General features: G+C 34.7%; 1 protein-coding gene and 1 long non-coding RNA gene across 4 annotated transcripts; one reads left to right on the top strand and one right to left on the bottom strand.

Annotated features, from left to right (window-relative positions):
• Window positions 1–94,799: 94,799 nt before the first annotated feature.
• On the bottom strand, window positions 94,800–296,443 carry nej (CREB binding protein nejire). Of its 3 annotated transcripts, none has more exons than XM_085807012.1 (28): window positions 295,861–296,443; window positions 237,075–237,925; window positions 236,676–236,870; window positions 222,450–222,867; window positions 222,093–222,248; window positions 213,917–214,235; window positions 206,733–206,850; window positions 200,806–200,965; window positions 200,232–200,638; window positions 196,926–197,006; window positions 196,002–196,848; window positions 195,356–195,474; window positions 193,910–193,960; window positions 187,393–187,563; window positions 187,116–187,273; window positions 186,953–187,033; window positions 186,539–186,595; window positions 181,717–181,794; window positions 181,427–181,494; window positions 179,863–180,010; window positions 177,343–177,489; window positions 177,100–177,213; window positions 158,307–158,472; window positions 135,317–135,544; window positions 126,220–126,369; window positions 115,023–115,304; window positions 114,558–114,884; window positions 94,800–99,690 (listed from the first exon to the last, which is right to left on the bottom strand). In XM_085807012.1, the coding sequence occupies exons 1-28, from the start codon at window positions 295,934–295,936 to the stop codon at window positions 98,050–98,052; spliced, it is 7,614 nt and encodes a 2,537-aa protein (XP_085663138.1). In that variant the 5' UTR covers window positions 295,937–296,443; the 3' UTR covers window positions 94,800–98,049. The 3 variants fall into 3 exon arrangements, with proteins under 3 accessions (XP_085663138.1, XP_085663139.1, XP_085663140.1); XM_085807013.1 differs by having other exon boundaries at window positions 126,220–126,360; XM_085807014.1 differs by lacking the exon at window positions 193,910–193,960.
• Window positions 296,444–296,504: 61 nt separating this feature from the next.
• On the top strand, window positions 296,505–334,911 carry LOC118184447 (uncharacterized). Its single transcript, XR_004757428.2, has 2 exons — window positions 296,505–296,659; window positions 329,174–334,911. It is a non-coding gene; the product is annotated as an uncharacterized LOC118184447 (long non-coding RNA).
• Window positions 334,912–576,716: the final 241,805 nt, after the last annotated feature.

The following is a 576,716-nucleotide window of genomic DNA, read 5'->3' as shown; positions in this document are numbered from 1 at the left end:
AGCTTATGATAATACGTTCTCTCTAAATGACAATCACTGAAAATGAAGATTTAAATAAATAAATTTAAAAAATAATAAACTTTTTAAAGGTAAAATACTTTTCATATGAAGAACTTCGTAGATCTTTCACTGCTTTAAGTTAACCGAAGAAGTGAATTTCACAAGTCACGCGTATCTTCAGTAATCTAGCGGAAAGAAAGAAAAGCGAAGAGTAAAAGTTCTCTTCTCATGCTATTACATGGAAACTGCGTTTAGAAAGAGAGAGTACCGAAAGATCTTATTGATTGCCTCAGTGCCGGATATGAGTGTCTTAATGTCTGTATGTTTCTTTTTAAACTGACTTATTCATCTGTGCGACTCCGGACAAGGCATGACTACTGCTTATCTGAATGAGTATTCTGCACAGTGGCGTAAATAAGGGTATGCAAGGAATGCCGTTGCATAGGGGCCCGAAGGTTTAGGGGGCCCTTAAATGTCCTGCTGAACTACATTTACATGTTTAAAGTTAAAAGTATCTTTTTCCCTTTCGCTTTTCATTTTTATTTTTAGAGTTTGTACTACTATGAATTCTTATTTTAATATAATAGAATTAGTCTTCTTTTATGTTTTTGAGGGCCCTCTTCCTATATGGTGCAGTGACGCAGTTCCGTATAAGACGCAGAAAAGGGGCCCTTGGAAGCACATGAAACAGTTAAATTCAGTGTTTGCAAAAGTTAATATTCCATCATTCGACTATCAAATAGTAACTTCATGACCTACCTCAGTTCAGGCATAGGAGTCAGCAGAAAATAGGAAAAGTTCCTTTGTATTTCTTAGTTTCTTACCGGAAAATTTTTAAAGGCGACCCCCTGAAGGAAAGGTTTCTCCCTTTGCAATCCCAATTCAACAGGGGATGGAAGTGAAAATTAATTGTAACTATTTATTATAATGTAATTATTTTGTATATTAATTTATTTCTATATACTTTGTTATTATGATCGAGTAATTAATAGACACATTTTCTAAGTATAAATAAAGAAGTAACTAAACAGGATTCTGGTACTTAATTTCGAATGACCTTTGCAAATTAAGAGGAAACGTGGTATATTATTTGCAGTTCGAAATTTTCATAATATGTCATTCTGAAGGGTTTAATTTTGTTCATATATTGAATCTGTTATTAGCACTTCCATTAAACATAACAGGACTAATACTAAGCTTGAAATTGAATTTATTAATGTGAATGATTTTTACAATTTAATATAACATGTATTGCGTTGGTTCACTATAAACGGCGTATCACTTTTCAAATTGTTGCCACCAAATAATTTCACCCTGTACTATTTTTTAAAAAATTAAATAAGGAATAATCTGCATAACTTGTATGTATGTTTCTCGCACTATGACGAAACAACGTTACCTAGAATGTTTGAATATATGGTTCTCACAATGTAAAAAACGACGGTGCAGTTGCACCAGAAAGCAGGGTATAGGGACGGGAAAATTTTGGTTTTAGAAGTATGAAACATTCCAAAATGGTAAAGTTAAAGGCGGATTGATTTTTTTCTCTTTTTTAGACTAATAATCTGGAGGGGGAAATCATTCGTAAGTATCAATTGCTAACTCCAGGATGTATGCTTTCCTTTCTTAAGGACATAAAATCATTGACGTAATTTGAGCAGTCGTGGCATGAAAGGACTTTGCCCCACCCACATGTCGAAATGGTGTCCTCGTCCAGGAAATGCAAAGAATTTATGACACCACATTTCATGGAGGTAGGAAAGGGAGGAGGGGCCATTCCGCGCTAGAAGTGAAGCACTGCTTTGAAGCTTGGGTCACCAGACGGGGTGTTCTTTGTTTACATTCAGAAGCTCGCTTGACAAGATTCTGATAGTATTTCGACACACGACAGTTCCATAGAAATCGAAAAAGGGACACTCTCGCATGAAAGAAACATTCATAGTGTAATGGATAATAGCAATTTGTATAGTTTACTGACATTTACGCAAAAATCACATCTTGGTTATTTTTCGATAACTAACAACAGCGATTTTGATTATAAATTTGTTTTATAAAATTCTAAGCTGTTGCACTACAAAAATATAGATTTTTAGAAAATTGCTAAAAGAGATCTGCCAAAATTTATTTTCTAGAAGATTTGAAAAGTTTGAAACTTGATGGCTAAATGTAAATATAAAATTATGTATGTTAAAATATTTGTAATTAGGCACATAGGTCAGATTAAGTTTTTATTAAATAGAGTAACTCATGCAAGGGCTATCTGCCTAAAGAGAGAGATGCCATCGTGGAGGAATTTTGAAGAAAAACTGACCTTTGAGTGGGTATTAAAAATAATACTTATAATTTTCATTCAAATTATATTCATATATATTTTTTATGTAAAACTTTCGGGTGTATGCTAAATTAGTGTAAATTACTTTACACGAAAAATATAGTGAATGCACAGAAATTAAAGATTTGCACTTGCCGGAAATGATAAATAGGAAATATGTATGGGTATTTATGCATGTGCTTGCAAAAAGCATGTATCTGCCTTTGACAAAATACTTAAATATTCATTAAATTATTTATAAATGTATTTGAAATGAAGAATTTATTCACTTATAAACAACTGTGAAAGTACTGTGAAGAAATCTAATGATTAAATGTATCTAATTTATAATGACTATAAATGTTATCTAAATATATAATAACCTTAATATTGAATTGTAAACATAAATTGAAATCCTGTTGACAAATACGTTATAAAACTATTTAAGCAAGAATTGTTCGTATTGGAAAGCAATCTGTTAAAAGGTATTGTAAAGCAAATGCTATGAGATGCGCACTTAAGAACGTAATAAAGAGTTTTGGAATATGTATTGTTAAAATGAAGGGTAAAAAAAAATCTGATAAGTATAATTAAAGAATTATTCCCTTTACATTTTATAATAACTCAGTTACAAGTTTTAAATAATACTTAAAAAGAAAAAACTTATTTTATTCCCTTTCAGAAATGTTCAGAGAAAGTCAAATACTATTTAATACATATTTAATTATTAGGAATTAGCGAAATACTTATTTAAAGTATTTCGCTAATTCCTAATAATTCTCTAATTTAAAATGAACCGAATAGAGCATTAATTATGAATTGACTTACATTTTTCGATTTAAAAGAAGCAAAAAAATCATGTCATATTTAAGAAAGTATTTTAGGAAGAAGCTCTATAAATAGAAAAGAAATAATGCATAATTTTAATATTAATAATACAATAAACTTTGATCTTAATTTTTGTACCTTAACCGAATAAAATCGAATTACCTTAATTTTTTTTCTAATGTAATTAACGAAAACTTGTGAAAATATTTCATTCAAATTAAATCATTCTGAGAAAACTGTCCTGTGAAAAGTATAGCATTTAATTCCGTTTAGAATGAAATGTTGTTTAAAAATATGTTGTTTTCACATTCTTAGGACTCTGAAGTGTTGTAGAAAAAGAAAATATATACATTTATATGTATATTTGCGACGTAATTACAAAATATTTACACCCGAACGCGTCAAATCCCATAGAACTCAATGGTAAATGACCCAATGTTTTGGTCACCACGTAGGGATCGCCGGTGCTTCAGAGCAGGGTACGGAGAAACTTGTTTAGGGCGACTCCATCTTACTTCCTACCTCCATGCCACATTTAGAAAAGAGAGATTTCCCGTTTCTTAGGGATCTTTGAAGGAATTCAAGGTCAAAGAAAAAAGGGGCATGTTTTATGCGACAAAGCTAAACTCCCTTTGCAATCCCATTTCAACGGGTTTTGTTGTGTTTCAACAAAGAACACAAAGTTTCATTCTGGTTTCTTATACATTAAGCGGCAAATATTCCAGTTAATTTTTTTTTCCTTAAATTTATCGAAATTCATGACTTCTTCTTCACTTATGGGGAGAGGAAATGGAATGGATGAATATTTTTACTTGAAATATTGAGTAAATCAATATTTATCGTATTTTTCATATCAAAATTTACAAAATATTCTCACATTGCAGATAAAGTGCAGGTTAAGAATTCTTTAAAATTCCTAAACGAGAATTAAATCTGAACGCATAGAACTCGTAAATTGATTTGCTTTAGGAAAGAGAATAGCTATGGTGTTTCTTAGTCTGTAAATTACTCATCTAATAAAAATCACACTAATCTGTAAAAGATAATTCTGAAGATATTAAATTTGTTTTGAAAGAAATATTTTAATTTCCCTTAGTTTGAAAAAATATAATAAATTACAATTTATTTTAACAACGTGAAACATTTAAGCTTAGAATTCAGTAATGCGCAGTAATTTGTATGTTATTTAAACGGAACTGAATTGAATTATTATATAATAATAAAGCACTCGAGGAATATTTGCCCAAGGGCAAGAACGCCTTCGTGGAGTACTTTCTAATTGTTATTTGAAATGAAAAAGTGTGTGTGTGTCTGATTGTAGCAAAGTCTCGAGGGCTATCTGCCTAAGGGAAGGAATGCCTTCGTGGAGTCTTTCTAAGGTAAACTGGCTCGTACACACATTGCACATGAGGAAAACCACATAAACGCCCATGCAGCCAGTTCGTTCGCGGGATTCGAACCTCGGACCGAACTACCAGTGTTCAGCGACTTTACAGCTCGGTCGCTAGTGGGCCGTTATTTGAAATGAAACTTTAAAATTTACACTTTTGCTTTTAATTTATTTTAATTTTTATTCTACTTTTACTTTGCACAGAGCATTCAGTACGTGAAATCATCAATAATAATATAATAATGATAATAAAATGACATCATACAACTAAAAGTATATACTACTTCGAAAATTTCGATAAATTAATTTGTAGGGTTTATATTTATTTTAACTAACATTTATTTTAAGTTTAAACTATCTTTCCTGTCAAGCCTTACTTTCCCCTGGAACTGCCAATGCCAGAATATGTAAATTTTAGTAGAACGCGCAAGGATTCAAATTATCAGCGGAAGTATTCTGATTTAAATAGAGAGGAAACAAGTTCGGTGTGTGATATTCTTACTTAGCGAGCGCGGAGGTAGTTAGCGAGAATTGAAGAACCCCGCGTTGCGGCCTATGTGCTTGGCGGGAAGTAGTGGTAATCGTTCCAGTGAGCTTCAAGTCTGCTGAATTAGCAGCGGGTTTGTAAAACGCGGTGAGTTAGTTATTTTAGAGAGCCTCGTAGTTAGAATCTTGTCTTTAGTTTCTTTTCAGGTTATTATTTTTATTTGACTGCCGAGTTGGCACCGTCTGTAAGCGTCAAGAGGACGCAATTGTAATTTATTACGTTGAATAAAAAGGGACTTAAACCCTTCACAAGGCTCTATCTTTTATACAAGTTTTCACAGTCACCTCTTGGTTGCGTGCAAGTTGGAGGCGCGCAACGTTATATTGGCGCCCGAACAATTATCGAACTGAAATGGCCGAAAATTGGATGGAAGCCGCTGGACAACACCAAGAAATGACAACTCAGTTAGAAGGATTTGGATACCTGGTCCAGACTTTGAGAGCATCAATCAAGCCAAACGTCCATTTCGACGGAAAACATTCGGTGGCGGTATTTTTAGAAGGTCTAGAAAACCACTTTCAGCTCTACCCTGTGCCTGAAAGACAAAAAGTTGCCATCGCCACATCAGCACTAAGAGGACAGGCCGCGCTATGGTGGAAAATATAGGCAAATTTCTTCTAGGTGAATTTGGAAGCCCGACGTATACTTTTGAAAATTTCAAAAAATCGTTAGTAAAGGCCTTCCCCATAGTGAAAGATCGCGCACGGCTGGAAGCCGAGCTATATAGTTTCTATCAACGGGATACAGCACAATTGACGGACTTTATTTTACGAAAAATCAAGCTAACGGATATGCTTTATAAAAAGAAACCCGATGCGGAGATTATTGAAATAATATTACCAAGATTGTTACCCGCTGTTCAAGACTACTTTGAAATTAAAAACCCAAGCACATTGCAGGAACTTTTCGAATTGGCGGTGAAGTTTCAAAATCGCAGAATAGCGGAAAAAGCGAGAGGGGAAACATATTCTCAAAGTACCCGAAGGAAGGAGGAAACCAGAAATGGAAATCGCTCTTATGGGGGAAAGAACTATCAAGCTAACGCATCGAAACTCGAAGGTCAAGGCCCAAAAAGAAAATTTGAAAATAAACATCCGCGTACCCAGAAGACACAGATTGAAAGGAAAGCTTTAAATGAGTAGAGGGGCCTGTGAAAGGGAGGGTCCAGACCCCGGAAGTTTTAAAAAAAACCCTCAAATAGACATTTAAACACGGTCATCGTAAAAAAACTCACAGCTACCAATTATACAAGTCCTGGTTGGCGATGTACCAGTAGAAGCCCTCATCGATACAGGAGCAGAAGGAAATTTTATGAGTGAAAATTTCTTCAAAAAGAATTTTTATAGGATACGACTATTTAAAACCAGAAATACGGAAATTATAGCGGCGCAAGGAAAAACATGTCACTGCATCGGGAAATTATCATTAAACTTACAGGTAAAAGAGGAAAATCTCAAAGTATTAATTTTTGTGGTGAAAGACCTGCAACACTCTCTTATTTTAGGTATGGACTTTTTAAGGGCCGCGATGGCCAAATTAAATTTTCAAGATAGTTCCGTGGTGTTGGAGATGGACCAGAGGGTGGTGGAACCTGTGGAGACACCTGAAGTGGACCTTAGCCATCTGAATGACCATGAAAGTAAAGCAATACAGCAAGTGGTGAGTAATTTTTCTCATTTGTTTTCAGAAAAACCAGGAAACTGCCCAATCGTGACTCACAAGATTCAATTAAATGCCGAAAAACCTTGTAGGACTAAACCGTATCGTTATGATAAACAAAAAGACCTAATCATCGAAGAACATATTCAGGAGATGTTAAAGAATAAAATAATAACGCCCATAAATAGTGAGTACGCGAGTCCAGTCGTACTATGTAGGAAAAAGAACGAGTTTCCTCCTTCGGATAAAAGGGCTTGGAGGTTTGCTATTGATTACAGAAAACTAAATAGTATTACCAAATTTCCAGTTTACCCTTTGCCGGTTATAGACGAGATCATTAGACAGATCAAATCGACAAGATATATATCTACTTTGGACTTAACGTCTGGCTACTATCAAATAGCTATGAGACCCGAAGACATACATAAAACCGCGTTTATAACAAAATCGGGCACTTATGCATTTTTACGCATGCCTTTTGGGTTGTGTGGGGCCCCATCAACATTCCAGAGAGCTATGGACATTGTTCTAAAGCCTGTCCTAGGAAAATAAACTTTAATTTATCTAGATGATATAATTATAACGAGTAGTACGTTGGAACAACACATTAATGACCTCGAACAAGTTTTTAAATTATTAAAAGAGGCCGGTCTTACAATTAACGCCTCAAAATGCAAGTTCGCAACTAAAGAACTTAAATATCTCGGTTATAAAATTTCGCAAAAGGGTATAGAAACGCAAGATTCAAAAACAAAAGCTATTAAGAATTTCCCACCGCCCAACACCGCCAAGAAACTTTCATCTTTCCTTGGATTATGTTCTTACTATCAATCTTTCATAAAAGATTTCGCTAATATTGTTGAACCACTCTTAGTAATCAAAAGAAAAAGGGCTAAGTTTACGTGGACAGCGGAAGCTAACACAGCTTTTGAAAGATTAAAAGAAGCGCTTATTAATGGTCCTGTTTTAAAATTCCCTGAGGGGGACGAAAACCTGGAAATTGCAGCAGATGCGTCAGACTATGCGGTTGGCGCGGTTCTTATGCAAAATAACCATCCGCTGGCATTTTTTAGTAAAACATTGAATCAGACACAAAGGAATTATACAGCTACAGAAAGAGAAACATAGCCGTATTAATGGCTGTACACAAATTTCGAGTTTATTTCGGCAAATCGCCAGTAACAGTCTTTTCGGATCATGCGGCTGTTGGTAGACTTTACTCGGGAAAAAACCTAACGCCCAGGTTAATAAGATGGACTTTAAAACTCCAAGAATATAATATCACAATAAAATATAAACCGGGTAAGGAAAACAATGTAGCTGACGCACTTTCTCGTATAAAACTGGACGAGGAAGGTAATGAACTTAAATGCGCTGTGTTGACTTCAAAAATTTTAGATTCTAGAGATACGGTTATTACTGAACTGAAAGCTGATCCTGAATTTGGAAATATCTATGCTTATTTGAAAGACCCCGAAAGCTTTGAGCACACAGATATCGATGCGATAAGAAATAGAGCAAAAAACTATGAAATAATAGATAATTTATTATTCTATACGAAAACAACAAACGAAAATCTTGAGTATAAGCCAGTCATCCCAGCCTCGCTTCGATTAAGCATTTTGAAGGAGTTGCACGAAGAAAAAACAGCGGGCCACCTCGGGGTCAGAAAGACTATAAAAAGGGTACGCGAGGCGGTATATTTCCCGCAATTATACAAAATAGTAACGGCGTATGTCAGGTCCTGCAATCAATGTCAGTTAATAAATGATATTAATTACAGCCCGGCCGGGTACTTAAATAGCATTCGCGCTACATTTCCGAATGAAATTTTAGGCATAGATCTTCTTGGTCCCTTCCCCCAGAGCGAGTTAAATAAAAATCGTTTTCTTTTAGTAATAGTAGATCCTTTTTCAAAATGGATAGAAATTGTTCCTCTTAAACGCGCGTCAGCCAAAACAGTCGCAGATGCATTCTTACACAGATACATTTTAAAATACGGTGCACCGATAAAAGTCATTAGCGATAACGGAAAACAATTCATTAGTCAAATATTTGAAAACATATGCAATGGACTTGGCATACGCCATATCAAAATGGTTCCGTATAGACCACAGGCTAACATAGCAGAAAGAGTTAATAAAAACATAGTAAAAATAATTCGCAGTTACGTGAGCACACATCACAAGCGCTGGGATGGCTACATAAATGAATTAGCTTATGCTTTAAGAACGGCACATCATGATACTACGGGAAAAACTCCAGCAGAATTATTTTTAGGCAGAAAGTTAATTACGCCTTTAGATAAATTATTCTTTGTGCAACAAAGAGAGCAGGAGTTTAAACAAAAAGATGTGCAAAAGCTCATTGATCAGGCGCTTAAAAGCTCGGATACGGCAAGAAATAGGCAGAAACTATATTACGATAGAAAACGCTGTGAAGCAGATTTTAAAGTTGGGGATAAAGTATTGAAGCGGAAATTTTCTTTATCAAGTGCCCCAGACAATTTTATGGCAAAGCTAGCTCCAAAGTTTGAAGGCCCCTATGTAATTCAGGAAATCAAAGGAGTAGTCTTATATCTTAAGAACGAGAGAGGGGAAATCTGTAAAGCAAGTCCCGACCAGGTGAAAAAATACTATAATCCAAATGATTTTGAAATCCTTAAAAGTTTCTTGCAGGACTCAAGTCTAAACGAAGGTTCAGAGACTACAACAACTATTCCACCACCCAAGAAACAGAGAACTGAAGAGAGACCTAGCACTTCTACAACCCGGACGTCGGTATCAAAAAGAAAAAATAATTTTCAAACTCCAGCGTTTAAGAAAAACAAAAATACAGATGCACCGGGTAAAGAAACCGTGGCAAAAGAGAAAAACACCACCTACAAAGGATAGCAGGAGAAATTACACATCAAGAAGAACGCGCACACGGCCACAGAGTCAGGTGCCAGCAAGGCCGCCGTTCCGGAAACTGAAACGACAACAGGAGGCACAAAAATACGAGGAACAGAAGAAATTCAAGAAGGACTCCAGACCGGAGGACGTCAAGACCAGCCGTCCCAGGGAGAAACGGAAAGGCCAACAACCAGACGATTACTCCGCCTAGAGGCCAGCATGTAGAGGACGCAAAAGGAAAAGTCAGGTGGACGACACTCAGAGGGCAGTAAGGAGAAGATTAACATCCATGAAACCTCTAACTTGGGACCAATTCTGCCAAAAACGAATGACGGAGTTTCAAGCATCGAAAACTCAAAGATAAGTTAAAACCTTCTATATTTTTTTTTCTGTTTTGTTCCGAAATGTTATGCATAAGTACGAAGTTCTATGTTTTGACGAAAGTCAATATGTCTCGGTTGAGACTTAGTTTTGTTTTACTTTATTTAGCTAAGGCAAAAGTATTATTTTCTTTAAGTGTAAAAGCTAAAAACAAGCATTTTCTGTTGGTCGAAAGACTAATTCTGTTATGTTAAAGCCAAAATTTGGCCGAAGATAAAAATAACTTCGTATTCTTGTATTAATAAGAATTTTAGTTTCAGTGCCGCCAGCTTGGCGAAGAATGAGTAAAGTAAAAATTTATTTTCTCTTATTCATTTTATGGTAAATTGAAAAAATCATATGTATTAAAATTTTGGAAATGTACGTAAATACTTGAATGTTATATAAAAGTAGAATTTAGTCTAGAAGCATAAATTTGTAGATTCTAAAAGTGAATGCTTAAAAGCAATGAAGTCAAAATTTAAGTAGTAAATTGTACGAGGGCTATCCAGAAAGTAGATTACGTTTTGGAATAAAAAAATAAACAAAGTATAGGAAACAAATTTTATTATATACAGATGAAAGCCACACTCAAATACTACTTTTCTACATAGTCACCATACAAATTAAGGCATTTATCGTAGCGATGTACGAGCTTGGAAATTCCTTCGTCGAAAAATTCGGCCGCCTGCGCCTTCAACCACTTCGTTACCTCTTCTTGCAGCTGTGCGTCGTCATCAAAACGCTGCATAGCCAGCCACTTCTTCATTGCTGGGAATAGGTGGAAGTCGCTCGGTGCCAGGTCGGGACTGTACGGCGGATGAGGAAACAACTCCCACTTAAAAGATTCAAGAACTTTACGAGTGACATTTGCCGTGTGGGGCCGGGCGTTGTCGTGAATCAACAAGATCTTAGAGCTCAACATTCCTCTGCGCTTGTTTTGAATTGCTCTTCTGAGTTTTTGGAGAGTTTGGCAATACCTTTGAGAGTTTATTGTAGTGCCTCTTTCCAGGAAGTCCACCAAAATTACACCTTTTCTGTCCCAAAAAACAGTCGCCATCATCTTCCTTGCCGACATTGTTTGCATGCATTTCTTGGGTTTTTGGGGAGAACTTGTGTGCCCCCACTGCATTGATTGCAATTTCGTTTCACAGTTCACATGTTTCACCCATGTTTCGTCACCAGTAACGATGCGATCGAGTAAAGAGTCACCATCCTTATGGTAAGCGTCCAAAAAGTTCAACGCTGCAGCCATTCGCTGATTTTTGTGGTCCTCTGTCAAGATTTTTGGAATCCATCTTGCACAAAACTTGTGGTAACCAAGCTTTTCGCTGATGATTTCGTGCAACAAACTTCGCGAAATTTGTGGAAAACTCAAAGAAAGTTCCGTTATTGTGAAATTTCGATTTTCACGGACTTTAGCATCGACTTTTTCGAGAAGTTCGGCGGTCACTATGCTGGGTCTCCCACTTCGATCTTCGTCGTGAACATTGGTTCGGCCATTTTGAAATCTTATGACCCACTGACGCACTCCACCTTCAGTGATAATGTTGTCCCCATACACTTCACGAAGCTGCCGATAGATTTCTATCGGTTTACAGTTTTTTGCAGTCAGAAACCTTATTACTGAGCGCACCTCGCAGCTCGCGGGATTTTCAATTAACGCAGACATTTCAAACCGTCACAGTATCTGAACGGAGCACAGCACGAACCTCTCACTAGCACGGCTAGATGCAGACTGAGCTGCGCAACGCTCTGACCCCAAGATGGCCGCGCTAGCCCCGCCCCTAGCGGACACAGACGGAAACGTAATCTACTTCCTGGATGGCCCTCGTAGATAAAGTCATGCTTTAGAGCGAAAGCCTGCATGTTTAAAGATGAATGAAGGGGAAGTTAGAATGAATGTGTTTTGTAGGGTTCTCCACCTACATTTGAATTTTTAAGAATATTAAAGTAGCTCATTGAGTTGTAGAATGTCGAGTAAGGTATGTCTATTTGGTTGTTGAATTCTAACAAATCATGGTGGTTAGGGGAAGTGTTGTAAGACTGAAACACGAATATTCCCGTTTGACACCACACACGGTGGAGAGCCAGGGTAAAGTTAAATTAATGCTTGAAAAATTGAATGAATGTGAAGTAAGCAATAACTAAGAAAAACGAATCGTTTAAAAACAAAAATTTATTGTGTCAAGAAAGTGTAAATTATAATGTATGTAGAAAGATACTGATACTTATTCCTTCCAGATGCTGGAAGGAAAGACCAAGATTGATTGATGAAGTCCAGGAAAAGTTGCTGTAAGAAGAAAGTTATAACGAGCAACAGAATTTTAGTATCTAATTGTTACATAAGATTTTTTTGTGTAAACGAGGTTCTCGCCAGTTAGTTCAGAATTAGATAAACTTACAACAGGTCGTTTGTAGGACCTGCTTCCAAGTTTTCCAAATTCTGGCAGCGGCAAATGTAGGGTTTATATTTATTTTAACTAACATTTATTTGTTTTAAACTATCTTTCCTGTCAAGCCTTACTTTCCCCTGGAATTGCCAATGCCAGAATATGTAAATTTTAGTAGAACGCGCAAGGATTCAAATTATCAGCGGAAGTATTCTGATTTAAATAGAGAGGAAACAAGTTCGGTGTGTGATATTCTTACTTAGCGAGCGCGGAGGTAGTTAGCGAGAATTGAAGAACCCCGCGTTGCGGCCTATGTGCTTGGCGGGAAGTAGTGGTAATCGTTCCAGTGAGCTTCAAGTCTGCTGAATTAGCAGCGGGTTTGTAAAACGCGGTGAGTTAGTTATTTTAGAGAGCCTCGTAGTTAGAATCTTGTCTTTAGTTTCTTTTCAGGTTATTATTTTTATTTGACTGCCGAGTTGGCACCGTCTGTAAGCGTCAAGAGGACGCAATTGTAATTTATTACGTTGAATAAAAAGGGACTTAAACCCTTCACAAGGCTCTATCTTTTATACAAGTTTTCACAGTCACCTCTTGGTTGCGTGCAAGTTGGAGGCGCGCAACGTTATAAATTATTGAAAATATTAAGCATATCAATGGCAGCGTTGGACCTAATAGTTTTAAGTTGCATTTCAACATCTGAAAGAACACGAATTACAATACAATGTTCACTACACAGACGAATGGAAAAGAATTCTCCCACTTTTATTGCAATATTTCAATAATTTTCGCAATTAAAAAAAAATTAGTTAAAACGTTTTAGTGGAAAATGATGCGATTTTCACTCATAAAATACCTTTTCGCATTAGTCTTTCATTTTGGCACCACTGCGTAGCTTTTCTAAGACATAAATAGGTTCCGTTAATATACTCGTATGTTCCCATACATTATATGTATTTTTCATATTTTTGTCATTAATAAATTAATGTTTAAGATAAAAATGATACGGCTTAATTTATAAGCAATGTAAAAACTGGAAATCTGACGTAATTAATTTCTGAGCCAGAAATAGTTGTTTTAAGACGCAAATAAAAAATATAACAATAATCAAAAATATTAATGCTCTTAAAATATATCGTGATTTTTGTTTTCCTAAATAATTTTTGCTTTTTGATCCACCTGGGGTAAAAAAAAATCCATTTTCATTAAATGATGTTTTTCGCATTTCTCTAAGAAGTGCGCAAAACTTGTTTCATACAACTTTATTTTTAGTAATTATGAAGAAACTTTATACTTGTTTCCTAAACAAGTATTTATTTATGCTAATTTTAGAATCTATACGACAGAGTACTCATCTTCAAATACGTTAGTGTCAATAAGTTTAACTACAAATTATTAAACATTTCTGGAAACTTGAAACTTGGAAGGTTTAATTTTAAAATGCGACAGAGTACTCATCTTCAAATACGTTAGTGTCAATAAGTTTAACTACAAACTATTAAACATTTCTGGAAACTTGAAACTTGGAAAGTTTAATTTTAAAATTTCCATTTCACATATTACACAATCACCTTCAAAGCTCTTTGGATACAGGTCAATAAAATTTGTTTATTATTTCATCCTAACTTGTGGAAGAATTTCCTAAAATTATTCGAATATCCATAATTTTTACTGTTAAATATTTAATAATTATAAATTAACTGAAATACATTTATAGTACAGAGGAAATGCTAAAAGATATTGCAGGCCATGTATTATGTGTCATTGGAATATGACAATAATAATAGTAGAATTTGACTGAAACAAAAAAAAAAAAAAAAAAAAAAAAAAGATGTTTCAGCTTTTTTAGAAAGGAAAGTGGACATCTTTACAGTAAAATCTTAGATGAAAGTTTTACTGTGACTCAACTTGGGAAGACACTGGAAATTTATGGTGGAGGCGGGGTCCCTTTCTTTGCTAAACAGCTGCGTTGAAGTGTGAAATGCTATCTTCAGTATACTTGTAATTGGCTGATGACTCAGAACAGTAAACTGAACTTGCTCGTATTCTAATGGCATTTCTCTAGTCTACATCACTAGAGCATAAAGAAGTTTTTCTTTAAAATTAAATTTGAAAGGGATCTCAAATATAATTCTTCATTATAAAGGTAAGTTATTGATTTGTAATATTACATAAACTAAATTCTTATAATTTCAAACTTACTAAAAACTCAATTTAGCTAAACTTTTAACCCATTTATCTAAAAATCCAAACTTATCATCATTAACAATGCAAATGTCTTCTAATATTAATAACGTATTGTTATATTAACATGAAATATTTTATGATAAATATGAAATATAAATATATGTTTTCATACATTAAGAAACATAATGACAGGCTAAAAATAAAAAACAAATTTTTTTCAACTTGTCCTGCGCTATAGCTGCAGGATTGAAGTAAAATAAACTTAAAGCATCTAAAGTTAAAATTAAATTGGAATCAAAGGAAGGCAATTCCTTGACGCTATAAATAACTGCAACCGTGTATAAGAGGTTTAACACACCTGTTTTTTTCCCTCCCTGTACCTGTAAATTGCGTAAATTTTAAATATGTTAAATATTTAATGCCTCTTTTGATATTAATATTCATTGACTGTGAACACAAGAATCTTAAAATCATATTATTTACCAAAATTTTTTACCTCCACTCATCACATAGTTCCACCTTCATCATTCTCATGTATGCATTAGCAAATTAGGTTTTTCTTCTCTTCCTTTTCCTCTATTGGCCCTTTATATATATATATATATATTTATTTATATATATATAAATTTCTTTCTTCTCGATATCGCTATGGGCCATTTATTTTTTAATTTATTTTGTCCCACCTTTTCTTTCGGGCCTTTTGAACTCGTATAAAACAATACGAAGTTCCTTTTTACTATCCTCTAAATCTCGAAATTGCCCCCTTTCTATATCCTTTTCTTCGCACCTATGCTTGATTTTTCGCCTATCGGTGCAGAAAGACTTAGCGGGTGCAAAACAAGACATCTGTTTACTTTGTCTGTCTGTCTGTCTGACAAATTGAAAATAAGAATTCGTAGTAGCACAAACTCGAAAAATAAAAATGCAGAAGGGAAAACATACAAAATTATAAAAATTATTCTCCTTTTACTGAAACTCCAATTCAGAACACATCAGGAGAAAATGAATTAAAGCTTCATAATAGTCGATTAATACGTTTTGAAAACATATTTCGTTGTCCTGGTTCATTTGAGATCTAAAACCGTAAAAAAAATCAATTAAATTTTCATTTAAGACATTAAAATTGATATAAAACCGAAAAATCGAATCTGAAATGTACGAGAATTTTCTCTACACGCTTTCGAAACACTTGGAAAAAAGAATAAAACATAACATTGTGCCAAATTGACTACTCAAAAAAATCATAAAACTTTTCATTATGCAAATTGACCTTTCAAAAAAAAAAAAATTGGTTTAAAGCCATCATATGCAAATCCGAAATTCAAAAGCAATTACAAATAAAGAGCAAAGCAAACGTACTTTAAACCAAATTGTCATTTAACCAACACTCAAAAATTGGGTGATCCCCGAAATAGTTCACATATTCTGAGCGTTTTGTCTAAGAGATCATGCAAACATGATTTTTTTTTATAAGTTCTTGATATGTAATTCTAATGTGTAATGTCTTCGAACTGCAAATTCATAATTCTGATAATTGAAAATCTGAACTCTCCTAACAAATCTGAACTTCAATAATTCAAAACATAAACAATTCGTTTTACAAACGAAATAAGTGTCGGAAATTATTGAAAACTCTTTTTATATTAATGCTTTTCGTGTTTTACTGCCTACATTTAAAATATTTATGAAACATTCTTATTTGAGAATTTCATTATACGGCTTAGAAACAATGAAAACTATACTGCAGCTTAAATTGTAATTGACAGGAAACTAATGCAATACATTAAATTTAAGATTATTACCCTACTAAAAATGCCCCATAGAAACCAGTAAAACTTTTTATGGGTACCCATAAGATTTTATGGGTTTTTATTGACTTTTACTGGTTTCTGTTGGTCTCTGTGGGTTTTTTTTACTGGTTTCAAAATGACCCATAGAAACCAGTAAAACTTTCTACTGGTACCTATAGAATTTTTGATGGTCTCTATTGACTTTTACTGGTTTCTATTGATCTCTGTGGGTTTTTCTTACTGGTATCAATTGACACCCATACAACCAACATTCAATGGCAGAATTTTGTACTTGTTTGTATAGGTTTATATTGACTTTTGCTGGTTTTCTTACTGGTATCAATATAAGAATAAATCTTCTGTTGGTTTATATGGGTTTGTGCTATTTTTTTATCTGACGTTAATATACTTCTTGTAAACAATAAAATTAACATAATGAAAATATGATCTCTTTAAGACCACCAGAGTAACCTGTAAACGCAGGTGGTCGATTTAGAGAGGGTTTTTACTAAATATGCTATTTTTTTTATTTAAATTTTTTTTTTCGGAAACAATAACAGTAATCATATACACCACACACAACGTGGTCTCTCCAAGGCGACCAGCCGCAAATAAAAATTCATCTTTGCAAATGGTCGCCTTAGAGAGGTGATGCTCAATACCAATAGATACTCACGTTCTCAGAGATACGTTTATCTTTTAGAGGTGGTCGTCTTAAGGAGATTGCATCTACGGAATGAATCTCTCTAAGGCGACCAGACACACTTGCAGAATTTTCTTTGTGAATGGTCGCCTTACAGAGGGAATATTCAATACCAAAGTATACTTATGTTTTCAGAAATACTGGTTTCTTTCAGAGGCGGTCGTCTTAGGGAGGTGGTTTTTGCTACGAGTTGGTTCTCTGAATACACACACATAAGCACTTACATTTCTGATATTACAAATAAACACCGGTATCAACCAACATCTCTTTAACGCGAACAAGTTCATTCACAATCGTAAAACTTTTCTCCCTGTTAACGCCAACGAGATAGTATTCCCCCTCCCTCTCCCACTCTCAGAAGTTTCCCAAACAAGCAATATGGCGCCGCTGTAGTTACTGTTGTGTGATGGTGGTGTTATTTTCTTCGTGGTTGTAGTAATGCAATATATTATTTACTAGGATTTACTGTATTACAAATTTTACTATGTTTTACTGTTTAGAAATTAGTAATAAATAATAAAATACCAGCACTGACCATGAATATACCACTAAAGCCATGCACGTGTAATCGTGTCTAATGTTTGAGAGAACGTTGCTGATAACTGACTAGTTGTGAAATGGAGTTTCTGAGCGTGAAATTGATTTTCCATCTTTACTTTTATTCTGAAAAACAATGTGCTTAAAGACTGAAAAGTGATAATTTCAGGCTTGATAATTTGTTTCAGTGTGCAGATGCAGCAATGTAGTTTTTGCATTCTACTGAAACTGTATTTTGGAAAATTTATGTTTTTGATTACAGTTTAGAAATACTTTTTTAAAGCTTGTTCATGTAGATACTTTATCATTTGAATATTATGTACTAATAAATTTGAGCCTACCTTACTTAAAAATGATCTTGCATGATTCAATTTTGAATTTTTCGACTAATGTGATGTGGCCGAGCAAAAAGAATGTTTTTTTATGTTTTAAAAAATGTACTAATTATATTTCGCGAGCAAAAAAGGTAAGTTTTATTAATGAAATGAACATTGAAGTATTTAATGTGTTTATTACTTATTGAATGGAGTAGACAAGACATACAAGCTTAAGGAATCTTTTTTCCACTACTAAAATTATGTGAAAATTTAGATGATCATAGTAGCTTAGATTGTTTTTTCTTTTTGGTCTATTTTTCTTTACAAGTATGAGACTAGAACCACATTTTTACATTAAATATTTTGTGCTATTTTGTTAAAACACATATAATCATTTTTATGCATACTTTAATTTTCATTATTATTAGTTTGATGAAGAAAATTTCAAATGTGTTTTTCATAAATTGCTTTTGAAATAGAAATAGATTTGTGAATAAGATTTATGTAATATTAAATGTACTAGTCTTGGGAGTATAAAACGTGAATTATTTATTTGAAAAAAATTACATTTAGTTGAAACCTGATATAGTGGTTATTTTCTTAAATGACCAGCTCTGATAATGGCACATTTGTCAGGACAATAATTAAATAACAGGACATTCATAGTTTTGTCAGGCTACAGAAAACTGGCATTATCTCGAATTGTGGAGTTGATTGTTTTAGGAACGTTTTGCTGTATAATCAAATGACTTCGGTGTAGTAATTTTTACATGGGTATGAATTTTGCAGAAGTAATTGAAAGTTTTTACGAGACATTTAAAACTAAAGCTTTTCGGATCATGAGTCTTATAAGGGCACTGTTATAGCATTGCTTTCAAATCTAGTTAGAGTAATATTTAAACATTATTTTCGGAATCACTTCCACGGGGAATCCGGTTGTAATCTGCGGATGAAAACCCATATAAATAAATCTTCTGTACAGCCTTATACAAATGCAGTTAAAATTACTGTCATTACAATTAAGCAAATATAGCCACATTTGTTTACAAAAAGCTATTAATGCTAAATACTGCACTATATCAATTTCATTTAGCATTGTAATTTCAGAAAATGCTCAGCATGAGGTATTTTTATATTATATAATCTACTGTCAAAAACAATAGCTACCTTTTCAGTACTTTAAATTTTACTATTGAAAATTTTTATGGTTCAAAATAATATTTCTATACATTATTTCAAGTATTCATTCTACAATAGAAATCTAAATAACTTGCACCTAAAACACTGACTCAAATTTATTCCAATAATGCATCGCTTTAATTAAATTTATGTTCCCTTGAGATGATATGTGAAAAACCTTGTGTAATAATAAATTATTAATATATATAGGTAAATAATATTTTTATATATTTTTTCAGGTAAAGTGCAGAATCGCCCATTTATTTATTTGGCACTTTGTACAAAAGTAATTTTCTTTTGACTTTTAAAGTGAAAATAGGTTGATGTGTACGTGGATACCGAGTATGTGCAATTCTTAAAAACACGCCAAGCAGTGGGCGATTCTACTATTTCCCCATTTTTGTATAGGAATTTAGTTTCATTGAATTAGTTATTTAGTATAATTATGTGTATATGAGTATATTCATACTTATTCACATAGATGGAATTTTTACAGTACGAAAGTTTATCTTTTTTACATCAAGAACTACATATACTATAAATACCCATTATGTTATAGATTTTATTTACATAAAATAGATTTTATTTATATAAAATCTGTGGAAGATTATATAGCACTAAAAGTGAGATACGGAATAAAACATTATACGCTATGAGATATTTTCTTAATTCCCGAACTGTGCGTTGAGAATTGGTATTTGTTGAAACTTGTAAATTTTTTAAAATTCATTTTGTTACAATATAATTTATTGTATTTTGGGTACTATTAAGTTTATTATATGTTATCTTCATGTTTCATTTATCTTTTGAAAGATACAGGTAACATTCAAAGTATTGTAATAAGGGGTCGGCACAGTGTTTGTATATTTTTATTTCTTCACTACATTATATTCTTGGATTCATCCTTTCTTCCACGCAAAACATCTATGTGTATGCATGTCATAATAAGCTGCAGGGTGTTACTATCATTGGTAAGTGAGCTTTAAGGGGATAGCAAGTATGCTAAATTTGAACTCTACGTTAAGTTTCTAATTTGCAAGTCCCGTATCCTTTTTGCTTGCTTGTTAATAATGTTTCTCTTCCTGAAAATTTGGGTTTCTTCTAGTTTTGTTTTTTAATTTGGTTTAGTGCATTGTAGGTAACTTAAAATTTAAGCAGATGCTAGAAAGTACCATCCTTTGGCAATACATTTCTCATTAGGTATCAAATTGTTGAACAAGCTGATGTGATTAAATACAGTTGTTTAATTTCCCAATTAAAGAACTGAAATACAAATATATGCAGTGAGGTACAGTACGATATGTATATATTTATAATGAAATCAATAATATATATACAGTCAAAGTAATGATTCACAACCATCAAATGAAATATTATATATATATGTAACAGATTCTGTAGTCGAATACAAACAGCTGAATCCGTAATGAACAGCAAGAATTTTGATGGCTTAGAGATGTTGAAACTCCAATCCACAATGAATAAGAAATTTGGCAGTCGAGGTAGATTTAATTCAACTTTTCTTTCAGCAAATATGTTGCAGCCACAAACAACTTGGCACATTATTTATGCCTATTCCAAAAATTAACATTTTTGATAAATGTGTAGTAAGAAACAAGGAGCAGACAGACTGCAATCCAGCTAATACAAAGCGTAAAAAGCAAATGCGTTACGTTAAGAGTGAAATCTTAATTCAGACCGAGTTAATTTTGGTTCTCGATGCATTTTTACTCGTCTTTGATAGTTAATACTGTAAAATTACTATTGGCTGTTTGAGTTTTAGTTTCTTTTACAACATCAAATTATGTAAGAGTCATATGACATGAATTAATCTCCAAATGATGCAGTGCAGAAAGATTACTGTTTTTAGAATAGAGAAGGAAAATTAATTTTACTCTGCTAATTTAATCTTTTGCATATTCCTTATTTTTCTTACATATATATATGTACATATAACATTCGATGGTTGTGAATCATGACTTTGGTTATTATCTTTATATTCATTTTATTTTCAGAATTATATAAAGGTAGTTTAAAATTTTGTAAAGAGAATTTATACAAATATTTTGTAATATGTTTATAGATATTGACGTGCATTAAGAAGGACGGGCTAGTAGGCTTCTAGATATTTTAAAATTTTTATTTATTCGCATTGAGTTTTATTTAAAATTACTTTACATGCTTTCTCCGCAATTTAGTTCTGTACATTTCATCAGTGCTAATTATGTACTTCTGCTGGTTTATGTTTTTATGGAAATTTGATTTACAGTTCTATTTTTGTGTATTGTTTTTATAGGGATTCTGTATATGGATACCCGTTCTATGTACGATTCTATGTATGGATACTGCACTATGGTATAATGCTATTGGTTCTGTTTATGTGTTTTGTGCAGCGATTTTTCCAAGAGGTACCTTTATTGGTCTGTGGATTTTTGTGTAGTGGTTTTTACAGGATTTGGCGTATGGGTGCCTGTATAGGTGTACATGCTTTTGTTTACTGGTTTTTACAAGGAGTAGACCTACGGAATATCCATTTTTTTAATGGAAATTTGGCCAATGGATATGCATATAAAGTTTTGATTTTTTGCTATGGGTTTTTACTGGGATTTTGTTTATAGTGCCTACAGTTCTACAGAGATTTGGCCTACTCGTAACCATACAGTCGTACGGGTTTCCGTTTACAGGTTTTTTATGGGTATTTCGCCTACGGGTACCTATACGGCCGTGCAGGTTTCTTTCTATTGGTTTTTACGGGTATTCGGCCTATGGGTACCCGTACAAACGTACAGGTTTCTTTTTATGGGTTTTTACGGGTATTTGGCCTACGGGTACCCGTACAACCGTACGGGTTTCTTTCTATGGGTTTTTACGGGGATTTGGCCTACAGTTGCCCGTAGAACCGTACCGGTTTCTTTCTATGGGTTTTTACGGGGATTTGGCCTACGGGTACCCGTACAACCGTACGGGTTTCTTTCTATGGTTTTTTACGGGGATTTGGCCTACGGGTACCCGTACAACCGTACGGGTTTCTTTCTATAGGTTTTTACGGGGATTTGGCGTACGGGTACCCGTACAGTTGTACGGGTTTCTGTCTTTGGGCCCGTAGGCCAATTCCCCGTAAAAAAATTTTATGGGTTTCTACGGGGCATTTTTAGCAGGGTATATAAAAGTTTTAATTGTCGATTTTTGTGCTTATGTATGTTTAAATATCTGTAATTCCTTTATCTTCGGTTTTGTATAGCTGTAATTCTGCCTAAAATACAAATTTTGTAATGATCTTTCATTCTTTTACTGCCCACCAACGGCCGAGCTGTAAAGACGCTGAACACTGGTAGTTTGGTCCGAGGTTCTAATCTTTGGACAAACGGGCTGGCTGCATGGGCGTTTTCGTGGTTTTCCCCATGTGTAACGTGTATATGAGCCAGTTTCCCTTAAAAAGTTCTCCACGAAGGTATCCCTCCCTTTAGGCAGATAGCCCCCGTGTGTGCTTTGCCATAATTAAATAATCCAATCCAATACATTCTTTTATCCTTAAATTAAAGTGTTTATTTCTGTATACTCTTTGCATTATCCTTGATTTTTAAAATGATTTCGAAAAACTAAACTAAAGTAATATTAAATTCGATAACAGGCGTAAAAGTCAACAAAATATAAATTCCAAATTGCCCGAGATATGTTTTTGCTTGTATATGTGTGTATATTATGTAAATGTGTATTTGCATGTATATGTGTGTATTCAATATCTTCCTTTCTTTTGTCTTTCGTATCCTATCTTACTAATTTTCTTACTTTTCATTTGTTTCAATATTCATATAAGTTTTACGATTTGCTTATTATTTCTTTATATACCATTAGTTTTAAAATTAAAACATACCTTTTAACTTTACATTTTATTTGATTTTGATTATTCCTTGTTTTATTTGTTTAATTTATAATCATTTTTCATTCACTGTTCTTGATGGCTTACAGTAGGACCTTTAGTTCCAAAACTAAGCACAGGTTTAATAAATATCAATGTGCATAATTTTAACCTCTAAGGACTTGTATGCTTTTTCGGATTATCCCGTCAAAGGTTAATCACACAGAAACTACATACATTACAGAAGCTAGTTAATCAGAAACGTATTGTAATGAATTTTTACATTAATCCTTCTCGATTTTAGTTCAGGAAATTAATATAATAAAAACATTTAAAAAATAAAATGAGTTAAAAATTTAATATAGCATTAATTCAGAAAAAAAGCTGAAAGATTTCAGATTTTGAATTATGTTTAAAGGGGCGTTTTTTTAATGTTTTGTGTGTTACCTTTATTTATTAAATATCATGTTTTTTACAATTCAACCATAAAATTCAGTTTAACAGCAATGTCGCAAAATAATTTTAAAATCAGCATATCTTTAGAATTTCCGATACACAGTTCCGTGCGTATTTTTTTCGTCGTAGAGTGTTGTCACTGCTCACTTTTAAATCGGTGAGTTTGTTAATCAAAAATTCGTTAAAGTTTTACTCAATATGAAATTGATAATAAAGCAAATTCCAAATTTGGGCTTCCAGATGCCCATATTCGGGTGGAAACGTACCTTTTTTCAAAATTGGATGGCTCTAGGTACCGTTGTTTTATCCCAATGCAAGAAATATAAATACGTTGTAAGGATCCTAAGTTTTACTAACGTTTATTTTATTTTAAATCTTTACTATCACTTCTTATTTTCTACTTCCGGCCAGAATTAAAAGCTTTAACTTATTTATGCAAATTTGTCTTGCTAACGCCAAGTACTTAAGTTGTGGCTTTTTGTCAAGCAAGAGAGAGGAAGGAGTTCTTAGAAGCAGGCCGCTTGCCATAGTAGTTTCACTCGGATGCTGGTTGCCTTCAAAGCCAGAGGTTTAGTCCTCTTGATAATTTTAAACGTATCGTAGTGTTAGCGCAGCTCTCTGTACTACATACGGATTATGTTAAATAACGGCCAATCTTAAAGTTAGGCACTTGTATATTAATCCAAAGTTAGTTTAGTTAGAGTTTTAGTTAATATTTTTATATTCTTACGTTCAGACCACAAGTGGTTGGTCTCTGTATTCGGAAGTCCGGAAATCTCTGTAAAGATAGAAAAATAAAGGGTTTCGTATACCCTTCCTGTGTGTATTGTCTACTTCACAATTTTTTGAACATAGCTTGAGTAAGCTCCCTGTTTCCAAAGCAAGTAAATGTCCACCAGCGGCCGAGCCCGCGAACGAGCTGGCTGCATGGGTGTTTTCGTGGTTTTCCCCATGTGTAACGTGCATACGAGCCAGTTTCCCTTAGAAAGTCCTCTACTAAGGCACCCCTCCCCTTAGGCAAATAGCCCTAGTGTGCTTTGCCATAATTAAATACACACACCCAAAGCAAGTAAAGAGGAACACAAGTCCTGATAGTGGCGCCCGATGAAGAAGAATAACCATGGCCGAGTTTCAAGAACCTGTGGTGCCTGCAGAAGCGGCTCAGAATCCAGAAATGCCAGCTGCCGCCCTGGAAGGATTTGGTTACATCGTCCAGACCATGCGTGCATCGATGAAACCAGAAGCAACATTCAATGGAAACTCACCGGTAACCAGTTTTTTGGAAAAATTGGATGACCACTTCATGCTGTACCCAGTCCATGAATTCCAGAAAGTCACCTTAGCTACCAGCGCTTTGAGGGGCTAAGCGCTTAATTGGTTCAAATGTATAGGCAGAAGCCTCTTGGGTCAAGCGGGAAGCCCCACCTATACTTACGAAAATTTAAAGACTGCCTTAGTAAAAGCCTTCCCTGTCATAAGAAATCGTTCAAAGTTAGAAGCGGAACTCTTCAGCATATACCAGCAGCGAATCAAAAATCTTTCCACCTTTATTTTAAGAAAATTTCACGTCATTAAACTCTTGGATGGAAGCCGTCCGGATCCTGAGATAATCCAAGTGATTTTGCCGAGGTTACTTCCCCAAGTACAAGACTTTATTGAATTAAGGAATCTGGCTACACTGGAAAAGTTATTTGAACTAGCAATCCAGTTTGAAAGTAGAAGAACTGCGGACATTGAAAGAAGACGCCAGTATGAGCAACGAAGCCAATTTGGTGCGCCAAGACCACAGCAAAGGCAAGAACACGGCTACGGAAGCAAATCGAATCAGTGGGCAAAGAAACCTGAGTATCCAAAAACAACCGGCGAACGTCGACAGTTCAATAGTAAGCCAGAAAAAAAGTCTGAAGGCCAGCGGGAAAAGAAGGAAGGCATGGAAAGGAAGAAAGAAAATTTAAACTAAAACGGATTTCTGCTGACGGGAGGGTGCAGAAATCCGAAGGCCAAGAAAACCCCTCTTCCATCAAGTTAAATACAGTTATTGTGAAAAATTTGACTCTTCCAAAGATTGAAGTTTTGGTGAATAACATCCCAGCCACCGCACTCCTGGATACAGGCGCGCAGTGTTCCTGTGTGGCAGAAGATTTTTTAGGAAGTATTTCCGTAGATACCACATATATAATTCGGATAATACGACAATGTTAGCTGCGCAGGGAGAAAGATGCAAATGCATAGGTAAATTACCATTATATATTCGTATCAAGGACGAGCAAGTAAAGATCATGTTTTTTATCGTAAAAAATTTACAAGCACATGTCATTTTAGGGATAGATTTTCTTTCAGAGGCAGAAGCAACGCTGGATTTTAACGAAGCGCCCCTTAAGCTGACGATGAAACCAGTTTGAGAAGAAAAAAGAGAACCACCGACTTTTAAATCTCGACCACCTGCCTAAGGGAGAGCAACAAAAAATTCGACAAGTGGTAAGTGAATTTGCTTCGTTATTTAGTGATATTCCCGGATTTACTCAAGTTACTAACCATAGTATCGACATCGGAGATTCACTGCCAGTTCGCCACAAACCATATCGGTATGATAAGAATAAAGAAAAAATTATAGAGTGGCACATTCGAGATATGTTACGTAAAAAGATCATAACGCCCATCTCAAGTAGTTATGCTAGCCCGGTTGTGTTATATAAGAAAAATAATGACTATCCGGTAACACATCCGAAAAGGTGGCGTTTTGCAATTGACTATCGTAAATTAAACTCCATGACTAAATATCCGGTATATCCGTTACCTATCATTGAAGAAATTCTAAGGAACATAACTTCTACCAAATATATGACTACGTTAGACTTAACGACTGGTTATTTTCAAATAGGGGTTAAACCGGAAGATGTGTCTAAGACTGCTTTTATAACCAAGTCTGGCACTTATGCATTCTTGCGTATGCCGTTTGGCCTTTCAGGGGCACCGGCAACATTTCAGCGATGTGTGGACATTGTGCTAACGCCTGTTCTAGGAAAGACCACATTTATCTATTTAGACGATATCATTATTACTAGTGATAATCTGGACCAACATGTACAGGATTTAAGACAGGTGTTTTCATTATTAAATGAGGCCGGTCTAAAAGTTAATGTCGAAAAGTGCAAATTTGCAGCCCCTGAATTAAAATACTTAGGTTACAAAATATCTCAGAAAGGAATCGAGACAGACGAATCAAAAATAATCGCTGTACAAAAGTATCCGCCGCCAAATACAGCGAAGAAGCTCTCTTCTTTTCTAGGACTTTGTTCATATTATAGGTCCTTTATAAAAGATTTTGCAGCTATCGCTGAGCCATTGTTAAAATTAAAAAGGAAAAAGGCAAGATTCTCGTGGACGGCCGAAGCCAATAGTGCTTTCGAAAAATTAAAACAAGCATTAACGCAAGCCCCTGTGTTGAAATTTCCTGAAAAGGATGAGAATTTAGAAATTTCAGCGGATGCTTCGGGTTATGCGGTAGGAGCGGTACTTTCGCAAAATCAGCAGCCCGTGGCATTTTTTAGTAGAACTTTAAATCAAACGCAAAGAAATTATTCCGCGACTGAGAGAGAGGCACTTGCAGTTCTGTTAGCAGTGCAAAAGTTCCGAGTCTATTTTGGAAGGGCGCCAATAACAGTGTATTCTGATCATGCGGCAGTAACTAGATTGTACTCAGGGAAATACTTATCCCCAAGGTTAATAAGATGGACACTCAAGTTACAAGAATATAATCTGGGAATTAAGCACACCCCCGGAAAGGAAAATATCGTAGCAGATGCCCTATCCAGAATAAAAATAGATGAAGAAGGTAATACTGTAAAGGTGGCAATGCTCACAGCATGGACAATAAATTCCCGAGAAACTGTAATAACCGAACTGAGTAAGGATCCTGAGTTTGGAAGCATTTATGAGTATTTAAAGGATCCTGAAAATTTTAGCCACCAAGATATTGTGGCGATAAGAAATAGGGCGGCCCATTACGAACTAATAGATGGTCTATTATTCTATACAAAAACTATGAATTCCAATAACGAATTTCGACCTGTTATCCCAGCTAGTCTTAGATTAAATATCCTGCAGGAGCTCCATGACAGCCCTTTAGCTTCTCATGCTGGTATTCGAAAAACTATCCAACGCGTACGCGAGGCAGTCTACTTTCCTGAACTGCAAAAGTTAACAAGGGCGTATGTCCAGTCCTGCCCAACATGTCAAGCAGTTAATTATATTAATTTCCGCCCGGCCGGGTTTCTAAATAGTATTAAATCGGAATTTCCAAATGAAATAATTGGCATCGAATTATTGGCCCCTTTCACAAAAAGTCGGTTAAATAAAAGTCGCTATCTCCTTGTTATGGTTGATCATTTTAGTAAGTGGACCGAAATTGTTTCCTTAAAACGAGCCTCCACGAAATTAGTTACTGATTCTATTTTAAATAAATATATTTTAAAATACTGGGCGCCCCTAAAAGTTATATCGGATAATGGTCCTCAATTTGTAAGTAATATATTTGAAGACATGTGCCAAAAACTGGGCATACGTCATTTAAAAATGGTCCCGTATAGGCCGCAATCAAATATAGCGGAACGGGTCAATAGAAATATAGTGAAAATTATCCGTAGTTATGTTAAAAATTTTCATAAAAGCTGGGATAACTATGTCAATGAATTAGCTTTCGCCCTTAGAACCGCAAAACATGATACGACGGGCAAAACTCCTGCTGAGTTATTTTTAGGCAGAAAGATTATAACGCCGTTAGATAAATTATTTTATGTTCAACAAAGAGCCCCAGAATTTAAAATGGGTGATATAGAAAAATTAATTAAAGAAGCAAAAAAGAACACTGAAGTAGCACAGAGAAAACAGAAGCTTTATTATGATATGAAACGACGGGGAGTAACTTATAAAGTAGGGAATGAAGTGTTAAAAATTAAGCATTCACTTTCTTCAGCACCAGAAGATAAAACTGCCAAATCTTATCCACGATTTGAAAGACCATATGTCATAGAAAAAAATAACTCAGGCTGTAGTGGTGTTAAAAGCCAGGAATGGTGAAACATGCACCGCAAACGTTGACCAGATAAAACCATTTTATAATCGTAATAAAATGCCAATATTTCAAGATCTTTTGCAGGATCCGGCACGGCACCCTACTAAAAATGCCCCATAGAAACCAGTAAAACTTTTTATGGGTACCCATAAGATTTTATGGGTTTTTATTGACTTTTACTGGTTTCTGTTGGTCTCTGTGGGTTTTTTTTTACTGGTTTCAAACAACGACTTCTTATAACAGGTAGACGGCTCACCCACAGAGAATTCATCTGCTAGGATGTCTCCAACATATACCACGTGACTAATGCTCTTGGGGATTGATAGCTTAGACTGTTCATCGCCAGTTTGGCCCGCTTTTGATATGGCAAGTAGTGCTTTTTATTTCCGCCTCCTAGCAGTCAGCAGACAACGACCTTGAATTAGGTTGTTCGATTTTTACAATTATATTTAGATATAACTTAACCCCTTTTTTCCTGAATATTTTATCTATATTTTTAATAATCGCTTTAAATTATTTGCACCATTGTTTAAGATGTTTAGGTTAAATAATTTTAGGAAGAAAATCTAAAATAAATAATAAAAAATGAGATGGAAACTTTAATTTGAATAACGTTAAAAAATTAATTGCACTACTGTTATAATATTTGAGCAGGTAAAAAAATCTCGTTTAATTTTAATGCATTGCATCCTAAAGAGACAAAGAAAATCACATTGTATTACATGTATATACTTACAGACTGTTGACTTTCAGCTGGAACTATAAACTATTACTGTCCAAACTTAATATAGTTTATGATACAAAAGATAAATTATACTGAATTAATTAATTAAAATTATGTTTACTTAAATATATGAAAGTAAAATATTAAAGAAAAATATTTTACTTTCATATATTTAAGTAAACATAATTTTAATTTAAAGTCAGAAATAGTTTTTGGAAGAATTTCATTTACTTTTGACCTCTCAGTGTTAGCAATAGTACTTGCATTATGGAAATGTAGGATAGTAAAGAATTTTTTATTTTTAAAAAGATCTTTATTAAGTAATTGATTATGCCCATTTTATTCAGTTACTTGCATATTAAAGTGCTTATAAATTCAGCAATGTCCAGAAAATAATTTCATGCAAACTTGGAAGCTACTGCCTTAACTGTACATTAAATTTAGTAAGATTTCATATTTTGCAGATCAGCTGTAAAATGTACATTTTCAAAATAAAATTTTCTTTCTGAATTATAAATTCAAACATGACAATACATATTCTATTTTATTCCTGTATCCCAATTAAATAAACACATTATGAAAATGTGCATTTAAATATAGTATTTACTATAAAGTAAGTGGCTTAATTACAAATAAACACTCAAAAATTAAGTAAAACAAAAATATACTACTTATCATGAACACTAATCTTTTAAACGTGAGCAGAACGCACGTTTTGAATAAAAAGTTTTCGCTCTTCACCAGCTGCAAAGGATCCAACTTGCATCTGATGAAGAAATAAAGCTTTTCGATTGAAAAGCATGTCCTGCTCATATTTTAAAAGTTTGGTGTTCATACAAAGTAGTATATTTTTATTTTAAGTGGATTAATGCTTTATTTTATTTATTAAAATTATTTATTCTAAAGTATATCAAGAACAAGTACTAAAAATCACCTACTCAAAATGGTAGTCAAGTATATTCCAAATTTCTTATTTTTGATATGTGAATAAGTAATGAGCTTTTTAAAACAAAAACACACAATTTGGCCAAAATATAGAAACTAGTTATTGTTATATACTACATGAATAACTTTATGAAATACAATAATAATAACCTCTTTTTTCTTGAATATTTTATCTATATTTTTAATAATCGCTTTAAATTATTTGCACCGTTGTTTGTTGCACCCTATATATGGCTCCGATATGAAAAATTTGACTTATCAAACTTTTTTTATTTATTATTATTATTTTTGGAAATGGTATGTATTTTTAAAAAATTAGCTTGTCGAACCATTGAAATCTTTATAGATATATAAAGAATGTGATATTTACTTTTAAAAAATGAATACATAAAACAATGTAAATAAAATACAAACTACAAATTAAAAATACATGCTTTTATTTTTAAAAATACAGGATTTGAATAAAACTTAAAATATTATTGTCCCTTAAAAAGTGTAATTTTTGTGTTAACACTACGTACGTTTTTGTTCTGAAGTTTTTCTGTTTCAACTTGACCTGCATAGTACAGTCGGTATTTTAAGGTATTCAAACAGAATGGCTTTTATCAAAGAACTTCTATGGTTATCTAAAGGCTCATGATTTAAAATATGTTCATGCATGCCTAAAAATATATTTGGAGAGTTTTCTATTATACATTTAACACTATCTGAAATTAATGAAGCCATAATATTTTTTTTGTCTAAGTTTTCCAGAAGCTTGGGTGGTTCGAAAAGATTTCTCAGCTGCTCTACGTATCTTCACAACACTACCAGATGGAATTATTAATCCTCCCCTATTTTTTCTACCTAATAATTTACTTTGTGTATAATCAACTGTTAAACCAACATCAGACAGAGAATATATACAAGTATCACATTTTAATGCATTTTTCAATTTTTTAACAACACTACCAGCAATGTATGCAACAACATCACTAACAAAGTCTGAGAATTGTTTACAGCTTGTTAATGCAAAAGAATGATCTTCAGTAACACAATTCTCAGAAAAATTAAAATCACCTTTAAAGGTATCTGTGGAGTTGAAATTGATTGACTTCAAGTACATATTAGTGGAACTGCTCACATTTAAAATATTTGTATCGTCTAAAACGATGCAATTTGCACTACCTGATGTCATTATGTGATGGTGCATCAGTAAGCGAACATATGCTGCTTTAAATTGTTTTGCAGTAGGGTTGTTGTTGTGACCACCTTTTGTTGCGTATGGCACTGAAAAATAACTCAAGGTGGTCCTGTGATAATTTGTATGTCAGGAAAAAAGTTTAATGGGTGAGGTGAAATTTCACACAGCTCAATATATAACGATTTAATACTATTGATGCAAACAAAAAATCCTGTTTTCCTGTTGCTATGCAATATGTATTCTCCAATTTTACTTGTTCTTAAGTTTTTTATGTATTCTTGTGCTGTATTTAAGAAATTTAATATAGTATCTTTATTTTGGGGCTTAATTGGAGATTTAAAATCTTTACTTAATAGGTTTTTGCTGTTTAAGATGTCAAAAAGGCTATTGAATATTTTTAAAAATTTTATGGTTGGAGCACAGCCAATGAATGTGGGGTGTTTTAAATCGTTTTCTAAATATAAAAGAGCATCAGCAACACTATTACTGAGAACCTGGGCTGCAAGTTTAACCTTCATTTTTTCACGATACCATTCTATGTGCCGTGCCCGTAACTTTGTTGCAGCATGAAGGCCTTGCTCCTTTTGAAATTTTTCTAAATTGATTATATGCTCCCACAAAATGAAGCCACTGTCACCATCAACAATGGATCCTTTTGATGCCAAGCAATTTCTAACAAGCTTCAACATATGGCAAGGATCCATTATGACATACACATTGTCTCCGGTGGCAGGGTGTGGAAAATAATTGATTAAATTATTGCTTTGTAAATTTGCACCTAATGCATTTGCAGTTGCAATATTGCTACTGCAACCATCAAATGTCAAACTTATAATTCTAATGCCAGTCTCTTGAAGATAATGAAGGGCCTCATTAATAAGATTGGCTCTTTCTAGAGCATTTAACCCATTTATCAAAAAATACGAAACTGGAACCTTCCAGCTTCCATTAATGGCATTCACCATGAAAACTAAAGCCTCTTTTGCATGAGGCAGCTCATCATCATCTATGTCAGTACCTAAATCAACATATCCAGTAAAACGAGTTCTATCCCATTCAATATGTTGTCGTATTGCCATTTCATCGACAATAAGAGCTCCATAAATGGTTTTGTTTATCTTTAAAGCTTCTTCTGCTTTAAGTTTCAATGATTGTAGGGCTTCCTTCGTAAATCCAGGAGAACCACTAACTTTACCATACCACCTTCTTAAAGTAGAAGGATGGGGAAGACTGCCGTTGAACATTTGTCTGACATAATTATATGCTTTTGCCGAATAAAAATTTAAAGTCATGGCAAATGTTCGGAGGTCTTCTGAATATTCAGCTCTTGAATTACTACATTCAAGTCTTTCTATGAAGTCCCCTGCAGCTCCAGACAACTAGAGGAAGGAAGCAAAAAAATTAAGATTTTAATATAATATTAAACATAAAAATTTTAAATATAATATAATAAAACATAGATGAGTTTTAGCAATAACTTATAACATTTTTATGTAATGGTCACCTCAAAAATAATTAAAAAAACCTACAGATGCAATATTTTCATGACACTAATGGAAATACAACCTGTGACATTGCATCCTGCATGTCATTTCCTTAATCAAAGAATTACTTGATTAGACATATATTTCTGATTATTACATTTTGAAAATTCTCAGCAAGTATTCATTATATCTTAGGGTGCATGATAAGGGGCCATCCAAAAATGATGTCACGCTCTGATGGAGGAGGGGGTTTGTGCAATTGTCACAAGGGAGAAGAAGAGTAATAAAAAGTGTGACATCACACACATTTTGGTTAAAAAACAGCATTTAAAATCAGCTGATTAAATTTTGAAATTACAAAAATTGAGGGTATTTCTTTCTATTGGGGCTAAAACAACTTTCCTGGGATTAATAAAAATTCTACTGATTCTTACTAAATGATTTAGATCAGCATTTCCCAGCTTTAAATCAGAAGTGAAAGTATATGTTTATGTAATAGCCTGACATTTGGCAAGGGAAGGAGGATAAAAAATTTTATGAAAATGTGCAACATCATTTATGAATTACTCCTAAATTAAGTTATAGTTAAAAACCAAAACTATAGTTAAAAGCACAATTTCTCTGGGAAATGATGGATAAAATAATTGTAAGAGAGATACAAGACTGGATATTGTAAAAATTTGTTAAGCTTACCCCTAAAATTGTTGACGCTGAATCAGATATTAAATTCTGAGTTTTTAACTCAGTCAGCAGCTCGTCTAAAGAGGCCACACGCTTCTTCAGTCTTTTGTTCTGTTTATCTAACAATTTAATTTTTCTTTTCATGCTGATATTTTGCTGCTGAGCTATTTCAAGAACTTTTTTTGCTTTACTTGGAGATGTAACATCCTCATCATTAAAATCTCCCAAGTAATGCAGCCGTTTCCTTCTTTCAGGAGTTACAGATGTACTTGCTGAACCTACAACAGATTTCAAGACGAAATATTAAATATAAGTGTTATATTAATAATAATTATTATTATTTATAAATCATACTCATATGGAGCTTAATAACGCATTTCAGTAATTTTATGGCTAATAATTTGATTTGGTGTGGAGGAAAAGGATTATTTTATTTGTGTAATGTCTTTTTGAGAGGAAACAGAATTAAAAGTTATGAAACATGAATATTTATAGCAAGCAAGGAGATTTTGAGGGTAATTTGCCATCTTAAATTAGTAAAAAATAATGGGTTTTTCTTCACAAGCTTTCAATACCTTGCAAAATATTAGAGTTCAGGCAAGATGTTGTAGATATAAACTAAATTAGTTTTAAAAGTTCCCATAATCTCAGATTACTTTATCGTGTAATAGTTCAAGTGTTTTAGTTGCTTTAATTAGCAATTGCATAAAATTTTCAAGCTAAGTTCATTAAATTTAATTTACAAATGAAACTGAAACATAAACATAAATAAAAAAAGTAGGCTAAAAGTAAATTACAAGCATTCTGGAAATTCTAAACTGAATATAAGTCTAGAATGCAACAAAATTCACCTACTTACAAAACTATTTTTCTCTCTAAAAATGCTATTTAACATATTGAAACCAATACAATTAATAGAATTCAAAGAAAAAAATTACTACATCACAGCATGTTATGTTAGACTTAATCAAAGTACAATTTCTTCCTCGACTCTCTCTCACATACATAAATAAGTATGTTAAGTACATGATACTGAAATTGAAAATAGAGCATCACTTACTTTCTGAATAGTGCATAGACTCTTCTGGATTGGGCTGAAGTGGCTTTTTTGACGACTTTTTTGACGCTTGTAAACATTTTTTTGTAAGTGAGAAGGGAAATTAAATAACGTTGGAATTGCTGTGGCCTTTAACCAGGTGCCTCCAAACTTTGTTCTATCGAAGCAGTCTGATGTAAAATGTTTCGAACATAACTTTGAATACTTGGTTACTCTAAAGTTTTCCCGCCGCAGTTGTACTTCCCATTGTTTTTGCCTTTCTGGATCTTTAGGGAAACTATAAATGAAAAAAAAAAAAAAAAAAAAAACTTAATTGTACTAACGTAGCAAATGAAGTATTAAATTACACACATATATGTATTCCAGGTCATACAGGTATACTGCAGAAGAAGGGTAATTTTTCAGAATCATTTAAGAATTCTTTAAGTACATGCTGAAAAATATCATGAAATTTTAAAAGTGTAGTAATTTTTCATTGGAAAGAAATGTAAATATACCTACAATTAGAGTGAAAACAATAATATAATTGTCTGTATATGGGGATGGCATTTTTCCCTTTAGCCTTTTATTACATGAGAATTCTTATTTCGTGATTCTGTATTGGAATGGAAATCAAAGGGTCCTTTTGGACCACCTTAAAGTTCCCTTAAAATTATTTTACAATAGTACGTACATTCAAAAACACAATTTGTAATACATCAAATTACAGGTCAAAAGGTGCCTTCTAGAGAAAAGAGGGTCAAGTGAAATTTAAAAGAAAAGGAGTCACTTTCAAATTAGATTGTTAATGATGGGAAAAATTTGTGCTCAAGGCAATGTTGAAAAAAGTTGGTTTGATTTTGTCATCAACAATTCTTTCTTAATAAAAATCTATTAACAAAATTATATTTCACTGCATGCAGGTTCAACTTCTAAAATGAGCACCACCTCTCTTTTCTTGAGATTATATTACTGAAACATAATAATGCACTCTCTTTTCTTGAGATTATATTACTGGAACAAAATAATGCAATCTTAATTACTGATTTCCACACTCATGTGTATGTCATGGGGGGATGAATACATCTTATTAACTATAACAAATATTTTATATTGAATATGTATCAAACGGTAACAAACTTCAACTCAGTATTTATTATTAGGATCAAAACGATATTACAGTTAAAAATTCTCTCACTCTCCTTTTTTTTTTAAATACTATTTAAAATATGGTTAAGTTTTTTACATCACATTTTTTCAATTACATTAAATTTCTAACAGCATCGTAGATGAGACAGAATTATAATCCAGATTATTTTTATTTTAATTGATTTTATAGAAAATAATGATACAGCATTGAGCTCTATAAAAGTAATCTGATTTTTAAAATAATGCTGTTTAACTGTTTATGTTCAATGTTGCATGAATCAAGATCTTCAGCTTTTTTTTTTTAACAAAGTAAACATATCGCACAATCTTTTCTCAATAATTTAATGCTGACAGCATTTTTCTTTTTTTATCGCAAGCAGTAATTGTTTATGAAATCAAAACGCGTACGACTTGGCGAAAAAAAGTTAACGCCAATTGGCGCAGCTTTCTATTTCAACGGAATACACGGAAAAAACATATAAAATTCAATTATTTGTAAAGGATGAATCCAGTAAATAGTGTCACAGTATTTAATACATTTTGATGCTAATAATACGTGCTGAAAATGTCATATACAGCGGCAATTTTCTTGTACAATATGGCTGAAAATTTCCAACCAATTCAACAGAGATAGTAAAACGACAGAAATACTGAAAATAAAATAATAAATCATGCAGTTTTAACTTACCTATGAAAGGTTACAGGTCCTCCTTTCACGAAACTTTCTTTACATCCATAGGCACTGCAGCGAATAACCATTTTTACTTAAATTTTATGTGACCAAGCAGAGCAGCAGTCTTTCGTCCCATAGAAAGCAATGTAAAGTATTTCCGGACTTTCGGAATTCGCGCAGCAGTCACGTGACACTAATGTTGGAACCGGTTGAAGGTTGCAATAAGCTCTCTACCAGTATATTATCTCGTTGGTTTCAAAATGACCCATAGAAACCAGTAAAACTTTCTACTGGTACCTATAGAATTTTTGATGGTCTCTATTGACTTTTACTGGTTTCTATTGATCTCTGTGGGTTTTTCTTACTGTTATCAATTGACACCCATACAACCAACATTCAATGGCAGAACTTTGTACTGGTTTGTATATGTTTATATTGACTTTTGCTGGTTTTCTTACTGGTATCAATATAATAATAAATCTTCTGTTGGTTTATATGGGTTTGTGCTATTTTTTTATCTGACGTTAATATACTTCTTGTAAACAATAAAATTAACATAATGAAAATATGATCTCTTTAAGACCACCAGAGTAACCTGTAAACGCAGGTGGTCGTTTTAGAGAGGGTTTTTACTAAATATGCTATTTTTTTTATTTAAATATTTTTTTTCGGAAACAATAACAGTAATCATATACACCACACACAACGAGGTCTCTCCAAGGCGACCAGCCGCAAATAAAAATGCATCTTTGCAAGTGGTCGCCTTAGAGAGGTGATGCTCAATACCAATAGATACGTTCTCAGAGATATGTTTATCTTTTAGAGGTGGTCGTCTTAGGGAGATTGCATCTACGGAATGAATCTCTCTAAGGCGACCAGACACACTTGCAGAATTTTCTTTGTGAATGGTCGCCTTACAGAGGGAATATTCAATACCAAAGTATACTTATGTTTTCAGAAATACTGGTCTCTTTCAGAGGTGGTTTTTGCTACGAGTTGGTTCTCTGAATACACACACATAAGCACTTACATTTCTGATATTACAAATAAACACCGGTATCAACCAACATCTCTTTAACGCGAACAAGTTCATTCACAATCGTAAAACTTTTCTCCCTGTTAACGCCAACGAGATAGTATTCCCCCTCCCTCTCCCACTCTCAGAAGTTTCCCAAACAAGCAATATGGCGCCGCTCTAGTTATTGTTGTGTGATGGTGGTGTTATTTTCTTCGTGGTTGTAGTAATGCAATATATTATTTACTAGGATTTCCTGTATTACAAATTTTACTATGTTTTACTGTTTAGAAATTAGTAATAAATAATAAAATACCAGCACTGACCATGAATATACCACTAAAGCCATGCACGTGTAATCGTGTCTAATGTTTGAGAGAACGTTGCTGATAACTGACTAGTGAAATGGAGTATCTGAGCGTGAAATTGATTTTCCATCTTTACTTTTATTCTGAAAAACAATGTGCTTAAAGACTGAAAAGTGATAATTTCAGGCTTGATAATTTGTTTCAGTGTGCAGATGCAGCAATGTAGTTTTTGCATTCTACTGAAACTGTATTTTGGAAAATTTATGTTTTTGATTACAGTTTAGAAATACTTTTTTAAAGCTTGTTCATGTAGATACTTTATCATTTGATATTATGTACTAATAAATTTGAGCATACCTTACTTAAAAATGATCTTGCATGATTCAATTTTGAATTTTTCGACTAATATGATGTGGCCGAGCAAAAAGAATGTTTTTTTATGTTTTAAAAAATGTACTAATTATATTTCGCGAGCAAAAAAGGTAAGTTTTATTAATGAAATGAACATTGAAGTATTTAATGTGTTTATTACTTATTGAATGGGGTAGACAAGACATACAAGCTTAAGGAATCTTTTTTCCACTACTAAAATTATGTGAAAATTTAGATGATCATAGTAGCTTAGATTGTTTTTTCTTTTTGGTCTATTTTTCTTTACAAGTAAGAGACTAGGACCACATTTTTACATTAAATATTTTGTGCTATTTTGTTAAAACACATATAATCATTTTTATGCATACTTTAATTTTCATTATTATTAGTTTGATGAAGAAAATTTCAAATGTGTTTTTCATAAATTGCTTTTGAAATAGAAATACATTTGTGAATAAGATTTATGTAATATTAAATGTACTAGTCTTGGGAGTATAAAACGTGAATTATTTATTTGAAAAAAATTACATTTAGTTGAAACCTGATATAGTGGTTATTTTCTTAAATGACCACCTCTGATAATGGCACATTTGTCAGGACATTCATAGTTTTGTCAGGCTACAGAAAACTGGCATTATCTTGAATTGTGGAGTTGATTGTTTTTGGAACGTTTTGCTGTATAATCAATTGACTTCGGTGTAGTAATTTTTACGTGGGTATGAATTTTGCAGAAGTAATTGAAAGTTTTTACGAGACATTTAAAACCAAAGCTTTTCGGATCATGAGTCTTATAAGGGCACTGTTATAGCATTGCTTTCAAATATAGTTAGAGTAATATTTAAACATTATTTTCGGAATCACTTCCACAGGGAATCCGGTTGTTCTCTGCGGATGAAAACTCATATAAATAAATCTTCTGTACAGCCTTATACAAATGCAATTAAAATTAGTGTTATTACAACTAAGCGAATATAGCCACATTTGTTTACAAAAAGTTATTATTGCTAAATACTGCACTATATCAATTTCATTTAGCATTGTAATTTCAGAAAATGCTCAGCATGAGGTATTTTTATATTATATAATCTACTGTCAAAAACAATAGCTACCTTTTCAGTACTTTAAATTTTACTATTGAGAATTTTCATGGTTCAAAATAATATTTCTATACATTATTTCAAGTATTCTTTCTACAATAGAAATCTAAATAACTTGCACCTAAAACACTGACTCAAATTTATTCCAATAATGCATCGCTTTAATTAAATTTATGTTCCCTTGAGATGATATATGAAAAACCTTGTGTAATAATAAATTATTAATATATATAGGTAAATAGTATTTTTATATATTTTTTCGGGTAAAGTGCAGAATCGCCCACTTATTTATTTGGCACTTTGTACAAAAGTAAAAGGAATTGGATTTTTGTCAATTTTCTTTTGACTTTTAAAGTGAAAATAGGTTGATGTGTACATGAATAAAGTCAAAGGAGTGCACAATGGCATTTTTGTGCAATTCTGAGATGTTTTTTTAAGTGAAAATAGGTCGATGTGTACGTGGATACCGAGTATGTGCAATTCTTAAAAACACGCCAAGCAGTGGGCGATTCTACTATGTCCCCATTTTTCTATAGGAATTTAGTTTCATTGAATTAGTTATTTAGTATAATTATGTGTATATGAGTATATTCATACTTATTCACATAGATGGAATTTTTACAGTACGAAAGTTTATCTTTTTTACATCAAGTTACACTACATATACTATAAATACCCATTATGTTATAGATTTTATTTACATAAAATAGATTTTATTTATATAAAATCTGTGGAAGATTATATAGCACTAAAAGTGAGATACGGAATAAAACATTATACGCTATGAGATATTTTCTTAATTCCCGAACTGTGCGTTGAGAATTGGTATTTGTTGAAACTTGTAAATTTTTTAAAATTCATTTTGTTACAATATAATTTATTGTATTTTGGGTACTATTAAGTTTATTATATGTTATCTTCATGTTTCATTTATCTTTTGAAAGATACAGGTAACATTCAAAGTATTGTAATAAGGGGTCGACACAGAGTTTGTATATTATTATTTCTTCACTACATTATATTCTTGGATTCATCCTTTCTTCCACGCAAAACATCTATGTGTATGCATGTCATAATAAACTGTAGGGTGTTACTATCACTGGTAAGCGAGCTTTAAGGGGATAGCAAGTATGCTAAATTTGAACTCTATGTTAAGTTTCTAATTTGCAAGTCCCGTATTCTTTTTGCTTGCTTGTTAATAATGTTTCTCTTCCTGAAAATTTGGGTTTCTTCTAATTTTGTTTTTCAATTTGGTTTAGTGCATTGTAGGTAACTTAAAATTTAAGCAGATGCTAGAAAGTACCATCCTTTGGCAATACATTTCTCATTAGGTATCAAATTGTTAAACAAGCTGATGTGATTAAATACAATTGTTTAATTTCCCAATTAAAGAACTGAAATACAAATATATGCAGTGAGGTACAGTACTATATGTATATATTTATAATGAAATCAATAATATATATACAGTCAAAGTAATGATTCGCAACCATCAAATGAAATGATATTATATACATATGTAACAGATTCTGTAGTCGAATACAAGCAGCTGAATCCGTAATGAAGAGCAAGAATTTTGATGGCTTAGAGATGTTGAAACTCCAATCCACAATGAATAAGAAATTTGGCAGTCGAGGTAGATTTAATTCAACTTTTCTTTCAGCAAATATGTTGCAGCCACAAACAACTTGGCACATTATTTATGCCTATTCCAAAAATTAACATTTTTGATAAATGTGTAGTAAGAAACAAGGAGCAGACAGACTGCAATCCAGCTAATACAAAGCGTAAAAAGCAAATGCGTTACGTTAAGAGTGAAATCTTAATTCAGACCGAGTTAATTTTGGTTCTCGATGCATTTTTACTCGTCTTTGATAGTTAATACTGTAAAATTACTATTGGCTGTTTGAGTTTTAGTTTCTTTTACAACATCAAATTATGTAAGAGTCATATGACATGAATTAATCTCCAAATGATGCAGTGCAGAAAGATTACTGTTTTTAGAATAGAGAAGGAAAATTAATTTTACTCTGCTAATTTAATCTTTTGCATATTCCTTATTTTTCTTACATATATATATGTACATATATCATTCGATGGTTGTGAATCATGACTTTGGTTATTATCTTTATATTCATTTTATTTTCAGAATTATATAAAGGTAGTTTAAAATTTTGTAAAGAGAATTTATACAAATATTTTGTAATATGTTTATAGATATTGACGTGCATTAAGAAGGACGGGCTAGTAGGCTTCTAGATATTTTAAAATTTTTATTTATTCGCATTGAGTTTTATTTAAAATTACTTTACATGCTTTCTCCGCAATTTAGTTCTGTACATTTCATCAGTGCTAATTAGGTACTCCTGCTGGTTTATGTTTTTATGGAAATTTGATTTACAGTTCTATTTTTGTGTATTGTTTTTTATAGGGATTCTGTATATGGATACCCGTTCTATGTACGATTCTATGTATGGATACTGCACTATGGTATAATGCTATTGGTTCTGTTTATGGGTTTTGTGCAGCGATTTTTCCAAGAGGTACCTTTATTGGTCTGTGGATTTTTGTGTAGTGATTTTTACAGGATTTGGCGTATGGTTGCCTGTATAGGTGTACATGCTTTTGTTTACTGGTTTTTACAAGGCATAGACCTACGGAATATCCATTTTTTTAATGGAAATTTGGCCAATGGATATGCATATAAAGTTTTGATTTTTGGCTATGGGTTTTTACTGGGATTTTGTTTATAGTGCCTACAGTTCTACAGAGATTTGGCCTACTCGTAACCATACAGTCGTACGGGTTTCCGTTTACATTTTTTTATGGGTATTTCGCCTACAGGTACCTATACGGCCGTGCAGGTTTCTTTCTATGGGTTTACGGGTATTCGGCCTATGGTTACCCGTACAAACGTACAGGTTTCTTTTTATGGGTTTTTACGGGTATTTGGCCTACCTTGTACGGGTTTCTTTCTATGGGTTTTTACGGGGATTTGGCCTACGGGTACCCATACAACCGTACGGGTTTCTTTCTATGGGTTTTTACGGGGATTTGGCCTACGGGTACCCGTACAGTTGTACGGGTTTCTGTCTGTGGGTTTTTACGGGGATTTGGCCTACGGGTACCCGTAGGCCAATTCCCCGTAAAAAAATTTTATGGGTTTCTACGGGGCATTTTTAGCAGGGCAGGCACAAGCTCCAGATGTGGAACAAAAACAATCACAAGGGCAAGCCATGAGTAGACAGGAGCAATTGAAAAGAACGTTCCCCCATTGGAAAACTGAAGGTAACAAGAAAAAGAAGCCGTTCCACCGACCAGAAAAGAGAGGGCACGACCACCCCCAGAATGAAGGAGGGAGAAGTACGACTAATGCAAAGAGAGCCAGGAGAAATGACAGCAACTATAACACGGCTCCAAAACGGAAGATCTACCCATCGGATAGGAGTCTACGCAGCAAATGTCGACGAATTGATGAAGGAAGACCAGCTGCAGAGGCAAAGAAGCAAGAAAAATTTGAACAGCCAGCAACGAGATCCAGGCAACAACAAGAGAGAAGTGTCCCGGTTCCGCCAAAACCAGCTGCCATCAAACGGCCGAGACCACAAGCTGATGCTAAAAAGAAGGTCTTCAAGGATGACCGAACTGGAAGGAAAAGAAAGCTCATGGAGGAAGGAACCGAAAGGCGAACCCGCACAAGACGGAAGATCAACCAGACTGTAGTCTTCGCTACTTTTCAGGACTGGGCAGAAAAAAAGGTGTCTGAATATCACAAAGATAAGTAAAACTTTATGTTACCTTGAAACCTTAAGTTAATTTTTCATTCTTACTGCAAGTGGCAGATTTCAAGAAGTTTTACCTTATGTGAGGCTTACCTTTATCGCCAAAAAGGCGAGAAACGAGCTGTTACCTATTTTGGTATTATGTTTTTCAATTACTCGCGAGTAAAACTAAAATTAATGTATAATAGGAATGTGTAAATACTTGAATATTGTAAAAGCATTGATAATCTTTGAGAAAGGTACCTTAAGAAAATTGTAAAAATTATTGTATAAAATTTTATTTAAAAGATTCTGGCAAGAAAGAAGTTTTAATCTGAAAGACTTTTAAAATGTAGTATTTCAATGTAGAAGAATTGGCACTTGCTTGGAAAAGAATAGAAGTTAACGATACTAATGTATGTTTTAAAATGCGTAAAATTAACGGAATGTTAATATGTCCTTATATACAATGTGAACTGTCATCTTAAAAGTAAGAAATACTATGATATGTTAAAAGTGAAAGTAATGCAAAAAATTTTAACTTATTGGTGTGACTATAAAAAGAGCAAATTATTGTGAATATGTGTTAAAGGTTGAATGAATGTAGTTAGGCTCTCTGACGCTACACTTCAGAGTTAGCCACTTTTCAGAATAGTACCTCAGGGTTTAGAGATGAATATAAGGTGTGTTCTGAGGTCTTGTTATGTTGAATTTTAACACGTTAGTGTTTTGATTGCAGGCGGTAGTGTTGAACACTTGTACACAGACACGCTCGTGTTTGGTGTTTTCCTTTACAACACATGTCAGAGAGCACGGGGAGATAATTAAATAACGTAATGAATGAAATAAGAATGTTAAAAGAGAAATATAAGTACTCATGTTACTTGCCATTTGATTGTGTAACATTTCATTAAACTAGTTTTCCTTCCAGATCTCTGGAAGGAACCAGATTTCAACTAAGAAACTCCTGTTTATAGATGCAGTACAGATGAAAAATCTTGTCCATGGAGTTGATAATGTAAAAACGACTTTTTTAATTTCTAGTTTCTAGTGAGAAATGTTTGTAAAAGATTGGCCTCGCGTTAGATTCTAGAGCTAAAAGTTTTCAACAAGGTCAGTATCAGTATCAGTATCAATCTTGCCTTTTAGACAAGAAGAAAGATGATTAAGACTTTGGCGAACGCCGTTTCCTCCCATTCGTGAGGGTTAATATTGAAATGAACAACAAACGTTTTTACAAATTTTTATTAAACATATACAAACATCCATGCCTTCTCCGGGATTCGAACCCGGACCCTTCGGCACGGTAGTCAGCAACGCTAACCACTATACCAGTTGGGCGGCTCAACAAGGTCGTTTTAGACCTCAGTTTCAAACTAATTAACTCTGGCGAGAAGTATGTAAGGATCCTAAGTTTTACTAACGTTTATTTTATTTTAAATCTTTACTATCACTTCTTATTTTCTACTTCCGACCAGAATTAAAAGCTTTAACTTATTTATGCAAATTTTTCTTGCTAACGCCAAGTACTTAAGTTGTGGCTTTTTGCCAAGCAAGAGAGAGGAAGGAGTTATTAGAAGCAGGCCGCTTGCCATAGTAGTTTTACTCGGTTGCTGGTTGCCTTCAAGGCCAGAGGTTTAGTCCTCTTGATAATTTTAAACGTATCGTAGTGTTAGCAGCTCTCTGTACTACATACGGATTATGTTAAATAACGGCCAATCTTAAAGTTAGGCACTTGTATATTAATCCAAAGTTAGTTTAGTTAGAGTTTTAGTTAATATATTTATATTCTTATGTTCAGACCACAAGTGGTTGGTCTCTGTATTCCGAAGTCTGGGAATCTCTGTAAAGATAGAAAAATAAAGGGTTTCGTATACCCTTCCTGTGTGTATTGTCTACTTCACAATTTTTTGAACATAGCTTGAGTAAGCTCCCTGTTCTGAGTCAGGACAGTTCATGTTTCTAAAGCAAGTAAAGAGGAACACAAGTCCTGATAACGTTTATGCAGATTCTTGCTTATTTAATTTCATTAAATGTAACACAGGGCAATAATATTGGGGGGCAACAATTTGAATAGTGAATCGGACATTTATAGTGAACCAACGCAAAATGCCAAAACGAAAATAATAGTCCAACAGAGCAAATTGCACCTTTTTTGGACTAAAAAATTAATTTATTTTGCTTAATTTTTATTCGTTAAATATTTATACTGGTTGCAATAATCTTTTTCACAAGCATATGACTCTCTCCTGATAGTATAAACAATAAATTTGAAATTTGATCAATCTTAGCTACATTTGCGCTAGATTTTTCACACTAAAAGTTCTAAATTTTTAGCCCCAAAAGGCTATTGATTTCGTTTTGGCATTTTGCGTTGGTTCACTATAAATATCGCTTCACTTTTCAAATTGTTGCCACTAAATATTACAGCCCTGTGTTATATTTAAAGAAATTAAATAATGAAAAATCTGCATAAACATATCTATATTTCTCGCATTGGGGTAAAACAACGGTACCTAGAGCCATCCAATTTTGAATCATGTAATCTTGCACCGAATATGGGCATCTGGAAGCCCGAATTTGAAATTTGTTTTATTATCGATTTCATATTTTATAACTCTTTAACGTGTTTCTGATTAAGAAACTCAATGATTTCAAGCGCGCAATGGAAATTTTTTACGAAAAAAAAAAAAAAAGAAAATATCGCTCGTGCGCGAGACTGTGTATCGGAAATTCTAAAGATATGCTCATGCGATATTGCTGTTGAATTTAATTTAATGGTTTAAGTGGGAAGAACATGATATCTAATAAATAAAAATAGCACACGAAACTTTAAAAAAATGCCTCTTTGGGCGTAACGTAAAAGCTGAAAGCCTTCAGATTTTTTTGTAAATTTCGTATGAACTAATTTTGCCCCTCTAGCCGTTTACTTGCAGTAAGTTTCTCACTAGCTTTACCCTTGTCTCGTTTCTGGCTTGATTATTCATTTCCTTTTCATTATATATTTATTTCATGGATAACTTATATGGCGCTCCCTCCCCCGAATCATAGCACAGAAGCAGAATATTTTGTCTGTTGGGTTAATTAAGTGGAAATTTTTAAAGTTAATTGCTCTTATTCTTTTATTTTCATCTTATTCAGTGTTTTATTGCCAATCAAATAACGTTACAGAAAGAGCTATTTTTTTACAAATTTTGCAAAATTTTTTAAAGGTTTAAACAAAAAGTAAATAAAAATTAACACAAATCATTGTTTACATTTTCATTTTTTTTTTTATTTGTGGAGGAAATTTATTCTGTACTATTATAGCTTGCTAAAAATATTTATTCTAGTTTCTTATGGCATTCGGCGTCTTCCTTGGCAGACAAAATTTAAAAGTTCTCGTCTCAGTTGCTATTTGGAATGATATGCTCATTCATGTAAACCACGCGAGTAAATTCTGCAAAGTATAAAGACGAATCTGCAGTCAGCTGTCGGAGCTCTGCAGAATGAGAAAACATTTTTAGAAAGTTGTAGAAGTGATAATAATAATTTAATAGATTTCATCTCCGAAGAAAAGTAAATGACAGAAATGTTAGAAAGCTACCCTTCCTTTAGCCAGTCCATCATACCCTAAGGTGACGTAGATTGTTTGGGTACGAGGTTTCATATGAAAACATACAAAGTGTTGGAAGAGTAATTTAAAGTAAAACTGTATTTCTACACGTTAGACATTGCTATTCGTTCTGTAGAAGAAAGATTTGAACTTACTCGGGAATACGGAGCATACTACGGTACAGTTTCCTGTACGACGTAGGAACCCTCAAACTTTTGAATAGATGCAAAGACTAGAAATTGAAACTCACAAATAAACATTCGAGTAATCTGAACGCTTCGGAACTTTGTGATGAACTGGAAGATCTGTCAAAATACATCGTTCCTGGAGCGGAGCCCCTTGTCATTTTAGAATATGTATAAAATTTGAATGTTTTGCAAATATACTGGAGTGGAACTTCGAATTTTGCTGTCCTTTCCTATAACAGTTGCAAATGGAGAGAGATATTTTTCAAAATTAAAATACATACAAACTTGTTTAAGATCTTCTATGACGGAGCCATAGCAAGATACACCTAAAGAAATTGATCTTTCTGACTATGTTCGAGAGTTTTTGGAAATGAAGGCAAGGAGCTTTTATAAAATTATAGCTAATATTATAAAATAAAAGTTGTTACCCTGGTAAAAAAAAATCATTCAAAAATAAATATTTACACATATTTTGGCGCAATTGAAAAATATGACTATTCTTCAGTCTTGTAGATTTCTTTACTTCTGACGAAGAGGGACCTTGCCTAGAAATTGTTTGAGATCTTAACATAAATCTACACCAAACTTAAGGTTATTGTGTTACTAATTTTGTTTCTCTCGGAATGTTTCTCTTCTATTTTCACAGAATATATTGTTTTCAATGTTTTATAATATAACCAGTTATTTAAGTTTGCTAAATTATGCGAAAAAACTTAGACTGGTGCAGATTTTATATAAAAATTCAAAAAATATTTGTATGTAAAACCTCTTGGATTTTATATAAAAATCTCCGTAAAACTAAGCTTACTTACTTTTCTTACTTAAGCTATACTTTACGTGACATGTTCCTTTAATTATATAGACTTATTCATTTATTATCAGTATGTATCTCAGTGAAAGGAGAGAAAAGTCTGTCTCTCGCACGCACACAAAAAGTCTTAAATAACTGATTAAAATCATCTGATATCAAATATCCAGACTAAAGCAAATTTCACAGTTGATCAAGGGAAAATATTTTCCTTTTTATTCTTTCTTCATGTTACGTACCTTTCAACTGGTTCCCTAAGGATGTGCTTTTATTTTTTAACAAATAATCCAGATGTAATAAAATTCATCATAAAAACGCTGGCTCGTGAAATCCTTGATTTTTTTAAACTTTTTATTAAAAATTTTAATTTTTATTTTTATTTTTAAGCACATTAAATTTATTGAGGGGGGCCCAGGAAAAATTTTTGCATAGGGGTCCAAGAGTTCTTATTACGTCACTGATTCTGCACTAAATTGTATTGTTAAAAAGTATTGAAGAGCTCGTCGCCTAATGACCTGATGGTCAATGGCCTGGCATTTGTTTAGTAATTAAAACAATTCTCAAGGTCCATTAGCGGCCAAACAGTAAAATAGCTGAAAATTGCTAGGTCGACCTGTGTTCAAATTCTCAGGAGAATTCCTGCAAGGGAGTTTTCGTGATTTTCCCCATGGTAACTTGGATACGAGACAGTATCCTTTAGAAAGTATCTCAGGAAGGAAAAAGCCTTCGTACGCTTTGCCGTAACCAAAATAATGAAGTCCAAAGCAATGTTCAAAAGCTATAGAAAAAACCAATTTCAATTAAAAATACTAAGGGTTTATTTGGAATAACATTACTTAAGTCTAAAAAAGTATTCTGAAACTGTTACAAAGTTCCTTCTGTTAGATTTTTGTTGTTATGTTACTATATATGCTTTGCATACTTAGAAAATCACATCCGACTTGGACTGAAATGAATAATGAAAGTAATCTGATGTGGACACCACATGGAAACTATACATTTCTTCTACGTAAATTATACATATTTTTACTGCACTTCATTTAAAGTTATTTGTAGGAATTATTCTAGCTCAATTAACCGATCGGTCAAGGCAAGTTGAAAATGAAACCGCGAATTGAAAATTTTGAAATTAAATATCCCGGTCAATTTTTGTCGCACCGGAGTCAAACTTCTTATAATTTTATTTTTAAGAAGTTAAATTACATACTTTATTTCTTATAACGAGTATAAAACTTTCCCAAATAGTATAAGTATCGGAGGAGATCTCATTTAAAAGTATCGTGGGCGAACAGCACTTACTATTGCATGGGAGAGAGACAAGGATTTTCTCTTTGTTCCGGGTGCTTGACCTACAAAGAGTTCAAAGTGCTTCAAAGAAAGTATAGAGAGTTGGAGGGATCACTTCCTCAACCTCAGCAAGAAATCATTACTTGGAGGTATTAACTCATCATAGTTTCAGAAATAAAGAATGTTTAGCTACTTTGCATGTCAAATTAAAAAAAATAATAAGTATACAAGATGTCGTGATGAGTATGTAAAAAAGAATATGTGCACTTTGATTAAAGTTTCATTTCGGCATACACATCGATGTGATGTTGCTGAAACGTGGAATTGCTTACGCCCAACTGATTCGGTAAAAGAAGTGTTCATCAACTACTTTCGTGCCTGTAAAATAACAATTAATAATATCATACTTTTATTTTGCTATACATCTACAGAGTTCACTGTTAGTAAATACCGTCAAAATGGTGACGATAAAGGCAGTCTCATAAACATGTATCTGAACATAGAATTATTCTATCTAATGGGCAATATGTTTTATTACCTTTCGTGATATTTCGGTACCTCATACTTCGTACAATGAATTTTACTTAAGATATCGGCATTATTTTAACTGACCTAGTTAAGAAGCTTTGAAGGCATTTTTGCAACAGCTTAAAGCAAATTAGATTGCAATTGTTAAGCATATTAATTCATCCATTACATTATGGAATAATGAATAAATTTATAGTTTCTATATGTATATTGAAATGACAGCTTCAGAATATAAAATTATTCAGACACGATCGAAGGAAAAAATCACTTAACTAATTGATTATTTAATAATAAATTAATTGAATGTTGAAGCAATTAATAACACATAGTGACTTTTGATTTAGTTAAATTCTAAGTATAGTCACAGACTCCTCTGATAGTAACATCGAAAATCGTCTACGAAATCACTGATCAAGAGTGCACTTGGTTATGTCTGTCATTAGACACATTATAGGTGACCTTGAACACATTATAGGTGACGATATGATTTTTCCCAGCTCTATCTCATTTTGAAACAATGACCAGGAGATAGATCCAAAGATCATCTAACCCTCTTCCGTTCTCATTAAATCTTGAGGACTTATTGCATGCTAGATACCAGGGCTTAATTTCTAAAATTAGAAGTGCCGGAGCCCTATGGAAGATTGTGAGAAAGGAAAGAAAAAATAAACAAATAATTAAAATAGCTAATAATTAAATAATAAATTTGAATTAATATTAATTAATTTGATTAAATTAACTAATTTAATTAATTAAGAAAAATGTAAAGAAAAATTTAATAAATTATTAAATTAATTTTGAATAGTTAAATAGAAAAAAAAAGTATCGGACCTCATTTTATTTGAGGCATCGTCCGGAATTACAATGCCACTTAGATGCTAAGAAGCAGCTCAGCCCATCTGCATCTGAGTTTAAGCCCTGATTATACATAAAATGTACTATTCCAAGGGATGACAAGTATCAGTCTTTTTTTGCAGCACACCAAGGAATAAATATAAAACGATTAAAGCTCCACTAAGGAGAATAGTGAGAATTCTAGAAACAGTAGGAGGTTATAGAAAGAAATTTAACTGAAAAGTGTAGCTTTGAAGATAAAGAAGGAAGAGTTCAAGACTACCTGATCGCGATGCCCTGTCGATATAATTCTAGCCGTCAAGCAGAAATTTTCCCTGATTACTTTTCCTGAATACAACGTGAGAATAAATATAAGACTTCTCGGTACAAGTGACAGCAGTGTCCCCCCCGTTTGACTACATCATTCAGAAAGCCTACAGCTCTGCAGAAGGAAGTCACTAGCATGGAACGTGCACGACCATGGTGTCACTTTTAATTCTTTGAGGAATACAAAATTTACCCGCTTTCATAAATTCATTGCATATCCTGGAGAATAAGCCTTTGACATATAATTGGGAGCTTTTCTTTCCTCAAAAGTCTCAACCTCTGTGCAAGGCTGTGCGATGGAAAAACAGACTTGCATTCAGAAGTTAGAATCGGATTTTTAAGACATGTGTTGAAATTATTTCTTTTTCCCTCCGATGGATTCAGTTTTTCTTTTATTTTTTATCGTCTGTCGCCGACTAGGTCACGTGACTGGCGGCAGAGAAGGAATGTAATACACTTCTCTTTTAGTTAGCTTGAGGGCGACGCCTTGAAATGATCTGATCTTGGCCGCATAGCGGTAATTGTTCTTGATAAACGAATATTGGCCCTATGATGGGAAAATTTATAATATATGTATGATTGTGCTTTCAATAATGTAAATAATGTACATAAGCTCTTCATTAAATGTTTTGTTTTTATATAAAAAATAAATAGAATCGTGAATTCGTGAGCGTAAACGTGACAATTTTTATACACATGTATTTTGGTGCCGAAACCCGGGACCTTTAGATACTTTAAAATCGAAACTGAATATAGTTGAATATAGTTCTATGCTGGAATAATGGAAGGATACCTGAAAATATCAGGTAAGCCATTTTCTTTCATTCTTGAAGTATTCAACCTTGAAAAATAATGATTGAGTTGAATAAAAGTATTGAATATTTATGTTGTTTTATTGAAATATTACTTGAAAGAATAATACTTCATTGATGCTTGAAAAAATTAATTGGTCTTAATCGAAGGAAATTTGTGGACTATAAGTATATTGTTTTTAAAGGAAGTGCTTAAAATATTGAAATACTGTACTTTAATTTTGTTACAATTATTTGTTGAATTTTATAAGGTTATATTCCATTACTTGAAATATGGAAAATATAGACAAATTAAAGTCGAAAAGAGCTGCTATCAGATCTGCAATCACTAAACAAATAAATAAAGCAGAAGATTTGCTGGTAGCAGCGATTGAAAGAACTGACACAGATTCCTTGTTAGAGTGTCAGGATATTTTGTCAGAAAAAGAAAATTCTTTAAATGAAATTGATAAAGAGATAGATAAATTGATTGAAGATAAAGCTGAATATGAAAAAGAATTAAAATTGGTTGAAGAATACTCTCATAAAATTTTGAGTATGAAATCCAAAATTAAGAATAGGTTAAGAAAATGTAAAGCAGATACCGAAGTTAACGTAGTTCAAAATGTACCTGTAACTCCTGTAATCGAAAGTAAATTTGTTGCGGCAGTTAAGTTGCCGAAATTAAATATTGAAAAATTCTCTGGTGATCCCAGCACTTATTTAGAATTTATTAACTGTTTCAAGAATGCTGTGGATAACAATGACTCTTTGTCAAAAATAAGTAAATTTCAATACCTGAAATCTCTTTTGACAGGTACTGCATATAATGTTGTATCAGGGTTTGATCTCACTGATGAAAATTATGATGAATGCCTAAAATTGTTAAACGAAAGATATGGTAGGCGTGATACAATCATAAACTGTCATATAAATAAAATTTTGAAATTAGAGCCAGTAAAATCATCAAATAATATAAGGGGACTTAGAAATCTGTATGATAAATGTGAAATACATATCAGAAATCTCAAGTCAATGGGGGTAACAACAGGTTCATACGGGCATCTACTTTTGCCTATACTGTTAAAATTGTTACCAGAAAACATGGTTCTAGAATTTCATAAGAAAAATAATACAGAAAATGAGTATAAGGTCAATGACCTATTGGAATTTATAAGAGAAGATTTACGTGCCCGTGAGGCCACAATATTAGTAAATAATTCTTCTAGTAATAAAATACATGACACTTACACTAATTTTAATTCCAAACAAAAATATAATCAGAACTTTTCTTCTAAGAAAAGTGTTCCTTCGGCTGCTGCCTTGAACACTTCTATAAAAATATTTTGTGTATTTTGTGACTCTTCGGATCATACAAGCTTGGGTTGTAAAAGGTATACAGACCAAGAGAAACGTTTTAAATTGAAGAAGGGAGGACGCTGTTACAAGTGTTTTTTAAAATCACACCTGTCTTCTAACTGTAAAAGTAAATTAACCCCATGTTCGAAATGTGGTAATAAATTTCACAATGAGCTGTTCTGTAATAAATCAGAAAAACATGAAAGTCCTGAAAATATTAACGCAGATAAATCCACAACCTTAGTATCTTGCGTTTCTGAACAGAAAAATAAAACTATTTCTACATTACTCCAAACTTGTATTGTATGTGTCTCTGGTGGTGAAAACAGAATCCATGCAAGGGTTTTGTGTGATAGTGGTTCAGAAAAATGCTTTATAAAAGAAAAACTGAATCCATCGGAGGGAAAAAGAAATAATTTCAACAAACTCCCCCCCCCCCGATGAACAATAGGTTCATCATAAATTTAACTATTACAATATTACTATAACAATAAGAAACAAATAAAAATTACTTACATATACAGGTCACATTATATCAATAATTTCTTAACATCAAGAAAATTTTTTCTGAAACTATAGAAAAAACAAAACATTTAAATTAACATTTCTCAAGATCACCACAAATCATTAAACCAAGGAAAATAATAATGAATAAATGAAAACATTATGAAAAAGAACATTTTTTTTATCATCAGTTTATCAGTCATTCAGTCCAAATTTTTTTTTAACAGTCACTGATTATCGCAATTACTGATATCATCAATTTCTAAATTGTACAATAGCTGCACTGGACGTTTGATTACCGAATTACCAGTTTTCACTTCACACGATCTGATCATTCCATCTCTACCAATAAAGGTTTTGGTTATTCTTCCTAATTTCCACCAACTTCTAGGTAAATTTTCATCATGAACAAGTACTATATCATTTACGTTGAATGTAGATGGTTTCTTCTGACCGGTATAATGAGCAGATCTCAAGCACAGGAGATATTCTTTTTTCCATCTGTTCCAAAAGTGATTTATTAGATTTTCTCTTGTACGGAAACGTTTTAACATAAATTCTCTGGAACCTGGTAAATTCAAGTCATTCCTCCTTACAGCTGGCAAACTCAAGAGTCGTTTACCAATCAACAGGGGGGCTGGAGTAAGTGCGGAGGGCTCTTCAAGATCAGAAAAGACGTATGTTAATGGACGCGAGTTTATCATCGCTTCTATTTCAAGCAAAAGCGTTTCTAATTCACTTTGAGTCAAAGATGATTTCCCAATGTTCTTTCTTAAACTAGTTTTTACACTGCGAACTAAACGTTCATAAAAACCGCCCCACCAGGCAGCACGTTCCACAATGTATTTCCATGTGATTCCATGCGAAGCATAAAATTTTTTAACTTCAGGGTGGTTAATCACTTTCCACATTTGCTTTAATTCAAGTTCGGCTCTTTTAAATGTTCTAGCATTGTCCGAGTACACAGTGGAACACAAACCTCTTCGGGATACGAACCTGCGGAACGCAAGTAAAAATTCTTCAGTGCTCATGCCTTTTACGAGCTCAAGGTGAATAGCTCTTGTAGTAGCGCAAGTAAACAATAAAATGTAGTATTTGTTGATATTTTCTTTTACATACAAAGGACCTGCAAAATCGAGTCCACAAATTGCGAAAGGCGGAGATTCATTAACTCTATCCGCTGGAAGAGGTGCAGTGATTTGTTGTCCAGGACGTACATTATATTTTTTGCATATTAAGCATTTACTCAGGATTGATTTGACGTATTGTTTTCCTCTTAAGAGCCAGAATTTTTCACGTATGTGCACTAGAGTATCCGATACACCCGCATGATAAACCTTTTCATGAGCGTCTCGTACTACTAATTCACTTAATTTATGTTTTGAAGGGATTACTATTGGATGTTTGTTGTTAAATAGTAGGTTTGACTTTTGTAACCGACCTCGTACCAAAAATAGACCTTCATCTCATAATATGGGATTTAATTCGAACAATTTTGAATCTTTTGGAATATGCTTGTTTTCTCTTAGAGACTCTATAACTTCAGGAAAACTATCTTCTTGAGCTTGTTTTAACCAAAAGGTTTCAGATTTACTGATTTCTTCTGCTGAAATTTCCGCAAAATTTCTATTTTCCCGTTTTACTTTTAAATTTGATATAAATCTGAAAATCCAAGCAGTCACACGATAAAGTTTTTTCAAGGAACTAAATTTTGTCAAATTCATGAGTGGAACATTTTCAGTTTTGTCTGTTTTGATCAAACACGCTAGGATAGCTTCCGATTTTCGAGATTCTTCTGATACATCATGTAATTTTGACGTCGATAGTTTGGGTTTTGGCCATTGACTTTCAGGTAACGAAAGAAATGCAGGACCATGCCACCATTTCGAAGAATTTATCAGTTCTTTTTCAGAACAACCCTTTGTTATTAGATCTGCAGGGTTGAGTTTTCCTTCGCAATGTCTCCATGAACAAGGATCTGAAATTTCATGTATTTCTGAAATTCTATTAGCAATGAAAGGTTTCCATCTTTTAGCTGTACCTTTAATCCAATGTAGAACTATTTCCGAATCTGACCATAAAATGACATTTGAAATATGTAGAATATTTTTCAGGTAGTTGGCAACCCTAGCACCCACCAGTGCTCCCATCAATTCAAGGCGGGGAAGCGTTAATTTCTTTAATGGTGCAACACGTGATTTTGCCAAAACAAATGTAGTTTCAAATTTATCTTCATCAGTTCTATATCTCAAGTATGCGACTGAGCCATACGCATTCGGATTAACGTCACTAAAAATGTGTAACTGAACAGTGTCCCTGTCTAAATTTGGTACATGAAAATAATATCTGGGAATTTTCAACATTTTAAGTTCTTTTATTTCAGAGAGCCATATTTTCCAGTCATTTTCGAGTTCTCCAGAAAAGATCTCATCCCAAGGTACCCCTTGAAGCCATAGCTGTTGCAATAAACATTTAATTCGAATTACAAAGGGTGCGATAAATCCAGATGGGTCAAAAATTTTGGCTGCTATTTTTAATACATTACGTTTGGTACATTCAGTGTTTATAGAGGACAGTAAGGGTGTTAATTCTAGTCCTAAGACATCTTTATCATTGTTCCATATTAAACCTAGTACTTTTAAGGATGTACATGGAGTGTCACTATTGAGAAAGATACTATTGAGAAAGATTAACTTTTCCTCAAGCCATTTCTGCTTAAGCTCTAGGGAATTGCTTTCGAATTTTCTTAGATTTAGACCTCCTTCAGCAAGAATTTTAACAGATTCATTTGATAGATTAAGCGCTTCTTCAACAGTTGTCGCTCCAGAAAATAGGTCATCCACGTAAAGATTTGAGTTAAGCATTTCAAAAGTCTTAAAGTTAGAATTATTGTACTTATCAATGTGATGTTTTATTGTGCAGGCAAGGATGAAAGGACTACAAGTTACACCAATGTTGCTCTTGTCATTTTGTAAGAAATTACACTCTTTTTTCTATCAAAGTTTTTAAAATAAAGAAATCTCAGATAATCTCTGTCTTCTTCTGCGATTGATATTTGAAGGAATGCCTTTTCGATATCTGCCGAAAAGGCGATCCTATTTTCTCGGAATTTCAAAATAACGTCCAAAACATTTGGATTTAGATTTGGCCCTGGGTGAAGACAATCATTGAGAGAAAGAGCATCATTTGATTTTGAAGAAGCATCGTAAACGATGCGTACCTTTGTTGTTGTTTTGTCGTCTCTAATTACAGGATGGTGAGGCATATAATAAGAATTAAGTGTCGAGCTGTTTTCAGGGCATACTTCTACAATTCCTAAATGTTCTTGTTCCCTGAGAATATTGTTGTAGTCTAGAATGTTTACTATTAAAACAAAATTTCTGTGTTAAAATTGTGGTTCACTTGCATAGAAAGAGTGCCTGAGCCCCTTTATTTAGGGCTCTGGCTGAAATTATAATTTATCGCGAAAACTGAGAAGTACCAGAGCAATTTAAGCTCTGCTTTATACACAAATGCCACAAAGTGAAGAGAAATTTAAATGCCACCAACCTGTACCAATTTTATTCTCATTCTAAACTTTTCAAAATAAATACAGATTTATCATATGAATACAGTGCTTCAAAACAAAAATATATGTGGTACTCAATTTTTTTTCATTCTTCAAAAATCTCTTATATGACCTCAATAATTTGGAAAAAAAAAATGAAATTATATCTGAACAATGGCAAGTTCTGTATTTTTAGTAGAAAGCCCACTCAATCCCTAAATATTAAAAATAAATATTTAGGATTAATAAATATTTCTAATATTTTGAAATTCATTATTCCCGAATTATATGATTATAATAACTAAATCCTTTATGCCACTTCTCTTATACAAAGGTCTTAAATTTACTCTCAGAAAGAAATAAGAGTTATAAAAGTGTAGGGTTTATATTTATTTTAACTAACATTTATTTTAAGTTTAAACTATCTTTCCTGTCAATCCTTACTTTCCGCTGGAACTGCCAATGCCAGAATATGTAAATTTGAGTAGAACGCGCAAGCATTCAAATTATCAGCGGAAGTAGTATGATTTAAATAGAAGGAAACAAGTTCGGTGAGAGAGAGTTATTCTTACTTAGCGAGCGCGAAGGTAGTTATAGAGATTTGAAAAACCCCGCGTTGCGGCCTATGTGCTTGGCGGGAAGTAGTTGCAATTGTTCCAGTGAGCTTCAAGTCTGCTGAATTAGCAGCCGTATTGTAAAACGCGGTGAGTTAGTTATTTGAGAGAGCCTCGTAGTTAGAATATTGTCTTTAATTTCTTTTCAGGTTTTTATTTTTATTTTGACTGCCGAGTTGGCACCGTTTGTAAGCGTCAAGAGAACGCAATTGTAAATTAGTACGTTGAATAAAAAGGGACTTAAACCCTTTATAAGACTCTGTGGTTTATACAAGCTTTCACAGTCACCTCTTGGTTGCGTGCTAGTTAGAGGCGCGCAACGTTATATTGGCGCCCGAACACTTATCGAACTGAAATGGCCGAAAACTGGATGGAAGCCGCTGGACAACACCAAGAAATGACAACGCAGTTAGAAGGATTTGGATACCTGGTCCAGACTTTGAGAGCATCAATCAAGCCAAACGTCTATTTCGACGGAAAAAATTCGGTGTCCGTATTTTTAGAAGGTATAGAAAACCACTTTCAGCTCTATCCTGTGCCCGAAAGACAAAAAGTTGCTATCGCCACATCAGCACTAAGAGGACAGGCCGCGCTATGGTGGAAAAATATAGGCAAATTTCTTCTAGGTAATTTGGAAGCCCGACGTATACTTTTGAAAATTTCAAAAAATCGTTAGTAAAGGCCTTCCCCATAGTGAAAGATCGCGCACGGCTGGAAGCCGAGCTATATAGTTTCTATCAACGGGATACAGCACAATTGACGGACTTTATTTTACGAAAAATCAAGCTAACGGATATGTTGTATGGGAAAAAACCCGATGCGGAGATTATTGAAATAATATTACCAAGATTGTTACCCGCTGTCCAAGACTACTTTGAAATTAGAAACCCAACCACATTGCAGGAACTTTTCGAATTGGCGGTGAAGTTTCAAAATCGCAGAATCGCGGAAAGAGCGAGAGGGGAAACATATTCTCAAAGTACCAGAAGGAAGGAGGAAACAAGAAATGGAAATCGCTCATATGGGGGAAAGAACTATCAAGCTAACGCATCGAAACTTGAAGGGCAAGGCCCAAAAAGAAAATTTGAAAATAAGCATCCGCGTACCCAGAAGACACAGATTGAAAGGAAAGCTTTAAACGACTAGAGGGGCCTGTGAAAGGGAGGGTCCAGACCCCGGAAGTTTTAGAAAAACCCTCAAATAGACACCTAAATACAGTCATCGTAAAAAACTCACAGCTACCAATTATACAAGTCCTGGTTGGCGATGTACCAGTAGAAGCCCTCATCGATACAGGGGCAGAAGGCAATTTCATGAGTGAAAAGTTCTTCAAAAAGAATTTTTATAGGATACGACTCTTTAAAACCAGAAATACGGAAATTATAGCGGCGCAAGGAAAAACATGTCACTGCATCGGGAAAGTAGCATTAAACGTACAGGTAAAAGAGGAAAATCTCAAAGTATTAATTTTTGTGGTGAAACACCTCCAACACTCTCTTATTTTAGGTATGGACTTTTTAAGGGCCGCGAGGGCCAAATTAAATTTTCAAGATAGTTCCGTGGTGCTGGAGATGGACCAGAGGGTGGTGGAACCGGTGGAGACACCTGAATTGGACCTTAGCCATTTGAATGACCAGGAAAGTAAAGCAATACAGCAAGTGGTGAGTAATTTTTCTCATTTGTTTTCAGAAAAGCCGGGAAACTGTCAGATTGTAACTCACAAGATTCAATTAAATGCCGAAAAACCTTGTAGGACTAAACCTTACCGCTATGACAAACAAAAAGACGTAATCATCGAAGAACATATTCAGGAGATGTTAAAGAATAAAATAATAACGCCCATAAATAGTGAATACGCGAGTCCAGTCGTACTATGTAGGAAAAAGAACGAGTTTCCTCCTTCGGATAAAAGGGCTTGGAGGTTTGCTATTGATTATAGAAAACTAAATAGCATAACTAAATTCCCAGTTTACCCTTTGCCGGTTATAGACGAGATCATTAGACAGATCAAATCGACGAGACATATGTCTACTTTGGACTTAACGTCTGGCTACTATCAAATAGCTATGAGACCCGAAGATATACATAAAACCGCGTTTATAACAAAATCGGGCACTTATGCATTTTTACGCATGCCTTTTGGGTTGTGTGGGGCCCCGTCAACATTCCAGAGAGCTATGGACATTGTTCTAAAGCCTGTCCTAGGAAAATCAACTTTAATTTATCTAGATGATATAATTATAACGAGTAGTACGTTGGAACAACACATTAGTGATCTCGAACAAGTTTTTAAATTATTAAAAGAGGCCGGTCTTACAATTAACGCCTCAAAATGCAAGTTCGCAACTGAAGAACTTAAATATCTCGGTTATAAAATTTCGCAAAAGGGTATAGAAACGCAAGATTCAAAAATAAAAGCTATTAAGAATTTCCCACCGCCCAACACCGCCAAGAAACTTTCGTCTTTCCTTGGACTATGTTCTTACTATCGATCTTTCATAAAAGATTTCGCTAATATTGTTGAACCACTCTTAGTAATCAAAAGAAAAAAGAGTAAATTTACGTGGACTGCGGAAGCTAACACGGCTTTTGAAAGATTAAAAGAAGAGCTTATTAATGCCCCTGTTTTAAAATTCCCCGAGGAGGACGAAAACCTGGAAATTGCGGCAGATGCATCAGACTATGCGGTGGGTGCTGTTCTTATGCAAAATAACCATCCGCTGGCATTTTTTAGTAAAACATTGAATCAGACACAAAGGAATTATACAGCTACAGAAAGAGAAACATTAGCCGTATTAATGGCTGTACACAAATTTCGAGTTTATTTCGGCAAATCGCCAGTAACAGTCTTTTCGGATCATGCGGCTGTTGGTAGACTTTACTCGGGAAAAAACCTAACGCCCAGGTTAATAAGATGGGCTTTAAAACTCCAAGAATATAATATCACAATAAAATATAAACCGGGTAAGGAAAACAATGTAGCTGACGCACTTTCTCGTATAAAACTGGACGAGGAAGGTAATGAACTTAAATGCGCTGTGTTGACTTCAAAAATTTTAGATTCTAGAGATACGGTTATTACTGAACTGAAAGCTGATCCTGAATTTGGAAATATCTATGCTTATTTGAAAGACCCCGAAGGCTTTGAGCATACAGATATCGATGCGATAAGAAATAGAGCAAAAAACTATGAAATAATAGATAATTTATTACTCTATACGAAAACAACGAACGAAAATCTTGAGTATAAGCCAGTCATCCCAGCCTCGCTTCGATTAAGCATTTTGAGGGAGTTGCACGAAAAAAAAAAACAGCGGGCCACCTCGGGGTCAGAAAGACTTTAAAAAGGGTACGCGAGGCGGTATATTTCCCGCAATTATACAAAATAGTAACGGCGTATGTCAGGTCCTGCAATCAATGTCAGTTAATAAATGATATTAATTACAGCCCGGCCGGGTACTTAAATAGCATTCGCGCTACATTTCCGAATGAAATTTTAGGCATAGATCTCCTTGGTCCCTTCCCCCAGAGCGAGTTAAATAAAAATCGTTTTCTTTTAGTAATAGTAGATCATTTTTCAAAATGGATAGAAATTGTTCCACTTAAACGCGCGTCAGCCAAAACAGTCGCAGATGCATTCTTACACAGATACATTTTAAAATACGGTGCACCGATAAAAGTCATTAGCGATAACGGAAAACAATTCATTAGTCAAATATTTGAAAACATATGCAATGGACTTGATATACGCCATATCAAAATGGTTCCGTATAGACCACAGGCTAACATAGCAGAAAGAGTTAATAAAAACATAGTAAAAATAATTCGCAGTTACGTGAGCACACATCACAAGCGCTGGGATGGCTACATAAATGAATTAGCTTATGCTTTAAGAACGGCACATCATGATACTACGGGAAAAACTCCAGCAGAATTATTTTTAGGCAGAAAGTTAATTACGCCTTTAGATAAATTATTCTTTGTGCAACAAAGAGAGCAGGAGTTTAAACAAAAAGATGTGCAAAAGCTCATTGATCAGGCGCTTAAAAGCTCGGATACGGCAAGAAATAGGCAGAAACTATATTACGATAGAAAACGCTGTGAAGCAGATTTTAAAGTTGGGGATAAAGTATTGAAGCGGAAATTTTCTTTATCAAGTGCCCCAGACAATTTTATGGCAAAGCTAGCTCCAAAGTTTGAAGGCCCCTATGTAATTCAGGAAATCAAAGGAGTAGTTTTATATCTTAAAAACGAGAGAGGGGAAATCTGTAAAGCAAGTCCCGACCAGGTGAAAAAATACTATAATCCCAATGATTTTGAAATCCTTAAAAGTTTCTTGCAGGACTCAAGTCTAAACGAAATAGAAGGGCCAGAGACTGCAACAACTATTCCACCACCCAAGAAACGGAGAACTGAAGAGAGACCTAGCACTTCTACAACCCGGATGTCGGTATCAAAAAGAAAAAATGATTATCAAACTCCGGCGTTTAAGAAAAACAAAAGTACAGATGAACCGGGTAAAGAAACCGTGGTAAAAAGAAAAACACCACCTACAAAGGATGGCAGGAGGAATTACACATCAAGAAGAACGCGCACACGGCCACAGAGTCAGGTGCCAGCAAGGCCGCCGTTCCGGAAACTGAAACGCCAACAGGAAGCACAGAAGTACGAGGAACAGAGGAAATTCAAGGACTCCAGACCGGAGGACGTCAAGACCAGCCGTCCCAGGCAGAAACGCAAAAGCCAACAACCAGACGATTACTCCGTCAAGAGGCCAGCATGTAGAGGACGCAAAAGAAAGAACAACGGGGACGACAATTGGAGATCAACAAGGAGAAGATTGACATCCATGACACCTCTAACTTGGGATCAATTTTGTCAAAAACGGATGACGGAGTTTCAAGCATCGAAAACTCAAAGATAAGTTAAAACCTTCTATAAATATTTTTCTCTTTTGTTCCGAAATGTTATGCATAAGTACGAAGTTCTATGTTTTGACGAAAGTCAATATGTCTCGGTTGAGACTTAGTTTTGTTTTACTTTATTTAGCTAAGGCAAAAGTATTATTTTCTTTAAGTGTAAAAGCTAAAAACAAGCATTTTCTGTTGGTCGAAAGACTAATTCTGTTATGTTAAAGCCAAAATTTGGCCGGAGATAAAAATAACTTCGTATTCTTGTATGTACTAATAAGAATTTTAGTTTCAGTGCCGCCAGCTTGGCGAAGATTGAGTAAAGTAAAAATTTATTTCTCTTATTCATTTTATGGTAAATTGTAAAAAGCATATGTATTAAACTTTTGTAAATGTATGTAAATACTTGCATGTTATGTAAAAGTAGAATTTAGTCTAGAAGCATAAAATTGTAGATGCTAAAAGTGAATGCTTAAAAGCAATGAAGTCAAAATTTAAGTATTAAACTGTAAAGTCATGCTTTAGAGCGAAAGCCTGCATGTTTAAAGATGAATGAGGGGGAAGCTAGAATGAATGTGTTTTGTAGGGTTCTCCACCTACATTTGAATTTTTAAGAATATTAAAGTAGCTCATCGAGTTGTAGAATGTCGAGTAAGGTGTGTCTATTTGGTTGTTGAATTCTAACAAATCATGGTGGTTAGGGGAAGTGTTGTAAGACTAAAACACGAATATTCCCGTTTGACACCACACACGGTGGAGAGCCAGGGTAAAGTTAAATTAGTGCTTGAAAAATTGAATGAATGTGAAGTAAGCAATAACTAAGAAAAACGAAACGTTAAAAACAAAAATTTATTGTGTCAAGAAAGTGTAAATTATAATGTATGTAGAAAGATACTGATACTTATTCCTTCCAGATGCTGGAAGGAAAGACCAAGATTGATTGATGAAGTCCAGGAAAAGTTGCTGTAAGAAGAAACCTTTGTAAAGAGTAACAGAATTTTAATTGTTACATAAGATTATTTTTGTGTAAACGAGGCTTTCGCCAGTTAGTTCAGAATTAGATAAACTTACAACAGGTCGTTTGTAGGACCTGCTTCCAAGTTTTCCAAATTCTGGCAGCGGCAAATGTAGGGTTTATATTTATTTTAACTAACATTTATTTTAAGTTTAAACTATCTTTCCTGTCAATCCTTACTTTCCCCTGGAACTGCCAATGCCAGAATATGTAAATTTGAGTAGAACGCGCAAGCATTCAAATTATCAGCGGAAGTAGTATGATTTAAATAGAAAGAAACAAGTTCGGTGAGAGAGAGTTATTCTTACTTAGCGAGCGCGGAGGTAGTTATAGAGATTTGAAAAACCCCGCGTTGCGGCCTATGTGCTTGGCGGGAAGTAGTTGCAATTGTTCCAGTGAGCTTCAAGTCTGCTGAATTAGCAGCCGTATTGTAAAACGCGGTGAGTTAGTTATTTGAGAGAGCCTCGTAGTTAGAATATTGTCTTTAATTTCTTTTCAGGTTTTTATTTTTATTTTGACTGCCGAGTTGGCACCGTTTGTAAGCGTCAAGAGAACGCAATTGTAAATTAGTACGTTGAATAAAAAGGGACTTAAACCCTTTATAAGACTCTGTGGTTTATACAAGCTTTCACAGTCACCTCTTGGTTGCGTGCTAGTTAGAGGCGCGCAACGTTATAAAAGAAAGCATGTATTTTCATTTTTCTAGAATGAAAAAGTGAAATTATTATTTAATATTTTTATTTAATGTAATGACTGCAAAAATATACGCCTTAATTTTAAGAAAGTATACTGATCTAACACAGTTTTTTCAAAATGCTTTGATCATGTATGAAAATTAGGCAGATAGCCCTCGTGTGCTTTGCCATAATTGAATAATCACAATCACATCCTCCTTTGCTTCCGTTGTCTAGTTTGTAACATATACAAAAACTTACCAAGTGTGATATATTTTCCTTTATATATATATATATATATATATATATATGGGGACAAATCATGAGTGGCATTATATTCAAAATATGATTATTAAGGGATAGTAATTGATTATTTCTATCCCTTTAATAACAGATTTAAATAAATTATAAATATATCTTTTCTTACTTTGACATAAGTAATTATCATTTCTGTAACTTTTTCTTCATTAAGAGATTGTTAGTTTTCAAACTTTAAAGAATTCTATAATTTAATAACTTGCCCTAATAAGACATAAAAAGTATATTTTATAACTCATAATGATAGTGTTCCATTTAAAAACTGTTATTAGAAATGTAGGTACTTTTTCTATTATATGGGCACTGCAAAAAAGTGTTAAAATATGTGATAACTTGAAGATGGCAACAATGTCATCAGCTAAGTCATCTTGGTTTTATGAGTGAACTGAGCCAAATATTCATGTGTTATTATTTGTTTATTACACTTTCTTATTCTCATTAAATAAATATAATTTACATGTCGTACAGCTTGGATTGTGCATTTTCCCAATACTAACCGTAGTCTTTGTGCATTGGACTGCAATATATAAAGCATTTGTAATGAAATCTAGAAATTGTTCCTTTTGATGTCATTTCAAAATAGAAGATGTGTTTTATTTCCTAGTCCTCTATGAAAGCATGCAGAACCTATTTATCGGGCCCTGTTTGACATTCTCATTCTGAGCATATGCCACAGAAATTTAAAAAATTATGCACGATGTTCCATCGATTTTATTTAATGCCTGCTGGACTTGTTTTTGGCTGTACTAAGCAGCATTTCCCAAACAACAAAATGTTGTTCAGACCATGAACATCCTTGAAAAAGAAACTGTCACTGCAATTTTTTATATCCTGTATAGCATGGCCTTATACTGACTTCTGTTAGAGATATCGTACAAAGTCAAAGATCTAGAATATTCGCGACATTGGCAATTTCAGATTTGGGATTTTGCTGCATATTAGATCTGAAGTTTAAATCCAGTAAGATGTTAAATATAAAATTAAAAATATGAAATAACAAAGTATGCATGACCTAAAGGGAATCAAAATGTACAAAAAGAAAAGCTCAATATTTATTTGTTTGCTTTATTAAAGCATTTATTTCAGTGTAACTTGTTTAGTGGTGAATCTTCGGATTATGGTAACTTGGCGATTTTTTGGCGAAAATTTGGTGACCAACCCTGCTACAGCAACCTGCTAGAGTTTTTTTTTTTTTTTATGTCATTTTGTTTTCAAGAAGTAAAGGCATGTTTTTTTTAACTCAACATTTTTTCTAACAATCTGCTAGCCGAATTACGCTTATGTTAGAACTTTTATGGAACAAAAGTACTTGATCATGACGAAGATTAGGTGCGAAATTGTTTCTAAGTGCTTATTAGCTAAAATCACGATCGGAATTTTCCGGAAAGTAGTGGAACAAAACAAACGTGCACAGAAATTTGCTTTTACAGGGCAAATTTATATATGAAACATTTAAATAATATTTCTTATAAATTAGAAAAATTTGCACGAAAATGCAGGAGAATTTTGTGAATCTTTGAAGTCGGTAAAAAGGACTGGAACTGTGTACTTCTCAGATTGTAAAAATAATCTTGAAATGATGTGTTTTACCAATTACGATACACCAAAATAACGTTTCAATTTTAGATCTTGCCCAGAAAAAAAGTCTCAGATTTCGCACTTGGTTTGAAGAATCGCCTCTAAATTTCCTTAGAGCTGTAAAAACTATTGGTACCATGGACTGACCTCAGTTGAGTTTTGTAACATGCAATATAGTTGTTGATTGGAACAATTATATGCGAAAATTTTTTTAACAATTTTATATTCAAGTATATCTCATGCTTGTTTCTGAAGTCTGTTAATAAATGTCATTTTATCAAATCCTAGTTAATTTCGCATTTAAACTACAACAGTGCACAATCCTAAATATTGGAAATTATTTCTTACAAATTTTAATTTTTATGAAAATTGTTCAAAAATATATAGAAGCATTTATCATGCCAGCAAATTGGAGTTAATGACAATCGTATGGACATTGAACAAGTTAAGAGAATTCTTAATCGACATAAGATTTACAATATAGAAGCATTTACTACAAGAGAAAAATTATTTCTAATGTGTCAGTTAAGTAATTTGACAATTGTAGCGTTTAAATATTAATTACATTGGAAAAATGACAATTTTACAATTTGACAATTTAAATTACTAAAATACAAAATGACAATTTTATGTGCTACCTCTCTTGCAAGAAATATATCTCATTTTAAAAGCATGAAAATATTTTAAGACTTGTTTTTAATATTTTTTCCCTCTTATTATACAGCAAGGATTATATACACTATAAGTTTGGCATACTGTTGCTATTAATAGCACATTAGCACATATTATGTGCTATTAATATGCACTACGCACTTACAAGAAATAACTATCTTGAAATTTAAAGTTTGAAAATTATGGCAATTATTTTAATTAATAGTGTCAAGCTGATATAATTACAGAACAATTTTCAAATTTTAATTAAAATCAGATCTTTTAATACATAATGAAAGCAATCTTCCATTGAACATTTTTATAAACAAAATGGTATATATAAAAGAACTATTTACCATTAATTTAAATGGAAAAAGGTTCTCGGATTAGGAAAAAAAAACCTTTCAAATGACATTTAAACAAATTAAAATTACTAAAATATAAAATGATGTAATAAATATATAGTCTAATTAAAAGTATATATATATGTTATTAATTATCATTTAAAAGTCCAGCAAATGCATTATAATTACAGGTGGTTGAGTAATGATTATGTTTGGTATCCTGAGTTGTCAAAGATCTGATACAAAGAGATGCAATTTTTTTATGCAGAAAGAAGAACGAGGATCATTTAGTATTATCTTAACCATTGCTTGAGTGTGTACTGTTCCTATGATTTCTACGTCTGTTTGCTCACAGCACTGGCAATTCAGGTTTATATTGTGTTATGGTTAGCATAAAATATTAAAATTAATATATTAAATAAAGAAAAATTTATTTTCATACATGATCAAAGCATTTTGAAAACACTGTGTTAGATCAGTATACTTTCTTAAAATTAAGGCGTATATTTTTGCAGTCATTACATTAAATAAAAATATTAAATAATAATGAGGGGTGCCTTCGTGGAGGACTTTCTAAGGAAAACTGGCTCGTATACAGGTTACACATGGGGAAAACCACGAAAACGCCTATGCAGCCAGCCCGTTCGCGGGATTCAAACCTCGGACCGAACTACCAGTGTTCAGCGTCTTTACCGCTCGGCCGCTGGTGTGCCTCAAAGGAAGATGAAATGAGTTAAATAAAAACTGTTAAAATGAATAAGTTATTAACTTTTATACATTTACTTGATATTTTATAAGAAACAATACATATCTTAACACAATTATTTAATAGGTAAATATATACATGTTATAGTTACAGAGTTATTAATACTGAACTATATAGGCTAAACTAAGAATAGTCATTATTAAATTAGAAAGAATTATTAATATTTTATTATTCACTTTCAACCAAATATAATCATAATTAAATATCATGGTTTACTAAATCCCAAAAATTTACAGGAAAGATGTAATAACACTGGTGCTGAGACATGGTACGTACAACTCCAGCATTCCATAAGCCGAAAAAAAAAAAAAGCATTTCTACCTACATTGCTATCATATCATATGAGCTGATGCTCAGCTGGAGGAGGTTTTTTTTTTTTTTTTTTTTTTTTTTTCCCTTCCTCCGTGTATACCTAATATTTATCTTTACTGTAATGCGACCACGCTAAGCATATGGAGTGCTAGTAACTGCCAATAGCTCGACACGTAGTCAAGGCAAAAAAAGCACCATAAGTACACTCTGTTGAAAAATGAACCACCATTTTTCTGTATTTAATACCCCCCCCCCACACACATACACTAATCACATATGAAGTTTGCTGCTTCAGTAATTATATATGACACATGCGCAATTACATATAACCTGCCTTCACGAAATATCGGCGATCAAGTATCACGCTTCAAAATACGGCATATCATCATGATAGTTCGTCCATCTCTGCGCGCTAACCACACAATTTCGCCAAGACCTAGTAAATAGCCAAATTTAGTCGCGGGTTACATTTCCTAGGGAGGAAGTAAAAATAGGCATTCGGGCCCACTTTCCCTCTAGCTATCAAGCCTAATGTAACTAAAGAAGAAAAAGGCCTTTTCGTTTCGGACCAAGCATCTAAAAGCATAATATTTAAAAGAAAATAAGTATTTAAAAAAAATAAGTTAGGGTATTTCATTTTGAGATTTGCTACTTAATATCTAAATATTCCACAAAAGAGGGAAGGAAACACAGTAAAATAATTTTGAGTGATTGTTTTTTACATTAATTTCGGATTTCAGTTAAGTCAATAAATATAGCAAACATATTACGCTTTTTTTTTTTTTTTTGAGGGAGGGGGGAGAATAATGTAAAGAGTGTGCCAACATCAATGCAATGAATTTTTTCTTAGTCATCTAGCGATTTTATTTAAAATGATCTAATAGGGTTAGTAATCTAGCAATTTAATTTTTGTTATTTAAAATGATCTAATGGGATAGTTGTAAAATACGCACATAAAAAATTCATTCACTGCCAAGTAATTTATTTTATTTTATTATTAGCCCAAAGGGGCAAATTGCACAGAAGGGCTATTAATTTCGTTTTGGCATTTTGCTTCGGCTCACTATAAACGGCGTTTCACTTTTCGAATTGTTGCCACCAAATATTAGAACCCTGCATTATATTTAAAGAAATTAAATAATGAAGAATCTGCATGAATGCATGTATGTTTCTAGCATTGTGATAAAACAACGGTAACTAGAGACATCAAACTTTGAATAACGCAGTCCTTCACTCGAATATAGGCATCTGGAAGCCCAAATTTGGAGTTAAGAATTTGTTTTATTATTTATTTTATATTTTGCAAAACTTTAACGAATTTTTGATTAACAAACTCATCAATTTCAAAGCAAGCAATGGTAACACTGTACGAAAAAAACAACATTTTTATTTCCATCGCGTAAGACTATCGGAAATTCTAAATATATCTCTTTTTAGTTTATTTTGTGGTATTGCTGTTGAATTGAATTTTATGGTTTAAGTGCGGAGAACATGAAATTTAATAAATAAAAGTAACACTCAAAACGTTAAAAAATGTCCCTTTGGCCGTAATATAAAATTATTTATTTTGAGTGCATCTGTATTTGGAACAAATAATCGGATAATTACCGATTAAAAGGAAGTATAAATTAACAGAATTTAAATGGAATGAAAAGAGCATATAGCCCATTAGTAGGCAGAATGTATAAGATTGATGTACGGTGCTAGTTAGACATAGGTTAGAATATCAGGGAACTAGCTGAACGAGTGCTTATGGTTTTCCTTGTGTGTAAGGTAAACAAACAAGTCTCCCTTTGAAAGTCCTCCACGAATGTAATAGCATCCCTTCCCATAGACAGATAACCTTCGTATGCTTTTTCCGTACTGATTTAAACAAGCAGTAGCAAGCATATATGAAATACTAATTATAATGATAAAAATTTGATGTAATTGTAAGATCATATATCATGTAAGATGCCGAAACCACGAATCGACAACATCCCTTTCCGAGGGAAATAACTTTATTGAATTGGGCTTTCTTTTGCAAAAATTGATGTTCTACACTATAGTTTTAACATGTTTATAAAAAAGATGTATCTTACTTTTTGATCATAATGCAAAACAAAGAAAAAAAATCAATATTAAAGGGTATCACCGTTATCTTCGGCAGGGAATGCGAAAATATTGTTCCGTTTTTCCTGGTTCATTTACATTAGCGTTTCTTAAACTGCGTGTCGCTACCCCCATGGGGTTCGAGGGACCTGCAGCAGGGGGTGGCTAAACAATTTAGCAGTTTTGATATTTCTTTAACTTATATTAATAATTTTAGAATTACCAAATTCTTTTACACAATGTATCTGAAAATAAATAAAGCTAAGGAAAACGTTTCGACTCATTCTTTTTATAACAGAAACGTTCATTTTGCTTGCTTTGCACGTGACGCTGTCATTTCGTCTGTTACTTATTTAAAACTTTCACATTGTTCTATGTCTTAAAATTAGAAATTAAAGTTAATGACCTGAAACTGCATTCGTATATTACAATACAAGTGAAAAAAATTGACACTTTCACACACGCGTGTGTCGGATTTGCGGATAAGTGGATTTGCTTATGGTGTCGCACAAAATTTTCGTAAATATTATGGGGTCCTGGAGATCGCGAAAAAATCTCAGTGATAAAAAGGGGTCACGACTGAAAAAAGTTTAAGAGACACTGAATTACATCATATAATAATTTAGATTCATGGCCTAAAATTTTAAAATGATATTTATTCATTTTTTAATTCTATAGTGTAGAACATCGATTTTTGCAAAATTCTTAAAGCTGCTTTTTTTCAGTTTTAAAGCTTCTGTTCTTTTGTAAGGAAAAAGTAAACATCTAAAAATAACACAAAATGTGGGCACATACTCTTTGCTCTCATCTTCTGTTTAAGAATAAAGGTGTATCGACGAATAAAACCGAGGCTTTTTACTTAATTGCGGGAAACACTATAGAAGGTTTAATTAGCCTTTTGGGATAAACTATGAAGGATCCGGCCAATTTTATCATGATAAAGTGAAAAGTAACGGATCCGATCTAAATTCTTCGAAAGTTACTGTTTGTTTTTCTTACAAACTTTGCTATGTGTTGTGTTACTAGAAATAATCCTTTAACTTGTATTGGGTTAATATAAATCACTTAGAGAAAAGTGTAAAAAAAATCGAGGTTCTTTTCTCCAAAACCATGTACATTTTCTAACGAAGTGGACTCTACCGGAAGCATTTCTTTTGTAAAAAAAGGCAACCAATCTTTCTCTCTCATTTGAAAATTCTGACTATTACATAATTATAGCCATTATAATAATAGATATAATTATAATAAATAAAATAATTTTTAATGCATTCAAAATTCATGCGGTATGTGCTATTGTGCACTTAAATGTATTTATGTAAACTGAAAATTTCGATAAGTGGTAAAATTTTTCAATTTTTAAATACCTGCGTTTATGAACTGTACCCGAAACATTAGTTTCATTTGGAATGATCTTAATTTTATTTAACTATACTATTCAGAGATATCATACAGATAGTTAATGCTTCCAAGCTGCGCAGTTAGAAAAAATAATTTTCACAACAAAATTATCTCTTTAATGTATGATATTAATGAGGGTACAGTTATTTTAATTCTTATTTGAAGTTTTTCTTCGAAGAGAAACACTAATCACAAAGGAATGACTAGATTAAAATTCGCTAATAATGTCTCAATTTAACCGATTTTATAGAGTTGTAAAAGGAAAACGTCCTTTTTTTTATCCTAAATGTACTTATACATATGCTATGACATATTCCTTGCTCCTATATCCAAGAAATTAATTGTTTAATCTCTTATGTTCTATTAAAAATTCTAAGAAATGTGAGAATCATTGAATTAGTGACGGGAGAAAAAGTACAAATGCCTCTTTCTAACTCTTTTTTTACATTGAAGAATCAGCTGTAAATAAGTTAACCTGTACTGCTTCTGTTAATTAAAAAGACCGAATCGATATGCAATTTGACTTATTGCTTATGAAATTATAAAAAAGTTTAAATGTGCTCGATCATATCTAAAGTGCTACCTAAAATGTTAGTGAAGCTTTCATAAAATTCTAATCCTTAAAATAAAAGTTTAAAAGTAATTTTATACTTAAATGATAATCCCAATGACATAAAAGTAAATTAATAAAAAACAGCTAAAGGCAATCATTTTTTGTGAGATATCATTTGCATAGGTGTATAGGAGATATCATTTGCATAGGTCATATATATCCACATACTCGAATATTATTTATCAAGGGGAAAATATATGTTCCTTTTTCTCTTTCAGAAACAAATTAAATACAAGGAAACCTCTTATGGTGACCATCTTCCTTAGAAGACCATCTATAAAAGTGATCAGTATTTCTGAGAACGGCGACTATTTACTTAGTAGTTCAAAATTGTCTGCAATAAAAGATTGTCGTTTTAAAAAAAAGACTCATGGTATTTAACGCGTTCAAATTTCACACAGATAAAATAGTTCAATAATACAGATAAAACAATTAAATTTTATATAATGAAGAGTGCTAACAGAAAAACTGTAAATCCCTCAGTAATATAAAAAGGCTCGCAATCGCTTTCTGTAGCTTATAAAATTATGAGGGTACACTTTTAGCTTTTAGAAACTATTTATTTACAATCTTAGAATGTATAATCACAGAGAACTGCAATACCAGCATAGTTCTATTTTTCAAATCTGTATCCAAAATGTTGCCAATTACAAGTTACTAAATATTAAATGTTACCATTTACAAATTATTAAATATTACATCTTCCGTTTTTTTAAAGAGTTCAAAAGTTTTAACAGTCTAAAATCAGTCCAAATACCTGGCCGGCTTTCTAATCAGTCTCCCACTTCTAGTTCTTAACTCACCGTTCCTTGTTTCTGAGTTAGCAGAGTTTGGTAGTTGATCTTCTAAACTTTGCCCTTGATACATCTGTTTTCTGTGTATTAACTCCTTGTTCTGTTCCTCTGATATTCTCTTCAACAGCTGAACTGTTTTCTCTAATATATTTTCTATTTCTTCTCAATACTGATCCACCTAATCTGAGTATATATGATCTTATGCACTTCTTCTACAACTGCTGGTTTCCAGCGATTATCTTGATATACCCGAACACAATCTCCTTTATTTAGCGATGGTAATGTTTTTGCATGACGATCATAATATGACTTCTGTTTAGTTCTTTCTTGGTTCATTTTTTCTTTTACATTTCTCACAACTTGAGGTTTAAGTAATTCTTCAGATGTAGGAAGAATCGTTCTTGTTCTTCTACTCATAAGTCGTTGAGCTGGTGATCCTAGCATCTCATTAGTTGGAGTGTTCCTATGAGCTAACAATGCTAAATAAGGATCAGCATGATCTGCTTGAGCTTTTTTAACAATTTCTTCGCCGTTTGTACTGAACGCTCTGCTAATCCGTTCGACTGTGGATGGTATGAACTGCTTGTTATATGTTTAAATTGGTATTTCTTTGCAAATTCTGCAAATTGTTTACTTGCAAACTGAGGTCCATTATCAGATATCACTATCAATGGTATACCGTATCTTGCAAAATGAGATTTCATGTAACTGATCACTGTCTGATTTCGAGTATCCGGTAGTTTGGAGATTTCAAAAAAGTTGGAATAGTAATCTACAATTAATAAATATACTTCTTTGTTAATCTCAAATAAATCTGCCGCAACTTTATACCAAGGTAAATTGGGAATTTCATGTGGTATCATAGGCTCTCTTATGTTTTTGTTCTGGTATTCATTACATATAGAACATTTTGAAATTTTATCTTCTATCTGCTTGTTCATAAGTGGCCAAAAGAAAACATCTCTAGCTCTTTTCTTACATTTTTCTAAACCAAAATGACCCTCATGAATTAAATTTAACATTTCCTTTTGCATAGATAAAGGAATAATTACCCTTCCTCCTTTGAAAAATAAGTCATTTTCCATTGTCATCTCATCTCTGTAGTCCCAAAATACTTTGACTTGAGGTTCTACCTGATGTTTCCTTTCTGGCCAGCCTCTCAGAATATATTTCTTTAAGCACTGTAGTGTAGCATCACATTCACTTTCTTTCTTCAATGTATAAATTTTGTCATCAGATGCTGGAATCGGTGTACAAATTTCTGTATCTTCATCATTATCTTCTTCTGTTGTATTCAAATATGCTCTACTCAAAGTGTCTGCTATTAATAAGTCTTTCCCCTTTTTGTATCGTGCATCTAGATCATATTTTTGTAAATTTAACAGCATTCTTTGCAATCGCTGTGATGCTTTAAAAAGAGGTTTCTTAGTTATGCTTTCTAATGGTCGATGATCAGTTTCAATTGTAATACGTTTGCCATATATATATTGATGAAATTTAGAACATCCAAAAGTAATAGCTAAAAGCTCTTTTTCTATCTGAGCATAATTTTTCTGACTTTTTGTTATAGCTCTGGAAGCATAAGCAATTGGTTGGTTTTCTTGTAGTAAAACAGCACCTAATCCTTCAGAACTTGCATATACTGAAAGAGTTACATCCTTATTAACATCATAGAATTTTAATACGGGTGCTTTTGCAATCAATTCTTTAAGTGTTTCCAAAGCTTTTTGATGCTTTTCAGTCAGGTGCCAGAGAACATTTTTCTCAAGTAACTGTCTTAATGGTGCAGTAATAGTAGTTAAGTTAGGAATAAATTTGGCTAAATAATTAATCATTCTCAAAAATTTTTGTAGCGAAGGCACATCTGTAGGTTCTGGCATTTTAACAATTGCTTCCACTTTAGAAAAATCAGGTTTTAGTCCATTTTCACTTTATTCGTGCCCTATATAATTCACACGATTAACTTTTATTTTACATTTAGCCTTATTGAACTTCAAATTATTTTCTCGTGCTCTCGAGTACTTTTTTAAGTCGTAGCTCATGTTCCTTTTCATTAGATCCCCATATTAAGATATCATCTATAATACATTCAACGCCTTCTAGACCTTCTATTATTTGGCTTAATTTTCTTTGGCAAATTTATGGAGCTGAACATATGCCAACAGGTAATCTTTTAAATTTGTATCTGCCAAAAGGTGTATTGAATGTACACAAATTACTACTTTCTTCGTCAAGCTGGATTTGCCAAAAATCACTATTAGCATCTAAAACAGAAAATATTTTTGCGTTAGGCATTCTAGTGACAACTTCGTCAATGGTTAACATCGGATAATGTTCTCGTTTTATAGCTTTATTTAAATCTCTAGGATCTAAACATATTCTTATTTTGTTCGGTTTGACAACTGTGACCATTGAATTTACCCATTCAGTTGGGTTCTCTTACTTTTCAATAACATTTAAATTTTCCATTCTTTGTAATTCTTTCTTAACTTTATCACGTATAGCTATGGGTATTTTTCTTGGAGGATGAATGACTGGTGTTACATCTTGTTTTAACTGGATTTTATATTCTCCATTCAAACAACCTAAGCCTTCAAATACATCTTTGTATTCCTCCAGTAAGTCTTCAGTGTAAACAGACATTACTTTCTGAATCAAACCTAGTTGCAAACATGATTTTAATCCTAATATAGAAGGTACTTCTTTGTCAATAACTTGGAATTCCACAACATAATTATTTTTTTCATATTGGCAGTTAAGTACTACTTTTCCTAAAGTATCCATTTTATTCCCAGAGAATGTAACTAATCTTTTAATTTCAGACTTCTGTATCGGAACATTTAGCAATTTCACTTTGGTTTTAGAAATAACATTGCACATTGCTCCAGTATCTAACTGCAAATTTAGTTTACTTTTATTTACATTAACGTCAACAGTCCATTTCTCTTCCTTGTTATCCGAATTAAAGTTTAATGTGCCAACATAAAATTCTAACTCTTCCTCAGAGTCATGATTTATTAATTTAACTTGTCTATCTTTTTTGTTTACCTAACTGCTTCTTTTTTTATTATATAGCTTTTACACTGATTCGCGAAATGATTTGCCTTTTTACATTTATGACAGATTTTCCCATATGCTGGACACATTCTATACTCATGAGATGTTCCACATTTAGAACAAACTTTTGTCTTTTGTTTATCGGAATTTACCTCTTTGTAGGTATTCTTATTATGTTTACTTAGTTTCTTTTTCACTAAGTTTACAGCAGTTTCCTCATCCTTTATGATTTTCATTTGATGTGCACTTATTTCAGCAGATCTGCATATATCAGGAGCTTTTTCTAATGTTAATTCTGTTTCATGTAACAATCTTGCTCTCACTATATCATCTTTAATACCACAAACAATTTTATCCTTTATTAAACTATCCGTTAATTGTACATACTCGCATGTTCTAGCTTTATTTCGAAGGTCAGTTACGTATTCATCTATGGTTTCTGACGCAGTTTGATTTCTAGCAAAGAATAAATGTCTTTTATATGTAATATTTTTCTTAGGAATACAATATTCCGTAAATTTTGTTTTAATTTCACTTAATTTAATTTCTTTACCCTCTTCTATAGGAATTTTATTATATATTTCAAGACCCCGAATTCCTATTACATGAAGAAAAGTATTAACTCTTACCTTCTTTTCTTTATTATGTAATCCACTAGCTACTTCATGTATTTCAAATGATTGCAGCCATCTCTGCCAATTCGAAGCCAGATTTCCATCATCGGCTCTGGTGGTTTTAAACTTTCCATTTTGAAAGCAAAACACTCCTTACACCATATAAAAATATGAGGGTACACTTTTAGCTTTTAGAAACTATTTATTTACAATCTTAGAATGTATAATTACAGAGAACTGCAATACCAGCATAGTTCTATTTTTCAAATCTGTATCCAAAATGTTGCCAATTACAAGTTACTAAATATTAAATGTTACCATTTACAAATTATTAAATATTACATACCTTAGCAGTCAACTCTTATCTCGCAGATAAAGCACTGCCTGAAATCCATCTTTATTTAAATTAAAATTATTGTTTTAAATTAAAAATATTATTAGTTATATTGAGAAAAAATTGGGAATTCAATCTATCATACGCTAAGTTTTAAACAGTGGTTTCAGTATTATTCTTAGTCTGTTATGAATATATTTGTTCTTCTGTGTAATATTATTAAATGGCTAAGTTATAATATAAGTCTGTTTGTACCGCATAGTGTCTTACGTTTTTGTGGCTAATAAATTTGCATTTTTGGTTGCATTAAACGCATATGATTTAGGTCGGCGAAAATAATATTAGACCTTTGCCGGACAAGATCGATCATGCAGTATAAAGGCGTACCAGCATTTTTATTAAAGTTTTTTCGATGTAACTGAAGCCCTAGAGCACACTGTGTGCTCAACAAAACTAGATGCTTATGTGCATAATCAATGGAGTGCGCAATGTAAGCCAGACGCTATGGTTCTGCTGAATTCAATCATTTCATTTACTTTCATTGTAATATTCATAACAGAATATCATTATCTATCTCATTTAGAAGGAATTACAGTTAAACTTCAGAGATGACCTGGAGTTTTGAGAGTATATTTGATAATGATGGGCAAATATGTCAAAAATTAGATGTAGAGTTTAAACTGCTACGCATCATTCGAAAGCATGCCTATCGACATAATGCTCATTGTGATTCTGTGTTTCATTAATTTAAAACTATTTTAGCAATTCCTTTACTTGACCGTCTCATTTTCCATTTAAAATCTCAATTTTCAAATTTAGAAAAGACTGCATCAGCCCTGTTTTGCATAGAGCCATCAGTTTGTGCTGATCGTGTACATGAATTTGTGGTAAATAAGTTGAAGGTGATATATAAAGATGATTTACCCTCTCCGGAATTTCTAATCGAAGAAACGAAACGTTGGTGACGGCATTTCATGTCTAGTTTCAAAGCAAAGCTCCCAGACACGCCAGTTTTGGCTTTAAAAGCTTCAAATCAAATCTTTTTACCAAATATTGATGTGATTTTTCACATAGAAGCTACACTGCCGATAACATCTTGCGAATGTGAACGTTCTGCAAGTGCTTTGAAAAGGTTAGAAAATTATAACAGAACTACTATAACGGAAGAGCACAGAAATTTTTGGCATTAAGTAATTAATGCACATTCATTATACCAAAGAAATAGAAATTGACAAAGTTATTGATATATTTGCCAGTTTACAGCCACGGAAAATAGAATTCGGGAATATTTTACTTGCCGAACAAAAATGAAAGGCCAGAAAAATGTTTGCCTTAAAAAAAAAAAAAAAAAAAAAAAAAATTATTTGAAGTTAAATTTCATGCCCAAAATAAATGATGTATTTACATCTTTCATGCAATTAATTCAATATATTTATTATACAGTCAAAAGTCGTTAATTCGGACACCCATAATCCGGAATGATCTATAATCCGGACCTCAAAGCTAAAAACTTTCTGCGCATGCGCCGCATTGGCACATGCGCACAGGCGTTTTATGCGTGCGCGTAAGACCTTGACTACTGCGCATATACGTGTGCGCAAATGCAGAATACGTTTTCGCCTGAGCGTTTAATGTATAAGGGACGGTGTAAACTAAAATTATCTAATTATATATTTCAGTTAATGTTAATGATTGCGTTGTTCCTTAATCTTCGAATTGGATCCCGCTTATTATTTTTTGCAGACTGCAAGAGCAATTTTATAAAAGTAAACTTGAACTTTCGATTATGTCAAATAGAATTTCCGATGCTGGAACTTCCAAAGGATCTACAAAACGAAAGTATGTTTCGATGTCCAACAAACAAAAAGTGGAATTGCTGCAAAAAATGGATAAAGACACGAAGAATGTGACAGAGAGGTTAGTGAAAACAAAAAAATTTCGATTGACAAGTTAGTCGGTATTCTCGGCACAGGAATTGACGGGACTTGAACAGCGGAACTTTGTAACTGAACAAGAAATTATGTCTGTTTATAGAATTAAAGAGAAAGTATTATCACATAAAACGAAGCAACTTAAACAACTTACATTGAAAGAAATGTTTAATAAAGTAAACAAATAAATATTAAGCTTTTTTTTTTTTTTTTTTTTTTTTTTTTTTGTAAATTTTGATACCCTTTAGATCATAATTGTTCTTTATTTCAGAAATTACGGTTTCATATTTTTAATTTTATAATTTCTGCATGCCATCCTACGAGATTTAAACTGATGATCTATAATCCGGAATCGCCGAAGTCCCGACGAGTCCGGATTAACGACTTTTGACTGTATAATTATATACAATAGAAATATGGATTTTATGTATTTATTTATCTTTATAGTTGTATTATGAAACAAAGAAAGATGAATTTCAAAATTATGTTAATATTTTAATAATTTTAAAATAATTTTAAAGCAAAAATATTGAATTACCCATTTAGTATGTTTGTAAGGTAATAATTATAAATACGATAATGAAATGCAATATATCCTTAATTATGTTACATAATTTTATTATTAATAAAATTCATAATATAATTATTATTTATATTAAGATAACTGCCATTAACATAACATATTTGTCATGAAATAATCACCTATATACTTGAAGATGTTATAATAGGTAGAAAAGTATAGCCATAGAAGTCGTAACGGGCACCTCCCCGTAATTTGAGCTGGCTACGCCCATGGCGACGGTTTGACGAGGCCCTAGACGTTTGTCTATGCCATGGTCCGGCCCTGCATGCAGCATTCCGACAGTATGCAATGAGATTTATCACAGTCTGCTGCATGTAGCCTCATTGTTGCGTGCCTTTAAGAAATTCATGGTGTATGTGTTCTGTTGACGCTTACTCATCAAATCTTCTTGTTCAGTAAAACTTTTTCCACGAGTAACTAAAGCTCTAAAAACGTAATTCACTGGCTGTCCGAGTGATGTGGATGAGGTATAAAGAAAATTCGTTGCTTGATTTGGATAATATTCCGTATCAAGTGTTCCACAGCTGTTCCCATGTTTCCAGGAATGGCCTAAAAGTTAAGAAACATTAATACATGCTACTAAGGCATACTTTGAAGGGGAATAAAATGTTAATTGTAAAGTATAGTATAATTGTTAAAAAATAATTCCGGTTATTTTGGGTATACACACTAATATATTTAGATTGTGAAACAAAACGTAGTTGCATTATAACGGATATTTTGTTTCTTTGTAACAATGAATTAACAGAATAAATATTTCGCGAATATGTTAATTAATATAAACATTCAAAAATGTTTGCCAGACAGTAGTTTTTCAGACGATTGATGAGAGTACAATGGTAATACCCTAATTTAGTACGAAAGGGGTCATGTGTATGGAAGCTGACTCTGAGTGACAGTTTTTATTGCGCAGTGCTTCTGTATACGCATGGATTACATTAATAATTCATGGTTCAATTGTTTTTATGCATCTCAGAAGTAAATTCCGAGGGTACGTGGCAATGAAATATTTCTGAAATGGTACGTCAACTTTAAAAATTAAAATTTTGTTCTGTATTGCAATGTCTTCGGCGGTAATGTATAAAATAAGGCTGCAAGTTTATTAAAAAATTTCAGAATGCATCAAATGTGTTAAGAGTAAATGAACTAATTTTTACTAAGCAAACTTTAAGTGGAAAAGGCTTAAGCTATAAAAAAATAAAAAAAATGAATAAATGTAGCTGTACATCCGTTAAGCCTAATTCTACTATGGCTGAAGGAGATAAAAGTTAACAAACCGAAACTAATACAACAACTGCAACTGTTGCCTGAATCAAAGTCATAAATCCTCCTTTTCGGAAACCCAATCCCAAAATACGATTTCGTCAGATCGAAGCCCAATTCCGCAATGTTAAAATTACGGCTAATCAAACAAAATACGATTATGTAGTCAGTTCTATTGAAGCAGAGACATTGTCAAAAATCTAATATTCTTCTTATAAACCACCAGACAACGGCAAATATCCGGCCATTAAAAAAAGGCTTATTGAAATTTTTGCTGATTCTGAAACGCAGAACACTAAGACACTTCTGACCGAATTAGAGCTGGGTGACAGGAAACCACCCCAAATTCTCTGCGAAATGCGGCTGAGCAAGTGTTGGATGAATTTTTGAAAACATTGTTGATGCAACAACTAACCACTTAATATGCGGAGCATTTTATCTGCAAGCAGCGATGATTTGCCCAAATTATTTACAACGGCTAACAAAAAATGGTAATTAAATCCCAATCGATCCCAGGTAACTCTCATTGTTTCCCCACCATCTGTAAACATTATAGCCGAAGATCTACAGAAACAGATATCAAACTTGATACTGCAGATAGCAGAAATGCGTAGGCATACTTGCCAACCTATGACACTCAAAAATCAGGAGATTTTTTTAAGAAATCAGGAGATTTTTCACAATGTTAAAAAGACTTTTTAAATGATAAAAATATAGTTTTTAATAATGAATTAACTTTAAATAGTTACCAAGTCTTAAATGCAAGCAAAACAAAAATACCTTAGACGTAAAAAACATTTTTATTACTTTCATCGTTTAAAAAAAAAAAAAAAAAAAAAAGGCACTTTAATCAGTTTTCATACAAATGTTATGGACAGTGGCAGATTTTGCTCTCGTTAAGAAAGAAACTTCATAATTTTGTTTATAGCAATTGCCACGTAGGCCTGCTTTCGCTAATAAAAGTTTTTCTAATGTGTCATCACTAATATTAGATCTAAATTTAGTCCTCGTTTTCGAAACAACACTGAAAATCCTCTCACGCTCTGCATTACTATGGGGAACTGTCAAGATGGCCAACATAATTCTAGAGAGTTCACTATATTTTAAAATTCCATCAGCACCTTTCAATTTTCCAATTAACCTCCACTGGGTGTCAATCCTAGCTGATTTTATAGCTTCATCCAAGTTCTCTAATTGTAAACTGCAAAATTGCGATTGCAGTATATCAGTAGCAACATCAATATCATCATCTTTCATGACTAAACGAAGTAACACAGGAAATCTGTTCAAAAAGTACCTTATATCAAAAAAAGATGCATTTGCTAGAGCAGAAACATCAGCAACTTTAGCATGCAAAATCACTTCATCGTTGACTGGAAATTTATGTAGTGTTTAATCACATACTCGACAGAAGTAACTTCTAACATGAAGATAAAAGTTATTTTTGTCTTCTTCTGAAAGTTCTTCCACTGCTTTTGTAGTTGCAGCTCCTATTACCAATTCTTAATCTTCCTTCTGATTTTCTGTTTCACCATAAATCACATCATATATAGAATTACAAGACAAAACACGGACTGGTTTTACAAACTTTGATAAAATGTCTTTAAACAGATCATAAATCATTGATTGCAAAACATGAATTAATGGAATTCTGCTTTGTAGAATTGTGTTCAGAACATCGAATGATGGCAAAATGAATTGTAAAAAAAAAAAGCAAAAAGCTTTGTTAAGGTCCGAAGAAAAAAACATAAATATTCGTTCTTCACAAGATAAACTTACAGTAATCGGAAAATGTTTCGTGTGTTAAGCCTACACCTACGGTAGGTGTAGAAATTCGAGTCTAAAAAGACGAAGATACAGGTCGAATTGAAGAAATCGTTCCAAAAATAATAGTGACCCAATAACCGCTATTTTCATTAACGCTTTGGGCCCACCAGCGGCCGAGCGGTAAAGTCGCTGAACACTGGTAGTTCGGTCCGAGGTTCGAATCTCGCGAATGCGTTGGCTGCATATGTGTTTTCGTGGGTTTCCCCATGTGTGACGTGTATACGAGCCAGTTTCCCTTAGAAAGTCCTCAACGAAGGCATCACTCCACTTAGGCAGATATCCCTCGAGGCTTTGCCATGATCACACACACACATTAACGCTTTGGCAAGAGAGCGTACAAGTGCACCCCGCCATGCAAATACCACGCCCCGAAACCGGAAAACTGAATTCCCGGCCTCGATGACTATCGAAAGTCAAAGAGTCCAACTGAGTCGTCTATATATATTCGTGACAACGCATCAGCAACCCATTTTTTAATTGACACTGGAGCATTCCACCATCACCCAGCGGAAAAAATAACTGTGATTAAGCTTAAGCTATCTGCAGCTATCAGTATAACAATCAAAACGTATAGTAAAATGCTATTAGAACTGCATTTACGGCTACGCAAATCTTTCAACTGGATTTTATCATTGCGGATGTTAATAAAGCTATCGTGGGTACAGACTTTCTTTCACATTTTAATTTGGAACTACTCTGATATGCGCCCTCAAGTCGCCAAATATTTTTGGCGAGAAACTTCACGCTGCCATATTACTATCTAAATTTTTTCTCTACATTTTGAACTTTTAGCATAAAATGTCTCCAAAAACGCGGTTTTCGCACATGCAAAAACTACGTTTTGAACACACAATTTAGCTAAAAATCCGAAACAAAAACAAAAGATTTAGATAGCAAAAACGTAAAGTTTCTAACCAAAAATATTTGACAAGAATCCATGTAGACAGCGACATGTTTCAACTTAAAAAAACATCTACGAATTGCACAATGTAGGCAACGAACGAATCTACAAACTACGCACACCTCGCTTTAATAAATTAACATAACAACAACAAATTTCAAAGAATACCATGTACACAGCATCCTGTTTAAACTTTAAAAAAATTCTACGAATTGCACAATTTAGGCAAGGAAGGAATCTACGATCTACGCACTCCTCGCTTTAATAAAATAACATAACAACAATAAATTTCAAATAATACCATGTACACAGCGTTCTGTTTCAACTTTAAAAAACATCTACGAATTGTACAGTCTAGACACTAAACAACAAAATAAACTAAAATAAATTTCAAACAATTTGAAAAAACAACAATAACGACAGAAATTCATAGTAAAGAACCAATGAACATAGCATTCTACAAAATAAGAACAAGTATAAAATAAAATGCACTTACCATGGATTAATGCGTTTTCGAATAGCAGAAATATAAATTTCATACCGCCTTTAACATGCCGCCACGTAATCACTATCGTATTTACATGACAGCCAGACACACTATCCAGAAAATTTATACTATGGTTCATAAATAAATAAAATCACAAAACCCTACTTCTATCGTGCACTGCCATTAAAAATAATCTCCCAGACCCTCTTTCCACACTTCCAAATACCCACTACCCCTCAACAGGATAGCCACAATCATATTTCCTTTTGCCGAACTTCAATTCAACAACTACCATTTTATCTTTCCCTCCCATCTTCTCAGACACAGAGGCGAACCCAAGGAGCTCCAGCGAAAGATTTTTCAACGTCAACAGGGTTGCCATAGAACACGCAATCGCGCCAAAAACCAGCGCAGAACACATATCGCCACATTTGGTGAAATTAGGGCGTATATTAGAGTTGTACCTTTAATTTGTTAATCGATAGTAAAAATAGAAAATTAATCGACGGCACCACGTCATTAACGACTAAAGGTACTTTGTATAACAATAGCGTCACTTCTAAATTCAGTGCTAATTCTTTTCAAAACCAATATAAAGCGATTCTAAATAAATTTCCTAACTTACTTAAACCCAACATAAACAAATGATAAAATTAAAGAATATGATGCGCAACATTACATCGAAACCAAAGGTAACCCCGTATCCTTTTAATTCCTGCGAAAAAGGAATTCGATTACATGCTGCAAGAAAGCCTCTGCAGACCATTCAAAAGCAGCTGGTCAAGTCTATTACACCTCACTTGAGAAAAATCCGATGACTGGAGACCATGTGGTGATTACCGTGGCCTTAATGCAAATACTGTACCAGACCGTTACCCACTACCATTTCTAACGGACTGTACACATATTCCGCATGGAAAAACGATTTTTTTTTTCAACCATAGATTCGATAAGAGTCTGCCAGCAGATTCCTGGTCAGGAAGCTAAGCTGATATTCTGAAAACTGCCATCATAACACCTTTCGGACTTTTTGATTTTCCCTATATGACATCTGGCCTACGCAACGCCGCACAAACCTTTCAAATGTTTCTGAAGACAGTGCTTAGCCACCTATATTTTGTATTTTGCTATCTCGATGACATTCTCATTGCATTTCCAGACACTGAAACACGCAAAAAACACCTTGAATTAATTTTCCAAAGATTTAATAACTATGAACATTACAAAATGCAAAATTGATCTAAGCAAAGAGGAGTTTTTAGGTTATGAAATATCAACGGAAAGAATCAAACCTCTTCCATCGAAAGTAGATATACTTAAACAATATCCTAAACCGGAATCCTTCACAAGCTTGCGCTGATTTTTGGGAATGGTGAAATTTTACCATCGCTTCATGCCAAACTACAACAACCGCCAACAATCTTGCTTGAACGAGTAAAGAAAAAAACAGCAAAAAAACCTTAAATTTGGACCGAAGATGCACAGAAGCTAATATCAAAAGCGCACTGCGCATCTCTGTAATGTTAGTTCACCTCAACCAGACGGCGCAAATCACCCTAACTACACACGCATCTTATTCTGCCGTGATCCATTAACTATACAATACTGTAAAACAACCACTAAGATTTTTCTCCCGATCCCTATCATCAACACAGAGAAATTACAGTGCGTAGGATCGAGAACTACTTGCAATCTACCTAGCTGTAAAGTATTTTAAGCACATTATGGAAAGACGATCATTTAGTATCCTCACTGATCATAGACCTATCACATTGGTTTTCATAAAGCCTCTCCACGACAAGTCCGGCAATTGAACTACATTGACGAATTCAGTACAGACATACGCTACATTTCTAGAGAAGAAAACATCGTAGCTGACATGCTGTCGAGAATCGACACCATCGCTACCCCAGCTCCAATTCATTATACAGTAATTGCAGATTGCCAGAAGGATCCAGATTCTTAAATCAAATTCCAGTTTTAAAATAGCACAAATTCCTATCCCGGACAGCAATAAGAAAATTTACTGTGATACCTCCACTAATTTTAACTAGCCATACATTCCCAAAGAATTTCGCGAAAAAATATTTTTTTTCTATACATAAGTTATCTCATCTTGGAATTCGTGCAACCACGAAGCTAGTGAGAAATGGATTCATTTGGCATGGTGTAAACAAAGACTGTCAGCTGTGGTCTAGAGCAGCGATTCTCAACCAGTGGTACGCAACAGAAAAATAGATGGTGCACAATAAAATACTGCACACAATCAACTAATTCGCACACTAAGTTTTAGTATAACTTTAATTTTGATAATTAAATGGTAACCGATTTTCAATCTAATATTTTATACGCATGTTTAATACAAATAGTCAATAGGTTGTGCAAATGGAAAAATACAATTTCTTTTTTCTATTTCTATTGAGAAGTTGAAAGACAGTCATTGTAAAATGTAGTGGTGGTATTAAAGGTTTTCAGTTTCTGTTTAGATGGTACGCTTTAATCAAAAGGTTGAGAACCGCTGGTCTAAAGCATGCTTGCAGTGCCAACGAGACAGAGTTTACAAACATACCCATGCTCCAGCTGCTGAATTCCCAATCAACGTTTCAAGCACTTTAACATCGATATTGTTGGCTCTTTACCATCTTGCAAAGGTTTTAGCTATCTGCTTACCATCATCGATAGATCGATGCTATACCTATGGAAGACCCAACTGCAGATTCAATCGCAAATACCCTCGTCGAGACTTGGATTTAGAGATTTTGAATCCTAGAGAAGATAATATCTGACCGAGGTCGAAATTTGACAGTCAACTCTTCCGATCCTTGAGCAAATACCTAGGTTTCAAAGGTAACAGCACCACGGCTTATCATCCACAATCTAATGGTTTAATCGAACTACAACATCGAACTTTAGAAAACAACCTGAAATCCCACCTGCAAACGTTAAATTCTTAGACTAATGACCTGCCTTTAATTCTTGGCATTCGATCCCCCATTAAAGATTTGCATTGTTCTTCTGCTGAATTTGTGTACGGCACACTAATCAAAAATTTTTTTCGTGCAGGACTTACTAAATTATTCACACATATTCATATAGAACATCATAATTTCATCTCTTCAATCACCCTATCTTGGGCCATATTTAGTTAAACAACGGTTTGAGAAATTTTTGGATAAGGAAGTTTCAGGTAAAATTAAAAGAATATCGATAGATTGAAACCATGTTTTATTCTCAAAGATGAAATAACAAATCTTCAGACACATCAAGCTGATAACTCCAAAATCTCACTCCCCAGTTCCTAGCAATAATGATCCTTACAAAAACACAAAAGCTGGACGAAAAGTCAGATTTCCTGCATACCTTGAAAGATTACAAGGTATAACGCTATCACTGGGAAGGGTGTGTGTGTGGCGCCATTATTTGCGTTACTGAAGCGCCATCTGTGAAACTCTTCACGTGCGATTTTTTTTTTTCGCGACAGTGGCAACATTAAGCCACCGAAAATCGAAAGAATCGACCGATTTTCTGTTGGTGCGATTCGATATGCGAGAAATATAAATAAATGTTAATCTTATCGGAATCAGAACAGGGTTTAACATTTTCCTCCATTCCAGACCCCACACTTTATTTACCTTAAGGCAAAGTTCGCGAGGATTCTCTCTTAATATACTGTAGTTCGACTCGGATTCATATCCCAGTAACGGGCTGACTGGTGGGCATTTTTGTGGTTTTAATGATATGTACCATGGATACCAGACAGTTTCACTCAGAAAATCTTCCACAAACTCATATCTACCCTTAGGCAGATCGCCTTCACGTGCTTTGCCATAATCAAACAAACTAAGCCAAGCATAATACCAAGCGAGGACTCGTAGTCAAAGCAAATCTTTGTGAAGGAATTTTTAAATGAAATTGAATTATACTCACGTTAAGTATTTTTGCTGCCTAGGGAAACTGCCATGCAGCCACCTCATTCACCAGGATTTAAAACCGCTTCAAACAATCAGTATTCAGCAATTTTACAACTAGATTCCATGGTGGCCTTTTGTAGCATCTATATAAAAAATCTGCAAAGTAATTGCGAAGGCACACTTATTATGTACAAACGGATTAAGTACAAAACTTAAAGAATAATTTCCATTCATGTTACTTGCATTGACATTCGGAGGGATATTATTTTCTAACGGCAAAATATAATTTTGGCTGCAATATCTAACCCCTCCATTACACTATATATTCTTAAGGAAGATAATACGTCAGTATATAGTCATTTAATGGGAAGAGCGGTAGCTGTTTCTCCACAAGGTGACAACAAAATACGAATAATAACGGTGAAGTTAAAACATTGCATATGAAAGAGGACTTTCAAAGATTTCCATTTTGCCATTTGAGGATAAGGAAAAATCTTAGCTATAAGAGCTAAACTTTTATGTTTACATGTTGTTCTAAATTGTCCTGTGTTTACGATAACCAATTTATTTCTTTTCATTGAACGTAGTAGGTTCAAGGGGGTATGTTACATCACAAGCAATGGCAATGAGACTTAGTATATATGTCAGCAAAGGAGCTGACAGTGAGAGAGAGATCGTCAAGGATGAGGCCAGGTTGAAGTAAAGTCTGAATTCCTTGCTGTGGTTAGTTGCAGTTAAAGAAGTGTAAAGCCTAAGTAATCTGATGAATACTAGTAACAATAAAGGGATTATAGTTCACCTCCATTCTGGTGTCTAAACTCATTTTCGAACCGTCACACATACAATGAAATAACAATAATATACGAAATTATCAGACACAATTTAATGCCTCGCTGATTTGAAAAAATCCTTACGAATGTCACTGCATCGGTGCTACTGTTAGTCTTCTCAGGAAATTTTCCATTTTAAGCAGTCTCCCTTCCACAATCAACAGCAACAATAACGCCTTAAAAAAATCACACTTCATGACCTTTCTAATATACTATCTCCCACGACAAAACTGTATGTTGAGTGCCACTTTGGTTAATTACGTTAAGTTTTGTTTTATTAACACATTCTGCTTATGCCAGAATCTCTCACACGTCTACTGTTTCGTGTGCTTTTACCAGAAGTATGTAAAAGGTGATTTAAAGAGAGCAAGTTAAGAAAATAAGAACTGGTATCACAAGTTTACTTAAAACCAAATTTTGTTTATACCATGGACGAAGGAAGAACAGGATGAGCTCTAATTGCTTTTTCAGTGCCCGAGGAAATGAGACCCCCATTGATATTCGAAGCATTCAGAAAAAAGTAATTATGCCCTAAATGCAAGGATAAAAGTATGAGTTTTCTTTTTATACAACATTTCAGATTATGAACAGTGGCAGGTCCTAAATCTCATTTCAAATGGAATACAATGCTAATAATTTTCCAGATGCTGCAAACTGATGGAGGTTTTAGTTAATTACACTAGAAACAGATTTTAAAGTAATCCGGCTTTATTTAGTTAAACATTAAAATCTCGGTGCTTTTGAAATAAATTAATATTATGTATTATTTCTCGTTTGTTAACAGAAAATTGTTTTGAAACATGAAAAAATGTAAGAAGCTTTTCTAACATAACTTTCAATTCAAAAATTACATTCACACTATAATCAATGTTTTTTTTAAATTGATTTCCCAACAAAGTAGCTTTCATTTTAAAGATTTACTACTACTGTTTAACAGTTCTAATTTCCACACAGTTTCCATTTTATACAAATAAAGAGGAGGGATACCTTTAAAGACTAGCAATTCAATTACTATGAAATAATTTTAATCATGTTTATAATTAAGTTGTTATTAATTTATTTGACTGAACATCACGAAGCACAGTAAGGTAATCTAAGCAAGAAGATGCCTTTGCAAAGGTCATTCTAAGGGAATAACGGAAGATAGATATTATTTAAGCTATGCATTAGAAAACTGCAAAAATACCCACACAGGACAGACAGCTTGTTTGCTGGGATCCGACACCGAGTCAAACCATCTCTGCTAATGGTCTTAAATCATCGATTCTGGTGGCTTTAAAGCATTAACTATCATATAAATTTAACTGACTGAATATTATTACAAAAAATATAGTGCAAAACATTTTAAAAGGCTGTCAACGTAATGCAGTATGAAAGTAATCACACAGTGCAAAACATTTTAAAAGGCTGTCAATGTAATGCAGTATGAAAGCAATCACAAGTTTCATACCTCCTTAAAATTCAAGGTGTGCTTCTATTTCTACCTCTGTGGTTTGCATTTGAATGAAGCACCGTAATTTTCCGAGTGGTGAGCCATCCTTTTTTAGTTGTTAGATTAGTTTGTGAATTTCACTGAGCTATTATGAATCCTATTCTGAGAATTCCTGACTGATCTAGGTACTAGAATAGAATTCAGCATGCCAATTGGACATAATCTGAAAACATTTCTCTTTTAACCCTGCAAGATGCAGAATATATTATTTAAATATGGCATAACACAAAAGGCCTAAACAGAGGATATTCTAAGGGAAACTGCTTCATATTCACGTTACAAACGAGGGAAAACTAGGAGATCCTTAAGGAATTTTGTACTTCAAGTTGAAGTTTACAATGAATTTCAGCTGTTTTTTTTTTTTTTTTTGTTGTGCTCATTCAACATTCTCAGTTGGTAGTAGAAACTGGCATGAATTCACATGGCAGGCTTGAAGGTTACACTGTTTTATAACGCGTGTTTTTGAAATAGGAAGTAAAAAAAAATATGCCTGATATTTAACATATCACTTCTCTCTATAGCATACAGTTAAATTTCTATACATTTTACAATCTCATACAATTATTTCAAATGTGAAGCATTATTTCTCACTGTCCCTGAAAAGATTTCCAGAGATTATTTAGCGCAGACTAGTTTTCAATATCGAAACTCAAATATCCGATTGCTTTTAACAATATAAAGCATGCACATGAATGTAACTTTAGAAGCTGGAAAAATGTTAGGTACTATATGCAACTGACAGAGAGATGATGATTTTAGCTTTAATGCAACATACTATGAAAATAAAAACTAATGGAAGCTAACTTCATTTCTGATATTCATATGCAGACAAGAATAAAATTATAAAGGAAGAATTGCAGAGAATGAATTATTACAGAAATTAAAAGTTTATTCAGAGATTTGCTTTACGCTTCTTTGTATTTCTCGGGGGTTGACACAGAGAACTCTGTGAAATACTGGCTAGGATCTGTACCAAGGCAGTCTTGGCGGTTCCCCCATGATCTGTGGGAGCAGCAGGAAACAGCCCCTGGATTTGTCTGGGTGCCCCACAGGGTGAGGAGGGATAAGTCCCAATAACATCGGGCAATCGGCACCCCGTGTGGTACTGGAAGTTTGCATTTCTGACGACCAGTCAAATCTCTAAGAGTGCATGTCCCACCAACTGTGAAACTCGGAAACCAGCAGTGGTGACCCTGCATGCCTGGGAGGTAGCAATTGGCTTCAGTGAATTTTTTTTAAAGTCTGCTGTCTCATGTTGACAGTGGACAGACCCGGAGCAGTAGCAAGTGATTGTGTTTAACCTTTCACCAGGGGAATACTCAACTGGGTGTCTCACCTCCTGCCTAATACGGAGGTCTTTAAGCTGGGGTTCAGTCAGTGTCATGCCATAACAAGTAGTTGGCGGCACACATATCAGACAACCACTTACCCTTCTTTGGGTTGCAAGCATTAGAGTAATTGTTCATGACACAACTACAAACAGATTTGTTTAATACACAGTTAGTTCTGTTTGGATTTGAAATCAAATATTTTATCTACTCACAGCACATGCTTTAGTTTCATTTTCCAAACTAATTAACATTCAGCAATCCATTTACACCACTATAATAACATCAGTATTATATACAACTCTAGTGGTACTGTTACTGCATCATGAGAAACCAACTCCATCTGATACTGATATCCAGCTGGAAAAGAAAATACTCTACAATGGTGCAAAGTACTGTTAAATAAATGAAGATACTTTAAAAGGAAACCACTTTACTTTAGCCTTAAAAATAAAGGAACCGTAATATTTTAAAGCCAATAATAATCTGACAACTTAAAAAAAAAAAAAAAAAAAATTCAAAGTGAAGGTTTAAATGTATTTTAACAGTAAACGAATTAGCATACTTTGACACCCAATGATGTAACAATACATATAGAAAGAAGAATAAATAATTTATAGTTCATCTCCTAAAACATATATTTGAACAGAATGATTTTACATGTACTGTGCTCAAAGCAACTGTCAAAACAAGAATAACAAAGCTGCAATAATGAAGTAAAACTGATCAGCCAGAAAAAGGTATACATTGAAAATATATAATACCTAATGATTACATGCACTGTAAGTGTATTGTAGCACAGGACCTGAAAAACAAAAACAGTATATATGTTACCGGCAGAGTATGACGGTTTTAGGCAAACTCTGAAATATGAAAGTTATTACATACTTTCTCTATGCATTCTATAGAATGGCAAATGTGCTTTAGGCAAGGTATGAAAAAAGGCTATGATAAAATTTATTATTTATAAGACACATTCATCAGAAATACAAATGTTATTTTGAAAAATTTATGAGAGTGCCATTAAAAAACTTATTTGAATTATGTAAAAAATACTGATATGATCTTGATACAACATAAGTTTGCTAGCTGGCCGAGACTCGGAATTGGCAAGATCTACTTGACAACAGAAATTATATTCAGAAACAATGGCCTTTTTGTTTTTCTGGCAGGGCTCATAAAGGCGGTTATACACTCCAATATCATTATGTGTAACGTTTTTGTAATTTGTTGAACATGCTTTCAACATTTTGTCAAGTTCGTGTCCAGTACTCAAATGAATTTTCATGAAATACGGAAAATAACTCAGCGTCCCTGACACGATATTGTATAGTACCAATGCTTTCATTAACAGGGTAAATAAATGTACTTTTGTTTTCCACAAACATCACATCCTAGCGATTAAGCAACCAGTAGTCCCGTGGTGGTTCCTTCATGGTAGTCAATGTGGTCTTTTTACATCATTTACGAACTTCTGGTAAGTAGTTTCAGTTCTTTGAAATGAGTCGGAAATGTATTTTATACTTTGCCGGTTTGTCATTCTATAGAATGCCTAGGAAATGTGTGAAATATCAATCGTTTCATACATTGCCTGCTAGTTTCAGGCATTATGTACAATGTCAGATCTCAAAAACTTGGCCAGTAACATATATATACTGACTGATATTAAGGAGGAAAAAAAAAAAAAAAAAAAAAAAACTAACAGGACGTATATACTGGCACTTCTAGAATAATTAAAACATGTTATATTTATTCCAAAATAAGGCAAGTCTTATGGTTTAGAATAAATGTTAAGAAATAAAAATGCAAGTTAAATATTGACAGCATGATTCTGTTTAGAAGTCATTTTATTCTGATTAGAATGAAAATAAATGCCCTAATTAATAAGCTATGGAAAGAAAGATTAAGAAGTGCTACTGATATATTTTCAGGCATATCAGTGACCAGTAAAGTAAAACAAGCCTGAACTTAAATTGTTCAGCTATTACAATGTGATAATTATGTAGTTTTTATAAATGGTAATTACCTGTGCACTTTACCATGTAAATAATGAAATTATTCTATATAGTATAACTAAACTACTTTCTTTCTGAAATTTTGTTTATCAAAATAGCCATCAAGACCATATGAAAATTTAGAATAGCCAAAGGGAGTCAAATTATTGGAAAAATGGCAAGCTAACTTAAAAATTTCTGAAAAATTTACATTTCCCCAAAATACAATTCAGAGGATAAAACTGTATAAAAGTGACGATTTAGCAATCTTAATTATGGATGCACAAGTAGATGAAAATAATTTAGGCATTCTAACTCTAATGCAAGTTAAATATTTATCTCTAATGACAGCAAAAACTTCAGGCTTTAAAAGGAAAAGATATTAACCACATCATCGTTTTCCCCGACACGTAATACTGAAAATTCACACACAGACATTTCTCAGGCAGTCTGGATCATAACCTTCCCAAGAAACACTCATACCTTCAAATTCCCCCCCCCAGAATGCAGCAAAAATTAAGAGAAATGATTGATGGTCAAGCTCTCTCCAGAGCGGGGTTGTATCAGAAATCACACAAAGGGAAGTTCACAAACAAAGGAGAAAAGGAAATGCATTTCTAGTGCTATTACAATGAAACTACTGCTCATTAGAAAGTGCACCTTTTAGAAATTCTTTGTTAACTTTTCGATAAGAGACCAGGGAACACAAATTTTACTCCCGGGTATAGGCGAGGAGGCACTTTCCTAAACAGGTTTTTATAGCTGGCAAGAAACATTTCTAAGGCAAGTTTCAGATGCAAAGTTTAACTTGGGAGGGGGAAAAAAAAAGAGAAGCAAATACTTCAGCTTTATAGTAGGGTGAGGTGATTCAAAGTTTGCTATAGGTTATACAACTGAGAGTTATGTTTAGCAGCAATTATCTAGAATGGCATACGTCATTAGTTGCAGAGATATCCAAGAAGTTATAAGAGACTAAGCAAACAGAATGTAAGCTACAGAAAATAATATTTCACCAACAAGCAGCTGACTTGGCATTACTGAACATTTTCAAGAACACCAAAATATTTCTGCACAGATATATGTTGCTTCGATTCTTAAATCCGGTTAACCTAATGAAAGGATAGCTCTATGAAGCAAACAGCCATGGATCCACCCTGTCAAACTAATTCCATCATGATGTGTTCTTAGTATAGTTTGGCAAGTTTATAAATGCTTATAATTATAAAATATGGCCTGCATATTTTCTATAACCTTTAAGGGAGTGTCTCAAAATTGAGAAGCTCATGCGACCTGCGAATACATTTCCTAAAAATGAGCATTATTTATTCTGGCAAGAACTTTTAAGATCTTAATGGTTTTCAGTACAGTTCATTCATGACAGACAGTTTCCAGTAATTTTTCCTCTAAGGATATTTACTTAAAGCAAAAAGTGGATTAAGCAAAAATTTTTACAAATAAACTTATAATCTTTATAAACAACATTAAAGACAGCTTTCTAAGAGCATAATATAGTTTATTACATTTCATTAAATTTATCAATAGCTCAAATATCACTGGCAACAGGATATATGATGGAGAATTAGTAAGCATTGCCATATTAACATTTTTTCCATCCTGGCAGTGATTTTCAAATGGGGAAGGGATTATGCAGAGCTAATTACAGCTCAATTTTAAATATGATAATAATCTGTTCCCTAATATATATATATATATATATATATATATATATATATATATATACACACACACACACACACACACACACACACATATATATATATACACATATATATTATTATTATTTTATATATATATATATATATATACAAGAATTTCTTTGAAAAACTGAACATGCTTTATTTTTACAATGTTTGCGCAAAATTGTCTTTTATTAGACAAACAAAATACAATTTAGTAGTAAAAAGATCTTAACATTCCTAAATTCATTCAAAATGTGACACAAAATGTTTACACTATATACAGAACAATTTTGCATCGGGGACATAACAAGTAGCAATGTACAGATACGATGCAAATGATACAATAAAACAGATGGCAACATTCATCCCAACCCAGTACAAACCAACCATCAGTATAATGTCTGATCAATACTATCTTGTTTTTAAATAAAACTAAATCAGTGCAAGCTAAAAAGTACTTCATGGAGGAAACATAGGTGGGTTTAGTAAAAATTTGTACATATCATTGAGTTTTACTTGGAAACAACATTTTTAATGCACGTATTCTAATTTTGTACATTATTAGTTTGGGATTGCATAGCTGAATATCTTTTTAAAATAATATGCAACAACCAAACAAAGAATACAGTTGTCTGAAGGAGACGGTTTTATAATCACAGATACTGCTTTAATTTTAAACTAGATTTATCGCATATGAATTTTATATGCATTTTAAATGAAGTGATAAAAGTTTAAGAATTATAAAGTAAATGCAAAAAAAATTACTCAGTCAATAATTTATAGATGAGAACAAGATAAACAAAGGAAACACCATTTCGAAGAAAATGCAGAGTATTTCACAAATTATGTAGTTTTCAGGATAGAAAATAAATACAGTAAATTTATTTTTTCACTTATAAATACATACTTGTCATGGAACATTCAAAACATGCTCTCAATATACACATTAGTGTACTCTAACAAATTCTAGTTCTAATTATTGTACTTTAAACAAAGAAATATAGTTTCAAATAACATATGGTGGGAGGATGAGATTAACCTAATAAGGTACAAGTTTCAAAATGCACAGTTATGCAATTTAAAATTTTTAGATGTATTTTCTTTAATGCATCATTTCAACACAGAGTATTAAGAACACAAAGACATTAAAAAGTGATGGTTGGAAACTTAGGCAGAAGAATAAATAATCTGAAATTTAGCTCCATAAAACATAAAAATCTATCCCAATAGAGTGACTTCAAATGTAGATAAATGTAATATCTCTAGGGTAAAAAAATAAATAAAATAAATAGTCTTTTTTATTTTCTTTTATAAATACAACTTTGTTACACAATATTCAAAAATCATACTTTTAACATATACATTCCAGTTCTAATCTTTGCAGAATGAATCCCAATGTTTTCTTAACTTAATAAGAGATGCATATAAAATTCAAGCTTTGAAAATGTCATTTAGATAACCAGTTGATTATGAGTATAATTGCAATCACTATTTACTTTCTCAAATTCAAACAAGTTACACCTATTTACTTCCTGAAATTCAAACAAGTTGCACAGCTACATGCCATTATTACAAAAAAAAAAAAAAAAAAAAAAAAAAAAAAAAAAAATCATCATTCAATGATTGGAACAGATTTGTACACACAGTTAAACCACAACATTCATTTCTCTTCTTAAGAAGGCGAGAGGATCTTTGAGCAACTGGTTATCATTAGGAGCATGATTTTATTAACATTATTTATATTTGATTTTTCGACCATTAGGTCTAAAAGGATGATTGTAGATTAAAGAGAAATTAAATCAAAATACCTTCGTATTTGCTTTGACCTAAGGGAAAGGGAATGCTTATTTTTAATCCTGAAGGTCAAATTATATAGAGCATTGCTAGTAATTGAGTTGCAAAGATGAAGAATAAGATATTAAAAGCAAACTTACAGCAGTAATGATGGAACACAAGTGATAGATTTACCTTCAAACTCACAACACAACTAAAGAGTTTTCAAACAGAATAGGAACTTGTACAATAACACGTATGAACAATGCACTCAAAATTTTTTAAAAGGCAAGAACTTTTTTAAAAAAAAAGTCTGATCTTATTGCTTTCAGGCTGAATGGATGTCTTAGAGCAAAGTTTGGCTGTAAATAAATAGTAGCACGTTTATTTAGTTTTCAAATACATCTTCAAGATAACAGCATTTAATTTTTTTTCTATGGCTTTTAACAGTATTATCATAACTATAATGTCTTAATAACGCAACTTAATAAACAGAGAAATATTTCTAAGGTACTTTTAAAGTAATAACAAGTGATCCCTTTTTTCTATTTGTAACAGTTAATAATTTATAAAGCTTATTCATACATCTCTCCCATAGTATTTGTCAAAACTGATTCCCTGGAATGTCACACAAAAAGATCAGATATAATGTATACAACACATCTTAGAGGAAGATATTAAGCTACAGATGTAGCTTTAGTCCCAATTGTCTTCTCTATATATCACAAAAGTAAAGTATTCATCTTCCATTCACTAATGAAACATGATCTCAAGGTATTACTTTATGAATGTAGGAGGTATGTTTTCAATAATAAATGATATGATGTGCGTGTTATATAACTTACTTTCGGCACAAATGACTGTACAAAACAAACATAATAAAGATTATTTCAATACTTTAAATTGAACACCTTACGAGATCATGGCAAACAATCATTCAAAAAAAAAAAAAAAAAAGTCGGTAGAAAGGATCCAGCTACCGAATGATTCCCATATTTATATAACAGAGGTACAGTTGATCTCACATCTATGCAAAGCAAAAGATATTTCAACTGTACAAAATTTCATGACAAATTATTATACAAGTTCTTTAGTAAAAAAAACTATATCTGCTTTGCAAACAGTTATTCTGTAGTCCACTAATAATACCCTTAGGAGATGGATATAAAAGCACTGGTAATAAAAGATTTGACGGCAAAAGTTGTCTTTTGTTCTGTAGAAGAAACAGGGAAGGAAGAGAAAAAAACAGAAAACAAGGACATAAATTGGTTATAAATTTTCAACATATTTATCAAGCTGCTCTTCTCGTGTTAGATGAGCCAGGTCCATGTTGTCCCTAGATGAGAGTCCCAATTCTTGATTAACTGGGCTCTGCAACTGACTGGCTATGCTAGGATGAGAAGACACTGGATTTGAAAGATGTGTAAGCATCATATCATTATTGGTAGTCATTTGATCTGGACCTGTTAGCCCAGAAGTTCCCACAGAAAGACTTGGATGTGGCGATTGAGTCTGTGCAGGATAATGTGGTGAAGGTGCTGGTTGCTGTCTTGGTGATGGAATTGGTTGATTTTGAGGTGTGTTGGCCTGAGTCCTAGGGGAAGCAATAGGCTGAGGAGAACGAACGGTCTGTGCCAGTTGAGCAGCAGTTGGTGGTGGGGATCTCACTTGTTGCATTAACTGCTGCTGGGAAGGAGATGGTACTGGTCCCTGAGGGTGCCCAAGAATACCCTGCTGAGGACTGACAGGTGGATGTGTTGGTGAAGCCATTTGTTTTATTTGAGGCTGCATAAGAATTTGCTGTGGTTGTTGCTGAAATTGGAATTGAGTATTGTCACCCTGAAATCCTTGCTGGTGACCAAAACTCATAGGAATTGGAATTCGTGGACGTTGAGCATACATAGGAGGTTGAGGATGAGGAAACTGATTTGGTTGCTGCTGTTGCCTTTGCATGGCTAATAACTGTGGTTGGTGTTTATACCAAACACCAGGCTGAGGAGGAGGTCCGATCATATTACTTTCATTCAACAACATATGTTGTTGTTGTTGTTGCTGCTGCTGCTGCTGGGCTTGCTGTTGTTGTTGTGTCCTTTGTTTGATAAATGCAGCCATTAGCTGTGGATTTTGTTTCAAAATAGTTAGTACCTGCTGTTGTTGCTGCGGTGAAGCAGGTGACTTAAGTGTATGAAGCAACTGCTGCAAAGCTTGCGTTGGTCTTGGTATGTGCATTGACGGCCCTGGATTAGGCAGTACTTGAGGTGGTCCCATAGCAGCAACAGAGTTCCCCATGGAATTGCCCATGTTACCTGGTCCCATGATCTGTGATGGCTGTCTTAATGCCACTGGTTGAGAAGCTTGAGGTTGTGGACTTTGGTGAGGTGGTGGATTCTGACTATAATTTGAGCCATCCCAACAAGCAACATTACTCATACTTAACATACGATTAGGTACTCCAGGCATCATTTGAGACATGGGCTTTTGCATCTGAGTTTGAATTTGCTGCTGCGTGGCCATCAAAGCTGGGTTTGCAGTTGGAGGACTGACAACAGGATTTCCTTTACCGTAATTCACAGAGGCAGCAACCATATGTGGTGCTGTTTGCCTTGCAGCAGCTGCTTGTACCTGCTGAACTGCCTGTAGAGCACCAACTGGGGGTCCAGTTGAAGGTTTCATGCCAATGCCAGGTTGAGGTGGGTGCGGTGAAGTGTGAGGTTGAGCACCAGGAGATGGCTGACTGGAAGAATTGGAATTTCCAGGGCTTGTCTGAGGCACTGCTGCTGACATTCCTCTATTCTGCATAGTAGCAATACGTCTCTTTAAAATCTGAGCTTGCTGTAATCTCTGTTGAAGTTGTTGTTGCCGTAATTTATGCTTGATATTCAAACAGTATGGCACTGGACATTTAGCTTCCTATTGGGGAGGAAAAAAGCATAAGAATGTACATCAAAACTCAATAATATTTCCATTGAGAAGGCTTTTGTGTGTACATATACCAATGTCAACATGAGCATATATTCCTTAAGAAAAAAAAAAGGGACAAAACAAATGTTACTACCTGAATTATAACTGTACGGACAATTATTTGCAGGACATATGTATGCATGCATTTTACACAGAACCATTTTCTATAGACCAATAGCTTGCATCCTGTGTCCATTACTTTTGAACTGAACATAGTTTTAAGATAGTGACCATCAGCTGAAAGACATTTTGCCTAACATTGGTGTCAGCTGTTATGCATAAGGAAGGAAAGCGTAATGAAAAGAAACAGAGCTTGGCTCAAACTTGCCATGTGATTTAAACATTCGTATTTCTGATATCCATTCGAATCCTTTTTTCACCACAATGTAGGTCTTTTAGGGTTACTATGCAGGTTTCTGTTACACTTTTATTACTTGCACTTCATGTACTATTTTTTTTTGTTTTTATTTTGGAAAGCCATGACTTCAGTTTATGAGAGAGACCTAGTGCTACTTATCTGAGGAAAAACATATTAGTATGGTAATGGAGCCTATTAGTGCCATGGAGGAGAGTGATAAACCATTTTTTAAAGAGCTGGAAAGCGATATTTCAAGTGATTTCTTTATCAGAGACTGAGCTCACTGAGTGCTTGCTATCCACTTCTCGTGAAAGATTTTACTATTCTTGTAAATAGTTTTTCTTGTATTCTTTATTATTTTGGAAGTTTATTACTGTATTTTGTCAATTAAAACTTAGGAATAATTCAAATAGTGCTTCCCCAAAATTATTTTTCAAAGTAATCAATTTTTTAAAAATATTTTCATGTAAATGTTATTAAACTCCATTTTTTAACATATGTGACAGCTTAAGTATTTATCTAAAATGATACCAAAAATTGCGTTAGGACAATCTCCCCCCCCTAAAATTAGGCTTCGTGATTTCTTTCAAGTCCCACCTGTTCCAAGGGAACATCTTAACCCCTTGGGCCTACACAATATCTGCCAATTGCACCAGCTATAGTAAACAAGTCGGTCGCGTGCCGGTGCACCCAAACTGGCACAAAATGTATACTTTTCATGACGTATATATATTTCAGTGTAACGAAAGGAATTGTGAAATAATAAGCAATGTTTAGATACAAATAGTAATTTTAAGACATGATTCGTTGTAAAAGGCCAAATGGTTAAACAAAGGCATGCTGTCTTGAAAGGGTTAACAATTTTCCTTTCTAGCATATTTGCAAGTAACGCATTTTTAGCCTTTCAATTAATTTTAACTTCTGACACGCTCTTCAAGAAAGTGGGTAGCTCAACGGAAGATCAAACTATGATTTACAATAAACTTCACTGAATGCACTGTAAAATTCATACAGTTATGGCACATTAATTTTAAATTCATTAATACGTCTGGTTTCTTACAGCAGTAGCACACCAGACACCTGCTAACTATACTTCCAATACTTAACCCTTCAAAATAGGGTACTGGACAGTTGTCTATCAAACTTTCAGCTGCAGTTTAAAAATATATGCAACTTGCCCCACCATCAAGAGTTACCAGAAATTATTTAAAGATTTCTAAATAGGATACGTTGAAATGCAGGATGGTAATAAAAAGATTTCACACGATGTATGAATCCCTAGCAGCCTATCTGCTCAATTAATCGAAATGATATGTACTTAAGACTAATGATATAATGCAATAACAGAGTTCTCAGGTTTATGGCTACACTGAAAAAATTTCAAAATTTTTGAATAGCCACACCCAACCTTTTTTTTTCTTGCACACAAGAGAGAAGAAAGAAAATACTTTTATTGCAATTACAAGTTTCCAATGTTCTCACCTTTGTAGAGGATAATGCATTCCATGAAAGAGACCTTTGAAAACAACAATGAATGCAACATCACAGAAGGAATCTCGGTAATTTCACATTTTATGGTGCTTCTAACACACCAGGACCAGCTTCGCGTATACGCGGCACAACAATTCCACCCCTACCAGCTCAGCGCCCCGTATACGTGACGTAACGATTCTGCTCCTACAGCCCAACGTCTTGGATACGTGCCATTAAAACAGAACAATTTATTTGAATTTTTAAAAGCCAGCAAATGGAGCTAAGTGGTAATTGTTTTCACATGGATTGATTCATACGGCATTTGACCTTCATCTACTGGCATTAGTTTCTGTTTTGTGCTTCTAGTTTTGAGATTTATTGAAATAAACTGGAAATCACGGCTCTTTATAAGTGTACCTGTGAATTAAAGGGGCAGAGGAGTTTTTGTTTATTTCGTTAGGATTATTATTATTATTTTTTCCTATTTATTTTGAAACTTAACATAAGCTTTCTTGGTTAAATAAAAAGTAACATTACAACATTATTACAGAAGGGGAAAGACTATCAGCTTTCTCGACACGTAATGAGTCTTGCTCACATTTTCTCAGGAAAGAGGTCATCATATATAATGCCTTGAATGAAAGATACAAGCATTATATTTTGGTATATAATGTATTTACTTTACAAATAATGTAATCATATACAATGTATATAATGACGTGATCAGTAATGGATATTCTGCCAGTGTGGGTCTTTCCTTGATAACTTTCCGGCCATTGTGGATGCTGTTTTCGATTTACAAAAACAGGAAGTTATCTAATATAAACCTGATGTCACACAGGGTTTGAGGATGAGATATTTCTGAGTGTCTTTTGAAGAAGTTTTGGGACATGTGTCGGGTTATATTCAGTTTCATTCCGTTAGCCATGGCTAAGAGACCTTACATAAAAACTTAAAAATTTGTCTAAAATGACCAGACACTATAAATTTCTGTCTAAGTGGAAGACAGTTTCTAAAAATCTACGTTGACGGAAAAGATGCGTTGTGTGCACTAAAACCAAGGAAAAGCGAAAGCAAACAACGTATTTCGAGTGCGAAATATGCAACGTAGGATTGTGTGTCGATCCTTGTTTTGAGCTATTTCACATACAGCAGAATTTTTAAATTGGAATTTAATTACATACAGGAAATTCTTTAGTTTTTTAAAATTTTATATTTGTACTTTTTTTCATGTTTACAGTATTTATTTCTGTGTGTATAGTTATGATTTTAGTGTTTTACCTGTTTAATTTATTTCTATTAATGTGATATTCTTTATATTAACACACGTTAAAACTAAGTACATTAAATACGCAACTGCAACAATTGAAGTCATAATATCAAAATGCTGATTTTATATGATATTTTTTTTGTAAAATTAGGCTTAACCACTGAAAATATGCGGCCCTGTGGTGACAATCCATTTCAGCTTAAATGGTCCTGTGATTGCGCTTCTTTCTCCTGACGCTGGTCCTTAAGGGGTTAACGTTCTCACCAATCTTGTGGATTTAATTTGTACACCTTAGATTTTAGATAAACTCATGGCTGTGGCCATGAAACTGCAAAGTTACGGAAAATGAATGCTGAAGCACTTGACAAACACATGGGCAACAGAAGTTTGTGGAAGAGCATTACTTGCATCAATGAAGAGTTATCAATGACATTTTGTTGTTGCTGTGGAAACGATCTCTTCAAACAAGTATGGACCGAGGACAAATGTGCTTGCGATTCCACAACACACGGTCGCTTTGTACAAAGACAATGGTGCACATCGAGAAGTTTTCATAAGCCCAGTGAACATTTCAATTCGCAGGTAAGGAGAGCTGCACCACATCTGTCCCTAATGCCTGCAGCAGCTACTTGCTGTGAAAAATAAATAATATTTGCAAAATCAACATGCTGTTTCTCTTCTCTAGGTTGCAATGTCTGGACATACTGAAAGCAGTTGCAACACCTGGACACAATGAAATCAAGAAGAAAACATATGCAGAACAGAAAGCTTAAGTCTGAGGACTGTGGTTTTGGATGCATCTAACTGCAGCAACACTTTTCCCCTGTATGCAGTGGATCTGTAGTAATCGTATTAAAAACTTCCACAACTTCTGCAAGAAGACATAATCCAGATCGCAGTCAATCACGTTCGCATCAAAGTTCTTCAAAATTTTCACCCACATCATGTACATACAGTTTTTATGGAACACGGGCCTAGTCTTAGTTTATAATTTCGCCAACACACTTATGTTGCTTTGGCAGCATTTTGCCTGGTCAGATAAAACATCAATTCACGTTGTTAGCACATTTTGAACACCTGACTGAAGAAACATTTCCCCCATACTGCTCATTAACCCATTCAGTACGGGCATGTTATATGTGGCATCAGCAACAAACATTACCTCACAGCCGGGTGTGTCATATTTGAATCGCCATTTAATTCACTCTATGGCCGGGCATACCACATTTGACTTTTCAGATAGAACATTTAATTAACATTTTTTGTTGCCACTAAATATAGCTGTATGTCTGTTATGGGGAAATATATCGAAAGAATAAATGTGTACCTTCATCCCTATTTTTTTATTTTTGGTATTTTGTTTCGGAATGAGAGAAAATTCAAGGGTGGGTGTTGAGCAATGCAATGTCTCTTTAACTGCGTCAGTTGATAAACAAATGCACATGTTCTTGATGCTTTGAGGTACTTTTTAATTTTGTGGTATAGGTATTTGAACGTAGCAGAATATACACAAATGCTAATTTGTTAGTGTTGAGTAACGTTTTGGCTCTTACTGCATCATTTCATATAAACAAGTGAACATGTTCTCGATGCTCTGGAATACATTTTAATTTAATTATTTAATTCTTTTATCACAATGTAGTGGAGTAGATGCTCTATCATTAGATACTTTTTTAAAATTACTCTTAGATTTTTCCGGCATTGAAACGAATATTTTGTATGGCTTAACCCACCGGGCGGCTCGCATTCAAATCTATTTACGTCTCGAAAACTGCAGTAAAAATTAACCATGTTTACAATTTTTTTTTCATTTAGTGTGAACCAAAATTGTCCTGAAAACGGCCTTTGTTAGATTTTCTTCCCCCCTTCTTGTAGGGCGATCAACAAGTCGTTTCACTTAAGTGATGGTTTCCTACTGTCCTTTGATTACCGCCTAGAGGCGAGCAAGCAGATGGGCTGCTTTTGCCCTTACGGAGGAAGGAACACGTTTTGTGTCCATGCTTTGGTTAGACGAAAAAAGATATTTTTTTCTCGAAATCCAAAACAGAAAAGGAAGTTTTGTATTGCCTTGTTACTAATTTTGTGCATATTTCTAATCTTAATTGCTTATCAGAGCCGTGCCAAGATAATTTTTCACCTGAGGCAGAAAGGTCAATGCGCGTCCATATAAATATAAAAATAGCTACACTTGTATTAAATCAAAATGTCATAACTCTTATAGCATAATTATACCATAATTCTTAAAGTATTTTTTAATCGTAGTTTTATAAATTCAGAGAAATAATGTAGCCAATTATTTATAATTTTCAAATGAAAACGTTAAAAAATTCGTTTTTGATAAATAAGAAATAACACTGAAATGCATATTGCATTAATTTCCAGGTTTTCTTGCAATTTTTTTGGTTTGTTTTATTAATTTAAATTTGACGAAGCCTATTTCCTCTAATAATTAAAGTAATTTTCGAATTCGTATAGCCAATTTGGCGCCTCTTCTAGTGATTCACATGAGCCCGGCTTTGTTGCTTTTAAAGTATAAATGTTATTGATTTTTATTGCGTTTCGGTATTTTAATGTACGTTTATAGAATGTTAATTTGTTTTTATATGCATATTTCAGTAATATAATCTTACGACTAGTGAGACAGTGTAGTTTAACTAATTTTCTGCTTTTAATTCATGTTATCGAGCTTTAACGCTAAGAAAAAATTTATAAGAGGCTTAAAATACCTAATTCCTATTGAAAGCTACATCTAATTGATAATTAAATTACTATTAAAATAACAAACACATGCTCAGTGTCAGTCATATCGACATAATGTTTGTAATTCATTTTACCACAAATTTTTCGTTTATCTTGTTTCATATTTATAAAAGGGGAGTTTACCTTTATCGCATTTATTGGTTGATAGAAGTTATGAAATATTGAATATTTTGAAACAAATTTCAGTTATAATAACCTTATTAAAAATTTTCTACATATAGACAAGAAGTCACAGATACCTCTCAGTTTCCGAACTAAATTACATGGTACTGAAATTCGGTGCATTTTCATATGATTATTTTTGACAGAAAGAGTTACCTTACGTAAATCACAAAAGAACATTGTTTTAATTCTTAATTAAATATAGCACTTGTATTAAATTGCTAAAATTCATTGTTAGGAAAATCTCGCTCTAAAAAATTAGACACTTTTACCTTTCAAAGTGGAATTTTTGTGGTTTTCTCTGTGCATAATGCGGGCGCGAGTAAGTTTTTCTTAGAATGTCCTCCACAGAGGCATTCCTCCCTTTAGGCAGATAGCTCTCGCATGCTTTGAAGGAAAAATAAAGCAAACCAAAACAAAAGCTTCAAAATTGGTGTTTAACATTTTTTTGGGTTCAAATACGCAAATTACTTCTTGATCTCAATTCACATTATCAAATGTTAGTATTTAAATAAATAAAAGCAAGCTGAGGATTTCCATTTAAACTGTTTGTTTTAAAATAAGAAATAAGAACAGTAAGTTTTGAATAAATCTTAACAACATCAAGCAGGGACAGGAACATGCCAATGTAAAATTTAATATTAGGCCAAAAAGAAACGCATTGACGTAGATTTTGGATAAAACTTAATCAAATTCGCAGGTAGTCAGAGACAGGCCTTTCTTCAGTAGAGAGAAAAAAATGTTTCTGAAGTATTTGTGTATTTATTACATAAATGTTTTAATGCTTCCATAGCACTGCTAATCAATAAAATTTATTTGATGAAAAGTACGAAGTTTGCTTTTAAAATTCCGATTTTTCAACTTTTTCAGTGACATATGTGGCATCGAAAAACACGTCTGGCCAGGAGGCAGATTAATGGCTGAAAAATTCTTAGAATTTAAAGAGGCATCGAACAAGAAAATTTAGGGATGGCGAAATTCTAAGAATTTGGCACTTGACAACGGCAAAAGTTTTAGAATGTAGAGAGCTACAGAATTTAGGCAGCGTAAAATATTTTAAATTTATAGAACATCGGTCAGTAGAATTAAGATCCCACAGCGATTGTACTGAGAAACAAATCGACCTGCTCCTCGATTATGCGGATGGACGCAGATTAACTTCTGAAAGCTCAGGGAAGCAAGAGCTATACATAATGTAGCTATTTACGATTTCTGCTATAATAAACTGAAATTTAATATAATAATTTAACACTATATATCAGTTTATGAAAATATGATGATACTTTTGAGAAATTTTCTTTAATTCCCCAGTACACTTAAAAAAAAAAAAAAAAAAAGTACAATAGATTATATAATGATATTACTAACAAAATGATGCCGATGACGCATTTAATTTTTATCTTTTTATTTATCTAAATAAATACGTCATTGAGTTTTCCATAACTTATAGTTTTGCAAATTAAAAATGTTCAATAATATAATATATGATTATGGTATTATTGTTATGGTGCTATTCAAGGCAAAGCACATGAGGGTTATCTGCCTAAATGGAGAGATGCTTTCGTGGAGGACTTTCTAAGGAAAACTGGCTCGTATACACGTTACACATGGGGAAAACCACGAAAACGACCATGCAGTCAGCCCGTTCGCGGGATTCGAACCTCGGACCGAACTACCAGTGTTCAGCGTCTTTACCGCTCGGTCGCTGGTGGGTAATATATGATTATGAAAGCTGTGTAAAAGAAGAAAAATTCTTGCACATTCGTCAGGCAGCATACGATGGGCACCTGCTTGAGGAAAAGGATGCGTTTGTAGATGACTTTTTCAGGGAAACTGGTTTGATATATTCAACCTAAAATTCACCAAAATACCAAGCAACGAACGCATTCGCCGGAATTCAAACTTAGGCAAAACTACCAGTGTTCAGTTGCAAAAGAGAGTTAACAACATAAACAGGCAACATGTCTGAAATTAATATTTATTGCATCCATCAGTGATATGATTTTCTGATATAATTTAATGGAATATCACTGTAAAAAAAATGGGAATCTTTTTTTTTTTTTTTCCCCTTTTGTAAGGAGATTTTTTCCGCTTTGTTTTCAACATTTGGTTGAAATGCAAATTAAATAAATATTTACAAATGCAGAATATTGGATTGTTATTGATGATTTCGAGATTCAGTTTCTGAAATCCATTTCATGTGTCATTTTCTTAAAAAGGTGATACTGAAACCAACTTTCGAGGAGTAAAATGATTACTAGAAAAGAGTTTCCGATTTCTTTCATTCTTTTATTCCCATTATAAATTTGTCCCGTAGTTCTCAGAACATTCTTCTATCCGTAAGTGATGATTTGCTTTCCGAGAAAATTTTCTGAAAGGAATAAATTACTTAGTCTTCAAACCATGGGAAAATCTTGCCATCGCCGGTACTTAATTCCCTTCATTTACTGACATAACCTGCTTTGTTATAAGTATGGTACTAGTTTTCTGATTTTTACTGAATTTGCATGCTCAAAGCTATCTAAATAAAGAAACGCTATTGTGAATATCAGGGTTTGAGTACATATATGAAAGTGTTATATATTTTTCAGAATTTCCCTATGAGCTGTTTATTCTTAGGGCAGAAAGAGGAAAAAGCTTGCATACATCGCTATTCCTGGAAACTAGAATGTACCGAAAACATTACTAGACAGTCCGGTTTACCAGACAATAGAGTTTATCTGATTCCTAGTTGTAAAAGCTGACAGTTATAAATTGTTATGTTCATGGCGACCTTCAGAAGGCATGAAATTACTTCAAAAGTTCCGCTGCTATAAATTTTCAGACTGCAATTTTGTTCCTTTAAAGTTTCGAAAATACCTATTTTTTAAGTATTTTTCGGTACTTATATTAATATTGCTACAAATAATATAGAAAGCACCAAACGTAGCTATGATGTTTTTCAATTTGTCCTTAGTATTTTCTCACATATAGTATTAACACTTTGCCTACACGTTTCTAATGTTTCACCATAGTAAGCCTTCTCTTTCCGAATGTATTCAGTTCCTTTTCGCTCTCGTTTTCTGCTTCTTCTTCTTTTTTTTTTAAATTTAATTAATTTATTTATTTAATGTTACCATATCCTGAGTTTTACTCTAGCTATTAACTAGAGTAGCTACTAGGTAGCATTCATTATAGTACATTCATTATATTCATATAGCTACTAGCTAGCATTCATTATAGTACAAAAACTAATATAGCTTGTCAATATCAACACATTTTTATCTTCAATAAAATCCACTAATTCGATTGATGCTGTAAAAATTACAATTTAATACTTTAGCCAATTATTCTGATTATAGTGATTTAAATTCGATTTTAGGCAACATATGCATTCTTTCAGAAAACGCGATATATTGAGCACCGCTGTTACAAGCAAATACTGTACATTCAACCGTTTCATAATATGTAAATGTAGCATAACTTCTTTTCGAGTGCTTGCACTGAGAGTCTCCTTCAAGTAAACTTTAATGGAACTTTATTTTATGAAAATTTAGAAGTATTATAAAAGCCTCAGAATTATTTCCATTGCAAACATTTATGAATTATGCAGAAAAATATATAAGAAAAACATCAATGAGAAACTATTATCGAATATACATTTCATGACAGTAGTGAAACATTTTTTTAGTACCGACGGTATTAAAAAGCTCAATATTGTGATAAGCTAAATAAAATAAAACGGCATTAAAAGTTTAATATTGTGATAAGTAAAAGTATACTAATCTATAACACTCATTTGATATTTTTGCCATTAGAACTACTATAATGTAATTCTAACCATTAAAGTAACATTGTATTTGTATTAACTAAAATTATAATTGTAATTTCAATTAAATTTATCAGTACTTATTGTTTCCTGCACCTTGAGGGAGACGCATTATTATTATTTTTTTTTCTATTATATAAAATATTGTCCTCAGAAAAAAATGTCTCTAGACATGATTCTGCTCCAAAATTAATGGATGAGGTGAACAGAAATAATCTTGGAACAGCCTTTGGGCAAGTGCTGCGAGTATGCGAAATGTAAGACTGTAATTAAACTTCGACCATCCTGGAGACTACACTTTCTTAGAATATTGCCATTCGACAAATTATAAGACCTTCCATTTATCTTTAAAGTTTAAGCTATCTGTTATTGACTGAGAAAAGCTGGTAATTCATTGTAGTTAAAACTAAAACTAATGCAGTTATAATTGTAATTGTGCCGCCCAGATGGTATAGTGGTTAGGGAAGCCTGACTGCGATACCGAAGGGCCTGGGTTCGAATCCCGGAGAAGGCATGGCTTTAACTATTCGTCCTTTCATAGGAGGCGATGGTGGCCCACATATTAGATGCCTCCATAATAAAGTGACTGCAACTTCTGGCCTTGTATAGATTAATGGACTGTGTTGCACTGTAACTGTTCACAATCTGCCATTGGGGGAAAAAAATAATAATTGTAATACAATGATTGTTCGAATTACAATATAACTTCAAAAGCAATTAGATTTTTCGCTCAGCAGAGTAATAAGTCGTCTTTTGAATACTACTAGTTCAAATCGGATGCCCATTTTGGCAAACAATCTAAATGTTTAGATAGCTCCGTGGATTTCCTTATGTGTAACATGAATACAAATAATTTTATTTTAGAATGTTCTCTATGAGTACATCATTCTTCTTAAACGTTACGTTGCATTCAATTAAGTAAAGAACTTTTTCTGCTTTTATTAACGGGTGATGTGAACATGAGCCGGTTTCCCTTAGAAAGTCTTCCACAGAAGCATCTTTGCAGTCTTTACCGTAAGCCAAATAATATGACAATCACAGGTGCATAAGAAAATTGTACTTTTATTTGTTCTTACGTGAAACAATAATGGAAAATAGTTCATGCAAATACTTTCACTTGTAACTGAATAATGCATTTTAACTATTTATGGAAAATGTGTGTTTTGTTGAATAAAAGACCAATTCGTAAATTTTTTTTCCAATGGCAGGTAGTAGCCGTTTATAGACATTGATCACTACTAAAGCCGGTCATGTTATTAAGGAGGGAACTAATACGTGGACCACCGTTGCCACCTATGAAGAGGACGAAGAAATTACATTCATGCCCTATCCGGGATTCGAACCCAGGCTCTTCGGTACGGCAACCAGAGTCACGAACCGCTTTACTGTCTGGGTGGTAATTCATAATAAATGGATTTAGTAAAATGTCTAATACACACAGCAATTAAGCATACTGATTGCTAATCAGAATCCTTTTTTACCAGCTAAAGCAATAGGTTGGATAAAATTATGAGGCTTAGTTTAGTCCTTGATGATCTCCTTTCTGAAAAGAGGCCCATCAGCGGCCGAGCGGTAAAGTCGCTGAACACTGGTAGTTCAGTCCGAGGTTCGAATCTCGCGAACGGGCTGGCTGCATGGGTGTTTTCGTGGTTTCGTGGTGTAACGTGTATACGAGACAGTTTCCCTTAGAAAGTCCTCCACGAAGGCATCCCTCCTCATAGGCAGATAGCCCTAGAGTGCTTTGCCATAATTAAATAAACCAAACCAAACCTTTCTGAAAAGAAAAGGATAAATGTAATTTTTATGATTTATTTCTTGTGTAATGCAAACAAGACAAGCGTCCCTTAACAAATCCTTTGCGAAAACATCCCTTTGCACTGGCATAAACTCTTTGCTTGCTTTCCCTTAATATTGTAATTTAAGTTCACATGTAAATCGAAGATCATAAATATACATATTTGCTTACTAACGTTATGTGCATTTCGGTCTATATAAAATATTTCCTTTAAATAAACTCCTATTTATGCTGGTACCACAAACTACAATATATGTTAGATGATTCAGAAGACATGACAGAAAATATTAATATTTTTCTTATAGGTGATTATCCCGTTATATTATTTAAAAACTCATTATCCAAAATGCAGAAACATTTCGAATATATTATTATTGACTGTAATTTTCAAATATTATCACGATTTCCTTAGCCTATGTCACTGAAATTATAAGGGGCAGTTGTTTTTCTGATTAAATAGTTACAATCATCTGCTGCGCAATTTTAATTAAGAGGTCATTACAATTGCATTGTAATTTTTATTAGATTATATAATTACAGTTATACTGTTTATTCAATTAGATTTCACAATTAAAATGCATATGAGTAAATTGTATATGTAATTAAAAATTGTTACATTGTAATTACAAGATAATTGCATATTATTATTCCAATTACTATGTGTTTTCAATTGCATTCTGCAATTACATTTGCAATTAAGATCATGATTTTCCTGGGCTACGTAACTGCTTTTATCAGAAACAATTGGTATCCTAATTACATTATTATAATTACTTACTAATTACTTACTGGAGTTACAATGACAGTCTAATTGTAATTAGATTATATGATTGCAGTTGTATTGAATATGAAATTGGATTTCACAAATATAGAGTAATTGTAATTTAAATGAAATTACGTAAATTGTAATTGTAATTAAAAAAACAGCTACTTTTTAACTATAATTACTTAGTAATTGACTAATTTTATTACAATTGCATACTACACTTAGAATTACAATTATGATCATAATTTCACTATGTTAAGTAATTCTAATTATCAGAGACAATTACTTTCCTAATTACGTAGTTATAATTACCAACTGCAATTGCAATTAAAATTACGTTGTAATTAGCTAATATTACCGTAGTTGTGATTAGATGCAATAAAATTTTTAATTGTAATTAGATTATATAATTATAATGTTTGTGATTATCATTGCATTGTAATTGTAAGACTTAAGAATTAAAATGCAATTGCATACATTATTGTTGCATTTAAAAAGTACTTACTTTCTAATTGTAATTGCGAAGCTAATTACAACTGCAATATAATTGAAATCACATATTTCAAAATATTGTTGCAGTTTCTTGCAATTTTAATTTTAATTCCAATTACATTTTGCCAAACTACATCTAAAATTTGGAGAATAATTAGGCTGGAAAATGAAAATTCTCTTTACATTTACATATAAACATTTAAGTTTACTATAGCTGGTATAAGCACAGAACAGCTGGAACAGCTGGAAGTTTTGAACGAGATTTTATTTCGAACTGTTATTCAAAACCTAACGATAAAACCCATTTGCCCCTAGCGAATAGTTTCCTCTTCTCAATTACCCCCCGCAGAGAAAAATTATCACCTGTCAGTTTACATTAAGAGCACTGAGGGGAGGGCATTCTGAGACAGGCCGTATATATGCTGCTTTGCCGTTTCGTGCCAAAATTTAGGTTTACGTATATATGCTGCCTTGCCGCTATGAGAGCCATTATTTTCAAACGCATATATACGGCCTTGCCGCCTGGAGGGTTAAAACATGTACGAGATGACTCGTAAATTTCTGTTTGTATTTGAATTTAAACACTCGCAAGCGGTGAGGTGGGTTAAACTTAATGTGTTTTAAATCTGTGTTTGTCTGTATGATGATTAAATATTCTGGTGGTGATAATTCATTTTCCAGAATAGGTGTATTTAATTATGGCAAAGCACATAATTAAATACACCTATTCTGTTTTTAATGTTCTATTGCTGGTGTTCTATTTTTTTTAATGGCAAAACGAAAGCGCTATTTGACCGTAGAAGATACACAAATGCTAAATGAGTCAAATTTGCTGATATTCTATTCCTATGACATTTGCAACATTGGATTTTGCGTACACCCATGTTTCAAAGAAAATCATAGTCTCTTTTTTGAAATATTGCTTCCTTTTCATTGTTTGCACATTGAATTTTTATGAAAGACAATTTTAATAGTTTTTAATTTTAATTATGTGTCGTGTTAAATAAAATCTGCGATTGTTTGGATATTTTCCCATATATATTTAATTGTGAGATAAAGGAAAAATTATATTATTCTAGAATGAGTATTTTATAAAATTTTTAAGGAAAATATAACAATAAAGCAATAAAGGTTAAAAATTATTTCTGACAACTACCTGAATGTTCTCATAATGTACCAAGAATTATAACAATTGGATGACAAATTTAATTTATACGAATTTTCTTCCAAACAATAGAGGTTTAAAATTAATTCTGACAACTACCTGAATGTTCTTCTCAGAAGAAAATGCTGGGCTTTCTGTCAGAAAAAGGAAATCTATTTGCACTGCACAACAGTTTCAGAATTGTAAATCAAAGAAATTAATTTTCCTGACTACATAACAGGAGAAATATTATTCCTTATTTATATTTACTTGCAACCATATTAGTTACATAGTTAGAAACATTTGAAGTACTTTACTTCAAATGTTTCTTTTCACAATAAGTAAGAAATTTTGGCTATTAAAAATATAGTTGTGACCCTCGAAATTTTCTGAATCCTGGCCCTGGTTATACACAGCATTTTCAACTGCATAAATATGAATTCTTTTAACATATAAAAATTCAGGTAATATAAAATTTTTTTAATGGATTAGCTTGAATAACCTGTTTTACATTCATAACTAAAGCCCAATAAAACTGACTTACCAACTGTAACGGACCAATAGCAATTTGAGTTTATTTAACACTTTTATAATAGCACTCGACTCACTCATCAATAAAAAAAATCATCTGTATTGTAGTGAGTAAAATTCATTTCTGGTTATTAATTCTTGGTAGCGCTGTGATTATCTGAATTAATAGCTACATATAAAATTTTCGATTTCTTTTAGAAGTTACTGAATACAAACAGGACAAGAAATATCAATGAATGAAAAATGAATTATTTTACCTGGCAATGCTTAGCATGATAACAGCATAACGCAATAAGCTGTTTACAGATTGGACAGCCACCATTTGTTTTCCTTTTGCAACTCTTTGCATGCTGAACAACTCTTTTCATCTTCTGACAGCTAGGCAAACGACAGTTTGCATCTCGACACTGGCATGCATGTACCAAGGATTGTATACATCGTTGAATAGACAACCTTCTAGATTCTTGGGGATTAGTCTGCTTTTGATCACAAGTTGCAGAATCATCATCTAAGCCAAAGCCCAATTTTTCCATTTTGTGATTATGGCCCTCTTTGTCAAAACAATTCACACACAAATCAAAATCCTAAAATGAAAAAATCAGTATAAACACGCAAGTTACACATATACAGCACATTTTCACATACACTACTTCTGGTAATTAAAATTCAAGCTCAGCCAGTTATTATACAAATGTATTCCTTAAACTAAGGAGAATACTTACATCACAAACAGTGCAATGATATCTTGTTTCGACATGTTTCTTGCAGTTATTACAAGTATAAACAAAACGATCTTGACCTTGATTATGCAATTCATACAACATAGCCATAGTTGAAAATTTTGTTCTACGCAATGAAGAAAATTCATAATGTTTTTCTCTAGCCAGTGTTAAAAATGCATCTCTACCATCCATCATATCACATGTAATAAAAGGATCAGGATCCACAATAGGAGGTAAACTAGCAGCAGCTTGAACAGAATGCAGACGAATCACAAAGAAAACCTAATTGAAATAAAATTTGTTAAATAACAAGGAAGTAAAAAAGAATATTAATTCTACTATTAAACTCTGGACTGAAAATGAACCGATAAAATGCAAACATCACTTTTTTAACTTTTATTATGTACCTGTAACACAAAATTATTTTTGTAAATGATAAAATTACCCAAATATTTTTCTGCTGTCAATACATAACCATTGAAGTCATTTTATTGAAAATACAAACTGGAACAGCTATATATATTTACTAAATTAGATACATCCAAAATTCTTATATATGTATACAGTCAAAAGTCGTTAATTCGGACACACATAATTCGGAATGATCTATAACCCGGACCTCAAAACTAAAAACTTTCTGTGCATGCGCAGCGTTGACACATGCACATAGGTGCTTCCGCGTGCGCGTAAGAACTTTTACGACTTCGCATATGAGTGTGCGCAAGTTCAGAATACGTTTTCGCGTGCACGTTTTATGTATAATGGACGTATAAGCTAAAATTATCTAATTATCTATTTCAGTTAATGTTGATGATTGCGTTGTTCCTTAATTTTCGAATTGGATCCGGCTTATTATTTTTTGCAGACTGTAAGAGCAATTTTATAAAAGTAAGCTTAAACTTTCGATTATATCAAATAGAATTTCCGATATATATTTGTTAATATGTAAATAAATATTAAGCTTTTTCTTTTTGCAAATTTTGAGACCCTTTAGATCATAATTGTTCTTTATTTCATAAATTACGGTTTCATATTTTTAATTTTAGAATTTCTGCATGCCATCTTAGATTTAAACTGATGATCTATAATCCGGAATCGACGAAGTCCCGACGAGTCCGGATTAACGACTTTTGAGTGTATATATCATATAAATAATTACACTGAAGAGCCATTACATTATGATCACCCTCCCTCCATAAACAAAACCACTCTGCATGCACAGCTGATGTTAAGAATGTTAAGAGTATATAAAGAGGCTATTCACTGCCTTCCAAAACAGTGCAATTAGTGACATAATGGGAAAAGCAGCTGATTTATCAGACTTCGATAAAGGTTAAATGGTTATGGCTCGGGGACTGGGAATATCAATATCAGAAACGACGCATTCAGTGGGCTATTCATGGACACATGTTGCAAAACACATATTGAAAGTGGTGTATGATGGTGAAATGATAAGTCGCAGGCCAATGTCAGATGCTAACTCTTTTATTTTAAATTATTTTTGGTTAGAAAACATTCTAAAAGTGGTATAAAGCTTAAAACATTATTGAATTCTTTGATTATTAGTTCTAGCTTCTTTTATACGTTGTTGATGGCATATTGATTCCAGAGGACAGCGAAGATAACTTTGCATTGTTTGCCATGACCGAAAAGCTACAACAATGGTGTCCCAGACAGTGTTTCTCAACGCTGTGCAGCATTCATTGCTGCGTATTGGCCTATGCAGATGGAGGCTGAAGCATGTCCCTGCACTGATGGATATCATTGCCGGCTGCGTCTGCTATGGCCCACGAAACATTGGAATTGGGCATCAGAAGAATAGAAGAAAGCTGCATGGTCCGACGAATTACATTTTCTCGTCCATGACATTTAATAATAATAATAATAATAATAAAAAAAAGGCTCCCAGATGCACAGTTTGACGGAGACAAGCCAGTGGCAAAGGTTATCTGGTGTAGGTAATGTTTCCATGGAGCACATTAGGACCCACAGTTCCCATAGTACAATGCCCGACATTGTGCAGACCAGGTTCACCATGCATGACAACAGTATTTCAGGCAGGGGTGGAGTTTAGAAACAGGATAACGCCACTCCCGACTTTCAAGTCATATCTTGGCCTACAAATTCACCTCTCATTAATCCAATAGAGCAGTGGCTTTCAACCTTTTGACTAACACATACCATCTAAACAAAAATTGAAAAACATTAGTACCACCACAATTTATAATGACTATTTTTCAATTTATCAATAAAGATATTTAAAAAATATATTTTTTGCCATCTGCACAGCCTATTGGCTATTTGTATTAAATATGCACATATTAAAAAATTGGTTACCATTTTAATTTAAATTATAATACCTTAATTTTAAAATTTAGTGCGAAATTTGGGCCTGTTTAAGAGAAACATATTTTTTTATCTCTGGTTTTTTTTTCACTTAGTTTTAACTGTAAATTAAGATCCATTTTTAACTTTGCTCTGTATTTATTTTTTTAATATGACACTGAAGAAAATCCTTGTTCACACAAATAGGTTGCACAAAAAGGCAATAAAAATTTAATAACTTTATTTGAAATGCCTTTAATTTTTTTTTTTTTTTTTTTTTTTGGGCTCAGCTGCAACTGTGTTATTTTTGAAAGCTTCAGTTAGAGCTCAATCAAAGGAAATTTTCTATCAACTGTTCTGTTTCTTCACAAGATAAAATTTCAGATACATTTGAACAAAATGGATTTCTAATCCTAACAAAATGGATTTCTTTTTCATAATCCTCGAGAAAATAAATGTTGAAATTATTTATCAATGAAAACAAATATTTTTAATGTTGGATGCTATTTCTTATATTTTCAAATTATTTTTGGTTAGAAAGCTTTCTTAAAGTGGTAAAGAGCTTTAAATATGACAAAATTCTTTTATTACTAGATCTAATTTTTTTTTTATCTCTAATGATAAACAATTTAACACTTTGTCTGCGTAATCCTAAATTTAATTCATTTAACTTTCCAAAAGTGTCAATATGCTATACGTTCTCTAAAAAATCATTTTTGCTATTCCAAATATTTAATCACAGAGAAAAATTTGAATTTCTGATTGAAGTTCAAAAAGACAATTTAAAACTTTGCCTCTGGATAACCACCTCTCTTCGAAATGTAACAAAAGCGATTCATAATCACTGCCCATCTCTTTACATAAAACTGTAAATAATCTTGAAGCTCAGCTTTTAATAAAATTAACAATTTTCACAGTTTGATTCAAAACAATTTTCAGGTTTCAGGGATTATTTTGGCTACTAAAGCTTTCATGATGAATGGAGCAGCGAGGAAATTTAGATTCAGATTTTAGTTCTTTATTTCAGAAATAACACCAGAATGTTTTCCTGTTAAAGCTTAAGCTCTGTCACTGCATAAAACAATGCACTTATTCCAAGGACCATCATTCTCAGACATGAATTTGTCAATTTAATTTGAATTGAAAATTTAATCTGCCTTTGCTCTAGCATGAAGAAATTCAGTCTTCGGCAATTCATTCACATTCTTTGAAAGGTATGTAAACTAATAACTGAATAAGTGTGTCTGAATATGCCATTTCATGAATTCGTCAACTTACTATATCATTTCATAACAGAATATATTAAGTTCATTAGCCGCATTTTCATTGACTAATGTTAAAATGATAGCTTTAGCTGCTGGAAATGTAAGGTTTTCTTCCATAGTGTAAGCCTGCAGTCTTGGCAATTCTTAGGCTTGCTAGGTGACTAGATTCCAAAGCTTTTTCACTTGGAGTAACAAAACCTTTCATTACTTGTTTAGTGTTTTTGAACTGTGCTGATTTCCTCTTAAAATGTACTACTTCAGACCTTTAATCCTCTGAGCAGCAAAGGATTTTAGATCCGTCATGAAAACCGGTATTTAAACAGCATTTACTAATTAAGTTTTTATAATTACTTATTTTAGTCTTTATTTCCATGAACTTACAATCATTGAGATGATATTTACATTATTAAAGAAAGCAAAATTTCTGATGACCAGATAAATCTGGTATTAACGCTCAGAGGGTTAAGAAACAATGGTTTCATATTTTGATTGGATAGTTGTTAACCGCAAACAACACACTAAGGTTGAGGGTCCATTTCATATCCATTCCAAGAAAACCCAAATGATAAAAAGATAAAATAATTTTCATTATATTTCCTATAAACAATTTTTCTTTCCTTTTCAACATCCTTAGTGTTAGTAAATTTTCCTGGATCCATCACCAATGAATCATCACTTTTCTGCTCAGTCAGTCCTAGCCATTTTCCCATTTTGAAAAATCTAGTTTGTTTTATTATTTTTTCACAAATATTTAAATGCACAATATACTACAAGTTCTTCAAAAACAAACGCCAATATTCTTAAATCGCACAGAAAAGTAAGAAATACAAAGCAACAAGACAAAATAAATATATATATATATATATATATATATATATATATATAAAAGTAAGAAAAGTAAGAAATACAAAGCAACAAGACAAAATATATATATATATATATATATATATAAACAAACCACTTCTAATTAAAAACAGAGCTTATCGCTCTGTTTTCGATTAGAAGCGCCCCGGAAATGGTGGTGACTTAAAGTTGACATTCTAATAAATCAATCAACTCTAAAAGATCTAATGAGGTACTATTATCTTATTACAGAAACTTAAATTTCTTATTAAATACAACATCCATTTCTATTACTCCTTTTAAGAACATCATTTATGACAAATTTTGTTTCTTGAATAAAGCTCAGGTCAGAGAAAGAAGTTTAACAGGATGATGGAGTATTTAATTTTTTTATTTAATAATTAAAACACTTTTCTCCTTTACATACCACCTATTTTCCTCTTCTGCACCACCAGTTGAGAACAGCAGTGAAAATATTTTGCTGAAGTTCTTGAACAAAGCTCAAGTTGCATAAATTTACAAGTGTTAGAGAAAAACGTTTATCAGGATGTTGGAGTATTTAATTTTTGAATGTAATAGTTAAAAATACTTTTCTCCTTTGAGTACTACCTATTTTTCTTGTGTACCACCGGTTGAGAACCGCTGCAATACAGCATTTGTGGTCCCACCTGGAAAACCCAAAGTTGTGTTGACACACAACCCCCTCACAATGTGCGGGAATTGCAGGGTCAATTTGTGAGCGCTTGGTACCAGATACCTCATATGACCAATCAGCACCTTGTGGAGTCAATGCCATGCTGGGTGCTGACAGTTTAGAGGGCTAAAGGTGGTCCTCCTACATGTCATAGGTGGTCCTAATGTAATGACCCTTCAATGTGTGTATATATAGATTTAGCTGTAGATAACTTGAAACTGTTGCGTAGATGGAATAATGGACTTGCTGAGCTCGACAGATAATTTATTCCCAGACATTCTTGATTAATATCTTTAATCGCACATTAAAAATTACTTACAACATATATTTTTGGTTAACACAACATTATGGGTGCTGTAAGTGCCTCACAACTTTGTATATATGTAACACATCTGTTAACACCAAATGAAAGGAGTAAATGCTGAAACCAGAACTAGGTAAAGAAGAGAAGGAAGAAAAAGTAACTGCTTAATTCAGCAGTTGGCGTATTTAAGCTTGGCTCCTTTGTTTCACCTTTGAATGGTAATTGGACAAGAACTATACAGAATTGTGAATGACTGTAGATGGAATAATGATGTAAGTGATGCAACACAGATTCTTAAAAAGTTCTTAAAAAGAGTTACGACAAAAATAAGTAATTTTCTTTCATATTGCTTAATCTAACACAATTTCGAGCTTCATATTATTTTTTAAGATAAAACAGCTGCTACATAAAAATATTTATAAAAGCAGACTTTAAAAGAAGACTATTTTCATGAGAAAATGTATAATATGGTCCAATTAAAGCGATATATTTCTAAATACTTCTGTGCAAAGAAATAGGCATACAAAACAATAAACATCATTTGTATCTTGAATGTAGCCAGCCCTGAAGTATTTTGCAGCTTGGTTGGGGGTGGGAACCCTATGACAAACAAATTTTCATTTAAGAAGATCACAGAAATGTTCTTACTAGGCTGATTATGTTTCATTAGAAAAAAGGAAATGGATGGAGGGGAGGATTTTATACATAATGCAATAAGAAAATTTTATATTTTACCTCACAGAGACTTCAATGTTAACGAAAAGGACTTTTAGATGAGTATATCTTAGATTTATGCATGAATTTAAAACTTTTGAGTATCCATGACTAATGGAAAACCTATCTGAATACATAATGGATGTCATACTCAATCAGTAATAGAATACTGGACAATATAAAACAGAACAAACACCATTCATTTTTGCAGTTTAATGTGAATTTAAGTTTATTCTGAAGACCTACGAATGTGTACATTCATTAACATTGGACACAAAATTCAAAAGGAAAAGAAAAGTGGATATGCTAACACATGTAATTTCTTTCCTTGTTAATTTCATTATGCGTATTTCTATAACAACGGATTACAACCATGACAAACTTGTTTACAAGTTACATACCTGCCAACCTCTAAAGATAAAAATTCAGAAGATTTCTCCAAAATCCAGAAGAACACGAAGAATTAATATCATGCTTTGATATTAAAAAAATAACAATTTATACAAATAGAAACAAGAAAATTGTACTTGCATTAGTAAATCTCAATTAAGTAGTAACTAAAAAATTTATTAGGAAACATAAAACAAGAACTTAATGTTACACAAAAAAAAATTAAATTCTTTGGAAAATTTCCAGTCATAACAATTCGTTTCCTCATAACATTTAGCAATTAAAATGTTTTCTAGAGTTTTTGGTGAAACTGAAGAACGAAACATAGTTTTGTTTTTCTTAACTCTGAAGACTCTCTCGCACTCAGCATTACTGTGTGATATTACAGCTGCAGCTTTTTCTGCTGCCAAATTAATTAAGTGGCATGGGCATCCAATAACAATTCATTTTGTTCTTTTTTGAGGAAAGAGGCTACACCCTTTTTGTCACCCACCATGACATGAGCATTATCTGCACCAAATGAAATGCAGTTTGATATTGGGATGTTAAGTTGTTTCAACTCATTAATTACTAAGGAGGCAATATTTTCCCCCGTAACGTCTCCATTTAACAATGGAAGACGCAAAAGATGAGTTTTCATTTCATTAAAAACATCACAGAAATATGTGACAACGATGGGGTAAAGCTTCCAAGCGCAGTCGTTGCTGCCATCGATTGACAATGAAAATGCTGAATTCTGGAGTGCAGCTATCGTTTTACTTTGTGCATCGCAAGCAGTTTCGTTCACAATAGAAGATGTTTTCGTGTGAGCACAAGCATATTTCTGAGCAATCTTGGAGTCGGGAAGCATCCATCTGGAAAATTGACCGGCGTGATCGGCAGCGCTTAGCGGCACGTTATGTTCGATGAGGAATGCAATAAACAAACACTGCCAAAATGACATCGGCATTCGAATTCGTAGCCGAATTTGAAAAAAAAAAAAAATCATCCATTTTCTTTGACGTTGTCGAGTTGAACTGCGGTGCTTAACCACCAGGGTGCCTGGGCGCCATAGCCCTACCCCTCATCGAATAACATGATAAAAGTTTCAAATTCTGAGAAATATAACTGAATGTGCTAAATAATTAAATGAGCAAGAGTTTAAATTCATAATTGCCAATAGCTAAATACATATTTTTTCCCTTAAGCACCTAATTACTAATCGATACACAATTAACTATTTTTTTAACAACTATTTCACAGAAGAATACATGTACACACAAGAGAAAGAAAATACGAAGTGCGACGCCTTAGTGCCACTAGCAAAAACAAAAAGCAGTCAGAAGGAAAAAAGAACAATATCTGAGCAACAATTTGCATAACACAGATACAAAATTACACATTACTAACATTTAGGATCGCCCTTGGGCATTTACTGAAATTGGGGTCCCTAGTATCATAACAATAGTTAACAACCACAGGATTGTCCAGAAGTTCCTGTTTATCATAAAATGCCCTAGATAGGCGGCAATAAAAATCACAAAGATCCTCTATTCTTAACTCTTTACGAATTTGGCTATTCCGAATGTACAAGGGGGCATTACATATCATACGCAATACCCCGTTTTGGGCAGCTTGTAACTGCCTTCTCAAACTTTTGCACGAGTATGCCCAGATGGGGCATGCATAACTAAGAATTAGACGCAACATGGTTTTGTAAATGAGCAACTTATTATCAATAGATAGAACACTGTTTCGAGCAATTAAGGGGAAGAGTGAAGCTTTACTAGCTCGAAACTTCCTGAGAATATGTGTAATGTGTGGGTTCCATGTAAGATTTACTGAGGATCACCCCAAGATAAGGGACCTGCTTGACCTGCAAATGTATGTCCACACCATACATTTGCAGGTGAGTCGGGAAATTCTTCTTAGTAGTAAACAGTATGGCATGTGTCTTGTCGACATTCACTTTGACTTTCCATTTGGTCAGCCAAGTCTCTAGCGAGTGGATGTGGTGTTGTAGCTGTTGTATTGCTGAACTAACAAATGCACTTTGCGTAAGTATCGCTGTGTCGTCTGCATACATGGCTAGTGTTGTGTTGTGTGTAGTGGGGATGTCGTTCACGTAAATATTGAATAGGGTAGGGCCCAGAAGGGATCCCTGTGGAACACCAGCCCGTATAGGCCGGTTTGTGGATAATGAACCAGAAACATGAACGACAAAGTGTCTACCGGTTAGGTAGGATTTAATTATGTTTGTGATGTAGCCTGTGAGTCCCAGGTTGTGTAATTTGTCGAAGCCGAAGCATTAACTTCATGCTTTTTAAGACTTAACATGCTTCACAATGTCGCTTCTTCCACCGTGACTTATTATGAAGTCACACACGCACACGTTGCAAAATGCATAGTTAATTCCTTTGAAGGATTCTTTAATTGTTGGAAATTCGGCTTTCTAGGCAGGCCGAAAATATTGAGAATACGGTTTTTTTGAACTCATTTCGTAACAACGACGTATTAAAAAAATTCGTAGCATGTGCAAACAAAAAAAAAAAAAAAAAAAAAAAAAAAAAAGAGAATGCGACAATCCACACTCGCTGAGTAATTTCCCTTGCTGCTGAAGCAAACGCGAAAAAAATAATCTGGCGCCCACAAAGAAAAGAGTCAGAGAAACAAGTTCAGCACATTGGATTGGCTGGTTAAGCGACGAGTTGGGAGAAACCGCAGGTTACTGGATTCGAAGTAGTCGGTAGTTGGCGGTAAAACACGATGCTATTGGCGAAAAATTCTAAAATTTCGACAAAAATCACTAAAAACACTTGAAAAAGGAAAAAAATTGTAAAAAATGGATTACGATCGTAAAATCGTAAAGACAAACGCATTTTCGTAAAAATTACGAAAAATTCGTAAAAGTTGGCAGGTATGAAGTTATACATATTAAACACTTTTATTTTTTAAAAAAATTTACATAAAAGGACTAGGATTTTTATTAAAATGATGGTATGATGATTAAAAATATATAATACACTATAATTAATCATACAGCTTCTTCACCATAACTTCTACCGAGCTCTAATTCATTATTCGAGCAAAATGCTCAAAAGTGAAATCTAGCCAAACTAATTATGACTCAATAGCAAATATTACAATAGACATACCAACTTTGTAAGAATAAAAAGAAAAAAAAAAAAATTCTGGAAGGGAGAGAAGCTAATTCAGGTAGAAAATTTACTTAATCCGACTACAGGTAATGCCAGACTATCATCCTCATCATCATTTCATGCACATTATTTTAGTTCTAGATAAGCTGGCTTAGTTTTTATAAAGCATATATTAATTACTGGCAATTTATGTTTTCCTATCATATTAACTTAGTAGTGACCTCACTAGGAAACTATAAATAATAGACAAGTCAAACTACGCGACAATAGACTGGAACTACATTCAAGAAGCGGGTATGGTATCACTACAAAGGTGTCATAAATTAGAAAAGGTACAAAATCTATCCAACAAAACACATGAAAGCTTATTCACTGATTGATACTTAGTTGACCACTCCTCCCTCAAAAACAGATATACAGTATTTGCTTAACAACTAATCTTACACCTAATCATTAACATGAAGGGCTTCTCTGCATGCAGACATTTTTAAAAGCTGCAAAACAGGACCAGAAACACACAGATCTGAGAATCAGGTCAATCAAAATGCAATTCCATAAATCCGGAAAATACTGCTAAAATTTCATATTTGACATTAAAAAGGCACCAGTTTACCCTATTTCTTGGACCTAAGCATCAAGAAAATAGATAAATCCACTTAACTTCTCAACTGCAGAGAGTTGGCAAAATAAAGACTATTTAGTAAAAGAAAGTAAAAAGAATGATTTTTGTTGTTATAAAATATAAATGAGCATAAAAAGGCGAACTTTAGTGTAATTTCATCCCAGCTTTTCACAAGTTTTCAAACTCGATGGGTTAAAAAACAATAAGAAACTCAAAAATTCTCAATCATATTAACTTCTACCTAACACAGGCAACTCCTACTTCAGCAAGAAATAGGATTTCTGCTTCATATACCTATGAAGTTTTACTAATAATGGGAGATGGATTTAAGAGATTCAGATTAACTTTTTTTTGGAGGGGTGTTGAGAATATACTTTTACATAATATTTGGTAAACTAAGCCAAATGCTCTTAGATGGCCCATAGGAAAATATTCAAAGAAAACTGACTCAAAGGCACTAATTCCTGAATGAAAATGCTAAAAGCTGCAACAAGTAAAATGCTTCAAGTTAAAACTAGGTTTAGGTTTATGTGATTACGGCAAAGGACACAAGGGCCACCTGCCTAACGGGAGGAATGCCTTCGCGAAGGACTACTTTCTGCAGGAAACTGGCTTGCATCTACACTACAAAGGTGGAAAACCACGAAAATGGCCATGCAGCCAGCCTTTTCGTCAGAAATCAAACCCAGCTCAAGTTACCAGCATTCCGTGACTTTACAGCTTGGCCACTGGCGAGCAAGTTAAAACTAGAGATTCTCAATTTTACGAACTCATGAAACCAACCAGTCCGTTGTGTAAGAATTTAATAAAGTGATATTACAAGTAGAATGATGAAACTTTTACCGCACAGTTAATTATAACATTCAAATAGAGTTTGTTTTATTAGAAAATGAAATTTCTTACCTCTTTATGTTTCTCCATAGTGGAATAAATTTTTGCTGACAAATCATTACCAGTATAAGGAACGTTGGACTTCTTGTTGTTTTTACGCTGATTGTTTTTGCTTTTGTTAGATTTTTTGTTCCGGCCACTCTTTTGTCCTTTCTTTTTACCCTAGAAAAGGGCTACAGGTTAATACACCACTCATATTATTCTACCAAATGAAAAACATGATCTGCTCAGTATTTTTAAAACCCATAAAAATAAGGGACATGAAATTAAAGAAACTACATTAAAAATTTCCACTATAAAATTTAGAGGCAATGTATTACATGGACTACTATCTACACTGATTTTAAAGGGGGAAAAAAAGATTCATAGCTATTTAGGTTTATGGAAATAGTTGATGCTTATTCAGATACAATATAAATACACACAAAATATCGATGTACATACAACAAAAAATTCAACATGATTTCGCATTTAAAAACAGACACTGCTTCTGAAAGCACCATGTACACATACTGAATGCTGCTACAGCTATTATAGCTGTAAAGCATGTGAACTTGCACTATACTTTGACACATGCACACTGTAACACACATTAATAAAAGCACTACACACACCTTCACAATATATGAGTAAACCAAGCATAACAAAAAACCATGGTTTAATTGATTAAAAATCCCACTTATACGCTCTTATAACCACTCCTGCTACTGAAAACAATTGCGGCATTTTGTAATGAATCCACACTTCTACACACTCCATTATCTCACTTGACATTAGGCAGGAGGAGACAGGTGCTAAGTACCTAGGTAGGCAAAAGCAAATAGGCTAAAACAAGGCAAAACATGTCAGCTGAGAAAGGGAACCTCAAAGAAATGCCAAATGGCTAAAAGAGGAAAGGGTGCCTTTCAGCTAAAGAAGAAGTGGAACACACGAAATGAAGCAAAGCCTAAAGACAAAAGCGGGCTGAGAGGCAAGGCCAAAAGGCGAAAGAGAAAGCTTTGCAAACTTAAACAGGGTTTGTAGCCACATTTTAGTTAAAAAAAAAAATAAGTACCTATAAGCCCTTTTCAAGCACATTTTAAGGAAAAAATAAGCACCTGTCTAATTACATTATATACAACTGCATAACCTTAAAAGAAAAATTAGACTTGTAAATTAAAATATGAGCAATGCAATATTTATTAAGAGAATGAGCATTACCTCAACCATGGAAAACAATTAACTTTTTTTTTAAAAATTTTAAATGACAGTTCAATTTACAGAATTAGTTTACAATGAGAGAAAAAAAAACTATGCAGAAATAAACTATATTACAAAATTTAATGATGAAATTTCAGTTCAAAATATAGAAAATAAATAATAATAAGCCATATTAATTGTATTCATTTGGCACCTAATATTTTATTTTTCCACTCATATTAATATTTAAATAATTTAACTTAAATTAAAATTCTGAACATTTTCTAAATTTTCATTGCATAACAGATTTTCCTTAACATATATTCCAAGCAAAGTAACTTAAGTAAAAAAGAGGCACATTTCTGAAATCAGAATATGCGAAATTGCTTCATGCAGTCATCCTTTAACAGTAAAAGCTTAACTAACCGGCACACTCGGAAATTGCCGAATATTTCGGATAAACTGGAAAAAGAGGAGTGAGGGAGATTGTAGCCGTTCTTCAGATTTCTCGGCTACATAAATGATTTTGACATTTCAATATGTGCACCACATAAAAATAGACCAACGGAACTGAGAAATATTCTGCTTAGAAAGCACAGTAAAACTCTTTAAGTGATCATAAACAAATCTCAGACTGAACATCAAAATTAATTATCTTTGCAAAATACCGCAAACATTGCGCAATACGTGCGGCGTAATTCTTCCACATGCGATATTACGCAATCGGAATCAACAGCTGCCAGTATTCGGAGAATAAAGAACTAAATAAAGGAAAAGAAAGAGACTTACCAATCTGGAGAGTTTGATTCTAATTTTCAACAGACTGTGTTAAATTTCCAGAATAGAATCAATCTTCGCTTAGGTTGGGTAGACCACAAAAAAAAAAAAAAAAAGAAGTCCGATGCTTCAATATTAGACATTTTGCGGAGAAAGGGGAGAACCTCCAAACCTCCGTACTGTATAATGTATTGGCAGAAAAAAAAATGAAATTAATTTGACTATTTGATTACTTTTCTTTTATTTAAGCCATTCCGAATATTATTCCTTAGAAAGCTAGTTCTGCGTAAAAACACACCCATTTTTTGGAAGTTTATTTATACTTCACCAGTTATTGCAACTATATTATTATAAGTATTCATACATATGCTCATAATAAACACGAATATGAAATGACCACGCGGAACAAGAATGCAAATTATTAAAATCTTGATGGAAATTCAAATGTGTGTAGTATTTGGGTGGGAGGAAAAGAATACCGAATGTTACGGAATTTTCTACTGGTTTAGCAATTCTTTGACCTACAAAACGATGTGCACCTGTCTGTATTCTCTCTCTCGCGCACACCAGATTATGTTAATGCAGAGAAAGGGGGGAAAAGCAATTTCCGGGAGTATGACTCACCATCTGGAAGGAAAGTTGTTATTTAGTTTCGGCTTTGGTACGGGGAAAAATGCGCATTCATTAGAAAAAGAAAGAAAGAAAAAAAAAAAAGGATTAAGAAAAGCACTAAAAGCAAAAACTAAGCACTAAAAACAAAAAATAAGGGCTTTAAAAAAGTAAGCACCTATAAGGTCCTTTATATTTTATTTTCAAATATAAGGACTTATAAGCACTTGTAAGGACCGCTATGAACCCTGCTAAAACCAAAAAGGGGGAAGTCATGATGGCTAAAACAAGAAGTGACTGAAGGCCGCGAGGTTACAATGCTAGTGGAATAATTCTTCAAACTTTTGTCTTTACATAAATGAACAATTAAAGTAAAATTCAAACAAACATATAAACAGATATAAAAACAAAATAGTAAATAATATTCGTAACATATAAATAGTGATAACAAAGTAATAAAAATTTAAATAAACTTATAAACAGATATAACTTGGTTACAAATGTAAGTAAACACTGTAGTGACTAAAAAATTTAACACATTGACGTGAATGGAAGGAAAAATAACAATCAGAATGACAAACATTGTAGGATTAAGAATAATCAATAAAGTCCAAGTCACTTACATGTATAAATTGCGTAATTGACTTCATGATATTAGGAGCAGAATTACATTTTGCCAATGTTCTCAGTGAAGGGAATGGTGATGGAAAAAGAGATGTTCTTTCAACTGTTACTGGACAAGATGTGATGTAATGGAGCTCTCCACTACTTCCACAGCCACATCTTGTGTTCTTTTTATGAAATCTTTAAACATATTGCTGAAATTTACCATGGTTTGTCAAGACTTGATTTAAAATGTGATCTGATTACATACGAGAGAGAGAGAGAGAGAGAAACTTGGGGGAAAGCATAAGTGGTAGACTGTAGAGTCCCTCACCCCATCTTTGCTGCCATGTTTTAAGTGATTCTTGCAGGACTTGATGTTTGGCCAAAACCTCTGAAAGTAGCACTTTATCTTGTTTTGTCTTGTTGCTCTTTCTGCTTCGGAATCTGCTCTTTCCTTCTCTGCGATTCCAATGTAAGCTTTAATCCAATTAAGGTCTAGGGAATGGGAACCTAAAAGTGTTTTTATGATTTTTTTAAGGCTAAGGAGAATGCATTTTTTTGTAATTTTATCACTATTTAAACTTTGAAGGAAACTATGGCTATCTGTAAAAATACAAATAGGAATGCTGTCAGTTGTTGAGGAACTTATCCAGATCAGTGCTTTCCTTTAAAGAATATCTGCTTGGAACACGGAAGCCGTATCATTTAATCTGTAAATTTCAGAATGAACTTTGTGCCCATTGTTGCACATAATGAAAGCCGCATCTATATTTCCACCAATCTTAGATTCATCAATAAAGATTTCGATATTTTACCGTGCCGGAGTATTCTTATGCCAGGGAATTGTCTTGATAACCAGGATGAGTAGAAGTGTGGCACTCTTTCTTCTAAGGTATTTGTACCATATAACAAGATTGCCTAGTTCCAGTTTTCCTTATATTATTCCTAAAGAATTTTCTTTGAACCTCCTATCTAAGAGCATAAAGCCCGAGAGAACTTGGAGAGTTGATGTGGGAGATGCTGAATAACACTTGGTAATACATAAAAGAACTGTCCTTTGTATTTGTGAAAGTTTTTGCTTTTGACATACGGTGCCCATGAACCACACGGGACACCCATAAAGTATCAGTCACTCAACAGCTCTTAGCTAAAGTATTTTAAGTAATTTTCTTTTGGTGCTCCAATATTGAAAAAATGATCTGATTTAGTTTGGGTTTTCTCCTTTAAATGTACTAAGTGTGGAATCCATTTGAGTTTCTGATCAAGAATAAAACCCAAGTATTTTGATTAAAACTTCCTGAAACAGTTATGTTGTCCCACTTAATTCGTGGAGGCGATCTATGTAATTTAGAGCCAAATTTATTTTGTTTCTATTAATACTAAATATTTGTTGCTCCAGTGCTTAAGTTTTTCTAAAGCTCTACGCATCTAAAGCATTGTATTTTCCGGTTGCTCGAATTACGTGAAAAAGGTTTCTTGGGCATTTGACTTCACTTAAACTCGATAGCAATCCAGGCCACCAAAGGTCATTGAATGCAGATACGTCTATAGAAATAACACAAGTACGAAGATTGTTCATTCTATTGTTAAGAATTTCAATAACTAGGCTATTTGTTGCATTAATTGAGCTACAGCGCATTGTAAAACCATATTGTTGGCTATTATTATTGAGTATTTTCTTTGCAATAACAGGGTTGCCACTCAAACAGGAGAATGAAATTCCCTGACTTTTCCAGGTTTCCCAGGTGTGTTTCAAGAAAATTCCAGTCTATCCGCATAATGTACGTTGGCTGTGCTAAGAGGTAAATTAATTATGGTATTACTTGTATTGTGTAGCAAATTCACTTAATTATTCAATAAATCCCAGAGGACATTTATTCTTAATTATTCTTGGTATACTTTGATAATTTTGTTTAGTTTTCCCACTTAAGAAACTTAATAAAATTTAAGATATATACATTGGATAACAAATGTATGTTTTATTTAATTATTACTCATGATCATCACCAGTTCAACACGAGGCTAATCCGGTCCTTATAAATCACAACCCAATGCTAAATAGTTAGGTTAGATTTTAAATAGTTAGGTAAATTTAATTTGTGTGAGGTATGTTCTTAAAAAGCACCTTAACACTTGAAAACACAAATATAATTATAATAGTTGTTGTTTTCTCCACTGAAGATTGAGATTAGAAACTTCCCAATCTGGAATAAAATAAGGCTTTTTTTGCAGACATTCTGCAGCTAAACGAAAGAAAGAAATCTATTTTAATAAATTGAGGTATTTTATATTTATTTTGCAGCATACATAAGGAAAAAATATGTGCATTAAATTTCGTGACGGTATGTCATCATACTGCTATAATTAATTTTAGGATTATGCCAGAGAAAATTTCCTGAAATTTGGAAATATTATTTACTAATAATAAATAAATTTAGAGGGAAGAAGCAACATTAAATTATATGAATAACATAAAAATAATTACTTAAAAATTGAATTAGAATAATCAACGATATTTTAGCGAATATAGTTATATTACATGGCTAGCCTAGATGACTGATTACTATTTTTTTATTTTACTGCAAAATGGCAAGGTATTTATTAAAAAGAAAAAAAAAAAAAAAAAAAGTTTAAAAAGATTTTGCAGTAAAATTCTAGTATACGGTAAGGCTTTGGCACGATTTTGAAAATTGTCGCCAAGACCAAAATGACCCGTTTACTGCGTATCATGATGTCGCCAAATCCCATTATTATTCTAAACAAAGAACGTCTATGTAAAGAAGAAAAGGTTCCATACAAGTAAAATGCTATTACGCCGTTAGAATGCGGAGGGAAAATTTGCCAAGGGATTTGGCGACGGAACCTGGCGGCCAGAATTTCTCTCTTCGCGCTGTGTACAGAAAATTGAGAAACACGTGTTAAGAAGAAACGCTCTTTGACAAAAAGAAAACTACGAAAATCCGTTTTTAAAATTATTGCGAAAAATCCACGCAATAATTTTAAAAACGGATTTTCGTAGTTTTTTTCCCCCTGAAAATAACTAATCCATGAATTAATTTACTTGTGCCAAAAAATAATTTTTTTTTCCTTTAGAGTTTAACCACTTGCGCTAAGACTAAACTTCACGGTTGCGGTGCCGTGCGCTACAATATAACAAGCGGTAAAGTGTCTCATTTACGCCGCTTCGCATCTGCGAGTGCAATCCAGAGCTGTAACTCCAGAAATAAACAATCTCGTTGTTAGGCGACGTGTGCACCACATTATTTTCATTTTTGTGGTAAATGCTTATCGACGTGGTGTTCACGTCGCTCACGGTTTGAGAGAAAAGCATCTCGACGTGCGTGGCACGTCTTTTTAGCGCAAGTCGTTCAAGAAATTTTAAACGATATTCATTTTATGAACTCTTGATAACGTGACCTTCAAACTTCGACACCGGTTTCGAGCTTCGGCAACAGATATATCAGACATGCACCGCTGTTTCCCTCTATGATGGAACGGAGCCACGTCTGTTGCAGAGAGGTTTTCCTTCTTTACAATACATATTCTTTGATTCTAACCTCCATGGTACCGTATACTAGGATTAAACCCATTTTGTTTTATACGAGAACAGGTACTTTCTTTAGTTCATGCACTGCACATGCGATTCTCGAGAATACTGGAAACCAAAAGTTGCGGGAAAGTTGCTTTGCCTTTCTAAAAGACAATCAAATTGGAGCTGCGAAAATTGGCTCTATGCCAGCTACCCGAATGACACTCACGTGATACATAATTCGCCAAAAAAGTTATCTCTTCCGACGTCGGCGCAAAAATCGCTTTTTTTGGCGGCATCGTTGTATGAACTTCCCTGACTTTTCCAGATTTTGACAAAAATACTTAAATTCCCTGAATATTTTGGTCAATTTTCGAATTCCCTGACTTTTCCCGGTTCTCCAGGTAGCGTGGCAACCCTGAATAAAAAAATGAGTTGGTCGTCATGAATGATCTTATCTAGTATCTTGCCCCAAGCCGATAAAAGGCAAATGGGTCTGTAGACATTGGGATTTCTAACATCTTTCCCTTCTTTCTGAAAAAGGACTAAAATTACCAATCTTCCATTCTTCTGAAAGTAACCAATTTCTAAGCATCTATTCTTAATTCAAGTCCTTGCATTAGCAATAAAGACTTCCTCTACAATATCTATGGAAAGTTCGTCTTCCCTTGGGGCTTTTCCTCTTTTTGTAGAATTGATGATATTGTTTATTTCTTGGGTAGTATTGGAAGATCATCTGTATCTGGAGTTATAAAACGATTTCATCTCTCTCTCTGCTCCTCATTGTCGTTCTCAACGTTGTCCTGAGGGAAGTGAACGCTAATGATATAGCATAGAGTATCTCCACTGCTTTATTGTAGATTTGACGTTTATCTTTCCTCTCTTGATTACTTGCATTTTGATAGTTTTGGTGCAATTATTTTAGTTGTCTTCTTTCTTGTGTGAGAACATGGCTCCACCACATTTTTGTAGTTTCGTGTGTTTTATTAGATGGTAAATGCCTTAAATATTGTTTAAACAGTACCTTTAATTTTTCTGAAATTTCTTTAATTGTAGAATTTTAATTTCTGCATCAGAATTCAAATTAAATTCTGAACAAGAAAGATCTGTTATCTCCTGCCTTAATGCAAGCCATTGAGAGTTTTCAATTCTCATTTTGAGTCTTTGAGAAGAAGGGCCTCATATCCATATGAATTTCAAAATTAATTGCTTTATAGTCACTTAACGTCTCTCTCGAATCCACTTCCTATTTTTAAACTTTGTACCTTTGTATCCCTTAATGGAGAGTTAAGTCAATCCATGTGTTTCCAAGAAGACCTACAAATGCCGGGGGCTATTTTGATCATTAATAACAGTGAGATTAATTGTTGCTGGAAAGTCTCCCATATTCTTGATCCACAAGGGTTCGTTGGTACTGAACACCCATATGTTTTGAATTAAAGTCACATACTAAGTACATTTTTTATACATCATTTATAAATAAATAAATCTTAGCATTAAAATTCTGCAGCTCTTACACAACCATAAAACCTTTGGTGGCAGTCCTTTTTCTCAAAATGGTATCCATGAAACTCCTTAGATGGTGTGAGGATTAAAACAATGAATAAAAATAATGTCAATTCTGCTGGCAATAAAACCTTGGTCAAATGTTTAGTTCTTTTACCAATATAGTTACTATATTTATTAATAATAGGCCAAAATAAATGACCCTAAATAGGATTTAGTTGTGTTGTCATTTCCTTTTACAGATATTTTAATACAAACTAAAGAGCTCCTTAGATAAGAAGGGTGTATCCGCACGACATCTAAGAAAACTGTGTTAAAATAAAAATTTATTTATTCCAAGCAAACTAATATCAGGGGGAAAAAATAGCTTGTACACACAAGTTTAAACTGTTAGTTAACAAATATTAGGTTACCAATTCTATTTTTTTAAAAAACCAAATTATAATTAATTTCTACTTGTGACGCACGTATTAAAGACCAGTTAAAAACAAGAATAAATCACAACTCAAGTGAAAAAGACATTTAACATATCTTGTAGAGTAGGTGCTATTAAGCCCCCCTAAAACGTCCACGCAAAAAACCTAATAAAGTTTACCAGAAACAAGCTACGAAATAATGTATATAAAAAAAGTATACAAAACTGAAAAATATTCAATAATATTAAGATCTCTTAAAAAGAGGAAATTTTTTAAACTGCATTACCACTTTGTTTTTAAAGGAAATATTGGAACAAACACAAATTCAAGTACAAAACAACAAATACAATCAACCAGGACCGTACTAAATGTAAATTAATTTAGCAAGTACAGTTTCAATAAAGACCCAAAAGTGCAGTGTAAGCTTTTGTAGCATTTTAAGAGTTAAAGAACTATTTCTAAAGACAATCTTTTTAAAAAAACTCACATCCATGCTATCTTCTCCTTCACCATTCACATCTGATGCAGCAGCTGCAGCTCTTGCTGCTGCCTCAGCAGCAGCAGCTGCAGATGCTTCTGCTTTTCGCTTTTCTTCCTCTTCCTGATCAAGCTCCTTAATACTCTCCTCTAAAACATTAGGCCAAAAATCTCCTTCAAAATATGGTAATTCTGATGCACTCTTCAAATGATCTTCTGTAGCCTGCTTCAAAATATCCTGAAAATATAATTGCAAAAAAACATTTATTGTAATAGTAAAAAAAAAATCAACATTTTTAACATCAGATTATTTACATTCAGAGCTGCACACTTACAAATTCTAGAAATTGAGAAAACTTTCAATGAATTCAGCTCATACACAGGAAGTCCCCCCCTCCATTCCTTAAAGATCTAAGAAACAAACACTTTTTAAATCTTTTTGGTGGGTTTCTTTTTAAAACTACAGCCCAGAAATATAATGGGTATGAGAAATAGAAGGTGAAACCTCACCCTGTAATCTTGATGGGAGCGAGAAGGAAGGGTTAAACCATTAAGTTAGAAGACATATTTGGAATTTCTTTGCTCAATCCAATGTACTTTGATTTTAAATGATTATCAGGTACTAGAGAAAATTTCAAGAACATTTTGTAAACATTCAAATTGTCTATACACATTATGTATGGACACAGTCCCTCATACAATAGATTGGTAAGCACATCAAAATTGTAAATGATTATCACGATCCTGAAAATTGAGGCTTTAGTGTTTACCCTCTCCCTAAAAGTTAAATGAAAAAAAGTACTCCATTAAGAAATTGTTTAATCGATATAAACCAACATATGCAACTTAAATAACAGGAAATAAGAATTGTATCTGTCATACTCTAATAACAATTTATATTAATTATTTATTTATAACTAGTCCTGTGAAAATTTTGTAAATTATAACGCTGATTTTTGTTGTTTGACTTCTGAATTAACAATTTATATATCATTTTCAAATTAGTTAAAATATTTTCTGTCTTTAAGTATTCATCATGTGTTTCAAAGCATCAGTATAGTATTTAATATAAAAAGCCACTCTATGCAAAAATAAAGGGGGAGGGGGAAAGGGCAGTTCTAGACCTTCCATTCTACTTTGCTGATTGCTGAAACTCAATTTGCTTCTTCACATCTTGAAAGCATAATTCAGGATATACATTAAGACTCATATACAGGACTATTCTAGCACAGATATTTTCACACAAAATAGGACATTTTCTGAAATGACATATCCCCCCCATATTTCAAATTCTACAAGTCAAATTACGGTTAAATATTAAATTCTGTAAGCTTTGGTGAAAAACTTACCAAGTAATTTAAAACTTCTTCTTGGGGCCCTTTTTTCAGTTTGCAACAAGAATACTTCACTGGGCAAAATTCTTAATTTATAGCGACCGATTTTCCTTTCCTCTTTCTTGATAAATTATGAAATAAAAATATAGATGAATAATTGATGCAAGCATGCTTATTAAAATGAAAGGGAAGCTACTAATTTACGACAATATTTTACAAAAGTATAAGGAAAAAAATTACGAAAAAAGAATGATTATTACGTACTCGCTTTCAGGTATACTAGTTAACATATTCTGTTTTCATACATTTAATAATTACCTGTGTAGTTTATTTAGAATTAAAAAAGAATGTTTATTGTCTTAAAGTTTTATAGCAAGCGGAGTTGGGAGTTTCAGTAGCTTATAGAGAAAATGTAAGCATATTTTAAAAATTGCCAGTTTCTTTAATTTCCCTATCAGCACTGCGATGAAAATTACCTTTTGTGCAAAAATTTAAACTGCAACTCAGCAGCAACAAATATTTCCCAATCTATGTTTTAACAGTCCTGTGCTCACATGAAATATCTGACAAGTTTACCAGTTTTTTAGCACTTCAGTGTAATCTGAATTTATTCCATGAAATAAATTGCTAAGATTCCCCATGAAAAATTTCATCTTTATCTTTTAGGCAGATTACTCCCATGAGCTTTGAAGTACTTCAATTAAATGAACACGCAAATATGATGTTTAAAAAGCAATCATTTAATTACTTTTCCTAACCTATTATCTTATTTGACAGAATTCTTGGAAATCTCTCCAAACAGTTGTACAGAAAAATGTTGAATAGTATAGTTAGAGTTACTCAGTAAAAGTATTCAATCCTATTAAGTTTCTTATATCAGTCAAAATTATACCACCTGAGTTAGAAAATATGGATTCATAACTTTACAAGTAAGGGGTAAAAATTAAACAGAAACAAAAAATAGCAAAATGAATTAAGTTTACATACCATAGCAGTGTAACAAAGCAGAAAACTTTAAAATTTAAATAATCTTAAGAGTCAAACCAAATCAACAGGAAGGGGGGACATTAATAAAACCAAATAAAGTTTTTCAAGCAGCACCCACCCCAAAAAACTGAAAGCTTTCAGATTTTACATTACGCATAGAGGGGCTTTTTTTTAACGTTTTGTGTGTTACATTTATTGATTAAATATGTTCTTTGCCTTTAAGACACAAAATTTAATTCAGTAGCAATGTTGCAAAATAATTTTAAAATGAGCATATCTTTAGAATTTCTCAATCACAGTTTGGCATGCTGGAGATAATTCCCCGCCCCCCTCCGGTACAGTGTTGCCATTGCTCGCTTGGAAATCATAGAATTTGTTAATCAAAAATGCATTAAAGTTTTACAAAACATGAAATAGATACACATTTCAAATCAGGGCTTCCAGATGCCCATATTCGGGTGGGGGATTAAATTTTTCAAAATTTGATGGCTCTAGGTACCGTTGCTTATACATACATATATTTATGCAGATTCTTCATTATTTAATTTCTTTAAATATAATGCAGGGCTCTAACATTTGGTGACTAACAATTTGAAAAGTGATACACCATTTATAGTGATTCAATGCAAAATGCCAAAACGAAATTAATAGCCTTTCTGGGCTTAAAAAATGTTACAACCAAACATCACTTTTAAAAGATAATAAGATTAGCATTACCAAACTTTATTTAAACACAGGTTAAAAAAATAAACTTAAAACTTCTACTTTAAAATTGAACAGTTAATAAGATTAATATTAATCAAAATTACATTACTGATAATCCAAATTTAGCAATCAAACAACTCATGTGCATTTGCATTGCAACTGCTTAGAAATCAATTTTTAACCCTTTGCCCGGCTTGGATACACTTAAAATTTCCTTCTGTAAATGAAAATTACATTACTGATAATCCAAATTAAGCAATCAAACAACTCATGTGCATCTGCACTGCAACACCTTAGAGATCCATTTTTAACCCTTTGGCTGGTTTGGACACACCTAAAAATTTCCTTCTGTATGCACAGAAAAACTCAATAAAAAGGGATTTATAGGTTACTCTGAACCTTCTTTATTTAAAACTTTGATGCCGGCATGATCCACCGGTGGCCCATGCTAGATTGTTCTGTGGGGCGGCATGCATCACCGATGGGCCACGCTTGTATATCAAAAAATATGTACTACAAAATGTTATTTTATTGATTTAACATTATACATTAACATTTCTACCTTATAATCAAACATTTAACACAAAATACATAACTTATAATTTAATCAATACATTAAATTATAACAAAATATAACTATTTAAGTTACCAATGCAATTTTTTAAAACATTTTAAATAAAGTGCCGGCTTATAAGGACAACTGCTACAAATAGTCATTACTTTTTTGCTTTGTTTGTGGTGTACTGTGTATCTTTTAAGTTTGTTAAGCATTTGTAACTTTCTTTACATCTTATCCTAGTCTTCTTCGTGGATCCTTGGTGTGTAAACTTAAATGTTTTCTCCATCTACTTGCTATTAATTCTTCACTAGGGGGATTCTCAACACTCTTCAATAGATAATCAATAATTTTTTCTCTAAATTTTAAAATTTGGTAACGCTTGGTTCCCCACTTTTTGTGGATGTACCACACATTTACTAAAGAGGTCCAGCATATTAGCTCCATGACAACTTTTCGATACCATTTTCCATAAACATTTATAATAGGAACACACATGGTCAGATATAACAACTCCCCTTTCCGCACTATCGTAAGAAAAAACTGTATCTGGTTTTAATTTATCATCTTTTCCATGAATAATGGCACAATTGTGAGATCTCGAAGTGGTTAAAAAGTACAGGGGTCTTTTGTTGGTCCACTCTAAAAATTTCATGCCGCTCAGATTTTCAAGAGACATAATGTCGCCCATTTCTGTTTTTGCTTTGCCTGCGGCGGTAGAAATTTTCTATTCATTTTGAATGTACTGCAAATATATGTTATTTTAGTGAGAAGATCTTTGGCTAAAGGAATACTTATACAAAAACTGTTGGTAAATAAAATCTGGCCCTTGAATAATAGATCTCCTATCAATTTCATGGCTACATCATGAAAATGTGTTTTTACAATTCTCGTTTAATTTTTTCCCGGAATAAATATGCATATTGTATGTATATCCGCCCAGAATGCAGTTTGCACAGTTTTATTCTGTACTTGTGCCGCTTACCTGATATATATTGACGAAAACAAAGGAGTCCTTTCCATGGAACCATGCTTTCTTCAATGTACGAAAAATTTAATCAACTACATTTCGGAGTTTATGTATTTCAATATTGCTAAGAAGCGATCGTGTTTCATCGCTTTCTGTACATGCGCATTCGCATACACCCTCTTTGGACCAATATAGTCGAATTTCAGATACTTGCACTACACCCATAATAAGCAAGATACCAATAAAGCTATTCAATTTACTTTTTGTAACAGAGTTCTATGCTTGTTGATGTTGTCTCCTGCCACATGCCGCATTCACTATGCACTGTTCAGCGCACCTATTCGTTTCTTCAACGATTAACTCCAATATTTTATCCGTGAAGAATAATTTACATAATGCAACAGGATCGTTGCAGTCCGTCTCTTCGATCAGTAGCTCTTCTTCCGAATACTCTTCCTCTGATGCAGATTTTTCTGCTATTTTCCACCATTCCGCATCATCATCTTGGTGAAATACATCAGACTTCCAAACTTTTTCCTCCGTGGTATTTCTATCAGTTGTCGTGTCTGATGATGATGAAAGTATTCAATTTCTTTGTCTCTTTCGCATGATTCCAGATACGGATTCATCAAACGAATCACTGAATTCCATATCCATTGTATCTAATATTGATGGGCAAAAATTAAAAACCAAAAATGCTAACTGCCTTTTTAAAGGAAAGAAACTTTTTACTACCATTACGCTTACCGGAAGAAATGTGCGAGATAATTCGTTATGCCAGAACTCAACTCACCTCACAGGCACTTCACACAGAATACTTGCACACTAACAGTACTTTCTCTCTTGCTTTCAACTCTAAACTTAATAAAACTACGTCATCTAAATGTTCGATAATGGTCCCTCATTACTAGGTCCTGAACTATATATTCAAAAAGGGTATTCATTTCCCAAAAAGTTACAGATTTTTCTCCACTATGCGTGGGCGGTTCTGTACTTCTAATTGGGCCGCCGAAGCTCCAGAGGCGGGTCAATGTTCGCCAAACTAAAGCCCACTCTGAGGTTTACGATTTTTCGAAGGAAAAACAAATCAATTTCTGGAAAACCACGCGACAGTCCTCAGCCACTTAGACTGCCAATACGTATCTTTTCCCAGCAGCCCAGGAAACCAAATACTATTGGGACCTCAAGTGCCTGGCCGCCTGGAAATAGTCAGTCGTAGGTTCAACGAAATCGCTGCTTGCACTCAATTTACGACAAATGCACGACTATTTTTTTTTCCTAGTACAACATTGACCATATGCATCGTTTGCCCGTTGACCGGGCTTATGGCCATAAAAAAAAAGAATTAGGGTTTTCCCAATTCATGCGACTGGCCATTGTGGGTCCTATCAGCAGGCCAGACCACGTGAAAATTTTGGAAATTCGGTCTATTCAAATTGGCTAGTGGGTTATTAGGGCGCAAGCATTAAACAGTATAATTTGGTGCCACACTGCCCCGTGGAACGCACCGCTAGTTGAACTGCCGCTGCACGGAACGAACCGCGGATTTCCAAGTTTCCAAGCTGGCGTCAACGTGTTGGCAGTACATGGCAGATGAACACAAACCCATCCATATATTTTAACCATGTTTAGTTTTTTAAGACCCTCATTTTTCAAAGAAATCTTCCTGATTTTTTTTTAGGGTATAAAAAAAAGAATTGGTCAAAAATAAATTGCTATGTTATTTCTTTTGGCTGTATGCTAATCTCCTTATTCCATATTAGTTTTAAACTTTTACCTTGAAATCTTGCCTAAAATCAATCTGCGAACCTCAGGTGTTCCCAGACTGGGCTCCCCGAGAAGCTAGGACACTTAGAAACTGTATTCTTTGTTTCTCCGAAGCTCATTGGCCAGTTCATTGACAACAGAAAGGTGGGTCCACATCTGTGTTTCCTTTCCTGTTTTTTTCCTACCTCTTTCTTTTTTGGAGGGGACATTTGGTCATCAACTAAAAAATTTTTGGGCCGATTTTCTGAAGGTTAAGGGTAATTTTATCAGTTTAGCTGTTTGGTTTTTCACTAGAGCAGTTGTCTTTTTCTTTTTCACTTTCGTTCAAAGTTTCGCTAGCGCTACGTTTAATAGTTTTGAGTTGTAGACACTTATTTAATTTTATTTTATAATTTCTAACTGAAGATATAATATTAGTTTTTTCCAGATTTTTTATTATTTTCCAAATGGATCGGAGACGGCTGACCCTTTCTGAAGCACTGAAAGTGCTACACGAATTGCTTTCAGATAGTGAATTTGATACGGATCCTGGTACATGTGCAAAAAATACAATATTGGATTGTGCTTTTTCACAGGCGGTGTCACTTTCTTAGAAAAGCACCACCATGAAAAAATTAGACTAAAGTGTAAATATGAAATGTAAATACCATATACCAAAGTTACTTTTTTTCCATTCATAAGCATTCATATAACCAAAAAAGAGCTTTTTAGGGGGGTGGAGATTAGCAGGTCCACCCGTGGCATACTCAGGGTAATGCTAAATCTGCTACAGTATTCAGAATGTATAATTTTTTAATCGCAGGCAATAACTTACTCTTTGATGTGCTTTTCAGCAATGCTCGTTTCAGCACTCAATCAGATTCAAACGATAAATGCTACATTCGAAAAATTTTACTTGTCTACTCCACTAGACCTAATTAGACTGCCTAACTTTTTAAAATCAAAATTCCAACTTTAAAAGGTAGTGTTCCAAAAAGGGTTAAAGGAACTAGACACGATGACCAGTCATGTGAGGTTAAGGGGCGCACCTCCACAGGCACATTCATTACTTATCTTGGCTCCTCTCTCTATAGAATATATCTTAAGTCTTACCTAGCTTGAAAAGGATCTTGAACTGTAAAACAAATTGGGTGATATTTATCGCTATAGACTTTGATGGAAGCTAACAGTTCCAAGAGATCAGGTAGGCCATTACAAATGCTTATTTTTCTTCTATTCTTTCTTTGTTTAACGAGGGAAAGATGTTGAAGGAGAGTTAGTTCTTTTATTCTACTATCTTCCAGATCTACTAGGTGAGCACCCATCTGATCTGGTGCGTTGCAATTTCATTTCCGAATGTTTAGTTCCTTTCTACTTTTATTATTATTATTATGAGAAATTTTTTTGCATTTTCTGAAGCTACCTCAGTAGCATTTGGAAGTTAATTTTTGATCGATTTGAATATTTAATCCTTATGTCTGCATACTGTTTGAATACAGGGGAATGCTAATATTAGTTTGGATTTCTACCAATTTGGTAGACTTCACTGTAGTTAAATATGAGATTTTTGAATATGGTTTGAGTACCTGAAAGTATTCTGCAATGTTTCTTCTGCATATATTTCTTATGACCTTCAGGTACTGCATTTCTTTCTCCCTCAGCCAAGTTCATCATGAGCTTGCTAAAGCCAGATGAATGCAGTTTACACACAATGAACCGGCATTGCAGTCATCAGATTCATGGCCAGTTCCTCAGCAATTTGTGCATACTGACACAACATATGTGTTGGCACTTTGCAACTATCTCTTCTTCAGGTATTCTATGAGGTTTGATCCGAGATAACACCATGGGAGAAGTTAATAGATTTATGCACTGAAAACAGTCACTGTTACTAGGTCCATTGATGTCCTTTTCAAAAAGGTTTATACACTGCATCTTACAGGCTATCTCTATTAAGGAGATCACCATATTGGATATGATCCATATTCTTCATTTTTCCTGCTAATGAAGTCATGTATTTGTTTATCAAAAATGGAGAAATTTTCAGATGTTCAGCACCTGAACTGCCTACAATAAGAAACTCAGGAGGTAAATAATATGCTTTTTTTTTTTTTTTTGGATCTGCATCTATCTGCGATTTTTTACCTTAGAATGTCATTATCAGTATTTGATTCAGAGGTATTTAAAAGAGCCATGTTTGACAAATAAGGGCAATTTCTGCTTTGTGGCTCCATCTCCATGGAGTGCAACAACGACGGACCATGGAAACAGATTCCTGCACCACAGCTAAGCGGTTCTTGTAGGAATATGAAGCATCACATTTAGCTTTCCCAAAAGCAGGAAATTCCAAAAGCTTATCTCCAAGCCACTGCCTGAAGGACAACTGAACAGCTAATTGACACTAGTGAGGAGAGCTCAGTGCCTCCTGTTTCAATCTGAAGCAGAGGCCAGAGCAATGTGTTATATGGACAGTAACTCTAACCTCAATTACCAGGACCCTCGTTTCAAGGTCTTACAGATCACAATGCATGGCAAATGCATAAGCAGTTTTCTCTCCATCAGAAAGTAGAAAGAAAGGGTTGTAACAGCATCATACTTTGAGCCCCAACCTCGGAAAAGGAAAACCACAACGAAGTAAACAATGGAAAAGGAACAGACCAGGACAGTTGAAAAGAAAACCAAGAAAGATCACTAGGAATCCAGGATCGTGAATGTGCTAAACCATACAGCAAGTTATCACTTTAGTCTGAAGCAAACAACCTAGTTATAAGATGATAAAATAACCTTTTTGCTTAACTCTTAAAATAAACATAAGCCACTACTTGTGCTGTAGATAAATCTCCACTACTTACTGGTATTCAATAGATTACTTAAGTTGGTTAAGAAAATTACTGGTGCATATTTCAACTTTGTCTAGCAAGATGAATAACTTTGATAGTGCTAGTGCTAGAACGCAACTGCAATCTGAGACTGCCAGAAGCTCCAACATTCAAATCTACTACTTAATACAAATTATGCTGATGTTTGGCATGTTGATTTTCTACACCCCCAAACTCAAATTCATTTTTCATATAAGTAAATGTAAGTTTCAGTAACATCACATACTTACCGATGCACAAGTACATCATTCCACAATTGAGATGACCATCACTCACCTTGTGATGTTTTTCTGAATAAAATCTAGATTTTTCTGAACAAGTATTTGTGTACTCTAATACACAAAAAGCTGTTTGCAATTCTGAGTATCAATGCTTCTAGTGCGCATTTCAGAAAAGGTAGCTTCAACATTGCCACATGAAATTTGAAAAATTATTCTTTTTTTCAGCGAATTGCAACATTCATCTTCGCTGAACAACATGCATCTAGCCATAGCACTACGATTAAAACTTTAACATTTTCATCAAGACTTGTTACTTATTTCTTCTTCTTCGTCTTTTTTTTTTTTTTGGTGCTGAATTCTGAGGTCTAGCATCAGCTCGAGTGTGTTAATATTTAAGTATTCAGCCTCTTGCGATTACATTTTTTTTAAATGTTAGTTTCAACTGTTAGCTGAAGTTTTGTGCTAATGACCTTCTAAAGGAATCTGAAGATAAAACATTGCTACGTGCTTTTATGTTCGTATTTGTGAAATAAAATTATTACAGCAGTCACAATACGTGGTATTCCTCCCTATTTTCAAATAAATATATGGCAGACAAAACAATATCCCAGTAATGAAAAAAATTCTTGCAGCTGATTTAACGGACTGCACCAATTCCTTTCATGATTTCTGCATTCCTAAAAGTATCACGTAAGGAATGCAACATTTTCTTTCACTCTGATGGCCTTCAGGAACAACAGCCTACACAGAACACAAGACCAAAAACAGAATGGCCAACCATTCACAAATTGATTATTTCTGTGTCCTTCTAAACAATAGGGGTCTAAAAGTTCCAACTGACTTTAACAAGCAGTAATGTGTTGAGAACTATTGGTGCACATGACAAGCCAAATTTTATGCAGCATGTGATCATAGGAGACAAGGGTCTTTGAATATAACCTGGATGCAAAAGCCAAGGTTCTAAAAGTCACATACTACCCAAAGCCTCAGATGAGCATGATGAAGATCCAAACAGTAGATATTTCGCTCCACAAAAAAGGAAGCTGCATCATTACAAAGCAGTAGCTTGTGAACCTGCATAAACAACGGACAGTTTAATTAATTATATTTATGTTTTAAAACTTAGATGGACTTCATTATATAGGTGCATTCAATAAATTTAATTTTCTGGTACAATTCCAGTTAGTTACCCCTGTGTTAGAACAATGATTCAAATGCCAGCTTTCAATTAAAATGAGTTAGTCGACCTGCACACAAGCATTGCAACATGAAGTATAGTTGTTAAAAACTCAGCTAGTTATGCCATATTATATAGATATATACTCTTGCCATCCTATAACATTAAAAAAAATTTGGAGATTTTTCTAAACAACAAAAAGATTTTTTGGTCGAAAAAATGTCGACAAAAAATGATAAAAATACATTTCTGTATAATAACGTTTAAATACTAATTCTTGAATGCAAATAGTGCAAAAATACTTACACGTAAAAAAATATATTATTTGGATCTTTTAACCAAAAAGATTTTGCTTAAGAATCGTACAAATGCTATGAACAGTGGCAGATTTTGCTTAAGAAACTTCATAATTTTTTCTCATAGCGATTGCCAAATAGGCCTATTTTTGTTAATAAACTTTCCATGTGGCCGGTGTAGGCGCCTGGGGACCAGCAGCAAGATTTCTGTGTGGCCGGCATATTAACATTCGCAACAACGAGCTTTGTCACGCACAGGCAGGTACGTCCGTAGTTGACAAAGCTCAACAACAGACCTCTACTCAGTGCATGAAGTTGCGGATCACCCTGCAACATTGCACTGCTTGAAAACTCACGCCGGATGAACGGAAAGGACAGCAAATAGTTTCAACTGTTAGCTGAAGTTTTGTGCTAATGACCTTCTGACGGAATCTGAAGATAAAACATTGCTATGTGCTTTTATGTTCATATTTGTGAAATAAAATTATTACAGCAGTCACAATACGTGGTATTCCTCCCCATTTTCAAATAAATATATATGGCAGATGTGAAATTCCTTGCACTCGCGGAAGACTTTTCTGAAACTTTTTCTCCTCGAGGCTGAAAGACAATTAAAGGAAGTGACGTAGCTAATTGGAAAAACCGGTCGAGTCAGACTGGTGGGGTGACGATGAGAGGAGAGAACTGCCGTTTGAAAGGAGATAACTAAAATATGTTTTTGCATGCTTTATATTGTATATAGTATTTTTTTTTCTTATGGATAACAGTGATTTCGTTTTGTGGAATACTGTGTACCGTTATGTGTAATAAAATAGTGGATAAAGTTTCAAAGCTGATGAAGATTATTTTCCTATTATGATGAATGCACGAAAAGAACCCGCCTTGTGTCTGAACGGGCGCAAAGTGTGACAAATGGCGCCGTCGACTGCATGGTGCAAAAAAGGAAATCGCCAAATAGTGAAAATACTAGATGAAGAAAGATAGTTAAAGGTAGATAAATTGAGATCCAGTGATATTTCGCGAAGAGATAACCGATGCAAAAAGATGTCCATGAAGGCAGAAAATGACACGCTTTAGGCCACGTGTGCAAAGGTTTATGAAATCTCGCCATGTTATAAAGTGATCAGCCAGCGTGTGGCCAAAAGTGTTCACCAGTATTACAGTGTTGTGTGTCGGCGCAACGTGTTGGTGATTACATTTTACAGTGTGGAGTTCAAGCACTATTTGACATTTTCGACTATCGGGATCAAAGGTAAGTCCCTCTTAATTTCTTGGGAAGCACAATATATAAATGAAGAGAGCTCCCTACCTATAATTACTATAGTAACTGAGAAAAACTAAAATTGTGTTAATGTCGGTTAATAACATGATTAGATAGCCAGGCGTTAAAGCCAATAGATACTTAAAAAGTATATTTGATGTGCAAATAAGGGATGATGATTCATTTTGTTAAGGAGATACTATATGCTAAATGAATATTAAAATAGTTCAGAAATATATCAGAAGTAGTTTTGGAACACTTAATTGGGTGCTCATGTTACTAATTAAGGTCGAAATGATTATCTGTTTTTGTTTTTGCAGTATTTTGACAAAATCTTTTAATCATTAAAGTTAAACAGGGTTCGTAGCCACATTTTAGTTTAAAAAATAAGCACCTATGAGCACTTTTCAAGCACATTTTAAGGGAAAAATAAGCACCTGTCTAATTACATTATATACAACTGCATAACCTTAAAAAAAAAAAAAAAAAAAAAAAAAAAAAAAAAAAAAAAAAAATTAGACTTGCAATTTAAAATATAAGCAATGCAATATTTATTAAGAGAATGAGCATTACCTCAACCATGGAAAACAATTAACTTTTTTTAAAATTTTAAATGACAGTTCAATTTACAGAATTAATTTACGAGAGAAAAAAAAACTATGCAGAACTAAACTATATTACAAGATTTAATGATGAAATTTCAGTTCAAAATATAGAAAATAAATAATAATAAGCCATATTAATTGTATTCGTTTGGCACCTAATAATTAATTTATTTTTCCACTCTTGCTTCCTGCAGTCATCCCTTTAACAGTAAAAGCTCAACTAACCCGCATACTAGGAAATTCCCAAATATTCCGGATAGTAACTGGAAAAAAACAAGAGCAGGGAGATTGTAGCCGTTCTTTAGATTTCTCGGCTAAATACATTATTTTGACATTTCGATACGTGCATCATATAAACATAGACCAACGGAACTGAGAAATATTCTGCTTAGAAAGCACAGTAAAAGTGTTTATAAACAAATCTCAGACTGAACATCAAAATTAATTATCTCAGCAAAATACGGCAAACGTTATTGCTCAATACATGCGGCGTAACTCTTGCACATGTGTTATTACGCAATCGGAATCAACAGCTGCCGGTATTCGGAGAAGAAAGAACTAAATAAAGGAAAAGAAAGAGACTTACTAATCTGGGTTGTTTCTGATTCTAATTTTCAACAGACTGTGTTAAATTTCCGGTAGACCACACACACACACACACAAAAAAAAAAAAAAGAAGTCCGATGCTTCAATATTAGACATTTTGCGGAGAAAGGGGAGAACCTCCAAACCTCCGTACTGTATAACGTATTGGCAGAAAAAAAAAAATGAAATTATTTTGACTATTTGATTACTTTTCTTTTATTTAAACCATTCCGAATATTATTCCTTAGAAAGCCAGTTCTGCGTAAAAACACACCCATTTTTTGGAAGTTTATTTATGCTTCACCAGTTACTGCAACTATATTATTATAAATATTCATACATATGCTCATAATAAACATGAATATGAAATGACCACGTGGAACAAGAATGCAAATTATTAAAATCTTGATGGAAATTCAAATGTGTGTAGTATTTGGGTGGGAGGAAAAGAATACCGAATGTACCGGAATTTTCTACTGGTTTAGCAATTCTTTGACCTACAAAACGACGTGCACCTGTCTGTATTCTCTCTCTCGCGCACACCAGATTATGTTAATGCAGAGAAAGGGGGGAAAAGCAATTTCCGGGAGTATGACTCACCATCTGGAAGGAAAGTTGTTATTTAGTTTCGGCTTTGGTACGGGAAAAAAATGTGCGTTCATTATTGAAAAAAAAAAAAAGGATTAAGAAAAGCACTAAAAGCAAAAACTAAGCACTAAAAACAAAAAAATAAGGGCTTTAAAAAAAGTAAGCACCTATAAGGGCCTTTATATTTTATTCAATCCTAGGCTATTCAATCCAGAATGCACAGTGACAAAAAAAAGTCCGCTGCTTCAATATTACAGATTTTGCGGAGAAAGGAGGGAACCTCCCAACCTACGTAGTGTATAATGCATTGGGGGGGATTTTTTTGGACTATTCCATTATTTTTCTTTTATTTAAGCCATTCTGAATATTATTCCTTAGAAAGCTAATCTGTGTAAAAACACGCCCATTATTGGAAGTGTATCTATACTTCAGCAGTTACTGCAACTATATTATTATAAATATTCATGCATATGCTCATAATATAAGCATAACGATCATAATAAACACGAATACGAACTGACCACGTGGAACGATAATGCAAATTATTAAAATCTTGATAAAAATTCAAACGTGTGTAGTATTTGGTTGGGAGGTAAAAGAATACCGAACGTATCGGAATTTTCTATCTGTTTCGCAATTTTTTGACCTACAGAACGCCGTGCACCTGTCTGTATTCTCTCTCTCTCGCGCACCATAGATTATGTTAATGCAGAGAAAGGGGGGGAAAAGCAATTTCCGGGAGTATAATTCACCATCTGACGTTGCATATAAGGAAGAAAAGTTATTAATTTAGTTTCGGCTTTGGTACAGGGAAAAAATGCGCGTTCATTAAAAAAAAAAAAAAAAAAAAAAAAAAAAAAAAAAAGAGGCTTTAAAGAAAAAGTAAGCACCTATGAGGGCCTTTATATTCTATTTTCAAATATAAGGACTTATAAGGACTTGTAAGGACCGCTACGAACCCTGTTAAAAGGTTGATTAAAAATTAATTGGTTTAATGATTTGAGAACAATAAGAAAATGTTTGTGTCATTGCCAGAATATGTAAAGTATTACGGCGTAAGGCCAAAGTATTCAGAACTTTTTTTTTGTACTAATTCAAAAGCTAATATAATTTCTTGTATTTACGTTTTAACAATATATGGTGAAATAAATGTTAATAGGGTAATATGAGAAAGGTATTATTCAAGATTGTGTTCCCTAATGATAATGTTTGCTAAATGAAAAATGCTAGTATTCAATAGTAATGAAATATGTAAGTTTGTCTGTAAAATCAAGCGTTATTTATGTGTTGTATGTCTAAAGCTGTAAAACGAAATATCAGATGTTAATATGGGTCCTAAAAGGAGAAATAGGGTGTCAGAAGAATCTGATGAAATTATTAAGAACATGGCATAAATTGAGTTAAAGGAAATGGAGCTGCAGCTAGAAAAATGTAAGTTAGAGGCAGATGCGTCTAAAGACCGATTAAAAGAGACGGAATTTTAGAAAAGAGAATTAGAGACAGAGTGCATGAGATAAAAATTAAAGAACTAGAAATTCAGAGTAGGAAAATAGATAAAGGAGGAAGTAAATCAGGCTCAGAGGATGAAGAAGTTTCAGATGCTGAGAGCAAGGGAAAAGATTTTTTGAAACATTTAAAAATAATGAAAGGAGTTATGATTGACCCGCCATCTAAAGCTGAAGAATGGCTGTTCATTTTCCATCATGTGGAAATGATGTTTAATCTCTATAAAATTCCTGAAGAACATAAGAGGAAAATTATTTTGCAGAGTTTAAAAACCAAAGTTAAAAACTTGATCGCAACTCTTAGGTGAAAGTGATTTAGATAACTATATTAGGATTAAAGACACAGTATTGAAAGAATTCCAGATTACCCAATTACAACATAAAAAGAATTTAGAAAAATGTGTAAAAAGGTATAAGGAAGCGTATACTCAACACATAACGAGGATTGAGGCAGCACTTGATTTTTACTTAGAATTCAGAAAAATTGATTGTCGATCAAGTAAAAGATCAATTACCCGCAAATGTTAAGGCGCATATACTGTTAAAAGAGGTAGAAAACTGGTTATCTCCGTCAGAGCTTGCAAATGATTTGGAGAATCACGTTGCAGCAATGCCCAGGAATTATAATACGAGTGCCCAAGAAGTAAATAAAATGGGACCAAAACAGGAACTTGTAAGACAAGGGGAAAAATTAGGTCGACCAAATAAGAGTAAGGGAAATTTCAGTTCTGATTACAGGGTCGATAAAGAGAAGTATAAGGGAATAAAGACTTTAGAACCTTAAGGAATGGTGCAGGTAAATAAGAAAATTCTAAAATGTTTTCAGTGTCAGGGGGAAGGACACATAAAACATTTTTGTCCAGCGATAAACCGGATAGCGAAACCCAAGAAAAGAAGCGAAAAAGAGGTAATGGATGAGGTGGAAGCAAAAAGATTAAATAAAATATGCGTAGGGTTGAAGTTACCTAACTATGCAGAAGAAATTCCATTAACTAGGGCAAGTGAGGAATTACCTGGGATAGATCTACAGATAGGCAACATTAGGTTCAAAGGAGTGATTGATAGCAGAGCAGAGGTTACTGTAATCCGGAAAACGGTAGTTCCACAGAAATATTTGGAGCCTTTAGGGAAGATATGGTTACAACCCGCGGTAGGACCCCAGGTAGAAGCCCAATTAGTTACAGTACCTATCAGTATCTGGTCAGAAGAAGAGGACGTACAGCCTTATGTAAATGTCCATGCAGCAGTGCATAATTTGAACGAGGAAGCGCTAGTGACGCCTCGAGATTTTAGACTTCTCAGGGAATAAACAGACATCTACTGGGGAGAAAATAAGAAAGAAAAACTAGTATTGGGAGTTGGTCAGGTATCGAGTAACTTGGACGGAAAGGAATGGACAGACCCAAAAAAAGTCAGTTACGAGGTCGAAGGTGAAACGGAAATAGCTCGAACTACACCGTTGGTAAGAGGTAAAGATGAGGGGGAAGTAGAATTGCGAGGCAGTGAGCAAGTATCAGCTGATAACCCATCCCTATCGCAAACTCAATGTTTTAGACAGGAGCAAGCGGAATGTGGTTCGCTGAAAAGCGTGTTTATGGATGTACGTAATAACAAGAATGGGTATTGGCTAGAGTCAGGAATTTTGTACCACACGGGAAGTATCAATGGGCAGCGATGAAGCCAATTAGTTGTTCCTCAAAGCCGTACGAAAGAAATCGTGAAGTTGGCTCACGAAAGCTTACAAGGTGGGCACCTTGCAGCAAAGAAGATGGCGGAAAGGATTAAAATGTCGTTTTGATGGGAAGGTTTGTCAAAGGAGGGGCAGAAGTGGTGTGACGCTTGCAAGGAATGCCAGTTACGAAGGAAAGTGAAGGATATGACTCCAATTACAGCCGTAGGGAGGCCAGAGCTTCTATTCCAAGTGGTAAATGCTGACATTTTACGGCCAATTAAACCGAAATATTCTAGAGGGCACCAACATGTGTTATGTGTTGTTGATCAACATAGCAGATGGCCAGAGGCAATTCCACTAAAGGCGGTGACAGCGAAGGCTACCTGTGATGCTTTCATTGACATTTTCATGCGAACAGGAGCTCCGAGAATGATCACCATGTATAACAGAACAAACTTTAAAGCTAAGCTAACACATGAGTTTTTAAGTAGGTTAGGGGCCTCGCCAAAATTTTCTATGCCAGGTTATCCACAGTCAAACAGGCTAGTGGAAAGGTGGATTAGAACAATGAAGTCAATGTTACATCATGTGATAAATACTCAAGGAAGAAACTGGGATAAGCAGTTACCATATTTGTTAATAGGCTTATAGAGAGATACCAAATTCAACTACCGGAGTCTCACCATTTTTGCTAATGTATGGTCATGTGCCAGTTGGACCACTGGCAATACTTAAATCGAGTTGGGTAGATGAGATGGTATTACCACAAGGAGTTGGGGAATCCATTAATGAATATTTAATTTCTCTACAAAATAGGTTACAGGATGTGGAGAAATTCGCTAAAGAACATTCAGAAGTTAAGCAGCAGAAATATGTTCATCATCATAATTTGAAATCTACGGAAAGGGAATTTGAGATGGGAGATGAGGTAGTAGTACTGATACCAACGTCAACAAGTAAACTTTGCTCGAAATGGACAGGACCTGGAGAAATAATTGAGAAAAAGTCTCCACATACATATTTGGTAAAATTGCCAGATGAATCTGTTAGACATTCGCATCAAAATAAGTTGCGGAAATACATACAACACATAAATGCAGTCGGGATAATCTATGAGGCTGACACAGAATTTGGAGAGGTGCAGCATGCGCCTATTCAAAGAAACCCGGAAGTAGAAAAACTTTTAGATAGAATTTATGTTTCAGATGAATGGAAACATTTAGATAGGTCACAAAGGGGTCAGTAAAGCAAATTGATCAAATCTTTCCATATAGTGTTTGACAGGGAGATTAAATGTGCTAAGGTAGGATCCCACAGTATCAGGTTAAAAGCAGGAGTTGAAAGAAAGCAACCTCATGTTTATAAGGTACCGGAGGCGTTGAAACCACAGGTGGGAAAACAAATTGCTGATTTGTTAGAAAGAGGTTTAATTGAAACTTCCACAGCAGAGATCGCTTAGCCTACTGCGTGTGTAGCGAAACGGGACGGAAGCGTACGTTTATGTTGTGATTATAGAGGGGTTAATGCGGAAAGTCAGATAATCCCATTTCCTATGCAAAACGCAGAAGAGCTTCGGTATAAGGCAGAGGCAGCATGTTATTTGTCTACTCTAGATATTCTTAAGGGATATTGGGAAATCCCTATGGAGAAAAAAAGCAGACATTTGACAAGTTTCGTTTCTCCGAAGGGTTAGTATCAGTGGAAAGTGATGCTCTTCGGTTTGCAACCGCAACCTTCCAAAGAGTTTTGAACCAAGCTCTTAGACCACATAGTGATTATGCTGAAAGTTTCATCGATGATATAATTGTTTATGCGTCAACATGGGAAGAACATGTTAAACATTTAGAAGCTGTACTCAGTACTTTACAGAAATTGAACTTTACAGCTAATTTAGAGAAATGCTCTCTTGGCGAGTCGGAGGTAAGGCATCTAGGTCACATAGTAGACTTGGGCAGACATGGCCCAGATCCGGAGAAATTGCAGGTCATTAAAAATTTGAGGCCACCTAGAACCAAAACAGCATTAAGATCAGTGTTGAGATTATATAATTATTATAGGGAGTATATTCCGAATTATGCAAAAATAACTAGGCCATTAACTGATCTTACGAGAAAATCTATACCTAATGATATACCTTGGGAGTCTGAAACCGAGAAGGCATTCAAAGAATTAAAAAATGCATTGTGTGCGGCATCGTCTTTATATACGCCGGATATACGGAAACCTTTTCAAATTAACACAGCTCACCAACAGACCTCCACTTGGTGCATGAAGTTGCGGATCACCCTGCAACATAGCGCCGCATGAAAACTCACGCCGGATGAACGGAAAGGACAGTAAATTTTGAGCAGTGTTCAACATGTTAATACAGCCATTTACCTTAACTTTAGATGTATTTACTTCTTAAAAAAAAAAAAAAAAAAACAAGAAATAGGTTCTATTGGTCAAGGATTCTAGATAAACATTACCTTAAAGATAGCCAGCATATACACGTTTCAAAATTTTCCATATTTCGGTATTATGCAGGTGCTGGAATTGTTTCAAATTTTCCTTCTTTTTAGTACTTCATTCAATATAAAAAATATCAACAATGTACTCATTCATACTTATTGGTAAAGGAGCTGCCCCTTTTCAGCTGCTAAATTTATGAAAGGTGCATGTCATTTTCAAATCTTAATTTTCCTTTTTCAAGATGTCTGCAACACCCAGTTGTCAAGCCTACCGTTACTGGAGCATTATCGGCACCAGGTGCTAGGCAATTAACCAGAGGAATTGTATTTCCTTAAAAAGTTTTAATAATTAGTTGTGATATGTTAAAGCCTGTTGAATATCCTTCTAAAGTGGAAGTAAACTACACTTAAAGTAAACCATCCTTAATTTCTGGAGACACTAGATTGAAAAATGGAACAACAGTTGGATACAGTTTTGAATTAGTATTATTGCGTCCGTTTAAAGAAAGGCAGAATAGAACTGCTTTAATACAAGATTTATTTTTGATATCCATTTCTTTAACTAATGCAACCATTTTGGTCACTGCACTTGAGTATTTCCGAGCGAATTTGCAATCGGGAAACATTTTTCTAAATAAAGGTTGATCCGATGCATTCAGTGGCAGGTTGTGCTTGTGCTCCAGTAAAAAGGCAGAGAACAAGCATTGCACGTTACTTTGTACTTTTTGGTATTTTGTTTCCACAGAAAACTTCGATTTTTCATTTTTACTTCCTTTAACGAAGCAAGTATCCTAATCACAAAAAATTTCAGGTATAATATATCCATTTTGACTGCCATTGAATGCAATTTAGCTATGCTTTTTTGTGATATCTGGACGTAAGGACTCCCCCCCCAAATCACAACTTATTTAAAATGAATTCTGAAGAGATTTTTTCGTGGCATCTGTACATATGTATGTATCTTGCATAACTAAAAAACAAGTAGCCTCAGAACATTGAAATTTTGTTCGTAGGACTGCTATAACATGTAGATGTGCACCTCCCATTTCGGTTGCAATCGGCAACACAAAAAGTATATAAATATATGCATATATAAACTAATTCTTTTGAAAACAAAACACAAACATGCCTAGTATTTTCGCGCATTAAGCTGCAGAAAAATTATCATTAAAGACAAGGTAAGAAATTTAAAACATATCCCACAAAGACCAGAAATTGAAATTCATAATTAATAAATATCAAATAATCATATAAGTGCAACAATGCATTTTAAAATGTGAAAACCAAAACATTTGAAACAAGCATACCCCCACTTTAAAGAATTAATGAAATTTAATATATATATCCACTCAGTTACTCGGCTCAGTGAGCTCAGTTTCTTTATTCTTATAGGTTTGTAAATTGTGCCTTTTTTGCTTTAAAAATGATTGAATTATGTTGTTCTGGTTAAGATTTTTATACCTTTAGTTAAACCTGCATACAATAATTGTGGAATCAACAACAATTTAAAAGTGCACGTAAGGCTAATTTTTTATTACTATGGCAGCTATGTATGTTTCCATTTCAAATTTTGCACAATAAAGGATTTGCTGCCAATCTACAGAAACTAAGCTTCACATCAACAAAGTAGCATCTTCTTTTATTGTTGGGAATTAAATTATGCTTAATTCATTCTGGAATTAACACCTAAGTTATTAGCTTGTTTCAGAATAGAAGCTATTATTTTAATTGCTTTAACTGTAGTTTATGTTTATCTGTAGCTTTCAAAGTCTAATGGACATATTTTTTATTTTTATGTATTTTTGCTTTGCCGCGAAGTGAGAATTGAATTAATTAGTGGCGCATGCGCATTAGAAATTTAGTGGGTAAGTGTAGGTAGGTAGTGGGAGCATAAGTAAGTGGGGCTCAATCATCTGCGAAAAACTTTCTTTTTTATTTCTTTAATTTCTTTATACATTGTTTTAGATTTATTATAGTATTTGAATAGAATTTATGGTAATTCTTCAGATGATATAAGTTTTGTGCACTCTGAATTATAAAATTAATGTTAATGCTGTTAAGTGAAAAATCGTTATGACAAAAGGTAATCATCGCAACTTGCATTCCTTTGAGGAAATAATAGAAGGAAAGTCATCTGTGCACAATTTTTGAAAAATACATGAGTATTTTGCCTTTTTGCAGACATAACTAAACTGAAAGATTGTAATTTCTTTTCTCAAAATCATAATTAACCACTTCTTAAAAGTACGTGAACTCACACCGCTCAGCGGTAAGATGAATGAAATAAACTTTATCTTGCTTTATGCTCCATGGCTAATGTATGCCAGATGACACGCAGTGGCACTTGATGTTCAATGGAGAACTAGAACACACTTTTTCGGACACATGCGCTCTCACTCACAAAGCTGAAGGGCACTTTAGTTTCTCACTCATGAAACGACTTTGGTTTTCTTTATAAAATATAGGGAAAAAATATGTGCTTTCAGATACCCAAAATCACTTTCTTTTTTGTGCAAATAATGAAGTATTAAGGCAAGCTACGTAAAAATCATGAGAAATTTTAAGAATAAGATAAAATCGGGAGAAACATGTTGTAAATCAGGTTGGCAACTGTGGGTATACACACCGTATGTTAATAAATACCACGTGCCACCGAATAGAAAGACAATAAAGATCGGCGGTTATCAGGAAAGAAAATCTGAACTACCACCTGCAACTTATGCCTAAGTATACAGCAACACATGCCCAGTGACATTTTAATGGGAAGGAATAAATCAGTTAGCAGAATGTAATGCTATGGCAGAAGGAAAAAACTGCTAATCTAAGTATGCTAGATAAAATTTCAATTGTTTAACAATAGCTTCAGCCGGCAATAATCGGTGCACTAAATACGGATTTAAAAGTCCCTAGTGATCTACTGGTAATCCAACAAAGGCAGATAATTACCACACGATGGCAATTCTTCAACTTTCAACGTGGAAACAAAATGTTGATTGTCAATCGTCCTGCCTTCTGACCGACTCTTTCCGATCTGCCAGTATTCTCTTCTTGCTTCAGTGCTGCTGCCGATGTTATGACTAATAAGCCAAGTTTAGCAAAAACCATTCAGAGAATAACAGTTGGATGAAAGCACTGGTATATCCTCAACCAATTCCTGGCCAGGATTTACTATTTGTGAGGGTACAGTAGCATCATATAACGTTATATTTTCTGGGATTTACTATTTGAGAGGGTACAGTAGAATCATATAACATTATATTTTCTGAGGATACACTAAATTCAAAAAGAAGATATTTATTCCAACTTACATTTACCTGGCCTATATCGTTTTGTTTCGTGCAAGCCGCGCACCTCGGTTTTTTTCGATTCAAATTATCAAATAATAATAATAATAAAAAACTGAGTGTTGTATTCGTGAACATACGGTATATCACAGGCCCATTAAACAAAGGAAAATACTTACCTTATAATCCATAACTATCCTATCCATGATACCTTTATCAAGCATCTTTTTATACCACTCCTGCAATCGCTTTGGTTTTGGAATTTTTTGTTCAGTAGGATGGCAGTGAAATATGTAATCATCACCTTCACTTGGTGGGCAAGCCCAAATATGTGCCATTGTGTACCTATAAATAAACTACCATTATACACAAGAAACAATGCAGAATTCTGAAAGCAAAGCCGATTTAAAAATAACAAAAACATAAAAATAATGTATGACATATAACCAATGTACACTCTTTTGCAAAAAAAAAAAAAAAAAAAAAAAAAAAAAAAAAAAAAAACGAAGCACTATGAAGGAAGCGGTTGTTTTTGATGAAATGTATAGCTCATACACAGATAATATAATGATTAAAAATCAAGGTCATAGTACCTGTTTACGGCTCACAATCACCCATTGACTGTTCAAATTAGTAGTTCGTCGAACCACCCCTGGTGGCAATCCATGCTTGAATTCATCACGGCAAGGATTGGTAGAGGTTCCTAAAGTCATCCTGCGACACATTCCGCCAGGCATTTATCAGTTGTTGCTCCAGATCTGTGATATTTTGTGGTGCTCAAATCTGGCAGTCTACCATGTCCCAAACATGCTTGATTGGTGTACGGTTTGGTGACCTTGCTGGCCAAGGAAGAGTATCAACCGCATGGACACAGTCCAGAGATATGTGAGTGGTATGTGGCTTGGCATTATCCTGTTGGAAAATGGCCCCAAGATGACGTGCCATGAAAGGTAATGCAAATGGTCGCAGGATTTTATTAACATATTGTTGAACTGTTAAAGACAGAGGATAACTAAAAATGACCTACTGTCATAAGTAATAGTGCCCCACACCATTCCACCAGGGGTTATGGCTGTATGCCTTTGTAAAACAAAGGCTGATTGGAACCACTGGCTCTGTCCTTTCCAGACACGAACACGATGGTCATCTGCTTCAAGAGTGAAGTGGGATTTATCGCGGAACACTATAGGATGCCAGTCTGATGGCAGCCATGATGATCAGCTTCGACACCACTCCAGACAACTGCGCAGTGAGATGGTGGACAGTACCACGGGAGTTATAGACGTGGCTGTAGTGCTTTGAATAGCCGACAATGATACTGTTGGGCAGGTCGGGCCTGGCAAACAATCATCCGATCTTGCCTCGCATTTGTGCTCCTTGGCCTTCCAGAGCCTTCAATTTGTTGGTAATTTCCTTGTAGTAACCATTGCTGCCAACATCTTTGCACAGCAGCATCTGTACGCCACGGCCCATTGCTCGGTATGACCACCCAGCTTTACGCAACTTTACAATGCAACCACGTTCGAAGTCATTTAGTTGTCTGTAAGGTCTTCAATATCGTTGTAATGGCATCTTTAGTTGCTTCTTTACAGAATTATAATAGCAGCAATGAAAAAGATAAATTTTCTGCCTCTGTTATTGGTTTTATACTTTGTGAATTGAGCACTAGAAATGTGCGCTATTATCGCAATTCCTGTTCATTTGCACGTTCAATCAAGATGTTTTTGCATACCAAATTTTGTCACGATCGCGAAAGTCCTTCTTCGAGCTTCGAAATTTTTTTTGCAAAAGTCTTATTTCTTAACTAATAAAATTGAAACAAATAACAATAAATAGACTCAAAACTCAAGTTTTCAAGTATAAAACATTGGTATTCCCTAATAAGACCCAAAATGCTGTCCAACAGTGATAGTGCTTAGTGACTGCCATACTGAAGGCATGAACATTTGTAAATGTACGGCGTGTGCACAGCATAGATGCACTCTAAATATGCGGTGAGCCGAAATTGCTCGAGAGGTTGATGATAGAGGAAGACGGGTGTGAGACCCTTGGACCCATACCCCCGGAATGATCTCCACCAAGACTGAGTGCAGAACTGTGTGAAATCGCAATGTCAACTGTAGGGTGCTGAAGGCTCTTATCAACAGGTGCAATATCGCTATCCTCGCAATGATGAATTTTGTGAGCTTGTTTTGACGTTACAATCAGACAAGTGAGGTAAGTCACAACAGATGTAAAACATACCTAATAAATGATAGCAGTTACACATTAACATACATCAAACAGATTTTCCAAATTTTAAGAAATCTGGGCGAACAAATATGCCAGCAACTGACTTTCATTTACACCAGTTCGCTTTCTTTGAAATCATTCTCTAAAAATGCAGATACAACTGATAGGACATCATCAGATACAACAGATGCTCATTAATTAAAAAAGAAAATGCAAGAGCTAGTTTCTTAACTGCTCGTTTTTTAAACCCATTTCTTTTAAATCTGAAAATTTTTTAACACTGAAGACTACACCTAAAAACAATAAATAATAGCACCTGAACTAAAAGCCAGAATGAGAAGACTTGGCTATCTCAATCCCACCGACACAAAACACATGAGCCGGGATTCAGATGAAACAGGTGTTAGAAATTTTGTATAAATATGTCAATAATTTTAGTGAAATTGCATGTGAAACTTAGTATTTTGTTACATACTGTCACATGAAATGCTTGAAAGAGACAAAGTTCTGCTGGAAAAAAATGATTATACAAGTAAGTCTATTTAAGAGGGTAAAAATGGCGAGCAATCGCCAAACTGGTGATTTTTTTGATGCAAAATCACTTGCGACCTGGGACACTTGCAAAAAAAACTTGGCGACATTTTGCTCTGATCTCTGCAGAACTGCAATTGGTAACCGCATCTGGCCTTCATATGCCTTCCAGTAATTTCAAAAAGAGAAAGTTACTAGAGATTTCTCAGCAGCCAGGGCAAGCTGAAAAACTAAGACACTAACATTAGATTAAACTAAGAAACTAATATTAGATTAGCGAGAGCATTAATGTCTTAGTTTTCCAGTTCAGAGCACTGAGATAGCTCAATGTGAGCTTAGCTCTTTGCATCACAGTGTTTAACGTTTTTAGCAGTTTGAAGTGCAACTACTGATTGTGCTCTGTTATACTGAGAACAATAACATACTATTATAAGTAATTCTCTGGAAACTTACAGAACTGTCTCTTTTTGCAAAATAAATATTATCCACCTATCATCTGTTCTGTGTGCATTCTATGCATTATGAACCTGTATACATACAGCACAGGTATTTTCAGGGTTCATACATATTTCTGCACACGGAAATGTACTTTTAAGGACCATAAAAAAAAAATAAGGACCTATGAGCAAATGGGAACTGAATAAATTCAATTAAATATATTATTCTATGCCTGATTTTCACTTTTGTAATACCATCCTAAAAATAAAATATATCCCGAAGTAGTATGCATTCTTACTAAACATGAATTAACTAACATAATTATTAATAAGTTTGAGGATAAAATAAACTTCATGCAGTTTATCAAGTAGCATTAAATATTTTACACTTATAATAGTTGGATATATTTGAAAGAAGATAAGTGACATTTACGTTTTACTAACAGTTAGCTTTATGTTGATTTTTTTTTTTTTTTTTTATTGTCTCATTTTGTCACATACTTGGTCAGTCTAGAGGTTTAGTAAATAGCACGGAGATTTTATATCAAACGGCATAAGTTAAAATGAGAAGTAAGATCATAATCAGCATGATTCATAACAACTGACTGAATGTTGTCCCTCTGCTGCTTGTCTAGAAAGAGACCTGCTGATTGGAACAAACCTGAAAAGCCTGATGTAGGCACGGTTGGCAAGTATTAAAAATTAATCAGGCTCTGCTTAATGCAGTTAATGTCATAGCTTTATGTAGAGTTCCAGAGGTTATAACTCAGTTAATATACTTTAAGGTTATATAATAAGCCATTAAAGCACCAGAGGGGATAAGTTGTTTTGCATATGTTATTTTAAGTCTCAATAGATGAAAAGAATAAATTTTACTTGAATTTTTACATTTTTGTGTTTTATCTTGTGACCAGAGTGAAAATTAATGAAAGGCAATAACTCGCTTTAATATGAAGAGATAATTTTTTAGGGTAAGTAGTTAGTTATAAATAATTAAATTAGGTAATTAGATAACCTTACTCATTATGGATTTACATGGCCACTATTAAATTTTATTTTTTAACAATATTTGTTAAAAAAAAGCCCTATTAAAATCAAAATCTAATAAAATTTCGCAGTTTAAAATACATGTAACTTATGACATAGATTCTTAAACGATATTAGGATAATGACACACTAAAAGCTACAAAACAGTTATGTTTTGTAACAACAACACTGAACAAAATATTTATCCATCATTTTAATTGAAGCCTATAAGGTATTTCTTCCACCTTCTTGGTGAGCCTTCGTGTAGTGGTTTGCACATTCAGCCGCTATTCCAGAGGTCAGCAGTTCGATTCCTGGCGAAAGCGTTGTTAATTTTTCATCTTTCCCGATTTTAAAAGTACCTAATGTCTCTACAATGGCGCCCGAACTAAAAGGGTGCTTGCTGGATGATGGTTCTCCACACCCAGGATTTGGCAATCGGATCCCCTAAAAACCACAGTCGCACTTTAAAAGGGGCAGTATATAAAGTATTTCATCCACCTTCTTGACGAGCCTTCGTGATGCAGTGGTTTGCACACTGGGCCAGTATTCCAGGGTTCCGTGATTCGATTCCCAGTGAAGATGGTGTTAATTTTTTATCTTTCCTCCTTTCAAAAATACCTAATATCTCCACAAGCCTTTGCAAACATTTTGGCTAATTTCTATCGATTTCCTTATCTTTAAGCATCTTTTCTGGCAATAATTAGAAATTTTCTCAATATATAAACCAGTGTTCTCACTAGTTTCTGTGTGCTTTATCTCCTAGCTTGTCAACCTCTCCACAATGTACCTATGACGGTTTACTTGATCTGGTAAAAGTTAAATAGTCTCAACCCCCCCGCCCCGAGTGATGTGAAGCAAATTATCAGTGTCTGAAAGTAACTACAATATCAGACAAAGGTTTAAATAAGCCTCTTATTTAGGAGAACTTAGAAAATAAAGGCATGTTCTGATGCAACAAAGTCAATTACAGCTCACGGTGACGCAATTAAACAAGAGCAGTCAAATTAAAACTAAAAATGTGTACTAGTGGTCAAAGATTATACAAGTTAATTTTAATTTAATGTGGCTCAGTAACTCTATCATATGAAGAAACAGAAATGGGAAGTTATAGTAAAGGCTGAAATGATAAACAATTGGGTAATTTACATAATAATTGCACATATCTTTGAAGAATAATTTTCTTTATGTGTTCAGTTTCTTCAACATGTCTTTTTAATTTTAGAATTTTTGGATTTAATTAAAAATTTCTGTTATTCTAAAAAAACATAAATGCATTTAGAATGTACAGAAAAAGTGGTTAATTTTATTTCTTTAGAAATATGAAATATATATGGTATAGGCCGGTTACAGAGTTGGTGTGGCAGAATTTTTAGAATTTAGCGACACACAGAACAACAAAATCTAGAAATGGCAAAACTTTTAGAATTTAGAGCAGGCATTGGAAGCAGAATGAAGAATCCACAGAGATCGCATCAGATGGGAAAATGCCTAGCACTAGCTCTGTGTACGATGCATTTAGACATATTAGATGAATCTTTTAAATTGTAAGTTTTCAATTTCTTTATTAATAAAAAAATCTCTTTCTATAGTGTTTGCCCAAATGATAAGATTAGAAGCATTTTTCATATTTTCCATGCTTGTGTCTAGTGAAAAGTAGAGAAAATAAAGGGAAGATAAACATGTTAAGAGAAAAGATTCTAGTATCAGGAGTAAAACATTCAAATATTATGTTTCCATTGTTCTTCCAGACGTACTCCAAAAAGTAAGAAATTCATTGCAAACTTTCTATAAAATACATACATCTATTACGTGTTGATATTATGGAGACATTTTTCATTTTGTCACATATTTCTAGAATCTTCTAGAATTGTGGGTATATAAATCTTGCATTCAAATTCTTCTAAACTTTCAATGTCTAAAATACTAAAGAAAAATTATCCCAACCAATTCTGCAACAGCAAAAAGCCAGAAATATTTTGGAAAAAAAGGGAAGGAAAAAGTGTAAAGTTAATTTTATAGAGAAAACTGATGCATATTCTGAGAATTTCGAATAATCTGAGAGAATAACACGGGAAAAACGCTTACTATGAAAAAATTAAAAAGAAGACATTTTTAATTAATTACATAACTAATTTTGCTTTTACTAAGAGCTGTTTCATAAATTATGCTTTATAGCATTATACCTTGTTTATTTTTCAGATTCAAAATATTGTATAAGTAGTTATCAAAATGCAACTTTATAATATGACAGCGAAACACAAAAATGTTTTTTAATGTTATTTTTTAAATATAATTCTAAAATATTACACTTCTTTATTTGTATTTATCATTTTGAAATTTATCAATGTTATGATGTTTTAAAAAATTGCCGAAAAATTCTTAGATCTCGGAATTAAAAATTTTCTATAGAAACTGATCTTAAAATCGCCAAAATGTTGACAAGTCGTCAAATTTAGAACCGTTTAATAAAAGAATTCACAACCCCAAAAGCTGTTTAAGAGCTCTTTATTAGAAAAAATTAATTTCGAAATGCTTATGCTTCACTTCTTGCTTAGAAACTCGAGTATCCCATCATTTATATTAGAAATAGAAAGAAATTATAACCCATGAACCCATTCAAAAGATAACCATATACGTCAGTGAATCGCCAAAAATATTCCTCCAAAATGCTAATTCACACTCAAAATGGCAGTCATAAAAACAGACAGAAATTTAAGATGATTAAAATTAGGGACCTTCTATTGATTTTGGCCAAAATTAACAACTTTTAAGGACCAAAAATCGATTAAAAAAATTTAAGGATTTTAAAGGACTCTTAAGGATTGTAATAACGCTGTATTAGTAATGGTAGGGGCATCGCGGCACGCAATGAGCTGGAAGTTTATCTGTCAGCACTATCCTTATCTTCAGGGCAGATGTTTTTATTTTATTCGGCTTATAATTCCTTACTAAATGTAGTATTTCCTCTCAATGTTCTCTGTCGTTGATATGATTTAAATCAAATTCGTTATTATAAATATCACGAATACACATCAAAGTTTTCTGATTACAATTTTCTAATTTCAACTATGCGTAATGTAACGCATGCGCGCGTTGAAAGAAATGTTTAATAAAGTAAACAAATAAAGCTTTTTTTTTTGGAAAATTTTGATACCCTTTAGATAATAATTGCTGTTTATTTCATAAATTACGGTTTCATATTTTTAATTTTATAATTTCTGCATGCCATCTTACCAGATTTAAACTGATGATCTATAATCCGGAATCGCCGAAGTACAGACGAGTCCGGATTAAAGACTTTTGACTGTATACGGTAAGGCCTTGGCAAGATTTTGAAAATTGTCGCCAAGACCAAAATGACCCGTTTACTGCTCATCATCATGTCACCAAATCTCGTTGTACCATGCATGGATATTATTCTAACCAAAGAATGTCTATGTAAAGAAGAAAAGGTAAAATACACGTAATGTTGTTACACCGCTAGTAAGCGGAAGGAAAATTTGCCAAGGGATTTGGGGATGGAATATGGTGGCCAGAATTTCCCTCTCCGCAATGTGTACAGGAAATTGAGAAACGCATGTTAAGAAGAAACGTTCTTTGACAAAAAAGAAAACTATGAAAATCTGTTTTTAAATTATTTCGAAAAATCCAAGAAGAAACGCTTTATCAAAGAAAGTTTCTTCTTGCATTTTTCGCAATAATTTAAAAACGGATTTTCGTAGTTTCTTTTCCCTCAAAATACCTAATCACGAATTAATTTATTTGAGCCAAAAAACATTTTCTTTTCCTTTAGAGTTTAAAGAAATTTTAGACGATATTCATTTTATGAACTGTTGATAACGTGACCTTTGAACTTCGTCACCGGTTTCGAGCTTTGGCGACAGATATATAGCGCATGCACAGCTGTTTCCCTCTAGAATGGCATGGAGCCATGTCTGTTGCAGAGAGGTTTTCCTTCTTTGCAATACATAGTTTTTGATTCTAATCTCTATGGTACCGCATACTAGGATTAAACCCATTTTGTTTTATATGAGAATAGGTACTTTCTTTAGTTCATGTACCACACATGCGATTCTCGATGTTACTGGAAACCAAAAGTTGCGAGAACCTCGCTTTGCCTTTCTAAAAGACAATCAAATTGGAGCTGCAAAAATTGGCTATATGCTAGCTGCCCGAATGACACTCACGTGACACACAATTCGCGAAAAAAGTGGAGTCGCCAAAAAGTCGGCGCAAAACTCGCTTTTTTTGGTGGGGTCATTGTATGAAATTCCGACTTTTCCAAATTTTGACGAAAATATTTAAATTCCTTAAACTTTTTGGGTCAATTTTCGAATTCCCTGACTTTTTCCGGTTTTCCAGGTAGCATGGCAACCCTGATTACAGTTTGTGCATTATTGGTGGAAGGAGTTTCAAGACTTAAATCTAGCGATGCAAATAAAGGGGAATCCACAGCCATAGTTTAAGATAATTAGACACACGAACATCTGCTCGAAATGCATGACAAAATATTCATTCTCCCTCCCGTGCAACAATAAGGCCTGGTAACAATGTAAAAATAAATGCCTTTCTCTTTGTAAATTGGCAGAATAATGTTAAAAATGATTAAAAATAATAACATTTGAGCTAGAATGTAATGCCTTTCTTTCCTTTTCGTACAGATTCAAAACGAAGGATTTTTTAAAATAAAATTAACATTATGAATAATTAGTGAAAGATTGTACCTTTCTGTCAACATAAAATTTTATTGAATAAAAGCATTTTCAACAGAGGCAATGATTTGCGTACCTGAAGGTTTAGATGTCCTTGAAAATTTGGAAGTTGCATTCTAATTATCTCTAGGCTTATTATTTATAAATTCAAGACACAACATATTTTTCATTTAATCCTTCAAAAATGTAACACTACAGATATTAACAATGGAATATGTTTACACTGAGAAGAATAACAGAATGAGTGAAGAGTTAGACGACTTGGGTGAGAAGTGTTGGTTCTAAATTTACGATCAACAGCAGAAATTCTGAAGTAGAATTCTCAATTGAAGATATACTTCATACTCAGTTCTAGACAAATATTCAAGCATTTTTTGTGCGAGGAAGCTATAACTGGAATTTGAACACAAAGTTAGACACTGAAAGATAACATTTGAATTTATACAATGAATTGAATTTAGATATGGAATATAAATTTAAGAAAGACTGACTGCTGCATAAGCAAAAAATTGAGATTGTACAATAATTTCACACTCTTGAGGCACAAGTTGTTACAAACTGGTTCTTCTCATGATATATTTAACCAAATGGGGTAAAACACAAAAAAGTGGTAAACATTAAATGTACGAAATAATAATGGAAAGATCAAAACATGAAATCTGGTGAATGAAAATAGGAAAAACATTTCAAATAGCTGTTTTACAAAATTTTAAATTCTTAAGTCTTCCACATGCCAGGCTATCATTAGAATCAGATTTTTTCTATAAATTAATATCTTTTCTGGAATGTTGCTCTGGCATTCCTTACTGCTAAAATTTGCTATACAAAACTACATCACTTAATTTACCAACAAAGAAAAATCTATAATCAAAGTGGTAACTGCATTTTTGGAAATGAAATGTGTGAATGCATGGTGCTAACCAAAACATTAATCATCACTCCATAATCAAACAGAAACTGCTAACTGGAAACAACAGTTGGCTTTCTTCCCAAACATCTTTTCAAAAAGCACTCGTTATACACACCGCAGAATATTACAGGATAACTCTTGACAAACGTTCATGCTATTTGACACTGTGATTCATTCCTAAGAAAAATTTCAGCCATATCAGTGACACCACATCACTTTTCTTAAAACGCAAGATTCCTAATCATATAAATGGTTATCTTTCCTGTACCAAAAAAAAAAAAAAAAAAAAAAAAAAAAAAAAAAAAAAAAATTACTTCCGACATTAAAATCCTTACTTTATAAGAACTGAATTTTGCTATTTGGGCAACACATCTGAAAGAGATGACCGCAGAATGAGATAAAAGTCATGACATAAGAACTCACTAAAAACTAAAAATGTGTGAAAAAGAACTAGTGAAGTATGATGTTACACTGCATATAGTACATTTAATGATAAGCTAAAAACAAAATATAGAATGCCTTAAAGAGAAATATATGCATTTTATTAAGTATCTGAATTTTTAAGTTTTTGAACGAGAACGAATGTTACGATGGAATTCTATAAAACACACCCAAAAAATATTTTGAAACATATATTCAGTTATTGATAAAGTTCTGCATTACACTAGCTTTAATAATTTAACATATTAAAATCTACACTTTTACAACAAAAACATTGTTAAATTGTAATTTAACAATTCACCAGTTACAAAAATTAAGTTAGAATTAAGTATTAGTACAAATTAATGGAATTTTAGGCCAACTGTAGTTTTATTTGAACTCTGTTCCATTTTATCAAAGATTATTGTTGCTGCTACATTACAAGTAAGGGAAACACTATTAGATATGGAACCTGGATTGCAGATTACAAGTAGGAACTGGACTAGGAAACAAAAGTTCCATCATTCATGCTATGCAGGATAATTCTGGAAGTTCCACAGAAATCCACTCAACCAAGCATTCCAACTTTAGTGTACAGTATAACTTCTACTGTGCATATCAGCAGAAACTGGATTAAATGTTTTTTGAATTAAAATGACACAAATTTTGTTTATTTGTACTTACCCTTTATACGCCATTATCTCATTCAGTAACATCAATTTTTTTAAACACCTGCATTTCAATCACACTGACACTAAATTCAGGTATAACTGATGCCACTAGGTTGTGAAGTTAGGTCATTTAAATACGGCAAAGCATACAAGGGTTATCTGTTTAAGAGGATGAATACTTTTTTCAGTAGAATTTGTAATAATTTCTGCCTTTACTATAACTTCACCTTTTCATTTCTTCATCAGAATGTTACTGAAGTATATTTAAACTGAGGTCTTGGGGGATTCTGAGGTGAGCTTTCGTACGTGAAGGTTGTGCTTCTTTTAACTCTCCTAAGTATCCTTGATCTTTTTGCATTATAGCAGGAAAAAAAAAAAAAAAAAAAAAAAAAAAAAGAAGAAGCAGATTGTGTTTGAAGTAGGCCTGATAGCGATGGTTAAATGGACCATGAATCGGATTACTCTTCTTCCTCCAAGAATAGTGCTAAATTTAAACTTAAAAACTTTACCAAAACTAGCCCAGCCGAGAATAGCAAAACCCAAAGGAAGAAAAGAACTAAAACTCAGAGAAAATCGAGACAGGGACCTCCCAGAACTAAAAACTCGAAGCCGTAATGGAAAAATATAACAGCATTTTCCCTAACTTAATTAAAGGAATAATGGAAGGAGAAAATTATGTATTCAATGAGGAAAAATGAGAGGCAATGTTCGAGGAAATTCTAGGTAGTTCCCATGACCGAATGGTAGAACAAAGCGATATCTTTTGCTTCAGAAAAGAAAACGAGGAAAATTATTTATATAGCGTAGCAGACTACAACAGACTTTCTAAAATCATCAGCAAAGCTAGGAAAGAAATTAAAAAAAAAAAAAAAGCAGATGCAGCTAAAAATAATAGGGAACCAGAACGGAAACTCCCTTACAAAAATAACAAACAAATCGTTTCCAACCCTTAAACAATGCAGGAGAATATGATATAATGAAAGCAGGAAAGAATGAAAAAGTTGCAAACAAAATTTCGCCAATAGTTATCACCGAAGAAGATTTAGACTGGATTGATCTTCAAAATGTCTTGAATGCCCAAATTTTAAAGCATGAGTATGAAACGCAGATGAAAGCACGCAAAGTTTATCTAATTACTACCACAGAAGAGAACCATACAAATGCAATAAAATTTTTAGAAAAGGCTAGCTTTGAATTCCATACCTATCAATTAAATTCTCCATCTACTCTTTTACTCAAAGATATGCCCAGAAATAATCCTGAAAAAGCAATTCTTGAAGAGCTCAAAAATGGAAAATTTCCCATTCTAAAAGTCAAGCAGTTTATGAAGAAAATAGAGAATGATTATATCAAATTGCTGATCTACTTCATTGAACAAGAAAGAAATAAAGCTGGAGAAATGATAATGTCAATAATGTTTTTAACTTCAACGTTACCATAGAGAAATACGCTCTGAAAACCAGAAGACCCGTACAGTGTTTTAAGTGTCAGTCAGACATTCTCAAACAAAGTATTTTAGGAACGATATTTGCTGCAAGTGCTCTAAGCAGGGTTGCCACTCAAACAGGAGAATGAAATTCCCTGACTTTTCCAGGTATGTTTCGAGAAAATTCTAGTCTATTTGCGTAATGTACGTTGGCTGTGCTAAGAGGTAAATTAATTATGGTATTACTTGCACTGTGTAGCAAATTCACTTAATTATTCAATAAATCCCAGAGGACATTTATTCTTAATTATTCTTGGTACACTTTGTTTGATAATTTCATTTACTTTTCCGCTTAAAAAACTTAATAAAATTTAAGATATATACATTGGATAACAACTGTACGTTTTATTTAATTATTACTCATGATCATCACCAGTTCAACACAAGGATAATCCGGTTCTTATAAATCACAACGCAATGCTAAATAGTTAAGTTAGATTTTAGGTAAATTTAATTTGTGTGAGGTGTCTTTTTAAAAAGCACCTTAACACTTGAAAACACAAATATAATAGGAGTTGTTTTCTCCACTAAAGATTGAGATTAGAATCTGCCCAATCTGGAATAAAATAAGGCTTTTTTTGCAGACATTCTGCAGCTAAACGAAAGAAAGAAATCTATTTAATGATATTTTTTTACTAAATTGAGGTATTTTATATTTATTTCGCAGAATACATAAGGAAAAATATGTGCATTAAATTTCGTGATGTCATCATACTGCTATAATTAATTTCAGGATTATGCCAGAGAAATTTCCTGAAATTTGGAAATATTATTTACTAATGATAAATAAATTTAGAGGAAAGAAGCAACATTAAATGATATGAATAACATAAAGATAATTACTTAAAAATTTAATTAGAATATTTAAAGATATTTTAGCGAATATAGTTACATATGGTTATCCTAGATGACTGATTACTATTTTTTTATTTTACTGCAAAATGACAAGGTACTTATTAAAAAGAAAAAAATAAAAGATTTTGCGGTAAAATCCTAGTATACGATATGGCCTTCGCATGATTTTGAAAATTGTCGCCAAGAAAAAAATGACCCGTTTACTGCTCATCATCACATCGCCAAATCCCGCTGTACCATACATGGAGATTATTCTAACCAAAGAACGTCTATGTAAAAAGTGGAGGGAAAATTTGCCAAGGGATTTGGCGACGAAACCTGGCGGCCAGAATGTCCCTCTCCACGATGTATACAGGAAATTGAGAAACACGTGTTAAGAAGAAATGTTCTTTACAAAAATCCGTTTCTAAATTATTGCGAAAAATCCAAGAAACGTTTTATCAAAGAACATTTTCCCTTGGATTTTTCGCAATAATTTTAAAACCGGATTTTCGTAATTTTTTCCCCCTCAAAATAACTAATCCATGAATTAATTTACTTGCGCAAAAAAATATTTTACTTTCCTTTAGAGTTTAAAGAAATTTTAAACGATATTCATTTTATGAACTCTTGATAACGTGATCTTCGAACGTGACACTGGTTTCGAGCTTTGGCGACAGATTATCGCGCATGCACAGCTGTTTCCCGTTATGATGGAACGTTGCCACGTTTGTTGCAGAGAGGTTTTCCTTCCTTATGTTGCAAATAACTTTTATTTGTGATTATATTTCCCATTTGCATTTTACAACATGTGTGACAACACGCTTTTTATATTTTTCTCTTGGCAATTTTTTTTTAGTTGTTGTCACTGTTTTACTTTACCATGTAGAATTTACTGTACTTCCACCATTTTGTGTTTCAATATATGTTAATTTAGATGAATCTCTGCTTATTTATTTGTCTCCATTCCTAACGTTTGACTTCATCAGGTTATGGGTACCAGCATGATATAACTGTGCGGGGAAATTTATGAGCGAAGTGGAGATAATCGGCAGAATAAAAATAGATGGTGAATAGTTCTGCATGGAACAAGAAATGCTGGTGGGGTCTTTCAAAGCTGTGATGAATACCTTAGTTCCTGAAACTCGCATTGACATCAACATGACTGAGAATAATGAATCAACTCTCCAATTTTATCATGAACGATGGGGTCACCAAGATAAAAAGCATGTAAAGGCAATTGTAGAGAAAGAGTTGAATATTAAGTCTGATATGAAATTATATGAAGCTTGTGTATACGGAAAATCCCACCGTTTAAAGTTTGGAACCAGGAAAGCGGTTACAAAAGCTGGAGAATTGTTCTCGACAGATATTTGTGGACCATTTGATGAGTCATTTAGGAAATACCGTTACTTTGCAATCTTCAAAGATGCCTACACCAAATTTCGATACTGTTTTTTCTTAAAGCACAAATCAGAAGTAAAAGATGTGCTTGAAAATTTCATAGCTCACGCTAAGAACTTAAAGCATACGGTTAAAGAAACGCTCAGTGACAATGCTGGAGAATTTGACAACCAAGCCGTTCGCAAGATCTTGAACAAGCATGGAATCTCCCAGAGGCTCACAGCTCCATATACACCAGAACAAAATGGCAGTGCTGAACGAGAGAACAGAACAGTCCTAGAAATGGCCAAAACTCTCAAATACTCAAATGAGGAAGTGGACTTTCCAGCTTTCCTATGGGCAGAGTTCGTCAGTACTTCAATTTATATATTGAATAGGACAGGCAAGTTTTCAGTTCCTAATTCAAGCCCTTATGAATTATGGATGGGAAAGAAACCCAGAATAAAACACATGCGCATCATTGGATTGACTTGCTATACTCATATCCCAGTTCAGAAGAGGAGAAAGATGGACAAAAGGGCAACTAAAGGCTATCTCCTTGGGTATGATGGAGATGAAAGGTACTGCATTTACATCAAAGAAACCAGTACAGTAATCTGTTCCCGAGATGTCATATTTGAAGAGAAACCTTCCATGACTGGAAACATTATAACATTGCACCCACAACAAGTTTCTGAAAGAAATTCATCTCAAGATGATGAAGTTGAAAATAAAGTAATAGACGAAGGCCCTCAACAGGAAAAGAAGGAGGTGGAGGATATACCAGAAAAGAAGACTCGACCCAGAAGACAAATTACAGCGCCTAAGTAAACAAAGGATTATATCATGGAAAATTCAGAGATTTATGAAGAAAATTCTCCAGAAATAAATGGAATTACAAGTGGAATGCAGTGTAGCTGACAATCCGGGAAACAGAAATATGAAGGCTCAACACCCAAGAAAGCTTTCCAGAATGATCCTGAAACTTTAGAAGAAGCATTAACTAGTCCAGATGCAGAAAAATGGAAGTTAGCCATGGAAGAACAGTTGGAAAATTTAAAACAAAATGAAACTTGGGACATAGTGCCTAGGCCAGAGGGAAGGAAAGTTGTGAAATGTAAGTGGGTCTTCAAGAGAAAACTTAACAAAGATGGACAATTGGAAAAACATAAAGCTCGTTTAGTTGCTCGTGGCTACACCCAAGTCGAAGGAATTGACTACAAAGAGACGTTTTCTCCTGTAATAAAAACAAAATCAATTAGAACTTTATTAGCATTTTCAGTTGAGCAAGACTGGCAGGTTCATCAACTTGATATTACTGCAGCCTATTTAAATGGAAGACTGAGCGAGACAATTTTCATGGAACAGCCACCTGTGAGTCTGCATGAGAAAACACACAGAGAAGTTTGCTTGCTAAAGAGAAGCCTTTATGGACTTCATCAGTCTGAGAGAGAATGGAATATGTGCCTCGATAAATTTCTGAAATCAATTTCAGGAATTTAAGGATAATATTGCAGCTACATTTAAAATCAAGGACTTGGGAGAAATACATCACCTTCTTTCAATTAGGATAAGCAGAAGGGAAGATAGCTGTGTGACTCTTGACCAAAGTGTCTAAGCTAGTGAACTCTTGGAAACAACCAATATGCAAGATGCTAAAGGAGCATCAACACCATTAGATCCAGGTATGAAATATACAACAGCCACTAAGGATAACATGTTGAATACTGAAGGAGCATTAAAATATAGGCAGGCTGTTGGAGGGCTCTGTTACCTAGCAGGAGGAACAAGGCCAGATTTAGCTTTTGCTACTACTTACATGAGCCAATTCAATAATTGCCCAAGGGGGGAACATTGGGCTGGTGTACAACACATCCTTCGTTACCTAAAACAAACCAAGGAATTAAAGCTGACTTTCCAAAAGACAGGAAAGAATTTGGAAGTGTTTTCTGATTCTGATTGGGCTGGTGATAAGATTGACAGACGATCATTTAGTGGCTATGTGGTGCTACTAGCAGGTGGAGCTGTCTCTCATGGAGCAGTAAGAAACAACAGACGACTGCATTGTCAACAGTTGAAGCTGAGTACCTCTCAATGAGCCACACAACCAAGGAAGTACTGTAGTTCCAAAATTTTTTTAAAGAAATTGTGGGAGAACATTTTTTAAACTTTCCACAAAGCATATTTGTTGATAATCAGGGTGCCATTTCTTTAGCCAAAAACCATGTCACTTCAGAGCGTAACCCAGGCATTTTTTCTTGAGAGAAAAGGTTGAAGAGAAGTTGTAAAACTTTACGTATGTGCCTTCTAGTTCAAATGCAGCAGACATGTTCACAAAGAGTGTGCAAAAGAAAGCCTTATTCAATCAAAGGTTCTGTGTAGGACTGAGGGAATTTAATCAAGGGGGAGTGTTGCAAATAACTTTTATATGTGATTATATTTCCCATTTGCATTTTACGACATGTGTGGCAACACACTTTTTATATTTTTCTCTTGGCAACTTTTTTTTAGTTGTTGTCACTGTTTTTACTTTACCATGTAGAATTTACTGTACTTGCACCATTTTGTGTTTCAATATATGTTAATTTAGATGAATCTCTGCTTATTTATTTGTCTCCATTCCTAACGTTAGACTTCATCACCTTACATATTTTTTGATTCTAACCTTCATGGTACCGTATACTAGGATTAAACCCATTTTGTTTTATACGAGAACAGGTACTTTCTTTAGTTCATGCACTGCACATGCGATTCTCGAGGTTACTGCAAACCAAAAGTTGTGGGAAACTTGCTTTGCCTTTCTAAAAAGGCAATCAAATTGGAGCTGCAAAAATTGGCTTTATGCCAGCTGCCCGAATGACACTCACGTGATACACAGTTCGCCAAAAAGTGATCTCTTCCGACGTCGGCGCAAAACTCGTCTTTTTTGGCGGGATCGTTGTATGAAATTCCCCGACTTTTCCAGATTTTGAATAAAACACTTAAATTCCCTGACTTTTCCCTGAATATTTTGGTCAATTTCCGAATTCCCTGACTTTTTCCGGTTTTCCAGGTAGCGTGGCAACTCTATGACCATCGTTCAAATATGTGCCTCTAAAACCTGAAGAAAAGCCTGTTATTTTTGCTGAGGTGAACATGTAAGTTCTTATCGTGGATGACCAGTATACAAAAAGAGAATTCAAGCCAACAAAATAAGAGAAAAAATTCAGCAGTTACCCACCTAAAAAAGATTTCCCAGCTTTAAAACCTAAAACTGAAGCAGAAATTCAAATAAATTCAAAGAAACATTCCATTCAACACCGTCTTTAACCAGCAAAAGATCCCACATAAAGAAGCAGAAGACATTTTCCAAATCTTTTCAAGATCCCAAAGTATTTAATTTTATTCGAGAGATGAATAAATAGTATTGCCTAAAGAATTAAAACATTCGAAAACTAGCCATAGCCTTCAAAGCAGTGAAGATAACTCTTGAATTTGCAGAAAACGAAAATTAAGTCTTGATGCGTCTTCATACTGAGGTTCCTAATGCTCTCACCAGATGGCGACACATCTAACCTGCTCTACTCCCAAAATCTTATATTGAACTGGCTTGTTCATTTTTGACCTTACTCAATTGTCCTCAAAAAGTTATGCCTATCACCTCTGCTAACTCCTTACAGTCATTCGAGCTTCATTACTACTTCTACCATTCCCATGTTATGCTCAACGTTCGTAAAATAGAGTAAACTGCTACAGTGGGATAGTGGTCTGACTCGGGCACCCGATTTTGGGGATTTTAAGACACATCATGCTTCTGGCCAACACGTGGAAGCTAAGGTTTACTTCCTACCACCTCTGATAGTTCTAACAATTTGGCTTTGCATTTTATCATTGCCAACACCTTGATTTTCATGCTTAAGGTAGAATTATTCAGCCAGCTTAATGTGAAAATTATATTGTGTAAATTCCGACTACTGCTCCAGGTAATTGATTTTTATTTACTAGCATTACCACAAGTTGACACAGATATTGTTAGTGCAAGAGTGTATGTTTATGTTCTAGATTTCTGTTTAAATAATAAAAAAGGTTATTTAAAACCTTATCATGAGTAGTAGTTGTTTCATCTAGTAATGTCTGATGGGGTTAGTAATTCGGGATTAAGTAAATCTGTGCACGACTTACTATTGGTCAAAAATTAGAATGTTAATAAAATTGGCAATCAATAAATGCATATAGGCACTTTCTGGGCAGCAACAGCACAAAAACTGATTTTGACACTTGTAGAAAGGGAGATACAGGTTACTGAAATATTATTATAAATAAGATATAGCAACAATTTTACACATACCCCAACTGTTTTGCATAATCAAGATAGCCAAGAAGTATTTCATGGTACACAGCAGTTCTAAATTGCTTTGGCCGAAAAAAGTGAACACTGTCTAGATATGCTATATATACACGCCTATAGAAGAATTAAAATAAATTTTGTTAATATTCATTGAACTAAAATCAACAGCATATGTATATTCATAAAAAATATTCCACAAAAAAGCAAAGTTATACACACACATAATGTAAATCTTAAAATTACCGTGTATTAGGAAGAGCGCATTCAGAACCATATTCCTGGACATGCATGCCAAAAAAGCAAGTATCAACGCCATCAATTTCTTCAAAAGCAAACAAAGCTTTTGCTCTATAAGGAAACTGTTCGGGCCATTCTCCACTGTCCACATACCTACAATGTAAAAAGTAAATTGTACTGTGGTTATGAACCAGGGAAAAAATACTACTTTAAGTGTGTTTAACATTTTACACAAGATTACACTTTTGAAAAATGATTTACTGCAAAGCAAACTACAGAATTACACTATTAGCCAAGGTGATTAAAATACTCAGAACTTTAAAAGCATCTTATTAATCTATTATGGAAGGCCATTACATTGTTATAGTAATAAAACTTCATCTATCGACGAGGAATTAAATACTATGACCAGTGTTGCCTGAAATTTTTGAACTAAAGTCGCAGAAGAGGACTCAAAAAGTCGCAAAAGACATCTGAAATCACGTGATTTTTGTGATGTCATCACAAATTTACTGCTTATTGGTTCCATATGTTACTATATTCGATTTTTAGCCTAATTATGTGCCTTAGCTTTAATGAAAATTTTAAAACTATATTGCTCACTTTCAATTGTTTAAATATCCTTTTGTTTTTTAATTAATTTAGGTTTATATTTTAAAATTAATTTGTGCATATCTATTCTTAAGAAATTCCTCAAGTTTAGACTGTTAGCGCTTTTGTACTAAATTTTTTAAATTCTTTTTTCCCTTAATTTTGAACAATTTAATTGAGGAATGCTTTTTAGTCAGATTGTAATTACTTATGAAAGTCTTGTTCTTTCACTATTAAATTTATTTGCATTGCTATTTAAAAAATGATGTTGCTTTGATTTTTAAGACATTTCCATTGCTTAGTTCTTAGCAATATTATAATCAAGATAATAAATTTCATTTCTTTCTCTGTTTGAGTGTTAAAGAATAAATTTAGTCTGTTAGGGTGTTTAATATATGGTGCAAGTTCTTTTGTCTTCGTGACATAGTTCATGGTTGCGGGCACCTGCGCAAGACCTTATTCCAGAATAGCAAGTAGATTATTTTTCGAACATTAGATAGCATAACATACATTGCAGTAGCAATTATTATGCAGATGTTGAAGTTCTTCAGTTTGATTCGTTTTCACCATGGAACTAGGGGGGAGTCAAAACTATGGAACTAGGGGGAGTCAAAAACAAAATGCACAGCGGACGAGGAAGGAGGTGAGAGGTCCTGAGGCAATATTTTTTCTTTCTTTGCCACTTTCTATCTTTTCTCCTACGTCCTCATCGTTACACTGGCGTCAGCCTGTGCAGCCTTGAAAAGAAAAGCCCACATGTAAACAAGATTGTCAGATGCTAATTTCGTTTAAGTTTTTATATATAAGTTATTTTAAATTGATACATTATTTTAACATAAAAGCATTGTACTATGTATTAAAAAAACCCTTTGAAGTCGCAAAAAGTAGCATAAAAAAATGATGGATGTCGCAAAAATTTCAAAAATTTGCAAATACTAAAATTTTAATAGCACAAATTTGCCAAAAGTCGCAAATCTGCGAAAAATCGCATGATCTGGCAACTGACTATGGCAATAACCAACAGAATCTAGCTAAAAAGATGTAACCATTTTAGCTAGACACCGACTTCCACTTTGTTAACATGAGTCACAAAACTTACCCAACATACTTCACACTTATTTTTAGGCAAGCAACTGCTTTGTCAAAGTAAATCTGATGTACTACTACAAGTGACTTATCTACAGTGCAGCCACTCAATAAACTAATACAGCTAAAAATGATATTTTAAATGAATTTATGCATATACCGATAACAAAAACTCCAGAAATTAACGTTACGATAACACGGAGAAAAGCTATATAAGAAAATTTTCTTATCATTGGAAGAAAATTGGAATCCTTCACACAGCAAGCAGCTTTCTCTAGAAAGATACATGCACCAATCTGATATAATTTGCATGAGAAAATATACTTTTGTCTAAGCACATTTTCACAGAATTTTTCGAAATGTGCAAAGTATCTCAGGATAGTTTTTTCAGTTAATTAAGACTGAAACAGAAATACAAACTGGAATAACTTTTTATTGCCAATACTTATTCTGAAGAAAATAATAATATGGTTAAAAACACATTTAATTAAATGGTTAATGGTAACATGGGGCACATAAATTTTCAATGAAAGCTGTTTAGCACATTATAGAATAAGGGTTAGGCTATCTGACTAAAGGGAACAAGGCCTTTGTGGAAGATTTTGTAAGAAAAATTTGCTTGTATACATGTTAAACATGGGGGAAAAACACTCAAATGCACATGCAGACAACTCTTTCATGGGATTTAAACCTCTGACTGAACCACCAGCGTTCACTCACTTAACTGCTCAGCCACTGGTGGGCCCTAATAGAATAATGAAAAAGATCCCCTAACTGACTGCAATCTTGCAATACCTATATTTCACAACATGTAAGTGCTAATATAACTCAGATGAAAAGGTCACGTACCTAGCTCTCATACCAGGTTTCACTTCAACAAACTTTTCAGAACTTGATACCACACGAATAGTAACCTCACCAGCACCACAGTCCTTTTTCTTCAAAAAACTGTTCACACGATTTTCAATGTATTGTCCAAGTTTTGACTGCTGTAATCCTAAAATTAGAAAAGAAAAGGAACTTTTAGGAACTAGGCTTTAAATATCACATTTAAAGGCATTTTCATTAAAAAAAATTCATCTTATATGTTGAAAGAAAACAAATGAAAATAACACTGGTAAATTAAAAAGACAAATACAGGAATGCAGTATTATAATAGTAAATTTCAAAACAATGCAAGGACTATTTTTAAGTTTTGAAAGAGAGGAAATCAACTGCACACTCTACAAGGGAACTGAAACAAGTGTCTCCATAGTCATAGCAGCGTGGGCCTACCCTTAAGGATGTACACATCTGATGAACGCTGTAAATTAATTTTCTTTAGCATAATTATATGTTGATCTTGAAACAAAATCACTGATTCCTTCAATCAGGTAATCACTGGCAGAAATAGGGTTTTAATCTAGGAATGGAATTGCCTGCAATATTATTTTAGTTATACTTCAAGTCCACATATTTTGAATGTAACTTTCCTCAATATTCAGTTGCCTATATTTTGCTTCCTCTTATAGTGGTCATAATAACCCTTTGACTGCTAACTGCTCTTTCACACGAGGTCATTCATTCTTTTCTGTTCATTCTTTTCCTCATTGGACATACATGAGAGAAATAATTTCCAAACATCCATGAGACAAAAGTAAACAGCCAAAGCCTTCACTAAGCAAGCATTTACCTCAATTGGCTATACTGGCAGCCGCACCCATGGTTTTTGCTGGATGCATGAATTCGAACATAGTAGTTAAAGTCTTAAATAAAATGGCCACTGGTGAAAATGCTGGATGTGAAAGTTCCCACATATTTGTCTACTAACAGCTGTGCATGACATGCTTTTCACCAGCTGTCCTTGGTAAATAGGTAATGGATCACATTCCATGTTAATCCATAAATTCTCAAGGGAATTTTACGAGGCCCGTAAACATCAGAGCAATCAAAATGGTGGATATGAACTCACTAAATAACCGAACTCTCTGAAATTAATGAACCAGTCACATTGCATGTCAAGAATTTCTAAAACTTAGTCCACAGTACAAAACCCTGAAGTATATATAGAGAGAAGCAAATTTCTTCATCTTTATGTGAAAGTGAATTTTCTGATAGCTGGAACACAAGCAATTTGCTTAGGACTCACCATCACAGAGAACAAAACTTATTTTCTAAATTATTTATACATACCTTTAGAAATTTACTAAATAGGAAACACCATCATCTGCTTCTTGTAAATATATACACAGTTAATATGTAACTGTATCAACTGCGAAAATTCAATTCCTATCAGACATACTTAGTGTAGTTAAATGCTAAAAGAATTGTAGCAGATTATAGTCTAGACAAAGTTTCTTAACTATAATGAAAATAAATATACTACCATAATATAATGAAAGTAAATATATTGCTTAGCAAAATGCAGGCTTACTTTTAGCAGTAAACTTGTTTTCTTTTCTTTTTTTGCCTTTACTCTTTAAACAGTTTTCACAGGTGAATCTGCAAAATATACCAAATTCAAATCTCAAAAAGGCAACTATTTTAATATTTCAATTGATGACAAACTCTGCTGTTTTGGGCTTTATTTCCAGATAAACAGAATTATACAAAGTCAAAGATTATAATGATAGACTCTGGTGCTTCAATATGAAAACATAGGAAAAAAAAAAAAAAAAAAAAAAAAAAAAAAAACTACTTAAGTACGCGAAATGAACAACATACCCTTCTGGCCAAATAGTTTCAAAATGAAGAGCACACACTTGGTGAAGCTTTCTACCACAATCGCTGCATTCAACAAACCTGTAACAAATATGATATTTGTTATAATATTGCTCACCAATTCATCATAATGTTTGAAATTAATATGTAAATTATAATCTATCAAAACACATGTTAGAAAAACAAATATGCAGTCTAAAAAGATTAGTTTACAGTTTAACACTTTAAATAATTTACCAGTTTCAGAAAGGTTTAAAAAATAAAAAGTTTAAAAAGAAGTACTTATCTTGGCATACAAGTTTTAATTTATCATTGCAATCAACTTTAAGCTAAACACATATGGCAGTCCAGTTAGTTTAGAAATTAGTTTACACCTCCAGAAATATAAAATAAAATATCCCTTCTACTGCAACTGCACAATTTAGGTTATTTCACTTTTATAAACCTCCAAAGAATTTTTGATCTTATGAAGAAGGGGAAAAAAAAAAGAAATTGTATTCAGAGATAAAAACATGACTGCGAAAATATAACGTTAGTATTATAAAAAATGAGCAGATATAAAGACAGTACTGGCAGAATGCTTTAACTGGAAGCAAAGAACAGTATGCGCACACACACACATTAAAAAAAAGATAAGTTTTAACAGGCAATGTCTTACTTAAGGCAGCTTAAACACGATAATACTGGATGAGGCAGGCACAGATAGTTTAGAACTACCTAATGAATGCACATCAAATAAAATACAAAAAGATCTGCAACATGCCCATGAATCTTCAATGTGCTAGTTTAAAAATCATCTAAAATCTCCATTACAACTGGAAGGTGAAACTACATTGCACGTTATTCGTTTTTTGTATGAGCTACATACTTCTCACATAATTTATTTTTGTGCTATTTTAGACCTTAAGAAATGTTTCATATGATTTGACGGGTTTTCCTAAAGACCCAGAAATGCTGAAAGTGTCTTTTCACATGCAAAAATGGTAATGTTTACAACATATTACGCCATTTAAGCTTCACAGAACATTCTACTTTTGCTCCAAGTGCATGGCGGACAAGCCAGGACACAGTATAAAATTAAATCTAAAATCAGCTGATCCAACATGAAAAAACAAATGATCGAGAAAATTTTGATGAGACATGAATTTTGCACGTTTACACTCATTGAACAGCAGTCCCAAAAGATGTTTTTTATCTTCGCTTGAAGGTTTTTGGCAAAGCGACATAGTTTGGTCTTGAAATTTTTAGTACATTCACGCTCATCTGTTCACTAAATAACAGTCTCAAAAAGGTGTCATCAATCATCAACGAAGGCCTAAGAACTTCAGAAAATTAACATCGTTAGGCCTGGAAATTTGATACATTCATGCTCATCTGTTCTTCCACTCATATTAAATATCAGTCTCAAACCAGTGATCATGAATTGAAAATTAAAATTTTACTTATTATAAGGAGTGTTTAGCAAATGCCAAATATATGAACGTTCTTTTTTAAGTACAATATTTTTATTAGATTTTGGCATGAAGTACGTGTTGGCACACACGTACAAATTTTTTATTCACATAGTATTTTACAACAATTATTAGGTGCATGCCTTGAGTATTTTTCAGCGTAACAAATTATCATGTACACTTGTGTAATGTCCACACCTAACTTCACAGATAAAATTTATGTATAAAAAGTGACCTGCACTATGTCTGCTCCACAAAAACTGAAGAATTTCGTACTTTATAATATACTTTTTTAACATCACTTTTTCCCTTTAATGAATAAACATCTTTAAAGGAAGAATATACATTTGTTTTGTCATTGGTTGGAGCTAGGATGAAAAGCTGAGACTTTCCTTGCATTCTATTATTGAATCATAACATCGGCTGCAGCAATTAACTCGGTAGATGCAATAATAAATGAAGGCAGTTCAAACAGGTTTTTCAAGACACTGGATTCCAGGAAATACCGTTTTGTAATGAAATTACTTTCCCCTACTTCCTTTCTGGTGCATTCGCATACTTCAAGCTTTCTCTTTTCACTCATAGTAGCATATGGAATTCGTAGTAGTTAGCAAGTAGTATGCTTGAAATGGGAAAATATAGCAACTACACAGTGGCTTTTAAGCTGAAAGAATTTGCGCAAGAAAATAAAAAAGAGCAGCAGCCTGAATATATAAAGTGAATGAAAAGTGTGTGCACAATTGGAGCTAACAGCATGATCAACTGGCAGCAACAAACAAAACAAGATGTGCGTTTCGTAGAGAGTTTTCGAATGTAGAAAAAAAGCAGTCGCGTATGTTTGTGATATGCTTACTCAAGGGTATGCAGTAATACAGAAAATCTGCGAAATAAGAGCTCTTGCTGCGGGACAAAAGGAAGACATTCGTACATCGTAATTTAAAAGGTTAGTGAAGGCTGGTTGTGCCGAATGATGAAAGAAATGCATTTTCATACAGTGCATCAGAGCAGATTTAAAAAAAAAAAAAAATGTGTGCAAGATATTAAAAGAACCAATGCCTATTCATTTTAATATCTATATATTAAAACTGCAAGTGTTGGTTAATTTGTGCCTCTATATCATGCTCCTCTGTAAACTAACACACACTGAGTGTTGATAACATGATAATATAAACGAGGTAATTTATATTACATGTGTACTTGGGTGAAAGCGAGTTTTTAAATTTTAGGTAGCTATTAGACATCTTTAAATGCGATACCTTTATTACTTATGCAACTAGAACTGGGCTGTTTGAAATGAAATTTACACCCAAAATTACTCACAAGAAAAAGCGCAACATTTAAACAACCTGTGTAATGTCCGCACTCACATTTTAGTAAAAAAGTGTGGACATTATGCGAGCTTATATGGTAATGGCAGAACAGATGGGATGATAAGTCGTGAAGTGAGATTCACACCTATATGTTAGTCATAATTTCCTCCCAATGATATATTTTGGTAATGTATACGTACTGAGCTTTTATTATAATCACTGGTATTTTAAGAATTATTATGCATGATGTAATGTAAAATATTACGCTTGTTCACGTCATAGGTGCAACCAACCTTTGGATTCCTAACTATAAACTAAATGTCAGATGCTAATGTTATCCAAGTTATTCTGGAGTGCATATAGAAGCTAATTTTTCAGCGCTAATATCAATTAATGATCACAAGAGACTACTAAATGCAGATTACACAAAAAGGATGTCTAATACAATTATAGATGTACTAGTTTATTAATGTTACAAATTAGTTGAAGAATGATGAGTTTTGCTGTTTGTACGTAATATATGTATTTCCATTTCGTCTGTTATGTAGTATCCATAAATTATATCTTTTGGTTTAAACCAGTCTGAGACTGCAGCAGTGAGGTTGCAGACTTGATGGGACTGCCAGAGATTTTCCAATCAATTTTTAAAGATGCACTTTGGATGTCCTGCACTAGTTCTTAGTAATCCTTAACTGTATACAATTTTTATACTTGCAGTGGAAGAGGTTAAATTAAATTCCACTCGAGTCTTACTGTACAATACCTAGAAATGACAAGTATTTGAAATGAAGTTGAAATGAAGCAGGAAATCAAAGATTATACTTTAAAATAAGTCAATACTGTGGTTCACTCTAGTGTAGTCTTTCAATGGGTTACCCACTTTTGTGCAGGATGAACAGATGCATATGTTGTCAAGTAGGCCAGGAAAGTAAAAGCATCAAGAAAGAGTGTGTGACACGCATGGGTGTGTTAGGGGGGGGGACTGCTGAACAATATATGAAAAATTTTCAAAATCCATACCAATTTTTACAAGATAGTTTTAAAAAAGATACTTTGCACCTGATGGGTCCCTCATTACTTTATGCATTATTCAAATGAAAATTTAATGATGAAAGTGAAATATTTCTGCCTCAACTACTCAGCACTGAAAAAACATTGGTTAGAGATTTTGAACCAGAATTTAAGTTGCTGTGAAACCAAAGTTTCCCACAGCTTCAAAACATGTTAAATGATGATTTCTGTCTAAGCTTACTAAGGAATCGTGATAAAGCAAAGAATTCCTTTCCGAAAAATTACGACTTCAGCATGCTATCGTGAGTTATAATGATAATTCTGCAAAAAAAATTGCACAAAAACACCGGACCTGCTGACCAAGTACTAAGTACAAGTATCAACACACCAGGTATGAAGTAGAATTTTTCAAATTCTCACCGTAATTGAAAGAGACTGCATGGGCAACATTTCGATTCAAATGTATCCCCTCTCAGAGTTTGCTTTGATGGTTACTAAGCAATTCAAAAAGTGAATAAATTTAGTACCTTACTAGGAATAGTATTTGTTCTGGGACACTGAATCACGTCTATAAGAAACAATAGAATCACACAGGACAATAAGGAGAAATTACTTAAAATAAACGTCAAGAGATGAAATCATAATGCATTATTTTATAAAGAACTTCGTATTTATCTTCCACACTATTCTAGATGGGGGGCCACAATCATGGCCATAAAATAAATAAAAAAATATGGCCATCGCAGCAAAATGTAGAAACGGAATTTAATATACATTTCATACTGAAGAAACTTTTTACATAATTACATAGTTCAATTTACTTCATACTAAATTTTCAGACCTCAGAAAAGAAGCTTTGGAAACACGTGTATTAATATGGTATTTTTAAAACACGATAAGCGATTCTTAAAAGAAACACTACCATAGTTTGAATTCTTAATATTTAAAATACTATATATCAGCCTCCAACATATACCAAATATTTTACAGACAATGTTTTGTCTGTAAAAGATACACAATGTGTACATGTGAAGAAACATGATGTGTACTTACGGCTCTTGTTCTAAATGATCATTCTTCATTTCCACAAATTGCTCTTTCTTTATATTGCTATTGGGGGAAAAAAATCACACTGCCTATTTTATGCCAAATTTACAAACAATTACAAGATTCAAACAACAAATTTAATAAACACTTAGGTGAGAGACAAATTTATACAATATTACTTATCTACGACAGGCAATTATGTTATTAAAGAATACAAAAACTTTGATACTGAAAAGTGAACAAGAAAGTATCACAATATGAAACCAAACATACCACTTTCACGAACTAAATAAACTCATATAAAATCCATGTAATAGAACACTTTTCTAACATATAAAGCGTTCACATATGGTAACCATATCATAGATTAACACAAACTCCTGCCAGCATAAATCACTTTTTACTGAACAGTTAACTTACGTTGGCGGCTGAGTAGGGTCATCACCAAGAGTAACAGTATCCCCAGGAATTTCAGAGAAACATTTCTGACAGTAAGTGTACCTAAAATGAATTTTAATTTGAGTACAATACACATAAATTTAGACCATTACAAACTACACGGAGCTCATATAAAAATTTATACCTATTTTGGTAACTCCAGTATTTGGCATCTCTAGGTATAGTGCACAGCTGTTTACCATAGCAGCACAGAACTTGAGGTTGGAAGACGTACTTCCGACCACAACAGTATCCGAGCGACTGCATAACTGGATCTATCTCTTGTTCAAAAACTTCAGCAAGCTAATAAAAACAAAAGTTAATATACAATATATAATAAAATATAAATGTAATAAAAATAACAAAAAAGGAGAGAGGGGGAAAAAAGATGCTAAAGGGTTTCGAAAAGTATCAATATTTACCTTTGAACAATGCCTGTAGACTCTTGAAGTCTTCCTGTTATACAACCAAGCATTATCAAACATTAGCCACACATCATCAACATACTGCCAAGGATCTTGATACTGTCCTGTATCTAATTTGCGTTTTATTGTTGATAAATCCATTGGTCTCTTTATTATGTCAAAGTAATCCTACAGGGTTTAAAGAAAAATCTAAGCATATCACTAACAGACTAATACACAAAATATATGACAAAAAATCTATTTCAGAGAAAGGAACAACACAGTAAATTTGCATAAAGAATTAAAAGTGTTATTTCATGAAGTTTGTGAAAATGCAAGTATGAGATAATAACATCTTTAAAGGATATAAGATCAAATTGGCAAAATTAAACATAAAAAATAAGTTTCAAGAATAAAAAATTCCTCGCTTAAACCATTTTGCTCTATACAAAAACACAATTTTAAAATACCTTTTTTGCAAAATAATGAACTGTTTAAAATATTTTGTAATTATCTTCCCTCATTTGTTTCCTACACAGGCCTTAAGTGAATTAAAATACAAAGTTCCTTGAAGGGAACCATCTATTTATGACACTGACTAAAAGACAAAAAAGAATGCAATTTATAGAAATGGAAATATATTTTATACTAAACTTTTAAACCACAATAAAACTAGAAAAACTTAAATCAGTCACTGTAAAAATAAGTATCTCGCATCTCAATGAAGATGAATTTGTGTCTTTAACAAGAAGTTAAGTGAAATTAAGAATAATCAGAAAGCTATATTCTGAACATAATCTAGTCACTGAAGATGAATTAGTGTCTTTAACAAGAAATTAAATGAAATTAAGAATAATTAGAAAGCTATATTCTAAACATAATATTCATTCCTCAAGCTATCATTTTTGGAAAATATCTAATATAGTATTTAATCACTGATCCAAACTGTCATATATGGAATGGAATAATGGAATTAAATTTTGCCTCTATATTTCATGATTTCTTATAACTCCTTGCTTGCTTTGCATGCACAATTTTCGGGACTTATACTCATGGCTCTGACAGATTCAGTCAAGCAAGGCAATTACCTTCTAGATTTCCTTCAATGGAAATCCAAAAATTAACTTGAATACACTCCACTAAAGTGAGGTTGCTCTGGAATAAAAATGTAAATGCTTTGTAAATCAAAATCTGGATATGCATGATATATATATATAATAGAAATGGAAAAGGAACCATACTAACAGTACAAACCTTCAGCAAAATGTCACAATACCACTTTTAGATAAATTATATTGCCTGCCAACTGACAGCTTTAATTCATCACATGAAATAGCAGATATCCTGATTAGCTGCAAGTTATTTAAATATATATATATATATATATATATATATATGAAACATTAAAACTTTAAAGTTATTTGCTCTAGATAATTAGCAACCTCACTCAGAAAGATTTTTTAGAGGTGATTACACCTACATGAGCTAACACCTGGAATAGTGTGCTGCATGGTCACTGAAGAAAATACAATGTCAAATGAATTTGAAAGGTCTAGGTATTTTTGGCAAATGAAGTAGTATAAAAAATACGGAACTTTAATTGAATAGCATAAGACCCATCTTATTCTATGACTTTTGGCCATCTTTCAAGACGCTGGGAAACTTGATCATTGGGAAAGAAAGTCAGTGGGTTTATTCATACAGAATTGTCAACATCTTCAAAAAACTAAATTTCAGACAATTCAGATTAATTTTTAAATGACAAAGAAATGAAAATCTGTGAGAAACATCTAGGGGATATAGGACATGATAAAACATCTCATCATCTTCCCCACATTCATCAAAATGAGGGACTGAATATTGCAATGATGAAAGACAACACCTATGAGCACTTCGATTTCTGCTTTCAAAATTGACATTTGGAAACAGTATGTTTCTGAATTAATCCCCCAACTTGATGGTAATGATTACAGCATGCAACTCTTTTGTACTCCCAGTATCCCTGCATCTAAAAAAAGCATTACTCCTACACAGGCCTACTTACTCCTTCAGGATGGTACATCCAAATTGATATTACTAAGGGGAGCTATTACTCCTTGATCTTTTTCTTGCAACATTATTGTATGACATCTACTTCTCAAATGACCAGCCCCTTAAAAAAAGAAGCTTCCTTATTTACTTTCAGTAAAGAATCAAATGTTAAAACCTGAGCAAGCATATTCTGCACTCTTTTAAAGGCATGGGGTATACATACACTGTAGCAGCTTACACATCTAACCTTCTCCTAACAATCACATACTGTGTTTTATTGAATTTTATTCCGTCTTGACAGTTTCTTTCACTAGGTCCTTGTGTCATAGAAAATGAGCCAGCATCATACTCAGTGCAGAAATTTTCAGGTTGTAACTTTTCAGACCTCCTTTAAATTATGTCATCAGATACAGCATTTTCTTCAATGTGCAGCACAAAATTTATGAAAGGTCTGTCTTGCATTTCCCCTTTTCATCAAATAAAAGAGCATAACATGATAAAAAGGATCTCGGTTCTCCATGAAGCCCTGCACAACACATGCTAGATTTATGCAATGTGAGCAGAAAACACAGTATTTTACCACCTGTTTCAATCAAGGTCAATTCTGTAGCAGCAGTTAAATAATCAGATAACTTTCGTGTTAATAAGTGATCTAAAATATCAATTACATATTACAGATATGCCTCTCAGGACAAATGCAATTTCTCATGTGCTAATAATCACCTAAATTTCTACTAAACAAAAAATATCACACTTCCTTGCGTATTTTCATCCTAGCACCATACTCTGAAAACTTTAAAAATATTCGGATAATTTTCTTTCCTTAATGTGTACAGAGAAGAGCTTCTGTAAATTTTAAAATTGACTTGTCCATGTAGTGATTGATTTTATCTTGCGAACAAAGACAAATCCTCACAAACTGCCTATAAACGTCAAGTCAAACTATTCCCTTCTAATAGTCGAATTGTAAACCAGCCTATTACAAAAAACGACCAATGACAGAGAAGAACCTTGAACTGGCATTCAGATTCATGATTTCACTTGAGTAAGCTTCCTGTTCACCCTCTGATAAATATTTATGGATGATTCATGGTCTAAAGATTAGCAGACAATAATAATACACAAGATTTAAGTTACAGGGAAGCAGAAATAACAATATCTTGTTAGATATTACAATGTTAGTATTACTATGTACTCTTATTGGAATGTGGGTTTCATTTAGAGAAATAATATGTTCTTAGTGTCACCGCATCCTACGGTAATTAAATTATGCACATATTCTCCCCTCCTTGTATTGAATGAAAAAATTAGTAAAAATGGAGAAGGCTATGCAATGAAATACAGTATAATGTTTTAGCAGTGAAACATGGATTTATACACAATTTGATTATGGGAAATAATATGAATATTGCAAAACCTGCACAAATGCGAATCTGTTACCATTCAAAAAATTAAATTTTTATAAAAGGTGCATCGTTTATTTTTTTTTCAAATAGTTTTCTTTATATTTTTTTGTCATAGTTATTATTAACATGCCCTTCAATGTTCCATTCAGAAAATATATATAACAGACATTTTAACTTAGGACAATTTAGACATTTTGACCTTTTTTTTCTGCACAGTGTACATAATTTAAGAATATACGCTTGAAAAACAGAAAATTTTTTACATTGCTTTCACACGACACATCATCAATTCGATCAACTGCTAGCCCTCGTAATTTAGCAAGAAGGTGATTGCATAGTTTTTACATTAGGGTTATGAACATATATTTATGAATTTTCTTGAATTAATGATTAAAAATTCTCATTTCATTGCAGGTTTTATTTCAGAGAGGGTTTTTAAAGGGGGGATTTAAAGGGGGATTTTAAAGGGACCGCTGATAAAAATTTTGCTTGATGCATGTACTTATAAAATAGGTTGAATTAATATAATTAAACAATTCTAATACAATGTGTGCAGGATTTATAGTGTTACCACACATCACACTTGAAAAAGACAAGCAGTCCTTAAAGAGAAGCAAAAAGTTCATAAACAAGTGAAATTTAAAAAGAATTCTGATTACGAACATATTCTCTGCCTTATGTACGTATTTTTATGCCTAATTACCTGTAATTACTTCAACTAATCATTGATATATTTAATGGACAGTCAACATTTAAAGTTTTAAAGTTTTATTTAAGTAATTTTATTTTATAACACAGTTCTTTATAATTTCAATGCAATTTCTCTTTTGAAAGTTCAATCACACAATTAGTAACTATGGCAAAGGTCATGCAAGCATTCCTTAAACTAATGTAAAATTTTTATGCTTAAATCTCTGGATTTTTTAATAAAATTTGAAAGAAGAAAATTGATTATGCATATTGTGAAAACAGACATGGAACTATTAAAGTGCACAGAAATATTTCATAAAATTATAATTCATCTAAGGTTCAATTTTGTCTCAATTTGAATGGCACATATTGGCAAGCTTCCATAATGATAGATTTCCAAAAATTATTATATAACTTAGTAGTTATTAGCTGTTTAACACTGAGAAATCATTAAATTTTTATACTTAAAAGTAAAAAAGCAACATTAAATTTGCATAGATTTTATGTAAAATTCAAAATATATCATTTTCTCTATTGCTTTAAAACTTGGCAAAATTACAATCATATCTCATTTACAGTTTATTATTGTTAATCAACAGTTTATTACAAGTTACTACAACAGTTAATTTACAGTTATATTGTTAATTATTGTTGAATTTTCAATATTTTATTACCATATAAACTTATAAAATTTTAACCATTACCCGAAATTGTTTTACTGAGATCTTTTTAACTTTATTTCATATTTCCCTCAAGAATTTTTGAAAGCATATATTCATTTAAAAAACCAAGGCAAAAAGTGGACATTTACAATAAGATATATATATAAAAGTGATATTGCTAGTGACAGAAAGCTGAAGTTGGGCAAATCATGACACCTCCAGCTACCAGAAAAAGACAGCATCTGAACTCATTTCTTTTTGCTTGAATGCATAAATTATCTTTAAGTGGTTAAACTGCCATATATGGTTTAAGAAATCCTCCAGTTAAAACAGATAAATACACTTCAATTATAAAATACAGTTTGAAGCCAGAAATTTAACAAACAATAAAAATACTATTCTGCTAAAAAAAACTACCACCATTAAAAATTTCAGCACATAAAATTTAGAATAACATTTTTACAAAGCCAGGAAAACATGACTAGACACACACACGCACACGCACACACACCAAAAGGGATGAAAAAGAAAGTAAGAAAAGGTTGTCTGATCTAAAACCATGCAATGTAAATCATTCCCTAATATTCAAAAATGCAAAAACTTTTATAAGTTATATCTTAACATGCAAGAAGCAGGGATTGTTTAAAAGAAAAACAACCAATGTTCTATGAAAAAGGAATTAGAATGGAAACACACAACTTCAACCACCCCTTCTGCAATCACATCCCACTACACAAAGAGTTACTATAAAAGAGTTTACAGAACAGAACCTGAAACAAAATTTGAACAGCTGCCTATTTCTTGCTACTCACAAGTAGGAACAGTAGGATAAGATATGCAAATGAATTTAAAAATAAGACAAAGCAATATTTCTTGAAATACATGCAAAATAGACTAGACATTAGTAAACTGCTAGAAAAATAGCTGAGAGAAAAGCGGGAATGAGATATTATGATGCAAATCTGAATGCTTTTGACAGCATTAGTGAACACATCAACAAGTAAAAAGAAACAACAAACATGCCACAATCAGTCTGAATTGTGATATCAATGAAATTCAGCAGTAATCACCACTAAATTTAGAAGGAAAGAGGATCTTCTAGGAATTGCAAAACCCTTACTCGTTGGCAGGTTTTTTAAAAATTAAAAGTTTATATATATATATATATATAATATATGTGTGTGTGCATGCAAATGCATATATATATATATCAGCGTGTGTGCACATGAGAGAGAGTGTACACACACAGATATATATGCGTGTGTGTGCGCATGAGAGTATGTACACAAGTATATATATATATATATATATATATATATATATATATATATGCACACACACACACACACATACACACATACATTACAGCAACTGGCTATATTAAAAACACAAAATTATTCAACCATGAGATCTAAAACGCATGCAAATATTTTAGCCTTTCAAAATAAATATTAAACATGAATAACAATAAAAAACAGTAGGGGAAAGCAGGGATTTATATTAGTGCTTAAAAAACAAGACAATATATTACACACAGAATGACAGCATATAAGTAATGAAAGAGAAAAATATCAGAAAATAAAAGAGGTGAAAAGAAATGCTTGCAAACTTGAATAGAAATAAATAATAAAAAATAAAGGAAAATAACTAAAAAATTAACTTAAAAATGTAAGATTTTTATAAAACCTGGATAACTTAATAAAGCTAATACTCCCATGAAAATGAAGTATAGGTCTGTATCCGTACCATTGTGTCTTGTCTTTTGATATATGAAGTTGCGTCTTTGTTGCCTTTCGTCTAGTAGAGGAGGAGAGACCATAATTTGGATATAGATTTATAAAACACGGATTCTACATCTTTCTAGCACAGTGCACATGCACTGCAGAAATAGCTATACCTTCCTTTCAAAGCTATATCCATGCCTTCTTTTAATTGGGATCAAGAACAGAAGACAACAAATACCCTGCTATCAACAGGACAACAAGATAAGAATTTAGAATAAACTTTACTTTATTTCAGGGAGATAAAATTTTCTATACAAAACCTTTCAAGGATTGACTCTGAAGAAAGGTTTTAATAGATTTTATATATAATTTAAAAATTATTCTTTAAAGTGCCAGCGCAGAACTTCTCTTAAGACAAAAATAATACACTGACCTCATGAAAATGTAAATTACTTCATGTACACAAAAGATGAAAGCATATCATTTAAAACTAAATCAGCATTACAAATGTTCAGCATATATTATCTACTTTTACAAAATTGAAGTGTTGTGTTAAAATGGGGAATAAAAATCTACAGCAGGATTTCAGACAGTGAATGGAAGGATATTGCTATTATGCATTCATTATAAAGCAATATTACTAATGTTATTTCAAGCAGCAAACAATATGCAGATTATAGGGGAAAATTATGGGGAAAAATTCCCAGCTCTTTGGACAGCTTATAAGCCAACTTTGAAGCAAAATAAAATGTTAAGAAAACTATAAAACTAATGCAGGCTACATTTTCAAGACAAACTACTACTTGCAGAAAATTATTTAAAGCTGTTTTATAAGCTCTCCAAAAGTAACAATTAACAAACTATCAGTGGCAATAAGGAAAGAAAATAAGACATGAAACCATGCACCAAAAATAAATGTTACATATACCTATAAAAAGCTAATGCAGCAGTTACATTTGCAAAGATAAGTGCATAATAAAATATGTATATATACTACATATATACACATATAAATACATGAGTGTGGGTGCCTGTATGTCCACACACACACATTAGTTAAAACATGATACCTTTAACATTTACTTATATACATTTAAAATTACAATTATAATAATATATAGAAATGGGAAAAAATAATAAAAACAACAGACACACAAGTTTTTAGAAAGTTAGCCATAAAAAGTATTCAGCGTTCATACTGAAATTTAAAAGCTCAATTATATAGAAATAAAACTAAATATTATAGTTCCAGAGCAAAGTAAAAACTGCACAATAAATTTTAAATGATGTTAGATAAAAGTTATGCTTAAAATCATGCATGCATGCCACTGTCAATATGGTACATAAATATTTATGGGCCACACGCTGCACAAAACTTCTGATTGTGACATGTTTTCACACTGCATATAAAATACAATTTTAAAACTGCACGAATAAATAAATAACAATGAAAGGAGTATATATTTACCGGAATCTGAAGTAGCTGTGGATCAACAGGCTGGCGAAACGGCAGCGATTCAGGATCCTGTTTATATAACTTCTCTAACGTAGGCATTAATGCTTGACGCAATTCATCTGGTTTGAATGCTGTTAAAAATTAGCAGCATAATGAATTTTTACCATTTCACAAACACAAATAGTTAAAAGCACTTTATTACAGATGTGAAAAGAAATCAAATACAACATGACAAGCAGAAATTCATCTTTTAAAAGGCACAAAATATCAGTTACACATCACATCTATTTTCATTCTAACACAATTAAAAAATTCAAGCTTTTCCTATTTAGGTGCTTTAAGCTGCCAAATTCAAAATATGCATTTGTAAATTTACTGAATTTATGACATATACCATCATCTGTATGCTCTAAATAAATATATTAAAACCAATAAAAGTGACATAATTTTTATAACTTATTGAATAAAGTTCCTTTCATCAGATATTTACTAAAATTTATCGTTGAGCAGCATTCTACATTAGAAGGATTTATGATCTAAAAAAATTTTTCTGTTGGCCCTAGTGTTACATTTAAAAAATGAACAAAACGGTATGTGTGCATATAGACATATAATTATACTAAGCTTTTACTTAAAATGAATGAAAGCAAAACCTCACTTTTCTTATTAGGTCTGAGCTTAGGAGGTGGCTGAGAAGATTCACTAGAAGAGTCTGGCTTTGAATCTGTAGTAGTTTCATTAATACATGCAGCTGACTGAGGTGTAGAAGGTTCTTCCTTCACAATCACTGGTTCTTCTTTTGTAGATGAACCTGTGGCATACCCTGTATCCTCAGCTGGCTCTTGCTTTATTTCCCTTTTAGGTTCAAGTTTAGTACTAGGTTTCATGTCCATCATTGCCTCTGATTTCCCACACCCACTTTTAACATCAACATCAACTTCCATTTTTTCACTGCAATTACTTTCTCCTGCTGATTTTTGAGATGCAAAAGCAAAAACCTTCCCTCCAGTTTGAACTGATCCTTGATCAGAGGTAGATGATACTGGAGTGTTTGTACACTGTGTATCAGTTTGGTTTACAGATGAAACACCACTTTCTTGGGAAAGGGAAATAAGAGGCTTGAATTCCTCACTGCTGTCCTCTACATTAAGTACAGACTGTTGAGCTGGTTGAACTGTTGCATGGTTTTGCAACTGTTGCTGAAGTTGTGGAGGCTGTGGCTGTGTTTGACTTTGCTGGGACTGTGGAGTGGAAGGAGTTTGGGGACGAGTTCCTGGAACAGATGCTGCTCTAGGTGGCTGCTGTACAGGAGTTTGCTGAGATTGTGGTTGAGGTGTAGATGATTGAGGAATCTGTAATCCTCCAGAATGAGAAGGCATCTGGGGAGAAAGACCTGACTGAGATTTAGACATCATCTGATTCAAATGAGGCTGTGTTTGCTGTGACTGTTGAGATGTTACTTGCTGTAATTGATTTTGTTGTTGCTGCTGATTAATCATCTGGATCTAAAAAATAAACAAAGAATTTAAGATACATTTAAAAAGTTGGATGAGAATTTAGAATTTCACTTATAATTAATTACCTGTGCATTTAAATTTGTCATAATCAACTGCCCTTGATTTGCTTGACCAACCAATCTTGTAGCCTGCTGATGCTGTGGCATCTGCAAATTATACAATATAAATAGTAAACACACGGGTTTTTGTAAAATTAAACACATGATCTGGCAATACAATGGCAAATGGATGTAAATGAGAAGTAAGCTGGTGATTATGAGGTCATATATATCTTATAAGTAAGAAAATGATACAATTTTTGTGTGTGTGTGTGTGTGTGTGTGTTTGAATACTCAAATATTTGATAATCATATGACAAATTTCGATAGACACCTAGCAGGGATAAAAGTACAACTGGTTCTAGATGTCAGGAATTTTTAATGAATTATTTAAAAAATGAACAACTTTTTTTAAAACAACCAAGTTACCTGTCAAGACAAAGATAATGGCACAGATTGAAAGTGCCCAAAATTTTAAACAGCCTGTCTGAATACAGTCAAAAGTCGTTAATCCGGACTTGTCGGGACTTATTGAATAAAGTTCCTTTCATCATTCCGGATTATAGATCATCAGTTTAAATTTGGTAAGATGGCATGCAGATATTATAAAATTAAAAATGTGAAACCATAATTTATGATATAAAGAGCAATTATGATCTAAAGGGTATCAAGTTTTACAAAGAGAAAAAGCTAAATATTTATTTGTTTATTTTATTAAACATTTCTTTCAATGTAAGTTGTTTAAGTTGTTTCATTTTTTTGTGTTAATACTTTCTCTTTAATTCTATAAACAGACATAATTTCTTGTTTAGCTACAAAGTTCCGCTGTTCAAGTCCTATAATTGCTGTGTCGAGAATACCGACTAATTTGTCAACAGAAATTTTTTTGTTTTCAATAACCACTTTCTTTACTATCGGAAGCGAATTATGATGAGGAGGAATTTGATTTAAATCATATCAAAGACGGAGTACATCATTGAATAAAGTTCCTTTCATCATTCCGGATTATAGATCATCAGTTTAAATTTGGTAAGATGGCATGCAGATATTATAAAATTAAAAATGTGAAACCGTAATTTATGATATAAAGAGCAATTATGATCTAAAGGGTATCAAGTTTTACAAAGAGAAAAAGCTAAATATTTATTTGTTTATTTTATTAAACATTTTTTTCAATGTAAGTTGTTTAAGTTGTTTCGTTTTTTTGTGTTAATACTTTCTCTTTAATTCTATAAACAGACATAATTTCTTGTTTAGCTACAAAGTTCCGCTGTTCAAGTCCTATAATTGCTGTGTCGAGAATACCGACTAATTTGTCAACAGAAATTTTTTTGTTTTCAATAACCACTTTCTTTACTATCGGAAGCGAATTATGATGAGGAGGAATTTGATTTAAATCATATCAAAGACGGAGTACATCAAGATGAAATACTATGTTTAGTAAGGAATTATAAGCGGAATAAAATAAAAACATCTGCTCTGAAGATAAGGATAGTGCTGACAGATAAACTTTCGATTCATTGCGCCCCCCCTTCCCGCCGCAGAGCAGCGTGAAATTGATAAACAGATTTCGGATTTTGAAACATACTTTCGCATTGTAGATCCTTTACATATTAGATAATATATATCGGAAATTCTATTTGACATAATCGAAAGTTCAAGCTTACTTTTATAAAATTGCTCCAACAGTCTGCAAAAAATAATAAGCCAGATCCAATTCGAAGATTAAGGAACAATGCAATCTGCAACATTAACTGAATTAGATAATTTTAGCTTAGCTTATACTGTCTGTTACACATTAAACGCGCATGCGTAAATGTATTATGCGCATACGTTAATGCCTATGCGCATGCGTGAACGGGACGCATGCGCAGAAAGTTTTAGCTTTGAGGTCCGGATTATGGGTGTTCGAATTAACGACTTTTGACTGTATAATGAATGACTAGAAAAATATACAGGTTATAAACTCCTGTAGCTGTTGGCAGTTAAGGTACAGGTAGTCTCAAAATATGTATTTTCTTCGTTAATAAGGAATAAGATTTAAGTTGTTTCGTTTTTTTGTGTTAATACTTTCTCTTTAATTCTATAAACAGACATAATTTCTTGTTTAGCTACAAAGTTCCGCTGTTCAAGTCCTATAATTGCTGTGTCGAGAATACCGACTAATTTGTCAACAGAAATTTTTTTGTTTTCAATAACCACTTTCTTTACTATCGGAAGCGAATTATGATGAGGAGGAATTTGATTTAAATCATATCAAAGACGGAGTACATCAAGATGAAATACTATGTTTAGTAAGGAATTATAAGCGGAATAAAATAAAAACATCTGCTCTGAAGATAAGGATAGTGCTGACAGATAAACTTTCGATTCATTGCGCCCCCCCTTCCCGCCGCAGAGCAGCGTGAAATTGATAAACAGATTTCGGATTTTGAAACATACTTTCGCATTGTAGATCCTTTACATATTAGATAATATATATTGGAAATTCTATTTGACATAATCGAAAGTTCAAGCTTACTTTTATAAAATTGCTCCAACAGTCTGCAAAAAATAATAAGCCAGATCCAATTCGAAGATTAAGGAACAATGCAATCTGCAACATTAACTGAATTAGATAATTTTAGCTTAGCTTATACTGTCTGTTACACATTAAACGCGCATGCGTAAATGTATTATGCGCATACGTTAATGCCTATGCGCATGCGTGAACGGGACGCATGCGCAGAAAGTTTTTAGCTTTGAGGTCCGGATTATGGGTGTTCGAATTAACGACTTTTGACTGTATAATGAATGACTAGAAAAATATACAGGTTATAAACTCCTGTAGCTGTTGGCAGTTAAGGTACAGGTAGTCTCAAAATATGTATTTTCTTCGTTAATAAGGAATAAGATTTCACATGGAACCATTCTAAATGCCACAAAATGCACATATACATTTGAAAATATTGCAATAAACTGCACACAAATTGCATTATTATTGATATGAACAGATATTAGGTTAAAAAAACGTGTGGAAGCGACAGAACACATTTCTGAAGATATTTCATGAAAGAAAACTAATCACAGATAATTAAGGTAAAACAATAACAGCAAAAATAAACATTATTTTCTCCAGGTACAAGTAATAAATATGAGTAAATGAACTGAAGTTTACCTTGATATAAATTCGATTCAAGATTCTCGATAAACTAAAGCATATTTTTACAGAACTTGCACATCAAAACATTTTCACACAAAACTATATACAATAGATGATTAAATGTTATACTGAATACACTAAAATGAAGTAAAGTACAACCACCCCACATTCATGTAATTTAAAAAACTTACCGAAAGTTGCCTGGTTTTGAAAGCATCTGTCATCTGGGGATGGCTTTGCTGTGAAGATGAACTGAACTGGGAAACAGATATTCCACTCACAGTGGAAGGAATGGAAGATGTATCAATGGAAGTATTTGCAACAGTGGTTACAGGGCCAGACAGGTTATTAAAATGAACAGATGGTAATGGACTACGTCTTGCCTGAGGCTGATTAAACTGGCCTTGATTTAAAGTCACATTTAGATTGGTATTTAAAGAGATTGACAGCTGAGACCCAGGTGGTGAAAAGAGATCAGAACCTCGAGGCCCTGTATTCGTGGGCACAGTTATGTTCGGCGGAGGCATCCTCTGTGGATTACTTGAGATATTGAGGTTAGACAGATGAGGCTGTGCTATTGCACCAGATCCAGCAAGTTCTGTAAACACATGGAGAATTTAACAGACATTAAATGACAAATACAACAAATTTGAAAATTATGACAATGCATTAGAACTAAAACTGAAATCTTCCTAAAACTTCTAATGCATGAAAATAAACCTTTCTTGAATCAGTAAGAAGGCAGAAAAACCATCTAATGCTTACTAGGACTGGGAGTTCCAGTAGCAGTATTAAGCATTGGGCCAACAGCAGTAGCAACTTGATGTACTTGCTGCAGTTGCATTTCTTTTCGCTTTTGACGTTTCTCCTCTAATTCCTTCTGGATTTTATATATCTTTTCAGCAAGCAATTGATAATATTCTTCCTGAAATTTGGAAATAAATAATGAATTGTACCTTTAAGAAAATAATTCATTTAATACAACAAAAAATGTTTTCCTAAAACAACTTTTTCACTAGATACAGAACAACTAACAAACATTAAATCCATTTTCTAATTAAAATACATATGTATGAAGCAGTTTAACTTGCATGGTATTTTTAAAAATTCTTTTCAACAATGTAAAACAATAAAATAGTTCACATAGGCTCTTCATAAATGTATCAAACTGCAGCAGATTCTCAGGCCTATTATTGATTTTAATTTTGATTGATGATACAATTTTGATTGAAGATTGAAGACATGCCCTTCTCACCAATTTATTAGTTGTCATTTATACTTACATGTATGCATGTAACATAGTTGATTTCCTTTATTTTAAAGATGGTTGTTAAATTCATTTGCAGTAATGTACAAGAAAATATTAATACGACTAGTGTATTATGGTGTTTGCATTCACACAGATTAATTCAACACATGGCATTGCCCTCAGAGAATTCTAGACATCCATGTGCCAGAAAACATCTATACAGAATTTTTAAAATAAAATTACTGTTATCTCTTTTCTAAGGAAAACATTTTTTTCCCAATAGCTGTTTTAAGCAAAATTTACATGTGGTAAAACCTGGAATGCACACCATCTCCTTCCTCCCCCCCCAAGAACGACAAACGAAATTAAACCTGCATTTTTCATGTCTCAAAAGTGAACATAGGATACATAGAATAGAGATTTGCGTATATCACTGTTGCAACATGCGAACTTCTGACAAAAAATTAGACCTTAAAACCAAATTCTGTAAAACCTGGCGAGAAACCTGCTAAGAATTTGCTGTGATAATTTTAAAAGTAAGTTGTCTTCATTAAGTTAAGAGTAAAGTTATTTTGTGCATGATAATGAACATTTTTAAAACCTATGCATTTTAAAAGAGGAGATGAAAGAAAAACACTAGATTTTGTTTCATTAACAATGAAAATATTTTTAGCTAATATTTGAATCTTTCTCTAGATAAAATCCTGGAATCTTCTACAATTTCTCAGCTGAAGTATCTTAAGATTCTCCACTTGCATAATATGACTTTCTGTGGCAATTTAAAATTTCGACAGATACTCATTGAAAAAAAAATAAGTCACTTGTCGCATTCACTCACAATGTTATTTCTTGTTAATTTTGTTTTTCTATTCACATAGGGCTATTCGTTGGAATACTTCGGATTTTCCATTTATGAGACAACATTCTAAAACGTAAATTGTAATTTATACAGCCCTCCAGGGCTCAACAGTCACCCTCTGCAATGCTATTTCTCTTTCTCACTAGTACAAGACTATCTGCTGAAAGAATTGGTGCATAGCACTACAGCAAAATATGGCTTGAATCTGCAGATACTTGGCACAGGATATAAAATTTCCTTAAAGCGGCTTTTAGGCAACTGTTGCTCTTCCTTCCAGTTCCCTTCCACCGGACACATTCATTTTCAGTGTTGAGACAAGAATGTCCAGTTATTTCGATTACTACAGCTTTAATAGAATTTGAATAACATTGAAAGTACACAAACTTTCAATGTTATTCAAATTCTATTGAAGCTGTAGTTGCATCTTTCACGCAGACGTTTCCATTTTTTAGACATTTTAAATGCAAATTACGCTTAAAATAAAACCAAGAGGACAACAAGATGAGTTAAAATGTGCTGACAAAATAGACGAATAAAGCATGTTCCAAATATTTTAGTCAAAATAATCCAGTGTTCATTCTGTCCCACTTATGATTCAACATTAATAAGGGGTGAAAATATTTCAAATCATATAATTCATTGACAATTTTTAAGAACAGTAAATGACATTGTTTATTTTTATAACAAAAGTTATACCTCATTAGACTTTAATAAAAGATAAGATGTAGTCAAAACCATCAAACCCTTGAACGTAATATATTCTAAAAAGTTAGTTTGAAACTGCATATTATGATATAAATTTATCATACATTTATAGAAAAAAGCAAAGAACGAATTTAAATATCATTTCAACAAACCAAAACTGAAGGAACACACCACTAAAGAAAAAAAAACGAATGTTAAAAATTTGAGAATCGGCCAATGTTGAATAGCATGTTGTGATATTCACTTAACCTTTGAATTTCTAGTTAACAACCATTCCGTCAAGAATTTTAACTAACAGAAAATCAAGTAATCGAAGTCTTAGAGTACAACCAGAGTATGGCAACTAAGTAATCAGTGTATTAAAAACTAGAAATCTTACACTTTATATTGATGCAAATTCCTTTCTTAATACAAATATGACAGGCATTTAAAGAGAAGGTGTATTTTTGTTACGACTTTAAGAGTACAATGTCACATTCCTTCCATCTCTTAAAGTATCAGAAAAAACTCTTTTAAAAGGACACTTCAGCTTTAGAGAAATAAAAGATATTTTTCCCTCAGTGCTTTATATTTTCCTAAATTTTATATATTTTACTTTTTTGTATTATGCAATAAATAGAAATGAACTGTAATTTGACTGAAATTTATTAATAATTTTTTTTTTGTAATAACATCTGAAATTGGTTTTTCTTGATAAAAATCTATAAAAAGTATTTTCTAGAAAGGAAAAATGCATTTTTCAATTCTTCAATATATATATAGATTTACAATATGAAAAAAAAAAAAAAAAAAAAAAAAAAAAAAAAAAAAAAAGAAGCGATTTTGGTTTACAAATTCAGCAGTCAGAGGGTTAACGAATTTGTTGAACACACTCAAAAGATGTTTTGGGATTAGTTCTTTGCAGCCTATTGACGGTACGTGAAAAAATGATACCCTGATGGAGCACACCATACTTCCGAAAAGTCAAGAAAATCATTTCATTTCTGAGAACCAAACTGAGACATTGGAATGGCCTGGGAACTCTCCTGATATCAACCCAATGGAGCATATATCAGGACTATATGTAAGAAATGCCTATTAAACATAAACTATGGAAGGCAAGCACCCAATACGCTTTGCAGATCCTACCATAGCTCTAGAAAATTTTCCCAACTAAAAAAAAAAAAAAAAAAAACTCTGGATCAAATCAAAGAAAATTACTTGGTATGTTAACTTAATTTGTTTTTTTTCTGCTGCTATGCCAACAAAAGAAAATTGATATTAGCAATTCCCTCACACCAGAGAAAAATATATAGAAGCGTAATTTACAGTTTAGGTCACCACAAAGGAAAAAATTATAACCCCCACCTCCACAACATGGAGGTAGGAAGTAAGATGGAGTCGCCCTAAACAAGTTTCTCCGTACCCTGCTCTGAAGCACCGGCGATCCCTATGTGGTGACCAAAACATTGGATCATTTACCATTGCGTTCTATGGGATTTGACGTATTTGGGTGTAAATATTTTGTAATTACGTCGCAAATATATGTATAAATGTATATATTTTCTTTTTCTACAACACTTCAGAGTCCTAAATATGTGAAAACAACATATTTTTAAACAACATTTCCTTCTGAACGAAATTAAATGCTATACTTTTCACAGGACAGTTTTCTCAGAATGGTTTAATTTGAATGAAATATTTTCACAAGTTTTCGTTAATTAGATTAGAAAAAAAATTAAGGTAATTCAATTTTATTTGGTTAAGGTACAAAAATTAAGATCAAAGTTTATTGTATTATTAATATTAAAATTATGCATTATTTCTTTTCTATTTATAGAGCTTCTTCCTAAAATACTTTCTTAAATATGACATGATTTTCTGGCTTCTTTTAAATCGAAAAATGTAAGTCAATTTATAATTAATGCTCTATTCGGTTTATTTTAAATTAGAGAATTATTAGGAATTAGCGAAATACTTTAAATAAGTATTTCGCTAATTCCTAATAATTAAATGGGTATTAAATAGTATTTGACTTTCTCTGAACATTTCTGAAAGGGAATAAAATAAGTTTTTTTTTTTTTTTTTTTAGTATTATTTAAAACTTGTAACTGAGTTATTATAAAATGTAAAGGGAATAATTCTTTTAATTATACTTAGATTTTTTTTTTTTTTACCCTTCATTTCAACAATACATATTCCAAAACTCTTTATTACGTTCTTAAGTGCGCATCTCGTAGCATTTGCTTTACAATACCTTTTAACAGATTGCTTTCCAATACGAACAATTCTTGCTTAAATAGTTTTATAACGTATTTGTCAACAAGATTTCAATTTATGTTTACAATTCAATATTAAGGTTATTATATATTTAGATAACATTTATAATCATTATAAATTACATATATTTAATCATAGATTTCTTCACAGTACTTTCACAGTTGTTTGTAAGTGAATAAATTCTTCATTTCAAATACATATATAAATAATTTAATGAATATTTAAGTATTTTGTCAAAGGCAGATACATGCTTTTTGCAAGCACATGCATAAATACCCATACATATTTCCTATTTATCATTTCCGGCATGTGCAAATCTTTAATTTCTGTGCATTCACTATATTTTTCGTGTAAAGTAATTTACACTAATTTAGCATACACCCGAAAGTTTTACATAAAAAATATATATGAATATAATTTGAATGAAAATTATAAGTATTATTTTTAATACCCACTCAAAGGTCAGTTTTTTTTTCAAAATTCCTCCACGATGGCATCTCTCTCTTTAGGCAGATAGCCCTTGCATGCGTTACTCTATTTAATAAAAACTTAATCTGACCTATGTGCCTAATTACAAATATTTTAACATACATAATTTTATATTTACATTTAGCCATCAAGTTTCAAACTTTTCAAATCTTCTAGAAAATAAATTTTGGCAGATCTCTTTTAGCAATTTTTATAAAATCTATATTTTTGTAGTGCAACTGCTTAGAATTTTATAAAACAAATTCATAATCAAAGTCGCTGTTGTTAGTTATCGAAAAATAACCAAGATGTGATTTTTGCGTAAATGTCAGTAAACTATACAAATTGCTATTATCCATCACACTATGAATGTTTCTTTCATGCGAGAGTGTCCCTTTTTCGATTTCTATGGAACTGTCGTGTGTCGAAATACTATCAGAATCTTGTCAAGCGAGCTTCTGAATGTAAACAAAGAACACCCCGTCTGGTGACCCAAGCTTCAATGCTGTGCTTCACTTCTAGCGCGGATTGCCCCCTCCTCCCTCTCCTACCTCCATGCTCCACAATTATTCAAGGCCCGAAACTGTGGTTGCAATTAAATGTCAAAATATGTTCATAGGCTATTGTGATGTGATTCAATGGGCAGCAGGAGTTTGAAAGCAACATGCAATCTGTAGGTGGTGAGGAAAATCACTTATGGCACACCAACTCTTTCTGAAATATTGTATTCTTCATTCCTAAATATTGTAAAAAAAAACCTCATGCTCTAAATACTGGACATCTGTATTTCAGACTTTGTACTGTATTAATTAATATCTTCTATCCCACAATGCAAGAATGTGGTGAATCACCAACATGAAACACATACAATATAAGAGTCGTAGAAGCAGGTTTTACAAATTTAAACTAAAATTTGCTATGAATAGTTTCACAAGACATTACTCATAAAACACACATTAAGGACATTTACTTATTCTTTTTGCTACTATAACATCTTAATGTTTCTTAATATAAACACCACAAAAAAATGTCTGAGAATGCTACATTTTTTACCAAACTATAACAAGACTTCGAAGACAAACGTTACATATTTGTGCATTAGTATTAATGTATGTATTACGTACTTACAAGTTGCAGTAACATAACACTTACTCTGCTATTTGCTGCTTCATACATATCACCTTCAACTTTCCGGGCATAAGCGACTAGATTAATCATTCTTCTATCTTGCAAGGCAGATATATCAGTTGTAGGAAAGATAGCCTGAACTCTATTAAAAAGAAAAAAGGATAAATTATACATATACAAAACATATATGTATATATATATATACACACACATTACAAGCTAAAGACATATGTAAAACAAAATGTATACGCGGCAGCTTCCAAAGGCTGTACTCCTAACACTTGGAATTTGGGAATTACAACACAATATTCTAATGGATAAAGTAGAAAAATTAAATGACAGAATTAATAATTGTTTGAAAATTTCAAGTCTTATGAAACTGACTTTCAACATAACTGAAGGCATAAATTGCAAGTAACTTAATAACCCAAAACATTTCTTTCCCCAATCTACTCTACATATTACCGAAGTGCAATGGAATATAGAATATTTTTTTCAGAAGCCACACAATTTGATTATCCCAACTAACTTTTATCATTAACGGAGGTGTTTCAAAGTGCAAAACTCGGAACTCCTACAGGTGTATATGCAGAAACTATCATCTTAAGATTTTGGTAGAAAATACTATATACTACAATTACTATTGTATGTGTTCCACCTTCAAGCACAACCTTGTATTGAGTTATAATTTCACAGGAAAATTCACACTTTGAATAAATGGGTGATAAATGGTGGGTTAGTTACGTAAATACAATAAAATGTAACACAGTTTTGTAACACTCAAAATATGGCAATGCTTTTCTGGCAACAGATATATTTCTACTTTCTGATTATGAATCATTTTTTGAGTCTGATTATTTCAGAATAATTCTGTGAATATTCTCACCTTAATATTAGAATCTACCTCACACACAGAATCTGGCCTTCAAGACATGACTGTAAACCATTACCATAATGCCTTATCTCTAGGCAACTGCAATTCAGATGTTTATAAAATATCAAAAGAATTAAAATTTTGCTATAAATAAATACCACACTCTGGCAATTAATGCACAATTTTAATACAAAATATAAGATCAAAATAAATGGATATGCACCATATGTCAGATATAAAAATGATTAAAAGATGAGCATACAAAAATTATTTCTAGACAAACTAATTGCTATTTATTTAAAATAAAATTACATTCCTTATGAACTTAAAATTTCCTTATATGAAAACATGAAAAGTTAAACATATTCATCTTTCATTGTATCATCATTGAATTTTGTTTTGTCTTCACCACATTACTTTTCTGCTTCATTAAAATAATCATCTTGTATTACATCTAGATACATTTTTTAATGATTTTGAATTATATTGGGTTTAATTTGTTCCATGTTTTTATTATCAATTCACATACTATTTCTAGAGTGGAATGATGCATTTGGCCTACTTTTATTTCTTTGCCATGTTCAATTCAAAATCACAGCTACAAATGACTACAGAAACAGAAAGCATCCAACAACTCATATTGTGAACTTATTCCTCATTCTCACCTAAAATAATGCCCTTTTTCATGAAACACTAGAATAACATTCTTGCACACACTTGCATTGAATAAATGCATCCCTCTTCACAGAATTATTTCCCCTATAGACATACTGTTACATTGTTTTGTCAATTCAGTATAGCACTGTTATAAAATCTGGGGAAAATCTGAATAAATGACTTCAAAACATAAGAGCACTGCACATGCATTTTACAGGTTTCTTTGCGAAGAAAATAGTGCACATTTCATGGTGAACAAACTAAAAACTTGTAAAATGTAGTTTAAAATCATAGGTGTGAGAATTGATGGTATATATTGTGCAAAACTCATCATTACATATAGATACATATTATAAACAGCAGACAATAAAAAAATTTATTTCAATAGAGAACTGTGCTTTTCTTCTTTCATTACTATTTATTCCCTCCAGGCTTTACCAGTCATAGAATAGGTACACACACATGGCATTGTATACTAAGGAAAATCTAATGAAAAGCTTTTCTTTAGTCCTATATTAAAAAAGCTTTCAAAAGGCATATATTTTTATTTAACAGGGTTGCCACTCAAACAGGAGAATGAAATCTGCTAACTTTTCCAGGTGTATTTTAAGAAAATTCCAGTTTAGCCGCATAATGCACGCTTGCTGTGCTAAAAGGTTACTTAATTATGGTATTACTTGAAAACACAAAAATTTGCCAATTACACATGACTTTTATAAATTTTTATATTTGTTTCATAAATACTTTTATTTTATATTTATTTAGCAGCATACATAAGCAAAAATATGTTAATTAAATTTCGTCTACTAGAATTCATACTACTAGAATTAATTTCAGGATTTTGCCAGAGAAAATTTCCTATAACTTAAAGTATTATTTAATAATAATAAATAAATTTAGAGGGAAGAAACAACATTAAATGATATCATACTTGCCAACCTATGACACTCAAAAATCAGGAGATTTTTCACTATGTTAAAAAGACTTTCTAACTGATAAAAATGTAGTTTTTAATTATGAATTAACTTTAAATAGTTACTAATTCTTAAATGCAAGCAACACAAAAATACCTTACACATAAAAAACATTTTTATTACTTGCAACGTTTAAGGGGGTGGGGGAACACACTTTAATCAGCTTTCGTACAAATATTATAAAAAGTGGCAGATTTTGCTTTTGTTAAGAAAGAAACTTCATAATTTTGTTCATAGCAATTGCCACATAGGCCTGCTTTAACTAATAAAAGTTTTTCTGATGTGTGATCACTAATATTAGATCTAAATTTAGTCTTCATTTTCACAATAGCACTGAAAATCCTCTCACATTCTGCATTACTATGAAGAACTGTCAAGATGTCCAACATAATTCTAGACAGTTCAATATATTTTAAAATTCCATCATCACCTTTCAGTTTTCCAACTGAACTCCAATGGGTGTCAATCCTAGCTGATTTATAACTTCATCCAGTTTTCTAAATGTAAACTACAAAATTGCGACTGCAAGATTATCAGTGGCAACATCAATATCATCATCTTTCATGACTAAATGAAGTAACAAAGGAAATCTGTACAAAAAGTTCCTTATATCAGAAAAAGATGCATTTGCTAAAGCAGAAACATCAGGAACTTTAGCATGCAAAATTACATCGTTGAGTGAAAATTTATATAGTATGTAATCACATACTCAACAGAAGTAACTTTTAACATAAAGATAAAACTTATTTTTGTCTTCTTCTGAAAGTTCTTCTACTTTTGTAGTTGCAGCTCCTATTACCAAATCTTCATCTTTCTTCTGATTTTCTATTTCACCATAAATCACATCATATATAGAATTACAAGACAAAACACAAACTGGTTTTACAAACTTTGATAAAATGTCTTTAAACAGATCATAAATCATTGATTGCAAAACATGAATTAATGGAATTCTGCTTTGTAGAACTGTGTTAAGAGCATCGGACGATGGCAAAATGAATTGTAAAAAAAAAGCAAAAAGCTTTGTTAAGGTCCGAAGAAAAAAAAAAAAATATTTGTTCTTCACAAGATAAACATACAGTAATCGAGAAAATGTTTTGTGTGTAGAGCAATTTTTTTTTTTACTTTGAGAGAAATTTGTATCAGCTTTACGCTTTTATTTTGCGGTATTATTTTGAGAACTGCCAGTTGAATTGGTGAATTGTGCAGAAATTACTTTATTTTTCTCAAACCTATTTTTAACAATGGAAGTAGTAACTACATCTCCATTTACTTTAGGTATTTTATAACTTTTAATAGAGCCTTTTATCTTAACTGTTGAAGCATTTACTTCTTTAAAAAATGCAAGAAGCAAGTTCCATTGATCGAGGATTCTAGATAAGCATTTCTTTAAAGACAGCCAGCGTGTACACACGTTTCAAAATTTTTCTCATTTCAGTATTATGCAGCTGTTGGAACTGTTTCAATTTTCCCTTCCTTTTGGAACTCCTTTCAAGATAATAATAAATATCAACAATGTGTTTATTCACATTTATTGGTAAAGAAGCTACCGTTTTTTCAGCAGCTTAATTTAAGAGGTGACAGGTGCACCTTATAATCTGCAAATCTGAATTTTCCTTTCTTAAGATGCCTCCAACACCAATCTTCAAGCCTACCATTATGGTGCATTATCGGCACCAAGTGCTAAGCAATTATCCAGAGGCACTGCATTTTCTTTTAAAGTTTTAATAATTAGCTGTGCTATATTAAAGCCTGTCAAATGTCCTAAAGTGGGGACAGAAAGTAAACTGCACTAAAAAGAAACAACAATTGGATACAGTTTTGAATTGGTATCATTGCTTCCATCCGTAGAGTGGCAGAACAAAGCTGTTTTAATGCAATCAGTAACTGAAGATTTATTTTTAAAACCCTTTTTTTTAAGAATTGCACCTGTTTTGGTCCTTGCACTTAAGTACTTCTTAGAGATTTCACTACCGGGAAACATTTTTCTAAATACAGCTGCAGCGTGATCCGATGCATTCAGTGGCAGGTTGTGCTCCAGTAAAAAAGCAGAGAACAGACATTGTGCATTAATAACTTTTTGGTCCTTTGTTTCTGAAGAAACATTTTTTGCTTTTTTCAAAACAATTTATGTTGTCCTTGTGTTTTTGTGTACACACATGTTTGAGAACATCCGCCTTTCCACCATGCGAAATCGAAAAATCGCAATGACAGACGGTACACACCGCAAATTTATTACATTTCCTTGAGGAAGTAATGGAAGGAAAGTCAAATGTGTATGATTTTTGAAACGTACACGAGTATTTCCCCTTTCTTGGAGACATAAAGAAAGATGATAATTTCTAAAACTATTTCCCAAAGGCACGTGTACTCACACAACTCAGGACAAGATGAATGAAATAACTAAAGAACATCCAAATAACAGCCTTACGCTTTCTTTGTGCTCATTGGCTAATATATACCAGATGACACGCAGTGGAGCTCGATGCCCATTGGAGAACTGGACAACGACATTTCTGGATATGTATATGCTTTCACTCACAAAGCAGAAGTTCTCATCTGATTCACAAGGTTTTGTTCTAGATATAATCTAGAGAAAATTCAATTGCTTTCAGATGTCCAAAATCACTTTTTTTTAAAATTTTTTATAACGAAGTATTAAGCCAAGTTCCATAAAAATCGTGAGAAATTTTAAGAAAAAGAAAAAGTCGGGAGAAATATATTGCAAATCGGGTTGGTGGGAGAGCTGCCGAAAATCGGGAGTCTCCTGCCTACATCGGGAGAGTTGGCAACTCTGTGAAAACATTTTCTTTTCCTTTAAAATTTTAAACGATATTCATTTTATAAACTCTTGCTAACGTGATCTGCGAACTTAGACACCGGCTTCAAGCTTTAACAACAGATATTTCACACATGCACGTTCCTTGTCTGTTTCCATTTATTTACAATGGAATGGAGCCACTCCTGTCGCAGAGAAGTTTTCCTTCTTAATAATACATATTCTTTGATTCTAACCTCAATGGCACCATACACTAGAATTAAACCATTTTTGTTTTAAATGAAAATAGGTATTTTGTTTAGTTCAACATGCACTGCATATGTGCATGCGACTTTCGGAGGTTCTAAAAAACAATCTAATAATTGGAGCCGCGAAAATTGGCTCTGTGCCAGCTGCCTGAATGATGCAGACGCAATACACCATTCACCAAGAAAGTAATCACTTCCAACGTCGGTGCAAAACAGCTTTTTTGGGAGATCGCCGTATGAAATTCCCCGACTTTCTGGTCAATTTTTGAATTCCCTGACTTTTTTTCAGTTTTCCCAGTAGCGTGGCAACCCTGATTTAATATATTAATTTCATGTAAATTCTATTTACGTTAAATTAAAAATTTTAATAAACACACTTAATTTACTCAGCACTATATGTATCATATTACAGATAGTTACTCTGTGCTAAATTTGTCTCATTCAGAATCAACAGCAGCAAAGAAAGACTAAATCTGTCAAGCAGGTAATAAAGCATGTTGCTTCCAAACTCACTCTTATTGACACAAACATTTGTACAACCATACCAGGTTTCTTGATTCACTTAACAGGAAAGACACATATGCTTCTGACTCTTCTTTACCATAATCACAGACACTAGACATGTTCAAGAAATGCTCAACCCTTTTCAAAACTGATTATGTTCTTCCTGACCTGCATTCAGACAGTGAATATGTGTAAAAACTGAGAATGTGACATGAAAGAAAAATCTTTAAATAGAACTTTAACCTTTACCACCAGTAAATGCGTAAGACTTCAATTCTATAACTATGCAGAAACATTGTCCATGCATTCTAAATGAAAAATAAGAATCAAAAAGCAACTTTATGTGGAGATGGATTCCCTATGGCATACATACCCCGGGATTAAATGAGGCAAATCTTGGCAACAATTTCTGCTTCTTAAAGAGTTATTTCAAGGATTTTGTCTGTGCAGCTGCAAAAAAAATCTGACACCAACTGATAAAACAAAATATGAATCATATTTCTATTTAACACCAAGATGCACAATTTGGCAACCTGAAAAAGGGACAATTATCTGCCTGTGTTGAATGTATATGAGTGAACACAACACACACACATAATTATGTTTTCCATCTCTAGATAACATAAGTTTGCATGAATATAAAATCCTAATGGGAAATGTGTCATCAGCAAACAGGAGAAAATAATGGCCCCACAAAAAGAGAAATGAGCAGTTATTTAATGTTTAGATATAGAGGTACAAATTTAACAGACATTTGTCAAAAGATGAAAAAAGAGGGCTGGAGATGCTTGTGGATTGCATGATCAGGTTCATGAGTGGAAGCCTCAAGGAAGCACTGACCGGTTAGTTCAGGCAAGCTAGCTATCAAAATAGAATTCTTGCTCAAGTCATATGCTGCTCATTCATTGCTATACATTTAATTAGTAATGAAGCAATTAGTGCACACACGAAGATGAATTCTCAAATTAATAAGAACAAGAATGAAATTATATATAAATACTGAACATGAATGTAGATTTTTAAAAATGAAGTTCTCTTATCCGTATTTATGCACATTCTACTCCTGTAAAAACAAAGATGATAAGATCTCACCTATCCACACACAATAAAATATTCATATCTACATGCATGCACATAAATACAACTAAAGAGAAGTTATAAAAGGAATTTACATTTTTTGAACTAAATGGTGTCTTAAATCCTGAGTAACAGACTGATGCCAGTCTTTTGTTGTAGCTGGATTATCAGGGATCACACCTTGTACAACAGGAGCAACTTGATTTGGTGGTGCATTTAATAATGTCACATTGGCAGTTTTAACTTTTGACTGCAGGTTATCCGACAGAAGAAAATTTTGAGCTGACTGATTCGCAATGGCTCCTGAGCCACAATTTTGTAACAATGGCCTCAGCTGAACTTGAGACTGTTGAGCTTGTGCTGGCTGTGGTGTTTGGATGTTTTGTGGAGAACACTGGGGAGCTTGATCATTCACTAAAAGGAAAAGGGAAGAAAACTTTAGACCATATACATAATTTGAAAAATCTGCTTTGAGACAAAATTTTGTGATTGCCTAGGTATAAACACTATGGAAGAAAGCTAATTAAGAAATAAAACATGATAACCATTTAACTTACATTATTTTTCACATAACACTATGTAAATAAATATATCTTTTGCTATTAGTCATCAAAAATCGGAACATTGAAAAAATTTTGTAGCCTCAATTTTTACACTATCTTAAAAGCTAAAAGAAAAAATACAAAGTACAAAAAAAAAAAAAAAAAAAAAAAAGAGAGAGAGAGAGAGAGAGATAATTCAATGACAGTAACAAAGGACATGGCATTCAAAACAATGCAGTATTTTAATGAAACTAATTATGATAGTTTTTTATCAGTTGAATATTTTTCTCACTGGTTTTCATGACAATAAATTGCTAATTCTAATTTGTTATGCAAATCTGTTACATCAGAGTAAATTTAAGTAATGAGCTTCTTAATTGCAATTTACATTACAGTTAGTTGTGAATGAGACATCTGATGCAGGCTCCTGCATGCCTAAGTAGACAATACCTTTGGGGAGGAAGAAAAATCTTTTGTGCTACACATTATCTTGGACTACATCCACTGGTCAAAATGAAATTAACAGTCTTGGTCTTCATCTTTGTGCTATTCACATCCTGCTCTGACGCTTACATAACCATTTCATTAGGTTCTCAAGATACTCCCGATAAGTATAAAATTTGACAACAGCAAAATTAAGAAGAAATATATAACAAGACTTTAATTTACTGAAAATTACATGATTTGTCTTTTTAACAGTATACCAAAATCTGTTTTAACTATTTCATGCAAATTTGACATTTTTATACAGCATGATAAATACAAAAATATATTAGTTATGAAGATTGAAGGATGAAAAGTAATGGAGTTTTGTACTCCATGGACCAACTGCACATTCTGATACTGGTATGTACCAGCTGACATTTCCCAAAGGACTTTACACTAAAAATACATCAGATGTCTACTGCTGCTTAAACTAAACCCACTATCTGCAAACTATTTATGAACATTCTTTAAAGAACATTTATTATTATTACCACCGTACCAGAAATAAGTAAATAAAAAAGATTACAATTATTTTAATTATAGCAAAGAACCCTAGGACTGGGCCCATCTGAAGAAAGTTTCCATAGAGGAATTTTTAATGGCTTACAAATTTCTGAGATACTCTCATTACCGATGCTACTACTATATAATGGATATTCAGATAATGAGGAAACCTAAACTGAAACACTGAAGAATAGAATGCAGGGGGGGGGAAATCATCAGGTTTTTTAGAACTTTAATGAACCCCTTGGCACATATCTTCAGAATCTGAATACAGATTCTTTCTCAATATTTCTTGCCACTTAAAATCAGATTCTCTGGACAAGATATGAAAGCACACAAAATGAAAAATCATAATAAGTAATTTTAACATGTTTCTTTGAATTTAAAACACCACTTTAGTTCTCCACACCAGAATCATTTACCATATTTCAGTTTTTTAAATCAATGATTATGTTATGTATTCATAAAAACGGACTACTTTAATTTGAATTCCTTCTGCACCACATTCTTTCTATCAGATAAAAGTAGCCATATACACATCATACTACACCATTTACCTTTTTAAACCTCTAGCACTTATGATCCCTTTTATCCACACATGCAATATCTTGTTACTTGAAATATACTACCTTATAATTAAAATTATTTTACTTTTACGTTAATAACATATATAACATTCGAAAATAAATTTACAAATATAAAATATGTAATAATGCAAATGTAGCTAACAGATGTTTCAATACAGTTCTTCATGAGCAGATCTAAAAGTTGATGTCTATAAGAGGGTTAAATCTGTGTCAAACCAGTGCTTGCTTACGACACCTAAATATAAATAACGAATTATTAAAGCAAATGTGCAGCTATCAAAGTGAAGGAGATCTATGCTGCATGAATTTTTACACTCGAAACATGATTGTTGCATGTAAAATAAATTTTAATTAACCTCCTTTACACCTGCTTCTCATCTACTCTAGGTAAACAGCAGTGTTAGTAATTCTGCTTTACTTTTGTATGAGTGTTGCATAAATGAGTGGCAAGCATAAAGTATTGCAGAGAGGAATTCAAATGCTAACCAAGCCTGTACTCTCAAAACTCTTAGCACATATATGATGTATAAAACTATCGCAATTCAATGTCAGAATCTAATCATTCATTTCTCTAAAATTTTATCCACTTTTCCCTCATATATCAACAAGGAATTTCAAATTTTATCTAACCCTCAGGAACTGGAAAAAAGACTTTTACACTACTTTCCATCTTCAAGTAGAAGGGACAAATGCTACCACTGTTAACCTTTAAATGACTGGGGAGTTTGGAAAAACGACAGGTAATACAAATGCTTTCCCACCCCCTTTTAGCTGCCACTGCAAAGGGAAACTACTACAATTTCTGAAACCTTTTCTTTAGGGGTTGCCTTTGTTCATTTTCAGATAAGAGACTTGGAAACAACACAAAGAAAATTTTTCTCCTTTCTGCTGTTTCTTTTCCTGCACTAGAGAAACATATGATAATGAGATTTTGCAGCAATTGTCAAATGGCTATATTAACCTTTAACACCGCAATATAACGAAAATATGCCTTAGCAGCAAATACCTCCTAGGTACATCTATAGTCTAATCAGTTTTTTTTTTGTTTGTTGTTTTCAAATTGATTTTAGAACTACATCAGTTAAACAGTTATTTATACTTGAAACAGTTATTTATACTTGAAAATGATGTTTTATTTGTTTCTCACATAAACCAGCAATTCACATTCATTGTTACAAACATGGTGTAACAGCTTATATTTATAAACAAATCCCCTTGTATTTTTGTGACATTTGCTTTGTTTGCCTTTTCATTAGTAGTTATATTTAATTTTTTAAAAATTTATTGATTCCCTCCCCACCGTATAGCAATCATTTCAACCGCATCATTGTTCTTTGTCGCATTTCTGCGATAAAAGCTTTCCCCCCCTTTAGCGGGTCTTTTTTTAATATTTTTCTTTGCTATAAATAAAGATTTCACTAAATATATTTTCAGATCATATTTTCATAGTATCATTTCACAGTTTGAGACAGCAATATTAAATACAAAAATTACAACAGAAAAGGGAAAAATCTGTGAAATTAAAATTAATAAAATTTCAAGTGTATTTACTGGCTTTATTCATATATAGACCCTCCAGAGGTTGAGTGGTAAAATCGATGCACACTGATAGCTAGGTTCGGTTCACACTTTGGTGAACTAGCTGGTAGCATGTGGCGTCATGTATAATATGAATACCAACTAATCCAAATTCCTCCAGGTAGCCACTTCTCCCTTGGGCAGGCTGTTGTGCCGTCATAATCTAAATATTTAGACTTCTATTTATATATGCGTATAAAGACTGGAATTGTTATAAACAAATAATTAGCTTGTCAAAATATAGATGCAGCTATACAGCTAATTATGGCAGGAATTTAGCCTGTATTCCCATTATGTACAAGAAAGTGAAGAATACTGAGATTACAAATGTTATTAAAACAGCATCTCATAACAATTTCATTCTCATAAAAAAGCCTCTTGCCGAAAAATAATTCAGTCTCGTAAAATGTGAAATAAGTTAGATATTATAGATATTATTAGTATAGGTGAATTAGATTGTATGATTTGCAAAATCATGCTAGTGTTGTCTGCCTCTATGGAAAAATAACATAATTACAGACTATATTTATTTATTAGGTGCTCAGCCATTAGGCACTACAGGGAAAGGGAGGGATGCTTCATGACGTTTTAAGAACTAGCTTGTATCCACATTACATACGCGAAAAACCTAAAAAAATGCTTGTGCAAACAGCTCACTTGACGTGTGTTAAACCCTGGACTGAACTAGTAGTTTTCAGCGGCTTTTATCACTCGACTGCTGATGGGACTATTTTAAGAACTATATGGGCGAAACTGGCCTTTATGTTTGCTATACATGTGTATGTGAATTAAAACAACAGAAGCTTTATTTAGCTGCAGAAGAGAATAGAATCTTTAAGAACCACCAGTGTTTATCGTCTTTACTGATATGGCATTAGGTGACATTCAGTTGACTTATAAATATGGGTAAAATTTCTTGTAAGAAAGAAGATGAAGCAAACGGATGCATGTTTCTATATTTTAATTATAAGTATTCATTTTGATTGTCTCAAAGCAAGCAAAGAGTAAATACTTATTTAATGAGACCTTTTAAATCTTAGTTAATGATGTAAAGCTGTAGAAAGCAAACTGTGGAAAATGTATCAAATTCATTTAAGACATTTTCCACAAACTGCATTTGCAAAAATACAAGAGTAATTGTTTTTACTGATCTCATAGAAAGTCATGCCTTTATAAGGGGAATTTCCATAAAATTATCAATAACTGGACTTTCATCTCTTTCATATTTTTGAATAAAACTTCTAAACTGAATACGGAAAAATATAAATTAATACAATATTTCAATCTACATCTATATACATACACACAGATATATGGATAGAACTATATACATATAAACATGGTATTTACATATGTACATGTGCATATAATATGCATATTAACTGTTTGCATACACATACATAATCAGAATACATACATGTTACACATTTGCGTTTGTGTTGCATGCACGCACACTTCATTTGAGCTCACCTGTTGAGGGAAAATGAAAAAGAATTTACGAAACCTCATATATATACTATAAACCTCACTATAGTTGTGAAATGACTATCTCCGCACCCTGAATGGTAGCGGAGCATTTCTCTGGTTGAAATTTTAGCGAGAGCCGTCTTCAACTTTGGCATATAATTGCCCATCAGTCTTCTAAACATTAATGTAGTCCCTGAGACACATTAGTACAGGAAATGCCCAGAAATAGATGATATTCTCGACAAGTTCATAATGAAAACTTAAAAATTCAATATTTTCAGCTTTTATCAAATACAAATAATTTTGTTGGAATTTATCATGAATATATTGACAGTGTTCAATTTCCTTATACGATGCAAGGAAAGACCAATTTAATTAATATTTGCATAATTTGTTAAGCACACTATACTTTCACCAGCCTATGTCATTAAAAATCTAATAAATTCAGTTGTAATAAATATTCTTCATTTTACTTAGGAACTGTTACAATTGCTCTCAATTTTCTATAGGTATATTTAGAAATTTTTCAGATGTACTTAGCTATCATTTTTGCAATCAATGCAGAAATTGTGTTCCCGTAATATTCCTTCATTACACATTATCAACTACATAAACAGAGATTAAAAGAACTAATGTTAGTTTAGGAATCCAACAACTCATTTACAAACAGTGTTACAAGAAAGTCGATTTGATACATTATATCACACTCAGGTTGGAAGTAATATATAGCATTTGAAGATGATACTGAAATCAAATATTTCTGCAGTCATCTTAATGAACATATTTTACGATCACGTGTTAAAAATGCTAGCTATAGAAAATATAATCATTAACTATCATCATAATTATGTTAGTTAATGTTTTTAGAAATACTGATCACTTTTAGGAATTACTCTATGGGAGAATGCTGACATAAGGATTCATTGTATTCACTTTACTGGCATCTTTACATATACTTTTGCACATTAACTTTGAAAGCATTCCCAGCTTCAATAGCAACTGCACAATTCATCTCTGTACCACAATATTATATAAATATTTTGAACCACAAAGATATTTTTAATGCATTCGGATAACAGAAAAAAAAAAAGAAAAAAAAAAAAAAGAAAAAAAAGAAACAAAAGATAACAGAAAGCTTAACACTCAGATATTTTGATTATAGACTAGAACTTGAAGAAAAACAGGCTAATGTGACAATCAAAATCGTAAAAACAACCTTGTATTTAGCGTAAGTATATTGAAACACTCATTCGATTTCAAGGGCAGCTAAAGGTCCCTCCTCACCAGGAGAAAGAAATACCTAGAAAGAAGAAAAATAAAATAAAGGGGGAAGGAGTCTCAGAAACACGTCCTTATCAGCACTGCACGTGGTTATAACCGGATTTTTAATCAGAGTTACACTGGCCGCCTACTTTTACTTAGCCAGGCTATCTGATCAAACATGTAACACAAAGGACAAGAAAATTAGCGAAGTTAAAAATAGGGAGCGAGGGGCAACTGCACCTTCACACTCAAAATCTGAACTTCGAAAAATGGAAAGCAACCAACTGAACAGATTTTTATACCCTCTGGTAGTACCAAACGCGAGGAGGTAACGCCATATATCGGCAAAAATATGTAACTGAATTAAGATAGCAGAATTTTGAAGGCATTAGGAAGGACAGGATTGGACTTAAAATCATTAACTAAACATGCTAAATCTTTGTGAATATGAAACGCCTCAAGAAAATCCAATTCACCTATGGAAGAAGGCTTTTGGATAATTTTTGCAGACCCAAAGTCAAAATTATGGTTAAATGTCCACCTATGATACACTATTGAAGACTTGTTGATTTCGCCTTTTCTGACATAAGATTCATGTTCTTTGATACGAAACTTCAACGCTCTTTTTGTTTGGCCAATATATCTTAAACCACACTGACACGATATACTATAAATTCCCCAAGATTTCAAGACAGAAACGCAATCTTTTATAATCGAAGGGCGAATTTTATTAATAGGGGAGAAAACCGACTTGAAAATTCAATTTCTGGAGAATCCGTGCAATTTTATAGCTAGGATAAAATGGAAGCACGACAAGGTAATTAATATTATTTCTAACAGTGGAATGTCTTCTTTGATGGGAATCTGAAAATTTTTTAACGGCTTTATCAATAATCACGGGAGAAAATCCACGGTCAATCGCAACTGCTCTCAAACAATTAAGTTCATTGATAAGCAAGATTCAGAGGAACAAACTTTAAGCGCACGGAATACATAATAGTAAAAAGAAGCTATTTTTTGCTTAACTTTTGATTATAGATAAATTTTGATTATAGAATATAAACATGTAAAATCTTGGAAAATATAATTATTATTCACTAACAATGAAATAATAACAGGACTAAATTAAGCATTTTTAAGGACATTAAGTAGATCGTTTAGAAATAATGTTTGTTACTGATTATAAGACCAGTTTTTTTTTTTAATTAAGGAACATCTTGGTTATCTGTGTTTATTGGACTTCATTAAGATAGTTGTAGCTTCTGGAAAAAATGAAAAATTTCAAAGCTGCTTCAGCTATGTATGCCAATCTTGATTTCATTAATTATTACACAGAATCACCAGTCCTTGGAACAAAACAAAAAGTTTTATTTCCCTCACAATAAGGCATAATAAAAAATACAATATATTAAATAAATATATAATCCTTAAATAAAGCATAATAACATATTCTGTCTTTCAAATAGAACAGATTTATATGCAGATTATTCAGTACAATAGTCTTCGGATTTAGCTATTGGCAAATAGAAAGAAAGCAAAATGTGCTAGCAAGCAAGAATTTTTGAAACTCTATACGTGATGATACTCTAAAAGTAATTAATTACTAATCACAAAGCCTAACATTTTGCAGGAGATAAGAAAGATTTATCATTTATTATCAGGATGTACAACTATTTAAACATTCTAAAAAGTTGAAGCAAAAATGCTTTCTATTATCAAACATTTAAACATATATATATATATACACTTGCCTTTAAGGAACATATGAAATAATTATATAAATATAAATTTAAGTCAATACCAGTTGAGACACAAAAGAATTATTCTCAAATAATGTTAATTACCATGAGGAACACCAACAGTTTGACTCCTCTGTATCACAGGATTTATATTTGCACTACCATTACCAGCATTGAAAGGAAGTCCTAGAGCAGCATATGCTCTTTGCATATCTGCTGGAGCAGGACCCTGACTTGATTGATTCGTCTGAACTGCAGCTGCTAAAATGAGCACAGAAAAATAAACTTTTGTAGTAGATCAAAATTTAAAAAGCAGCTTATATAGAGATAATTAATAAACCTCTTCAAAGCAATAAAAAGTTAAAAAACTAACCAACATTTTACTGCATATAAAAATTAATCATAATTATTAAATTCATTCAATACATTCTCCCTTTAAGGGTACAAATAAACAAAACTGACCAGCTTGCTGCTGTCTGCGATCAGACGCTTGCTTTAAAGGCAAACACACAGGACAGTCACTTCGTGTACAGTTTTTCCAGTGTGATATAATTTGACGAGAAGAGGAGCAATGTGGAACACCACACGATTTTCCAGCTTGACAAGTTGTCATGTGACTTAAGACGTGCTTCATAGTTCGACAATGAGGTAACGAACACTGTCTTACTTCTCCATTTGACTGATTCTCTCGCCTCTGACACTTGTGAGCATGAAGAAGCAGTACAAGTTGCTGTTGAATAAGTTTCCTTTTCTCAGGATCAGCAGTTGGTGCTGGTGCTGCAACAGCAGATGGTGTAACACTTACTGTAACTGGTGAACTCTGCTGTCCTGTACTTTGTGTTACAGGAAGATTGGAAACTGGCATTTGTGGTACAGATGGCTGAAAAGAGAAGGGGGAAAAAAGCATGATTAAAAATAATCTCAAAAACGAAAGACCTAAAATGTATATGTTTATAGATAGAAAGAAGGATTTCATCCCTCCATGAAGATTGAAGATATATGTCAACGAGAAACAAATTTTTTTCCATCAAAATACATATATATAACAAAACATTTATTATAGCTACTTAAGACTAAAATTTACGTCTTGCAAACCTGCAACACCAACCTAAATGCAATACAAAGGTGATAGAGTAAAGAAGATAAAAGCAACTTTAAAAACCCTCTCAGAACTTTCATTTAATCAAATCAATTTGCATAAATCTGATAGTTCTTCCAAGGAACTTTATAAATAGAGAGAAGTATAATACTCATAAAGAAGAATCGATGCTTGTGTGCTAACACAAAGTCCAAAATTCACAAAAAATGAGCAAAAATTTGCAATTTTGGCACCATAACACAAATTAAATTGCTACTGCATCTGTATGAGATTACTGCTTAAAGAACCAAGTTTTTAGCTCAACCACGCATCTGTAAGATCTACCAAACAACTACCAACAAGTATAGTATTTATTAAGAGAGAATGAGCATTACACAACCATGGAAAACAATTTTTTTTTTTTTAAATTTTAAATAACAGTTCAATTTACAGAACTAGTTTACATGAGAGGAAATAAACTATGCAGAACTAAATTCTCACAAGATTTAATGATGAAATTTCAGTTCAAAATACAGAAAATAAATAATAATAAGTCATATTTATTATATTCCCTCGACACCAAAAATAAATATAGTTTACTTTTCCACTCAGATTAGTATTTAAACGAATTTACCTTAAATAAAATTTTTGAACATTTTCTAATTTTTATTGTAAAACAGTTTTTCCTTAACAGATATTGCAAGCAAAGTAATTTAATTAAAAATAAATAAAAAAAGGAACATTTCTGAAATCAGAAGACGGGAAACTGCTTCATGCAATCATCCTTTAACAGCAAAAGCTTAACTATCCGGCATACTCGGAAATTGCGGAATATTAAAAAAATTCCACATAGTCGAGCATAACTTATAGTCGTTTAGATTTTTCAGCTAATGTTTTTGATGTGCCAATATGTGCATCATATTAAAATAGCCCAATGGAACTAAAAAATAATATGCTTAGCAAACATAGTAAAACTCTTTTATATCTGCAAAATATTGCAAACATTATTGCACAATATGTGTGCCTGAATTCTTCCGCACGTGACATTATGCAATCACAATCAACAGCTGCCGGTATTCAAAGAAAAAATAACTAAATAAAGGAAAAGAAATAGACTTGCACATATATGGTGTTGTTCATTCTAATTTTGAAAAGAGCGAGTTAAATATCCGGAATAGAATCATTCTTCGCTTGGGTTGGTAGACCACAGAAATTTTAGTCCCATTCAATCCAGATTGGAAAGTGACAAAAAAAGTCCGTTGCTTGCTTTGCTGAGACTGTAACAGTTTCAATATTCGAGGTTTTGCAGAGAAAGAGGAGGACTCCTCAACTTATGTACTGTATAATGCATAGATATTCATACATATGTTCACATTATAAGCATAACGATCATAATAAAGCGAATACGAACTGATCATGCGGAACGAGAATGCAAATTATTAAAATCTTGATAGAAATTCAAACATCTGCAGTCTTGGGTGGGAGGAAAAGAATACGGAATGTACCGGAATTTTCTACTGCTTTTGCAATTCTTTGGCCAATAGAACAACGTACACCTGTCTGTACTCGGGCGCACCAAAGGTTACATTAATGCAGAAAACGGGGCGAAAAGCTATTTCTGGAAGTATGATTTACCATCTGACGTTCCATACAAGGAAGAAAAGTTGTTTATTTAGTTTCTACCCTGGTACAGTGAAAATATGCGTGTTCGTTAAAAAAAGACAGTACTAAAAACAAAAAAATAAGCAATAAAAACAAAAACAAAAGTGCTTTAGAGAAAAAGTAAGCACCTAGAAGGGTCTTTACATTTTCAAATATAAGGACTTAAATGGACTTATAAACTGGAACAACTATTCCAGAGAAATATGTCTACCAGATGCAGAGGCATCAAAATAAAAAGATGAAGACCTATGTGTAAATTGATGGAAGCCTATTCTTGAAGAGAAAAAATAACACTGGCCATATTCTATTCTGGCCACCTCAATGGATTTGTAATATTGTCAGAAAATTAAGAAATCTTTCTTGTTGCAGTCCCTGACCAAAAAGCCATGGCTATATTAAATGCAAGCAAATAAAATACCAAAGAAGGAACAACTATTTTATTTCGACTCCTGGGCCACCTACATAACAGAATTCCAAAAAGCTGGCTGTCAGCATTTCAAAGTGAACTACAAATTAACTTTTGAAGCTGTACATTTCAAAATCCATATGCAAAATATCAAGCAGGTAGGGATTCTTTAAAATGGCAGAACAAGAACCATAGGAGTACAGCAAGACACATTTGTAGTCATACTTAGCAGAGTTCATTACGACAGCAAAAAGTCGTAGCTCAGGGTGGAAAAAAAAAAAAAAAAAAAAAAAAAACAAAGGAAACTGCAAAACACTTTCCATCTGTAAAACTAATTAAATTATTCAAAAAGTTAGACAATCCACCCTGTTAACATATAAGTACTAAGGAAACGTGCCTTGCAGAATCCTCTTGATCAGATATACAGAGTGTATTGTATATAAAAATAATGTAGTCAAGTAAAATTCTGAAAGCTTGCAGTCTCTCATTGCAGATGTAAATGCCATGCAAATATGACCCCATGGAAGCATACATGCAGAACATGCAAAACATCTACAAATGCCATGCAAATACAGCCACATTTATATAACTAAGTAATTAAATATGGAAGCATACATGTAGAACATTCATTGTCACCTCTACATATGTAAATAATACATTTTTATATACTGATTGATTTGAAGTCTGTTTATATGTTATTTCCACAACATTTATGAGTAAACAAAATTTTGGTAATTTGAATTTTTTATTTGACTCTAATGTATAAATCTTTGACTATTACTTTTCTGAATTTTATTTACATTTAGACACATAGCTTAAATTTGTTATGCATTTTTGGTCAGAATTACAGAACATACTTTCCTTTTTTACACATATGAGAAGATGCACATTTAGCTACAGTGTTTTGCAAAACTAAGAGTTTACTTGTATCAGATTTTGTTTATATTACATTCTAACAAGGTTGTCACATTATATTATCTTGTGGGTCCAAGCCTCTGACAAAACATGTTTCCTCAGCCTTCCAAATGATCAAGTCTTGGAATTCTAATACACAACAGTAGATATATGTAAAAAAGTGAAATATAATGCATATTTTTATTTATTTATGAATGAAAAATAAAATAAACCATATAAAGCCTTAACCTAGCTGCGAACTTGGAAATGTAAAAAGTTTATGTTATTTACCCCAATACGCAATATTAATTCTTCAAAATTTTGCTTTTTATTAAATTATGTGGTTTCTTGCATTTGCTTTTTTAAAGTTACAGTAAAAATAGTTACAGTCTTATTCCCAACAACCTCTTTGCCATTTTCTGCACTATCAGAAGCAATATTTTCTGGATTTAGATCCACATTACATATCTTCGGTCCATAAGATGACGGACAATTGGGGCATTGTTGTTGAAATAAAAGAACTTGCTACATTACCTTCATTTATTATTTCTCCACTAATTCATTAATTAGAAACTACGTCTTTTTCCTTGCAATACCTGAAAACTTTCAAATTTATCGTTAAAAAGTTTAGCTAGTGTATGCTTTAGACTATTCACACCATCGCGAAATCGGCAACTTAAGATGTGCTTCACTACATTTCACTTTGTTTCTATTGTACACTGATGAAGTTAGCCTGAATGAAAATAGTCAATTATTACACTCAAGCATACTCTGCACATGCTTAAGGCCTATCCAAATCGCGAATGTATAAATTTCCACATATACTTAAGGTTGATAATGCAGGGACAGCGCCAACCATTTTGTGGCACAATGCAGCTCTTACGCATCCTAACTACTGCAATTAAGAGCCTCCTAAAATTCCAAAAATTTTGCAACCCCTAAATTTTGGGTCCCATTGCTTTCCTTAAATTCCAAAGATTTTAATATCCCTTATATCTGCTGCTTGCCACTTGCAGAATTCCACAAATTTTTCCACCTCTAAATTCTGAATACAGATCTGAGAAGCTTATCTGAATAACAGATCAGTTACCATCAGTTCAAACAGTTCTAAATATAATTGTTTGACCTAGGAGTTTCATTTAATAAATTTAATTTTGCATCCGGAAAGAAAATTCTTCTCATCGACACATTCAACGCTTTGCAGCACAGTTAGCTGAAGTTCGTAATTACTGCTTAGTGTAAACTCAATAAGATATCGCTCCATGAATAATAATGAAGCTGCTAAGTATTAATATTCATTTGGTGATGAAAGCAAAAAAAAAAAAAAAAAAGTAATGATTTATCAGGCAGGCTTCAGGGATATAAAACAGTGTTTTAATGTAGAATGTTTTGGCTCAAGATGTAAGCATAAAGACAGCTATGGAGCCTTATTATTGATCATACAGATTTATGTAATAAATGACTATTTTTTCAATATGTAGGTGTTTTATTTAGTAACAAAATGAAAGAATAATGATTTCGCACGTTTTACTGAGAAAACAATAACAAATGCACATGCATAAAGAAAAGGTTGCTGGTGGTTTGCTTATTTCCAGATTTCGGCTTTGTACTGTATTTATACACTGTACATTGCCGTATACAAGCCAAAACTTTTTGCAACTTTTTTAAAAAACATACATACTTTTCCATTAAGCCAAGGTACAAACGATAAATTGCGAAACACTGCAATTTTGTACTTTTTTATGAAAAAAATTAATTCTTAGTGAAATTAGTTATTTTATTCTCAAAAGTGTTTGCTGTGTAGTTGCAAAAACAAAGTCAGAATTTTCTAAAATTTTAAAACCAACTTTGCCTTTTTTTTTTTTTTTTTTTTTTTTTAATTTTGGTATCTTTGCTAATTTAAGACTAGCACTGGGCTTTCATACACGGGTACCAACATTAAAACTATCATCACTAACATGTACACTTTTTGGCTTCCTTGACAACATGTTTTGAATATTAAGGGGATTATTTTCATTTTGCCTTATAAAAGAATTCTGAATTTTGGATAAATTTTTGAAGGAAAAAATGCACTCTCAGCTTATATTTTGAAACATACGGTATTTAAATTCCCATACAAAAAGTGAAGCAGAGAACTTAAGAATTGAAATATTATAGTGCCATACTTAGTAAAACGTTCTGAACACACGTTATAAGAAATGTACATTTTATTTCCATCGAATAAAATGCAGTAACCGGTAGCAACGGGTTCTCATTGATACCAGATAATTCATGGAATTTAATACATATTTCTAGAATTAACCTATTCATATTTCATGATGCAATCAATCTATAGAAATGGTAGCATTCAAGTCTGCTGTCATGCTTTTGATTTATTCGCCACAATTAAATACATACTAAAATCATACAGATTACTAAATATTAAAACATACACATCTTTTATCTGAGTAAAATGAAGATTATTGAAATTACCATATTTATTATCCTAATGAAGATTGGGAATTTCATAGCATGACCACATGTAACTTTGAATAGCTGCGTGTTTTAAAACACTGTTACTGTAGTTTTAAAGATTTTGCTGTGTATACAATGTAGCATACTTATGTACACACATAGACGAATATTTCTTAGCAAATCGCATCAAATTCTGCAACTCTTCATCAGCTTCCTTCCATGTACCCCCATTTCCAGTTGATGCCTGGTTACTTCATCTTAATTCTGAGAAAGTGTGACAATGAAAGTGCTCACATCCATCCAAGATTGCATCTTCTGTTCATGCCTACACCCATCCAATCCAAGCCTACACCACTACAAGCTCACTAACACTAAATATCTTCATACATGTAACTAAATCCAAGATGCTGGCTATTTTAAAATTAAGAGAATATTTGTCACTCCACTTATCTGTGAGTAAGATCACGTGTGAGAATTAATATAAAGCAATGTTTTTTTTTACATTTTTCTTAGGCAAGAGCCAAAGTAAATTTGGAATCTTTTGATGCAAATTTTTTCTAAAAGTTATGGACACTAAAATCAAAGTTCATGCAAGGATGCATAAAAAGGGACTTGTAGTTCTATTATTATGTTCTAGAGAATTTAATGGTTTAGATATGCCTTCTTACAGTGGGTAGCGGAACAAAACACAAATATCCTCCATGTTTAAGTTTTAAAACTGCTGGTCCACTACATATTTTTATCTCATTTTGGATTTAAATTTAACCTTCAATGGGCAGTTATTTTGACTTTGCCACTTAACTGAACATCAGTTCAAAAGGACTGTAATGTAGTAATATTCATGCCAGCAAGTTTCTGTCTCAGCATACAAAATGTGATATAATAAGAAAGCAGTGGTAATTTGCTCTCAAATCACATTTGATACAATGGGTTCACGGAGAGAAAAAAGTGCATTATATGAGACACACTGGGAGCAAAGAGGTTAGTTAGAAAAATTATGCTGAAAATCACAAGGGATCAAAAACCAGGAGAGTTGATAGCTGTGCCATAAGTATTAATACACATACTGATAAATTAAATAAGATGATGGAGGGCCATTATGCATTTAAAATGAATATTACATAAACCAAATTCAAAACACAAAATTAAAACAGTTAAGCTTAATGTTAGAAAATTGACAGCATGCTAATAAAATTGATAGTTTAATGATTTTTCGAAGAAAAAGTTTTATAATACGAAAATATTATTTCATACATACGTATTAATACATATTTTACATTTTATGTTGATACTTATTCCAAGAAACAAGCAAAATTTTTGTTTCTCCTGTTGAAGAAATTTGGTACTAACTTCAAAGGAACTATTATTTCTTTTAGCTATTTTACAGAAAAATAACTATATCCTTTCACAAATTTTACACTTTCTTCCACTGAAGGTAAATACCAAATATGTATTTTAAAATGAATTTAAGATAAACCAGAGCACAGTTTGTTCTTTAGAAACACCAACTGAGAATTGGATTACAATAAAAAGGTCATACGAAAACGGCAGAATTGCTCATTAAAACTGAAAGATTCTTATGCATATGGTTTGCAGAATGAGGTGCATTCTGAAATCTTGGACACTTCTACTAAGGTACTTATGCTAATACACAGTACAAATCAAATGATTTTAGAAATGAATAAAGGCCCGTCTACACGAAGCGATTTTCTCGGCCGACTTTGTCGTAGAGCAACAATTTTAAGGATCTGCGCATGCGCCAAAAATCGGTCATGTTCTCTGCCACGATTTCAGAACTGGTGTTCACTGCTCACTAACGTACGATAAAATCGGAGTCTCTAGCCAATAAGATTGCTTTCAGTGATCACATGCTTTTTTCCTCATTTGGAATAATAAACATGGCTGTATTTTCTTGGAGTGAAACTCAACTAATAGATTTCTATAGAGAAAATGTTGTGTTGTGGGACACGAGTAACGTAAATTTTAAAAATAGTAAGTTAAAGGATTCTCTTATTTTGATAAGATTTGTCTTCATTACTTTATATATTTAAATATTTTCTAATTCCGGGTGAAAATGATTTTAACTCCCCCAAGAAAATTTCCAGAAACTATTAATGATGTCATGTCATGGGTACTAGATGAAAATATTCAGAAACTACTTGAAACTGTGGTCGCACTTATTGAAAAAATTAAAAAAAGCGAAATCTCCAGTCGAGAATAAAGCAGCGCAGAGACTCAATTGACTTTGCCGAAAATGGGAGTTAATCAGGTGACGAAGTACATAGCTTTTCCGACAGTTCCTACACGAGAGATCACAGCCTAGTGGTAAAGAGTAGACTAGGTTTTCTCCGTACGTCGAGATCGTGGGTTCGACCCCCAACCTTAATTTTGGACTGCACCTCGAAGAACTTTTTAATTTAGTTTCTCCATCACTAAATTCGAACTGCATGACTTAAAAGCCACGTTTTATTTTTTCGCCTACAGGTGGGGTGTTTATTGAATTTTTATGCCTTTCTTTTTATTTTTCAAATGGCCGCTGGCATGTGTTTTAGATCTGGTCAGTTGTCACAAACTCAGTTTTGTGTTAACCGAGTTTTGTGAAAGCAAATTACAGCCCAATTTAATTCAATATTGCTAAATTTTATTTGCTGATTAACTGATAAATAATCAGTTTTCAGACAGTATTAGTTATTTAATTATGCTGATATTAGTTTTTTTAATGTTCAATAAATATACTACTTAAGACTTTGCACCTTTATGATATTTCTTATTTAAAATTTTTGCACTGGAATTACACTGTTGCTTTGTAATGTAATATTTATTCTTTATTAATACTTTTTACTCATATTGGTTGGATGTTCATAATATTATTGTCTATTTATTCATTAATAAAGGTTTTGATTTAAAGCACAGTAGTTACTTATTTTTTCTGAAACATGGTTATTTTATTATTTCAAGATTTAAATGCACAAATAGGAGTGCCAGAAAGTGAAATTTAAAAATAAATAAACTAGAAAAGGAGTAATCTGCGTACTCAGTACACAAAAGCATGATTTTTTTTATTTATTTTTATTTTCCTGCAAATTAAATTTAGCAAAAAATCAAGATCACACGGCATCATTCATAAATACTTTCCGAATTGTACTGTCTTCAATACGCAACTCCCGGAGCAGGGTATTACGAAGGCACTATGAATTTCTCGTCTTTTGACCCAATTTCTGGTCCAAACGCATTTTTTCCTCCTTTCGTAGCAGTAGCTAAGGTCAAAATTGTAGCTGTATCTATAGTAGCAATTTAAAAAAATCATCCATTATTTTGACTATTTGACAATACCGTAAGCTCTGTTTACAAATCGTAGACAGTGTGAAGCTGTAGAGGGTGGGAACACTTCCTTTCATAGCGATTGGCTGAGTGAATTCCTGTACTAACGAGAAAATCGTTCCGTGTGGAAAGGCAAGCTATCTCAAATATTGTCGGCCACATAAGTGGGCCGAGAAAATCGCTACATGTAGACAAGCCTTAACACCTACGTCAAATATCACTTTTAGGATTGTCGTGATTGTATTGGTGTTTGAGTATTACCTCTGTTACATGACTTCTCAGCTGCACTATACCACTCTTCTAAATACTGTTACAAGGTGTTTATTAGTCATTATAATGCACCATAGAAATACTGGTAATGGCAACATAAATAGTCTTCCATTTTAAGACCAAGCAAAGTTTTAATAAAATCAAACCTAGGAATTTGTGGTACTTTTCTGGGAAGGTTGGGGACTTAGTAAAATATGTTATACTAAGTAGAAATGCGAGTTATTACCTTGCACAAAATCAGATGGACACTATGAAATGGCTCCTCAGCAGACCACTCATACTTAAAACCTGGATTAAATATATTTAGTCAAACGAAATAAAGGCGGTGATGTTATCATCTATAAACTCAGCAAGTGCTCTAAAGAATTGTAAACAATTTTTTGGGGGGCTGTTTTTTTCAAAGATGATGAAATCTGGAACATAAGAAGGACGTGACTAAAACACTCATACCCCTGAGTTGGAATACCTGGAAATTATATGTATTTTGCAAAAGTTGCAAAAAATTTACATGGCGCAATAAAACGTCCTTAAGAAAAGTACAAAACAAACAGTAATAATATGAATTACTTAAAAATTAGGTTAGGAAACTGAAAATATCTAAGTAATAATTTTTAAAAATTTCTGTTAATTCATAAAAAGGTTACAGATATATAAAAAAGCTACATTTCAATATGTTTTGTTTTTTTTGCAGTTTCATAATTTTTAGTGATTAACTATTTTTGGAAATATAGCATGAATATAAAAATGTCAAGGGTTAAATAACTACCTCAGATTAAACGGAAATATAAACCTCAAGCACTTATCTTGGAACTCTGCACAGATATTTCTTTTCGTATGAATTTCATAACAAAGAGATGATAAAAATAACGATCAAATTCAGTACAATGTACGATACGGTGCTCCAAATTATCAATGACACTATCCTTGGCAGCATTTTCTGATTTAACTTATGAAAAAGCAACCAGGAGTTTAGAGCAATACTATAACATGTATGGCAGTACAAGAAAAATACATAGTCAGAAAGATATAATTCTGATAAAGCTGAATGCCTGTTCACCTGAAAACTTTCAAAGATAAGCTGAACATGCTCAAACATACAAAAAATAAACATAAAATCTAGGCCTCTTTCCGCACAGAAGAATACTTGTATTGGTTAAGTATATATTTTAGGGTACCCCTTAGATTATAGTCAAGCTGTTTCATTTGTGGTAACCTCAGTAGTTGAATGTCATAGAAACCCTATTATGATGTGGCTAATTGTGCGATTTGTGGTGAATCCGAATTGGATTGATGGGAAAATATTTGTAAGGGTTTACTTAGGTACGGATGTTGGTTAGGAAGTACATTGCTAATTTTGTGCTTTACACCCTAAAATGTCTGCAGAATCTATGATTAACAAGGATGGACAAGGAAAGCTTGATCGACTGATATGTAAATGAAGATCTAAATGGCTTTGTTCACCTCTTGGTAAATTATACAGAGAGATTTTAAGATTTTGAAACCGTAGCTTAAAACAACACTATAGAAGGTATGTGTGGAGAGGTTTATAAAAAGGGATTTTAGAAAGAAATGCCCCCAACAGGTATTTATCTTTAATTTTTACTTACCTGAATTAATGTGGTGACGGCAGTATACGGATCCTAGATTAGATAATTTTTTACAGTTTTTGGATGCTTTTAAGGAATTCTGTGTCTCTTGGATACCGAGGGAACAGAAATATTAAAATAAGGTAAGTCGATATTTCCTTTTTGTTTGCGTAGATTACATACTATGCATTTCCATACTTATGTTATTTCCTTGTCAGATTTAGAATGTAGTTTATTGAAGTTATATATTTTTTGTTCTAATTATATTTTATTGCATTATATTTTGGACGCCATATTACTGGGGAGGGCCATTGGACGTAAACAGGAATGGCTCCAAAAAAACGCCAATAAGTACCTGATATACATATATTTCCACCCATGCATTTTCAAAATCATTATCTCTAGTATACAGAAATATTGAACTGCCACCTTACTGTTTACAAATTATATATTTAAGAGTGCTTTAGTAGATCAGTCATGAAAAAGGAAGTTATTCTCATGCTAGTCAGATTCTGTTAAAATACTTAAAATGAAGATGACACATTTTTCATTTCATAGTAAAAAATTTATACTTCTTACCTGTACACTGCGAAGAAAAAAAGATGGTTCTGTACCTCCCGTTCTACTGGGCTGATTGACGAAATTCAAATTGCGTTTTTCACGTCTCAAAAGTGCGACTTATATATATTAGGTATATATATACTAACATAGGTATTTTAACACAAAATCACACATTTTTTAAAATAACATACCAGTTTTTTTCTATATTTCGATTCTACATCTCAAATTATGCCTAAATATTAAACTCTAATTTTTCATGAGAAATTAAAAAAATTGATCTTGGTGAATTTTTTCCAGATTTCACTAAGAATAGTTCACTTCGCAGAATTCTTAATTTATAGTACCTACTTAATTTTTTTCATTGATGCAAGAGATGAAAAATTGTCTATTGTTCATTCTTTCAAATATTTGTCCGTAAACCATATTTTTGTTATTATTGTTTATTAAAACACATCAAATTTACAAATGAGCCAAAATGTAAATTTATGTATATTTTAGGAGATTTTAAATAAACAAACAAAATTTTTGCATATATGCTTAGAAATACATCTACTATAAGATAGTAAAAATTTTATAGTTAAATATACAAAAAAAATTTGTAAAATTTTTTTTAAATAAAAAATGTGCAAATTATATTTGGATGAAGCCTAAATTTTTAAGTCTGGAAGATATCAAGCAAGTTTAATAAAAAATATATTAATAAATTTATATCAAATTCAATTAACATGGAGGAGCTAAAATTTTGAGAGATAATTTTTAAGAAACTATTCGTGCGATTTTTAAAGCTTGGCAGTTTGGGCATAATTTGAGTCATAGAAACAAAATATGGAAAAAAATTGGCATGTCATTTCAGAAAAAGTCCGATTTTTTTGGTCAAAATACCTATATTTAAAACTGTTATAAATAAATCTAATACATATCTTAAGTCGTGCTTTCGACACATGAAGAACACATGTTGAATTTTGCCAGTCGGCTCTGCAGAACAGGAGGTATAGAACTGTCTCCTTTTATTTATCTATTTTTTGGCGCAGTGTTAACTAGCTTTAACAAAACAAGCTTTTGTGAGACTGGTTGCACAGAATGGAATCATGCTATGAAATTCATTTTGCGAATGCCTTGTTTTAACTGGTCTAGTAGCTAATGTTTCTGCTACATTAGAGGCAAGACATAATACACATTTTCAGAGACGTGTAAATGTTACCGTATGCTTTGGCAAGCATGAAAGGTCTATTTTCCTGTTGCTAGACTGAACTAGTGAGGATATGTTTTAAAGACAATGACAGCAGAAATAATTTACTTGGGAAAGGACCAAAAATTCAAAACTTTTATTGTCAAACTAATATATAAATCCTGAGCACAGAATGTGGGGAATACCTGCAATTTGTGAAGGATATAAAGCCACAATATACGTTCATGATACATAGAAGATACCCATAAACATATTGCAAAAACTTCCAGAGCAAACTCTAGGATTTTACAATAGCATAAAATCCTACATGACAGAAAACAGCATAAGTTGTCCAAATAGCATATGAAGAATAAAAAACACCCTTTACATAACAAAAAGCAACAACAAAGATAATATCTGATCAAGATTTAGCACGGTGGCTGAAACTTAGCAATTGCAGGGTATAAAATATTGCACTGAAGTGATTTTTCAATTAATTATGCATTGTAAGGCACACAAGTAACTCAATAAATTCTAAAACTGCATCACATTAATGCAATTTTGGATATACGGACATTAATGAATGCAATGGCACAGATGAAGTAAGCTGATTTCACTGCATGTAAAAATAATATAGAGAACGAAATTCAATGCAGGTGAAACATAATTTAATGACAGACCTGATAGAGACAGATTGGTCATGAAGTCAAAAGCTGACTTTCAAATGATATTAGAGAGTCCGCACATGCAGAGCCATCAGTATACACGTGGATCCATTCAGAGCTAGGGTAATTTGTAGCTATGGTAATTCATATGCATTGTGGGACTCTTGCCTGTACACACACAGTATGTGCCCATTAACAAGTAAATGTAACAAACATTTGTAACATTTCTGCTATAAAGTTTTCCTATACATATATATTGCAGTTGTTATGTTTGCTTTGTTTCACTGTTAAAAAATTTATCTTAATTCCCTATGCCATTTACAGTCATGCAGAATTTTATACAGTCATGAAATTTCCCACTAATAGCTTACATACAGGCTTCCTGGAAACATTAATTATTCATTCTCTTAAATTATGACTGAATCATATAATAAAACAGTATTTACTTATCCCAAATATCACATCACCTAATAATTATGCAAAGTTAACATTACGGACAATCATTTCTTGAATAAAATACAAGTAAAAACTATATGCAAACAAAGCAGGTTCATCCACTATTATTAAATGCTAATATTTAAGAATTTGTAACTTCCTATTATTTTAATCATAAAATAACTTACATTTGCTAGATTTGAATCAACTGGAGCAGAATATCTGGGAGGTACATTCATAGCAATACTTGTTATAGTTTGTCTTTGTCCACTAACTGAAATGGAAGATATGGAAGTGGGCAGTCCTATTTGAGGAGCAGATACAGCATTGTACACATGAAAAGGACCATTATTTGCTTGTCCTAATTGGGCGACACCAGGATTCTAACAAAATAATGAATGAGTTAACTAAAAACATTAATATTCTATAAGATGAGTAAACACTTCACGAAAAGTGCATGCAGGAGTACATATGCATAAAACAGATAGCTGGAATATTTTTAAAGAAAAGATTAACTGACACATACACACAAACATTTTAGAAGTATAAAGAAAGATTATCAGGGAAAAAAATATAAAAGACTGTACCTTCAAATTAGCACCTTGATTATTTAATGAAGGATGACCTAAAATATTTTGATGAGGTGAATGTGGTGCAAGCACAGTACTATGAGACACTACAGATGATACATTAGGATTAACACCTCTTGTCATACTCAGAGAAGTGGTTCCAAGTGACATATGACTACCATTTATAAGCGATCCTGCATTTTGCTGGTTAACTTGTGGATGAACAACAGCAATGTTGCTTTGATGCTGCAAATTACCTCCACTACTGTTATTAGCAACAGATGTTGGCAGGGATACTAAGTTGCCTTGAGAACCCAAAGTTCCACCTTTACTTGGAAGTAACATTATGTTACTATTCATACCCATACCTCCAGATGTATTGCTTAAACTGTTAACCATACTGTTCGAAATATTTGTGATGGCTATGCTACCATCAGTAACATTAATATGGGCAGTGGATGAAACAGGGGTACCAGATTTATTTACAGTTGCATTTGGAGGTGTCAGATTATTTGCATGAGGACTTTTCACAGCTGTTATCGTTGATAAAGACACACTAGGACTTGGTATCCGCTGTGATGTTGCTATTCCACTATGACTTGGAGGTGTTGGTACAATACTGTGTGACACATTTGGCTTTGTTTGTAGTAACTGAGAGAGCTGCTGATGCCTTCCAACACTACCTGATACACTTCCAACACTACTTTCAACAGAAACATTCTCACCAGTACCATTGAGAAGATTCTGTTGAGTAGATGACTGTGATGGCTGAGTTTGTGTTGGAAGATCAGATGGTTCAAGACCAGCTGTTCCCATTAATTCTTCGGGCAATTCATTTTCCAAGTCCCAAAGTTTGCCAAATGTAAAATCTGTAAAAGTAAATAAATAAATAAACAAAAAGAAATTATTACATTTTGGTACATTGCAAATCTTACCACTTATCTGATAAAGTACACAGATTCCGCCCCAAATACTAGCCATAAAAAACAAACAAAAACAATACAGTTTATATAACAAAACATAAAATCACTTAACCATTATTGTAATATGCATTTTCGGTAAATTCACAAATGTTTCAGTTCTAATTTGTCTATTACCTTATGAATCCATTTTGTCATTTTACCTGGAATGGTAGAACATGAGAAATTGATTGCTTGCAGTTAAGCAAAAAAAAAAAAAAAAAAAAAAAAAAAAAAAAAAAAAAAAAAAAGACAATGTATCTACAGAACATATATTTACTTGCTGACACATAAAGGTACCCTGAAAGTAACTGTGGAGTTTCTTAAAATTTAATCACAAAACAAATATAATGATAACCTTTACGTTTTAATACAGTCAAAAGTCGTTAATTCGGACCTCAAAGCTACAAACTTTCTGCGTCGCTTTGACGCATGCGTGTAAGATCTTTACGGCTGCGAATATGCGTCTGCGCAAAATACGTTTACGAGTGCGCATTTAATGTATAACGGAGGGTATAAGCTAAGCTAAAATTATCTAATTATCTATTTCAGTTAATGTTGCAGATTGCGTTGTTCCTTAATCTTCGAACTGGATCCGGCTTATTATTTTTTGCAGACTAAGAGAAATTTTTATAAAAGTAAGCTTGAACTTTCGATTATGTTAAATAGAAATTCTGATATATATTTACTAATATGTAAAGGATCTACAAAGCGAAAGTATGTTTCGAAGTCCATTAAACAAAAAGTGGAATTACTGCAAAAAATGGATAAAGGCATATCCTTTGTTTATCTAAACTTTAACGTCTGTTTATCAAAACTTTGTTTATCTTTAACGCCGCGGCGCGCAATGAATTGGATGTTGATCTGTCAGCACTATCCTTATCTTCAGGGCAGATGTTTTTATTTTATTTGGCTTATAATTCCTTACTAAATGTAGTATTTCATCTCGATGTACTCCGTCTTTGATATGATTTAAATCAAATTCCTCATCATTATAATTCGCTTCCGATAGCGAAGAAAGTAACAGAGGTTATTGAAAATGAAAAAATTTCGATTGACAAATTAGTCGGTAGATACAGCAATTATAGGACTTTAACAGCGGAATTTTGTAACTGAACAAGAAATTATGTCTGTTTATAGAATTAAAGAGAATGTATTACCACATAAAAAACAAAGCAACTTCTTACACTGAAAGAAATGTTTAATAAAGTAAACAAATAAATATTAAGCTTTTTTTTTTTTTTTTTGTAAATTTTGATACCCTTTAGATCATAATTGTTCTTTATTTCATAAATTACTGTTTCATATTTTTAATTTTATAATTTCTGCATGCCATCTTACCAGATTTAAACTGATGATCTATAATCCGGAAAAATCAATAATCCAGAATCGCCGAAGTCCCGACGAGTCCGGATTAACAACTTTTGACTGTACTTAATTCTTCATATAATAAGAAAAAGAGGTTTCCGTGCTCTATACTTGATGTCTGAAAACTCCCCCTACGAATTTTATGGGAATGTAGAGAACATCAATATTACTAGAGGCTTGTTGCAAATAAATGGCAGTACTCATTGTGCAATAAAGTGCTGAGAATTAATTAAGCACATTTTGTCACATGAAAACACCACATGCTGAGAAAGTAACTCTGCAGCATTTATTTCTTTTAATGAGCACTACATATTGAATACTACCATCAAGTAAATCATAAAACCCAGACAAATAACGCTGCTATAATTTTATAAATTACATAGCATGTATGTATGCTAACTTACTGCAGGCCTTTTTATTAACTCAATCTAATAACTTCTAAACAATAATTATACCTTTACCTTATAATATAATTAAATACCACCACAAAAAAAAAAAAAAAAAAAAAAAAAAAAAAAAAAAAAAAAAAACAGAATTATAGCAAAGAATAACCTGGCTAACACCTCTTCCATCCCCCATGCAGTAAATTAGCCAGATTATTTTTAACCGTGTGTTTTTCCCTATACTTTTAACATTGCTTTACTAATAATGTACACTGTGCAAAAAAAAAGAGAGAGGAACAGTTCCACATTCCCCATTCTACAGGGCCGATTGATGAAATTCAAATTGAGTTTTTCATGTCTCAAAAGTGTGACTCAGAATATACATTAGATTTATAAATAGCATTGTTCTAACATAGGTATTCTGACAGAGAATCAGACGTTTTCTGAAGTAATATATCAATTTTTTTCGTATTTGAATTCTATGATTCAAATTATGCCTAAATATTAAATTTTGTAAAATTTGGCATGATATTTACAGAAAAATACAAATTTATCTTCACATTTTTTTTTAGGTTTGCGCCATGAATAATTTCATTTGGCGAACTTCTTGTACCGGAAAAAAGTCACATTGTTCCTCCTTTCAAATAATTTAAACAAAATGCCTAAACCACATTTGATGTTATTACTGCTTTGAAGAAATATGCAAAATTTAAAAAAGCGTCAAAGTATAAATTCGACACATATCTTCGGAAATTTTGAATAAAAAATTGTAATTTTTTGCAAGTATGCATAGAAATACATCTACTTTAAGATGTAAAAAATTTTATAGATTATAACTCAAATTTTAAAAGTAAATCGTAAAATTGGGCGAATTTTATTTAGATTGAACCTAAATTTCAAAATGTGAAAGAAAGAATAATAAAAAAAAAAAAGAGATATTAATAAATATATACAGACTCATTTAACATCGAGTAGCTAAAATTTTGAGAGCTAATTTTTTAAAAACTACTTGTGCGAGTTTTTTAAAACTTAGCAGTTTAGCATAATTTGAAATAAAAATAGAATAAATATGGAAAAAAATTGGCATGCCATTTCAGAAAATGTCAGATTTTGTGTTAAAATACAGATATTAGAACAATTCTATATATAAATCTAATACATATTCTATGATGTCGTGCTTTCGAGACATTAAAACACGCAAGCGTATTTTAATGTCTCGAAAGTCATCAGCCCAGTAGAAAGGGAAATACGGAACTGTCCATTTTATTTTTTTTGTGCGTGCAGTGTACCTCACATTTTATACCCTTTTCTTCTCTTGGAAGGCATGTATAATATATTTATTCTAAGGGGGCAATATATTTGTTCTAATTCATGGGTGAACCATGAATTAAGACCGTTTAGTTGAAGGATAACACTTTTCTATCTGACCTAAAGTTAAGCCCAAAGACATCATTCTCGATTTCTTCTGTGGGTATAGCAGTGAGGAAAGGATGAAGAATTAAATTATCAGGAACATAATTGAGTTAATTCCACTCTTCCTTAATTTCTTATATAATCCAGTTTATTACATCTTTGCAAGCTTTTATTATTATTACAGTTCTCTTATCAAAATTGAAGTTTAACTTTTGATTAGGTAAAAAAACTTTCTAATTCTGAATCTGTAGCAGGATCTGCAAAATGAAAGCATAATTCGTAATTGCTTCCTATAGTAGCTTTAAAACATGAGAAAATGGTGTTGGCACAATTCTAGATTAAGAAAGCTTGATTTCAAAATTAGACAAAATTTATTTTGGCATAGATTTTAAATGGCATAAAAAGTAAAATTATCCAATTAATGGAATTTGAGCAAAATATGGAGAGGTTAGAATAAAAGATGATGATATAACTTTACATATACAATCTGAGCATCCATTATCCGGAATGATCTAAAATCCGGACCTCAAAATCACCAACGCTTTTCTCGTACGCTTTACGCATGCGCATTTCATCCCCCCCTCTGCGCATAATATGTCTGGAGAGTCCCGATTCTTAATTTCTCTTCGACTCTAAATGAAATACCTCGTAATTGAAGAAACAATTATTTTAGCATAAATTTGCATGATCAGTAATTTAACTTCATTGCTGCGTATCTGCTTGGCGCACATCTCAAAGCGAAACATTCCACATAGATACATCGTTGTTCTGACACCAACCTGGTGAATAATTATTTTTTATACTTTCTTTTCATCACCGCATGTTTATCAAAACATGACAACTTGAGTAATAACTCATGTAGCGATACCTAAACAATTTTTTTTAATATTAGTAACTGAATAATAAAGGAGTGTGGTAACATTCTATGCTGATATTATGCTTGGCGATGATTACAAGATTTAAGTTGAATGCGCTAAAAAATGTTGATGCAGAAAAATTTATCAAAAATTTCTTTCCATTTGCCAAAAATAAATTTTGTTGATGATACCTGATGCGAAAAACAAAGTACTAAGCAATAGAAAGTATTTAAAACAAATTAGCAGAAATAACTATCACAGTAGAAACACCCTAACATCATGTATTATACAGACTGGATGACAAAAGTTTTAAAATTAACCAACTTATTAAAAAAAACTTTTAAAATATACAATAAACAAATTTGATAAATACAAGAAACTTGAAGTTAAGATTGTAACATAATCATTGCAAAAAAAAAAAAATTGCACTTAGTTAACTATTCACTAATCCCCAAGGGTTTTCTTTTAAGAATATTACACTATTAATGGTACAACAAACACATTACCTGTTCCATGAATACTGGCATTCAAATAACTCATGACAAACATATCACAGACAAAAAAAAAAAAAAAAAAAAAAAAAAAAAAAAAAAAAAACTACATGATTAACTTGAATTTCACTTTATTAAATAAATCTATGCTTTTAAATAAGAAGACACTTGAAAAAATAAAACCCTGGAAACACTTGTGTTTAAAGATGCCACCCACCACAATTGCTCACAGGAAACAACAAATTGAAAATACTGCCGCTTTGCCGAATCACTGGACACCATGCATCACAAGAAGGTTCCCGAATGCGAACTGGAACAACACCCAAAGAAAATGGGAAAAACTAATCACCAAGTTAGGATGTTGTGAGATATTTATACACATAGTAGATATGACGTCATAACACAGCAGTTAATCAACTATCAGTACGACCCAGCTTTCCAGATGTCGTCTCGACTTTCGCTTTTGCACAGTAATAAAGCTGGAACAATCCGTTCGTAACATAAACAGTGGAAGCAAATTCGAGGAGGGGGACGAATTTAATTATTTAAAGGAGGAGAGATGATGAAAAAGGGGTTACAATAAGCCACATTTGCAACAATACTCATAGACACAAAGATTATATTTAGGGCTTTTTGAATTAAGAATAACCGATTTGTTATTCACATAAACCCAGAACCAGCAACAGGGTTCATATGGCCACAGGAAGTCGCAGAATTTAGGACCCACAGAGACTGCATCAGGCGGTAAGGTATCTAGCCCTGGCCCTCAATAAGGCTTAAAAAGCACATGGGAATTTATTTATTTAGAACTCTCATAAGCCTTAAGTATGTGGAAGAAATAGACATAAGTATAATAATTAACTAATACAATTCAGGCTTAATTGTCTCAGTGCTTGATAGATGCAAGATAAAATTTAATGGAGAAACTTTTTCTTGCCAAGCTCATCATACATAGCCAAATATGTATAGCGAAGGATAGCTAAATTTGATGATGATAGCCGTTAATTTTAAAGGTTTCTGGATATCACAAAACAAAGGTGAAATTTTCCAATTAACGGATTTTGTAAAGAAGATTGGAGAAGTGGTAATAAATGATATAAAGATGATATAAAAAAGTTTTTCATTGTGATGACAATGCTTCTCTAATCATCAATCAGTTAATGAATGGCGAAATCTATAGTGTGGTTCTAAATCCAGAAAATACCATTACCAATAGTGAAGAAAGTGACAGAGAAGTTACTGAAAACGAGAAAATTTCAACTGACAATTTAGTCGAAATTCTTGAAATAGCAGTTACAGGACTTCTACAATGTAACTAAACAAGAGATTATGTTTGTCTACATTAAAGAGAAAGATCTTACGAGATTTAAACTGATGATGTAATATCCGGAAAAATCCCAAATCCGAAATCGCCAAAGTTCTGATAAGTCCGGATTTCGAAAAAAGCGAAGCAACTTAAACAACTTACATTGAAAGAAATGTTTAATAAAGTAAACAAATAAATATTAAGCTTTTTTTTTGTAAATGTTGATACCCTTTAGATCATAATTGTTCTTTATTTCATAAATTACGGTTTCATATTTTTAATTTTAGAATTTCTGTATGCCATCTTACGAGATTTAAACTAATGATCTAATATCCGGAAAAATCCCAAATCGCCAAAGTTCTGATAAGTCCGGATTTCGGACTTTGTACGCTAGAAGTTTTCAATTACAATAAAATGCCTGAACAAGAATCAGCTAGCAGACAGCAAGATTTTATGAGCAGCATTAAATACAGAAAAATCATAACTGATATTGAAGAAAATAACAGAGGTTTTCGGGAAAGAAAAGATTTTAACTGGTAGTTTGATGGCATATTTTCATGGCTCTTGATTCTTGCTCTAAAATTAACTTTAAATTAACTAACTAAAACTAACTTAAATATTTTTTTTGAGCGATTCTCATCATTCTTCATTGGATCAGAAACACAGCTAATAAATGGAGGCTCTCAGCAGCATACTGCATACATGAATATAAGATATTACAGCAACTTTACAATGGAAATAACCATAAAGGAAACAAAAATCTGGCTGACATAATCTCATGTGGATTAACAGCTTCTGATCTAGTGGGAAATAAACTTTGGTTCTACGGCCCACAGTGGTTGAAAGAAACAAATCTACCTTCATCATCTTTTAATTGAGCCTTCGGTAGAACAGCATCAAACTGTTATATGTTCTGTTACTAGTCAAGAGACTGACTGAATTTGAATTGATCTCCAGGTTTTCATCCTGGCAAAAATTTAAGCATGTAAGTGCATAGTGTAAGATTTTGCAACAATAGTAAACCTACATCTTGAAACTTGAGGGTTTTTTTTTTTAACAATTCAAAAAGCTAGCAATTTCATTTTTAAAATTATTCAAAATTATGAACTTAGAGAGGAAATTGAATCTCAACACTAAAATCCTGAAGTTAAAACCTTTCCTTGATATCGAAGAAATAATCAAGAGTCAGCAGTAGACTCAGCAATTCAAATCTTTTGGAGAACAGAAAGTATCCAATCATTCTTCCTAACAAGCATCAGCTCAATAAAATGATTATCAGAGACTTTCAAGAAGTGAACCTACAATGGAAGAGCTACATTCACCATGGGGGTAGGAAGTAAGATGAAGTAGCCCTAAACAAGTTTCTCCCGTACCCTTTTCTGAAGCACCGGCGATCCCTAAGTGGTGACCAAAACATTGGGTCATTTACCATCGAGTTCAATCGGATTTGACGCGTTCGGATGAAAATATTTTGTAATTACGTCGGAAATATGCATATAAATGTATATATTTTCTTTTTCTATAACACTTCAGAGTCCTAAGTATATGAAAACAAACTATTAAAACTTGTAACTGAGTTATTATAAAATGTAAGGGGAATAATTCTTTTAATTATACTTATCGGATTTTTTTTTACTCTTCATTTCAACAATACATATTCCAAAACTCTTTATTACGTTCTTAAGTGCGCATCTCATAGCATTTGCTTTACAATACCTTTTAATAGATTGCTTTCCAATACGAACAATTCTTGCTTAAATAGTTTTATAACATATTTGTCAACAGGATTTCAATTTATGTTTACAATTCAATATTAAGGTTATTATATATTTAGATAACATTTATAATCATTATAAATTAGATACATTTAATAATTAGATTTCTTCACAGTACTTTCACAGTTGTTTATAAGTGAATAAATTCTTCATTTCAAATACATTTATACATAATTTAATGACCTACGTACGTTAAGAAGCCAGCATAAAACTCGAATTTCCGAGAAAGAAAGACTTGCGTGGGAAACATTTAACAATCTGGAATCAATAAGAGGACCATTCATGATTGGACCTCCTTTTGCAGGATATACAAATGTTTTCACCTCTGTTATTTTCAAATTCTTAATAAGCTGTCTTGATGACGTAGCACGTTCATATGGTCACATCATCTTGACCGCACATGGTACTTCTGCCAAATTCACAAATGTATCCCTCTTCTGTTCCACACATTTGTGTAAGACTGTACATAATTTTACACAAATGTGTGGTTCCAAATCGAGGGAAAGCTAACTAATTGGCATATCTGTGTGTATATTTATTAATTTTGACGAGGATTGCAGCATTTGATGGTAATTTTATTTTTAATTAACCCAAATAAGTAAAACGTGTAAGCCCAAAGTGATTATTTTTCAGATATATAAAATTAAAACGATGAATTTAAAATGAGCAGCAGTAAAGCCTCTCCTCTAAAAAATTTTAAAAGGTACATGATACAATAATATATGGATGTGAAAAAATTTTGTTTTATTTAAAACATTTTGGTGTTTGGAAAATAAAACAAAAGTAGCGAATACTCTATCAAGGGTATCGAAAGATGTATACAATTTTAAATGTACCGTAAGGTATTTTTCATTCTTTAAGCATAACATTTTTCTTAAAATCTCTATTTTTGTAGTTCAACAGCTTAGAATTTTATAAAACAAATTCATAATCAAAATCGCTGTTGTTAGTTATCGAAAAATAACCAAGATGTGATTTTTGCATAAATGTCACTAAACTATACAAATTGCTATTATCCATCACACTATGAATGTTTTTTTCATGCGAAAGTGTCCCTTTTTCGATTTGTATGGAACTGCCGTGTGTCGAAATACTATCAGAACCCTGTCAAGTGAGCTTCTGAATGTAAACAAAGAACACCCCATCTAGTGACCCAAGCTTCAAAGCAGCTGATTGATGAAAATATTCATTGGACATTCAACCCTCCTGCTGCACCTCACTTTGGCAGCCTCTAGGAGGCTGGTATGAAGCAAATGAACATTCACTTAAAGAGAACTACTGAAGCACAGATTTTTAACTCACAAAGAGTTTTAAACCCTAGTTACACAAGATTGAGGCATGAGTGAATTCCAGACCAGTAGTTTCCATCTCCTCTGACCTTGAAGACTTTAGTCCTTCAACACCTGGCCATTTCCTAATTGAAACTACATTAACAGCAATTCCTGGAACGGACCTTACTTATAATAAGCTAACTTCTGCTGAAAGATGGAAATTCATCTTTTTTTCCAGAACTTCTGGAAGCGCTGGTCTAACAATCACCTTTCCTAGTTGCAAGACCGTACCAAACAGTCGAGGGATGAATCAAATTTAACCCTCAATGACTTAATAAACAAAAAAAAAATTGCATCTATTAAGATGGTGCCTTGGATGAATAACTGAACTATATATGGGTGCCGATGGAAAAGTTCATGTTCTGAAATTAAAAACTTTATCAAGCGAAATGAAGAATCCTATACATAAACTTTTACTACTAAGTAAGTAGGACTTTAAAATTATGCATTCATTTTTTGTTTGTTTTACTGTTGTTAGTCTACTATTATGTTTCAGACTTAGAGTATGAATTAACAATGACACATTTATGGTAATTCAACAGTTTCATTAGTTTTACTATTTGTTTTGCAGTCTGAAGAATTGTAAGTACATTTTACTTGTAACTTGTGTTAAATTTAGTATTGTTATCTGAATTTAAATTTTTTGTATATGTGTTTGTTATTTTACATGACTATACTGATGAATACATTTGATATACTTGTTTAAATCTAAATTTAAAGGTTTTGATTGTTTAAATCTAAATTTAAAGGTTTTGATTGTTTAAATCTAAATTTAAAGGTTTTGATTGTTTAAATCTAAATTTAAAGGTTTTGATATTAATATGATGATGAACCAACCAACTATTCATTGGTGTGCAGCATGTTCTACCTTTAGTAGGTCGATTGTGCTCACACGGTGCACCAAAAAAGGTGTAAAAAATAACTTGATTTTAGAATTCTCTTTATACTTGAGTCTTTAAATTTGAAACATTTGTTATGATTTTCTTGACGGCTTCAAGATTCAGAAATTATATAAATATATTACGTTTTGTGTAAATAAAATTTGTTTTGTGCTTTGCAACTATTTACCTTGGATCTATCGGATTACAATCTATACTGATGTTCTTGAAATATGAAATCTGCATCGAATGCTCTCCCATCTTAGAACCACGGAACATTACACAATTTCAGAAAGGCCTGCCTTACACTTTCTGTGAATGATTTTTTTACTTCTTGTAAATAGTCTTTCTTATATTTTTTATTAATTTTATCAATGTATTTTGACAAAACTTCTGCAAACTATTTCTCGATTTAAGCAATTTTTTTACTTATTTTTGTATGAAGAATGTCATGTCCAAAATTGTCCCACAGTATGTGATTACTCCCCTAAAATCCACAAAAAACCAAGGAATCACTGCTCTGATTTTTATATGTTGAACAATTATTTTTATATGTTGCACCTCACTCTGTTTTGAATTATATCATATAAATGCCTTATGCTCTGCAGCTGATTTCCAGCCAAGCCTGTCTCAGTTAGCTTCTACCATCTTGACCAACACAGCGTCACAACATTCTTTAACCACTTTTACACATTGTCTAGTCACCCTGTTTGTGGTCTTTCACTCCTTCTCTTCCCATCTGGCTTTTGAGATGTCAGTTTCTTTACCGGAATTTCAGCTACAGGTCTTGGGAGAAATGTATTTTAGTTTTTCTGCTTAAGTGTTTTCATTAAACTGGTTTCGTACACAATAACAGCATGTGTTAGCTATGTTAGTTCCATTCTCAATTTCTATTAGTCATACAATTATTATTTACAACCGTACCTAAATATTTAAACTGTTCGTTCTTTTCAAAAGCATAGTTATTTATTTTCAGCAGTATCAGGTTATGTCTTCTGTTTGCAACTGTTGTGAACTTAGTTTTTTCCTTCACTGATGGCCATGCAAATATTTTTTGTAGCGACTGAAGCACACAAGTCTCAAGCCTTCATTCTTCTCACAAAGTCAATGCAATCAGCAATGGCCAACTGCCCTGATCTTATGAATACAGTCAAAAGTCGTTAATCCGGACTCGTCGGGACTTCGGCGATTCCGAATTATCGATTTTTCCGGATTATAGATCATCAGTTTAAATCTCGTAAGATGGCATGCAGAAATTCTAAAATTAAAAATATGAAACCGTAATTTATGAAATAAAGAACAATTATGATCTAAAGGGTATCAAAATTTACAAAAAAAAAAAAAAAAGCTTAATATTTATTTGTTTACTTTATTAAACATTTCTTTCAATGTAAGTTTTTTAAGTTGCTTCGTTTTATGGAATAATACTTTCTTTTTAATTCTATAAACAGACATAATTTCTTGTTCAGTTACAAAGTTCCGCTGTTCAAGTCCCGTTAATTCCTGTGCCGAGAATACCGACTAACTTGTCAATCGAAATTTTTTCGTTTTCACTAACCTCTCTGTCACCTTCTTCACCATTATTTGCAGCAATTCCACTTTTTGTTTGATGGACATCGAAATATACTTTCGTTTTGTAGATCCTTTGGCAGCTCCAGCATCGGAAATTCTCTTTGACATAATGTTTGCAAAAAATAATAAGACGGATCCAATTCGAAGATTAAGGAACAACGCCATCATCAACATTAACTGAAATAGATAATTTTAGCTTATACCGTCCGTTATACATAAAACGCACACCCGAAAACGTATTCTGCGTTTGCACACATGCATATGCGCAGTCGTAAAGGTCTTACGCGCACGCGTAAACGCTTATGCGCAGAAAGTTTTTAGCTTTGAGGTCCGGATTATGGGTGTCCGAATTAACGACTTTGACTGTATAGTCTTTTCTGTTTGTATGCCCAAGTTTTTCATTGGTTCTTCAAGGGCAATATTAAACAGCTACCAGGAAAGAGAATCTCCTTAGCTTAGTCCTTTTTCAGAATAAAAGAAATCTGATAATTCAGTTCTGAGTTTTACGCTACATTTTACGCCCCCAAGTCTTAGCCTTATCAGATTCACTAACTTTTCAGGTATTTACAACTTCATCGTCAGTTGAAACAATTTCTTCCTATTAATGCTATCATAAGCAGTCTTAAAATCAATGAAAAGGTGGTATGTATCTAACAGTCTTTTGTCTTGTTCTTATTGGAGTATTTGCCTAATACTGTGTATCTCAGCAGTGGTTAGATCTACCCTTTTGAAATTCACAGTGGCAGTCTCCAGTTATTATTTATTTATTTGTAAAAGCAGTTAGTCTTAACAATTATCAAGTTGGAGTTATTTTCTAGTATTTTCTTCAGCGACTGTCTAGGTTGATTGTGGCAAAATAGAGAAACACTGCACGGCTAAGGAGAAGAATGTCTTTGTGGAGAACTTTCTATGGGAAACTGGCTCACATCCACATTACATACAAGGAAAACCACTAAGATGGCCATGCGTCCAGCAGATATGTCAGATTTTGAACCAGTGTCAAATTACCAGTGTTCAGCAATTTCACTATGCAGCTACTGGTGAGCATTTTCCTTCTGCAAAAGTCAACATTAAAAACTGATGAATAATCAACACTGGCTTTTTAAGCTGTATTTCTAACAAATCTTAGTATTAATTCTGATACAAAAGTAGCAACTTTCTTCCACAGAACATGCATTTGGGAAGCTTCTTACCAAACACATTTGTAGGAACAAAAAGAGTATTACTCAAAAACAGGAAAGTTTTGGTGCACAATATTCTGATCTGTAAATTTTTTCTTTAGAAACTCTGAAATTCACATTAAAGAAAGAGAGAGAGAAAGAAATGCTCTAAGGTTTCAAAATCTTCTATTAACCTGTTAACATAATCTAAACTTTTGCGAGGTTTAGCTTCAAGTTGGCAAGAGTTGAGTTTTTACATTTCAAAACAATTCAAGGGCTGCAGTCCACAAACTGACTAGAAACACTGAAGCAGCTATATGAAGAAAATGGAAAAATCATCCTTGCAGAAATACAAAAGCTATACACCTTTGTGTACAATCATTGTTAAGACATAATGCAAGGTTTAATTCCTTCCCCTCTCAATTACTGGCGGATTCAAACAAAAGGAATAAGAATGAACATAATATGGAACAACAACAGAGTACAATTTTACAGAACTTGCACTACAATTTCCATTATCATCAACAGATAACATAAATGGCCCATTTTTGATACTTGCCAGCCTACAACACTCAAAAATCAGATTTTTTTTTTTTTTTAAAGAAATCAGGAGAATTTTCTCAATGACAAAAATTTTTTTAAAAATAATAACTAATAGCTGAAAGTTCAGTTATATATTTCTTAACTGTAAAAATGTTTAGATGTAAAAAAAAAAGTAGTTTTACTACTCGTACCTTCTAACAAGAGAAATATACTCTAATCAATATCCTAATTATTAAATAATACTTTAACCAGATCTCTAATCATCGATTGCAAAACTTGAAGTAATGTAATTCCGCACTGTAGAATTGTGTCAAGAACATCTAATGATGGCAAAATGGAGCGCACAATAAAGCAAAAAGCTTTGTTAAGGTCCGAAGACAAAAAAAAAAAAAAAAAAAAAAAAATCTTCTAAATTTACAATAATCAGAAAATGTTTCCCTTGTGAAATCCCAATTTTTTTTTACCTTAGGAGAACTTTGTTTCAGGAGAGCTTTATTTATTTATTTTTTTCCTTATATTTTGTAGTAATATTTTGAGAATTGCCAATGAAATTGCTCACAGGTGCAGATATAACTGAATTTTTCTCACAGCTATTTTTAACAGTGAAAGTAATAACTACATCTTCAAAGTATTTTATAAATTTCAACAAAGCCTTTTATCTTAACTCTAGAAGCATTTACTTCTTCCTTAAGAAATGCAAAAATTGGATTCCACTGGTTAAGGATTCTAGATTTACATTTCGCTAAATATAACCAGCGTGTACATACATATTTCATATTACGCAGCTGTTGAAATGGTATCAATTTTTCCTTCCTTTCAGCACTACACTCACTGGCAAAGAAGCTGAATCTTCTTCACTGCTAAATGCTTTAAGAGGTGACAGTTGCATTTCATAATTTGCAAACATGAATCTTCTTTCTTTAAGATGCCTACAATTCCTGGTGCATTGTCGGCATTAAGTGCTAAGCAGTTGAAGTTTTAATAATTAGCTGTACTTTAAATGCAATCAATAACTTCCACAATTGCAGCTGTTTTTGTCCTTGCACTTGAGAATTACTTAGTGATTTTATTGGCAGGAAACACTTTTCCAAGAAAGCTGCCTGATGATTTGATGCATTCAGTGGCTGGTTGTGCTCTAGCAAAAAGGCAGAGAACAGGCATTCTGAATTAATAACTTTCTGGTCTTTTGTTTCCGAAGGAAAATTCTCCCCCCCCAATACAACTCCCGTTGTCCTTGTGTGTACACACGTTTAAGAACATCGACCTTTTTACCCTACAAAATCAAAAAATCACAATGGCAAACGATACACATAGCAATACAGTACAAAGTCCGTAATCCGGACGTCCATTATCCGGAATGATCTATAACCCGAACCTCAAAGCCACAAACTTTTTTTTTTGTTTGCTTTGCCCATGCGTGTTTAACGTATAATGGACAATATAAGATACGCTAAAATTATCTTTACTGATTCTAAAGCACTTCAGTTAATGTTGCAGATTGCGCTGTTCCTTAATCTTCTAATTGGATACGGTTTATTATTTTTTTCAGACTGCTAGAGCAATTGTATAAAAATTAAGCTTGAACTTTCGATTAAGTCAAAAAGAGCTTCAAATTCTGAAGCTACCAAAGGCTCTACAAAGCGAAAGCATATTTCGATGTCCATCAAACAAAAAGTGGAATTCCTGCAAAAAATGGATAAATGCGCATCTCAAAATTATGCGAGGAGTACGACAAAGCTTCAGCTGATACTGAAGCTGCTGAACAATTTGCAGATGAATTCATTTAACTCATTACTAGTGAACAATTATCTCTAGAACAAATTTACAACGCTGATGAAACTGGTCTTTTCTGGCAACATGTATCGCAAAATACCTTGGAAACCTCTACAGAAAAGACTCCAACTGGTGTCAAAGATTCCAAAACGAGACTTAACAATTTTAGCGTGCGCTAATGCTGTAGGAACGCACAAGTGCAAACTTTTCATAATTGGAAGATTTTCCCCGTTATATATCGCAAAAATAAAAGAGCATGGATGACACAAGCGTTGATGAATGATTGGTTTGCAAATCATTTTATATCCGAGGCTCGGCGACATTTGAATTCGGTTGGTTTACCTGATGACTCAAAAATAGTTGACTTCTGAATTAGTATTTTTTTGGCGTGTTATTGTGTATTAATTAGTTAGCATTTTTGTTACTAGTAAATTCTCGAGAATTCCAAGCTATGCAAAATCTACCTAAAAAAGGGGGCAGAAAAAGAGGAAAATAGCAAAACACTTTCATGCTAATTTTAACTTCTTGGCAAGTAACTCTTTTTAATAAGAGGGAGATTAATAATAAAAAAACAAAATCAGTACCAAAGGAATCTATACAGAAACAAAAAAACAAAAACAAAAAAAACCAGCGTGACATACAGTGGTGATAACTTCAAAGCATTTTCTAAGTGAATTACATGATACTCAAGTAAGAATGGAAACTTCTGTGTATGCAGCAGTCACCCATATCATACTGCAGTATATTTTTATAAAAATTTAGAAAACTGCTCATTAATATTTTCATCATTCTAATTTTAAAAGAACAAGCAGAATTGTTTTATGATTTTTGAAAATTTTAAAATTTCATAACAGATACATTTCCAGATGTTGAAATTTTAAAATAATGGATATCAAACAGACGAAAATCAGAGTACATTTCAAAAATTCACTAAAAATCAGAAATGGTGTTATAAATTTCATTTAAAATTACCCTTCTCCTCACTCTACCTAATCGAGGATACAGTAACAATCTGAGGTTCCTGGTTTGATCATTAAAAGACGATTTTTGAGAAAAATTGTCACAAAATCGGAATTTTTTTTTATTAAAAAAAAGCACATCATGCTGTCTTCCACAAACAGCAAGTGTGCCAAATTTGATCTCGACAATTCAGCAGAAAAAGTTTAAATATCAATGAAAAAGTTTTGACTATCATGATAAATAGCACTAATGAACACAATTGTCATTTTACTGCTATTTTGGCAGTTTTAAACCAAGGACTTCTACAGCTGGTAATAACTAACGAGAAACTACACCAGGCAACTATGAGTAAACCTACGTAATAAAAAAAACTTGTTTAATTTTCCTTTACTTAGCAAACTGATAAATAATACTGGTATTGTCATATTTAAATATGAAAATTAAGGTCTTCAAATTTCTACACAGAAAGAATAAAATTATAATACAGTATAATAAATTTAAAATATGACTTTACGGAGGTACTTTTCTGGCTCTAAATTGGTAATGCAACAGCACATCACTGAAAACTACTATTCAGATGCCGTAACCACAGAGCCATTAGTATAAGATATCATATAGAGATATATAAGAAATTGTATTTATTTTGAGAATAGGAAATGCAATACAAACATTCAGCAGTTCTTAAAAGATAAGAAAATTTTACAATCCTACCACTTTCATGAAGCCTTCTTTAATGTTGAATAATGGACTATATTAAAAACGATACTTGTTGAATTTTATAATGTGCCAAAATTAAAGCCACAAAATTTTTGCAATGATTCAAATTAATCACCATTTCATTAAAAAAAATTTCATGCATAATCTGAAAAATAAGATCTTACGTACTTGACCCTTTTGAATAATAAAATCACGCATATCATTTTGTTTATTTCTATGATGTAATGAGCACTCAGATGTATTATAGATGCTGTTTATTTGCTTGCAGGAATTTCTTGCATCTTCTCGTGTTTCAATTTAATAATTTAGTAGCCTTGCAGGCCAAGGCCCATTTCCTGCGAGACAAAGCGTAGAAATTTTATAGAAGAAAGCGTTTAGCGTAGAATATGCTCTAATGATTCGCCAATTTTTACAATTTTCTCTTCTACTAAAACTCTGTTTCCCTGTTGTTCTGTTGTTGAATTACCCAGTTTCTCTTAAGCTAACAAGATTGCAAACATTATTCTTATGAGGAACCAAAACACCAAGGAATTTTTCTTTTAATTGTGCACACACTACTCTCTACAAAAATCTGTGTTTATGTAGTATGTGCCATAGGAAATTTTTTTTTTTTTTGTTGTTTTTGTTTTATTCAAGTATTAACTTTTCGCATTGCATTGAACAATAATACGCACCTTATGACTTCTTAACTCACTTCAAGCTAAAGTCAAACTAATCCCCATACAACTCGAAGGGACATCAGAGACAATGACAATCTCAACAGGCGGCAGCCTCTTACCGCTCTGACAGCTGAAAAGCGCTGTATATGAGGGTTACCTGCCTAGGGTAGAATGCCTTTGTGGAGAGTTTTCTAAAGGAAATTCATGTTATACATAGAGAAAATCATAAAAAAACTACCCCTACAACCAGCCCATTTGCCTAGATTTGAACAGAGGTCCAACTACATGTATCAGTGTTCGTAGCCAAATTTTAGTTAAAAAAATAAGCACATTTTAAGAAAAAAATAAACACCTGTCTTATTACATTATATACAACTGCATAACCTTAAATGAAAAATTAGACTTGTAATTTAAAATATGAGAAATTCGGTATTTATTAAGAGAGAATGAGCATTACTCAACCATGGAAAATAATTATTCTTTTTTTTTTTTAATTTTAAATAACAGTTCAATTTACAGAACTAGTTTACAATGAGAGAAGAAAAATTGCAGAACTAAATTATATTACGAGATTTAATGATGAAATTTCTGATCAAAATAGAGATAATAAATAATAATAAGCCATATTTATTATATTCGCTTGGCACCTTATTTTTCCACTCATATTAATATCTAAATAATTTAACTTAAATCAAAATTCTGAACATTTTCTAAATTTTCATTGTATAACAGTTTTCTCTTAACAGACATTGCAAGCAAAGTAATTTAAGTGAAAAAAGGAACTTTTCTGAAATCAGAAGACAGGAAATTGCTTCATGCAGTCATCCTTTAACAGTAAAAGCTTAACAAACCATCATACTCAGAAATTGCCAAATAACTGAAAATTCCGGATAGTCCAGAGCAACTGATAAAAGAGGAAGGGGGTAGACTGTAGTCGTTCTTTAGATTTTTCAGCTAAATAATGCTTCTGATATTACGATATGTGAATCATATAAAAAATAGCCCAATGGAACTGAAAAATAATCTGCTTAGAAAGCACATCAAAACTCTTTATCTCTGCGAAATATTACAAACATTATTGCACAATATGTGCGCCTTAATTCTTCGACACGTCATATTATGCAATCGAAATCAGCAGCTGCCAGTATTCGGAGAATAAATAACTAAATAAAAAAACGCCCCTTTGCTTCGTCCGATTTTCACTGTCACGCGCCCATGTGACACATTTATCATTGAGCAGGACGTGTCACGCTCCGCGGTATATCCTTTCCATACTCATATTAATTAATAAAGAGATTTACCAATCTGGGGTGTTTTTTATTCTAAATTTGAACAGACTACGTTAAATTTCCGGAATAAAATCATTCTTTGCTTGAGTTAGTAGACCGAAGAACTTTTAGTCCTATTTATTCCAAGCTGGAAAGCGACCAAAAAAAAGTCTGTTGCTTGCTTTGCTGTGAACTGTTAATGGTTTCCATATTCGAGATTTTGCGGAGAAAGGGGAGAACCCCAACTTCCGTACTGTATAATGCATTGGCAAAAAGAAAAAAGAAAAATCAAATTATTTCGACTGTTCGATTACTTTCACTTTATTTATGCCATTGCTAATCTGTGTTAAAAACACACCAATTTTTGAAGTTTTATACCTCAGCAGTTAATGCAAATATATTACAAATATTCATACATATGCTCATAACCTTTTTTCCAATAGTTCAGACACTACCTGTATCATTCTAAAATTTTATAGACATAATTTAGGAAGCAATAAGTGCATGTGTTAAATGGTGTTAAAAGGTAGTACAAGTTTTATAATACATAGAAAGAAAAGAAATTAACACCATTTGTAATTTGGAGAACAGTTCATGTAAGCATTTAACAGTTATTAAAAAGTTAAAAAGATAAGAAACTAAATGTTTTATTACTGTATAACTTTAGAGAAAATTTCGAAAATAGCGAACAAAAAATTATTCTAAACACAATTTTTATAAATTGAGAGCATCCTGCGAGTGCCAAAAATTTTGAAGATACAAACACACTTTCTGCAACAATTCCACTAATATTTTAAAAACTAATATACATACAAACATCCAATTTTCTTCCTACTCCTGACTTTTAAGTGAATTGGCTGCTAATGTTTTAGACAGTTTTTATTGCTGCACACTCAATGGCCTCCCTTTCTGAAGCTATAGTGGCCTGAATTTTGGTCCAAATAGGTTAAAGCATGTAATGGAATATAAGCATCTAGTGGTCATTGTCATTGTCAAACACTATTTGAATATGGCAAAACTCAAATGGTCTAGTCACCCATTTGTGTAGGCCCTTTCTGAAGGAAACTTGCTCATATTTAAATTAAAACAGGGGGGGAAATTTTGATGCTCATACAGCCATCCTGTTTGCCTAAGTTCGAACTACCCACATTTTGCGACTTGTCAAAACTCAACCTTAGTGAGCCTTGCAATCATCTAGAGTTATAGTTACCACAATTCGTTCAAGAATATGCCAGCCATGATGACTCAGTTCACATATTAACAGCAACTGCCGAACTTAGCCATCAGAAATTCTCAGCTAAAAATGAATTTCAGGCCGTATTTATATAAATTATTATTTTTAATTAATTGCAAACAATAGCATTAAATAAAGCTACAATTTTTTATTAAATCATTTCTGTTTGTATATTCTGCACACACTTTGTTTAGTAGATCTTTAACAAACTGTTCATCACTTTGTGGGCTTTGTTTTTCAGCTGTCTACGGAGACTGTTAGCACATTTTTTTTTTACCACTTTGCATCGCTATAAAATAACTGCTTACTTGGGAAAATTTTTTTTAACTGCAACTATAGTTTCCCTAGTGTAAATTATAGTCTGCTGCTTGACAATTTCGTTTTCACGCAAAATGGCACTTTTAAAGAAGCAATAAACATAAGGGTATGTTTGCACTCTGCCTGAAGAAAATTATTCATATTTAGTTATTAAAATATGCAGTGAAAGCCATGATTTTTCGGTATCAACACCAACAATAGCTAATGCTGTCAATATGAAAAAGAGAGAAAAAGTCAAGAGTTTGGCTTCAAGGAGAAAAATTGTTCAAAATATTAGGACAGAAACAGTTCGTAGGAAAAACTGGAATGTTTCGATGTTGGAAAGGTAAGAATTTTAATGTTAAAATAAAATCTGCGAAGTCAAAAGTACAGTTCAATACTCATTAAAATGCTCACTGACAACTACACACAAAGTTATTAATGCCGATTTGAAACTTAAAAAGGTGGAAAAATGTAATGTGCATTGTCCTTTTTCCATGACATATCACCAAAAGCAGAACACACAGCAGACTTCTCTTGAGAAACAATTAATAGAGCAAAAATGGTAAAATGTTCACACAATAGATGATTCTTGGGTATATTTAAATGTCCACAATAAAGAGATCATTTAAGTATCATCAAAGAGAAGGAAAAAATATTAGAATATGGTTCAAAGACTAGTTTTTCAAAGGGGGTTTATGATATAACGACAAATCAAATTTAAAAACGCAGAAAACTGTTAAGGTCAACTCCACATATTATCAAGAACATATTTTGTACTCTGTTTTTAAATATACCTTCTCTTTACGCACAGTGCCATCAATTGCTAGAATTACATGAAGACTAAACAAGCAGCCCCATGTCAATATCCACAGTTAATTTCCTGAAAAAAACGGAACAAGAAACGGGTATCAGAACCACACCCTTCACTCAAATCCCTACTAAATTTTCTGATCTATCATTTATGGATTTTTTCCAGACATTGACCTACAACCCTCATTGGACTTTGAAAAGTTTTTTTTTCAAGAGAAATGTGATAAAATGCCTCTTTTAATTCTAAAACAGGCTTTATTGTCTTGGAACAGGATTGGCAATCAAACAGGAGAATGAATTTCCCTGACAATTCCCGCTCTCCAGGTGTGTTTCAAGAAAATTCCAGGCAAAATATAATCCCCAAAGCATTTCTAGAGTTGTTTTCTCTACTGAGGATCGAGATTAGAATCTGCAAAATCAAGATTTAAAAATGTCTTTTCTGCAGACATTTTGCAGTTAAAGGAAGAAACTCTAGTTGATACTTAAAAATAAATTCAAGTATTTATATTTATTTAGCAGCATACATAAGTAAAAAATATATGCACTAAATTTCGTGACGATGCGTCACATTACTGCTAAAATTAGTTTCAAAAGTATACCAGAGCTGCCTGAAATTCAAAAGTATTATTAACTAATAATAAACAAATTTAGAAAGAAGAAGACACATTAAATGTTACAAATAACATTAAAGTAATTACTTAAGGATTAAAAATTTAATCGACATTATTTTGTCGAATACAGATACATTAAATGGTTAACCTAGATAATTAATTTTTTTTTTTTTCCCCTGCAAAATGACAAATAAAGCATTTAAGAATAGAAGAAAAGGTTAAAAGATTTTGTTTTATACAAGAACGTAGGGAAATTACTTTCACTCAACATGCATTGCACATGTGAATCTCTTGATTCTTAAGGTTACTGGAAACTAATGATGCCGGAATAGTACTTTGCCCTTCTAAAAGACAATCCGATAGGCGCCGCAATTTGGCTCTACAGTAGCTGTCTGAACAATGCTCAAGCGATATATGATTTCACCAAGAAAAAGATCATTTAAGACGGCTCAAAAATCGCTTTTTGAGTGTGAAATTCCGACTACAGAGTTGGACCAAAATATTTAAATTCCCTGACTTTTCTGATAAATTTTAGAATTCAAAATATAATGAAGAATAATGGTTATTAAATGTAACATTTAAACACAAAACCTTTAGGTAAAATATTCCTGTAAATACAGTGAAAATAGTCTAAAAAATGTACGAACAGCCTCTGTAGAAAAATTAGCAAAACACTGAAGTTAACCATAAAAGATTCCACTACGATATTTTTACTGTCAAGGCTGCTATAAAAAAGAAAGTACCTGTATATAGGCTTCCAATTTTATTTCCGCACCACATTTTAAGAGGACTCATTACATAATGGAAGAGGATTTTAAGAGGATCAAAGTCTTTGGTCTACATAAACACTAGCATTGTCTTCAGTTTAGAGAGACAATGGCAGCCCATTTGGGCCATAGGTTTGCATTTGCAGTAATACATCAGTTTGAGTTTCTGTCTATTCCCTTCTTGTAATTCATTTTTTGTACAGATTCACCTGCTCCAGAATTTTTAGTCTAGTGCTTTAAGGCAGAAAATAAAAAATTCGGATACACTATATTTAGTGCAAAATAATTGCCATCAATTCTATTACTCTCTAGCTATTTTGCTTATTAAAGTCGAAACACAAACTTCAGAAGACAAACACAGCAGCGGTGACTTCGCTTCTAACACTTGATTTATTCAAATGTCCAAATTTTGCTAATTTAAAACAGATAACACTAATGTTTAAAAAATTGATGTATAATTTCAAGAATAGCAAATATGAAAGTTTGTAGTACTTGCTAAAAGACAGCTTGCAAAATATCCAGACAATTCTACATTCCTGGTCACTTCACTGATAATACATTTAGCCAAGATGACATTTAGACAACAATGTTAATCTATGAATGATCGAATAAGCCTACATTCTTAACAACACATTATATCATTAAATGCCCAGAAAATAATTTTAAAGATTGTCATATTTTCATTATTTCACTTTAATGTGTTGTTTTGCTATTCATTAGTCTGTTGCCATTCGAAAAATTTTTATTTTTCTTTAATATTTAATCTGTTGGTTATTTATTAACAAACTAATCCAAAACAATAGATGCAGTTCTTAAGATTATATATATATATATAATTTTTAATCTGACTGATTTGAATAAAACTGCATTTAATTCAATTTAATCGACACAGGTACTTAGTTGGCGTTCAGCCGACAATAGATATAGTTAGACATGCGAGAATATTTTAGTAAAATTTGTCTTTAGGTAGCTAACGATTATTTAATCTTTCTATCAATTACATAATTGCACAATTCTTCAAAAATCCCATCCAAAACATAATTTTTCTCACCTATTAAAAAAAATTCATTGTTTAACTCTTAACCTTCCAGCATGCACACTTGACTATTTTACACGAGCACGCACGCACGTCGTACTTTTTACAACATCTGTTATTTTACCGTTTTGGGCATGAAAAATGATAGAAATGAGTGAATATTGATAATAGATTTCTTAAAACATAAAATATTGACATTATAGCACGCTACAAATGATGTCGCATTTAATAGATAGTAAATTATTTTTAGATGCTTATATTAGTCACGTGGAAAAGCAATGATGTATTTTATTATAGAAATTTTAAAATTTATTATTTAATTAAAATCCAAACTAGTTTTAATATTCATCTGTCCTGTTCGATTTATCATCGAATCGAAAATAACTTGTCAGAAATAAAAATCTCTGGTAGCTTATCACAGCTCTTGTTATTTCAATTCCAGTACCATCACTTGAGAACAATTCTTTTGCATTCACATGGTGTCCTTTTTTCATTCCTATGATGTATAACAATCCAAAGTAGGCCATCATTTCCACTCAGGTAACAGTGCAGGCTCTATCTCTTGAGCAGTTTGCCTTTTAGTAAACATTTACAATAGAAAGTCCATAATGCAGACTTGTTGAGACTTCGGCGATTCCGGATTACAGATCATCAATTTAAATCTGGTAAGATTTAATTATACAATTAAAAATATGAAACCATATTTTATGAAATAAAGAGCAATTACGATCTAAAGGGTATCGAATTTACAAAAAAGAAAGCTTAATATTTGTTTACTTTACTAAACATTTCTTTCATTGCAAGTTGCTTCATTTTTTGTGCTAATACTTTCTCTTTAATTCTATAAACAGATATAATTTCTTGTTCAGTTACAAAGTTCCACTTTTCAAGTCCTGCAATTGCTGTATCAAGAATACCGACTAACTTGTCAATCAATATTTTTTTTGTTTTCAATAACCTCTCTGTCACTTTCTGCACTATCAGAAGTGGCATTTTCTAGATCTAGAACCATACTACAGATTTCGCCGTCTGTTAATTGATTGATGATTGGGGCATTGTCATTACAATGAAAAACTTCTGTTATATCATCTTCATTTATTACCGCTTCTCCACATTTCTTTACAAAATCCAATAACTGGAAAATTTCACCTTTAGTTTGCGATGTCTGAAAACCTTCAAATTCGCGGCTATCATCTTCATCATCCTCACCATGAAATATGGTAGCTGGCCATAAATTATGCCAAGCATTTTTTAACGTATCTGGAGACACATCCTCCCACAATCTTGCAATGCTCCACACAGTAGATTTTATGCTAAAACATTTAAAAAAGTCTTAAATAGTGTTACGTGCATGCTTAAAGCATACAAGGAAAAAAGTTTGTGGCTTTGAGGTCTGGTTTATACATCATTCGGGATAATGGACGTTCGGATTACAGACGTTGTATTGTATTTATTTGTACATTTTAAAATTTCATCAAGCATATTTATATGAACTATTTTAAAAAATGTTCCTATTTCATCCTTTATATCATTATTACTATCATCATCTGAAATATATTGTTCAAATTTACTACTGATTTTATTTATCTCGATATTTTCCCCACACAGATTGCTATTATTCTCGCATTCAAAGGTTTCCTTGTCTTCTTTTTCTTCATCAGATAATTCTTGAGATAAAGCGAGCAAAATCGGCTAGTTGCACATATTTTTTTTTGCCAAGAAAACCAATATAAAAATTATATAGTCGAATTTATACAAATTAAAATAATAATACACATCAATTAATAACAAAATTACAAAATATTTGAGTCAAATATTTTGTAATTTTGTGTAATTCTTAATTTTTAATCACGGCCACACGTGTGTCGTAACTTTTATGAAGCTGCCACGTAGCGCAAAAGCTCAGTAAAAAAACAAAAAAGTCATACGACTTCCTGCTGGCACATTCCCTGATGTGGGAAAGGGTTGATAGGAGGAATTAAAAATGACATTCAGATGCCTCTGCTGCGATACGTGAGAAGCGTGCATTAAAAACCGAATATGTTCATAAACTTTGTGCACAGCGTGCGTGCAAGGTTAAAGATCCCACCTCTGTTTTTAAATCTGGTATTATTTACCATATTATGATAATATGATTCGATATACATTGGGCAAAATGAAAATGCATCAAAATTTCTTGCCATGGAACATGAATCGTATGTTTGAATGTTAGAAATAGAAATTTTTATAGCTAATATGTCCTTTAATTACATTTTGACTTTAACATGGATAATATTGCATATACAATCTTTTCTGTATTGTTCCAATTTTAATATATGTACTGTTGAAGCAAGTACATGCAATATTATCCATAAAGGTTCTTCATGTAGTCAATTTGACTCTTTTGAACGCTTTCAAAAATTTAACAATAGTTTTGTTTCTTAACCCATTAACAGCCACACTACCTTTCACTTAAAAGAAATGAACTCAGTTTTTAACATATTAGAGTCTAATTATGAGAATAAATGTATACAGAAAAAAATTACTAAAGATACAAAATGTTGCGAAAACGCAACATCTGTGGGATATGTGGGAATGCCTGAAACGCTTACTGTAAAAATTTACATAACATGTATTACAAACAGTTATCACTTGACTACCACAGTATTTATATCTTTTAACATTGGTGAATCTTTTCCAATTATAGAGGAACATAAAGGCTGCGAATTGTTAGAATATTCTTCCGCTGCTTTCAGCAATCTCAGCGTAACAATATAACCTGAAAATTTTGGGAACTACAGGAATCTTGTAAAAGTTCCATGCATAAGTCACTGAAGGCTGATAAACTGTATCAAAGTTATTTGTCATTTGATTTAGTTACAAAAAGTCACTGAAGGCTGGTATATTGTATCAAAGTTATTAGTCACATGTAGGATGGAACTGTCGTTCCATCGATGCCATGCAGTGTTATATACTACCATGTTGTTTTTCCATTTTGTTTAAATCTTTAACCCTTTCAGGACAGGCGTCCCATCCACGCATCAGTAAAGATCGCATTCAGAGGACGGATGATGCGTATACGCATTTTAAGGTGGAACCTTTTTCTGAAGGCCACTAGATGGCATCCTGTGTCCATTACTTTTGAAATGAACACAGTTTTAGGTTCCTGACCTTGGCTTTGATATATCCTGCTTGACTTTGGTATGTTACTCATCAGGTGTTCTTGGGGGGGGGGGGAATCGCTGCGTGAAAACATTCTCGTATCTGATTTATATCCATATCCTTTTTTTTTTATTCTATTTTTTCTCTACTATGTATGGTCTTTTAGGGTAACTGTGCGGATTTTTTTAAAGTTTTGCATTGCCTTCAGATATATTTCCGTTCCTTCTGTTTTTATTTAGGAAAGCCTCACCTCCAGTTTATTATGGCAGGAAGGCGCTTTTTATCAGAGGAAGAATACCCTCGTATGGTTAGTGAACCATTTACTAAAGCAAATGAGAATACTGATTCATTTTCTAAAGAGTTAAAAAGTGATACTTTTTCTAAGAGTTACAAAATGATACTTCTCTGTGCTTCGAGATTTACCATACTCGTTTTCATTTTAAATTTTGTTACTTCTTACTGTAAATAGTCTTTATTGTGTTCTTTTCAATAATTTTAAACTTTATTGATGGATTTTATCAATTAAAACTTTGGAATAATTTGAATAGCGCTTCCAAAAATTATTTTAGAAGATAAGCAATTTTTTAAATATATTTTCATGTAAAATAAAGAAAAAAATTGTTTTAAGGGCTAATTTTAACATATATAAGAGCTCAAGTAATAATCTAAAATGATACCAAAAATTACGATGCTAGAAGCGAACTTTTGTTTTTCTGATTTTTGTTATAAAATTAGGCTTAGCGATGCCACCGTCCTGTAAGGTGATTGCCTTGGATTCTCTTCTGTCCCGCACAAGCATCTTAAACAAAGGTGCGCCGTCACGAAAAGGTTAACAGGACCACTTCCTAAACTGTATTCAAGACTGCTGCCACATGATATTTCAGCTCATCCAATACCAACAACAACATATGCGACATCAAAAAGTTGTTGAAAAATACGTAATAATTCGAACAAACTTCTACTGCAAGATCTGTTACAATATCTCAAACAAGTCCAAGATTTGCCAATATCCGATATTTTCCTGAATATATACCAAACTGATATTAAAAACTCTTCATAGGAACACAAAACACCAAACTTTGTATTCAAAATGAATGGGTTTTAATTTGAGAAACATTTTGCATGAATGTCCTACGAGATAAGGCATCATTTGCTCATCTACAGAAAGATGTGTTGGAAAAAAACTCATATGACATGAAAGTGGCCTTTAAAATATTTAAATCGCGACGAACATTAGTTTTTCACTTTTATCCAATCCTGCATAAATCAGAATGCTTCATTCAACATTAACAGCTATTGTCTCAGACATTCGCGATTTCGCAAAATCTGTGGATACTCACAAAGACACTGCTTTAAACTGATGTTGCGCTTTTGCAAAATTTTAAAAAATGCATATTTGTACCAACAAAAATAATAACCTTATTTTTGGATGCAATTACACAGTCTAATATTTCTAGAAGATTGACATGTTTTCTTGAAATTATTTCACTAGTTGTGCTTTCTACAAGATCTACTCAAAATTTAAAGAAAAACTTTGCAAAAAATGTAACAAAATGATTATTTTTAATGTGAGAGAAACAACTTTTTTTTTTTTTTTTGCCAAGAAACAAAGAAGTTTAATAAGTAGTAGGAGTAAACATAATCGTTATGGCTGAACACAAACTAAATATCAAAACCATATTTTTTATTACACATCATCAGGAACACAATACACACAGCACAATTTTATATACAGTATCACATTTTAAATGAAGGCATAGTTAGCAGCACGACAAACGACGGCAAAACAAAAAAACATCCAATCGGCAACAGAGCTGCAAGCAAACTGCGCATTTATTCAAAATGACAGTCTGTTAAGAGAAAGGTTTTGGTTTAAGGTTTCAGTTCTTAAGAATTTAGGTTCTGAAGTAACTATATTATCAGTGTTACACAAGCTTCGTGGCATAGATTAATCTAGAAATGACGCAATCTATTGCAGTTTTTAGAACAGACAGGGAAAATTAAAGGGTTACCATTAGTTCAAATTATAATTTTTATTTACATATTTTTTAATGTTACGTATTATGTAAAATATCTTTCAAATGATAAATTAATAATATACTTTTAACTCCAGTCTTCATTCTAAAAATAAATAAGCAATAATTTTTCTAACAACAAAACTTCCTGCAATTCTGAAAAAGGTATGTCATCTAAACTCTATTCCACATTTATTGATGAAATCTTAATGTATCATGTGATCTGAAATGCAATCTGGCATAAAAGGTAATTGCTGTCTACCCTCTACGGGTGAAAACCACTTTAGGGAATCACAACCGTCAGGCCTAACAAGAGATACATCAAGGAACTGGCAAGAACAAGCTAATACATAGCCTGATGAAAACCAGTATTACCCCAAAGTTTCAACCCTCTCTTCAACTTCGGCTTTCTCTTTCTGCTAGCCATGCAAACTTTATTTTCCATTTCCGTCTAATATCCAAGAAGATGCAAACTATACAAAATTGCAGGGTGCATGTTCCACCCACAAAAGACTCTTGTGAATCTGTTTATGCATATAAAGGCTTGCACTTTTACGGAAATAAAGTTATATTCCCAAATCAGCGGCCAACTCTCGAAGTTTTTGGTTTATGCATCCACCTATGACGCTAAGTATGTCACAACGAGCACCAATCTATCTTCTCAATATCATTTTATATATATGAAATGATATTGAGAAGTATCATTTCATATATATTCTTACTACATTGATATCAATATAATGAGATGGATATTGGAAGTAACGATTGCATAGAATGCTGATCGATACTGCCGAGGGAGATTAAATATTCATCTTCATTTCAACTAACATTTGCAGCCACAATTCACTTGACACTCTTATTGTGCCTTTTCAAGAACATTTGCAGCCACAATTCACTTGACACTCTTATTGTGCCTTTTCAAGAACATTTGCATTTTTGGTACTGTTGCAATAAGAAGGGAGCAGCGAGGCAGCATCCTGGTGAGAACAGAGGTAGAAGCAAAGTGCGCAATCATCCAATATGGCAGTTTATTAAGAAAACGTTTCAGTTAAAGTTCCGAATTAATTAAGACATCAGCGTTATTAAGTCATATGATATGGCCTGATGTAGAAATGACACAGTCTAGAAATGGTTATTACAGTCAAAAGTCGTTAATCCGGACTCGTCGGGACTTCAGCGATTCCGGATTATAGATCATCAGTTTAAATCTCGTAAGATGGCATGCAGAAATTCTAAAATTAAAAATATGAAACCGTAATGTATAAAATAATGAGCAATTATGATCTAAAGGGTATCAAAATTTACAAAGAAAAGCTTAATATTTATTTGTTTACTTTATTAAACATTTCTTTCAGTGTAAGAAGTTGTTTCGTTTTATGTGATAACACTTTCTCTTTAATTCTATAAACAGACGTAATTTCTTGTTCAGTTACAAAGTTCCGCTGTTCAAGTCCCGTTAATTGCTGTGCCAAGAATACCGACTAACTTGTCAATCGAAATTTTTTCGTTTTCACTAACCTCTCTGTCACATTCTTCATGTCTTTATCCATTTTTTGCGGCAACTCCACTTTTTGTTTGTTGGACATCGAAACATACTTTCGTTTTGTAGATCCTTTGGAAGTTCCAGCATCGGAAATTCTATTTGACATAATCGAAAGTTCAAGTTTACTTTTATAAAATTGCTCTTACAGCCTGCAAAAAATATTAAGCGGGATCCAATTCGAAGTTTAAGGAACAACGCTATCATTAACATTAACTGAAATAGATAATTAGATAATTTTAGCTTACACCGTCTGTTATACATTAAACGCGCAGGCGAAAACGTATTCTGCACTTGCGCACACGCATATGCGCAGTAGTCAAGGTCTTACGCACACGCGTAAAACGCCTGTGCGCATGTGCCAACACGACGAATGCGCAGAAAGTTTTTAGCTTTGAGGTCCGGATTATAGATCATTCCGGATTATGGGTGTCCAAATTAATGACTTTTGACTGTACTATTTTTAGAAGAGAAAGGAGGAATATCCAAATTAAAAATAAGGAAGTAAGAGGCTGTTACTAGTTTAAATTATAATTTTGATTTATGTGTTTCCCTCCTTCAAATAGAAAAAAAGGCAACAAAAAAACCTTTTTAATACATAAAAGCACTCAAGCATTAGCAAACGAAGGGAAATAATTTGAAAAATACAAATCAGAAAAGTCTGTCCAAAATTGTTGTTTAAATAATTGAAAAATATATACTTTGATAATGTTTTAGAGTCCTATGAAACTTTTCTGAGAAGGCTCTTCTAAACTTTGCACACAACAATAAAAGTTATCAGGACCAGATCCAGAAATATGTGTATGTAGGCATTTATGGATGAATGAATGTGTTCATGCATATATTTACAGTATTAATGCATGTGTACATATACACACACACATATACTCACACTTGCATACAACAGGCTTCATACACATTTCTGCAAATGGAAATTAAGTACTTTTAAGGACCATTAATGAAAAAAATTAAGGACTTATGAGCAAATGGGAACTGAATAAATTCAATTAAAAATATTATTCTATGCCCAAATTTCACTTTTGTAATATCATCCTAAAAATAAAATAGATCCCTAAGTAGTATGCATTGTTACTAAATTTATTAACATAATTAATAATAAGTTTGAGAATAAAATAAACTTAACACAGTTTATCAAGTAGCATTAAATATTTTACACGTATAATAGGTTGGACATATTTGAAAGAAGATAAGTGACATTTACGTTTTACTAATAGTTAGCTTTATTTATTTTTTTTTTTTTTTTTGTGTGTGTGTGTGTGTCTCATTTTGTCACATATTTGGTCAGTCTAGAGCAGAGGTTCACAACCGGTGATAAGCAAGAAAAATATAGGTGGTACACAAAGAAGCAAAGTACTTTTAACTATTTATTTCAAAACTTAAAACCCCAACATCCTGATTGAGTTTTTTGTCTAACACTCGCAAATTTATGCGATCTGAACTTTGTAGTAGTGGTACTAAAGGTTTTCAATTTCTGTTTAGATGGTACACGTTAGTCAAAAGGTTGAGAACCGCTGGTCTAAAGGTTTAGTAAATAGCAGGTAGGTTTTATGTCAAACGGCATAGGTTAAAATGAGAAGCAAGATCATAATCAGCACGATTCATAACAAAAGACTGGTGTCATCACTGCTGCTGCTTGTCTAGAGAGAGACCTGCTGATTAGAACAAACCTGAAAGGCCTGATTTAGGCACGGTTGGCAAGTGTTGAAAGTTAGTCAGGCTCTGTTTGATGCAGTTCGTGTCATAGGTTTGTGTAGAGTTCCAGGGGTTGTAACTCAGTTAATATACTTTCATGTTCCAATAAGCCATTAAAGTACCAGAGATGATAAGTTGTTTTGTATTATTTTAAGTCTCACTAGATGCAAAGAATAAGTTTTACTTGAATTTCTACATTTTTGTGTTTTATCTTGGGACCACAGTGAGTATTAATGAAAGCCAATAACTCGCTTTAAAATGTAGGGATATTTTTTAAGGATAAGCAGTTAGTTTTAAATAATTAAATCAGTTGAATAGGTAACCTTAATCATCATGGATTTACATGACCACTATTAAATTTTAATTTTTTTACAATATTTGTTAAAAAAGCCCTATTAAAATCAAAATCTAATAAAATTTTACAGTTTAAAATACATGCAATTTATGACATAGATCCTTAAACAATATCAGAATCATTACACATTAAAAGTTACAAAACATTTATGTTTCGTAACAACACTCAAAATATTTATTCGTCATTTTAATTTGAAGCCTTCCCAAACATTTTGGCTAGTTTTTATCGATTTCCTTATGTTTAAGCATCTTTTCTAATAATAATTTGAGATTTGTCTCAATATGCAAACCAATGTTCTCGCTAGTTTTGCGTGCTTTATCTCCTAACTTGTCAACCTCTCCTCAATGTACCTATAAGGGTTTACTTGATCTGGTAAAAGTTAAATAGTCCTCAAACCCCGAGAGACGTGAAACAAATCATCACTGTCTGAAAGTAACTACAATATTAGTTAAAGGTTTAAATAAGCCTCTTATTTAAAAAGAACTTAGAACAGGCATAAAGGCACGTCCTGATGCTAACAAAGTCAATTATATCTCACGGGGACATAATTAAACAAGAACAGTTAAATTCAAACTAAATTATACAATTTAATTTGGCTCAGTAACTCATATGAGGAAACAGAAATGGAAAATTATAGGAAAGGCTGAAATCATAAACAATTGGGTAATTTACATAATAATAACTGCACATATCTTTGAAGAATAATTTTCTTTATGTTTTCAATTTCTTTCTACAGCATATTTCCTTTTAATTTTAGAATTTTTGGATTTAATCAAGGATTTATGTTTTCCTAAAAAACACTAAATGCATTTAGAATGTATAGAAAAAGTGACTAATTTAATTTCTTTAATAATGTGAAATTCAGAAGAAATATGAAATATATAAACCAGCTCTGTAAAGGCCAGTTACAGAGCTGGTGTGGCAGAATTTTTAGAATTTAGTGACGCACCAAACAACAAAATCTAGAAAAGGCAAAACTTTTAGAATTTAGAACAGGCATTGGAAGCAGAATTTAGAAAGGCACTATGCAGTTGAATTCAGGATCCACAGAGATTGCATCAGATGAGAAAATGCTTAGTGTATGATGCATTAAGACATATTAGATGGATCTTTTAAATCGTAAGTTTTCAATTTTTTTATTAACAAAAAAATCCCTTTCTATAATGCCTGCCCATGTGATAATATCAGAAGAACTTTTGATATTTTCCATGCTTGCGTCTAATGAAAAACAGAGAAAATAAAGGGAAGATAAACATGTTAAGAAAAATATTCTAGTATCAGGAGTAAAACATTCAAATATTATGTCTTCATTGTTCTTCAAACAGTAAGAAATTCATCACATATTTTCTGTAAAATACATCCATTACGTTTGATACGATGGAGACATTTTTCATTTCTTTTCTCGAATCTTCTAGAATCGTAGGTCTATAACTCTTGTCTTCAAATCCTTCTAAATTTTCCAAGCTGCGATGTCAAAAATAATAAAGAAAAATTATCCCGACCAATTCTGTAACCGCAAAAGGCCAGAATGTAAAATTAATTTTAGAGAGAAAACTGATGCATATTCTGAGAATTTTGAATATTCTGAGACAATTACATGGGAAAAAATTCTGAGACATTTACTATGAAAAAATTAAAAAGAAGACTTTTTAATTAATTACATAACTAATTTTGCTTTTACTAAGAGTTGTTTCGTAAATTATGCTTTATAGCATTATACCTTGTTTATTTTTCAGATTCAAAATATTGTATAAGTAATTACCAAAATGAAACTTTATAATATGAAAACGAAAAATAAAAATGTTTTTTGATGTTATTTTTTAAATATAATTCTAACATATTACAATTCTTTTAACGAAATTTATCAAAGTTATGATGTTTTAAAAAATTGCCGAAAAATTCTCAGATCTCGAAATAAAAAATTTTCTATAGAAACTGTTCTTAAAATCGCCAAATTTAGAACAGTTTAATAAAAGAATTCACATTCCCAAAAGCGAAAATTGTTCAAGAGCTCTTTATTACAAAAAATTAATTTTGAAATGCTTATGTTTCACTTCTTGCTTAGAAACTCGAGTATCCCATCATTTATATTAGAAATAGAAACCAATTATAACCCATGAACCGACTCAAAAGATAACCATATACGTCAATTAATCGCCAAAAATATTCCTCCAAAATGCTAATTCACACTCAAAATGGCAGTCATAAAAACAGACAGAAATTTAAGATGATTAAAATTAAGGACCTTTTACTGATTTTGGCCAAAATTAAGGACCAAAAATCGGTTCCAAAACTTTTAAGGACTCTTAAGGACCGTACGAACCCTGATACAAATATTCGTTTCTGAATCTGGTCCCAGTAACAGAATAGTAGCTAAAAATTTTATACACCCATTACTTATTTTGAATAATAACAAATTTCAAATTCATAACATATGTTTGAAAATCGTAAATTTTATATTATTATTACTGAAATTAAGGTTTTTACTGTTATTATTACACTTCTAGTTTTCTCATCTTGCACAAAACTGAAAATCCCAGAACTTTCTCCAAATACAAACATATCTATACATTTAGGCAAATTCACTTAAACTGATTGCTGTATTAATTCATCAGTGGTTAGAGGCTGCTTTGGCTGTTACTGTTTTTTTTTTACATAAGGTCATTTCTATTCCTCCTTTCTACCATCACATCATGGAATGTGCCAATAGGAAGTCATTTGACTTTTTTTTTTTTTTTTTAACTGGGCTTTTGTGCTAGATGGCAGCTCTTTCATAAAATTTACAATACGCTCGCTGTTGTGTTTTAAAATTCGGAAATTTTTTTCCTAGTATTTTGTAATTTTGTGTTATTTATTGCTGTCTATTATTTTAATTTGAATGTATTTGGCTCTGTAAATTTTATATCTGTTTTTATGGGGGAAAAAAAAAAAAAATACGTGAAACCAGCTGATTTTGCTCGGATTTTTCAATAATTATGTAATGACGAAAAGGAAGACAAGTAAACCTTTGGATGGGATAACAATAGCAATTTCCATTCCTTATTTTCCTTTATTTCTATTTTTTAGAAATAAAAACATTAAAGTCAGTTTTTGTAACCAGTAAGAAGTAAATTTCCTTGCAGAAGTAAGTAATGCTAAAGTTACTTTTTTTTCCTACCAAGGTGTTTTCTTTTTTTATTGTCTATACTTGTCTTTGGTGAATATTAAAATTAGCTTTGACTTTAAAATATAATTATCAAATAATAAATTTAAAATTTTCTATAATGAAATACATCATTGCATTTCCATCTCACTAACATAAGAACTTACAAATAATTTACTTATATTTGAATGTGATAGCATTTGTATTTTACAAGAATAAGATTAATATTTTATTTCTTAAATTTATTATCAATATTCCCTCATTTCTGTCATTTTTTGTGCCAAAAACGGTAAAATAACGAATGTCAAAAATATAACGCGCGCATGCTCATGTAAAATTGCCAAGCACATGTGCTGGAAGGTTAAATACTAAGCCTGTGTTTCTTTATACATAGACTCTATAATTGACTAAGCTATTGCGAAGAGCAACGGTGCCGGTTCCAGAATTAAAGCCCAAGGGCACTTGACATAAAGAAATCCGCACATGGAGAAATTCTCAGATGAGAAAACGGAGAAAAGGGGAAGACGTACCAAAAGGAGCAAGACAATCCAATCAGACAAGTTAGCAAAACGTGATGAGCAATCAGAGCTCTCAAGAAGGGCCCAAAACAATGCAAATTAATGACAACAATACTCCACAGCAATGGTTTCAATGACATATTCAAATACAACAAAATAACCTCAATCAATACTACTAAATACAAGTATACAACACAATCCTATACAATGCAATTCAACAAAAACCTAGGCTACCTAGTTACAACACTACTGTTTCTTCACAACAATGCGAAAAATCTTGTAGCACTAGTTTTATCTGTGAAGTACCTCATAGCACTAGTTTTATCAAACTCCAAGAACAATATTCAAACTACAGTGGAACTTCAATCAGTACTATTCTGTTTTGAGGACCGTAAAAATATTGCAGCGAAAATGTATGTGCAAAAGTGGCAAATCTAGCGTATGCGCTGATTTCAGATTTATATAGTTTTACATTTCTTAAGACGCCATTGAAATACTCGTTTAATTTTTAAATCCTTTTTGTATATAATATGGATTTAACAACTTGGGAATTGCCCATGATGAAAAGTCTGCAATAGAATTTTGGGTAGAGTGCAGAATCACCCACTGTTTGACATATTTATAAGAATTGCATATACTCCGTACCCATGTACTCATCGACCTATTTTCACCTAAAAAGTAAAAGAAAATTGACAAAAATACAATTGTTTTTACCCTTGTAAAAAGCAGTGAGAAAATAAGTAAGCGATTCTGCACTTAACTGAGATTTTTTTCAAAGAAAAGGCATCATTCATTATCAAAAATTATGTTTGAACAAACGAGATGAAATTATGCTTTAGCGATAACTCGGCAGTGAAATAGCGATGCAGGCATCCATTCAGTTATGTTTAGTAATTTTTATATAAATTATAATGATGATCTGAAATAGTTATTTACTCTTATGCTTCCATTCAGTCATGTTTAGCCTTTTTTATATAAATTATAATAATAAAAAAGTATTATACGAAATTTTCATCTAAATTAAAACATCAATCTTAGATATTTACTATTATATTTCCTTTCTTGCGTTAGGGTTGCCGCAATTATTTTTGGCAGCACTGGCATCAACAATAGTTTGGCGATTTTTTACGGTCCTCAAAACCGAATAGTACCCTTCAATCAAAATCAGATGCATTGGAAGTATAAACAGCTATCAATTGAGGAGTTAAGTGACAAAGTTGTCTCCTCCCATGAAGGTGTGAGCTGCAAGTGGTTTGATGCTTCTAGCTTCGAAGAGAATTTCATAATTAAAGACTTGGGAGTAATTAACAAAGTCACATTGCACAGCTTTGTTGAAGAATTTTTCATTAGACCTTCTTATATAATCTGGAATCGTCTCAAGTTTTAAGTTTCTATGTAAAATTTCATCACGGATAAGAAAGTGTGAATCAGTAATAATGCGCAGTTTTGTTTCTGTTTCGGTACACCTTTTACATGCTTTAAACCCACGGTTACAAGCCGGTGAATCCGTGAAAACTTTCGATGAACCGCAGAAAAACCGGGACATTATTTATATTTTTATAAAGATTCAGTTTCAAAAATGACCACACAAAATGTATTATGGAATATTAGTTATACTTTTTTTTTTAGTTTTAGCTACTATTTTTAGCGAAATTCCTTTCGCCTGTAGTGACATTTGAAGATGAACGTTGGCAACCGCGCCGTTATCAAAAATAGCGGGAATTGATTGTTTTTTCTTCTGAATTACAAATATAAACTATTGCAGTCGCTAATAACCTATTTTATATTTTTTCCTGCGTCAAAAGGCAACTTGATCGACTTTAATGAGAACCATCTGCATTCTTGTTTATAATTTCATCACTGGATGCTTCCGTTTTTGGTTTTGTCTAACTGTTGATGGATGGTGGCACTGCTGGGTAAGCGATGGATTTAACTACTTTTATTTTCTTTTGCCCATTTCACGTTAAAATTGCATTGCATATTTCAATTTCATTACAATTTTTAAAGTTTTTAATATTCTTTACGATAATGCTGAAAGTGACAGTTTTTATAATCTCTATATTGTAATACTAAATGCATTTCTTTATCATTTAATTTGCATTCTTGGAAGTTCATTCTCGGAATAATTATAAAAGTTTTAACATTAATTCAAAGATCTTTAAAATAATGTTTAATCACATCACAATGTGAATCTTCCCTTCAAAAGAATTAAATTTCTTTATTTAATTGAAAAAGTTTTTAAAATTAATATTTGTAATAAAAAATTTTCAGAAAAACATTATATATTTCAAATTCAATAGAATTAAAAAAAACCTATCAATTTGCAATTGAATTGTAATACAAAATATCCTTTACTGCTCCATTAGATGAATAAATTACTTTAAAGACATAAAACTCATGTAATAACATTGAATGTACTCGTATTTCATAACTACAAAATCATTTAAAGAAAATCTTATTACACTTAACTAATTCACATGCATTTTCGGAATTTTAATGTATATCAAAGACATCATGCTATAAGTTGAAAACTCGGATGACTTTTATCAATTTAGTATTACTAAAAAGAAGTGCAATTTGTTCCATCAATGACATCTGTCAATTTATATCTAAAACTGAAGTAAATGAAAAATATCTGGCCTGATCCTTGAAATCACTATTATAAATATTTGGGCCAAATCTTTAAGCATTAGTACACCACATTAAAATGATGGTAGAATATTTTTCTTCCATTTGTAGATACTGTCACTGAGTTTCTTATATAAATGAGTATTTGAAGATTGTTAAAATATTATGCAGGCACAAAATAAATGTTGAGCTCTGGAAAAAGCTACATAGAATGGCTTGAGTATAGAATTTATTGACTAATCACATTACCTTGAGAATCAATACATGCATTTTGGAACTATATTTCGTGTTGAAGAACACAGTATTAATTTCATCTTAATACACAGAAACATGTTCACTCGCTGTAATGTTTATTTCACACCTTGTGCTGAAAGAATACTGAAAATGAGCCGGACATTGAATTTTAAATGTCTAAAATAAGTGCATCCGAGCTGTTTATTTTTATAATATAAAGTACTGTTTATTCTATTATTCTGGCAACAAAACAAAGTTCTAGCATATTTTCAAGCTGTTTGTTACAAATTCGCTCATGCATTTTAGCTTGTGTTTACATTGCTGATACTTTTTTTAATATATTGAGTAATATTGTTTAATTTCTTATAAATCTAGTTACTTTTACTCAGTGGGATGATTAGAAGTGCTTCTAGTTAATATAGAAAACAGAAATTTTATGGAGATCATTTCAAAAGACAGCAAATATATCATAGAATGAGATTTGATTTTGAACTGCAAATGGTAGTAAATTACTTCAATAAATTGATAATTCACATACACTGAATGATTCCAGAATCATAATTGTATACTAGATTTCTCTATCCTAAGAATTATATTTTCTGAACTTTGATGTCCAGATTATTAAACTAGTTCATTGAATCTTACCGAAGATTCTAGATATGGACTGTGCATTAACTTTCCCTTAAAGTGTACAAATTATACTTTTCAAAAAGGATTTGCCACTTAATATTAATGCATATATGATGCAGATAGGTAAAGGGTATTTGTGTGCAAGAAAACTTTATGGTACTTGGAATATCCGCCCCCCCCCAAAAAAAAATGCATATAATGCCCTTTTTTTCCAAACTGGTGAACCTCAGGTGAACAAATAGAAGGGGTGCCAAATTAGCTATTTGAGAAATTTATTTTTAAAACTTATGATTTTTAACTTTTAATTTCGGAATACATCACTGAATATTACAAGAATTTTGTGTTATAAATAATCCAGCTACAAAAAAAAAAAAAAAAAAAAAAAACTAATAGCATTAATTTATTTTTAAGAGACATGAACTTTAAATTGTCTTTTAAAAAATTTAGTTTCGTTGTTAGTAGTATATATAATATTAAATTGAAAGTAGTTTTAAGGACATCATGTCTCTCTTTGCTCTTTACTTAAGTCATTACAAATCTGCCTTAGTCCACTAACTGAGCATAGACAGCTACCTAACTGCTGAGTTTTGCAATTTCATAAACCCCTTCTGGTATAGCATCCAAAGAATAAACAAGGGTGATTGAAAATGAAATATACCATATTATTAGTAATTGCACTTTTTTTTTTCTTTCTGTATAAAATTTTCCAATAAAGGAAGGAAACTGTATGGACTGTTTCATTCAAAGTTATTTTCTGAAGCAGATGCTGAAAAATTATACAAATTGGTTCATTCTTTGTCAACTGGGATATAAAGATATAAAATAAATGTTTTTAATAATTCTACTGTTTATACTGAAACAATAAAATAAATTTTTCAGTTTTTGAAAATTAAAAAAAGGTTTAAAATTTTGAGTACTTTGTGAAAGATTTAAGACGAACTGTTCTGGCTAATTCTAATGTAATTAATAGATTTTGATGTAACAAATGTCTTTTAAAAAATTTAGTTTCGTTCCGTTGACTCTAACAGGATCGATATAAAAACATATTTAAAATATCCTTCTTGCTAAAAAAAATTTAAGAAATATTCGTTGCTGTGAATAAAAATTAATGATAAACACCTGTCGTAATAACGAATTTACATAGAAGGTTCTTGAGTTAATCGATGAGGTGTAATAAAAGCAAAGATAAAATGTGAAGTATCATTAAATCTTGTTACTTTTAAAATCATGCTTTTATTGTCGAGATAGCATGAGATTGTTAGAAAATAAAGTATCTGACAGCCAAACTATTGGTATATTTAAATTAGATGGCATATAAATTTCTGCTCAAGCTCAAATAAATTTTCCATTGGCGATGAATAATTTAACTAATGAAAGATTCTCTGAATATTAAAGCCTAATTTCATTTATTAATCTATTATAATGATGTTCGCAACACTATATGTTTTAAGAAGCGATGCTTTTGTGGAGGATGTTCTGATATAAGTGTCTAATATTTAAGGTACAGAAGATTAATAGCAATCAATCCGATCAGCATAATAAAATCTTTGAACAAGTTGCTTATGTTACCTCTCGGCCACTTCTGAATGTCAACATTAATGGAAAGACCAGAAATATAGAAATTATTACTTAGTAGTTGTTAAGAAGAATTTCCTCAATCAAAAATATCTCTTAACTGCTTAAAATGAAAGTCGCTATTTTATTCAACATACCGAAGGATTATTGGTGGAACTGCTTTAAAGGTAAAAAAAGAAAATGAAAGAACTATAAAATTCATTCCATATAAGAGAATTTCAGCCAATGACGGAAACAAGTTCATATAATTTTAGAAATGCAAATTGGTTTCAGTATAATAACCATACTCAGGTTTTATTAATATTGCAATGTACAGAGGATTAGTAATTTAAATTAAGAATTGAAATGGATTTTAATGCATTAACAACATAACTGTGGTAAAAAAATATTTCAATCTTTATATAACGAAACCAAAACACATATTATAAAGTATGCGATATTTTTCATTTCATAACAACCTGAACTTCACAATTTTCTACAGAGCTAGCACTGCCTAAATCACAGTTAAATTCTTATCTCTTATGATTATACTGTTATATTTTTAGTTAAAGTATATTTAGTATATTGTTATAGCATACTTATATAAAGCACTATCAATAATTTTTAATGTATGGCAATCCGTTGTTTTCCGTTTTAAGACCATTAACCCTAAAGACAAATTTTACTACGGTTGAAATGAACTGGTTATGAAAGTATGTTTTTCCCACTGAAAATATCAAGTTGACAAATATAACTTTCTGTAGAAAATTGTTTGGCACATCTTCGCTCATAATTGAAAAGATCTAAAATCTGCAAGGAAGGAAAATGAACGCTATAATTAGCTAAATAAAGCATTTATAAATGTGTTTCAAAAGAGAATCTTATTCATAGTCAAACAGAAATAATACTGCATCAAAAGAAGCTTATGGTGCAATAATATTTTTTAATACTTTTTGTTTTAATATTTTCATTATGTAAATTTCATTCAACAATAAATTTTTATTAGCTTTCTTATGACAAAAAGTAAAATTCAGATAATTTCTTAATCAAAATTATTCAAAAACTGAATTTTTTACAGATGGCATCGAAAAACTCAGTGGTGTTAAATACAAAGGAAGAAAAAATTAATAAATTACATTCACCAAAGCTGCGCTTTACAGTTACAAGGCTGGCTGGCGAAATGTGGAAATTCAAATGAAATAAGTAATTCATCAAAAAAAAATAAATAAATAAATAATAATAACAGATAGCTCAGAAGAAAATGTGGTTGAAGTTGGAGAAATAGCAACTTTGATTCAAATAAAAGAAAACAAATAATCGAAATTTCTCGAAACGAGGAGTATAAAGTAACGGTGCCATTATGGCTGGATTGTACAAAAACAAGCAAGCCATTATTTGCCAAAGAAATAATCAAGCTACATACATTCCTTGTTCGGCTCATAGTTTAAATTTAATATGCAAAAATGTTGCTTCAACAAATTCATGTATGTTAATATTTGTTGGCACTGTACAGAGGATTTATAATTTTTTGGATCTTTAAGGAATGAATACAACATTAAAACATCATATGGATGCACGATGGTCATCAAGAGCAAATGCTGTTAAATAATTAGATCTACAAATAACAGAAGTACATAGATCATTGAAAGATATGGCATTAAATCACAAATCTTTGCAATGGGCTGAAAATAACAGCAATTTGAAACAAATCAATTTTTAATTTTTATGTTTGTTATCTGCATGAAATTTAATACTGCAAGAAATCGGAAAAGTAAATAAAGCCTCGAAATCAAAAACTATAACTGTCTATAAAGCCGCACGCTTAAAGAGAGAGACGATGTCTTTTATTACAGGAAATGACAGAAAATATTTCTGAATGCATTTTTGGAAAATGTAAAACTTCAGCTTTAGAGATGAATATATCATTAGAATTTGAAGAGGAACGAAAAGTTAATAAAGGGGGGGGACAGGACGCGCTCCTCAATAAAGGAAGAAAAACACACGGCCGCAGAAATCACGGGTTGAGCAGATTTTTGCTACATTTGAGTTGCCGGCGGAGATCGCGGTACGAGCAGATTTTGCTATATTTGAGTTGCCTGTGAAAATTGCGGGATGAGCAGCCAGAAGGTTATGAATTTTTTTAATGTTGCCAGGTACTGTAGCTAGTGGTTCAAGAATCTTCAGCAAACTTAAAATAATAAAGAACTCCACGAGATCTTCACTAGGCCAAGAAAAACTTTCAAACATTGCCATTATCTCTATAGAACATGAGGTTAAATAATTAAATAGATTTTGGAAAAAATATTGATGATTTTGCTTTTTTAAAAGCAAGAAAAATTAAATTATAAATATACTTGAAAGGTTTATGCGATAAATTTTTAAGCAGATGTTTTATTTATACTACTTATTATTTGTCAAAAAGCATATATTTTTAATGTTTTTCATTTCAAAATTGTTAATCATTATATATGTTCCACCTTGTGGCATATACAAAGTTATAATTAAATATTACTGTAAGAATTATTGGGTAAAATCCTAGAACCCTTGGCGACAAACTTGGAAAGTGCAGAATAACCCATTGCTTCGCACGTTTTTCAAACTCGCCAACTTGAAAATAACAAGTCAAAAAATTGCATTAACTCGGTTTCTATGTACACATTGTAAAGTACAGCATTGTTCATCTACATTCAACCAGTGGAATATTAATTTCCTTTTTAGTTTTGCTTGAGTGGCAACAGCTGTAAAACATTATTAATTTGATAGAATAAACACGTTTGGTTGTGTTTAAATTTGTGAGATATTATTTAGGTAGAAATAAGTTGATGAATGAACAAAATTATGTACATCTGAGCTGATCCTTCAGAACAAAATGCTTTGAAAACAGCTGTATTTTTGTCTAACTCCGTCCAAAAAAAGTCTGTTTCGCTTTCACAAAATGCTGTTGAGATGGGCCATCGCCTAGAGCGATATGTTCACTTCCCCTCAGAGTAATGGATAAGCCATAAAAGACCTCTCCGGTAATGAATAGCAGCAAGTACTTGTTCCGTTAGTTTCGGAGCCCAAAAATCTTCCTGATGCATTTTAGCCTGCATTCTTGTAAATTCTCGATTATTCGATGTGTTTTACATGTTTACTTTTTTCACTATTTTATTTAGTTTTATTTCTGTATTTTTTAATTGGAAGACCATTTTATTTTGGGAAATCAAATTTTAACCCCTTTTTTACCAACCCTTTCTTGACATTATAAGTTCATATGTATTTGGAATAACAACACAATATGCCTCAGGAATTTTTCAAAATTTGGTATACATATTTATATTTAGCTCTGAATTTGTTTTTCACAAATTAATCGCTAATAGTCAAACTAATTCTTGATCTTTTGATCATGGAACTGATCAAATAATAATTTTTCTTGCGTAATTTTTTTTGAAATTTAAAGCAATTTCTAGAATTTTGGTGGTTTTCCAAAAATATATCGGTAATTTCAGCTATTGTGCATTTGCTAGCAATATGGAATTTAATATTCGAGTTGATTTGAGAGACTGCATTTCTAAATCAAACGGAAATTTGGTGCAATCTTATGCCAGACTAGAAAGAACTATTTATCAGTGTTCAAAGACAGGATTTTCTCCCTTTTCTGCACTTCACATATTAAGTGTATAAAATAAAACTTGAAATTCTTTTTTAATTCTCACAGTTAAATTAATTATATCTGCTCGCACACGACCCAGTTTGAAATTAGGGAACTCGCAATTTATATTACAGCATTACAGTATCTAAAGGATTTGTTTGTTTAATTACGGCAAAGCACACTAGGGCTATCTGCCTAATGGGAGGGATGCCTTCGTGGAGGACTTTCTAAGGGCAACTGGCTCATATACATGTTACACATGGGGAAAGCCACGAAAACGCCCATGCAGCCAGCCCGTTTGCGGGATTCGAACCTCAGACCGAACTACCAGTGTTCAGCAACTTTACCGCTCGGCTGCTGGTGGGCCAGTATCTCAAGGAACAATTGAAATTAGTACACTCAAATGACACAGAATATAAGAATGATTAGAGACAATTTAAATAAACTTCTGTTTGCTAATTTAAATAGGAAAAATACTTTCAAATTTGTTATACTTTCAGAGAGAAGCTGCAAGAATTTTTCTTTAAGGTAACTCTTATTGAAGTCAATTCAAATAAATTTTCTATGCTTTGCTTTGTATATTAGGTATTTTTTGGAAGCAAACAAGATGAAAAATGAGCAAACGGCTTCGCCGGGAATCAAACCACGGACCCTTAGAATACTCACTCAGCGTGCAGACCAACACACCACAAAGGCATGCCAAGAGGACAGGAGAAATACCTTATATACCCCTCCTTTTAAAGGGTGACTGGAGTTTTTAGGGCACCTAATCGGCAAATCCTGGGTGTGGAGGATCATCATCCACCACCCTTTTTGTTCGAGCGCCACTGTACAGACATAAGGTACTTTTTTGGAAGCCGGCAAGATGAATAATGAGCAAACACCTTCGCAGGGAATCGAACCATGGACCTCTGAAATACGCACCCAGCGTTCAGAACACTACACCACGAAGGCATGTCAAGAAGGCAGGAGAAATACCTTATGGCGTAATTGACTGCAACTCTGTAACATTTCATATCCAAGTTTTCAGATATGTATGATCTCAACTGAGAATGGGTGAGCAATGCCTTCTTAACAGCAATTATTCTTGAATCGTTTTATATACTGACAAACATTCTCACTTAAGACGCCTACACCAAGGGTTCTCAACCGACAGTATGCAAAGAAGCAAAGTATTTTTAACTATTAAATTAAAAAATTAAAACCCCACCATCCTGATTGAGTTTTTTCCCTAACACTCGTAAATGTATGTGATCTGAGCTTTGTTCAAGAGTGGTGGTGGTACTTTGTAGTGATGGTACTAAAGGTTTTCAATTTTCGTTTACATGGTATACTGGTTAGGGATGCCTACTCTGGTATGAGTGGGCGCAGATTGAAATCTCGCAGAAGGCATGTCTGTTTGTAAATGTATAGTGCGTGTCTTAATATGCAGCAAACCGAAAGTCCTCTCGAGAGGTTAGCGTTACGGAAAGAGAGGTGGTAGACCCTCGGATTCATCTTCCCAGTACTAACTCAATATACATTTTAATAAGAGAACTATCAAATTCTTCCTTGGGTGTTCTAGTAACACTAATGGTTGCAACCGGCAATCAGAAATTCGAGTCACACATAGCACTTATTTTTTTTAATATTTTCTGCTCCAAAAAAACTTAAATTTTTACAGTGAATCCGAGTTAAAGCGTGGTAGTCGATAATTCACATGAACTTAGGTCACCTGGGCATCATGCCTTTTTTCAGTCGCCCTTAAAATGGAAGAAGAAAAAAGGAATTATGATACTCCCTTATATGTGTTCTATTGGTGTAAATGGAAGCCTATTCATCTAGCATTGGAAGATCCAGTGGTTCGAATCAGTGAAGCTATCGCTGAATTTTCACATTTTTTGCTTCAGGGGGCGGGGACCTAATGTTTCTGCATGGTATCTTCCATGCAGCTTTCAAAATTATTCCTATTCTCACAAATTTTTAAATCTTACTTTTTCATTACTGCATGATGACCGATGAAATAATATGCATATATTTGTCTACCTTAAGCTTAGGAAATAGCAGGAAAAAGCAGTTAACATTTAAATTTGCTTTTATACTGATCTTTTCTAATTTATTAACTATTTCTAGTCATTTCTTTTGCTTTCTTAAACATTTTATTTTTATTCCATTTATTTTTTTACTTATTGTCTTGTAATCTAATATTCTTACAAATACAGAAGGGATAAAGAGGAAATCCTTTTTTTCGAAATAAATGGGATATTATAATTTAAATTCTTTCATCCTTTTGCAGCTAGGTTTTTTTTTATATATCTTATTACATACATATTTAAATAAGAGTAACAAAATTTAACATCTCAGTGAATATCTTTTTAACGCTAGAATTTTCAAAAACACGCACAAAAAAGGGGGGGAAGAAAAGAAACTTTCTCTCCCTCATTCAAAGCTATCACACATTACTAAGCAGTTTACATTGAGGGTTTTTGTCGCCCTCAGGTTGGTCCTTTTAGTGAAGGATTAAGGGTCAATGCCTGCAAAGGACGAACGGAGTCCACAGGCTCCAAGAAGCCTCCATCCCCACTGAGTAAAATATGGTCTGGGAAATCTAATTTTAGCATAAAATGGCTTGCAAATCCTAGTGGAATTAATTTCGAGAAATGTTTTAGAAGTTTTAGCAAATTAGTTTCTTAAATTACTACATAAATGCTATTCAAATGAGAAAATATCTCCATATTTTTTTTTCCCTTAAAAGAACTAAGTTTTGCATTTCCCTTTGAAATCTAGCAAAAATGTGAAGATAACTGCCAGCTGGTCTGTGTGGAAATTAAGAGTTTAAGATAGCAAAGTCGTTCGTAAATGTCAAACACTGAAGTACTTTGTTTAGTTTTCCTAATATTGAGAAAAATATTTTTTTCTTCAGGTCATAAACGTACATTTGAGAGAAACAGTAGTATGAATATATAGACACAGAAATGAATTATTTATTTTCCAGAAATCAGTTTTCTCCACTATTAAATATTTTAATATTACAAATTAAATTTAGCACTAATTAACGCTGTGTTCCAATTTCTACAGTAGTAGTAGAAGTAGTGCACCATGGAGCTAGCTTCTCATCATGGGTATGAAGCACATATAGTTTTCAGCTACCTTCCAGAGCATATCTACTAGTTGCCAAACCCTAGGTAGAGATGGATCGGCATTTCATTATATTCAAAAAATCTTTTTTAATCTAAATTTTGAAAATAGAAGCATACCAATACAATTTTTAAAATGCAAGAGAAATTTAAAAAAAAAAAAAACGCACTAACACAATTCAATTAACAATGTGCACATATATATGTATAAACAAGAATTAACATTAACCTATATACTTGAAATGTACTTATAAAGTTAATACCCATTTGCACATAAATTCAGTTTTCAATTCCATATAGTTATCTTTAAAAATGAAAATGGCATTATGCAATCTGTGGAATAGTACAAATATCCGGACAAGCTGAACATTTATTTATTTTCTACTACATTGGAACACTTTTCACTGAATTCATCATCATTAAATTGTCTATAGTGTGTTGATTAGATGCTACTGAATTGTCATGTTTTCAGATTAATTGAAACCGTAGAAGTGCAGCTAAGAAATTCTCCGAACACGTGAGTTAGGCTTTATATTATTCTACTACTGGTTCTCGTAGTTCTTCTCTGAGTAGTATCTTGGCTAGAAATTCCCTGTTATGAATAATGTCATAGTCTGAATTATTTCAGGTGATTAATAAATAATAAAATCCTGCAAATTGATGTTTGGAGTTATAGCGCTTCCTAACGAAAGAGATATTTCCGTGAAGGAATTTCTAAGAAAAACGGTCTTATATTCAGGCTACACATTGGGCAATATGTTTTAAAATATGGATGTGGCAATAAGCCTAGAGATTAGTAATCAGTACATGTATAGGATACACCTAAAATAATAGAAAACTTCTTTAATTATTTGAATTCATAATAAGCAATAAACATTAATATAGTTAATAATTTTGGAAAAGAAATAATTGTCTTTAAAAACTTAACTGCCCTTTTTAAATTCTAAATACAATTTAAATTTATTTCAAGTTTGTTTGCTTGTTTCAATACAAAATGTTGTTTGAAAGAAATGAAGTGCTAAGATTGATGCATAGTTGTACAAATCATTAGCATAAAAAAACCCTTAATTTGAGTTCAAGATTTCAGAAATGAAATATTTTTTACTTATTAGTTAGACATTAAGTTCCAAATGCCGCTGTATGCTGACGATTAACTTTTTGGGGGGTGTGGGGCTACATCCCCCCCCACAGCTTGAAGTATGTTAAAACTTTGTTCCGGCGATCTGCTGTTCTAGTGTTGCAGGTGTGTGACCATAAGCCAGGATAGAAAGTAGATAATTAGATATCATAGAGAATGTTGCAGTAATATTTATTTTCTCCTTTCAGCCTCAGCAGATGTTAAGACTGTTGATACTGTCAGTTTGACTTTGGATCGAACCCAAATAAACGAACCGGATGCTGTTTTACTTTGTATTGTAAAAAAAAATATGCGCAAAAAATCGTATCAACATTCAATTTTAAAAAACTTTAATTGAATTACTGTTTGGTTTTTGTGATTTTTCTCCATGTGTAAGATGACCGAATTTCCCACAGAATGAGTCCCACGAAGGTCGATAACTCTTTTGGGCTTTGCTATATACACATAATCCAAACCCTAATACTACAAAATTTGTCACACTAAATCAGAACAGATTTCGAGCAGTTAAAAGTGCTGAGCACAGGTAGCTTAACACATGTTCAAATCCTTGCGAATGAGCTGGTTGAATAGGGGTTTTCATGGCTTTTTGACAAGTGCAACGTGAATACTAGCCAAATCCTCTTAGAAAGCCTCCTTCTTCATGGGCAGATAATCATGTGCTTCGCCATAGTGCAAGTACATTAAATCCATCTATATTGAATACAATTATAATTCTATCTCTTTAAAGAAATCTTAAGGTAAAAACATGTAAATATCCAGTATGACTGAGAATATTTTTAAGCTATTAACATTTTAAGCAGCAAAGCTTTTAAATGCACACGTGAACAACTGAAAAATAAGGGAAAAAAAAAAAAAAACCTAAAATTGATACAAAACTCTACTGATTACCAACAGCAATCTAACACAAATTTCTTTCCATCGGGAACCAAAATTTCTACTTGGATATGAAGAGTTGTATTTTCATAGCATTTATTAGTTATATTTATGAGTACCTACTCAATGTTTGATTTTTCATAACCTCCCCACCCCTACATTCACCAGAATATGATAGATCATTTAGTGTGAGAGCGCCAAAATAATATCTTAAGACAATTTTTACAAAATGATAGTACATCTCATAGGCGAGTATACGTACTTACAGTGGTGGCCAAAATTGTGGACACTTTTGGAAATTTTTATGTTTTTGAACTTTGTATGCTTATAGAAAATGTTACGTTTCGCAAAATGCAAACTTGTATAGATCATTATAAAGAGAATTTATTACTGAATTCAATACAAAACACAAAATTCAATTATTTGCAATACAAAAAAGGTTATATGTACTTTAATATAAATAAAAAAACACAGTTATGAAGAGGTTTGTAATGTCTAGCTTTCCTGGCCAATCACTGTTCTCGTTCTCAGAACCACTCAAATGTTAGTAACTGCCAGTAAAAGCTGACATCATGTTTACACTTGAAACAATTCATTATTTTGCTTTGTTCTGTAGAAGGAGGACCTATCTCTTATACACTGCAATTACAAGTAGGAATTTTTGTAAAAATTTTTAATATTTAGTTAAGAAGCAATGACATCAAATAAAAGAGTAGATTGGACACCTAGAAAGAGATGTAATATTATTGTGTTATGAGAAAGTGGTTTTTCCTATGCTGAAATTGCAAGACAGGTGGGTGGCTCAGTGACTACATCTGGAGTCCGAAAGTTTTGTTTACGATATCAGGAGACAAATTCAATAAAAAACAAAGGAGAAGGCTTAAAAAGGTTCACCACACCTATTGATGACAGAAGAATAAAAAGACTATGTCTCCAAGATAGAAAAATGTCATCAGCAGCCATCGGAAGTGATCTCAATGATGCTGGTGTTTGTCAGTTCAAAAACAATCAGGAGAAGATTAACAGATGTTGGACTGAGAGGTAGAATTCCATGAAAAAAGCCTTATCTTAATTTTCAGCAATGAAAAAAAAAAAGACTACAGTGGGCAAAGGAACACATTAATTGGACAGATGATCAGTGGTCACAAGTTATATGGAGTGATGAAACTAAGATATCGTTATTCGGTAGTGATGGGCGAAAATATGCAAGACGTAGAACAGGAGAAGAGCTACATCCTGAACCCAGTTAGTGTTATGATTTGGTTATGCATGTCAGCAGATGGTATTGGTCGCCTTCATGTCATCGATGGGACACTGAATGCCAGAAAATACATTGACACTATTCTAGAACCAAAACTTCTACCTTCCATCAGAGATCTCTTTCCCAACAATGCTTCGTTTATTTTTCAGCAGGATTCTGCTCACACGGCCAAAATATCGAAAGAGTGGTTTCGTACAAAGAGCATTAAATTGTTGTCATGGCCAGGAAACTGTCCTGACCTCAATCCTATCGAAAATTTGTGGCACTGTTTGAAAACTCTTGTCCGAACGAGGCGTCCATCAAATAAAAAGGAACTAATTGAAGCTATAATTGTTTCCTGGCATCATGTAATAATGAAAGAAGAGCTTAAAACTCTTGTCAGCTCAATGAAACGTCAATGTGAATCTGTAATCAAAAATAAAATGTACCCTACCAAGTACTGATAACTCACTGCAATCATCACTATCTAATGTATATCAATAACATTTTTTTGTATTGCAAATAATTGAATTTTGTGTTTTGTATTGAATTCAGTAATAAATTCTCTTTAAAATGATATATACAAGTTTGCATTTTGTGAAACATAACGTTTTCTATAAGGATACAAAGTACAAAAAAATAAAATTTCCAAAAGTGTCCACAATTTTGACCACCACTGTATATACAACTCAAGTAATTAAAAATATGCAAAAATTTTTCTGATGAACCGTTTGAAAGAGAATAATGTTTCTGCATACAAGTAGCACATATTTAGTTCACTCATGGTATTTGTCACTATGAACAGAAGGTTGTCAAAGATTTTTTAACTTCCTGATAAGCTATCGAGTTCAAATTTTGTACACATATTGATTGCAAATGATACTACAATATGGTAAATCGCATTTATGGTTTGGTTTGGTTTATTGAGATTACGGCAAAGCTCACGAGGGCTATATGCCTAAGGGAAGGGATGCCTTCGTGGAGGACTTTCTAAGGGAAACTGGCTCGTATACACGTTCCACATGAGGAAAACAGCGAAAACACCCATGCAGCCAGCCCGTTCGTGGGATTTGAACCTCGGACCAAACTGCAACTTTACCGCTTGGCCACTGGTGGGCAAATTGAGTTTATGAAATTCCATTAAGTTTTTCAAAATTTAATGCTGATACGATTTTTTGCACATATTTTTGTTTACAATACAAAGTAAAAAAAAAAATCTTAAAACTTTAATACTTTCCCAGTGTAAAACATTCTCTTAAATAAAATATTTTAAGTAACTTCCGATTTCTGGGCGAATTTATTAAAGTCAGAAAATGTTTCAACTATTGGAGATGAAAGAATTATTGGAAGTACAAAAAAATGATTATTCATTGTTGAAAAATTAAAAATTTCATTGAAAACATGTTATTAAGACTAAACAGATAAAAAAAATTTTTTAAGTTTGTATAAAATAAGCTTTTATTCAAAACTCAAATTCTTAATATAAGCCGAAAGCAAAGTATAATTTATAACATTTTATTGGGAGCAAGATATTAATTAAGCCTCATTACAATATTCAAGTGCAATTTATAATAAAAATGTAGGCACTTAAATAACGAAATAAAGTAGTCGAACAGCAGTGTCAGAAATATAAGCCTTTAAATACATCAAGGACGCCAATTTCTTTATTATTCACGATATAAATTTGTAGATGAATTTAGTAAAGAATATTATTTAATTGCTTTTTCATATTGATCTACTTGGAAATTACAGTACTCTTTTGTTATCGGAAAAGGATTCAAAAGCGTATGTTCGTAGTATATATAGATGTATGTGTTAATGTATGCATGTAATAGGTGTGAACATATGTATGTGTTTACACATATATGCACACAGAAACATGTATACATGCATTCTAGAATCTCTCCCGAGAGCAGATTAATAGCTAAATTACTTTTATCTTTTTAATTTATTAATCCATTTTATGAGTTATAGATAAAAAGCTTATTCAATAAAAATATTTTTTATTTCTTAATTATAACTCGAAAACAGAAATTCTTAATCCCTTTTCAACTCAGTTTTTAACTGGTAACAAATTTGTTTCTTTATAACCAGTGTAAGGACGTTATCATAAAACATCAAGAAGAGTTCTCCCGCACTATTGAGGGTCAGTACCTATTGTCGTCAGGGTTGAAGCGATGCGCGTCCCCTTAGTCATATTGAGGTGAAAACAAGACAAAAATTCAAGCTAGCCATTCTTGACGATCTTAACAAAAACACGGGACAGTCTGTTTTCGATTTTATATTTAAAATGACAATATTCCAGGACAAACCGTTAAAAAGCCTGCGTAAAAGTACGAGATATTCCGGGTCAAACCATTAAATTCTGTTTTCACAGATGCCCAATAAATTCTGCACAGAGGTTTTTAATTAATACTTTCACATTAGTATATACAAGAGTTTGTAATTTAATAGTAACTTAAGAACAGCCTGTAATATCTAAGAAAAAGGTTAGTCATGGTTACTCTACCAAAATATAGTTTTACATGAATTTGAGATCTTTTACAATACACTAATTCATAAAACTCGGTGAACTGCCCACATCAGTTAGGGCATTCAGCAGAATCCCATTTACTGAGACTTTAATTCTTAAATTTACAGGATAGCGAGGAAGCATCAAAGCTGATGCTAATGTAAAAACTGCCACCGTGTAATAAGTAATATTAATTACAAGTTTAAATTTGCATACCTTTTTGGTAACGGCACTTTTAATCCCATCCTTGACATGCTGCATCCCTAGCTAGGCAAATACTCTGTTAATGACAGTTTCTTCCACAAATGAAACAATTTTCTCAAAAACAGGAGCAACTATTGCTCCTATTTGTTCATTATCATAATTTTTACTCTCAAACTGTTCAACAGCAGCTACCGGTACTGAGGAAGATGTTAAATATGATTTGGAATGATGTTCAGCAAACTCTAATGCTCTAACTCGATCATAAGCATTTTCCAATTACCGTTCTCGAATGCATGGATTTTTCAAACCTTGGATGAATGCATCTGTAATCGACTTATTTTTATATTCTGCAGTAACCCACTTAAAATCCCAATCTCTGCTCAGCCGTTTTAATATCTGTAAATATTCTTTTACAGACTTGCTCATTACTTGAAAATCTAGATGCTAAACAGTGCAGGGCACATATTTTAGTTCTTTTAGTAATCTACAATGAACATACAACATTAACTGGATTATTATAAGATTCTGAATCATTAATATATTGATATACACTCATAGACACGAAATTACATAACAGCTGTAGTTTTCTTTCCCAAGTTGCCTCCTTCACTGGTGTGAGAAAATTTGAAAAAGTTTTTTTTTTCAGTTTTTCTATTTAGATTCTGCTCTTAAACGTGAGAGGTCAACATCAACTTTCTGGTTTCAAAAGAGTTTCCATTTGGCAGAAAAATAAAGCATAAATTAAATTTAGTTGATTAAATTGCTGTAATTTTCTTTAAGAAGCTCAAATAAAGCTTTTATCAATAAAACTTCACATAAAATAGATCACCATATGCTTTGATACTTTACTTGATCAAATACTTGAATAAAGGTAATGTTTTGATATTTTGGTTGATCTTTACATTATGGTAACTTGGCGATTTTTTGGCGAAAATTTGGCAACCAACTCTCCTACAGCAACCCTCTATTTTTTTTTTCCCCGCCGTCATTTTGTCTTCACGAAGTAAAGACATGTTTCTTTTCTTCTTATCTACTGAACACTTCTTCCAACAATCTACTAGCCGAATTACACTTATGCTAGAAATTTTATCAAACAAAACTGCTTTATCATGACAAATATTCACTGCAAAATTGGGAAAGTGCACAATACCATACTCCTTACGCGTTTTTCAAAATAACACATACAAATAAACCATGTTCACGCCGACTTATTTTTACTTAAAAAAACATCCCAGAATTGCACAAAAATGGCATTGCGCACACTCTTCACTATATCCATGTACACTGCTTTTTTCTCATAAATTAGAAAAATTTCACGAAAATGCATAACAATTTTCTGAATCTTTAAACCCGGTAAAAAGAACACATATGAAATTACCTGATCGCGAAAAAGTATATACCCTTTCCAAATATGAACATTTCCCCGTATAAAATAAATAAAATATCCAAAAACTTTTACCTCTACATTATCTATTATATTACAAACGTCACTAACTAATTCATACAGCAAATATTACAAATGGTTACAAATACTTAGTGTCAAATATTTAAATTATTTCCATGCATGTTTATTTCAGCTTAAATGTATACCAAATTCCTACAAACATAAAATTCACAAAATAACTATTATTTCATTAAAATATAATTAAATTCAAAAACACTACTTAAAATATAAATGATCACATACATTAAATTAATAAAAATTATCTTACAATTCTAATTACTTTAAACTAAATCATTGCTAATAGCAATTTTCCCAATAATACCAAATTCCTTTCCACCTTACATTTAGAACAATGCATAAAAATAATATCCTCAAATAATTAAAAATACTAACTTACCTTATCTTCTTCAGAATCTTGATTACGTGGCGGATACACTTTTCTAATTCATTCAATAAAATTATTGAAAGATTTTTTATGCGAATTTTTCCTCCATACTTCCTCCGCTAAATAAAAAGCAAACTTCTCTTTATCACAATGCCTAAATACCCATTTCGAATTCACTTTAGTTAGGGCCATGGGATCCAAAAATTAAACAACACTGTTTCACACAACACAGAATAAAGCTAAATACAAAATTGCCACATTTTTTCCCGATTCCCCCCTTTTTCCGATTAAAGAACCGTAATTCGTCCATTAATATCACATGACAACATATCCCATGATCTCTCATTTCCCTCACGCAAAATAATGCGTAATCGGAACTGAGTACTGCTCACATTATTACCAAAGTCCCAGGTAGTAACCTTTATCGCCTCCAAAATGTCGCCAAACTACCAGTTACCATATTGTAAAGATCAACAGATACGGTTTCTGGATATTCCGACATACAGAAAGAGATATTCCATTTCAGCTTTTCTCAGACCCTTTAATGAGTTCTATCTGGGTCCTGACATTTACAAGAGACATAGAAGATAAGTTCTTCTCCAGTTGAAATAGATATGAAGAGGAAAGATTAAAAGAGAGAAGTGAAGCTGTATGCTTCTGTAAAGGAATGCAATATCTGGAGTGGCTGTGGAAAGGAAACTTGCTGGTAGTCGCATGAATGGTGGCAAATCCGAAACATGATAGGCTTGTAGACCACTGTGTAACAGCAATGCAAACATTTCTTAAAAACATCAAAGTAAACTACTGTAAAAACCAATGTCATTAAGCAAATAAATCCTGAGAAGGCAATCTGCTTTCTTATTGGTCCACATGGGTGGATTATGCAAAAAGTATACTGTAGTAGAAATACAAATGACCTATGAACCGAAAAACTTGACAACTTTTCTTGCAAGAGAAAATTAATGAATCTCTGCGAGTTTGGAGCCTGCGAACTGCCTGGCTTATCGGCAGCATTGCGAAGTCCAGAGAATTTGAAGTAAGTACATAACGTAGAGAAAATAAATCCAAAGTAAGGAAAATGACCATGCAAATGTTGGTAAAATTAAGAACTCTATGGCGAAAGTAAATACAAGTCTCACAGGACATTAAATGCTTCAAAAACATCCAAAGTGGCTGTATTAGTCCTGAGAAGGCGAGTGCTTTTTTATTGGTCCACATGATAAGGTACCACAAAATTCATTATATAGTCCTAAATATGTGAAATAAAGTTCAAAATACAGAGAAAGTGCAAAATAAAGTATGTAAACTTTGTCAACTACTCTTGTAAGGGCATAAATAAGAATCAATCGAGTGTGCGGGCTACTGGAAGTCAGGTAATGTTTGGCATGTCAGTGGTGTCAACAGAAGTCCTGAATTTCATGAAATGCTGAATTGTGATAACCACATTTAAATAAAGAATAACTGCTGCTATTCCATGTAATATAATTTCAGTGCTACCAATAATAACAACACAACAGTCATCATCAGTTTTAGAAACGCAGTAATTTACTTCAAAGTACTAATTCCATAGCCAACCAGCTTATCCTTTATATTATTACATTACACATATATAATAACAATTTTCGAGTTTTTTTTGGGGGGGAGGAGAGGAATTTGCATACTATCTGATTGTACTCATGTTAACTAGCAAAGTTAAGGTTTCTTTAAAATTTGAGTCGTGAAACAGTGCAAAATTGTCACAGAATGAAATAAATTATGGATAATACGACAAACCAGAACTAACAGTTGTTCTATAACAGACCTATTTACACTGAAATTAGAACTAACTAGTTTCAATACTCGTAGCAGCAAAATGCTTTCCAAGCTTTTATTTTTTAGCAAACATATCTCATTATGGAAGAAACACAATTTTATATATAAATAGAACTTACCTCTTAAACGAACTTTGTACTTACTTGATAATTCTCACTAACAAGCACTGCTGATGCATGAATTATGAAGGAAATTTAACAGCTGAACCTCTCGTATTATACACGAAATGGTAACGAAATTAACACCGGCAGCTGAACATCTGATAAATGTGAAATTGAAAGCAAATTAACATAAACGGCACAACGTTATATTATACTAAACTGCAAGAAAAGTAACAATAGCAGCTGAATGGCCTTTTTAATATGACAGCATTCTCCGCATCATATCAGCTCACAGCTCCTTTCGATATGCACGATGCAAATCAACACAAAATTTTTTATTTTGCAGAAAAATGGCCAACATATTCAGTAAACGCATTCATGCTCGACGACACCTCTATCATTTTTACACTTCATCACGATTAAAAGATCAGCAGTGCTTGCTCTATGGCTCATTGACACCGAAAAGTTAAATATCTTCCTCGCCCTGTCAGGTGCAATCTGATTTTAGATTGCTTACAATCAAAGGAAATAGCAAAATAAATATTTATCAACTTTTAGTATATCTGCATATTTACAAAGTAGTTACAATATATTCTATTTTGTTATGATGATTAAGAAATCTTAATTTCAAAGTAATGCACTAATGCACCAAGAATGACACCAGTTAGTGATGAATTTTGTGAAACAAACCACTTGGAATACCATACCTGAATTGTCAGATATCGCACTTTCAGAAAGTTTTGGTCGCTTATTAGGAGGACCTTCAACTAGATGGTCAGCCATGTTGATTAAGCCTAAAATCCAAGACCTCTTGAAAATTCACAAATGGCGAAGATTGTCAACATTTCTTGAAAATGATAGACATGATTGTGAGGTTAAATATTAACCACACTATAGGCCAAGAACGTTGCCATGATGTTCGATGTACAACTGCATGGTAAAGGCACACAAGGCTAATAATCATCGTGGTTTCACTTAGTTACATACCGCGCTCAGGTTGAGTTGATACTACGCCGAACGGGATCCTGCTGACCCTCCATCACACATCTCCGTGCACTACATTATCGCATGTTTCATAAAACACACATCTCTCACCAACAATAACAAATAATACACAATCACATATCATACATTAAACATTCCACACGTATCCCCCAATCTGGACCCAGTATAGCGACTGGATATAAACTCTAGGACATATTCTCAATTGATAAATCTCAAAATCCTCTTCTCCGTCTCCAACAAAATGGCGGCGGTAGCTGAAAACTTTCTGCGCTGACAGAAGGGAGGACGAATAGTTCCGAACATGCTCTGTACACCTATCACTGAGAGACCATTGGTCGTAGCTTCTCACATGACATATAATCTTCTCTTTCATTGGTTCGTTTATTTATAACTCTTTGTAATTACTTAGCCGAAAGATTCCGAATATTTCCGATTAACATTACTGACGTACAAAATTTCTGTAAGGATTAATCCTGTTCGAGTCACCTTTAGAAGTTTGACGTAAGGTTTCCATTCCGCCTTTGAATTAAAAGCATTTATTTACATTTAAAAGTGATCTTACTAAAGTATATGTAACGTATTCTTTTCGTTCAAAATAATTTACATCTCCGGTAATGAAAGGTGCTTTGTCAATTAACTGTTTGTTGTATGTAAACAAATGCGTGTTGGCGCTTAATTTTCTCTTATGAAAATGTCAGTTATTGCGAATTACAAGGTGTTAAAGAATACGATGATGAAAAGTTTGTTTTCATTGAGCCACAGATATTAATACTGTTATTATAACCGCTGTAACATGCGAACAATCGAATAATAATGTTCTTTTTTTTTTTTTTTTTTTTTTTTTTTTGTGGTAGTCATGATGTAGAATAATCTGAGTGTTTAATATCATCTTGTGGCGATACCTATAGTATAGAATAATCTTTTAATAGTATAGAGTAGTCTAATAACGTTTCTCCTTAACCCGTATGTGAAGTCACTCACTGTTCTAAACGCTGATACTACGTTTTGCAATTGGTGGTACTATTGATATTAGGTATTTTTTTTAATATCATTAATGTAGCATTTGCAGTCTTCTTATTTTCAGTTTTAATATATCCATGAAGTTACATTTTGTGTTTAGCTGATGTTATAAATGAGTTTTGTTTGACTGAAAGTGTTCATTTTATAACTACTTCAAGTAATACCGCGGCTCAGTCATTGTCATTATTAGCTGATTGATGATCAGTTAATAATGGCTTATTTTTATTTATGCATCATGTTTTTTAATATTCTGCAAGTTTAAGATTGAATTCAAGTGCTATAGTGTAGTGTAATTTATTAGTCAGAAAAAGTTATATATTTATTAGTTAGAAGTTATGTATTACATGTGTCAGTAATTAAGGAGTTAATCGTAATCATTTGCATGCGTGTTTGTAGTACTCCATTGCGTAAGAAATATTAAGTCAAGAATTTCTTAACATAGTTATCAAACTTCCTGCTAATGTTACACCGTCCTGCGAACATTGCTACTGTGTTTATACTTTTATTATATAGGCATAAAATGTCTGTCCCTCCCCAGTTTTTTAGGAGTAGGAAATGCATTAGAATTAATTAACTTGCAGATTGGTTTGTCTCTAAAACTGTCAAAGGCTGAATGCAGTGAAAAATTTGCCATTCTCTCTTGAAGTATATAATTTGTATTAAAATTCTAATGATTCATTTATATCTGAAGAGGTAAATGAAAGTAAAAAATCATAATGTTGAAATACTGACATATTATAAATTCATTAATTCCAGAGAAGTAGCAATTTACAGCAGCCATTGCTTATATTGTATTTAATTTCACTAATTTCGGCTAATCTTTGGAATATGGTAACAGGTTGTTTGGCGACATTTTGGTTATGCGATAAAGGTTACTAGCTAGGACTTTAGCAATAATCTGAGAAGTACACAGTTTGAATCACAGATTATTTTGTCTCAGAGAAATGAGAGATCATGAGACATGTAATGTGACATTTTCCGGAAAATTCCAATCGGGATTTTAGCTAATAAGCACTTAGAAACAATTTTGCTGCTAAAGTGCAGAATCGCCCACTTATTTGTTTGGCGCTTTTTACAAGAGTAAGAAGAATTTGATTTTTGTAAATTTTCTTTTGACTTTTTAAGTGAAAATAGGTGGATATTTACATGGATAAAGTCAAGAGTGTGTGCAATGCCATTTTTGTGCAATTCTGGGATGTTTTTTTAAGTGAAAATAGGTCGACGTGTACATGGATACCGTGTATATGCAGTTCTTAAAAACGTGGCAAGCAGTGGGCGATTCTACACTTTCTCCCAGTTTCGCACCTAATCTTCGTCATGATTAAGCACTTTTGTTCCATAAAAGTTCTAGCATACGTGTAATTCGGCTAGCAGATTGTTGGGAAAAATGTGAGTTAAAGAAAAAAAGCCTTTACTTCGTGAAAACAAAATGGCATCCCCCCCAAAAAAAACTAGCAGGTTGCTGTAGCAGGGTTGGTCACCAAAGTTTTCCCAGAAAATAGCCAAGTTACCATAATCCGAAGATTCACCTTTATTTCTTGTATCGATTATGACCTTAAGCTTTGACAAAAGAACTGTTAATTTTTTTGCTGATCTTTGGAATATGGTAACAGGTAGTTTGGTGGCATTTTGGTAAGGCGATAAAGGTTACTAGCTAGTACTTTAGCAGTGTACATGGATAAAGTCAAGAGTGCGCGCAATGCCATTTTTGTGCAATTCTGGGATGTTTTTTTAAGTGAAAATAGGTCGACGTGTACATGGATACCGTGTATATGCAATTCTTAAAAACGCGGCAGGCAGTGGGCGATTCTGCACTTCTCCCAATTTCGCACCTAATCTTCGTCATGATTAAGCACTTTTGTTCCATAAAAGTTCTAGCATAAGTGTAATTTGGCTAGCAGATTGTTGGAAAAAAATGCCTTTACTTTGTGAAAACAAAATGGCGTCCCCCCCCCCAAAAAAAAAAAAAACTAGCAGGTTGCTGTAGCAGGGTTGGTCGCCAAATTTTCGCCAAAAAATTGCCAAGTTATCATAATCCGAAGATAAACCACTTTTTTCCCTAGAGATGAAATGCATTATATACACTGGTTATTTTTAATAATTTAAAGATTTTGAAAACATAGCTGTTACCTTGTGAAGATAATTTTTAAGCTTTAATCATTATCATATGAGTTATGCAATACTTTCTTGCTTCTTTCTTGCACCACACATATTTGGCCAAATAATAGTGAAAATCCTTCGTTTTCCTCTTGGCTAAACTGCATTTAATTCCACTCCACGTTCCTTTTATTTTATGTACTCCTTCCAGCTGTCAGAAATTATAGATGTATAAAGAATAATATATTCATTTATACACTAAGCAAACTTTCAGGCACCACTTTCATAAAACATTACACACATTCAACCAAACACAGCAATTTAAAATCTCCGGTCTATACAAAATGGGTTAATAGCCAAAAATCTTAACTTATCATAACACATTTGGCAATATTCGCACAATTTTCCCCAACTCTAGTTTTGCCAGCATTAGGGTTACTGAAGAACCTATTTCATGCGGCGGGCTTCCAGATTTCATGAACAACCAATACCACTTGGTTAATTTTTTAAGACAGAGACCAAGTGGAACCGTACAATAAATATCAACCCACATATCCTTCTGAAAACAAATAATAGATTTTTGTGCATTTATTGATGTGTGCCATTTTTATGCCAAGATTCGATGCTAGGCATTTGATCTGCAATCCTTTTAATAGCATAAATAACATTTGTAGTCTTTACAGCAAGAGCTGTGTTATCAGCTCCTAAATCTTGATGAAAAATCATCATCTAGGCCATTTTGTGGAAATACTAGTACATAGAGTAAATGTAATATAGGTTCAAGAATCGAACCTTGTCGCACTCTTGCCCTAATTTGTCATATATCAGATTGTTTCTCTGTAAAACAACAGCCCTTCGATTCTTAATAAATGGCATAATCAAGAGGCTTAATTTTTTATCTAATTTCAAGTGAATTAATTTATAGATTAGCCTCTCATGCCAGATGCAGTCAGGCTTTTACTACATCTTACATGAGTAAATTAAATTTTTGCTCATCATGTTGGGCAGCATCCACAAATTCAATGTCTTACAAGGTGCTTTGTTGATGTTTTTCCTAAAGCCAAACTGAATAATATGCCACACTTCTAAAAAATCCATGAAATACAAGATAGGTAAACAGACATTTATTATACCAGTAAGTTTACTGATAACGTTACTAGGCAAATTTCTGATTGTAGCATTTGTAATGCCATGAAATTTAAGAACCTTTTTTGGTTGATCTTTACATTACGGTAACTGGTAGTTTGGCGACATTTTGGAGGCGATAAAGGTTACTACCTGGGACTTTGGTAATAATGTGAGCAGTACTGAGTTCCGATTACGCATTATTTTGTGTGGGGGAAATGAGAGATCATGGGATATGTCATGTGATATTAATGGACGAATTACGGTTCTTTAATCGGAAGAGATGATGGGATATGTCATGTGATTTTAATGGACGAATTACTGTTCTTTAATGGGGAAAAATCTGGGAATTTTGTATTTGGCTTTATTCTGTGTTGTGTGAAATAGTGTTTGTGAATTTTTGGATCCCATGGCCGTAAGTAAAGTGAATTCGAAATGGGTATTTAGTGGTATTGAAAAGGATAGTAAGAAATGTTTTTTAAGGTTGTGTGAGAGAGAAATAAACATGTTTTATTATGTTATTTATTTTACGTGGTATCTTGCTGTGAAAGATAAGTATGATTTTAAAGATTCTGAAAGAGAATGAAGAAAAGTGTATCCGCCACGTAATGAAGATTCTGAAGGAGATTATAGTTGCAGGTAAGTTAGTAAGTAGGTAAGTTAGTATTTTTAATTATTTTTATGCATTGTTGGAAATGTAAGAAGGAAAGGAATTTGGTATTATTGGGAAAATTGTTATTAGCAATGATTTAGTTTAAAGTAATTAGGATTGTAAGGTAATTTTTATTAATTGAATGTATGTGCTCATGTATATTTTAAGTGGTGTTTTTGAATTTAATTATATTTTAATGAAATGATAGTTATTTTGTGAATTTTATACTTGTAGGAATTTGGTGTATGTTTAAGTTGAAATAAATGTGCATGGAAATAATTTAAATATTTGTAATGCTTCATGTATGAATTCGTTGGTGACGTGTATAATGTAATAGATGATTTAGAGGTAAAAGTTTTTGGATATTTTATTTATTTTATATGTGGAAATGTTCATATTTGTAAAGGGTAAATACTTTTTCGCGATCATGTAATTTCATATATGTTCTTTTTACCGGGTTTAAAGATTGAGAAAATTGTCGTGTATTTTCGTGAAATTTTTTTAATTTATGAGATAAAAGCAGTGTACATGGATATAGTGAAGAGTGTGCGCAATGCCATTTTTGTGCAATTCTGGGATGTTTTTTTAAGTAAAAATAAGTCAACGTGTACATGGTTCAGTGATATTTTAATGAAATGATAGTTATTTTGTGAATTTTATGCTTGTAGGAATTTGGTTTACGTTTAAGTTGAAATAAACGTGCATGGAAATAATTTAAATATTTGATACTAAATATTTGTAATGCTTCATGTATGAATTCGTTGGTGACGTGTATAATGTAATAGATGATTTAGAGGTAAAAGTTTTTGGATATTTTATTTATTTTATATGTGGAAATGTTCATATTTGTAAAGGGTAAATACTTTTTCGCGATCAGGTAATTTCATATATGTTCTTTTTACCGGGTTTAAAGATTGAGAAAATTGTCATGTATTTTCGTGAAATTTTTCAAATTTATGAGAAAAAAGCAGTGTACATGGATATAGTGAAGAGTGTGCGCAATGCCATTTTTGTGCAATTCTGGGATGTTTTTTTAAGTAAAAATAAGTCGGCGTGTACATGGTTTATGTGTATGTGTTATTTTGAAAAACGCGTAAGGTGTATGGTATTGTGCACTTTTTCCGAATTTTGCAGTGAATATTTGTCATGATTAAGCAGTTTTGTTTGATAAAATTTCTAGCATAAGTGTAATTCGGCTAGTAGATTGTTGGAAGAAGTGTTCAGTAGATAAGAAGAAAAGAAACATGTCTTTACTTCGTGAAGACAAAATGGCAGCGGGGAAAAAAAAAATAAAGGGTTGCTGTAGGGGACTTGGTCGCCAAATTTTCGCCAAAAAATCGCCAAGTTACCGTAATGTAAAGATCAACCCCTTTTTTATTTTTAGATGTTTGATAATATTAGTGACTTCAGATGACGTTGCAAATTAAGGAAGCTTTTGTACATTTGGAAAGCTAACTCAGTCTCTTACAAAGTAAAATATTTCATAATGAAGTTTATATCTCGTGGATCAGTATCCGCTGTAAATTGTTTTTCTAAGTAATTTGCTAAAACTTTAGCTTTCTCATTAAAGAGTGCTATTGTATCTTGTGTTTTAATTGGCCTGTTGCAAGAATAAGTTCATCTGGTTTTGTTGATATATGTCCAAAATAAGTCATCATTTATGACTTCAGAAATTTTGCTTTCCATTTTTCAGATCTATGGGTTTTAATGAGTTTTTTTTTTTAATTGATCTGTTAGATTTGTTAATTTCTTTAAGCCTGGATCTTGCATGGGATGCCATTTTATCTATAGTAATTATGTTTCTTAATAAAATCTCTTATGTTTTTGGAAAGTTTATATATATGATTACACTGAATAATCTGGGATGTAGCCTTGCTGTTAGTAAAGTTTTCTATTGCTGAATTCATTTCACTATTAGATGTAAGTTTCCCTATGTTGGGCAGTGTTCTAAGCAATAAGTTATAATATACTCTCCAAGCTAGTAAATTTTTGCACACGTTTTCTTTAATTTTTGTAGTCCCCAATTTAACTAGGTGGGGATCTGATGTGACAACATTTTATATTTCACATCTAGATCTGCTGGGATTGTAATCGTAGAAACTAAGAAGTCAAGTACATGGTGTTTCTTATTGAATAGGACAAAAAAAAAAAAAAAAAAAAAAAAAAAAAGCATGCATGGGACCACTTTAAGTACTTTAATTTGATAAATCAAATTTGCAGTGAAGTTGTAGTTATCCAAGTTTCTGTAGATGTTCTGTGTATGCTCTTCCAGTGAGATGGCAAATATCTATGCAGTATTCCAATTCCTGCCACACTTGTGATAGAATATCCTTTGTAAATGATTCCAGTACTTCAGTTATCCACTTCTTCAGTTCACAAACATATGCACACTCTTTAACAAAATCCCACAGGAAAAATTACAATGGGTTAGATCTGGGGATCTTGGTGGCCAACAAAGCACATATCATTTGACCCAGCATGTCCAGTCCAGCGATGGGACATTCGTTCAGTTACTGGCATAAGTTTTTATGTTAGTTGATGTGGTGGAGTACCGTCTTCCTGCAGAATGAAGCTAGGAACAACCACTAAGCAAATGCACCCATTAATTGATTTTTCCATGAAGAAAAAAGGATAAAAAACATGACTGTTGGAAGTGGCGCAGAAAATGTTGGAGAATTGCATTAATGTTCCATTACACTATGTGGTTTTCCATGTCCCAAAATTGGCAATTAACTTTTCCCAAAACTTGAAAAATGGCTTCATCCGTAAACACGAGTCTTTTTCTGAAACCATCTACCTGCTTATCTTGCAAATTTTCTCAGAAAACTGTGCAGTGGTTTGTCAGAAGTTTTTTTAACATCTGCACATCTGAAAGGTGTTTAGCCAGAATTGTAGAAGTTTGCACCTCACGCCATTACATGAGGCACGTTGAGTTCAGAACTTGCACGACTCATTGAGGAACGACCCCGGGACGCAGGAATGGAATTTAGTGCCTGAATTTTTAAGTAATTTGGTCATGTTTCTTTAAGTTTCAGCAGTAACTTTAAAACTGTCTGGTATCATGTTAAAATAGAATCCTGGGATACCATTTTATTTGAAAAATTGTTTGATTTGTTTCCAAGAATATGTGCTTTTGTTGATCATGATTGGAGGTATTTTGTTTAACTTTTCCACTTTTTTTTTTATCACTACTGTTAGTTTTGTTATTAGCTTCAACTTCTGTAATTGTATCCATACTAAATTTTCAATACTTGAGTCGTTTTTAGCAATATCTTTAATTTTCTGAAAGTTAACTTTCTTAACAGGTTTTGGGAGTGTGACATGCAGTCAAATTCTTTCTGTATAGTTACCATATTTTGACCTGTAATGAATGTTGTCATCATCTTGATCAAGTGACTTTTCATCTCAACTACTAAATGTGTTATCAATGAGTCTTCGCTCTTTTTTTTTTTCCTGATTCTAGTCTATGATGTTAGGAAATTTTATTAAATCCAGGTAGATGTCCAAAATTCTCCACCTGCTTAAGACTGTACTTAATAGTGTCAGCTAAAATTAAAAGTGAAAAACTTAAATTTTATCGGTGATCTTTTTTGATGAACCAGTTATTTGAATTTCGTTTTGTTATTGAGCATTCCTAATTTACATTGTTTTTTTTTTATACATTAGATGTGAGCCATTGCATAATGCACCATGTAGTTCTTATATATATATATATATATATATATATAGAAGTGCTGCTAAGTAAAGAGAAATTTAAACATTGCAAGAAGGAATTTTTGTTGTTACATCTGGTGAAATTAATTTTGTAATTTTTAGGCATTTTTGCATTCATACCATTTGAGCTTAAAATGCTGAAGAGAAAGTGTAAATTCCAGAATAAATATTCAGAAAAATAGTTCTTCTAAAATAAGAAAGAAACAACAATGAAGCAGAGTGTAAAATGTGTTAATTTTTTATGTTTTCATTATGCATGTTAAAGAGTGACACAAGAGACCACTTAGAGAATGCAGAGCAAAAATCAAACATGTATTTTTTGCTAATGCTTCAAAACAAGTGAACTGTTATTTTATGTCAAAATTGGAAATTATTAAAAACAGCAGAATCAATGATGTACTGTCATATCATTTAAGCATAATATGTCTTTGTAATCTGAACTGTATTGCTAGGCTGAGCTGTAAAATTCTAAAAGTTTTACATTAACAACAGTAGTGAAATCCATATTAGTTCAAGTTACTACTAATCATTATGTGATGATCTTCCATATGCTATTTTCGGTACTGATGCTAGGAATCATAATGCTGAAAAGGCTATTTTCATTAACCGCTTCCCTTACAAATTTTTTTGAAAAAAATTGCAAAAAATCATCACATTTTTTTATTTTATTATTAAATACAACAAAACGAAACAAATCAAAATATGTAGGTTTAAAGTTGAATTTTTAATTTTTTGAAGGTGTAAAAGCATTTATTTTTAATATTAGTTTACTATCCCGAGTTATCTCGGGCAAACGGAAAAAAAGTTAAATATTAATCTTTGTATGATAGTTTTTGAAACAAGGGACAACACAGAGTGATGCCCGACATTCTACACTGGTATCTGGTCTCTTTTCTTACTGGCTTACCGCTGGAATCTCTTTCACGGGAGCACGGAGAACACTGTCTCGTTGGATTTGATTTTTTTTCCCACCTCTTCATAATTATTATCTGAAAAATCATCGCTTTCGCTATCTTGCGCCATCACCATCATTTTATTTTTTTTCAACGCATGCATCCTTCTTTATACATTACTAATCCACAAGCCAACGTATACAATACAATAGGGAAACACGTGACCAGTTCCTCCAAAAGAATCGCGCAACCAACAAAATTTGGCAAATTGCCAATCAAAGCTGAATATTTCCTTTCATTTCCTCCAGACCGAATAAAACCGTGATAAAAGAAATCGTACTAACAAATTCTGCTTTGCCCGAGTTTTCTCGGGATAATCAGGTAAGCGGTTAAACATTCAGTGTTTAACACTAAGCACGACTGTGGAATTACGTAAATGGCATGACCATGGAAAGTTGTATTCCCCTCAAAGTGACACATCCTGGAAAATGTGTTAGTATTGCCTTGGAAGAAACTCGTGTCAATAAATGTGTTGCATTTTGCACCAACATTGCTGCAGTAAATGCTGCTTAATGTGATCATTGTTATTTTTATTGGATATTGTTATCAAATTACCAAAGTCCCAGTGTTCCGTTTTGCAGCAACAGTGCTGCGGTAGATGCTGCATAATGTGATCACTATATGTTATAGAATTGCTAAAATTCTAACCATTTGTAAAGGAAAATATGCATTAGTTATTGTTGTTTACAAGTTGGTTATCAAAATGTTATGGAATAAATTGTTTAAACTGAAGTGATCTGCCAAATAAACAAGATAAATTTTAGAAATTGCCAAATGACTGGCAAGTAAGACCAAGTGAGAGATAAGTCACCAAATTGCTTGATTTTTCATTTTAGTCAACCATTTAAATTTAGGACTCTTCCACGTAAAAGAAATGTTTGCTTACTTTGCCACAAATATTCAATAACTCTCAATTTTAAGGACAATCAGACACAGGCCTTTTTTTCTTCAAGAGCAAAAAAAATTCAGCTGTTTTTTTTTTTTTTTTTTTTTTTTTTTTTTTTTTTTCTTTGAAAGAGGGGGGAGGCTCCTGAAATATCTGCACCAAATTAAGGTTGCTTTTTTCCTCCTAATTTTTAATTTTACATTAGCATGTTCTCTTCCAGTTTAATTAAGTGAACTTAGTAGAAAAGAACTGATTTTCCAAGTTTTACAAAGATCTGCTGAATTAATGAAGTTCTAGATGAACGTGCATTTATGTGCTAAAAAAATCTTTTTTTTTTTTTTTTTTTTTTTTTTTTTTTGTACAGTGAATGCTTGTTAATTTGAACTAATCCAAAGCCCCCCCCCAAAACTTGTATTGGAATTAATGTTAAAAATATCTCATCAATTTGAGCTAAATTTTATCGCTTTGATTAATTAATTCAAACTAAAAATGTGACCAAAAAAAATTTCTTTTTCCTTGTTTAGCAGAAAAAATACATACTGTAATTATTATTTTATGTGTCAAAATCATCTGTATTTCTTTATGGTGTAAAGAAATACATGCCTATATTCCTAAACTATTGCATTTTCACTAAACATTATGGCTGTTATCTTACTATACACCTCTTATCAGTGTTTAACAGACAAAGCTCTCTGACCTAACCTGTTTCCGTGGATTCATTCAGAACCCTTTATGAATGGGTTAGGGTGGGGGGAGAATCATTTGTATTGTTTGTTATCAATTTTCTTAAAATTTGAGAAAACAGTTCTTTACTATAGCTTCTAGAGAGCTGCATCAGTTATACCTGCAGTGCAGACAACCCTTCTAAAAATGCCCCATGCAGATCCGTAAAAATTTGTGCGAGGATTTGGCCCATGGGTATTCATAAGAGACTTGTCATCAATCCCAATAAAAACAAGTCGGCAAAAACCCATCGACCTAATCTCCATAAAACCCCGTAGACCAGCGGTTCTTAACCTTTTGACTAACATGTTCCATCTAAACGAAAATTGAACACCTTTAGTACCACCACCACCACTCTTGAACAAAGCTCAGATTGCTTAAATTTACGAAAAACTCAATCAGGACGTTGGGTTTTAATTTTTCAGTTTAATAGTTACAAATGCTTTGCTTCTTTGCATACCACCTATTTTTCTTTTGCATACCACTGGTTGAGAATCCCTGCCGTAGGGCCAAATCTGTGTAAAAGGACAGTAACCAAAAACCCACAGATCATACATGCAAAAGCAAAAGTGGACAAAAACCCATGAACAAAACCAATAATTATAGGGTATTCATACACAAAATCCCTATAAAAACAATGCACAAAAATAGAACTGACAATCAAATTTCTATAAATGCTAGTATTTATAAGCATAAACTAGCAGAAGTACACAGTTATCTCTAATGAAATATGCAGGATTAATATGGAGGGGAAGCAAGTGGAATAATTTTAAATAAAATTCCTTGCAAATAAATTTTATAAAATCTTAAGTACCTAGAAGCTTAAAGGCCTCTGCCTTCTCTATGCATGCCAGTACAAATTATTACAAAACATTTATATAAATTCTCTTTACAAAATTTTAAATTTCTCATATATAATTTTGAAAGTAAAATTACCAGAAAGATAATAATCAAAGGCATGATTTCCAACCATGGAATGATATATAGTGGCTCCCAAAAGTGTTCATACACATACGATTTTCATTGAAAGAGGGCTCTATCCATTAATTAAAAGTAAACTTTCTGAATGAGATTTTAATAATAAGATCTATAGTCTATTCGTAACAAAATTACATGAAATATTTTTAAAATATAGTGAAACTTTATTTTTCAGAAATTAATAATCAAAAATTGACAAACATTTTATCTCACAAAAGTCTTTGTACATTTAAAAAAAATCTCGACATATTAGTAAATATTTTCATTTTTTCGTTAAATTAATATTAGTAGGATATCCTTTAGCATCCACAATAGCTCTTAAATGTCTGGGAATAAATTTTACTAGTTTTTTTTTTTTTTTTTGTAATTTCTGTATCAATGTTCATCCATTCTTCCATCATGGCTGTTTTGAGTTCGCTTTTCATTTTGATGTCGTGTTTTCGTACTTTAACCTTAAGCTCTTTCCATGTATGTTCTATGGGGTTCAAATTTGCCGAATGAGGTGGTGTTTTCAAAACCTGTGGACAATTATAGAGACACTACAGGCGAAGATTTGAAAGCAGTATACTTAGGATCATTATCATGATTAAAAATAAAGTTGTTTCTAATACCCAAATTTTGGGCCGGTAATTTTAAATTGTCTCTTAAAATATTTAAATAAAGAGTTATTCATTATGCCATCAATAAATACCAAATTACCTAGTCCTGATGCTGTCATGCCCCCCCCACAAGAATACCTCCATCGCCATGCTTAACTGTTCCAACTAAGTTCTTAGAATGAAGTTCCTCATTTTTTCTTCTCCATGCAGTTATTCGACCATTGGAGCCAAAAATGTTAAATTTGCTTTTATCAGCAAAACGGACATTATTCCAGTATGTCTCGAGTGTATTATCATTGATTTTGCGAATGAAAGCCTAAGTTTTCTGTTTTTCTCACTAACCAAATTTTTTTTACGGGAAGAACACTCATGGAATCTTGCTTCTCTGAGAACTCGTCGAACAGTTTAAGGTGAAAATGAAGTAGAAAACTTTGCATTAAATTCTGCAGAAACTTTTACAGCACTCAAACGTGGTTTTTTCACATATTTTCTAATAATAAATCTCTCATAACGTTAACTTTCTTGGTCGACCTTTTCTTACCTTGTTTTCAATCCGATTTTCTTCTTTAAAGCATTATATCACATACTGCACTGTAGAATGGGATAAATTAACTAATTTAGTGATTTTTTGAATTGATTTATCACTACTATGGTGAAAAATTATCAATTTTCGAATGCTGTTTGTAATTTCTTTACGACTGCAACCCATTTTTCTATAATAAATAGAATATTATGAAGTAAACAATAAAAAATTAAAGCAAATGATTTTTTAAATGCCCACAATGCAAAAATTAAAAAAAGCGGCAAACAATAATTCTAATTTTGATTTTATCCAAAAATATTTTAGTGTACAAAGACTTTTGTGAGATAAAATGTTTATCATTTTTTTATTATTGATTTCTTAAAAATAAAGTTTCGCTATATTTTAAAAATATTTCGTGTAGTTTTGTTATGAATAGATTATAGATCTTATTATTAAAATCTCATTCAGAAAGTTTACTTTTAATTAATGGATAGAGTCCTATTTCAATGAAAATCATAAGTGTACGAACACTTTTGGGAGCCACTGTATGCATATATATATATGTCATGATTTTAAAGTGCGTAGATGAAGGCATTGGAACTTTTCACAGCTTTCAATATTGGCTGAGAAGACTGTAGTGGCTGAAGGTAGGGCTGAGTGGAAGAGCATGATGACACATTTAGCAGAACTGAGTTTGAAGAATAACAATCTTTATTTTTTACGCATATAAAATCATTCTTTTTCTGACAAGATATTTCTTAATTATAGTTGAATACATATGTTCCATTTGAAAGTACGGTGTTATCTTAGGCAAATAAGCAGCAGTATCTTGCCATCAGGGAAGCATAAGTGAAAGAGAGTGCTGCAGCACAGAGGAAGAAGGGAGGGAGTAAATAGTTTCAGTTCGAGTGAGAGAAAGTTTTGCTTTACAATTAATTTGATTGGACAAGAGGTATCTGCATTAAATCATTATGTAGCATAGAAAGATCTTGAATCCGGGAAAGCACCATATCTAGAATGTTCATTTTGAGGTCGCCAATTATTTTTTTTAAACAGCTATTGTATTTTGTTATATCTTACACATACACATCATTTGATGATTACGAATGATGACTTTTATTATCTTTAGTGATTATTATATTATTGATATAATGATATATATAACAAATATTCTCTCATTCATATAAAGCAAATTTAAATTCTGAAAATTCAATTGCATAGAAATGAAAGATTAATTATTGCTGCAAACTAATTTGCAATATTATTCAAGTTCAGAAAGCATATTAAATTAAATGCAGGTATCTAAAAACATGAAAATGCATTTAATAATCCTAAAAATTTTGAAGGATTTTTTAAGACTAAATTTGCATAAAGTGAATAATTGTTGAACAGGCAGAAAACAGATCTTTTCAAGGGGAAGTTGCTCCCAAACCTAACTCTTAACTTTTACACCTACTAATATTTTATATCCCTGATGCCAACGTGGGGAATCATTATTTATTATATTTTGCTTTCATCACCCCATGTTTATCAGCACGTGGCAACTTGAAGAAGGACTCAGGCAGCAATGCCTAAATAATTTTTTTATATTAATAACTGAACAAGAAAAAGTATGGTACCACCACAGTGCATGGTTCCCTGTATGTTGATGATTTGATGATCTATTGTCACGGTCAAGATATGAGATACATTGAGAGACAACTATAAATTACTCTAAACAGAATCATAAAGTGGTCCAACAAAGGTGGTTTTAAATTTTCTAGCCTGAAGACCGTCTGCGTGCATGTCTGTCGCAAAAGAAACCTACATCCTGATCCAGAGCTGCATCTTGATGGATATTCGATCCGCATTGAGCCAGAAGCAAAATTCTTAGGAGTTATATTTGACAGAAAGCTCACTTTCCTTCTACATATCTTAAATCTAAAGAAAAAATGTGCTAAAGCTCTTAACATACTGAAAGTCCTGGCCAATACTTCATGGGCAGCAGAACTTTGTTCTGTGCTCCCCATTTGTAGAGCTTCAATCCGTCCCAAACTTGACTATTCTGTGCTATTCAAATTGGATCCAGTCCACCATCAAGCACTATGGATTTGCTGTGGAGCTTTCAGAACATCTCCAGTCTAACGTTTATATGTCATCTGTTTTGAACCATCTCTGGAATTAAGATGTAAGCAGTTGTCTATTGACCTTTATTATAAAGTAATGTCAAAAGCCGAACATCCTGTCCAACTCATGACGTTTGATCAATACTGGCGTATCTACCAAGTACGTCCATCATGTATCCTATCTTTTGATCTCCGCATTCACTCACTCATTGAACAATTCAACCTAAAAGATATGCATCCCAAAAGCTTTAACTTTTTCGATATTGCCCCGTGGCAAGAAGTGAATATTCACCTACTTAACATTTTTGAAGAACTTAAGAAGAGCAGTACCGATGATGTCCAATATCAACAAATTCCCCTAGAGCATAGGAGCAGTCATTCTAACTATAAAGCAAATTTTACTGATGGCTCGAAGAATCATGATCATGTCGGGGCAGCTTTTGCTTGTGATAAAGAAATCAAGAATAGTAAACTTCATAAGGCTGCACCTGTCTTTACAGCAGGAATGTTTGCCATTTTGAATTTCTTAATCTTTATCTCTAAGCAGAATAGCAGAAAGTTCATCATCTACTCTGACTTCTTTTGATTCAATAAATACAAATACTAGCCACACTTTGGTCTTAGAAACTTTAAAGGCACACTTCCATTTGTGAAACGCATGTTATTCTATTGTGTACTGCTGGGTGCCCTGGACTTGCTGGCATCAAAGGCAATGAACTCGCCGATGTCGCAGCAAAATCTGCTCATGTTACCTCTGAAAATGATATCCCTTTAATTACATCAGAACAAAGATCTTGTCCAGGTGGCAAGAACTCTGGGAATACCAGACACTGAACGAATTAAGATGGGTAAAACCCAGTTTAGAGTATTGGGAGCCGAGAGGGAATCGAAAGGAGGATGTACTACTGACTCGCCTATGAATTGGTCACTGCAGACTGACACATCAGTATCTCTTGAAAGGAGATAATGAGCCTATTTGTGGCACTTGCAACATTCCCGTTTCAGTCAATCACATTTTAACCTGCTGTCCTGCTTTTAGTCAAAAATGGGAATATCATTTTAACTCTACGAGTGTTAACAGATCTCACTGGAAGAAACCCTCACATCAAACTCATAAGATTTTTAAAAGACGTCTCTTTTTACCATATGATTTGAAGTTTCTTCCTTTTATCCTGCTCTACCTGTTGCTAGAGCATTTCTCAGTCATTTCTCCATGCCTTCCTCAGCATTACAGGTTCATTTCTACAAATCATCTGATACAGTGTGTTTGTGGATTTTGGATTTTATTAACCATTCGTCTGGTGCATAATAACCTTCAAGGTTTTGTGCCATTAAAAGTCAACCAACTAAAACTGCAATAGTATATTACAGTACAAGTGAAAAAATGGACAGTTTCACTCACGTGTATGTCGGATTTGCTCAATACTTATGGGGTCCCACAAAATTTGTGTAAATATTATTGGGGTCCTGGGGGTCACGAAAAAATCTCTGTGATAAAAAGGGGTCGCGACTGAAAAACGTTTAAGAAACCCTGATCTAAAGCGTGATTGTTATGTAATGTTGAAAGCATAAGAAAAATTTTTCCTTTTTTAGGAACATAAAAAATTAATGTTTATCTTTTTCGAAACCAAACAGTGTAGATAATATTCCTTTTTTGAATCTTCAGTTCCTGAAATGCAGTTTTCATCCCTTTTAAATATTTCTAATAAATCTCACAGCCGTCGCATCTGCAACTCATAGGGAGTCATTCTTTTTGCCATTATGCGCTTGGGAATCTCTAAAAATTTAATTTCAAATACTATAAAATTGCTTGCAAGTAGAAATATTTACTCTTGCACTCTAGAAATAAATTTCTCAAATATTCAGTCAAGAAAACACTTAAGCATGGTCATACCCAGTCAAGGTAAGGTAAGGTGTGTCATACCTCAGTTCCAACAAAATACCAATTAATCTTTTTCTGAAACACACAGGGAAAAGAAAAAAGGTTCTGAAAGTCAACCACTACTAGAATAGGTATATTCCACTTTTCTGTAGAGTGTGTGGAGTTATTATACACCCCACACGCCTTCCCGCGGTTTAAGGGATGGCAAAATTTTTAGAATTGAGAGAAAGCACTAAGCCCTAAAATTTAGGACCCGCGAAGTCTGCATCAGGTGGTTAAGATATCTAGCGCTGGCTCTCTTAAGTGTATGTGAGAATTTATTTTTTCAGGACTCAGATAAGCCTTATACATGTCCGAGAAACAGACATAAGTAATAATAAATAAATAATACAATTTAGGCTTAATTGTGTCATTGCTCGATAGAAGAACAAAACTTAGTGAAACAACTCGTCTTTCATCACCAATAATGTATAGTGGATGCTACTAAGGTAGGCTAAAAGCATGCTTTACTGATTCCTAGGAATTTCAATTAATGTTGCAGATTGCATTGTTCCTTAACTTTCCGATTTGATCCAGCTTATATTTTTTGCAGGTTGTTATTATTACAGCAATTTGATGAAAATTAAAGTTTCAACTTTCGATCATGTTGAAAAGAGTTTTGAATTCTGGAGTTGCAACAGGATCTACAAAGTGAAACCACGTTTCTGTTGCCGTTAGAGCAGTTGCAAAAGCATACTTTGCTTTGCTTAAATAAATGCTGGGACTAATATAAAAATGAAACTAATTTTTATTTCATGACCGTAAATAAAATAAACTAGGCTGTAACACTAGTCCTTTATTTAAAAAGCTACAAAAGAGAAAAGAAAGCCAGCGAACTCCATCGCGTTCACGATCTCGGCGTATATATGCAGCATCGGCCAGCCCGCCGATATTGCATTAGTTAATCGCTGATTGACATCTGAACTAAACTTGCATGAGGAAAACAACAGAACATTAACCTCTTCGTTAGCTCGTTCAAGTGAAACTTCCGCAGGACGGCCGTAACGCGCTTCAAGCATTCTTCTACATTTTAAGACGCTTTCTAAATATTTACTTGTTTGAGTTTTTATTTTTGTTTGTTCTAATATCTCCTAGAGGGCAGCACTAATCAAGCTTTCTATTTCTAATTGAATTTGCCTTGGTTTTTATGAATATTTGAGCCATTTTACATTAGATACAAGACAGTGAGAGATGGCTTTAACGTCTACTCAGCAAAAAAAGAGAAGAAATGAGGTTGTGAATTGGAAAGACAAGAAGAATATACGTTTGATGAATACAGTCCATGATAACTCGATGATTGATGTTGGAACACGGAAAAGAACTGTAAAAAAAAAACAATAATTGTAAAAGATTACAACAAGAAAATAGGAGGAGTGGACCACCTGGATCAGATGTTATCAAATTATCCTGCTGTTAGAAATAACCAGAGATATTATTATTTTTCCATTATGCTTTAGTTCCTTATAATTTTACTTAATATTCATTGACATTCATCCACTACGAAAGTCATGTATGGAAAGTTATGATGTACAGAGAAAACAACATTACACGCTACAAAAAACAGACAGCTGCTGGGGGGAAATTTTCGCAGACAGGAGAGGACGGCGAAAAGGTTAAGTCAGCAGGGCCCTCTTCTCCTCATGCAAAAAAAGAAAAAAAAAACTTGCAAAGAATTAGCAAAATTAATATTTCGATTCTGTAATATGGGTACAATGCTTATTGTTCTTAATTGCTATAAACAGTTAAACAAAACTTTTTCAAGGCCATAGCAAATACGGCTTTATTAAATAAGTCCACATTATTGAACTTGGTGGGGGTGAATTCAAGGTTAAATAACCCCATCATTCACCAGTCTTCTAATAAAGTGATATTGTACGTCACTGTGCTTAGTCTGACTGTTTCCTATTGGTGATCTAGAAAAATCAATGGCAGATTTGTTATCGCAAAATAATTTACATTCTTTCAAATTTAACTTCAAAACTTCATCTTGTAAGACATTTTTTGTCCACATCAATTCCTTTGCTGCTTCCGATAAGGCCATATACTCTGCCTCCATGGTGGATAAACTTGTACATTTTTGTTTAAACGTTTTCCAAATTACCGGTACTTCATCCAAATACAGTATGAATCCACCCATGGACACATGGTCATCCCTGTTACTTGCATAACCGGCGTCTGAATAACAATATGCATTTAGATGTTTAATCCTCAATGAGTTTAACTTATTTAGTACTATAGAGATAACCAAGCAATTTCAACAATGCTTCCCAATGCCTAATTCCAGGATTCTCCTGAAATTGCAATAAGATATTTATTTACTGTATAAGTGATGATATCGAGCCTTGTTCTATTAGCTACAAAAACTAAACATCCCAATAGATTTCTAAAAGGTAATTTTTTGCATTTCAGCAATTTCTGCACTTTTAGATGGACAATCTAAATTTGTAAGAATAGTGCCTTTAGCTATGAAAGTTAATGGTGAATTAGCTATGGAAGTTTGCCTCTAGTGAAGTTATTGGTATCCGAAAATGTTTAAATTTTGCAAAAAAGATTTCGATATATTTTTGCTGATGTATAAAAGTCCCCTTGTCGTTTTCAAAAATTCGATTTCAAATAATTACTAATTCCACCTCATACTTTAAGATCGAAAAACTTATCTAACTGTGAAATTACTTTATGTATACACACTTGATCTTTATTAAAGATTACAATATTATCTATATATAATAGGATTACATTAGAGTTCTTATAAACACAATAATACCATCATAGTGTTGTCTTAAAATCTAGATTTTTTTAAAGTATTTTCAAATTCAGAAACCATTCATGCCCGCTTTGATGTAGACTGTAAATGTCCCTGTGTAATAAACACACTTTACTTTTCTCTTCAATAAATCTCTTATATATATTTTCTCATTGAGCTTTGCATATAAATATGCATTTTTCACCTCTTAGCTGACAGTTATTCCATCCATCCAAACATACTAGTATTGTGAAAAATATTCTTATGATTGAAAACTTTACTATAGGACTGTAAACATCATCAAGCCACCCAACCAGTATAGTGGTTACCATTGCTGACTGCTGTGCCGAAGAACCTGCGTTCAAATCCCAAAGAAAGCATGGATGTTTGTAAATATAATAGTGTCAGTGTGGCATGGTGGCCTCTAAATAAGCGGCGAGCTGAAAGTTTGTTTCCCAGCTTAATTTTTTTTCTGGCTTCTCAACTAATTCCCAGACCTTCCTTTTCTTCATCGTGTCAGTTTCTTCCCTCATTGCTTTATCCCATTCTTTGGCATTTATAGATTTCTGTGCTTCTTTAAAATTTTGTGGGATAATTATTTCTACAGAATTTGCCTCTTCGGATACGGAACTATCCTCTTGTTCTACAAAATTAACTTTTCCAGAGTATTCGTTTTTGCCACTAAAGTCACCGTTTCAAATTTAATATTTCTAGCCACACAGTAATTTTAAACTTCGTTATGATACCTAAAACACGTGTCTGTTCCTTCTACGTAGTAATATATATCTATGCGTGTTCCATCTCGCCTCTTAACCACTTTTCTTTGCCAATTTAAGTCTGAAACCTCTTTCGGAGTAGATTTATGTTCTAATGACTTAATTCATTCTAGAAGTTTCCTGTTCTTTATCCGATTCTGATAACCCCTCCGATTCTTCTAGTCTTTTAAACTTAGTTTTTTATTTCTGTCTCAGGATGCTATTTTTAGCAATCATTTTTTTCATTGAATTTCACGTTACAATTTCTATAAATCTATGTTTTTCTGATAGCCATCTTCTGTAACCCCTGTTTTCCTCTGCATATCCTATCATGATTCCTTCTTTGCATCTCATTTGATATTTATCTCTGTTTTGTTTTAATATGCCAGCATAGGCTTTACAACCAAATACTTTAAAATAAACAACACTGGGTTTTATATTGAGGAACATTTCATAAGGTGTTCGGTTACTTTTATGACATAACCTGTTTCCATGTATGCACAAAACATCCAACAGCTTCTGCCCACCATGCTTTTCCCATTTTACTATCATTAAGCATAGTCTTAACTGATGGCATTAGACGTAATCTTTCACACGTACCGTTTTCTTCTGGCATGTACGTGTTTGTGCATTCAACATTAATTCCGTTTTTGGCTAAGTACCTTCAAAATTGCTTACTACGGAATTCCCCACTGTTATCGGTGCATATACTAATAAATGTTCCATTTATCAATTTTTCCATTTGCTTATGATAGTTCTTAAAGTTAACAAATGATTCATTTTTATTTTTCGTATAATATACTGCTACTAATCTACTATAGTCATCTGCGATAGTGGGAAATATTTAACTCCGACCTTTAGATGGAACTGGGAGGAGGCTGCAAACATGTAAATATACAAATTTTAACCCTCTAGCTGATCATCCACGATTTCCACAGGAAACTCAAACGTAGCAAAGTTTGCTCATCCGGCAATTTTCGCGGGCATATGTTTTCTTCTTTTATTGAGGAGTGGATCCCGTTTTTTCCCTGTTTAACAATTGAAATAAATTATATACAGTATTAGGTGTTTAGTTTACGTTTTGGCCAACAGATATCATTAGTTGTCCACTAAATTGCGACATTTGAAGGCACGTGGTATTATCGCTCAAACTTCACTTTTTGCCGCTTTTTCCTTACGGAAATGGCTGCTAGAAAACGTTCAGCAATTATCTTAATTATTTAATTAAATTAGTGAATTATTAATTAGATTTATTGATTAGATTAATAACTAGATTGATTATTAATTAGATTTATTGAATCTGGTGCAAAGACTGTAAATTTGGACTTTGCCTTGAACTCTGTTTTGAACTCTATCATACTAAACTGCATTTCTAAGGTATTTTCCCCCTCAACGCTCTATATTTTCTTAAATTTTATACATTTTACTTGTTTATATTATGCAATAAATAGAAATTAACTGTAATTCGACTGAAATTTATTTAAAAAAAGTTTTTTTTTTTTCGTGATAACATCTGAAATCTGTTTTTCTGGCAACTTAGTTTCTCGTGATAAAAATCTATATAAAAAGTATTTTCTGGAAAGAAAAAGTGCATTTTTGAATTCTCCAATATATATAGATTTAAAAATAAGCGATTTCGGTCCATAAATTGAGCAGTCAGAGGGTTAATGGTTTTTTTTTGGATCGCTTAGGAACAGTTTTAAAAGTTATTTTACTAGATTTAGCAATAATGCAGTACAAAGTCCGTAATCCGGACTCGTTGGGACTTCGGCAATTCCACCTTAGGGGTTTTCACAGATTATAGATCATCAATTTAAATCTGGTAAGTTGGCATGCAGAAATTATACATTTAAAAATATGAAACCGTAATTTATGAAATAAAGAGCAATTATGAACTAAAGGGTATCAAATTTTACAAAAAAAAAAGGAAGCTTAGTATTTATTTGTTTACTTTATTAAAGATTTCTTTCAAAATGTATGCGCATTCTTTACGCGCATGCGTAAAGTTTGTGGCCATGAGGTCCGGATTATAGATCATTACGGATAATGGACGTCCGGATTACGTACTTTATTTAAAAGTGTTTCACACTTCTCCATTTGTTTTTCAATTTCTAGTAAACCTTTCACGCTTTGCTTTTTACTAGTATTCTGTATACAATCTAATCTATACACAGAATCTTCGATGCCAGAGCTTCCGTCCCTCACAAACGTCTTTGTCACAAACAAAGGTGTGCTGTCACTAAAGGGTTAAAAGATTCCCGCGGTGGCAATTAAAAGTTCTTAGGTGAAATTCTTCATCTGATACTGAAGCTGCTGAACTATTTGCATATGAATTCATTGAACTCATTAATAGTGTAAAGTTATCTCTAGAACAGTGTTTATGTATGCACTAATGTACACTAATCGAATCAACGAATGGCGTTGCCTACGCATCTGTGAATCTAACGACGTATCTAAACGCCACATCTAAATTTCTGCGAGCGGTGGTTCAGTTATAATTCTATGATCAAATACTCAATCTAGTTTTAAAAGGATTTATTAAAATACTAAAATTAATCTAATCTAGAATCAAATCTAATGTTTCATCTCATGAGCAGCTTTTTAGCAGCGTCATAACAAATCGAAAGTCAAGTTTTCACTGTTGTTATTCTGAGGCAAAGAAAAGTTTGTTTCTAATCAAACCGGAACATTGGCAGAGTGAAAGTTTCTAGTCAAACTGGAACATCCCGGCCCCCGTTGGACAATGTCCAACATCATTTGAAAATGGGAGGGGACTGATATTGGAGACGGCTCAACAAAAGATTCCATCTGAAGTTCTGACGTCTACGACTCGTACTAGTCCATTTGGACTAGGAAAGGTCTCCTCAATGCGAGCTAGTGTCCACTTCATGGGTGTCTTGTTTTTATCCTTTAACAAGACTAGTTTTCCTGCCTTGAAATTGGATTTCACTTGATTCCATTTTGAACAATTCTGCAAATGATTAAGATATTCCACGCTCCAATGGTTCCAAATATTAGCTCTAAGTTTTCTAATTAAGGTCCATCTAGAAGACGAGGTCAAAGAATCTACAGAATCATTTGGTTCTGGTATCGACAAAGTAGAGCTCCTATTAGGAAATGACCTGGAGTCAAAGGCTGAAGATCTGTTGGATCAGCCGAAATAGGTGATAGAGGTCGAGAGTTCAAGCAGGCTTCTATTTGTGTAATTAATGTATACAGCTCTTCAAAGTTTAAAATTGTCGTTTTCGCGACCTGTGTTAAAATTCTCTTCATTGATTTTATATTAGCCTCCCATAATCCGCCAAAATGTGGAGAAGAAGGAGGAATAAATCTCCATGTTATACTTTCTTCGGAACTAAAGCGCTGAATAGGATCCAATTTACAAATTCTAAGGAGTTTATCAAGAACATTCTTCGTTCCCCTGAAGTTCGTAGTGTTATCACTCCAAACAATGGGGTGGTTTAGATCGTCTGGCAATAAACCTTCTAAGACATGCTAGAAATGCTTCAGTAAACAAATCCGATACTACTTCTAAATGAAAGCCTTTGTACTAAAGCAAATAAAAGTCGTGATGTGTGATTTTAACGTAACCCTAGATCTTTTCAAATTAGGCTTGGTAATAACTGGACCTGCAAAGTCCAGTCCTATTTTTTCGAATGGTCTAGTTATTACAACTCTATCTCTAGGTAAGTCTCCCATCATTTGGTTTATGGTTTGGTTCCTTGTTCGAAACCACGTCATGCATTTACTTATAACGCGTCTAACTCTATCTTGTCTGGAAGGTATCCAGTATAATTGTCTAATAAGAGAAAGTGTTGTTAGAATGCCCGAAAGAAGAGATTTTTTGTGATAATAATCTATGAGTAATTCAGTGAAATGATGTCTTTTGGGTTTCTGGTCTTCTGAAAGATTAGAGAAACATAGTCTCCCACCAACTCATAAAAGTTCAACTTCATCAAGAAATACATTTAAGGATAAAATCTTACTATTACTTGGAACTGATCATTTCGACTGCAGGCACTTAATTTCAGGTTGAAAATCAGAATGCTGTACACATTTGACTAGGACCTTTGTTGCATTCTGTAATTCAGAAGCACTCAAAAAACTTTCTTTTCTTAATGGTGGATTGGTTCTACAGTTGTTTGCAAAACTTAAACACCATGCAGTAGTTCTAATCAATTTGCTAAATGACGAATACCTTATAATGAATTCTTTCTCAATGGAATTTTCACCTGTGACTGTTGAGTTCATTACAGCTCCCCTTCGAAGTTCAAGCTCTTCATTATCCTTGAAATCTCTTACTGATTCTGCAAGTTTAGGCCACGAATCGATGCTCTGTAATAGCCACTTAGGTTCATGCCACCACATGTCACTATTTCGTAGTTTAGACGATGTTATTCCTTTCGTGGAATTTGTCTTCGTTCCTCTGGTCAGCATATCAGCCGGATTTTCTTCTCCAGGGCAATAATTCCAGGACTCAGGTGATGTTTTCTCTCGTATTTCTATTACTCGATGTTGGATGAATGGCTTCCATTTATTTAAATCGCCCTTTATCCAATGTAACGTAACAGAAGAATCCAACCAAAAATATACATTCATCTGGAGTCTTTTCTCTAACTGTTCTTTCACATTCGAGGCTAATCTTGCTCCGATGAGCGCCCCCATCAGCTCTAATCTTGGAAGGGACAGCTTCTTCAGTGGAGCTACTCTGGTTTTGGAAATGACAAAACTGCTTCCTATTTCACTGTCCGTCGTGACGTATCGCAGGTATATCAGAGCTCCATATGCCTTCTGGCTTGCGTCGCTAAAGCAATGCATTTGAATATCTCTCAATTCAGACTTGTTAGTTTTTTGGAAGTAATGTCACGGAATGTTTACATTCTGAATCGCTGACAGTTCATTAGTCCATTTTTTCATTCTGTTTTTTTTAAGTCCAATGGTAACGGATCATCCCAATCTACCCCAAGTTGCCATATTTCCTGCATTAGTATTTTTGCCCTAATAGTGAATGGACTTATAAATCCAATGGGATCGTAAAGCTTTCCAATGGTTTTAAGAACTTCTCTTTTTGTCATTAGCTTTGTTTCCCCTTGAGCTTGTCTAGTTAGATTTTGTGATTCTATCTTCAGAAGGTCTTCCTTGTAATTCCATTTATATCCCAACAGCTTCTGTTCCAGAACTTTCTGAATTTCACCATTTTCGTATTCGTCAAAAACTTCCTGCAGATTCGCACAATTTGTTTTCAACTTTCGTATGTTGAAACCAGCAGCCTTCAATATATATCTAATATCTTCATATACGAGTTTAGCTTCGTTTTCGTGTTCATCCCCACCTATTAAATTGTCTACGTATAAACATTCGTTCAATAGTTTAACTGCTTTCTGATTTGTTTCTTTAAAGGTATTTATGTGATGTTTGATAGTAGCAGCAAGCAAAAATGGGCTGGATGTAGCTCCAAACAAAACGCGAATCATCCTAAGTATTTTCGTGTTAGATTTCCCATCCTTATCTATAATGTCATTTGCCAATAAAAATCTTACAGCATCCCTATCTTCAGGTGACAGAGAAATCAGGAGAAAGGCCTCTTCAATGTTGGCAGTAAATGCTATGCTATGTGTACGAAATTGTATTATCTCTAACAATGGTGGTTTTAAATTAGAACCGGAATAGAGACAATCGTTTAAAGAATATTCGTTTTTCGAATGGCTGGATGCATCAAATACAACTCTCACGGGTTTGTCAGGTCGAATAACTGGCTGGTGAGGCATGTAATAAATTCTTCCTGTTTCTTCAGAACGTGGATCAATTTCCTCAGCTATACCCATTTATAATGCTGTTCTATAACAGAGTGATACTGCTGATGAAGCAGTGGATCATTTCATTCATCTTTTAACCAGTTTATTAAAGCGAACTTCTGCATTTACGTAATTTGTTTTTAATTCAGACGAATTTTCATTCCAAGGGAGTTTAACCTCATATCGTGTTTCTTTAAATTTGATAGTTCTGTTAAAATTCTCTAAAATGTCATTATCTATTTACTAATTTCCTTCCCTGGTTCAATTCCCAGTGTTTCTAATTCCCAAAACTGCTTTAACTGTGTTGAGACCAATTTGTCATCAACAATAATGACCATGTTTAACAATTTACAGTTAGAATCAGTACGGCCTTGAAGGCACCATCCAAATATTGTTTCGGAAGCTATAAGTTTATTTTTAAAATGTTTAAGTCTACTAGTTATTACTTCAAGATAGTAATCTGCTTCGATCAAAACAGCAATATTTTTGTCACTGAATTCACAAGAATCAGCTAACTGTAATCCTATTAACTCTTTGTTAATTTTGGAAACTGGGATATCAGGGAAAGGTAAATTAGTTGTACATATTTGGTTACTTTCTAAAGAATTTTGGAAACTGGGATATCAGGGAAAGGTAAATTAGCTGTACATATTTGCTCTAAAGCTTCAATTTCTATATTAAGGGATGGTTCACGTCTTTTTTTCGAGTTTGACTTTCACAACATTGTAAGTTTGTCATCGATCCATTGTCTAATAGAATATAAACTGGTTCTAAATTATCCTTATCAGAAAATGGACATGTAATCACAGTGCACGTTTGTAGCAATGCAATGCGGAAAGTTTCGGTTTTTAATGGACTAATCTGAATATCTTCTTTACTGGATGGAATTGTCGACACGACCTTGTTTTTCTCTGATTTGGTTGGAAACAAGTAGACCTGTTGTGTTTTTATTACGTATTTTAGCTACATTTTATTTAGCTACATTATTTGGCCCACAAAAGACCATGTGACTAAGACTGCTGAACAGTGGTAGTTCAACCCAAGTTTTAGCAACAGGCTGTTACACAAATGTTTTCAAGACTTTCTCCATTTGTAATTTCGAATACTAACAGACTATTCAATGCGGGTGCAAATAGTCAAAGTACCACAATTAACTGAAAAAAAAATGTAAATTGATGTTTGAAAAAAGTACTGTAATTTCCGGAAGAAAGGCCGCATCAGCGTAAACGCCGCAATAGATTAAATTGCGCGTGACATAGTCGTGGGCCGTATAAACGCAAAAACTCAACCTAAGTCCTGATATATGACATACCAGTTAAGAAAAATGCATGAAATGAAACCATAACTCAAAAATAAATTAAAGGTAAGAAATGTATAGCTTCTGTGCCGTTTAGAGACATTTTCAAAAATTTTCCGTTCCCTAATTAAAAACTATCCAACAAGTACTTGTACTCAAACTGATGGGATCTGTATTTGGCAGAATGCCAAGAAAAATCCATTCGTGCTGAAGGGGAAATACGTCAGAGTTCTTTATTGCGAGGCAGGTGGAGTCGTGTCCACCTTTGAAAAAAATTGCAGAAAAGGCAGGGGTGGGGAGAGGATGGGTCCTGAAAGATTCATCGAATGGCAGAGGAGAGAGACTATTCAAACTGATGAGAATGTTGATTTGAAAGAGGGAAGAATGTTATTGTTCTGAGGTCTCGTTTAGGGTGAATAAGGCATGTAGGTCCGTTCAAGGGAAAGAATGTAAACAAAATAACGTTCGCAAAAAGCAACTGAGTGGTCTTTTGTGTGGGAACAGCACCAGTCTATGCACAATGACAAGGCCATCCAAACTATGTACAATGACCATCATAGGAAATATTTTATTTTTAGTGCACCTAAACGCCGCACCCGCTGAAAATTTAAGTTTTAAACACGTAAACGCCGCGACGTTTCTTCCGGAAATTATGGTATTTAGAAGTGTATTATACCTATTATTGTATTATACCAGTTTTCTCCTAGAATTCCTCCCTGAAGACATCCTTGTATTGTGAAACCCTTTCATGCAGCTGATTCTAAGCAAACTTATAACTGCATTCATATCCTAATTTTTTCCGTTAATTTGTTTTTTGAAGCATTTTCATATACATTAGATTCAGATACGGTCAGAAGGACATTAAGAAAAAGGAATTTCTGTATGTACAGGTAAACCCTGCTCATCATGATTTACTAATCCATCAACTAATGTACATTAACCAAAATTGTATTAAGTGAGTAAAATAAACAGCAAGAACTGTTGTATTTCATTGTACCAGTTTGCATAAATTTGAAAATCATATGTCCAATGCAGGTTTTAATCTTAGCCAATAGGCCTGTTGCATGAACATTTTCAAGATTTTCCCCTATATGTAATATAAATACAAACTAGTTTTCTCGTAGAATTCCTCCCTGAAGGCATCCTTGTATTGTGAAAACCTTTCATGGATCTGATTCTAAGCAAACTTATGATAACTGCATTCATATCCTAATTTTTTCCGTACATTTGTTTTTTGAAGCATTTTCATATACATTAGATTCAGTAACAGTCCATTTGCAGTTAGCTTAACACATGTGAACTTTGCAAAGACTCATTTGTTGTGTTCAAGCAAAATTAACTTCCCGTTTCCTCATAATCTGAAGTGAAATACGTAGACAAAAAATGCCAGTTCATGAAAATTTAAGCGAAATTTTTAGGTACCCTATGTATTATGAAATGAAACAGGGCTGGCCAAACTTAATGTTAGTAAGAGCCACATGTTTGAATTTAGAAAAATTCGAGAGCTGCAGCTAAATTTTCCAAAAGTCATAAGTCCATACAGTCAAAAGTCTTTAATCGGGACGTCCATAATCCGGAATGATCTATAATCCAGACCTCAAAGCAACAAACGTTTTTCGCATGCGCATATGCGTTTATGCATGCGCGTTTAATGTGTAACGGACGGTATAAGTTAAGCTAAAATTATCTAATTATCTATTTCAGTTAATGTTGCAGATTGCGTTGTTCCTTAATCTTCTAATTGGAACCTTTTTTTTTTTTTTTTTTTTTCAGACTATTAAGCTTGAACTTTCGATTATGTCAAAAAGAATTTCCGATTCTAGAGCTGCCGAAGGATCTTCAAAGCGAAAGCATGTTTCAATGTCCATCAAACAAAAAGTGGAATTACTGCAAAAAATGGATAAGGCATATCCATTGTTTCTCTAACCATTCCGTAATCTGTTTATCAATTTCACGCAGTTCTGCGGAGGAGGGGAATGTCGTGGCGCACAATGAACTGGAATTTGACCTGTCAGCACTATCCTTATCTTCAGGGCAGATGTCTTTGATATGATTTAAATCAAATTCCTCATCATTATAAATATCACGAATATACATCAAATAGTTTTCTGGTTGCAATTTTGTAATTTCGACTATGCGTAATGTATGCTTTATGCATGCGCGCGTTGAAAGAAATGTTTAATAAAGTAGACAAATAAATATTAAGCTTTTGTTTTGTAATTTTTGATACCCTTTAGGTCATAATTGCTCTTTATTTCATAAATTATGGTTTCATATTTTTAATTTAATAATTTCTGCATGCCATCTTATCAGATTTAAACTGATGATCTAATATCAGATTTAAACTGATGATCTATAATCCGGAAAAACCGATAATTCAGAATTGCCGAACTCCCGACGCTTCCGGAATAAAGACTTTTGACTGTATTTACATCATTTGAAAAGTAGTGCTACACATTAAAATGCAAAGAAGCATTTGCTAACGTTGTAAAATAATAACGGCCACTGAGTAGTTGTAGTTTATCATGTTTCATACATATATTTTATTTGCATAAGAATCTTACCACTTGCCCCCAAAAGCAACATTCTTGCCACCCTCAATATATAAGCTCCAAATCATAGACGATGGCCTCCTTCCCTTCTACATTAGCATCTGTGTAAGACATTCTGATGTAGTATGATAGCACTTAAAATTTTGAATTCTGTCATTTTACAAATTTCATTTTTTATTATGCACTCTCCTAAGACTTTCAAAATTGAAAGATAATGCTCATTTATGCTCTTTTGATGTCAAATATCGGCAAAGAAATCATTGCTTTTTTCGGTACTACAGTCAAAAGTCGTTAATCCGGACTCGTCGGGACTTCGGCGATTCCGGATTATAGATCATCAGTTTAAATCTCGTAAGATGGCATGCAGAAATTACAAAATTAAAAATATGAAACCGTAATTTATGAAATAAAGAAAAATTATGATCTAAAGGGTATCAAAATTTACAAAAAGAAAAAGCTTAATATTTATTTGTTTACTTTATTAAACATTTCCTTCAATGTAAGTTGCTTCGTTTCATGTGATAATTGATAATACTTTCTCTTTAATTCTATTAAACAGACATAATTTCTTGTTTAGTTACAAAGTTCCGCTGTTCAAGTCCTATAATTGCTGTGTTGAGAATACCGACTAATTTGTCAGTCGAAATGTTTTCGTTTTCAATAACCTCTGGGTCACTTTCTTCACTATCGGAAGCGAATTATAATGACGAGGAACTTGATTTAAATCATATCAAAGACGGAGTATATCGAGATGAAATACTACACTTAGTACGGAATTATAAACCAAATAAAATAAAAACATCTGCCCTGAAGATAAGGATAGTGCTGACAGATCAACTTCCAATCCGCGGCGTGAAATTGATAAACAGATTTCGGATTTCAAAACGTACTTTCGCTTTGTAGATACAAATTACATATTAGTAAATATATATCGGAAATTCTATTTGATATAATCTTTCTAATCTATCATAATCTAATAATGACGTTTCTGCCCCCCCCCCCTCTGCCGCAGAGCAGTATGAAATTGATAAACAGATTTCGGATTTCAAAACATACTTTCGCTTTGTAGTAAATATATATCGGAAATTCTATTTGACATAATCGAAAGTTCAAGCTTACTTTTATAAAATTGCTGTACAGTGCAAAAAATAATAAGCCGGATCCAATTCGAAGATTAAGGAACAATGCAATCAGCAACATTAACTGAATTAGATAACTTTAGCTTAGCGTATAACTCCGTTACACATTAAACGCGCATGCACACAAACATATTCGCAGCCGTAAGGGTCTTACGCGCTCTCGTAAACGCCTGTGCGCATGCGTGAACGAGACGCATGCGCAGAAAGTTTGTAGCTTTGAGGTCCGGATTATAGATCATTCCGGATTATGGGTGTCCGAATTAACGACTTTTGACTGTATTCCGTTTTGAGAACCGTAAGAAATTTGCAGCGAAAATATATGCGCAAAAGCGCCAAATCTAGCGTACATGCTGATTTCAGATTGGGTAAGTTTATATAGTTCTATATTTCTTAAGATGCCATTGAAATGCTAGTTTAATTTTTAAATCCTTTTTTGATTTTAAATTCTTTTTTGATATCCAATGAATTTAACAATTTGGGAATTGCCCATGATGAAAAGGGTGCAATAGAATTTTGGGTAAAGTGCAGAATCACCCACTGCTTGACGCGTTTTTAAGAATTGCACATACTCAGTATCCAATGTACTTATCGACCTATTTTCACTTTAAAAAAAAAATCCCAGAATTGCACAAAAATGGCACTGCGCACACCCTTGACTTGATAAATGTCCACATCGACCTGTTTTCACCTAAAAATTAAAAGAAAATTGACAAAAATCCAATTGTTTCTACCCTTGTAAAAAGCGACAAACAAATAAGTGGATGATTCTGCCCTTTACCGAGAATGTTTTAAAAAAAAAAAGCATCATTCATTATAGAAAATTATGTTTGAACAACCAACGAGATGAAATTAGTGATAACTGGTAGCAAAATAGCGATGCAGGCATCCATTCCGTTATGTTTAACAGTTTTTATATAAATTATAATAATGATTTGAAATAGTTATTTACTCTTATGCTTTCATTCAGTCATGTTTAGCCTTTTTATATAAATTATAATAATAAAAAGTATTATATGAAATTAACCTTTCATCTAAATTAAAACATCAATCTTAGATAGTTATTTACTATTATACTTCCTTTCTTGCGTTAGGGTTGCCGCCATTATTTTTGGCAGCACTAGCATCAACAATAGTTTGGCGATTTTTTACGGCCCTCAAAACTGAATAGTACCCTTTTTTCCAAACAATTTACTCTGCATTTGTTTTAAGTACTTTTCTACGAAAGTAAAATGACCGATCCTAGCATACAAGAAGTTAGAAATTTAATGCATTTCATTTTTTAAATATTTTTTTTATTTTATGCTATTTGTTTGTGAAGGAATGCTATAAACTGTTAAAAGGCTCTTGACATTCTAAAATATTTCTTTTATTTAAAGTATAAACAGAACTGAGAAACTGTGTGTGGTATCCAACTTATGATTTAATTTTAACATTTTAGGCAGAACTACCTGAAGTTGGATTATTGTCATCAAAAAGATGAGCTTGAGTAAAAATTACCTCCTGGAATGTTTATCAGCAGACAAAAAGGCCACCATCCCTCTCAAAGAACAGTGTCTTCTAAAAATAGCAATACATCTATGTCTTTATTCTGAACTCAGAAATTACATTTTCAAAGCACCACAGCAAAATCTTGAAGCATCTAACCGGGAACAGAGAAACTTTGAAGAACTTTCCAAGACAATAATTAATACTCTTATTCTCCCATTTGATTTGCACGGAAAATTGCTTGCTTTCATTCATTCAGTGAAAAGACAGTTGATTTTTTGGATTAACCATCTAGAAAAATTCACCATTTCACATGATATTTCTGCTTCTGTTGTCACACCAGGAGACTGGACAGTTGAAGGTGTAATTAATGCAAGGGGAATAGCAAAGCGCTTAGTGATTGATGGACGAATCCCTGTCTTTCATCGTTATCATATAGCATATTCATATTTTTTATAAAATTCTATTTTGTCTTTGTGGAAGCTTATTTCACCAGTACACCAACAAGTCCTAGTTCGTCCGTCAGGTACTTGAGAATTTTGGGTAATTACTGTGTGGTCTCATTATTTACCATGATTGAAAACTAAATAGGAATTTTTTACATCTTTCTATTGGCTGCGATAGGAGAAGAAATAATAACAATAATTAAATGTTGTAAATCGCTGGATAAAAGTTCAAGTGAGAGTAAAGTTATAAATGCTGCTTTAGTTGCAGTGCAAGGGATATATTGTAACAGTTTCAGTTTGGAAATGAGCAGGGATGAATCTCAAATGCTTTTACTGGGTTATACAGATATTTTGTGCATGCTTCTGTCTCAAATGACTGCTGAGGAAAGACTATCATTTTTTAGAAGGGTACTTTATCTGGAACACTTTTCTGAACATGACTATTGCATCCATGAATGCTTTTTACAGCAGCCATTCCAGAGCAATTTTATGCCGCTAAAACTGAATTGAAAAAATATTTTAAATGCACAAGTATTTCGTAGGCTCCATGCTAAAATTGCAAACATGAAAAATTGGTACTTTGATATAAATGCATTTGAATTTTTGGGAAAGGACATTGAGAAAAATAAATCTCTGTATGTACAGGCAAACCCTGCTCATCATGATTAACTAATCCATTAACTAATGTACATTAACCAAAATTGTATTGAGTAAAATAAACAGCAAGAACTGCTGTATTTCATTCTACCAGTTTGCATAAATTTGAAAATCATATGTCCATGTGATAAAACTGCTGAACAGTGATAGTTCAATGCAGGTTTTAATCTTAGCAATTAGGCCTATTGCGGAAATATTTTCAAGATTTCCCTAATACATATATACAAACCAGTTTTCTCCTAGAATTCCTCTCTGAAGGCATCCATTTCTTTAGGCATATAGCCTTGAATTCAGTTGTGTATGCTTGAACAATCCTTGACTTTCTCATCTTATTAGTAATTTGTAATAGCTGAAAATTGCTTTATCAGGACATTGACATAGTTTGAACCTATATTTTGTTGTTGAGATCAGCATTACGAATAACTGTTTTGCTTGTTTGTTAGTTATTGCAATGCACAAAATGGCTATCTGCATAAGGCAAGAAAAGCCTTCACGTGGAACTTTCTGAGGAAAACTGGCTAGTACTGGTCTTGCTCACAGGGAAAGCTACAAAAATACTGTTGCAGCAATCCCCTTCTCAGATTCAAATCTAAGTCGAACTATCAGTGTTTAGCAGACTAGTAGGTCTCATGTTGTTTTGCAATTTGCTTCTTAGTCACCTTTACCCCCACCAGTTTGAAACTTGATCACAGAAGGTAAGGAAAGCTAACTTATTTCTTGTAACAGGATAATTAATTGCTGTTGTAATTTGAGGTAAATATGAGCTGGTTTTCAACCATTTGAAGACTGGGTATTGGCAACTGTAAAAGGATGGGAATCTTGAACCTAATGCTTTCCCCAAATCCCTCCCTTCTTGCAACAAAGATCCTTGTGTGTTGTTTAATGGATTCTCAGTGGGGTGAATATATTACACAGAGAGAAGGGAAATGTGGGAATTAGTGACTAGGCGTTTAGATGCTTTTCCTCTGTGGTGGAAAATTTATATAATGCAAAGGCCTTTGAAAGAGATAAGTGGTTAAGACTCCAGGGACTTCAACTTTGACATTTCATCTCAATCTTCTGGCCTAGAAATAGGGGGGGGGGACATAACCATTAAAGTGGACAACCCTGCCTTTTCAAACAGGAAACACAACTGACAGTATAGTGGCCACCTGTCCCGAAAAGGTTAAAAAAGAAACCCAGCTAAACTATAAACTTCAGAAAATTAATAACACTGAAAATTCTTACTTAACATAATGAAATATGCTTTTGTAAATTTAATTTCATTTCCCCCCTTTAATATTTAAACTTTTTATGATGAGTAGGCATGTAAAGTTTATATATTATCTAAGTAAGGATCTGAATGTAAAATATTAGCTCATATATCTTGTGCAAAATGCTGCAGTCAGTGATCAAAATATTGTGTTATGAAGTTATTGAATAATTTACATTAGTGTTCTTTAATCGTGTATAATTCTATTATCTTTTAATATTTTGAAATGATTTTATGGTATATGACATCTTAATAATTAGCTTCTGAATAAATATGAGTGCTGATTCTAAAGAAGTTCCTTGCCGAGAAGTTATTACTTTCATGTGTAAATTTCACTTGACAATTTCATTAAAATGTAAAAGTCATTGTTAAGTCAAAATATTAGAAAAGGCAGTATTGTTGTTTGTGTGTGTGTAATATTATAAATGACGTTTCATTAAAATGTAAGAGTTATTGTTAGATCCAAAGTCTGATTTTGGAAGATTTTCTGAATTAAAGGAACAATACAGTATTATTTTCTTATCATTATCTTAATTTCTTATAATCTTTCTTTATAATGAATGTAGTAACTTTGTTAATGCAGTGAATAATGTTACATACATTCAGTTCCATTGATGAAGCTTTGACGTAGGCTTAATTTAATATTGAACTCAGGTTAATGCATTCTGTTCTTTCTTCCCCCCTTTTTTTTAAAGAAAAAAAGTTTTTGATGATTCCTGTGCATCAGTATTTGCTGAAATCACATTTTAGAATTGGTGATGAATAGTAGTTTTGTACTTGGACTTGATACTTTGTGATGTAAGCAAACTATTGCTATGATAACTTTTATGTAATAAAATCCTGGCTTTTTGAATAACAAGTATCGTGATATACAATTTTATTTCTGTAGTCTTGAGTTGAGAGCAAGCATAATTTTCTGTTTGTTGTCAGTGTAGTAGTCAATGTAGTAAATTTATAAAATTTAGCTTATTCTGTGTGGCATTACATTTTATATGTTGTTATGTGAAATGTGTAAATAATTTTTTGAAATCCTTTTTTAGAATCCATGGATGAAGCCATTGCTTCTCTTTTTTATATGTTAACTATCATCTATTAACTATTTTTATATGATCATTGGGTTGCAAGATATAAAGGCATATTAATATGAATGAAATCAGTTCATTCTTTCTAATCAACAACAAATTCGTAAATAATTTTTGTTGCCAAACCAGGAAACAAAACATTTTATTCTTCAGATAATATGTATGTATGATGTCATTATTTAAATTTAATGTAAAACTGTATTGTTTAATCAGACTTCAATATAATGTTTTGATTTAAAAAAAAAAAAAAAAAAAACTTACTAAGAAATTGCTGGTAAAAAAATCAAATAACTATTTTTCTATGCTAGAACTATTCATTGCTCAAAAAGATCTAAAAGCAAAAATCTCTAAAGCATATGAGTTTTAACACATTGGGAAACGGTGCCAAATCCCTATGTCTTTAGAAACACAAAGCCATACGGGAAAAACTTAATTAAAAATCCCTAAAGTGGTATTGAATCTCATTCAAGTTAGCTTTTTTAGGGTTTTTAATGAATATCTCAGCTGATTAAAGTCGTACAAAAGTGAGAATGATATGAATGGATTTCGACGAATTTTTGGAATCAGAATATATGTCTTGAAATTCAGCTAAGTGTCGTTCCATAGATATTTGTGAAAAAAGAAATTGGTGCATAGCCAAATCCCTTTAATAGAGAAAAACCCAACAAAGGAAGTGAAAATTCGCATTGAATTTATTGTTCGGAAAAGCATTTTTTAATTAATATCTCGGCTAATTAAAGTCATAGGAAGATGGGAATGGTCGAAATGGCTTACCAGGAATTTTTGGAATCCAATGGTGTGTTTTGCTAAGCCCAGAAGCGAGCGATTCGAGAGAAGATGATGTTACAAACAAACAGATGCACACAGATTTGCTTTGCCCAGAAGCAAGCAGTTTGTAAGAAGATAAGGTTACAAACAGACAGAGGCGTACAAATTTTAATATTATAGATAAAGCAGCTTTTACGTACAGTGATTATTTGGTGTAGAATTATTATTTGTAAACTGAGTTTAGAACTTTTGTATTTGGTAATTTTAGTGGAAGGGGAGATGTTAATTTAGTAAGTTCTTTGTTCCAATATATTTCATATAGGGGTACATGAAACTTGTGAGTTAACTATTTAAGATATTATGCTTTTAGGATCCTTTTTATTTTTCTTTATTCTTGGATAAATGTGAAGTTCATTGAAATTCTTGTGATACAAGTTTAAATTTTATTACATTTACCACATAATGTAAAATTTTTATATGCCACATAGGTCATTTTTCATGACTTGTGTGTTAGTATAAAAATTTGCTGTTTTATATAAAGCTGCTTAAAAGCAAAGCAGTGTTGCTTGAAGTTACAAGACCAGCTCTGTATGGCTCATGCCATATTCTTTCTAAGAATTTATTACGAAGAATAACTGAGCTTGTGTTATGGTTTGTAAGCTTTTTTTCCTTAATAATTCAACGGAAAGAAATGTGAAAATTTTCAGTTTCTTCAAGACAATATCTCGTTTGCTATAATTTTGGTTCCCAGCTCCTGTTTGGGAAGAATAGTTCTCCAAAACAACAATTTGGTTAATGTAGCTGTAGGCCGTTAAAGTAATATAGTATAATTTTTTCCTTGCCGCAAGCAGTTTTCCGACAATAGGAAAACAGGTTTTGTTTTTTCTTTTCAGTCTTCTATGGAATTGCCTGATGCAGTATTCTAAAGTAATGTTAAATACAATTTTCAAATCAACAGCACTGTATTATATTTTGAACAGTGAAACAATGGTAGTAAGCGACTCAATTTTCATCATATTTGTGTAAGAACATGCATATTCTCATTAGTACTTCAGAATACTGAATTTCATTCCAGAAGCAGACATCAGTGCCTCATAGTGTGTCTGAAACAAATTACGACGTTAGTCTAAAAGTACAATTAATGAAAAGTGTCGTATGTATATGTGTACTCTAGCTGTTACTTTATCCTTTTTTATGCATATGAAATTTCCTTCAGCATCACAATTGGTTAATCCTTCTAACATATTTTAATCATAAGGTTTTGAGGTAATATAGAGGGTGTTGCTGAGAAAAATGTGTGCACATTTCAAATACTTTATAAATGCAATATTTATTAAAGTGCACCTTAATTTTATAATCCAAACTAGAGCAAAAAAAAATGATAAATTATTGTAAATATTTAGGTTAGTCACTATTCTGTTTAAGGTGTTCATAATGCAGACCGGTAGAATTGTAAAATCAAGAATAAATTCACTGTTTGAATGTGCATTGTCTTCAAATGTCTGTGTTTGTTTCATTAACTGTTGTCAGTTTTGTCATTTTTTATGTTCTTACTAAAAACACTTCATTGTCATAAAATCTGGTTTGGGCAAGATTTATTTAATGCTACTTCTTGATCCAATCTGTTGGTTCAGTATTTTTTCATCAAAAATAGGTCTTAATTCTAAAAGAAAAAGGAAAAGTTCATCTTACCAGAAACAAATACTTGATACTATGTTGTAGCGACTAATCTCGCTTGTCTGATAGCAGAGCAAGCCCACAAAATTCATCCTGGCAAGATTGTGCCTGTTATTGGCAAGAGCCTTTAGCAACATACAGGTGATAGTACGACTTTGTTCAATTCCGCCTCCAGTTTCGAAGAAGAGCACCGTACAGGGACAGGTCCAAGGGTCTCCCACCTGTCGTGATCTACCACCAACCTCTTGAGAGGACTTTCGGCTTGCCACATATTTAGAGTGCCCCCAGACTGCTATACATTTGCAAACATTCATCCTACAGCAGTCAGAGTCACTAACCACTATTCCGGTTGGGCGGCACTACTACATTTTTACAACCCTTAAAACTTTGTGAAGTATGTCATTAAAATCCTTGATATTAGACAGCATTCTGCTGTAGTTTGGTGCTAGTTTTAATTAAAAGTTCTGTACATGTTGAGGGATAGTCTGATAAGATTGTCTTCAGGGTTCATGTCACCTCCTAAAACGCGTACAGCATTTAACTAAAATCACGGTCAATCTAAGATTAAATATCATCTAATTGTTGATTTTTTTAAAATTTACTGTACACTTTTCACCGACAATTTGAAAATTATGAAAATATATGCATTTTAAACTGAAAGAGTTTAAGCTTGATTTACTGTAAATATTAGTTTTTTCCTTTATTTTAATTTTACTTGTAAGATACTTATTTTACATCTGATGTTCTTCTGTAATAGAATTATGATTTAGGTGTTGTTATTAAAACATTTATATGTAAATATTAGTGTAATAAGTTTATTTTAGCCAACACTATATTTTTATGTTGATTCTTTTCTGTACCTTCTCTTTCTTTTTTCATAAACAGGATGAAAAATTTTTTTGAGTTTAAATGGCGAATGAATTTCTAGTTTAAAGAGAGTGCTGTGGCAATCAGCTAGACGTCTGAGTTATCCTGCTGTACCTAAGCTGCATATTTGGGGAATGAATTTTTGAAATTTAGCTTCTGTGTTGTATCGATTTCAGTGTTTGGATCTAAGAACCGACGAGTAGCGATGGCAAATTTTTATTAGTACAAGATGCTTCTAATAAACATTTCAGTTAAGTTGTGGCTGATATTACACATATTTTAAAATGTGGGAAGCATTGTTTACGTAAATGTGATTGAAATAGTATTATTTTCTGCTGGAATGATTTGATTTTTTTTTTCTTATTACCGTTCCCCCCCCTAGCCACTACACGGAAAGGGAGGGATGCTCCGTGGGGGTCTTTTTAAGGGAAACTGGCTCGTATCCACGTTACACATAAGGAAAATGCCCGTGCAGCCAGCCTGTTCACCAGGACTTGAACCTTGGACCAAACTACCAGTGTTCAGCGGCTTTTACCACTCGGTCCGCTAACATCAAATCGTGGGCCAATGATTTGATGTTAGTGTATAAATCAGGGAGAAGCTGGTTTTCTCCGTTCAATCTCAAATTCAGTTCATTCATATATTTTGTCAAATCGACATAGAGTGTTAACTTGAAAGCCATTCGCTATTTTGTAATTCGGTAAGAGGACGATGCTTTTCATTAAAAAAAAATTCGATCACTGCTCGAAATTCGAAAAAGCGCTGAAGGACTTTTATGCAACTAATCCTTATTTTGCATAACAAATCATTTTAAGTTTAGTACCTTTCCTGAACCTCTCATTTCCTCACCAGGATGCAAATTTAAAGTAAGTGAAATGAGTATTTAAACGAGTAAATCTTGTAGTTTATTCAGAGCATGTTTTCCCTAGCCAGCGCATGTAACAAGTCTGTCCTTGTTGTTACGCGGAGTTGCTGATACGTCTTTTTGGCCATTTAAATAAGTATAACGCCGGGTAGATTGTTGAGTCAACCTAGTTAGCCTTAACTTAAATTTTTAGTCCGGCACTACTCTTTATCTTTTGAATTTATTATGTAACGATTCTTAAGTTCCACTGCAAGTTGCCGCTATTAATGTAAGCACGAAGTGCGTACTTTTTCTGTTTAGAGTTTGACGAATAATAAATGGTTATTCTTAACCTTCTTCTGTGCTAGTATTCTTTATGCCTGTTTGAGAAGTCATTAGGTTTCTTAGTAGGCTCTAGTAAAGATTATGTTACCAAAGAGAGTACGATCCTACAAGCCAGCGTACGGCTGTATGATATAGTAAGTCATTTTCTCCAGTCTCTTCAATACTTGTGGAATTATTGGTGATTCAGCCTAGTAGATCAGGTTAAATTAACAACTGATATGACTAGTTTTAGAAGTTCAGACATATCCAAACATTTCCCCCACAAGCATTGCTGATGAATGATACAGTGTAAGACTAATGGTTTTGAACCACCCTTAATTTCTACAGCCTTTGACACAAGAGCAGCCATTCTTTCATTTTTACCACACATGTTTCTCTCTCCATCAGTTGTAATAAATTTCAAGTTTTTCCATCAAAGGGTCTTTTTATTAGTGGCATTTTCAACTTCCTTAAAAGTATCTTCCCCAGTAGTCGTGCCGTGAATACTATCAACACCTGAGCAGTATCTGGCACATCCGTTGACTTATCCAAGGCAAGAGAAAAACCACTCAAGATGCCCGCTTTTTGTCAGACAGTTCAGATGATATATTTTTGCCTTCTGCCTTCCGAATCATGGGTTTCGCTGACAAACTGACAGTCTTGAATAAATTTACCTCTTTGGGGCACATTTCTTCAGCCACTTTCAATTACGTAGTCTTTGGTCATTCTTCCATCGGTGATGCGATTACGAAAGCTGGCACGAGTTGCAGTATTGACTTTCGTAAACAAATATTGCTGCGATTGCAGTTCACGCTTCAAAATTTTCTATCTGCAAACTTCCTGTATATTTTGAATTTCATAATGGTGTTTAATGTTATATTCTTTGAGAACGGCTATGGTTTCATTGAAAAATCAAACATAGCGCCTTATTACTGGAATGAATTACGAAATATTGAAATTTCTATTGATCTTTGAATGTTCTTCTCTCACTGTCTTTTTTTCGCTTCTTTTTCATATTAGTAAATCAAACACAAAAACAACAATTCAAATCAAAATTATGTTACGTATGGGCGTCGGGCGGTTCGATGATATCTTTTAAACAGGATTACGCAGTACTTTATTTCTCTTCTTCTTCTTGAAGCTTGGCTTCCCTTTGGCGCTACTTTAATTTCACAACAGACAGTTTTGCTTTCTTCGCCTTCCTGTTTAACTGTTATACTGCTCTCTCGGAAGGACTGCTAGCAGTTAGCGTATAGAGGGTACTACTTATTTCGCTTTTGATCACCAGATGTCCAGATAATTAATACGGTTTTAGCCCTTGGAACTTACTCGAGTAATCAAGTATGGCCCTAAGGGTGGAAAATTTGTAGACCCCTGGTTTAATGCATTGTTTTTAACTGGTTAATGAACATCTATTATAAATTACCTGTATTGCTCATTATTGAGTCAATTGGAAGTTTTTTGCAATGGCATGATCACGCAGTGCAAAAAAAAAAAAAAAAAAAAAAAAATCCCTGGTTTTTTTATACTTCAAGGTGGCAGGTATGTGGCGCTGAAAGTAACCATTTATCAATTCTGTCAAGTCAATTCTGAACTAAAAACTGAGAACTGTCTTCGATCTTCACTTTGTAGAGAGTTCTCGACCTCATGGTATACTACCGTATTAATATCTTGTTCCCATAGGCAATCTTATTTTTTTGACATCTTAAAAATCCAAGTTAGTTTGAAGGAACTGCGTATGGCGTGCTTGTGATCAATATGTAGGTACTGAACTGCTTAACAGCAATATGTAGATACTGAACTGCACAGCAGGAACATTTCCTGAGCAACTATATAACAGTAAGAGCGGTGTTGTAAATTTTCAGACGGAGATGATAAGACACACGTAACGATGCGGTAAAATAAAATATATTGTTGCGTGCCTACAGGCTCGTAATAAATTGAATGCACAAGTCTGATAATAAGTTAATAAAATTTATTCTTATCAACAGAAATATATATCAGAACTCTTGAATTTTCTTCGGAGATATTCGTACAAGTGTTCACAGTATCACGCAGTATAATAAGTAGTTGTATTTCATACTACTAAAAACATTAAATACAAAGCGTAAGAAACATCTAAAGGGAATGCTAATTCAGATATCTGAATTCACGCAGAAATAACAACAGTAAGTAAGCAACTGAACTGACACGCTCTATCTCCGGCCTTTTATAATTTTCAACCGATAGCGAGAAATTTTTATTAATTTCTGCTTCTCGAGATTTCTCGAAAGCAATAAGAGGAGAGAATTACGGTTACAGATAACACAGTGGTCAGTTCCATTTATTCAATTTCAATACAAATTACCGAGATATCCATTTACTCAATGTTAAATGCACTTGCTCATGTAGTTTTACTTTTTCGGCATAGCTTTCTCTTAAAATTTGTCTCGCTCTGTACTGCACGGGGAAATACTACAATTTTAATTATAGTTCAACTAAAATTAGCAATTTAAATACAAAATTCGTAACACTGCCCCCTTCCCAAGGGGACTGCACGTATCGGACAGTACAATCCCTGCACAGTAAACCATACTTACAACTAAAGCATCAATACAATAAAAACAATAATTGCAATAAGTAACTTAAAAAAATCAAATACAAATCAATAAATGAGTGCATAAATACAAATGTAGACACAAAAAGGACCATGGTCACCTTATACTATTTACATTTTATACACTACATACTATGGCCGTAGTAAGGAGTTAGCCCGTCATAATGAATGACTTTAGGCTTAGAATTTGATGACTTATGGATCCGAACTACTTGTTGTTCAGCCTGCTGTTGTTTAGCCTGTTTAGGGCAGTGTATGGGCTGTCCCAAGGTAACTGTAGTTAAGGACAGAGTCCTTTTTGTCGAATCGGATTCCACAAGCACACCTTGTCTCTTCGTTGAATCGATGTCCTGTAGCTTTCGGGTGTTCATCGTCTCTGCCGCGAGGTTGACTCGCTTGTGCATCACTTCACACCGGGCCTGGAGATCTTGGATGTACTCCTCAGGCGATGAAGGCGCATCCGGAGCGCGACTGAACAAGAGATCGCAAGACAGTCGGAGCTCACGACCAAAGAGCATCTGGAATGGGGAATAGTCAGTAGTCTAGTGGACAGCACTGGGATAAGCCAGTAAAAATAGAGGTAACGTCTTGTCCTAGTCCTGTTAGTTTCTGGAAACCACCATCGAGAGATTGTTAAGGATGGTTCGATTAAACCTCTGTAGCATACCGTCTGACTGAGGATGTAAAGGTGTCATTTTGATTTGTCAATGCCGAATAGCTTGCAGGGTTCTTTAATTAGAGCCGATGCAAAATTTGTTCCTTGATCAGAATGTAACTGAAGAAGCACTCCGAACCTGGAAATCGAGTACTGTATCATTACTTCTGCTTCTGTAACAGCCTCTTGATCAGGAATGGAGACGCTTCGGGCCACTTGGTGAAGTAATCAATGACAACGAGGATGTATCTGATGCCATCACTAGCTCATGGCAGAGGTCTCAGGTTGTCAAAGGCTATACGTTCAAAAGGGGTTCCTACATGGTAACGTTGGTGTCCGCGATAACATCGCGAACGAAAACGTCGCGGAGAAAACAACGCAAGGCAAAAACGTCGTGCTAGAAAACATCGTGGTGCAAAATATCGTTGTCGAAAATAAAGCGGTTCGAAAACTTCGCAGTTTAAAAACGTTGTCGAAAATATCGTGGTAAAAAATAAAATATCTACAAATCATCGCATGAAGATAACATTGCAGACATGCTTTATGGATATGCCTATAATGATTTGTGAGCGCAAGATGGAAAGAAGGATTATTTTTACTTTCATATTTTTTTATCAACTAATAAATTTTTGCTGAAAAAGTAAGAAGGAACCTTAAGCATAGAAAATTAATGCAACTTATAGCAATTAATAAAATTTTAAAAATTGAGTTAACTAACAAAGGTCATTAATAAATAATTTTTCAAAAAAGTATAATCTAAAAAAAAAAAAATTAGTAAAAGGAAGGCAAGTAACTGCATGACCTTATCTATAAAAAAAAAATTGCTAAGTTAATTATGAGATTATTTTCTTCACTTTTGTTAATTTATACTCTTATAGTGAAAATTATTAGGCCAAAGGGGCTTTGTCCCCTTTGACTATTGTTTTCGTTTTGCGATTTTGCGTTGAATCACTATAAATGTCCGTTTCACTTTTCCAACTGTTGCCACCAAATGTTAGAGTCCTGCATTATATTTGAAGAAATTGAATAATGAATAATATGCATAAATGTACGTATATTTCTCGCATTGGGATAAAACGGTACATAGAGTCATCGAATTTTGAATGACGTAATCCTCCTACGAATATGCGCATCTGGAAGACCAAAATTGAAATTTGTTTTATTATCGATTTCATATTTTGTAATTCTTTAACGAATTTTTGATTAACAAACTCAAGGATTTCAAAGCGAGCAATGACAACACTCTACTAGAGGGAAAAAAAAAAAGAAAACCTTTTTATCTCCAGCGCGCGGAACTGTGTATCGGAAATTCTAAAGATCTAAAGATATGCTCATTTTAAAATTATTTTGCGGAATATTATGATTTAAGTGCAAAGAATATTTGATAAATAAAGGTAGCTCACAAAACGCCTCTTTGGACGTAATTCAAAATCTGAAACCTTTCAGATATATATATATATATATATATATATTTTTTTTGTTTGTTTGTTTTTTAGAAATAATGTATACTTGTAGTGAACCTTCTTGGTTACTATCTCTCTAAGACGAACAGTGTTTTTGAGAACAATAAACATAGGTTTTAATCATTACGTAAGTTCACCACATCCACACAAAATTAATATGATACAAGATATGGAATTTTGAATGGTCGCTTTAAATTGGATTGCATACATTTATTTTTAGAGTTTGACCTCCCAAACGGCATTGAGCGTACTGAGCGCCACGGGCTGAACTTCTGACCTATGAATTCCTATCAGAATTGTTCAGTCCGTGGAGACAGGTCAGACGGGCATTTATTGAGCATATTTCAAAAAATACAGAGACATTGGCAGTATAGTAGTTGTTCGATGTTATGCAAATTGTATTTCTTTCTTTGTACCGAGGAGCGGCGCAGACGCAAATTTGTTAGGTTTTTAAAGCTCGCGTTTAGAGCTTTGAGGTGGCTGTGAATTACTGGAGTTTCAACTAAGCAGAGGTTCTTCTGAGTTTGTGTTGGTAAGCCGCCACTGAAGTCGGAGTTTGTGTGGTCTTCGCCGTTCCTCAACTAACTTACTGTTTGAAAGTCAATAAAGAAGTTTCGGTCAACGTTATGACTCTGAGGTTTTTTGGGTTCTATACTGAAGTAATATCAAGTCAATTTACAGTCCACTATTTTAAGCAACGGAACGTACAGTAGTATTACAGACATCTTTGCCATAAGGTAAAATACATGCAGAAAGTTTATAATACAGTCAATATACAAAAATACTATATACAATAACAAATTATGTACAGACTAGTTATCAAAGAGAATAGTACAGTATGTGCAAATATTAAATCAGTAAAAATCAGGTTTATATCAATGGCAATGACAAGAGGCATAAGGTTCGAGGTAGACATAAATAATTAAGATGCAATGGGAGCATAATATGTGCATTGAGCTTTAAAATTGTTTCATACAGAAGATGATTCAGATGATACATTCTACAGATGATACAGTAACACAAATGTTACAGATGATACAGTTACATATGATACAAAAAGACAGGAACACTGATGTTGAGAACAATAATGTGTTAGTGTGACACTAGGAAGCAGAAAGGTTTGCATTATTATAGGCGCAGCGGTCCGAACAGTTCCGTAATATGTCAATCAGTTTACCATATAACGTGAGATGTTGCAGTATGTGTTGTAACCAATGTGGCCATGAAGTGTCTGGTGGAGGTTGCAAATGGAAAAGTATCTGTCGTCCGGCAAGCGGAAGAGGTATGAGAAAAGTACTTCTTAATGTAAGTAAGTGTGTTGGCAAGCTCGTGTACAGCAATCGATGAAATGTTCATATGCCCGATCCAATGCTGAGGGTGAATCGCAGGCATTAAAACTGGCGATTATCCCATCCAAGTAAGGAGACAAAGAGGATCTCAATTTAGCAAGTTGTCTGAAAGATGTCTTGTAGCGACATTTGACAAGAATATTATTCATGCTTTGTAGAGTAAAGGTAATTGATCGATGATCGCTAAGTGTAATCATGTCATTAACCTTCCAAAACTGTATCAGAGGAGCTAATGATGGAGAAGATAATGTGATGTCGATCTAACCTTGAGCTCTAACAGTTGCAAAGGTGGGGGGGAAGACGTAGAATTTAATATAACATAAGAATGCATCTCAATGAAATCAATAAGTGATGCGGAGCGAGAGTCTTCTTTTGAGGACCCACAGAGCGAGCTTGACGCATTAAAGTCTCCACAGATAAGTACATTAGGAAATTCTGTCTGTGGTATATAATCCAATTCAAAAAGGAGTTCATCAATATCCCGACTGGGAGGACAGCAAAATTCAAGTGTAGAATTAGAGGGTGAAGTTATGTTGAACGAATTGAAAAAGAGTTTCAGTTCAAATGTTTCCAAATTTGAAGAGCCTAGTGTGTTTTCAAGATTTTCATCATGGTTAAAGTTATGTCGAGTGTTAGCGTGGTGTTTAAGATTCAGAAATAATTGTAGTAAGTTACCTACAGAGCATATAAAGGGTTATTTATCTACTGAAGAATTCTGTGAAGTTACTTCTATGATTGTTAGGATTGTGCAAAGAGCCGAATTTCCAGAAGAATTATTCTGTTTAGACTCTGGTAAACCGTTGAAGACATCAAGTAAATTACTGTCTTTAAGTCCTTTCTTGGATTCCGCGGGAGTAATGCGTGCGTGTAGGCGGAAGGCTCAGAAACTCTACAGTTTCAAATAATCAGAAACATCCTATGATTTTACCTAAGAATCACAATGTTACGCGTTTAATTATTAAGCATTATCATGACACGTATCTTCACGCAGGTACGTAGCTACTCACTTCTGTCATACGACATAGATTTTGGATTGTGAATGCTAGAGATGTTATAAGAAAGTGTATAAACCAATGTGTTATCTGCCGTAGAGTTAGAGCGCAAACTGCAACTCAGCTAATGGCAGATTTACCCGCTTCAAGAGTTACTCAAAGTAGAGCTTTTTCTCGTGTAGGGATTGATTTAGCAGGACCATTTAACATAAAATATCGTCCGGGTAGAGGAGTCAAAATCTTTAAGTGTTACGTATGTCTATTTATTTGTTTTACTACAAGAGCAATACACTTAGAATTAGTTGGAGATCTTTCAACAAAATCATTCCTCGCGACACTTAAGCGGTTTATAGCTCGTAGAGGCAAACCGTGTGAAATTCACAGTGATTGTGCAACGAATTTTATAGGAGCAAATAAAGAATTAAGGAAAGCCTTTTCTATTGTTCAACGTGATGAACAGCTACAGGGTTATATTTCTTCAGAAAATATTAAATGGTTATTTAATCCTCCCTCTGCCCCTCATTTTGGAGGGCTTTGGGAAGCGGGTAGCAAGTCTATGAAAGATCACTTAAAAAGATGTTTAGGAACACTTATTTTAACATACGAGGAATTTTTGACATTAATAACCCAAATTGAATCCTGTCTTAATTCTAGGCCTTTGGTACCAGCTTCAAGTGATTGTAGCGACTTGGAGGCGATAACACCAGGACACTTTTTAACCGGAGCGGCTTTAAGCGCTATTCCAGAATCTAACCAAATTCAAGAAACCATGAGCTGCAGTGACCGTTGGAGGAACGTGCAAAGGTTATTTCAACATTTCTGGAATCGATGGAGCAGTGAGTATTTATCTAGATTGCAGCAGAGACCCAAGTGGTGCACGTTACAACAAGATCTGAAGATTGGTGATATGGTTCTTATTAAGAACGAAAATCTACCTACGCTACGTTGGAAATTAGGTAGAATTATTAAAGTGTATCCTGGTCCGGATGAGAAAGTTCGAGTGGTGAGTTTACGCACGTCTAATGGTGAAATAAAACGACCTATAGCAAAGCTATGCGCTTTGCCATTTAATTCCTGATTTAAAGACTTTAATTTTTATTTTTCAGGTTTATGCAGTTCAACAGTTTAAATTTATTGTTTGAACCCCCTTGGGACTTCAAGGGTGGGGGTATGTTCCATGTTATGCAAATTGTACTTCTTTCTTTGTACCGAGGAGCGGCGCAGACGAAAATTTGTTAGCTTTTTAAAGCTCGCGTTTAGAGCTTGGAAGTGGCTGTGAATTACTGGAGTTTCAACTAAGCAGAGGTTCTTCTGAGTTTGTGTTGGTAAGCCGCCACTGAAGTCGGAGTTTGTGTGGTCTTCGCCGTTCCTCAACTAACTTACTGTTTGAAAGTCAATAAAGAAGTTTCGGTCAACGTTATGACTCTGAGGTTTTTTGGGTTCTATACTGAAGTAATATCAAGTCAATTTACAGTCCACTATTTTAAGCAACGGAACGTACAGTAGTATTACAGACATCTTTGCCATAAGGTAAAATACATGCAGAAAGTTTATAATACAGTCAATATACAAAAATACTATATGCAATAACAAATTATGTACAGACTAGTTATCAAAGAGAATAGTACAGTATGTGCAAATATTAAATCAGTAAAAATCAGGTTTATATCAATGGCAATGACAAGAGGCATAAGGTTCGAGGTAGACACAAAATAATTAAGATGCAATGGGAGCATAATATGTGCATTGAGCTTTAAAATTGTTTCATACAGAAGATGATTCAGATGATACATTCTACAGATGATACAGTAACACAAATGTTACAGATGATACAGTTACATATGATACAAAAAGACAGGAACACTGATGTTGAGAACAATAATGTGTTAGTGTGACACTAGGAAGCAGAAAGGTTTGCATTATTATAGGCGCAGCGGTCCGAACAGTTCCGTAATATGTCAATCAGTTTACCATATAACGTGAGATGTTGCAGTATGTGTTGTAACCAATGTGGCCATGAAGTGTCTGGTGGAGGTTGCAAATGGAAAAGTATCTGTCGTCCGGCAAGCGGAAGAGGTATGAGAAAAGTACTTCTTAATGTAAGTAAGTGTGTTGGCAAGCTCGTGTACAGCAATCGATGAAATGTTCATATGCCCGATCCAATGCTGAGGGTGAATCGCAGGCATTAAAACTGGCGATTATCCCATCCAAGTAAGGAGACAAAGAGGATCTCAATTTAGCAAGTTGTCTGAAAGATGTCTTGTAGCGACATTTGACAAGAATATTATTCATGCTTTGTAGAGTAAAGGTAATTGATCGATGATCGCTAAGTGTAATCATGTCATTAACCTTCCAAAACTGTATCAGAGGAGCTAATGATGGAGAAGATAATGTGATGTCGATCTAACCTTGAGCTCTAACAGTTGCAAAGGTGGGGGGGGAAGACGTAGAATTTAATATAACATAAGAATGCATCTCAATGAAATCAATAAGTGATGCGGAGCGAGAGTCTTCTTTTGAGGACCCACAGAGCGAGCTTGACGCATTAAAGTCTCCACAGATAAGTACATTAGGAAATTCTGTCTGTGGTATATAATCCAATTCAAAAAGGAGTTCATCAATATCCCGACTGGGAGGACAGCAAAATTCAAGTGTAGAATTAGAGGGTGAAGTTATGTTGAACGAATTGAAAAAGAGTTTCAGTTCAAATGTTTCCAAATTTGAAGAGCCTAGTGTGTTTTCAAGATTTTCATCATGGTTAAAGTTATGTCGAGTGTTAGCGTGGTGTTTAAGATTCAGAAATAATTGTAGTAAGTTACCTACAGAGCATATAAAGGGTTATTTATCTACTGAAGAATTCTGTGAAGTTACTTCTATGATTGTTAGGATTGTGCAAAGAGCCGAATTTCCAGAAGAATTATTCTGTTTAGACTCTGGTAAACCGTTGAAGACATCAAGTAAATTACTGTCTTTAAGTCCTTTCTTGGATTCCGCGGGAGTAATGCGTGCGTGTAGGCGGAAGGCTCAGAAACTCTACAGTTTCAAATAATCAGAAACATCCTATGATTTTACCTAAGAATCACAATGTTACGCGTTTAATTATTAAGCATTATCATGACACGTATCTTCACGCAGGTACGTAGCTACTCACTTCTGTCATACGACATAGATTTTGGATTGTGAATGCTAGAGATGTTATAAGAAAGTGTATAAACCAATGTGTTATCTGCCGTAGAGTTAGAGCGCAAACTGCAACTCAGCTAATGGCAGATTTACCCGCTTCAAGAGTTACTCAAAGTAGAGCTTTTTCTCATGTAGGGATTGATTTAGCAGGACCATTTAACATAAAATATCGTCCGGGTAGAGGAGTCAAAATCTTTAAGTGTTACGTATGTCTATTTATTTGTTTTACTACAAGAGCAATACACTTAGAATTAGTTGGAGATCTTTCAACAAAATCATTCCTCGCGACACTTAAGCGGTTTATAGCTCGTAGAGGCAAACCGTGTGAAATTCACAGTGATTGTGCAACGAATTTTATAGGAGCAAATAAAGAATTAAGGAAAGCCTTTTCTATTGTTCAACGTGATGAACAGCTACAGGGTTATATTTCTTCAGAAAATATTAAATGGTTATTTAATCCTCCCTCTGCCCCTCATTTTGGAGGGCTTTGGGAAGCGGGTATCAAGTCTATGAAAGATCACTTAAAAAGATGTTTAGGAACACTTATTTTAACATACGAGGAATTTTTGACATTAATAACCCAAATTGAATCCTGTCTTAATTCTAGGCCTTTGGTACCAGCTTCAAGTGATTGTAGCGACTTGGAGGCGATAACACCAGGACACTTTTTAACCGGAGCGGCTTTAAGCGCTATTCCAGAATCTAACCAAATTCAAGAAACCATGAGCTGCAGTGACCGTTGGAGGAACGTGCAAAGGTTATTTCAACATTTCTGGAATCGATGGAGCAGTGAGTATTTATCTAGATTGCAGCAGAGACCCAAGTGGTGCACGTTACAACAAGATCTGAAGATTGGTGATATGGTTCTTATTAAGAACGAAAATCTACCTACGCTACGTTGGAAATTAGGTAGAATTATTAAAGTGTATCCTGGTCCGGATGAGAAAGTTCGAGTGGTGAGTTTACGCACGTCTAATGGTGAAATAAAACGACCTATAGCAAAGCTATGCGCTTTGCCATTTAATTCCTGATTTAAAGACTTTAATTTTTATTTTTCAGGTTTATGCAGTTCAACAGTTTAAATTTATTGTTTGAACCAACCCCCTTGGGACTTCAAGGGTGGGGGTATGTTCCATGTTATGCAAATTGTACTTCTTTCTTTGTACCGAGGAGCGGCGCAGACGAAAATTTGTTAGCTTTTTAAAGCTCGCGTTTAGAGCTTGGAAGTGGCTGTGAATTACTGGAGTTTCAACTAAGCAGAGGTTCTTCTGAGTTTGTGTTGGTAAGCCGCCACTGAAGTCGGAGTTTGTGTGGTCTTCGCCGTTCCTCAACTAACTTACTGTTTGAAAGTCAATAAAGAAGTTTCGGTCAACGTTATGACTCTGAGGTTTTTTGGGTTCTATACTGAAGTAATATCAAGTCAATTTACAGTCCACTATTTTAAGCAACGGAACGTACAGTAGTATTACAGACATCTTTGCCATAAGGTAAAATACATGCAGAAAGTTTATAATACAGTCAATATACAAAAATACTATATGCAATAACAAATTATGTACAGACTAGTTATCAAAGAGAATAGTACAGTATGTGCAAATATTAAATCAGTAAAAATCAGGTTTATATCAATGGCAATGACAAGAGGCATAAGGTTCGAGGTAGACACAAAATAATTAAGATGCAATGGGAGCATAATATGTGCATTGAGCTTTAAAATTGTTTCATACAGAAGATGATTCAGATGATACATTCTACAGATGATACAGTAACACAAATGTTACAGATGATACAGTTACATATGATACAAAAAGACAGGAACACTGATGTTGAGAACAATAATGTGTTAGTGTGACACTAGGAAGCGGAAAGGTTTGCATTATTATAGGCGCAGCGGTCCGAACAGTTCCGTAATATGTCAATCAGTTTACCATATAACGTGAGATGTTGCAGTATGTGTTGTAACCAATGTGGCCATGAAGTGTCTGGTGGAGGTTGCAAATGGAAAAGTATCTGTCGTCCGGCAAGCGGAAGAGGTATGAGAAAAGTACTTCTTAATGTAAGTAAGTGTGTTGGCAAGCTCGTGTACAGCAATCGATGAAATGTTCATATGCCCGATCCAATGCTGAGGGTGAATCGCAGGCATTAAAACTGGCGATTATCCCATCCAAGTAAGGAGACAAAGAGGATCTCAATTTAGCAAGTTGTCTGAAAGATGTCTTGTAGCGACATTTGACAAGAATATTATTCATGCTTTGTAGAGTAAAGGTAATTGATCGATGATCGCTAAGTGTAATCATGTCATTAACCTTCCAAAACTGTATCAGAGGAGCTAATGATGGAGAAGATAATGTGATGTCGATCTAACCTTGAGCTCTAACAGTTGCAAAGGTGGGGGGGGAAGACGTAGAATTTAATATAACATAAGAATGCATCTCAATGAAATCAATAAGTGATGCGGAGCGAGAGTCTTCTTTTGAGGACCCACAGAGCGAGCTTGACGCATTAAAGTCTCCACAGATAAGTACATTAGGAAATTCTGTCTGTGGTATATAATCCAATTCAAAAAGGAGTTCATCAATATCCCGACTGGGAGGACAGCAAAATTCAAGTGTAGAATTAGAGGGTGAAGTTATGTTGAACGAATTGAAAAAGAGTTTCAGTTCAAATGTTTCCAAATTTGAAGAGCCTAGTGTGTTTTCAAGATTTTCATCATGGTTAAAGTTATGTCGAGTGTTAGCGTGGTGTTTAAGATTCAGAAATAATTGTAGTAAGTTACCTACAGAGCATATAAAGGGTTATTTATCTACTGAAGAATTCTGTGAAGTTACTTCTATGATTGTTAGGATTGTGCAAAGAGCCGAATTTCCAGAAGAATTATTCTGTTTAGACTCTGGTAAACCGTTGAAGACATCAAGTAAATTACTGTCTTTAAGTCCTTTCTTGGATTCCGCGGGAGTAATGCGTGCGTGTAGGCGGAAGGCTCAGAAACTCTACAGTTTCAAATAATCAGAAACATCCTATGATTTTACCTAAGAATCACAATGTTACGCGTTTAATTATTAAGCATTATCATGACACGTATCTTCACGCAGGTACGTAGCTACTCACTTCTGTCATACGACATAGATTTTGGATTGTGAATGCTAGAGATGTTATAAGAAAGTGTATAAACCAATGTGTTATCTGCCGTAGAGTTAGAGCGCAAACTGCAACTCAGCTAATGGCAGATTTACCCGCTTCAAGAGTTACTCAAAGTAGAGCTTTTTCTCGTGTAGGGATTGATTTAGCAGGACCATTTAACATAAAATATCGTCCGGGTAGAGGAGTCAAAATCTTTAAGTGTTACGTATGTCTATTTATTTGTTTTACTACAAGAGCAATACACTTAGAATTAGTTGGAGATCTTTCAACAAAATCATTCCTCGCGACACTTAAGCGGTTTATAGCTCGTAGAGGCAAACCGTGTGAAATTCACAGTGATTGTGCAACGAATTTTATAGGAGCAAATAAAGAATTAAGGAAAGCCTTTTCTATTGTTCAACGTGATGAACAGCTACAGGGTTATATTTCTTCAGAAAATATTAAATGGTTATTTAATCCTCCCTCTGCCCCTCATTTTGGAGGGCTTTGGGAAGCGGGTATCAAGTCTATGAAAGATCACTTAAAAAGATGTTTAGGAACACTTATTTTAACATACGAGGAATTTTTGACATTAATAACCCAAATTGAATCCTGTCTTAATTCTAGGCCTTTGGTACCAGCTTCAAGTGATTGTAGCGACTTGGAGGCGATAACACCAGGACACTTTTTAACCGGAGCGGCTTTAAGCGCTATTCCAGAATCTAACCAAATTCAAGAAACCATGAGCTGCAGTGACCGTTGGAGGAACGTGCAAAGGTTATTTCAACATTTCTGGAATCGATGGAGCAGTGAGTATTTATCTAGATTGCAGCAGAGACCCAAGTGGTGCACGTTACAACAAGATCTGAAGATTGGTGATATGGTTCTTATTAAGAACGAAAATCTACCTACGCTACGTTGGAAATTAGGTAGAATTATTAAAGTGTATCCTGGTCCGGATGAGAAAGTTCGAGTGGTGAGTTTACGCACGTCTAATGGTGAAATAAAACGACCTATAGCAAAGCTATGCGCTTTGCCATTTAATTCCTGATTTAAAGACTTTAATTTTTATTTTTCAGGTTTATGCAGTTCAACAGTTTAAATTTATTGTTTGAACCCCCTTGGGACTTCAAGGGTGGGGGTATGTTCCATGTTATGCAAATTGTACTTCTTTCTTTGTACCGAGGAGCGGCGCAGACGCAAATTTGTTAGGTTTTTAAAGCTCGCGTTTAGAGCTTTGAAGTGGCTGTGAATTACTGGAGTTTCAACTAAGCAGAGGTTCTTCTGAGTTTGTGTTGGTAAGCCGCCACTGAAGTCGGAGTTTGTGTGGTCTTCGCCGTTCCTCAACTAACTTACTGTTTGAAAGTCAATAAAGAAGTTTCGGTCAACGTTATGACTCTGAGGTTTTTTGGGTTCTATACTGAAGTAATATCAAGTCAATTTACAGTCCACTATTTTAAGCAACGGAACGTACAGTAGTATTACAGACATCTTTGCCATAAGGTAAAATACATGCAGAAAGTTTATAATACAGTCAATATACAAAAATACTATATGCAATAACAAATTATGTACAGACTAGTTATCAAAGAGAATAGTACAGTATGTGCAAATATTAAATCAGTAAAAATCAGGTTTATATCAATGGCAATGACAAGAGGCATAAGGTTCGAGGTAGACACAAAATAATTAAGATGCAATGGGAGCATAATATGTGCATTGAGCTTTAAAATTGTTTCATACAGAAGATGATTCAGATGATACATTCTACAGATGATACAGTAACACAAATGTTACAGATGATACAGTTACATATGATACAAAAAGACAGGAACACTGATGTTGAGAACAATAATGTGTTAGTGTGACACTAGGAAGCGGAAAGGTTTGCATTATTATAGGCGCAGCGGTCCGAACAGTTCCGTAATATGTCAATCAGTTTACCATATAACGTGAGATGTTGCAGTATGTGTTGTAACCAATGTGGCCATGAAGTGTCTGGTGGAGGTTGCAAATGGAAAAGTATCTGTCGTCCGGCAAGCGGAAGAGGTATGAGAAAAGTACTTCTTAATGTAAGTAAGTGTGTTGGCAAGCTCGTGTACAGCAATCGATGAAATGTTCATATGCCCGATCCAATGCTGAGGGTGAATCGCAGGCATTAAAACTGGCGATTATCCCATCCAAGTAAGGAGACAAAGAGGATCTCAATTTAGCAAGTTGTCTGAAAGATGTCTTGTAGCGACATTTGACAAGAATATTATTCATGCTTTGTAGAGTAAAGGTAATTGATCGATGATCGCTAAGTGTAATCATGTCATTAACCTTCCAAAACTGTATCAGAGGAGCTAATGATGGAGAAGATAATGTGATGTCGATCTAACCTTGAGCTCTAACAGTTGCAAAGGTGGGGGGGGGAAGACGTAGAATTTAATATAACATAAGAATGCATCTCAATGAAATCAATAAGTGATGCGGAGCGAGAGTCTTCTTTTGAGGACCCACAGAGCGAGCTTGACGCATTAAAGTCTCCACAGATAAGTACATTAGGAAATTCTGTCTGTGGTATATAATCGAATTCAAAAAGGAGTTCATCAATATCCCGACTGGGAGGACAGCAAAATTCAAGTGTAGAATTAGAGGGTGAAGTTATGTTGAAGGAATTGAAAAAGAGTTTCAGTTCAAATGTTTCCAAATTTGAAGAGCCTAGTGTGTTTTCAAGATTTTCATCATGGTTAAAGTTATGTCGAGTGTTAGCGTGGTGTTTAAGATTCAGAAATAATTGTAGTAAGTTACCTACAGAGCATATAAAGGGTTATTTATCTACTGAAGAATTCTGTGAAGTTACTTCTATGATTGTTAGGATTGTGCAAAGAGCCGAATTTCCAGAAGAATTATTCTGTTTAGACTCTGGTAAACCGTTGAAGACATCAAGTAAATTACTGTCTTTAAGTCCTTTCTTGGATTCCGCGGGAGTAATGCGTGCGTGTAGGCGGAAGGCTCAGAAACTCTACAGTTTCAAATAATCAGAAACATCCTATGATTTTACCTAAGAATCACAATGTTACGCGTTTAATTATTAAGCATTATCATGACACGTATCTTCACGCAGGTACGTAGCTACTCACTTCTGTCATACGACATAGATTTTGGATTGTGAATGCTAGAGATATTATAAGAAAGTGTATAAACCAATGTGTTATCTGCCGTAGAGTTAGAGCGCAAACTGCAACTCAGCTAATGGCAGATTTACCCGCTTCAAGAGTTACTCAAAGTAGAGCTTTTTCTCGTGTAGGGATTGATTTAGCAGGACCATTTAACATAAAATATCGTCCGGGTAGAGGAGTCAAAATCTTTAAGTGTTACGTATGTCTATTTATTTGTTTTACTACAAGAGCAATACACTTAGAATTAGTTGGAGATCTTTCAACAAAATCATTCCTCGCGACACTTAAGCGGTTTATAGCTCGTAGAGGCAAACCGTGTGAAATTCACAGTGATTGTGCAACGAATTTTATAGGAGCAAATAAAGAATTAAGGAAAGCCTTTTCTATTGTTCAACGTGATGAACAGCTACAGGGTTATATTTCTTCAGAAAATATTAAATGGTTATTTAATCCTCCCTCTGCCCCTCATTTTGGAGGGCTTTGGGAAGCGGGTATCAAGTCTATGAAAGATCACTTAAAAAGATGTTTAGGAACACTTATTTTAACATACGAGGAATTTTTGACATTAATAACCCAAATTGAATCCTGTCTTAATTCTAGGCCTTTGGTACCAGCTTCAAGTGATTGTAGCGACTTGGAGGCGATAACACCAGGACACTTTTTAACCGGAGCGGCTTTAAGCGCTATTCCAGAATCTAACCAAATTCAAGAAACCATGAGCTGCAGTGACCGTTGGAGGAACGTGCAAAGGTTATTTCAACATTTCTGGAATCGATGGAGCAGTGAGTATTTATCTAGATTGCAGCAGAGACCCAAGTGGTGCACGTTACAACAAGATCTGAAGATTGGTGATATGGTTCTTATTAAGAACGAAAATCTACCTACGCTACGTTGGAAATTAGGTAGAATTATTAAACTGTATCCTGGTCCGGATGAGAAAGTTCGAGTGGTGAGTTTACGCACGTCTAATGGTGAAATAAAACGACCTATAGCAAAGCTATGCGCTTTGCCATTTAATTCCTGATTTAAAGACTTTAATTTTTATTTTTCAGGTTTATGCAGTTCAACAGTTTAAATTTATTGTTTGAACCCCCTTGGGACTTCAAGGGTGGGGGTATGTTCCATGTTATGCAAATTGTACTTCTTTCTTTGTACCGAGGAGCGGCGCAGACGCAAATTTGTTAGGTTTTTAAAGCTCGCGTTTAGAGCTTTGAAGTGGCTGTGAATTACTGGAGTTTCAACTAAGCAGAGGTTCTTCTGAGTTTGTGTTGGTAAGCCGCCACTGAAGTCGGAGTTTGTGTGGTCTTCGCCGTTCCTCAACTAACTTACTGTTTGAAAGTCAATAAAGAAGTTTCGGTCAACGTTATGACTCTGAGGTTTTTTGGGTTCTATACTGAAGTAATATCAAGTCAATTTACAGTCCACTATTTTAAGCAACGGAACGTACAGTAGTATTACAGACATCTTTGCCATAAGGTAAAATACATGCAGAAAGTTTATAATACAGTCAATATACAAAAATACTATATGCAATAACAAATTATGTACAGACTAGTTATCAAAGAGAATAGTACAGTATGTGCAAATATTAAATCAGTAAAAATCAGGTTTATATCAATGGCAATGACAAGAGGCATAAGGTTCGTGGTAGACATAAATAATTAAGAAGCAATGGTGGCATAATATGTGCATTGAGCTTTAAAATTGTTTCATACAGAAGATGATTCAGATGATACATTCTACAGATGATACAGTAACACAAATGTTACAGATGATACAGTTACATATGATACAAAAAGACAGGAACACTGATGTTGAGAACAATAATGTGTTAGTGTGACACTAGGAAGCGGAAAGGTTTGCATTATTATAGGCGCAGCGGTCCGAACAGTTCCGTAATATGTCAATCAGTTTACCATATAACGTGAGATGTTGCAGTATGTGTTGTAACCAATGTGGCCATGAAGTGTCTGGTGGAGGTTGCAAATGGAAAAGTATCTGTCGTCCGGCAAGCGGAAGAGGTATGAGAAAAGTACTTCTTAATGTAAGTAAGTGTGTTGGCAAGCTCGTGTACAGCAATCGATGAAATGTTCATATGCCCGATCCAATGCTGAGGGTGAATCGCAGGCATTAAAACTGGCGATTATCCCATCCAAGTAAGGAGACAAAGAGGATCTCAATTTAGCAAGTTGTCTGAAAGATGTCTTGTAACGACATATGACAAGAATATTATTCATGCTTTGTAGAGTAAAGGTAATTGATCGATGATCGCTAAGTGTAATCATGTCATTAACCTTCCAAAACTGTATCAGAGGAGCTAATGATGGAGAAGATAATGTGATGTCGATCTAACCTTGAGCTCTAACAGTTGCAAAGGTGGGGTGGGGGAAGACGTAGAATTTAATATAACATAAGAATGCATCTCAATGAAATCAATAAGTGATGCGGAGCGAGAGTCTTCTTTTGAGGACCCACAGAGCGAGCTTGACGCATTAAAGTCTCCACAGATAAGTACATTAGGAAATTCTGTCTGTGGTATATAATCCAATTCAAAAAGGAGTTCATCAATATCCCGACTGGGAGGACAGCAAAATTCAAGTGTAGAATTAGAGGGTGAAGTTATGTTGAAGGAATTGAAAAAGAGTTTCAGTTCAAATGTTTCCAAATTTGAAGAGCCTAGTGTGTTTTCAAGATTTTCATCATGGTTAAAGTTATGTCGAGTGTTAGCGTGGTGTTTAAGTGTTTAAGATTCAGAAATAATTGTAGTAAGTTACCCACAGTGCATATAAAGGGTTATTTATCTACTGAAGAATTCTGTGAAGTTACTTCTATGATTGTTAGGATTGTGCAAAGAGCCGAATTTCCAGAAGAATTATTCTGTTTAGACTGTGGTAAACCGTTGAAGACATCAAGTAAATTACTGTCTTTAAGTCCTTTCTTGGATTCCGCGGGAGTAATGCGTGCGTGTAGGCGGAAGGCTCAGAAACTCTACAGTTTCAAATAATCAGAAACATCCTATGATTTTACCTAAGAATCACAATGTTACGCGTTTAATTATTAAGCATTATCATGACACGTATCTTCACGCAGGTACGTAGCTACTCACTTCTGTCATACGACATAGATTTTGGATTGTGAATGCTAGAGATATTATAAGAAAGTGTATAAACCAATGTGTTATCTGCCGTAGAGTTAGAGCGCAAACTGCAACTCAGCTAATGGCAGATTTACCCGCTTCAAGAGTTACTCAAAGTAGAGCTTTTTCTCGTGTAGGGATTGATTTAGCAGGACCATTTAACATAAAATATCGTCCGGGTAGAGGAGTCAAAATCTTTAAGTGTTACGTATGTCTATTTATTTGTTTTACTACAAGAGCAATACACTTAGAATTAGTTGGAGATCTTTCAACAAAATCATTCCTCGCGACACTTAAGCGGTTTATAGCTCGTAGAGGCAAACCGTGTGAAATTCACAGTGATTGTGCAACGAATTTTATAGGAGCAAATAAAGAATTAAGGAAAGCCTTTTCTATTGTTCAACGTGATGAACAGCTACAGGGTTATATTTCTTCAGAAAATATTAAATGGTTATTTAATCCTCCCTCTGCCCCTCATTTTGGAGGGCTTTGGGAAGCGGGTATCAAGTCTATGAAAGATCACTTAAAAAGATGTTTAGGAACACTTATTTTAACATACGAGGAATTTTTGACATTAATAACCCAAATTGAATCCTGTCTTAATTCTAGGCCTTTGGTACCAGCTTCAAGTGATTGTAGCGACTTGGAGGCGATAACACCAGGACACTTTTTAACCGGAGCGGCTTTAAGCGCTATTCCAGAATCTAACCAAATTCAAGAAACCATGAGCTGCAGTGACCGTTGGAGGAACGTGCAAAGGTTATTTCAACATTTCTGGAATCGATGGAGCAGTGAGTATTTATCTAGATTGCAGCAGAGACCCAAGTGGTGCACGTTACAACAAGATCTGAAGATTGGTGATATGGTTCTTATTAAGAACGAAAATCTACCTACGCTACGTTGGAAATTAGGTAGAATTATTAAAGTGTATCCTGGTCCGGATGAGAAAGTTCGAGTGGTGAGTTTACGCACGTCTAATGGTGAAATAAAACGACCTATAGCAAAGCTATGCGCTTTGCCATTTAATTCCTGATTTAAAGACTTTAATTTTTATTTTTCAGGTTTATGCAGTTCAACAGTTTAAATTTATTGTTTGAACCCCCTTGGGACTTCAAGGGTGGGGGTATGTTCCATGTTATGCAAATTGTACTTCTTTCTTTGTACCGAGGAGCGGCGCAGACGAAAATTTGTTAGCTTTTTAAAGCTCGCGTTTAGAGCTTGGAAGTGGCTGTGAATTACTGGAGTTTCAACTAAGCAGAGGTTCTTCTGAGTTTGTGTTGGTAAGCCGCCACTGAAGTCGGAGTTTGTGTGGTCTTCGCCGTTCCTCAACTAACTTACTGTTTGAAAGTCAATAAAGAAGTTTCGGTCAACGTTATGACTTCGAGGTTTTTTGGGTTCTATACTGAAGTAATATCAATTTACAGTCCACTATTTTAAGCAACGGAACGTACAGTAGTATTACAGACATCTTTGCCATAAGGTAAAATACATGCAGAAAGTTTATAATACAGTCAATATACAAAAATACTATATGCAATAACAAATTATGTACAGACTAGTTATCAAAGAGAATAGTACAGTATGTGCAAATATTAAATCAGTAAAAATCAGGTTTATATCAATGGCAATGACAAGAGGCATAAGGTTCGTGGTAGACATAAATAATTAAGATGCAATGGTGGCATAATATGTGCATTGAGCTTTAAAATTGTTTCATACAGAAGATGATTCAGATGATACATTCTACAGATGATACAGTAACACAAATGTTACAGATGATACAGTTACATATGATACAAAAAGACAGGAACACTGATGTTGAGAACAATAATGTGTTAGTGTGACACTAGGAAGCGGAAAGGTTTGCATTATTATAGGCGCAGCGGTCCGAACAGTTCCGTAATATGTCAATCAGTTTACCATATAACGTGAGATGTTGCAGTATGTGTTGTAACCAATGTGGCCATGAAGTGTCTGGTGGAGGTTGCAAATGGAAAAGTATCTGTCGTCCGGCAAGCGGAAGAGGTATGAGAAAAGTACTTCTTAATGTAAGTAAGTGTGTTGGCAAGCTCGTGTACAGCAATCGATGAAATGTTCATATGCCCGATCCAATGCTGAGGGTGAATCGCAGGCATTAAAACTGGCGATTATCCCATCCAAGTAAGGAGACAAAGAGGATCTCAATTTAGCAAGTTGTCTGAAAGATGTCTTGTAGCGACATTTGACAAGAATATTATTCATGCTTTGTAGAGTAAAGGTAATTGATCGATGATCGCTAAGTGTAATCATGTCATTAACCTTCCAAAACTGTATCAGAGGAGCTAATGATGGAGAAGATAATGTGATGTCGATCTAACCTTGAGCTCTAACAGTTGCAAAGGTGGGGTGGGGGAATACGTAGAATTTAATATAACATAAGAATGCATCTCAATGAAATCAATAAGTGATGCGGAGCGAGAGTCTTCTTTTGAGGACCCACAGAGCGAGCTTGACGCATTAAAGTCTCCACAGATAAGTACATTAGGAAATTCTGTCTGTGGTATATAATCCAATTCAAAAAGGAGTTCGTCAATATCCCGACTGGGAGGACAGCAAAATTCAAGTGTAGAATTAGAGGGTGAAGTTATGTTGAAGGAATTGAAAAAGAGTTTCAGTTCAAATGTTTCCAAATTTGAAGAGCCTAGTGTGTTTTCAAGATTTTCATCATGGTTAAAGTTATGTCGAGTGTTAGCGTGGTGTTTAAGTGTTTAAGATTCAGAAATAATTGTAGTAAGTTACCCACAGTGCATATAAAGGGTTATTTATCTACTGAAGAATTCTGTGAAGTTACTTCTATGATTGTTAGGATTGTGCAAAGAGCCGAATTTCCAGAAGAATTATTCTGTTTAGACTCTGGTAAACCGTTGAAGACATCAAGTAAATTACTGTCTTTAAGTCCTTTCTTGGATTCCGCGGGAGTAATGCGTGCGTGTAGGCGGAAGGCTCAGAAACTCTACAGTTTCAAATAATCAGAAACATCCTATGATTTTACCTAAGAATCACAATGTTACGCGTTTAATTATTAAGCATTATCATGACACGTATCTTCACGCAGGTACGTAGCTACTCACTTCTGTCATACGACATAGATTTTGGATTGTGAATGCTAGAGATATTATAAGAAAGTGTATAAACCAATGTGTTATCTGCCGTAGAGTTAGAGCGCAAACTGCAACTCAGCTAATGGCAGATTTACCCGCTTCAAGAGTTACTCAAAGTAGAGCTTTTTCTCGTGTAGGGATTGATTTAGCAGGACCATTTAACATAAAATATCGTCCGGGTAGAGGAGTCAAAATCTTTAAGTGTTACGTATGTCTATTTATTTGTTTTACTACAAGAGCAATACACTTAGAATTAGTTGGAGATCTTTCAACAAAATCATTCCTCGCGACACTTAAGCGGTTTATAGCTCGTAGAGGCAAACCGTGTGAAATTCACAGTGATTGTGCAACGAATTTTATAGGAGCAAATAAAGAATTAAGGAAAGCCTTTTCTATTGTTCAACGTGATGAACAGCTACAGGGTTATATTTCTTCAGAAAATATTAAATGGTTATTTAATCCTCCCTCTGCCCCTCATTTTGGAGGGCTTTGGGAAGCGGGTATCAAGTCTATGAAAGATCACTTAAAAAGATGTTTAGGAACACTTATTTTAACATACGAGGAATTTTTGACATTAATAACCCAAATTGAATCCTGTCTTAATTCTAGGCCTTTGGTACCAGCTTCAAGTGATTGTAGCGACTTGGAGGCGATAACACCAGGACACTTTTTAACCGGAGCGGCTTTAAGCGCTATTCCAGAATCTAACCAAATTCAAGAAACCATGAGCTGCAGTGACCGTTGGAGGAACGTGCAAAGGTTATTTCAACATTTCTGGAATCGATGGAGCAGTGAGTATTTATCTAGATTGCAGCAGAGACCCAAGTGGTGCACGTTACAACAAGATCTGAAGATTGGTGATATGGTTCTTATTAAGAACGAAAATCTACCTACGCTACGTTGGAAATTAGGTAGAATTATTAAAGTGTATCCTGGTCCGGATGAGAAAGTTCGAGTGGTGAGTTTACGCACGTCTAATGGTGAAATAAAACGACCTATAGCAAAGCTATGCGCTTTGCCATTTAATTCCTGATTTAAAGACTTTAATTTTTATTTTTCAGGTTTATGCAGTTCAACAGTTTAAATTTATTGTTTGAACCCCCTTGGGACTTCAAGGGTGGGGGTATGTTCCATGTTATGCAAATTGTACTTCTTTCTTTGTACCGAGGAGCGGCGCAGACGAAAATTTGTTAGCTTTTTAAAGCTCGCGTTTAGAGCTTGGAAGTGGCTGTGAATTACTGGAGTTTCAACTAAGCAGAGGTTCTTCTGAGTTTGTGTTGGTAAGCCGCCACTGAAGTCGGAGTTTGTGTGGTCTTCGCCGTTCCTCAACTAACTTACTGTTTGAAAGTCAATAAAGAAGTTTCGGTCAACGTTATGACTCTGAGGTTTTTTGGGTTCTATACTGAAGTAATATCAAGTCAATTTACAGTCCACTATTTTAAGCAACGGAACGTACAGTAGTATTACAGACATCTTTGCCATAAGGTAAAATACATGCAGAAAGTTTATAATACAGTCAATATACAAAAATACTATATGCAATAACAAATTATGTACAGACTAGTTATCAAAGAGAATAGTACAGTATGTGCAAATATTAAATCAGTAAAAATCAGGTTTATATCAATGGCAATGACAAGAGGCATAAGGTTCGTGGTAGACATAAATAATTAAGAAGCAATGGTGGCATAATATGTGCATTGAGCTTTAAAATTGTTTCATACAGAAGATGATTCAGATGATACATTCTACAGATGATACAGTAACACAAATGTTACAGATGATACAGTTACATATGATACAAAAAGACAGGAACACTGATGTTGAGAACAATAATGTGTTAGTGTGACACTAGGAAGCGGAAAGGTTTGCATTATTATAGGCGCAGCGGTCCGAACAGTTCCGTAATATGTCAATCAGTTTACCATATAACGTGAGATGTTGCAGTATGTGTTGTAACCAATGTGGCCATGAAGTGTCTGGTGGAGGTTGCAAATGGAAAAGTATCTGTCGTCCGGCAAGCGGAAGAGGTATGAGAAAAGTACTTCTTAATGTAAGTAAGTGTGTTGGCAAGCTCGTGTACAGCAATCGATGAAATGTTCATATGCCCGATCCAATGCTGAGGGTGAATCGCAGGCATTAAAACTGGCGATTATCCCATCCAAGTAAGGAGACAAAGAGGATCTCAATTTAGCAAGTTGTCTGAAAGATGTCTTGTAGCGACATTTGACAAGAATATTATTCATGCTTTGTAGAGTAAAGGTAATTGATCGATGATCGCTAAGTGTAATCATGTCATTAACCTTCCAAAACTGTATCAGAGGAGCTAATGATGGAGAAGATAATGTGATGTCGATCTAACCTTGAGCTCTAACAGTTGCAAAGGTGGGGTGGGGGAAGACGTAGAATTTAATATAACATAAGAATGCATCTCAATGAAATCAATAAGTGATGCGGAGCGAGAGTCTTCTTTTGAGGACCCACAGAGCGAGCTTGACGCATTAAAGTCTCCACAGATAAGTACATTAGGAAATTCTGTCTGTGGTATATAATCCAATTCAAAAAGGAGTTCATCAATATCCCGACTGGGAGGACAGCAAAATTCAAGTGTAGAATTAGAGGGTGAAGTTATGTTGAAGGAATTGAAAAAGAGTTTCAGTTCAAATGTTTCCAAATTTGAAGAGCCTAGTGTGTTTTCAAGATTTTCATCATGGTTAAAGTTATGTCGAGTGTTAGCGTGGTGTTTAAGTGTTTAAGATTCAGAAATAATTGTAGTAAGTTACCCACAGTGCATATAAAGGGTTATTTATCTACTGAAGAATTCTGTGAAGTTACTTCTATGATTGTTAGGATTGTGCAAAGAGCCGAATTTCCAGAAGAATTATTCTGTTTAGACTCTGGTAAACCGTTGAAGACATCAAGTAAATTACTGTCTTTAAGTCCTTTCTTGGATTCCGCGGGAGTAATGCGTGCGTGTAGGCGGAAGGCTCAGAAACTCTACAGTTTCAAATAATCAGAAACATCCTATGATTTTACCTAAGAATCACAATGTTACGCGTTTAATTATTAAGCATTATCATGACACGTATCTTCACGCAGGTACGTAGCTACTCACTTCTGTCATACGACATAGATTTTGGATTGTGAATGCTAGAGATATTATAAGAAAGTGTATAAACCAATGTGTTATCTGCCGTAGAGTTAGAGCGCAAACTGCAACTCAGCTAATGGCAGATTTACCCGCTTCAAGAGTTACTCAAAGTAGAGCTTTTTCTCGTGTAGGGATTGATTTAGCAGGACCATTTAACATAAAATATCGTCCGAGTAGAGGAGTCAAAATCTTTAAGTGTTACGTATGTCTATTTATTTGTTTTACTACAAGAGCAATACACTTAGAATTAGTTGGAGATCTTTCAACAAAATCATTCCTCGCGACACTTAAGCGGTTTATAGCTCGTAGAGGCAAACCGTGTGAAATTCACAGTGATTGTGCAACGAATTTTATAGGAGCAAATAAAGAATTAAGGAAAGCCTTTTCTATTGTTCAACGTGATGAACAGCTACAGGGTTATATTTCTTCAGAAAATATTAAATGGTTATTTAATCCTCCCTCTGCCCCTCATTTTGGAGGGCTTTGGGAAGCGGGTATCAAGTCTATGAAAGATCACTTAAAAAGATGTTTAGGAACACTTATTTTAACATACGAGGAATTTTTGACATTAATAACCCAAATTGAATCCTGTCTTAATTCTAGGCCTTTGGTACCAGCTTCAAGTGATTGTAGCGACTTGGAGGCGATAACACCAGGACACTTTTTAACCGGAGCGGCTTTAAGCGCTATTCCAGAATCTAACCAAATTCAAGAAACCATGAGCTGCAGTGACCGTTGGAGGAACGTGCAAAGGTTATTTCAACATTTCTGGAATCGATGGAGCAGTGAGTATTTATCTAGATTGCAGCAGAGACCCAAGTGGTGCACGTTACAACAAGATCTGAAGATTGGTGATATGGTTCTTATTAAGAACGAAAATCTACCTACGCTACGTTGGAAATTAGGTAGAATTATTAAAGTGTATCCTGGTCCGGATGAGAAAGTTCGAGTGGTGAGTTTACGCACGTCTAATGGTGAAATAAAACGACCTATAGCAAAGCTATGCGCTTTGCCATTTAATTCCTGATTTAAAGACTTTAATTTTTATTTTTCAGGTTTATGCAGTTCAACAGTTTAAATTTATTGTTTGAACCCCCTTGGGACTTCAAGGGTGGGGGTATGTTCCATGTTATGCAAATTGTACTTCTTTCTTTGTACCGAGGAGCGGCGCAGACGAAAATTTGTTAGCTTTTTAAAGCTCGCGTTTAGAGCTTGGAAGTGGCTGTGAATTACTGGAGTTTCAACTAAGCAGAGGTTCTTCTGAGTTTGTGTTGGTAAGCCGCCACTGAAGTCGGAGTTTGTGTGGTCTTCGCCGTTCCTCAACTAACTTACTGTTTGAAAGTCAATAAAGAAGTTTCGGTCAACGTTATGACTCTGAGGTTTTTTGGGTTCAATACTGAAGTAATATCAAGTCAATTTACAGTCCACTATTTTAAGCAACGGAACGTACAGTAGTATTACAGACATCTTTGCCATAAGGTAAAATACATGCAGAGAGTTTATAATACAGTCAATATACAAAAATACTATATGCAATAACAAATTATGTACAGCCTAGTTATCAAAGAGAATAGTACAGTATGTGCAAATATTAAATCAGTAAAAATCAGGTTTATATCAATGGCAATGACAAGAGGCATAAGGTTCGTGGTAGACATAAATAATTAAGAAGCAATGGTGGCATAATATGTGCATTGAGCTTTAAAATTGTTTCATACAGAAGATGATTCAGATGATACATTCTACAGATGATACAGTAACACAAATGTTACAGATGATACAGTTACATATGATACAAAAAGACAGGAACACTGATGTTGAGAACAATAATGTGTTAGTGTGACACTAGGAAGCGGAAAGGTTTGCATTATTATAGGCGCAGCGGTCCGAACAGTTCCGTAATATGTCAATCAGTTTACCATATAACGTGAGATGTTGCAGTATGTGTTGTAACCAATGTGGCCATGAAGTGTCTGGTGGAGGTTGCAAATGGAAAAGTATCTGTCGTCCGGCAAGCGGAAGAGGTATGAGAAAAGTACTTCTTTATGTAAGTAAGTGTGTTGGCAAGCTCGTGTACAGCAATCGATGAAATGTTCATATGCCCGATCCAATGCTGAGGGTGAATCGCAGGCATTAAAACTGGCGATTATCCCATCCAAGTAAGGAGACAAAGAGGATCTCAATTTAGCAAGTTGTCTGAAAGATGTCTTGTAGCGACATTTGACAAGAATATTATTCATGCTTTGTAGAGTAAAGGTAATTGATCGATGATCGCTAAGTGTAATCATGTCATTAACCTTCCAAAACTGTATCAGAGGAGCTAATGATGGAGAAGATAATGTGATGTCGATCTAACCTTGAGCTCTAACAGTTGCAAAGGTGGGGTGGGGGAAGACGTAGAATTTAATATAACATAAGAATGCATCTCAATGAAATCAATAAGTGATGCGGAGCGAGAGTCTTCTTTTGAGGACCCACAGAGCGAGCTTGACGCATTAAAGTCTCCACAGATAAGTACATTAGGAAATTCTGTCTGTGGTATATAATCGAATTCAAAAAGGAGTTCATCAATATCCCGACTGGGAGGACAGCAAAATTCAAGTGTAGAATTAGAGGGTGAAGTTATGTTGAAGGAATTGAAAAAGAGTTTCAGTTCAAATGTTTCCAAATTTGAAGAGCCTAGTGTGTTTTCAAGATTTTCATCATGGTTAAAGTTATGTCGAGTGTTAGCGTGGTGTTTAAGATTCAGAAATAATTGTAGTAAGTTACCTACAGAGCATATAAAGGGTTATTTATCTACTGAAGAATTCTGTGAAGTTACTTCTATGATTGTTAGGATTGTGCAAAGAGCCGAATTTCCAGAAGAATTATTCTGTTTAGACTCTGGTAAACCGTTGAAGACATCAAGTAAATTACTGTCTTTAAGTCCTTTCTTGGATTCCGCGGGAGTAATGCGTGCGTGTAGGCGGAAGGCTCAGAAACTCTACAGTTTCAAATAATCAGAAACATCCTATGATTTTACCTAAGAATCACAATGTTACGCGTTTAATTATTAAGCATTATCATGACACGTATCTTCACGCAGGTACGTAGCTACTCACTTCTGTCATACGACATAGATTTTGGATTGTGAATGCTAGAGATATTATAAGAAAGTGTATAAACCAATGTGTTATCTGCCGTAGAGTTAGAGCGCAAACTGCAACTCAGCTAATGGCAGATTTACCCGCTTCAAGAGTTACTCAAAGTAGAGCTTTTTCTCGTGTAGGGATTGATTTAGCAGGACCATTTAACATAAAATATCGTCCGGGTAGAGGAGTCAAAATCTTTAAGTGTTACGTATGTCTATTTATTTGTTTTACTACAAGAGCAATACACTTAGAATTAGTTGGAGATCTTTCAACAAAATCATTCCTCGCGACACTTAAGCGGTTTATAGCTCGTAGAGGCAAACCGTGTGAAATTCACAGTGATTGTGCAACGAATTTTATAGGAGCAAATAAAGAATTAAGGAAAGCCTTTTCTATTGTTCAACGTGATGAACAGCTACAGGGTTATATTTCTTCAGAAAATATTAAATGGTTATTTAATCCTCCCTCTGCCCCTCATTTTGGAGGGCTTTGGGAAGCGGGTATCAAGTCTATGAAAGATCACTTAAAAAGATGTTTAGGAACACTTATTTTAACATACGAGGAATTTTTGACATTAATAACCCAAATTGAATCCTGTCTTAATTTTAGGCCTTTGGTACCAGCTTCAAGTGATTGTAGCGACTTGGAGGCGATAACACCAGGACACTTTTTAACCGGAGCGGCTTTAAGCGCTATTCCAGAATCTAACCAAATTCAAGAAACCATGAGCTGCAGTGACCGTTGGAGGAACATACAAAGGTTATTTCAACATTTCTGGAATCGATGGAGCAGTGAGTATTTATCTAGATTGCAGCAGAGACCCAAGTGGTGCACGTTACAACAAGATCTGAAGATTGGTGATATGGTTCTTATTAAGAACGAAAATCTACCTACGCTACGTTGGAAATTAGGTAGAATTATTAAAGTGTGTCCTGGTCCGGATGAGAAAGTTCGAGTGGTGAGTTTACGCACGTCTAATGGTGAAATAAGACGACCTATAGCAAAGCTATGCGCTTTGCCATTTAATTCCTGATTTAAAGACTTTAATTTTTATTTTTCAGGTTTATGCAGTTCAACAGTTTAAATTTATTGTTTGAACCCCCTTGGGACTTCAAGGGTGGGGGTATGTTCCATGTTATGCAAATTGTACTTCTTTCTTTGTACCGAGGAGCGGCGCAGACGCAAATTTGTTAGGTTTTTAAAGCTCGCGTTTAGAGCTTTGAAGTGGCTGTGAATTACTGGAGTTTCAACTAAGCAGAGGTTCTTCTGAGTTTGTGTTGGTAAGCCGCCACTGAAGTCGGAGTTTGTGTGGTCTTCGCCGTTCCTCAACTAACTTACTGTTTGAAAGTCAATAAAGAAGTTTCGGTCAACGTTATGACTCTGAGGTTTTTTGGGTTCTATACTGAAGTAATATCAAGTCAATTTACAGTCCACTATTTTAAGCAACGGAACGTACAGTAGTATTACAGACATCTTTGCCATAAGGTAAAATACATGCAGAAAGTTTATAATACAGTCAATATACAAAAATACTATATGCAATAACAAATTATGTACAGACTAGTTATCAAAGAGAATAGTACAGTATGTGCAAATATTAAATCAGTAAAAATCAGGTTTATATCAATGGCAATGACAAGAGGCATAAGGTTCGTGGTAGACATAAATAATTAAGATGCAATGGTGGCATAATATGTGCATTGAGCTTTAAAATTGTTTCATACAGAAGATGATTCAGATGATACATTCTACAGATGATACAGTAACACAAATGTTACAGATGATACAGTTACATATGATACAAAAAGACAGGAACACTGATGTTGAGAACAATAATGTGTTAGTGTGACACTAGGAAGCGGAAAGGTTTGCATTATTATAGGCGCAGCGGTCCGAACAGTTCCGTAATATGTCAATCAGTTTACCATATAACGTGAGATGTTGCAGTATGTGTTGTAACCAATGTGGCCATGAAGTGTCTGGTGGAGGTTGCAAATGGAAAAGTATCTGTCGTCCGGCAAGCGGAAGAGGTATGAGAAAAGTACTTCTTAATGTAAGTAAGTGTGTTGGCAAGCTCGTGTACAGCAATCGATGAAATGTTCATATGCCCGATCCAATGCTGAGGGTGAATCGCAGGCATTAAAACTGGCGATTATCCCATCCAAGTAAGGAGACAAAGAGGATCTCAATTTAGCAAGTTGTCTGAAAGATGTCTTGTAGCGACATTTGACAAGAATATTATTCATGCTTTGTAGAGTAAAGGTAATTGATCGATGATCGCTAAGTGTAATCATGTCATTAACCTTCCAAAACTGTATCAGAGGAGCTAATGATGGAGAAGATAATGTGATGTCGATCTAACCTTGAGCTCTAACAGTTGCAAAGGTGGGGTGGGGGAAGACGTAGAATTTAATATAACATAAGAATGCATCTCAATGAAATCAATAAGTGATGCGGAGCGAGAGTCTTCTTTTGAGGACCCACAGAGCGAGCTTGACGCATTAAAGTCTCCACAGATAAGTACATTAGGAAATTCTGTCTGTGGTATATAATCCAATTCAAAAAGGAGTTCATCAATATCCCGACTGGGAGGACAGCAAAATTCAAGTGTAGAATTAGAGGGTGAAGTTATGTTGAAGGAATTGAAAAAGAGTTTCAGTTCAAATGTTTCCAAATTTGAAGAGCCTAGTGTGTTTTCAAGATTTTCATCATGGTTAAAGTTATGTCGAGTGTTAGCGTGGTGTTTAAGATTCAGAAATAATTGTAGTAAGTTACCTACAGAGCATATAAAGGGTTATTTATCTACTGAAGAATTCTGTGAAGTTACTTCTATGATTGTTAGGATTGTGCAAAGAGCCGAATTTCCAGAAGAATTATTCTGTTTAGACTCTGGTAAACCGTTGAAGACATCAAGTAAATTACTGTCTTTAAGTCCTTTCTTGGATTCCGCGGGAGTAATGCGTGCGTGTAGGCGGAAGGCTCAGAAACTCTACAGTTTCAAATAATCAGAAACATCCTATGATTTTACCTAAGAATCACAATGTTACGCGTTTAATTATTAAGCATTATCATGACACGTATCTTCACGCAGGTACGTAGCTACTCACTTCTGTCATACGACATAGATTTTGGATTGTGAATGCTAGAGATATTATAAGAAAGTGTATAAACCAATGTGTTATCTGCCGTAGAGTTAGAGCGCAAACTGCAACTCAGCTAATGGCAGATTTACCCGCTTCAAGAGTTACTCAAAGTAGAGCTTTTTCTCGTGTAGGGATTGATTTAGCAGGACCATTTAACATAAAATATCGTCCGGGTAGAGGAGTCAAAATCTTTAAGTGTTACGTATGTCTATTTATTTGTTTTACTACAAGAGCAATACACTTAGAATTAGTTGGAGATCTTTCAACAAAATCATTCCTCGCGACACTTAAGCGGTTTATAGCTCGTAGAGGCAAACCGTGTGAAATTCACAGTGATTGTGCAACGAATTTTATAGGAGCAAATAAAGAATTAAGGAAAGCCTTTTCTATTGTTCAACGTGATGAACAGCTACAGGGTTATATTTCTTCAGAAAATATTAAATGGTTATTTAATCCTCCCTCTGCCCCTCATTTTGGAGGGCTTTGGGAAGCGGGTATCAAGTCTATGAAAGATCACTTAAAAAGATGTTTAGGAACACTTATTTTAACATACGAGGAATTTTTGACATTAATAACCCAAATTGAATCCTGTCTTAATTCTAGGCCTTTGGTACCAGCTTCAAGTGATTGTAGCGACTTGGAGGCGATAACACCAGGACACTTTTTAACCGGAGCGGCTTTAAGCGCTATTCCAGAATCTAACCAAATTCAAGAAACCATGAGCTGCAGTGACCGTTGGAGGAACGTGCAAAGGTTATTTCAACATTTCTGGAATCGATGGAGCAGTGAGTATTTATCTAGATTGCAGCAGAGACCCAAGTGGTGCACGTTACAACAAGATCTGAAGATTGGTGATATGGTTCTTATTAAGAACGAAAATCTACCTACGCTACGTTGGAAATTAGGTAGAATTATTAAAGTGTATCCTGGTCCGGATGAGAAAGTTCGAGTGGTGAGTTTACGCACGTCTAATGGTGAAATAAAACGACCTATAGCAAAGCTATGCGCTTTGCCATTTAATTCCTGATTTAAAGACTTTAATTTTTATTTTTCAGGTTTATGCAGTTCAACAGTTTAAATTTATTGTTTGAACCCCCTTGGGACTTCAAGGCTGGGGGTATGTTCCATGTTATGCAAATTGTACTTCTTTCTTTGTACCGAGGAGCGGCGCAGACGCAAATTTGTTAGGTTTTTAAAGCTCGCGTTTAGAGCTTTGAAGTGGCTGTGAATTACTGGAGTTTCAACTAAGCAGAGGTTCTTCTGAGTTTGTGTTGGTAAGCCGCCACTGAAGTCGGAGTTTGTGTGGTCTTCGCCGTTCCTCAACTAACTTACTGTTTGAAAGTCAATAAAGAAGTTTCGGTCAACGTTATGACTCTGAGGTTTTTTGGGTTCTATACTGAAGTAATATCAAGTCAATTTACAGTCCACTATTTTAAGCAACGGAACGTACAGTAGTATTACAGACATCTTTGCCATAAGGTAAAATACATGCAGAAAGTTTATAATACAGTCAATATACAAAAATACTATATACAATAACAAATTATGTACATACTAGTTATCAAAGAGAATAGTACAGTATGTGCAAATATTAAATCAGTAAAAATCAAGTTTATATCAATGGCAATGACAAGAGGCATAAGGTTCGAGGTAGACATAAATAATTAAGATGCAATGGGAGCATAATATGTGCATTGAGCTTTAAAATTGTTTCATACAGAAGATGATTCAGATGATACATTCTACAGATGATACAGTAACACAAATGTTACATATGATACAAAAAGACAGGAACACTGATGTTGAGAACAATAATGTGTTAGTGTGACACTAGGAAGCAGAAAGGTTTGCATTATTATAGGCGCAGCGGTCCGAAAAGTTCCGTAATATGTCAATCAGTTTACCATATAACGTGAGATGTTGCAGTATGTGTTGTAACCAATGTGGCCATGAAGTGTCTGGTGGAGGTTGCAAATGGAAAAGTATCTGTCGTCCGGCAAGCGGAAGATGTTTGAGAAAAGTACTTCTTAATGTAAGTAAGTGTGTTGGCAAGCTCGTGTACAGCAATCGATGAAATGTTCATATGCCCGATCCAATGGTGAGGGTGAATCGCAGGCATTAAAACTGGCGATTATCCCATCCAAGTAAGGAGAGAAAGAGGATCTCAATTTAGCAAGTTGTCTGAAAGATGTCTTGTAGCGACATTTGACAAGAATATTATTCATGCTTTGTAGAGTAAAGGTAATTGATCGATGATCGCTAAGTGTAATCATGTCATTAACCTTCCAAAACTGTATCAGAGGAGCTAATGATGGAGAAGATAATGTGATGTCGATCTAACCTTGAGCTCTAACAGTTGCAAAGGTGGGGGGGAAGACGTAGAATTTAATATAACATAAGAATGCATCTCAATGAAATCAATAAGTGATGCGGAGCGAGAGTCTTCTTTTGAGGACCCACAGAGCGAGCTTGACGCATTAAAGTCTCCACAGATAAGTACATTAGGAAATTCTGTCTGTGGTATATAATCCAATTCAAAAAGGAGTTCATCAATATCCCGACTGGGAGGACAGCAAAATTCAAGTGTAGAATTAGAGGGTGAAGTTATGTTGAAGGAATTGAAAAAGAGTTTCAGTTCAAATGTTTCCAAATTTGAAGAGCCTAGTGTGTTTTCAAGATTTTCATCATGGTTAAAGTTATGTCGAGTGTTAGCGTGGTGTTTAAGATTCAGAAATAATTGTAGTAAGTTACCTACAGAGCATATAAAGGGTTATTTATCTACTGAAGAATTCTGTGAAGTTACTTCTATGATTGTTAGGATTGTGCAAAGAGCCGAATTTCCAGAAGAATTATTCTGTTTAGACTCTGGTAAACCGTTGAAGACATCAAGTAAATTACTGTCTTTAAGTCCTTTCTTGGATTCCGCGGGAGTAATGCGTGCGTGTAGGCGGAAGGCTCAGAAACTCTACAGTTTCAAATAATCAGAAACATCCTATGATTTTACCTAAGAATCACAATGTTACGCGTTTAATTATTAAGCATTATCATGACACGTATCTTCACGCAGGTACGTAGCTACTCACTTCTGTCATACGACATAGATTTTGGATTGTGAATGCTAGAGATATTATAAGAAAGTGTATAAACCAATGTGTTATCTGCCGTAGAGTTAGAGCGCAAACTGCAACTCAGCTAATGGCAGATTTACCCGCTTCAAGAGTTACTCAAAGTAGAGCTTTTTCTCGTGTAGGGATTGATTTAGCAGGACCATTTAACATAAAATATCGTCCGGGTAGAGGAGTCAAAATCTTTAAGTGTTACGTATGTCTATTTATTTGTTTTACTACAAGAGCAATACACTTAGAATTAGTTGGAGATCTTTCAACAAAATCATTCCTCGCGACACTTAAGCGGTTTATAGCTCGTAGAGGCAAACCGTGTGAAATTCACAGTGATTGTGCAACGAATTTTATAGGAGCAAATAAAGAATTAAGGAAAGCCTTTTCTATTGTTCAACGTGATGAACAGCTACAGGGTTATATTTCTTCAGAAAATATTAAATGGTTATTTAATCCTCCCTCTGCCCCTCATTTTGGAGGGCTTTGAGAAGCGGGTATCAAGTCTATGAAAGATCACTTAAAAAGATGTTTAGGAACACTTATTTTAACATACGAGGAATTTTTGACATTAATAACCCAAATTGAATCCTGTCTTAATTCTAGGCCTTTGGTACCAGCTTCAAGTGATTGTAGCGACTTGGAGGCGATAACACCAGGACACTTTTTAACCGGAGCGGCTTTAAGCGCTATTCCAGAATCTAACCAAATTCAAGAAACCATGAGCTGCAGTGACCGTTGGAGGAACGTGCAAAGGTTATTTCAACATTTCTGGAATCGATGGAGCAGTGAGTATTTATCTAGATTGCAGCAGAGACCCAAGTGGTGCACGTTACAACAAGATCTGAAGATTGGTGATATGGTTCTTATTAAGAACGAAAATCTACCTACGCTACGTTGGAAATTAGGTAGAATTATTAAAGTGTATCCTGGTCCGGATGAGAAAGTTCGAGTGGTGAGTTTACGCACGTCTAATGGTGAAATAAAACGACCTATAGCAAAGCTATGCGCTTTGCCATTTAATTCCTGATTTAAAGACTTTAATTTTTATTTTTCAGGTTTATGCAGTTCAACAGTTTAAATTTATTGTTTGAACCCCCTTGGGACTTCAAGGGTGGGGGTATGTTCCATGTTATGCAAACTGTACTTCTTTCTTTGTACCGAGGAGCGGCGCAGACGCAAATTTGTTAGGTTTTTAAAGCTCGCGTTTAGAGCTTTGAAGTGGCTGTGAATTACTGGAGTTTCAACTAAGCAGAGGTTCTTCTGAGTTTGTGTTGGTAAGCCGCCACTGAAGTCGGAGTTTGTGTGGTCTTCGCCGTTCCTCAACTAACTTACTGTTTGAAAGTCAATAAAGAAGTTTCGGTCAACGTTATGACTCTGAGGTTTTTTGGGTTCTATACTGAAGTAATATCAAGTCAATTTACAGTCCACTATTTTAAGCAACGGAACGTACAGTAGTATTACAGACATCTTTGCCATAAGGTAAAATACATGCAGAAAGTTTATAATACAGTCAATATACAAAAATACTATATGCAATAACAAATTATGTACAGACTAGTTATCAAAGAGAATAGTACAGTATGTGCAAATATTAAATCAGTAAAAATCAGGTTTATATCAATGGCAATGACAAGAGGCATAAGGTTCGAGGTAGACACAAAATAATTAAGATGCAATGGGAGCATAATATGTGCATTGAGCTTTAAAATTGTTTCATACAGAAGATGATTCAGATGATACATTCTACAGATGATACAGTAACACAAATGTTACAGATGATACAGTTACATATGATACAAAAAGACAGGAACACTGATGTTGAGAACAATAATGTGTTAGTGTGACACTAGGAAGCGGAAAGGTTTGCATTATTATAGGCGCAGCGGTCCGAACAGTTCCGTAATATGTCAATCAGTTTACCATATAACGTGAGATGTTGCAGTATGTGTTGTAACCAATGTGGCCATGAAGTGTCTGGTGGAGGTTGCAAATGGAAAAGTATCTGTCGTCCGGCAAGCGGAAGAGGTATGAGAAAAGTACTTCTTAATGTAAGTAAGTGTGTTGGCAAGCTCGTGTACAGCAATCGATGAAATGTTCATATGCCCGATCCAATGCTGAGGGTGAATCGCAGGCATTAAAACTGGCGATTATCCCATCCAAGTAAGGAGACAAAGAGGATCTCAATTTAGCAAGTTGTCTGAAAGATGTCTTGTAGCGACATTTGACAAGAATATTATTCATGCTTTGTAGAGTAAAGGTAATTGATCGATGATCGCTAAGTGTAATCATGTCATTAACCTTCCAAAACTGTATCAGAGGAGCTAATGATGGAGAAGATAATGTGATGTCGATCTAACCTTGAGCTCTAACAGTTGCAAAGGTGGGGGGGAAGACGTAGAATTTAATATAACATAAGAATGCATCTCAATGAAATCAATAAGTGATGCGGAGCGAGAGTCTTCTTTTGAGGACCCACAGAGCGAGCTTGACGCATTAAAGTCTCCACAGATAAGTACATTAGGAAATTCTGTCTGTGGTATATAATCCAATTCAAAAAGGAGTTCATCAATATCCCGACTGGGAGGACAGCAAAATTCAAGTGTAGAATTAGAGGGTGAAGTTATGTTGAAGGAATTGAAAAAGAGTTTCAGTTCAAATGTTTCCAAATTTGAAGAGCCTAGTGTGTTTTCAAGATTTTCATCATGGTTAAAGTTATGTCGAGTGTTAGCGTGGTGTTTAAGATTCAGAAATAATTGTAGTAAGTTACCTACAGAGCATATAAAGGGTTATTTATCTACTGAAGAATTCTGTGAAGTTACTTCTATGATTGTTAGGATTGTGCAAAGAGCCGAATTTCCAGAAGAATTATTCTGTTTAGACTCTGGTAAACCGTTGAAGACATCAAGTAAATTACTGTCTTTAAGTCCTTTCTTGGATTCCGCGGGAGTAATGCGTGCGTGTAGGCGGAAGGCTCAGAAACTCTACAGTTTCAAATAATCAGAAACATCCTATGATTTTACCTAAGAATCACAATGTTACGCGTTTAATTATTAAGCATTATCATGACACGTATCTTCACGCAGGTACGTAGCTACTCACTTCTGTCATACGACATAGATTTTGGATTGTGAATGCTAGAGATATTATAAGAAAGTGTATAAACCAATGTGTTATCTGCCGTAGAGTTAGAGCGCAAACTGCAACTCAGCTAATGGCAGATTTACCCGCTTCAAGAGTTACTCAAAGTAGAGCTTTTTCTCGTGTAGGGATTGATTTAGCAGGACCATTTAACATAAAATATCGTCCGGGTAGAGGAGTCAAAATCTTTAAGTGTTACGTATGTCTATTTATTTGTTTTACTACAAGAGCAATACACTTAGAATTAGTTGGAGATCTTTCAACAAAATCATTCCTCGCGACACTTAAGCGGTTTATAGCTCGTAGAGGCAAACCGTGTGAAATTCACAGTGATTGTGCAACGAATTTTATAGGAGCAAATAAAGAATTAAGGAAAGCCTTTTCTATTGTTCAACGTGATGAACAGCTACAGGGTTATATTTCTTCAGAAAATATTAAATGGTTATTTAATCCTCCCTCTGCCCCTCATTTTGGAGGGCTTTGGGAAGCGGGTATCAAGTCTATGAAAGATCACTTAAAAAGATGTTTAGGAACACTTATTTTAACATACGAGGAATTTTTGACATTAATAACCCAAATTGAATCCTGTCTTAATTCTAGGCCTTTGGTACCAGCTTCAAGTGATTGTAGCGACTTGGAGGCGATAACACCAGGACACTTTTTAACCGGAGCGGCTTTAAGCGCTATTCCAGAATCTAACCAAATTCAAGAAACCATGAGCTGCAGTGACCGTTGGAGGAACGTGCAAAGGTTATTTCAACATTTCTGGAATCGATGGAGCAGTGAGTATTTATCTAGATTGCAGCAGAGACCCAAGTGGTGCACGTTACAACAAGATCTGAAGATTGGTGATATGGTTCTTATTAAGAACGCAAATCTACCTACGCTACGTTGGAAATTAGGTAGAATTATTAAAGTGTATCCTGGTCCGGATGAGAAAGTTCGAGTGGTGAGTTTACGCACGTCTAATGGTGAAATAAAACGACCTATAGCAAAGCTATGCGCTTTGCCATTTAATTCCTGATTTAAAGACTTTAATTTTTATTTTTCAGGTTTATGCAGTTCAACAGTTTAAATTTATTGTTTGAACCCCCTTGGGACTTCAAGGGTGGGGGTATGTTCCATGTTATGCAAATTGTACTTCTTTCTTTGTACCGAGGAGCGGCGCAGACGCAAATTTGTTAGGTTTTTAAAGCTCGCGTTTAGAGCTTTGAAGTGGCTGTGAATTACTGGAGTTTCAACTAAGCAGAGGTTCTTCTGAGTTTGTGTTGGTAAGCCGCCACTGAAGTCGGAGTTTGTGTGGTCTTCGCCGTTCCTCAACTAACTTACTGTTTGAAAGTCAATAAAGAAGTTTCGGTCAACGTTATGACTCTGAGGTTTTTTGGGTTCTATACTGAAGTAATATCAAGTCAATTTACAGTCCACTATTTTAAGCAACGGAACGTACAGTAGTATTACAGACATCTTTGCCATAAGGTAAAATACATGCAGAAAGTTTATAATACAGTCAATATACAAAAATACTATATGCAATAACAAATTATGTACAGACTAGTTATCAAAGAGAATAGTACAGTATGTGCAAATATTAAATCAGTAAAAATCAGGTTTATATCAATGGCAATGACAAGAGGCATAAGGTTCGTGGTAGACATAAATAATTAAGAAGCAATGGTGGCATAATATGTGCATTGAGCTTTAAAATTGTTTCATACAGAAGATGATTCAGATGATACATTCTACAGATGATACAGTAACACAAATGTTACAGATGATACAGTTACATATGATACAAAAAGACAGGAACACTGATGTTGAGAACAATAATGTGTTAGTGTGACACTAGGAAGAGGAAAGGTTTGCATTATTATAGGCGCAGCGGTCCGAACAGTTCCGTAATATGTCAATCAGTTTACCATATAACGTGAGATGTTGCAGTATGTGTTGTAACCAATGTGGCCATGAAGTGTCTGGTGGAGGTTGCAAATGGAAAAGTATCTGTCGTCCGGCAAGCGGAAGAGGTATGAGAAAAGTACTTTTTAATGTAAGTAAGTGTGTTGGCAAGCTCGTGTACAGCAATCGATGAAATGTTCATATGCCCGATCCAATGCTGAGGGTGAATCGCAGGCATTAAAACTGGCGATTATCCCATCCAAGTAAGGAGACAAAGAGGATCTCAATTTAGCAAGTTGTCTGAAAGATGTCTTGTAGCGACATTTGACAAGAATATTATTCATGCTTTGTAGAGTAAAGGTAATTGATCGATGATCGCTAAGTGTAATCATGTCATTAACCTTCCAAAACTGTATCAGAGGAGCTAATGATGGAGAAGATAATGTGATGTCGATCTAACCTTGAGCTCTAACAGTTGCAAAGGTGGGGTGGGGGAAGACGTAGAATTTAATATAACATAAGAATGCATCTCAATGAAATCAATAAGTGATGCGGAGCGAGAGTCTTCTTTTGAGGACCCACAGAGCGAGCTTGACGCATTAAGGTCTCCACAGATAAGTACATTAGGAAATTCTGTCTGTGGTATATAATCCAATTCAAAAAGGAGTTCATCAATATCCCGACTGGGAGGACAGCAAAATTCAAGTGTAGAATTAGAGGGTGAAGTTATGTTGAAGGAATTGAAAAAGAGTTTCAGTTCAAATGTTTCCAAATTTGAAGAGCCTAGTGTGTTTTCAAGATTTTCATCATGGTTAAAGTTATGTCGAGTGTTAGCGTGGTGTTTAAGATTCAGAAATAATTGTAGTAAGTTACCTACAGAGCATATAAAGGGTTATTTATCTACTGAAGAATTCTGTGAAGTTACTTCTATGATTGTTAGGATTGTGCAAAGAGCCGAATTTCCAGAAGAATTATTCTGTTTAGACTCTGGTAAACCGTTGAAGACATCAAGTAAATTACTGTCTTTAAGTCCTTTCTTGGATTCCGCGGGAGTAATGCGTGCGTGTAGGCGGAAGGCTCAGAAACTCTACAGTTTCAAATAATCAGAAACATCCTATGATTTTACCTAAGAATCACAATGTTACGCGTTTAATTATTAAGCATTATCATGACACGTATCTTCACGCAGGTACGTAGCTACTCACTTCTGTCATACGACATAGATTTTGGATTGTGAATGCTAGAGATATTATAAGAAAGTGTATAAACCAATGTGTTATCTGCCGTAGAGTTAGAGCGCAAACTGCAACTCAGCTAATGGCAGATTTACCCGCTTCAAGAGTTACTCAAAGTAGAGCTTTTTCTCGTGTAGGGATTGATTTAGCAGGACCATTTAACATAAAATATCGTCCGGGTAGAGGAGTCAAAATCTTTAAGTGTTACGTATGTCTATTTATTTGTTTTACTACAAGAGCAATACACTTAGAATTAGTTGGAGATCTTTCAACAAAATCATTCCTCGCGACACTTAAGCGGTTTATAGCTCGTAGAGGCAAACCGTGTGAAATTCACAGTGATTGTGCAACGAATTTTATAGGAGCAAATAAAGAATTAAGGAAAGCCTTTTCTATTGTTCAACGTGATGAACAGCTACAGGGTTATATTTCTTCAGAAAATATTAAATGGTTATTTAATCCTCCCTCTGCCCCTCATTTTGGAGGGCTTTGGGAAGCGGGTATCAAGTCTATGAAAGATCACTTAAAAAGATGTTTAGGAACACTTATTTTAACATACGAGGAATTTTTGACATTAATAACCCAAATTGAATCCTGTCTTAATTCTAGGCCTTTGGTACCAGCTTCAAGTGATTGTAGCGACTTGGAGGCGATAACACCAGGACACTTTTTAACCGGAGCGGCTTTAAGCGCTATTCCAGAATCTAACCAAATTCAAGAAACCATGAGCTGCAGTGACCGTTGGAGGAACGTGCAAAGGTTATTTCAACATTTCTGGAATCGATGGAGCAGTGAGTATTTATCTAGATTGCAGCAGAGACCCAAGTGGTGCACGTTACAACAAGATCTGAAGATTGGTGATATGGTTCTTATTAAGAACGCAAATCTACCTACGCTACGTTGGAAATTAGGTAGAATTATTAAAGTGTATCCTGGTCCGGATGAGAAAGTTCGAGTGGTGAGTTTACGCACGTCTAATGGTGAAATAAAACGACCTATAGCAAAGCTATGCGCTTTGCCATTTAATTCCTGATTTAAAGACTTTAATTTTTATTTTTCAGGTTTATGCAGTTCAACAGTTTAAATTTATTGTTTGAACCCCCTTGGGACTTCAAGGGTGGGGGTATGTTCCATGTTATGCAAATTGTACTTCTTTCTTTGTACCGAGGAGCGGCGCAGACGCAAATTTGTTAGGTTTTTAAAGCTCGCGTTTAGAGCTTTGAAGTGGCTGTGAATTACTGGAGTTTCAACTAAGCAGAGGTTCTTCTGAGTTTGTGTTGGTAAGCCGCCACTGAAGTCGGAGTTTGTGTGGTCTTCGCCGTTCCTCAACTAACTTACTGTTTGAAAGTCAATAAAGAAGTTTCGGTCAACGTTATGACTCTGAGGTTTTTTGGGTTCTATACTGAAGTAATATCAAGTCAATTTACAGTCCACTATTTTAAGCAACGGAACGTACAGTAGTATTACAGACATCTTTGCCATAAGGTAAAATACATGCAGAAAGTTTATAATACAGTCAATATACAAAAATACTATATGCAATAACAAATTATGTACAGACTAGTTATCAAAGAGAATAGTACAGTATGTGCAAATATTAAATCAGTAAAAATCAGGTTTATATCAATGGCAATGACAAGAGGCATAAGGTTCGTGGTAGACATAAATAATTAAGAAGCAATGGTGGCATAATATGTGCATTGAGCTTTAAAATTGTTTCATACAGAAGATGATTCAGATGATACATTCTACAGATGATACAGTAACACAAATGTTACAGATGATACAGTTACATATGATACAAAAAGACAGGAACACTGATGTTGAGAACAATAATGTGTTAGTGTGACACTAGGAAGAGGAAAGGTTTGCATTATTATAGGCGCAGCGGTCCGAACAGTTCCGTAATATGTCAATCAGTTTACCATATAACGTGAGATGTTGCAGTATGTGTTGTAACCAATGTGGCCATGAAGTGTCTGGTGGAGGTTGCAAATGGAAAAGTATCTGTCGTCCGGCAAGCGGAAGAGGTATGAGAAAAGTACTTTTTAATGTAAGTAAGTGTGTTGGCAAGCTCGTGTACAGCAATCGATGAAATGTTCATATGCCCGATCCAATGCTGAGGGTGAATCGCAGGCATTAAAACTGGCGATTATCCCATCCAAGTAAGGAGACAAAGAGGATCTCAATTTAGCAAGTTGTCTGAAAGATGTCTTGTAGCGACATTTGACAAGAATATTATTCATGCTTTGTAGAGTAAAGGTAATTGATCGATGATCGCTAAGTGTAATCATGTCATTAACCTTCCAAAACTGTATCAGAGGAGCTAATGATGGAGAAGATAATGTGATGTCGATCTAACCTTGAGCTCTAACAGTTGCAAAGGTGGGGTGGGGGAAGACGTAGAATTTAATATAACATAAGAATGCATCTCAATGAAATCAATAAGTGATGCGGAGCGAGAGTCTTCTTTTGAGGACCCACAGAGCGAGCTTGACGCATTAAGGTCTCCACAGATAAGTACATTAGGAAATTCTGTCTGTGGTATATAATCCAATTCAAAAAGGAGTTCATCAATATCCCGACTGGGAGGACAGCAAAATTCAAGTGTAGAATTAGAGGGTGAAGTTATGTTGAAGGAATTGAAAAAGAGTTTCAGTTCAAATGTTTCCAAATTTGAAGAGCCTAGTGTGTTTTCAAGATTTTCATCATGGTTAAAGTTATGTCGAGTGTTAGCGTGGTGTTTAAGATTCAGAAATAATTGTAGTAAGTTACCTACAGAGCATATAAAGGGTTATTTATCTACTGAAGAATTCTGTGAAGTTACTTCTATGATTGTTAGGATTGTGCAAAGAGCCGAATTTCCAGAAGAATTATTCTGTTTAGACTGTGGTAAACCGTTGAAGACATCAAGTAAATTACTGTCTTTAAGTCCTTTCTTGGATTCCGCGGGAGTAATGCGTGCGTGTAGGCGGAAGGCTCAGAAACTCTACAGTTTCAAATAATCAGAAACATCCTATGATTTTACCTAAGAATCACAATGTTACGCGTTTAATTATTAAGCATTATCATGACACGTATCTTCACGCAGGTACGTAGCTACTCACTTCTGTCATACGACATAGATTTTGGATTGTGAATGCTAGAGATATTATAAGAAAGTGTATAAACCAATGTGTTATCTGCCGTAGAGTTAGAGCGCAAACTGCAACTCAGCTAATGGCAGATTTACCCGCTTCAAGAGTTACTCAAAGTAGAGCTTTTTCTCGTGTAGGGATTGATTTAGCAGGACCATTTAACATAAAATATCGTCCGGGTAGAGGAGTCAAAATCTTTAAGTGTTACGTATGTCTATTTATTTGTTTTACTACAAGAGCAATACACTTAGAATTAGTTGGAGATCTTTCAACAAAATCATTCCTCGCGACACTTAAGCGGTTTATAGCTCGTAGAGGCAAACCGTGTGAAATTCACAGTGATTGTGCAACGAATTTTATAGGAGCAAATAAAGAATTAAGGAAAGCCTTTTCTATTGTTCAACGTGATGAACAGCTACAGGGTTATATTTCTTCAGAAAATATTAAATGGTTATTTAATCCTCCCTCTGCCCCTCATTTTGGAGGGCTTTGGGAAGCGGGTATCAAGTCTATGAAAGATCACTTAAAAAGATGTTTAGGAACACTTATTTTAACATACGAGGAATTTTTGACATTAATAACCCAAATTGAATCCTGTCTTAATTCTAGGCCTTTGGTACCAGCTTCAAGTGATTGTAGCGACTTGGAGGCGATAACACCAGGACACTTTTTAACCGGAGCGGCTTTAAGCGCTATTCCAGAATCTAACCAAATTCAAGAAACCATGAGCTGCAGTGACCGTTGGAGGAACGTGCAAAGGTTATTTCAACATTTCTGGAATCGATGGAGCAGTGAGTATTTATCTAGATTGCAGCAGAGACCCAAGTGGTGCACGTTACAACAAGATCTGAAGATTGGTGATATGGTTCTTATTAAGAACGAAAATCTACCTACGCTACGTTGGAAATTAGGTAGAATTATTAAAGTGTATCCTGGTCCGGATGAGAAAGTTCGAGTGGTGAGTTTACGCACGTCTAATGGTGAAATAAAACGACCTATAGCAAAGCTATGCGCTTTGCCATTTAATTCCTGATTTAAAGACTTTAATTTTTATTTTTCAGGTTTATGCAGTTCAACAGTTTAAATTTATTGTTTGAACCCCCTTGGGACTTCAAGGGTGGGGGTATGTTCCATGTTATGCAAATTGTACTTCTTTCTTTGTACCGAGGAGCGGCGCAGACGAAAATTTGTTAGCTTTTTAAAGCTCGCGTTTAGAGCTTGGAAGTGGCTGTGAATTACTGGAGTTTCAACTAAGCAGAGGTTCTTCTGAGTTTGTGTTGGTAAGCCGCCACTGAAGTCGGAGTTTGTGTGGTCTTCGCCGTTCCTCAACTAACTTACTGTTTGAAAGTCAATAAAGAAGTTTCGGTCAACGTTATGACTCTGAGGTTTTTTGGGTTCTATACTGAAGTAATATCAAGTCAATTTACAGTCCACTATTTTAAGCAACGGAACGTACAGTAGTATTACAGACATCTTTGCCATAAGGTAAAATACATGCAGAAAGTTTATAATACAGTCAATATACAAAAATACTATATGCAATAACAAATTATGTACAGACTAGTTATCAAAGAGAATAGTACAGTATGTGCAAATATTAAATCAGTAAAAATCAGGTTTATATCAATGGCAATGACAAGAGGCATAAGGTTCGTGGTAGACATAAATAATTAAGATGCAATGGTGGCATAATATGTGCATTGAGCTTTAAAATTGTTTCATACAGAAGATGATTCAGATGATACATTCTACAGATGATACAGTAACACAAATGTTACAGATGATACAGTTACATATGATACAAAAAGACAGGAACACTGATGTTGAGAACAATAATGTGTTAGTGTGACACTAGGAAGCGGAAAGGTTTGCATTATTATAGGCGCAGCGGTCCGAACAGTTCCGTAATATGTCAATCAGTTTACCATATAACGTGAGATGTTGCAGTATGTGTTGTAACCAATGTGGCCATGAAGTGTCTGGTGGAGGTTGCAAATGGAAAAGTATCTGTCGTCCGGCAAGCGGAAGAGGTATGAGAAAAGTACTTCTTAATGTAAGTAAGTGTGTTGGCAAGCTCGTGTACAGCAATCGATGAAATGTTCATATGCCCGATCCAATGCTGAGGGTGAATCGCAGGCATTAAAACTGGCGATTATCCCATCCAAGTAAGGAGACAAAGAGGATCTCAATTTAGCAAGTTGTCTGAAAGATGTCTTGTAGCGACATTTGACAAGAATATTATTCATGCTTTGTAGAGTAAAGGTAATTGATCGATGATCGCTAAGTGTAATCATGTCATTAACCTTCCAAAACTGTATCAGAGGAGCTAATGATGGAGAAGATAATGTGATGTCGATCTAACCTTGAGCTCTAACAGTTGCAAAGGTGGGGTGGGGGAAGACGTAGAATTTAATATAACATAAGAATGCATCTCAATGAAATCAATAAGTGATGCGGAGCGAGAGTCTTCTTTTGAGGACCCACAGAGCGAGCTTGACGCATTAAAGTCTCCACAGATAAGTACATTAGGAAATTCTGTCTGTGGTATATAATCCAATTCAAAAAGGAGTTCATCAATATCCCGACTGGGAGGACAGCAAAATTCAAGTGTAGAATTAGAGGGTGAAGTTATGTTGAAGGAATTGAAAAAGAGTTTCAGTTCAAATGTTTCCAAATTTGAAGAGCCTAGTGTGTTTTCAAGATTTTCATCATGGTTAAAGTTATGTCGAGTGTTAGCGTGGTGTTTAAGTGTTTAAGATTCAGAAATAATTGTAGTAAGTTACCCACAGTGCATATAAAGGGTTATTTATCTACTGAAGAATTCTGTGAAGTTACTTCTATGATTGTTAGGATTGTGCAAAGAGCCGAATTTCCAGAAGAATTATTCTGTTTAGACTGTGGTAAACCGTTGAAGACATCAAGTAAATTACTGTCTTTAAGTCCTTTCTTGGATTCCGCGGGAGTAATGCGTGCGTGTAGGCGGAAGGCTCAGAAACTCTACAGTTTCAAATAATCAGAAACATCCTATGATTTTACCTAAGAATCACAATGTTACGCGTTTAATTATTAAGCATTATCATGACACGTATCTTCACGCAGGTACGTAGCTACTCACTTCTGTCATACGACATAGATTTTGGATTGTGAATGCTAGAGATATTATAAGAAAGTGTATAAACCAATGTGTTATCTGCCGTAGAGTTAGAGCGCAAACTGCAACTCAGCTAATGGCAGATTTACCCGCTTCAAGAGTTACTCAAAGTAGAGCTTTTTCTCGTGTAGGGATTGATTTAGCAGGACCATTTAACATAAAATATCGTCCGGGTAGAGGAGTCAAAATCTTTAAGTGTTACGTATGTCTATTTATTTGTTTTACTACAAGAGCAATACACTTAGAATTAGTTGGAGATCTTTCAACAAAATCATTCCTCGCGACACTTAAGCGGTTTATAGCTCGTAGAGGCAAACCGTGTGAAATTCACAGTGATTGTGCAACGAATTTTATAGGAGCAAATAAAGAATTAAGGAAAGCCTTTTCTATTGTTCAACGTGATGAACAGCTACAGGGTTATATTTCTTCAGAAAATATTAAATGGTTATTTAATCCTCCCTCTGCCCCTCATTTTGGAGGGCTTTGGGAAGCGGGTATCAAGTCTATGAAAGATCACTTAAAAAGATGTTTAGGAACACTTATTTTAACATACGAGGAATTTTTGACATTAATAACCCAAATTGAATCCTGTCTTAATTCTAGGCCTTTGGTACCAGCTTCAAGTGATTGTAGCGACTTGGAGGCGATAACACCAGGACACTTTTTAACCGGAGCGGCTTTAAGCGCTATTCCAGAATCTAACCAAATTCAAGAAACCATGAGCTGCAGTGACCGTTGGAGGAACGTGCAAAGGTTATTTCAACATTTCTGGAATCGATGGAGCAGTGAGTATTTATCTAGATTGCAGCAGAGACCCAAGTGGTGCACGTTACAACAAGATCTGAAGATTGGTGATATGGTTCTTATTAAGAACGAAAATCTACCTACGCTACGTTGGAAATTAGGTAGAATTATTAAAGTGTATCCTGGTCCGGATGAGAAAGTTCGAGTGGTGAGTTTACGCACGTCTAATGGTGAAATAAAACGACCTATAGCAAAGCTATGCGCTTTGCCATTTAATTCCTGATTTAAAGACTTTAATTTTTATTTTTCAGGTTTATGCAGTTCAACAGTTTAAATTTATTGTTTGAACCCCCTTGGGACTTCAAGGGTGGGGGTATGTTCCATGTTATGCAAATTGTACTTCTTTCTTTGTACCGAGGAGCGGCGCAGACGAAAATTTGTTAGCTTTTTAAAGCTCGCGTTTAGAGCTTGGAAGTGGCTGTGAATTACTGGAGTTTCAACTAAGCAGAGGTTCTTCTGAGTTTGTGTTGGTAAGCCGCCACTGAAGTCGGAGTTTGTGTGGTCTTCGCCGTTCCTCAACTAACTTACTGTTTGAAAGTCAATAAAGAAGTTTCGGTCAACGTTATGACTCTGAGGTTTTTTGGGTTCTATACTGAAGTAATATCAAGTCAATTTACAGTCCACTATTTTAAGCAACGGAACGTACAGTAGTATTACAGACATCTTTGCCATAAGGTAAAATACATGCAGAAAGTTTATAATACAGTCAATATACAAAAATACTATATGCAATAACAAATTATGTACAGACTAGTTATCAAAGAGAATAGTACAGTATGTGCAAATATTAAATCAGTAAAAATCAGGTTTATATCAATGGCAATGACAAGAGGCATAAGGTTCGTGGTAGACATAAATAATTAAGAAGCAATGGTGGCATAATATGTGCATTGAGCTTTAAAATTGTTTCATACAGAAGATGATTCAGATGATACATTCTACAGATGATACAGTAACACAAATGTTACAGATGATACAGTTACATATGATACAAAAAGACAGGAACACTGATGTTGAGAACAATAATGTGTTAGTGTGACACTAGGAAGCGGAAAGGTTTGCATTATTATAGGCGCAGCGGTCCGAACAGTTCCGTAATATGTCAATCAGTTTACCATATAACGTGAGATGTTGCAGTATGTGTTGTAACCAATGTGGCCATGAAGTGTCTGGTGGAGGTTGCAAATGGAAAAGTATCTGTCGTCCGGCAAGCGGAAGAGGTATGAGAAAAGTACTTCTTAATGTAAGTAAGTGTGTTGGCAAGCTCGTGTACAGCAATCGATGAAATGTTCATATGCCCGATCCAATGCTGAGGGTGAATCGCAGGCATTAAAACTGGCGATTATCCCATCCAAGTAAGGAGACAAAGAGGATCTCAATTTAGCAAGTTGTCTGAAAGATGTCTTGTAGCGACATTTGACAAGAATATTATTCATGCTTTGTAGAGTAAAGGTAATTGATCGATGATCGCTAAGTGTAATCATGTCATTAACCTTCCAAAACTGTATCAGAGGAGCTAATGATGGAGAAGATAATGTGATGTCGATCTAACCTTGAGCTCTAACAGTTGCAAAGGTGGGGTGGGGGAAGACGTAGAATTTAATATAACATAAGAATGCATCTCAATGAAATCAATAAGTGATGCGGAGCGAGAGTCTTCTTTTGAGGACCCACAGAGCGAGCTTGACGCATTAAAGTCTCCACAGATAAGTACATTAGGAAATTCTGTCTGTGGTATATAATCCAATTCAAAAAGGAGTTCATCAATATCCCGACTGGGAGGACAGCAAAATTCAAGTGTAGAATTAGAGGGTGAAGTTATGTTGAAGGAATTGAAAAAGAGTTTCAGTTCAAATGTTTCCAAATTTGAAGAGCCTAGTGTGTTTTCAAGATTTTCATCATGGTTAAAGTTATGTCGAGTGTTAGCGTGGTGTTTAAGTGTTTAAGATTCAGAAATAATTGTAGTAAGTTACCCACAGTGCATATAAAGGGTTATTTATCTACTGAAGAATTCTGTGAAGTTACTTCTATGATTGTTAGGATTGTGCAAAGAGCCGAATTTCCAGAAGAATTATTCTGTTTAGACTCTGGTAAACCGTTGAAGACATCAAGTAAATTACTGTCTTTAAGTCCTTTCTTGGATTCCGCGGGAGTAATGCGTGCGTGTAGGCGGAAGGCTCAGAAACTCTACAGTTTCAAATAATCAGAAACATCCTATGATTTTACCTAAGAATCACAATGTTACGCGTTTAATTATTAAGCATTATCATGACACGTATCTTCACGCAGGTACGTAGCTACTCACTTCTGTCATACGACATAGATTTTGGATTGTGAATGCTAGAGATATTATAAGAAAGTGTATAAACCAATGTGTTATCTGCCGTAGAGTTAGAGCGCAAACTGCAACTCAGCTAATGGCAGATTTACCCGCTTCAAGAGTTACTCAAAGTAGAGCTTTTTCTCGTGTAGGGATTGATTTAGCAGGACCATTTAACATAAAATATCGTCCGGGTAGAGGAGTCAAAATCTTTAAGTGTTACGTATGTCTATTTATTTGTTTTACTACAAGAGCAATACACTTAGAATTAGTTGGAGATCTTTCAACAAAATCATTCCTCGCGACACTTAAGCGGTTTATAGCTCGTAGAGGCAAACCGTGTGAAATTCACAGTGATTGTGCAACGAATTTTATAGGAGCAAATAAAGAATTAAGGAAAGCCTTTTCTATTGTTCAACGTGATGAACAGCTACAGGGTTATATTTCTTCAGAAAATATTAAATGGTTATTTAATCCTCCCTCTGCCCCTCATTTTGGAGGGCTTTGGGAAGCGGGTATCAAGTCTATGAAAGATCACTTAAAAAGATGTTTAGGAACACTTATTTTAACATACGAGGAATTTTTGACATTAATAACCCAAATTGAATCCTGTCTTAATTCTAGGCCTTTGGTACCAGCTTCAAGTGATTGTAGCGACTTGGAGGCGATAACACCAGGACACTTTTTAACCGGAGCGGCTTTAAGCGCTATTCCAGAATCTAACCAAATTCAAGAAAGCATGAGCTGCAGTGACCGTTGGAGGAACGTGCAAAGGTTATTTCAACATTTCTGGAATCGATGGAGCAGTGAGTATTTATCTAGATTGCAGCAGAGACCCAAGTGGTGCACGTTACAACAAGATCTGAAGATTGGTGATATGGTTCTTATTAAGAACGAAAATCTACCTACGCTACGTTGGAAATTAGGTAGAATTATTAAAGTGTATCCTGGTCCGGATGAGAAAGTTCGAGTGGTGAGTTTACGCACGTCTAATGGTGAAATAAAACGACCTATAGCAAAGCTATGCGCTTTGCCATTTAATTCCTGATTTAAAGACTTTAATTTTTATTTTTCAGGTTTATGCAGTTCAACAGTTTAAATTTATTGTTTGAACCCCCTTGGGACTTCAAGGGTGGGGGTATGTTCCATGTTATGCAAATTGTACTTCTTTCTTTGTACCGAGGAGCGGCGCAGACGCAAATTTGTTAGGTTTTTAAAGCTCGCGTTTAGAGCTTTGAAGTGGCTGAGAATTACTGGAGTTTCAACTAAGCAGAGGTTCTTCTGAGTTTGTGTTGGTAAGCCGCCACTGAAGTCGGAGTTTGTGTGGTCTTCGCCGTTCCTCAACTAACTTACTGTTTGAAAGTCAATAAAGAAGTTTCGGTCAACGTTATGACTCTGAGGTTTTTTGGGTTCTATATTGAAGTAATACAAGTCAATTTACTATTTTAAGCAACGGAACGTACAGTAGTATTACAGACATCTTTGCCATAAGGTAAAATACATGCAGAAAGTTTATAATACAGTCAATATACAAAAATACTATATGCAATAACAAATTATGTACAGACTAGTTATCAAAGAGAATAGTACAGTATGTGCAAATATTAAATCAGTAAAAATCAGGTTTATATCAATGGCAATGACAAGAGGCATAAGGTTCGTGGTAGACATAAATAATTAAGAAGCAATGGTGGCATAATATGTGCATTGAGCTTTAAAATTGTTTCATACAGAAGATGATTCAGATGATACATTCTACAGATGATACAGTAACACAAATGTTACAGATGATACAGTTACATATGATACAAAAAGACAGGAACACTGATGTTGAGAACAATAATGTGTTAGTGTGACACTAGGAAGAGGAAAGGTTTGCATTATTATAGGCGCAGCGGTCCGAACAGTTCCGTAATATGTCAATCAGTTTACCATATAACGTGAGATGTTGCAGTATGTGTTGTAACCAATGTGGCCATGAAGTGTCTGGTGGAGGTTGCAAATGGAAAAGTATCTGTCGTCCGGCAAGCGGAAGAGGTATGAGAAAAGTACTTCTTAATGTAAGTAAGTGTGTTGGCAAGCTCGTGTACAGCAATCGATGAAATGTTCATATGCCCGATCCAATGCTGAGGGTGAATCGCAGGCATTAAAACTGGCGATTATCCCATCCAAGTAAGGAGACAAAGAGGATCTCAATTTAGCAAGTTGTCTGAAAGATGTCTTGTAGCGACATTTGACAAGAATATTATTCATGCTTTGTAGAGTAAAGGTAATTGATCGATGATCGCTAAGTGTAATCATGTCATTAACCTTCCAAAACTGTATCAGAGGAGCTAATGATGGAGAAGATAATGTGATTTCGATCTAACCTTGAGCTCTAACAGTTGCAAAGGTGGGGGGGGGGAAGACGTAGAATTTAATATAACATAAGAATGCATCTCAATGAAATCAATAAGTGATGCGGAGCGAGAGTCTTCTTTTGAGGACCCACAGAGCGAGCTTGACGCATTAAAGTCTCCACAGATAAGTACATTAGGAAATTCTGTCTGTGGTATATAATCCAATTCAAAAAGGAGTTCATCAATATCCCGACTGGGAGGACAGCAAAATTCAAGTGTAGAATTAGAGGGTGAAGTTATGTTGAAGGAATTGAAAAAGAGTTTCAGTTCAAATGTTTCCAAATTTGAAGAGCCTAGTGTGTTTTCAAGATTTTCATCATGGTTAAAGTTATGTCGAGTGGTGTTTAAGATTCAGAAATAATTGTAGTAAGTTACCTACAGAGCATATAAAGGGTTATTTATCTACTGAAGAATTCTGTGAAGTTACTTCTATGATTGTTAGGATTGTGCAAAGAGCCGAATTTCCAGAAGAATTATTCTGTTTAGACTCTGGTAAACCGTTGAAGACATCAAGTAAATTACTGTCTTTAAGTCCTTTCTTGGATTCCGCGGGAGTAATGCGTGCGTGTAGGCGGAAGGCTCAGAAACTCTACAGTTTCAAATAATCAGAAACATCCTATGATTTTACCTAAGAATCACAATGTTACGCGTTTAATTATTAAGCATTATCATGACACGTATCTTCACGCAGGTACGTAGCTACTCACTTCTGTCATACGACATAGATTTTGGATTGTGAATGCTAGAGATATTATAAGAAAGTGTATAAACCAATGTGTTATCTGCCGTAGAGTTAGAGCGCAAACTGCAACTCAGCTAATGGCAGATTTACCCGCTTCAAGAGTTACTCAAAGTAGAGCTTTTTCTCGTGTAGGGATTGATTTAGCAGGACCATTTAACATAAAATATCGTCCGGGTAGAGGAGTCAAAATCTTTAAGTGTTACGTATGTCTATTTATTTGTTTTACTACAAGAGCAATACACTTAGAATTAGTTGGAGATCTTTCAACAAAATCATTCCTCGCGACACTTAAGCGGTTTATAGCTCGTAGAGGCAAACCGTGTGAAATTCACAGTGATTGTGCAACGAATTTTATAGGAGCAAATAAAGAATTAAGGAAAGCCTTTTCTATTGTTCAACGTGATGAACAGCTACAGGGTTATATTTCTTCAGAAAATATTAAATGGTTATTTAATCCTCCCTCTGCCCCTCATTTTGGAGGGCTTTGGGAAGCGGGTATCAAGTCTATGAAAGATCACTTAAAAAGATGTTTAGGAACACTTATTTTAACATACGAGGAATTTTTGACATTAATAACCCAAATTGAATCCTGTCTTAATTCTAGGCCTTTGGTACCAGCTTCAAGTGATTGTAGCGACTTGGAGGCGATAACACCAGGACACTTTTTAACCGGAGCGGCTTTAAGCGCTATTCCAGAATCTAACCAAATTCAAGAAACCATGAGCTGCAGTGACCGTTGGAGGAACGTGCAAAGGTTATTTCAACATTTCTGGAATCGATGGAGCAGTGAGTATTTATCTAGATTGCAGCAGAGACCCAAGTGGTGCACGTTACAACAAGATCTGAAGATTGGTGATATGGTTCTTATTAAGAACGAAAATCTACCTACGCTACGTTGGAAATTAGGTAGAATTATTAAAGTGTATCCTGGTCCGGATGAGAAAGTTCGAGTGGTGAGTTTACGCACGTCTAATGGTGAAATAAAACGACCTATAGCAAAGCTATGCGCTTTGCCATTTAATTCCTGATTTAAAGACTTTAATTTTTATTTTTCAGGTTTATGCAGTTCAACAGTTTAAATTTATTGTTTGAACCCCCTTGGGACTTCAAGGGTGGGGGTATGTTCCATGTTATGCAAATTGTACTTCTTTCTTTGTACCGAGGAGCGGCGCAGACGCAAATTTGTTAGGTTTTTAAAGCTCGCGTTTAGAGCTTTGAAGTGGCTGTGAATTACTGGAGTTTCAACTAAGCAGAGGTTCTTCTGAGTTTGGGTTGGTAAGCCGCCACTGAAGTCGGAGTTTGTGTGGTCTTCGCCGTTCCTCAACTAACTTACTGTTTGAAAGTCAATAAAGAAGTTTCGGTCAACGTTATGACTCTGAGGTTTTTTGGGTTCTATACTGAAGTAATATCAAGTCAATTTACAGTCCACTATTTTAAGCAACGGAACGTACAGTAGTATTACAGACATCTTTGCCATAAGGTAAAATACATGCAGAAAGTTTATAATACAGTCAATATACAAAAATACTATATGCAATAACAAATTATGTACAGACTAGTTATCAAAGAGAATAGTACAGTATGTGCAAATATTAAATCAGTAAAAATCAGGTTTATATCAAGGGCAATGACAAGAGGCATAAGGTTCGAGGTAGACATAAATAATTAAGATGCAATGGGAGCATAATATGTGCATTGAGCTTTAAAATTGTTTCATACAGAAGATGATTCAGATGATACATTCTACACATGATACAGTAACACAAATGTTACAGATGATACAGTTACATATGATACAAAAAGACAGGAACACTGATGTTGAGAACAATAATGTGTTAGTGTGACACTAGGAAGCGGAAAGGTTTGCATTATTATAGGCGCAGCGGTCCGAACAGTTCCGTAATATGTCAATCAGTTTACCATATAACGTGAGATGTTGCAGTATGTGTTGTAACCAATGTGGCCATGAAGTGTCTGGTGGAGGTTGCAAATGGAAAAGTATCTGTCGTCCGGCAAGCGGAAGAGGTATGAGAAAAGTACTTCTTAATGTAAGTAAGTGTGTTGGCAAGCTCGTGTACAGCAATCGATGAAATGTTCATATGCCCGATCCAATGCTGAGGGTGAATCGCAGGCATTAAAACTGGCGATTATCCCATCCAAGTAAGGAGACAAAGAAGATCTCAATTTAGCAAGTTGTCTGAAAGATGTCTTGTAGCGACATTTGGCAAGAATATTATTCATGCTTTGTAGAGTAAAGGTAATTGATCGATGATCGCTAAGTGTAATCATGTCATTAACCTTCCAAAACTGTATCAGAGGAGCTAATGATGGAGAAGATAATGTGATGTCGATCTAACCTTGAGCTCTAACAGTTGCAAAGGTGGGGTGGGGGAAGACGTAGAATTTAATATAACATAAGAATGCATCTCAATGAAATCAATAAGTGATGCGGAGCGAGAGTCTTCTTTTGAGGACCCACAGAGCGAGCTTGACGCATTAAAGTCTCCACAGATAAGTACATTAGGAAATTCTGTCTGTGGTATATAATCCAATTCAAAAAGGAGTTCATCAATATCCCGACTCGGAGGACAGCAAAATTCAAGTGTAGAATTAGAGGGTGAAGTTATGTTGAAGGAATTGAAAAAGAGTTTCAGTTCAAATGTTTCCAAATTTGAAGAGCCTAGTGTGTTTTGAAGATTTTCATCATGGTTAAAGTTATGTCGAGTGGTGTTTAAGATTCAGAAATAATTGTAGTAAGTTACCTACAGAGCATATAAAGGGTTATTTATCTACTGAAGAATTCTGTGAAGTTACTTCTATGATTGTTAGGATTGTGCAAAGAGCCGAATTTCCAGAAGAATTATTCTGTTTAGACTCTGGTAAACCGTTGAAGACATCAAGTAAATTACTGTCTTTAAGTCCTTTCTTGGATTCCGCGGGAGTAATGCGTGCGTGTAGGCGGAAGGCTCAGAAACTCTACAGTTTCAAATAATCAGAAACATCCTATGATTTTACCTAAGAATCACAATGTTACGCGTTTAATTATTAAGCATTATCATGACACGTATCTTCACGCAGGTACGTAGCTACTCACTTCTGTCATACGACATAGATTTTGGATTGTGAATGCTAGAGATATTATAAGAAAGTGTATAAACCAATGTGTTATCTGCCGTAGAGTTAGAGCGCAAACTGCAACTCAGCTAATGGCAGATTTACCCGCTTCAAGAGTTACTCAAAGTAGAGCTTTTTCTCGTGTAGGGATTGATTTAGCAGGACCATTTAACATAAAATATCGTCCGGGTAGAGGAGTCAAAATCTTTAAGTGTTACGTATGTCTATTTATTTGTTTTACTACAAGAGCAATACACTTAGAATTAGTTGGAGATCTTTCAACAAAATCATTCCTCGCGACACTTAAGCGGTTTATAGCTCGTAGAGGCAAACCGTGTGAAATTCACAGTGATTGTGCAACGAATTTTATAGGAGCAAATAAAGAATTAAGGAAAGCCTTTTCTATTGTTCAACGTGATGAACAGCTACAGGGTTATATTTCTTCAGAAAATATTAAATGGTTATTTAATCCTCCCTCTGCCCCTCATTTTGGAGGGCTTTGGGAAGCGGGTATCAAGTCTATGAAAGATCACTTAAAAAGATGTTTAGGAACACTTATTTTAACATACGAGGAATTTTTGACATTAATAACCCAAATTGAATCCTGTCTTAATTCTAGGCCTTTGGTACCAGCTTCAAGTGATTGTAGCGACTTGGAGGCGATAACACCAGGACACTTTTTAACCGGAGCGGCTTTAAGCGCTATTCCAGAATCTAACCAAATTCAAGAAACCATGAGCTGCAGTGACCGTTGGAGGAACGTGCAAAGGTTATTTCAACATTTCTGGAATCGATGGAGCAGTGAGTATTTATCTAGATTGCAGCAGAGACCCAAGTGGTGCACGTTACAACAAGATCTGAAGATTGGTGATATGGTTCTTATTAAGAACGAAAATCTACCTACGCTACGTTGGAAATTAGGTAGAATTATTAAAGTGTATCCTGGTCCGGATGAGAAAGTTCGAGTGGTGAGTTTACGCACGTCTAATGGTGAAATAAAACGACCTATAGCAAAGCTATGCGCTTTGCCATTTAATTCCTGATTTAAAGACTTTAATTTTTATTTTTCAGGTTTATGCAGTTCAACAGTTTAAATTTATTGTTTGAACCCCCTTGGGACTTCAAGGCTGGGGGTATGTTCCATGTTATGCAAATTGTACTTCTTTCTTTGTACCGAGGAGCGGCGCAGACGAAAATTTGTTAGGTTTTTAAAGCTCGCGTTTAGAGCTTTGAAGTGGCTGTGAATTACTGGAGTTTCAACTAAGCAGAGGTTCTTCTGAGTTTGTGTTGGTAAGCCGCCACTGAAGTCGGAGTTTGTGTGGTCTTCGCCGTTCCTCAACTAACTTACTGTTTGAAAGTCAATAAAGAAGTTTCGGTCAACGTTATGACTCTGAGGTTTTTTGGGTTCTATACTGAAGTAATATCAAGTCAATTTACAGTCCACTATTTTAAGCAACGGAACGTACAGTAGTATTACAGACATCTTTGCCATAAGGTAAAATACATGCAGAAAGTTTATAATACAGTCAATATACAAAAATACTATATGCAATAACAAATTATGTACAGACTAGTTATCAAAGAGAATAGTACAGTATGTGCAAATATTAAATCAGTAAATATCAGGTTTATATCAAGGGCAATGACAAGAGGCATAAGGTTCGAGGTAGACATAAATAATTAAGATGCAATGGGAGCATAATATGTGCATTGAGCTTTAAAATTGTTTCATACAGAAGATGATTCAGATGATACATTCTACAGATGATACAGTAACACAAATGTTACAGATGATACAGTTACATATGATACAAAAAGACAGGAACACTGATGTTGAGAACAATAATGTGTTAGTGTGACACTAGGAAGCAGAAAGGTTTGCATTATTATAGGCGCAGCGGTCCGAACAGTTCCGTAATATGTCAATCAGTTTACCATATAACGTGAGATGTTGCAGTATGTGTTGTAACCAATGTGGCCATGAAGTGTCTGGTGGAGGTTGCAAATGGAAAAGTATCTGTCGTCCGGCAAGCGGAAGGTGTTTGAGAAAAGTACTTCTTAATGTAAGTAAGTGTCTTGGCAAGCTCGTGTACAGCAATCGATGAAATGTTCATATGCCCGATCCAATGCTGAGGGTGAATCGCAGGCATTAAAACTGGCGATTATCCCATCCAAGTAAGGAGACAAAGAAGATCTCAATTTAGCAAGTTGTCTGAAAGATGTCTTGTAGCGACATTTGGCAAGAATATTATTCATGCTTTGTAGAGTAAAGGTAATTGATCGATGATCGCTAAGTGTAATCATGTCATTAACCTTCCAAAACTGTATCAGAGGAGCTAATGATGGAGAAGATAATGTGATGTCGATCTAACCTTGAGCTCTAACAGTTGCAAAGGTGGGGTGGGGGAAGACGTAGAATTTAATATAACATAAGAATGCATCTCAATGAAATCAATAAGTGATGCGGAGCGAGAGTCTTCTTTTGAGGACCCACAGAGCGAGCTTGACGCATTAAAGTCTCCACAGATAAGTACATTAGGAAATTCTGTCTGTGGTATATAATCCAATTCAAAAAGGAGTTCATCAATATCCCGACTGGGAGGACAGCAAAATTCAAGTGTAGAATTAGAGGGTGAAGTTATGTTGAAGGAATTGAAAAAGAGTTTCAGTTCAAATGTTTCCAAATTTGAAGAGCCTAGTGTGTTTTGAAGATTTTCATCATGGTTAAAGTTATGTCGAGTGGTGTTTAAGATTCAGAAATAATTGTAGTAAGTTACCTACAGAGCATATAAAGGGTTATTTATCTACTGAAGAATTCTGTGAAGTTACTTCTATGATTGTTAGGATTGTGCAAAGAGCCGAATTTCCAGAAGAATTATTCTGTTTAGACTCTGGTAAACCGTTGAAGACATCAAGTAAATTACTGTCTTTAAGTCCTTTCTTGGATTCCGCGGGAGTAATGCGTGCGTGTAGGCGGAAGGCTCAGAAACTCTACAGTTTCAAATAATCAGAAACATCCTATGATTTTACCTAAGAATCACAATGTTACGCGTTTAATTATTAAGCATTATCATGACACGTATCTTCACGCAGGTACGTAGCTACTCACTTCTGTCATACGACATAGATTTTGGATTGTGAATGCTAGAGATATTATAAGAAAGTGTATAAACCAATGTGTTATCTGCCGTAGAGTTAGAGCGCAAACTGCAACTCAGCTAATGGCAGATTTACCCGCTTCAAGAGTTACTCAAAGTAGAGCTTTTTCTCGTGTAGGGATTGATTTAGCAGGACCATTTAACATAAAATATCGTCCGGGTAGAGGAGTCAAAATCTTTAAGTGTTACGTATGTCTATTTATTTGTTTTACTACAAGAGCAATACACTTAGAATTAGTTGGAGATCTTTCAACAAAATCATTCCTCGCGACACTTAAGCGGTTTATAGCTCGTAGAGGCAAACCGTGTGAAATTCACAGTGATTGTGCAACGAATTTTATAGGAGCAAATAAAGAATTAAGGAAAGCCTTTTCTATTGTTCAACGTGATGAACAGCTACAGGGTTATATTTCTTCAGAAAATATTAAATGGTTATTTAATCCTCCCTCTGCCCCTCATTTTGGAGGGCTTTGGGAAGCGGGTATCAAGTCTATGAAAGATCACTTAAAAAGATGTTTAGGAACACTTATTTTAACATACGAGGAATTTTTGACATTAATAACCCAAATTGAATCCTGTCTTAATTCTAGGCCTTTGGTACCAGCTTCAAGTGATTGTAGCGACTTGGAGGCGATAACACCAGGACACTTTTTAACCGGAGCGGCTTTAAGCGCTATTCCAGAATCTAACCAAATTCAAGAAACCATGAGCTGCAGTGACCGTTGGAGGAACGTGCAAAGGTTATTTCAACATTTCTGGAATCGATGGAGCAGTGAGTATTTATCTAGATTGCAGCAGAGACCCAAGTGGTGCACGTTACAACAAGATCTGAAGATTGGTGATATGGTTCTTATTAAGAACGAAAATCTACCTACGCTACGTTGGAAATTAGGTAGAATTATTAAAGTGTATCCTGGTCCGGATGAGAAAGTTCGAGTGGTGAGTTTACGCACGTCTAATGGTGAAATAAAACGACCTATAGCAAAGCTATGCGCTTTGCCATTTAATTCCTGATTTAAAGACTTTAATTTTTATTTTTCAGGTTTATGCAGTTCAACAGTTTAAATTTATTGTTTGAACCCCCTTGGGACTTCAAGGCTGGGGGTATGTTCCATGTTATGCAAATTGTACTTCTTTCTTTGTACCGAGGAGCGGCGCAGACGAAAATTTGTTAGGTTTTTAAAGCTCGCGTTTAGAGCTTTGAAGTGGCTGTGAATTACTGGAGTTTCAACTAAGCAGAGGTTCTTCTGAGTTTGTGTTGGTAAGCCGCCACTGAAGTCGGAGTTTGTGTGGTCTTCGCCGTTCCTCAACTAACTTACTGTTTGAAAGTCAATAAAGAAGTTTCGGTCAACGTTATGACTCTGAGGTTTTTTGGGTTCTATACTGAAGTAATATCAAGTCAATTTACAGTCCACTATTTTAAGCAACGGAACGTACAGTAGTATTACAGACATCTTTGCCATAAGGTAAAATACATGCAGAAAGTTTATAATACAGTCAATATACAAAAATACTATATGCAATAACAAATTATGTACAGACTAGTTATCAAAGAGAATAGTACAGTATGTGCAAATATTAAATCAGTAAAAATCAGGTTTATATCAAGGGCAATGACAAGAGGCATAAGGTTCGAGGTAGACATAAATAATTAAGATGCAATGGGAGCATAATATGTGCATTGAGCTTTAAAATTGTTTCATACAGAAGATGATTCAGATGATACATTCTACAGATGATACAGTAACACAAATGTTACAGATGATACAGTTACATATGATACAAAAAGACAGGAACACTGATGTTGAGAACAATAATGTGTTAGTGTGACACTAGGAAGCAGAAAGGTTTGCATTATTATAGGCGCAGCGGTCCGAACAGTTCCGTAATATGTCAATCAGTTTACCATATAACGTGAGATGTTGCAGTATGTGTTGTAACCAATGTGGCCATGAAGTGTCTGGTGGAGGTTGCAAATGGAAAAGTATCTGTCGTCCGGCAAGCGGAAGGTGTTTGAGAAAAGTACTTCTTAATGTAAGTAAGTGTCTTGGCAAGCTCGTGTACAGCAATCGATGAAATGTTCATATGCCCGATCCAATGCTGAGGGTGAATCGCAGGCATTAAAACTGGCGATTATCCCATCCAAGTAAGGAGACAAAGAGGATCTCAATTTAGCAAGTTGTCTGAAAGATGTCTTGTAGCGACATTTGACAAGAATATTATTCATGCTTTGTAGAGTAAAGGTAATTGATCGATGATCGCTAAGTGTAATCATGTCATTAACCTTCCAAAACTGTATCAGAGGAGCTAATGATGGAGAAGATAATGTGATGTCGATCTAACCTTGAGCTCTAACAGTTGCAAAGGTGGGGGGGAAGACGTAGAATTTAATATAACATAAGAATGCATCTCAATGAAATCAATAAGTGATGCGGAGCGAGAGTCTTCTTTTGAGGACCCACAGAGCGAGCTTGACGCATTAAAGTCTCCACAGATAAGTACATTAGGAAATTCTGTCTGTGGTATATAATCCAATTCAAAAAGGAGTTCATCAATATCCCGACTGGGAGGACAGCAAAATTCAAGTGTAGAATTAGAGGGTGAAGTTATGTTGAAGGAATTGAAAAAGAGTTTCAGTTCAAATGTTTCCAAATTTGAAGAGCCTAGTGTGTTTTCAAGATTTTCATCATGGTTAAAGTTATGTCGAGTGTTAGCGTGGTGTTTAAGATTCAGAAATAATTGTAGTAAGTTACCTACAGAGCATATAAAGGGTTATTTATCTACTGAAGAATTCTGTGAAGTTACTTCTATGATTGTTAGGATTGTGCAAAGAGCCGAATTTCCAGAAGAATTATTCTGTTTAGACTCTGGTAAACCGTTGAAGACATCAAGTAAATTACTGTCTTTAAGTCCTTTCTTGGATTCCGCGGGAGTAATGCGTGCGTGTAGGCGGAAGGCTCAGAAACTCTACAGTTTCAAATAATCAGAAACATCCTATGATTTTACCTAAGAATCACAATGTTACGCGTTTAATTATTAAGCATTATCATGACACGTATCTTCACGCAGGTACGTAGCTACTCACTTCTGTCATACGACATAGATTTTGGATTGTGAATGCTAGAGATATTATAAGAAAGTGTATAAACCAATGTGTTATCTGCCGTAGAGTTAGAGCGCAAACTGCAACTCAGCTAATGGCAGATTTACCCGCTTCAAGAGTTACTCAAAGTAGAGCTTTTTCTCGTGTAGGGATTGATTTAGCAGGACCATTTAACATAAAATATCGTCCGGGTAGAGGAGTCAAAATCTTTAAGTGTTACGTATGTCTGTTTATTTGTTTTACTACAAGAGCAATACACTTAGAATTAGTTGGAGATCTTTCAACAAAATCATTCCTCGCGACACTTAAGCGGTTTATAGCTCGTAGAGGCAAACCGTGTGAAATTCACAGTGATTGTGCAACGAATTTTATAGGAGCAAATAAAGAATTAAGGAAAGCCTTTTCTATTGTTCAACGTGATGAACAGCTACAGGGTTATATTTCTTCAGAAAATATTAAATGGTTATTTAATCCTCCCTCTGCCCCTCATTTTGGAGGGCTTTGGGAAGCGGGTATCAAGTCTATGAAAGATCACTTAAAAAGATGTTTAGGAACACTTATTTTAACATACGAGGAATTTTTGACATTAATAACCCAAATTGAATCCTGTCTTAATTCTAGGCCTTTGGTACCAGCTTCAAGTGATTGTAGCGACTTGGAGGCGATAACACCAGGACACTTTTTAACCGGAGCGGCTTTAAGCGCTATTCCAGAATCTAACCAAATTCAAGAAACCATGAGCTGCAGTGACCGTTGGAGGAACGTGCAAAGGTTATTTCAACATTTCTGGAATCGATGGAGCAGTGAGTATTTATCTAGATTGCAGCAGAGACCCAAGTGGTGCACGTTACAACAAGATCTGAAGATTGGTGATATGGTTCTTATTAAGAACGAAAATCTACCTACGCTACGTTGGAAATTAGGTAGAATTATTAAAGTGTATCCTGGTCCGGATGAGAAAGTTCGAGTGGTGAGTTTACGCACGTCTAATGGTGAAATAAAACGACCTATAGCAAAGCTATGCGCTTTGCCATTTAATTCCTGATTTAAAGACTTTAATTTTTATTTTTCAGGTTTATGCAGTTCAACAGTTTAAATTTATTGTTTGAACCCCCTTGGGACTTCAAGGCTGGGGGTATGTTCCATGTTATGCAAATTGTACTTCTTTCTTTGTACCGAGGAGCGGCGCAGACGAAAATTTGTTAGGTTTTTAAAGCTCGCGTTTAGAGCTTTGAAGTGGCTGTGAATTACTGGAGTTTCAACTAAGCAGAGGTTCTTCTGAGTTTGTGTTGGTAAGCCGCCACTGAAGTCGGAGTTTGTGTGGTCTTCGCCGTTCCTCAACTAACTTACTGTTTGAAAGTCAATAAAGAAGTTTCGGTCAACGTTATGACTCTGAGGTTTTTTGGGTTCTATACTGAAGTAATATCAAGTCAATTTACAGTCCACTATTTTAAGCAACGGAACGTACAGTAGTATTACAGACATCTTTGCCATAAGGTAAAATACATGCAGAAAGTTTATAATACAGTCAATATACAAAAATACTATATACAATAACAAATTATGTACAGACTAGTTATCAAAGAGAATAGTACAGTATGTGCAAATATTAAATCAGTAAAAATCAGGTTTATATCAATGGCAATGACAAGAGGCATAAGGTTCGAGGTAGACATAAATAATTAAGATGCAATGGGAGCATAATATGTGCATTGAGCTTTAAAATTGTTTCATACAGAAGATGATTCAGATGATACATTCTACAGATGATACAGTAACACAAATGTTACAGATGATACAGTTACATATGATACAAAAAGACAGGAACACTGATGTTGAGAACAATAATGTGTTAGTGTGACACTAGGAAGCAGAAAGGTTTGCATTATTATAGGCGCAGCGGTCCGAACAGTTCCGTAATATGTCAATCAGTTTACCATATAACGTGAGATGTTGCAGTATGTGTTGTAACCAATGTGGCCATGAAGTGTCTGGTGGAGGTTGCAAATGGAAAAGTATCTGTCGTCCGGCAAGCGGAAGAGGTATGAGAAAAGTACTTCTTAATGTAAGTAAGTGTGTTGGCAAGCTCGTGTACAGCAATCGATGAAATGTTCATATGCCCGATCCAATGCTGAGGGTGAATCGCAGGCATTAAAACTGGCGATTATCCCATCCAAGTAAGGAGACAAAGAGGATCTCAATTTAGCAAGTTGTCTGAAAGATGTCTTGTAGCGACATTTGACAAGAATATTATTCATGCTTTGTAGAGTAAAGGTAATTGATCGATGATCGCTAAGTGTAATCATGTCATTAACCTTCCAAAACTGTATCAGAGGAGCTAATGATGGAGAAGATAATGTGATGTCGATCTAACCTTGAGCTCTAACAGTTGCAAAGGTGGGGAAGACGTAGAATTTAATATAACATAAGAATGCATCTCAATGAAATCAATAAGTGATGCGGAGCGAGAGTCTTCTTTTGAGGACCCACAGAGCGAGCTTGACGCATTAAAGTCTCCACAGATAAGTACATTAGGAAATTCTGTCTGTGGTATATAATCCAATTCAAAAAGGAGTTCATCAATATCCCGACTGGGAGGACAGCAAAATTCAAGTGTAGAATTAGAGGGTGAAGTTATGTTGAAGGAATTGAAAAAGAGTTTCAGTTCAAATGTTTCCAAATTTGAAGAGCCTAGTGTGTTTTCAAGATTTTCATCATGGTTAAAGTTATGTCGAGTGTTAGCGTGGTGTTTAAGATTCAGAAATAATTGTAGTAAGTTACCTACAGAGCATATAAAGGGTTATTTATCTACTGAAGAATTCTGTGAAGTTACTTCTATGATTGTTAGGATTGTGCAAAGAGCCGAATTTCCAGAAGAATTATTCTGTTTAGACTCTGGTAAACCGTTGAAGACATCAAGTAAATTACTGTCTTTAAGTCCTTTCTTGGATTCCGCGGGAGTAATGCGTGCGTGTAGGCGGAAGGCTCAGAAACTCTACAGTTTCAAATAATCAGAAACATCCTATGATTTTACCTAAGAATCACAATGTTACGCGTTTAATTATTAAGCATTATCATGACACGTATCTTCACGCAGGTACGTAGCTACTCACTTCTGTCATACGACATAGATTTTGGATTGTGAATGCTAGAGATATTATAAGAAAGTGTATAAACCAATGTGTTATCTGCCGTAGAGTTAGAGCGCAAACTGCAACTCAGCTAATGGCAGATTTACCCGCTTCAAGAGTTACTCAAAGTAGAGCTTTTTCTCGTGTAGGGATTGATTTAGCAGGACCATTTAACATAAAATATCGTCCGGGTAGAGGAGTCAAAATCTTTAAGTGTTACGTATGTCTATTTATTTGTTTTACTACAAGAGCAATACACTTAGAATTAGTTGGAGATCTTTCAACAAAATCATTCCTCGCGACACTTAAGCGGTTTATAGCTCGTAGAGGCAAACCGTGTGAAATTCACAGTGATTGTGCAACGAATTTTATAGGAGCAAATAAAGAATTAAGGAAAGCCTTTTCTATTGTTCAACGTGATGAACAGCTACAGGGTTATATTTCTTCAGAAAATATTAAATGGTTATTTAATCCTCCCTCTGCCCCTCATTTTGGAGGGCTTTGGGAAGCGGGTATCAAGTCTATGAAAGATCACTTAAAAAGATGTTTAGGAACACTTATTTTAACATACGAGGAATTTTTGACATTAATAACCCAAATTGAATCCTGTCTTAATTCTAGGCCTTTGGTACCAGCTTCAAGTGATTGTAGCGACTTGGAGGCGATAACACCAGGACACTTTTTAACCGGAGCGGCTTTAAGCGCTATTCCAGAATCTAACCAAATTCAAGAAACCATGAGCTGCAGTGACCGTTGGAGGAACGTGCAAAGGTTATTTCAACATTTCTGGAATCGATGGAGCAGTGAGTATTTATCTAGATTGCAGCAGAGACCCAAGTGGTGCACGTTACAACAAGATCTGAAGATTGGTGATATGGTTCTTATTAAGAACGAAAATCTACCTACGCTACGTTGGAAATTAGGTAGAATTATTAAAGTGTATCCTGGTCCGGATGAGAAAGTTCGAGTGGTGAGTTTACGCACGTCTAATGGTGAAATAAAACGACCTATAGCAAAGCTATGCGCTTTGCCATTTAATTCCTGATTTAAAGACTTTAATTTTTATTTTTCAGGTTTATGCAGTTCAACAGTTTAAATTTATTGTTTGAACCCTCTTGGGACTTCAAGGCTGGGGGTATGTTCCATGTTATGCAAATTGTACTTCTTTCTTTGTACCGAGGAGCGGCGCAGACGAAAATTTGTTAGGTTTTTAAAGCTCGCGTTTAGAGCTTTGAAGTGGCTGTGAATTACTGGAGTTTCAACTAAGCAGAGGTTCTTCTGAGTTTGTGTTGGTAAGCCGCCACTGAAGTCGGAGTTTGTGTGGTCTTCGCCGTTCCTCAACTAACTTACTGTTTGAAAGTCAATAAAGAAGTTTCGGTCAACGTTATGACTCTGAGGTTTTTTGGGTTCTATACTGAAGTAATATCAAGTCAATTTACAGTCCACTATTTTAAGCAACGGAACGTACAGTAGTATTACAGACATCTTTGCCATAAGGTAAAATACATGCAGAAAGTTTATAATACAGTCAATATACAAAAATACTATATACAATAACAAATTATGTACAGACTAGTTATCAAAGAGAATAGTACAGTATGTGCAAATATTAAATCAGTAAAAATCAGGTTTATATCAATGGCAATGACAAGAGGCATAAGGTTCGAGGTAGACATAAATAATTAAGATGCAATGGGAGCATAATATGTGCATTGAGCTTTAAAATTGTTTCATACAGAAGATGATTCAGATGATACATTCTACAGATGATACAGTAACACAAATGTTACAGATGATACAGTTACATATGATACAAAAAGACAGGAACACTGATGTTGAGAACAATAATGTGTTAGTGTGACACTAGGAAGCAGAAAGGTTTGCATTATTATAGGCGCAGCGGTCCGAACAGTTCCGTAATATGTCAATCAGTTTACCATATAACGTGAGATGTTGCAGTATGTGTTGTAACCAATGTGGCCATGAAGTGTCTGGTGGAGGTTGCAAATGGAAAAGTATCTGTCGTCCGGCAAGCGGAAGAGGTATGAGAAAAGTACTTCTTAATGTAAGTAAGTGTGTTGGCAAGCTCGTGTACAGCAATCGATGAAATGTTCATATGCCCGATCCAATGCTGAGGGTGAATCGCAGGCATTAAAACTGGCGATTATCCCATCCAAGTAAGGAGACAAAGAGGATCTCAATTTAGCAAGTTGTCTGAAAGATGTCTTGTAGCGACATTTGACAAGAATATTATTCATGCTTTGTAGAGTAAAGGTAATTGATCGATGATCGCTAAGTGTAATCATGTCATTAACCTTCGAAAACTGTATCAGAGGAGCTAATGATGGAGAAGATAATGTGATGTCGATCTAACCTTGAGCTCTAACAGTTGCAAAGGTGGGGGGAAGACGTAGAATTTAATATAACATAAGAATGCATCTCAATGAAATCAATAAGTGATGCGGAGCGAGAGTCTTCTTTTGAGGACCCACAGAGCGAGCTTGACGCATTAAAGTCTCCACAGATAAGTACATTAGGAAATTCTGTCTGTGGTATATAATCCAATTCAAAAAGGAGTTCATCAATATCCCGACTGGGAGGACAGCAAAATTCAAGTGTAGAATTAGAGGGTGAAGTTATGTTGAAGGAATTGAAAAAGAGTTTCAGTTCAAATGTTTCCAAATTTGAAGAGCCTAGTGTGTTTTCAAGATTTTCATCATGGTTAAAGTTATGTCGAGTGTTAGCGTGGTGTTTAAGATTCAGAAATAATTGTAGTAAGTTACCTACAGAGCATATAAAGGGTTATTTATCTACTGAAGAATTCTGTGAAGTTACTTCTATGATTGTTAGGATTGTGCAAAGAGCCGAATTTCCAGAAGAATTATTCTGTTTAGACTCTGGTAAACCGTTGAAGACATCAAGTAAATTACTGTCTTTAAGTCCTTTCTTGGATTCCGCGGGAGTAATGCGTGCGTGTAGGCGGAAGGCTCAGAAACTCTACAGTTTCAAATAATCAGAAACATCCTATGATTTTACCTAAGAACCACAATGTTACGCGTTTAATTATTAAGCATTATCATGACACGTATCTTCACGCAGGTACGTAGCTACTCACTTCTGTCATACGACATAGATTTTGGATTGTGAATGCTAGAGATATTATAAGAAAGTGTATAAACCAATGTGTTATCTGCCGTAGAGTTAGAGCGCAAACTGCAACTCAGCTAATGGCAGATTTACCCGCTTCAAGAGTTACTCAAAGTAGAGCTTTTTCTCGTGTAGGGATTGATTTAGCAGGACCATTTAACATAAAATATCGTCCGGGTAGAGGAGTCAAAATCTTTAAGTGTTACGTATGTCTATTTATTTGTTTTACTACAAGAGCAATACACTTAGAATTAGTTGGAGATCTTTCAACAAAATCATTCCTCGCGACACTTAAGCGGTTTATAGCTCGTAGAGGCAAACCGTGTGAAATTCACAGTGATTGTGCAACGAATTTTATAGGAGCAAATAAAGAATTAAGGAAAGCCTTTTCTATTGTTCAACGTGATGAACAGCTACAGGGTTATATTTCTTCAGAAAATATTAAATGGTTATTTAATCCTCCCTCTGCCCCTCATTTTGGAGGGCTTTGAGAAGCGGGTATCAAGTCTATGAAAGATCACTTAAAAAGATGTTTAGGAACACTTATTTTAACATACGAGGAATTTTTGACATTAATAACCCAAATTGAATCCTGTCTTAATTCTAGGCCTTTGGTACCAGCTTCAAGTGATTGTAGCGACTTGGAGGCGATAACACCAGGACACTTTTTAACCGGAGCGGCTTTAAGCGCTATTCCAGAATCTAACCAAATTCAAGAAACCATGAGCTGCAGTGACCGTTGGAGGAACGTGCAAAGCTTATTTCAACATTTCTGGAATCGATGGAGCAGTGAGTATTTATCTAGATTGCAGCAGAGACCCAAGTGGTGCACGTTACAACAAGATCTGAAGATTGGTGATATGGTTCTTATTAAGAACGCAAATCTACCTACGCTACGTTGGAAATTAGGTAGAATTATTAAAGTGTATCCTGGTCCGGATGAGAAAGTTCGAGTGGTGAGTTTACGCACGTCTAATGGTGAAATAAAACGACCTATAGCAAAGCTATGCGCTTTGCCATTTAATTCCTGATTTAAAGACTTTAATTTTTATTTTTCAGGTTTATGCAGTTCAACAGTTTAAATTTATTGTTTGAACCCCCTTGGGACTTCAAGGGTGGGGGTATGTTCCATGTTATGCAAATTGTACTTCTTTCTTTGTACCGAGGAGCGGCGCAGACGCAAATTTGTTAGGTTTTTAAAGCTCGCGTTTAGAGCTTTGAAGTGGCTGTGAATTACTGGAGTTTCAACTAAGCAGAGGTTCTTCTGAGTTTGTGTTGGTAAGCCGCCACTGAAGTCGGAGTTTGTGTGGTCTTCGCCGTTCCTCAACTAACTTACTGTTTGAAAGTCAATAAAGAAGTTTCGGTCAACGTTATGACTCTGAGGTTTTTTGGGTTCTATACTGAAGTAATATCAAGTCAATTTACAGTCCACTATTTTAAGCAACGGAACGTACAGTAGTATTACAGACATCTTTGCCATAAGGTAAAATACATGCAGAAAGTTTATAATACAGTCAATATACAAAAATACTATATGCAATAACAAATTATGTACAGACTAGTTATCAAAGAGAATAGTACAGTATGTGCAAATATTAAATCAGTAAAAATCAGGTTTATATCAATGGCAATGACAAGAGGCATAAGGTTCGTGGTAGACATAAATAATTAAGATGCAATGGTGGCATAATATGTGCATTGAGCTTTAAAATTGTTTCATACAGAAGATGATTCAGATGATACATTCTACAGATGATACAGTAACACAAATGTTACAGATGATACAGTTACATATGATACAAAAAGACAGGAACACTGATGTTGAGAACAATAATGTGTTAGTGTGACACTAGGAAGCGGAAAGGTTTGCATTATTATAGGCGCAGCGGTCCGAACAGTTCCGTAATATGTCAATCAGTTTACCATATAACGTGAGATGTTGCAGTATGTGTTGTAACCAATGTGGCCATGAAGTGTCTGGTGGAGGTTGCAAATGGAAAAGTATCTGTCGTCCGGCAAGCGGAAGATGTTTGAGAAAAGTACTTCTTAATGTAAGTAAGTGTCTTGGCAAGCTCGTGTACAGCAATCGATGAAATGTTCATATGCCCGATCCAATGCTGAGGGTGAATCGCAGGCATTAAAACTGGCGATTATCCCATCCAAGTAAGGAGACAAAGAGGATCTCAATTTAGCAAGTTGTCTGAAAGATGTCTTGTAGCGACATTTGACAAGAATATTATTCATGCTTTGTAGAGTAAAGGTAATTGATCGATGATCGCTAAGTGTAATCATGTCATTAACCTTCCAAAACTGTATCAGAGGAGCTAATGATGGAGAAGATAATGTGATGTCGATCTAACCTTGAGCTCTAACAGTTGCAAAGGTGGGGTGGGGGAAGACGTAGAATTTAATATAACATAAGAATGCATCTCAATGAAATCAATAAGTGATGCGGAGCGAGAGTCTTCTTTTGAGGACCCACAGAGCGAGCTTGACGCATTAAAGTCTCCACAGATAAGTACATTAGGAAATTCTGTCTGTGGTATATAATCCAATTCAAAAAGGAGTTCATCAATATCCCGACTGGGAGGACAGCAAAATTCAAGTGTAGAATTAGAGGGTGAAGTTATGTTGAAGGAATTGAAAAAGAGTTTCAGTTCAAATGTTTCCAAATTTGAAGAGCCTAGTGTGTTTTCAAGATTTTCATCATGGTTAAAGTTATGTCGAGTGTTAGCGTGGTGTTTAAGATTCAGAAATAATTGTAGTAAGTTACCTACAGAGCATATAAAGGGTTATTTATCTACTGAAGAATTCTGTGAAGTTACTTCTATGATTGTTAGGATTGTGCAAAGAGCCGAATTTCCAGAAGAATTATTCTGTTTAGACTCTGGTAAACCGTTGAAGACATCAAGTAAATTACTGTCTTTAAGTCCTTTCTTGGATTCCGCGGGAGTAATGCGTGCGTGTAGGCGGAAGGCTCAGAAACTCTACAGTTTCAAATAATCAGAAACATCCTATGATTTTACCTAAGAATCACAATGTTACGCGTTTAATTATTAAGCATTATCATGACACGTATCTTCACGCAGGTACGTAGCTACTCACTTCTGTCATACGACATAGATTTTGGATTGTGAATGCTAGAGATATTATAAGAAAGTGTATAAACCAATGTGTTATCTGCCGTAGAGTTAGAGCGCAAACTGCAACTCAGCTAATGGCAGATTTACCCGCTTCAAGAGTTACTCAAAGTAGAGCTTTTTCTCGTGTAGGGATTGATTTAGCAGGACCATTTAACATAAAATATCGTCCGGGTAGAGGAGTCAAAATCTTTAAGTGTTACGTATGTCTGTTTATTTGTTTTACTACAAGAGCAATACACTTAGAATTAGTTGGAGATCTTTCAACAAAATCATTCCTCGCGACACTTAAGCGGTTTATAGCTCGTAGAGGCAAACCGTGTGAAATTCACAGTGATTGTGCAACGAATTTTATAGGAGCAAATAAAGAATTAAGGAAAGCCTTTTCTATTGTTCAACGTGATGAACAGCTACAGGGTTATATTTCTTCAGAAAATATTAAATGGTTATTTAATCCTCCCTCTGCCCCTCATTTTGGAGGGCTTTGAGAAGCGGGTATCAAGTCTATGAAAGATCACTTAAAAAGATGTTTAGGAACACTTATTTTAACATACGAGGAATTTTTGACATTAATAACCCAAATTGAATCCTGTCTTAATTCTAGGCCTTTGGTACCAGCTTCAAGTGATTGTAGCGACTTGGAGGCGATAACACCAGGACACTTTTTAACCGGAGCGGCTTTAAGCGCTATTCCAGAATCTAACCAAATTCAAGAAACCATGAGCTGCAGTGACCGTTGGAGGAACGTGCAAAGCTTATTTCAACATTTCTGGAATCGATGGAGCAGTGAGTATTTATCTAGATTGCAGCAGAGACCCAAGTGGTGCACGTTACAACAAGATCTGAAGATTGGTGATATGGTTCTTATTAAGAACGCAAATCTACCTACGCTACGTTGGAAATTAGGTAGAATTATTAAAGTGTATCCTGGTCCGGATGAGAACGTTCGAGTGGTGAGTTTACGCACGTCTAATGGTGAAATAAAACGACCTATAGCAAAGCTATGCGCTTTGCCATTTAATTCCTGATTTAAAGACTTTAATTTTTATTTTTCAGGTTTATGCAGTTCAACAGTTTAAATTTATTGTTTGAACCCCCTTGGGACTTCAAGGGTGGGGGTATGTTCCATGTTATGCAAATTGTACTTCTTTCTTTGTACCGAGGAGCGGCGCAGACGCAAATTTGTTAGGTTTTTAAAGCTCGCGTTTAGAGCTTTGAAGTGGCTGTGAATTACTGGAGTTTCAACTAAGCAGAGGTTCTTCTGAGTTTGTGTTGGTAAGCCGCCACTGAAGTCGGAGTTTGTGTGGTCTTCGCCGTTCCTCAACTAACTTACTGTTTGAAAGTCAATAAAGAAGTTTCGGTCAACGTTATGACTCTGAGGTTTTTTGGGTTCTATACTGAAGTAATATCAAGTCAATTTACAGTCCACTATTTTAAGCAACGGAACGTACAGTAGTATTACAGACATCTTTGCCATAAGGTAAAATACATGCAGAAAGTTTATAATACAGTCAATATACAAAAATACTATATGCAATAACAAATTATGTACAGACTAGTTATCAAAGAGAATAGTACAGTATGTGCAAATATTAAATCAGTAAAAATCAGGTTTATATCAATGGCAATGACAAGAGGCATAAGGTTCGTGGTAGACATAAATAATTAAGATGCAATGGTGGCATAATATGTGCATTGAGCTTTAAAATTGTTTCATACAGAAGATGATTCAGATGATACATTCTACAGATGATACAGTAACACAAATGTTACAGATGATACAGTTACATATGATACAAAAAGACAGGAACACTGATGTTGAGAACAATAATGTGTTAGTGTGACACTAGGAAGCGGAAAGGTTTGCATTATTATAGGCGCAGCGGTCCGAACAGTTCCGTAATATGTCAATCAGTTTACCATATAACGTGAGATGTTGCAGTATGTGTTGTAACCAATGTGGCCATGAAGTGTCTGGTGGAGGTTGCAAATGGAAAAGTATCTGTCGTCCGGCAAGCGGAAGAGGTATGAGAAAAGTACTTCTTAATGTAAGTAAGTGTCTTGGCAAGCTCGTGTACAGCAATCGATGAAATGTTCATATGCCCGATCCAATGCTGAGGGTGAATCGCAGGCATTAAAACTGGCGATTATCCCATCCAAGTAAGGAGACAAAGAGGATCTCAATTTAGCAAGTTGTCTGAAAGATGTCTTGTAGCGACATTTGACAAGAATATTATTCATGCTTTGTAGAGTAAAGGTAATAGATCGATGATCTCTAAGTGTAATCATGTCATTAACCTTCCAAAACTGTATCAGAGGAGCTAATGATGGAGAAGATAATGTGATGTCGATCTAACCTTGAGCTCTAACAGTTGCAAAGGTGGGGTGGGGGAAGACGTAGAATTTAATATAACATAAGAATGCATCTCAATGAAATCAATAAGTGATGCGGAGCGAGAGTCTTCTTTTGAGGACCCACAGAGCGAGCTTGACGCATTAAAGTCTCCACAGATAAGTACATTAGGAAATTCTGTCTGTGGTATATAATCCAATTCAAAAAGGAGTTCATCAATATCCCGACTGGGAGGACAGCAAAATTCAAGTGTAGAATTAGAGGGTGAAGTTATGTTGAAGGAATTGAAAAAGAGTTTCAGTTCAAATGTTTCCAAATTTGAAGAGCCTAGTGTGTTTTCAAGATTTTCATCATGGTTAAAGTTATGTCGAGTGTTAGCGTGGTGTTTAAGATTCAGAAATAATTGTAGTAAGTTACCTACAGAGCATATAAAGGGTTATTTATCTACTGAAGAATTCTGTGAAGTTACTTCTATGATTGTTAGGATTGTGCAAAGAGCCGAATTTCCAGAAGAATTATTCTGTTTAGACTGTGGTAAACCGTTGAAGACATCAAGTAAATTACTGTCTTTAAGTCCTTTCTTGGATTCCGCGGGAGTAATGCGTGCGTGTAGGCGGAAGGCTCAGAAACTCTACAGTTTCAAATAATCAGAAACATCCTATGATTTTACCTAAGAATCACAATGTTACGCGTTTAATTATTAAGCATTATCATGACACGTATCTTCACGCAGGTACGTAGCTACTCACTTCTGTCATACGACATAGATTTTGGATTGTGAATGCTAGAGATATTATAAGAAAGTGTATAAACCAATGTGTTATCTGCCGTAGAGTTAGAGCGCAAACTGCAACTCAGCTAATGGCAGATTTACCCGCTTCAAGAGTTACTCAAAGTAGAGCTTTTTCTCGTGTAGGGATTGATTTAGCAGGACCATTTAACATAAAATATCGTCCGGGTAGAGGAGTCAAAATCTTTAAGTGTTACGTATGTCTATTTATTTGTTTTACTACAAGAGCAATACACTTAGAATTAGTTGGAGATCTTTCAACAAAATCATTCCTCGCGACACTTAAGCGGTTTATAGCTCGTAGAGGCAAACCGTGTGAAATTCACAGTGATTGTGCAACGAATTTTATAGGAGCAAATAAAGAATTAAGGAAAGCCTTTTCTATTGTTCAACGTGATGAACAGCTACAGGGTTATATTTCTTCAGAAAATATTAAATGGTTATTTAATCCTCCCTCTGCCCCTCATTTTGGAGGGCTTTGGGAAGCGGGTATCAAGTCTATGAAAGATCACTTAAAAAGATGTTTAGGAACACTTATTTTAACATACGAGGAATTTTTGACATTAATAACCCAAATTGAATCCTGTCTTAATTCTAGGCCTTTGGTACCAGCTTCAAGTGATTGTAGCGACTTGGAGGCGATAACACCAGGACACTTTTTAACCGGAGCGGCTTTAAGCGCTATTCCAGAATCTAACCAAATTCAAGAAACCATGAGCTGCAGTGACCGTTGGAGGAACGTGCAAAGGTTATTTCAACATTTCTGGAATCGATGGAGCAGTGAGTATTTATCTAGATTGCAGCAGAGACCCAAGTGGTGCACGTTACAACAAGATCTGAAGATTGGTGATATGGTTCTTATTAAGAACGCAAATCTACCTACGCTACGTTGGAAATTAGGTAGAATTATTAAAGTGTATCCTGGTCCGGATGAGAAAGTTCGAGTGGTGAGTTTACGCACGTCTAATGGTGAAATAAAACGACCTATAGCAAAGCTATGCGCTTTGCCATTTAATTCCTGATTTAAAGACTTTAATTTTTATTTTTCAGGTTTATGCAGTTCAACAGTTTAAATTTATTGTTTGAACCCCCTTGGGACTTCAAGGCTGGGGGTATGTTCCATGTTATGCAAATTGTACTTCTTTCTTTGTACCGAGGAGCGGCGCAGACGAAAATTTGTTAGGTTTTTAAAGCTCGCGTTTAGAGCTTTGAAGTGGCTGTGAATTACTGGAGTTTCAACTAAGCAGAGGTTCTTCTGAGTTTGTGTTGGTAAGCCGCCACTGAAGTCGGAGTTTGTGTGGTCTTCGCCGTTCCTCAACTAACTTACTGTTTGAAAGTCAATAAAGAAGTTTCGGTCAACGTTATGACTCTGAGGTTTTTTGGGTTCTATACTGAAGTAATATCAAGTCAATTTACAGTCCACTATTTTAAGCAACGGAACGTACAGTAGTATTACAGACATCTTTGCCATAAGGTAAAATACATGCAGAAAGTTTATAATACAGTCAATATGCAAAAATACTATATGCAATAACAAATTATGTACAGACTAGTTATCAAAGAGAATAGTACAGTATGTGCAAATATTAAATCAGTAAAAATCAGGTTTATATCAATAGCAATGACAAGAGGCATAAGGTTCGTGGTAGACATAAATAATTAAGATGCAATGGTGGCATAATATGTGCATTGAGCTTTAAAATTGTTTCATACAGAAGATGATTCAGATGATACATTCTACAGATGATACAGTAACACAAATGTTACAGATGATACAGTTACATATGATACAAAAAGACAGGAACACTGATGTTGAGAACAATAATGTGTTAGTGTGACACTAGGAAGCGGAAAGGTTTGCATTATTATAGGCGCAGCGGTCCGAACAGTTCCGTAATATGTCAATCAGTTTACCATATAACGTGAGATGTTGCAGTATGTGTTGTAACCAATGTGGCCATGAAGTGTCTGGTGGAGGTTGCAAATGGAAAAGTATCTGTCGTCCGGCAAGCGGAAGATGTTTGAGAAAAGTACTTCTTAATGTAAGTAAGTGTCTTGGCAAGCTCGTGTACAGCAATCGATGAAATGTTCATATGCCCGATCCAATGCTGAGGGTGAATCGCAGGCATTAAAACTGGCGATTATCCCATCCAAGTAAGGAGACAAAGAGGATCTCAATTTAGCAAGTTGTCTGAAAGATGTCTTGTAGCGACATTTCACAAGAATATTATTCATGCTTTGTAGAGTAAAGGTAATAGATCGATGATCTCTAAGTGTAATCATGTCATTAACCTTCCAAAACTGTATCAGAGGAGCTAATGATGGAGAAGATAATGTGATGTCGATCTAACCTTGAGCTCTAACAGTTGCAAAGGTGGGGTGGGGGAAGACGTAGAATTTAATATAACATAAGAATGCATCTCAATGAAATCAATAAGTGATGCGGAGCGAGAGTCTTCTTTTGAGGACCCACAGAGCGAGCTTGACGCATTAAAGTCTCCACAGATAAGTACATTAGGAAATTCTGTCTGTGGTATATAATCCAATTCAAAAAGGAGTTCATCAATATCCCGACTGGGAGGACAGCAAAATTCAAGTGTAGAATTAGAGGGTGAAGTTATGTTGAAGGAATTGAAAAAGAGTTTCAGTTCAAATGTTTCCAAATTTGAAGAGCCTAGTGTGTTTTCAAGATTTTCATCATGGTTAAAGTTATGTCGAGTGTTAGCGTGGTGTTTAAGATTCAGAAATAATTGTAGTAAGTTACCTACAGAGCATATAAAGGGTTATTTATCTACTGAAGAATTCTGTGAAGTTACTTCTATGATTGTTAGGATTGTGCAAAGAGCCGAATTTCCAGAAGAATTATTCTGTTTAGACTCTGGTAAACCGTTGAAGACATCAAGTAAATTACTGTCTTTAAGTCCTTTCTTGGATTCCGCGGGAGTAATGCGTGCGTGTAGGCGGAAGGCTCAGAAACTCTACAGTTTCAAATAATCAGAAACATCCTATGATTTTACCTAAGAATCACAATGTTACGCGTTTAATTATTAAGCATTATCATGACACGTATCTTCACGCAGGTACGTAGCTACTCACTTCTGTCATACGACATAGATTTTGGATTGTGAATGCTAGAGATATTATAAGAAAGTGTATAAACCAATGTGTTATCTGCCGTAGAGTTAGAGCGCAAACTGCAACTCAGCTAATGGCAGATTTACCCGCTTCAAGAGTTACTCAAAGTAGAGCTTTTTCTCGTGTAGGGATTGATTTAGCAGGACCATTTAACATAAAATATCGTCCGGGTAGAGGAGTCAAAATCTTTAAGTGTTACGTATGTCTTTTTATTTGTTTTACTACAAGAGCAATACACTTAGAATTAGTTGGAGATCTTTCAACAAAATCATTCCTCGCGACACTTAAGCGGTTTATAGCTCGTAGAGGCAAACCGAGTGTAATTCACAGTGATTGTGCAACGAATTTTATAGGAGCAAATAAAGAATTAAGGAAAGCCTTTTCTATTGTTCAACGTGATGAACAGCTACAGGGTTATATTTCTTCAGAAAATATTAAATGGTTATTTAATCCTCCCTCTGCCCCTCATTTTGGAGGGCTTTGGGAAGCGGGTATCAAGTCTATGAAAGATCACTTAAAAAGATGTTTAGGAACACTTATTTTAACATACGAGGAATTTTTGACATTAATAACCCAAATTGAATCCTGTCTTAATTCTAGGCCTTTGGTACCAGCTTCAAGTGATTGTAGCGACTTGGAGGCGATAACACCAGGACACTTTTTAACCGGAGCGGCTTTAAGCGCTATTCCAGATTCTAACCAAATTCAAGAAACCATGAGCTGCAGTGACCGTTGGAGGAACGTGCAAAGGTTATTTCAACATTTCTGGAATCGATGGAGCAGTGAGTATTTATCTAGATTGCAGCAGAGACCCAAGTGGTGCACGTTACAACAAGATCTGAAGATTGGTGATATGGTTCTTATTAAGAATGAAAATCTACCTACGCTACGTTGGAAATTAGGTAGAATTATTAAAGTGTATCCTGGTCCGGATGAGAAAGTTCGAGTGGTGAGTTTACGCACGTCTAATGGTGAAATAAAACGACCTATAGCAAAGCTATGCGCTTTGCCATTTAATTCCTGATTTAAAGACTTTAATTTTTATTTTTCAGGTTTATGCAGTTCAACAGTTTAAATTTATTGTTTGAACCCCCTTGGGACTTCAAGGGTGGGGGTATGTTCCATGTTATGCAAATTGTACTTCTTTCTTTGTACCGAGGAGCGGCGCAGACGAAAATTTGTTAGGTTTTTAAAGCTCGCGTTTAGAGCTTTGAAGTGGCTGTGAATTACTGGAGTTTCAACTAAGCAGAGGTTCTTCTGAGTTTGTGTTGGTAAGCCGCCACTGAAGTCGGAGTTTGTGTGGTCTTCGCCGTTCCTCAACTAACTTACTGTTTGAAAGTCAATAAAGAAGTTTCGGTCAACGTTATGACTCTGAGGTTTTTTGGGTTCTATACTGAAGTAATATCAAGTCAATTTACAGTCCACTATTTTAAGCAACGGAACGTACAGTAGTATTACAGACATCTTTGCCATAAGGTAAAATACATGCAGAAAGTTTATAATACAGTCAATATACAAAAATACTATATACAATAACAAATTATGTACAGACTAGTTATCAAAGAGAATAGTACAGTATGTGCAAATATTAAATCAGTAAAAATCAGGTTTATATCAATGGCAATGACAAGAGGCATAAGGTTCGAGGTAGACATAAATAATTAAGATGCAATGGGAGCATAATATGTGCATTGAGCTTTAAAATTGTTTCATACAGAAGATGATTCAGATGATACATTCTACAGATGATACAGTAACACAAATGTTACAGATGATACAGTTACATATGATACAAAAAGACAGGAACACTGATGTTGAGAACAATAATGTGTTAGTGTGACACTAGGAAGCAGAAAGGTTTGCATTATTATAGGCGCAGCGGTCCGAACAGTTCCGTAATATGTCAATCAGTTTACCATATAACGTGAGATGTTGCAGTATGTGTTGTAACCAATGTGGCCATGAAGTGTCTGGTGGAGGTTGCAAATGGAAAAGTATCTGTCGTCCGGCAAGCGGAAGAGGTATGAGAAAAGTACTTCTTAATGTAAGTAAGTGTCTTGGCAAGCTCGTGTACAGCAATCGATGAAATGTTCATATGCCCGATCCAATGCTGAGGGTGAATCGCAGGCATTAAAACTGGCGATTATCCCATCCAAGTAAGGAGACAAAGAGGATCTCAATTTAGCAGGTTGTCTGAAAGATGTCTTGTAGCGACATTTGACAAGAATATTATTCATGCTTTGTAGAGTAAAGGTAATTGATCGATGATCGCTAAGTGTAATCATGTCATTAACCTTCCAAAACTGTATCAGAGGAGCTAATGATGGAGAAGATAATGTGATGTCGATCTAACCTTGAGCTCTAACAGTTGCAAAGGTGGGGTTGGGGAAGACGTAGAATTTAATATAACATAAGAATGCATCTCAATGAAATCAATAAGTGATGCGGAGCGAGAGTCTTCTTTTGAGGACCCACAGAGCGAGCTTGACGCATTAAAGTCTCCACAGATAAGTACATTAGGAAATTCTGTCTGTGGTATATAATCCAATTCAAAAAGGAGTTCATCAATATCCCGACTGGGAGGACAGCAAAATTCAAGTGTAGAATTAGAGGGTGAAGTTATGTTGAAGGAATTGAAAAAGAGTTTCAGTTCAAATGTTTCCAAATTTGAAGAGCCTAGTGTGTTTTCAAGATTTTCATCATGGTTAAAGTTATGTCGAGTGTTAGCGTGGTGTTTAAGATTCAGAAATAATTGTAGTAAGTTACCTACAGAGCATATAAAGGGTTATTTATCTACTGAAGAATTCTGTGAAGTTACTTCTATGATTGTTAGGATTGTGCAAAGAGCCGAATTTCCAGAAGAATTATTCTGTTTAGACTCTGGTAAACCGTTGAAGACATCAAGTAAATTACTGTCTTTAAGTCCTTTCTTGGATTCCGCGGGAGTAATGCGTGCGTGTAGGCGGAAGGCTCAGAAACTCTACAGTTTCAAATAATCAGAAACATCCTATGATTTTACCTAAGAATCACAATGTTACGCGTTTAATTATTAAGCATTATCATGACACGTATCTTCACGCAGGTACGTAGCTACTCACTTCTGTCATACGACATAGATTTTGGATTGTGAATGCTAGAGATATTATAAGAAAGTGTATAAACCAATGTGTTATCTGCCGTAGAGTTAGAGCGCAAACTGCAACTCAGCTAATGGCAGATTTACCCGCTTCAAGAGTTACTCAAAGTAGAGCTTTTTCTCGTGTAGGGATTGATTTAGCAGGACCATTTAACATAAAATATCGTCCGGGTAGAGGAGTCAAAATCTTTAAGTGTTACGTATGTCTATTTATTTGTTTTACTACAAGAGCAATACACTTAGAATTAGTTGGAGATCTTTCAACAAAATCATTCCTCGCGACACTTAAGCGGCTTATAGCTCGTAGAGGCAAACCATGTGAAATTCACAGTGATTGTGCAACGAATTTTATAGGAGCAAATAAAGAATTAAGGAAAGCCTTTTCTATTGTTCAACGTGATGAACAGCTACAGGGTTATATTTCTTCAGAAAATATTAAATGGTTATTTAATCCTCCCTCTGCCCCTCATTTTGGAGGGCTTTGGGAAGCGGTTATCAAGTCTATGAAAGATCACTTAAAAAGATGTTTAGGAACACTTATTTTAACATACGAGGAATTTTTGACATTAATAACCCAAATTGAATCCTGTCTTAATTCTAGGCCTTTGGTACCAGCTTCAAGTGATTGTAGCGACTTGGAGGCGATAACACCAGGACACTTTTTAACCGGAGCGGCTTTAAGCGCTATTCCAGAATCTAACCAAATTCAAGAAACCATGAGCTGCAGTGACCGTTGGAGGAACGTGCAAAGGTTATTTCAACATTTCTGGAATCGATGGAGCAGTGAGTATTTATCTAGATTGCAGCAGAGACCCAAGTGGTGCACGTTACAACAAGATCTGAAGATTGGTGATATGGTTCTTATTAAGAACGAAAATCTACCTACGCTACGTTGGAAATTAGGTAGAATTATTAAAGTGTATCCTGGTCCGGATGAGAAAGTTCGAGTGGTGAGTTTACGCACGTCTAATGGTGAAATAAAACGACCTATAGCAAAGCTATGCGCTTTGCCATTTAATTCCTGATTTAAAGACTTTAATTTTTATTTTTCAGGTTTATGCAGTTCAACAGTTTAAATTTATTGTTTGAACCCCCTTGGGACTTCAAGGGTGGGGGTATGTTCCATGTTATGCAAATTGTACTTCTTTCTTTGTACCGAGGAGCGGCGCAGACGAAAATTTGTTAGGTTTTTAAAGCTCGCGTTTAGAGCTTTGAAGTGGCTGTGAATTACTGGAGTTTCAACTAAGCAGAGGTTCTTCTGAGTTTGTGTTGGTAAGCCGCCACTGAAGTCGGAGTTTGTGTGGTCTTCGCCGTTCCTCAACTAACTTACTGTTTGAAAGTCAATAAAGAAGTTTCGGTCAACGTTATGACTCTGAGGTTTTTTGGGTTCTATACTGAAGTAATATCAAGTCAATTTACAGTCCACTATTTTAAGCAACGGAACGTACAGTAGTATTACAGACATCTTTGCCATAAGGTAAAATACATGCAGAAAGTTTATAATACAGTCAATATACAAAAATACTATATACAATAACAAATTATGTACAGACTAGTTATCAAAGAGAATAGTACAGTATGTGCAAATATTAAATCAGTAAAAATCAGGTTTATATCAATGGCAATGACAAGAGGCGTAAGGTTCGAGGTAGACATAAATAATTAAGATGCAATGGGAGCATAATATGTGCATTGAGCTTTAAAATTGTTTCATACAGAAGATGATTCAGATGATACATTCTACAGATGATACAGTAACACAAATGTTACAGATGATACAGTTACATATGATACAAAAAGACAGGAACACTGATGTTGAGAACAATAATGTGTTAGTGTGACACTAGGAAGCAGAAAGGTTTGCATTATTATAGGCGCAGCGGTCCGAACAGTTCCGTAATATGTCAATCAGTTTACCATATAACGTGAGATGTTGAAGTATGTGTTGTAACCAATGTGGCCATGAAGTGTCTGGTGGAGGTTGCAAATGGAAAAGTATCTGTCGTCCGGCAAGCGGAAGAGGTATGAGAAAAGTACTTCTTAATGTAAGTAAGTGTGTTGGCAAGCTCGTGTACAGCAATCGATGAAATGTTCATATGCCCGATCCAATGCTGAGGGTGAATCGCAGGCATTAAAACTGGCGATTATCCCATCCAAGTAAGGAGACAAAGAGGATCTCAATTTAGCAAGTTGTCTGAAAGATGTCTTGTAGCGACATTTGACAAGAATATTATTCATGCTTTGTAGAGTAAAGGTAATTGATCGATGATCGCTAAGTGTAATCATGTCATTAACCTTCGAAAACTGTATCAGAGGAGCTAATGATGGAGAAGATAATGTGATGTCGATCTAACCTTGAGCTCTAACAGTTGCAAAGGTGGGGGGGAAGACGTAGAATTTAATATAACATAAGAATGCATCTCAATGAAATCAATAAGTGATGCGGAGCGAGAGTCTTCTTTTGAGGACCCACAGAGCGAGCTTGACGCATTAAAGTCTCCACAGATAAGTACATTAGGAAATTCTGTCTGTGGTATATAATCCAATTCAAAAAGGAGTTCATCAATATCCCGACTGGGAGGACAGCAAAATTCAAGTGTAGAATTAGAGGGTGAAGTTATGTTGAAGGAATTGAAAAAGAGTTTCAGTTCAAATGTTTCCAAATTTGAAGAGCCTAGTGTGTTTTCAAGATTTTCATCATGGTTAAAGTTATGTCGAGTGTTAGCGTGGTGTTTAAGATTCAGAAATAATTGTAGTAAGTTACCTACAGAGCATATAAAGGGTTATTTATCTACTGAAGAATTCTGTGAAGTTACTTCTATGATTGTTAGGATTGTGCAAAGAGCCGAATTTCCAGAAGAATTATTCTGTTTAGACTGTGGTAAACCGTTGAAGACATCAAGTAAATTACTGTCTTTAAGTCCTTTCTTGGATTCCGCGGGAGTAATGCGTGCGTGTAGGCGGAAGGCTCAGAAACTCTACAGTTTCAAATAATCAGAAACATCCTATGATTTTACCTAAGAATCACAATGTTACGCGTTTAATTATTAAGCATTATCATGACACGTATCTTCACGCAGGTACGTAGCTACTCACTTCTGTCATACGACATAGATTTTGGATTGTGAATGCTAGAGATATTATAAGAAAGTGTATAAACCAATGTGTTATCTGCCGTAGAGTTAGAGCGCAAACTGCAACTCAGCTAATGGCAGATTTACCCGCTTCAAGAGTTACTCAAAGTAGAGCTTTTTCTCGTGTAGGGATTGATTTAGCAGGACCATTTAACATAAAATATCGTCCGGGTAGAGGAGTCAAAATCTTTAAGTGTTACGTATGTCTATTTATTTGTTTTACTACAAGAGCAATACACTTAGAATTAGTTGGAGATCTTTCAACAAAATCATTCCTCGCGACACTTAAGCGGTTTATAGCTCGTAGAGGCAAACCGTGTGAAATTCACAGTGATTGTGCAACGAATTTTATAGGAGCAAATAAAGAATTAAGGAAAGCCTTTTCTATTGTTCAACGTGATGAACAGCTACAGGGTTATATTTCTTCAGAAAATATTAAATGGTTATTTAATCCTCCCTCTGCCCCTCATTTTGGAGGGCTTTGGGAAGCGGGTATCAAGTCTATGAAAGATCACTTAAAAAGATGTTTAGGAACACTTATTTTAACATACGAGGAATTTTTGACATTAATAACCCAAATTGAATCCTGTCTTAATTCTAGGCCTTTGGTACCAGCTTCAAGTGATTGTAGCGACTTGGAGGCGATAACACCAGGACACGTTTTAACCGGAGCGGCTTTAAGCGCTATTCCAGAATCTAACCAAATTCAAGAAACCATGAGCTGCAGTGACCGTTGGAGGAACGTGCAAAGGTTATTTCAACATTTCTGGAATCGATGGAGCAGTGAGTATTTATCTAGATTGCAGCAGAGACCCAAGTGGTGCACGTTACAACAAGATCTGAAGATTGGTGATATGGTTCTTATTAAGAACGAAAATCTACCTACGCTACGTTGGAAATTAGGTAGAATTATTAAAGTGTATCCTGGTCCGGATGAGAAAGTTCGAGTGGTGAGTTTACGCACGTCTAATGGTGAAATAAAACGACCTATAGCAAAGCTATGCGCTTTGCCATTTAATTCCTGATTTAAAGACTTTAATTTTTATTTTTCAGGTTTATGCAGTTCAACAGTTTAAATTTATTGTTTGAACCCCCTTGGGACTTCAAGGCTGGGGGTATGTTCCATGTTATGCAAATTGTACTTCTTTCTTTGTACCGAGGAGCGGCGCAGACGAAAATTTGTTAGGTTTTTAAAGCTCGCGTTTAGAGCTTTGAAGTGGCTGTGAATTACTGGAGTTTCAACTAAGCAGAGGTTCTTCTGAGTTTGTGTTGGTAAGCCGCCACTGAAGTCGGAGTTTGTGTGGTCTTCGCCGTTCCTCAACTAACTTACTGTTTGAAAGTCAATAAAGAAGTTTCGGTCAACGTTATGACTCTGAGGTTTTTTGGGTTCTATACTGAAGTAATATCAAGTCAATTTACAGTCCACTATTTTAAGCAACGGAACGTACAGTAGTATTACAGACATCTTTGCCATAAGGTAAAATACATGCAGAAAGTTTATAATACAGTCAATATAAAAAAATACTATATACAATAACAAATTATGTACAGACTAGTTATCAAAGAGAATAGTACAGTATGTGCAAATATTAAATCAGTAAAAATCAGGTTTATATCAATGGCAATGACAAGAGGCATAAGGTTCGAGGTAGACATAAATAATTAAGATGCAATGGGAGCATAATATGTGCATTGAGCTTTAAAATTGTTTCATACAGAAGATGATTCAGATGATACATTCTACAGATGATACAGTAACACAAATGTTACAGATGATACAGTTACATATGATACAAAAAGACAGGAACACTGATGTTGAGAACAATAATGTGTTAGTGTGACACTAGGAAGCAGAAAGGTTTGCATTATTATAGGCGCAGCGCTCCGAACAGTTCCGTAATATGTCAATCAGTTTACCATATAACGTGAGATGTTGCAGTATGTGTTGTAACCAATGTGGCCATGAAGTGTCTGGTGGAGGTTGCAAATGGAAAAGTATCTGTCGTCCGGCAAGCGGAAGAGGTATGAGAAAAGTACTTCTTAATGTAAGTAAGTGTGTTGGCAAGCTCGTGTACAGCAATCGATGAAATGTTCATATGCCCGATCCAATGCTGAGGGTGAATCGCAGGCATTAAAACTGGCGATTATCCCATCCAAGTAAGGAGACAAAGAGGATCTCAATTTAGCAAGTTGTCTGAAAGATGTCTTGTAGCGACATTTGACAAGAATATTATTCATGCTTTGTAGAGTAAAGGTAATTGATCGATGATCGCTAAGTGTAATCATGTCATTAACCTTCCAAAACTGTATCAGAGGAGCTAATGATGGAGAAGATAATGTGATGTCGATCTAACCTTGAGCTCTAACAGTTGCAAAGGTGGGGGGGGAAGACGTAGAATTTAATATAACATAAGAATGCATCTCAATGAAATCAATAAGTGATGCGGAGCGAGAGTCTTCTTTTGAGGACCCACAGAGCGAGCTTGACGCATTAAAGTCTCCACAGATAAGTACATTAGGAAATTCTGTCTGTGGTATATAATCCAATTCAAAAAGGAGTTCATCAATATCCCGACTGGGAGGACAGCAAAATTCAAGTGTAGAATTAGAGGGTGAAGTTATGTTGAAGGAATTGAAAAAGAGTTTCAGTTCAAATGTTTCCAAATTTGAAGAGCCTAGTGTGTTTTCAAGATTTTCATCATGGTTAAAGTTATGTCGAGTGTTAGCGTGGTGTTTAAGATTCAGAAATAATTGTAGTAAGTTACCTACAGAGCATATAAAGGGTTATTTATCTACTGAAGAATTCTGTGAAGTTACTTCTATGATTGTTAGGATTGTGCAAAGAGCCGAATTTCCAGAAGAATTATTCTGTTTAGACTCTGGTAAACCGTTGAAGACATCAAGTAAATTACTGTCTTTAAGTCCTTTCTTGGATTCCGCGGGAGTAATGCGTGCGTGTAGGCGGAAGGCTCAGAAACTCTACAGTTTCAAATAATCAGAAACATCCTATGATTTTACCTAAGAATCACAATGTTACGCGTTTAATTATTAAGCATTATCATGACACGTATCTTCACGCAGGTACGTAGCTACTCACTTCTGTCATACGACATAGATTTTGGATTGTGAATGCTAGAGATATTATAAGAAAGTGTATAAACCAATGTGTTATCTGCCGTAGAGTTAGAGCGCAAACTGCAACTCAGCTAATGGCAGATTTACCCGCTTCAAGAGTTACTCAAAGTAGAGCTTTTTCTCGTGTAGGGATTGATTTAGCAGGACCATTTAACATAAAATATCGTCCGGGTAGAGGAGTCAAAATCTTTAAGTGTTACGTATGTCTATTTATTTGTTTTACTACAAGAGCAATACACTTAGAATTAGTTGGAGATCTTTCAACAAAATCATTCCTCGCGACACTTAAGCGGTTTATAGCTCGTAGAGGCAAACCGTGTGAAATTCACAGTGATTGTGCAACGAATTTTATAGGAGCAAATAAAGAATTAAGGAAAGCCTTTTCTATTGTTCAACGTGATGAACAGCTACAGGGTTATATTTCTTCAGAAAATATTAAATGGTTATTTAATCCTCCTTCTGCCCCTCATTTTGGAGGGCTTTGGGAAGCGGGTATCAAGTCTATGAAAGATCACTTAAAAAGATGTTTAGGAACACTTATTTTAACATACGAGGAATTTTTGACATTAATAACCCAAATTGAATCCTGTCTTAATTCTAGGCCTTTGGTACCAGCTTCAAGTGATTGTAGCGACTTGGAGGCGATAACACCAGGGCACTTTTTAACCGGAGCGGCTTTAAGCGCTATTCCAGAATCTAACCAAATTCAAGAAACCATGAGCTGCAGTGACCGTTGGAGGAACGTGCAAAGGTTATTTCAACATTTCTGGAATCGATGGAGCAGTGAGTATTTATCTAGATTGCAGCAGAGACCCAAGTGGTGCACGTTACAACAAGATCTGAAGATTGGTGATATGGTTCTTATTAAGAACGAAAATCTACCTACGCTACGTTGGAAATTAGGTAGAATTATTAAAGTGTATCCTGGTCCGGATGAGAAAGTTCGAGTGGTGAGTTTACGCACGTCTAATGGTGAAATAAAACGACCTATAGCAAAGCTATGCGCTTTGCCATTTAATTCCTGATTTAAAGACTTTAATTTTTATTTTTCAGGTTTATGCAGTTCAACAGTTTAAATTTATTGTTTGAACCCCCTTGGGACTTCAAGGCTGGGGGTATGTTCCATGTTATGCAAATTGTACTTCTTTCTTTGTACCGAGGAGCGGCGCAGACGAAAATTTGTTAGGTTTTTAAAGCTCGCGTTTAGAGCTTTGAAGTGGCTGTGAATTACTGGAGTTTCAACTAAGCAGAGGTTCTTCTGAGTTTGTGTTGGTAAGCCGCCACTGAAGTCGGAGTTTGTGTGGTTTTCGCCGTTCCTCAACTAACTTATTGTTTGAAAGTCAATAAAGAAGTTTCGGTCAACGTTATGACTCTGAGGTTTTTTGGGTTCTATACTGAAGTAATATCAAGTCAAATTACAGTCCACTATTTTAAGCAACGGAACGTACAGTAGTATTACAGACATCTTTGCCATAAGGTAAAATACATGCAGAAAGTTTATAATACAGTCAATATACAAAAATACTATATACAATAACAAATTATGTACAGACTAGTTATCAAAGAGAATAGTACAGTATGTGCAAATATTAAATCAGTAAAAATCAGGTTTATATCAATGGCAATGACAAGAGGCATAAGGTTCGAGGTAGACATAAATAATTAAGATGCAATGGGAGCATAATATGTGCATTGAGCTTTAAAATTGTTTCATACAGAAGATGATTCAGATGATACATTCTACAGATGATACAGTAACACAAATGTTACAGATGATACAGTTACATATGATACAAAAAGACAGGAACACTGATGTTGAGAACAATAATGTGTTAGTGTGACACTAGGAAGCAGAAAGGTTTGCATTATTATAGGCGCAGCGCTCCGAACAGTTCCGTAATATGTCAATCAGTTTACCATATAACGTGAGATGTTGCAGTATGTGTTGTAACCAATGTGGCCATGAAGTGTCTGGTGGAGGTTGCAAATGGAAAAGTATCTGTCGTCCGGCAAGCGGAAGAGGTATGAGAAAAGTACTTCTTAATGTAAGTAAGTGTGTTGGCAAGCTCGTGTACAGCAATCGATGAAATGTTCATATGCCCGATCCAATGCTGAGGGTGAATCGCAGGCATTTAAACTGGCGATTATCCCATCCAAGTAAGGAGACAAAGAGGATCTCAATTTAGCAAGTTGTCTGAAAGATGTCTTGTAGCGACATTTGACAAGAATATTATTCATGCTTTGTAGAGTAAAGGTAATTGATCGATGATCGCTAAGTGTAATCATGTCATTAACCTTCCAAAACTGTATCAGAGGAGCTAATGATGGAGAAGATAATGTGATGTCGATCTAACCTTGAGCTCTAACAGTTGCAAAGGTGGGGGGGAAGACGTAGAATTTAATATAACATAAGAATGCATCTCAATGAAATCAATAAGTGATGCGGAGCGAGAGTCTTCTTTTGAGGACCCACAGAGCGAGCTTGACGCATTAAAGTCTCCACAGATAAGTACATTAGGAAATTCTGTCTGTGGTATATAATCCAATTCAAAAAGGAGTTCATCAATATCCCGACTGGGAGGACAGCAAAATTCAAGTGTAGAATTAGAGGGTGAAGTTATGTTGAAGGAATTGAAAAAGAGTTTCAGTTCAAATGTTTCCAAATTTGAAGAGCCTAGTGTGTTTTCAAGATTTTCATCATGGTTAAAGTTATGTCGAGTGTTAGCGTGGTGTTTAAGATTCAGAAATAATTGTAGTAAGTTACCTACAGAGCATATAAAGGGTTATTTATCTACTGAAGAATTCTGTGAAGTTACTTCTATGATTGTTAGGATTGTGCAAAGAGCCGAATTTCCAGAAGAATTATTCTGTTTAGACTCTGGTAAACCGTTGAAGACATCAAGTAAATTACTGTCTTTAAGTCCTTTCTTGGATTCCGCGGGAGTAATGCGTGCGTGTAGGCGGAAGGCTCAGAAACTCTACAGTTTCAAATAATCAGAAACATCCTATGATTTTACCTAAGAATCACAATGTTACGCGTTTAATTATTAAGCATTATCATGACACGTATCTTCACGCAGGTACGTAGCTACTCACTTCTGTCATACGACATAGATTTTGGATTGTGAATGCTAGAGATATTATAAGAAAGTGTATAAACCAATGTGTTATCTGCCGTAGAGTTAGAGCGCAAACTGCAACTCAGCTAATGGCAGATTTACCCGCTTCAAGAGTTACTCAAAGTAGAGCTTTTTCTCGTGTAGGGATTGATTTAGCAGGACCATTTAACATAAAATATCGTCCGGGTAGAGGAGTCAAAATCTTTAAGTGTTACGTATGTCTATTTATTTGTTTTACTACAAGAGCAATACACTTAGAATTAGTTGGAGATCTTTCAACAAAATCATTCCTCGCGACACTTAAGCGGCTTATAGCTCGTAGAGGCAAACCATGTGAAATTCACAGTGATTGTGCAACGAATTTTATAGGAGCAAATAAAGAATTAAGGAAAGCCTTTTCTATTGTTCAACGTGATGAACAGCTACAGGGTTATATTTCTTCAGAAAATATTAAATGGTTATTTAATCCTCCCTCTGCCCCTCATTTTGGAGGGCTTTGGGAAGCGGTTATCAAGTCTATGAAAGATCACTTAAAAAGATGTTTAGGAACACTTATTTTAACATACGAGGAATTTTTGACATTAATAACCCAAATTGAATCCTGTCTTAATTCTAGGCCTTTGGTACCAGCTTCAAGTGATTGTAGCGACTTGGAGGCGATAACACCAGGACACTTTTTAACCGGAGCGGCTTTAAGCGCTATTCCAGAATCTAACCAAATTCAAGAAACCATGAGCTGCAGTGACCGTTGGAGGAACGTGCAAAGGTTATTTCAACATTTCTGGAATCGATGGAGCAGTGAGTATTTATCTAGATTGCAGCAGAGACCCAAGTGGTGCACGTTACAACAAGATCTGAAGATTGGTGATATGGTTCTTATTAAGAACGAAAATCTACCTACGCTACGTTGGAAATTAGGTAGAATTATTAAAGTGTATCCTGGTCCGGATGAGAAAGTTCGAGTGGTGAGTTTACGCACGTCTAATGGTGAAATAAAACGACCTATAGCAAAGCTATGCGCTTTGCCATTTAATTCCTGATTTAAAGACTTTAATTTTTATTTTTCAGGTTTATGCAGTTCAACAGTTTAAATTTATTGTTTGAACCCCCTTGGGACTTCAAGGGTGGGGGTATGTTCCATGTTATGCAAATTGTACTTCTTTCTTTGTACCGAGGAGCGGCGCAGACGAAAATTTGTTAGGTTTTTAAAGCTCGCGTTTAGAGCTTTGAAGTGGCTGTGAATTACTGGAGTTTCAACTAAGCAGAGGTTCTTCTGAGTTTGTGTTGGTAAGCCGCCACTGAAGTCGGAGTTTGTGTGGTCTTCGCCGTTCCTCAACTAACTTACTGTTTGAAAGTCAATAAAGAAGTTTCGGTCAACGTTATGACTCTGAGGTTTTTTGGGTTCTATACTGAAGTAATATCAAGTCAATTTACAGTCCACTATTTTAAGCAACGGAACGTACAGTAGTATTACAGACATCTTTGCCATAAGGTAAAATACATGCAGAAAGTTTATAATACAGTCAATATACAAAAATACTATATACAATAACAAATTATGTACAGACTAGTTATCAAAGAGAATAGTACAGTATGTGCAAATATTAAATCAGTAAAAATCAGGTTTATATCAATGGCAATGACAAGAGGCGTAAGGTTCGAGGTAGACATAAATAATTAAGATGCAATGGGAGCATAATATGTGCATTGAGCTTTAAAATTGTTTCATACAGAAGATGATTCAGATGATACATTCTACAGATGATACAGTAACACAAATGTTACAGATGATACAGTTACATATGATACAAAAAGACAGGAACACTGATGTTGAGAACAATAATGTGTTAGTGTGACACTAGGAAGCAGAAAGGTTTGCATTATTATAGGCGCAGCGGTCCGAACAGTTCCGTAATATGTCAATCAGTTTACCATATAACGTGAGATGTTGCAGTATGTGTTGTAACCAATGTGGCCATGAAGTGTCTGGTGGAGGTTGCAAATGGAAAAGTATCTGTCGTCCGGCAAGCGGAAGAGGTATGAGAAAAGTACTTCTTAATGTAAGTAAGTGTGTTGGCAAGCTCGTGTACAGCAATCGATGAAATGTTCATATGCCCGATCCAATGCTGAGGGTGAATCGCAGGCATTAAAACTGGCGATTATCCCATCCAAGTAAGGAGACAAAGAGGATCTCAATTTAGCAAGTTGTCTGAAAGATGTCTTGTAGCGACATTTGACAAGAATATTATTCATGCTTTGTAGAGTAAAGGTAATTGATCGATGATCGCTAAGTGTAATCATGTCATTAACCTTCGAAAACTGTATCAGAGGAGCTAATGATGGAGAAGATAATGTGATGTCGATCTAACCTTGAGCTCTAACAGTTGCAAAGGTGGGGGGGAAGACGTAGAATTTAATATAACATAAGAATGCATCTCAATGAAATCAATAAGTGATGCGGAGCGAGAGTCTTCTTTTGAGGACCCACAGAGCGAGCTTGACGCATTAAAGTCTCCACAGATAAGTACATTAGGAAATTCTGTCTGTGGTATATAATCCAATTCAAAAAGGAGTTCATCAATATCCCGACTGGGAGGACAGCAAAATTCAAGTGTAGAATTAGAGGGTGAAGTTATGTTGAAGGAATTGAAAAAGAGTTTCAGTTCAAATGTTTCCAAATTTGAAGAGCCTAGTGTGTTTTCAAGATTTTCATCATGGTTAAAGTTATGTCGAGTGTTAGCGTGGTGTTTAAGATTCAGAAATAATTGTAGTAAGTTACCTACAGAGCATATAAAGGGTTATTTATCTACTGAAGAATTCTGTGAAGTTACTTCTATGATTGTTAGGATTGTGCAAAGAGCCGAATTTCCAGAAGAATTATTCTGTTTAGACTGTGGTAAACCGTTGAAGACATCAAGTAAATTACTGTCTTTAAGTCCTTTCTTGGATTCCGCGGGAGTAATGCGTGCGTGTAGGCGGAAGGCTCAGAAACTCTACAGTTTCAAATAATCAGAAACATCCTATGATTTTACCTAAGAATCACAATGTTACGCGTTTAATTATTAAGCATTATCATGACACGTATCTTCACGCAGGTACGTAGCTACTCACTTCTGTCATACGACATAGATTTTGGATTGTGAATGCTAGAGATATTATAAGAAAGTGTATAAACCAATGTGTTATCTGCCGTAGAGTTAGAGCGCAAACTGCAACTCAGCTAATGGCAGATTTACCCGCTTCAAGAGTTACTCAAAGTAGAGCTTTTTCTCGTGTAGGGATTGATTTAGCAGGACCATTTAACATAAAATATCGTCCGGGTAGAGGAGTCAAAATCTTTAAGTGTTACGTATGTCTATTTATTTGTTTTACTACAAGAGCAATACACTTAGAATTAGTTGGAGATCTTTCAACAAAATCATTCCTCGCGACACTTAAGCGGTTTATAGCTCGTAGAGGCAAACCGTGTGAAATTCACAGTGATTGTGCAACGAATTTTATAGGAGCAAATAAAGAATTAAGGAAAGCCTTTTCTATTGTTCAACGTGATGAACAGCTACAGGGTTATATTTCTTCAGAAAATATTAAATGGTTATTTAATCCTCCCTCTGCCCCTCATTTTGGAGGGCTTTGGGAAGCGGGTATCAAGTCTATGAAAGATCACTTAAAAAGATGTTTAGGAACACTTATTTTAACATACGAGGAATTTTTGACATTAATAACCCAAATTGAATCCTGTCTTAATTCTAGGCCTTTGGTACCAGCTTCAAGTGATTGTAGCGACTTGGAGGCGATAACACCAGGACACGTTTTAACCGGAGCGGCTTTAAGCGCTATTCCAGAATCTAACCAAATTCAAGAAACCATGAGCTGCAGTGACCGTTGGAGGAACGTGCAAAGGTTATTTCAACATTTCTGGAATCGATGGAGCAGTGAGTATTTATCTAGATTGCAGCAGAGACCCAAGTGGTGCACGTTACAACAAGATCTGAAGATTGGTGATATGGTTCTTATTAAGAACGAAAATCTACCTACGCTACGTTGGAAATTAGGTAGAATTATTAAAGTGTATCCTGGTCCGGATGAGAAAGTTCGAGTGGTGAGTTTACGCACGTCTAATGGTGAAATAAAACGACCTATAGCAAAGCTATGCGCTTTGCCATTTAATTCCTGATTTAAAGACTTTAATTTTTATTTTTCAGGTTTATGCAGTTCAACAGTTTAAATTTATTGTTTGAACCCCCTTGGGACTTCAAGGCTGGGGGTATGTTCCATGTTATGCAAATTGTACTTCTTTCTTTGTACCGAGGAGCGGCGCAGACGAAAATTTGTTAGGTTTTTAAAGCTCGCGTTTAGAGCTTTGAAGTGGCTGTGAATTACTGGAGTTTCAACTAAGCAGAGGTTCTTCTGAGTTTGTGTTGGTAAGCCGCCACTGAAGTCGGAGTTTGTGTGGTCTTCGCCGTTCCTCAACTAACTTACTGTTTGAAAGTCAATAAAGAAGTTTCGGTCAACGTTATGACTCTGAGGTTTTTTGGGTTCTATACTGAAGTAATATCAAGTCAATTTACAGTCCACTATTTTAAGCAACGGAACGTACAGTAGTATTACAGACATCTTTGCCATAAGGTAAAATACATGCAGAAAGTTTATAATACAGTCAATATACAAAAATACTATATACAATAACAAATTATGTACAGACTAGTTATCAAAGAGAATAGTACAGTATGTGCAAATATTAAATCAGTAAAAATCAGGTTTATATCAATGGCAATGACAAGAGGCATAAGGTTCGAGGTAGACATAAATAATTAAGATGCAATGGGAGCATAATATGTGCATTGAGCTTTAAAATTGTTTCATACAGAAGATGATTCAGATGATACATTCTACAGATGATACAGTAACACAAATGTTACAGATGATACAGTTACATATGATACAAAAAGACAGGAACACTGATGTTGAGAACAATAATGTGTTAGTGTGACACTAGGAAGCAGAAAGGTTTGCATTATTATAGGCGCAGCGCTCCGAACAGTTCCGTAATATGTCAATCAGTTTACCATATAACGTGAGATGTTGCAGTATGTGTTGTAACCAATGTGGCCATGAAGTGTCTGGTGGAGGTTGCAAATGGAAAAGTATCTGTCGTCCGGCAAGCGGAAGAGGTATGAGAAAAGTACTTCTTAATGTAAGTAAGTGTGTTGGCAAGCTCGTGTACAGCAATCGATGAAATGTTCATATGCCCGATCCAATGCTGAGGGTGAATCGCAGGCATTAAAACTGGCGATTATCCCATCCAAGTAAGGAGACAAAGAGGATCTCAATTTAGCAAGTTGTCTGAAAGATGTCTTGTAGCGACATTTGACAAGAATATTATTCATGCTTTGTAGAGTAAAGGTAATTGATCGATGATCGCTAAGTGTAATCATGTCATTAACCTTCCAAAACTGTATCAGAGGAGCTAATGATGGAGAAGATAATGTGATGTCGATCTAACCTTGAGCTCTAACAGTTGCAAAGGTGGGGGGGGAAGACGTAGAATTTAATATAACATAAGAATGCATCTCAATGAAATCAATAAGTGATGCGGAGCGAGAGTCTTCTTTTGAGGACCCACAGAGCGAGCTTGACGCATTAAAGTCTCCACAGATAAGTACATTAGGAAATTCTGTCTGTGGTATATAATCCAATTCAAAAAGGAGTTCATCAATATCCCGACTGGGAGGACAGCAAAATTCAAGTGTAGAATTAGAGGGTGAAGTTATGTTGAAGGAATTGAAAAAGAGTTTCAGTTCAAATGTTTCCAAATTTGAAGAGCCTAGTGTGTTTTCAAGATTTTCATCATGGTTAAAGTTATGTCGAGTGTTAGCGTGGTGTTTAAGATTCAGAAATAATTGTAGTAAGTTACCTACAGAGCATATAAAGGGTTATTTATCTACTGAAGAATTCTGTGAAGTTACTTCTATGATTGTTAGGATTGTGCAAAGAGCCGAATTTCCAGAAGAATTATTCTGTTTAGACTCTGGTAAACCGTTGAAGACATCAAGTAAATTACTGTCTTTAAGTCCTTTCTTGGATTCCGCGGGAGTAATGCGTGCGTGTAGGCGGAAGGCTCAGAAACTCTACAGTTTCAAATAATCAGAAACATCCTATGATTTTACCTAAGAATCACAATGTTACGCGTTTAATTATTAAGCATTATCATGACACGTATCTTCACGCAGGTACGTAGCTACTCACTTCTGTCATACGACATAGATTTTGGATTGTGAATGCTAGAGATATTATAAGAAAGTGTATAAACCAATGTGTTATCTGCCGTAGAGTTAGAGCGCAAACTGCAACTCAGCTAATGGCAGATTTACCCGCTTCAAGAGTTACTCAAAGTAGAGCTTTTTCTCGTGTAGGGATTGATTTAGCAGGACCATTTAACATAAAATATCGTCCGGGTAGAGGAGTCAAAATCTTTAAGTGTTACGTATGTCTATTTATTTGTTTTACTACAAGAGCAATACACTTAGAATTAGTTGGAGATCTTTCAACAAAATCATTCCTCGCGACACTTAAGCGGTTTATAGCTCGTAGAGGCAAACCGTGTGAAATTCACAGTGATTGTGCAACGAATTTTATAGGAGCAAATAAAGAATTAAGGAAAGCCTTTTCTATTGTTCAACGTGATGAACAGCTACAGGGTTATATTTCTTCAGAAAATATTAAATGGTTATTTAATCCTCCTTCTGCCCCTCATTTTGGAGGGCTTTGGGAAGCGGGTATCAAGTCTATGAAAGATCACTTAAAAAGATGTTTAGGAACACTTATTTTAACATACGAGGAATTTTTGACATTAATAACCCAAATTGAATCCTGTCTTAATTCTAGGCCTTTGGTACCAGCTTCAAGTGATTGTAGCGACTTGGAGGCGATAACACCAGGGCACTTTTTAACCGGAGCGGCTTTAAGCGCTATTCCAGAATCTAACCAAATTCAAGAAACCATGAGCTGCAGTGACCGTTGGAGGAACGTGCAAAGGTTATTTCAACATTTCTGGAATCGATGGAGCAGTGAGTATTTATCTAGATTGCAGCAGAGACCCAAGTGGTGCACGTTACAACAAGATCTGAAGATTGGTGATATGGTTCTTATTAAGAACGAAAATCTACCTACGCTACGTTGGAAATTAGGTAGAATTATTAAAGTGTATCCTGGTCCGGATGAGAAAGTTCGAGTGGTGAGTTTACGCACGTCTAATGGTGAAATAAAACGACCTATAGCAAAGCTATGCGCTTTGCCATTTAATTCCTGATTTAAAGACTTTAATTTTTATTTTTCAGGTTTATGCAGTTCAACAGTTTAAATTTATTGTTTGAACCCCCTTGGGACTTCAAGGCTGGGGGTATGTTCCATGTTATGCAAATTGTACTTCTTTCTTTGTACCGAGGAGCGGCGCAGACGAAAATTTGTTAGGTTTTTAAAGCTCGCGTTTAGAGCTTTGAAGTGGCTGTGAATTACTGGAGTTTCAACTAAGCAGAGGTTCTTCTGAGTTTGTGTTGGTAAGCCGCCACTGAAGTCGGAGTTTGTGTGGTTTTCGCCGTTCCTCAACTAACTTATTGTTTGAAAGTCAATAAAGAAGTTTCGGTCAACGTTATGACTCTGAGGTTTTTTGGGTTCTATACTGAAGTAATATCAAGTCAAATTACAGTCCACTATTTTAAGCAACGGAACGTACAGTAGTATTACAGACATCTTTGCCATAAGGTAAAATACATGCAGAAAGTTTATAATACAGTCAATATACAAAAATACTATATACAATAACAAATTATGTACAGACTAGTTATCAAAGAGAATAGTACAGTATGTGCAAATATTAAATCAGTAAAAATCAGGTTTATATCAATGGCAATGACAAGAGGCATAAGGTTCGAGGTAGACATAAATAATTAAGATGCAATGGGAGCATAATATGTGCATTGAGCTTTAAAATTGTTTCATACAGAAGATGATTCAGATGATACATTCTACAGATGATACAGTAACACAAATGTTACAGATGATACAGTTACATATGATACAAAAAGACAGGAACACTGATGTTGAGAACAATAATGTGTTAGTGTGACACTAGGAAGCAGAAAGGTTTGCATTATTATAGGCGCAGCGGTCCGAACAGTTCCGTAATATGTCAATCAGTTTACCATATAACGTGAGATGTTGCAGTATGTGTTGTAACCAATGTGGCCATGAAGTGTCTGGTGGAGGTTGCAAATGGAAAAGTATCTGTCGTCCGGCAAGCGGAAGAGGTATGAGAAAAGTACTTCTTAATGTAAGTAAGTGTGTTGGCAAGCTCGTGTACAGCAATCGATGAAATGTTCATATGCCCGATCCAATGCTGAGGGTGAATCGCAGGCATTTAAACTGGCGATTATCCCATCCAAGTAAGGAGACAAAGAGGATCTCAATTTAGCAAGTTGTCTGAAAGATGTCTTGTAGCGACATTTGACAAGAATATTATTCATGCTTTGTAGAGTAAAGGTAATTGATCGATGATCGCTAAGTGTAATCATGTCATTAACCTTCCAAAACTGTATCAGAGGAGCTAATGATGGAGAAGATAATGTGATGTCGATCTAACCTTGAGCTCTAACAGTTGCAAAGGTGGGGGGGAAGACGTAGAATTTAATATAACATAAGAATGCATCTCAATGAAATCAATAAGTGATGCGGAGCGAGAGTCTTCTTTTGAGGACCCACAGAGCGAGCTTGACGCATTAAAGTCTCCACAGATAAGTACATTAGGAAATTCTGTCTGTGGTATATAATCCAATTCAAAAAGGAGTTCATCAATATCCCGACTGGGAGGACAGCAAAATTCAAGTGTAGAATTAGAGGGTGAAGTTATGTTGAAGGAATTGAAAAAGAGTTTCAGTTCAAATGTTTCCAAATTTGAAGAGCCTAGTGTGTTTTCAAGATTTTCATCATGGTTAAAGTTATGTCGAGTGTTAGCGTGGTGTTTAAGATTCAGAAATAATTGTAGTAAGTTACCTACAGAGCATATAAAGGGTTATTTATCTACTGAAGAATTCTGTGAAGTTACTTCTATGATTGTTAGGATTGTGCAAAGAGCCGAATTTCCAGAAGAATTATTCTGTTTAGACTCTGGTAAACCGTTGAAGACATCAAGTAAATTACTGTCTTTAAGTCCTTTCTTGGATTCCGCGGGAGTAATGCGTGCGTGTAGGCGGAAGGCTCAGAAACTCTACAGTTTCAAATAATCAGAAACATCCTATGATTTTACCTAAGAATCACAATGTTACGCGTTTAATTATTAAGCATTATCATGACACGTATCTTCACGCAGGTACGTAGCTACTCACTTCTGTCATACGACATAGATTTTGGATTGTGAATGCTAGAGATATTATAAGAAAGTGTATAAACCAATGTGTTATCTGCCGTAGAGTTAGAGCGCAAACTGCAACTCAGCTAATGGCAGATTTACCCGCTTCAAGAGTTACTCAAAGTAGAGCTTTTTCTCGTGTAGGGATTGATTTAGCAGGACCATTTAACATAAAATATCGTCCGGGTAGAGGAGTCAAAATCTTTAAGTGTTACGTATGTCTATTTATTTGTTTTACTACAAGAGCAATACACTTAGAATTAGTTGGAGATCTTTCAACAAAATCATTCCTCGCGACACTTAAGCGGTTTATAGCTCGTAGAGGCAAACCGTGTGAAATTCACAGTGATTGTGCAACGAATTTTATAGGAGCAAATAAAGAATTAAGGAAAGCCTTTTCTATTGTTCAACGTGATGAACAGCTACAGGGTTATATTTCTTCAGAAAATATTAAATGGTTATTTAATCCTCCTTCTGCCCCTCATTTTGGAGGGCTTTGGGAAGCGGGTATCAAGTCTATGAAAGATCACTTAAAAAGATGTTTAGGAACACTTATTTTAACATACGAGGAATTTTTGACATTAATAACCCAAATTGAATCCTGTCTTAATTCTAGGCCTTTGGTACCAGCTTCAAGTGATTGTAGCGACTTGGAGGCGATAACACCAGGGCACTTTTTAACCGGAGCGGCTTTAAGCGCTATTCCAGAATCTAACCAAATTCAAGAAACCATGAGCTGCAGTGACCGTTGGAGGAACGTGCAAAGGTTATTTCAACATTTCTGGAATCGATGGAGCAGTGAGTATTTATCTAGATTGCAGCAGAGACCCAAGTGGTGCACGTTACAACAAGATCTGAAGATTGGTGATATGGTTCTTATTAAGAACGAAAATCTACCTACGCTACGTTGGAAATTAGGTAGAATTATTAAAGTGTATCCTGGTCCGGATGAGAAAGTTCGAGTGGTGAGTTTACGCACGTCTAATGGTGAAATAAAACGACCTATAGCAAAGCTATGCGCTTTGCCATTTAATTCCTGATTTAAAGACTTTAATTTTTATTTTTCAGGTTTATGCAGTTCAACAGTTTAAATTTATTGTTTGAACCCCCTTGGGACTTCAAGGCTGGGGGTATGTTCCATGTTATGCAAATTGTACTTCTTTCTTTGTACCGAGGAGCGGCGCAGACGAAAATTTGTTAGGTTTTTAAAGCTCGCGTTTAGAGCTTTGAAGTGGCTGTGAATTACTGGAGTTTCAACTAAGCAGAGGTTCTTCTGAGTTTGTGTTGGTAAGCCGCCACTGAAGTCGGAGTTTGTGTGGTCTTCGCCGTTCCTCAACTAACTTACTGTTTGAAAGTCAATAAAGAAGTTTCGGTCAACGTTATGACTCTGAGGTTTTTTGGGTTCTATACTGAAGTAATATCAAGTCAAATTACAGTCCACTATTTTAAGCAACGGAACGTACAGTAGTATTACAGACATCTTTGCCATAAGGTAAAATACATGCAGAAAGTTTATAATACAGTCAATATACAAAAATACTATATACAATAACAAATTATGTACAGACTAGTTATCAAAGAGAATAGTACAGTATGTGCAAATATTAAATCAGTAAAAATCAGGTTTATATCAATGGCAATGACAAGAGGCATAAGGTTCGAGGTAGACATAAATAATTAAGATGCAATGGGAGCATAATATGTGCATTGAGCTTTAAAATTGTTTCATACAGAAGATGATTCAGATGATACATTCTACAGATGATACAGTAACACAAATGTTACAGATGATACAGTTACATATGATACAAAAAGACAGGAACACTGATGTTGAGAACAATAATGTGTTAGTGTGACACTAGGAAGCAGAAAGGTTTGCATTATTATAGGCGCAGCGCTCCGAACAGTTCCGTAATATGTCAATCAGTTTACCATATAACGTGAGATGTTGCAGTATGTGTTGTAACCAATGTGGCCATGAAGTGTCTGGTGGAGGTTGCAAATGGAAAAGTATCTGTCGTCCGGCAAGCGGAAGAGGTATGAGAAAAGTACTTCTTAATGTAAGTAAGTGTGTTGGCAAGCTCGTGTACAGCAATCGATGAAATGTTCATATGCCCGATCCAATGCTGAGGGTGAATCGCAGGCATTTAAACTGGCGATTATCCCATCCAAGTAAGGAGACAAAGAGGATCTCAATTTAGCAAGTTGTCTGAAAGATGTCTTGTAGCGACATTTGACAAGAATATTATTCATGCTTTGTAGAGTAAAGGTAATTGATCGATGATCGCTAAGTGTAATCATGTCATTAACCTTCCAAAACTGTATCAGAGGAGCTAATGATGGAGAAGATAATGTGATGTCGATCTAACCTTGAGCTCTAACAGTTGCAAAGGTGGGGGGGAAGACGTAGAATTTAATATAACATAAGAATGCATCTCAATGAAATCAATAAGTGATGCGGAGCGAGAGTCTTCTTTTGAGGACCCACAGAGCGAGCTTGACGCATTAAAGTCTCCACAGATAAGTACATTAGGAAATTCTGTCTGTGGTATATAACCCAATTCAAAAAGGAGTTCATCAATATCCCGACTGGGAGGACAGCAAAATTCAAGTGTAGAATTAGAGGGTGAAGTTATGTTGAAGGAATTGAAAAAGAGTTTCAGTTCAAATGTTTCCAAATTTGAAGAGCCTAGTGTGTTTTCAAGATTTTCATCATGGTTAAAGTTATGTCGAGTGTTAGCGTGGTGTTTAAGATTCAGAAATAATTGTAGTAAGTTACCTACAGAGCATATAAAGGGTTATTTATCTACTGAAGAATTCTGTGAAGTTACTTCTATGATTGTTAGGATTGTGCAAAGAGCCGAATTTCCAGAAGAATTATTCTGTTTAGACTCTGGTAAACCGTTGAAGACATCAAGTAAATTACTGTCTTTAAGTCCTTTCTTGGATTCCGCGGGAGTAATGCGTGCGTGTAGGCGGAAGGCTCAGAAACTCTACAGTTTCAAATAATCAGAAACATCCTATGATTTTACCTAAGAATCACAATGTTACGCGTTTAATTATTAAGCATTATCATGACACGTATCTTCACGCAGGTACGTAGCTACTCACTTCTGTCATACGACATAGATTTTGGATTGTGAATGCTAGAGATATTATAAGAAAGTGTATAAACCAATGTGTTATCTGCCGTAGAGTTAGAGCGCAAACTGCAACTCAGCTAATGGCAGATTTACCCGCTTCAAGAGTTACTCAAAGTAGAGCTTTTTCTCGTGTAGGGATTGATTTAGCAGGACCATTTAACATAAAATATCGTCCGGGTAGAGGAGTCAAAATCTTTAAGTGTTACGTATGTCTATTTATTTGTTTTACTACAAGAGCAATACACTTAGAATTAGTTGGAGATCTTTCAACAAAATCATTCCTCGCGACACTTAAGCGGTTTATAGCTCGTAGAGGCAAACCGTGTGAAATTCACAGTGATTGTGCAACGAATTTTATAGGAGCAAATAAAGAATTAAGGAAAGCCTTTTCTATTGTTCAACGTGATGAACAGCTACAGGGTTATATTTCTTCAGAAAATATTAAATGGTTATTTAATCCTCCCTCTGCCCCTCATTTTGGAGGGCTTTGGGAAGCGGGTATCAAGTCTATGAAAGATCACTTAAAAAGATGTTTAGGAACACTTATTTTAACATACGAGGAATTTTTGACATTAATAACCCAAATTGAATCCTGTCTTAATTCTAGGCCTTTGGTACCAGCTTCAAGTGATTGTAGCGACTTGGAGGCGATAACACCAGGACACGTTTTAACCGGAGCGGCTTTAAGCGCTATTCCAGAATCTAACCAAATTCAAGAAACCATGAGCTGCAGTGACCGTTGGAGGAACGTGCAAAGGTTATTTCAACATTTCTGGAATCGATGGAGCAGTGAGTATTTATCTAGATTGCAGCAGAGACCCAAGTGGTGCACGTTACAACAAGATCTGAAGATTGGTGATATGGTTCTTATTAAGAACGAAAATCTACCTACGCTACGTTGGAAATTAGGTAGAATTATTAAAGTGTATCCTGGTCCGGATGAGAAAGTTCGAGTGGTGAGTTTACGCACGTCTAATGGTGAAATAAAACGACCTATAGCAAAGCTATGCGCTTTGCCATTTAATTCCTGATTTAAAGACTTTAATTTTTATTTTTCAGGTTTATGCAGTTCAACAGTTTAAATTTATTGTTTGAACCCCCTTGGGACTTCAAGGCTGGGGGTATGTTCCATGTTATGCAAATTGTACTTCTTTCTTTGTACCGAGGAGCGGCGCAGACGAAAATTTGTTAGGTTTTTAAAGCTCGCGTTTAGAGCTTTGAAGTGGCTGTGAATTACTGGAGTTTCAACTAAGCAGAGGTTCTTCTGAGTTTGTGTTGGTAAGCCGCCACTGAAGTCGGAGTTTGTGTGGTCTTCGCCGTTCCTCAACTAACTTACTGTTTGAAAGTCAATAAAGAAGTTTCGGTCAACGTTATGACTCTGAGGTTTTTTGGGTTCTATACTGAAGTAATATCAAGTCAATTTACAGTCCACTATTTTAAGCAACGGAACGTACAGTAGTATTACAGACATCTTTGCCATAAGGTAAAATACATGCAGAAAGTTTATAATACAGTCAATATACAAAAATACTATATACAATAACAAATTATGTACAGACTAGATATCAAAGAGAATAGTACAGTATGTGCAAATATTAAATCAGTAAAAATCAGGTTTATATCAATGGCAATGACAAGAGGCATAAGGTTCGAGGTAGACATAAATAATTAAGATGCAATGGGAGCATAATATGTGCATTGAGCTTTAAAATTGTTTCATACAGAAGATGATTCAGATGATACATTCTACAGATGATACAGTAACACAAATGTTACAGATGATACAGTTACATATGATACAAAAAGACAGGAACACTGATGTTGAGAACAAAAATGTGTTAGTGTGACACTAGGAAGCAGAAAGGTTTGCATTATTATAGGCGCAGCGCTCCGAACAGTTCCGTAATATGTCAATCAGTTTACCATATAACGTGAGATGTTGCAGTATGTGTTGTAACCAATGTGGCCATGAAGTGTCTGGTGGAGGTTGCAAATGGAAAAGTATCTGTCGTCCGGCAAGCGGAAGAGGTATGAGAAAAGTACTTCTTAATGTAAGTAAGTGTGTTGGCAAGCTCGTGTACAGCAATCGATGAAATGTTCATATGCCCGATCCAATGCTGAGGGTGAATCGCAGGCATTAAAACTGGCGATTATCCCATCCAAGTAAGGAGACAAAGAGGATCTCAATTTAGCAAGTTGTCTGAAAGATGTCTTGTAGCGACATTTGACAAGAATATTATTCATGCTTTGTAGAGTAAAGGTAATTGATCGATGATCGCTAAGTGTAATCATGTCATTAACCTTCCAAAACTGTATCAGAGGAGCTAATGATGGAGAAGATAATGTGATGTCGATCTAACCTTGAGCTCTAACAGTTGCAAAGGTGGGGGGGGGGAAGACGTAGAATTTAATATAACATAAGAATGCATCTCAATGAAATCAATAAGTGATGCGGAGCGAGAGTCTTCTTTTGAGGACCCACAGAGCGAGCTTGACGCATTAAAGTCTCCTCAGAGAAGTACATTAGGAAATTCTGTCTGTGGTATATAATCCAATTCAAAAAGGAGTTCATCAATATCCCGACTGGGAGGACAGCAAAATTCAAGTGTAGAATTAGAGGGTGAAGTTATGTTGAAGGAATTGAAAAAGAGTTTCAGTTCAAATGTTTCCAAATTTGAAGAGCCTAGTGTGTTTTCAAGATTTTCATCATGGTTAAAGTTATGTCGAGTGTTAGCGTGGTGTTTAAGATTCAGAAATAATTGTAGTAAGTTACCTACAGAGCATATAAAGGGTTATTTATCTACTGAAGAATTCTGTGAAGTTACTTCTATGATTGTTAGGATTGTGCAAAGAGCCGAATTTCCAGAAGAATTATTCTGTTTAGACTGTGGTAAACCGTTGAAGACATCAAAAAAATTACTGTCTTTAAGTCCTTTCTTGGATTCCGCGGGAGTAATGCGTGCGTGTAGGCGGAATGCTCAGAAACTCTACAGTTTCAAATAATCAGAAACATCCTATGATTTTACCTAAGAATCACAATGTTACGCGTTTAATTATTAAGCATTATCATGACACGTATCTTCACGCAGGTACGTAGCTACTCACTTCTGTCATACGACATAGATTTTGGATTGTGAATGCTAGAGATATTATAAGAAAGTGTATAAACCAATGTGTTATCTGCCGTAGAGTTAGAGCGCAAACTGCAACTCAGCTAATGGCAGATTTACCCGCTTCAAGAGTTACTCAAAGTAGAGCTTTTTCTCGTGTAGGGATTGATTTAGCAGGACCATTTAACATAAAATATCGTCCGGGTAGAGGAGTCAAAATCTTTAAGTGTTACGTATGTCTATTTATTTGTTTTACTACAAGAGCAATACACTTAGAATTAGTTGGAGATCTTTCAACAAAATCATTCCTCGCGACACTTAAGCGGTTTATAGCTCGTAGAGGCACACCGTGTGAAATTCACAGTGATTGTGCAACGAATTTTATAGGAGCAAATAAAGAATTAAGGAAAGCCTTTTCTATTGTTCAACGTGATGAACAGCTACAGGGTTATATTTCTTCAGAAAATATTAAATGGTTATTTAATCCTCCCTCTGCCCCTCATTTTGGAGGGCTTTGGGAAGCGGGTATCAAGTCTATGAAAGATCACTTAAAAAGATGTTTAGGAACACTTATTTTAACATACGAGGAATTTTTGACATTAATAACCCAAATTGAATCCTGTCTTAATTCTAGGCCTTTGGTACCAGCTTCAAGTGATTGTAGCGACTTGGAGGCGATAACACCAGGACACTTTTTAACCGGAGCGGCTTTAAGCGCTATTCCAGAATCTAACCAAATTCAAGAAACCATGAGCTGCAGTGACCGTTGGAGGAACGTGCAAAGGTTATTTCAACATTTCTGGAATCGATGGAGCAGTGAGTATTTATCTAGATTGCAGCAGAGACCCAAGTGGTGCACGTTACAACAAGATCTGAAGATTGGTGATATGGTTCTTATTAAGAACGAAAATCTACCTACGCTACGTTGGAAATTAGGTAGAATTATTAAAGTGTATCCTGGTCCGGATGAGAAAGTTCGAGTGGTGAGTTTACGCACGTCTAATGGTGAAATAAAACGACCTATAGCAAAGCTATGCGCTTTGCCATTTAATTCCTGATTTAAAGACTTTAATTTTTATTTTTCAGGTTTATGCAGTTCAACAGTTTAAATTTATTGTTTGAACCCCCTTGGGACTTCAAGGCTGGGGGTATGTTCCATGTTATGCAAATTGTACTTCTTTCTTTGTACCGAGGAGCGGCGCAGACGAAAATTTGTTAGGTTTTTAAAGCTCGCGTTTAGAGCTTTGAAGTGGCTGTGAATTACTGGAGTTTCAACTAAGCAGAGGTTCTTCTGAGTTTGTGTTGGTAAGCCGCCACTGAAGTCGGAGTTTGTGGGGTCTTCGCCGTTCCTCAACTAACTTACTGTTTGAAAGTCAATAAAGAAGTTTCGGTCAACGTTATGACTCTGAGGTTTTTTGGGTTCTATACTGAAGTAATATCAAGTCAATTTACAGTCCACTATTTTAAGCAACGGAACGTACAGTAGTATTACAGACATCTTTGCCATAAGGTAAAATACATGCAGAAAGTTTATAATACAGTCAATATACAAAAATACTATATACAATAACAAATTATGTACAGACTAGTTATCAAAGAGAATAGTACAGTATGTGCAAATATTAAATCAGTAAAAATCAGGTTTATATCAATGGCAATGACAAGAGGCATAAGGTTCGAGGTAGACATAAATAATTAAGATGCAATGGGAGCATAATATGTGCATTGAGCTTTAAAATTGTTTCATACAGAAGATGATTCAGATGATACATTCTACAGATGATACAGTAACACAAATGTTACAGATGATACAGTTACATATGATACAAAAAGACAGGAACACTGATGTTGAGAACAATAATGTGTTAGTGTGACACTAGGAAGCAGAAAGGTTTGCATTATTATAGGCGCAGCGGTCCGAACAGTTCCGTAATATGTCAATCAGTTTACCATATAACGTGAGATGTTGCAGTATGTGTTGTAACCAATGTGGCCATGAAGTGTCTGGTGGAGGTTGCAAATGGAAAAGTATCTGTCGTCCGGCAAGCGGAAGAGGTATGAGAAAAGTACTTCTTAATGTAAGTAAGTGTGTTGGCAAGCTCGTGTACAGCAATCGATGAAATGTTCATATGCCCGATCCAATGCTGAGGGTGAATCGCAGGCATTAAAACTGGCGATTATCCCATCCAAGTAAGGAGACAAAGAGGATCTCAATTTAGCAAGTTGTCTGAAAGATGTCTTGTAGCGACATTTGACAAGAATATTATTCATGCTTTGTAGAGTAAAGGTAATTGATCGATGATCGCTAAGTGTAATCATGTCATTAACCTTCCAAAACTGTATCAGAGGAGCTAATGATGGAGAAGATAATGTGATGTCGATCTAACCTTGAGCTCTAACAGTTGCAAAGGTGGGGTGGGGGAAGACGTAGAATTTAATATAACATAAGAATGCATCTCAATGAAATCAATAAGTGATGCGGAGCGAGAGTCTTCTTTTGAGGACCCACAGAGCGAGCTTGACGCATTAAAGTCTCCACAGATAAGTACATTAGGAAATTCTGTCTGTGGTATATAATCCAAATCAAAAAGGAGTTCATCAATATCCCGACTGGGAGGACAGCAAAATTCAAGTGTAGAATTAGAGGGTGAAGTTATGTTGAAGGAATTGAAAAAGAGTTTCTGTTCAAATGTTTCCAAATTTGAAGAGCCTAGTGTGTTTTCAAGATTTTCATCATGGTTAAAGTTATGTCGAGTGTTAGCGTGGTGTTTAAGATTCAGAAATAATTGTAGTAAGTTACCTACAGAGCATATAAAGGGTTATTTATCTACTGAAGAATTCTGTGAAGTTACTTCTATGATTGTTAGGATTGTGCAAAGAGCCGAATTTCCAGAAGAATTATTCTGTTTAGACTCTGGTAAACCGTTGAAGACATCAAGTAAATTACTGTCTTTAAGTCCTTTCTTGAATTCCGCGGGAGTAATGCGTGCGTGTAGGCGGAAGGCTCAGAAACTCTACAGTTTCAAATAATCAGAAACATCCTATGATTTTACCTAAGAACCACAATGTTACGCGTTTAATTATTAAGCATTATCATGACACGTATCTTCACGCAGGTACGTAGCTACTCACTTCTGTCATACGACATAGATTTTGGATTGTGAATGCTAGAGATATTATAAGAAAGTGTATAAACCAATGTGTTATCTGCCGTAGAGTTAGAGCGCAAACTGCAACTCAGCTAATGGCAGATTTACCCGCTTCAAGAGTTACTCAAAGTAGAGCTTTTTCTCGTGTAGGGATTGATTTAGCAGGACCATTTAACATAAAATATCGTCCGGGTAGAGGAGTCAAAATCTTTAAGTGTTACGTATGTCTATTTATTTGTTTTACTACAAGAGCAATACACTTAGAATTAGTTGGAGATCTTTCAACAAAATCATTCCTCGCGACACTTAAGCGGTTTATAGCTCGTAGAGGCAAACCGTGTGAAATTCACAGTGATTGTGCAACGAATTTTATAGGAGCAAATAAAGAATTAAGGAAAGCCTTTTCTATTGTTCAACGTGATGAACAGCTACAGGGTTATATTTCTTCAGAAAATATTAAATGGTTATTTAATCCTCCCTCTGCCCCTCATTTTGGAGGGCTTTGGGAAGCGGGTATCAAGTCTATGAAAGATCACTTAAAAAGATGTTTAGGAACACTTATTTTAACATACGAGGAATTTTTGACATTAATAACCCAAATTGAATCCTGTCTTAATTCTAGGCCTTTGGTACCAGCTTCAAGTGATTGTAGCGACTTGGAGGCGATAACACCAGGACACTTTTTAACCGGAGCGGCTTTAAGCGCTATTCCAGAATCTAACCAAATTCAAGAAACCATGAGCTGCAGTGACCGTTGGAGGAACGTGCAAAGGTTATTTCAACATTTCTGGAATCGATGGAGCAGTGAGTATTTATCTACATTGCAGCAGAGACCCAAGTGGTGCACGTTACAACAAGATCTGAAGATTGGTGATATGGTTCTTATTAAGAATGAAAATCTACCTACGCTACGTTGGAAATTAGGTAGAATTATTAAAGTGTATCCTGGTCCGGATGAGAAAGTTCGAGTGGTGAGTTTACGCACGTCTAATGGTGAAATAAAACGACCTATAGCAAAGCTATGCGCTTTGCCATTTAATTCCTGATTTAAAGACTTTAATTTTTATTTTTCAGGTTTATGCAGTTCAACAGTTTAAATTTATTGTTTGAACCCCCTTGGGACTTCAAGGCTGGGGGTATGTTCCATGTTATGCAAATTGTACTTCTTTCTTTGTACCGAGGAGCGGCGCAGACGAAAATTTGTTAGGTTTTTAAAGCTCGCGTTTAGAGCTTTGAAGTGGCTGTGAATTACTGGAGTTTCAACTAAGCAGAGGTTCTTCTGAGTTTGTGTTGGTAAGCCGCCACTGAAGTCGGAGTTTGTGTGGTCTTCGCCGTTCCTCAACTAACTTACTGTTTGAAAGTCAATAAAGAAGTTTCGGTCAACGTTATGACTCTGAGGTTTTTTGGGTTCTATACTGAAGTAATATCAAGTCAATTTACAGTCCACTATTTTAAGCAACGGAACGTACAGTAGTATTACAGACATCTTTGCCATAAGGTAAAATACATGCAGAAAGTTTATAATACAGTCAATATACAAAAATACTATATACAATAACAAATTATGTACAGACTAGTTATCAAAGAGAATAGTACAGTATGTGCAAATATTAAATCAGTAAAAATCAGGTTTATATCAATGGCAATGACAAGAGGCATAAGGTTCGAGGTAGACATAAATAATTAAGATGCAATGGGAGCATAATATGTGCATTGAGCTTTAAAATTGTTTCATACAGAAGATGATTCAGATGATACATTCTACAGATGATACAGTAACACAAATGTTACAGATGATACAGTTACATATGATACAAAAAGACAGGAACACTGATGTTGAGAACAATAATGTGTTAGTGTGACACTAGGAAGCAGAAAGGTTTGCATTATTATAGGCGCAGCGGTCCGAACAGTTCCGTAATATGTCAATCAGTTTACCATATAACGTGAGATGTTGCAGTATGTGTTGTAACCAATGTGGCCATGAAGTGTCTGGTGGAGGTTGCAAATGGAAAAGTATCTGTCGTCCGGCAAGCGGAAGAGGTATGAGAAAAGTACTTCTTAATGTAAGTAAGTGTGTTGGCAAGCTCGTGTACAGCAATCGATGAAATGTTCATATGCCCGATCCAATGCTGAGGGTGAATCGCAGGCATTAAAACTGGCGATTATCCCATCCAAGTAAGGAGACAAAGAGGATCTCAATTTAGCAAGTTGTCTGAAAGATGTCTTGTAGCGACATTTGACAAGAATATTATTCATGCTTTGTAGAGTAAAGGTAATTGATCGATGATCGCTAAGTGTAATCATGTCATTAACCTTCCAAAACTGTATCAGAGGAGCTAATGATGGAGAAGATAATGTGATGTCGATCTAACCTTGAGCTCTAACAGTTGCAAAGGTGGGGTGGGGGAAGACGTAGAATTTAATATAACATAAGAATGCATCTCAATGAAATCAATAAGTGATGCGGAGCGAGAGTCTTCTTTTGAGGACCCACAGAGCGAGCTTGACGCATTAAAGTCTCCACAGATAAGTACATTAGGAAATTCTGTCTGTGGTATATAATCCAAATCAAAAAGGAGTTCATCAATATCCCGACTGGGAGGACAGCAAAATTCAAGTGTAGAATTAGAGGGTGAAGTTATGTTGAAGGAATTGAAAAAGAGTTTCAGTTCAAATGTTTCCAAATTTGAAGAGCCTAGTGTGTTTTCAAGATTTTCATCATGGTTAAAGTTATGTCGAGTGTTAGCGTGGTGTTTAAGATTCAGAAATAATTGTAGTAAGTTACCTACAGAGCATATAAAGGGTTATTTATCTACTGAAGAATTCTGTGAAGTTACTTCTATGATTGTTAGGATTGTGCAAAGAGCCGAATTTCCAGAAGAATTATTCTGTTTAGACTCTGGTAAACCGTTGAAGACATCAAGTAAATTACTGTCTTTAAGTCCTTTCTTGGATTCCGCGGGAGTAATGCGTGCGTGTAGGCGGAAGGCTCAGAAACTCTACAGTTTCAAATAATCAGAAACATCCTATGATTTTACCTAAGAACCACAATGTTACGCGTTTAATTATTAAGCATTATCATGACACGTATCTTCACGCAGGTACGTAGCTACTCACTTCTGTCATACGACATAGATTTTGGATTGTGAATGCTAGAGATATTATAAGAAAGTGTATAAACCAATGTGTTATCTGCCGTAGAGTTAGAGCGCAAACTGCAACTCAGCTAATGGCAGATTTACCCGCTTCAAGAGTTACTCAAAGTAGAGCTTTTTCTCGTGTAGGGATTGATTTAGCAGGACCATTTAACATAAAATATCGTCCGGGTAGAGGAGTCAAAATCTTTAAGTGTTACGTATGTCTATTTATTTGTTTTACTACAAGAGCAATACACTTAGAATTAGTTGGAGATCTTTCAACAAAATCATTCCTCGCGACACTTAAGCGGTTTATAGCTCGTAGAGGCAAACCGTGTGAAATTCACAGTGATTGTGCAACGAATTTTATAGGAGCAAATAAAGAATTAAGGAAAGCCTTTTCTATTGTTCAACGTGATGAACAGCTACAGGGTTATATTTCTTCAGAAAATATTAAATGGTTATTTAATCCTCCCTCTGCCCCTCATTTTGGAGGGCTTTGGGAAGCGGGTATCAAGTCTATGAAAGATCACTTAAAAAGATGTTTAGGAACACTTATTTTAACATACGAGGAATTTTTGACATTAATAACCCAAATTGAATCCTGTCTTAATTCTAGGCCTTTGGTACCAGCTTCAAGTGATTGTAGCGACTTGGAGGCGATAACACCAGGACACTTTTTAACCGGAGCGGCTTTAAGCGCTATTCCAGAATCTAACCAAATTCAAGAAACCATGAGCTGCAGTGACCGTTGGAGGAACGTGCAAAGGTTATTTCAACATTTCTGGAATCGATGGAGCAGTGAGTATTTATCTACATTGCAGCAGAGACCCAAGTGGTGCACGTTACAACAAGATCTGAAGATTGGTGATATGGTTCTTATTAAGAATGAAAATCTACCTACGCTACGTTGGAAATTAGGTAGAATTATTAAAGTGTATCCTGGTCCGGATGAGAAAGTTCGAGTGGTGAGTTTACGCACGTCTAATGGTGAAATAAAACGACCTATAGCAAAGCTATGCGCTTTGCCATTTAATTCCTGATTTAAAGACTTTAATTTTTATTTTTCAGGTTTATGCAGTTCAACAGTTTAAATTTATTGTTTGAACCCCCTTGGGACTTCAAGGCTGGGGGTATGTTCCATGTTATGCAAATTGTACTTCTTTCTTTGTACCGAGGAGCGGCGCAGACGAAAATTTGTTAGGTTTTTAAAGCTCGCGTTTAGAGCTTTGAAGTGGCTGTGAATTACTGGAGTTTCAACTAAGCAGAGGTTCTTCTGAGTTTGTGTTGGTAAGCCGCCACTGAAGTCGGAGTTTGTGTGGTCTTCGCCGTTCCTCAACTAACTTACTGTTTGAAAGTCAATAAAGAAGTTTCGGTCAACGTTATGACTCTGAGGTTTTTTGGGTTCTATACTGAAGTAATATCAAGTCAATTTACAGTCCACTATTTTAAGCAACGGAACGTACAGTAGTATTACAGACATCTTTGCCATAAGGTAAAATACATGCAGAAAGTTTATAATACAGTCAATATACAAAAATACTATATACAATAACAAATTATGTACAGACTAGTTATCAAAGAGAATAGTACAGTATGTGCAAATATTAAATCAGTAAAAATCAGGTTTATATCAATGGCAATGACAAGAGGCATAAGGTTCGAGGTAGACATAAATAATTAAGATGCAATGGGAGCATAATATGTGCATTGAGCTTTAAAATTGTTTCATACAGAAGATGATTCAGATGATACATTCTACAGATGATACAGTAACACAAATGTTACAGATGATACAGTTACATATGATACAAAAAGACAGGAACACTGATGTTGAGAACAATAATGTGTTAGTGTGACACTAGGAAGCAGAAAGGTTTGCATTATTATAGGCGCAGCGGTCCGAACAGTTCCGTAATATGTCAATCAGTTTACCATATAACGTGAGATGTTGCAGTATGTGTTGTAACCAATGTGGCCATGAAGTGTCTGGTGGAGGTTGCAAATGGAAAAGTATCTGTCGTCCGGCAAGCGGAAGAGGTATGAGAAAAGTACTTCTTAATGTAAGTAAGTGTGTTGGCAAGCTCGTGTACAGCAATCGATGAAATGTTCATATGCCCGATCCAATGCTGAGGGTGAATCGCAGGCATTAAAACTGGCGATTATCCCATCCAAGTAAGGAGACAAAGAGGATCTCAATTTAGCAAGTTGTCTGAAAGATGTCTTGTAGCGACATTTGACAAGAATATTATTCATGCTTTGTAGAGTAAAGGTAATTGATCGATGATCGCTAAGTGTAATCATGTCATTAACCTTCCAAAACTGTATCAGAGGAGCTAATGATGGAGAAGATAATGTGATGTCGATCTAACCTTGAGCTCTAACAGTTGCAAAGGTGGGGTGGGGGAAGACGTAGAATTTAATATAACATAAGAATGCATCTCAATGAAATCAATAAGTGATGCGGAGCGAGAGTCTTCTTTTGAGGACCCACAGAGCGAGCTTGACGCATTAAAGTCTCCACAGATAAGTACATTAGGAAATTCTGTCTGTGGTATATAATCCAAATCAAAAAGGAGTTCATCAATATCCCGACTGGGAGGACAGCAAAATTCAAGTGTAGAATTAGAGGGTGAAGTTATGTTGAAGGAATTGAAAAAGAGTTTCAGTTCAAATGTTTCCAAATTTGAAGAGCCTAGTGTGTTTTCAAGATTTTCATCATGGTTAAAGTTATGTCGAGTGTTAGCGTGGTGTTTAAGATTCAGAAATAATTGTAGTAAGTTACCTACAGAGCATATAAAGGGTTATTTATCTACTGAAGAATTCTGTGAAGTTACTTCTATGATTGTTAGGATTGTGCAAAGAGCCGAATTTCCAGAAGAATTATTCTGTTTAGACTCTGGTAAACCGTTGAAGACATCAAGTAAATTACTGTCTTTAAGTCCTTTCTTGGATTCCGCGGGAGTAATGCGTGCGTGTAGGCGGAAGGCTCAGAAACTCTACAGTTTCAAATAATCAGAAACATCCTATGATTTTACCTAAGAACCACAATGTTACGCGTTTAATTATTAAGCATTATCATGACACGTATCTTCACGCAGGTACGTAGCTACTCACTTCTGTCATACGACATAGATTTTGGATTGTGAATGCTAGAGATATTATAAGAAAGTGTATAAACCAATGTGTTATCTGCCGTAGAGTTAGAGCGCAAACTGCAACTCAGCTAATGGCAGATTTACCCGCTTCAAGAGTTACTCAAAGTAGAGCTTTTTCTCGTGTAGGGATTGATTTAGCAGGACCATTTAACATAAAATATCGTCCGGGTAGAGGAGTCAAAATCTTTAAGTGTTACGTATGTCTATTTATTTGTTTTACTACAAGAGCAATACACTTAGAATTAGTTGGAGATCTTTCAACAAAATCATTCCTCGCGACACTTAAGCGGTTTATAGCTCGTAGAGGCAAACCGTGTGAAATTCACAGTGATTGTGCAACGAATTTTATAGGAGCAAATAAAGAATTAAGGAAAGCCTTTTCTATTGTTCAACGTGATGAACAGCTACAGGGTTATATTTCTTCAGAAAATATTAAATGGTTATTTAATCCTCCCTCTGCCCCTCATTTTGGAGGGCTTTGGGAAGCGGGTATCAAGTCTATGAAAGATCACTTAAAAAGATGTTTAGGAACACTTATTTTAACATACGAGGAATTTTTGACATTAATAACCCAAATTGAATCCTGTCTTAATTCTAGGCCTTTGGTACCAGCTTCAAGTGATTGTAGCGACTTGGAGGCGATAACACCAGGACACTTTTTAACCGGAGCGGCTTTAAGCGCTATTCCAGAATCTAACCAAATTCAAGAAACCATGAGCTGCAGTGACCGTTGGAGGAACGTGCAAAGGTTATTTCAACATTTCTGGAATCGATGGAGCAGTGAGTATTTATCTAGATTGCAGCAGAGACCCAAGTGGTGCACGTTACAACAAGATCTGAAGATTGGTGATATGGTTCTTATTAAGAACGAAAATCTACCTACGCTACGTTGGAAATTAGGTAGAATTATTAAAGTGTATCCTGGTCCGGATGAGAAAGTTCGAGTGGTGAGTTTACGCACGTCTAATGGTGAAATAAAACGACCTATAGCAAAGCTATGCGCTTTGCCATTTAATTCCTGATTTAAAGACTTTAATTTTTATTTTTCAGGTTTATGCAGTTCAACAGTTTAAATTTATTGTTTGAACCCCCTTGGGACTTCAAGGCTGGGGGTATGTTCCATGTTATGCAAATTGTACTTCTTTCTTTGTACCGAGGAGCGGCGCAGACGAAAATTTGTTAGGTTTTTAAAGCTCGCGTTTAGAGCTTTGAAGTGGCTGTGAATTACTGGAGTTTCAACTAAGCAGAGGTTCTTCTGAGTTTGTGTTGGTAAGCCGCCACTGAAGTCGGAGTTTGTGTGGTCTTCGCCGTTCCTCAACTAACTTACTGTTTGAAAGTCAATAAAGAAGTTTCGGTCAACGTTATGACTCTGAGGTTTTTTGGGTTCTATACTGAAGTAATATCAAGTCAATTTACAGTCCACTATTTTAAGCAACGGAACGTACAGTAGTATTACAGACATCTTTGCCATAAGGTAAAATACATGCAGAAAGTTTATAATACAGTCAATATACAAAAATACTATATACAATAACAAATTATGTACAGACTAGTTATCAAAGAGAATAGTACAGTATGTGCAAATATTAAATCAGTAAAAATCAGGTTTATATCAATGGCAATGACAAGAGGCATAAGGTTCGAGGTAGACATAAATAATTAAGATGCAATGGGAGCATAATATGTGCATTGAGCTTTAAAATTGTTTCATACAGAAGATGATTCAGATGATACATTCTACAGATGATACAGTAACACAAATGTTACAGATGATACAGTTACATATGATACAAAAAGACAGGAACACTGATGTTGAGAACAATAATGTGTTAGTGTGACACTAGGAAGCAGAAAGGTTTGCATTATTATAGGCGCAGCGGTCCGAACAGTTCCGTAATATGTCAATCAGTTTACCATATAACGTGAGATGTTGCAGTATGTGTTGTAACCAATGTGGCCATGAAGTGTCTGGTGGAGGTTGCAAATGGAAAAGTATCTGTCGTCCGGCAAGCGGAAGAGGTATGAGAAAAGTACTTCTTAATGTAAGTAAGTGTCTTGGCAAGCTCGTGTACAGCAATCGATGAAATGTTCATATGCCCGATCCAATGCTGAGGGTGAATCGCAGGCATTAAAACTGGCGATTATCCCATCCAAGTAAGGAGACAAAGAGGATCTCAATTTAGCAAGTTGTCTGAAAGATGTCTTGTAGCGACATTTGACAAGAATATTATTCATGCTTTGTAGAGTAAAGGTAATAGATCGATGATCTCTAAGTGTAATCATGTCATTAACCTTCCAAAACTGTATCAGAGGAGCTAATGATGGAGAAGATAATGTGATGTCGATCTAACCTTGAGCTCTAACAGTTGCAAAGGTGGGGTGGGGGAAGACGTAGAATTTAATATAACATAAGAATGCATCTCAATGAAATCAATAAGTGATGCGGAGCGAGAGTCTTCTTTTGAGGACCCACAGAGCGAGCTTGACGCATTAAAGTCTCCACAGATAAGTACATTAGGAAATTCTGTCTGTGGTATATAATCCAATTCAAAAAGGAGTTCATCAATATCCCGACTGGGAGGACAGCAAAATTCAAGTGTAGAATTAGAGGGTGAAGTTATGTTGAAGGAATTGAAAAAGAGTTTCAGTTCAAATGTTTCCAAATTTGAAGAGCCTAGTGTGTTTTCAAGATTTTCATCATGGTTAAAGTTATGTCGAGTGTTAGCGTGGTGTTTAAGATTCAGAAATAATTGTAGTAAGTTACCTACAGAGCATATAAAGGGTTATTTATCTACTGAAGAATTCTGTGAAGTTACTTCTATGATTGTTAGGATTGTGCAAAGAGCCGAATTTCCAGAAGAATTATTCTGTTTAGACTGTGGTAAACCGTTGAAGACATCAAGTAAATTACTGTCTTTAAGTCCTTTCTTGGATTCCGCGGGAGTAATGCGTGCGTGTAGGCGGAAGGCTCAGAAACTCTACAGTTTCAAATAATCAGAAACATCCTATGATTTTACCTAAGAATCACAATGTTACGCGTTTAATTATTAAGCATTATCATGACACGTATCTTCACGCAGGTACGTAGCTACTCACTTCTGTCATACGACATAGATTTTGGATTGTGAATGCTAGAGATATTATAAGAAAGTGTATAAACCAATGTGTTATCTGCCGTAGAGTTAGAGCGCAAACTGCAACTCAGCTAATGGCAGATTTACCCGCTTCAAGAGTTACTCAAAGTAGAGCTTTTTCTCGTGTAGGGATTGATTTAGCAGGACCATTTAACATAAAATATCGTCCGGGTAGAGGAGTCAAAATCTTTAAGTGTTACGTATGTCTTTTTATTTGTTTTACTACAAGAGCAATACACTTAGAATTAGTTGGAGATCTTTCAACAAAATCATTCCTCGCGACACTTAAGCGGTTTATAGCTCGTAGAGGCAAACCGAGTGTAATTCACAGTGATTGTGCAACGAATTTTATAGGAGCAAATAAAGAATTAAGGAAAGCCTTTTCTATTGTTCAACGTGATGAACAGCTACAGGGTTATATTTCTTCAGAAAATATTAAATGGTTATTTAATCCTCCCTCTGCCCCTCATTTTGGAGGGCTTTGGGAAGCGGGTATCAAGTCTATGAAAGATCACTTAAAAAGATGTTTAGGAACACTTATTTTAACATACGAGGAATTTTTGACATTAATAACCCAAATTGAATCCTGTCTTAATTCTAGGCCTTTGGTACCAGCTTCAAGTGATTGTAGCGACTTGGAGGCGATAACACCAGGACACTTTTTAACCGGAGCGGCTTTAAGCGCTATTCCAGAATCTAACCAAATTCAAGAAACCATGAGCTGCAGTGACCGTTGGAGGAACGTGCAAAGGTTATTTCAACATTTCTGGAATCGATGGAGCAGTGAGTATTTATCTAGATTGCAGCAGAGACCCAAGTGGTGCACGTTACAACAAGATCTGAAGATTGGTGATATGGTTCTTATTAAGAACGAAAATCTACCTACGCTACGTTGGAAATTAGGTAGAATTATTAAAGTGTATCCTGGTCCGGATGAGAAAGTTCGAGTGGTGAGTTTACGCACGTCTAATGGTGAAATAAAACGACCTATAGCAAAGCTATGCGCTTTGCCATTTAATTCCTGATTTAAAGACTTTAATTTTTATTTTTCAGGTTTATGCAGTTCAACAGTTTAAATTTATTGTTTGAACCCCCTTGGGACTTTAAGTCTGGGGGTATGTTCCATGTTATGCAAATTGTACTTCTTTCTTTGTACCGAGGAGCGGCGCAGACGAAAATTTGTTAGGTTTTTAAAGCTCGCGTTTAGAGCTTTGAAGTGGCTGTGAATTACTGGAGTTTCAACTAAGCAGAGGTTCTTCTGAGTTTGTGTTGGTAAGCCGCCACTGAAGTCGGAGTTTGTGTGGTCTTCGCCGTTCCTCAACTAACTTACTGTTTGAAAGTCAATAAAGAAGTTTCGGTCAACGTTATGACTCTGAGGTTTTTTGGGTTCTATACTGAAGTAATATCAAGTCAATTTACAGTCCACTATTTTAAGCAACGGAACGTACAGTAGTATTACAGACATCTTTGCCATAAGGTAAAATACATGCAGAAAGTTTATAATACAGTCAATATACAAAAATACTATATACAATAACAAATTATGTACAGACTAGTTATCAAAGAGAATAGTACAGTATGTGCAAATATTAAATCAGTAAAAATCAGGTTTATATCAATGGCAATGACAAGAGGCATAAGGTTCGAGGTAGACATAAATAATTAAGATGCAATGGGAGCATAATATGTGCATTGAGCTTTAAAATTGTTTCATACAGAAGATGATTCAGATGATACATTCTACAGATGATACAGTAACACAAATGTTACAGATGATACAGTTACATATGATACAAAAAGACAGGAACACTGATGTTGAGAACAATAATGTGTTAGTGTGACACTAGGAAGCAGAAAGGTTTGCATTATTATAGGCGCAGCGGTCCGAACAGTTCCGTAATATGTCAATCAGTTTACCATATAACGTGAGATGTTGCAGTATGTGTTGTAACCAATGTGGCCATGAAGTGTCTGGTGGAGGTTGCAAATGGAAAAGTATCTGTCGTCCGGCAAGCGGAAGAGGTATGAGAAAAGTACTTCTTAATGTAAGTAAGTGTCTTGGCAAGCTCGTGTACAGCAATCGATGAAATGTTCATATGCCCGATCCAATGCTGAGGGTGAATCGCAGGCATTAAAACTGGCGATTATCCCATCCAAGTAAGGAGACAAAGAGGATCTCAATTTAGCAGGTTGTCTGAAAGATGTCTTGTAGCGACATTTGACAAGAATATTATTCATGCTTTGTAGAGTAAAGGTAATTGATCGATGATCGCTAAGTGTAATCATGTCATTAACCTTCCAAAACTGTATCAGAGGAGCTAATGATGGAGAAGATAATGTGATGTCGATCTAACCTTGAGCTCTAACAGTTGCAAAGGTGGGGTTGGGGAAGACGTAGAATTTAATATAACATAAGAATGCATCTCAATGAAATCAATAAGTGATGCGGAGCGAGAGTCTTCTTTTGAGGACCCACAGAGCGAGCTTGACGCATTAAAGTCTCCACAGATAAGTACATTAGGAAATTCTGTCTGTGGTATATAATCCAAATCAAAAAGGAGTTCATCAATATCCCGACTGGGAGGACAGCAAAATTCAAGTGTAGAATTAGAGGGTGAAGTTATGTTGAAGGAATTGAAAAAGAGTTTCAGTTCAAATGTTTCCAAATTTGAAGAGCCTAGTGTGTTTTCAAGATTTTCATCATGGTTAAAGTTATGTCGAGTGTTAGCGTGGTGTTTAAGATTCAGAAATAATTGTAGTAAGTTACCTACAGAGCATATAAAGGGTTATTTATCTACTGAAGAATTCTGTGAAGTTACTTCTATGATTGTTAGGATTGTGCAAAGAGCCGAATTTCCAGAAGAATTATTCTGTTTAGACTCTGGTAAACCGTTGAAGACATCAAGTAAATTACTGTCTTTAAGTCCTTTCTTGGATTCTGCGGGAGTAATGCGTGCGTGTAGGCGGAAGGCTCAGAAACTCTACAGTTTCAAATAATCAGAAACATCCTATGATTTTACCTAAGAATCACAATGTTACGCGTTTAATTATTAAGCATTATCATGACACGTATCTTCACGCAGGTACGTAGCTACTCACTTCTGTCATACGACATAGATTTTGGATTGTGAATGCTAGAGATATTATAAGAAAGTGTATAAACCAATGTGTTATCTGCCGTAGAGTTAGAGCGCAAACTGCAACTCAGCTAATGGCAGATTTACCCGCTTCAAGAGTTACTCAAAGTAGAGCTTTTTCTCGTGTAGGGATTGATTTAGCAGGACCATTTAACATAAAATATCGTCCGGGTAGAGGAGTCAAAATCTTTAAGTGTTACGTATGTCTATTTATTTGTTTTACTACAAGAGCAATACACTTAGAATTAGTTGGAGATCTTTCAACAAAATCATTCCTCGCGACACTTAAGCGGTTTATAGCTCGTAGAGGCAAACCATGTGAAATTCACAGTGATTGTGCAACGAATTTTATAGGAGCAAATAAAGAATTAAGGAAAGCCTTTTCTATTGTTCAACGTGATGAACAGCTACAGGGTTATATTTCTTCAGAAAATATTAAATGGTTATTTAATCCTCCCTCTGCCCCTCATTTTGGAGGGCTTTGGGAAGCGGTTATCAAGTCTATGAAAGATCACTTAAAAAGATGTTTAGGAACACTTATTTTAACATACGAGGAATTTTTGACATTAATAACCCAAATTGAATCCTGTCTTAATTCTAGGCCTTTGGTACCAGCTTCAAGTGATTGTAGCGACTTGGAGGCGATAACACCAGGACACTTTTTAACCGGAGCGGCTTTAAGCGCTATTCCAGAATCTAACCAAATTCAAGAAACCATGAGCTGCAGTGACCGTTGGAGGAACGTGCAAAGGTTATTTCAACATTTCTGGAATCGATGGAGCAGTGAGTATTTATCTAGATTGCAGCAGAGACCCAAGTGGTGCACGTTACAACAAGATCTGAAGATTGGTGATATGGTTCTTATTAAGAACGAAAATCTACCTACGCTACGTTGGAAATTAGGTAGAATTATTAAAGTGTATCCTGGTCCGGATGAGAAAGTTCGAGTGGTGAGTTTACGCACGTCTAATGGTGAAATAAAACGACCTATAGCAAAGCTATGCGCTTTGCCATTTAATTCCTGATTTAAAGACTTTAATTTTTATTTTTCAGGTTTATGCAGTTCAACAGTTTAAATTTATTGTTTGAACCCCCTTGGGACTTCAAGGGTGGGGGTATGTTCCATGTTATGCAAATTGTACTTCTTTCTTTGTACCGAGGAGCGGCGCAGACGAAAATTTGTTAGCTTTTTAAAGCTCGCGTTTAGAGCTTTGAAGTGGCTGTGAATTACTGGAGTTTCAACTAAGCAGAGGTTCTTCTGAGTTTGTGTTGGTAAGCCGCCACTGAAGTCGGAGTTTGTGTGGTCTTCGCCGTTCCTCAACTAACTGTTTGAAAGTCAATAAAGAAGTTTCGGTCAACGTTATGACTCTGAGGTTTTTTGGGTTCTATACTGAAGTAATATCAAGTCAATTTACAGTCCACTATTTTAAGCAACGGAACGTACAGTAGTATTACAGACATCTTTGCCATAAGGTAAAATACATGCAGAAAGTTTATAATACAGTCAATATACAAAAATACTATATACAATAACAAATTATGTACAGACTAGTTATCAAAGAGAATAGTACAGTATGTGCAAATATTAAATCAGTAAAAATCAGGTTTATATCAATGGCAATGACAAGAGGCGTAAGGTTCGAGGTAGACATAAATAATTAAGATGCAATGGGAGCATAATATGTGCATTGAGCTTTAAAATTGTTTCATACAGAAGATGATTCAGATGATACATTCTACAGATGATACAGTAACACAAATGTTACAGATGATACAGTTACATATGATACAAAAAGACAGGAACACTGATGTTGAGAACAATAATGTGTTAGTGTGACACTAGGAAGCAGAAAGGTTTGCATTATTATAGGCGCAGCGGTCCGAACAGTTCCGTAATATGTCAATCAGTTTACCATATAACGTGAGATGTTGCAGTATGTGTTGTAACCAATGTGGCCATGAAGTGTCTGGCGGAGGTTGCAAATGGAAAAGTATCTGTCGTCCGGCAAGCGGAAGAGGTATGAGAAAAGTACTTCTTAATGTAAGTAAGTGTGTTGGCAAGCTCGTGTACAGCAATCGATGAAATGTTCATATGCCCGATCCAATGCTGAGGGTGAATCGCAGGCATTAAAACTGGCGATTATCCCATCCAAGTAAGGAGACAAAGAGGATCTCAATTTAGCAAGTTGTCTGAAAGATGTCTTGTAGCGACATTTGACAAGAATATTATTCATGCTTTGTAGAGTAAAGGTAATTGATCGATGATCGCTAAGTGTAATCATGTCATTAACCTTCCAAAACTGTATCAGAGGAGCTAATGATGGAGAAGATAATGTGATGTCGATCTAACCTTGAGCTCTAACAGTTGCAAAGGTGGGGGGGAAGACGTAGAATTTAATATAACATAAGAATGCATCTCAATGAAATCAATAAGTGATGCGGAGCGAGAGTCTTCTTTTGAGGACCCACAGAGCGAGCTTGACGCATTAAAGTCTCCACAGATAAGTACATTAGGAAATTCTGTCTGTGGTATATAATCCAATTCAAAAAGGAGTTCATCAATATCCCGACTGGGAGGACAGCAAAATTCAAGTGTAGAATTAGAGGGTGAAGTTATGTTGAAGGATTTGAAAAAGAGTTTCAGTTCAAATGTTTCCAAATTTGAAGAGCCTAGTGTGTTTTCAAGATTTTCATCATGGTTAAAGTTATGTCGAGTGTTAGCGTGGTGTTTAAGATTCAGAAATAATTGTAGTAAGTTACCTACAGAGCATATAAAGGGTTATTTATCTACTGAAGAATTCTGTGAAGTTACTTCTATGATTGTTAGGATTGTGCAAAGAGCCGAATTTCCAGAAGAATTATTCTGTTTAGACTGTGGTAAACCGTTGAAGACATCAAGTAAATTACTGTCTTTAAGTCCTTTCTTGGATTCCGCGGGAGTAATGCGTGCGTGTAGGCGGAAGGCTCAGAAACTCTACAGTTTCAAATAATCAGAAACATCCTATGATTTTACCTAAGAATCACAATGTTACGCGTTTAATTATTAAGCATTATCATGACACGTATCTTCACGCAGGTACGTAGCTACTCACTTCTGTCATACGACATAGATTTTGGATTGTGAATGCTAGAGATATTATAAGAAAGTGTATAAACCAATGTGTTATCTGCCGTAGAGTTAGAGCGCAAACTGCAACTCAGCTAATGGCAGATTTACCCGCTTCAAGAGTTACTCAAAGTAGAGCTTTTTCTCGTGTAGGGATTGATTTAGCAGGACCATTTAACATAAAATATCGTCCGGGTAGAGGAGTCAAAATCTTTAAGTGTTACGTATGTCTATTTATTTGTTTTACTACAAGAGCAATACACTTAGAATTAGTTGGAGATCTTTCAACAAAATCATTCCTCGCGACACTTAAGCGGTTTATAGCTCGTAGAGGCAAACCTTGTGAAATTCACAGTGATTGTGCAACGAATTTTATAGGAGCAAATAAAGAATTAAGGAAAGCCTTTTCTATTGTTCAACGTGATGAACAGCTACAGGGTTATATTTCTTCAGAAAATATTAAATGGTTATTTAATCCTCCCTCTGCCCCTCATTTTGGAGGGCTTTGGGAAGCGGGTATCAAGTCTATGAAAGATCACTTAAAAAGATGTTTAGGAACACTTATTTTAACATACGAGGAATTTTTGACATTAATAACCCAAATTGAATCCTGTCTTAATTCTAGGCGTTTGGTACCAGCTTCAAGTGATTGTAGTGACTTGGAGGCGATAACACCAGGACACTTTTTAACCGGAGCGGCTTTAAGCGCTATTCCAGAATCTAACCAAATTCAAGAAACCATGAGCTGCAGTGACCGTTGGAGGAACGTGCAAAGGTTATTTCAACATTTCTGGAATCGATGGAGCAGTGAGTATTTATCTAGATTGCAGCAGAGACCCAAGTGGTGCACGTTACAACAAGATATGAAGATTGGTGATATGGTTCTTATTAAGAACGAAAATCTACCTACGCTACGTTGGAAATTAGGTAGAATTATTAAAGTGTATCCTGGTCCGGATGAGAAAGTTCGAGTGGTGAGTTTACGCACGTCTAATGGTGAAATAAAACGACCTATAGCAAAGCTATGCGCTTTGCCATTTAATTCCTGATTTAAAGACTTTAATTTTTATTTTTCAGGTTTATGCAGTTCAACAGTTTAAATTTATTGTTTGAACCCCCTTGGGACTTCAAGGCTGGGGGTATGTTCCATGTTATGCAAATTGTACTTCTTTCTTTGTACCGAGGAGCGGCGCAGACGCAAATTTGTTAGGTTTTTAAAGCTCGCGTTTAGAGCTTTGAAGTGGCTGTGAATTACTGGAGTTTCAACTAAGCAGAGGTTCTTCTGAGTTTGTGTTGGTAAGCCGCCACTGAAGTCGGAGTTTGTGTGGTCTTCGCCGTTCCTCAACTAACTTACTGTTTGAAAGTCAATAAAGAAGTTTCGGTCAACGTTATGACTCTGAGGTTTTTTGGGTTCTATACTGAAGTAATATCAAGTCAATTTACAGTCCACTATTTTAAGCAACGTAACGTACAGTAGTATTACAGACATCTTTGCCATAAGGTAAAATACATGCAGAAAGTTTATAATACAGTCAATATACAAAAATACTATATACAATAACAAATTATGTACATACTAGTTATCAAAGAGAATAGTACAGTATGTGCAAATATTAAATCAGTAAAAATCAAGTTTATATCAATGGCAATGACAAGAGGCATAAGGTTCGAGGTAGACATAAATAATTAAGATGCAATGGGAGCATAATATGTGCATTGAGCTTTAAAATTGTTTCATACAGAAGATGATTCAGATGATACATTCTACAGATGATACAGTAACACAAATGTTACATATGATACAAAAAGACAGGAACACTGATGTTGAGAACAATAATGTGTTAGTGTGACACTAGGAAGCAGAAAGGTTTGCATTATTACAGGCGCAGCGGTCCGAACAGTTCCGTAATATGTCAATCAGTTTACCATATAACGTGAGATGTTGCAGTATGTGTTGTAACCAATGTGGCCATGAAGTGTCTGGTGGAGGTTGCAAATGGAAAAGTATCTGTCGTCCGGCAAGCGGAAGAGGTATGAGAAAAGTACTTCTTAATGTAAGTAAGTGTGTTGGCAAGCTCGTGTACAGCAATCGATGAAATGTTCATATGCCCGATCCAATGCTGAGGGTGAATCGCAGGCATTAAAACTGGCGATTATCCCATCCAAGTAAGGAGACAAAGAGGTTCTCAATTTAGCAAGTTGTCTGAAAGATGTCTTGTAGCGACATTTGACAAGAATATTATTCATGCTTTGTAGAGTAAAGGTAATTGATCGATGATCGCTAAGTGTAATCATGTCATTAACCTTCCAAAACTGTATCAGAGGAGCTAATGATGGAGAAGATAATGTGATGTCGATCTAACCTTGAGCTCTAACAGTTGCAAAGGTGGGGGGGGAGACGTAGAATTTAATATAACATAAGAATGCATCTCAATGAAATCAATAAGTGATGCGGAGCGAGAGTCTTCTTTTGAGGACCCACAGAGCGAGCTTGACGCATTAAAGTCTCCACAGATAAGTACATTAGGAAATTCTGTCTGTGGTATATAATCCAATTCAAAAAGGAGTTCATCAATATCCCGACTGGGAGGACAGCAAAATTCAAGTGTAGAATTAGAGGGTGAAGTTATGTTGAAGGAATTGAAAAAGAGTTTCAGTTCAAATGTTTCCAAATTTGAAGAGCCTAGTGTGTTTTCAAGATTTTCATCATGGTTAAAGTTATGTCGAGTGTTAGCGTGGTGTTTAAGATTCAGAAATAATTGTAGTAAGTTACCTAAAGAGCATATAAAGGGTTATTTATCTGCTGAAGAATTCTGTGAAGTTACTTCTATGATTGTTAGGATTGTGCAAAGAGCCGAATTTCCAGAAGAATTATTCTGTTTAGACTGTGGTAAACCGTTGAAGACATCAAGTAAATTACTGTCTTTAAGTCCTTTCTTGGATTCCGCGGGAGTAATGCGTGCGTGTAGGCGGAAGGCTCAGAAACTCTACAGTTTCAAATAATCAGAAACATCCTATGATTTTACCTAAGAATCACAATGTTACGCGTTTAATTATTAAGCATTATCATGACACGTATCTTCACGCAGGTACGTAGCTACTCACTTCTGTCATACGACATAGATTTTGGATTGTGAATGCTAGAGATATTATAAGAAAGTGTATAAACCAATGTGTTATCTGCCGTAGAGTTAGAGCGCAAACTGCAACTCAGCTAATGGCAGATTTACCCGCTTCAAGAGTTACTCAAAGTAGAGCTTTTTCTCGTGTAGGGATTGATTTAGCAGGACCATTTAACATAAAATATCGTCCGGGTAGAGGAGTCAAAATCTTTAAGTGTTACGTATGTCTATTTATTTGTTTTACTACAAGAGCAATACACTTAGAATTAGTTGGAGATCTTTCAACAAAATCATTCCTCGCGACACTTAAGCGGTTTATAGCTCGTAGAGGCAAACCGTGTGAAATTCACAGTGATTGTGCAACGAATTTTATAGGAGCAAATAAAGAATTAAGGAAAGCCTTTTCTATTGTTCAACGTGATGAACAGCTACAGGGTTATATTTCTTCAGAAAATATTAAATGGTTATTTAATCCTCCCTCTGCCCCTCATTTTGGAGGGCTTTGGGAAGCGGGTATCAAGTCTATGAAAGATCACTTAAAAAGATGTTTAGGAACACTTATTTTAACATACGAGGAATTTTTGACATTAATAACCCAAATTGAATCCTGTCTTAATTCTAGGCGTTTGGTACCAGCTTCAAGCGATTGTAGTGACTTGGAGGCGATAACACCAGGACACTTTTTAACCGGAGCGGCTTTAAGCGCTATTCCAGAATCTAACCAAATTCAAGAAAACCATGAGCTGCAGTGACCGTTGGAGGAACGTGCAAAGGTTATTTCAACATTTCTGGAATCGATGGAGCAGTGAGTATTTATCTAGATTGCAGCAGAGACCCAAGTGGTGCACGTTACAACAAGATCTGAAGATTGGTGATATGAATCTTATTAAGAACGAAAATCTACCTACGCTACGTTGGAAATTAGGTAGAATTATTAAAGTGTATCCTGGTCCGGATGAGAAAGTTCGAGTGGTGAGTTTACGCACGTCTAATGGTGAAATAAAACGACCTATAGCAAAGCTATGCGCTTTGCCATTTAATTCCTGATTTAAAGACTTTAATTTTTATTTTTCAGGTTTATGCAGTTCAACAGTTTAAATTTATTGTTTGAACCCCCTTGGGACTTCAAGGCTGGGGGTATGTTCCATGTTATGCAAATTGTACTTCTTTCTTTGTACCGAGGAGCGGCGCAGACGCAAATTTGTTAGGTTTTTAAAGCTCGCGTTTAGAGCTTTGAAGTGGCTGTGAATTACTGGAGTTTCAACTAAGCAGAGGTTCTTCTGAGTTTGTGTTGGTAAGCCGCCACTGAAGTCGGAGTTTGTGTGGTCTTCGCCGTTCCTCAACTAACTTACTGTTTGAAAGTCAATAAAGAAGTTTCGGTCAACGTTATGACTCTGAGGTTTTTTGGGTTCTATACTGAAGTAATATCAAGTCAATTTACAGTCCACTATTTTAAGCAACGGAACGTACAGTAGTATTACAGACATCTTTGCCATAAGGTAAAATACATGCAGAAAGTTTATAATACAGTCAATATACAAAAATACTATATACAATAACAAATTATGTACATACTAGTTATCAAAGAGAATAGTACAGTATGTGCAAATATTAAATCAGTAAAAATCAAGTTTATATCAATGGCAATGACAAGAGGCATAAGGTTCGAGGTAGACATAAATAATTAAGATGCAATGGGAGCATAATATGTGCATTGAGCTTTAAAATTGTTTCATACAGAAGATGATTCAGATGATACATTCTACAGATGATACAGTAACACAAATGTTACATATGATACAAAAAGACAGGAACACTGATGTTGAGAACAATAGTGTGTTAGTGTGACACTAGGAAGCAGAAAGGTTTGCATTATTATAGGCGCAGCGGTCCGAACAGTTCCGTAATATGTCAATCAGTTTACCATATAACGTGAGATGTTGCAGTATGTGTTGTAACCAATGTGGCCATGAAGTGTCTGGTGGAGGTTGCAAATGGAAAAGTATCTGTCGTCCGGCAAGCGGAAGAGGTATGAGAAAAGTACTTCTTAATGTAAGTAAGTGTGTTGGCAAGCTCGTGTACAGCAATCGATGAAATGTTCATATGCCCGATCCAATGCTGAGGGTGAATCGCAGGCATTAAAACTGGCGATTATCCCACCCAAGTAAGGAGACAAAGAGGATCTCAATTTAGCAAGTTGTCTGAAAGATGTCTTGTAGCGACATTTGACAAGAATATTATTCATGCTTTGTAGAGTAAAGGTAATTGATCGATGATCGCTAAGTGTAATCATGTCATTAACCTTCGAAAACTGTATCAGAGGAGCTAATGATGGAGAAGATAATGTGATGTCGATCTAACCTTGAGCTCTAACAGTTGCAAAGGTGGGGGGGGGAAGATGTAGAATTTAATATAACATAAGAATGCATCTCAATGAAATCAATAAGTGATGCGGAGCGAGAGTCTTCTTTTGAGGACCCACAGAGCGAGCTTGACGCATTAAAGTCTCCACAGATAAGTACATTAGGAAATTCTGTCTGTGGTATATAATCCAATTCAAAAAGGAGTTCATCAATATCCCGACTGGGAGGACAGCAAAATTCAAGTGTAGAATTAGAGGGTGAAGTTATGTTGAAGGAATTGAAAAAGAGTTTCAGTTCAAATGTTTCCAAATTTGAAGAGCCTAGTGTGTTTTCAAGATTTTCATCATGGTTAAAGTTATGTCGAGTGTTAGCGTGGTGTTTAAGATTCAGAAATAATTGTAGTAAGTTACCTACAGAGCATATAAAGGGTTATTTATCTACTGAAGAATTCTGTGAAGTTACTTCTATGATTGTTAGGATTGTGCAAAGAGCCGAATTTCCAGAAGAATTATTCTGTTTAGACTCTGGTAAACCGTTGAAGACATCAAGTAAATTACTGTCTTTAAGTCCTTTCTTGGATTCCGCGGGAGTAATGCGTGCGTGTAGGCGGAAGGCTCAGAAACTCTACAGTTTCAAATAATCAGAAACATCCTATGATTTTACCTAAGAATCACAATGTTACGCGTTTAATTATTAAGCATTATCATGACACGTATCTTCACGCAGGTACGTAGCTACTCACTTCTGTCATACGACATAGATTTTGGATTGTGAATGCTAGAGATATTATAAGAAAGTGTATAAACCAATGTGTTATCTGCCGTAGAGTTAGAGCGCAAACTGCAACTCAGCTAATGGCAGATTTACCCGCTTCAAGAGTTACTCAAAGTAGAGCTTTTTCTCGTGTAGGGATTGATTTAGCAGGACCATTTAACATAAAATATCGTCCGGGTAGAGGAGTCAAAATCTTTAAGTGTTACGTATGTCTATTTATTTGTTTTACTACAAGAGCAATACACTTAGAATTAGTTGGAGATCTTTCAACAAAATCATTCCTCGCGACACTTAAGCGGTTTATAGCTCGTAGAGGCAAACCGTGTGAAATTCACAGTGATTGTGCAACGAATTTTACAGGAGCAAATAAAGAATTAAGGAAAGCCTTTTCTATTGTTCAACGTGATGAACAGCTACAGGGTTATATTTCTTCAGAAAATATTAAATGGTTATTTAATCCTCCCTCTGCCCCTCATTTTGGAGGGCTTTGGGAAGCGGGTATCAAGTCTATGAAAGATCACTTAAAAAGATGTTTAGGAACACTTATTTTAACATACGAGGAATTTTTGACATTAATAACCCAAATTGAATCCTGTCTTAATTCTAGGCCTTTGGTACCAGCTTCAAGTGATTGTAGCGACTTGGAGGCGACAACACCAGGACACTTTTTAACCGGAGCGGCTTAACGCGCTATTCCAGAATCTAACCAAATTCAAGAAACCATGAGCTGCAGTGACCGTTGGAGGAACGTGCAAAGGTTATTTCAACATTTCTGGAATCGATGGAGCAGTGAGTATTTATCTTGATTGCAGCAGAGACCCAAGTGGTGCACGTTACAACAAGATCTGAAGATTGGTGATATGGTTCTTATTAAGAACGAAAATCTACCTACGCTACGTTGGAAATTAGGTAGAATTATTAAAGTGTATCCTGGTCCGGATGAGAAAGTTCGAGTGGTGAGTTTACGCACGTCTAATGGTGAAATAAAACGACCTATAGCAAAGCTATGCGCTTTGCCATTTAATTCCTGATTTAAAGACTTTAATTTTTATTTTTCAGGTTTATGCAGTTCAACAGTTTAAATTTATTGTTTGAACCCCCTTGGGACTTCAAGGCTGGGGGTATGTTCCATGTTATGCAAATTGTACTTCTTTCTTTGTACCGAGGAGCGGCGCAGACGAAAATTTGTTAGGTTTTTAAAGCTCGCGTTTAGAGCTTTGAAGTGGCTGTGAATTACTGGAGATTCAACTAAGCAGAGGTTCTTCTGAGTTTGTGTTGGTAAGCCGCCACTGAAGTCGGAGTTTGTGTGGTCTTCGCCGTTCCTCAACTAACTTACTGTTTGAAAGTCAATAAAGAAGTTTCGGTCAACGTTATGACTCTGAGGTTTTTTGGGTTCTATACTGAAGTAATATCAAGTCAATTTACAGTCCACTATTTTAAGCAACGGAACGTACAGTAGTATTACAGACATCTTTGCCATAAGGTAAAATACATGCAGAAAGTTTATAATACAGTCAATATACAAAAATACTATATGCAATAACAAATTATGTACAGACTAGTTATCAAAGAGAATAGTACAGTATGTGCAAATATTAAATCAGTAAAAATCAGGTTTATATCAATGGCAATGACAAGAGGCATAAGGTTCGAGGTAGACATAAATAATTAAGATGCAATGGGAGCATAATATGTGCATTGAGCTTTAAAATTGTTTCATACAGAAGATGATTCAGATGATACATTCTACAGATGATACAGTAACACAAATGTTACAGATGATACAGTTACATATGATACAAAAAGACAGGAACACTGATGTTGAGAACAATAATGTGTTAGTGTGACACTAGGAAGCAGAAAGGTTTGCATTTTTATAGGCGCAGCGGTCCGAAGAGTTCCGTAATATGTCAATCAGTTTACCATATAACGTGAGATGTTGCAGTATGTGTTGTAGCCAATGTGGCCATGAAGTGTCTGGTGGAGGTTGCAAATGGAAAAGTATATGTCGTCCGGCAAGCGGAAGAGGTATGAGAAAAGTACTTCTTAATGTAAGTAAGTGTGTTGGCAAGCTCGTGTACAGCAATCGATGAAATGTTCATATGCCCGATCCAATGCTGAGGGTGAATCGCAGGCATTAAAACTGGCGATTATCCCATCCAAGTAAGGAGACAAAGAGGATCTCAATTTAGCAAGTTGTCTGAAAGATGTCTTGTAGCGACATTTGAGAAGAATATTATTCATGCTTTGTAGAGTAAAGGTAATTGATCGATGATCGCTAAGTGTAATCATGTCATTAACCTTCCAAAACTGTATCAGAGGAGCTAATGATGGAGAAGATAATGTGATGTCGATCTAACCTTGAGGTCTAACAGTTGCAAAGGTGGGGGGGGAAGACGTAGAATTTAATATAACATAAGAATGCATCTCAATGAAATCAATAAGTGATGCGGAGCGAGAGTCTTCTTTTGAGGACCCACAGAGCGAGCTTGACGCATTAAAGTCTCCACAGATAAGTACATTAGGAAATTCTGTCTGTGGTATATAATCCAATTCAAAAAGGAGTTCATCAATATCCCGACTGGGAGGACAGCAAAATTCAAGTGTAGAATTAGAGGGTGAAGTTATGTTGAAGGAATTGAAAAAGAGTTTCAGTTCAAATGTTTCCAAATTTGAAGAGTCTAGTGTGTTTTCAAGATTTTCATCATGGTTAAAGTTATGTCGAGTGTTAGCGTGGTGTTTAAGATTCAGAGATAATTGTAGTAAGTTACCTACAGAGCATATAAAGGGTTATTTATCTACTGAAGAATTCTGTGAAGTTACTTCTATGATTGTTAGGATTGTGCAAAGAGCCGAATTTCCAGAAGAATTATTCTGTTTAGACTCTGGTAAACCGTTGAAGACATCAAGTAAATTACTGTCTTTAAGTCCTTTCTTGGATTCCGCGGGAGTAATGCGTGCGTGTAGGCGGAAGGCTCAGAAACTCTACAGTTTCAAATAATCAGAAACATCCTATGATTTTACCTAAGAATCACAATGTTACGCGTTTAATTATTAAGCATTATCATGACACGTATCTTCACGCAGGTACGTAGCTACTCACTTCTGTCATACGACATAGATTTTGGATTGTGAATGCTAGAGATATTATAAGAAAGTGTATAAACCAATGTGTTATCTGCCGTAGAGTTAGAGCGCAAACTGCAACTCAGCTAATGGCAGATTTACTCGCTTCAAGAGTTACTCAAAGTAGAGCTTTTTCTCGTGTAGGGATTGATTTAGCAGGACCATTTAACATAAAATATCGTCCGGGTAGAGGAGTCAAAATCTTTAAGTGTTACGTATGTCTATTTATTTGTTTTACTACAAGAGCAATACACTTAGAATTAGTTGGAGATCTTTCAACAAAATCATTCCTCGCGACACTTAAGCGGTTTATAGCTCGTAGAGGCAAACCGTGTGAAATTCACAGTGATTGTGCAACGAATTTTATAGGAGCAAATAAAGAATTAAGGAAAGCCTTTTCTATTGTTCAACGTGATGAACAGCTACAGGGTTATATTTCTTCAGAAAATATTAAATGGTTATTTAATCCTCCCTCTGCCCCTCATTTTGGAGGGCTTTGGGAAGCGGGTATCAAGTCTATGAAAGATCACTTAAAAAGATGTTTAGGACCACTTATTTTAACATACGAGGAATTTTTGACATTAATAACCCAAATTGAATCCTGTCTTAATTCTAGGCCTTTGGTACCAGCTTCAAGTGATTGTAGCGACTTGGAGGCGATAACACCAGGACACGTTTTAACCGGAGCGGCTTTAAGCGCTATTCCAGAATCTAACCAAATTCAAGAAACCATGAGCTGCAGTGACCGTTGGAGGAACGTGCAAAGGTTATTTCAACATTTCTGGAATCGATGGAGCAGTGAGTATTTATCTAGATTGCAGCAGAGACCCAAGTGGTGCACGTTACAACAAGATCTGAAGATTGGTGATATGGTTCTTATTAAGAACGAAAATCTACCTACGCTACGTTGGAAATTAGGTAGAATTATTAAAGTGTATCCTGGTCCGGATGAGAAAGTTCGAGTGGTGAGTTTACGCACGTCTAATGGTGAAATAAAACGACCTATAGCAAAGCTATGCGCTTTGCCATTTAATTCCTGATTTAAAGACTTTAATTTTTATTTTTCAGGTTTATGCAGTTCAACAGTTTAAATTTATTGTTTGAACCCCCTTGGGACTTCAAGGCTGGGGGTATGTTCCATGTTATGCAAATTCTACTTCTTTCTTTGTACCGAGGAGCGGCGCAGACGAAAATTTGTTAGGTTTTTAAAGCTCGCGTTTAGAGCTTTGAAGTGGCTGTGAATTACTGGAGTTTCAACTAAGCAGAGGTTCTTCTGAGTTTGTGTTGGTAAGCCGCCACTGAAGTCGGAGTTTGTGTGGTCTTCGCCGTTCCTCAACTAACTGTTTGAAAGTCAATAAAGAAGTTTCGGTCAACGTTATGACTCTGAGGTTTTTTGGGTTCTATACTGAAGTAATATCAAGTCAATTTACAGTCCACTATTTTAAGCAACGGAACGTACAGTAGTATTACAGACATCTTTGCCATAAGGTAAAATACATGCAGAAAGTTTATAATACAGTCAATATACAAAAATACTATATACAATAACAAATTATGTACAGACTAGTTATCAAAGAGAATAGTACAGTATGTGCAAATATTAAATCAGTAAAAATCAGGTTTATATCAATGGCAATGACAAGAGGCATAAGGTTCGAGGTAGACATAAATAATTAAGATGCAATGGGAGCATAATATGTGCATTGAGCTTCAAAATTGTTTCATACAGAAGATGATTCAGATGATACATTCTACAGATGATACAGTAACACAAATGTTACAGATGATACAGTTACATATGATACAAAAAGACAGGAACACTGATGTTGAGAACAATAATGTGTTAGTGTGACACTAGGAAGCAGAAAGGTTTGCATTATTATAGGCGCAGCGGTCCGAACAGTTCCGTAATATGTCAATCAGTTTACCATATAACGTGAGATGTTGCAGTATGTGTTGTAACCAATGTGGCCATGAAGTGTCTGGTGGAGGTTGCAAATGGAAAAGTATCTGTCGTCCGGCAAGCGGAAGAGGTATGAGAAAAGTACTTCTTAATGTAAGTAAGTGTGTTGGCAAGCTCGTGTACAGCAATCGATGAAATGTTCATATGCCCGATCCAATGCTGAGGGTGAATCGCAGGCATTAAAACTGGCGATTATCCCATCCAAGTAAGGAGACAAAGAGGATCTCAATTTAGCAAGTTGTCTGAAAGATGTCTTGTAGCGACATTTGACAAGAATATTATTCATGCTTTGTAGAGTAAAGGTAATTGATCGATGATCGCTAAGTGTAATCATGTCATTAACCTTCCAAAACTGTATCAGAGGAGCTAATGATGGAGAAGATAATGTGATGTCGATCTAACCTTGAGCTCTAACAGTTGCAAAGGTGGGGTGGGGGAAGACGTAGAATTTAATATAACATAAGAATGCATCTCAATGAAATCAATAAGTGATGCGGAGCGAGAGTCTTCTTTTGAGGACCCACAGAGCGAGCTTGACGCATTAAAGTCTCCACAGATAAGTACATTAGGAAATTCTGTCTGTGGTATATAATCCAAATCAAAAAGGAGTTCATCAATATCCCGACTGGGAGGACAGCAAAATTCAAGTGTAGAATTAGAGGGTGAAGTTATGTTGAAGGAATTGAAAAAGAGTTTCAGTTCAAATGTTTCCAAATTTGAAGAGCGTAGTGTGTTTTCAAGATTTTCATCATGGTTAAAGTTATGTCGAGTGTTAGCGTGGTGTTTAAGATTCAGAAATAATTGTAGTAAGTTACCTACAGAGCATATAAAGGGTTATTTATCTACTGAAGAATTCTGTGAAGTTACTTCTATGATTGTTAGGATTGTGCAAAGAGCCGAATTTCCAGAAGAATTATTCTGTTTAGACTCTGGTAAACCGTTGAAGACATCAAGTAAATTACTGTCTTTAAGTCCTTTCTTGGATTCTGCGGGAGTAATGCGTGCGTGTAGGCGGAAGGCTCAGAAACTCTACAGTTTCAAATAATCAGAAACATCCTATGATTTTACCTAAGAATCACAATGTTACGCGTTTAATTATTAAGCATTATCATGACACGTATCTTCACGCAGGTACGTAGCTACTCACTTCTGTCATACGACATAGATTTTGGATTGTGAATGCTAGAGATATTATAAGAAAGTGTATAAACCAATGTGTTATCTGCCGTAGAGTTAGAGCGCAAACTGCAACTCAGCTAATGGCAGATTTACCCGCTTCAAGAGTTACTCAAAGTAGAGCTTTTTCTCGTGTAGGGATTGATTTAGCAGGACCATTTAACATAAAATATCGTCCGGGTAGAGGAGTCAAAATCTTTAAGTGTTACGTATGTCTATTTATTTGTTTTACTACAAGAGCAATACACTTAGAATTAGTTGGAGATCTTTCAACAAAATCATTCCTCGCGACACTTAAGCGGTTTATAGCTCGTAGAGGCAAACCGTGTGAAATTCACAGTGATTGTGCAACGAATTTTATAGGAGCAAATAAAGAATTAAGGAAAGCCTTTTCTATTGTTCAACGTGATGAACAGCTACAGGGTTATATTTCTTCAGAAAATATTAAATGGTTATTTAATCCTCCCTCTGCCCCTCATTTTGGAGGGCTTTGGGAAGCGGGTATCAAGTCTATGAAAGATCACTTAAAAAGATGTTTAGGAACACTTATTTTAACATACGAGGAATTTTTGACATTAATAACCCAAATTGAATCCTGTCTTAATTCTAGGCCTTTGGTACCAGCTTCAAGTGATTGTAGCGACTTGGAGGCGATAACACCAGGACACTTTTTAACCGGAGCGGCTTTAAGCGCTATTCCAGAATCTAACCAAATTCAAGAAACCATGAGCTGCAGTGACCGTTGGAGGAACGTGCAAAGGTTATTTCAACATTTCTGGAATCGATGGAGCAGTGAGTATTTATCTAGATTGCAGCAGAGACCCAAGTGGTGCACGTTACAACAAGATCTGAAGATTGGTGATATGGTTCTTATTAAGAACGAAAATCTACCTACGCTACGTTGGAAATTAGGTAGAATTATTAAAGTGTATCCTGGTCCGGATGAGAAAGTTCGAGTGGTGAGTTTACGCACGTCTAATGGTGAAATAAAACGACCTATAGCAAAGCTATGCGCTTTGCCATTTAATTCCTGATTTAAAGACTTTAATTTTTATTTTTCAGGTTTATGCAGTTCAACAGTTTAAATTTATTGTTTGAACCCCCTTGGGACTTCAAGGCTGGGGGTATGTTCCATGTTATGCAAATTGTACTTCTTTCTTTGTACCGAGGAGCGGCGCAGACGCAAATTTGTTAGGTTTTTAAAGCTCGCGTTTAGAGCTTTGAAGTGGCTGTGAATTACTGGAGTTTCAACTAAGCAGAGGTTCTTCTGAGTTTGTGTTGGTAAGCCGCCACTGAAGTCGGAGTTTGTGTGGTCTTCGCCGTTCCTCAACTAACTTACTGTTTGAAAGTCAATAAAGAAGTTTCGGTCAACGTTATGACTCTGAGGTTTTTTGGGTTCTATACTGAAGTAATATCAAGTCAATTTACAGTCCACTATTTTAAGCAACGGAACGTACAGTAGTATTACAGACATCTTTGCCATAAGGTAAAATACATGCAGAAAGTTTATAATACAGTCAATATACAAAAATACTATATACAATAACAAATTGTGTACATACTAGTTATCAAAGAGAATAGTACAGTATGTGCAAATATTAAATCAGTAAAAATCAAGTTTATATCAATGGCAATGACAAGAGGCATAAGGTTCGAGGTAGACATAAATAATTAAGATGCAATGGGAGCATAATATGTGCATTGAGCTTTAAAATTGTTTCATACAGAAGATGATTCAGATGATACATTCTACAGATGATACAGTAACACAAATGTTACATATGATACAAAAAGACAGGAACACTGATGTTGAGAACAATAATGTGTTAGTGTGACACTAGGAAGCAGAAAGGTTTGCATTATTATAGGCGCAGCGGTCCGAACAGTTCCGTAATATGTCAATCAGTTTACCATATAACGTGAGATGTTGCAGTATGTGTTGTAACCAATGTGGCCATGAAGTGTCTGGTGGAGGTTGCAAATGGAAAAGTATCTGTCGTCCGGCAAGCGGAAGAGGTATGAGAAAAGTACTTCTTAATGTAAGTAAGTGTGTTGGCAAGCTCGTGTACAGCAATCGATGAAATGTTCATATGCCCGATCCAATGCTGAGGGTGAATCGCAGGCATTAAAACTGGCGATTATCCCATCCAAGTAAGGAGACAAAGAGGATCTCAATTTAGCAAGTTGTCTGAAAGATGTCTTGTAGCGACATTTGACAAGAATATTATTCATGCTTTGTAGAGTAAAGGTAATTGATCGATGATCGCTAAGTGTAATCATGTCATTAACCTTCCAAAACTGTATCAGAGGAGCTAATGATGGAGAAGATAATGTGATGTCGATCTAACCTTGAGCTCTAACAGTTGCAAAGGTGGTGTGGGGGAAGACGTAGAATTTAATATAACATAAGAATGTATCTCAATGAAATCAATAAGTGATGCGGAGCGAGAGTCTTCTTTTGAGGACCCACAGAGCGAGCTTGACGCATTAAAGTCTCCACAGATAAGTACATTAGGAAATTCTGTCTGTGGTATATAATCCAAATCAAAAAGGAGTTCATCAATATCCCGACTGGGAGGACAGCAAAATTCAAGTGTAGAATTAGAGGGTGAAGTTATGTTGAAGGAATTGAAAAAGAGTTTCAGTTCAAATGTTTCCAAATTTGAAGAGCCTAGTGTGTTTTCAAGATTTTCATCATGGTTAAAGTTATGTCGAGTGTTAGCGTGGTGTTTAAGATTCAGAAATAATTGTAGTAAGTTACCTACAGAGCATATAAAGGGTTATTTATCTACTGAAGAATTCTGTGAAGTTACTTCTATGATTGTTAGGATTGTGCAAAGAGCCGAATTTCCAGAAGAATTATTCTGTTTAGACTCTGGTAAACCGTTGAAGACATCAAGTAAATTACTGTCTTTAAGTCCTTTCTTGGATTCCGCGGGAGTAATGCGTGCGTGTAGGCGGAAGGCTCAGAAACTCTACAGTTTCAAATAATCAGAAACATCCTATGATTTTACCTAAGAATCACAATGTTACGCGTTTAATTATTAAGCATTATCATGACACGTATCTTCACGCAGGTACGTAGATACTCACTTCTGTCATACGACATAGATTTTGGATTGTGAATGCTAGAGATATTATAAGAAAGTGTATAAACCAATGTGTTATCTGCCGTAGAGTTAGAGCGCAAACTGCAACTCAGCTAATGGCAGATTTACCCGCTTCAAGAGTTACTCAAAGTAGAGCTTTTTCTCGTGTAGGGATTGATTTAGCAGGACCATTTAACATAAAATATCGTCCGGGTAGAGGAGTCAAAATCTTTAAGTGTTACGTATGTCTATTTATTTGTTTTACTACAAGAGCAATACACTTAGAATTAGTTGGAGATCTTTCAACAAAATCATTCCTCGCGACACTTAAGCGGTTTATAGCTCGTAGAGGCAAACCGTGTGAAATTCACAGTGATTGTGCAACGAATTTTATAGGAGCAAATAAAGAATTAAGGAAAGCCTTTTCTATTGTTCAACGTGATGAACAGCTACAGGGTTATATTTCTTCAGAAAATATTAAATGGTTATTTAATCCTCCCTCTGCCCCTCATTTTGGAGGGCTTTGGGAAGCGGGTATCAAGTCTATGAAAGATCACTTAAAAAGATGTTTAGGAACACTTATTTTAACATACGAGGAATTTTTGACATTAATAACCCAAATTGAATCCTGACTTAATTCTAGGCCTTTGGTACCAGCTTCAAGTGATTGTAGCGACTTGGAGGCGATAACACCAGGACACTTTTTAACCGGAGCGGCTTTAAGCGCTATTCCAGAATCTAACCAAATTCAAGAAACCATGAGCTGCAGTGACCGTTGGAGGAACGTGCAAAGGTTATTTCAACATTTCTGGAATCGATGGAGCAGTGAGTATTTATCTAGATTGCAGCAGAGACCCAAGTGGTGCACGTTACAACAAGATCTGAAGATTGGTGATATGGTTCTTATTAAGAACGAAAATCTACCTACGCTACGTTGGAAATTAGGTAGAATTATTAAAGTGTATCCTGGTCCGGATGAGAAAGTTCGAGTGGTGAGTTTACGCACGTCTAATGGTGAAATAAAACGACCTATAGCAAAGCTATGCGCTTTGCCATTTAATTCCTGATTTAAAGACTTTAATTTTTATTTTTCAGGTTTATGCAGTTCAACAGTTTAAATTTATTGTTTGAACCCCCTTGGGACTTCAAGTCTGGGGGTATGTTCCATGTTATGCAAATTGTAATTCTTTCTTTGTACCGAGGAGCGGCGCAGACGAAAATTTGTTAGGTTTTTAAAGCTCGCGTTTAGACCTTTGAAGTGGCTGTGAATTACTGGAGTTTCAACTAAGCAGAGGTTCTTCTGAGTTTGTGTTGGTAAGCCGCCACTGAAGTCGGAGTTTGTGTGGTCTTCGCCGTTCCTCAACTAACTTACTGTTTGAAAGTCAATAAAGAAGTTTCGGTCAACGTTATGACTCTGAAGTTTTTTGGGTTCTATACTGAAGTAATATCAAGTCAATTTACAGTCCACTATTTTAAGCAACGGAACGTACAGTAGTATTACAGACATCTTTGCCATAAGGTAAAATACATGCAGAAAGTTTATAATACAGTCAATATACAAAAATACTATATACAATAACAAATTATGTACAGACTAGTTATCAAAGAGAATAGTACAGTATGTGCAAATATTAAATCAGTAAAAATCAGGTTTATAACAATGGCAATGACAAGAGGCATAAGGTTCGAGGTAGACATAAATAATTAAGATGCAATGGGAGCATAATATGTGCATTGAGCTTTAAAATTGTTTCATACAGAAGATGATTCAGATGATACATTCTACAGATGATACAGTAACACAAATGTTACAGATGATACAATTACATATGATACAAAAAGACAGGAACACTGATGTTGAGAACAATAATGTGTTAGTGTGACACTAGGAAGCAGAAAGGTTTGCATTATTATAGGCGCAGCGGTCCGAACAGTTCCGTAATATGTCAATCAGTTTACCATATAACGTGAGATGTTGCAGTATGTGTTGTAACCAATGTGGCCATGAAGTGTCTGGTGGAGGTTGCAAATGGAAAAGTATCTGTCGTCCGGCAAGCGGAAGAGGTATGAGAAAAGTACTTCTTAATGTAAGTAAGTGTCTTGGCAAGCTCGTGTACAGCAATCGATGAAATGTTCATATGCCCGATCCAATGCTGAGGGTGAATCGCAGGCATTAAAACTGGCGATTATCCCATCCAAGTAAGGAGACAAAGAGGATCTCAATTTAGCAAGTTGTCTGAAAGATGTCTTGTAGCGACATTTGACAAGAATATTATTCATGCTTTGTAGAGTAAAGGTAATTGATCGATGATCGCTAAGTGTAATCATGTCATTAACCTTCCAAAACTGTATCAGAGGAGCTAATGATGGAGAAGATAATGTGATGTCGATCTAACCTTGAGCTCTAACAGTTGCAAAGGTGGGGGGGAGACGTAGAATTTAATATAACATAAGAATGCATCTCAATGAAATCAATAAGTGATGCGGAGCGAGAGTCTTCTTTTGAGGACCCACAGAGCGAGCTTGACGCATTAAAGTCTCCACAGATAAGTACATTAGGAAATTCTGTCTGTGGTATATGATCCAATTCAAAAAGGAGTTCATCAATATCCCGACTGGGAGGACAGCAAAATTCAAGCGTAGAATTAGAGGGTGAAGTTATGTTGAAGGAATTGAAAAAGAGTTTCAGTTCAAATGTTTCCAAATTTGAAGAGCCTAGTGTGTTTTCAAGATTTTCATCATGGTTAAAGTTATGTCGAGTGTTAGCGTGGTGTTTAAGATTCAGAAATAATTGTAGTAAGTTACCTACAGAGCATATAAAGGGTTATTTATCTACTGAAGAATTCTGTGAAGTTACTTCTATGATTGTTAGGATTGTGCAAAGAGCCGAATTTCCAGAAGAATTATTCTGTTTAGACTCTGGTAAACCGTTGAAGACATCAAGTAAATTACTGTCTTTAAGTCCTTTCTTGGATTCCGCGGGAGTAATGCGTGCGTGTAGGCGGAAGGCTCAGAAACTCTACAGTTTCAAATAATCAGAAACATCCTATGATTTTACCTAAGAATCACAATGTTACGCGTTTAATTATTAAGCATTATCATGACACGTATCTTCACGCAGGTACGTAGATACTCACTTCTGTCATACGACATAGATTTTGGATTGTGAATGCTAGAGATATTATAAGAAAGTGTATAAACCAATGTGTTATCTGCCGTAGAGTTAGAGCGCAAACTGCAACTCAGCTAATGGCAGATTTACCCGCTTCAAGAGTTACTCAAAGTAGAGCTTTTTCTCGTGTAGGGATTGATTTAGCAGGACCATTTAACATAAAATATCGTCCGGGTAGAGGAGTCAAAATCTTTAAGTGTTACGTATGTCTATTTATTTGTTTTACTACAAGAGCAATACACTTAGAATTAGTTGGAGATCTTTCAACAAAATCATTCCTCGCGACACTTAAGCGGTTTATAGCTCGTAGAGGCAAACCGTGTGAAATTCACAGTGATTGTGCAACGAATTTTATAGGAGCAAATAAAGAATTAAGGAAAGCCTTTTCTATTGTTCAACGTGATGAACAGCTACAGGGTTATATTTCTTCAGAAAATATTAAATGGTTATTTAATCCTCCCTCTGCCCCTCATTTTGGAGGGCTTTGGGAAGCGGGTATCAAGTCTATGAAAGATCACTTAAAAAGATGTTTAGGAACACTTATTTTAACATACGAGGAATTTTTGACATTAATAACCCAAATTGAATCCTGTCTTAATTCTAGGCCTTTGGTACCAGCTTCAAGTGATTGTAGCGACTTGGAGGCGATAACACCAGGACACTTTTTAACCGGAGCGGCTTTAAGCGCTATTCCAGAATCTAACCAAATTCAAGAAACCATGAGCTGCAGTGACCGTTGGAGGAACGTGCAAAGGTTATTTCAACATTTCTGGAATCGATGGAGCAGTGAGTATTTATCTAGATTGCAGCAGAGACCCAAGTGGTGCACGTTACAACAAGATCTGAAGATTGGTGATATGGTTCTTATTAAGAACGAAAATCTACCTACGCTACGTTGGAAATTAGGTAGAATTATTAAAGTGTATCCTGGTCCGGATGAGAAAGTTCGAGTGGTGAGTTTACGCACGTCTAATGGTGAAATAAAACGACCTATAGCAAAGCTATGCGCTTTGCCATTTAATTCCTGATTTAAAGACTTTAATTTTTATTTTTCAGGTTTATGCAGTTCAACAGTTTAAATTTATTGTTTGAACCCCCTTGGGACTTCAAGGCTGGGGGTATGTTCCATGTTATGCAAATTGTACTTCTTTCTTTGTACCGAGGAGCGGCGCAGACGAAAATTTGTTAGGTTTTTAAAGCTCGCGTTTAGACCTTTGAAGTGGCTGTGAATTACTGGAGTTTCAACTAAGCAGAGGTTCTTCTGAGTTTGTGTTGGTAAGCCGCCACTGAAGTCGGAGTTTGTGTGGTCTTCGCCGTTCCTCAACTAACTTACTGTTTGAAAGTCAATAAAGAAGTTTCGGTCAACGTTATGACTCTGAAGTTTTTTGGGTTCTATACTGAAGTAATATCAAGTCAATTTACAGTCCACTATTTTAAGCAACGGAACGTACAGTAGTATTACAGACATCTTTGCCATAAGGTAAAATACATGCAGAAAGTTTATAATACAGTCAATATACAAAAATACTATATACAATAACAAATTATGTACAGACTAGTTATCAAAGAGAATAGTACAGTATGTGCAAATATTAAATCAGTAAAAATCAGGTTTATAACAATGGCAATGACAAGAGGCATAAGGTTCGAGGTAGACATAAATAATTAAGATGCAATGGGAGCATAATATGTGCATTGAGCTTTAAAATTGTTTCATACAGAAGATGACTCAGATGATACATTCTACAGATGATACAGTAACACAAATGTTACAGATGATACAATTACATATGATACAAAAAGACAGGAACACTGATGTTGAGAACAATAATGTGTTAGTGTGACACTAGGAAGCAGAAAGGTTTGCATTATTATAGGCGCAGCGGTCCGAACAGTTCCGTAATATGTCAATCAGTTTACCATATAACGTGAGATGTTGCAGTATGTGTTGTAACCAATGTGGCCATGAAGTGTCTGGTGGAGGTTGCAAATGGAAAAGTATCTGTCGTCCGGCAAGCGGAAGAGGTATGAGAAAAGTACTTCTTAATGTAAGTAAGTGTCTTGGCAAGCTCGTGTACAGCAATCGATGAAATGTTCATATGCCCGATCCAATGCTGAGGTTGAATCGCAGGCAATAAAACTGGCGATTATCCCATCCAAGTAAGGAGACAAAGAGGATCTCAATTTAGCAAGTTGTCTGAAAGATGTCTTGTAGCGACATTTGACAAGAATATTATTCATGCTTTGTAGAGTAAAGGTAATTGATCGATGATCGCTAAGTGTAATCATGTCATTAACCTTCCAAAACTGTATCAGAGGAGCTAATGATGGAGAAGATAATGTGATGTCGATCTAACCTTGAGCTCTAACAGTTGCAAAGGTGGGGGGAGACGTAGAATTTAATATAACATAAGAATGCATCTCAATGAAATCAATAAGTGATGCGGAGCGAGAGTCTTCTTTTGAGGACCCACAGAGCGAGCTTGACGCATTAAAGTCTCCACAGATAAGTACATTAGGAAATTCTGTCCGTGGTATATGATCCAATTCAAAAAGGAGTTCATCAATATCCCGACTGGGAGGACAGCAAAATTCAAGCGTAGAATTAGAGGGTGAAGTTATGTTGAAGGAATTGAAAAAGAGTTTCAGTTCAAATGTTTCCAAATTTGAAGAGCCTAGTGTGTTTTCAAGATTTTCATCATGGTTAAAGTTATGTCGAGTGTTAGCGTGGTGTTTAAGATTCAGAAATAATTGTAGTAAGTTACCTACAGAGCATATAAAGGGTTATTTATCTACTGAAGAATTCTGTGAAGTTACTTCTATGATTGTTAGGATTGTGCAAAGAGCCGAATTTCCAGAAGAATTATTCTGTTTAGACTCTGGTAAACCGTTGAAGACATCAAGTAAATTACTGTCTTTAAGTCCTTTCTTGGATTCCGCGGGAGTAATGCGTGCGTGTAGGCGGAAGGCTCAGAAACTCTACAGTTTCAAATAATCAGAAACATCCTATGATTTTACCTAAGAATCACAATGTTACGCTTTTAATTATTAAGCATTATCATGACACGTATCTTAACGCAGGTACGTAGCTACTCACTTCTGTCATACGACATAGATTTTGGATTGTGAATGCTAGAGATATTATAAGAAAGTGTATAAACCAATGTGTTATCTGCCGTAGAGTTAGAGCGCAAACTGCAACTCAGCTAATGACAGATTTACCCGCTTCAAGAGTTACTCAAAGTAGAGCTTTTTCTCGTGTAGGGATTGATTTAGCAGGACCATTTAACATAAAATATCGTCCGGGTAGAGGAGTCAAAATCTTTAAGTGTTACGTATGTCTATTTATTTGTTTTACTACAAGAGCAATACACTTAGAATTAGTTGGAGATCTTTCAACAAAATCATTCCTCGCGACACTTAAGCGGTTTATAGCTCGTAGAGGCAAACCGTGTGAAATTCACAGTGATTGTGCAACGAATTTTATAGGAGCAAATAAAGAATTAAGGAAAGCCTTTTCTATTGTTCAACGTGATGAACAGCTACAGGGTTATATTTCTTCAGAAAATATTAAATGGTTATTTAATCCTCCCTCTGCCCCTCATTTTGGAGGGCTTTGGGAAGCGGGTATCAAGTCTATGAAAGATCACTTAAAAAGATGTTTAGGAACATTTATTTTAACATACGAGGAATTTTTGACATTAATAACCCAAATTGAATCCTGTCTTAATTCTAGGCCTTTGGTACCAGCTTCAAGTGATTGTAGCGACTTGGAGGCGATAACACCAGGACACTTTTTAACCGGAGCGGCTTTAAGCGCTATTCCAGAATCTAACCAAATTCAAGAAACCATGAGCTGCAGTGACCGTTGGAGGAACGTGCAAAGGTTATTTCAACATTTCTGGAATCGATGGAGCAGTGAGTATTTATCTAGATTGCAGCAGAGACCCAAGTGGTGCACGTTACAACAAGATCTGAAGATTGGTGATATGGTTCTTATTAAGAACGAAAATCTACCTACGCTACGTTGGAAATTAGGTAGAATTATTAAAGTGTATCCTGGTCCGGATGAGAAAGTTTGAGTGGTGAGTTTACGCACGTCTAATGGTGAAATAAAACGACCTATAGCAAAGCTATGCGCTTTGCCATTTAATTCCTGATTTAAAGACTTTAATTTTTATTTTTCAGGTTTATGCAGTTCAACAGTTTAAATTTATTGTTTGAACCCCCTTGGGACTTCAAGGCTGGGGGTATGTTCCATGTTATGCAAATTGTACTTCTTTCTTTGTACCGAGGAGCGGCGCAGACGCAAATTTGTTAGGTTTTTAAAGCTCGCGTTTAGAGCTTTGAAGTGGCTGTGAATTACTGGAGTTTCAACTAAGCAGAGGTTCTTCTGAGTTTGTGTTGGTAAGCCGCCACTGAAGTCGGAGTTTGTGTGGTCTTCGCCGTTCCTCAACTAACTTACTGTTTGAAAGTCAATAAAGAAGTTTCGGTCAACGTTATGACTCTGAAGTTTTTTGGGTTCTATACTGAAGTAATATCAAGTCAATTTACAGTCCACTATTTTAAGCAACGGAACGTACAGTAGTATTACAGACATCTTTGCCATAAGGTAAAATACATGCAGAAAGTTTATAATACAGTCAATATACAAAAATACTATATACAATAACAAATTATGTACAGACTAGTTATCAAAGAGAATAGTACAGTATGTGCAAATATTAAATCAGTAAAAATCAGGTTTATAACAATGGCAATGACAAGAGGCATAAGGTTCGAGGTAGACATAAATAATTAAGATGCAATGGGAGCATAATATGTGCATTGAGCTTTAAAATTGTTTCATACAGAAGATGATTCAGATGATACATTCTACAGATGATACAGTAACACAAATGTTACAGATGATACAATTACATATGATACAAAAAGACAGGAACACTGATGTTGAGAACAATAATGTGTTAGTGTGACACTAGGAAGCAGAAAGGTTTGCATTATTATAGGCGCAGCGGTCCGAACAGTTCCGTAATATGTCAATCAGTTTACCATATAACGTGAGATGTTGCAGTATGTGTTGTAACCAATGTGGCCATGAAGTGTCTGGTGGAGGTTGCAAATGGAAAAGTATCTGTCGTCCGGCAAGCGGAAGAGGTATGAGAAAAGTACTTCTTAATGTAAGTAAGTGTGTTGGCAAGCTCGTGTACAGCAATCGATGAAATGTTCATATGCCCGATCCAATGCTGAGGGTGAATCGCAGGCATTAAAACTGGCGATTATCCCATCCAAGTAAGGAGACAAAGAGGATCTCAATTTAGCAAGTTGTCTGAAAGATGTCTTGTAGCGACATTTGACAAGAATATTATTCATGCTTTGTAGAGTAAAGGTAATTGATCGATGATCGCTAAGTGTAATCATGTCATTAACCTTCGAAAACTGTATCAGAGGAGCTAATGATGGAGAAGATAATGTGATGTCGATCTAACCTTGAGCTCTAACAGTTGCAAAGGTGGGGGGGGGGAAGACGTAGAATTTAATATAACATAAGAATGCATCTCAATGAAATCAATAAGTGATGCGGAGCGAGAGTCTTCTTTTGAGGACCCACAGAGCGAGCTTGACGCATTAAAGTCTCCACAGATAAGTACATTAGGAAATTCTGTCTGTGGTATATAATCCAATTCAAAAAGGAGTTCATCAATATCCCGACTGGGAGGACAGCAAAATTCAAGTGTAGAATTAGAGGGTGAAGTTATGTTGAAGGAATTGAAAAAGAGTTTCAGCTCAAATGTTTCCAAATTTGAAGAGCCTAGTGTGTTTTCAAGATTTTCATCATGGTTAAAGTTATGTCGAGTGTTAGCGTGGTGTTTAAGATTCAGAAATAATTGTAGTAAGTTACCTACAGAGCATATAAAGGGTTATTTATCTACTGAAGAATTCTGTGAAGTTACTTCTATGATTGTTAGGATTGTGCAAAGAGCCGAATTTCCAGAAGAATTATTCTGTTTAGACTGTGGTAAACCGTTGAAGACATCAAGTAAATTACTGTCTTTAAGTCCTTTCTTGGATTCCGCGGGAGTAATGCGTGCGTGTAGGCGGAAGGCTCAGAAACTCTACAGTTTCAAATAATCAGAAACATCCTATGATTTTACCTAAGAATCACAATGTTACGCGTTTAATTATTAAGCATTATCATGACACGTATCTTCACGCAGGTACGTAGCTACTCACTTCTGTCATACGACATAGATTTTGGATTGTGAATGCTAGAGATATTATAAGAAAGTGTATAAACCAATGTGTTATCTGCCGTAGAGTTAGAGCGCAAACTGCAACTCAGCTAATGGCAGATTTACCCGCTTCAAGAGTTACTCAAAGTAGAGCTTTTTCTCGTGTAAGGATTGATTTAGCAGGACCATTTAACATAAAATATCGTCCGGGTAGAGGAGTCAAAATCTTTAAGTGTTACGTATGTCTATTTATTTGTTTTACTACAAGAGCAATACACTTAGAATTAGTTGGAGATCTTTCAACAAAATCATTCCTCGCGACACTTAAGCGGTTTATAGCTCGTAGAGGCAAACCGTGTGAAATTCACAGTGATTGTGCAACGAATTTTATAGGAGCAAATAAAGAATTAAGGAAAGCCTTTTCTATTGTTCAACGTGATGAACAGCTACAGGGTTATATTTCTTCAGAAAATATTAAATGGTTATTTAATCCTCCCTCTGCCCCTCATTTTGGAGGGCTTTGGGAAGCGGGTATCAAGTCTATGAAAGATCACTTAAAAAGATGTTTAGGACCACTTATTTTAACATACGAGGAATTTTTGACATTAATAACCCAAATTGAATCCTGTCTTAATTCTAGGCCTTTGGTACCAGCTTCAAGTGATTGTAGCGACTTGGAGGCGATAACACCAGGACACGTTTTAACCGGAGCGGCTTTAAGCGCTATTCCAGAATCTAACCAAATTCAAGAAACCATGAGCTGCAGTGACCGTTGGAGGAACGTGCAAAGGTTATTTCAACATTTCTGGAATCGATGGAGCAGTGAGTATTTATCTAGATTGCAGCAGAGACCCAAGTGGTGCACGTTACAACAAGATCTGAAGATTGGTGATATGGTTCTTATTAAGAACGAAAATCTACCTACGCTACGTTGGAAATTAGGTAGAATTATTAAAGTGTATCCTGGTCCGGATGAGAAAGTTCGAGTGGTGAGTTTACGCACGTCTAATGGTGAAATAAAACGACCTATAGCAAAGCTATGCGCTTTGCCATTTAATTCCTGATTTAAAGACTTTAATTTTTATTTTTCAGGTTTATGCAGTTCAACAGTTTAAATTTATTGTTTGAACCCCCTTGGGACTTCAAGGCTGGGGGTATGTTCCATGTTATGCAAATTCTACTTCTTTCTTTGTACCGAGGAGCGGCGCAGACGAAAATTTGTTAGGTTTTTAAAGCTCGCGTTTAGAGCTTTGAAGTGGCTGTGAATTACTGGAGTTTCAACTAAGCAGAGGTTCTTCTGAGTTTGTGTTGGTAAGCCGCCACTGAAGTCGGAGTTTGTGTGGTCTTCGCCGTTCCTCAACTAACTGTTTGAAAGTCAATAAAGAAGTTTCGGTCAACGTAATGACTCTGAGGTTTTTTGGGTTCTATACTGAAGTAATATCAAGTCAATTTACAGTCCACTATTTTAAGCAACGGAACGTACAGTAGTATTACAGACATCTTTGCCATAAGGTAAAATACATGCAGAAAGTTTATAATACAGTCAATATACAAAAATACTATATACAATAACAAATTATGTACAGACTAGTTATCAAAGAGAATAGTACAGTATGTGCAAATATTAAATCAGTAAAAATCAGGTTTATATCAATGGCAATGACAAGAGGCATAAGGTTCGAGGTAGACATAAATAATTAAGATGCAATGGGAGCATAATATGTGCATTGAGCTTTAAAATTGTTTCATACAGAAGATGATTCAGATGATACATTCTACAGATGATACAGTAACACAAATGTTACAGATGATACAGTTACATATGATACAAAAAGACAGGAACACTGATGTTGAGAACAATAATGTGTTAGTGTGACACTAGGAAGCAGAAAGGTTTGCATTATTATAGGCGCAGCGGTCCGAACAGTTCCGTAATATGTCAATCAGTTTACCATATAACGTGAGATGTTGCAGTATGTGTTGTAACCAATGTGGCCATGAAGTGTCTGGTGGAGGTTGCAAATGGAAAAGTATCTGTCGTCCGGCAAGCGGAAGAGGTATGAGAAAAGTACTTCTTAATGTAAGTAAGTGTGTTGGCAAGCTCGTGTACAGCAATCGATGAAATGTTCATATGCCCGATCCAATGCTGAGGGTGAATCGCAGGCATTAAAACTGGCGATTATCCCATCCAAGTAAGGAGACAAAGAGGATCTCAATTTAGCAAGTTGTCTGAAAGATGTCTTGTAGCGACATTTGACAAGAATATTATTCATGCTTTGTAGAGTAAAGGTAATTGATCGATGATCGCTAAGTGTAATCATGTCATTAACCTTCCAAAACTGTATCAGAGGAGCTAATGATGGAGAAGATAATGTGATGTCGATCTAACCTTGAGCTCTAACAGTTGCAAAGGTGGGGTGGGGGAAGACGTAGAATTTAATATAACATAAGAATGCATCTCAATGAAATCAATAAGTGATGCGGAGCGAGAGTCTTCTTTTGAGGACCCACAGAGCGAGCTTGACGCATTAAAGTCTCCACAGATAAGTACATTAGGAAATTCTGTCTGTGGTATATGATCCAATTCAAAAAGGAGTTCATCAATATCCCGACTGGGAGGACAGCAAAATTCAAGTGTAGAATTAGAGGGTGAAGTTATGTTGAAGGAATTGAAAAAGAGTTTCAGTTCAAATGTTTCCAAATTTGAAGAGCCTAGTGTGTTTTCAAGATTTTCATCATGGTTAAAGTTATGTCGAGTGTTAGCGTGGTGTTTAAGATTCAGAAATAATTGTAGTAAGTTACCTACAGAGCATATAAAGGGTTATTTATCTACTGAAGAATTCTGTGAAGTTACTTCTATGATTGTTAGGATTGTGCAAAGAGCCGAATTTCCAGAAGAATTATTCTGTTTAGACTCTGGTAAACCGTTGAAGACATCAAGTAAATTACTGTCTTTAAGTCCTTTCTTGGATTCCGCGGGAGTAATGCGTGCGTGTAGGCGGAAGGCTCAGAAACTCTACAGTTTCAAATAATCAGAAACATCCTATGATTTTACCTAAGAATCACAATGTTACGCGTTTAATTATTAAGCATTATCATGACACGTATCTTCACGCAGGTACGTAGCTACTCACTTCTGTCATACGACATAGATTTTGGATTGTGAATGCTAGAGATATTATAAGAAAGTGTATAAACCAATGTGTTATCTGCCGTAGAGTTAGAGCGCAAACTGCAACTCAGCTAATGGCAGATTTACCCGCTTCAAGAGATACTCAAAGTAGAGCTTTTTCTCGTGTAGGGATTGATTTAGCAGGACCATTTAACATAAAATATCGTCCGGGTAGAGGAGTCAAAATCTTTAAGTGTTACGTATGTCTATTTATTTGTTTTACTACAAGAGCAATACACTTAGAATTAGTTGGAGATCTTTCAACAAAATCATTCCTCGCGACACTTAAGCGGTTTATAGCTCGTAGAGGCAAACCGTGTGAAATTCACAGTGATTGTGCAACGAATTTTATAGGAGCAAATAAAGAATTAAGGAAAGCCTTTTCTATTGTTCAACGTGATGAACAGCTACAGGGTTATATTTCTTCAGAAAATATTAAATGGTTATTTAATCCTCCCTCTGCCCCTCATTTTGGAGGGCTTTGGGAAGCGGGTATCAAGTCTATGAAAGATCACTTAAAAAGATGTTTAGGAACACTTATTTTAACATACGAGGAATTTTTGACATTAATAACCCAAATTGAATCCTGTCTTAATTCTAGGCCTTTGGTACCAGCTTCAAGTGATTGTAGCGACTTGGAGGCGATAACACCAGGACACTTTTTAACCGGAGCGGCTTTAAGCGCTATTCCAGAATCTAACCAAATTCAAGAAACCATGAGCTGCAGTGACCGTTGGAGGAACGTGCAAAGGTTATTTCAACATTTCTGGAATCGATGGAGCAGTGAGTATTTATCTAGATTGCAGCAGAGACCCAAGTGGTGCACGTTACAACAAGATCTGAAGATTGGTGATATGGTTCTTATTAAGAACGAAAATCTACCTACGCTACGTTGGAAATTAGGTAGAATTATTAAAGTGTATCCTGGTCCGGATGAGAAAGTTCGAGTGGTGAGTTTACGCACGTCTAATGGTGAAATAAAACGACCTATAGCAAAGCTATGCGCTTTGCCATTTAATTCCTGATTTAAAGACTTTAATTTTTATTTTTCAGGTTTATGCAGTTCAACAGTTTAAATTTATTGTTTGAACCCCCTTGGGACTTCAAGTCTGGGGGTATGTTCCATGTTATGCAAATTGTACTTCTTTCTTTGTACCGAGGAGCGGCGCAGACGAAAATTTGTTAGGTTTTTAAAGCTCGCGTTTAGACCTTTGAAGTGGCTGTGAATTACTGGAGTTTCAACTAAGCAGAGGTTCTTCTGAGTTTGTGTTGGTAAGCCGCCACTGAAGTCGGAGTTTGTGTGGTCTTCGCCGTTCCTCAACTAACTTACTGTTTGAAAGTCAATAAAGAAGTTTCGGTCAACGTTATGACTCTGAAGTTTTTTGGGTTCTATACTGAAGTAATATCAAGTCAATTTACAGTCCACTATTTTAAGCAACGGAACGTACAGTAGTATTACAGACATCTTTGCCATAAGGTAAAATACATGCAGAAAGTTTATAATACAGTCAATATACAAAAATACTATATACAATAACAAATTATGTACAGACTAGTTATCAAAGAGAATAGTACAGTATGTGCAAATATTAAATCAGTAAAAATCAGGTTTATAACAATGGCAATGACAAGAGGCATAAGGTTCGAGGTAGACATAAATAATTAAGATGCAATGGGAGCATAATATGTGCATTGAGCTTTAAAATTGTTTCATACAGAAGATGATTCAGATGATACATTCTACAGATGATACAGTAACACAAATGTTACAGATGATACAATTACATATGATACAAAAAGACAGGAACACTGATGTTGAGAACAATAATGTGTTAGTGTGACACTAGGAAGCAGAAAGGTTTGCATTATTATAGGCGCAGCGGTCCGAACAGTTCCGTAATATGTCAATCAGTTTACCATATAACGTGAGATGTTGCAGTATGTGTTGTAACCAATGTGGCCATGAAGTGTCTGGTGGAGGTTGCAAATGGAAAAGTATCTGTCGTCCGGCAAGCGGAAGAGGTATGAGAAAAGTACTTCTTAATGTAAGTAAGTGTCTTGGCAAGCTCGTGTACAGCAATCGATGAAATGTTCATATGCCCGATCCAATGCTGAGGGTGAATCGCAGGCATTAAAACTGGCGATTATCCCATCCAAGTAAGGAGACAAAGAGGATCTCAATTTAGCAAGTTGTCTGAAAGATGTCTTGTAGCGACATTTGACAAGAATATTATTCATGCTTTGTAGAGTAAAGGTAATTGATCGATGATCGCTAAGTGTAATCATGTCATTAACCTTCCAAAACTGTATCAGAGGAGCTAATGATGGAGAAGATAATGTGATGTCGATCTAACCTTGAGCTCTAACAGTTGCAAAGGTGGGGGGAGACGTAGAATTTAATATAACATAAGAATGCATCTCAATGAAATCAATAAGTGATGCGGAGCGAGAGTCTTCTTTTGAGGACCCACAGAGCGAGCTTGACGCATTAAAGTCTCCACAGATAAGTACATTAGGAAATTCTGTCTGTGGTATATGATCCAATTCAAAAAGGAGTTCATCAATATCCCGACTGGGAGGACAGCAAAATTCAAGCGTAGAATTAGAGGGTGAAGTTATGTTGAAGGAATTGAAAAAGAGTTTCAGTTCAAATGTTTCCAAATTTGAAGAGCCTAGTGTGTTTTCAAGATTTTCATCATGGTTAAAGTTATGTCGAGTGTTAGCGTGGTGTTTAAGATTCAGAAATAATTGTAGTAAGTTACCTACAGAGCATATAAAGGGTTATTTATCTACTGAAGAATTCTGTGAAGTTACTTCTATGATTGTTAGGATTGTGCAAAGAGCCGAATTTCCAGAAGAATTATTCTGTTTAGACTCTGGTAAACCGTTGAAGACATCAAGTAAATTACTGTCTTTAAGTCCTTTCTTGGATTCCGCGGGAGTAATGCGTGCGTGTAGGCGGAAGGCTCAGAAACTCTACAGTTTCAAATAATCAGAAACATCCTATGATTTTACCTAAGAATCACAATGTTACGCGTTTAATTATTAAGCATTATCATGACACGTATCTTCACGCAGGTACGTAGATACTCACTTCTGTCATACGACATAGATTTTGGATTGTGAATGCTAGAGATATTATAAGAAAGTGTATAAACCAATGTGTTATCTGCCGTAGAGTTAGAGCGCAAACTGCAACTCAGCTAATGGCAGATTTACCCGCTTCAAGAGTTACACAAAGTAGAGCTTTTTCTCGTGTAGGGATTGATTTAGCAGGACCATTTAACATAAAATATCGTCCGGGTAGAGGAGTCAAAATCTTTAAGTGTTACGTATGTCTATTTATTTGTTTTACTACAAGAGCAATACACTTAGAATTAGTTGGAGATCTTTCAACAAAATCATTCCTCGCGACACTTAAGCGGTTTATAGCTCGTAGAGGCAAACCGTGTGAAATTCACAGTGATTGTGCAACGAATTTTATAGGAGCAAATAAAGAATTAAGGAAAGCCTTTTCTATTGTTCAACGTGATGAACAGCTACAGGGTTATATTTCTTCAGAAAATATTAAATGGTTATTTAATCCTCCCTCTGCCCCTCATTTTGGAGGGCTTTGGGAAGCGGGTATCAAGTCTATGAAAGATCACTTAAAAAGATGTTTAGGAACACTTATTTTAACATACGAGGAATTTTTGACATTAATAACCCAAATTGAATCCTGTCTTAATTCTAGGCCTTTGGTACCAGCTTCAAGTGATTGTAGCGACTTGGAGGCGATAACACCAGGACACTTTTTAACCGGAGCGGCTTTAAGCGCTATTCCAGAATCTAACCAAATTCAAGAAACCATGAGCTGCAGTGACCGTTGGAGGAACGTGCAAAGGTTATTTCAACATTTCTGGAATCGATGGAGCAGTGAGTATTTATCTAGATTGCAGCAGAGACCCAAGTGGTGCACGTTACAACAAGATCTGAAGATTGGTGATATGGTTCTTATTAAGAACGAAAATTTACCTACGCTACGTTGGAAATTAGGTAGAATTATTAAAGTGTATCCTGGTCCGGATGAGAAAGTTCGAGTGGTGAGTTTACGCACGTCTAATGGTGAAATAAAACGACCTATAGCAAAGCTATGCGCTTTGCCATTTAATTCCTGATTTAAAGACTTTAATTTTTATTTTTCAGGTTTATGCAGTTCAACAGTTTAAATTTATTGTTTGAACCCCCTTGGGACTTCAAGGCTGGGGGTATGTTCCATGTTATGCAAATTGTACTTCTTTCTTTGTACCGAGGAGCGGCGCAGACGAAAATTTGTTAGGTTTTTAAAGCTCGCGTTTAGACCTTTGAAGTGGCTGTGAATTACTGGAGTTTCAACTAAGCAGAGGTTCTTCTGAGTTTGTGTTGGTAAGCCGCCACTGAAGTCGGAGTTTGTGTGGTCTTCGCCGTTCCTCAACTAACTTACTGTTTGAAAGTCAATAAAGAAGTTTCGGTCAACGTTATGACTCTGAAGTTTTTTGGGTTCTATACTGAAGTAATATCAAGTCAATTTACAGTCCACTATTTTAAGCAACGGAACGTACAGTAGTATTACAGACATCTTTGCCATAAGGTAAAATACATGCAGAAAGTTTATAATACAGTCAATATACAAAAATACTATATACAATAACAAATTATGTACAGACTAGTTATCAAAGAGAATAGTACAGTATGTGCAAATATTAAATCAGTAAAAATCAGGTTTATAACAATGGCAATGACAAGAGGCATAAGGTTCGAGGTAGACATAAATAATTAAGATGCAATGGGAGCATAATATGTGCATTGAGCTTTAAAATTGTTTCATACAGAAGATGATTCAGATGATACATTCTACAGATGATACAGTAACACAAATGTTACAGATGATACAATTACATATGATACAAAAAGACAGGAACACTGATGTTGAGAACAATAATGTGTTAGTGTGACACTAGGAAGCAGAAAGGTTTGCATTATTATAGGCGCAGCGGTCCGAACAGTTCCGTAATATGTCAATCAGTTTACCATATAACGTGAGATGTTGCAGTATGTGTTGTAACCAATGTGGCCATGAAGTGTCTGGTGGAGGTTGCAAATGGAAAAGTATCTGTCGTCCGGCAAGCGGAAGAGGTATGAGAAAAGTACTTCTTAATGTAAGTAAGTGTCTTGGCAAGCTCGTGTACAGCAATCGATGAAATGTTCATATGCCCGATCCAATGCTGAGGGTGAATCGCAGGCATTAAAACTGGCGATTATCCCATCCAAGTAAGGAGACAAAGAGGATCTCAATTTAGCAAGTTGTCTGAAAGATGTCTTGTAGCGACATTTGACAAGAATATTATTCATGCTTTGTAGAGTAAAGGTAATTGATCGATGATCGCTAAGTGTAATCATGTCATTAACCTTCCAAAACTGTATCAGAGGAGCTAATGATGGAGAAGATAATGTGATGTCGATCTAACCTTGAGCTCTAACAGTTGCAAAGGTGGGGGGGGAGACGTAGAATTTAATATAACATAAGAATGCATCTCAATGAAATCAATAAGTGATGCGGAGCGAGAGTCTTCTTTTGAGGACCCACAGAGCGAGCTTGACGCATTAAAGTCTCCACAGATAAGTACATTAGGAAATTCTGTCTGTGGTATATAATCCAATTCAAAAAGGAGTTCATCAATATCCCGACTGGGAGGACAGCAAAATTCAAGTGTAGAATTAGAGGGTGAAGTTATGTTGAAGGAATTGAAAAAGAGTTTCAGTTCAAATGTTTCCAAATTTGAAGAGCCTAGTGTGTTTTCAAGATTTTCATCATGGTTAAAGTTATGTCGAGTGTTAGCGTGGTGTTTAAGATTCAGAAATAATTGTAGTAAGTTACCTACAGAGCATATAAAGGGTTATTTATCTACTGAAGAATTCTGTGAAGTTACTTCTATGATTGTTAGGATTGTGCAAAGAGCCGAATTTCCAGAAGAATTATTCTGTTTAGACTCTGGTAAACCGTTGAAGACATCAAGTAAATTACTGTCTTTAAGTCCTTTCTTGGATTCCGCGGGAGTAATGCGTGCGTGTAGGCGGAAGGCTCAGAAACTCTACAGTTTCAAATAATCAGAAACATCCTATGATTTTACCTAAGAATCACAATGTTACGCGTTTAATTATTAAGCATTATCATGACACGTATCTTCACGCAGGTACGTAGCTACTCACTTCTGTCATACGACATAGATTTTGGATTGTGAATGCTAGAGATATTATAAGAAAGTGTATAAACCAATGTGTTATCTGCCGTAGAGTTAGAGCGCAAACTGCAACTCAGCTAATGGCAGATTTACCCGCTTCAAGAGTTACTCAAAGTAGAGCTTTTTCTCGTGTAGGGATTGATTTAGCAGGACCATTTAACATAAAATATCGTCCGGGTAGAGGAGTCAAAATCTTTAAGTGTTACGTATGTCTATTTATTTGTTTTACTACAAGAGCAATACACTTAGAATTAGTTGGAGATCTTTCAACAAAATCATTCCTCGCGACACTTAAGCGGTTTATAGCTCGTAGAGGCAAACCGTGTGAAATTCACAGTGATTGTGCAACGAATTTTATAGGAGCAAATAAAGAATTAAGGAAAGCCTTTTCTATTGTTCAACGTGATGAACAGCTACAGGGTTATATTTCTTCAGAAAATATTAAATGGTTATTTAATCCTCCCTCTGCCCCTCATTTTGGAGGGCTTTGGGAAGCGGGTATCAAGTCTATGAAAGATCACTTAAAAAGATGTTTAGGAACACTTATTTTAACATACGAGGAATTTTTGACATTAATAACCCAAATTGAATCCTGTCTTAATTCTAGGCCTTTGGTACCAGCTTCAAGTGATTGTAGCAACTTGGAGGCGATAACACCAGGACACTTTTTAACCGGAGCGGCTTTAAGCGCTATTCCAGAATCTAACCAAATTCAAGAAACCATGAGCTGCAGTGACCGTTGGAGGAACGTGCAAAGATTATTTCAACATTTCTGGAATCGATGGAGCAGTGAGTATTTATCTAGATTGCAGCAGAGACCCAAGTGGTGCACGTTACAACAAGATCTGAAGATTGGGGATATGGTTCTTATTAAGAACGAAAATCTACCTACGCTATGTTGGAAATTAGGTAGAATTATTAAAGTGTATCCTGGTCCGGATGAGAAAGTTTGAGTGGTGAGTTTACGCACGTCTAATGGTGAAATAAAACGACCTATAGCAAAGCTATGCGCTTTGCCATTTAATTCCTGATTTAAAGACTTTAATTTTTATTTTTCAGGTTTATGCAGTTCAACAGTTTAAATTCATTGTTTGAACCCCCTTGGGACTTCAAGGGTGGGGGTATGTTCCATGTTATGCAAATTGTACTTCTTTCTTTGTACCGAGGAGCGGCGCAGACGCAAATTTGTTAGGTTTTTAAAGCTCGCGTTTAGAGCTTTGAAGTGGCTGTGAATTACTGGAGTTTCAACTAAGCAGAGGTTCTTCTGAGTTTGTGTTGGTAAGCCGCCACTGAAGTCGGAGTTTGTGTGGTCTTCGCCGTTCCTCAACTAACTTACTGTTTGAAAGTCAATAAAGAAGTTTCGGTCAACGTTATGACTCTGAAGTTTTTTGGGTTCTATACTGAAGTAATATCAAGTCAATTTACAGTCCACTATTTTAAGCAACGGAACGTACAGTAGTATTACAGACATCTTTGCCATAAGGTAAAATACATGCAGAAAGTTTATAATACAGTCAATATACAAAAATACTATATACAATAACAAATTATGTACAGACTAGTTATCAAAGAGAATAGTACAGTATGTGCAAATATTAAATCAGTAAAAATCAGGTTTATAACAATGGCAATGACAAGAGGCATAAGGTTCGAGGTAGACATAAATAATTAAGATGCAATGGGAGCATAATATGTGCATTGAGCTTTAAAATTGTTTCATACAGAAGATGATTCAGATGATACATTCTACAGATGATACAGTAACACAAATGTTACAGATGATACAATTACATATGATACAAAAAGACAGGAACACTGATGTTGAGAACAATAATGTGTTAGTGTGACACTAGGAAGCAGAAAGGTTTGCATTATTATAGGCGCAGCGGTCCGAACAGTTCCGTAATATGTCAATCAGTTTACCATATAACGTGAGATGTTGCAGTATGTGTTGTAACCAATGTGGCCATGAAGTGTCTGGTGGAGGTTGCAAATGGAAAAGTATCTGTCGTCCGGCAAGCGGAAGAGGTATGAGAAAAGTACTTCTTAATGTAAGTAAGTGTGTTGGCAAGCTCGTGTACAGCAATCGATGAAATGTTCATATGCCCGATCCAATGCTGAGGGTGAATCGCAGGCATTAAAACTGGCGATTATCCCATCCAAGTAAGGAGACAAAGAGGATCTCAATTTAGCAAGTTGTCTGAAAGATGTCTTGTAGCGACATTTGACAAGAATATTATTCATGCTTTGTAGAGTAAAGGTAATTGATCGATGATCGCTAAGTGTAATCATGTCATTAACCTTCCAAAACTGTATCAGAGGAGCTAATGATGGAGAAGATAATGTGATGTCGATCTAACCTTGAGCTCTAACAGTTGCAAAGGTGGGGGGGGAGACGTAGAATTTAATATAACATAAGAATGCATCTCAATGAAATCAATAAGTGATGCGGAGCGAGAGTCTTCTTTTGAGGACCCACAGAGCGAGCTTGACGCATTAAAGTCTCCACAGATAAGTACATTAGGAAATTCTGTCTGTGGTATATAATCCAATTCAAAAAGGAGTTCATCAATATCCCGACTGGGAGGACAGCAAAATTCAAGTGTAGAATTAGAGGGTGAAGTTATGTTGAAGGAATTGAAAAAGAGTTTCAGTTCAAATGTTTCCAAATTTGAAGAGCCTAGTGTGTTTTCAAGATTTTCATCATGGTTAAAGTTATGTCGAGTGTTAGCGTGGTGTTTAAGATTCAGAAATAATTGTAGTAAGTTACCTACAGAGCATATAAAGGGTTATTTATCTACTGAAGAATTCTGTGAAGTTACTTCTATGATTGTTAGGATTGTGCAAAGAGCCGATTTTCCAGAAGAATTATTCTGTTTAGACTCTGGTAAACCGTTGAAGACATCAAGTAAATTACTGTCTTTAAGTCCTTTCTTGGATTCCGCGGGAGTAATGCGTGCGTGTAGGCGGAAGGCTCAGAAACTCTACAGTTTCAAATAATCAGAAACATCCTATGATTTTACCTAAGAATCACAATGTTACGCGTTTAATTATTAAGCATTATCATGACACGTATCTTCACGCAGGTACGTAGCTACTCACTTCTGTCATACGACATAGATTTTGGATTGTGAATGCTAGAGATATTATAAGAAAGTGTATAAACCAATGTGTTATCTGCCGTAGAGTTAGAGCGCAAACTGCAACTCAGCTAATGGCAGATTTACCCGCTTCAAGAGTTACTCAAAGTAGAGCTTTTTCTCGTGTAGGGATTGATTTAGCAGGACCATTTAACATAAAATATCGTCCGGGTAGAGGAGTCAAAATCTTTAAGTGTTACGTATGTCTATTTATTTGTTTTACTACAAGAGCAATACACTTAGAATTAGTTGGAGATCTTTCAACAAAATCATTCCTCGCGACACTTAAGCGGTTTATAGCTCGTAGAGGCAAACCGTGTGAAATTCACAGTGATTGTGCAACGAATTTTATAGGAGCAAATAAAGAATTAAGGAAAGCCTTTTCTATTGTTCAACGTGATGAACAGCTACAGGGTTATATTTCTTCAGAAAATATTAAATGGTTATTTAATCCTCCCTCTGCCCCTCATTTTGGAGGGCTTTGGGAAGCGGGTATCAAGTCTATGAAAGATCACTTAAAAAGATGTTTAGGAACACTTATTTTAACATACGAGGAATTTTTGACATTAATAACCCAAATTGAATCCTGTCTTAATTCTAGGCCTTTGGTACCAGCTTCAAGTGATTGTAGCGACTTGGAGGCGATAACACCAGGACACTTTTTAACCGGAGCGGCTTTAAGCGCTATTCCAGAATCTAACCAAATTCAAGAAACCATGAGCTGCAGTGACCGTTGGAGGAACGTGCAAAGATTATTTCAACATTTCTGGAATCGATGGAGCAGTGAGTATTTATCTAGATTGCAGCAGAGACCCAAGTGGTGCACGTTACAACAAGATCTGAAGATTGGGGATATGGTTCTTATTAAGAACGAAAATCTACCTACGCTACGTTGGAAATTAGGTAGAATTATTAAAGTGTATCCTGGTCCGGATGAGAAAGTTTGAGTGGTGAGTTTACGCACGTCTAATGGTGAAATAAAACGACCTATAGCAAAGCTATGCGCTTTGCCATTTAATTCCTGATTTAAAGACTTTAATTTTTATTTTTCAGGTTTATGCAGTTCAACAGTTTAAATTTATTGTTTGAACCCCCTTGGGACTTCAAGGGTGGGGATATGTTCCATGTTATGCAAATTGTACTTCTTTCTTTGTACCGAGGAGCGGCGCAGACGCAAATTTGTTAGGTTTTTAAAGCTCGCGTTTAGAGCTTTGAAGTGGCTGTGAATTACTGGAGTTTCAACTAAGCAGAGGTTCTTCTGAGTTTGTGTTGGTAAGCCGCCACTGAAGTCGGAGTTTGTGTGGTCTTCGCCGTTCCTCAACTAACTTACTGTTTGAAAGTCAATAAAGAAGTTTCGGTCAACGTTATGACTCTGAAGTTTTTTGGGTTCTATACTGAAGTAATATAGAGTCAATTTACAGTCCACTATTTTAAGTTTTAAGCAACGGAACGTACAGTAGTATTACAGACATCTTTGCCATAAGGTAAAATACATGCAGAAAGTTTATAATACAGTCAATATACAAAAATACTATATACAATAACAAATTATGTACAGACTAGTTATCAAAGAGAATAGTACAGTATGTGCAAATATTAAATCAGTAAAAATCAGGTTTATATCAATGGCAATGACAAGAGGCATAAGGTTCGAGGTAGACATAAATAATTAAGATGCAATGGGAGCATAATATGTGCATTGAGCTTTAAAATTGTTTCATACAGAAGATGATTCAGATGATACATTCTACAGATGATACAGTAACACAAATGTTACAGATGATACAGTTACATATGATACAAAAAGACAGGAACACTGATGTTGAGAACAATAATGTGTTAGTGTGACACTAGGAAGCGGAAAGGTTTGCATTATTATAGGCGCAGCGGTCCGAACAGTTCCGTAATATGTCAATCAGTTTACCATATAACGTGAGATGTTGCAGTATGTGTTGTAACCAATGTGGCCATGAAGTGTCTGGTGGAGGTTGCAAATGGAAAAGTATCTGTCGTCCGGCAAGCGGAAGAGGTATGAGAAAAGTACTTCTTAATGTAAGTAAGTGTGTTGGCAAGCTCGTGTACAGCAATCGATGAAATGTTCATATGCCCGATCCAATGCTGAGGGTGAATCGCAGTCATTAAAACTGGCGATTATCCCATCCAAGTAAGGAGACAAAGAGGATCTCAATTTAGCAAGTTGTCTGAAAGATGTCTTGTAGCGACATTTGACAAGAATATTATTCATGCTTTGTAGAGTAAAGGTAATTGATCGATGATCGCTAAGTGTAATCATGTCATTAACCTTCCAAAACTGTATCAGAGGAGCTAATGATGGAGAAGATAATGTGATGTCGATCTAACCTTGAGCTCTAACAGTTGCAAAGGTGGGGGGGGAAGACGTAGAATTTAATATAACATAAGAATGCCTCTCAATGAAATCAATAAGTGATGCGGAGCGAGAGTCTTCTTTTGAGGACCCACAGGGCGAGCTTGACGCATTAAAGTCTCCACAGATAAGTACATTAGGAAATTCTGTCTGTGGTATATAATCCAATTCAAAAAGGAGTTCATCAATATCCCGACTGGGAGGACAGCAAAATTCAAGTGTAGAATTAGAGGGTGAAGTTATGTTGAAGGAATTGAAAAAGAGTTTCAGTTCAAATGTTTCCAAATTTGAAGAGCCTAGTGTGTTTTCAAGATTTTCATCATGGTTAAAGTTATGTCGAGTGTTAGCGTGGTGTTTAAGATTCAGAAATAATTGTAGTAAGTTACCTACAGAGCATATAAAGGGTTATTTATCTACTGAAGAATTCTGTGAAGTTACTTCTATGATTGTTAGGATTGTGCAAAGAGCCGAATTTCCAGAAGAATTATTCTGTTTAGACTCTGGTAAACCGTTGAAGACATCAAGTAAATTACTGTCTTTAAGTCCTTTCTTGGATTCCGCGGGAGTAATGCGTGCGTGTAGGCGGAAGGCTCAGAAACTCTACAGTTTCAAATAATCAGAAACATCCTATGATTTTACCTAAGAATCACAATGTTACGCGTTTAATTATTAAGCATTATCATGACACGTATCTTCACGCAGGTACGTAGCTACTCACTTCTGTCATACGACATAGATTTTGGATTGTGAATGCTAGAGATATTATAAGAAAGTGTATAAACCAATGTGTTATCTGCCGTAGAGTTAGAGCGCAAACTGCAACTCAGCTAATGGCAGATTTACCCGCTTCAAGAGTTACTCAAAGTAGAGCTTTTTCTCGTGTAGGGATTGAGTTAGCAGGACCATTTAACATAAAATATCGTCCGGGTAGAGGAGTCAAAATCTTTAAGTGTTACGTATGTCTATTTATTTGTTTTACTACAAGAGCAATACACTTAGAATTAGTTGGAGATCTTTCAACAAAATCATTCCTCGCGACACTTAAGCGGTTTATAGCTCGTAGAGGCAAACCGTGTGAAATTCACAGTGATTGTGCAACGAATTTTATAGGAGCAAATAAGGAATTAAGGAAAGCCTTTTCTATTGTTAAACGTGATGAACAGCTACAGGGTTATATTTCTTCAGAAAATATTAAATGGTTATTTAATCCTCCCTCTGCCCCTCATTTTGGAGGGCTTTGGGAAGCGGGTATCAAGTCTATGAAAGATGACTTAAAATGATGTTTAGGAACACTTATTTTAACATACTAGGAATTTTTGACATTAATAACCCAAATTGAATCCTGTCTTAATTCTAGGCGTTTGGTACCAGCTTCAAGTGATTGTAGTGACTTGGAGGCGATAACACCAGGACACTTTTTAACCGGAGCGGCTTTAAGCGCTATTCCAGAATCTAACCAAATTCAAGAAACCATGAGCTGCAGTGACCGTTGGAGGAACGTGCAAAGGTTATTTCAACATTTCTGGAATCGATGGAGCAGTGAGTATTTATCTAGATTGCAGCAGAGACCCAAGTGGTGCACGTTACAACAAGATCTGAAGATTGGTGATATGGTTCTTATTAAGAACGAAAATCTACCTACGCTACGTTGGAAATTAGGTAGAATTATTAAAGTGTATCCTGGTCCGGATGAGAAAGTTCGAGTGGTGAGTTTACGCACGTCTAATGGTGAAATAAAACGACCTATAGCAAAGCTATGCGCTTTGCCATTTAATTCCTGATTTAAAGACTTTAACTTTTATTTTTCAGGTTTATGCAGTTCAACAGTTTAAATTTATTGTTTGAACCCCCTTGGGACTTCAAGGCTGGGGGTATGTTCCATGTTATGCAAATTCTACTTCTTTCTTTGTACCGAGGAGCGGCGCAGACGAAAATTTGTTAGGTTTTTAAAGCTCGCGTTTAGAGCTTTGAAGTGGCTGTGAATTACTGGAGATTCAACTAAGCAGAGGTTCTTCTGAGTTTGTGTTGGTAAGCCGCCACTGAAGTCGGAGTTTGTGTGGTCTTCGCCGTTCCTCAACTAACTTACTGTTTGAAAGTCAATAAAGAAGTTTCGGTCAACGTTATGACTCTGAGGTTTTTTGGGTTCTATACTGAAGTAATATCAAGTCAATTTACAGTCCACTATTTTAAGCAACGGAACGTACAGTAGTATTACAGACATCTTTGCCATAAGGTAAAATACATGCAGAAAGTTTATAATACAGTCAATATACAAAAATACTATATACAATAACAAATTATGTACAGACTAGTTATCAAAGAGAATAGTACAGTATGTGCAAATATTAAATCAGTAAAAATCAGGTTTATATCAATGGCAATGACAAGAGGCATAAGGTTCGAGGTAGACATAAATAATTAAGATGCAATGGGAGCATAATATGTGCATTGAGCTTTAAAATTGTTTCATACAGAAGATGATTCAGATGATACATTCTACAGATGATACAGTAACACAAATGTTACAGATGATACAGTTACATATGATACAAAAAGACAGGAACACTGATGTTGAGAACAATAATGTGTTAGTGTGACACTAGGAAGCGGAAAGGTTTGCATTATTATAGGCGCAGCGGTCCGAACAGTTCCGTAATATGTCAATCAGTTTACCATATAACGTGAGATGTTGCAGTATGTGTTGTAACCAATGTGGCCATGAAGTGTCTGGTGGAGGTTGCAAATGGAAAAGTATCTGTCGTCCGGCAAGCGGAAGAGGTATGAGAAAAGTACTTCTTAATGTAAGTAAGTGTGTTGGCAAGCTCGTGTACAGCAATCGATGAAATGTTCATATGCCCGATCCAATGCTGAGGGTGAATCGCAGTCATTAAAACTGGCGATTATCCCATCCAAGTAAGGAGACAAAGAGGATCTCAATTTAGCAAGTTGTCTGAAAGATGTCTTGTAGCGACATTTGACAAGAATATTATTCATGCTTTGTAGAGTAAAGGTAATTGATCGATGATCGCTAAGTGTAATCATGTCATTAACCTTCCAAAACTGTATCAGAGGAGCTAATGATGGAGAAGATAATGTGATGTCGATCTAACCTTGAGCTCTAACAGTTGCAAAGGTGGGGGGGGGGAAGACGTAGAATTTAATATAACATAAGAATGCATCTCAATGAAATCAATAAGTGATGCGGAGCGAGAGTCTTCTTTTGAGGACCCACAGGGCGAGCTTGACGCATTAAAGTCTCCACAGATAAGTACATTAGGAAATTCTGTCTGTGGTATATAATCCAATTCAAAAAGGAGTTCATCAATATCCCGACTGGGAGGACAGCAAAATTCAAGTGTAGAATTAGAGGGTGAAGTTATGTTGAAGGAATTGAAAAAGAGTTTCAGTTCAAATGTTTCCAAATTTGAAGAGCCTAGTGTGTTTTCAAGATTTTCATCATGGTTAAAGTTATGTCGAGTGTTAGCGTGGTGTTTAAGATTCAGAAATAATTGTAGTAAGTTACCTACAGAGCATATAAAGGGTTATTTATCTACTGAAGAATTCTGTGAAGTTACTTCTATGATTGTTAGGATTGTGCAAAGAGCCGAATTTCCAGAAGAATTATTCTGTTTAGACTCTGGTAAACCGTTGAAGACATCAAGTAAATTACTGTCTTTAAGTCCTTTCTTGGATTCCGCGGGAGTAATGCGTGCGTGTAGGCGGAAGGCTCAGAAACTCTACAGTTTCAAATAATCAGAAACATCCTATGATTTTACCTAAGAATCACAATGTTACGCGTTTAATTATTAAGCATTATCATGACACGTATCTTCACGCAGGTACGTAGCTACTCACTTCTGTCATACGACATAGATTTTGGATTGTGAATGCTAGAGATATTATAAGAAAGTGTATAAACCAATGTGTTATCTGCCGTAGAGTTAGAGCGCAAACTGCAACTCAGCTAATGGCAGATTTACCCGCTTCAAGAGTTACTCAAAGTAGAGCTTTTTCTCGTGTAGGGATTGATTTAGCAGGACCATTTAACATAAAATATCGTCCGGGTAGAGGAGTCAAAATCTTTAAGTGTTACGTATGTCTATTTATTTGTTTTACTACAAGAGCAATACACTTAGAATTAGTTGGAGATCTTTCAACAAAATCATTCCTCGCGACACTTAAGCGGTTTATAGCTCGTAGAGGCAAACCGTGTGAAATTCACAGTGATTGTGCAACGAATTTTTTAGGAGCAAATAAAGAATTAAGGAAAGCCTTTTCTATTGTTCAACGTGATGAACAGCTACAGGGTTATATTTCTTCAGAAAATATTAAATGGTTATTTAATCCTCCCTCTGCCCCTCATTTTGGAGGGCTTTGGGAAGCGGGTATCAAGTCTATGAAAGATCACTTAAAAATATGTTTAGGACCACTTATTTTAACATACGAGGAATTTTTGACATTAATAACCCAAATTGAATCCTGTATTAATTCTAGGCCTTTGGTACCAGCTTCAAGTGATTGTAGCGACTTGGAGGCGATAACACCAGGACACGTTTTAACCGGAGCGGCTTTAAGCGCTATTCCAGAATCTAACCAAATTCAAGAAACCATGAGCTGCAGTGACCGTTGGAGGAACGTGCAAAGGTTATTTCAACATTTCTGGAATCGATGGAGCAGTGAGTATTTATCTAGATTGCAGCAGAGACCCAAGTGGTGCACGTTACAACAAGATCTGAAGATTGGTGATATGGTTCTTATTAAGAACGAAAATCTACCTACGCTACGTTGGAAATTAGGTAGAATTATTAAAGTGTATCCTGGTCCGGATGAGAAAGTTCGAGTGGTGAGTTTACGCACGTCTAATGGTGAAATAAAACGACCTATAGCAAAGCTATGCGCTTTGCCATTTAATTCCTGATTTAAAGACTTTAATTTTTATTTTTCAGGTTTATGCAGTTCAACAGTTTAAATTTATTGTTTGAACCCCCTTGGGACTTCAAGGCTGGGGGTATGTTCCATGTTATGCAAATTCTACTTCTTTCTTTGTACCGAGGAGCGGCGCAGACGAAAATTTGTTAGGTTTTTAAAGCTCGCGTTTAGAGCTTTGAAGTGGCTGTGAATTACTGGAGATTCAACTAAGCAGAGGTTCTTCTGAGTTTGTGTTGGTAAGCCGCCACTGAAGTCGGAGTTTGTGTGGTCTTCGCCGTTCCTCAACTAACTTACTGTTTGAAAGTCAATAAAGAAGTTTCGGTGAACGTTATGACTCTGAGGTTTTTTGGGTTCTATACTGAAGTAATATCAAGTCAATTTACAGTCCACTATTTTAAGCAACGGAACGTACAGTAGTATTACAGACATCTTTGCCATAAGGTAAAATACATGCAGAAAGTTTATAATACAGTCAATATACAAAAATACTATATACAATAACAAATTATGTACAGACTAGTTATCAAAGAGAATAGTACAGTATGTGCAAATATTAAATCAGTAAAAATCAGGTTTATATCAATGGCAATGACAAGAGGCATAAGGTTCGAGGTAGACATAAATAATTAAGATGCAATGGGAGCATAATATGTGCATTGAGCTTTAAAATTGTTTCATACAGAAGATGATTCAGATGATACATTCTACAGATGATACAGTAACACAAATGTTACAGATGATACAGTTACATATGATACAAAAAGACAGGAACACTGATGTTGAGAACAATAATGTGTTAGTGTGACACTAGGAAGCGGAAAGGTTTGCATTATTATAGGCGCAGCGGTCCGAACAGTTCCGTAATATGTCAATCAGTTTACCATATAACGTGAGATGTTGCAGTATGTGTTGTAACCAATGTGGCCATGAAGTGTCTGGTGGAGGTTGCAAATGGAAAAGTATCTGTCGTCCGGCAAGCGGAAGAGGTATGAGAAAAGTACTTCTTAATGTAAGTAAGTGTCTTGGCAAGCTCGTGTACAGCAATCGATGAAATGTTCATATGTCCGATCCAATGCTGAGGGTGAATCGCAGGCATTAAAACTGGCGATTATCCCATCCAAGTAAGGAGACAAAGAGGATCTCAATTTAGCAAGTTGTCTGAAAGATGTCTTGTAGCGACATTTGACAAGAATATTATTCATGCTTTGTAGAGTAAAGGTAATTGATCGATGATCGCTAAGTGTAATCATGTCATTAACCTTCCAAAACTGTATCAGAGGAGCTAATGATGGAGAAGATAATGTGATGTCGATCTAACCTTGAGCTCTAACAGTTGCAAAGGTGGGGGGGGGAAGACGTAGAATTTAATATAACATAAGAATGCATCTCAATGAAATCAATAAGTGATGCGGAGCGAGAGTCTTCTTTTGAGGACCCACAGAGCGAGCTTGACGCATTAAAGTCTCCACAGATAAGTACATTAGGAAATTCTGTCTGTGGTATATAATCCAATTCAAAAAGGAGTTCATCAATATCCCGACTGGGAGGACAGCAAAATTCAAGTGTAGAATTAGAGGGTGAAGTTATGTTGAAGGAATTGAAAAAGAGTTTCAGTTCAAATGTTTCCAAATTTGAAGAGCCTAGTGTGTTTTCAAGATTTTCATCATGGTTAAAGTTATGTCGAGTGTTAGCGTGGTGTTTAAGATTCAGAGATAATTGTAGTAAGTTACCTACAGAGCATATAAAGGGTTATTTATCTACTGAAGAATTCTGTGAAGTTACTTCTATGATTGTTAGGATTGTGCAAAGAGCCGAATTTCCAGAAGAATTATTCTGTTTAGACTCTGGTAAACCGTTGAAGACATCAAGTAAATTACTGTCTTTAAGTCCTTTCTTGGATTCCGCGGGAGTAATGCGTGCGTGTAGGCGGAAGGCTCAGAAACTCTACAGTTTCAAATAATCAGAAACATCCTATGATTTTACCTAAGAATCACAATGTTACGCGTTTAATTATTAAGCATTATCATGACACGTATCTTCACGCAGGTACGTAGCTACTCACTTCTGTCATACGACATAGATTTTGGATTGTGAATGCTAGAGATATTATAAGAAAGTGTATAAACCAATGTGTTATCTGCCGTAGAGTTAGAGCGCAAACTGCAACTCAGCTAATGGCAGATTTACCCGCTTCAAGAGTTACTCAAAGTAGAGCTTTTTCTCGTGTAGGGATTGAGTTAGCAGGACCATTTAACATAAAATATCGTCCGGGTAGAGGAGTCAAAATCTTTAAGTGTTACGTATGTCTATTTATTTGTTTTACTACAAGAGCAATACACTTAGAATTAGTTGGAGATCTTTCAACAAAATCATTCCTCGCGACACTTAAGCGGTTTATAGCTCGTAGAGGCAAACCGTGTGAAATTCACAGTGATTGTGCAACGAATTTTATAGGAGCAAATAAGGAATTAAGGAAAGCCTTTTCTATTGTTCAACGTGATGAACAGCTACAGGGTTATATTTCTTCAGAAAATATTAAATGGTTATTTAATCCTCCCTCTGCCCCTCATTTTGGAGGGCTTTGGGAAGCGGGTATCAAGTCTATGAAAGATCACTTAAAATGATGTTTAGGAACACTTATTTTAACATACTAGGAATTTTTGACATTAATAACCCAAATTGAATCCTGTCTTAATTCTAGGCGTTTGGTACCAGCTTCAGGTGATTGTAGTGACTTGGAGGCGATAACACCAGGACACTTTTTAACCGGAGCGGCTTTAAGCGCTATTCCAGAATCTAACCAAATTCAAGAAACCATGAGCTGCAGTGACCGTTGGAGGAACGTGCAAAGGTTATTTCAACATTTCTGGAATCGATGGAGCAGTGAGTATTTATCTAGATTGCAGCAGAGACCCAAGTGGTGCACGTTACAACAAGATCTGAAGATTGGTGATATGGTTCTTATTAAGAACGAAAATCTACCTACGCTACGTTGGAAATTAGGTAGAATTATTAAAGTGTATCCTGGTCCGGATGAGAAAGTTCGAGTGGTGAGTTTACGCACGTCTAATGGTGAAATAAAACGACCTATAGCAAAGCTATGCGCTTTGCCATTTAATTCCTGATTTAAAGACTTTAATTTTTATTTTTCAGGTTTATGCAGTTCAACAGTTTAAATTTATTGTTTGAACCCCCTTGGGACTTCAAGGCTGGGGGTATGTTCCATGTTATGCAAATTCTACTTCTTTCTTTGTACCGAGGAGCGGCGCAGACGAAAATTTGTTAGGTTTTTAAAGCTCGCGTTTAGAGCTTTGAAGTGGCTGTGAATTACTGGAGTTTCAACTAAGCAGAGGTTCTTCTGAGTTTGTGTTGGTAAGCCGCCACTGAAGTCGGAGTTTGTGTGGTCTTCGCCGTTCCTCAACTAACTTACTGTTTGAAAAACAATAAAGAAGTTTCGGTCAACGTTATGACTCTGAGGTTTTTTGGGTTCTATACTGAAGTAATATCAAGTCAATTTACAGTCCACTATTTTAAGCAACGGAACGTACAGTAGTATTACAGACATCTTTGCCATAAGGTAAAATACATGCAGAAAGTTTATAATACAGTCAATATACAAAAATACTATATACAATAACAAATTATGTACAGACTAGTTATCAAAGAGAATAGTACAGTATGTGCAAATATTAAATCAGTAAAAAGCAGGTTTATATCAATGGCAATGACAAGAGGCATAAGGTTCGAGGTAGACATAAATAATTAAGATGCAATGGGAGCATAATATGTGCATTGAGCTTTAAAATTGTTTCATACAGAAGATGATTCAGATGATACATTCTACAGATGATACAGTAACACAAATGTTACAGATGATACAGTTACATATGATACAAAAAGACAGGAACACTGATGTTGAGAACAATAATGTGTTAGTGTGACACTAGGAAGCGGAAAGGTTTGCATTATTATAGGCGCAGCGGTCCGAACAGTTCCGTAATATGTCAATCAGTTTACCATATAACGTGAGATGTTGCAGTATGTGTTGTAACCAATGTGGCCATGAAGTGTCTGGTGGAGGTTGCAAATGGAAAAGTATCTGTCGTCCGGCAAGCGGAAGAGGTATGAGAAAAGTACTTCTTAATGTAAGTAAGTGTGTTGGCAAGCTCGTGTACAGCAATCGATGAAATGTTCATATGCCCGATCCAATGCTGAGGGTGAATCGCAGTCATTAAAACTGGCGATTATCCCATCCAAGTAAGGAGACAAAGAGGATCTCAATTTAGCAAGTTGTCTGAAAGATGTCTTGTAGCGACATTTGACAAGAATATTATTCATGCTTTGTAGAGTAAAGGTAATTGATCGATGATCGCTAAGTGTAATCATGTCATTAACCTTCCAAAACTGTATCAGAGGAGCTAATGATGGAGAAGATAATGTGATGTCGATCTAACCTTGAGCTCTAACAGTTGCAAAGGTGGGGGGGGGAAGACGTAGAATTTAATATAACATAAGAATGCATCTCAATGAAATCAATAAGTGATGCGGAGCGAGAGTCTTCTTTTGAGGACCCACAGGGCGAGCTTGACGCATTAAAGTCTCCACAGATAAGTACATTAGGAAATTCTGTCTGTGGTATATAATCCAATTCAAAAAGGAGTTCATCAATATCCCGACTGGGAGGACAGCAAAATTCAAGTGTAGAATTAGAGGGTGAAGTTATGTTGAAGGAATTGAAAAAGAGTTTCAGTTCAAATGTTTCCAAATTTGAAGAGCCTAGTGTGTTTTCAAGATTTTCATCATGGTTAAAGTTACGTCGAGTGTTAGCGTGGTGTTTAAGATTCAGAAATAATTGTAGTAAGTTACCTACAGAGCATATAAAGGGTTATTTATCTACTGAAGAATTCTGTGAAGTTACTTCTATGATTGTTAGGATTGTGCAAAGAGCCGAATTTCCAGAAGAATTATTCTGTTTAGACTCTGGTAAACCGTTGAAGACATCAAGTAAATTACTGTCTTTAAGTCCTTTCTTGGATTCCGCGGGAGTAATGCGTGCGTGTAGGCGGAAGGCTCAGAAACTCTACAGTTTCAAATAATCAGAAACATCCTATGATTTTACCTAAGAATCACAATGTTACGCGTTTAATTATTAAGCATTATCATGACACGTATCTTCACGCAGGTACGTAGCTACTCACTTCTGTCATACGACATAGATTTTGGATTGTGAATGCTAGAGATATTATAAGAAAGTGTATAAACCAATGTGTTATCTGCCGTAGAGTTAGAGCGCAAACTGCAACTCAGCTAATGGCAGATTTACCCGCTTCAAGAGTTACTCAAAGTAGAGCTTTTTCTCGTGTAGGGATTGATTTAGCAGGACCATTTAACATAAAATATCGTCCGGGTAGAGGAGTCAAAATCTTTAAGTGTTACGTATGTCTATTTATTTGTTTTACTACAAGAGCAATACACTTAGAATTAGTTGGAGATCTTTCAACAAAATCATTCCTCGCGACACTTAAGCGGTTTATAGCTCGTAGAGGCAAACCGTGTGAAATTCACAGTGATTGTGCAACGAATTTTTTAGGAGCAAATAAAGAATTAAGGAAAGCCTTTTCTATTGTTCAACGTGATGAACAGCTACAGGGTTATATTTCTTCAGAAAATATTAAATGGTTATTTAATCCTCCCTCTGCCCCTCATTTTGGAGGGCTTTGGGAAGCGGGTATCAAGTCTATGAAAGATCACTTAAAAATATGTTTAGGACCACTTATTTTAACATACGAGGAATTTTTGACATTAATAACCCAAATTGAATCCTGTATTAATTCTAGGCCTTTGGTACCAGCTTCAAGTGATTGTAGCGACTTGGAGGCGATAACACCAGGACACGTTTTAACCGGAGCGGCTTTAAGCGCTATTCCAGAATCTAACCAAATTCAAGAAACCATGAGCTGCAGTGACCGTTGGAGGAACGTGCAAAGGTTATTTCAACATTTCTGGAATCGATGGAGCAGTGAGTATTTATCTAGATTGCAGCAGAGACCCAAGTGGTGCACGTTACAACAAGATCTGAAGATTGGTGATATGGTTCTTATTAAGAACGAAAATCTACCTACGCTACGTTGGAAATTAGGTAGAATTATTAAAGTGTATCCTGGTCCGGATGAGAAAGTTCGAGTGGTGAGTTTACGCACGTCTAATGGTGAAATAAAACGACCTATAGCAAAGCTATGCGCTTTGCCATTTAATTCCTGATTTAAAGACTTTAATTTTTATTTTTCAGGTTTATGCAGTTCAACAGTTTAAATTTATTGTTTGAACCCCCTTGGGACTTCAAGGCTGGGGGTATGTTCCATGTTATGCAAATTCTACTTCTTTCTTTGTACCGAGGAGCGGCGCAGACGAAAATTTGTTAGGTTTTTAAAGCTCGCGTTTAGAGCTTTGAAGTGGCTGTGAATTACTGGAGATTCAACTAAGCAGAGGTTCTTCTGAGTTTGTGTTGGTAAGCCGCCACTGAAGTCGGAGTTTGTGTGGTCTTCGCCGTTCCTCAACTAACTTACTGTTTGAAAGTCAATAAAGAAGTTTCGGTCAACGTTATGACTCTGAGGTTTTTTGGGTTCTATACTGAAGTAATATCAAGTCAATTTACAGTCCACTATTTTAAGCAACGGAACGTACAGTAGTATTACAGACATCTTTGCCATAAGGTAAAATACATGCAGAAAGTTTATAATACAGTCAATATACAAAAATACTATATACAATAACAAATTATGTACAGACTAGTTATCAAAGAGAATAGTACAGTATGTGCAAATATTAAATCAGTAAAAATCAGGTTTATATCAATGGCAATGACAAGAGGCATAAGGTTCGAGGTAGACATAAATAATTAAGATGCAATGGGAGCATAATATGTGCATTGAGCTTTAAAATTGTTTCATACAGAAGATGATTCAGATGATACATTCTACAGATGATACAGTAACACAAATGTTACAGATGATACAGTTACATATGATACAAAAAGACAGGAACACTGATGTTGAGAACAATAATGTGTTAGTGTGACACTAGGAAGCGGAAAGGTTTGCATTATTATAGGCGCAGCGGTCCGAACAGTTCCGTAATATGTCAATCAGTTTACCATATAACGTGAGATGTTGCAGTATGTGTTGTAACCAATGTGGCCATGAAGTGTCTGGTGGAGGTTGCAAATGGAAAAGTATCTGTCGTCCGGCAAGCGGAAGAGGTATGAGAAAAGTACTTCTTAATGTAAGTAAGTGTCTTGGCAAGCTCGTGTACAGCAATCGATGAAATGTTCATATGCCCGATCCAATGCTGAGGGTGAATCGCAGGCATTAAAACTGGCGATTATCCCATCCAAGTAAGGAGACAAAGAGGATCTCAATTTAGCAAGTTGTCTGAAAGATGTCTTGTAGCGACATTTGACAAGAATATTATTCATGCTTTGTAGAGTAAAGGTAATTGATCGATGATCGCTAAGTGTAATCATGTCATTAACCTTCCAAAACTGTATCAGAGGAGCTAATGATGGAGAAGATAATGTGATGTCGATCTAACCTTGAGCTCTAACAGTTGCAAAGGTGGGGTGGGGGAAGACGTAGAATTTAATATAACATAAGAATGCATCTCAATGAAATCAATAAGTGATGCGGAGCGAGAGTCTTCTTTTGAGGACCCACAGAGCGAGCTTGACGCATTAAAGTCTCCACAGATAAGTACATTAGGAAATTCTGTCTGTGGTATATAATCCAATTCAAAAAGGAGTTCATCAATATCCCGACTGGGAGGACAGCAAAATTCAAGTGTAGAATTAGAGGGTGAAGTTATGTTGAAGGAATTGAAAAAGAGTTTCAGTTCAAATGTTTCCAAATTTGAAGAGCCTAGTGTGTTTTCAAGATTTTCATCATGGTTAAAGTTATGTCGAGTGTTAGCGTGGTGTTTAAGATTCAGAAATAATTGTAGTAAGTTACCTACAGAGCATATAAAGGGTTATTTATCTACTGAAGAATTCTGTGAAGTTACTTCTATGATTGTTAGGATTGTGCAAAGAGCCGAATTTCCAGAAGAATTATTCTGTTTAGACTCTGGTAAACCGTTGAAGACATCAAGTAAATTACTGTCTTTAAGTCCTTTCTTGGATTCCGCGGGAGTAATGCGTGCGTGTAGGCGGAAGGCTCAGAAACTCTACAGTTTCAAATAATCAGAAACATCCTATGATTTTACCTAAGAATCACAATGTTACGCGTTTAATTATTAAGCATTATCATGACACGTATCTTCACGCAGGTACGTAGCTACTCACTTCTGTCATACGACATAGATTTTGGATTGTGAATGCTAGAGATATTATAAGAAAGTGTATAAACCAATGTGTTATCTGCCGTAGAGTTAGAGCGCAAACTGCAACTCAGCTAATGGCAGATTTACCCGCTTCAAGAGTTACTCAAAGTAGAGCTTTTTCTCGTGTAGGGATTGAGTTAGCAGGACCATTTAACATAAAATATCGTCCGGGTAGAGGAGTCAAAATCTTTAAGTGTTACGTATGTCTATTTATTTGTTTTACTACAAGAGCAATACACTTAGAATTAGTTGGAGATCTTTCAACAAAATCATTCCTCGCGACACTTAAGCGGTTTATAGCTCGTAGAGGCAAACCGTGTGAAATTCACAGTGATTGTGCAACGAATTTTATAGGAGCAAATAAGGAATTAAGGAAAGCCTTTTCTATTGTTCAACGTGATGAACAGCTACAGGGTTATATTTCTTCAGAAAATATTAAATGGTTATTTAATCCTCCCTCTGCCCCTCATTTTGGAGGGCTTTGGGAAGCGGGTATCAAGTCTATGAAAGATCACTTAAAATGATGTTTAGGAACACTTATTTTAACATACTAGGAATTTTTTGACATTAATAACCCAAATTGAATCCTGTCTTAATTCTAGGCGTTTGGTACCAGCTTCAAGTGATTGTAGTGACTTGGAGGCGATAACACCAGGACACTTTTTAACCGGAGCGGCTTTAAGCGCTATTCCAGAATCTAACCAAATTCAAGAAACCATGAGCTGCAGTGACCGTTGGAGGAACGTGCAAAGGTTATTTCAACATTTCTGGAATCGATGGAGCAGTGAGTATTTATCTAGATTGCAGCAGAGACCCAAGTGGTGCACGTTACAACAAGATCTGAAGATTGGTGATATGGTTCTTATTAAGAACGAAAATCTACCTACGCTACGTTGGAAATTAGGTAGAATTATTAAAGTGTATCCTGGTCCGGATGAGAAAGTTCGAGTGGTGAGTTTACGCACGTCTAATGGTGAAATAAAACGACCTATAGCAAAGCTATGCGCTTTGCCATTTAATTCCTGATTTAAAGACTTTAATTTTTATTTTTCAGGTTTATGCAGTTCAACAGTTTAAATTTATTGTTTGAACCCCCTTGGGACTTCAAGGCTGGGGGTATGTTCCATGTTATGCAAATTCTACTTCTTTCTTTGTACCGAGGAGCGGCGCAGACGAAAATTTGTTAGGTTTTTAAAGCTCGCGTTTAGAGCTTTGAAGTGGCTGTGAATTACTGGAGATTCAACTAAGCAGAGGTTCTTCTGAGTTTGTGTTGGTAAGCCGCCACTGAAGTCGGAGTTTGTGTGGTCTTCGCCGTTCCTCAACTAACTTACTGTTTGAAAGTCAATAAAGAAGTTTCGGTCAACGTTATGACTCTGAGGTTTTTTGGGTTCTATACTGAAGTAATATCAAGTCAATTTACAGTCCACTATTTTAAGCAACGGAACGTACAGTAGTATTACAGACATCTTTGCCATAAGGTAAAATACATGCAGAAAGTTTATAATACAGTCAATATACAAAAATACTATATACAATAACAAATTATGTACAGACTAGTTATCAAAGAGAATAGTACAGTATGTGCAAATATTAAATCAGTAAAAATCAGGTTTATATCAATGGCAATGACAAGAGGCATAAGGTTCGAGGTAGACATAAATAATTAAGATGCAATGGGAGCATAATATGTGCATTGAGCTTTAAAATTGTTTCATACAGAAGATGATTCAGATGATACATTCTACAGATGATACAGTAACACAAATGTTACAGATGATACAGTTACATATGATACAAAAAGACAGGAACACTGATGTTGAGAACAATAATGTGTTAGTGTGACACTAGGAAGCGGAAAGGTTTGCATTATTATAGGCGCAGCGGTCCGAACAGTTCCGTAATATGTCAATCAGTTTACCATATAACGTGAGATGTTGCAGTATGTGTTGTAACCAATGTGGCCATGAAGTGTCTGGTGGAGGTTGCAAATGGAAAAGTATCTGTCGTTCGGCAAGCGGAAGAGGTATGAGAAAAGTACTTCTTAATGTAAGTAAGTGTGTTGGCAAGCTCGTGTACAGCAATCGATGAAATGTTCATATGCCCGATCCAATGCTGAGGGTGAATCGCAGGCATTAAAACTGGCGATTATCCCATCCAAGAAAGGAGACAAAGAGGATCTCAATTTAGCAAGTTGTCTGAAAGATGTCTTGTAGCGACATTTGACAAGAATATTATTCATGCTTTGTAGAGTAAAGGTAATTGATCGATGATCGCTAAGTGTAATCATGTCATTAACCTTCCAAAACTGTATCAGAGGAGCTAATGATGGAGAAGATAATGTGATGTCGATCTAACCTTGAGCTCTAACAGTTGCAAAGGTGGGGGGGAAGACGTAGAATTTAATATAACATAAGAATGCATCTCAATGAAATCAATAAGTGATGCGGAGCGAGAGTCTTCTTTTGAGGACCCACAGAGCGAGCTTGACGCATTAAAGTCTCCACAGATAAGTACATTAGGAAATTCTGTCTGTGGTATATAATCCAATTCAAAAAGGAGTTCATCAATATCCCGACTGGGAGGACAGCAAAATTCAAGTGTAGAATTAGAGGGTGAAGTTATGTTGAAGGAATTGAAAAAGAGTTTCAGTTCAAATGTTTCCAAATTTGAAGAGCCTAGTGTGTTTTCAAGATTTTCATCATGGTTAAAGTTATGTCGAGTGTTAGCGTGGTGTTTAAGATTCAGAGATAATTGTAGTAAGTTACCTACAGAGCATATAAAGGGTTATTTATCTACTGAAGAATTCTGTGAAGTTACTTCTATGATTGTTAGGATTCTGCAAAGAGCCGAATTTCCAGAAGAATTATTCTGTTTAGACTCTGGTAAACCGTTGAAGACATCAAGTAAATTACTGTCTTTAAGTCCTTTCTTGGATTCCGCGGGAGTAATGCGTGCGTGTAGGCGGAAGGCTCAGAAACTCTACAGTTTCAAATAATCAGAAACATCCTATGATTTTACCTAAGAATCACAATGTTACGCGTTTAATTATTAAGCATTATCATGACACGTATCTTCACGCAGGTACGTAGCTACTCACTTCTGTCATACGACATAGATTTTGGATTGTGAATGCTAGAGATATTATAAGAAAGTGTATAAACCAATGTGTTATCTGCCGTAGAGTTAGAGCGCAAACTGCAACTCAGCTAATGGCAGATTTACCCGCTTCAAGAGTTACTCAAAGTAGAGCTTTTTCTCGTGTAGGGATTGAGTTAGCAGGACCATTTAACATAAAATATCGTCCGGGTAGAGGAGTCAAAATCTTTAAGTGTTACGTATGTCTATTTATTTGTTTTACTACAAGAGCAATACACTTAGAATTAGTTGGAGATCTTTCAACAAAATCATTCCTCGCGACACTTAAGCGGTTTATAGCTCGTAGAGGCAAACCGTGTGAAATTCACAGTGATTGTGCAACGAATTTTATAGGAGCAAATAAAGAATTAAGGAAAGCCTTTTCTATTGTTCAACGTGATGAACAGCTACAGGGTTATATTTCTTCAGAAAATATTAAATGGTTATTTAATCCTCCCTCTGCCCCTCATTTTGGAGGGCTTTGGGAAGCGGGTATCAAGTCTATGAAAGATCACTTAAAAAGATGTTTAGGAACACTTATTTTAACATACGAGGAATTTTTGACATTAATAACCCAAATTGAATCCTGTCTTAATTCTAGGCGTTTGGTACCAGCTTCAAGTGATTGTAGTGACTTGGAGGCGATAACACCAGGACACTTTTTAACCGGAGCGGCTTTAAGCGCTATTCCAGAATCTAACCAAATTCAAGAAACCATGAGCTGCAGTGACCGTTGGAGGAACGTGCAAAGGTTATTTCAACATTTCTGGAATCGATGGAGCAGTGAGTATTTATCTAGATTGCAGCAGAGACCCAAGTGGTGCACGTTACAACAAGATCTGAAGATTGGTGATATGGTTCTTATTAAGAACGAAAATCTACCTACGCTACGTTGGAAATTAGGTAGAATTATTAAAGTGTATCCTGGTCCGGATGAGAAAGTTCGAGTGGTGAGTTTACGCACGTCTAATGGTGAAATAAAACGACCTATAGCAAAGCTATGCGCTTTGCCATTTAATTCCTGATTTAAAGACTTTAATTTTTATTTTTCAGGTTTATGCAGTTCAACAGTTTAAATTTATTGTTTGAACCCCCTTGGGACTTCAAGGCTGGGGGTATGTTCCATGTTATGCAAATTCTACTTCTTTCTTTGTACCGAGGAGCGGCGCAGACGAAAATTTGTTAGGTTTTTAAAGCTCGCGTTTAGAGCTTTGAAGTGGCTGTGAATTACTGGAGATTCAACTAAGCAGAGGTTCTTCTGAGTTTGTGTTGGTAAGCCGCCACTGAAGTCGGAGTTTGTGTGGTCTTCGCCGTTCCTCAACTAACTTACTGTTTGAAAGTCAATAAAGAAGTTTCGGTCAACGTTATGACTCTGAGGTTTTTTGGGTTCTATACTGAAGTAATATCAAGTCAATTTACAGTCCACTATTTTAAGCAACGGAACGTACAGTAGTATTACAGACATCTTTGCCATAAGGTAAAATACATGCAGAAAGTTTATAATACAGTCAATATACAAAAATACTATATACAATAACAAATTATGTACAGACTAGTTATCAAAGAGAATAGTACAGTATGTGCAAATATTAAATCAGTAAAAATCAGGTTTATATCAATGGCAATGACAAGAGGCATAAGGTTCGAGGTAGACATAAATAATTAAGATGCAATGGGAGCATAATATGTGCATTGAGCTTTAAAATTGTTTCATACAGAAGATGATTCAGATGATACATTCTACAGATGATACAGTAACACAAATGTTACAGATGATACAGTTACATATGATACAAAAAGACAGGAACACTGATGTTGAGAACAATAATGTGTTAGTGTGACACTAGGAAGCGGAAAGGTTTGCATTATTATAGGCGCAGCGGTCCGAACAGTTCCGTAATATGTCAATCAGTTTACCATATAACGTGAGATGTTGCAGTATGTGTTGTAACCAATGTGGCCATGAAGTGTCTGGTGGAGGTTGCAAATGGAAAAGTATCTGTCGTCCGGCAAGCGGAAGAGGTATGAGAAAAGTACTTCTTAATGTAAGTAAGTGTGTTGGCAAGCTCGTGTACAGCAATCGATGAAATGTTCATATGCCCGATCCAATGCTGAGGGTGAATCGCAGGCATTAAAACTGGCGATTATCCCATCCAAGTAAGGAGACAAAGAGGATCTCAATTTAGCAAGTTGTCTGAAAGATGTCTTGTAGCGACATTTGACAAGAATATTATTCATGCTTTGTAGAGTAAAGGTAATTGATCGATGATCGCTAAGTGTAATCATGTCATTAACCTTCCAAAACTGTATCAGAGGAGCTAATGATGGAGAAGATAATGTGATGTCGATCTAACCTTGAGCTCTAACAGTTGCAAAGGTGGGGGGAAGACGTAGAATTTAATATAACATAAGAATGCATCTCAATGAAATCAATAAGTGATGCGGAGCGAGAGTCTTCTTTTGAGGACCCACAGAGCGAGCTTGACGCATTAAAGTCTCCACAGATAAGTACATTAGGAAATTCTGTCTGTGGTATATAATCCAATTCAAAAAGGAGTTCATCAATATCCCGACTGGGAGGACAGCAAAATTCAAGTGTAGAATTAGAGGGTGAAGTTATGTTGAAGGAATTGAAAAAGAGTTTCAGTTCAAATGTTTCCAAATTTGAAGAGCCTAGTGTGTTTTCAAGATTTTCATCATGGTTAAAGTTATGTCGAGTGTTAGCGTGGTGTTTAAGATTCAGAGATAATTGTAGTAAGTTACCTACAGAGCATATAAAGGGTTATTTATCTACTGAAGAATTCTGTGAAGTTACTTCTATGATTGTTAGGATTGTGCAAAGAGCCGAATTTCCAGAAGAATTATTCTGTTTAGACTCTGGTAAACCGTTGAAGACATCAAGTAAATTACTGTCTTTAAGTCCTTTCTTGGATTCCGCGGGAGTAATGCGTGCGTGTAGGCGGAAGGCTCAGAAACTCTACAGTTTCAAATAATCAGAAACATCCTATGATTTTACCTAAGAATCACAATGTTACGCGTTTAATTATTAAGCATTATCATGACACGTATCTTCACGCAGGTACGTAGCTACTCACTTCTGTCATACGACATAGATTTTGGATTGTGAATGCTAGAGATATTATAAGAAAGTGTATAAACCAATGTGTTATCTGCCGTAGAGTTAGAGCGCAAACTGCAACTCAGCTAATGGCAGATTTACCCGCTTCAAGAGTTACTCAAAGTAGAGCTTTTTCTCGTGTAGGGATTGAGTTAGCAGGACCATTTAACATAAAATATCGTCCGGGTAGAGGAGTCAAAATCTTTAAGTGTTACGTATGTCTATTTATTTGTTTTACTACAAGAGCAATACACTTAGAATTAGTTGGAGATCTTTCAACAAAATCATTCCTCGCGACACTTAAGCGGTTTATAGCTCGTAGAGGCAAACCGTGTGAAATTCACAGTGATTGTGCAACGAATTTTATAGGAGCAAATAAGGAATTAAGGAAAGCCTTTTCTATTGTTCAACGTGATGAACAGCTACAGGGTTATATTTCTTCAGAAAATATTAAATGGTTATTTAATCCTCCCTCTGCCCCTCATTTTGGAGGGCTTTGGGAAGCGGGTATCAAGTCTATGAAAGATCACTTAAAATGATGTTTAGGAACACTTATTTTAACATACGAGGAATTTTTGACATTAATAACCCAAATTGAATCCTGTCTTAATTCTAGGCGTTTGGTACCAGCTTCAAGTGATTGTAGTTACTTGGAGGCGATAACACCAGGACACTTTTTAACCGGAGCGGCTTTAAGCGCTATTCCAGAATCTAACCAAATTCAAGAAACCATGAGCTGCAGTGACCGTTGGAGGAACGTGCAAAGGTTATTTCAACATTTCTGGAATCGATGGAGCAGTGAGTATTTATCTAGATTGCAGCAGAGACCCAAGTGGTGCACGTTACAACAAGATCTGAAGATTGGTGATATGGTTCTTATTAAGAACGAAAATCTACCTACGCTACGTTGGAAATTAGGTAGAATTATTAAAGTGTATCCTGGTCCGGATGAGAAAGTTCGAGTGGTGAGTTTACGCACGTCTAATGGTGAAATAAAACGACCTATAGCAAAGCTATGCGCTTTGCCATTTAATTCCTGATTTAAAGACTTTAATTTTTATTTTTCAGGTTTATGCAGTTCAACAGTTTAAATTTATTGTTTGAACCCCCTTGGGACTTCAAGGCTGGGGGTATGTTCCATGTTATGCAAATTCTACTTCTTTCTTTGTACCGAGGAGCGGCGCAGACGAAAATTTGTTAGGTTTTTAAAGCTCGCGTTTAGAGCTTTGAAGTGGCTGTGAATTACTGGAGATTCAACTAAGCAGAGGTTCTTCTGAGTTTGTGTTGGTAAGCCGCCACTGAAGTCGGAGTTTGTGTGGTCTTCGCCGTTCCTCAACTAACTTACTGTTTGAAAGTCAATAAAGAAGTTTCGGTCAACGTTATGACTCTGAGGTTTTTTGGGTTCTATACTGAAGTAATATCAAGTCAATTTACAGTCCACTATTTTAAGCAACGGAACGTACAGTAGTATTACAGACATCTTTGCCATAAGGTAAAATACATGCAGAAAGTTTATAATACAGTCAATATACAAAAATACTATATACAATAACAAATTATGTACAGACTAGTTATCAAAGAGAATAGTACAGTATGTGCAAATATTAAATCAGTAAAAATCAGGTTTATATCAATGGCAATGACAAGAGGCATAAGGTTCGAGGTAGACATAAATAATTAAGATGCAATGGGAGCATAATATGTGCATTGAGCTTTAAAATTGTTTCATACAGAAGATGATTCAGATGATACATTCTACAGATGATACAGTAACACAAATGTTACAGATGATACAGTTACATATGATACAAAAAGACAGGAACACTGATGTTGAGAACAATAATGTGTTAGTGTGACACTAGGAAGCAGAAAGGTTTGCATTATTATAGGCGCAGCGGTCCGAACAGTTCCGTAATATGTCAATCAGTTTACCATATAACGTGAGATGTTGCAGTATGTGTTGTAACCAATGTGGCCATGAAGTGTCTGGTGGAGGTTGCAAATGGAAAAGTATCTGTCGTCCGGCAAGCGGAAGAGGTATGAGAAAAGTACTTCTTAATGTAAGTAAGTGTGTTGGCAAGCTCGTGTACAGCAATCGATGAAATGTTCATATGCCCGATCCAATGCTGAGGGTGAATCGCAGGCATTAAAACTGGCGATTATCCCATCCAAGTAAGGAGACAAAGAGGATCTCAATTTAGCAAGTTGTCTGAAAGATGTCTTGTAGCGACATTTGACAAGAATATTATTCATGCTTTGTAGAGTAAAGGTAATTGATCGATGATCGCTAAGTGTAATCATGTCATTAACCTTCCAAAACTGTATCAGAGGAGCTAATGATGGAGAAGATAATGTGATGTCGATCTAACCTTGAGCTCTAACAGTTGCAAAGGTGGGGTGGGGGAAGACGTAGAATTTAATATAACATAAGAATGCATCTCAATGAAATCAATAAGTGATGCGGAGCGAGAGTCTTCTTTTGAGGACCCATAGAGCGAGCTTGACGCATTAAAGTCTCCACAGATAAGTACATTAGGAAATTCTGTCTGTGGTATATGATCCAATTCAAAAAGGAGTTCATCAATATCCCGACTGGGAGGACAGCAAAATTCAAGTGTAGAATTAGAGGGTGAAGTTATGTTGAAGGAATTGAAAAAGAGTTTCAGTTCAAATGTTTCCAAATTTGAAGAGCCTAGTGTGTTTTCAAGATTTTCATCATGGTTAAAGTTATGTCGAGTGTTAGCATGGTGTTTAAGTGTTTAAGATTCAGAAATAATTGTAGTAAGTTACCTACAGAGCATATAAAGGGTTATTTATCTACTGAAGAATTCTGTGAAGTTACTTCTATGATTGTTAGGATTGTGCAAAGAGCCGAATTTCCAGAAGAATTATTCTGTTTAGACTCTGGTAAACCGTTGAAGACATCAAGTAAATTACTGTCTTTAAGTCCTTTCTTGGATTCCGCGGGAGTAATGCGTGCGTGTAGGCGGAAGGCTCAGAAACTCTACAGTTTCAAATAATCAGAAACATCCTATGATTTTACCTAAGAATCACAATGTTACGCGTTTAATTATTAAACATTATCATGACACGTATCTTCACGCAGGTACGTAGCTACTCACTTCTGTCATACGACATAGATTTTGGATTGTGAATGCTAGAGATATTATAAGAAAGTGTATAAACCAATGTGTTATCTGCCGTAGAGTTAGAGCGCAAACTGCAACTCAGCTAATGGCAGATTTACCCGCTTCAAGAGTTACTCAAAGTAGAGCTTTTTCTCGTGTAGGGATTGATTTAGCAGGACCATTTAACATAAAATATCGTCCGGGTAGAGGAGTCAAAATCTTTAAGTGTTACGTATGTCTATTTATTTGTTTTACTACAAGAGCAATACACTTAGAATTAGTTGGAGATCTTTCAATAAAATCATTCCTCGCGACACTTAAGCGGTTTATAGCTCGTAGAGGCAAACCGTGTGAAATTCACAGTGATTGTGCAACGAATTTTATAGGAGCAAATAAAGAATTAAAGAAAGCCTTTTCTATTGTTCAACGTGATGAACAGCTACAGGGTTATATTTCTTCAGAAAATATTAAATGGTTATTTAATCCTCCCTCTGCCCCTCATTTTGGAGGGCTTTGGGAATCGGGTATCAAGTCTATGAAAGATCACTTAAAAAGATGTTTAGGAACACTTATTTTAACATACGAGGAATTTTTGACATTAATAACCCAATTTGAATCCTGTCTTAATTCTAGGCGTTTGGTACCAGCTTCAAGTGATTGTAGCGACTTGGAGGCGATAACACCAGGACACTTTTTAACCGGAGCGGCTTTAAGCGCTATTCCAGAATCTAACCAAATTCAAGAAACCATGAGCTGCAGTGACCGTTGGAGGAACGTGCAAAGGTTATTTCAACATTTCTGGAATCGATACAGCAGTGAGTATTTATCTAGATTGCAGCAGAGACCCAAGTGGTGCACGTTACAACAAGATCTGAAGATTGGTGATATGGTTCTTATTAAGAACGAAAATCTACCTACCCTACGTTGGAAATTAGGTAGAATTATTAAAGTGTATACTGGTCCGGATGAGAAAGTTTGAGTGGTGAGTTTACGCACGTCTAATGGTGAAATAAAACGACCTATAGCAAAGCTATGCGCTTTGCCATTTAATTCCTGATTTAAAGACTTTAATTTTTATTTTTCAGGTTTATGCAGTTCAACAGTTTAAATTTATTGTTTGAACCCCCTTGGGACTTCAAGGCTGGGGGTATGTTCCATGTTATGCAAATTGTACTTCTTTCTTTGTACCGAGGAGCGGCGCAGACGAAAATTTGTTAGGTTTTTAAAGCTCGCGTTTAGAGCTTTGAAGTGGCTGTGAATTACTGGAGTTTCAACTAAGCAGAGGTTCTTCTGAGTTTGTGTTGGTAAGCCGCCACTGAAGTCGGAGTTTGTGTGGTCTTCGCCGTTCCTCAACTAACTTACTGTGTGAAAGTCAGTAAAGAAGTTTCGGTCAACGTTATGACTCTGAGGTTTTTTGGGTTCTATACTGAAGTAATATCAAGTCAATTTGCAGTCCACTATTTTAAACAACGGAACGTACATGGTTTTTGGTCCGTCGAGCCGGAGTCGCAGTAAATTTGGTGAGTCAGTGTGTTTTTTTATTTTTCTTATTAGATAATGGAATTTACAACGCTTAAGACTAAAAAGCGTGTAGCTGAAGCTAAGTTAAGTAAACTGAAAGAGAGAATTACAGTGACTTACGATTCTGCTGATGTTGATCAGTTAGAACTTTTTGAATCTACATTAAATAATGTAATGACCGAACTTTCGGATATTTTTATTAACATATTTGTAGTGTGTGAAGAAAAAGATATTGATGTATTTATAGAAGAACAACAGGTCATACAAGATACTGTTGATGAGTTAATTTTAATGCTAACCAGAGTTAAGAATGTTAAAGACATTAGTGTGGAAACTAAATCTTGTGAAATAGCGAGAATACGCTTACCTAAGCTAACTCTTCCTGTATTTAGTGGCAGTACTGAAGAATGGTTATCATTTTTTGATTTATTTAAAACGGCGATAGTGGATAATGACCGTTTATCAGGTGCACAAAAGCTACAATATTTAAAGGGTTCTTTAAAAGGAGATGTTTTGCGGATTGTTCAAGCTTTAACTATTTGTGACAGGAATTTCGAAATAGCGTGGCATTTATTGTGTCAAAGATTTTCACATAAGAGAGAATTACTTTCATCGTTATTAAAGAAAATCTTGTATTTATCAAATTTACAAGCTGAAATTCCTAGTCAGATATTAGCGTTAGTAGACATTGTAAGAGAATGTGTATGTTCGTTTGAAAATCTAGGATTCAAAGTGGAGCAATTCGCGGATACTATTTTAATGTTAATAGTACAGTTTAAATTGGATTCTTCGACGAGAGGATGGTGGGAAAGAACATTAAAGAGTGAGGAAATACCAACACTTAATAATCTGCTAGAGTTCTTGAAATCTCATGCCAGAACCTTGCAAGCAGGTAAAACGCAAGGTGTTAAAAAACAAGTTACAAAAGACAAATTAACTTCATTGGCTTCAGAGATTCGCGCGCAGTGTACGTATTGTAAAGCCGGTCATTCAGTTTTTAAATGTAATAAGTTTTTAAATCCGAATGTTCAGGAACGCGTTAATTTTGTCAAGAGAAATAATGTTTGTTTTAATTGTTTGGTTTCAGATCATAAAGCTTTCGAGTGTAGAAGTACACATATATGTAAAAAGTGCTTTAAAAATCATCACACACTACTGCATTTCGAAAGAGTTCAAAATGAACCAAAGGCACGTAAAGGAGTTACGAACAGTTCGAATGAATTATCAGTGACGGCTAAGCCACTTTTCCCTGGGCCAGAGCCTCGCGCTCAATCGGCTGGGTCAGGGGAGAATATCGCAAGTTCTAGTCCAGTAATTAAATCTTGTGTTTCAGACTTTAATTTTCAGAGTGAAGTTTTATTATGTACGGCTGTTATTAAAGTGTTAGATTCATCGGGTGAATACCAGTTGTGTAGAGCCCTCCTTGACCCTGGCAGTCAAGCAAGCCTGATTTCAGAAGATTGTGTACAAAGGCTAGGGTTAGCAAGAAGAAATGCCAAAGTTTTTATTCCATGTTTAGGGTCTTTGGATACGAAAACTAATGGAATTACGGAAATAAACTTCGTTCCGGATTTTCCGGCGAAAGTGTCATTTAAAACACCAGTATTTATCATCAATAGAATTATTGGAACTTTGCCGCATTTTACATTGGATAAGAAGTACGTTGAGGAATATAATGATTTAATGTTAGCAGATCCAACATTTTACAAAAATGGGCCTGTTGATATACTTTTAGGCGTAGATATTGCCTTACCTCTTTTAAAGGGAGAAATAATTAAATGCGAAGAAGGTAAACCGGTAGCTTCTCGTTCTGAACTACGATGGATTATTTCAGGTAGTGTGAATAATTCAACAGAAATTAATCCTACTATCTATGTTAATAATATACAAGTGGAAACTGATCAGATGCTGTCTGACTTTTGGAAATTGGATGCTGTACCTACGTTTGACATGCTTACTAAATCGGAGAGAGCATGTGAAGATTACTTCAAATCTACATATACGAGAGAGGAAAGTGGGGTATATACGGTGAAATTACCGTTTCACCCTCCGCCTTCTCAGCTTGGAGATTCCAGACAATTAGCTATGCGTAGATTCGAATCTTTAGAAAATTCACTTCTAAAAAGGCCTCAGATATATGAACAGTATAAGGATTTCATGAGGGAATACCTTGAGCTGAGACATATGGAGGGAGTGCCTGAGGGAGAGATTCTTATTGACTCTACGTATTACATGCCTTATCATGCCGTATTAAAGGAATCAAGTACTACGACTAAACTGAGAGTTGTTTTCGATGCTTCAGCTAAAACGACATCGGGTCTTTCATTGAATGATATTTTGATGGTTGGGCCAAGAGTTCAGCAAGAGCTGTTTCCAATTCTTCTACGGTTTAGAACTCACAAAATTGCAGTATGTGCCGATGTAGAGAAGGTGTTCAGACAAATTCGTGTCCACCCAGAAGATACAAATTGGCAACGAATGCTTTGGAGGGATAGTCCTAGTGAGCCCTCGAGTACATTTAGATTAGTGACAGTTACATATGGGACTGCCTGTGCGCCATATTTGTCTACTAGAGTAATGAAACAACTTGCATTAGATGAACAAGTGAGATTTCCTTTAGCATCAAAAATTGCCCTTCGTGATTTTTATGTTGATGATTTGCTTTCAGGGGCACAAAGTGAAGAGGAAGCGAATGTTCTAGTTCAGCAGTTGAATGAAATGATGAAAAGGGGTGGATTTCGCTTAAGGAAGTGGATTTCAAACAGTTCAGCTATTTTAGAGAAGCCTACCAGCGGCCGAGCGGTAAAGACGCTGAACACTGGTAGTTCGGTCTGAGGTTCGAATCCCGCGAACGGGCTGGCTGCATGGGCGTTTTCGTGGTTTTCCCCATGTGTAACGTGTATACGAGCCAGTTTCCCTTAGAAAGGCATCCCTCCCTTTAAGCAGATAGCCCTCGTGTGCTTTGCCATAATTAAATACACTACACCACACCTATTTTAGAGAATATTCCCGAGTGCTTACGAGAATCCAGTATTTCTCTTGAAATAAACAGTGACAAGAAAGTAAAAGTATTGGGAATTAATTGGAACAACTCTAGTGATACGTTTCATTTTTCGGTATGCATAAGTGATAAAGAGTTTACTAAGAGGACTATTTTATCAGAAGTAACCAAAATCTTTGATCCAATGGGATGGTTAGCGCCAACAATAATATACGCGAAAATATTATTACAAGAGTTATGAAACTTACAGCTGGGTTGGGATGAACTCGTTGATAAGAGAATAAGTAGAAAATGGAAGCGTTTCTATCTAGAATTGCCCTTACTTTCAAGCTTACAATTTCCGAGGTATGTCTTGAGTCCGAAGGCAGTAGTTATGGATATCCATGCTTTCTGCGACGCTTCAGAAAAGGCTTATTGTGCAGTCATCTATCTCCGAACAATCAACCTTGATTCGTCAGTCAAAGTCAGCTTTCTGACATCGAAAACCAGACTAGCGCCCTTAAAAACCCAGTCTCTCCTGAGACTAGAGTTGTGTGCTGCGTTACTTTTAACCAACCTCTTACATGCTATTATTATGCATAGAACTGCCTATTAACAATATTTAGGCATGGACCGACTCGCGGGTTACATTGGCATGGGTTTCGTCCGAACCTCGCCGTTGGCTACCTTTTGTGGCAAATCGAGTTGCAAAAATCCAGGAAGCTGTTCCAGGTATTCAATGGAATTATGTTGCTGGGAAAGAAAATCCTGCAGACTGTGGGACCAGAGGTTTTATTCCATCAGAATTCCTACAATGTGAGTTATGGATGAAGGGACCGCAGTGGTTAAACGAATCCCTAATTCATGTACAGCAAAATTCAAGTGTAGAATTAGAGAGTGAAGTTATGTTGAAGGAATTGAAAAAGAGTTTCAGTTCAAATGTTTCCAAATTTGAAGAGCCTAGTGTGTTTTCAAGATTTTCATCATGGTTAAAGTTATGTAGAGTGTTAGCGTGGTGTTTAAGATTCAGAAATAATTGTAGTAAGGTACCTACAGAGCATATAAAGGGTTATTTATCTACTGAAGAATTCTGTGAAGTTACTTCTATGATTGTTAGGATTGTGCAAAGAGCCGAATTTCCAGAAGAATTATTCTGTTTAGACTCTGGTAAACCGTTGAAGACATCAAGTAAATTACTGTCTTTAAGTCCTTTCTTGGATTCCGCGGGAGTAATGCGTGCGTGTAGGCGGAAGGCTCAGAAACTCTACAGTTTCAAATAATCAGAAACATCCTATGATTTTACCTAAGAATCACAATGTTACGCGTTTAATTATTAAGCATTATCATGACACGTATCTTCACGCAGGTACGTAGCTACTCACTTCTGTCATACGACATAGATTTTGGATTGTGAATGCTAGAGATATTATAAGAAAGTGTATAAACCAATGTGTTATCTGCCGTAGAGTTAGAGCGCAAACTGCAACTCAGCTAATGGCAGATTTACCCGCTTCAAGAGTTACTCAAAGTAGATCTTTTTCTCGTGTAGGGATTGATTTAGCAGGACCATTTAACATAAAATGTCGTCCGGGTAGAGGAGTCAAAAGTTTTAAGTGTTACGTATGTCTATTTATTTGTTTTACTACAAGAGCAATACACTTAGAATTAGTTGGAGATCTTTCAACAAAATCATTCCTCGCGACACTTAAGCGGTTTATAGCTCGTAGAGGCAAACCGTGTGAAATTCACAGTGATTGTGCAACGAATTTTATAGGAGCAAATAAAGAATTAAGGAAAGCCTTTTCTATTGTTCAACGTGATGAACAGCTACAGGGTTATATTTCTTCAGAAAATATTAAATGGTTATTTAATCCTCCCTCTGCCCCTCATTTTGGAGGGCTTTGGGAAGCGGGTATCAAGTCTATGAAAGATCACTTAAAAAGATGTTTAGGAACACTTATTTTAACATACGAGGAATTTTTGACATTAATAACCCAAATTGAATCCTGTCTTAATTCTAGGCCTTTGGTACCAGCTTCAAGTGATTGTAGCGACTTGGAGGCGATAACACCAGGACACTTTTTAACCGGAGCGGCTTTAAGCGCTATTCCAGAATCTAACCAAATTCAAGAAACCATGAGCTGCAGTGACCGTTGGAGGAACGTGCAAAGGTTATTTCAACATTTCTGGAATCGATGGAGCAGTGAGTATTTATCTAGATTGCAGCAGAGACCCAAGTGGTGCACGTTACAACAAGATCTGAAGATTGGTGATATGGTTCTTATTAAGAACGAAAATCTACCTACGCTACGTTGGAAATTAGGTAGAATTATTAAAGTGTATCCTGGTCCGGATGAGAAAGTTCGAGTGGTGAGTTTACGCACGTCTAATGGTGAAATAAAACGACCTATAGCAAAGCTATGCGCTTTGCCATTTAATTCCTGATTTAAAGACTTTAATTTTTATTTTTCAGGTTTATGCAGTTCAACAGTTTAAATTTATTGTTTGAACCCCCTTGGGACTTCAAGGGTGGGGGTATGTTCCATGTTATGCAAATTGTACTTCTTTCTTTGTACCGAGGAGCGGCGCAGACGAAAATTTGTTAGGTTTTTAAAGCTCCCGTTTAGAGCTTTGAAGTGGCTGTGAATTACTGGAGTTTCAACTAAGCAGAGGTTCTTCTGAGTTTGTGTTGGTAAGCCGCCACTGACGTCGGAGTTTGTGTGGTCTTCGCCGTTCCTCAACTAACTTACTGTTTGAAAGTCAATAAAGAAGTTTCGGTCAACGTTATGACTCTGAGGTTTTTTGGGTTCTATACTGAAGTAATATCAAGTCAATTTACAGTCCACTATTTTAAACAACGGAACGTACATGGTTTTTGGTCCGTCGAGCCGGAGTCGCAGTAAATTTGGTGAGTCAGTGTGTTTTTTTATCTTTCTTATTAGATAATGGAATTTACGACGCTTAAGACTAAAAAGCGTGTAGCTGAAGCTAAGTTAAGTAAACTGAAAGAGAAAATTACAGTGACTTACGATTCTGCTGATGTTGATCAGTTAGAACTTTTTGAATCTACATTAAATAATGTAATGACCGAACTTTCGGATATTTTTATTAACATATTTGTAGTGTGTGAAGAAAAAGATATTGATGTATTTATAGAAGAACAACAGGTCATACAAGATACTGTTGATGAGTTAATTTTAATGCTAACCAGAGTTAAGAATGTTAAAGACATTAGTGTGGAAACTAAATCTTGTGAAATAGCGAGAATACGCTTACCTAAGTTAACTCTTCCTGTATTTAGTGGCAGTACTGAAGAATGGTTATCATTTTTTGATTTATTTAAAACGGCGATAGTGGATAATGACCGTTTATCAGGTGCACAAAAGCTACAATATTTAAAGGGTTCTTTAAAAGGAGATGTTTTGCGGATTGTTCAAGCTTTAACTATTTGTGACAGGAATTTCGAAATAGCGTGGCATTTATTGTGTCAAAGATTTTCACATAAGAGAGAATTACTTTCATCGTTATTAAAGAAAATCTTGTATTTATCAAATTTACAAGCTGAAATTCCTAGTCAGATATTAGCGTTAGTAGACATTGTAAGAGAATGTGTATGTTCGTATGAAAATCTAGGATTCAAAGTGGAGCAATTCGCGGATACTATTTTAATGTTAATAGTACAGTTTAAATTGGATTCTTCGACGAGAGGATGGTGGGAAAGAACATTAAAGAGTGAGGAAATACCAACACTTAATAATCTGCTAGAGTTCTTGAAATCTCATGCCAGAACCTTGCAAGCAGGTAAAACGCAAGGTGTTAAAGAACAAGTTACAAAAGACAAATTAACTTCATTGGCTTCAGAGATTCGCGCGCAGTGTACGTATTGTAAAGCCGGTCATTCAGTTTTTAAATGTAATAAGTTTTTAAATCCGAATGTTCAGGAACGCGTTAATTTTGTCAAGAGAAATAATGTTTGTTTTAATTGTTTGGTTTCAGATCATAAAGCTTTCGAGTGTAGAAGTACACATAAATGTAAAAAGTGCTTTAAAAATCATCACACACTACTGCATTTCGAAAGAGTTCAAAATGAACCAAAGGCACGTAAAGGAGTTACGAACAGTTCGAATGAATTATCAGTGACGGCTAAGCCACTTTTCCCTGGGCCAGAACCTCGCGCTCAATCGGCTGGGTCAGGGGAGAATATCGCAAATTCTAGTCCAGTAATTAAATCTTGTGTTTCAGACTTAAATTTTCAGAGTGAAGTTTTATTATGTACGGCTGTTATTAAAGTGTTAGATTCATCGGGTTAATACCAGTTGTGTAGAGCCCTCCTTGACCCTGGCAGTCAAGCAAGCCTGATTTCAGAAGATTGTGTACAAAGGCTAGGGTTAGCAAGAAGAAATGCCAAAGTTTTTATTCCATGTTTAGGGTCTTTGGATACGAAAACTAATGGAATTACGGAAATAAACTTCGTTCCGGATTTTCCGGCGAAAGTGTCATTTAAAACACCAGTATTTATCATCAATAGAATTATTGGAACTTTGCCGCATTTTACATTGGATAAGAAGTACGTTGAGGAATATAATGATTTAATGTTAGCAGATCCAACATTTTACAAAAATGGGCCTGTTGATATACTTTTAGGCGTAGATATTGCCTTACCTCTTTTAAAGGGAGAAATAATTAAATGCGAAGAAGGTAAACCGGTAGCTTCTCGTTCTGAACTACGATGGATTATTTCAGGTAGTGTGAATAATTCAACAGAAATTAATCCTACTATCTATGTTAATAATATACAAGTGGAAACTGATCAGATGCTGTCTGACTTTTGGAAATTGGATGCTGTACCTACGTTTGACATGCTTACTAAATCGGAGAGAGCATGTGAAGATTACTTCAAATCTACATATACGAGAGAGGAAAGTGGGGTATATACGGTGAAATTACCGTTTCATCCTCCGCCTTCTCAGCTTGGAGATTCCAGACAATTAGCTATGCGTAGATTCGAATCTTTAGAAAATTCACTTCTAAAAAGGCCTCAGATATATGAACAGTATAAGGATTTCATGAGGGAATACCTTGAGCTGAGACATATGGAGGGAGTGCCTGAGGGAGAGATTCTTATTGACTCTACGTATTACATGCCTTATCATGCCGTATTAAAGGAATCAAGTACTACGACTAAACTGAGAGTTGTTTTCGATGCTTCAGCTAAAACGACATCGGGTCTTTCATTGAATGATATTTTGATGGTTGGGCCAAGAGTTCAGCAAGAGCTGTTTCCAATTCTTCTACGGTTTAGAACTCACAAAATTGCAGTGTGTGCCGATGTAGAGAAGGTGTTCAGACAAATTCGTGTCCACCCAGAAGATACAAATTGGCAACGAATGCTTTGGAGGGATAGTCCTAGTGAGCCCTCGAGTACATTTAGATTAGTGACAGTTACATATGGGACTGCCTGTGCGCCATATTTGTCTACTAGAGTAATGAAACAACTTGCATTAGATGAACAAGTGAGATTTCCTTTAGCATCAAAAATTGCCCTTCGTGATTTTTATGTTGATGATTTGCTTTCAGGGGCACAAAGTGAAGAGGAAGCGAATGTTCTAGCTCAGCAGTTGAATGAAATGATGAAAAGGGGTGGATTTCGCTTAAGGAAGTGGATTTCAAACAGTTCAGCTATTTTAGAGAAGCCTACCAGCGGCCGAGCGGTAAAGACGCTGAACACTGGTAGTTCGGTCTGAGGTTCGAATCCCGCGAACGGGCTGGCTGCATGGGCGTTTTCGTGGTTTTCCCCATGTGTAACGTGTATACGAGCCAGTTTCCCTTAGAAAGGCATCCCTCCCTTTAAGCAGATAGCCCTCGTGTGCTTTGCCATAATTAAATACACTACACCACACCTATTTTAGAGAATATTCCCGAGTGCTTACGAGAATCCAGTATTTCTCTTGAAATAAACAGTGACAAGAAAGTAAAAGTATTGGGAATTAATTGGAACAACTCTAGTGATACGTTTCATTTTTGGGTATGCATAAGTGATAAAGAGTTTACTAAGAGGACTATTTTATCAGAAGTAACCAAAATCTTTGATCCAATGGGATGGTTAGCGCCAACAGTAATATACGCGAAAATATTATTACAAGAGTTATGAAACTTACAGCTGGGTTGGGATGAACTCGTTGATAAGAGAATAAGTAGAAAATGGAAGCGTTTCTATCTAGAATTGCCCGTACTTTCAAGCTTACAATTTCCGAGGTATGTCTTGAGTCCGAAGGCAGTAGTTATAGATATCCATGCTTTCTGCGACGCTTCAGAAAAGGCTTATTGTGCAGTCATCTATCTCCGAACAATCAACCTTGATTCGTCAGTCAAAGTCAGCTTTCTGACATCGAAAACCAGAGTAGCGCCCTTAAAAACCCAGTCTCTTCTGAGACTAGAGTTGTGTGCTGCGTTACTTTTAACCAACCTCTTACATGCTATTATTATGCATAGAACTGCCTATTAACAATATTTAGGCATGGACCGACTCGCGGGTTACATTGGCATGGGTTTCGTCCGAACCTCGCCGTTGGCTACCTTTTGTGGCAAATCGAGTTGCAAAAATCCAGGAAGCTGTTCCAGGTATTCAATGGAATTATGTTGCTGGGAAAGAAAATCCTGCAGACTGTGGGACCAGAGGTTTTATTCCATCAGAATTCCTACAATGTGAGTTATGGATGAAGGGACCGCAGTGGTTAAACGAATCCCTAATTCATGTACAGCAAAATTCAAGTGTAGAATTAGAGAGTGAAGTTATGTTGAAGGAATTGAAAAAGAGTTTCAGTTCAAATGTTTCCAAATTTGAAGAGCCTAGTGTGTTTTCAAGATTTTCATCATGGTTAAAGTTATGTAGAGTGTTAGCGTGGTGTTTAAGATTCAGAAATAATTGTAGTAAGTTACCTACAGAGCATATAAAGGGTTATTTATCTACTGAAGAATTCTGTGAAGTTACTTCCATTATTGTTAGGATTGTGCAAAGAGCCGAATTTCCAGAAGAATTATTCTGTTTAGACTCTGGTAAACCGTTGAAGACATCAAGTAAATTACTGTCTTTAAGTCCTTTCTTGGATTCCGCGGGAGTAATGCGTGCGTGTAGGCGGAAGGCTCAGAAATTCTACAGTTTCAAATAATCAGAAACATCCTATGATTTTACCTAAGAATCACAATGTTACGCGTTTAATTATTAAGCATTATCATGACACGTATCTTCACGCAGGTACGTAGCTACTCACTTCTGTCATACGACATAGATTTTGGATTGTGAATGCTAGAGATATTATAAGAAAGTGTATAAACCAATGTGTTATCTGCCGTAGAGTTAGAGCGCAAACTGCAACTCAGCTAATGGCAGATTTACCCGCTTCAAGAGTTACTCAAAGTAGAGCTTTTTCTCGTGTAGGGATTGATTTAGCAGGACCATTTAACATAAAATATCGTCCGGGTAGAGGAGTCAAAATCTTTAAGTGTTACGTATGTCTATTTATTTGTTTTACTACAAGAGCAATACACTTAGAATTAGTTGGAGATCTTTCAACAAAATCATTCCTCGCGACACTTAAGCGGTTTATAGCTCGTAGAGGCAAACCGTGTGAAATTCACAGTGATTGTGCAACGAATTTTATAGGAGCAAATAAAGAATTAAGGAAAGCCTTTTCTATTGTTCAACGTGATGAACAGCTACAGGGTTATATTTCTTCAGAAAATATTAAATGGTTATTTAATCCTCCCTCTGCCCCTCATTTTGGAGGGCTTTGGGAAGCGGGTATCAAGTCTATGAAAGATCACTTAAAAAGATGTTTAGGAACACTTATTTTAACATACGAGGAATTTTTGACATTAATAACCCAAATTGAATCCTGTCTTAATTCTAGGCCTTTGGTACCAGCTTCAAGTGATTGTAGCGACTTGGAGGCAATAACACCAGGACACTTTTTAACCGGAGCGGCTTTAAGCGCTATTCCAGAATCTAACCAAATTCAAGAAACCATGAGCTGCAGTGACCGTTGGAGGAACGTGCAAAGGTTATTTCAACATTTCTGGAATCGATGGAGCAGTGAGTATTTATCTAGATTGCAGCAGAGACGCAAGTGGTGCACGGTTACAACAAGATCTGAAGATTGGTGATATGGTTCTTATTAAGAACGAAAATCTACCTACGCTACGTTGGAAATTAGGTAGAATTATTAAAGTGTATCCTGGTCCGGATGAGAAAGTTTGAGTGGTGAGTTTACGCACGTCTAATGGTGAAATAAAACGACCTATAGCAAAGCTATGCGCTTTGCCATTTAATTCCTGATTTAAAGACTTTAATTTTTATTTTTCAGGTTTATGCAGTTCAACAGTTTAAATTTATTGTTTGAACCCCCTTGGGACTTCAAGGGTGGGGGTATGTTCCATGTTATGCAAATTGTACTTCTTTCTTTGTACCGAGGAGCGGCGCAGACGAAAATTTGTTAGGTTTTTAAAGCTCGCGTTTAGAGCTTTGAAGTGGCTGTGAATTACTGGAGTTTCAACTAAGCAGAGGTTCTTCTGAGTTTGTGTTGGTAAGCCGCCACTGAAGTCGGAGTTTGTGTGGTCTTCGCCGTTCCTCAACTAACTTACTGTTTGAAAGTCAATAAAGAAGTTTCGGTCAACGTTATGACTCTGAGGTTTTTTGGGTTCTATACTGAAGTAATATCAAGTCAATTTACAGTCCACTATTTTAAACAACGGAACGTACATGGTTTTTGGTCCGTCGAGCCGGAGTCGCAGTAAATTTGGTGAGTCAGTGTGTTTTTTTATCTTTCTTATTAGATAATGGAATTTACGACGCTTAAGACTAAAAAGCGTGTAGCTGAAGCTAAGTTAAGTAAACTGAAAGAGAAAATTACAGTGACTTACGATTCTGCTGATGTTGATCAGTTAGAACTTTTTGAATCTACATTAAATAATGTAATGACCGAACTTTCGGATATTTTTATTAACATATTTGTAGTGTGTGAAGAAAAAGATATTGATGTATTTATAGAAGAACAACAGGTCATACAAGATACTGTTGATGAGTTAATTTTAATGCTAACCAGAGTTAAGAATGTTAAAGACATTAGTGTGGAAACTAAATCTTGTGAAATAGCGAGAATACGCTTACCTAAGCTAACTCTTCCTGTATTTAGTGGCAGTACTGAAGAATGGTTATCATTTTTTGATTTATTTAAAACGGCGATAGTGGATAATGACCGTTTATCAGGTGCACAAAAGCTACAATATTTAAAGGGTTCTTTAAAAGGAGATGTTTTGCGGATTGTTCAAGCTTTAACTATTTGTGACAGGAATTTCGAAATAGCGTGGCATTTATTGTGTCAAAGATTTTCACATAAGAGAGAATTACTTTCATCGTTATTAAAGAAAATCTTGTATTTATCAAATTTACAAGCTGAAATTCCTAGTCAGATATTAGCGTTAGTAGACATTGTAAGAGAATGTGTATGTTCGTATGAAAATCTAGGATTCAAAGTGGAGCAATTCGCGGATACTATTTTAATGTTAATAGTACAGTTTAAATTGGATTCTTCGAAGAGAGGATGGTGGGAAAGAACATTAAAGGGTGAGGAAATACCAACACTTAATAATCTGCTAGAGTTCTTGAAATCTCATGCCAGAACCTTGCAAGCAGGTAAAACGCAAGGTGTTAAAGAACAAGTTACAAAAGACAAATTAACTTCATTGGCTTCAGAGATTCGCGCGCAGTGTACGTATTGTAAAGCCGGTCATTCAGTTTTTAAATGTAATAAGTTTTTAAATCCGAATGTTCAGGAACGCGTTAATTTTGTCAAGAGAAATAATGTTTGTTTTAATTGTTTGGTTTCAGATCATAAAGCTTTCGAGTGTAGAAGTACACATAAATGTAAAAAGTGCTTTAAAAATCATCACACACTACTGCATTTCGAAAGAGTTCAAAATGAACCAAAGGCACGTAAAGGAGTTACGAACAGTTCGAATGAATTATCAGTGACGGCTAAGCCACTTTTCCCTGGGCCAGAACCTCGCGCTCAATCGGCTGGGTCAGGGGAGAATATCGCAAATTCTAGTCCAGTAATTAAATCTTGTGTTTCAGACTTAAATTTTCAGAGTGAAGTTTTATTATGTACGGCTGTTATTAAAGTGTTAGATTCATCGGGTTAATACCAGTTGTGTAGAGCCCTCCTTGACCCTGGCAGTCAAGCAAGCCTGATTTCAGAAGATTGTGTACAAAGGCTAGGGTTAGCAAGAAGAAATGCCAAAGTTTTTATTCCATGTTTAGGGTCTTTGGATACGAAAACTAATGGAATTACGGAAATAAACTTCGTTCCGGATTTTCCGGCGAAAGTGTCATTTAAAACACCAGTATTTATCATCAATAGAATTATTGGAACTTTGCCGCATTTTACATTGGATAAGAAGTACGTTGAGGAATATAATGATTTAATGTTAGCAGATCCAACATTTTACAAAAATGGGCCTGTTGATATACTTTTAGGCGTAGATATTGCCTTACCTCTTTTAAAGGGAGAAATAATTAAATGCGAAGAAGGTAAACCGGTAGCTTCTCGTTCTGAACTACGATGGATTATTTCAGGTAGTGTGAATAATTCAACAGAAATTAATCCTACTATCTATGTTAATAATATACAAGTGGAAACTGATCAGATGCTGTCTGACTTTTGGAAATTGGATGCTGTACCTACGTTTGACATGCTTACTAAATCGGAGAGAGCATGTGAAGATTACTTCAAATCTACATATACGAGAGAGGAAAGTGGGGTATATACGGTGAAATTACCGTTTCCCCCTCCGCCTTCTCGGCTTGGAGATTCCAGACAATTAGCTATGCGTAGATTCGAATCTTTAGAAAATTCACTTCTAAAAAGGCCTCAGATATATGAACAGTATAAGGATTTCATGAGGGAATACCTTGAGCTGAGACATATGGAGGGAGTGCCTGAGGGAGAGATTCTTATTGACTCTACGTATTACATGCCTTATCATGCCGTATTAAAGGAATCAAGTACTACGACTAAACTGAGAGTTGTTTTCGATGCTTCAGCTAAAACGACATCGGGTCTTTCATTGAATGATATTTTGATGGTTGGGCCAAGAGTTCAGCAAGAGCTGTTTCCAATTCTTCTACGGTTTAGAACTCACAAAATTGCAGTATGTGCCGATGTAGAGAAGGTGTTCAGACAAATTCGTGTCCACCCAGAAGATACAAATTGGCAACGAATGCTTTGGAGGGATAGTCCTAGTGAGCCCTCGAGTACATTTAGATTAGTGACAGTTACATATGGGACTGCCTGTGCGCCATATTTGTCTACTAGAGTAATGAAACAACTTGCATTAGATGAACAAGTGAGATTTCCTTTAGCATCAAAAATTGCCCTTCGTGATTTTTATGTTGATGATTTGCTTTCAGGGGCACAAAGTGAAGAGGAAGCGAATGTTCTAGCTCAGCAGTTGAATGAAATGATGAAAAGGGGTGGATTTCGCTTAAGGAAGTGGATTTCAAACAGTTCAGCTATTTTAGAGAAGCCTACCAGCGGCCGAGCGGTAAAGACGCTGAACACTGGTAGTTCGGTCTGAGGTTCGAATCCCGCGAACGGGCTGGCTGCATGGGCGTTTTCGTGGTTTTCCCCATGTGTAACGTGTATACGAGCCAGTTTCCCTTAGAAAGGCATCCCTCCCTTTAAGCAGATAGCCCTCGTGTGCTTTGCCATAATTAAATACACTACACCACACCTATTTTAGAGAATATTCCCGAGTGCTTACGAGAATCCAGTATTTCTCTTGAAATAAACAGTGACAAGAAAGTAAAAGTATTGGGAATTAATTGGAACAACTCTAGTGATACGTTTCATTTTTGGGTATGCATAAGTGATAAAGAGTTTACTAAGAGGACTATTTTATCAGAAGTAACCAAAATCTTTGATCCAATGGGATGGTTAGCGCCAACAGTAATATACGCGAAAATATTATTACAAGAGTTATGAAACTTACAGCTGGGTTGGGATGAACTCGTTGATAAGAGAATAAGTAGAAAATGGAAGCGTTTCTATCTAGAATTGCCCGTACTTTCAAGCTTACAATTTCCGAGGTATGTCTTGAGTCCGAAGGCAGTAGTTATAGATATCCATGCTTTCTGCGACGCTTCAGAAAAGGCTTATTGTGCAGTCATCTATCTCCGAACAATCAACCTTGATTCGTCAGTCAAAGTCAGCTTTCTGACATCGAAAACCAGAGTAGCGCCCTTAAAAACCCAGTCTCTTCTGAGACTAGAGTTGTGTGCTGCGTTACTTTTAACCAACCTCTTACATGCTATTATTATGCATAGAACTGCCTATTAACAATATTTAGGCATGGACCGACTCGCGGGTTACATTGGCATGGGTTTCGTCCGAACCTCGCCGTTGGCTACCTTTTGTGGCAAATCGAGTTGCAAAAATCCAGGAAGCTGTTCCAGGTATTCAATGGAATTATGTTGCTGGGAAAGAAAATCCTGCAGACTGTGGGACCAGAGGTTTTATTCCATCAGAATTCCTACAATGTGAGTTATGGATGAAGGGACCGCAGTGGTTAAACGAATCCCTAATTCATGTACAGCAAAATTCAAGTGTAGAATTAGAGAGTGAAGTTATGTTGAAGGAATTGAAAAAGAGTTTCAGTTCAAATGTTTCCAAATTTGAAGAGCCTAGTGTGTTTTCAAGATTTTCATCATGGTTAAAGTTATGTAGAGTGTTAGCGTGGTGTTTAAGATTCAGAAATAATTGTAGTAAGTTACCTACAGAGCATATAAAGGGTTATTTATCTACTGAAGAATTCTGTGAAGTTACTTCCATTATTGTTAGGATTGTGCAAAGAGCCGAATTTCCAGAAGAATTATTCTGTTTAGACTCTGGTAAACCGTTGAAGACATCAAGTAAATTACTGTCTTTAAGTCCTTTCTTGGATTCCGCGGGAGTAATGCGTGCGTGTAGGCGGAAGGCTCAGAAATTCTACAGTTTCAAATAATCAGAAACATCCTATGATTTTACCTAAGAATCACAATGTTACGCGTTTAATTATTAAGCATTATCATGACACGTATCTTCACGCAGGTACGTAGCTACTCACTTCTGTCATACGACATAGATTTTGGATTGTGAATGCTAGAGATATTATAAGAAAGTGTATAAACCAATGTGTTATCTGCCGTAGAGTTAGAGCGCAAACTGCAACTCAGCTAATGGCAGATTTACCCGCTTCAAGAGTTACTCAAAGTAGAGCTTTTTCTCGTGTAGGGATTGATTTAGCAGGACCATTTAACATAAAATATCGTCCGGGTAGAGGAGTCAAAATCTTTAAGTGTTACGTATGTCTATTTATTTGTTTTACTACAAGAGCAATACACTTAGAATTAGTTGGAGATCTTTCAACAAAATCATTCCTCGCGACACTTAAGCGGTTTATAGCTCGTAGAGGCAAACCGTGTGAAATTCACAGTGATTGTGCAACGAATTTTATAGGAGCAAATAAAGAATTAAGGAAAGCCTTTTCTATTGTTCAACGTGATGAACAGCTACAGGGTTATATTTCTTCAGAAAATATTAAATGGTTATTTAATCCTCCCTCTGCCCCTCATTTTGGAGGGCTTTGGGAAGCGGGTATCAAGTCTATGAAAGATCACTTAAAAAGATGTTTAGGAACACTTATTTTAACATACGAGGAATTTTTGACATTAATAACCCAAATTGAATCCTGTCTTAATTCTAGGCCTTTGGTACCAGCTTCAAGTGATTGTAGCGACTTGGAGGCAATAACACCAGGACACTTTTTAACCGGAGCGGCTTTAAGCGCTATTCCAGAATCTAACCAAATTCAAGAAACCATGAGCTGCAGTGACCGTTGGAGGAACGTGCAAAGGTTATTTCAACATTTCTGGAATCGATGGAGCAGTGAGTATTTATCTAGATTGCAGCAGAGACGCAAGTGGTGCACGGTTACAACAAGATCTGAAGATTGGTGATATGGTTCTTATTAAGAACGAAAATCTACCTACGCTACGTTGGAAATTAGGTAGAATTATTAAAGTGTATCCTGGTCCGGATGAGAAAGTTTGAGTGGTGAGTTTACGCACGTCTAATGGTGAAATAAAACGACCTATAGCAAAGCTATGCGCTTTGCCATTTAATTCCTGATTTAAAGACTTTAATTTTTATTTTTCAGGTTTATGCAGTTCAACAGTTTAAATTTATTGTTTGAACCCCCTTGGGACTTCAAGGGTGGGGGTATGTTCCATGTTATGCAAATTGTACTTCTTTCTTTGTACCGAGGAGCGGCGCAGACGAAAATTTGTTAGGTTTTTAAAGCTCGCGTTTAGAGCTTTGAAGTGGCTGTGAATTACTGGAGTTTCAACTAAGCAGAGGTTCTTCTGAGTTTGTGTTGGTAAGCCGCCACTGAAGTCGGAGTTTGTGTGGTCTTCGCCGTTCCTCAACTAACTTACTGTTTGAAAGTCAATAAAGAAGTTTCGGTCAACGTTATGACTCTGAGGTTTTTTGGGTTCTATACTGAAGTAATATCAAGTCAATTTACAGTCCACTATTTTAAACAACGGAACGTACATGGTTTTTGGTCCGTCGAGCCGGAGTCGCAGTAAATTTGGTGAGTCAGTGTGTTTTTTTATCTTTCTTATTAGATAATGGAATTTACGACGCTTAAGACTAAAAAGCGTGTAGCTGAAGCTAAGTTAAGTAAACTGAAAGAGAAAATTACAGTGACTTACGATTCTGCTGATGTTGATCAGTTAGAACTTTTTGAATCTACATTAAATAATGTAATGACCGAACTTTCGGATATTTTTATTAACATATTTGTAGTGTGTGAAGAAAAAGATATTGATGTATTTATAGAAGAACAACAGGTCATACAAGATACTGTTGATGAGTTAATTTTAATGCTAACCAGAGTTAAGAATGTTAAAGACATTAGTGTGGAAACTAAATCTTGTGAAATAGCGAGAATACGCTTACCTAAGCTAACTCTTCCTGTATTTAGTGGCAGTACTGAAGAATGGTTATCATTTTTTGATTTATTTAAAACGGCGATAGTGGATAATGACCGTTTATCAGGTGCACAAAAGCTACAATATTTAAAGGGTTCTTTAAAAGGAGATGTTTTGCGGATTGTTCAAGCTTTAACTATTTGTGACAGGAATTTCGAAATAGCGTGGCATTTATTGTGTCAAAGATTTTCACATAAGAGAGAATTACTTTCATCGTTATTAAAGAAAATCTTGTATTTATCAAATTTACAAGCTGAAATTCCTAGTCAGATATTAGCGTTAGTAGACATTGTAAGAGAATGTGTATGTTCGTATGAAAATCTAGGATTCAAAGTGGAGCAATTCGCGGATACTATTTTAATGTTAATAGTACAGTTTAAATTGGATTCTTCGACGAGAGGATGGTGGGAAAGAACATTAAAGAGTGAGGAAATACCAACACTTAATAATCTGCTAGAGTTCTTGAAATCTCATGCCAGAACCTTGCAAGCAGGTAAAACGCAAGGTGTTAAAAAACAAGTTACAAAAGACAAATTAACTTCATTGGCTTCAGAGATTCGCGCGCAGTGTACGTATTGTAAAGCCGGTCATTCAGTTTTTAAATGTAATAAGTTTTTAAATCCGAATGTTCAGGAACGCGTTAATTTTGTCAAGAGAAATAATGTTTGTTTTAATTGTTTGGTTTCAGATCATAAAGCTTTCGAGTGTAGAAGTACACATAAATGTAAAAAGTGCTTTAAAAATCATCACACACTACTGCATTTCGAAAGAATTCAAAATGAACCAAAGGCACGTAAAGGAGTTACGAACAGTTCGAATGAATTATCAGTGACGGCTAAGCCACTTTTCCCTGGGCCAGAACCTCGCGCTCAATCGGCTGGGTCAGGGGAGAATATCGCAAGTTCTAGTCCAGTAATTAAATCTTGTGTTTCAGACTTTAATTTTCAGAGGGAAGTTTTATTATGTACGGCTGTTATTAAAGTGTTAGATTCATCGGGTGAATACCAGTTGTGTAGAGCCCTCCTTGACCCTGGCAGTCAAGCAAGCCTGATTTCAGAAGATTGTGTACAAAGGCTAGGGTTAGCAAGAAGAAATGCCAAAGTTTTTATTCCATGTTTAGGGTCTTTGGATACGAAAACTAATGGAATTACGGAAATAAACTTCGTTCCGGATTTTCCGGCGAAAGTGTCATTTAAAACACCAGTATTTATCATCAATAGAATTATTGGAACTTTGCCGCATTTTACATTGGATAAGAAGTACGTTGAGGAATATAATGATTTAATGTTAGCAGATCCAACATTTTACAAAAATGGGCCTGTTGATATACTTTTAGGCGTAGATATTGCCTTACCTCTCTTAAAGGGAGAAATAATTAAATGCGAAGAAGGTAAACCGGTAGCTTCTCGTTCTGAACTACGATGGATTATTTCAGGTAGTGTGAATAATTCAACAGAAATTAATCCTACTATCTATGTTAATAATATACAAGTGGAAACTGATCAGATGCTGTCTGACTTTTGGAAATTGGATGCTGTACCTACGTTTGACATGCTTACTAAATCGGAGAGAGCATGTGAAGATTACTTCAAATCTACATATACGAGAGAGGAAAGTGGGGTATATACGGTGAAATTACCGTTTCACCCTCCGCCTTCTCAGCTTGGAGATTCCAGACAATTAGCTATGCGTAGATTCGAATCTTTAGAAAATTCACTTCTAAAAAGGCCTCAGATATATGAACAGTATAAGGATTTCATGAGGGAATACCTTGAGCTGAGACATATGGAGGGAGTGCCTGAGGGAGAGATTCTTATTGACTCTACGTATTACATGCCTTATCATGCCGTATTAAAGGAATCAAGTACTACGACTAAACTGAGAGTTGTTTTCGATGCTTCAGCTAAAACGACATCGGGTCTTTCATTGAATGATATTTTGATGGTTGGGCCAAGAGTTCAGCAAGAGCTGTTTCCAATTCTTCTACGGTTTAGAACTCACAAAATTGCAGTATGTGCCGATGTAGAGAAGGTGTTCAGACAAATTCGTGTCCACCCAGAAGATACAAATTGGCAACGAATGCTTTGGAGGGATAGTCCTAGTGAGCCCTCGAGTACATTTAGATTAGTGACAGTTACATATGGGACTGCCTGTGCGCCATATTTGTCTACTAGAGTAATGAAACAACTTGCATTAGATGAACAAGTGAGATTTCCTTTAGCATCAAAAATTGCCCTTCGTGATTTTTATGTTGATGATTTGCTTTCAGGGGCACAAAGTGAAGAGGAAGCGAATGTTCTAGTTCAGCAGTTGAGTGAAATGATGAAAAGGGGTGGATTTCGCTTAAGGAAGTGGATTTCAAACAGTTCAGCTATTTTAGAGAAGCCTACCAGCGGCCGAGCGGTAAAGACGCTGAACACTGGTAGTTCGGTCTGAGGTTCGAATCCCGCGAACGGGCTGGCTGCATGGGCGTTTTCGTGGTTTTCCCCATGTGTAACGTGTATACGAGCCAGTTTCCCTTAGAAAGGCATCCCTCCCTTTAAGCAGATAGCCCTCGTGTGCTTTGCCATAATTAAATACACTACACCACACCTATTTTAGAGAATATTCCCGAGTGCTTACGAGAATCCAGTATTTCTCTTGAAATAAACAGTGACAAGAAAGTAAAAGTATTGGGAATTAATTGGAACAACTCTAGTGATACGTTTCATTTTTCGGTATGCATAAGTGATAAAGAGTTTACTAAGAGGACTATTTTATCAGAAGTAACCAAAATCTTTGATCCAATGGGATGGTTAGCGCCAACAATAATATACGCGAAAATATTATTACAAGAGTTATGGAACTTACAGCTGGGTTGGGATGAACTCGTTGATAAGAGAATAAGTAGAAAATGGAAGCGTTTCTATCTAGAATTGCCCTTACTTTCAAGCTTACAATTTCCGAGGTATGTCTTGAGTCCGAAGGCAGTAGTTATAGATATCCATGCTTTCTGCGACGCTTCAGAAAAGGCTTATTGTGCAGTCATCTATCTCCGAACAATCAACCTTGATTCGTCAGTCAAAGTCAGCTTTCTGACATCGAAAAGCAGAGTAGCGCCCTTAAAAACCCAGTCTCTTCTGAGACTAGAGTTGTGTGCTGCGTTACTTTTAACCAACCTCTTACATGCTATTATTATGCATAGAACTGCCTATTAACAATATTTAGGCATGGACCGACTCGCGGGTTACATTGGCATGGGTTTCGTCCGAACCTCGCCGTTGGCTACCTTTTGTGGCAAATCGAGTTGGCAAATCCAGGAAGCTGTTCCAGGTATTCAATGGAATTATGTTGCTGGGAAAGAAAATCCTGCAGACTGTGGGACCAGAGGTTTTATTCCATCAGAATTCCTACAATGTGAGTTATGGATGAAGGGACCGCAGTGGTTAAACGAATCCCTAATTCATGTACAGCAAAATTCAAGTGTAGAATTAGAGGGTGAAGTTATGTTGAAGGAATTGAAAAAGAATTTCAGTTCAAATGTTTCCAAATTTGAAGAGCCTAGTGTGTTTTCAAGATTTTCATCATGGTTAAAGTTATGTAGAGTGTTAGCGTGGTGTTTAAGATTCAGAAATAATTGTAGTAAGTTACCTACAGAGCATATAAAGGGTTATTTATCTACTGAAGAATTCTGTGAAGTTACTTCTATGATTGTTAGGATTGTGCAAAGAGCCGAATTTCCAGAAGAATTATTCTGTTTAGACTCTGGTAAACCGTTGAAGACATCAAGTAAATTACTGTCTTTAAGTCCTTTCTTGGATTCCGCGGGAGTAATGCGTGCGTGTAGGCGGAAGGCTCAGAAACTCTACAGTTTCAAATAATCAGAAACATCCTATGATTTTACCTAAGAATTACAATGTTACGCGTTTAATTATTAAGCATTATCATGACACGTATCTTCACGCAGGTACGTAGCTACTCACTTCTGTCATACGACATAGATTTTGGATTGTGAATGCTAGAGATATTATAAGAAAGTGTATAAACCAATGTGTTATCTGCCGTAGAGTTAGAGCGCAAACTGCAACTCAGCTAATGGCAGATTTACCCGCTTCAAGAGTTACTCAAAGTAGAGCTTTTTCTCGTGTAGGGATTGATTTAGCAGGACCATTTAACATAAAATATCGTCCGGGTAGAGGAGTCAAAATCTTTAAGTGTTACGTATGTCTATTTATTTGTTTTACTACAAGAGCAATACACTTAGAATTAGTTGGAGATCTTTCAACAAAATCATTCCTCGCGAAACTTAAGCGGTTTATAGCTCGTAGAGGCAAACCGTGTGAAATTCACAGTGATTGTGCAACGAATTTTATAGGAGCAAATAAAGAATTAAGGAAAGCCTTTTCTATTGTTCAACGTGATGAACAGCTACAGGGTTATATTTCTTCAGAAAATATTAAATGGTTATTTAATCCTCCCTCTGCCCCTCATTTTGGAGGGCTTTGGGAAGCGGGTATCAAGTCTATGAAAGATCACTTAAAAAGATGTTTAGGAACACTTATTTTAACATACGAGGAATTTTTGACATTAATAACCCAAATTGAATCCTGTCTTAATTCTAGGCCTTTGGTACCAGCTTCAAGTGATTGTAGCGACTTGGAGGCAATAACACCAGGACACTTTTTAACCGGAGCGGCTTTAAGCGCTATTCCAGAATCTAACCAAATTCAAGAAACCATGAGCTGCAGTGACCGTTGGAGGAACGTGCAAAGGTTATTTCAACATTTCTGGAATCGATGGAGCAGTGAGTATTTATCTAGATTGCAGCAGAGACGCAAGTGGTGCACGGTTACAACAAGATCTGAAGATTGGTGATATGGTTCTTATTAAGAACGAAAATCTACCTACGCTACGTTGGAAATTAGGTAGAATTATTAAAGTGTATCCTGGTCCGGATGAGAAAGTTGGAGTGGTGAGTTTACGCACGTCTAATGGTGAAATAAAACGACCTATAGCAAAGCTATGCGCTTTGCCATTTAATTCCTGATTTAAAGACTTTAATTTTTATTTTTCAGGTTTATGCAGTTCAACAGTTTAAATTTATTGTTTGAACCCCCTTGGGACTTCAAGGCTGGGGGTATGTTCCATGTTATGCAAATTGTACTTCTTTCTTTGTACCGAGGAGCGGCGCAGACGACAATTTGTTAGGTTTTTAAAGCTCGCGTTTAGAGCTTTGAAGTGGCTGTGAATTACTGGAGTTTCAACTAAGCAGAGGTTCTTCTGAGTTTGTGTTGGTAAGCCGCCACTGAAGTCGGAGTTTGTGTGGTCTTCGCCGTTCCTCAACTAACTTACTGTTTGAAAGTCAATAAAGAAGTTTCGGTCAACGTTATGACTCTGAGGTTTTTTTGGGTTCTATACTGAAGTAATATCAAGTCAATTTACAGTCCACTATTTTAAACAACGGAACGTACAGTAGTATTACAGACATCTTTGCCATAAGGCAAAATACATGCAGAAAGTTTATAATACAGTCAATATACAAAAATACTATACACAATAACAAATTATGTACAGACTAGTTATCAAAGAGAATAGTACAGTATGTGCAAATATTAAATCAGTAAAAATCAGGTTTATATCAATGGCAATGACAATAGGCATAAGGTTCGAGGTAGACATAAATAATTAAGATGCAATGGGAGCATAATATGTGCATTGAGCTTTAAAATTGTTTCATACAGAAGATGATTCAGATGATACATTCTACAGATGATACAGTAACACAAATGTTACAGATGATACAGTTACATATGATACAAAAAGACAGGAACACTGATGTTGAGAACAATAATGTGTTAGTGTGACACTAGGAAGCAGAAAGGTTTGCATTATTATAGGCGCAGCGGTCCGAACAGTTCCGTAATATGTCAATCAGTTTACCATATAACGTGAGATGTTGCAGTATGTGTTGTAAACAAAGTGGCCATGAAGTGTCTGGTGGAGGTTGCAAACGGAAAAGTATCTGTCGTCCGCCAAGCGGAAGAGGTATAAGAAAAGTACTTCTTAATCCTAAAAGTGTGTTGGCAAGCTCGTGTACAGCAATCGATGAAATGTTCATATGCCCGATCCAATGCTGAGGGTGAATCGCAGGCATTAAAACTGGCGATTATCCCATCCAAGTAAGGAGACAAAGAGGATCTCAATTTAGCAAGTTGTCTGAAAGATGTCTTGTAGCGACATTTGACAAGAATATTACTCATGCTTTGTAGAGTAAAGGTAATTGATCGATGATCGCTAAGTGTAATCATGTCATTAACCTTCCAAAACTGTATCAGAGGAGCTAATGATGGAGAAGATAATGTGATGTCGATCTAACCTTGAGCTCTAACAGTTGCAAAGGTGGGGGGAAGACGTAGAATTTAATATAACATAAGAATGCATCTCAATGAAATCAATAAGTGATGCGGAGCGAGAGTCTTCTTTTGAGGACTACCAGAGCGAGCTTGACGCATTAAAGTCTCCACAGATAAGTACATTAGGAAATTCTGTCTGTGGTATATAATCCAATTCAAAAAGGAGTTCATCAATATCCCGACTGGGAGGGAAGTAAGTAGAGACAAGTAAAATTTTTAGATGTAAAAATTTAATTAGTGCAGAAACTGAATGTTCAGTGGATTTCCAATGAGTTGGAGATAGTGCACTATTGAAAACTATTGCAGCAAGTCCATTAGAAGAAGAAAATTGTCTTAATGAGGCAGTTAAACTTTCAAGAGTTCCATCAGGTTTAAAATATGGTTCCTGGAAGAAAGCAATGTGGATTCCCAATTCAAGAACTTGATGAATCATGTGACTAGTAGCTACTATTGATCTTTTCAGATTACATTGTAGAAATTTGACTTTGTTGAAGGGAATCACTGACAAACTGCTGGAAGGTCGTTGGTGTGAGTGTGAGGGGATTTCCTCATTAATTTCTGAAGTTCCAGCTTGTATGTGGGACATTGCGAAGAGCTGGCTGGATGATGAATATCGTAGGATGTTTTTAAGACGTCGTTAGAATGCAAACAGTTAATACAAGCCGGTGCTTCCTGACAATTCTTGGTGGGATGTTCGTGAGACTGAGCACAGTGGACACAACAAGGCGGTTTCTGACAGTTGTGACTATTTTGCCCCAAACCTTGACAATTGAAGCAGCGCTGTAATCTATAATAACGTCGAAAAGGGCAGGAAGAAAATCCAAAATATAAACGGCCGTGATCACCTATTTGATTAAAATATGGGAGATCAACCTGAACCACCCAATTGTTACGTGAGTCGGCTCTATGCAATGGTGTTCTAGGGTGTACGGGAGTGGCTCCGTCAAAAGAATGAAAATTTCCAAAAGCTTGAACTACGTCTTCGGCAGTAAAGTCTGCTGGAATACCGAACACAATTAGTGATTCCCTTGGAATACTTGGCTCACGATAATGTAAGTTATTAAGATCTTTAGCGGATTCCAAAGTAGCCTTTAGCTTTGCAATATCCTCCTTATGAGTGCAACGTATGAGCAATTCTTTGCTTCTGGTTGGCCTTATTTGTTGTATCGGAATATTAAGCTTTTTAGAATTAAGTCTTGAAGCTAAATTGCGTTGAATATCTTGTGGAGTTGTATCCGAGTCTTTAGAGGCTATAAGTAAAACGTGTGCTGATGGTTTGACCAGAGGACGTTGTTTCTTCTTGCGTTCAACAAGTGTAAAGGAAGAACTGTCTTTTTCAGGTTCAAAAGGAGCTGTTGGGCCGGGAGTAGTGCCAACAACAAGAGATGGATCAATTAAGGTGATAGATTTTAATAGAGAATAGTTCAAGGCTAGTGCAGTATCTTTTTGTGCCTTCGCTTCAAGAAGGCGATTGTCTCTATCAGTAAGTGCTCTCTGTAAGAGCGTAAATAAATCTATGAGGAATTTAGTATCTACTTTGTTTAACTTGTGCTTCGCGCGCTCAGAACCTGCAAATTGCTGGGCTGAGGCTAATCTGGATAAAATATAGTCCATAGTCAAGTTTTCAGTGTCAATTGATAATCCGGACGCAGAAGGTATGCGTGAAGAAGATGGAGTTCCGATTATTGTGTCAGAGGCAGTAATTAATGATGTAGTATGTGACGAGGCATTGAACAAGTAGTTATGGATAGTGCATTAACAATTCTTAGCAAATACAAAAAAGGTTGACAAAGGAAGAATGTGTATACAATTAGAAAGAAGAAAATTATAATAACATGAAGTTAAAAATTTGTCTTAAGTAAATAAACGCATAATCATATAATACAAAGTACAGTTAGGGAAAGAAATGCAGGAAAAGAAAGTAATAGAGTGCAGTCTGAAAGCAGCAATAAGCTTAGGAGGTAAATAAAAGTTTTAATGTGACAGTTAATCAGTCACGTAAACACAGTAATGAAAATACAATATGTAGAAATATTGATAAGTGATGCAGAATAATGATAAAATAAATCACATGAAGTAATTAAAAGTGTAAAATAATAAACTTTGTATTGAAATATTACACTTGATAGCCTTTAAATAAAGAGATTTATCTATTGGCAACAATGATTTAAAGTATAAAGTAATAAGAAATCAGTTATTTATGGGGAATAATGGTATAAATTTAAGCAATCGTTATGCTACTTTGAGCTCAAGACTTAAATAAAATTAAAGGAGAAATGGCTGTGCAACAGCTAATCAGTTAAAGAAAGTTCACTAAAGAAAATACATAAAGTATAAACATTAGCATGCGAGGTAAAAGAAATAAAAGCGCATGAAGTCTAACAAGTTTAATAAGTTAAAAATAAATTAAGTATTAAATTATTGCACTGGAAAGTAAATAGCTGTAACCTATGGCAACAATGATTTAAAATTTAAAGAAATAGGAAAATATGAATTTAATGAAATTCAGGGTAATAATGGTACAATGTTAACTAACCGTCGTTTATAAAACTATCAAATGAAATAAAACAATATTAAATATATATAAATGAAAGATAATAATTCAGAAACATTACAAATTAATCACTATTAAATATTTAAATACGAATTATGAAATAAATTAAGAAATACAGGATGTAAATACAAAACATAAACAACTTATCGTTTATCTTGCCAAAGTCTGTAAATGTTGATTAATTCACTCTACGATGTCTAAAAAACAGGTGGGAGCACTTAGAAACAATCCAGGGTAGTAAAATGCAGTCAGATAACTGTCCAAATAAAAGTTAGTTGGAATTTCTCGGTCAAATTGGAGATGTCTAATGAATCTTTGCTGTAGTTCAGTTGATTAGCACATTATTGAAAAAGTCGATAAATTCCAAAATAGTTGTCGCATCCGTTTGGTAATTACATCAAAATGCTCCTCTCATGACGGGCATTCGAAAGATGTCAAATTCAGTAAAATCGCTGAGGTATTTCCGCAGTTAGAATTTTCTTTGCGAGAGCATTAAAAATCTTCAACCAACAGTTAAAAATCAGTAAAAATCCCAAATGGTATTGTGGTTTGGGAAGCCGGGCCAAAGAACGTCTATGTAAAGGAGAGGCTCCATAGAAGTAATGTAAACCAGTTTGTCTTTTACGCCGATAGAAAGAAGAGGGAAAATTTGCCAAGGGATTTGGCGACGGAACCTGTTGGCGAGAATTTCCCCTTCTGTGATGTACCGGACCTGGCCGCCGACATATTCCTCCTCCGCGACGTTTTAAGGCCCCGTTCACACGAGGGCGTAATGGGCATAAGTGGTTAAAGCCGTGCTGCGTTGCCAAGGCAACCAGTCTGTTCTACGTCACACAATCTGGTTTAAGGCTCGTGGCACAAGGTTCCAAGGTTTCAACTTTATGCCGAGTTTGGGATAAGCGTCGACCAATCAGGGCGACATTTTTTTTTTTTTTTTTTTTTTTTTTTTTTTTTTTTTTTGAATATGGAGCGCATCCTGTCGGATGAAATTTTAATCGCTGGAGTCCAGAACCATCCCGTAATTTGGGATGGAAGATCCATGGACCACAGAAATCTGAACCTCGTTCAGAAAGCCTGGGAGATGATTGATGAGGATACACATTGTGGTGGTAAGTAAATTTTTTGCCCTTTTTATTTTCTTATTTAGATCGCTAGGTCTTAATTAAATCGCATTCATATTTAACTTGTCTCTTGCATACATGTTTTTTAAAAAGTCCATTATTAAATTTGATTTTGTCAATTAAAAGTTATGTCTTTCAGTATTATTCTGATATGATTATGGGTATATGTAGGATACTGTGAATGATTTATATATATATGTATACATGCATTCATCATTTGAAAACCATTCCAGTTTACTAAATTAACAATGTCAGAATGCGATTTTATTACAAATTTTATTTGAATTTCCAAAATATAAACAATTTTTATTTTAACTGCGTATTAACAAGAAGAAAATTTGAACTTGATTTATATTGGTTAAAAGATCTACAGCTATTTTTGAAAAATGAAAGTAAAAAATATATAATACTGTTATAGAAATTTTATCTGAAGCAAAGGTATGCAAAAGTCTCAAATCTGCATTTTTGGCTGTTTTCATTTATCTGTATTATTATTACTATTATTATTTTTGTTATCACAGAATAAGAAAGAGAAACCTATTCAGTGAGGTGAAATCAAAGAAAATTCAATTTTACTGTATCGTTGACTCTTTTCAAACCATTTAAAATTTCCCTTTATCTTTATTTATGTATTTAAATTTCTTTCAGTGTCATAGAAAGAAAACAGTGTAGTAATTTTTGAAGAAGCTTAAATTACAAATGAATATGTATGCCATGTTTATTGAATAAAAAGGAAATAATTTAATTTAAACTAGTAAGCATGTGTAATGCCTTTGCATTGCTATGAAGCCGAATAATAGGGAAATAAAGCCAGGGAGAAATGTGAAGTCCTTGAACTTGAAATGTTTTAGTTGTGCAAGTTCAAAAAATAAAATGATTGATGTTTGACCAAGCTAGTAAAATTATTTAAAAAACTTCATTACGAACATAATTCCCATTCATCTCAGTTACTTCAATAACATATCACATTATAGTGATATGTCATCACATTTATGTTCTAAACTATCTATTTACTCTGAAGGATGAAATTCTGAATATGGTTTGTTTTATGAATGAAGTAGAGAGGATTAGTTTTTGGATTTATTGATTGAATACTATTTCTGTATTATCTTACTAACTTATGTGACAAATTGACATTTTAGATCAGTTACAAAATGTTAAATTCCACTTCCTCTGTCAGGTTACATATATTTCATATATGAAACATTAATAATTAATCCTCTGCTCCCCAAGAAATGTATTCATATATGATACCAAATCACGTTTGCATGCCACAAAGATAAAGCTTGTAGAAAATTATAATTATGCTTTAAGAAAATGGCACCCAACTCTTTTTTGAAATAACATGGTTCACCAGTAAGAAGAAATACACTTTTTTACACAAATTTTTTGTTCTATCATGAATCCCCCAATTTTTTTTTTAAATTCTTATTTTGACAATGTGATCAGAAGTTGTTCACTTTATCCCCACACATGCGTCATAATGTAGTTGTTGAAAATAAATACCATTACATTGCTTTGAATTTATCTTTTGTGGAATAGCAATAAAAATGTTTTACCAACTTTGAATTTTCATGGCAGTTAAATAAATATGTGAGCTCTGTCTGATATTTAACTTCAAGCCTAACACTGTAGTATTTAAAACCTGCAAAGTAAAATTTTATAATTTTAGGGCCATTTCACCCTATTTTGGCATGCGGACAGTTGAAATAAGTGTAAGTCTTAATTTGAATTATATTGTTAGTGTTGTTTCTGATTTGAACTGCACAGTAAGATTATGGAACAGCAAGTATTACAATTGGTTTTTTACCCAAGAATTTTGCAACATTTTGAATATTTTACTGTAATATTTGAAAATCTGAAGTCTTTGGATGGTAAGATATATCAAGACCTGCTTATGAAAGAAAATGTAACAGAAGTGAAAATTGAAGAAGAACTGATTAAGGTATGTAAGTTTGCTCTTAAATTGTATAAAATTAGAAAACAAGTTCAGTCTTTTGATAAGCGTAAAAATTTGTAAGTTTCTCATTTGCACATATATACATAGTTGTCTTCACCAGTCCTGATCCTAGACTGTGGCAGCCAACGTGCAAAACTGCAAATGCAAATAGGCCACCCTTTCTTACAGAAATATGTTTTATAATCATTTTGCCACCCTTGAATTTGCCTGCCAAGGTGTTCGCCATCTTGCCCACTGCTAGGATTGGCCCTGATATTCACGGCCCAAATTGAATTTTCATTCATCGCTAAAGACAACCTGGTTCCCATATGTTGTAGTCAAGTGCGACAGCACTCCAAAGAGAGAAAATGGTTCCCGAAAGGTTCCTAATTGCTTTCATCTTGCATACAGATTGCAACAATACTCAGGCAAATCTTGATTCTCACGTCTCTTTCGAAACAAATATATACTACTATTAATGAAACAAAAAATTTCATTTTATGAATAAAATAAATATAAAATGTGGGACTAAATCATTTATTAAAAAATGAACTTTTGTACAAATCTCATAAATCAATATTCTGAAAATTTTAAGTGCGGTGAAATACAGCATTTAATTCTCTCCCTTAAACCTTTCAGTCCCAATGGGTTATATAATTCCCAGTAGATGTTTAAAGAAACCTAGAGGGAATTAAATGCATCAATTTACTACATAGTTTGATGTCCCACTTGTAGTACGCATCATTTCTAACATCCCCACTACAAAATTATCGCGCGCATCTTCTTATAGAGGCTTAGTGACAGACTGTCAATTTCTGTCAATGTCATTTGTGATAACTACCAACAACACATAAAAAAATTGAGTCAGTTGAAACAAATCAATTGGGACTGAAAAGGTTATACAATTTAAGAGGTTTTTAAAACTTTCAGTATTTAGTTATTCAGATTTCAAGCAGCAAAATCATCTTCTCCAAATGCCATTTGTTAAATGTATTTAACGCCTCAAAAAAGGTATCTTTCCTTTCATTCAAATATTTTATATTTTGATAACTTGTACATCTTTGTTTTTGATATTCTGCACTATATCACATGTAAAATTATAAATTTCTGCTCATAAAAATTCATAGATTCATGAGTCTATTTGAATTAATTGTGTTTCTTACATCCAAAAGATGTTTAATATGTTGATGACTTATATTAATAGAGTTTTATAATATATGTTCAGTGGGAAATGTGAACTAACATTAAAATAATTAAGTCACAGGATCAGTAAGAAACCATGGATATTACCAAAATAAATAAGGACAATGTACAATATATTAAAGACTACAAAAATGAATGAGGACAATATTTAAAATAAATAAGGATTATATACAACTCCTCACACTCCCACATCATCGCCACTATATAAAAATTAAACACGTTGCAACAATAAAATGAACCAAACAGAGGGAGTCTGAACAATCCAGTACTCCAAAAAAAGCGCATGATTCGAGTATATACAAGTAAATTAATATATAGTATGAATAACATGCTAAATAATCCTTGAATGCATATTAAAGAGAACGCATATCGAAGTATAAGAAATGGCTAACTCCATGAAGTATAAAGATGAAAAAGATATTTTTTATGATTTAAAACGTAAACTATGGAAAACATGCCTTCTTTAAAGATATATTTTCCCAAAATGTGCTAGAAGCTTTTAGCTGAATGCGAAGAACACTAAATACTTTCATTTTATTGAAAAAATATTTTTTCTGATTACTTTATTTAAAAAATAATCATGCACGAGGCGAACTCGGATTTTAAAATTTAGTTATGGTTAATAATCAAAATATGTTTATAAAACATTTAAAATAATACATAAAGAAGTTACATTTTCTTATTCCAAATAATTTGTCATTTAAATACAAAAAAAAATAGTATATGAAACGTTTCAGTCACTGAAAATGAAAGTCAATGGAAAATATGTGCAGTTTTTATCCTTGAAAACAATTTAAGGGAAATTTGATTAGGTTTTTATTTCATTAAGATTTATCTTTAATTAAAATTTTACAAGAAAAGTTAGTCGCTTCAAAGTTGCCAGGTAAAGAATTCTGAGAACAAAGAATCGCCATAAAATAGAATCTCACTCAGAAATATTAATTTTAATTTCGCAACAGATTTCTGGAGCGCATAAATTAAGATATTCTGAAAAATTAAGAAACACAGAAGAAAAACATTAAAATTGTCTTAGGAAGTTGGTCACTGTAAGTTCAATGAGTAATTACAAAATTTTGGAGTAAAATGTACATGAAAATTTGAATAAAATACTTTTAAGTGCTTATAAGAAATGTCTGAAAGGTTTTTTTTTTTTTTTTAAACCAAAGGCGGGCCCTCAGCCGATTTCGGCTTGGCCACTACTAAGACCAGAAGTGATGGTCACTTTATTAGAGAGGCATCTAATAGGTGGGCCACCTTTGCCTCCTATAAAGGGACGGACAGTTACAACCATTCCTTTTCCCAGGCTCGAACCCGCGACCTTTGGTATCGACCCCCGGCCAAAGAATTTGTATTGTTAAGTAGGAAAACTCCCCAGCAGCAGGAGTGGCTCCCTCCGAACGAAAAGGGAAACAGTTGTCCATGCGTGAAATATCTGTAGCCAAAAAGCGCCAAAGCATCGAAGATGATGTCGAAGTTCGACGGTCACGTTTATCAAGAGTTTAAAGCTGTGTGACTCCATTTTTCCCCCCTCCATACTGACGGAATATATATGTCTGATATAAAATCACACATCAAACTGCCATATGGATAAGTTCTGAGTATTGAGTTTAAACACGAGCTAAGCGGCTGAACTCAGGGGGGGAGGGCCGATGAATTACAGCTATTTATACTATTGGGGAGAGTCAACCGTTATTTAGCAACTGTGAAAACGGGTGTTTCGATCAAGCTTTTAACTCCTGGGTCCTGTCATTCTGTCCCCTCTGGCCGCTGAAGACAGTAACTGATAAAAGACAGCTGAAAATTTTGGTCATTACTCCATGTACAGACAGAAATAGCATTTCTTAACTTAATAGTATTTGTATGTTTTACAGCTACCACAAAGTCTGAGCGGCCAGGGTTTTCGCTAAAAAAGCATATATTTTCCAAAACTACTATGAGAACAATTTTTTTTTTTTTTTAAATTTTAATGTAAAACCTCTCCTGGAATTTCATACCTGGATTTATGTACTTTTGATATATTGCCTTAATTTCGTTGACATATTTTAATATGCACGTATATGTACGTTTTTACAGATATCGCAAAAAATATTCTAAGCCGTATATATACGGCCTTACCGCTTAGAGGGTAAAAAGAGAACCCAGAAAAGTTTAGAGTTTACCAAACGTGTTTAGATTGCCCTTCCTTGTTTGTTTTTGATAAAACCCTTTGCCTCTTTTACATACATGTATTCATACGTACAGATTTATTTAATTAATATATAATTTTATCAATGAATTACATTAAAAATATAGATTTAATTGAGTTTTTTTTTTTTTTTCTTTTTCTTTTTTGGCCAAACTTCAGCAATACGAATAATGAATAATACAACATTTTAATCTTTTTCCGATAAAATTACATATTCATGTAGTTCGATTAAGGAGGCGAAACTCCCCGATTATACGTATGATAAAAACACCTTAAATTCAAACTTTGTCGCTGAGAATGGAAAATATTTAGTCTAAGGAACAAGATTTTCCGAAATTAAATAATTTATTTTAATTATATAAATTTTTAATGTATTTTGATAACTGTGCAATATGCATTTCTTTCTTTCTTTTTTTTTTTTTTTTATTTCTTCATTATTAAATAATTCTTCAGACTCATAAGAGAAATATACAGATTTTTCCGAAACATGTTTTAATCTGTCAAAATAACTTTAAAAATTTGGGGGTCCGATCTTTAAACACAAAAATTATAAAATTTGCTTTTGCGATTTAATGTACTTAAGGAATAAAACTTTAGTTTATGTAAATAATGGGAATAATATAAATACGAAAAAGTGAAAAAATATAAGTGCTTTACAAGTAAATGAAATTGGCGTAATGCTTTAGTTTTTTTCCAGTTCCGCTTTCCGAAATGTTTCATTAATTCCCCTTTGCTTTCGATTGCTCAACCAAACGCCAAAACGACTGTCTTTCTTTCTCTCTAGTGTTCACAACGCCTGTTCCTGTACGATAATAAATCTACATAATAACAGGATCGAGTAATTCCAAATTAAAACGTAATCTTAATTCTAAATTAAAATGTAATCTTTGAGAAAAATTATACAAAATGAAATTTAGAATTGTGCACAGCCCCTTAAAGAATAAATGATGATATATCTAACATCCACGGCCTTGAAACAGCATCTACAGTTTTACAAACTGGGAATATGATTTTACGGATTATTATTAATTAGGAGTGTGATATACGGCTTTACGAATTGGGAATATTATTTGACCTTTACGACGAACGGTTAAAAAAATAATCGACGTAACCTCTGCATTGATATACATATTGCACAATTTTCCAAAGAGCTAGTTTAAATTTATATCTGATTACCCACATGATTAATTCTATTAAATTTAAATCTCTTTTGTAGAATATTTCACATTTAGTACATCTGTATAACATATTTCATTAAATGTAATGGAATTTTCTTATGTAAAAGCTAAATAATGTTAATTAATTTTAAATGTTATATAAACTAACGGTGATATTTATGATATGATACTAAATAATTTCCTATAAATTTTGGAAAAATAAGAAAATAGCCATACAGTTTCTAGAAAAATTTAATTTTTTCTGGAAACATGTTTACTGGAACATTTTTCCCAGGATAATTGTTTTAGGGATATTTTTTTTCGAGCACTATGCATAATAACACTGCTTAAGAACAATACCGTACGTAATAAATTTTCATAATAATAATTTTTTATGAAATAATTACAGTTGCGCATTTATCCGCACTTCCTGTTATCTGAGACAATCCACATTACCTTAAATGGTCGAATTCCACACGATGTAACGAAAACCTAATTAAACAAAACTTAATTAAAAGACTTAATTACTGCGAAACTTACATAAAATATTTATCAGGACAGAAAATAAGACATATTAATTTATTCAGGTTTAAATAACACTGCTTTTCAAGTTATTTTTTCCCATGTAAAGTTCTAAGTTTCCCGTTCTAAGTTATTTATCTTAACTGAGTACTTCTTTCTCTTCATCATTGTCTCGGTCCTGTTATTATGTAAGAACTATTTAAATTCTTTATAAAAATGCACTAAAAATAAAAATTGTGAGCAAATTAACGCATTGCACAATCTACATACGACATTTACATATAAATATATAATTAAAAAACATACCTAGAATTTAATTGCACACTTTCGACACGTACATTGCTCAAAAAAAAAAAAGGGGGGGGAGCAGTTCTATATCTCTCGTTCTACTGGTCCGATTGACGAAATTCCAATTGCTTGCGTTCTTCATGTCTCGAAAGCGCGACTTATGATATATATTATATTTATATATAACTCTACTCTAACATAGTTATTTTGACTCCAAATCGGACTTTTTCTGAAATAACATACCAATTTTTTCCCATATTTCTATTTTGCGGCTCAAATTATGCCTAAATATTAAATTTTGTAAAATTTGGTGGAAATTTACGGAGAAATTCAGCAATTTATGTTGGCGCTTTTTATTCAGTTTGCGCCAAAATTAGTTCACTTGGCGAACTTCTTAATATGTGATAACCTATTTTCATTTCCATTTTTACATAGTGCGTGAGCAGGAAAAAAGACCAAATCGTTCCTTCTTTCAAATAATGTTCTTTATATTATACTTTTAATTATAATTTTTATTAATTTTAAGCAATTTTTTTCCTTTTTCGAATTTCATTTTAATTGTTTAAGTTGCTATTTACTCATTCGAACTGCGTAGTTTAAATCAAAGGTGCATCGTTTATTTTATCTTTTTTTCAAATAGTTTTCTTTATACTATATATTTAGTAATAGTTACTGTTTTAGGTAATTTTTAAATATTTAGACTTTTATTTTAATTGTTAGTGTTGCATTGTCTCTTCATATAATTATTTTAAAATTTTCTATTTATTCATTCGAACTGAGCATTTTAAATATATTTATTAATATAAATTTTCCAGAATTTGATTTTATTTATTTGAATTGCGTTCCTTTCGGAAGAATACTTTGTAACCCAGACTACGATGCGTTTGAAAACTGCATATATTAAAAGAGAAATTACAGTAAAGCACAGTTAACACACCTTTCAATGTTCCGTTCAGAAAAGATATGTAGCGTATTCGGAAACCGTTTCATTCTAGCGCCGTCGCAGCGCTGTGGTAGGCGTCTCGCGCATGCGCACTAGTCTTTCTTGTTCACTGACTTTCAATTGCCGCCATTTTGGTTGCTCTATGTTGTGTTTTCAGTTTGCTGTGCACATTTAAAATGTTTAAGACAATTAGTTCTCCTGCTGACTGTGAGATTCGTGCCGTGATTAAATTTTTGAACGCGAGGAATGTTAAACCGGCCGAAATTTATCGTCAAGTGACAGAAGTTTACGGTGAATACGCGATAAGTGATGGAGTGGAGAGAAAGTGGGTAAGAATGTTTAATGCAGGTCGAACAAATGTCCAAGCCGAGGCTCGGAGTGGTCGGCCTTCTGTTGTCACCGATGATTTGGTAAGGAAAGTTGATGAAGCAATTCATGAGAACAGACGCTTCACAATGACAACTCTTTCAGAGGCATTTCCACAAATTTCACGTACTGTTTTGTTCGAAATTGTGTCTGACCGCTTGAATTATCGCAAACTGTGTTCCCGATGGGTTCCAAAAATGCTCACTGATGTTCACAAAACAAAGCGACTTGGTAGTGCCCTGACATTTCTCACGCGGTACAGTGATGAGGGAGAAAACTTTTTAAACCAAATTGTGACAGGTGATGAAACTTGGGTGTGTCATTTCACACCAGAATCGAAACAACAATCGATGGAGTGGAGATACACTCATTCTCCGAAAAAACAAAAGTTCAAAGTGACAATGTCATCACAAAAAAATCATGTGCACTGTCTTCTGGGATAGGAAAGGCGTTTTGCTTACTGAATTTCTTCCCAGAGGTGAAACCATGAATGCGGCACGATATTGTGAGACTTTAACAAAACTAAGGCGTTCCATTCAAAACAAACGAAGAGGAATGCTCAGTAAAGGAATTGTGTTGCTCCATGACAATGCTCGGCCCCATACTGCTGGTGTCACTCAATCGTTAATTCGACAGTTTCATTACAGCCCGGACTTGGCGCCGTCCGACTGTCACTTGTTCCTACAGATGAAGCGCGAGCTTGGTGGCAAGCGCTTTGGATCTGACGATGACACGAAAAATGCTGTGGAGTCGTGGTTATCGAAACTGGCGGGAAGTTTCTTTGACGATGGTATACACAAACTAGTCACCCGCTATGACAAGTGTTTAATCATTGGCGGAAACTATGTTGAAAAATAGTTTAAGACATGTATTTTCATGTAAAAATAAAATTGGATTCGAAAAAAATTGTTTTACTATTTTTTTTTTTTTTTTTTTTTTCAAAACGGTACTTAGTTTCCGAATACGCCTCGTATATATAAATAAGAGAGATGTATAACCGACATTTTAACTTAGGATGACTTGCATACACTTTAAACAGTTTTATCATTGTGCCCATTGCGTTACGCAATTTTATCTTACATTTGGTTTTTTTTTAAATGTTATTTATATTTTATTTTTGAAATCGCAAGAATCAAATATCATAAGATTAAAAAGTTTTAAATTAAAAAATTACAAATACTAAATTTTACGCAAAAATTTATTTTTCCTTCTCTTTTTCTTCAGGCATTCTGCTTCATTCGTGCTCTTTTTCTTTAGGCATTCTGCAAGTATATTAAAAAGCATCCGACTTTTCGCAATAATCTTGGTATTTCTGACAATCATTTTAAATAAAGTTATTGCCTTCCATTTCATAAAGGCCCACAAATGGCTGAGCAGTAAAGTCGCTGAACACTGGTAGTTCACTCCGTGGTTCGAATCCCGGTAAACGGGCTGGTAGCATGGTGCGTTTTCGTGGATTGTCTCATGTGTAACGTGTATGCCAGCTGGTTACCCTTAGAAAGTTCTTCATGAAGGCATCCTTCCTTTTAGACAGATAGCCCTGCTTTGCCGTAATTTAATAATCCAATTCAATCCATTTCATCAGTATTTGGTCAGAGCCTTTATCAGTCTTTAGAGGCTAAGCATTTTGAAGGTATGAGATGAAAGGAAAGACTGGTTTCATCAAGAGGTTTTGGTTTATTTAATTATGACAAATGTCTGATTTAATTATGTATATGGCTATCTGCCTAAGGGAAGGGATGCCTTCGTGGAGGACTTTCTAAGGGAGACTGGCTCGTATACACGTTACACATGGGGAAAACCACGAAAACGCCCATGCAGCCAGCCCGTTCGCGGATGCGAACCTCGGACCGAACTACCAGTTTTCAGCGACTTTACTGCTCGGCCGCTGGTGGGCCATCAGGAGGGAGAAAAAAAAAGTCTTTAGGTGACATCCACATACATCACTGGATAAACTCCTAAATCTTCAAATAATTCGACTGAGAAATCATGGGATTCTCCGTTTATGATAGGATATGGTGTTCTATAACGTAATTTAAATTTATACAACCATATAGTCTAAAACCAGTCGCCTCTTTACTTTAATCTGCAATGATGTCTTTTTTGTCTTTTCTGGTAACACAAGCTCAATTGATGGTATTTTCTGGTGTACACGTCCAAGTGTTTTCTCTTTGAACACCTAAATTCTTTGAAGTATCCTGAAAGGATATTCAAAAGCGTCCAACTTTTTGAAACATCTTGGTATGTCTGACAGCCAAATTTCCCTGCAAATTTTTGCTTACTTTTCTCCCTAATTTTCTTCTTTCCTTCTACAGTTATTTTCAGTGCTCACACAAGAAAATTAAGATTTTTCGATTGCTAGACTTTCATAAATTTTGCGTTCTTGTCAATTTTTTTAAAATATCATTTACATGAATTGCGTTTAAGCTGAAGACAGCTTTTCATTTTCTAGTCAATTTAACTATAAATAAAGTTTAAAGCGAAGTCCAAAGGATAAATATTTTAATTAAAAGATTTTTTGCTAAATGGCAAAGAAATAAAACAGTCCAGCAGTGTTTATTCTGTACCACAGAGTAACCCGATTCTTATATCGGCTGAAACAATCTAAATCATATCAAAGAACATGTTTTTTTATACAATCTATAACGCGCGAGAAAAATTAGCTTCTTAAAACATTCTTTCTAAGAGGATTAATACAAAAATTTATAATTTTATATATATATTTTAAAGCTGGGACTTGAACCAAACTGTCAAACTTTTAAAGTTTAATTTACATGGTGGTTATAATTAAAGTTCCACTTTGAAATGGTCATAAAAGGAAAACTACTGGACGAAATGTTATCAAACTTGGGAATCGTGTAAAGGAGGTTATGGGAATTTATTTTCCGCGGGAAAAAAAAAGGAGTTCAAAAACTCACCGCCAGGGGGAAAATAGCGCTGCATGCAATATTGTTAAATGAAATAAGACATGGAAACATCGGTTTAAAATGTGTTTAATCGTTTCCGAAACGTGTTACAAAGCATGTTCAATCTAGCATCCAGCATTTTCCGAAAGCAACTGTTACTGCATTCTTAACAGCAGCTCTTAGCATATCAGGAGAAATGTTATGGACATGTCAGTGTAATTCAGTGTAACAATATTTTTCATTTCTGCCAAATTGTTTAGATTCTCACCATAAACAGTGCTTTTGAGATAACCCCATAGCCAAAAGTCACAGAGGTTGAGGTCTGGTGGGAAGAGGGAAAGTGTCGGCCTATAAGACGTTCATTCGTGAAATGTTGTCTAAGTAACTGTGCGGCACATGTGAGGTGGGGCTGAGTCCTGCATAAAAATCGTAGTATCTAAAATGCCATGCTACTGCAGTTCATGTATCACGAAACATTTTAACATTGACCCTAAGCGAGCTGCAATCACAGTAGTCCAGCTGTCGACTGCTATTCAGAGAAAAATGGTTCAGTTATGAAACTTGCTGTCATTTCACACCAAACGATGTGGAATGACTGCTATGCAATCCAATGCAGCAGGAGAATGTAATGAAACTAGGTAGATAACAGGAGGGATTTCTTTGGCCTAAATCGATTAAAAGCGTTTTGAATCAGTATCTTCATGTTTTAGGGCCGAATTCAGGCTTCAAAAATTACAATTTAGCGATCTGTAAGAAAACGATTTCCAGATTGTACGTACTTGTGCGAATGATTTGCGAGTTGTTTTCACGGACGAATTTCTTTCTTACACGGATGGCGCACTCGACTTTTATTGAATTTAACGCCTTTAAATGATAATTTGCTTACTTCAAAGTTTCTTAAGAGTATACAACATATTAAAACCGTGTGTTTCAAAATATTCTAAGATCTATAAATCGACATCAATCACTTTTAAAATGTAACTTTTAATATGTACAATATATACAGTTCATAGATCAAACATGGTGGTTCAGTTGACAAATAAATCTATATGCTTTCATAATCGAAAATTGAAATCAAATAGGAACCGAAGTGTTCCTAATCAAATAGTGTGCGAACCATCAGACATCCATCTATCGAGCTGCCGGTGAAGAGAGAGTCTATGGAAATTCAGAAGGCACGTCGCGTCGCGTTAACACGCAACGCTAGCGCCATCTATCAATTAATCAAAATAATTTCCACACACTCCCCACCTGAACTCTGTCAAGAGTTCACATCAATCTAACAAGAATCAAATTTATAGCAATAAGTATTTTAACATATAATTATAAAACAGTTAATAAGTATATTAAATGAATAGAAAATATATTCAAACTATAATCACTATACTAAATTCTAAAAAAGGTATGTTATCATCAAATATAATTTGACACTCAGTAAATTTAAACGATTCTTAATCTAATCATATGAAACTAAATTATCAAAATAAACAATTGCATAAAACATATTCAATCATATTCATATTATTAAACAATAAAAAATTTTTTAAAGTTCTAAAGGATATAATAATCGAACTGGTCGTTTTATTATTGTTCCATCAGCAGTTTTTAGTTCACAAGAACGAACTTTGTTGTCACGACCACGAAAAACGTTTATCACTCTACCACAATTCCACAAAAGTTTGCACTTATTGTTGCCTTCAATTAATACAAGATCATCAACTTTTAGATCATCATAAACGTTAGGATTTTTTAATTGATGAGCTGTCCGAAGATCCATCAAATATTGTTTTTTTCCATTTAGTCCACAATTGCCTAACCAATCAACAACCTTAATAAATCTTTCTTTTAGTCAGAGAGGACTAGGTAGAGCCATCTTTAACAATGGAATTAAAGTTGATAGGTAATGTAGAATCTTTGTTTCCAAAAATAAAAAAATTGACTGGCTTCAGTGGCAACGGTTCCTTGTGATCATTGTACACATATGTCAAAGGACGAGAATTCAAAACAGCTTCCACTTGTGCTAAAACTGTTGACAATTCTTCAAACGTTAGTAAAGCTTTACCGAGAATTTTTCGTAATCACTCTTTTACTGATTTTACTAATCTCTCGTAGAAGCCTCCCCACCAAGCCCCTCGTTCTATTATAAACTTCCAACTGATTCTTTCATTCGACAGAAAATCTTGGAATTTCTCATTCGACAATAGTTTAGAGAAATGTTCGAGTTCTTTTTTTCCCTTTTTAAAAGTTTTCGCGTTGTCTGAATAAATTACTCGACAATTGCCTCTCCTAGATGTGAATCTTTTGAATGCCATCAAGAAAGAATCTGTAGAGAGATTCGGTACAAGTTCCAGATGTATGGCTCTAGTGATAGCGCATGTAAATAATGTTACATAGGCTTTTTGACTTCCTTCGATGTTTTTTACGTAAATCGGTCCAGCAAAATCTATGCCAGATACGTAGAATGGTGGTGTCTCATTGATTCTGTCTTCTGGAAGTTGAGAAGTGGTCTGGTCAGCAGGCTTCAATGAATATCTTTTACAAATAAGACACTTGTTTATTATTTTCTTGATAAATTGACGTCCTTTTGGAATCCAAAAGCGACTTCGAATTTCAGCTAAGGCCGTTGCTACTCCTCCATGCATCATTTTAACATATGCACTTTCTACTATCAAATTTGTTAGCCAGGAGTCTCTTGAAAGAATTGCCGGATGTTTTTCATCATGTGACAAACTAGAATGTTCTAATCTTCCACCTGCTCTCAGTATCCCGTTCTGGTCTAAAAATGGGTTAAAAAGATATAATGCTGATTTCTTTTCGACTTTATTCGCTTTCTTCAGAGACTCAACTTCTTCAGGATAAAACGTTCTTGTTCAGATCGAATCCAATAATTTTCGGCATCTACTATTTCTTCAGTCGTTAATGGACCTGTCAAATGGTTTGTTTTCCTAATTTTACCAATGAATCGTTTCATCCAACCAGTTATTCTCAATTTTCTTAAATTACTATATTTTGAGATGTCTATAAGCCTTTCTTCAACTGCCGTGCATACAAATTCATAAACATCATTAATATTTTTGCGGTATTCTAATTCTTCTTCAGTGACAGGTTTCTCTTCATTCTGTCGAGGCCACAACTCAGACGACATTCTAAGCCATTCTGGTCCTTGAAACCAGATAGGATTGTTTTTCAAATCTGGAAGTTTAGCTCCTCTCGAAGCCAAATCAGCGGGATTACATTTACCGGGGCAATAATGCCAATTTTCTGGGGATGTCAAATTTTGTATTTCCTGAATACGATTTTTAACGAAAAGCTTAAATTTCTTTGCACAGTCTTTTATCCAGAAAAGTGTGATTTTCGAATCAGTCCAGAAAAAACAAGAAGGTTGTACCTTCAAAACTTTATTGATGCTAGTGCCTAATTTGGCTGACAAAAGAGCTCCCATTAGTTCCAACCTAGGTAAGGTGAGCTGTTTTAAAGGCGCTACTCTAGTCTTTGAAGCAACAAAAACCGTATATATTTGTTCATTGCTAGAAATTATACGTAGATACGCTACTGTACCATATGCCTTTTTGCTAGCGTCAGAAAAACAGTGCAGTTCAATCCTTTCCACATCACTATTACCGATTGCAGAAAAATAATATCGTGGAATACCGATTTTGTACAAATTGGAAACTTCTTTGCACCATGTTTTCCATACAGAACATAAATTTTCTGGTAGTTCATCATCCCAATCTAAAGCAAGTGTCCAAATTTGCTGCAATAAGATTTTGACTCTAAGTACAAACGGTGATAATAGATCTATAGGATCAAAAATTCGTCCTATTGCCTGTAGGACAAAACGTTTAGTATTAACTTGTTTTGAGAGAAATGTTATCAAATTTTTTACATCAAAGTAAATTATGTCACTTTGGTTGTCCCAAGCGACTCCTAACACTTTCAATGGAGGATTTCCAGCTTCCGAAACATGACTAGATTCCTCGGATTCAATACCTTCTTTAATCCATAATTCGCGCAGTTCTTCAGAATTGGTGTGCCATTTATGTAGAATCATACTAGCATCTCTAAAAATGCTGACGCATTCTAAACTGGTATTGAAAGCAAGTTCAACGTTTTGGTGTCCTCCAATGATGTCATCTACATAAATGTGATCATTTAGAAATTCGCAAGTGGCAGGGTAGGTTTTCTCATATTGTTTCAAATGGTGTTTAATGGTTGCAGCCAGTAAAAATGGACTGCTATTTACGCCAAATAACACACGTGGGAACCGATAAGTTATAAAATTTTGTGGATCATCGAATGGGTTTTTAGTAAACAGAAAACGCGTTACATCTCTGTCTTTCTCATCTACTTCTATCTGAAGAAAAGCCTGCTTTATGTCACTTGTAAATGCTACAGGATGAAGCCTGAAGGCCAACAGAAGTTCAAGAATGTCAGGATACAAATTTGGACCAATATGCAAGCAGTCATTTAACGAGATTTCACAAGGTCCATGTGAAGACGCGTCGAATACGATACGTAGTTTACTAGTAGTTCGATCACTACGAACGATTTCTCTGTGAGGCAAATAAAATGTGATTTGAGATTCACTATCAACAGTGTCTGGAACTGGTTCAATGATGTTTTGTTGTAAATAATCTTCTAGAACTGTTTGGTACGAATAAAAGAGTTCAGGGTTATTCTGAAATCGCTTTGCAAGTTTCTCAAATCGTTTCAGCGCAATCGCTTTATTGTCATGTAACTCATATTTTCTATCAGACTTCCATGGCAGCCTAACCTTGTAACGAGAATTTCTGTATAAAATTTCCGATTCGAATTTTTCCATTATGGTATTGTCTAATGGGTCGGATGATTCATTTTCAGGTTTAATTCCTAAACTTTCAAGCTCCCAAAATTTCTTTATCTGATCAGATATTATATCTTCCTCAACTATGATATTAAAGGCTGTGGACGTGTGTGTTGTACCTTTAGTGTAACCTAGCAGAGACCAACCGAATAACGTTTCAGCAGCTACTAAATGTTTGTTTAAACGCTTAAGTTTCCCAGTTACTACATCATAATAATGATTAGCTCCTATCAAAAGAGTAATTTTTTCTTTGCAATCCCAAGAATCTGCGAGTTGTAAACCTTCTAACTGTTTGCCTAAAATGTGTCTATCAAGATTAGGAGGTGGTAAATCAGAACTTGAAATTTGTTCAGTCACGAGAGCTTGAATTTCGATTTTCAAATTCGGTGTTTCCTTGTTCTGTAATTTTATCTTAACAACGTCAAATGTTTTTCTAATGGGTGTTTTATTTCCAAACGTAAATACCGAAAGAGTCTCTGTTCGAATAACAGGAAGCTTCAATTTATCCGCGATTTCTTTGCTCAGGAAGGAACGCATACTACCTGAATCCAGTAGAGCTCGAATTAAAACCGACTGCGTATTCGTTCGAAGTGTTACGCAACACGTTTGAAGCGAAATAGTTTTAATTTTGCTGCGTGAGAATGCTGAAAGGACATGCGAATCTTCTATACTTTTATTTTTTTCATTTAGTTCTTTCTCAGCGCGAAAGCATATTGAACTGTTATGTTGACCTTTGCACTTGGAGCAGACGAGATCGCTTCGACAGTGCTTTATGCGGTGGTTTAATTTCAGGCAAAGGTAACATCTGGCATGTTTACGTAATAAATTTCTCTTCTCATCAACTGTCAGTGATTCACAGTCTTCAGTAACATGTTTGGATGTATTACAAAACAGAGAGCAATTAGTAGTTTTATTTTCTTTAACCGGCGTACGCAGCTGCTGAGTGGAATGGACGATACTCCCCTTCCCTCCCTTCTCTTTATAAACACAGGAAGTGCTTTCTGATTTATGAGTGGAGAGCAAAAGATGGCTTCTCTCGCGACTTTCCAATTCTAAACGAATAAACTGCAATAATTCGTCAACATTAAAAAAAGATGACGAATCCGTTTTACGATTGAATTCTAAGGTTATATCAGACGGCAGAGTTTTCATTATGGCTGGAATCACCATATAACTGTATTTATCCGGTGTGACTTCTAATGATTTCAAGCTGCGTATTTGAGTTTCTATAGTGTCACAAAGTTTGCGAAGTTTTAAAGTGTCACTGGATTTGGTTACTGGGGTAAGATTCAGGAGTTTTTGCATGTGTGAGTTTATAATTATATCTTTCCTGCCAAACCTGTTTTTAAGTATTTCGACAACTTCATCGTAATTTGGTTCCGAAATGCAAAAACCTTCTATCGCGTTTGCAGCATTGCCGCATAAGTACGATTTTAAATAATTAAATTTTTCGATCTTTGTTAAAGATTCATTATCATGGATTGCTACCTTGAAAGAGTTCCAAAAACTTGTCCACTGGGTATAATCTCCATAGAATTTAGCGATGGTTAACTTTGGCAGACGCGTACATTTATTGCTTTCGATTTTAGAATTAGTTTCGTTAAGAGAGTTTTCATTATCCGAATTTGTTACTTTATTTAATTCTTTCAATTTTTTATTTCCTCTGAATTGCCATAACTGAATTTTCTCTTCGTATTCGATACAAGATAGAATTTCTGTTTCAAACTCTTCTGCCTCTGATTTCAAGTCACGCTCTATCTGAGCATCTAACTCACTCAGAGCTTTTGATTTCGTGATTAATTGATCTAAATTTTCTTCTAATGTACTTGTATCAATTTCTTCTTTATTCAACTCCGATTCGATTTTTTTAGAATCTTGGACACGGTGGTCCTGATAACTTTGCGTTTCGATTTTAATTTAACAACAGACTCTTCCGCCATAGTTACTCTACAAATTAGAAAATTTAGTCTTACCTTTTTTGCCGACTTCGCACACTTGCAACGTGCTAAATCCAATTCTTGACGGCCTAATGCACCAGCTGTTTCAAAATATTCTAAGATCTATAAATCGACATCAATCACTTTTAAAATGTAACTTTTAATATGTACAATATATACAGTTCATAGATCAAACATGGTGGTTCAGTTGACAAATAAATCTATATGCTTTCATAATCGAAAATCGAAATCAAATAGGAACCGAAGTGTTCCTAATCAAATAGTGTGCGAACCATCAGACATCCATCTATCTAACTGCCGGTGAAGAGAGAGTCTATGGAAATTCAGAAGGCACGTCGCGTCGCGTTAACACGCAACGCTAGCGCCATCTATCAATTAATCAAAATAATTTCCACACCGTGTAACAAAAAGTTAAGTTAGATTTCGACCCCTATTTCGTTTAACAATATTGCATACTGTGCCATTTCCCCCCTGGTGGTGAGGTTTCGGACTTTCTTTTTTCGCGGAAAATGAATTCTTATGACCTCCTTTACACGGTTACCAAGTTTGATAACATTTGGTCCAATAGTTTTCATTTTATGACCATTTCAAAGTGGAACTTTAATTATAACCACCCCGTATATTATTAAATTTTAATTTGAAGCTATGCGTTGTATGTATACCATGCGTAAGATTTCCGCTTTTATGGAAAAAATAAGGAATCGAAGCAAATATACTTAGGATAATGGACCAAAACTGAAAAAATTTCCCCTCCCTTCGAAAATAAAATATTGAAACTTCGACCTTGAATTTATTTGATTATCCCGAAATATTCAATTTGACGTATCTTCTAAGTCCTAGTTTCGACAACAATTTCGTCAAAAATTCCGAATTACTGAAGCTGAAGTAAAAGGTTTAGTATATATTCACAGTCTGTTAATAAAGTAATCAGATTGTAATAAAAATAGATTATAGAAGTTATGCTGATCCAAAATTTTGTCTGAATACACAACATGTAATGGAAGAGAAGGCTTGTAGAGATACGTTTTTGACATGCCTCTAAAAGTAGATGTCATACTTCTTTTGTCTCTTCAATGTCAAAAAACTTTTCTTTGAAAGGCAACTTTAGTTTTTGGGAAAGAAAAAAAAATCACAAGAAGACAAATTTGACAAACATGCAAGACGATTGAGTACACATACTTATTTTCGGAACACAAGCGGTTCTCCGGTTGGTTATTGAATAATGAAAAGATACATTGTCATGCAATACAAATCATTTGGAATACGTTTTCTGACTGAATAACGTCAGATTAAAAGTCATCTGCTTAATTCACAGCCATTTGCAAGTCAACTACTCGCCCACCAGCGGCCGAGCGGTAAAGACGCTGAACACTGGTAGTTCGGTCTGAGGTTCGAATCCCGCGAACGGGCTATCTGCATGGGCGTTTTCGTGGTTTTCCCCATATGTAACGTGTATACGAGCCAGTTTCCCTTAGAAAGTCCTCCACGAAAGGCATCCCTCCCTTTAGGCAGATAGCCCTCGTGTGCTTTGCCATAATTAAATACACCAACACCAACACCAAGTCAACTACTCGGGCAATTGCAGAATCGTTTTGATCCTGAGCTTGTAAGACAAACCTAATATCACTGGATTTAAACACTTCTTTAATCTTCCGAGAACATTCCTTCTTTAGCTCATATTCGAAGAATATTAAGTGAATACAATTATTGCAAAAGAAATTGAATATTCATTTGCACTACGGCTTGGTAGTTTACTAACGAGTTAACAAAACTTAAATTCTGTTTTTTGTGTCTAAGAATACAACAATATTTTAAATATTTACAAATAAAATATTAAATTTGAAATTTAATTGGAGCCTCACCAGTTGCCTAGCATTTGGAGATTTTTAAATACTAATTGTTTGTTTCGAAGTCTAACCCAGGCTTTTTCCATAGTTGGTTTTCGTATTTTTCTAGGTTGACTTTACAAAGGTCCTCTATGAAAATATCTTAACCAAATAGCTCCCATGTTCATTCTATGTTCAAATAACCAACTAACCTAGCTTAAGCGTGATTTCCAAGTGAAGTTACTAGCAAAACTCGAATACTCATTAAAAATCATGTAGCTTGCCAGTTGGGAGTAACATGAAAGATCCGGTGCCAATAATTGAATTGCTGTTACGGTACGCTGTTTCTAAATTTAGAAGGTCATTCCTTAATTAAATATAATTGATTTGTAACTTCTACTAGAGCTGACGGTAAGAATTGAAGTGTAAATAAATAGTATCGTGTGCAATCTTCATTAATATAAAATTTAAAATATTTGCATAGAAAAATATTTGCATTCAGACAGAAAGTTTTTTGAAATATTTGCAATTACTTTATAAGAAGGATTTCTTAATAACCGTAATAATTACTTCTTATATTACTGATGATTAGAATTCAGTTCTTGACAATTACATCCTAAATTATAATTTTAAGGATATAATGAAAATACGCTACGCATAAAAATACATTTTAGGATAAAAAAGAATTGAATTTTTATGTTTAAAAACTTCTTAAATTAATTTAATAAACATCGTACCCTCGTTGTTAATTGAATCCAAAATGCTGGGTGTCGTTTATATAATTATTCTTACTTGTCTACAGAACATGCTGACTTATCCAGCCATTAAGTAGCTGCAGATCATTTCTACATAACCATTGAACTTCCATTAATTCGGTGTCTAGAGGGTTGTA

The sequence above is a fragment of the Stegodyphus dumicola genome, chromosome X1, assembly GCF_044657685.1.
Source record: "Stegodyphus dumicola isolate Sdum_Otavi_A_Nest chromosome X1, ASM4465768v1".
NCBI classification, from domain to species: Eukaryota; Metazoa; Arthropoda; class Arachnida; order Araneae; family Eresidae; genus Stegodyphus; species Stegodyphus dumicola.
This window is presented reverse-complemented; position numbering and strand designations above follow the sequence as displayed.

Coding starts and splice junctions, on each gene's coding strand:
- nej (XM_085807012.1), bottom strand. CDS start 295,936: ATGGCTGACCATCTAGTTGAAGGTCCTCCTAATAAGCGACCAAAACTT. Junction 177,490..179,862: donor AAACCTGGTATGAGAGCTAG/GTACGTGACCTT, acceptor TTTACATTGTAG/GTATGTGGACAGTGGAGAAT. Junction 126,370..135,316: donor AAGGAGAAGATAGCATGGAT/GTGAGTTTTTTT, acceptor GCCCTTTTCTAG/GGTAAAAAGAAAGGACAAAA.